Source organism: Apis mellifera, linkage group LG11 (assembly GCF_003254395.2).
Source record: "Apis mellifera strain DH4 linkage group LG11, Amel_HAv3.1, whole genome shotgun sequence".
Taxonomy (NCBI): Eukaryota; Metazoa; Arthropoda; class Insecta; order Hymenoptera; family Apidae; genus Apis; species Apis mellifera.
Window position 1 is genome coordinate 2,827,476 of NC_037648.1, and position 447,045 is coordinate 3,274,520.

The following is a 447,045-nucleotide window of genomic DNA, read 5'->3' on the forward strand; positions in this document are numbered from 1 at the left end:
TCTCATATTATATAATAATTATAAAAGAAAGAATAAATCCATTTTTTTTTTGCTATAACTTCTAAATAAAATTATAAATTATTTATATAACTTATTTCTTATTTTTGTTCATAAAACATATATGGAGGAAAAAATCTGGGACACTCTGTATACATGAATATCAATTGCAATTTGATTCGATACGATCATAGAAATACAATATTGAAAAATTTGCTTTTTACTTTTAGTGTTTAATGAAATGTTGAAAATATTTATAGCAAAACATCATTCATAAAATTAAAAACAAAATTTTTTTTGTGTACAATAGTATATATATATATATATATATATATACATATATTAAAATCAAATAAACAATATCAACTGATCTTCTTTTACAGGATATCATATAACTTATACAGATAATAGAAAACTTTAATTCAAGTAGATTGGAATTAATAATATATAAGCGTATCTAGGAATATATTATCAATACAATATAAAATATGTGAATAGATCATATCCAGGGTAAAAAAGTTTTCTTGAAAATTTTACTTAATTATTAATTCATTTACAATTATTAGGTTCCTTTTTAAATTTTATTCATAAGAATATCACAAATTTTCTGTATATTTTTTATATTATATTTGTAAATTTTAATTTTAATAGATTTTTGTAAATTCATAAAACAATTATGAAAGTAATTATAATTCAATATTGAGTTAATGTAAAAATTAAAATTTAAAACAAATCAAACAATAAATATCTATTTAATAATTAAATTCAATAAATTCTTCACAAAAATAATGAAAATATTTAAAATTAATTTATCTAAAATTATATAATTTGTTACAATTTTTTATTATTTTTTATTTCTAATTTCCTAAAATTTTTGCATTAACTATCAATATTATTGATTTTAATTAATTTGAATATATTATATTTCAAGTGCAAATATAATTAAGAATACAAAAAGTAAGATCTGAAAACATTTTATAAAATTGAATCCATTACTTTCAAATAAGAATAACAACAATAAAGATTAATTATTATTATTTTTTAGCATATTTTAATTTTTAATTGATTTTTGTAAAATATTACCTCTGCTCTTTTTTCAGGAATTCATACGGGAATTTATATAATTTATCAAATTTTTATCTATTTTACATATAAATATTCACAAAATATCACAAAGTGCATGAGAATTATTTTAAATAATTAAAATTGCTTTTTTTGGATTATATCATAATAATTAATAATTAGTTTTCTAATTATAACATGTTCCTTTGTCCTTAAATAATTTTTTAATACAACATATTATGAATTTATGAATAATATATATATTGTGAATTTTTTACTATCTGATTTTTTTTTATTTTTTTCTAAATTTTTATAGAAATATAAATTCAAAAAATAAAATGTTGAAATATCAAAAATTTAAAAAGAGTCTCTTAAATATAGATTTAATTGGTTAATTTTGAAAATTATAATTTGATTAGTTAAAATATTTGGTGGACTAATTTTAATTGATTGATTTTTAAATATTATAATTAAGAATGTGTATATATATATATATATATATATATATATATATATAATAATAATAATCAAAAAATCCAGATATAATTTCTATGCACTTCTAAATGCATTTTTTCAAAATTTTTTTGTGAAATTTATTATAAATTAAACTTTTTTCAAGAAAAGGAATCAAATATATAATTTTATAAAATTTTTCAAACAAGTAAGAAGAATTTAATTGTAACACTTTATTTTTATATCAATAATTTATAAAATATTTGAAAAAAATATTTTTAATAAATAGAATTTTGATGCAATATTTAATTTTACATTTTGGAATCAAAATTTTAAATAAATATTTTCATATACATTTCTCTTAAATAATGCTTTTTATATATATACCATATATATCATTGTTATTATAATTATATACATAATATAATTTTTCTAATTATCTGTAACTAATGAATGTTATTTGTAACTAATAAATATATAAAAATAGATTTTTATATTTTTATATTTTTTACTTTTTATATTGATTTTCAATTAAAACCTATTTGATTGCAATTGATTTGTTTTTATAATTCATTAGACTTTTTCCAATTTTCTATAATTTAATTTTTATATCGTATTAATCAAAAGTAAAAAATGTTTTGCTTATGATTCAGAAGAAAATCTTAAGTATTTATGATTAGATTGCAATATTTTTTATATTTTTGCAATTATCACATACATAAAATGACTCATGTTTCTCAATTATATATTATATTATATTATATATATAATTTATATTATATATAATTTTTATAATATAATTTTTATAAAAAAAGAATTTTGTGATTACCAATTTGTCTTTTTCCATTTTTCTATTAGTTATTTACTATTCTATTTTCTTCTAATAAAATATATATTGCATCAAATTTATTTTCTAATTATATATTTTGTATATTAATAACTAATAGAAAATAAAAATAAAATGTTACAGGTTAAATATATTTAATTCGTAATTATAATAACCTAATTTCTCTTAATTTATTTTAATTATCGTTATCGAAAATCGAAATTTTAATTATTTGAAATTTAGTTATTATGATTACATTATCTAAGAGATTTTAGAAAAATATAGCAATATCAGTCATCAAAGTTTTTATCTTTTAAATCAAATACATATACCATATGACGTTTTTCGTAGATTCTCCCACCTCAACTCTTCTCTCGTACACGAAGTATGAATTTAACGAATGTAAAAGCCGACATGAACCGAAGTTGTTAGTTAGATTTCACCAGTCTGACAGTAGATAACTTGCATATATAGTGCCATAATTGCAACAGGTATGCATATACATATATAATTAAAAGTAATTTGAATCAGTAAATATTTATCAATTAATGAATATCAAATATATTTTGCAAAAAATAAATTTTTTAAATGTTAAATGAATATAATTCTTTAAACATAAATGTTAAATTATTATAAATTAAATATAATTATTTGATTTACTTTTAATTTTATAGTATTAATAAATTTTAAATTAATAATTTATAGAGATTTGTTTTTAATATAAATACTAATTAAATAATAGATTTCTATTTTTAAATTTTGATCATTGAGTTGTTTTAAGATTGAGTTGGTATCTATTTTTGTTAAAACGCTTTGTCTTTTTTTTTTTGTTAATATTATTATTTTAGTTTAGTTCAAAAAACGAATATTGATACTAAATTGTACTAATATTAATTTTTATTTCAATAAATGCTTCATTCGCTTCATATCAATCGATCGATAATGGAATGATAACGTGGAAACTTTTAGTAATAATGATTCATTGCAAAATCAATATATATGTATAACAAGGAAAAGATATTTTTGCTTGACGAAATTGAAATATGTATTAAGTAGCCTTCAATTGTTTTCTCAATTGGATATCCATTACTAAATTTACGTGTAATGAATTTATAATTAAAATAAAAATAAGTAAAAAAAAAAAAAAAGAACAACGAAAAAGATTTTCATCATTATTGTGTAAAATTATAATAATTCATTCACATTGAACATGTTAACGAGCTATAAATTTTGCATGTTTTTTATATTAATTTGTTTCTATTTTTAATATATGAAACTCACTTAATAATAAATAATCAACCAATTTATCAGCTTGTTATCACATATTTCCTGTATAAGAACTATATATCTAAATAATTTTTTGAAAATCAGATATATTTTATTTTTAATTTTAATTTTATTATTTAGACATTTTTTTAACTCTAGCAATTCTTAATTACTTTATTTTCAATATAATATATATTATGTAATGAAATGAAATACATTATGAAACATTTATGTATTTGCATTCAACAGCAATTATTTACACAACGTTATAGTAGAATATGATTACGAAATTTTTTGCGTTTGTCATAGAAATCTCCAATTTCATATCATAAAACACAAAAAAACAAAATAATTTAAGAAAAAAATATATTTATCAGATTAAAAAATTTAAGAATTTTTAAAAATTTGAATAATTTTAACAATAATATGAATTCTTTTTATATTCGTCAGATATTATATTTTTTTTTTCTATCAGTATCAATATAATTATAAATAAGATAAATAAATGATATAATATAATAATTTAATATAATAAGTGATATCAGAAAATATCTGACTCATATCAACATTGCCATATTTAATCGAATAATTATTTTTTATTTCCATTTTATCTGACTAAGATTAAGAAAGAATTTTGTTACATCATTCTTCTAGAAAATCATTTCCATTCAATTCGAAATTAATTTTTTAAATAATAAAATTACGGAAAATTGATTTGTTTATGTGTTTCAGATAAAAAAATTTAAATATAATAATGGAAAAAGGGATACCATCACCACCACCACCACCTGGTTTCATTCCACCCATGCCACCACCACCATATGGTGAATCTTTTCCACAACCACAACCGCAACCACAACAACAACGTACGTAAAATAATATATATATAAATATTAAAATATAAGAACATGTAATAATTTTAAATATTAAATAGCAATAGTAGGAAAAGTAATTATCGGGAAAACAAGAACGTACAAGTATAAAAACATATAAAATAATTTAATGATAAAGATTTGAAAGTGTTTAACCGCACCTACTTATATAATCATGCGCATCGCTTATAATTGCTGCTGTAGACAAAATCCCTAAAATGAATCTATGATAATCAAAATCAAGCAAGATATATATATATATATATATATATATATTGATGCTTCTATTTCCACGTGGCATTCTAATGATGACGAAGTAAGATTATTTTGTAACTTAAAAAAGTAGTTAAAAGTTTTAAGATAATACTTTTTAAATGGATTTCAATAATTCACAATATTAAAGCAGAATTTTCAAAATTATGTGTAAATATCATCGTTGGAAGGAGAATTAGAATGAATAAAATTAATGAAAATACAAAGTCAATAAAAATTTTTTAATTACATATAATTTTAACCATATTATATAAATGTTAAAAGATTTGCTAAATATTTAATATTATTTTTAATAAAATATTTTTAAATATGTATATATATATATATATATATATACATATGTATTATAAATATTGAAGTTAAATGTATTCAATAAATTTTAAAATCCTTATTTTCAATAAATAAATTTAAATAATAACATTAATAATAACATGATTATATATAACAATAATATGATTAGAGTTAGATATTTATAATTTTTATTACAAAAAAAGTTTTTCTAACTATTAATATTTTAATTTATAAAAATTTATATTTTTATAAGATAAGTTTTGTCATTATTAATAATTACTATATTAAATATTTTTTTATGAATTAAAAATCTAACATTAAACAATAATTTTGCAGATGTCATTGTCATAGGAAATACACAGTTTGGTTCAGAATCACAACATTTAACATGTCCATATTGTCATGCGCTGATTAATACAAGAGTTGAAACTGAATCAAACATGAAAACTCATTTATTTGCACTTCTTCTTTGCGCTTTTGGGTAATTATATAAAACATAATTAAACTCTATTTAAATTTATTAATTATTTTATAAAAAAGAAAAATTGAATCATATTTATAATTGTTTTAGATTTTGGTGTTGTGTTCCTTGCCCTTATTGTATTGATAGTTGTTTATCTAAAAAACATTACTGTCCAGCTTGTAATGCATATTTAGGAGAAGCAAGCAACTGAAAATAAATTCAAGATATAAGTATGAAAATAGTATATAATATAAGTATAAAGTATATTATATACTGCTGAAAATAAAGTATTATTAATAATTTTTCTTTATGTAATATATATATTATTATGATATAATATATATATTAATATATATATATTATTATTGTGATATAATATATATATTAATATATGATGTAATATATATATATTATGATTTTTTATTATGTATATAAAAATATTATGCATTTATTTTACGTAATTAATAATAATAATAAAGAATAAATTAAAAAATATACACAAAAAATTGAATTCTATAATATAACATTGTGATTAATAAATATAATATAATTATTATATTATATATATAATTATAATTATTATATATATATATAAATATAATTATTATATATATATATAAATATAATTATTATAATTTTTTATATGTATAAATATCATATATTAAATTAATTTAATTTTAATAATTTAAAATTTGAAATTGATTAATTTGTTACTTTCTTATGTTTAATACATATATATATATAATATACTATATGTTTAATTGATAATTTCATATCAATTATAAATTATATATTATAAATTATAAATTCAAATATTATGTATCAAATGTGTATTAAATGAGAATAAATATATTTTTAATAATAAAATTTTAATAAAATATATGATTTTTAAAATGATTATACTATGAAATTATATTTAATAAGAATAATATCTATATATTAATATAATGAAAGTTTTTTTATTATTAAATTAAACACATTTATATAAGAACCTGTTTTATTACTATTTAAGTAAAGTTATATACAACAAATTCTGAATGTCATCCGATTGGCAGTATGCATGGTCAGATTGAATTATGTAAAAGAACATATATTAAAATGAATATTTGCACTGAGGACTATTTTTATTCATATATCCATTTTTCTGCCCAAGATGTCCAATCAATAACTTCTTTTTCTTCTCCAAACCATAGATTGATCTCTTTATTAGCAGATTCAACAGAATCAGATCCATGAATAATGTTACGTCCAACTTGAATACAAAAATCACCACGAATTGTTCCTGGTGCAGAATCCTTTGGATTTGTTTCTCCTAACATGAAACGACCAGTTTTTACTGCATTTAAACCTTCCCATACCTAAAAAATAATTATAAAATAAATAAAATAAATAAAATATATATTCTTTATAATATATATATATTTACTAATTACCATTGGTACAACTGGTCCTGAACTCATGTATTTAATTAATCCAGGGAAAAATGGTCTAGATGCCAAATCTGAATAATGTTTCTTTAATAATTCTTCAGTTGGCTGTAAAGAAAAAATAAAATCTTATTGTTATGTATTTAAATTAAGTTACGTATTTAATTCCATATTTAATTTTACGTATTCCATATTTAAGTTACGTATTTAATTTTTATACCATAAAAAAAAAATGCAATATATAATTTAGGTTATGTGCCAATATAACTTTATATAATTAAATTCAATTTTAATTAATTATACAGTTATTAAAAAATTAATTTTAATAATAATAAAAAAATCTTTTATATGTTTTAATGTAAAATTAAATTTAGATATTTCTTATATTCTATAACTTATATTCATAAAAAACATTTTAATGTCATAAAATATAGTAATGAAGGTCACAATAATTATTTATCTTTGTGATAAAATATGATAGATGAAAGTGTTTATCAATGAATATAAGCCAATATAGAATGTTTTTATATAGTTATAAAAAATCAAAATATATTTATTTTTTTTTAAATTCTGAATATTATTAGTATTAAACTTACCCATAACATTTTCATTGCCACAAGTTTAAAACCTTTTTCTTCAAAACGCTGAATTATTTTTCCAACAAGTCCACGTTGGACACCATCAGGCTTAATCATAATAAACGTACGTTCTTTGTTCTCTGCCATTATTAACTTAGAAAATAAATGAAGTAAAACTAATGTAGAGCACAAAACCATGCACACCGGCAGCGGCACCGACAGAGTGAGATTGAAAGAACGGATTAGATCTTTACTTATTCGAATTCTTCCAATGTGGTGGGGAAATCACCAGTCGTCACTACTGCAAAGCCATTCTCCATTCTTGCCGCATGGCGCTCGAGTATAATTTATTTAGGAGTAATCATATTTTGATCCAATAATTCTTTAATTTTTTTAATTTTTCACAATATATTATTTCTTATATATTTCTTATATGATAAATATATATTTTTTTTTATGAATTATAAAATAAAATATCTATGAAATATTGTAGTTTAAAAATAATATGATTATTATGGTATACATATAATTATATAAAAATATGTAAATATTCATTTAAATTAAATTATTTTTTTTTATTATTCTATTATTATATTTATTAAAAATTTTCATGCAATTACTAAGCAATATTTATTATTTAATATCAAATAAATTTGTCTTATTATAAATATATTATAATAATATTTTTACTGGAAATTGATCTTTACATTACTTTGCAAATGTCCAATATTCATGAAATATGATAGCTGATTATATATAATTTGATTATCAGTTACATCAGTATGACGTATTTCCCGCGCATAGAATGTCGTGAGTCTCTAATCCGGAATGTGTTCATCGATTGGTTTTTCACATCAGCCTGTCTTACGTATACGTAGTTCACGCTATGTTAAAAATTATTGTAGCATTGATAGACTATCGTTCATGAAGAGCATAGTTATCGTGATAATATTTTATATAAAAAATTTTCAATATCAAAATTTTTTTCGATTATGTAATTTATTTTTTATGTGATTTGCATATTGTTGTACTAATTCTCAGTTTAAGTAAAGTGCTTGAAAATCCATGATGGCGCATACTGAAAGATTGCGCTAGTGCATGCCAATATAAGTGCCGCGCGTATCTGTTTTTGTTTCGATTCTTCAGAAAATACAGAATTCTCGTTAAATTTGATATATTACGGCTTTCAATACTGGATTAATGCAAGATTTTTCGTGACAATAAAATTTCTGTGCCATTTTATATCATTTGCCGTTTGTTCTATATCATTTTTTATGGTGGCCATCATCATGCAAGCACAGCAGCAGCCACAGCAACAACAGCAGCAGAATCATCAACAAATTGCAGGCACCAGTGTCATTCTCAAGATGAACGAGATACAACAGCTTTCAACAGTTGGTACGTAGTAAAACAATTTTAACTACGTACCATTTCATTTTAAGTGTCAAATTTTCATTAACGAAATTCGGTCAGATGTATAATAAGTTTGCAAATATTGATTTTGCAATGTTTTAATTCGTGTTACTAAAAATACTAAAAATTCTATAAAAATTTATTAATCCTAATAAATAAAAATTATATAGATTTATTTTGTTTTATAAGTGATTATGAATTATACTATATTATATAAATTAATTAATTCTACTAAATTTTATCAAAATTAAATTTTGCTTTCGTTTATAAAAAATTATTGAATAAAACTGAATTTGCAAATAAAATTTTCTCTTTATTAGAAAATAATATTTTATCAATAATTTGTTTAATTAATTATTATATACTTATAAACTAATTATTTATATGTATATTATTTAATCACAATGCTATAATATAGGATAAAAATATATATGTATATGTATATATATATGTATATGTATATGTATATGTATATGAAATATGTGGTACTTATGGTACTAGTAATAAAAGTTTCGTTTTCAATGTGGAATAAAGAATAATAAATACATCGCATGTATACATACATATATGTATAATTGTTGTTTTCTTTCTTTACAAACCTACAAAAATTTTATTATAATATATTACTCTATTATTACTGTCCTTAAAATTCTTCAAAGCATTCAAATTTATTTTACTTTTTCTATGAATAGAAACATTCTACTATTGTATTATTATTTGTATATAATATTTTCAACTCTATTCTTTCTTAAGTTGCCTGAATAAAGTATATATTGAAATATGTTGCGAACAAATATCAAGGTTTTAAGTTTACACATATTAAAATCTATATTACCATTACCAATTCAATATACTAATTCCTATATCGATACATATTATGTCTGAAATCGATATTCTGATTCATTTTATATATATTGCACCGTGTATCATGAAAGAAGTTGATCATATATATCATACATGTTTCACGTGTGTAGGCCGCTTTAAACTACCTATTCTTCCCCTTCACTCTTCAGTCGTTGTTTCCGCTTCATCAAAGTGACGATGGAATATTCCACTTGGTACCTATGCCATCTGCTTTCTGTACAAAAGAGTGGGGATGACCGTCTCTATATTTCAGTGGTTCTTTTCATTGTTCATAATTTTATATATAAGAATTAAGAATTCGTTTCTATATTTTTACTTCAAATTTTCTAATATCTTTAATATATAGCAATAATTCAAAATAATTGATATTATTTTAAATTTTGAATGATATATATATTTTATTAATTTCAAAATATATTATTATTTTGTGAAAGAATTTTAGAATTTCAAAAATCAATATTATAATATTAAAAAAATATTAATTTGATTTAATATTGAAACTTCAATTTTGATATAAATAACTAATTGATTTTAAAAATTAGTTTTATTTATGAGGATTGAGAACCACTATTATGATTTCTTTATGCTCTCAGTCACGTACTAAAGATGCTAAATCTTATCGAATTTTAGGAAACACATTGAAATATATTTACAAACATGGATATAAAAATAATTTTTATTCTAAAATTAATTCTTAATAAAAATTACTAATGAATTGACAGATAATGTGAAACATGACTTTACAAATTAAAAATAAAATTAAAGTATATATATTTCTAGATATTGCTTTAATTCTTTATATATTTCTTTGTATATTTCTTTATATATTTCTTTTTATTAATATAAATAAAAAATTTAATTGTTTTAAATGTAAATAATTTGTTTTTATTAATGAAAAAGAATTTAAAATTAACTATATTTGAAATTAATAAAATTATCAAAAATAAAAAATGAAATATATGCAAAATGAAAAAGCGTTAAGCATTAAATGCAATTTTACGGACCTGAGCCGGGTGTCTTCTTTACCCCCTTCTTCGGCTTTTACCCAGCGACGCAGGAGTCTGCCATAGTATCGAATTGACCAATCAGCTTGCTTCTTGGTCTGGCGGGGATAACCTGGCTAAAGCGTACTTGCATAGAAACACGGAGGAGACAGTGTGTACAGAAACGAAGAGTAAATAAGTATTGTGGTACAATTTATAATAGCCGATAAACAATAACTTGAATAATACACATGAAAATAATTAAATCTGAAAAGTAAAAAATAATTTAGGATTGAATAGTGCGAATTGTTGGAAAAAAATTGACTTACTAATACTAGTGTGTGGAAAAGTCTCGAAATTGGTCGAAAGTGATTGCGTGGAAACAGCGTGTGTGTGTACCGGGAAGAATAGAACAACGCGTTTGGAAAAATTCATCGACAAAATGAGTATACGATTGGCAGAAAAGAAAGAAAACGTTATAAAAAATTCGAGCGGCATAATCGGAAATGTGGTCAATAGTTCGGATGACGTTTGTAATGGAACCGTCGAGTGGCAAAATGGACAGAATCTTCTAGTTGTTACACAGGATACTCAGGGCAAGGAATTAATTGCAATTGCTGATAATCAGACCATTAATGTTGCAGTTGACTCTTATTGTTCGTATTTTTATCTCATAATTTTTTTTATGCTATTTTAGAACCTAAAAAATCGATATATTTTAGTTAGAAGTATATTGTTTTTGTTTAAATTGCAGCATAATATGTAATATTTGGAAATAAATTAAAAAATATTTTAAAATTAAAATAATAATGAGAAGAAAAATGCTTAAATAAATAAAAATATATTTTCTTTTTCTTTATATTAACATCATATTATAATATTAGGATATTTGAATGAAATATTTTTAGTTATATAAAAATTTATATAAAATTTATTTTTTAGTATATGATATATGGTTTTATTGTATATTTTATCATATATAAATATTTTATAAAGAAATTTTATGTAAATCATATTTATTATAATATATATTTTTTATTAGTATATATCAATGAGAATATATGTATAAATATATATTGTTTTGAATTTCTTTTTGAACAATATATGTTTATATTTATATTTTATATTTTATATTTATCACAAATATAATTAAATTTACTTAAGTCTTTAAGTAATTTTTTTAAAATAAATGTTTACTTATATTAAAAATATAAAATTCATAAAAAAAAATTATATATTTTTTTTTTAAGAATTGAATATAAATATTTTTACAATGTATTTTTTTTATAGGGTTATTGGAACTTGCACATAGAGAATATCAAGCAGGCGATTACGAAAATGCTGAAAGACATTGTATGCAACTTTGGAGGCAAGAAACAAATAATACTGGAGTTCTTCTATTATTATCTTCTATACATTTTCAATGCAGAAGACTAGAAAAGTAAATATTTGTTTTTATAATTATTAAATATATTAAATAATTTTAAAATAAAATATAAATAGATTCGAATAAATTTTTGTTCTTCCATTTTAGATCTGCTCATTATAGCAGTCTAGCAATTAAACAAAATCCCTTATTGGCAGAGGCTTATAGCAATCTTGGAAATGTTTTCAAGGAACGTGGTCAGCTACAAGAAGCTTTGGAAAACTACAGACATGCTGTTAGATTGAAACCAGATTTCATTGATGGTTACATCAATTTAGCAGCAGCATTAGTAGCTGCAGGAGACATGGAGCAAGCAGTTCAAGCATATGTAACTGCTCTACAATACAACCCTGTGAGAAATTTATTCTGTTATTTAATAAAAATTTGTTGTATTCTTTTGCAAATTTTTAGATGTGCGTAAATTCAATAAATATATTATTTCAAATATATTTAAAAAAATTTTTTTAAATAATTTAAGCTATTTATTAAGAAATACAAAATATTTTTATATATTTTTGCATGTTGCAGGATCTTTACTGTGTGAGAAGTGATCTTGGTAATCTTTTGAAAGCATTAGCAAGACTTGATGAAGCTAAGGTAGGTTTTCTTTGTCTCTTGTTCATTGTTGTAATTTAATCTAACGTGTTATGCACATATTCAAATGCATCGGTATCACAATCAAACTTTAAGATTATATTTATAGTTTTAAAGTTTCATTAATTTTCTTTTGACAAGATTTACAGATGCATTTTGTAAAATGTGCACAAGTACTAGTTAGCAGCTCCATAGGAAATCAGGAACAACTAGTATCTATACTAGAAGCGAAAAGTTCTTTTTCTTTGCACTGAAATATGTGCGCGACGCACGATGATCTTAGAAATAACAATATATCATTAAAAAAAAAAGACATTGAAGTGAAAATTCAAATTTTAGTAATAAATTGTTCATCGTGCGTACTTTTTCGTTTAATTAATTAATTAATTACTGTGTTTGGTGTTTTTATTTTCAAGAATCAAAAAAAAAAAAAAAAATATTGGGAATAAAATGATATTTCTTATAAGACATCAAACATAGTACGAGGGTTTATATTTAAAATTAGCCAAACTATGAAATCCCTCTTTGCATTGCGCGTTTTGCAATAACACTTAAAAGCAATAAACAGAATTTCTTTGCTTGGTGTTATTGTAAGGTTTAATTTGTCGATCCTATTATAACATTATCTATATTGTTATCTATATTGTTGATCAAATAAAATATATATATATATGTATATTTCAAATTACAACAAGTTATAATAGGATCAACAGAGCGCGAATATAGTATTTAAGCTCATCTCATTTGATTCAACTCATTTTGAATGTGTATTTACTTTAGGTATACTGATCTGTTTTACATATACATGGACAACCTTTCTTTTCCAACTACTCTCTTTCCAATTTTGAAAATAAATAAATTGTGTGTACAATGATAATCGCGCGAGATCATTTGATCAATTTTATATATATTTATAAATTATAACATTTTATAAATTTGCGTGAATTATATCATGTTTATTTTGTGGAATAAAAAAAAAATATATATATATATTTTTTGAAATTTGGAAACTTGTGGGACTTGTTCGATTCCCAAGAGTTTCATTCATTTCATTAATGTATAATAAAACGAATGAATCAAATGGTCTACTTCATAAAGCAGCGCGGCGCGGCGATAATCGATAAGTAGAAATAAATTGCAGACAGTATAATCCCATTAATGATTTTGATTGTTTATTTTATATTGAAAACTTCGCAACGATATCTTATATTTTCTGCAAAGAAACTTATCGATAAAATTCAACATAGCAAAGAGAAAGATTTTTCGTTATACTTCTTGTTATTCTTGAGCGCTTTCTAGTTTACTTGGTCGTTTTTTTCGCTTAGTACGTTTTGCCACCGATAATATTACATTTATAGAAAAAAAACTGAGAGAGTCTGAAATACTTATTTATGTACGAGGTCAACTTTCATAAAATGAAAGTTATCCAAACACGTTTCTCAATTACATTTTTAATTATTATTGTTCAAAATATTACCAACTACAAGGAATCAATTAATATATTTTTTGCTCGTTATATAAATTTTATTGAAAGTTTTTTTTAAATTTATTATTGATGATTCAGAAATTTCGAACAAAATACCAGGATAATAAAATTTATTATAATAACAGTATATTATAATATATGGTGGCTGACGAGCTCGGCGAAGCGTGTCTTTCAGGGGCACGTATATAACTATATCAAACCTCTGTATCAAAAAAGAAAATGAAAAAATTTAAGAAAAAAAAAAAGAATAAATAAATAAATAAATAAATAAATAAAAAAAAGACAAAGTTGAGGCGAAGAGTTATCAGTGAAGAGACATTAACGCAGCTGTCTTATTGTTGTGGATGGGATGATCAACTCTAGGAGGGGAAGTCGGAGCAATGTGATTGGTCGGTTACCATGGGTTCCTTCGTCAAAGGGTGAATCTGAATCTGGTTATTCAGTAACACACTGTCTCTCGGTCTAAGTTTATTATGAGAGCTTGCAAGCCGTACCTACCGTCAACCTACCAAAGGGTACACTGCAGGTAAAGTAATTCCCAAGGCCGATCTCTGAATATCCCGTCGAGCCAAATTGGTCCTTTTGTTCCACAAGAGATTGAACGTTGGATTTTTAACTCAGGATCGGCCTCAATGTATCTATATTTGCGATCGGATGATTTATATTATGATCGCAAATATGATGGGACCAAGGGATTGAAAGATTGATAAATGAAAATGTTCTGTATTTTATTTTCGAGTCGAAAATTGGGAATTCTTTGTTAAAAAGCTCATCCAACTTCATTTCTTCGTCCATCTTTATGCTTATTCCAGTATTATTATTACTATTCAGCCTTTCCTCGTTCTATATCTCCTATAGAGATCGGCCGACTGTAAATGCCCTTTTACTTATTGTTTAGGTACGGATTTACTCTGTTTTTTAATATATATAAAACAATGCAGCCCGCCTCTCGGCACGCGCGATGCACATTCCTGCTTGACCCTTAGGAGCGTCGTCACGTAAAGAAGATTTTGGACAAATTTTTTTTTTTTTCTTCATCTATCGCACTATGGATAAAGCAATGATAATGAAATTAACTTTTATTAACGAACATTTTACAACTTTATCGATGGTAAAAGAATATATGTTGAAATACTGTTTGTTTAAGCTCGTCGACTGAGAATGGACAATGTTGGAAGGTGAATTGGCCAAGTGCAATTAAGCAGAAGTGAACTAACAATGGCGAGGGGGCGTTACTACGTGTCATCGAGTTCACTGGACGCATTCCGGAAACTCGATGAACACGAAACGGGACACCCATATCGCTTCTCTTCCACGATGACGTTTCTAGCGCGCACCTAAATCCCTTTTTTTCCTGATTTCACGTTAAATTCCAATCCAATGTTACATTGTATGATTTGCAAAATGGATTTCGTTCTCTCTGTTTCTAATTCGTTCTCGTTTTCCTTCAGGAGAAATTGTAATTTCAATGTAAAGTAAAACTTTTTTTTTCTTTTTTAAATTAATTATAGGATTTGGTTGTTTGTTATGTTAATCTGTATCTTTATTCTTTAATAATAAGATATTATTACAAAAATACTAATTATGATATTATTTATTGAATTTTTCTCAATATAAATTTGATTTTTCTTTTTTTCTTTTTTAAATAAAAATTATTATTAATGAATATTGAAATTAGTAATAGTTGTATAATTTTATATTTCACAATAAATGTAAATGATATATTTAAAAATTGTTAAAAATCCATATACAATGATACAGTTTTTATTTTCAATGTCGGAAATCGCATTGAATGTGAGACAAAGCAAGGCGTATTCAATAAGGAAAAAGAGAGAAATGAAGCTGAGATAGAGAGGACGAAAGGTATGAAGAGGTAATATTTTTCTGAGATTTATCGAAAGTGTATGAAAGCTGCGGCGCGGCGAGGAGAGGCCGGGCATTGCGCGCGGCGCGTTCCTAACAGTACGCGAGTATCTCTTCTGATCTTATGTTTATGTCTTTAGGCTTGCTATCTAAAGGCTATCGAAACGCGTCCAGACTTCGCAGTTGCATGGAGCAATCTTGGATGTGTTTTCAATGCACAAGGCGAGATATGGTTGGCGATTCATCATTTTGAGAAGGCCGTAGCATTGGATCCAAATTTTTTGGATGCTTACATCAATCTTGGTAATGTCCTCAAGGAAGCCAGGATTTTTGATAGGTAAGAAAAAATATAAAATAAAATATTTATTCGTTATAAACACGTTGTAATTTGAAATCTATATGTATGTATATATATTGCTAGATATGGAATTATACTATATTTTTATCTTCTTTTACAATATATGAAGATGAAAAGAAATTGAGAGCTATATAAAGAAATTTATACGAACAATTCAAGCATATAATAAATATTATAGCTTAATGTTTAATCTATGATATTAACCTATGATAATCTGTAAGAAAAAATAACTATTTATTCATTATAATCTATATGTATGTTGCTAGATATGGAATTATACTATATTTTTATCTTCTTTTACAATATATGAAGATGAAAAGAAATTGAGAGCAATATAAAGAAATTTATGCGAACAATTCAAGCATATAATAAATATTACATCTTAGTGTTTAATTTATGATATTAACCTATGATAATTTATCTGTAAGAAAAAATAACTATTTATTCATTATAATCTATATGTATGTTGCTAGATATGAAATTATACTATATTTTTATCTTCTTTTACAATATATGAAGATGAAAAGAAATTGAGAACAATATAAAGAAATTTATACGAACAATTCAAGCATATAATAAATATCTTAGTGTTTAGTTTATGATATTAACTTATGATAATCTCTATATATTACTTTTTATAATCTAATAATACCTTGATTGTTGAAATTGCGTTTACTAAGAGAAAAATTTAGCTGTTTTGAAAATTATCAATATTTTCACTTCATTCTTGATTCATTTATTTTTTAAACGAAAATGAGACAATAAATTTGAATGGAATAAGAATATCGATGATTGAGTATTCCCTAATGTATAAAAAAAATCAGAGGCTTATTCAATCAAAGAGATTCAAATAGTGAGAATAAATTTATTGCTAATATCTTAATGTTTTATTATATATTATATTTACATTATTTATAAAGAAATTTTATAAATATAATTTGGAAAAAAGATATCAAAATTTACATATATTTATATATGTAATTCAATGTTTATTGCTTTATAATTTAATATTTTTTTAATAGAGACTGCTTTGAAATATAAACATGTAATATAAACATAATTTCCTCATTGTTTTATTAAAAACAAAAACATTAAAAAATCACACAATTATTTTATTAACAATTATGTATGCATTAAATAATAGATGTGTTGATAAATTCTATTTTTAATAATATTTTTATCACAATATAAATGTGAAACAAATTTAATGCACTATCAATTAAAATTAGAAGCTGGCGATGAGGATAGAGATTAAACTTATCAACCTAGATATTGTGGGTTCGATTCCAGTTTTTGAGATCCCTCATTTTTCTTCAATTTAAAATGCACAGTTTGATCAACCGTTGTTTCATTATAGACATCGGTTTTAAAGTCTGTGCTAGAGAAATTTGATTTCAAAGTTATTCCATTAATGGATTTATATCATTACATTAGTGGGCAGTCATGAATCGTACAAGTTTTTATTAATCAATGCAAATAAATTTATAAATAATTCTCTGTTTTTTTTATACATCAAATTATTTTACATTCCAACAAATTGCATTCTATTTTTTTTGATATATTAAAAGAATATTACGACATTTGTTCTCTGCTTTCGAAATATGTTTATCGAGAAATGGCAAGCAAAGCGCATGAGCCGATATGTAAACACCGAATCGATATTCATAGCGTCCTTTCAAGTTCATCGTCCTTTGTCTCTCCAGAGCGATGTCCGCTAGCAACCTTCTTTCGTTTACCATGTGAATTTCTAACTTTTCAGAAGTGTTTATAATTTTATTCTTACGAATAACAAAATAATTTAATAAAAATATCACTTAGAATATTATAATCCAAAAATCTTCACTTGAATATAATACTTGCTTACTTTTTTATTTTAAATAAAATAGAATTAATATTTAACATATAATATCTAAAATATAATTTAAAAAAAATTTAGATTAATCATAATTTTCCATTTTATGATTGAATCAAACTCATATATATATAATTATACATATGTTATTATTTACTTGAAAAAAAATTTTAAGGAGGGGATCATTTGGCAACAGAAAGAAAATTGCCTCTTTATTTACGCGTGTTCGGAATCTTGAATATTACGCACAATAGCGGCATAGAAACTCGAGGACAACTATCGATTTCAAGGATCGCTCCGCCCCTACGAGGGAGCGAACCCCTTTTACTCTTCGTGGGAGGGTGAATCGAGGGGGGTCTTTAACGGATTTTGCCAAAAACGCGTAGCTCGTGGCGAGTTTCGTGACGGGAAGCTACTTTTGTGCGATATCGTGTCTACAATCTGTTGAGGGAGTAGCTAATTCTTTTCTTTTTTTTTTATTATTTACATTTAACACATACACGTAGCCAAATTAATTTATCGAGACATCGAAATGGAGAAGGAATGGACTGCCAGTGCGTTGTCGTGTACACGGTGATCTCGCCTTCGACTACGATCGCACCTTCGTTACGCGTGCAATTAGAACGTGCACTCTCACGATCTTCAACTCCTGGATGCATTTCCTGGATTAAATATAGCGTGAAAAGGTTAATTTCATATTATACGTAATATCACCGGTATATCTATCTCCCTTGTAAATTATGTCGCCATATATAATGATGCACGTGCATGTGATTTGTTTAGGACATCGGGCGTGGTATTACAAACTATATTGAATTTTGAGAATAAATAATTAATTAGAGAATAAATAAAGAATTATTATATAAATGATATGAAGATGCGTTTTAGGTTTGATTTATTTATATTAAATAAGCAATGACAATTTTAAGAAATGGATGGAACAGCAATGTATTTTTTAAAAAAAGCGATCAAGAATTTTTTATACGATGCTTCTATTGTTCGTTTGAAATTATTCAAAAAACAATCTAAATGTTTTTTTCTGATGTTATGAAGTGAATTTTAACGATATACAAATTTTTTGTTTTTTAACAGAGCTGTAGCTGCTTATCTGCGTGCTTTGAATCTTAGCCCTAACAATGCAGTCGTACATGGAAATCTGGCGTGTGTTTATTATGAGCAAGGGTAAGAAAGTTAAAGAAAATAATTAATTATATCTTTATTTTTATGTTAATCTATTTTTTTTTTTTTTATAGGCTTATTGATTTGGCAATTGATACGTACCGTCGTGCTATTGAACTACAACCAAATTTCCCAGATGCTTATTGCAATTTGGCAAATGCGCTCAAAGAAAAAGGACAAGTGGTCGAGGCTGAGGATTGCTATAATACAGCTCTTCGCCTCTGTCCCTCACATGCCGATTCCCTTAATAATCTGGTATTTATGTATTTGTATATATTTAATATTTTTTTCAATTTAAATAATAAAATTCGATATGAAATATAAATTAATGTATCTTGTATTTTTTATTATTCGATATGTTTCATATTTCAGGCCAACATAAAACGTGAACAAGGATATATCGAAGAAGCAACTCGATTATATTTGAAAGCGCTTGAAGTATTTCCTGAGTTTGCCGCTGCTCATAGCAATCTGGCTTCGGTATTGCAGCAACAAGGAAAATTAAACGAAGCATTAATGCATTACAAGGAAGCTATTCGTATTCAGCCAACTTTCGCGGATGCATATTCGAACATGGGCAATACGTTGAAAGAAATGCAAGATATACAAGGAGCTCTTCAATGCTATACAAGAGCTATACAAATTAATCCCGCTTTCGCCGATGCTCATTCCAATCTAGCTTCGATTCATAAGGATTCCGGAAACATTCCAGAGGCTATTCAATCATATAGAACTGCGCTGAAGCTTAAACCTGATTTTCCTGATGCATATTGTAATTTGGCGCATTGCCTTCAAATTGTTTGTGACTGGACTGATTATGAGGCTCGAATGAAAAAATTAGTGTCAATTGTTGCCGAACAACTTGACAAAAACAGATTGCCCAGTGTACACCCACACCATTCTATGCTTTATCCATTGTCTCATGAATTTAGGAAAGCCATTGCTGCTAGACATGCAAATCTTTGCATTGAGAAGGTAAACGATATTTTTTTTTTTAAATAAATGTTATGAAAGAAGAAAGATTCAAATTATTTTTATTTTACTATATGACTATTACAGATTCATGTTTTACACAAACAACCGTATAAATATCCACGTGAAATTGGTGGCCGTTTAAGAATTGGATATGTATCGTCAGATTTTGGAAATCATCCTACTAGTCATCTTATGCAATCAATTCCGGGACTTCACGAAAGACAAAATGTTGAAATTTTCTGTTATGCTCTTAGCGCTGATGATGGAACTACCTTCCGTGCGAAGATTGCTAGAGAAACCGAACATTTTGTGGATTTGTCGCAGATCCCATGCAATGGAAAAGCAGCTGATCGTATTAACGCAGATGGAATACATATTTTAGTAAACATGAATGGGTATACGAAAGGGGCGAGAAATGAAATATTTGCTTTGAGACCAGCACCGGTACAGGTGATGTGGCTTGGATATCCGGGAACATCGGGAGCTAGTTTTATGGATTATTTAATTACGGACGAAGTTACATCACCATTGGAACTTGCTAGTCAATACAGTGAGAAACTTGCTTATATGCCACACACATACTTTATTGGAGATCACAAGTAAGTTTGCAATATATATGTATATATATTAATTGTGGAATATGTTTGATTTTCTTTTTTTTTTTCTTATCTTTTTATATTTATATGCTAATGTATTTAATACTTTTCCAGACAAATGTTTCCACATTTAAAAGAACGTCTCATTTTAACGGATAAATTGAATATGAAAGGCAAAGTAGCAGATAATGTAGCTGTGATAAATGCCACTGATCTTTCTCCAATGATTGAAAATACATGTGTCAAAGAAATACGCGAAGTTGTCGTGCCGGATGCTAAGAACAAACCAGTAGAGATTTCATTGAAAGTTGCAGAATTGCCGACTACTACTCCTATTGAAACAATGATTGCTTCTGGACAATGCCAAATGTCTGTAAATGGCGTCGTAGTTCAAAATGGCATGGCCACTACACAAGTAAACAACAAAACAGCAACAGGTGAAGAAGTGCCTCAGAATATTATGATTACTACAAGACAACAATATGGTTTGCCAGAAGATGCAGTTGTTTATTGCAATTTTAATCAATTGTACAAAATTGATCCGCTCACACTTCACATGTGGGCACATGTAAGTTTATTTTATGTTTTATTATATTCCTTTCTGTAAGAAATTTATTTTATTGAAAATTATTATTATTATCGAAAATATTATTATTTTATTTATAATAAAATATACTTTAATACTAAATTTTAGATTCTAAAACATGTGCCAAACTCTGTGCTATGGTTATTGCGCTTTCCGGCCGTTGGTGAACCAAATTTACAAGCAACAGCTCAACAATTAGGTTTAGCTCCTGGTAGGATCTTGTTTAGCAATGTTGCTGCAAAAGAAGAACATGTTAGAAGAGGACAATTAGCCGATGTATGCTTAGATACGCCTCTTTGTAATGGTCATACTACTAGCATGGATGTTCTATGGACTGGAACTCCGGTAGTTACGCTACCAGGAGAAACTTTAGCATCTCGTGTTGCTGCTAGTCAATTAAATACTTTGGGATGTCCAGAATTGATCGCACGAACACGACAAGAATATCAAGATATTGCTATTCGTTTAGGAACCGATAGAGAATAGTAAGTAAATTATTTTTTTTTAATTTTGAAATTTTAAGCTTTGTATATTTTATATAAATTCAATTTTTTTCTTTTTTCAAGTTTAAAAGCAACACGAGCTAAAGTATGGAAAGCAAGATCCGAAAGTCCTTTATTCAATTGCAAATTGTATGCGATGGGTATGGAAATGCTATACAAAAAAATGTGGGAACGTTATGCCCGAGGTGAAAAACCAGATCATGTATCAGCAGTAGATAAAAATGAAAGAGAAAAATTATTAACAGCTGCATCTTAATGGTTTTCAAATATCTGATTTTATTTATACAGCTTTAATTTTACATCTGTTTTTTTTGGAAATCTAGTATTTAAAACAGATGATTGATAATGGATTTCATGAAAATATTGATTCTTATATAAATTCCGTATTCTAATATTTACTATTTTATATAATAAATCATCGAGCTTTAGAGTAACGTAAGATAACGTTACATGCGAACGTTCAATTAAACATTTGACGTTTTAATATTAAAATTATGGATTGTTACACTATGCAAATCATAAGAAATAATTACATTCATTTCTTATGTTATGCCACTGCATCTTTTATCTTATTATTTATACATATAAGATTATTGTAGAATGTTCTCGAAGTATCTTATAAAGTCAGATGTCTTATATGTTTCGTTTTTCTTTATTTTCTTTTGTTTTTGTTTTGTTTTTTTTTTTTTTTTTTTTTTTTTAAATATTGCCATAATTAAAATGGGAAAATGTAAGATTAATTTTTTTTTTTTTTTTTTTTTTTTTTTTTTTTTTTTTTTTTTTTTTAATATATATGAAGTACACAAATGTATATTGATGAAGATTTATAATATCAATGTGAAATGTGCAGCTGATGCTACTATTTTCACTGGAATGTTCGTGACGTGTGATTTCATTGACAATGTTGAATAGGTATGAAAATACTTTTCTGGTCATTTTTTTCCTTAAAAATATGTAATAACATTCATTGTTTATTTCGAATATGCTTTTGAATTCGAATATCGTAATTGACTCGTGAAAAAAGAATAAAAAAAAAAAAAGGAAAAAAGTTTGGCAGTAGATTATTCGCACCAAGATGTTATTATTAGAAGCTAACAGTAAAAGAGTGCAAGTTGTATTATATACAATTAATTAATGAGATAGATATGTAAATATTAAAAAAAAAAAAATAATCGTTAGTTATTGCTTTAATTTGATAGCGCGTATAAATTAAGATTGAAGAAATGTGTGAGGTAGCGAAAGACGTTGACTGTAGTAAACTTTAATGTACGTCTATAGAATAAAAAAAGAAGAGATTAACAATATAATTTAAAAGAATGTGAATGTTGTGTTGTAAGAATGTTCTGATGATGAATATGCGATATCCGTAAAATTGATTTCTCGTTGTGAAATTTTTATTCAGTCTTTTAATACTTATTAGTTTCACATTAAAAAATACAGGTATAATATTTCAACTTGCTTGAATTTCTTATTTTCATTCAATATATATTTTTATTCTAAGCAACTTATTATGAAAAAAGAAAAAAAATGCATTTTTAATTTACAATAAGTTTTTGTTTAAAAAGAGAAAAATTTAGACAAGTAAAAAAAAGAGCAGCATATATTGTGTTAAATTTATTATTGAATGTGTGATTTCATCCGCCCACTGTGTGTGTATTATTAACATTGCACATTCTCGATAATGACTAATTGTCCCTATTACGCACAATTTAAATCGAAGATACAGATATTAAAAGTAATCTTTCAAGATTCAAATTTTTTTAATTTTCATTTTGGAAAAGAAAAATAAGAATTATTATTATTAATAGTAAAAGGTAAAATGTAAAATTTAAATATTACTTTTTTGATTTTTATAAATAATATAATTATATAATTTGTAGATTTATTATATTAATTTAATAATTTAAAAAAATTTAAAATAAATTTACCAAAGCAAAATAGTAGTACTTAATTTATTTAATATTTCATTCTCAAATTTTTCAAATTGAAACAATTTAATTAATGAAAATATTGACATTTTACGATTATACTTACGCATATTTACATATTATTTTAGATAATGATTTATTCAAGTGAAAGTTATGATTATATATATTCATAAAAAACATTCATAAGAAACATTTGTTTCTTTTAATTATCTGAAGCTTTCATAAAAAAAAATATCTGATTTATTTCATGTATGTTGAAACTCATTACTTTAACATTTATACAATTCATGAAAGTATGATTATTTTTCGTTTAGATGAATGTTAATGATCACCGACTATAAATACTACATGACGAATGTAAGTTACCTTTCGAACGGTGGTGCATTTCGATCTTAAGCATAATGTAAAAAATGTAATTATTTTTATTTTAAAATATATTATATGGCAAAAAGCTAACAACAAATTTTTTACATTATTGCTTGATTATATATTTGTCAAATATCACGATGAATTTTATTTGAAATTCCTCCTATGAAACAATACATAAAATAATAAAAATGTCTTCTATATTAACAATAGTTCAATGATTGTAATGAATAAAAAAGTTTAATAAAAAGTATATCACTTAACAAATATTTTAGAGATAAATTGTTTCCAACTAATATTCATATGTTATTAAAAAAAATTAGATTATAGTGGTATAAATATAATTATAAAATGAATAGAATAAGAAGTGTTAAGAAAGATGTAAAAAAAAGTTAGAATAGAAAGATGACGTCATTTTATTCACATTTAATTTCTGCGCAAATTAGAGTGATAGCTTTCGTACTGATGTAGCATGATAGTAATTCTTAGACGCAATATCGATTGTTTATGACAACACTATTACTATAAGAAAGTGAAATTGGGTCGAAAGCATCTTTCTCAACAGGAATACTTCCCATTGCGTATTCTTCTCCTCTGTCTTGCTTACTCTGAAAAGAGCATCGAAGCTCCATCTTTAGTCGTCGTGTGTCACTAGCAATAGCCATTATTTAAATGCCAACTAATCCTCGTTTTAAATTCTAATATCGAAGATGATTCATTGGAAATTTTACTGTTACTACTCATATTTTCCTAATCGATCATATTATTTTCTTGATTGTAATAAGGATTTTATATTATTTTATTATTTTCTTTAATATTGATATTTTTATTATTGAATGAACATAACCTATCTTATGGAATAGTAATAATGCATTTACTTACATTAATTAGTCTATTATATTATTGATAAATTTATTTATTTCTATATTTAAAAAGATTAAGAATTAATTTAGAAATTGTTGAAAATAAGAGAAATATAAGAAAAAAAATACTGTTTGAATGAATACTGATCTTAGATACCTATCTTATAAAATATGTGTGTTTTACTTATATTTGAATTTTTTTTTACTATAAAAAGGAAAATTCCGTAAAAATGCTTAAGTCAAGTCATTAACTTTTATTGGTTTTTCATAATCCTTTATTTGCTCAAAAAAATCTCATTTTTTTTTATGAAGTAAATATCAAAAGATATTTTACTTACTTATTTATCTATAAATTTTTCATGCTTTTATTGCTTAATATGCTAAATAGCATAGAGATTCACATTTGATCTAATTGTCATAATTGACTTATTAAAGATTTAATCAATATTACATATATTCGATAAAGTTTAGAATTCGAAACTTGATAACTTTTCCTTGATCCGTTTATGAAAAATTTCTACGATACAAAATTAAGAATAAGATTAATTCACAAAGGTTCCTAGACTTACAATCTACAAACGCGTTTATAAAATGTAAACTTAATGAAAAAATTGTTCGAAATCTTCCGAAAGACAGTCTCGAACGACTATCGCCACTTACGTTAGGGTGGTTCGCGTTTGAGTTTGCGTTCCAAGCTTCGAGGCAGGGAGGGATCCTTGACATAAATAATCAGTAGTAGAGCACCGCGGTACTGCCCCTGTAGCCATGGTAACAGCATCGATCGAGGCCTACTACAAAGTCGAAACCAGCTACCCTCCTCGGTGTTACGCGTTTCTTTCCATTTCCCTTCGTTTCCTGTCTTTTTCTCTTCGCCCATAGTTTCTTTTCTTCGCCTTCTTTCCATGCACCGTTCCATCCTCCAACTTCCGCCATCCTTCTGCATGGTTTCACCCCACTTTATCGTTGTTCCATCCACTCTTCCCTAGATTTTTTTCTCTCTCTCTCTCTCCGATTGCATTTTCTCCAATTTCCCTGTGCTCCACTTTTTCTTCGACCTAACTTTCTTTACCGCCATCTTATGACTCCACGAATATATCCTTTTAGTTATTTTTCTCCTCTTTTTAAACAGAAACTATCTCTTCCATCACAAAAGAGGAAAGATCGTCGATTATTAAACATCTTTCAACAATGGATACTCGAAAAGTACAACACGTATTAAATAGCAAAGCATATATTTTGTCCGAGACTCGGTTCTCGCGATCTAGGATTAAGAAATAAGCAGTTGTCCAACGAGAAAAATTATCATCGCAAAAAATAAAACGCTCTGTTTTTGCTTTCGCGCAATAAAGAAATTGTACGATTTCGAAATATTGGAAATATTAAAACTACGTGAGATTTTTGCAATTTAATGAATTAAAGTAAAATAAAATTAAATACGAATACTAATTTTCTGAAAAAATTAAGGAAATAAAATTAATCTTAAAGAGTTTATTTTGAGTTATTTTTATAAATGTAATACAATATAATTTTTTCAAATAATTTTATTTTAATCATTTTTGTGATATAATATTGTTTAACGATATAAATATAATTTTGGGTGAGAAATAATTTTTAAAGTATACGAGGATAAATGATCCATGTTAGCTGTTCAAAGGTTAAGTTAAAGATCTACGGAAAACAACTATGTAGAAAAAAAAGAATCGTTAAATAGAATAAATAAATATAGAACAAAAAAATTTTAGGATTAATGTGATTTATGCAATCAAATCTGATGATTCATCACGTTTCTATTAAATGTCTTTAAAATTTTTAAGCGAAGCATGATAATGTCCGTTAAACTCGTTCAACGAGCTTCGTTTTCTCGAAGTTACATGAAACTGCTTTTAGACATAACGAGGCGCACCGGTGCACTCGTGACCCTGATTGACGAAACCGTTCCCAGAAAGCCAGCAAGCCAACGATGCCGTCGCTTTTATCTATTTTTATCTATCACGGTACTTCTTGGAATTTTGCATTCGATACTTTACAGAAGGAAAACATACTTAGAATCGCGATTGCAATCTATCTCTTGTCAGAATTTGCTTGTAGAGAAAGAATCAGGAAAGATACCATTTGTAGAAGATTTCGAAGCAATTACTATTATCGACGGTATATATCATCGAATCAATACGAATGGTTTCCACGATAAATTAACCGGCTGGTTATTAATCCTTAATAACTTCAATCAAATAAAATTCTCAAGAACAATAAATTATTTCAAATATGTTAATAGTTTATGATTATTATTTTCAGAAAATTCTTTTTGTTATATTTATTATATACATTAATCGACGATTATAAAATCAATGTATTTTTTAATGTCGTGTTTGTGACTTTCTATCTCTAATTTAAATGCTTTTCAAAATGAAAACCAATATAGAAATACTATCAGATCATAGCTATCAAAAACGATATATAAGTTAAAAATCAATTCACGTTCTCATGAAAGTGTTTAACGATCCCCAAAGGAAGATAAAGTGTGAGTAAAATCGAATGTAACTTCGACTCAGTCGGTAAAACACGAAAATTCTAATAGAACGAACAATAGTAACGGTATATTTGTAGCGCGAACAACAGTGCTGCCGATATGTGGGAAAAAATCGGAAAAAAACGATTCGACACGATCCGCGAGTCGACGTTCGTGCACGGAACTCGCGACGAAGCCGCTCGCAGCGTGTTTCAAGGCTGAACCGCCTCTTCTCTACACTCTCTTCGACCCCTCCAAAGACGAATCATCTCCTTTCCCCTAACTTCACGTTCGATTATCGTTCTCTTTCTCTCTCTTTCAATCTATCGGTAGGTTTGCGTATCGTTTGTCTCACTCCGTTCGTTTCCTCCGTTCGTTCTTTCTCGTTCATATTCGTCTGTATTCGTCGGTCGCGCCACGGCAGTGCTATCCTATCGCATGACTCTGCAGCGTTACGCAACTAACAGAAGGCTAGGTAGGCGACGCAGGTCGCGGGGGTAGAGTGTCGGAGAGCTGGAAGAGCGCGCATGATCGTTCTATAACAGTGGTACTCACCGAACCATACATTCTTTCGACCTTTCTTTCAACATGTCGATCAAAATTCTCGAAACTGCTTACATCTGTGTATCGAAAGAAAGCTTCAAATCTTTGCCTTGGAAATCGCGCGTGCTAATTTTGAATAACGGTGAAAATATAATTATCTGTAAGATAGCGCGCACAATGTGCGTTAATAATAGTTGGTAACAGTCGTTTTTTTATATTTAAGAATCGGTGTCATTGAAAAGCAAAAGAAATACATGTCACGTGTGGACATTTCTATGTGCTCGACGAGCCACTGTTCATAACGATGTCTATAGCCTACTCTCTATAGGTTACATACATATTGCGACGAGACCGATGGCTCTTCGACATCTATCGTTTACACATATTTATAACGCGAAATACAAACTTCGATTTTAAATAAACGTAATAAATAATTGAATGAGATTTGATTAAATCTCAATGATTAAATAAAATGATTAAATAATTTGATTAAATATATATAAGATATTAAATATTAAATATATACAAATGCTTGAATTTATAATTAAAAATAAATCTAAAGTATAAAAGATGATACATTTATTGAAATTATATATATTATAAACTATATATTTATTATTTCTTTGAATTTCTTATCGAATCTCTATTATATAGAAGAATATTATCCTGAGATATTTGAAGCATTCAATGAACTTAAACTATGAAACCAATATAATGAATTAATTACATATAAAAGAATAATAGACATAATTTCCACGATGAATACTTTGTCTTTATAAACAAATACATTATGTGTGAATTCAATACGTGGTCATACGTGATTGTATTACATCCATTTGAAATTGTTATATTAATTTATATTATATTATACATTATATTTTCTATTATATTGTTAATTTAAACACAAATCAGTAAACACAATCGTAAACGTACACTCAGAGTTCCAATATGCTTTCATACTAATAAATATAGCTGCATCATAGCTGTACCGTTAAGCAAGAGCTTTCATATTATTTTTCCTTCGACAGTCATCATCTTTTTAACTTTTAAATTTATCCGTGACTTCCTATGATTTTGCAACTTTGTTTCCTTTTTATTTTCATATTTTATGCGCATCATCGAAAAAAGTTACAATCACGAGAAATTAATCTTCTTCCTGATTGGTAAAAAATTTTAATAATAAAAATCGATGATTTTAACCTAAATTTTCCGCGTTTTCTATTCTTTTTATATTTCTAATAAATATTTATCTTTCTTGCTATCGAACTAATTTTAATTTAACGTGTAATTCGAAAATGAATTGGAAATATAATAAATTTAATGTTTGTATATAATTACAGATATATGAATGAATTTATTAATATAGAAAATAATTTATAATTATATTAATACGACATTTTTGAATTATTTCTCATAAAATATTTTGAAAATTCTATCAACACAAGGGAAAAACGAATATTCAGTGTCATTGAAAAGAGAAAATACCTATATAACGTATCTACATATGTCGTTAAGTTTATCTGACGATTACGTAAGAATAGGCCGGGAAGTACGTATAATACTTACACATATGCGAATGCATAAATACGAGTAGTCATATCCAGTTAAGAAATTAATTCAAAAAAATTTGTCACGAATCTTGTCTTTTCCTTCAATTTTACTCGTTTCTCTCTTTTCTATCTTTATTAAAATATCGCCTCTAAAAATATAAATTTTTGTCAGAAAAGTTTCTTTCCTATTGTTTTCTCTTAACTTCCATCCTCAAAAATTAAATTTATACATGATGCATTACTATATAAAAGTTAATATTTTTCAGCAATAAAAAACAAGTTTAAAGATGATAACAATTACTTTGGAAGCAATAAGTAAAAATTTTGATAATTGAAAACGTAGTATTCATTACAGATAAAAAATTTAAATTACATTTCAATTTCAAAAAATAGATAAATAACAACATTGAATACATTGCATAAATATTTTCGTAATTATCTTTAAAAATTCTAACATACAAATATCAAATTATAACGTATAAAAAGTGAATAAATGTAAGTGAATAATTAATATGTGTACAAAACCAGCATTGATGCCTATCTTGAGTTGAGAATAATTGCAGTTTGAAAAAAAATCTTGTTGCGAAAATTTCTATTACAAATAAAGCAAAAAAAAAAAAAATCTTATGGCGAACGATATTTAAAAATTGGCTTTTATCAGATATTTAAGAAATAAGTATTTTTAATGGAATTGCTGCAGTAATGGCAAGATTATCTGCCATTAATATCAGCTCGAAAGTTTGTCGAATGGAAGACGGAAAACCGAAAAGTAGAATAATTATGGGAAATAGACAGCGAGAGTAATTCATTCTCATCGGTACTTATTAAAAAGAGAGACTGAGAGCAATGCTGTTGTGTGATTCGAAGGCCGCTACTGCCCTCTAAAATTAACGATGATCCATCGTGTAAATCCACTAGGGCGAAAGTCCGCTTCCTCTAGAAGGGTCCGTATGGTATACTGCGCTTCCGTGTAGCAGTCAATTTGTTTCGAACGCACTTTATGCCTGAATCGATATATCGATATATTTTCTCGCACGATTTCTCACGATGATTCATGTCCTGTGAATAATATTTATTTTATCGTCGAACCAATTCGATATCGAGAAAGAATTTTATAACTTCTTTGATAATTTCTGTGAATTTTTCCGCGATCGATAATGTAGTACTGTATCTTTTTACTTTGTGAAATCATGTGTAAGTTAGGTTAGGTGACTCTGTACGTGAAACTTGAGTTGTGACATATTATAATACTTTTAACTGTAATTCCATGTATGTTGTGAAAAGATAATATAGAAATGGATGCATACACGTTTTTTTTATAATTCTTTAGCAAGTTTGAAGATTATTGTTCATAGTGATAAATTATGATAGTGATAAATGTGAAAAACAAAAGAGGAAAACAAACGTTTTTAGGTTATGAGGCATCGTTATATAAATTAAATCATAATAATGATAATAATAAGAAGAAAGATTTTTATTCTGATATATTTTCTCACAAGGCGTTTATTATCTACCGCATTTTTGACGTATCGGTATTATTTGTTATAATTTCTTATAGATATCGATATATTTCAACTTTACCATAGTGCAAATATTAATATTTGAACGATACTTAAACTAATCTCATTATGATATTTCTTTATATTGTATTATGTTATTCTAACATAACATTTTTTTATTTATCATCCATCTATATTTATTATTTTAAATATCCCATATAACAAAGCATCAATCACTGTAATGAAATTGAACTATAAAACTTTCTTAGTGATTAATCCTATTTACGATTAACAAAGCATGGCAATAAAAGCATAATAAAATAGTAAATGATGAAAATAAAAGAAATGAGTAATAGAAAATCGAATAAAATGGTGAGTAAAATGGTGGATAATATGGGATATCACTGTTTTTATAAGATAAGGTGCAATGTGCGACTAAATACGACTATAATGAATATATTAATACTTACTTATATATTCAGATATTTTACAGCAATTTATAATAGATCCAAAGACAGAATTTTCATTTGAGTAAGCTTAAAAAATTTACTTTATACGTGTGATTTTAAACTGATACAAATTTTATGTAAGAAATTAATTATAATATCACATTCTTTTTTTTTTAATTATATGAAATAATTAAGCATAAAATATCTGAATGTGAGACAAAATGGAATATTCCATAAAGATAAAAAATAAGAACATTTACAATTTCTTTTAAATCTGAATAAAATGGTAAGAAAGTAAAGTAAAGAAAGATGTTTGTTACATCTACTTTCTTTTTCTTCTTTTGAAGAAAAATTCAAATATAATAATATAAAAATACTAATTCTTACAAGATTACAAATGTAAAAGATTCTATATAATATGTTTAAGGAAAAATTATATGTGAAAGATTTTTATTAACAAACTATACATTTTTGACATCTAACTTTTTTTTTTATTTAACTCTTTCCTAGGTCAGCAGATTTGCGACGATTAAACTTATGCAGTGTGACGACCGAGCCGTTCGACCTACTTCGTAAAATAACGCGACGGTAGGCGTACTTACCGAAATGTAGGACAACGGTATTCACGCGCAGGAAGCAGCGCAATTATGGATACACGAGAGAACGCGAGCGACCGCGCACGCGTGATTCTAACCTCCGCAATTGTGCCTCCTGACACGACTCTACCGTTGTGGAAAAATACGGCCGCATCGTCGTCGCATGTTCCAAGCCAACTATCCGCATGCTTGAAAATCTTCCGTTTCTTTCGAATTTTCATTATCGAGAAAATGGATTCGCATGGATGCTTTTACTTGTGATATCTAATATTTATATCAATATTTATTGAATCGCGCTTGTTCTAATCGTTTTTTTCTCTTTTTATTCGAATTTCAGATGAACGTTTACTTATTATATTAATGTTATAAGAGTAATAATAATAATATCTCAAAAGTATGAAAATTTTCACGTTATAAAAGATAGATTGTACAAAGAGGAGAGAAAATATTGGCAGCTAGCGAGAGGCGAGAAACGCGACCCTAATATTCAGCTCTGCGGAGATGAACGCTAAAGTTGATCTAGTAAATTTGCGCGTCCGTTTCATAGATGCGTTGGCCCAGTTTGCAGTGGCTATGAAAGCAAGGAGCACCACGATGAGAGTTAGAGAGAGGGCGTGATATCTGTGTCATCGCACAAGCGCCGTGCTTCAGCCGAGTACGATTCACAGTGGTGTTCTTGGCCCGTTTGAGGGCCGTGTATCCAACAAACGTTCCATGTACATTTTATTTATAATATTCGAACATTCTGTTTTTCCCAATATTTTCTATCTTATCTTTACAAATCGAGATGAATCTAACGAAGAAATGAAATAAGAAAGTTCGCGACCTTGACAATAAATAATCGCGCTTTGTTTCATATCGCCATTAATCGATATATATAACCACGTTATATCAATATTACATTTTATTATTTACAGCAGTGCTAGTAAACCAGATATTGGATATTAATATTCGATAATTTGGGATTTTTCCAAAGAGACTCTGTTCAAAATTAAATTGAACGCTTTGAAAATTGGTAACGAGAATTGTATTTTCTTCCGTAACAACTTTTTAGAATTCGAATCTCTAGAAATCTCTTTCTGTGTGTCGATTCATCTGCTCGACCCTGCCACGATAATTCGTTCTCTAGTGGAGCGCTTACGTAAGAAAGCCGTACCTACCTACCAGCCCACCTCCTAGCTATTCAAGGGATCAAGGCAAACCGGTAGGCTGAACAGGCAGGCAGGCAGCCAGGCAGGCCAGAAGAAACGGGCAAGCAGAGAGCAACTAGAGAGGAGGTTGGCTGGCAGGCAGGCAAACTAGGATGCAGGTAGATAAGTAGGTAGGTGGGCACACGTGAACGCGCGTGCGCATACTCTCTGATAAACCTGCCAAACGGATAGAGTCTGCAACAACGGAAATATCTCTCCGCTCCTCCCCCGACGCCAGCGTGCCCTCTTCTTTGCTATCTTTTTCGTTTCCTGCTCCACCTCCTATTGCCGGATTGAAGGTTATGTATTGTCAATCACGCAGCTTAGGCATTCGCTTTCATTTTCTCCTGTTGATTTTTTTTTCACGAATTAAGTTAATACATTTTTTTTTTCTCTTTCTCAGCCCTTTATATGACAAATATTCATACATCGAATAATTTAATATGTTATAAAGAGATAAATAAATGAAATATGTAATATTCTTGTGTAAAAAAATTTTCTTTCCGATTCGAACGGAAAAATAATATCTTATTACAACAAAAGTGAGAATTAAAAGTACCGGCATGAATTAAATATTCTTAGAATCCTAATGAAACTTGTATATTTTTTTTAGACTTTTGCGATGCCAATACTACGAATACTATATTTAATTTTAAAACAACAATGACGTTTTCATCATAGCGGCTATTTTATTTTTAAATTATGTAACGTTGTTACGATTCTAAAATCATTCATTGATGAATGACAACATAATTTTTGTACGATAGAAATTGTACTTTCTTTTTTTTTTTCTTTAAATATATAAAATAAGAATTATGGTAAAAGAATACTAGAAACATAATTTTTTAAAGAATTAAAAAATTCTAAATAACGATCAAAGTCTATTTTTGATGAACAAAGATCATGGTATTTGTTAATTTAACACCATTCATGTTTTTTTTTTTCTTGAAAAATCTATCTAATTGCGCCATTACTCACAGCACATATTACATAACGTCTTGATTTTCAAGAATAACGTGCAATCCCAGCAAAGGAAATCAGGAACACGTCTAATTGAAAGACTAAGTAGAAAGAAACAATAGATTATTATAAAATTTAATCTTATAGATTTATAATATCATTATACGTACATATAAGCATACATAGATATATATTGTAAATATTTATTGTATATGAATAACGTATAAAAGCATTTTATAGATGTACTTTATAATGCACTTGCAATTAACTGGTCATAACCAGTTGCCTATTCAGACAGAAACGGTAACATAACCTATTTCGCCGTTTATTAGGAAAGTGCATCGGTTCGTTCCAGTCGAATGAATGAACCTGTAGATACGTGTTATTTATCGCTCTGCTCGAAGAGCAGTTGCACATACTATAGAACATTGCGAAGCGACTAATATATATCGCGATGGTAGATAAAGGACCGTTTGTCCTACAATGGGAAATTTTTAACGGAGATAGCGTAGCTATCATACGAAAGAGAATCTCTTCTACTGGAAATAATAATTGGATACATTTGATTAAAAAAATTTCATAAGAATAAATATCACTTGTATTTTTTATTTCGAATAACTTTACGTATTTATAATGCATCTACTTTGCGCATTGTGTATAGGAAATTTATACACGTACGAGCATCGGGCGGTGGGACGTTGGTCAGTAATTGGGCCAGTAAAACGGGTCAATCGATTTTGTCGCGAAAAAGCTTGCGGTCCAAAAACCTATTTAGTTCCTCGGCGGGAGGAGGAGAGGGATTCACAATACGCCGCGATGACTCAGCCTGCCTCTTTGTATTCTTTTTCGATCGTTTCAATTCCTTTGAATTCCATAATTGTTCATCGTGCACAACTCACGCGTTCATTGTACTTCCGTTTAAAGTGTCCCCATGTTTGTTGCAAGCGAAAACCGACAATGTAAATATGATATCTTTCATAGTTATCAAGCTATAACAATATATTATTAAATCACAATATAATACAGTTTCTAGAGACACGAAATTACATCCTTATTTATGCTTCATATGGAAATTCCAATTTTTTTATATACAACGAATAATCCCCTCACTGTTTCTTCATCTTATAGATATAAAAGTCACGATTCTAGATTTATCATACATTCTCGAATCCATACATATATATGATCGAATTTCTGCAACAAATCAGATATACAAATCGCACACACGAGCACGCACGTGGAAAGGAATAAGCTGATTAAGAAAAACGAAAATGAGACATGACAAGTGGCGTAGTGATTGCGTAATTTCCGGGAAGAAGCGAAGCGGTCGCGGCGGGCCGGGCCACCTCGAGCACTTCTTGAAGGAGTGGAGTGGCGTTCGTCCTTGAGGCGCCCTTGGTACTGGCTGGTGGAAGCTAAATCGGCCCGTGGAAAGCTGTCGGGTTTGGCGAGTGTAGGGCGTGGTCTAGCGAGGAGGCACCCGGTGACCTCCTAGCCAGCTAGGCGGCCATCTTTGAGCATCGAGTCGTCCGGGCGTGCTGCGAGGGTGAAAGTTGGGGTGGGTTTTCGGTGAAGGATGGAAGCGTAGCCCGGTTTGTGAAATCTCTCTCTCTCTCTCTCGCGCGCTCTGCCAAAGGAGACGCCCTCTCCCACGCCTTGCAACACTTCCTTTTCTTCGCTCTCTCTCTCTCTCGTTCCCTTTCTTCCCACCACCGGAAATCTTCGCTTTCGTTTTCCTTCTTCTCTCCTTCCTTCGTTTCACACCGTTTCGGCCATTCGTCTTTCACATCTCGAAACGCGTAATATACGTGTCTTTGGAGATTTTTGGAATTGTAAAGATTATTTATAAAAAAAGAATTTTAATAAATTTTGTAACTCGATAGGTTAATTTTTCTGATTGTCTTTTTTAGTCTGTAAAGATGTCTCGAGATATAATAATATTTTATATATATATTTTATAAATGTATAATATAAGTTCATTATTGCAAGAGGTTTTTTTCATCGATATAATTAAGTAGAAAGTGATGCTGGTTTTTAACTGTAAGACTATTTCGATGCATTAAGTTTATCATTAAATCCGTACTTTGCACTTTGTAAATAGTTTTTTATTCTCACACTTTTTGTGAATTCTAAAAGGTTTCCATGTCACGGATATTGAATAAGAAGCGTTTTTATATCTCGTTTTCTTTGCGAAAAAAACAACTAAATTTCGTTTTTGAGAATACTTTTTATATCATATTCCTTTTCGAAAAATTATATAATAAAAAAATAATTTGTTATAAAAATTAGTATAGTATCATAAGTGAACAAAGATCAAATCTCTTGAAACGATTTTATTTTTACGAAACTTTGAGAAACGAGTCATAAATCGTAAAAATTGTGATATATAAAATTTAATTGACTAGAGAGAACGTATACGCCGATACGAATAATCGTAAATTTATAATCAATAGTCACAAAGATAAAATGAAATCGTTTGCATAAAATATTACAGAGTTTAATAGATCTTTTATTCTAAGAAAAATTCACGATACGAAAGATATATTCTCTTTCTAAATTATTTTTCTCTCCAACGAATAAAAAAACCTACAATTTTAGTTATTTTTTTCTAGTAACTTTAATCGACTTGAAAATTCTAATTATAGATATCTTTAGTTATTTATATAATAATATATAACATTATTTTAAAATATCCTTCAAATGTTCATTTAAAAACAGGATACGAATATTTGATATTGTTTGCGGTGCATTATCGAATTTCCTATGTTGATAAGAATGTTCTGTTCTTTCACCTACGTTTATTGCTATCCGATATTCTATTAACGTACTTTCGAAAAGTTTTCGCAAAGCACGTTGCAAAAATTATTTATTTATTTTTCATAAACTCAAAATTTTGATTATGAACATATACGTAAAATGATAGTTAACGAAAAACAAAAAGAAATTGAAAACTCGAACATTTGGAAAAATTTATAGGTTATGTTGGCTTCCGCGCGATATCATTCACCGCTGAATACTTACAAGAAAGATTCTTCCTTCTGTCAGTGATAGAGATAACGCACGAGCACATATTTTCTATACATATGACGAATAAATATGTAAGTATATCGAAATATTTTATATAGAAACGTGAAAGTTCGTAGTAATGTTCGTTTCGACGAGGAAGACGAGTGATTTCTTCGATAAAAAACGTTATCGAAGTGCAAAAGTTAGAAATAGATGGTAGAGAAAAAAAAAATGATAAAAAAAAATGCTAATTATATTCGATTACCATTTTATCTTATAAATGCATTACATTTTTTTGTTTATTAATTACAGGTCTATATATATATGCTATAATGTATATGCAAAATATCATATAATTTTTTCATTATAACAATTATAACTTTTTTACAAGCAAAGTTTGGTTAAATCAAACGTAAGATATCATTAAAATTCAAGCTTCGAAGAATGATTGTTTCAAAATAAAAATTTGTATTCAGATTGTGTAATCAAAATAGTTCGAAATCGATTATAATTATAAATACGTTTTATAATTATGCAAATAATTAGAATAAAAACGAATTTGCGCATATATCTTTCGTTTAATGATATTTAATATCTAAATCATTCAAATTGTACAATTAAACATGGAATGAAATTTGAATTGATAAAAAATATCGATTATATATTTTAGAGATGAACTGGAAACGACGATTTGACAAAAGAGGAAGTAATAGTCGATTTTTGAACAACTTTATGAAATGTAAAATATAGCGCGTATAGCACGGTCGAGGATCCGAAGGTTTTTGTTCTCTTTCGCTTGTTCAAGGCCTGGTTGCCTGGTGTCTACCCCACCACTGGATTCTCATACTTATATCACATCATTTCATTCTCCTCTCCCCTCTCCCCAAGTTCTTTACGTAGAGAAACCTCACTTCTTCTTTCTTCGTCTCTATTCTTCCGCTCTTTGTCTCTCCAACTTATTCTTTAACCGCCTTGGACTTTTGTGTCTAGCGATAGCCATTCAATTCCTCACCTCTTAAATTCTTGAATTTACAAGCGTGAAGATCGAAGATCTAGATGTTGTAAATGTCAATCTCGCAAAACAGCCATTGACAATTTTTTCCGTAACATAACATGTAAAAAAAAAATGGAAAAGATATATTAACAAGATGAAATACGTTATATAATATTTTCTCTCCTATTAATTGCATTTCTACTGTTAATATCATTTGAATTATTAACATATAATCGTAATTAACTTATGTTTTACGTATTTAAGAAATTTGACGTATCTTAAGGCTATCGCTAACTTCCTTTTCATCGTCGATCCCACTGTCGCTCAACACGCTCCTTATCCCCACCCCACCTCTTCGTGATGATCCGCGATCTTTACGGATACTCCTTCCCCCGCCGTTCAACCGTTTCGCAATGATGTCATCCACAACATTGGCGTAGACATTGAGAATTTTTTAAACGATAGAAAATATATAATAAAGTTTGTTATTTTAAAGTAATAAGCTTCTTACGAATTTATTATCGTTAATAATATACAATGACAAAATAAATGCTTTTTAAAAATAATAATGAATAGTTAAAACACATGGTAAAAATGGTAAAAATTTTCGTTACACGTCATTATTGGAATGATGCAGATACAAGAAGAAAACTTGTATCTCGTGGATTAAATCGAAAGCTAAGGAAGACGTAGTTTTAGATTATTCGTCTTTTTCGAAGCGACTAATGAGATTATCGAGGCGAAGGTGTAAACGTTTTCGTTTTAACAAGAAATTTTTCATGCTTTTTAGATTATCTAAAAAATAAAAATAGTAGTTTTTGCAAATTGCGTGGCTTTAAATGAGCAAACAATTTTGGAACGTATATTTATTTTTAAATATTTTTGCAAAAAAATTTATAGACTTAAATCATATCATACTATAATTTATAAAAATTTCTTTATATACAATTATATATTCACACATACATTAATATTTCTATGGAATTGTTATATGTACACACACATGAATCCAATACTTTATAATGCTACGCAAAGTTAAATTCGTTATAAATAAATGAAATTGAAATTCCACGCAAAAATATGTGAAGATAGTAATGGATTCGAAAGATTTAAATTATTCGGAAAATATTAACTAGAAATGTCTTTTTTCGGATTCAGGTAGCATGCAACGAGCCATGTCGTGGTAGATTCGAGGCCAACGAGTAAAATTAGACAGCGCGTGAATGGAATCCGAGCCAATCGAGCAACCCCAAATGGAAATAGAAACGCTTCGGTTACTATACAAAAGATGGCCGCAATGCGGTGGCGTCCATAAAATGGCGGTTGTTGACCACCCGTCGCTCGCCTCTTTTCACGAATTTTAAAATATTTACGGCTTTACGTCTCCTTCCTTTCTAAGCCACTTCCCAATTCCTTTTACGACTCTTCGGAATTGACCAATGGAATCAACTCGTTCTACTGTCGTGTCCGAAATGAATCATAATTCTTAAAATACCAAAATGGTAGTGATAAGAGACAAAGGACAAAGTTTTGAATTTTATTTGAATTTTTTATAAAAAATAGAAAATTATTATATTGATCGAACGAAAGGATTCGTTTAAATTTTATATAGAAAAATAGAAAACGAAAAGATATAATAATTCGCTATAATTGTACAACACTGGTAACAAGTGAAGCCAATGTCGGTGACATAGAAAGAAAGAACAAATCTGGTAATATTACAAGACCGGTACAAAGTATCGAGTCTACATCTCGATAGCGGTACGTACGTATAAAGTGGCACAAGGCAAGCCAGTCCCACTTCCCTTTCCTCCTTGTATGTATGTGCACACACAGTATATCTCATTCCATCATCGTCTCCTACCTGCCCATTCTTCCTAAGGAGTGGTTACTTTCCAAACTTCTCAATTGCATGTATTAGTTCATTTACCCTACGATCCGCGATACACCAATATTATTAATATGCTTGGAACAAGATCTCACGTATGAATGTTTTTTTCTAATCTTATCTTGGTAGATATAATAGATTTTTTATGTTTTTCCATCGTTTACTATTTTTATCGGAACAAGCGTGGAAAATATTTTGATTCGTATATTCTTTAATGTGTGATAAAACAAACGTTCAATCTATTTTTAAAAACCGATTATATCTGTCGCATTAATAATTACGATAGGATAAAAAATATACATTTGACGAGTTTCCAAAATATCGATATTATATATAAAAAAAAAAATATGTTTGTATGCACTTGTGTTATTACATTGAAAATGACAACGGAACACTTTATTGGGAAAAGAAAAAAATGTAAACCTATAATCACTGACGACGACAATCCGGTACGCGGTACGAAGCCGATAGTATTTGCCGAGTTACGAAAGTAAGCGGTTTTAGAAAGTACAGAAGGCTCGAGGTGAACGGCGTTCTAACGGCGGAGATCTTGCACAGCAATTACGAAGTGGCTTTGCAACGACGATCGAGGACCGCGTTATTCAGCTGCTACGTAAGACTATTCGACGAAGCAGGTGCACTCATTCGATTTATGATTCATTCATTCGAATTTTACTTAAGAAAATTCAAATATTGCGCAAAATTTTAAATATTTTGACACGAGAATGAAAAGAATCAAAAAAAAAACGAATAAAGATATTACGATATTAAAAAAAAAAAAAAAAAAAAGAATTATAATAAACTCACTTTATTTCGAGAATTAAATTTCTTGGTCGAACTTTGCACTTTACGCTTTAAATACGGAATACACCTTAACAACGGAAAAAAAATTTATATATATGTGTTAAGCTGTTCACGATTAGGAAAGACGAAAAGATGATACGCTTGAAGAATAGTCAGTACTCGCGCAGTGTTTTCCCTGATCCCAGAGCCTTTTTAACAGAGAAGATTACAGCTGGGGGAACACGGTTTTCACTGCTGAGCCCACAAATACCAGTAAACAATTCTATGTATATATATATATGTATATAGATATACATATAGAATTATATATATATATAGAATTATCGTTCGTTTAAAATATACAAAAAAAAAAAAAAATGAAATGTATTATCTTCTTGTAAATATGAGACTGTCTTCGATTGACGTCGAGAGAGATATGTCGCAAAGCCGATAGGAGAGAGAAAAAGACTGACTATCGTAGCACAGAGAGCCAAGCCAGTTTCTCACCCCCACTGACCTAGCGACCGAGAAAAAGATCAAGGTGTTGCGTCGGGCAACGAGTGAGCCATCGAGAGCAACGTCGAAAAAAGTACTCCTTGTCTATCCTGCACTCTTCAAGACGTTATCTTCCACCAACTGCCGTAACAAACGTTAGATCACACACTGGCCCAGCGAGAGCAGAGCCACGGTTTGATCACGTGACGTTAGGTTGCGTCACAGTTGCCCCTCTCACTACTCAACCAACGAACCAACCGAACGACGAGACCGCCATCTTTACCCACTGATAGCCAGAGGAACACGGACACGAGCACCGCCAACGTATGAACAACGTTTCTGCTTAATCCTTTTTTATGTGCACAAAGAGTAAATCTTTAGTCGTCAGATCGTTATCCACCAAATTAATAGAATCTTCCTGCATTATTTCATATTTTTCTTTTTCTTCGCTTTCACGATTATAACTGATTTTAAAAAAGATCTGTTAGATTTCCATGTGCCGCGCTGGCACTTATCGGAGTTCACTGCACACGATATAAATCGGAAAAATTATATGCGAAATAGATTGACATGTGCTATTATATTGAATGAAACAATGTTCTTTTTTACAATGAATTATATATGATATGTTTATATATAAATTATGAAAATAAAAAATTATAATTTATTATTCGAAAAGAAACACAATACAAATTAAATGATAAAACCGATGACCGATTAGTTGAATTTTCAAATGATTCGATTTATTAAAATCGCTCGTTAGATGCAAATGCACAATTTCCGCAATAACTACTCTTTAGAGATCGCGATCACTTGTACAGGAAAATTATAAAAAGATAAAAAAAAAAATGGTGCACAGTGAATAGTCCAAGGCAGTATGTATGATTTCACAGCCAATTATTTGAAATTTGGTGCTCGCTTCCAATTAAGTCCGGTCTCGATACCACGCCACGCACGCAATTTACGGACCACGCCACGACACAATAAAAATCGAACGGATATGCGACACGAATTCTTTTTTATCACGATAAGGTCGTGTATTTTAAACGTCCCCAGGAGTGATAAGATAGCACAGACCGCAGTTTGATCCAAATTGAACGATGAGAAGTAAAAGTGTTGGAACAATCGTTCGATGGAGAACGTGGTAATCACCACGATGGCGTTCGAGCCTCTGGCAAACGGCGAGAGAGCTTTCTTCAGACTTCGGAAAATTGTCGGAGAGGAGGACTCAAGTACCGAACACGACCGACTCCGACGGCGAGCAGCGACGAACGAGGATGCGCTCGAGCGCGTAGCCTGTGCCGCACTCTCAGTTTATCCCCACTACCAAGTATGATCGGCATCCGGTGGTAAGTGTGGCGCGCATTCGCGAGCATTTCTGTTCTCTGATTGGTGCATAGCCGTTGCTACTTGGCCTGCCATTGGTCGATTGCACACCACGAATTCCCGCGGCGTTCACTATCCATGAGGCACACAATTACACATACGTAGGAAGCACACGAGGCCACTCTCAATCTTACACAAACGATATTCTGCGAGGACACCACATACACATGAATATACATATATATATATACATATGTGTATGTATACAATACACACACGTGTATGTATGGTTGCTACTTGCGAGAGGTGTGCGCACACATAGAAGCCATCGACATATCTTTGTGTGTGGTATATATTGGAAGATTCCACACGCCCGCGCTTCGCTACGATCGTATGATGGTCGAACAGGAACTGGCCACAAGCCGCGCGGAAACGCGCTACTTATGCTGTCGATGAGAAGAAAACCGACGAATCGAGACAGCCTTCATACCCACCGCTTTTGGATTCCATGTTACAGGTCCAAAAGATCATTGTAGTAGTGTGTATATATTTCTTGAATACGAACACGGGGATGGATTTCAACCAACCCTTCTTGCTGCTATGCGCAAAACCATGATAAATATGTTAGCATAGATACGAATTTGTCTTTTTTCCGTATCGTTTTTCATCTGATAATATTCTGACAAAAATAATCAAATTTTGCTATTTTAATTTATATTGAAAGCGTTATTGAAACCTTTGACCCATTTTTTTATCGATCTTTACATATAGGGCACCATAATGGTTTCTAACAATTAAGATTTTTTTCTCCAGATATTCCAACTATTGTAGAGCTAATCATTAGATTTAATCATTATTTTAATCGAATAGAATAACTTTAACTTTTCAAATTCGATGTAAAAACTATTGATTGCTAATTTTGAAGATTTTGAAAATCTACAGTAATTGTTGAACGTAAATTGACATTACGTAATCCGTGATATGCGTATCGATACTAATGTTTTTTTTCTTATTTTTTTCATTTGAAACGTAAAAGATCAGAGATAAATATTAACTTACCATTTAATGAATAGATAAAACGATGATCACACAATATCCATGAACACGTAAAATTGTAAAAAATTGAAGAAATGTACGATCGATGCGTTGGAATAAAAAAATGAAGAAAAATTAAAATGAAACTGAAACGATCTTTACGATTCAAAGATTAAACGCGAAAGAACGGTGCTATGCGAATAGCGGTTAGTCGATTAACGAAGCTTGCGCGCATAGGAAAGAGGAGGGGGTGGTAGCTCGACAGAACATTGGAACTTGGTCGTCCTATTTCTACGTTCGGGAAAGTTCGTGCTGCGAACCGATCGTGCACGAAGCAACGGCGATATAAGTAGGTCGTTTCAAGCGCACGTGTCGTCCTTGACTCACATAGCGTGGCGCGCAGGCGCTCACCGTTGCCGCATTGCTGGTCGCTAGGGCTTTTTCTTTGTTCGTGAGCGCGTGTATGTCGCGCAGAACACGACGGACACGCGCTCTTTTACGAATACTACACTGTATGCGTGACTATTGCTCACACGCACCTTTCTATGCACTCTGCAAAATGAGCTGCACATTATCTATTTAGTACATCCAAAGTTCTATATGATTTCACCATATATTAATTCGTTTGGATCAATCGCTTCCGAAACGTATTATTTTTCGATAATATTAAACTTTCGTTAAACTTGTTTGAAAAAATGTTAATCGTAAGTTATAATGATTAAAATAAAAATAATTCAATTTTCAATATTTTCCAGTCAATTTTTTTTATAAATGTAAAAAATTAATTTCTATTTATATAACGAAATAATACATATTTCGATATTAAAAATATTAAAACAAAAAGCATTATGAAAGAGATTCCATAGGAAATTATATACTTGCTGCAGACGATTCTCGAAAGAGTTAAGATTCCAATAATCTTATATTTTGATCAGGCACCGAGATGGATTCCATAGATTCAATGGATATGAACGATACCGTGTGAGGTCGAAACAATGGGAAGGCGGTGCGTTGTGCAACTCTCAAGGAGAATGAACAGTATATGCGTGTCGTGCGTTACTGCGTGATCGCGGACGCATATGCGCACGCTCGATGATAATCGACAGAAAGAGAAAGGTCATCGAGGGGAATGGAGTTTCATGCTTCCTCTTCCTTGTTGCGATTACGAGTAGGTAAACGGGTATCCGAAATTGCGGAGAGTGACGCAACGCGCAGCTGTACGTATAAATTCACATACGTACATTCACAAATGTTCCTGCAAACGTGCATGTATTATGTAGGTGTATTTAGATAAAGTATTGGATATACCAGTGGAAACGAAACGCTGTGCCGACGGTGGGCCATATTTTTTTCTGCAACTAAAAATTCGCGTAAATATTATTCTACAAAACATCTTTTAACATATCGTAGATTTAATTTTAGTATTTTAATATTATTTTAATACAATATATATTACACTATCAACAAATGAAAATATATATATATTCTTATAATTCAGAGATACCATATTTAGCTTCAACAAGAACTTCTCTTCATATGCATAAAGTAGTGTCGACATTAATTAATAGATACAAAATTGTTAAATAAATATATATATATTATCCTACAAGTAAATATTCAAATGGTATCTATTTCTTGATTCTCGCAAAATTTAAAACTGAATTTGATTAAAATAAATATATCTCTGAAAGAGAACAATTCGAAATAAAATTCTTCCATATGAATTTCTATTTTTAGAAATCAAATTTTAAAATTTATCCAATATTTCATTTAATACGATTATTATAAGTGCACACTTATCTAACGAATTTTCAAATTTGAATTATGAATGAAAAAATTCTATTTTACATTTTTAACTAATTTTTTCGATTTTACCATAATTTCCAAATTACGCAACATAATATAATTTTTATATAATTTAATTTAACGGATTTAATTTTTTTTTTAGCGAAAAGAATAATCTAATTTTGCTTTTTGAGAGGAAATTATGATTGATAGAAGAGAATAAACCATCTAATTACACTATCTTTGATATATATATATATAGCTAAAGGATAGTGATGCTTCGTGATGAGACCTGTATGAGAAGTTGGTAGTCCGCGTTGGCTTTGGCATCGTGGGTATTGATCGCAACGGGAACTCAAAGGGGAGGCCACTACGTTAGGCTATTCGAACCCCAATTGGATCGACCTACCTCGTGGTAGCAAACGGAAGAGGGGCTATCGCGGCCTATGTCAACGAAACTCTTATATTAATTCGTTTTTTATATCTATATATATATATATATATCTGTAAATTATCAATGTGGCTTGGTCATATTTTTATTTGATTTTTTTAAATTGATTATGTAAAATATAATTTTAACAAAATTATCAAAAATAATTCTTTAAATAATATTTAAAATATTTTTGCAAATTATTTTTTGGAAAAATGCAATTCATTTTAATATATGAAACTCTGACATTAGTATAAATTATATAAAATTTTATAAATGATAAAAAGTATCATTAAAATATGCAAATATGAAGATCTATTTTGTTATGGAACAAATACTGAGAAAATGAAAAGAAGAATTTTTGTGACAATCTAATTTCTTTATATTAACGCATTTCCGAGAAATTGAGGATTTCAATGTGACAAACTTACTCGTTACTTACAAAGACCTTGAACATTCATTCGAATGGGAGAAAACAAACGTTAGCTGTGACCCAAATTTTTCAACAAATGGCCGAGTTTGTGCAATTTTTGTCGGCACTTTTATAACCACGTTATGGAAATAATTGGCGCGAGAGATATGGAGAATTTGCGACCTTTATTTAATAGATGTTGAACAAATTGTCGTGCACAATGTCGTTACGTAACGCAATTCTTTAATAACAATACAGGTCTCTCATGAAATCATGACGAAGTAAATATGAAAGAAAAAAAAAAAAAGAAATTAAGGATAATCTATATTTAATAACTAACAAGATTTTTATAGATGTATCTTTTATATCGATAGAATTTCAATAAACAATTTTTCTTGCCTCTAAAATTATCATCGTCAAAAAAGATTCATAATTTTATATTTTCTTGCTACATCATTGATAATATAAATATTTACAAGTGCTACAAATCCACACGAAACTTCGTACACAAAATTCTAACCTTACTTTATCTTTGCCTACAAGAAGGATAGACAATCAATGAAAGACGAAGAGGGATCGAGAGTCGAAACGTTTAAAAAAATTTATGACGTATCGGTTTCGTGTGAAATTACTTGAGATTGCTCAAGTCCTGATGTAATTTATTGTGAAAATAAAGAGCTTGTGATGGATAAATAAAAAAAAATTAATATTTCAGCGAGTTAAAGAGTTTAAAAAAAGTTAGGTTAAATTAGATTTAAGGAGTTTATTTTTTTCCCTTACGAAATTATATATCGAATTGCTAATGGATGTCATAAATAGAAATTACTCGTGAGCGTGAAAAATGTATGAAATGATTGGCTGATTGTAAACAGCCAATAAAGTTCAAAGAAGTCGTGTCGTCGCAGTGTACCGTTCCGATTTAACGCGCATACTTTTCTGTCGTTCGAGGTAGCTCGCACGGCTAGCGTTCTTCAGATAAGCACATTCTTATCTGCGTACATTACTTACGTAAGCAACAACTCGTGTAAGTCTTTGCTCGGCTTCGCCCCTTTTTCCTCTTCCGTCCTCTCCCGATGTTTGCAATTTTTTTCTCCTACATTTCCTTTGTGTTTTGTTTCTTCCTGTCTTGTTCTCCGTATGTATTTCGACTCTTATGTATTTACGCACTTTAGAATATTATTTCATTTCATTTTATTTTATTTAATGCAGTTCCTTTTTCCAATAACAATTTATAAGTTTAATTGTAGATTTAAATTTATATGTTTGTTAATTAAATAAAGCAACGTTTCGAAAAAGGGATATTAAGGTTAATTATGGTAATTATGATTTGTTTATTATATATTCGGGATGGTCACGTGGACCCGACGCGTGCAAGAAACAATTGGAAGATATAAGTGAGATATTCTCATCGAAACGGTTAATTACAAGTATGAACTGTAATTGTAGATGGAATAATTAAGTAAATTGGATTCGAAAAAATTTTAAAAAGCTGAAAAATATAAATATATTCTTTTATTGTTAATAATAATAATTATCGTATTAATTAGCAAATTATAATGATCCATGTATATATATATATATATACGATATAAAAAAAACAAATTTATGGAGAAAAGTAATATTATTCGAGCGAAACGATATGATTTCATTGAATGGAACAACATGTTATCGAGAATGACATCAATTGACCCGTTCTAATTGCAATATTCTTCGCGTAAAATGGTTGCGAAAGCCGGATAGGATATACGCGAGCAGATGGTCGGAACTCGTCGCATGATCTCGGGTGTTATCGGTTAGATTAGAAACGAACCACACGCGCAAGTAGAAGTTGCAAGTTGAGGGACGACGAGCGTTCGCTGATTTATCAACGGAGCGCCGTTCGTACGAGGAAGCCGGAGTAAATCGACGAATGCACCTTGGGATTCTTGTTACTTGCTTCGTTCCTTTGTTACACAACCGGCTCTCTCGCCAACTCGGCCAACTATCGACCCCACCACCAACTTTGTTCTCGCTCTCTGCTCCCCTTTTCTTCCGTCATCTCGTGCTCTATCCCTTTCTATTTCTTTCTTTCTTTCTCCGTCTCTCTCTCTCTCTATCTTCGTCTTGCTCTTCGCCGAGCACTCCCTCTCTTCTCTCCCATGCTCCCTTCAGTCGCTTTTATTCCAACCCCATCTCTCTATTTCTTCTTTTCTTTTTTGACAACCTCCGCTCTTTCTGTTGCCTGTCCTTTCTCTTCCAGCTTATTCCCCTGTGTCACCTACTCGTCGCCAGAGTTGGGCGTTATTGGAAGAAACTCCCGTACCAGCAATTATCGAAATAAAATCTTCCATCCTCGCGCTGCATTTACGCACTCGATGTTTTATATTTTTTCGATTATTTTATACGATTCATCCTCTCGACTTCATATTTTTCTATTCGATTTTTATTTTTATTTTTTTCTATCAGAGATATGAAAATAAATTAAATTTTATTTCAAAATTCTTTTGAATATATATATATCTAAAATTAAGTAGCTATTGAATACTTTTAGTTTTCTGTCAATGTGTTATTATCTACTTATATATATTTACTTTCATTATAAATATATATTTATATATATTAAAATGTTTAAAAAAAAAATATGAAAATTTTTTTAATAAAAAAAATGTAAGAGAATATAAAAATTATTTAAAGAATTTTATTTGTTTAAATTAAAAGATTATCTACATTATTTAGGCAATTAATAGGTATTTAATCCTATCAGACTTGAAAAAATTAAATAACGTAAATATAAGGACAAATGTTAGTATTTTTAGCTTATAATTAATGGGTTATTTTTGATCCAATCGATTTAATAGTCGATGATAATATTAATCAGATAACAAAAAATATGCGAATATCAATGTTCCGATCGATGAGACATTGGTTCACTTTTAAAAAAAAAATATATTTTTGAATAATTTATTAACGAAATAATAATTATTAACGAAAAAATTTTTACCTTTTAACGAATGAAAAAAAGAAAAAAAATGTTTTTTTGAAATATCACAATTCACGATTCTTGCACGAGAATGATGCAAATCTTGTCGAGAAGAATATGTTACACAGAAATAAAACCGGAGAGGTACGAAAGATTCGATTATTTGATTATTTGAAATACTCGTTATCTTGGTTAGCGTGTATTTGTTATGTAGTTGGACAGTGACATGAAATACGACATTTTTGTGTCATGTTGCGCCATTATGATGATAAGTGGAAGATTCCAAAACTACGAATCGAGATCCATTTATCTTTGTACAATTCCTATAATCGAAATTCATAATAGAATACAAAAATACGTCTGAAAATTTCAAAATAATATAACAATTTTAATATAACAACTTATTCGATTATCACTTTATATATAAATTATATTTCGAATAATAATTCGAAATATAAAAATATATCTATAAATATACCTTTCAACGTGATTACTTATTACATATTACAGACAAATTAAAAATTCCTTTAGAGAAATTGTCATTAAAAAAAAAAAAAAAAAGAGAAAAAATTCATATATCTAAAAACTTTCTGTTCGTTCCTTAAGAAATTCCATCTTTTACACGAGCCGAGTTTCAGCTTCCTCTTTGCGAACCCTCTGCATCTTCCGCGTCTCTACCCTCGCTATCTATTTCCGTCCTTCTCTATCGGTTTTCTCCTTCGCGCTCTCGTCGAGTTACCACCCATTCTTTCCGAATTCTCCTCGCCACTCGCGCCTCCCTCCCCTTAATCCTTCTCCTTCCCACCCGTGTATTATGCTACATCCGTCTTCTTTCTTTTTCGTGAGCGTTCGACGGATCCAAGGGGAAAGTGGTGGGGGGCCACGTGCTCCCAGTACCTAGTCACGCGAGGATAGAACACGTGGTACAGTACTTATACTTACTTACGTATGTCCGTTGGGATGCATAGGCGTGGAAACGTGTTTTCCCCCTCGCATAGCCGCATAGCCGCGCATGTTGTTGGCTACGTTATGTAGGATCTTACGCGGAAATTAATGCGGTCGTGGCGTGGCAGAACATCTTAAAGTTCAAATGTCGCAATGCGAAAAAAAGGAAAATGGGGGAGAAGATACGGCGTCCAGATGCAAAATTTCGGTCAACGGTAATAATTTTTTTGAAAAATAAATTGATACAATTAATAAAATTAATATTTTGAATGAATACCTTAAACAAACGAATTTACCGAGTGTCGTTCACAAAAGCGAATTTTTATATAATTAATTTAATTTAAACTGGAAAAAATTTGTTATAAATCAAAAATGGTAGCTAGCTAATTCGTTTTGTAACACAAATGAGAGAAATTTTTAGCAAGTAGTTTTACATTATAATGATTAAAAAATTTTAATTTTTAATTAAAAACAGTTAATGTTTCGAAACATTTACATTGGCAAGCTCAATCCCAATATAGGTAGATATATTGACATAGATTTCTGTACAAATATATTTTATGTATGAAATTGATCATTTCATGCTTTTAAAAAATATATCGCCTTTTATCTTATCGTACGTGCGTAAATATAAAAGCAAATTTTGTATTTTTATTTGTGCGTACGTCAGAAGAAAAGTACATTTTGTTTTTTATCAAACTTTCATTTTCAATTTCCTGCTTCACCCACGTCATAAAATTTAAAACTTGAACACGTGTTTTGTTTGCTCAAAGTATCAAGTTTTATGAAATTCGAAATAATAATCGATACAATTAAGAGCTCGAAATAAAAAAAAAAAAAACGAGAGAATAAATACGTAGATGAAAGAGATCGAGAAAAGGTCATGAAAGAAAAGAGTAAAAAAAAAAAAAAAAAAAAAAAAGGATGATAAAACTATAATACTCGATTGTTAATCGAGTGATTCGTTGTCGGTCGTGCATAGCGGCTGGTTGGCCAGCTGCACTTGACTCTCCTATGCAAGATAAATAGGTGCGGCTGGTTCCTATTAATAGCGGATGGTTTACGTGGCAGTGTACGAGCTTAGTGTAACTTGCCAGCGGTTCACATAGCGTCGAGAATTGTTCGTGTCGTAAATTACATTTAGTTACGTAACGACATTGGTGCATAGAAACATAAAAAAGACATCGAAAATATTCCGTATTATAGTTAACGGTATATCGAAAGAGAATCACGAGGATATCGTTCAAATGTTGTGATGGAGATTTCGAAATTATATATTTATGATGATTATGACTGGAAAATCCACTAAAATCTCACTAAAATTTTAAAAACTAATATATCTAATAAATCTAATACACTCTCTGTTATCGAGAATCTTCTATTTTCGCGATTAAATAATACTAGAATGTTATTTGTGCGCTAAGATCGAGAAAAAAATAAAAAGATAATAAACTTGTAATTTGACTCTATATTCATAACCTCTTGCCAATCTCTCATCACATTCTCTGCATAACACTTACAATACGCATGAAATAAATATTCGATACATACCATCGTAAAATTCCACAAGATAGAATAGAAAATAAAATAAAAAGTGAACGAATTAAAAAAAAAAAAAAAGAAAGAGATCGAGTAATTCCTCGATAAATCTTCAATCGATATATATATATATATGTTCATACATGTGTTCTATAAGTAAGCTAGAACTAGACAAAGTATAAAGCGCCCTCTTTTCTATCCTTCACTTCACTATCCTATATCATTTGTACTGGACTATATATAGTATGCGCGAAAAACTCTCGCTATGTATTCACGTAAAATTCATACGCGAATAAAACCGAGTGGGCGCAAGGAAGGATTAAAAAGAAGGCACAAATACGTGATAAAATACGGTTCATCGATAAATCTTTAATCGATGTATGAAATATATGTGTTCCACTAGTTAAGCTAGAGTTAGGCAAAGTGTGGGAGGGGGCGAGAGGGACAGAGGGAAGAGGAGGGGAGGGGATCAAACAAAATCTGGTATAGGCCGGGCAACGACCTTTAGGCACGTGGCACGAGACACGTGCTGCATTCGACAAACTGTCGAACGGCCTTTTGCCTCTTTTATCTGTGCTCGCTTCTGTTTTCACCTCGTCCCGCTTAAAATTTTCGTTTCGGCCCGCGTTATCTCTCACCGCGTCGCAATTTTCTTTTACCGACTGTACCATATATATATATATATATACGAAACAGGGTCTAAGATACTGACGTTTCGCTATTTATATGCCCTGTCGGTATATCGGAAGAAAAAGCTTGACTTTCGTGGTTCAAGTCTGTAAATAACCAATTCTGACAATCTCTTTTTTTTTTTGTGAAGAAAAAATTTTTGCAAATTTCTTTTTTCCTTCATTTTTTCTGTTTTTTTTATATTAAGAATGCACGTTTGCTGAATCATATCGAGGACAAAAATAGGTAAAAGAAAATGAAAAATTTTTTTACGTTAAAATAAAGACAATCTGTTTGATCAGATGTATCGATAGTAGAGATTCTTTCGAGTTGAAAAGCATGAGTAAACATGGAGCTCGATCATGGCAGCGTGTCAGAAATGTTCATTCATATCTTAGGTAGGTATACTTAAGTATCTCGTGTGTTTAGAAAACTACTTATGTATTTAGAAAATTAAATATACACAAAGTGTTTAGTTATAGGTATTCAAAAATTTAAACATGTGATATGGTGATTCTTTTCAAAAGAACGAACATGAAGAATAATAAGAAAATTTTTATTATTGACAAATAAAAATGGAATAAAATATATCCTTAAATGCTCAAATGGTGATTTTTAAGTTTTTGCCCATATATTGTTTTGAATTTAGAAATTATTGTTATCTCCACTTTCACATTTAAACTTTAAATTATCAATAATTGAAAAATTACTATGAAAAAGTGTAGTTAATGATTGAATGTTATTTTTAATGAGATTATTTTTATTTTTAACGAATAATTTTCTGATTCATGTGATTTATTTATTTTCCCTTTTATATTTTGTTATATGTTGTATATTCGTTTTGTAAAAAGTTTATTGGTTATTTTTTTACTATTTTAATCGAAAGTCACTTTAAATAATACAAATATTATCGTTTAAAGAGCAATGAAATATGTATAATGTATAATAAATTGAAGACTATGAAACTAGAGTCGTCAGATTATCATATCGTTATCTTTATTTATCCATGGATTATATGAGCATGGAAGATAATAGTTCATTTTCCAATCTCGTGATACTATAAAAGATTTGATATAAGTCGATCATAAATGTTATATAATTATATCTATTGTGTGAAAAAAATTAATTCATTTCATATGTATTTTTATTTATTTTCAATCATTTCTCTGTAAGATTATAAAATAATTTTAAATAAATATAACCAAAATCTTAAAATTATGAAATTACTATTGAATTATGAATTCAATAGTAAAAGATAAAATAGATTGATCTTAATTTTATTATTCTTTCATGCAGAGCTAAAGATGGTTATCTAAAAATGATATTTTTTATAATTATAATGATATATATATAAAATATTTCTGACATAATTTGGATAAATAATTTTAAAGAAGAAATATTGTGAAAAAATAATTTTTATATCATCTATTTATTATCATAAATGTGTAAGACATATTTGTTTGAAAACTTTTCAAATAATGATGAATTCTTTTAATAATCTGAATAATATAGAATAATTTCTAAAAAAAATTTTTAATATTTATTTATTAAATCTTACCATGCACGAGTAAAGTAAAGTAAAGTAAAATATTAATCTATCATGGCAAAATTGTGATCACATTTTATATTTGTTATAAAACACAGATTTTTCTTCACTAAAATCCCTTTAATCTTCAAAAATAAATATTATATTATCTTTGCACTGTTAAAAATCCATTTCTAAGAGAAGAAAATGTTATCAGAAAAAAAGGGGATCAATATTAAAAAAAAGGAGTTATAAAATGTTAGTTTTTATGCTGCATAGTTTTCATAAAAAGAAAAAAAAAAGGAATGCCTTGTGTCTTGTAATGCCTTAAAAAACATTAAGAAGCTAATGTAAAAGAAGGAAAAGAATAAAACTCGTAATTGAATAACAATGATTTTGATGAAAAAACTACGTTTGTGAAATACAAGACGTTTTCAATAATTAATATTTATTGCATTGCAGTAATAGATGAGCAAGGATATTCATACATCTAGTAGTATCTAAGCAATAATGTTAAAAGATTTTTACATAGGAATGTAAAAATATTTATACTGCAATCGACTATTGCGTTCTTTTTTACGTCGTAAAGATTAATAATTTTTTATTATTACATGCGATATTAGTATAAATATAAAGTGATTCGTTAAGTGAATTCAACAATTTGCATTTATAAAATACAAAATCAATCAATTAAACATTAATTTTGTATATACAGATCAATCGTCGAAGTATTTAACAGAATTGTAACGATGCTCAATAATGCAATTATTTAATTAATTTCGTTTAAGTTCTCGATTATATCGTTTTATAAATCTTGAAAGTGGTTCATTAACACAAATATCCATTTTTAATAATTTTGAGAATAATTGATTTAAAGATTTAAAATAACACTTTATAATTTCATCGATCTACTTTAGTTAATATATTTACTATATTACGTAATTATAATAAAACAAAGTAGTTAAAAAGTTAAAAAAAGAAGACTCTTGGGAAAAATATTTCACGACCTCGACGAATTATGATTCATAAATCGGGAAATCACTGGCAGATGTCCTTGGATGAAAGGAGATGTACTTTTTTTACGAGAGACATGAGAAAAAAAAAATCTATCATTGAATTTTTTATTTAAAAAAACACTGTGTGTAATTGCAATAATATAATTAAAGACAATAAATCAAAATATTTATTTTGAAAAATTTTATATCTAATTTTTAAACGAATTTACAAAAAGTGAACGTACGTAATTTTTAATCTCATTGATATTAAAGATAATATTGACAGATATTCACAACACGTATCCCTCTCCATCCATTAAAACGTGTTGCCCATTTCGAAACATTCTCAAGAATTTTTCTACTTATATTATCTATACGTTACGACAAATATTACTACTAAATCACACTGTTTCTAAATCCCTAGAAAGCAAGACCCCCTTTCTACTTTTACCTAAAAGCTGATATATTTCAAATACTTTAAATATTTTAACATATTTCGAAACACGTAGAGAAAAAAGTAGAATAAAACGGAACTAGGAAAAGAGAGAATTAAAGAGAATGTCACATACGTCTCCTTATCTTGAAAATTCTCACGTTAATTCTTCGAAGGAAAACGCGGCTATCCCCCACTTTGGTTAATTTTCGTTCAATTATCATCCACGAGGCCTCGATAGGATAGGGATCGGTCGCGAAACAATAGAGGAACAGAAAGAGGAAGGAGAAGAGTGACACGAGATGAGCAGGCCGGCAAAATAGTTTTGGTCTACGTCGGTGTGGCCTCGCTCTAGAATCGTTCTAGATCGCCATCTAGAGTGGCGAGGAAGCGGGGCGGGGAAAGGGCAAGGAGGGCGCTGAGGTCAGCAGTACAAGCAGTGTGGCTGCTGTACCAGCTCGATACGAGCTCTGACCCATTTGGCAATGTTCCCGAGTTCGGGCCACGGGATTTCCCTCCGTGAGATCACCAATTTAATTTTCCTATTTTTTTATTCAATCTCAATCCTTATTATTTTCCCATAACAATTTACTCACCGCGTATCCTTGATGGGAAAACAAACGTGAATCGAAACATTCAAATGGATAATTTTTAGGTTAAGTGAATGGTGAATGGTGAAGAAAGATCTGAAATCTTTGAATGTTTGTTGATGAATGTTTCTAATATTTTTATAGAAAATGTGCATTTCAATTTCTATTACAACATTCATCATTGTATTATAATGTGTGATAATAGATTTTTTTTTGGTGAATTGTTCATTTTTAACAAATTCATTTTAATTAATTTCTATTATATTTGATATGAACAATTTTAAAAAATAAAAGGAGTTGTTTTTATATCTAATTTGCAATTGATTAACATATCTAATTATTTAACAATTTTTTCATAACATTGAATTAGAATAGTATAGAATATCTAATTAAAAATTCATGAAAAGTCAAAAAGATTCAATACCATAAAATTTCTAATGCATAATATCTATAATTAAAAGATATATTTAAAGCTAGATTCAAGCAATCGATTTTCTTTTATTTCTCTCAAGATGGGATGTTATATATTTTTTCTAGAATATTTTTAAATTTTGCGATAACACAGATATGCCATAGAGATTTTGGAAAATGTTAAATTATGACACGTCAATGATAAACGTGTTCGTAAATCTAAAAATTGCAAACTTTTAAAGTTGTTGCAGTCTGTTTAGTATCATCGCCGGTTTTATTATAAGCTGCATGGTCTTGCGAATATTCCGGGGGAGGAGGAGTCTTTTTGGCACGCTCCAGTTTCCAATTAGTCTGACACGAGGCAGAAATTATGCAAATATACCAGATATTTTATAATTGTACGACAGTTTAATAGGCGGCATTACGTAACCGATACATGCATTTACAACCCGCATTGTTATGGTAAATGTTTATTCCAGGTGTTAAGAGATAATTTATCCATATAAATTATCCTAATTAAGGATCTTGCAACAAGAGAGACCCATTTGTATTAATTTTAAGTTGAATAACAAAAAAAACATTTTTTTCTTTATTTCAATTTTTGATAGATCTTTATAAAGCTCGAAAAAATTAATTTATATCAACAATATAATAGAAACGCAAATTATTGATTTTTCGTTGTTTTATTAATAACAAAAATAAAAGAAGAGAGAGACACATCATTGCAGCGAAGAAGCGGATCTCTAAAATCCATACAGTTAAATCTGTACCTAAACTTAAAATAGAAATTTTTTTTTTTTTACATGCATAATTAAAAATGTATCCGTCTCGTTTCACCATAAGATTCTCAACAGCAGATAAAATAAAAAAAAACCTGTATAACATGGTAAATTTTATACTCCTAAAGAATAGAGAAAAGAAAGTAGCAAACTTAATCTAATATTTCCTCGAATATTCATTTCTCTATTCTCGTTCCATTTAAACAGGGAGATGGAACGAATCTGGAGCATCGAGGCGATATTTCGTTTGTGGAAATCAATTCCGTGGCTGTAATTAACCGAGAGATATAGGTCAGTCAGCGCTCATGGAAAATTCAGACGGCAAAAAGAAGAAGAGGAGGAGGAGGAAGGAAAAAAAAAAAGGAAAAAAAGAAAAGGAATGCGATTATTTTCTTTGCTGTTTCTTTCGTGACCTCAGAGACCGAAACTAGACCACGCGAAGTTTTTGGTAAATGTGTCAACCACCCGGTGTACGAGATCAATACTTGCGCCCTGGTTTCTCCTCTCCTTCTTCCCCCACTCCTGTCTCACCCTTACCCTCGACGTACGCCCTATCCCCCTTCCGCTCTCTTATGTACCCCCACCACCGCGCCCCAGCTCCTCGCAACAACCCCCCCCCCCCTATTGTAAAGCTTGTTATAGAACATTTCGTCTCACTTTTCCGCGGGATATATACCTTCCTCGACTTCGTGTCTTTAATTGCTGACACACTGTTGTCAAGGCGATATATTATCAACGGGTAAATTGCCATCGATTTTCTCCCGCGAACTTCTCCGAAACAGAAGTTTCTATCTTGTTCCGTTTGTTTTTAAAATCTGTCGCGTTTCCAATTTCCTCCGCGCAAAGCGTCGTCGAATAACTTAATTTACGATCGCTGAACTCGTAACTTTAAAATTGCCTCCTCCGAATGGCTAGAGATCGTGTCTCCGTGACGACGAGCGCGAAAAAACCGGATTTAACTGGTTTCGAGCATCGAGAGATAAGGTAGCAGCCGACGAGCGAAATGAAAAACCGCCGTAATTTTTTCTTCGCCTCTACGAACCTTTCTTTCGAATTTTATTTTTCCTCCCGAACGTCGATTTTCACGCGTTTATTCGCGCGAATAATACGAATCTACGAAAAAATTCTTAGATCGTTACGCGGACGCTTTTTACGATTATTATTTATTTTGGTTATTCGTCCACCGTGTCGTACTCGAGCCGTTTCTCGCCGATGTACGCGCTATAGTGGGAATCATCCCCACTACTTAAACTCGGCGAAGCAAGCAATTTTACACGGAACTAATGTATCATGAATTTCGTCGAATGCCTCTCGACTCTCGTTCCTTCCTCGTGTTAACTGTCATTTTCAAAGATTGCAAAGATAAATTGAAGCTAGAATTTTGTATCTCTAGTAATTATATTATCGTTCATATATATTTGAATTTTTCGATTTGTATTAATAACACGAGAGATAAATTAACGATGAAAAATTATTATTTAAAATTACTTGTCCACGTTAAAATTAAATATATTTTATTGATGTATAAAATATCAATGTATGAACTTTGGAACAATATTTATACAATAGTTGATGCGTAAACAATTAATAAAACGAACAATTTGTCATTTCAAGCGACAATAAAATTTTCTTCTTATCTCTCATCGTAACGATTCTACTCGCATAATTTCGAAATTGAAATAAATACACATCTAGATATAATAATGCTCGCAACTGTGACGAATAACTGCAACGTCGCGTATAATTCGAACCGCGTTGAATTTCGTCAACTAATTTCCTATCGAGCAGCTAGCTCAGAATCCACGTTTCCCCCCGCTCTTCTTATTTTCGCCCCCGTCGGCAAAACAAAATCGTTTTGTTTGCAAAAATAACAATTTTACTGTTATTCCTGTCCCCCGGTTCTTTGCGCCGTTTTCCACGGTGTATCCCTCGGTGTACGCTCCTATCCTCCTCTCCCTGCGACGCCACCTGCCTCCTGGAAGGGGACAAATAGCGCGCGCGGGGAGGGGGGGGGAGGGAGGGCGGGCGAGGGGCAGAGAGAGAGAGAGAGAGGCTCAATAGAGAGATGAGGAGGCAAAGGGAGCAACATTTCAATGGGGCAAAGGGAATCGAGCCCCGGATTCACCCGAACCGAGGCGCGCATGCTTCCGAGCGAAATTTCTGCTCGCATACGTCGCTCCCTCTCCTAACTGTGTGTGTTTCACTCTACTTTTTTAGATTCGAAAAATTGCGTGCCAATGCAATCGCTACGATGAATTAATTTTATTCGCTTATAGTATTTAAATATTTTTTACGTACAAGTAAAGATGTAATTGCTCTTTATATAAGGCTATTTCTTTTAACTGTTTTTAATTATTTCTGTTAAAAGAAATTCTTTTCTTTTAACATTCTAGAAAGTTTCGTCCTATTGTATTCTATTTTTAGATCATAAATTTAAGGCGTAAATATGTGTGATAAATATGTATAACACGTGGATAGAATTGATTTTATTTAAATTTTTTTAGAAGCTGGAGGCTTCTAATGTTGCATCGTTAAAAATAAATATTTTATGCATAAATGAATTTAATTACACAAATATTGCATTCTAATATTTGTTAATCTAATAATAAATATTTTTTACGTACAAGTAAGAATGTAATTGCTCTTTATATAAGGCTATTTCTTTTAACTGTTTTTAATTATTTCTGTTTTCGAAATTCTTTTCTTTTAACATTCTAGAAAGTTTCGTTCTATTGTATTCTATTTTCAGATCAAAAACATGGATAGAATTTATTTAAATTTTTTTATCAGCTGGAGGCTTCTAATGTTGCATCGTTAAAAATATATATTTTATGCATAAATGAATTTAATTACACAAATATTGCATTCTAATATTTGTTAATCTAATAATAAAAAAATCATATGTATTATTTAAATAAATATTAATTAATTGTCCATTTATATTTTCGTTAATAGTATTTTTGTACAATTTCAATACTATTAAAATGAAAATTTAACAAAATTACTAAGATTACAAGAATGTGTGTAAATATTTTTAGCAACAATTCTGAAATCAGTAAAAAAAAAAAATATGTAATTAATAATTTATCAAAAATGGTAGCCTTTTAACCTACATTATTTAAAAATCATTTAATAATTATGCATTGAAATATTTGATTGAAAAAAGAATAAATTTCAATAAATTTTCTGCACAATTTTCCTCAATTTCTTAACAATAATAACTTTGCAAAACGTTATGAAAAATGTTTATTAATTCGAAATCTAAATATTGATTTCGAGCTAAATAAAATATTTAATATTTCATATATCTAAAAGCCAGGGATTAAAATTCGATATTTATTATTAAAAACTGCAATACGAGAATTCCATATATAGCCAGGTTATGTAACCTCTAATTTGCCAGTCATCCACTTCATTTCCTTTCGAATTTTATACAATTATCTAATCCGAAACGTGTAATAGATATTCGAGGAATTCGTTCTCTCTCTCTCTCTCTCTCCTCAACAATTTGCAAATAAATTTTTACCTCCGTCCAAGAATAATTTCTTGGCTCGATAAAGCCTCGATCTTGACATTCCATCGGTCACAATCGATACCTTTATTTCCTTGTGCCACCTTCCTTTCAATGGGTTATCGTAACCCAGCCATTATCACGATTCAAGCCTCGAAATTTTTGTAAAAAAAAAATGCATAATCGAATTGCATAATCAACAAGTTTTTCCGTAATCTTCGATAATGAGGCTCGTTATTCGAGTATAATATATTTCTTTGAATTTTTGAAATTTTCAACGCGATAAAAAAAGGAAGGTATTTTGATTATGAATACGTTCTATCTATAGTCTATATCGAATTCACAATTACGTTAAATTATGTTGAATCGTTGGAATTTGTATTATTAATTATTATTGCTACACGTTATTAATTATTATTAATTGCTTGTTTATCATTTTGTTACAATACACGATGATTAGCTAATAATGTTATTAACTTTTTTATAAACTTGTAATGTTTATAATGGAAAGGATGTAGATTATAGATTTAGATACTCTGATAGTTTTAAATTCAAAGAATTTTATAATTTTATTTATTTACATATAATAACTGAATTCTACTCAGAGATTTAGAAAAGATTAATTCTATTTATAATTAACTGAATCAACTCCTTGAATTTTTATGTGAATTTTCTTAACAAATAAGTAACAGATAGATGCAGTAATGAATCAAATGTTTTATATTTTTTTGTAATTCTTTATTCTCATAATATTAAGTTTTTTTTAGGTGCATGAAAATGGATAATTAACATTAGTTAGAATATTAAGAATTATTGTATAAATATTGTAATAAATTCAATATGATGTATATAAATAGATTTGTACATTTATATACTTTTTCAATTTCAAACAAATGTATAATAATTTTCTTTATTCTATAACATTTCATGTTGTTAAACTATTCACAAAAACTAGAGCTATACTTTTATATCCAGATTTTTAGTATCATTCAAATTTTAATTTCAATCGTTTTCTGATAACAAAATTAAAAGTTTGGAGTTATATAAATAATTTAATTCACATTTGATTGAGTAAAAATTTTCATATCAAATGTTACAATTTTAATAATATTCATTTTATACAAATATGAAGAATAAATTCATATCCCAATTGTATGATAATATAAGTTGAATTTGAAAATATTTTTATATCATTGGAATTTTAATTTGAACAATTTTCTATAATTCTTCTAAAATGCGATGAATATATATCTTTACCTTTCCTTTTAATATATCATCAAAAATGATCTCTTAATAAAAAACAAACTATCTTGTGTATAAATACAATCAAAATCTTATGAATCTCATCTCTCTTTAATTATTACAACGAATTATACAAAGAATAAATTATTTATTTATTTATTTGAAAAAAGAAAAAACTATATTACAACATGTACGTATCTTAATTTTATTTATACATTCATAATTTATCGAGATAAGGCATTGCTTGGAAAATATCGTTTTAAACAATCACGCGACAGAAATGACGCACGTTCACAAGCATAGTAATTGGTGATTGTTCAACCCGTACATACGTAATACCCTGAGAAGACAAGAAGAATTATACATATGTATAACTCAATAGTTTTAAACAATCCTTTCAAATAATATTTAATATTTCAAACTTTTCATTATTAGTGTCTCAAACAATAAAAATTCGATTAAATATGAAAATATTTCATATCATTCAAATTCTTCATAATAAACGCAGCATTCAATTCAACTGGATTTAAATAAACATTTTAATTACCCAAGATTTTTACAGAATTTTTACAAATTTTCTTAAATTCAACCGTATGAGAAATCATTCTTGGAAATTTTTATAAAAAAGGAGGAGGAGAGTAGAGCAAGATTTCCATCTCCATACGATACCTCCCCCCCCTCCCAGGGTTACTTATCAACGCGTTGATTAACGAACAAACTCGAGTCATAGCAGAGCATAGGTGGTGGCATAGGTGGAGATGTAATTGCGATTGGATATCCAGCGCATCCAGATCGATCGAGGTTGCAGTTCGTAAACTAACCGGCGCACCAGGTTCCAGGTCACTGGGTCAACCCTTCCATCGATCCAACCCCACCATTGAAAATTCGCTCGCCGTGTACACCGCCTCCAACGCTGGACTCCTCATCCTATATTCGGATACTTTCGCGTCATCAAACCCACCACGCCTTCCCTTTCCCCTCGTTTTTCCTCTCCGCCAATTTATTTATCAGCGGTGGAAAATCTCGCCCCTCCGTATTTTCGTACCGAGTTCGAATATTCAAATTCGAGATCCCAATCTTATATATATATATATATATTGGATTGGCAACTAAGTAATTGCGGATTTTGAATTTTTAGGTTTGCTGGCATAGTCCAAATGTAAAACACATTTATTTGACAATTGGCAATTCAATCAGTAAAATATATATATTATATATATATATATATTGGATTGGCAACTAAGTAATTGCGGATTTTGAATTTTTAGGTTTGCTGGCGTAGTCGAAATGTAAAACACATTTTGTTATTTGACAGTTGGCAATTCAATCAGTAAAATATATATATATATTATATATATATATATATATATATATATATATATATATATTGGATTGGCAACTAAGTAATTGCGGATTTTGAATTTTTAGGTTTGCTGGCGTAGTCCAAATGTAAAACACATTTTGTTATTTGATAATTGGCAATTCAATCGGTAAAATATATATATTATATATATATATATATATATATATATATATATATTGGATTGGCAACTAAGTAATTGCGGATTTTGAATTTTTAGGTTTGCTGGCGTAGTCCAAATGTAAAACACATTTTGTTATTTGACAGTTGGCAATTCAATCGGTAAAAAAAGTTTTTTGATCGGTTTTTTTTTCGTTTGGCGTTCGTTGAAAAATGGAAAATCAAAAGGAACATTATCGTCATATTTTGCTTTTTTATTTTCGCAAAGGGAAAAACAAGCTCGCAAAAAGTTATGTGTTGTTTTAAGGCGACGAAGCCTTAAAAGAACGGCAATGTCAAAATTGGTTTGACAAATTTCGTTCTGGTGATTTTTCACTCAAAGACGAAAAACGTTGATGACGACCTAATCAAAGCAATAATCGATTGTCAAAGTACAACTTGTGAGATTGCACAGAAGCTTCGTGTATCGCATACGTGCATTGAAAACCGCTTAAAACAACTTGGCTATGTTCAAAAACTCGATATATGGGTTCCTCACAAACTGAAAGAAAAGCATTTAACGCGACGCATTAACAGCTGCGATTTGCTAAAGAAACGTAATGAAAATGATCCATTTTTAAAAGGACCGATAACTGGCGATGAAAAATGGGTTGTTTACAACAATATCAAGCGGAAAAGATGGTGGAGCAGGCCACGTGAACCAGCTCGAACAACATCAAAAGCTGGTATTCATGAAAAGAAGGTTTTGTTAACAGTTTGGTGGGATTACGAAGAAATTGTCTATTTTGAACTCTTACCACCCAACCGAACGATCAATTCTGTTGTCTACATCGAACAACTAACGAAATTAAACAATGCAGTTGAAGAAAAGCGGCCTGAATTGACAAATCGAAAAGGTGTTGTATTCCATCATGACGATGCAAGGCCACACGCATCTTTGGTCACTCGGCAAAAATTATTGAGGAGCTTGGTTGGGATGTTTTGCCACATCCACCATATAGTCCTGACCTTGCACCATCCGATTACTTTTTGTTTCGATCTTTACAAAACTCCTTGAATGGTAAAAATTTCAATAACGATGATGATATCAAATCGTACCTGATTCAGTTTTTTGCTAATAAAAACTACAAGTTTTACGAACGTGGGATTACGATGCTGCCTGAAAGATGGCAAAAGGTCATTGATCAAAATGGGCAACACGTTACAGAATAAAGTTATTTAGTTCCATGAAAAAATTGTCTTTGATTTTCTAAAAAAAATCCGCAATTACTTAGTTGCCAATCCAATATATTTATCAGGAAGGTTTATCAATAATCTTGTCGATAATCTTTGGAAAGATTGCAAAGATCAGAAGAGATACTTAATTCCAATTTTATGTTCTGGTATTGTTAATTGTGCCACGTTGTTGAAAATATTGTAAATTAATATTAACAGGAATTAGTTGGGAATAGGTGATGGAAACTTTCTTTTTTTTTTCTTAAGGATTAAAAGTATGTTTTTACAGAAGAAATTATGTTAATGTACGTTTTGAGAGGTGAAAATAAATAAAGCAATTTAAAATTTGAGTAAAGTAAAGATCCTTTAGAATTGATTCTAAATTGATTCTTTCTTGCAACAACAATTTTATTTTAATGAGATTATTTATATTAAATAATATAGATATAAAAAATATTATATAACCTTGTTATGGATAGAATCATTATCATTTTTCCTGACAAATTTGTCCTCTGTTTATCGTTTTCATCTTTTCAATTGTAAAGATAGAAAAATACGAGCACATATGATAAGATAATACAAAACATGTTTTTCCTTTAGATTACAACAATCGAAATGAATAAATTATATACATGTATATATGTATTTGATAATTTTGACGAATTGGCCTACACCATGTGCGCCATTTATAAAAGTGATTCATCGGTGAATTATTTTTAGCGGATTCATATATATATACACCTGTATACAATGCATACATCAGACTGGCCAGTCAATACGTATCATTCGAGCGATACGCCTTCTAATTTTCTTTAATCTCCCTTCATAATTTCCGGATAATTTCTTTCAATAAAAACGCGTAGGATTTCCAGCCTTTTCAAGCCTGATTAAAACCTGGATTTCTGGAAATTCCAAAAGTTTCTCGACTCTTTTTTTTTTTTTTTCCTGTAGTAATAACTTATTCCATTTCTATAAATGTGTGTGTTCGTGGAACACGTTTGGAGGGATTAAAACGTAAAAGTTGGTAAGTGTATGCAAAAATGTCGGTCGAGGCTTGTTTAATAAGTTATAAGTGGAGCGTAGGATGTTTATGCATTTATGGAAAGTTTATATAAAAATATACAAAGGACGTGCCTGGAACGTGCAAAATATTTATTTATGAAACGTATATATATTTAAATAGGAAGGTAATATAAAATTTCACAATTTCAATTTGCCCAAACAATGATCTGGTTATAAACAATTTGATGATTGGACGATGTCTCTTTTTAATATTTTCAATTTTTATAATTTTTCTCGTTTAAGAAAAAGTATAATTTTAAAATAAATTTTGTTCAACAATAATAATATTAAATTTTAGAAAATGAATATATAACAATTATAATTATAATAAAAGTGAAACTTCAATTGTTCAACAATTCTTAGAATATCTAAGATAAAGTTATTAAGATAAGGCACTCACTAGAAATGTGACAACAGTGTAAAAAAAAAAAAGAAAAAAGTTTCTCAATCCTTTTTCTCAATTATACGATCCACAAGTTGAGAACCGCTGGCGGTAAATAGGGTTCTACTCGAATTCGAGAGAAATATAAATACGTTGGTTACGAAGGTGGGAAGAGATTGATAAAGAAATGCATTGGAATCCAAGGAAAGAGACACGTAGAGTAAGATTGAAAGTAGCGTCGTAAATCGAGCATTGACCCTTTTTTGGGATTCTTCCGCTCACCGGGAAAAGTAGATGGACAAACGTTAAGCGTACAATCGCCCCGTGCTAGAGACTAAGAAGACTAAGAAGATCAAAGCGTGCTTACACGTGTCTACACGGTATTTGAATATTTACTATATACCATGTCTAATCTTTAAATTTGATCGAAATGTATTCAAATTAACGACGAAAAAAAGTTGGAAAATTTATTTATTCTTTCGTTTCTGTGATTGGATGAATCATAGAAAGTGAGAAAATATGGTGGAAGATATTTATAAGAAATTTAGGAAGAATTTAAGAAAAAATTATAAAATTATTTTTAAAATATATATATAAATTTTCATTCCCAATAATTAATAATTATCGAATTAATAAGTTTTGATTTGCCTCTTTCAAATATTCTTTTATTTATCAAAATTATCATTTTACATTAGATCTGCAAAAAAGAGAGGATCTGTATTCTTTACAGTGAAACGATTCAAAATTTGTAATAATTGTTCTTTGTCGAAATTTATTTAACAATTTTTTTTTTAAATATATATTATTTTATAATTCTAGTAATAACTTAGAAACCTTCTCAATTTATACATAATTTTCATTTAAAGTGATATCGAAAATAAATATCCGAATATTTTTGAGTGATAGTGTACGCACACATATATATATACATATATATATACTTACATAGTACTGCATGCATGCACGTAATTCCAAGGTACGGCACAGCGTTACGTTCAGAGTTTCCCAACTCCGTTGACACAAACCGTGTTTGTGGCACACTAACAGGATACATCCTCGTGAATCTCCAAGCGTTTCAATATTTTTTTCCCCCCCCTTTTTTTTTTTTTCCAACCATTAATCACTCCGATGAATTTATACGAAACTACGGCGACGTAGTTATTACTACCGTAATAACTTATTTGAATTTAATTTAAAAGGATACTATTTTAATTTTCGATTTATAAAAAAAAAAAAAAAGCAAAGATGGTTTAAAAATATGAATATTCGATTCGTAAGTTGTTGAAAAATTTCTAAATTTATAGCTAAAATTTTAATAATGGGGATCCCCGTTAACGATCTCCCCCCCCCCCATTTCAAGTTTGTTACGTAATCATTCCAATCAAAGAAGGTGGTTTGTCGAGAGAGCTGAAAAGACGAGAGCGAGATCATTTTCCAAGTTCAAAAGAGCGAGAAACTGCGAGATCCAACAACGAACAATGGACGGAATTGTTGGGCTGCTATATGCCATCTTGGTCGATGTTTTTGTCATGCAAGGAGTTCTAGTAGATGCGAGAAGACTGGCAGGTGCGTACATACGGACAATGGTCTCGCGACCCCTATCCACCCATATGTGCGAGAATTTTTACCGACCGAGCAAAGTTTTCTGTAAAACGAATTTATTTTCAATCGATTTTCTTCCCGATCCGTATATAAAATTTTGACGATTACTTGAGTGATTTTTCGAGACAAAATTAGACGAAAATCGAGAATAAAAAAATTGTTTGTTCCTTGACAATTAAAATTTTAAACGCGAGCAAAATTTCTCTGTACGTAATATAGAATATAGAATAGTTAATTCATTACAGTTAATGATTTTCAAACTTATATAATCTTTTTTATAATTTATACAAGATTTCATAAACGTAAAATATATTCCATCTATGCATAAATATTGTAGAAGAAAAAAAAATAGAAATATTCTTCTAAAAAGAAGATATATTCATTTTCACGTGTTCTAATTAAAACCGCGTGTGCACAATAACACGAATAACAGAATGAGGTAACGAGGGAACGGACCAACAATAATATCGCTCAATGAAAGCCGGAGCTTGTTCTCGATGAAACGATAAATAACGATCGAATAGACGCCACTGCCCTATATTTCCCAAGTTAAAATTCAATTTTAACGCTCAATCTTCCCATAAATTTTTTCCCATAAAGAGTAAACTCGTATTCCATCGTATTGACAACGTGTTACAATCGGGCGTAAAGAAAACGGACAGAACGAGGAAAGTCGCATAGGGGAAAGCTAGACTTTGTAAGTACTTACGTACGGAGGACGAAAGTCGGAACGAGGGCAGCGTAGGAAAAGGAAGAACGAGTGGTGGGGGTAGAGGAAGAGAGTGAGGGGAAGGGGAAAGGGAAGAGGAAGAGGAAGAGGAAGAGGAAAAGGAAAAGGTACGGTTGGTGGAGGCGAATAGAGGAGCCGGGTAGGTCGGAATCCTGGGCACTGGTTGGGTTGGCAAGGGAGGGCCTACCCATGCTAGAGCATTTCTAGGCAAAAGGGGGCTAGAGGAGAACAGGGTCGACGACCCTTGCACGTGGAGTGCTCGGAAGTAGGCCACGTCGTGACATCACGCAAAAGCAAGATGGCAGTCGGGAAACGGGCACATTCTCACAAGTATGCTCGGCGTACGACTCGACGGAGACGTGTCGACGCCTGTGCAATCGAATCTTTTTCCTGCGAGCGAGGGTGCGTTCCGATATTCAACGCCATCTCTCATCACGACCTCGTCCTTCTTTCGAACGATCACCGCTCTCTCTATCGGCCGTTTCGTCGTGTCGCGCAGCCCGCGATGCGTGCCAATGTTCACGGTGGATATCGAAACACGTAATTTTTCGTTGCAGCTGCCAACTGTGTTGCACCATCGTTTCCAAACATTCGCGTGTATCTACTAGCGTGTTGCGTTAACTGGAAATTTTCCGGTCGTTTTTCGACAGAATTACCGAGGTTTCTCTTTAATACGCCGAACAAAGTTATTGCACGGGTTTATAACGATGAGGGCTTATACCATACAGTATATAGGTATATTGTCGAAATACCAAGATAATATTACATAGAAAGTTCTCTAATTCGTGGATCAGGGACTCAGTATTATGGATCGAAACGAGGCAAAACTAAATAAATTAGATCGGAGTAATTACTTTAGAAAATTAAATTTAGAAATTTATTAAATATATATATATGATCTTGGCAAATTCTCAATTGGACACGATTCGATAATAAATATGGGAGTATTCGACATTAGGAAAATAAATAAAACATGTGCTCGACTGATTTTTAAACGAATTTTTTTCTTTCTAATTTTAATGTTATTCTTGATTTTTCTATCTTGATTTTAAGCCAAAAGACAGTGGTTCTCGATCCATCGAGTCATCAAGCATTTCTGTTAAATGATATTTAACGATTAATTATATTTTACGAAAACGTTACTTAACCTCAAAGTAATATCGTTAATCGATAAAAGTGTATTAATTTTTTAATATTTTCTTATCTGACACAGAATAAGTTATTTGAATGTTACAGAAGGACGATTCAAAAAAAGTTGGAAAATGCTAAAAATAAAATTTTTCTGTCTTATTTATTTCATAAATTATAGGATATACTCTGTGTATATATATGTGTGTGTATCTTTGATCAAGGTGATTGAATAGAGGAAAAATCATTGAAATTGTCGAAAGGAAAAAAGACGGACACAATTACAGAACACACGTATCATCACGAGTCAAATAATCAGCGTTGGCAGGATCGTGTGCGACGCACTCGACGCGTAATTGTCCCGCGATTACGCGTTATACAATCCGCGAGCAAACAAAAGCGTTATTACTCGCGAATAAATCGCGAACGTGATCGTCCAAAACAATTACATAGATCGTACAAAGTTAACACGAAACCGACCGCAAATCAAGCTCGGGTATTATTGAAGTAAGGTATTTGAAAGATTATTATTAAAACGATACGTTATTTAATGCGTTAATATATTTGACAAGCAATTTTTCTAAATAATTCTAAATAATTTCAAGTATTCAAATATTTTCCAACTTTATCGTGTTTTCTTTTTATTCATACGATATGAATGTTTTTCTGATCAACTATTTTGAAATGATTTTGAAAGAAAAAATTTTCAGTTTCCAAGTTTAAGAAATAATATGGTAAAGAAAATTATACTTGATTGAAATAAAATAATTAATCTCATCGAAATATTTTATATAAAATTATTCGAATAATATAATATATATTGTATCACGTAAAATAAAGTTACTTTTCTTATGTTATCTGTAAGAATAATAAAATAATGTTTATAAAATAATTGTTAATAAAATTAATTAAAAAAATAATATAATTATCGATAAATTATTTAAATATTTTATTATTTTTATTCCAGAAATGATATAAAAGAAATATTGTCAATCGATTCAATTTAATTAATTTATTATTTCAAATAAAATGTGCCCGATTCTGCCGTAAATCGTGTGTATTATTGTGGAAAATTCTTCGCTACTCGTGCGAAATCGCGCAATGTGCGAACGAGCGGAGGTCGTCGCGTATGCATGCGTGTGCACGAATGCAGAATCGTGTTTTTTATTCAGAACGCGCGAGCGCGCGCGAACGTGAGCAGGCATATGGCACCGTTGGATATTGGACGAAAGTCAAATTCATCTTACATTATTTTAGCGTCCGCAAGTGAGCCGATGTATTACAGAAATACGCTTGAGCGTGCGTGTTTACCGCCAGCGATTTCTGCCTGCATTTTAATTGCGATGATGTAAGCTTATTCGGATGCACGCGTGAAATTTTCCTTGTTCGAGCTGAGCAACAGCTTGCTTGTTTTTTTTTTTTTTTTTTTTTTTTTTTTTTTTTTTGCGATTTCGAAATTTGGAATTTTTAACCCACACAATTTCGCCCACACAACGCAAAAACGAATGAAATCGAACGTGTGTACGTGTACATGTGTAAGGTATACGTCGGTTATCGAGTGATAGTGATACGACAATATGATAGTGAATTATTAAATACGCGCGTTTGAGCCAAGTTGAGAAAAAAAAAAAAATTTGTTTATTCTTTATAGAATTTATTACATTCATGTAGCAATGTAATAGTTAATGATGACAAGGATTATTATAGAAATAAAACAGCAGAATATTCAGACGATAAAACCTGGTAATTGTTTCTCAGAAAGTGCAAAGTCTAACACGAGTTAGTAAACTACTAGCATAGGAATATAAGTACTTGCAATGCAATTACGATGATGTAACGTATATTATCTTATCGGGAAATTTTATTTGTCATAAAATAAACGTTTGTCGCAAAGCTTCGTTTCATGATTTCGTTTCGAATTTAAACAAAGAATTTAATTAATTAAATAAATATTAAGCCATATTTTCTATAGAATATTATATTATTATTCCATTTTTTTTTATCCATTGTTATTTAATGAATATAGTTAATATTAAATATTTATAATTTTGAAAATTATACGTTTTAAAACATTGCATTGAAAAATGTAAGTATATTTTTCAATGAATAACAGGCGATAATTATAACGTGTATGTGCACTAATCCTAAATAAACGGATATGACGTCATGGCAGCCATACGATCGAACTTATTTTGTACTCCTAATATGTCGTATAATACGTAGTGCAGGTCAAACAAATTTTAGATTTGAACTTAACTTGTTACACTGTCAACAAATATTTTTATATGTTGAGTGTATTGTATAATTTAAAATTTAGAAAAAAATTATATTTTAATTAAAACTTACGAAGCAATAAATAATTGATCCACAGATGTTGCGTTAAAAATTTATTTCATCGTTTTTTTCAGTACGGTATCAAAACTTGTTCAAGATACAAGTGGCACCATCTTGTGATCGATATGAATTTTATTTTCTCTACGAGGTATTTATCGTAGAACGTTAAAATTAATATTTATCATTCAATGTATAATTGCAATATTAATAATAGTTGCAATTGGAAAATATAAAATCATAAATAAAATATACAAACATTTTACAATTTAATAAATATATGATAAAATATTTTAGAATTTTATAATTCTATGTTATTAATATCAATATTCTAAAATTTATTTATTATATAAAATTTATTAATTAAAATTATATATTTTTATATATATCACTGATAATCTGTAAGATAACTGCATTGATTGTGATTTTGTGAATAATATATTTTGTGAAATGCTTATTTTGTTTATTATTATATATATATTTTTTTCGTTATTTTATTTATCAATTTTTTTTTCCTTTTCACTATTATGAAAAGGAAATAATATTTTTTAATTTATTCGCATCACATTTAAATTATTCATTTATATAAACTATTGTAACAATATGAATGAAATGAATATTATAGGATTTGAAAGTCTCGCAATGGTGTAACAAATTCAGCTTATCAAATGATTCAAATAGAATAATTTTTCAGATTTCTATAATTTTTTTATAATTTTTTTTTTATTATTTGTTTTGTATAATATTAATAATATTAATATTAATAAAATATTATCTTCACATCTAAGATATTGTGATAATACATGCGTCGGTTTACAGATAGCAATGTTATTAGATATCGGTAAAGAAGTAATTTAAAACTATATAAATAAAATATCATTGAAAATAATAATCTCTATCATTTTTAAATTTTATTTTTGAAATACCATCAAAATAGAGAAAATAAAAAATTTTGCATTGATATTATGCTATAATTTTAACATTCTTTTAATCAAGCATTTAATTATAAATGAATTTTATTTAATCAATACTTTTTTATAAATATCTATTTATTTATGTATATTATTATTTTAATTATATCTATATATAACTTATATTATTATTATATTAATTTCAAAATATCCTTAAATAATTTAAAATAAATAAATAATTGGGAAATGAAAGTGTGTTCAAGATATTCAATAGTTATGATTTGTAATCAATTGTTTGCTATCAAATTTCATTTCATAGTTTATAATTTAAAAAAGTTAGAAGAATTATTAAAATTATCCATTCAGTATAATTTCAAACAAACTATAAGTAAATTTTTTTTTTACAGTATTAATATAATAAATTGTCAAATGAAAAAACTTTTATTATATTTGCAATCAATGAAAAAGAAAAAAAAAAGAGAATGAAGCTTCTCGAAAATATTAATTTTCTAAGATGTTTTAATTTTAATGAATAATTTTACTTATTAAAGAATAATTTATTTATTAACTTAAATAATTTATATACTCGTATTCAATTATAAATATGATAAACTAATAGTATCAGATATCAGAAATTGTTAAAAGTACAAGTTTATCTTTAAAAATATATTAAATGTATTAGACGTATCAAGAATAAAAAATTATTTCCATAATCATAATGGAATAACTTTGGTCATGTATAATCGCAATACAATTTAAAAATGCGATAATTTATAGATATAACATTATTTTAAAAAATATAAATATAATCAATTTAAAAATAATTTATCAATGCAATACTAATTGAAAAAGCAATTAAAATTATTGAAAATGAACAATATCGTAACATTATCGTAATTTTTAAAAATATTTTAATAAAATTTATTATTATTATACAAATGAAAAGCTATAATTGCTTTATAAGCTATTATTATAAATCATAACTCTAGAAAATAAATTTAAAATTAAGGACTTAGTAATTTAAATAAAAAAAAATTCATAATCAATATATTTAGAAAATGATTATCATTATTTATAATTAAACACGATTATTTTAACACAAACTAATAAAAAAATGTTACTACTCACGTATAATAAATACGTGCAATTATTGTATTTATGCAAAATTCTATATATATATAACTAGTTTCTATTTCATTGATGAATGAGAAACAAAAATATATGTAACTCACCATCAGATGCAAAGAATCTGGATTGTTTCAAATAAGAAAGTAAAAACTGTAACAAAATATAAAACTTATCAATTAGAGTTTAAAATATACTTATTAATTATTTGATAAAATAAAATATGATAGTTCTATTGAATTTTCATTATAATCATAACAAGAAGAATTAAAATTCTAAAAAATTTTAATAACAATAAATATAATAAATATAATATTAAAACTCTAATATAAAAATTTGAAATTTAAAAATTGATATTTTATAATATATTATATAGTTTCCTTATTTTGATTCATTGAATCAAAATAATATTTATCAAAAACAAAGATTTAAAAAAAAGAAAAAATAAAAGAATATTAATAGATTCATTATAATTCATGAAAAATATTGATTTTAACTTTGCGAAAGATTATTATAATTAAAATTATTTTTCTAAATAGAAAAGATTTTTACGAAGCAAATATGATTCTATGGTATATTATTGCGTCCAATTTCAAAATATCAAACTTTACCGCTTCTCCATGACGCTATATTGGAAATTTTTTCACCTCTCTGAAATTAGATTAATAATCAGTTAATGACTATATATAAAAAAAAGGGAAAAAAATATAAAAATAAACATTTAAAATATATAACTAATTAATATTATATTGAAATAAAACATTGGTATAAATGCTAACCTAAAAAATCAAAATATAAACTATTTGTAATTTTTAAAGAGATAAAAAAAAAGAATAAATTAAAAAGAATTTTCAATGATATTAATAAATATGTATTAATAATAAGCTATATTAAGTAGTAATAGATGAATAATAAAGAAAATATATGGAAATAAATATTACGTAACAAGTAGATTATATTCCTCAAGAAAAAAATGATGCATCTAAACATTAAAATTATTGATTTGCGAATTTTAAATTAAAGAATGAATTTGATAGTTTGTCAACAAATTGAAATAGTTTATGTAGAATATAAATAAATACAAACTTCTTATATAATAAGAAATGTTTATAACTTTAATCACAACATAAACGAACATAAGAAGAAATAAATATACTACATAAATACTATGAATCTATACATTTAGAAAAAATATATGTATAATTAAAATAATTTAATTCGATGAAATAAATTTAATTATAATAAATTAATTATAGTTTCAATATAAATCGATTATATAGAAATCTATTTTAAATCTATTATTGAATAAAAAAAAATATAAATTTACCCGATATGTAACAAATTCAAGGACAATTTTCAAATAAATTATTATGAAATATGTAGGCTTCGAGTTATCTCGATAATAAATAGTCAATAATTTGGACAAATAAAAATCAATATAATATATAAAATTTATGAAATTAAAAATATAATTAAACTGAAATCTTAATTTATATTACAATACAACCTATAACTAACTTTAATAGTTAAATATATATTCGATCAAAGATAAAAGAACAAAGAAATTTAAAAAACTAATTAATTTTATTATTATAAAATTCAATAAATAAAACTTAATGCTAATCTATTCTGTAATAATAGAATTACTTACTGTGTAAATCAGATCAAGCACCTAATGTCGATATATTCTGTTTTCATGATTTTCGACAGAATGCTATATGCAATAGGTTTACTTGAGGACTTTCTGATTGGCCGAAGTGTGTTCTTTATTTCTTTAGATCCCGCGAAAATTGAAATATTGTATAATACATATATCAATTATGAATTTCTATGATATTGAAATACAAAGATTAATTAAAAAATTTCTTAAAAAATATAATAAGATTTAATTATTTAAATTAACTTAACATAAAAATTAACCAACATAGGGAAAAATGAAATACAATAATGAAATTTAAAGTAAAAATTTACAAAATCTGAAAAAATTATAATATAAAAAAAATCAATATAAAGTATAAAAAAATAATTAATTAAAAAAAAATTAAAACAAAAATTCTCGTAAACTAATATAAAATACTGTAACATGGTTATAAGTAAAAAATTAATATAAATAAAAATATAATTCTAATTTAATTTAAAATTATATTTATTATTTTAAAAAATTATTAAATATATAAATTAATAATAAAAATCTAAAAATTAAAATATTCATTTATATTATATTTGAAAAATATTTGAAATTATATTAAAAAATTCGATATCATTGATAAATATCATATTTTTATTAAATTTTAGTAAAATGATCTTTTATTAAAAATAGTTAAAAAAACTTTTGTGACAAATAAGTTAAAATTATAACACTTTAATTAAATTTTAATAATACACAGAATAATTTCTTAATTTATTTTTATATTTCGTTAAAAATTAATACAATATTTCAATTTTCGCGCGACTTAAGTAAATAACAGAATTACGTCAACCAATCGAAAAGCCTATAGACAAATTTACACATAGCATCAGTTTTCTGTCGAAAATCATCGCAGGTTTGAGCTATATAATTTTACTTAGGCAATAAATAATTTCGTTCCTATTTTTTGTTATAGAATTTATAGATTATTAATTTTATTTATTTATTAAATATTGCGATCAAGAAATTAATTAGTCCTTTATATTTCTTCATATTCTTTTTTTCAAACATCTATTTGATTGTGAGGTTATTGATATCTTGTATTATTATAAATCTTTCAATAAAAATTTTCAATTATTTTTTCTATTTCAACATGATTTTACTTATATTTATTTATTTTATTTTTTGATTATTATTTATGTAAATCGTGCATTCGATTTGATAGAATCAAAATTTGAAGGAATAATGATTAATGGTATATATGATTGACAGTTAATATCTTTCGTTTATTTCAGGTAATATTTTATTTCTTTTCATAAATAGACACATTTAGAATAAATTTCTTGTTATTTACATTAAAATAAATTTACAATAATTAATTATAATTTTATTAAATTAAATTATTTTCGTGATATAGTAATTTATAAAGTAATTAATATAATAGTTTTTTTCTAAATGTATTTATCTATTATTTATATATTGATCTCTTTCTTTCATCTATATTATATTGAGACTTTTTATATGAGACTTTTTTATATGAGAAAAAAAATTTGAGAGTTCCTATTTATATTATGTTCAATATAATATAATTTGTTAAACTTCCTTTCTTAATTTAATAATTCAATTCGAAATCATGGTGTAGAGTGTATATTATCTGTAATGATGCTTAATTTTTCTTGAATTGTGTAATTTAATTTCTATTAATTTCGGATGTCGGAGATGTTATTTCCGGGATATTTTCATTAATATGAATAATCATTAATATGAATTAATATGCTTTTTATTTTTTTATTTTTTAAATATAAATAGGATATATAGCATATTTGATAAATATGATTAATAATAAGATAAAATAAAAATGAATAGATTATTATAATCTTATTGGATAAGCATTTTTGTATAGTAATCTTGTATATCTTGTAATCTATTTCTAAAAATATAATTTGAAAAGTTGATGATGAAATTGGAATGAATGAAGAATACATTTCCTATCGATTTTTCGAATTTCACACATTATGATTGCGATTTGAACTCGAAACAAATGTTATATTTAAAAAATATATGATTTTAATTAACTAGTTATTGTTAAATATCTATAAATCTTCATTCATATTTTTTATAATCTAATAAATCTAAAAAATTTACATAAATAAAAATTATGAGAATTATTATTATTTATTATTTTGATAATTAGTTTAAATTAAATAAATCATTATTTATTTTTAATAGACAAATTAAATTAAATTTATAGAAACCTAAAAATCTGAGCAATCATTATTATTTCGTTTTTAATTGTATCACGTGTATAAATTATACATGATACAATTATAAATTATAATGGTAAATAGTATAAATTAATTAGTTTTGACTACAAGCTAATTTGCAGTAATTATATTTTTATATAAGAAGATTATTAAGGTGATAAAATCTTTTTTATTTTGGTTTTTAAAATTATGAAGTATAAGAAATATGATTTTGGTTATATTTGTTTTATTTATTTTTAAATAATTTAGGAATTATAGCTTGAAATCTTTGAATTAGCAAATAAAAAAAAAATATCTTTTCGGTAATAGATAATTATTTTTCTAGTTAATAAATCGAAAAAAACTAAGAAAAAAATATATATAATATTTAATATTTAATAATAATTTATATATATATATATAATTTTCGCATAATTACTACCATTTATTTAATTTGCAATTTGCATTGTAATGGAAATATAATTTATAGAAATTTAATTTTGCATGCTTATATCTTTTATTAATAGAATTAAATAATAGAATTAAATTTAAATAAAATTCAATCATTTTACAATTTCAATATTCAGTTAATAATATTTTTCAATTTTTATTATTTAATTTTTAATCATAATTATTGAATTATATTTGGTGTAAACACTTAAATTTTAATGTATTAAAAAGTGTAAGAAATAGTCTGATCTTTTCTGAAGTCGGTATGTCAGAACATGATTTTATGAGATATGTTTATTTTTTTTCTCTATTATAATTATCCAAGAATGATAACTCGGTTATAATTTGGGATATTGCAGACAATATAAATAATTATTCTTTTCTTATAATATTAACTAAATAAATACAATACTGTAATTATTATTTCTAATTAATTAATAAAATTAATTAATAAAAATTAACAATATTTATTAGTGTTTTTTATCGATAAATTCTATCATACATATTACGATATATAAAATGATGTGGAAAATTAATTCCACGTTTTCCTAGATGGTGTTAATTTGCGCATGCGTGTAAGAAGAATTTACAAGAGCGACATCTTTCTGTTCAGTAAAATTTTACCGACTCGGTTAGAGGCTTCTCACCGTCGCCATTTTATAATAGTGTTTGAACATAGAAGATGCTGTTTGTTTCAACATTTTGTGAGAACTGAGAATTAGTTTCATCCTTATTTTGTACCTGAAAAATGACACAGTTTCTGCCACCTAATCTATTAGCACTTTTTGCTCCGCGGGATCCTATACCTTATTTACCACCCGTTAGCAAGCTTCCGCACGAGAAGAAAAATGGAGGCTATATTGGCGTTGGAGGTTTTCTTAAATATTTTGAAGTAATCAAAATTTATATAAAATTTTATCGTATATATATATATATATATATTATCGAAATATTTTTTTTTCAAGTATTTTTATTATTAGAATTTTAAAGATAATTGTTTAATCATATATTATCGTTTAAATAATATACACACAAGAGAACGAAAAAATAATGTATATTTTTTATAGGATCCCAAAGATACACCACCACCAGTACGTGTGGAAACAAGAGAAGAACGTCTTGAACGAAGAAGAAGAGAACGCGCAGAACAAGTGGCCTATAAATTAGAACAAGAAATTGCAGTATGGGATCCTGCTGGTATTCTAAATGTAACAGCAGACCCTTTTAAAACTCTTTTTGTAGCTCGAATAGTAAGTTTTTTTTTTTTGATAAAGATATTAATATTTATATAACTATATTTTTTAGTAAACATTTAAATTTTTTCCAATATTTATGTAATATTTTCTTTAGAACTATGATACATCTGAATCCAAACTTAGAAGGGAATTTGAAGTATACGGTCCAGTAAAAAAGGTAGATAAATAAAACGTGATTTGTTTTGAGTTTTTAAAATGCGTTAAGGAACAGATGAAACATTCAATTAATATTAATCATTATTTTTTAGATAGTGGTAATTCACAATACAATAAATGGCAAACCTAGGGGATATGCTTTCATTGAGTATGAGCACGAAAGAGATATGCACTGTAAGTAAAGCCCAAGAAATGAGAACCCCTTCTTGAGAACCTCAGTGAGTCCATAGTCTGGAATTTCATCCTTACTTAGCGTCACTTCCAGCTAGTTATAGTGGGGCAGGGCTTTAGTTAGGCTATCCATTTTCATTGGTACTAAACCAGACGGTACGGGGGGTCCCGCCATACATCCATGCAGGATTACCATTCTGTAAATGCATATATGGTAAACGATCAACTGAAAAAAGAAATATTGGCTGTCTTGATTAATGCAGTTTTTATCTTGTTCTTGGTACAGCGTGGTGGCCGCTGCCGGCAACTAGTGCCGTTCACTATTCCATGCACTATTCCCTGAACCTGCCTGATATGATAGGTTTGTATGTGTGGTAAGATCCAACATACAACAACGTTTGTTAGCGTCTATGCTTACCCTATTTATCTTGTCTGATTTTGTTACACTTGCGGTTCGAGTACTACTCCTTTTGGGAGTATTCGATAGACATACTCTTAAAATGTTAGGAGTCAGAACTCTTTCCAGTGTATATTTTGGGCTGAAATTTCTTTTATTTTTAACTACATGGTTTGCAAAAGTTAGCATTCTACATTGAAATTGATTGGTGGGCTTTTAGGAAAAAGGTTCAGGGACACGCTCTGCAAGCAGTTAGATTTTGCGCCTGTACATAAAGGTAGACTATATACAAGTATCATAATCAAATTATCTGTATATATATATTATATCCTATTTAAATATATTAAATATATTTAAATATATATATATACATATATATATATATATTTATATATATTTAAATAAATATATATATTTATGTAAAAAAATATTTAAATTTATCTTCGAGCAAAATTTAACCGCATTTTTTCTCAATATACAACATTAATTATCATACATCATTAGATAGTACACAACATATTATCATATCTTGGTTGTAGCACCCACTTTTTTTTTTCTCATAAAATGGGTATATTATTATTATATGAAACATTTGTAGGTCACACTTACTCTTAAAAATTTGCATAAAAAAAACGTGTACCAAGCGAATATCGGGCACCTTATATGGACTTACGATAAAAGATATTTTCTCGTTAGGTCTAGTACCAAAATGCATGTTCCAAACTAATTGATGATTGTTCTTTCTCATCACATCTTGTTTCGTCGCTGTTTTTTCGTTTTTACTAAAGATTTAAATTAGCTAGTTATTATCATCTTACTTGGAAGGTCATTTAAATCATTCTTTTTTTTTTTTAATCAATTATTATTTACATTTAAGTCCTTGAACATATCAATTTCGATATAGAATACTAATTTATTCTACTAAGAATCTGATCTCTCTCGGACTTTCATCTTGAATCACAGTCAGTTCTTTGGAAAAAAAAAAAAAATGTTCAAAAATAGAAAGAAGAAAAAAAAAAATTACGGGTATATATTCGTAAATAAAAAGGTAAATATTTTTTTCCCGTGGTAATAAAGTATATCCCCTTTATTGAAATCGAAAAAGAAAAGAAAAAAAAAAAATAATAAATAAATAAATAAATAAATTCTCGTTTTAACGTTACGTTAAATTTATAATATGTAATTAGAACACAATATAATATATAAAGTATAAAGCATACGATACTTGCGCACGGTTTGGTCGTAAGTAAAAAAAAAAAAAAAGCGCACCAGGTAAATGCAAAGTAAACTTCTTCGGAGATTGAACGAACATATGAAGACTGGGCACCTTCCCAATGAATAGCATACGCGCTGGCCTACTCTATGCTCGCGAGTCTCTTACAAGTTCATTTCACGATTAAACGTACTTCTAAGATTTGTGTTAACTTCCGTACGTAAGTAGCCGCGGTAGGTATTTTTGTATCTGCTATACATTTTTTGAACTTTACAAACTGTAGATTTAAGGTACCGAAAAATCCGTACATTTTATTACTGATTTTTATGCTCCGCGAGTATAACGTAGAATCGTGATTTTATACGGTAAAATGATCATAACGGTACGGTATCCGGACCCTGTCTCTCTCTCTCTCTCTTTCTCTCTCTCTCTCTCTCTCTCTTAGTAAAACCTATTCTTAGTGAACGTAAAAATATCATATATACATTTCGGCGCTTTGTACGCTTTATACGCAAACTCATGGTATCTCTGGAACACAGAAAAGTCGACAAGTTTTTTAATTCAAGGACTTTGCCTCGTGATGGTACGTACTGTCACACATTTTACTTTATAAAAGAGCGCACGTTATAATCGGTACGTGTATATAATCAGGAATAATATGTGCCGATACCTTACGACCTCAATCACTTCTGAAAAAAAAAAAAAAAAAAAAAACGTGTAACGTATTATTAGTTTGGATAATAATAATTCCGTCAAGACAATAGCAACAGAGATGAAAATAATTTCGGAAGAGAAAAAAAAAAAAAAAAAAAAAAAAAAGAAAAGAAAAGAAAAGAATTTAATAATATAGGTAATGTAGAGCAAATGTATCGTTTATATACTATCGTTATATATTATCTCTTTTGTGTTTTCGGTATATCGTATTCTCAGATTTGTTCTTTGTATTCGTGTCTGTATATTTTTCATTTGTACGAGACCGAAAAATTGCCGAAAATTTCACGGTTCGCACTCAAGTCAAGTCTAAAGATTGAAGTCTTTTCAGAAAGAAAAAAAAAAAAAAAAAAAAAGAAAGAAAGAAAAAAAAATATATATACACATATATATATATATCTTTTCTGCCACCTCAAGATTTTATTTCCTCGAGGCATAGATGTCTCGTAGTTTTATTAAATAGCGAGCGTGGTGATCGCGAGCAAATGGTAATTTTCAATCGGTACTTCTAGCTGCTTATAAGCATGCGGATGGTAAGAAAATAGATGGTCGGAGAGTGTTGGTTGACGTGGAACGAGCTAGGACTGTGAAAGGATGGTTACCGCGAAGGCTTGGCGGTGGACTTGGTGGTACTCGAAGAGGTGGACCCGATGTTAACATTAAACATTCTGGTCGAGAAGATAACGAAAGAGAACGAGAACGATATCGTTTGGAACGAGAGAGGGAGAATTCTGGACGCCTTGATAGAGACAGGTATGCTATATTACATAAGTACGTAATTCGATAAACGAAGACAATTTTTATATATTTTTAAGGTATTAAATTTAATTTTTTTATTTTGCTTGCAGAGATCGTGATCGTTTGGACAGGGAGCGTAGAAGATCGCGAGATCGTAAAAGAAGAACAAGAAGTAGGTCGCGTGATCGAAAACGTAGACGAAGTCGCGATCGTTTACCTGATCCAGACATTGAAGAGATTCAGAGAGACGAAAGGCCCCGGGATAGGAGAGATCGTGATCGTGAACGTGATCGTGAACGGGATCGTAAGAGGAGACGTTCTAGAAGTACCGATCGTGATCGTGACAGAGACCGTAAGAGAGACAAGCGTGATCGTGATCGTGAACGTAGAGATCGGAAAGATCGGGGTGATCGTCAAGAGGAAGATACGAAAGAAATCCGAATTAAAGAGGAACCTTTGGATGGTATATTTTTTATAATTCATTCAATTATTTTCTTAACAATTCAATTATTAGATTCGATTATGATTGATCGAAAATGTTAATTTTTGTTCAAATGAAAATTTTTCAGATTACCCTGATTATAGCAATACTTTCTCAACGTCTGGATCTTACTTTACCGCTGTAAAATACGAAGACGATAATGATCAAGAAGTAGAAGAGAAGTATAGAATTCCAGAAGGTCGTCCAGATCCCCCTCCCTATAATAATTATGACTCCGTGCAAGATTATTGATCTCGATAAAATATCTCTTGTATTGTTCTTTTTCGTTACCACACACGTCACGATGAATTAATGCAATTGCCAATAATGTATTGTATTTCCTATTGTTATTAGTGTAATATCGAAACTCATCACATTTGAGTATTTAGTTTCTGTATACTTTACAGCGACCAGATACTCAAGTAAGGATATTGCAAGGTAAGCAGATTTGGACTTGATTTATATGCAGTTATTTCTTAATACTTTGTTAATTCGAAATTTTCTATATTTATGGTTGGTATGAAGGTAATTTTGTGTAAATGATAATTTAGGCGAATTAAATGTCAGAATTACAATTTAAAAATTTCAATTATTGTAGCAGTTTGTGTAACACCTCGCAATATGGACGTGACAGATCCATAAATATTCAAACTTTATTACGACTATTATGATTTCAATATTCTCTATTCTATTCTATTCTATTCTATATATGTGTACATAAATATATATGAAACGTAATAACGTAAAATTAGTTCTTTTATGACTGCTGCATGTATATTTATATATGCAAATAAAATAAATTACATACTTTAATTTTATTAATTATCCCAATATCTTTTTAGAAATTATATTATATTATATTATATGCGAAATTGAATAAGTAAGTGTTTAAATAAAAATAATTTGTATACTTTATTTTAACATTCATATTAATAATTAATCAAATTGTATTACATCATTATTTTTTAAAAAAATTCAAGAGATCAATGTTTATAAAAGTTTATGAAAGAAAAGAATGATGCTTGTATTAATGTAACCATATGTATATATATCGTACGTTGCGGTATTGAACGAGAGTTATTTTTTGTTATACGTAACGTAAATGGTCGGCTCATCGCGTTAACTGGACCAAATCATTCCGGTCTCTTACCTGTGATATCGATAGCGGGATTAAAAATAGTGGAATCTTCCAAGAAAATCAATTGCAACTTTAAATAAATTTATTTAGAATAATTGATGATAATTTTAAATATTTCATTATGTGAAATGTGAAATTATTTTTTTTTTTCAATTAATTGTAAAATTTTATAAATAACTAAACAAAATTATATCGTTTTTCAATTTAACATTCATTGGAAAAAATAAAGAATGATTGATGAATATTATTTTAATTCATATTCTATTAATTATTCTATTTCCTTTTTTATCATATTATATTATATTTGATATAATTGTTATTTTTTTAATTTTATTAAAAAAATAGTGTATAAATTATAAAACATTTAAAATTTAAAAATTAATATTTTATTAAAAAATACAAAATGAGAGATGTACGAGATATTTAATGTTTAGAATTGGCGCCAAAAGTATATTGATGCTTTTTGACGCAACAGCGCTGCAGTAGATACGTTGTGACATGTTCGAAGAAAGCGTTTTATATTATTTTTATATTATTTTTCGTATACTTAGAATAATACAGGTAAATAATTGTCATCATTATTAAAAAATTTTTTCTTTTCGTTTTAAAATTTTTCGAATTTAGTTTCCAAATTTAATAAAATTATTAAAAATACTTGCATCGTTCAGTTCGGAAGATTTATAGTTATTCGAATTTATTAAAAATAAAGCAAATTATACGTCTAGCTTATAAATTTAAATTCTAGTTCATTAAAAATTTATTTTATAAAAACTATAATGAATAAAATTTATCTAATATTTAAAGTTCAGAAAATTTATAATTATTCGATTTTTTTCATATTAAAAATAAATAAAATTATATATAAATAATAAATTAAAAATCTGAAATTTAAATGAAAAATCTATTTTACAGAAATTGAATCATCGTTATTATTATTAATTAACCGGTGTAAAATGTGAGAGATATTGTTTGGTGAGATGATCGATTAGAAGAGGTCATAGGTGTTTGGAAGCGGTAAGGTATAGCGAGTAAAAGTTCCTTATCTTATTTGTGCGATGTCGATGTCAACCATTCTCGCCATTAAGCGCTTGTTCCCCGGAAATTACAATTCTCCTGTAATAACTTCGAATTGTTCCCGATTCGAATCTCTCGTTCGACAAAAATCAACTTGACAAATCACACCAATACTATAATATTATTCTATTAAGTATAGAATTTGATTCGTTGCTTTTTATATTAAATCATTTATAATTCTTTATAATTCAAGTATGAGATATAAATGGAATAAATGGAATTATAAATGAAATATGTTACAATTTGTTTGATTTTTTAAATAGTAATTAAAAATTAAATAGTAGATATTAAAAAGTTCATCTGATTTTTAATTTCTGATAAATTTTTGGACATCATAAAATTTATATTTTTAATTAATATTTTTAATCAATTGGTCAAGTGATATTCTGATTTAACGATATTGAAATAATTTAACTTGGATTCAAATTTTGTATTTTTACTCATTATCAGATAAATTAAATTTAAGAATAATTTTTAATTTATACTCTTTATAAACATTGCAAAGAAAACATTACGAATTTATAATGATTATAAAAAATAAATGTCAAATAAAAATATCTTTTAAAAATTAATTAGTTTAATTTACATATAATATGCTTTAATATCAATAAAATAAGATATCAATAGATATCGTTGTTTCACTCTATTTTGGTCTTCTTTCGTAAAATAAATTTGAATTGCTCATAACTATATTGCAGTTTATGCAAAATAAAATTTTTATGAATACAATGAAAGAAATGGAGCTTACATAGAATGACATATTTTTCAAATATCATAATATATATCTATATCTTGAATATTTTATATATACTTATACTTTTGTACTATATTTTGAATATTTCTAATTTTTTATATATATCACATGCAACTCTGTAATTCTTTGTACATTTAAATTTAGTATTTTAAATGCATACAGTTTATTTATACATATAAATAAGTTACATTTTTATTTTGAATTTATAGAATCAATCTTTTAAAGATCTTTTAAAGTCTCACAAATATTAACATCCTGTACGCTGCTGAAATAATTTAACTAGACGTAGACGTTGATTAAATTAAATGAATATTTCTTCTCTGGTTCGGTAAATTGAAAAACCACAAGTGTAAGTACATACGTACCACACTTAACAAGCGGTTTGCCTCGTTTCCCAACTCAATGCCTCTTACCATCTACCTAGAGTGCTTAATTATTAGCGGTGCTAAGTTTGGATCGGTTTCTTGTTGTTGTTGATGATAACGACATTGGGAACGAACTCTACTTTTCCAACAGAGTCGGTATAATATTCACAATCTCGTGACTGTATTTTCACAGAAAAAGTTTGTCTTACTACGAAACAATAAAATTTTGAAATTGCTTTTAAATTAATTAGAAAATGAACGAATTACAAAGAATATTAAAAGAAGAATAATTTTAGAATTTGAAAAATTTAAATGTAAATATAATTTATAATTCATAACATAAAACATTATATTCTACTTTTTGAGAAATTAATTTTAAAATTGTAAAAATTTCAATCGAAATTTCAAATATTATTATTCTCAAATAATTATTTTTTGTATATTTTTTGACCTGTTTTAAAATTATTTTTTATCTAAGAAAAACTTTGTGTTGATCTTTTGGATCCATTAAATATCATTAATTGTTTTCATTTACTTATTAAAATGAAAGTAAAGGAAGATGAAATAGGATAAAAATAGAATTATTGTTATAAAATAATTGTGTGCAATCAATATATTGCATTAATAATTATTATTTTCATGATACTTTGGAATTTGTAGAAAATAATTTTAAAATTTTAAATAATCATAAATTTCGACCATCTTCTTACATAAAATGTGATAAAACGATAATATTTATAAATTATAGTAAATTTCTTTATTTTTTTATATGATTTATATATGATTTATATTTTTTTATATGATTTTATATAATATCAAACTCAAATTTAATATCCTCAATTAATTCTATATGTATTTTAAAAAAATAATATATTTCATATAATTTATAATAAATTAATAAATTCTTATTTATAAAGAAATAATAAAATAATAAAATAATTAATAAAATAACGCAAATCCTTGCTCGAGCTCTATTTCTTTAGTAAAGATTTAATTTTACATAAAAATTTGCAGTATAATTATTTATTATTAAAAAATTGTTCTCCTTGATATCCATGATTTCAACATTGGTAGTAAGATTTAAAGTATTTTTTTTGTCTTTTAATCTATTACACTGCAATAAAAATATCTTCTTCTACAATATTCCATTTCATCCTACTTTCTTCTTAAAAGCATCGCTCATGACGTATCGTATAACAGGATCGTAAAATACGTGGAATCGAAATTCCACAATGAAATAATTTTATTCCATTCAACTTTAAAGTCGATTCGATTCGCGAGTTTACTCTTCGTATCAAGCTTCTCGAATCAAAGTTACGATTAATACTCCTGAACGGGATTACTTAGCAAAGATAAAGAATCTTCTTCTGGCGAGAGACCACTTCCTTTGTGCGTTCGCTCACTCCATATTATTTCGAATTTTCTGCGCGACATTATGACGTCCATTTTACTATTTAATCAGGCATAAAAAAAATTTCTTCTCTCAATTGCCTTACGATTCAATCGAGAGAATGGGGAAATATTAATTTAATTTCGTTCGTGTTCAACTCGATATTAATTGGTAAAAAATTGTAAAATTATTAAATTTATATTTTCTAATTGATAGAGTGATATAATTAATACCTTTTTAAAAATTATATTTAACATTAAGTATATGATATCTCAGAGATGTTATTACAAGGGAAAAAATTAAGGAATGCAGCAGAATCTCCAATATTTGAATATTTTAATATTCAAACGTTTTATTAATCTCGTTTTCTTTTCTGAAAATGTAAAATAATTCGTCTAAAAAAAAAAAAAAAAAGGAAAAAAAAATCTGTTTCTTTATTCGAAAGCCTTTTACCTTTCTGTTGGTATAAGAGAGACTCCATTGTATCGTTTCAAAGAGCAATTGGAAGAAAGCGAGGAGAAGATTTTTTTTTTTCAAACATTGGTTTTATGAAACACATTGACGAATTTCATTATGAACAATGGAATTCGATAATTGAATTGAATATAACAATAAGACATCTCTTTTTCTTCATTGTTTATATGAAGATTAATTAATTTTGCATTTATAATTGTAAGAATGTGAATTGATAAAAGAATTATTATTTTGTTCTCAATATTGAATCTGAAAAAAATATGGTAATTTCAGAAAATTTTTTATTGTTCGTCCGATTAAAAATTTCTTGGCATAATATTATACGTGTTTGACATTATACATCATTTCTTATCAAATTGCTGGAAACCTAATTTTAATGACAAACATACAATACATTCACTATTTATTTCAGATTGATTTTAATGAAAGAGAGTTTTATTTATACAAGCTTTCTGTCTATTGTTTTCTCAATTTTTAGTCCCTAATTTTTAACATAAATGTGATCAAATGAACTCAATTGCAAAATTTTGCAATGTAATCATTAATTAATTTATATTTTTATTAATTTCTTATTGAAAATAGAGAAATTTTTATTTAATAATTGTTTCTAAATCATGGCTATATTATAAAATAACATACATACATACATCACATTTCTTATCTACAAACTGCTGGAAACTTAATTTTAATAACAAACATACAATACATTCACTATTTATTTCAGATTGATTTTAAGAGAACTTATTTATACAAGTTTTCTGTCTATTGTTTTCTCGATTTTTAGCCTCTAACTTTTAACATAAATGTGATCAAATGAACTCAATTGCAAAATTTTGCAATGCAATCATTAACTTAATTTATATTTTTATTAATTTCTTATTGAAAATAGAGAAATTTTTATCTAATATGTTGTTTCTAAATCATGGCTATATTATAAAATAACATACATATATACATCACATTTCTTATCTACAAACTGCTGGAAACTTAATTTTAATGACAAACATACAATATATTCACTATTTATTTCAGATTGATTTTAAGAGAACTTATTTATACAAGTTTTCTGTCTATTGTTTTCTCGATTTTTAGCCTCTAACTTTTAACATAAATGTGATCAAATGAACTCAATTGCAAAATTTTACAATGTAATCATTAATTAATTTATATTTTTATTAATTTCTTATTGAAAATAGAGAAATTTTTATTTAATAATTGTTTCTAAATCATGGCTATATTATAAAAAGTTATTCATGTAATAGAATGATAAATACTTAAGAAGAGTCATGCAATGAAATAATAGTATCTTGTTTTAATTTTGATTTCTGCCTTTTGCTTTTTGTGGAGACAAACAATTGATGAGAGGATCAGAGGTAGAAAGAATTTATGTAAAAAAAAAAGTACCCATAAATTCAATAAAAAAAAAAAGGATATTTCAATTTACACTACTCTCTTTAATTTTTACGGATACAAACGATAATGAGGATATTAAAATACAGAAAAAAATTGGTGCACGCAACTGAATATGGAAGAGCACGTACAAAAGGAACTATGCAGAAAGAAAGCATTAAGAGGGATCATTCAACAAAACAATGGTATACCATTTTACTCTATTCTCTTCTATTTTCATGGAAATAAACAACTGTTAACGAGGAGATTAAACGAAGGAAAAAATCGGTGCACGCAATGGAACATACATATACAAAAAAGTTAAAAAAAAAAAGTGAGAATTAATGAAGACATTACTTAACGAAACAATAATATCCCACTCTCTTTTACTTTTTATTTTTTATAGCTAGTATAAATGAGCGATAAAAAGAAAAAATAGAATTTGGTGCACGAAAAAATTAAATGGGAGAGCGCGTATAAAAAGAATTTTAAGAAAAAAAAAGCATCGTGAGAGAAAGAGAAACGTAAAAACAATGATACTCCATTTTTATTTTTATGAATACAATCGAGCGATAACGAGAATATTCAAACCATCAGAGAGAAGAAATCGATGCACGCAACGGGAATACGAAAGATCATATATAAAAACGTAACGAAAAAGAAGTAAAGACATAATTTTATCTCACTCTTTTCTACTTTATATAAATGAAGTTACGTACAAATAAATAAAGAAAAATTTGTTGCACGCAAAAAAGTATAGAAGACGACGTATAAACTGAACTACCAAGAAGGGAGCATGCAAAAATAATTCATTCCACCCTATTTTTATGAATACAAACGAACGATAACGATAATGCGAAAAGCATCGGGAAGAAATGCACGCAACACGGAGATGTACGGAGATGTGCCACGATAACTAAATAGGAAAGGAAGAGGCAACGGCGGCGCTCGAGAAATCGCGTATGGTGGTCAGAAGGTTTTCGGCGGTGGTGGGGAGAGAGCACGGTACGACACGGTACGGCGCAGGTGTGCGCCGGTAGCCCTGGTATGGTATTCCTTAGGTGCGCGTGTGCGCCGAAACTACTACGACACTCTAAACCCCGTCCCGCGCGCGTGTGTGCGTGCGCCTGTGCGACACACAGTCAAGCAGAAATCCTCCAGTTTGATCGCGAAAGAGCGACAAGAGAACGCCTCTAAACCGACCGCGCTAAACAGAGACGGCTAAACTGCTGGGTATTAGGAAACTGGTGGAGATGGAGAGAGAGAGGGGAAGAGAGAAGGAAAGAGAGAGGCAGACGGATAAGGAGGAAGGGAGTTGGCATTAGCAGGCATAAGTGTGTAAACAGTTTGGGGCAAAAGTGTCGAGACAAGCGAGGTCGGGAGTTAGAGAGATCAGAGTTAGGCGGGCAGGTAGGCAGGTAGGCATGCAGGCAGCGATGCAGGCAGCGAGCCAGATGGCAGAGAGGGGTAGGAGGCGGTCGAAGGGGTAGTGACGGATAGTAAGGGGAGTCGGGGGTGTTGGGGGAAGGGGGGGTGGCGGCGTACAGGGGGCGGCAGGCTGGTGCGTCAGAGCCTGCAGTGAGCCCGGCAGTGAGGCGAAACGTTGGGCTCCGCGCGGGAGTCTCGTGGCCGCCCGCCTTTTCTTTTAAGTCGGGGTGCCTTTTTCCTTACACCCACCCCCCGCCCCTCTTCTCGTCGCCCTCGCGGCTCTACGGACCCATCGTCGCTCTCTTTCTCAAGTCACACGCGAGTTTATCACTCGCCTTGCGACTCCGTTGATCGTTTACGTCCGCGTTACGATCACCACGGTTCGTTTTCTTCTCTTACGATCTCTTCTTTCCTTTTCTCCCCCCCCCCTCTCCCTCCCTCCCTCATTTTTTTTTCTTTTTCTTTAATTTCTATCTTCGCTTGTTCTCAACGCGACACTCGATAGATAAACTTCTTTTTCTTCTTCTTATTCTTTTTCTTGTTCTTCTTCTTCTTCTTCGTGAAGATGTACATGTTATACGGGTTACAATAAAACACAGATTTGCAGGCTGATATCGGATTATAATTAAGACTAAGAGGGAAGGAGGAGAAAGAAACGGAGAAGGGGTAGAGAAAGGGTTATCCTATAATCGTGGAACGAAAAGTTTGCTGCGGAGGATCATCGCCGGTGCGTGACCTCCGGCCCCTAGTCACATGATCGCCGTGCGTGCACGGTGATTTCGTTGCTTTCGACGAGAAGAGGATGCACAGTGATCGTTGGAGAGGATTCTAGTGTTCCGATCGGTGTCGTTCGACAGTGGTTTGAGTTTGGGAACGGTAAAAAAAAAAAAAGTCACTCGTTTGGTGATCGTTCGACGTATCCAAGTGGACGAAGAGAAAGAGGAGGACGTGCAACGTGATTTCGTAGCGCGCTGCCGCGTTGCCAATGTCAATGTTAAACAGTGCTTGGAAGACGGTCACGGTGATACACAGTTCGTATATATATATATATATATATATATATATTTACGTCCGTGTGTCCTCCTTTGTTTGGCGTATACGGGTCGCGCGAGTGGAGAGTGAGATAGGTAAAGAAGGAGAAAGAAGGAGCGTAGCAAGGAAGGGCGGGGAAACGGCGGAGAATTTCGGTTAGGCGAGAAGTGTTGGTGCTCGATCGAGGAGTTCGGGCGGATCGAGAGGTCCGAACTATCCCATTCCTTGAAAGGAGACACAACGAGGTGCCGCGTGTGTTTCTCTTCCCTGCGACCTCTCTCACGCACCGCCAATGCGGCTGAGATCGCGCGATCTCATTGGCTACAATCGTGCCGTGGTGTCGGCGATGGGTACGTCCAAGTTTGATGCTCGTGTTTGACCGAGGGATACGCGTGTGCATTTTCTCGTCACGCTTTTCTCCTTATCGCCAACATCCCCTTATATCCCGCAGTTCTCTTTCGTTTCGTTTCTTCTTCCTTTCACGTGTCATTCTCAAACCGTTGCGTTTCGACTGGACTTTGTCGGTTTTCAGTGCCAAAATGAACGCGGGATGCGCGAGTGTTTTCGTTCGAACGATTTCTCTGTGTACACGCAGTGTCTATTCCGTAATTGGCCACGAGATTATTTAGTTTACGAGATTATATCCTTGTTTTTGTTAAACGTAGGTTATGACAGTGTGAATCATGAGTGAAAAAAATTGAAATTCAAATCTCTGTATTCGGTTTTGTATTATTTGAATATTCGAATTATAAGATATCGTGTTGTTCCGCTGTTATCATCGAATTCAGTCATTATTAGCTATCACGTTACTTCTCAATCCAGTGTCATATTACTCGAATTCAGTCATTATTCAGTATCATATTACTCGGTTTCGCAATAATACCGAAATTCAGTCGTTATTCATTGTATCATTGTATTACTTGGGTGACACGTTACTCGGATTCAATCATTATTTTGTACCAAATTATTCGATTCTATTATCATTTCATTGGATTCAATGTCAATAATAGAGTGATTTCTGACTATGTACCAAAGACTAATACAGTTTCATATTAGATGAACATTTCAATCGTTATTTTTAAAAGCTAAATTCACGAATTGAGGAAACAAATTATAAATTTACATTCAATATACGAATTCAATGTGGATCAATCCTTTCATTTACACTAGTGTTAAATTAAAAAATGATGTCAATTTTGCACATGGATAAATACCAATACATTTCTTATACACATTTCATTGAAACATATATAATTCGAATTTCAAAATTACAATTTCATCATAGAGTAGTGTTACAATTCGAAACGAAGAAAAATTTCGACAATTTTGGATGTCTATATCGACGTTTCATCAATCGTATACAGAATTTCGCTCGAATCAAAGGTTCATTATTTCCGTTTGTTGTTTTGGTCGCGAAAACTTGAAACGCGAGCTCGTGATGCAAATATACATATCGCCGATCGCAATCAACCGCGGCTATCTCGAAAATGGCGAAGGGAAGGGAAGGGAAGGAAAGGCGTATAATCAAGGTCGTTGATTCGAGTTTTCGCTTCACGCGAGTGGTTCGTTTCGCGAGTGCAACCGGCCAGTTTTTTTCGTGCCACGCGAGCCGATGGTTTCTCGTTCGACGATATCCACGCGACCTGTGATTCCAGGCATACGTGCACACGTGTATATCCCTCTTCCTCAAATCGATAAGACCCTGATGGAGGCTATTTAACCAACCAATTGTTAGATCGCCTCGTGTGCCATTCCTTACCCCGAGCTATCCTTCGTTTTTTCTTCCTGATTTCTCGAACAGAGTTAGTTTTATGGGGAAAAAGTGAAACCGAGTCGAAAAGTGAACGAGATGGAATGTAAACGTGGCGCGAAAAACGAAATTCTCGTATAATCTTTAATATCTTACGGCCAATAACCTTGGCTCACGACTACGTATATATATATGTGTGTGTGTGTGTGTGTGTGTGTGTGTGTTTCGTTTTTCTTTATGGCTCTCTCCTCGTCTCGCTACGCTCATTTACTTGCCCTTCTCCTCTCACGTCTTCTACCTTTTCTTTTCTTTTCTTTTTTTTTTTTATATTATTTTAAAGGACTTTCCGTTTACGACGCCTATAGTCGGTTCGCCATTTTTTTACGCCGTTTTAAATCTGGCTTGAATCGCGTGCTCGTTTGTTTCGTGTAGGTGTATAGTTGAAGTTTGAATAATGTTTGGTAGAAGTTACGTACAGTGACTTGCGAAAGTATTTGAACACTTTCTACCGAGAATTTTATGAATGTGCAGATTCTCTCCTCGAATAAGAACGAATAGGACGAATATCATCATTTTTCGTTCCCCATGTATGACGAAATATTGGTACCTTGGATGTGTTGATCTTAATAATTATTTTGCATTTTTACAGCGCGTAAATTTTTTCTTAAAATGTAATTTAAAAGTATGTATATATGAATTATTGCAAACGTGTATTTTGTAAAATATAATAAAATTGGAAAAAATATTTTACAATTATATTTAAGATAAAGATTAATATTAATTATATATTTTTTCAAGTATTTTGTATTATTTATGTCGTGAAAAATTCATAAAAGTTTCGCGAGATGCTGTACATATATTTTCAAGAAGATTTCAATATGTTTGGGATAAGAAGATATCTGTTCGTTTATATCGAAATGTTATTTGAATTTAAGTATCTCGTAGTATCGATGGCTTATCGCGTCAAATATTGCACATTCATTTTTATATATTTTCGAGAAAAAAACGATTTAAAAAAATTTAACAGTATTTTATAATTAAATACGATAGATTTTACATGAATTTATTATTTCGTACGTGTAATATATAATGCAATATTGTGAATATTTTCTATGTGTGTTTATACTAGATATTCAAATATTAAAAAAATAAAATAAAAAAATCTTTTAAAATTAAAACTTTTATTTCGTTAAAAGAATGAAATAAAAAAAAAAAATATGTCACGTACAAATTTTAATTATAAATTTTATACAGTTCGACTAATTTTTAAAAATTAAAATTTTCATTTAAAAAAAATGGGATACAAAAAAATACATGTCATGCACAAATTTTAAATAAATTATACTTAATTTGTAAGAATACAAAATAAAATGGATTCGAAGATTTGAATTAAAATATTATTATTTCAAACGAATTTTTAATAATTGTAAATTTAATTTGTACAAAGAGAGAATAAAAGAAAATATAAAAGTTAGAAAATTTTAACACAGTTAAAGCTCTCGATGTAAAGTTTCGAAACATATGTATCCAAACGGAAGACACAAGTCGATATCATTTCTGTTTTTCGTGTAAAAAAATGTAACATGTTTCTAGTACATGTGTAAACCATTATCTAATAATAGTGTTTATTATCAGCTTTCAGAAAGCAAAGCCATAGCAATGCAATCTCTGTAATGGTTTTAACCGTTTCACACCGTCGATCGATCATAATTCATTAATTTGCTCATCGAGAATGAATGAGACAATTTTTCTTCTTTACGATTAAAAGGAAAAGCGTTTGAGAGATGGCACGCTCGAAATTTCGAAACTTTGAAACTTTCTCTTCCATTTTTGTCATTCTAAAATACTCGTGAAATCCAATTGATTTTAAATTTATTCTAATACGATTATTCGAATATAAAAATTTAATTCTTCTTTGCAAGTGAGAAGAATAATTGTGTTTCTAAAAAAATTTTAAATTGTTAAAAAAGAAAAATAATCATTTTGGAAATATTATTTATTTTATTAAATTAGAAAATCGATACGTATTAATTCCTTTCTCTATTATACATACATATATATACACTTTGCTCTATCATTCAAGTCCTCAATGGATTCATCTTCATTCTGGCACGTGGTAGGTAACTCGTGGTTTTTATATTTGGCAACCTCTCATCCCCCTACTTCTCTCGATCTCTTTACATTTCTCTCTCTGTCTCGCCCTCAGAGACGACATTAGAAGACGACCTGTAGCGTTTCTATCTACCGATGCCAACCACGCCACTTCTCCTCCCGTGAATGCGACAATTAGAGGCATTGGAAAAGTGGCTTTGAATGAAATTTCCTTAAGAAGCTGTTAATTTTACATAACGTTCCTTTCATTCTCCACTCGTCTTCGTCTCAAATATTTCTATATTTAGCTGTAGAAAGAACCGTTTTGCAAGTGTTTACGCAATTGCATGACAGTTATTAGATTATCCTATAAGCGTAGCGAAATCTCTATTATGATATAGATGACTAATAGAGAGACAAGGTTGTCAAGGGATAAAAGAATTTTCGAATAACTTTTTCTTAGATGAATTATAATTTCTTAAATTTTAATCTCGTTTCGATAGTTGATACAATTACAAATTGTAATCTTTTTTATCCTCAGAATTATTCAGAAATTTATCATTAAATATTCATTAATTGATTCCTTTACCTTATATACGGGAAAAATTTCACATCCACAAATGAATAAAAAAAAATTGTAAGAAATCCAGATAGAAAATGCGGACTTTACGCGTACAGTAAAATCTTCACGTTATGTGTATGAGGTTAGAAAGCAGCACGCGTTTACAAACACACGATACGAAGCGCGAGATAAAAACACGTAACGCGAACGACCGCTCGAGATATTTGTATTCTTGCTTCGCTCTTCGTTTTCTCTCTCCTTTTCTCCCCCAAGAAACTCGAGGACCTGGATTGATTTATCCGTGTATATACATATCATCCGCGTATCAGCTTATAAACTGGCCTGTACCGCGTTTTGGAAGGACGATCAGTTTTAATTCGTTTAATGGTCCCGCAGATGGCAGTCGAACCGGGAAGACGAGCAAGTGGCAACGTCGCAATTAGTTGGAATTAAATGTCCGCGCGGAAATGTCGATCGGGATCGGGAGGTGGATGAAGGTCGAGATCGAGCTTGTGCGTGACCACGTATCCTCATCGTGGAGAACAACGACCGTGTGGCTGGCTTGAGGCCAATACAAAGTCTAGTTTAAGGGGGTGAACGTGAAAATCAGGTGGATAGTGGGGGTGGAGGTGGACTCGAGGAGAGGGAGAGTAGAAGGCGAGCAGGAAGGAAGGAAGGAAGGAAGGAAGGAAGGAAGGAAGACTTGGTGGGCGACAAAGACGTTTTCCTAGTGAATTTATTCGCGGTTATTTTGATTGTATCCTCTGTGTGCAAGATGCGCTCGCGACGCCGTGACGGCGGCTGAAGGACGAAGAAAACGAGCGGCGCTCGTACAGCCCTCGATTCCACGTGTCGACCCGTCCGTTTATTTTCTTTTTCTTTTCCAACGAGAAAGCGCACTGCGGAGTCAACCCGTCCTCGCTTATCTCCTCGACGATTTTACCGATTCGCCGCGAGAACGCAGGTGAGGATAACTTAGAATTTGCTTTTATCGACATATATTTATAATGTCTTTGTGAAAAAAATTATTATATTATATCTGCTGCGGAATATATGTATTACAATATCTCAATGAAAATGTTGATAAAAAGGATATGAAGGATAATATTTCTAGTGTATATTATACGTTATTGTTTTGGAAAAATAAAATGAGATGAGAATCTACGCGAAAAGATAAGTGGAAAATGTAGAGTGACATTTTTTTCGTACGTAGTTTCAAATAAATCGATGTTGAAAAATTCGCAAAGAGAATCACTTGCCAAGATTTTCAATGACATTTTACTCGAAAACGAAGCGTCGTACGAGGAAACTTCATTTTACATTTTTGGCTTGTTTCTTGACGAGGAATCATCCTCTGCCGGTGTTGTACTGCATTGCAGAGACATCCTCTGTATAGGACCATCTATTATTCGCGGATTTTCGTTTCGTACCGTTTCTTTGAAGCCGGTGCCGTTTCCCTTAATGGGGCCGGGGGTTCATGGGAAAAAGACGTTTCTCGGGCATCTCGTGATCGTTCTTCGAGGAACTGGCGGTCTTTGAATAGTGTACAATTCCTGCAAAAGCACGAGCAACTTTGGTTTAGTATCTAAAGTAACGCGAGTTGCTTGTTTCGTGTTACTTTAGAAAATGCATCATTTTTTTTTTTTCTTTTTTTTAGTCGAGAAAAACTTCGTGTTTAGGTACAGTAACTGAAAAAAGTATATCCTTATTCTCCAACGAAATGGAATTTTTCGTAAAGTTCTCATTTTTATATTATTCAAATTTTTATGATACTTGGCTACTACTGTAATTTGTATACAAATGCTAAATATTTCTACAATAAAATGCAATGATTTTCGTATAAAATAATTTTATTTTATCAGGCTAATTAAGTAAGAGAAGATATATTTCAATGATAAAAGAGAGCTCTCTGCTGATTTCATTTGTTTTGGACTGTTCATTTGCTTAGGCTTGCTAAATAGGATATTTGTTCCATGGTTTTTAAAAATTTTATCTATTTTTTTTCAAAGATCGATCGTACTCGATTTCAATACTTGTATAGTAAATATTTTATAACTGCAGGAAATATGAAATTAAAGCTTTTGCAGTTATCCAACAGAGATATTGATTCTTCTATTGCTTGGCCGGAGGTTGGAGGTTTGTTTACGTTTTTTGCTAAACGTATTGAAAGAGAGAGAAAGAGAGAGAGAGAGAAAATAAAAATGCAATGGTAAAATTTTTAAATTTTTAAATATCTTTTTCTCTCAATTTCAATCAACGTATTTGTAGTTAAAGTTTTTTAAAATGAAACCAGACACACGATATAATTGGAATTATAATTATTTATTTAATAGACAAGGAAAAAAGTCATTATTGAAAATTAAATATGAAAATTTAAAGGAAATTATATATCGTGTTTGATTTCATTTTGCTCAAAGAAACCTCGCAAGTATGAAATTTCATTAAAAAAAATTAAAATATATAAATTCTTCTATCCTTGTATTAGTATTTTTTTACAGATATCATGATATTTGATGTCAGTTACCTTGTTCATATATTAAACTTTGTAATATTTCAAGATTCAAGGAAGATAATTGTGGAGCAAATGATGAATCTTTTGCAGTTGTATCATTGTTTATAATTATATTATAAAATATTTACTATACTTTATATTTATTTAAACTACCATAATAATCAAAAATTCATAATATGTTATTTTCTTTAATATTAAAAATGCAAAAAAAAAAAGAATGTTTTTCAACAGATAACGTGAATACCTTGTAAGATAAAAATATTTTTCATTTTACTTTGTTTTTTAAATGAAAAGTGAAAATCAGGTTTAAATGGAAAATTAAAAATATAGTATCATTTTCAGAGAATCCTTTTTTAAAAATGTTATTTACAATTTTAACTTTCTAAAGATGATATATATAGTAATAAAATATTCTATTTATAATGTTTCAAGCTTGAAAAAAATATTTATTGCAAAAATTTAAGCACAATTTGAATATAATTGCATTTAACATTTTTATGTACGGAAAAAATTTTCAGTACAAAATTTAATATTAGTGTACCACACTAAATATGAATAATTTTAACATTCATGCATAAAAAAAAATTTCTCATTGCAAATTTTAAGCACAGTGACAATTCTGATCTACATCTCGATATTTCCAACGTTTATTCCATGGAAAAATTTTTTATCCAGACAGTTTTACTCGTTATTTCATATACAAAAAAATTTTCATCGTTTTAAAATTTTAAAGTATAATTTTTATCAACAATTCTGATTAATTTTCTCAAAACCATTTTCATAAAAAAAAAAAAACTTATCCATAAAAAAATCTTTTATCCCCTCAAAATTTAAGCCCAGTGACAATTTCTTGCATTCATCCATTTGCGCCATCTATGTCATAATTATCCTACATCTATAATCACCAAAACGTTCTCGTTAACAGCGGGATAACATTTCCGCCTGAATTAGATCAGAATTTCTCGTTGATTGTCTTAAACTTCGCTTTGTCCTTTCCCTGTCCCTGATCAATAACCATGTCAATTGGAATTCGGATCCGTCGCGGTTCGGTAAATCGAAAATTCGTCCGTCTCGTTCGACGTACACTATTCTACTTTCTATTCGCCGACAAATTGATAGTTCTTCCCTTCCTCGATCGTCGTTCCTTTTCGTTCTTCCGTTCTGGCGAGAAATCTCCACGTAACACGAGAATAGTCTCGTGCGGTTTGATTTTTCTCATAAAAAAGGATATAATACATTGTTTCATATTAATAATTTTATTTAATTTTCGTTCGTGCAAATTTTATTAGGTTGGGTTAATTAATTTTTAAAATATAATTTATTAATAAAATAAATTATAATAAATTAAATTTAATAAATAAATTAAAATAATATTTTATAAAATATTATTTAAATTAATTTTTAAAATATAATTTATTAATAAAATAAATTATAATGAATTAAAATAATATTTTATAAAATATTATTTATTTTAAAAAATTTTGGTTCGGTTATATTAAAATTAAAAGGAGGCAAAGAAAAAATGGAGAAAATTCTTGAGCAAATGTTTAAACATTAAAAGTTAAATATATTTAAATATATTTGAAAATATTAAATTGCGTAAGATTTTCGTTTAAAATTGAAATAAAAATTAAAACCAAATAAAAATTATTGATATACTTTTGTAGATGTGTAAATATTATTTGAATATCAAAATATCAAATGGCGTGATTTTTGTGTTTGACTGCATGAAAATTGAAATCAAAGAAGTAAATAAAAATTATTGACTTTTTTTTTAATATTTAAATATTAAAAATATTTTATTTCATTTACAATCTATAAATTAATATTCGAGATTCGTATAATTTTTTATACGAAAAAAATTGTTATTATTTTATTTATAATTTTATTCCGTAATTTTTATTAATAATTTTTACATAAAATAAAAATATACACATCTCATCTAACTTGAAACATCCATCTTAAACATCTCGTTTATTTCGTTCGAAGAATATTAAGATAATATTCCAAACTCTAAACTTTATCATAAATGATAATCAATTATTAAGACGAATCAAATAATCTATAATCTTCACTTTGAATACGAAAAAAAAAAAAAAATTCTTCAAAAAAGAGGAGAAATTTTTTAGGAAATTTCCAAAAATGAAAGGGCGCTTCTTTCATGACACTCTTTGGATTTGCCACCCATAAATTCGATAATTGCAGCGTATCTACCGTGTTGTCCCAGTTGAATTACGACTACGAGAAATGACATTAATTTCGCGGAGAAACGAATTAATTTCGACGAAAACTCGTTTACAGTTTACACCGAGAGGAGAATTGCCTGTTTACGACCCGCTATGGTTTAATCCAGCCCAGAAATTCTTAAATCGAGATTCGAGAACACCTGGGTATCCACGAGTGATTTTTCTCATGGTTAAAACTCGATTTATTATTCCTTACGTCAATATCAGCATATCCTTATACTTGAAACTATAAAATTAATATTAATACAACAATTTTTTTTTTCTTTATCGATTTTAAAACATTTATAATTTGTCGCAAGGAATTGTTAAATTAATTTGTCGACAATATAATGATTGCATTTATGCCAATTACAATATTTGGTACAATATTTTTGGTATATTAATAATATTTAGATGTTTTTATATTTAAAATTAAATATAGCTAAAAAATTTTGAAATGTAAAAATTTTAAGGAATTATTAAATTAATTTGTCGACATTGTGTGAAATAACAATTCAAGTATAATGATTGCATTTATGCGAATTACAATATTTGGTATAATATTTTTGGTATATTAATAATATTTAGATATTTTTATATTTAAAATTAAATATAGCTAAAAAATTTTGAAATATAAAAATTTTAAGAAATTATTAAATTAATTTGTCGATATTGTGTAAAATAACGATTGAAGTATAATGATTGCATTTATGCGAATTACAATATTTGGTACAATATTTTTGGTATATTAATAATATTTAGATATTTTTATTTTTAAAATTAAATATAGCTAAAAAATTTTGAAATGTAAAAATTTTAAGGAATTATTAAATTAATTTGTCGACATTTTGTATCGTGAAATAATGATCCAAGTATAATGATTGCATTTATGCGAATTACAATATTTGGTATTTTTGGTATTTTAAATTTTTATTGTTAATATATATTTGTATATAATTTATATTGTTAATATATAATATATTAATATATATTTGTATATAATTTATATGGTTAATATATAATTTAATTTTTGGTATTTTTTTAAATTTTGGTATTTTATATTAATAATATTTAGATATTTTTATATTTAAAATTAAATATAGCTAAAAAATTTTGAAATGTAAAAATTTTAAGGAATTATTAAATTAATTTGTTGACATTGTGTGAAATAACGATTGAAGTATAATGATTGCATTTATGCGAATTACAATATTTGGTACAATATTTTTGGTATAGTAATAATATTTAGATATTTTTATATTTATAATTAAATATAGCTAAAAAATTTTGAAATGTAAAAATTTTAAGGAATTATTAAATTAATTTGTCGATATTGTGTAAAATAACGATTGAAGTATAATGATTGCATTTATGCGAATTACAATATTTGGTACAATATTTTTGGTATATTAATAATATTTAGATATTTTTATATTTATAATTAAATATAGCTAAAAAATTTTGAAATGTAAAAATTTTAAGGAATTATTAAATTAATTTGTCGACATTTTGTATCGTGAAATAATGATCCAAGTATAATGATTGCATTTATGCGAATTACAATATTTGGTATTTTTGGTATTTTAAATTTTTATTGTTAATATATATTTGTATATAATTTATATTGTTAATATATATTTAATTTTTGGTATTTTTTTAAATTTTGGTATTTTATATTAATAATATTTAGATATTTTTATATTTAAAATTAAATATATCTAAAAAATTTTGAAATGTAAAAATTTCTAGTGTCTAAGTGAATCGTTATTTTGATATATTGGTTTAGTTTGTTTTGATTCTAAATACAGATAATTCTTGTATAACGATACTTACGCAATGCCGTTTTGATGTAACGCCGTTCACAAGTTCTAGCAATCCTCTTATAACGCGGTCGATATAAATTCTAATAATACAGATTGTCCTTGTTTTCCAGTATTGTATAAAATTTTAAATTAGAATATAAAGATATGATTCGTCTTTCTTGTCAACACACTTTACTTAAAAAAAAAAAAGAAAAAAAAAATTGTTTTTGGAACGCAAGACTAATACTCTTCGTGATGAAATTTAAATCTCGTAATTTTCCATAACGCGATTTTTATAACGAGATATATTTTCCAAACTTAATTTCTCTAAAGATGTTACAAAAGAATCATCATTGAAATCAAAAATTGGATTCCGATAAAATCTTTTACAAATCGAAAATATTAATTTCTTAAAGAAATTTCGTATCGATTCGAGTGAAATAAAATTTTATTTACCGGAAAATTAACGGATCGAGAAATTTTGCTTATTATATTTTTTTTGTTTTATCGATGAAATTCCAATAAATTTTTCCAATAATTTCACTTGGTATAAAAAGATAAATATATATAAAAAATGAAAGCAGAACAACATTATAAGCAGTAAAGAATGGGAGGTTACGGTACTCGAGTTCGAGGCTGCACACAAAGAATATTGTCTTATAAAATAGAGCTGCCCGAACACAAAGAAGCTATTGAGTGACACTCATCTAAGGAGTGTCCATAAAATTTCTCGTTGAACGAGCCACTCTTTGTGAACAAGATTCTCTCTCTTTCTCACCATAACCAACGCTAATTACATTCGCACGATGTAAATCACGATACATATTTTCTCGAGTGTTCCAGGCAATAATTAGGATGAAACATTTATATTGTTATCAAAATTCGTTGAATCCAATCTTCCTTTCCACGATGATTACGATTAATAAATTTAACTTTCTGTTTAAAATCTGTTTACAATTAATTTTTTAACTTTAATTATTTAATTTTACAGTCAGAAGATAAGGAAAGTGTGTTTAATAATTCTAACGTTTCAAAATTATTATTAAAGTTTATTTACAATAATGAATTATTAATTTTAATTATTTTTACAATCGGATTTTTCCTCAAATTGCAGTTTTTTATTCTCTAACTCTGTCTAACGCATGTTTCCTAACCTCAATTTGATCTGAAATTCCTTTTGCGCATTATTCTTTATTACGCGTCTATTGAATAAATAAAATAAAACGACGAGTTATCGAGTTATCGGAATTCTGTTCGATTCTTTTACCTCGTCGAGTTATAGTCGATTCCTGGGAGAAAATTCTATCCTTCTATCGGTCGAGGATTGAACTTCGTTAAATTTAAGAGTATTGCATCTCGCGTTATCACGTTCGAAAAATTGTGAAACGACGTTAAATCGTGCATAGGGCAAAAGGAATTTTTCGAAAACTGGTTGTCGTGCAATCAAACGAGACGTTCGAGAGAAAATAAATAAAATGGATGCGTTAACAGCCAAAGTTCTGTAGGCTGAGGATAAGTGGTAACCCTTTTGGTTATTTTCGTTCCAAGTTGCAACAAACTTTGAGAAAATATCACGCCATTAAATTGTGAGAGAGGAGGGAGGGAGGAGGAGAAAATAACCTCTTACCTTGTTTTGAATTGAAATTGATATGCAGTTTTAAATTGGAGAGTTCATTAGCGCGATTATAACCTCGTCATTTGAATTCTGAAGTTGTTTTACGTCGATGCATTTCCGTTTTCATTGTGGAAAATAGAATAGAATTGAAGATCGTGAAATGTTTGAGCTTATAAATTTCTTGAAAATGTTGATAAAGAAATTGATATTGTGATATTAAATTTATCCCGATTTAATGCCAAAAATGAAACATTCTCTTTGCTACATTTTGCCAGGGATTTGTGGATCGAGATTGAAATGTAATGTGATTTTCGATATGGAGTTATCATCTAACCGCAATTATCATACTGAGATTGGTCACTATTAATCTTGATTGGTTTATGGAGAACTACTCTAGAATTTTTACAAAAAAAATTAAAACATTTGAAAAGGAATATTTTAAAGTTGAAGAGTTAAAATTTTTGAAGATTAAAAGGTTAAGGTTAAGTTTAGCTTGATTTTGAAATTTGAATATTTTGAGAATTTTTGGTTTTATTCTCCATTTCTATTAAATAGAATATCATTATAAATGACATGATATAATTATAATATATATATAAATTAAAGAGTTAAAATTTTTGAAGATTAAAAAGTTAAGGTTAGGTTTATGATTGAAATTTTGAACGTTTTTTAATTTTTGGTTTTATTCTCCATTTCTATTAAATAGAATATCATTATAAATGAAGGAAATAATAATTGACATGATATAGTTATAATATATATAAGTTAAAGAGTTAAAATTTTTGAAGATTAAAAGGTTAAGGTTAGATTTATGATTGAAATTTTGAACGTTTTTTAATTTTTGGTTTTATTCTTCATTGCTATTAAATAGAATATCATTATAAATGACGTGATATAATTATAATATATATATAAGTTAAAAAGTTAAAATTTTTGAAGATTAAAAGGTTAGGTTTGGCTTGATTTTGAAATTTGAACGTTTTTTAATTTTTGGTTTTATTCTCCATTTCTATTAAATAGAATATCATTATAAATGAAGGAAATAATAATTGACATGATATAGTTATAATATATATAAGTTAAAGAGTTAAAATTTTTGAAGATTAAAAGGTTAAGGTTAGGTTTATGATTGAAATTTTGAACGTTTTTTAATTTTTGGTTTTATTCTCCATTTCTATTAAATAAAATATCATTATAAATGAAGGGAATAATAATTGACGTGATATAGTTGTAATGGTCACGGCAAATTAGTTGGTTAGATTACATATCTAAGAAAATTTTATTAGAAATTCAAATAATAACTATTTAGAATAATTTCTTTTCTAAATTATCGAAAATAATCGTTTAAAACAGTAAGTAACATATTATTTTAAATAACATATTATTTCAAATGTGTCATGGTTAATTATCCAGAGCCAAGTCTGTTTATACATCACTTATTAGTTAATTAAATTTGAAGTATTAATGAAATATTTCAATAATTTATTAATTAATATTTTACATTAATTGGAAATATGATAAATTTTATGATTAATTACACATTTAATTAATAACAAAAGATTAGGAAAATAAGATTTATTTCATCATTTAAAAACTGAAAGATTGGAAACTTTTTGTTCGTCTTAGTCAACCTTAAGTGTCAACCTTAGAATCAATGGGATTTAATCATTAATCACTTAAAATTCGACCTCGAGGATTGATTTGAAGCGATTAAGCAAAGTTTAAAAGTCCTATATTTCATTAAAGCAATAATCGTACTTGATAAGTTTAACCCTTAAGGCTCAAACTCTTAAAGCTAAGTTATCCGAAAATTGTGAAATTGATGCATATGAGATATTAATATATTCGCGAAATATCTTTAAAGATCGAATGCATAAATATCCGCAGTCTAGTTAGCAAGCAATTCAAGTTTGCGTTAAATAAAGCGAGACACGGACGTGGTAAGATAGCTCTATCTTTCTCCAACTAATTTAAATTGCTTCCAACCTAAAATAATAAGACCGCCATTTATATATTTCCAGAATTGAATCGATAAAAATATATCCACGAATATATTTTATACATTCCATTACATTGAACCCAAATTTGATATTATCCGACCTAATAAATTATTTACCGTTTTAACGCACGTTGCCCAACGATGCAACTCGTTCGTTAATTCGCTTTTGATCGTTGGAGCAATTTGATCAACCTCAAATCGTTCGATATTACCCGATATTATTAAATTAAATTTTAATCGGGTAAAATAAACGCATAACTCGACTCGACTCGACTCGAGTCGTCGAGCAACTTGATCATAATTCGCGTTAAGACGAAGATGTCAAATTTATCAAATTTATCCAAAGAAAAAAAAAAATAAACCGAAAGATAAAATTGGACCCCCCCTTTTTTTGTTTTTTACAGTCAAGATCACGCAACGCGAAGAAGCCGTGAAAGAATAACCCAGTGGCGACAGACACGGAGCCACGAAGAAACGCGGGATTGCAAAAGGAGGGGGGGCGGAAGGAAGGAGGAGGGGGCGAGGCGAAGCGAAGAGCGAGCAAGTGGAAGAAGCGGAGAAAAGAGGGGAGAGGGCGCGATACGAACGTACGTGCGTAAAGTTTCAGAGTCCAGAGGAAAGAGAGAGTGAGAGAGAGAGAGAGAAAGAAAAAAGCCAGACACAGAGTAGCATCGAAAGTATAACATGCAATTGAAGGGGAAGGGGTGCGGGGCCGAAAAAGCCTTGTGAAGAAACTAAGGATTAGATGGTGGAGGTGCTCGAGGGGCGGGCTAGGGAGCCTACGGGGCCGATCAAGGCACCTCGCACCTACCCAGGGCCGGCCAGCCCTGGAAACAGCCTCCTCCAGGCCCTCGACGCCGAAACAAATCCGCGGCTGCGTCCCTCTTGCCTCGCTTCCGACCTCGCTCTCTTAAGGCCCCTCGCTCTTCGCCAGATCGTATCGTCGAGATCCCGATTCTTCACGGCGAGCGCGGTGGTCGAGGGCAGTGACAACAAGCTCGTGGACAAGCTCGGCCTCGATAGGCCGATCGCGGCGCGGGAAGCCGCGAATCGGTTCGGTGGGGAGGGGCAGGAGCGTGGAAGAGGGAGGAGGCGGGGAGTAGGGAGGAGAGACGGGTGTTGGGCAAGGAGCGGATTCGACGGCGAGGAGGGGGGCTCTGACATTGAACACGGTGGAAGTGGCGGGGAAGGGGGGGCGAGCGGCGAGGCTTGGAAGACTGGAAGATCGGATCGGTGGTGGTGGTGGGCCGAGTGCGGGCCGGGCAGAGGGGGGGATAAAGAGTGGTGGTGGTGGTGGTGGGTAAGAGTGGTGCAGCAGAGGAGGGGAGTGGCCGAGGAGCCGGAGGATCGTGCGGAGCCCGGGAAGGGCTCCTTAGGAGGGAGCGAGACTGGCGAGCGCAATGTGGCAAAGCGGCGGCATGGGCGCCCATGCGGCCAACAATCCATGGATGAAATTGATGGGCATTGTCCACAAGGAGAGACGGCATCACGATTCGGGCTCTGCCGCTGCCGCCGCTTCCGGTGTTCAGGGCTCTGCGACGACGGGCAGCAACGACCGGACCCTCAATCAGTGAGTTTTCAGCACCATTCTCCTTCCCCCTTTTCTTTTTTCTTAGTTAGAGTAGCCTGTAGTAGAGGAAACTATTATTTTTTTTTCTTTTTGGCTGGTTCCTTCGATAATTATTCTGCCCAATAATTGGCGTAATATTTTCGTCCTTCGATAAATTACAACGTAATTGTAGTGCCAGAATTTTAAGAGATTTATCTACTTATTAATTATCTACGGTCGGTAACCAATTCACACTGACTGACAATCTGTATGAATCTTGGGACAGTTTGAGGATAATTCTTGGCTTGTATTTTTAAATGTACATAAAAGTAATCCACATTCAGTCTAATAATTATCATTTTTTGAAACAATGTTTGTTTATATACCACGTTAACATCAATATATATAATGGCCACATTCCACTACCATGACTCGATCGAGTCTTTAACAATTATAGATTCTTATCAAGGAAAAAGCAAATTATTAGCGTATTCTAACGGACGATTGTCCACAGACAAGTCTATCTATTCGCAGATAATGGAAGATAAAATACCGATCCAGGATCAGTTTACAGGTAAACTACTGAATCGTATTTTAAGGCTCGTCTTCGCTGACAGACATTGTCCGCAAACAGTCCCTCCACAATGTCCGTCAACAATGTCGTCGGATTATGCAGGTGGACCGTGTACAAATGCATTCATCAGTTACGCATTCATTAGTATTCTATAGGCTCATTTACACTGGCAGACATCGTTCAGGAGTTAGAAGTGGAATACACACGAACGGCCACAAAAGGTCACTTAATTCTGTTCACGCTGTTTGATGACTATATCTGTATTAATTTCTTGATCACAGAGATTGAAAATATTATATCAAGCTGCTAAATGTGCAGATAGTGTCCCTTCATTCGATTGTACTTAATTATTTTTAACCCAATAAATAAATCTCCTATACCAAACTTTCACATTTATATTTTCCTTCGAATTAGATTCCTTCCTCAAAAGAATTCGTGAATATATTCAACACCCTGGCACAATCGATGCTAACGATTGAATTAAGAGAGGAGGCCGCTCGAGAGAGAGTGTGAACAACAGACTTGAAATTCAAAGGGAAAGTATTTATCAGGGAACAAGTAGGTCTCACGGAGGAGGATTGAATGGAATAGCGGAGAAAGCATTGTCGATGTTCTCCAACCGTCCACGTGTCCCTCGTTTCTTGTTTGCCCCGGTCTCGACTTAAATCCTTCGTAAAAACCAACGGAAGAGAGAGAGAGAGAGAGGAGGAAAGAAGAGCAGAAGCGTGGAGTTTTTAATCGTGGCAACACTCGACTGCGCACACCACAGCAATACGATACATCCATTCGCGCAACGGTGTGTGGAATGACGTAGCATATTGTCGGAGGTTGGTGTTGGTGGTGGAAAAAAACGCGCGGCAACTCGTCGACTCAGCGCCCGTTGGAAATGAGAAAGGGAAACAAAGAGAGCCGATTTTTGTTTGCCAACGTAGTTTTCAAGGATCAGAATGGATGATATGTGTGGAGAGGCTCCAATAGAATCGTCGAAAGAAGATCCTGAAGGTGTTTTCTTTTTTTTCTCTCTCTCTCTCTCTCTCCGCCAGGAAACAAAGAAAAAGGCAGCACAGGTTATCAGCTTTGTTCAGATATTTCTTCCGCCATCCACGGATTTGCCAACCCGATACTCGACCACGAGAAATAGTTTCATCGACGGGGACGAGTCCGATAAGGCATGTAGATTGGGACTCTCGTCGCCAACGCTTGGAAACTGGCGCTTTATCCTCGAGTGCGATCTTTCTTTCTCTTTTTTTTTTTTTTTTCACTCGATCGTTTTATGTGTATTGCATGACTGGCCCCCTTTGACCGGATTATGCTAACGGGCAAACGAGCAATCGATACCATGCGCGTGGAAAACAGAAAAGGGATATACCCGAAAAATGTAAGGAGCGAAAGCGCAAGAGGAAATGGAACGAGATGGAAAAGGAAACGTTAGACGAGGATGCAAGGCTCATTTTACGTTTTGATTGATACTGTTGTGCGAAAAGTACGTTCAATTTTGTTTGTACACATGATATAGAAAAAGAATAGGAAATAAAATATAATTTATATTATTTATAATTCACTATGACTTTTTATTTTACACATCTTTTCATTATATTGATACAAAATTTTATTTCTTTAGAATTTTTATTATTTATTTTTCTAAAATAATTTTCTTTGAATCGTTCTAGAATTTTTCATAGTGTTCATCTTGATCTAGAGTCATCTCTTCTCAAAGTTTCTCCAGTGTTAATATCCTATATATGTCGATCCATTTCTATTCAAAAATTTTAGTCACGTTCATGAAGGTAACCTATTATTGCGAGCAAGCTTCTTGTTGTTCGTCCAAGTGTTCCTTAAGTGGAGAAGAATAGTGACGGAGAATAACAGGTTGATCATATCAGGTTTACAAGAGTTTCGATTCTGTTTGGACTTTAGAAGAAAGTAAACTTTCCACGCGATAACTTTATTCTGATCTATCTATAGTGACTAACATTTGTCTATAAGATATTACTAATATTAACTGATATTGTATTTTAGTTTAGCATTGCCAATAGTTTTTGTAAATTCATCAGAAGGTATATTTGAATTTGTACAGAATATTTACATTTTCTGTTTAGATTCAACTTTAATAACTTAACTTAATTAATATATAAAAATTTAATAATATTTTTTTCTGATAATTAAAGTAATATTCGGTTTCAGGTAATCAAAAATAAAAAAATTGTGTTTTCACTTATTTTTTTTCTTAGCTATTTATAATTAAAAATTGGAAAAAGGAATAATGCGAGTTTATTTTCTTAAGTCTTTTTTTTTAAATAATAAATAATCATTTAATTAAAAATCAAATTTTCAAATACAATTGTATAAAATATTTATATACACATGTATCACACATATATCAGTTGAGAACTGCTGGTTCAAAAGAATATTTAACTTATTAATTACAGGCACAGATATCAGTTATATTTCAGTGATAGCAAGGAACATATTTTTCGAGTGTCGATCTTTAATTAGAATCTCGCGATTGCGGTATAATCTTGCCGGAGAAGCGAACCGAAAGGGGCAATATCGTAACAAAGAAGAAACGAGCGTCGAATTGCCGTCACTCGACTGTGGCGCTGCCTTCGCTATCCGTGACTCTTTCTCGTTTCCGTGCGTTTCTCGTTTCCTCTCTCTCGCTCTTTTACCACCGGTATCGTTAGCCAGTCCAGAATACCATGGTCAATTCTCTTCGTGAATTCGTAAGAACTCGAAAATTATCCGATCGATTCCTTCACGGAAAAGGTTCTCAACCCTTATATATCGATAATGATCTCAAATTATTATCATTTTATTTCCGATTTTAGAATTTTTTGATAAAGAAAATAAGATTGTAAGATTGAAATGTGAACCGTTGTCAAGTATTATTGTTATTTATCAGATAAAGTAAAGTTTTTGGGCTATTTGATAGGTCGCAAACAAAAGTTGGAAATTTAAAATTTATCTAGTGTACAACGAGTAAATAATTTGTTTTCGTAGCGAAACCAAGATCAATTTGGATTTTTTAAATGGGATCCTATAAATTTAAAATGGAAAATAAAAATAATATGAGTGAGAAAAAAAAGGGGAAGAAAAATGGTAATAATTATATATTCTTCTAATATACTTAAAAATAATTAAAACAATCATATAGTATTCTGTATGTTCCACTATGTATTTAATTTACTATCAGTAATTAAACACATAAAATTTTTCAATCATAAAAAACTACTTAATTTAAATCTTTATGTATCTGATATATTTTATAAATATAATAAAAAAATAAAAATTCTTACGTTTTATCTTAATTTTCGCACCAATATCGTACCATTAAAGAATAATTAATTATTTGTTTTAAATTTATCCTCGAAATACCGTTGTTTCACCGTCACTTCTGAAGAGTTACAAATAATCCTGGATTGGCCTGCCCTTCGAATATCATTACAAAAAAAATTACAATTACAAAAAAAAAAAAAAAATAATATTTTCACATTTTAAAATTAATTAATCATAAAGCAATTAAATACAATTTCGTTAATATAATGCAATGTTAATTCGTGCACTTATTTATTATTATTTCGATCGATGCAATTTAATTGCAGTACTTCTTATTGGAATTCGATATCGGACTCGCAAATTTTGTTTACAAAAGTGCACGCGGGAAAATGCGTAAGCAATTTCATTTTAATAACGATCGAATGCGACACGTAAATACTTGATACGCGATCAGATTTATAAATCTGCTCAATTAAGCGTGTGTGAATTGAATCGCAACTCGCCGAATAATATCGTTGCAGCAAATTATTCGTAACAATTTTAGAAAGATCGAAGAAACTGGTTATTAAAATTAATCTTACAAAAAAAAAAGAAATATTACTCAATAATAACAGATATTTCGAAAAATGCAAAACAATCATAAAATGGCTAATGTTTTCACGTTTCTTGTAAATCTTCATCGAATGTACTAAAAAAAAATATATATATATATATATATATATATATACATATATTTACGAAGAGATTTATTTACTTTGAACAGATTTTAAATTATAAAAAATCAAACACAAAAATTTCTTCATATACAAAATGTCGGTTTATTTAACCTATAAGCAATTCAAGTTTTCCGTAACGCGAAGTCGCTACTTGTAAAGACACGTTAATGCATCCTGACGCTCACAACTTTCGAACTTCGAATCGTCCATGCTCGAATACACGAAGCATCTAAGATTACACACACACATATATATACACATATACACCTCGAACGAAACGATCTTCCCCCTCCACTTGAACATTTCCCGCGGGGAGGCGCGATGTCATTAAAACGCCGCGTTCCGCGGATCGTGGCGCATCAATACCACGGTAATTAGTAACCACGGCGGCGCATAATTAACAGAAACGAAAAGTCTTCCGTTTGTGTGTCACGAGCTCGCTCACCGAGCGAGCCTAAATCGAAACTCTGCGCCTCTCGTTTGCGTGGAGAGAGAGAGACAAATGTTGCGAACACCTTTCCTTCCCACCGCGATGAGATCTCTCTGTCTCTCTCTCTCTCTCTCTTCTTTCCTCTCTTTTCTCGTTTTCGAAGACTGCTCCTCAACCCGATTTTTCCAGTTCGATTTCAATGAATCGACGACCTATTCTATGGAAAGAAAGGATACTACCAACTCTCGGGGCAATATATCCGGTGCTCGCGTCGATATCGCAAGATTTAAAGCGGCTTAATGCGTTTCCCCCCTCCTTCTCCAAACTCCAACTCGTTTTCGAACATACTTCGCGAAGGATACGAAGGATGCGATCGATTTGACTATCGAGACATCTATCGGGCAGCGACAGTTACTTCCGGATAATTGAGGTTAGGGAATTCACTTCGATTTATTATCGATGCGGTATTATGACGGATGATTTTCTTTTATCGAACGTTTTTTAGTAAACGAAATGTTAATTACGTTATTTGTGGTGTGTTTGTATTGCTTTTGGATTCAGACGTTGTGTTGTTAATATAGCTATCTTATTATTTTTAGTGACTTTAGTATTTAATTAAAAATGTTTGTTTATGATATATGTGTTTAAATATATTATGTATGTGCAAATGATTTTGAATTATGTTTTTAAAGATCCGCGTGATTGCCAAGTAAAAAGTTTTTTTTAAAAGTGTTTCACGATTATATATATTAATAATCTATTAATACGAATCGTATACTTTGAAATCGAATCGAATTCAACTGTCACTTTATAAAATAAACGTGTCACGATTATTTTCTTTTCATGAAACCATTTTTACAAATTTGGTAAAAATCTCACCTCAAAGACAGTTTTAACGGTGAATTATTTCTAAAACTAGGAACATTTATCTTAATTAAGGTTAAGCTAACCATCCTTATGTAACTCTAACCTAGCGAGAAATTGCAAATTTTCTCTGCCTCGTATTTAAGAAAGAATTAAATTTCCATAATCTATCCGGTAACGTAGATTTTACTTTCCTAAAAGATAATCAAAAAAAAAAAAAGAAAATTACAATACATACCTCAATATGAAGACATAATTAATAACAAAATCCAAAGTTACAAGTGTATGTATGTATATTTAACCTTTATTCTTGACACGTCACGATTTAATTATATCTTAACCTCTACACTTACTATTTTATTGCATCGTATTACCATTTAATGTATATTTAATTATATTTTCTTACAAAAGAAAAACATTTCTTTTTAGATATAGAGAAGATTATTTAAAAATCAAATTCAAAATGACAAAAAATCATCTATTCGAATAAGAAAATGACAAAGACACACGATTCGACGCGTAATTGGTTATCAATGGAATCACAATTATACAAAATAATCAATTTCAATAATGGGCAATCCATCTCAATCAACGGTACAACGGTCGGCCCTTTAATCGACACTGATCACTGGTAGTCGTGGTCTGCCTATCGGCAATCAGCCTCGTGCATCGCACCGTATAATATCTCAATGCCTTGGCCCACGGGTGTCGCCTCTGTAGAGCTTCGATGGCCGGCTCAGAGACGATGAACTGTTGATATTCGATCCTCTTGGTAACCCGCACTCGCTTTCAAGGCTATATATCCACTATACTAATCCTCGTGGCGGAAGTTGCATCGCCGTTTAAATATTTCACTAGAAATCGTGAAACAGGAGAATTGCCTCGAATTCATCGTGCCTGTGGTACATAATACCCCTCAGGAGTGCACTCGTCGATTCGATGGTACGCTGTCACGCTATAATTGTATATCTAATCACGACATATTTCGCTCGTGACATTGCTCGATTTCACGATCGATTTGCCTGAAGGACCTGATCTTTGCTCTTCTCGCAACATGGATAACGAGGGAATATTAATTGTTGTTGGAATTTAGGCATTTCTCGATTAAAAATCTTTTATTTTTAACTTAAAATTTAATGTTTAATTTTTTCCTTTTTGAGATACGTTGCGATATTTCGTATATATTTTTTATTACGTTTTAAACTTTATTACATTCTTTTTCATTTTGAGATATTAAATTGAGGTCTTGTATTTTTTTCTGACTATATATTTTTTTGAAATCTTTGATATATATTTTTAATTATAATCAAAACAGGAGACAAATATAAAATTATTATAAATATTATAGATGTTAATTTTAAAATTGTTTTTTTTTCTTATTTTTATTGAGATAAAAAAACTTTTTTATTGAGATTTTTAGAAAATGTAAGGATTAAATACAATTATAAATTTCACCAACCAACTTTTTTGCAGGTAACAAAAAGAATAATACATACAAATATATACATACATATATAATATAATATATACATAATATATACATACAAATATATACAATAATATATAATACATACATAATAATACAATATCAACGTTTCTATTGCATTTTATTTGTGATAATTCAAAAAAAGATAATTTTTGATTTCTGAAAACTGGAAAATAATAAAATACTTTTGCACTTAGAGTTCTATCTCTGTCACATTATTGTTCCAATCTATCTCCACTTCATTTCATCCAATACAAACTTAAATCGTTCATAACTTAATAAATAAAACCGACCAATTTTTCATAACTTTCTTATTCAATTTCTGTTTCTAGAATCAATTGTATTCCACGAATACACTAATACACTACCTGTAATAATTATAAAAGATTCGATATACATTTTGCAATCAACGGTGAATAATGATTATTCCACCAAGAATAATTGAAATTCAAAAGCAACTTTCCTCTTTCTTTTTCTCCCCAACTTTTCCTCCTCTCAACTTTTAATTCCACGAACGATGAAAAATTGTTCGCTTCTTACGTTACGAGATCCGAATACATTCAATCCGATATCTCAGAAGACAGAAACAACAACCGATGAAACCTGACGAGCGGCCAAACTTTGTTGGCCTTCCCCTCCCCTTCTGGCGCCCCCGATCCTCATCCGGCGTGCCAACCAAATCTGTTCCCGATTTTCGAATTTTCTGCGTATCCACGCCACGTGCCAAAAAAATCCCTTTTATTATCCCCCATCCTTGTACTCGATCGTTCCGTTATTAGCACAGCCTTAAATCCAGTCGTTCGCTCGTTGTCCAATCCATTCGTGTCTCCTCGATTGCTGGGTTATAATAAAACGTTCCCTTTTTTCTCCTTGCACGTTTACGTCGATTGGCCAACTTTCCGGGAATTTCAGATCCTTTTATGCGAAGGTCGGGGATTATTTGTCCCAGTTGAATTAATTTTTTGATATTTATATATATATATAAATTGATGGCCAACATGGTATGCCAATTTCGAGGGCCAAATGTATACGACACTTTTGACGATGTTTTCTTTTTTTTTTTTTTTTTTTTTTGGAACGGCAAAAATTGTGAAATTTTTATATATTGGGAGAGATTGGGAGAGAGACGATGAAATTTGAACATCGATGGACACGAAAACGATGGGCACACTTGTGATTTGTGTGTTTCTTTGGGAGAATTGGACGGGCCAGTTATTGTACCGACCGAGCACTTGGCTGTTTACTGTACACTCTTGTATCTTGTCTGTTAGCCGTTACTCGAACGTATTTACATGGCATTTCGAAGAGATGAGTGTATAAACCCAGGCAACGGAGTTTCGAATTATTAACCGTAATTTAATTTCATACATCGAAATAGTATATTCGTACTTAAGTTGTTATCTAAGTTGTTGTTTATTAAAATCTGTATAAACGGAATATGTATCACGATTAATAGATATTTTCATTTTTTTTTTTATTATTATTAATTAGCAAATGTTATGTGACAAATGATTTTTAGTTATTACAATTTGTCACCGATAGATGTCTCATTCGTTGTTGTCTTTCTCGCAATTCTTATTTACTTAAATAGTATATTTATTCTTGTACTTGTTACTCAAATTTTTGTTTTGTTTAAAGAATGTTAAATTTGTATATTTATTTACTTTAATTATGTTAATAAAAATTTCAAAAAAAATAATAAATAATGAAACTTATTCAAATTATATCAAAAATATTGATTTAACATATTTATATACAGAAATAAATTCAATTTTATTTATAATAATAATCTTCATATTAATCTTTACTTTAATTTTAATAACAAAAATTACTTATATTGAAAAAAAATATTACAAAAAAAAACAAATTTGTTAATGAAAAAATTTCTTAATTTCTTTAATTCTAATGATTTTTTAAAAATAATTATATCAACAATCTATCTACCAAATTTAATAAATTTGTTAATGAAAAAATTTATTAAATTAAAATTAATTTCTTTAATTCTAATGATTTTTTAAAAATAATTATATCAATAATCTACCTACTTACATAATAAATATCAATTATATATAAAATTTTGAATCAATTCTATGATCCATTCGAAATTTTGTTAATTATGGTAAATATTTTCATTTTTTTTATTATTATTAATTAACAAATGTTATGCCACAAATGATTTTTAGTTATTACAATTTGTCACCGATAGATGTCTCATTCGTTGTTGTCTTTCTCGCAATTCTTATTTATTTAAATAGTATATTTATTCTTGTACTTGTTACTCAAATTTTTGTTTTGTTTAAAGAGTATTAAATCTGTATAAACAGGATATGTATTACGATCGATTCGAATTAGCAAATGTTATGCGACAAATGATTTTTCATTATTACAATTTATCATAGATATCATTGTTTTTCTCGCAAGTGGTTATTCTCATTTACATTTTTTTAAATTTATAATGATTTGAAAATAATCTGTAAGTTTGTTCTTAATTCTTATTTATTTATTATTATTTTTTAAATTCTGTAATATCAATGTGACTTGGATATTCACATTTGTCTCTTTGATCTTTTATCACTATTTATTATTACATCTTATTAATTTGTCATTATATTGGTGATTTATTTATGATATAATTTCTAATGAAACTTATTAATAAATTTCATATGAAACTTAAGAGTAGCGATTAATAAGATGCAAGTTTTAAATCTAGGTTGTCATTGGAATTTGCAAGTCATTATTTTTAGCCAGCGAATATTATGAATAGTAAGAAAAGTTAGAAAAGAGTCTGTGAAACGGAAAATATATATCAAAGTATAAAATCCATCAGAAGAACTGATCTTAGACATAGATTTTTTTTTTTGGTTGCATCCTTCCGTTCTTAAAAAGTTCTTAAAAGTTGAACGCCTTTTTCACCAAGTACGATGTAATCTTCTTGATTATTATTTCAAAGAAATATTTTCAATAAATAGTCCGTATAATTAAAAATTTTAGTTTGCGAATTATTTTGCAAATAATTTATTTAATAACAATAAAATTTTCTTTCATTTTTTTTCATCGATAACAAAAGTTTAATGCGGATTAAAAATTATCTGACATTGTCTTCTCTTTTAATAAACACAATTTTTCTTTAGTAAATTTTTGAATAAAATTATTCTAAGATGTTAATTAAATATTAAATTGTAATTAAGAAAACTAACTATACTTCATTTTATAATATCTAAGTAACAATTTCCAATTCTTATTTATTTATTATGTCCAATTGTTGATTGAACATAATAAAATTTGTTTAATAAACTTCTGAATAGTGCTTACAATTTGCATTTAAATAATTATGAATTTTTAATGAATAAATGTAACCACTTGCGAGAAAGATTTTGAGATATGAGACATCTAGCGGTGAAAGATTGAAATATCGCATCATTTAATCATGTACACTCGTGTCACGTACTCTTAATTCAAGTATTTAAGACAGCCAATGTATTATGTGAATTTAACGGGAGAAAAAAAGATTCGATCAATTCTCTAGAAAGTTGTTGATCGAGATTTGTGACTCGGGCATTCGTTAGCAGGGGACGACGACCTTGTGCTTCCCGCGTGCAGTCTGGCTCCCATAAATCTTTCTTAAATTAACCGAATTAACTGGTGCCTTGTGATTACGAGCCGAATAGCTCGTTCATTTCTGGTATCGCGAATTGTTGCTTGGTTGTATTTGAATGCTTGTAATTCGTTGGTTTATGTAAATGATGCGGTTTACAAGGCAATTTCTTTTGATTTAATATAATTAGATAACAAAGTTAGTTATGTAATGCTCAATATTTCTTTTTTTTTTTTTTTTTTTTTGATCGAATAACGATAAAATAATAACTTTTTATCTTTTAATCAAAATATATTTCAGTTTACAGTTTTCAGGTTTTCATATGCATAGATAGAATTTTATCATATCACAGGATGTTTCTTGTGTTTCTGGGAATATTTTTAATAAGAGTATAATAATATAGGTGAAAATAAAAGAAAAATGTTACATGAAGTTATTTATAAATGCTTTGTTGCAAAGTTAAAGTAAACAAATATATTAAACTTAGTATGAATATGTGTAGCAACAAATTAATATATTGTTAAATAATATGAAAGGTCATGTTTATTTACAAGATTTCTTATGTTTATTGAAAAATGTATCATTTAATTTGTTCAATTAAAGTTCATTTGATCAGGTATTGATGAAAGTAATGCATTACAAATATCAATAATTTTATAGAAATTAACAATAAGATGTTTAGATTAGCAATATTATTTCTCTAAAAATTTCATATTTGGTTTTTATAGTATCAGATATTTTATTAATACAGGAGATATACTGTTGAGATGAATTATTTTATTTCCTGATAAAATAAATGTTTATTTGAAATATTATATTTAATTCTTCTCATCACAATGATTTCTTACTCTTATTAATTATATATTCATTATTTGTAACAAATAATTTATACTTTAGTTTTTACAATATTTATTTCTTTTAATAATTATGTGTTTGATACATTAAGAAATTTAAGATATTTATTCTTAATATTATTCTACTTTTATTTTACTACACTCAAATTTTTAATTTTTTTCCATTTTATTAAGAGAGTTAACAAATATTTCTACTTGCAGTAGAATTATTATTCCTTAAATGATTATTTTGAATCAATTATTTAATTCATTAAATAAATATCTCTCTCAAAAATTAATTATCCAAGCAATTAATTATTTTAATGAAAAATTTTTAAAATTGTAACAAAAAATTAACAAATTCCTTAATTTTCCCACTAAAATAATTAAACTTTTTTAAAATTCGAACAATTAATCTTTCTACAATCATCAACGATTCTCTCCAATGATTCTAACTGAAAAAAAAAAAAAGGAATTGATCGCTCAAAATTAAAAAGAAGGAATTATTCTTCGTCATAAACAATTCATGAATAATCTGAAATGGAAAATAGGAAATAAAATAACAGCAATCTAAGGATTACTCGTGCGGTTGGTTACTCTGGAAACGCAAACTTGATATCTCTGCGAGAAAATTTTTCCATCGACCTGGTGGAAAGGCCACCAGCTTCATTCCCTCGCAGGAATTTATACCTTGGCGAAAGAATCGGCGAAAGGACTCGTTTCCTCATCTCGTGAATCCTTGTTTATAGCGATTTAAATAATAGAACAAACACTTTTCGTGGATTTTCTTCCTATTTAAGGGATGACAAGTATATACATATACGTATACACGTGCTGGCTGGACACAAATGATAAATCTTTGTGCACTTTTCGAATTTCGTATTTTTTTTTATGCTTAAGATGACCAGTCGAATTTCTAAACGTTTCGATCGAAACTTAATAAATAACTCAATAAATAAGCTTCGATTGATATTTTTGATTTGGCCTCTAGAATTGAATTTTCAAAAGTATGAAATATGTTAATCAATACAATAAATAAAATAATTTTTATTAAAAATATAGAATATCTGTATCTTATTAGATGAATGAAAAGATGGAAAATGATAAAAATATTTATTATATAATTTATTATTATATAATATTATTATATTATTAATATTATTATATATTATATATTTAATATTTATTATAATATTTATTTGAGCGAATTTAAAAAATGTATCTAACCTAATTTATTAAATTTAACCTAACCTAACCTAACCTAACCTAACCTAACCTAACCTAGCCTAGCCTAGCCTAGCCTAGCCTAGCCTAGCCTAGCCTAGCCTAGCCTAATCTAACCAATCTAACTAAACTAGTCTAACCTAACCTAACCTAACCTAATAAAAAATCAGAAGACAAAAAAAAAATTTTAAATACCATTAAAAGTCTTGAATAAATTTCGGATTATCGAAAAATTTAATCTAAAAAAAAAAAAAATTAACTGCATATCAAAAATCTCAATAAATTCAAATCTAACGTTTCTTTTATAATCGTACATATTTTTTATCTTTCAAAATCAACCACATCCATTTTAGCCCTCTTTCCTCTAAGTAAAAATGGAAGAGGAATATAATCGCATTTAAAAGAAGTGATCGTGCTGTTTGTGAAATTGGGGAGCATTGTGTCTTAGTGGAAAGAAAAAAAAAAAAGAAAAGAAGAGATTTCGAGTAAAAAAAAGACGCGAAGACGTCCACTGGAAAGGAGACAAAAATCGTCGATTTCCATCTTTTGTTCGTCTGGAAAGCCTCTTCGAGTCTCGAAGATGATCTCGAGAACCGAGGTGGATTCTTTTTCAGCTTTGTTTCACCGTCGCGGATAAGCGGTTTTAAAAATGGCATCCAGTTTTGAAATGGATGCAATATCTCTTCTATCCACGATGACATTTGCATACTTTCATATCTCGTTCGATTCTTATCCGTTGGGTCACAGTTTTACTTTAGCCCTTGGTCACACTTTCAGGCGAAACTCTATCGTAGTTCCTCGCAGTAACTTTGATCGACCATATCTCATGGATATTATCAACCAGTGATGGGATGGGATCGAGTTGGATGAAAAGTTCCAAAAAGTGGAACTTTTTTAATTCCCTGTATCAACGACATTGCAACAATTCTTTTATTGGATCCTGGACTAATAATGTTTTCTACCAGTTCAAATTTTATAATTATATCATCAATGGCAGCTTGTTCTCTAATCGTCAAAAGTGAAACAAAATATCTTTTGAAGGAATAATGAATTAAAAAAATGTTTGAAGATTATGGAGATTTGAATTAGTAATTGATTAACTAAAAAAATTGATTTTAAATGAATGAAGAATTTCTACTTTGAAGTACAAGATTCGAATTTTGTTCGTATCAATGTTCAAACTTGTGATACGTTTACTCCCATCACTATTATCTCGTAGATTGCACGGATCACGATATCTGTGTAGATGGAGGGGGTAAGAATCAATGGATTGCGGTCGAATTTGATCGAATACGTCCGATATATTGGTGTTAAGGGAAATAAATGATAATGGAAGAAGAACCGAGTTGTAGCACTGGTCTCAATGTTTCCTTCTTTCCGCGTGCCAAATACTCAATATCTCGAATTATTTTCCCGCATTTTGGAAGAATAAAATGTGTGATAAAACGTTTGATAAATGAGCTAATCGGAGGGCAAAAATATTCTGAGAGGAGAATTTTTGTATAACAGAGCGAGTAATTTAGCACGCCGTAGTTTTATAGAGGAGATTTAAGTTAAATCTGAAATGAAATAAATTATACCTTAATACTCTGTATTCTTTTTGTTATATTTTTATTTTTGCGGCTTTAGATCAAAATTATTTTAGAAAAAGAGCTTTTATACGCGAGAGACACTTAATTCTCTTTGAATCTTAAATGTTAATTTATTATTAATTATTTTTGTTATTTATATATGAAAGATTCTTTTTTATAAATGATTTTACAAGGGATACGGAAATATATATAATTATTATGTATTGTATAATAATATATAATAAAGAAAGCATCAATATTATTCAATTCAATTTTTTTTTTTGTTTGATTAAGAGATCAAATTTAGATAGATTAAAAATTTTTCATTAAATCTTCTAACTTCTTCACACATAATTCAATATATATTGCCCTATATGTATAATATTTTAAGGAATATCATTCGAATAAACCATTTCAACAAGGTGTTCTAATAAAGATTCTTTTACATCGAAGGAATTGCAGGACAAAATAAGTGCTACGAATAGTTCAAAGAAATTCTTCGTTAGAGAAATTTTTCTTTTTTTCCTTTTTTTTTATTTTTATTATTAACCAGCATTGAATATTGCTGACTATGAATTTCAAATTATTAGAAACACATTATTGTATTTTAAAATTCTTTTAAAATTATTACTAAAAACATTAATTGAAAATGTTAATTTAACTTTTATCGCTGTTATTGTATTATTATTAATTATAAGCATCGATTAATTGTTACCATTAGTCGAAGATTTTTAAATTCAAAGTGAAATCTAAATTACCACCATAAATATATTTTACTGTGTTTCTAAATGATTAATCAGTCTATCCAAATATATTAGTAGAATCTAAACTTAATTTTGATTGTTATTATTATAATAATTGTATTAACTACTAGTTATAGTTGGAGGGATTTTCAGTGAATTTCGGATTATTATTATCAAATTGTTTGAAATAATATTATTTGAAAATATGTGATCAACACATAATTTATTTCGAGAAATCTGTTCCTATTATATTGCAAATGTTATTAGAACACATTGTTATTATTATTGTTTATTAATTAAAATCATTATCAGATAACTACTTACAAATTTATATTAATTTTGAATTATCAATAATTATTAAATAACTAAAACATCTTTCAGTAGATTAATATATTTGATATTTTATAATTAACTTTGTTATTATTGTTAACACTTATCATAGAATTATTAATAACATTATCAGTTTAAAAAAAACACATCTTAAATTGGATAGTATATTTTTTCTATAAAAACGGTCACCCATCCAAGTTCTAAACCGCGACGAATGCAGATGCACTTTCACGATCAAATATGAACTGTTGATTCTATTTGCCAAGATCATTGACACGATGTTTTTTAGCCCAATTGGGTTAAATATATCAAACCAAGGTTAGCAATATTTTTCAATGACCAAGGTATTCATTCAAGCGTTATTCAAAGTCACAAATAGTATCGGGAATGTATCCAACTATTATATATTCGAAAGCTGCAACGTAATATATTCCAAGAAACGACCTGTAATACTGACCTGTAATCTATAATTTTGTTTCTCTTCCATCGCGTTTGAATTTTTCGACGAAAAAGAGACCGTTACACGGACGAACGTGGTACGAGGAGATATCGACGTGAAAATACAACGTATTTTTTCGCCCATATGCAATGTGTTTATACATCACGCGAGCACAACAAAGATGTATAAGCAAAAGCATAACTGATGTATACAGAGACACACACACACACGCGTGTGTCAACTGTGAATAACCGTCTGGTACCGAAAGTCAGTGTGATTTATGGGGCCTGCCACGGTGTATTTTTCCGTGAACGGAAAGAAAGGGGGGGGGGCACTGTTGCTCGGTCGATATTAGAAAGTAGTGAAAATTTGCACAGTTATATTTTAATCGCGTGACTGTGCCGGGTAAACGACGCGAGGGTCTTTTAGCAGCGCACGTGCTTCGGTGCTTCTTGCGATTCGCCACGTCACTGAGGGCGCTTCAGAAGATGTGAGATATTCCATAAGGAAGGAAGAGGAAGAATTTTCGTACCTTTTTTTTTTTTTTTTTTTTGTAAATTTGTTCTTTCAATTATTTATGGCGAAGAAGTATATTTTCTTTTGAGATATTTTCGGAAAATTTGAGGACGATCTCTTTTATATATATATATATCCATTATTTAATTGTATAATAGAAAGGTGAAGAAGAGAAGAAATGAAAATTATGAAAATTTAAGAAACGCTATGAGTGCAATGAAATAATTTGTAGATGATGCTACAAAATTCTAGGAGGAAAATTCATTTTCTTCATTTCTATAATTTAAGATGGTATATCAAATATATCGAAAAATATCATAACTATGATTGAAAATTTTTGACTTATGAAACAATTTTATTATTTTGAAATTGAAATAAGAAATATTTAAATAATTTTTTTGTAAATTTGTTCTTTCAATTATTTATGGCGAAGAAGTATATTTTCTTTTGAGATATTTTTGGAAAATTTGAGGACGATCTCTTTTAAATATGTTCGTTATTTAATTGTGTATATAAAAAGGTGAAGAAGAGAAGAAATGAAAATTATGAAAATTTAAGAAGGAATTATGAGTGCAATGAAATAATTTGTAGATGATACTAGAAAATTCATTTTCTTCATTTTTATAATTTAAGATGGTATATCGAGTAATTCAAAAATATCATAACTATGATCGAAAATTTTTGATTTATGAAACAATTTTATTATTTTGAAATTGAAATAAGAAATATTTAAATAATTTTTTTTGTAAATTTGTTCTTTCAATTATTTATGGCGAAGAAGTATATTTTCTTTTGAGATATTTTCGGAAAATTTGAGGACGATCTCTTTTATATATATTCGTTATTTAATGTAAAAAGATGAAGAAATGAAAATTATGAAAATTTAAGAAGGAATTATGAATACAATGAAATAATTTGTAGATGATACTAGAAAATTCATTTTCTTCATTTCTATAATTTAAGATGGTATATCGAATAATTCAAAAATATCATAACTATGATCGAAAATTTTTGATTTATGAAACAATTTTATTATTTTGAAATTGAAATAAGAAATATTTAAATAATTTTTTTGTAAATTTGTTCTTTCAATTATTTATGGCGAAGAAGTATATTTTCTTTTGAGATATTTTTGAAAATTTGAGGACTGTTTCTTTTAAATATATTCGTTATTTAATTGTGTATGTAAAAAGATGAAGAAATGAAAATTATGAAAATTTAAGAAGGAATTATGAGTACAATGAAATAATTTGTAGATGATACTAGAAAATTCTAGGAGGAAAATTCATTTTCTTCATTTCTATAATTTAAGATGGTATATCGAGTAATTCAAAAATATCATAACTATAATCGTATGATTTATGAGACAATTTTATTATTTTGAATTCGAAGTAAGAAATAATTAAATAATTTTCGAATGTTGTATTTCATATTGCTATTTGATCATATTAATAATAATAAATCATTTATAATAATATTTCTAATAATTGAAAAAGAATGAGAAACACTGTTATAAGAAATTAAAAAAAAAATCCAAATGAACGTTTTACTTTTTTTTTTTTTTTTTAAATTGAATTTACATCGTTTTATTAAGTTTCGTAAGCTTTTTCCAATAATTCTCCATGTGTCCGATATTTTCAAGAGAAATAAAATATTGGATTTTTACAAAATATGATGGGTGGAAAAAATTTTTTTTCACGATTCGATTGATTATTTTTCACAATTATATAGATAAATGGGACAAAAATGAAAAGAATCAAATAATTATATTTTCAAATAATAAACAAATTTGCTTCTAATCTTCTAAAAATTCAGTGTGCAAAATTTATGTAAATATAATTAATTTTTTAGATATCGCAAGGATTTTTTCAATTCTTTGTCTTTTTAAACATATTTTCCAACTTTTATTTCTTATCGATTATAACATTTTCCCTCCTATTCTTATATTTTAAAATAAATTTGTAATAATTTTTATTACAAATTAAAAATAATAAATTACAAATCTAATTCAAAACTTTTTTCCCAAAATATTATTTACTGAAATCAAAATTTAGATGCTGTAAATCACCAGACAAAAATTTATTAAAATTAATGAAAATATTTTTTAAATTATTCGAAAATAATAAAATTCAAATTTTAATCAAATAATTAAATATTAAATATACTATGAAGGGTAATTTTTGCAATGGTAGAAAAACAATTTTGCTATTTTAAATGATATATTGCTTCATTCCAAAATTACTTTTTCCCTTTCGTCGATTTTTTTACAACAATAATATTGACAGTCGATTAATCTCGAAGAAAATACACGAAAGTGTGCTCGTGTTTCGTAAATCACCGATGAGTTAATTACGTTTCAGCCTCGTTGGGAAAATTGATATCGAGCGCGCCTATCTCATAATCGATTGATAATTTCAAGAGAATGTTAAAGATCTGAGAGCAACGCTTCATATATCGAACCATCTTTTTTTACGAGTTCCTTTCTGATATTAACTTAATTATTTTAATTTCATTCCATTTTTTTCTACGAAATATCATTTTAATTAAAATTATTAGCAAGATTTAAAATAAAAGTATTGATATATATTTCTAAAGATTATTGTATTATATTATTGTATTATATATATAAAGTATAATTTTCATAATTAACCGTATATTAATGCATTTATATGTCTATCGAAGTTACCGTATATATATATATCATTAATGGTTAAGTTATAGTTAATTAAAGTAGTTAGAAATAACGTTGATATGCAATTACACGGTTAATTACCGGAAATATGTTGCAGTGCGGCTATTGCTGTGCATAATAGAATGGGATTCTAGATAGAGAAATTCCACTAATGTATTAAATATTTCAGTGTCACTTCTGAACAATGAGACGAGATCCACATTATGTGATTATTATGTACCTATACTACTCGTTTGGTTATAATATGCTTGTTGTCGAACCAATGATTGACTGTATTACTTTTACTACATCATATGCCTGATCATTATAGATCTACACTACTTTTCCGTCCATAACGTTTTATTGCAATTACAAATAATCAATTTATATTGTTCGTACGATGAACGATTGACTCATACTACTTTGATTTGTATCTATATTATGACAACATATTATATTTATGTTATATACAAATGTATATTTTATGTTTGACAGATCAACTAGTTGTCTGATTACAATTACAAACTATTTTATTTATTCATATTTACATTACTTGAAAAATATTTTACATCATCATTTATGAATACAATTAAGAAAGCATATCTGTGCTATTTTATGTCTAACTTTAATTTTTCTGATCGATCTATACTACTTGTCCGGTAAATGGATAATTTATTTGTCCTTTTTGACAAATGATTGACCTTTACTACTCAGCCTAGCTATAATACATGTTTGTCTGACTACAATGCTTGACTTCTACTACTCGTCGTACCCATATACTTGAAAATTCTACTTATCACTTCTAAACGATAAGATATACTCACGGTAATTTTTTGCCCCTCTTAACACGCTTCTGCCCTTTAATACCCTTTCAAAACTCTCTTCTTCGACTCTCACTTTTAAACACCCTCTCATCGTGTACTGTTCATCCTTTAGAAGACTTCATCCTCTCGTACACGCTCACGTTGTCGCTCAGCTTCTTTTGATCTAAACTCAAGGTGTTCTCTTGGTGCGACACAGTAACCGTACTTGCACTTTTTAACAAAATATTTTCCTTTTTTTTTTTCCTTTAATTCTATATTTTTTTTATTCGAGATAAAAATACTTGTTCAAAATTTTACTCGACATTATTATTTCATTGTCCTAAAAAATGCTCACAAATTTGAAGAATTTCTTGTCTCGAGAAGTTTGTTTTGAAAATTAATTTTTTTAAACAATTGTTTTTAAAAGATAAAAATTTTATTTGGAAGATTTACTCCGAAATTGAAGAATTTATTTTTCATTTAAACCTGTCAATAATCGTAAATCTCTTCGATCACAACAGGATTACTTGATTAAATCGACATTTTGAGAGTAGATATAGACTCTTTTATCGAGACTCGATGGGAAAAATAGCGCGATATCGAACAGAACGAGCTCGTACATATTATTAATTGTGACGATGACGTCTCTTTTGAATAAATAAGGCAGAGGTAAAAGGGTTGAAATTGTTCCTTTAAAAGTGAATAATGCAGGAATAGTAACTTGGTAGATATTCTTGCATGCATTTGTGTTGGAATTTCAGGCAGAAAAATGAAAATTAAAAGATAACAGTATTGGGTTCAACCTGCTAAACCAGGATGTCTGACAAAAACTGGGTCAAACTACTTACGAAAGAATTGATTCCGCATTATGACATTTTTGTTCATGAATTTGGTCATTTTATACAATGTTGAAGTTATTTTTTATTCTGTGCTTAAAATTGTATCTGTGTTAAATTTTATTTTAGATAATTATTCTTTGATAAGTAATATATTTTATCGTAATTGATGTATTCTTATATTTATTTATTTGGTTAATTAAAAATATTCAAGATAAATATTAAAAGTAAAGAGAGTAAGAAATAGTAAAATTGGATGTAAAAATTTAATTTTTATAAGGATTTTTAATAATTTATTATTTTCGTGAAAATGAAATGAATAAAGAATAATATTAGCAAATAACGAACAATTTATTTTACAAAGTGTCAAATAAATTATTAATTTATGAAAATATTTCGTATTACGAAAACTGTGTTATTTCTCAAAATTAAAATAAAAATTAATATAAAGTAATTTTAAAATAATATGATTTGGAAGTTTTTCAAAAAGCTTCAATAAAAAGTAGAAATAATAAAGTGGAAATAATATTGAAATATATTTCTGTGGGTGTAATATTAATTATAACAATGAAAAATATTTAAAATATAATAAACGAATTTTATTTAAATTAATTGAAATAATAATTATTTAAAAATAAGATACATTTTTCATTCTCAATATAGATAACATTTTATTCATTTATTAAATAAATAATCTTTTTCAAAGAAAAAAAATTATCAATAATTCGTTCCTCTCTAACCAATAATTTTAATAATAAAATTTTTGAAGAAAAAAAAAAGTAATTTAAAAATTTCTAAAGGAAAAATTTTTATCGATAAATAATTCTTCTTAAAAATCTTAAATTAATTGAAATAATAATTATTTAAAAATAAGATACATTTTTTATATGCTCAATGCTGCATATACATAACATTTTAATCATTTATTAAACAATTAAAACAAATAATCTTTTTCAAAGAAAATAAAATTATCAATAATTCGTTCCTTTCATTAATAATTTTAATAATAAAATTTTTGAAGAAAAAAAAAATTTCTAAAGGAAAAATTTTTATCAATAAATAATTCTTCTTAAAAATCTTAAATTAATTGAAATAATAATTCTTTAAAAACAAGATACACTTTTCATATTCTCAATGCTGCATATACATAACATTTTATACATAATATTAAACAATTAAACAAATAATCTTTTTCAAAGAAAAAAAAATTATCAATAATTCGTTCCTCTCTAACCAATAATTTTAATAATAAAATTTTTGAAGAAAAAAAAAAGTTAATTTAAAAATTTCTAAAGGAAAAATTTTTATCGATAAATAATTCTTCTTAAAAATTTTAAATTAATTGAAATAATAATTATTTAAAAACAAGATATACTTTTCATATTCTCAATGCTGCATTAACATTTTATACATAACATTTTAATCATTTATTAAACAAATAATCTTTTTCAAAGAAAGAAAAATTATCAATAATTCGTTCCTTTCTAACTAATAATTTTAATAATAAAATTTTTGAAGAGAAAAAAAAGTTAATTTAAAAATTTTTAAAGGAAAAATTTTTATCGATAAATAATTCTTCTTAAAAATCTTAAATTAATTGAAATAATAATTATTTAAAAACAAAATATATTTTTTATATGCTCAATGCTGCATATACATAACATTTTAATCATTTATTAAACAAATAATCTTTTTCAAAGAAAGAAAAATTATCAATAATTCATTCCTCTCTAACTAATAATTTTAATAATAAAATTTTTGAAGAAAAAAAGAGTAATTTAAAAATTTCTAAAGGAAAAATTTTTATCAATAAATAATTCTTTTTAAAAATCGATCAACCAATAATTTTCCTTTAAAATTTAAATGTCTTTAAAAAAAGTTCAATTCCGAAAAAATTAAAAGACGTTAAAAATAGATTTCGAAAACATCTGCTCGTTCCTGTTTTGCTCTCGATTCGTCACTTTCGATTTTTCGTTCAAGCACTTCGCCGATGCATTTATCAACGCGCTGACACGCGCCATTCGTCCGTCGTAGAAACACGAGTTGCACGGCTGCGGATTCGCACGATAAAATAGCGGTTGATCAGAATCTGTTTGATGAAAAACTCGAATCCCATAAGTTTCGTTTTCTTATACTGGAATGAGAAAACTCAAATAGCACGATTCTTTCTTTTATATAATAATTGTACGTGTTGCCTTTAATTTTTGCAAATTCAAAAGAAAAGAAAAATAATTTATGGAATATTAATTTTTAACGATTTTTAAAGTTTCAAATTTTTTGGTTTTTTTTTAAGCATATCTTTTGAGTTTTGTAAATTATAACGATTATTGTAAATTAATTATATTGATAATTAATATATAAAATGTCTACAATATAAGTATTTTTATTCACAATTAGGTAAATTAGAATATATAATTTATCCAAAGAAAAATTAAATTTTAACAAAAATAAAAATATAAAGTAAAATGATATTATAATTAAAATTTATGTATAAAAATTAATAAACGATATATATATATATATATTTATAAGAGTAATAAAATATATATATAATAATATAGATATAAATTTGCATCTTAAAAAAATTTTTTTATGAAATTCAAATTTTAAATTCTAACAAAAATATAAATGATATTATAATTAAAATTTATGCATAAAAATTAATAAACGATATATATATATATTTATAAGAATAACAAAATATATAATAATATAGATATAAATTTGCATCTTAAAAAAATTTTTTTACGAAATTCAAATTTTAAGTTCTAACAAAAATATAAAATAAAATGATATTATAAATTTAAAATTTATGTATAAAAATTAATAAACGATATATATATTTATAAGAGTAACAAAATATGTATATAATAATATAGATATAAATTTGTATCTTAAAAAAATTTTTTTACGAAATTCAAATTTTAATAAATTCGCGCCAATTTGAAAGATTTCGATGAAATTAAATACGAAGAGAAAGATAAAAATTTATACATGCTTTGTTCTATCTTATAATATCTTGTGATAAATTTATATAATTTTCCCTTTCGAAAATATATATAAATTTTTTTCTTTTCTCCTTTTAATAATTCCGGTTAATCAAACAAATTACACTAAACTATTTTCCATAAACACGTTCCGCGCGAAACTCTGCATTCCTAATTACCCTTATAAATATCAGGCTCGCTAATGAAATTATTCGAGAGAGCTTTATTACATTTGTTAAAATATCGTATTATAATCACGTTTGAGAAGACGTTAGTAAAAAAAAGAGAAGAGAAGCAAAAGAAAAAAAAATAGAAACAAGCTTTTAGCTTTATTTTTAAATTCACGAATTCGATTAAAATTTTCAATTTCGCGCGAAGAGATCGTGAATTAATTCGTGTGATAAATTCACTCGTATATTTCATAGTGTTTAAATCCGAGAGAAATTTTCAATTTTTCTTATCGTTCGTTAGATTTTAGATCGGTATCAAACATCGTGTTATCATAATTTTCTGACTTTTCAATTAATCATTTCTTTATGTTGCACACATATTATGTTATGATTTTTATCTGTAAATGAGAAATATTATGTGCATATTTGTATCTATTTCTTATTGTTTTATTAAAATTATTTATAAAGGAAATTAAATTAAATAATAAATCAAATTGTATTTTTATTTATTGGTATATTTGATTAATCTCGTAATATTTACAAAAAATAATTAAATTACTTCCAAACTTTTTTGTACAATGTAACCATATATCCTTTATTTTATCGATAATCTATAAATAATATTGCAGATTTAAAACAGATTTAAAAGTTGTTTATTTATTTGGTTTCGAAAAATCTTTTATATTACGAAAAAGAAAATTTTGCAACTATATTTGATTTTCTACAAAATCACGATTCAATGATTCAATGTTTAAAATATTTACAAATTCACAAGATTAATTTTTTAAATTTCTTTGAAAATTAATGATATAGAAGAAAATTCTTTCATTTTATTCAAATTAATTTCCTTGAAATCTAGTTTTTTTTTAGAAAATTTTCAAAATCAAGTATAATATCTGACATCTTTTTTTCGATTTTGAAAATAAAAATTTTATATTTTTATCCTATTTTATATTTTTTTAGTTATTTTCAAATATATATTTTCTATAAATAATTTATTTGTATTTATTTGGAAATTAAATATATCTTTCACTTGATAAATTTTCAAATTTCTGGAATATTGCTCTTCCTTTTGATTTATATATTTTATTTATTTAAATATAACATCACTTGCTATTCCTTACATTATATATTTATAAGATATATTCTATTTTTCTTAATTAAAAAATTATTTTTAAATGTTGAGATTAAGTTAAAATTAAAATTAATGAATTATTGTTTCTAATATTTCAATATTTATTTTCACTTATTGAAATTAGCGTAAAATATACTTTAAAACAAAGCTTAAGACTTAAATTGATTAGAGATAAGAAGAAAAGTCTCGAGTCTCAGGCGTGAAATCACCATATATTGATCACGGTAATAGGTCGATTAATAGTTGCTCACACAGTCGCGATTCTCGTTTGTTTCGTGCTATTATTAATCGGACATCAATCGAGCGTCCCACTTAACGTTTAATTGTAGACACGCGTGTGCCCAGTTTGCACACGTGCGTACACCCAACGTAACTATACCGTGCGCCAGACCCTTTAACGAGTGCTTAACCTTTTACGGGTCAATCATTGATTCACGTTTTTCTTTCCCCTTTTTTTTTGTGTCATTGTTTTGGTCATTGTTTTGGACGAGGAGGAAAAAACTTGACGATGATAAATTGTACATTGAGTGATAAAAAAGAGATTCATAACTTTTGTGAGTGAATAGTAGAATAAAAAAACGTGATTTGCAAAAATGTTAATTAATCAGAATTATTGAGAAAAATCAATTGGGATTTCTTTTTCGAACAGCTGATCGAAATAATGCAATTTTTTTATTAATATACGATAGATCAAAAAGTTTATTATTCTTTTGATTTTATATGAAATATGTTGTACAGAGAAGCTACTATTATTGGAAATAATACTTTCACTTCATCGGTTGTCTTTGCCAAACAGGATCAGGTGGTTTATAATTGATCATCAAGTGCAATTACATTGGTCAGGATTAATAATTGGATGGGTGACCGCTTAAAAAATATATATATATATGTATTTATATCCATATGTTTTATTGATACTATTATAATTAATAAAGTAAGTTTCGATAACTAATAAAATTATAACAATAATTAAAAATTATAAAAATAATAATTAAAAATTAAATTTTATTACAGATATATGTTAATATTTGAACCATTTAGATAGTTTTAAAATTTGATCAATCTTAAAAGTAAACCTTTTTTCGGCTAAATATGATCATATAAATATAATCGATTGATTGTTTAAAATTAGTTAAATAAATAATGATACTTTTCCACGCGACGCAAATAAAAGAACTCCACGGAATGAAATCTATCAATGTTCAAGCTTCACGGAATTACATTTTTCTCTTTGTATTCGATCCCTCGTTACGTCCATCATCGAAGTGAAAGAAAAGAGAGCTTCTCGGAAGTTCATAGCGCACCGTTAGACACTATCCATTGTCTAAGCACCTGTTGCAAGCGCGAGCTGGTTTTATTACAATCTTGCGCTAGAAAAGAAGGCTTGCAATAGCGAGCCTTTCGAGGGAACGACACCTCGCTTGTTGTTTTGGCCACTTTGTCCATTTCCTGCGGCGTCGTTCATCCCACCGAAAGATATAAAAACGCGTCCTTCTTAATTTTTGTCCGTCCATTACGTGTCCTTTGTTTCTTGCCAGAAACACTTGTTTATCACTCCTCTTCGATCAGCCGTTTTTAAGTCGTAACCCTTTCTCTCCATCTTTTCATTTCCTCCTATTTTATCCGACGGATATGTAAATCATTCGCGATAAAATTGGTCTCGTTCTCTCTTTCCCTTTTAGATGTATCGTTAGATTATCTACAACCTTGTCAACATTATTACGGTATATTTAAATTGAATACAGAAACGTATCTTTCTATTTATGCATACGTATCTGCATTTCTTCTCTCTCGCCGAGAATGCAAAATTCTTTCATTTAAATACATCAGCATGTTAACTGCACGAGTTGCCATTGAGACAAAAATAAAGATATCAACCGTTTCACTGATGTTGGCCTCTTTGTCTCTTTTTATATATATGTATATTTGTGGAAGATCTTTGAAAGATTCCCGATTATAGAAATATATAAAAATATAAAAAAATATAAAAAAATATCGATTATTAATCGATTACAAACAATATAAAAGAATGTGTTTATTATTTTTAAAATTTTTTATCGTGGAATTTATGCGGTTCCATTAGTTAACAATTAATAGTTAAATTAGTATCATTAATAAATATTGTAGAAAAATTATTTTTTCTTTTTTATAACGATATAAATATTCAAATCTTGTTAGAATATAGAAGACAAAAATATACGAGTTTTTAAAACTTTGTCGAGGAATCCAGAATTAAATAACTGCAAAATCAAATTGCTTAAAATAACAAATAAGTCTCTAACAATTTTTGCATTTTATCTTTTATGTTTATTTTAGTGTCTTTCGCTCAAAAACATATTAACATTCCATGTATGCATATATCATAGATTATTCTATATGGTATATCGCACCAAGACATTTGAATCGACATTTTTTTTCAGTCGATATTAGATGATTGATAGATGTCCAATGCAAATTTTAATAATGTACATACATTGCTTTATGATTATTTGTTTTCAGCTTCAAGATTTTAAATTAAATTTACATTCATTATAACATTATTGATTTAAATTAAAAATAGAAAAACTTATATGAATATACATTTAATAAACAAATTATTAAATATTCAAATGTGAAACTTTTGAATTAACCTGATCTATAATGTATACGTTTCAGAGAATATCATATTGATACATTTATCGATAAAATTTTTCTTTATTGAACTGCGTGTTAAATATTTAAAAATTTACAACGAAAAAAAAAATTTCGTGCTCGCCATCTTGCGACGAAAAAAGTAAACTTTCACCTTACCTTTTCCCCTATGCAATCGTGCAACAATGTTAAAAGTTGCAAGCATTCTTACAAATACGTACGAAACGATGTGAGGGATGGAAAATGATGATATGAAACGTCCAGAAGATGTTAAATCGCGAGAGAAAGGAAAATGGCGAGAAAGAATGGGGAGACTGTGACATGCAGCTTGTGTAAAAGCGTGGAAAACGAGGGGTTGGGGAGGGGGAGGAAGAGGAGGGGGGGTGAGAGCACGCATAGATTCGACCACGGCCGCGGTGACGTTAAGAATAACGAACGAGGACGAGGGCAAGAGCGAGGTTGTAACCTGCCTTTTCCGCCTCGTTATTATCACTATTCTATCTCTGTCATCTAACTCAGACCTTCGTTTCAATTTTCGAGAGGCGTTTTCCCCCGCGATTTTTTTTCGAATCGAAAAATCAAATTTATAAATTTTCGCTATAACGCTTTCTCTTTTTTTTTCTTCGGGAAGAAACTTTCCGACGGGAGGATATCGACCTTTGGAATGGTTATTTTGGAATTCTTTTATTTTTCATTTTTCTCGCCATATTTCTCGCGGAAATAGCGGTATATCGAATTCCGGCGCCTCGAGGGCAGACCGTTTCCTGTTACTTCGATTACCAAGTTTCCGTTCTTTTTTTAAAGAAATTCTCGTGGAAAGACTTTATGATACGATCGTTTATTCGCTGTTATTGTTGTTGTTGTTTGTTGCTTCAAGGGAACAATTCTATTTCTGTGTGTCGATCGTGTAAACTGAGCGAAAGATTGGAAATCAAGAATAAAATTGTTTTAACCGAGATGAATTTTCATGAAAACTTTAATTTCTATTTTTTTCTAATGTCATTTGCTATTTTGTTTCAAATGTTCAAACTTGTCACGAGAGAGAAAATAATATGTAATATGTAAGAATATCAGAAACGTATTTTCGATTACTATAATATTTTGCAGCTTTCAAATATATTTTTTTTTTTGGATATTTTTGGGTTATATATTCGTGATATTGAATAATGAATAAATTGACATAAAAGACGTTACATTAACTCAGTGTCTTCAATCCAACTGCAAGAGAATTACGTCAGCTACTTTGCTATGTAGGATTACCTATTCAGATTTGATTACCAAGTGCAGTTACATTTGTCGCGATCGTTACTTGGATGGGTGACCATTGGGAAGAATATTTTTATGTGTTATTATTAGCAGGAATTCAACTACAGTTTTTAAGAGATCATTAACAAAAGAATAATAATCAGATAATTAATCAATTGTTAATAATAACAAGGAATAAATAATAATATCACGATAACAAGAATTGAAGTTATGTCAAATTACATGGTTTATAATTGGATGATTGATTAGAATACAATATATACTCGTGTATTGTATGATTCAGAGAGTTCGCTTTCAAACTTTGTGTAAGTCTCTGATTTAATCAATAATAATATAATGAAAATTAAATGCTTATTAGAACGTACTAGTGGCAATTTGAAATTGTTAATACTATTATGTTATTGTTAACGGTGATATTCCAAAATCCTTATTAAATTATAGATCCTTAATTAATGTCTACAATGAATTACCAAACAACAAATAAACAAAACGCTAACATTAACAATGATACAGGATTACAATTCAGCATGCTATTATTCGAATAAAATTAAATTGCAATTTTTAAATCATTAGGATAAAATTTCTATCATTGTTTGGAATTTTCTAAACAAAATAATAAAAGCATCGTTATATTAATTAATATAATTTGAATTTGTTTAATTAAATTTCACAAATGAAATTCGATAATTGTCAAAAGCGTATTATTATGACACGTAATTGAATATAGATGAAAGATATTGACGCGTATATTGCAAGTATTAACAAGATGTTATTAGTTTGATAAACGATATGAAAGATCGGGTTCCAGTGATTTGTAAGTTAAATGAAGGAATTTTCTCGTCTCGTGGATTTTTTTCTTCATCGGAAATGCGAGAGGAGAAAAGTTTGCCGACCATGGCCGCTGCTAGGATATAAAAATAGACAGGGTAATGAAACATTAATGTGGAAATATGGCACGGGCGTAAGCTACCAGATAAACAATTATAGCTCGACCCGCGGCGGTGGATTACTTCAACTTGCACTTCTTAACGCACTTCTTTCTTTTGAAATGAAATATACTTCTTACTTTGTTAAATTTAATTATTTTATCATTCTAAATAATTCTATTATTTCATACAAGATAAATTAATCGAAAATAATTATTCTTTTCGAATAAAATTTTAAGACATTTTATTATTATAAAAAATATATATTTACTTCAAATAAATTTATTCTATTCAAAGTGCTTATTTTCTCTTTCTCTCTTTTTTTTTTCGTTACTTTTATTTCAAATCTTGGATTTAAATTGAATTATTTTGCCACTTGATCTTTAATGGATTAACGAGGACAAGTAAAAAAACAAAAAAAAAGGGAGAAAGAGAGAAAAAAAAATCTTAGGAATGAATTAAAAAAAATGGCAGCTATAAAGAACTTGATGATACTTAAAAACCATGGATTACAGGTAAAAGATTTTTCTGTGCGGCTAAATGCGTACGTGTACCGATGCGGCACCGTTCATTTTCCGCATTCGGTACTTTGCATTTGCCTTTCAAATCTTTTTTTTTCCTCTCTCTCTCTCTTTCTCTCTCTCTCTTCCACGTTGCACGGATTGTTTTTTCGCCTCGTGATATTTTGCAAACGTGCCTGGTAATTCGTTGAACGTGCGCTCACCTTTAGTTATTTCAAAGGTTCCTTTGTCTGGGTTCGAGCTTAACACAAAGAGTCTCTGCATGGTTGAGAAAATATGCCTTTCAGCGTTTCCATCTCTCTCCCGTGTTGGATGGGTTGTTATAACGATCCTGCAATTGTCATAGAATCGATGGTAGAATACGAACATTTTACGAAACGAGTTCCCACTTTTTCCCCCGGTGATATCATAGTTTGTAAACAATGTCGTTGAACTTGTCGTAGAATTCGAAACTAAAGTTCGTAGAGTTAAAAAAAAAAGTGACGAATAATTTAATCTTGTGTAAAAGATAAAAAGGAAAAAAAAAAGGAGAAGAGGTTGAAGCTTAAAATTACTTCAAACGAAACAAAGAAATTTATTTATAATGAAGTAAATTGTTTCTTGATTGATTTATCAAATAATTGCTTCAAATAATAATGGACAAAATATGAAGAATAAAACTGTTATCCTGTTGCAAAAAAATATATTTTCAGGTGAAATTGTATACGAAACGTGTAAAAGAAATTTTTCATTTAACCCCTTGTTTAAAAGATATCATTTATATCACATATCACAGTTTTAAATTCTTTCCTTTTTTTTTTTATAAGAAATATTACATTTACCTCTTAATATATCTCTACGATCCTTGGATTCATTTGGATCCATTCAAGAGAATCTCTTTCATAACATTTGCTTCGAATGTTAAAGATATGTTGTGTAACTTATCTTCTATCTATTTGATGCACAAATGCAAATGTCCAATTGAATCACGTGTAAAAAAGATTAGATTTCCTTAACAATAGTTTACATTAGTAAAAATAATTTTAAGTTATAATTTATTCTCGTTAATTCTTCCAATTTCTAAAAAAAAAAAAAAAAAAGAAACATGTATACATAATTCCAACGAATCAATTTATTATCATCAAGATAATGATATTCGAAAAACGTGCTTCCGACGAAAAACACGTCTCTTAAAAGTGCAACGTATACATCGCTCATATACACTTTACTTTTAATTAATTACTCTTTCTCCGCATCGTTCTACATCCCCATTATTTCATATATCCACGCATATTCACACATTCCACGCGAGATAACCTCCAAAAACTAACCTACACAATAATCCTGCCACCATATATTGAGTTGGCAACTAAGTAATTGCGGATTTCATAGATGGCTTCAGTTGAATTTTTAGGTTTGCTGGTGTAGTCCAAATGTAAAACACATTTTGTTATTTGATAGTTGGCAATTCAGCTGTCAATCAGTAAAAAAAGTTTTTCGATCGGTTGCGTAGTTTTCGTTGAAAAATGGAAATATGTTGTATTCCATCATGATAATGCAAGGCCACACACATCTTTTAGTCACTCGGCAAAAATTATTGCAGCTTGGTTGGGATATTTTGCCACATCCACCATATGATCCTGACCTTGCACCATCCGATTACTTTTTGTTTCGATCTTTACAAAACTCCTTGAATGGTAAAAATTTCAATAACGATGATGATATCAAATCGTACCTGATTCAGTTTTTTGCTAATAAAAACCACAAGTTTTATGAACGTGGGATTACGATGCTGCCTGAAAGATGGCAAAAGGTCATTGATCAAAATGGGCAACACATTACAGAATAAAGTTATTTAGTTCCATGAAAAAATTGTCTTTGATTTTCTAAAAAAAATCCGCAATTACTTAGTTGCCAACCCAATATATATATATATATATATATATATATTAAATTAAGACATACATTTTCCCAAAAAAAGAAAGTTACATTAGAAAAGAAAAAATTACCCTAATCAATCATATCCTTTCCTTTCTTCCTTTTGAACGCATTCAAATGCTACTTCGTTCCCGCGCAAAGGTAATGTCGCAAAGGTAAGCGAACATATAATGGCAAATGTGGAGAGGAGGAGAGCAGTGCGCATCTGACCTGGGCTCCGCAGTTTGTTCATCCCAGGTACAGTCCGCGCGCTCGCTACAGGTTCTGTTAGCGCGCGTGGAGGGGAGGGGAGTGGAGCGGGCTGGCGAGGGGAGCGGGAGAAGGAAGAGGAAGCGAGAAGACAGAGGAAGAGGGAGAAGGTTGGGAAGAGGGAGAGGGAGAGGAAACGGCGCAGCAAACCCCTAACACTTCCCCGCGCCGATTCACGGCAATGCGGTACTCCTATCTATGTTTAATAGACTGCATAGGCGGCGGTAGCAGCGCTATGTGTCGGCCGTTTCAACGCGCCACGCTCACGCCGCCATCCCCCTCTTTCTTTTCTTTCTTTTCCACTCGGAATCACGTTATCTTGACGGGTCGCCGCTTTCCGAATTCCCGCCCGTCCTTCCTTCTCTTGTTTCTTTGTTTCACGATCGTGTTTCGAATCGATAGGATTAGGGAGAAGGATCGATTTTTTCGATAAAAGTCGATAAAAAAATTTTTGTACTTTAAAATTTAAAAAGTGTAGGTATAAATAATAGGATTAAGGAGTATAAAGTTTTAACAAATGGCTATAGTCGATATGGTAAAATGTAAGTTTATTCTCGTAAAAAGTTTATAAAAATTAATTTAGTAATATGGATATAATAGAGAGATGGTAAAGAGAGAAAAAGTTTATTAATTTCTTAATTCGAGTTAACATCTTTCTCAATTTTCTAGAGTTTTTTTATTATATTAATTCTATTCTGTAATTTTATGTATTTGTTCGTAATATTATGTTGCGTCAATATTTAATTTTAAAGGAAATAAGGAGACCCAGTTTGGCTCGAAGCCAAATTATTATTATCAACTTGTCAACCTCTTTCTGTGAAATATGTATGCGAATATATTCGGGGACCGAAATGTAATTTGAGATATTTGAGGAGAGATAAGGAGTTTCGTTCAAACTTTTGTGCCACATCGCAACTATAATTCTTCCTTCTAATTCTGAATAAATTATATATATACTCTATTCACTAGATGATGCATTGAATGCGGATTAATATCGTTGCTATATTACGTGCTATAATATTTGGATAACTATATCTAAATTGAACAAATCTATCTAATCCAGATATTCAAACATTTGAATTTATGAATATTTGAATACTCGGATACCAATAGTCGAGTGCTTAGAATTGGAATTGTCCATACATTTGAGTATCCATAGTTTGAGATCCGTTATAGCGGACGATTTAAATCGCATTAGGAATGGCAACAATGTGTTAAATGGAGATTATTCGTCGTACAGATTGTTACACATCTATGTTCTAGCTGCTAAATTCTTCGCAAACATTTTAAGAGTGATTTTTAACTTATTTACCACGGATCATCTATTTATAGGTGGTAACAAGATTTTGATGAAGATTAAACACTGTTTGAAATTTTTATGGGTGTATTCCTATCATTTAACGCGATTAAAAGTTAAAACTTTATCGTGGGAGCATCGTAACGTGAAAGATTCAATTATAAAAAGTCCATTTTCAACGTAGGACAAAAATGGCTTTCGCAAGTGGTATAAGTTAATATATATCAGACGCTTGGGTCCGTATCATTATTTCAGTAATTTTAATTTCATAAAAAGTTCTCTTTGCGTGGAATACGAGTGTAAATATAAATAGAATATTGGAAATTTGAAATTCAAAAGAATTTTTATAATTTTCATTTTTATTTTAACTAATAATAATTAGATTATTGATTAGATTTATTATTTACATTTTAAACTTATTTTAATTAATAGATTTTTAGATTTCATCCATTATAATAATTTATGTAATGTGAAAATTAAATATTTTACAAACCAAAAATATATTTACGTGTTAATTATCTATCAATTTTCAAAAAACGATATAACCTTATTTCCTTCCTTGTTCCAAACAGATCCAAATCTGATGATTTTGAGGGCGTCCTGATTTTTCATCTTTCCTCTTTCGTGAAAGAAAACTCGTTCACGCGCCGCATTAACAAGTTTTTCCAAACGGCACGGCGAATACATTTACGAATTTCTCCCACTCGTCGCGGCCAAAACTTACACGTTGGATGCCTCGTAGCACAGTTGCAAACCCCGCTTCGTAAATAATTCCACGTGGAATGGTGTACGTGTACGGTATCACGGATAGAGTTGTGTGAGATACGATCGGGCAAAGCGTATTAAAATTTAAAAAAATTCGAACTACGCCATAAGAGAATCGAGCCGAGGGATGAAATACGCGTGGAGTACGTGAAGGTTGGAAAAAAAAAAATATTTAACTTTCTTTTTCTTTCTTTTCCAGAAATTTCCAACGACATTATTTAAACAATTTCGTTTTTTAACCGGAAAATTTTAATCGGAACAGTTTTACGATAACGAGGTGGATTAAGATGATTAGAGAGGATGGAATTATTATGTACAGGGGTGAAATTCTTTTATAACCTTTATGATAATAAATATTTGGAAAAAAAAAAGAAGCTAAATTAGATCCATAAATTTTTGGAGATGTTCGTTAACTTTTTTTTTTCAGTTATTTGTTTTCGAGAAATAATATTTTTTATCGTATAAAAGCAATTTTAGATCTAAATCTTTTTTAGAAAAAGAAATTTAGATTAGAATTTAGATTAGCATTTTAAATGCTCATTTTAAAATATCAAGAAATATAATTAAGAAAGAAATATTACAATTAACAAACAAAAAACAGAAAAAATTATAATAATATATCATATAAATAATAAATAATATTTATTTACACAAACTAAGCATTAAATCTGGAAGAATAAAAGTAAACTGTCTTCATCATTATCAAAAAAAAAACTAAATTTTTAGAAATTTTCATTTTTAAAAAAAAATTTTTCCTTCCTATCCTATTTCGAATCGAAGAATATATATTTTTTTTTTCACCTTTAGAAAACAGAAATGGATTCGAAAATGCTCGCCCTGATCCGTGAATGTTGATTCACAATTTTTCCCGAGAATAAAAATCTGTATCGAGGCGTTGGTCTGTTAGACGTGTATTCGATTCGATCGGGCCACGATGCATTGACTGAGAATTTTTCGGGTTATAAGAGGGCGTGGTGAGAAGCGAACACTTTTTCATCCGTAAATGCTTCTGTGCAATCTTTTCTCGGAGAAATGTTCCTCCAGACCCGATAATGGCATAGCTGCATTCATGCCAGCATCCAAAAAAACCATCTTTCCACGAAGAGAGAAGGGAAAGAAGCTTTTAACGAATCGAATTCAAACCGAATTTCTTCTTCAATTTTTCATCCCCCTCTTTTGTCATATCTCTTTTGTTTGTTCAATGTTCACCATATATATATGTATTTTTTATATATACAGTGAACTGTAAACAATTCATCATCGATCGTAACAAATCTTTTTGTAGAGAGTTTAATACAGGCAGCCATATTATTAGAACAGTGAGATAAATTTTAATTAGAATTAGATAAGATGAATATTAGAATATATATACTTTTTATATTGCTCATCTAAAAAATTGAAGTCTGTATATAAATATTTTTTCATCTATCTTGTAGCTCGAGAAGTATGAGAAAATATTTTCATTGCTGGAAATATTCAAAAGCTATGCAGAATTCTATAAATTTGAAAAATGATGTAGATGTTTAAAGATGTTAGAATATTTAATTAATGTCTAAATGGTTACTATTCGATTACCAAATCAGGCTGCATCATGATCACGATTAATATTAGAATGAGTAATCGATTAGAAACGCCATTGATGGTGTGAAACTGATTTTAAATTCGTTCCAAAATTTATAATCGATTATAATTGATGATCATTGGTGTATCAATGTTGATTAATAACGATAATAATAGTAACATTGTTTACCAAGGATCTTTGCAACGAGGAATATATAGTTTCCATTTGATCATCAAGTGCAATAACGTTTATCGCGGTTATTAACTTGGATGGGTGACCGCTTGAAAAATTATACCTTAATTTATATGTAGGATCATTTTCAATTAATGACCACTATTAGTAAGCAACATTTAATGTTTTAATAACAAAGACAAACAGCAACAAGCAAAATTTAAATTGATTGTAATTAAATAATTGAATGAAAATCGTATCATATCGTTATTATGTTTCATCATATATATGAGGATATTCAGAATCCACTTTAAATTGTTGTAAACGTGTGTATCAGTCTATAAAATAACATCAGGGATATTGTTTTAATTAGGATTAAATTTCAGTATCGATGTACAATGAGAGATTATTTTAAAATTCGTCATGTTAGAACTATTAAAAATGCGATTTTTATTCGTTTTAAGATGACGAATCTCAATAATTTGGTATAATAAAATCCGAAAAGGGGGAAGTTCGAGCAAAACAGTATATCAATTTCCTTCGTATCTTCCAAATAGACTGTGAACGCGATGCAATAACGCGTGTGTAATAACGTTCATGGTCGAACAACTATTTTCACTCTGACACGTTCGATATTCCACGTCCCGATGCAGTTCGATTTACGCGCTGTTGCGGTGGCGGATTATCGCGAGAACGAGATTCTAACCCGTTCAAGTGTGAAAGAACGCTTAAATAGTTCGTATCGATAACTATTCTAAACGGTGTGAGCATCAAATGTATACCAATCTGTTGTGTTTGCTCAAGTTAGCATTTAAGTTTATATTTAGTTTTGGTGTTGATGTTTGTAATTTTATAGGAATCTAAAAGTTATTAAGCATCAATTGTCATGAGTTATTATAACCGAAACAAAATGATATACAAATTTATATAGATATAATATGGATTAAAATGTAACGAGTTTGTAAATTAAATTAATTAGAGACGATATGGATTTTGATGTTAATGAAGTGCAATAGAGGATGAACGATGATACTCTTCTCTTTTGTTTTTCTGAAATTTTAATAAATATTTGCTTAATCATAGATCCATCAAAATAACATTCTGAGCTCTTCTAGATTTATTGTGATTTTATATTTAATTAATTTTATGTAAATAATTTATTTTATTATGAGAGGTTTTATTAATGAGAGGTATATAAAGCTGTCAATACATCAATTTTGACATCTGATAGACATCTGTAACTTTATTGATTAATTATATTTGATTAATGTTGATGCTTGTTACAGCAATATCACCATAAATGGCAATAGTTTGACATCGATTAATACCAATTAGAAAATAAATTTAGAAAGAATAAGAGAACCGATGGAATATTTTCATTGGTAAAATTGCAAATATGATAAATATATTTTTATAAAAGAAAAAATAAAATAAAATTTTTTTCTAATTTTTATTGAATAGAGATAGCAAAATGTATCATAACCGAATAAAGAGTCTAATTAATTATTCGTATTATTAAAAATTCTCCTTGATAGGATTATGAAATTAATAAATATTTTATTTCTTCTTTTGTGTTTAACTTGTGTCAATTTAATTAAAATTCAATATCATCATTCCATAAGTTTCCATAAATTTCCATAAATGTACAGTTTAAGTCTCAATTTTTGAGTATATTTATTTTTAATCTTTTATTTTCTTTCATTCATTGTTTTCTTTTTTTTTTTTTGAGAAAGTACAAAAGCAGAAAATTCAAAAATTTAGCTGATAGATATCAGAATTAAATTTCCAGTATAAGTATAGTTATATAAGTATAGTTTGGATTTCAAATTTTGGCCATTGATGTGTATATTTTAATTTTTTGTTTCAATCTTTTGTCGTTTTTCTTTTCTATGTTCAGCAAATTACAAAAGAAACTCAGAACTTGATCAAGTCATATCGAGATTAACTACTAATGTTTTTTACAAATATGTCTGAGTTTTAATCCTTGATATGTTTATTTTAAGCTTTCATCTTCTTCATTGATCTTTTCCATGTTGCAAAGTCAACTCAAAACTTTGATTAAATTATATTGAACTTCATTCCAATATCATTACTCCATAATAACACAATTTAGATATCAAAGATTACTCATTTTTCAATTTTCTTCTTTTTCCTCAGCTCAATCTCCTGTTCTATATTTGATAAACTCGAATCAATGTTGGAATTGTAATACAATTTGTTTATTACATATACGTTGTAATTTCTTCTCAAGTATTTGAAATCTTTTGAAATTTGTTTATTTTTATTCTCTAGTTGATGCGTTTTCCGCATCATATTGATCCATGTTCAAGACATTCGCATTATAATTTAGAGAATTTTTATGTATCATCTATAACACGGAGGATGACGTGTCCCGCTTGGGAAATATTGTTCACGTTACTCTAGAAATATTTTATGGAAACGCCGTTTCACATTTTCGTTTGAAGCCATCTTGCAGCACGGCTATCAAGATTTTAATGAAAATTACGTCTCTGTGCATTGAGTTCCACATTAGCATTAAGACAAGTTATCGCGTATATTTAAAAAAACTTGTAAAGATTTACAAATAGCGTACGAAATTTCACCTAAAATAAAAATTACTATTCTGATTATTCGTAAAATAATGTAATTTAAAACAGTTGGAAAGTAGATTTTTTTTTAAATTACATTACATTAATATGTGAATAAATAAAAATTAATTATATTAATGTCGAAAGAATCGTGAGAAAATTTCTTAACAAATTCAATAATATCCTGCAATATCGAGAATGACATCAAAGATTCTAAAAATATTACGTTCATAAAAAGATTGGAGAAAAAGTTTATTGAAAAAAATATTATCGTATACTATAATACGAATAATAAATATATAATTACATTATATATTATTTTTTTTTTTTACATTATATATAATTACATTAACAAACAGTTGGAAAGTAAATTTTTTTCAAATTACATTGCACTAATACAAATTGAATAAATAACAATTGTTAATGTCGAAAGAATCGTATGAAAATTTCTTAATTTAATCTATATATTAGTTATAAACAAATTCAATAATATCCTGCAATATCGAGAATGACAGCAGAGATTCCAAAAATTATGTTCATGAAAGGATTGGAGAAAAAGATTATTGAAAAAAATATTATATACTTTAACACGAATAATAAATATATAATTACATTGACAAACAGTTGGAAAGTAAATTTTTTTCAAATTACATTGCATTAATACAAGTTGAATAAATAAAAATTATTAATGTCGAAAAAATCGTATGAAAATTTCTTAATTTAATCTATGTATTAGTTATAAATAAATTCAATAATATTCTGCAATATCAAGAATGACATCAAAGATTCCGAAAATATTACATTCATAAAAGGGTTGGAGAAAAAGATTATTGAAAAAAATATTATATACTATAACACGAATAATAAATATAATTACATTAACAAACAGTTGGAAAGTAAATTTTTTTCAAATTATATTGCAAATTGAATAAATAAAAATTATTAATGTCAAAAGAATCGGAAGAAAATTTCTTAATTTAATCTATGTATTAGTTATAAATGTTATAAACAAATTCAATAATATCTTGCACATCGAGAATGACAGCAAAGATTCCAAAAATATTACGTTCAATTGGAAAGTAAATTTTTTTTAAATTATATTGCACTAATACAAATTGAATAAATAAAAATTATTAATGTCGAAAGAATCGTAAGAAAATTTCTTAATTTAATCTATGTATTAGTTATAAACAAATTCAATAATATTCTGCAATATCGAGAATGGAGAAAAAGATTATTGAAAAAAATCGTATAACTATACACGAATAATAAATATATAATTACATTAACAAACAGTTGGAAAGTAAATTTTTTTCAAATTACATTGCACTAATACAAATTGAATAAATAAAAATTATTAATGTCGAAAGAATCGTATGAAAATTTCTTAATTTAATCTATGTATTAGTTATAAATGTTATAAACAAATTCAATAATATCCTGCACATACAATATCGAGAATGATATCAAAGATTCCAAAAATATTACATTCATAAAAAAGTTGGAGAAAAAGATTATTGAAAAAAATATTATATACTATAACACGAATAATAAATATAATTGACAAATATACATTGACAAACAGTTGGAAAGTAAATTTTTTTCAAATTACATTGCAAATTGAATAAATAAAAATTATTAATGTCGAAAGAATCGTATGAAAATTTCTTAATTTAATTTACGTATTAGTTATAAACAAATTCAATAATATTCTGCAATATCGAGAATGGAGAAAAAGATTATTGAAAAAAATATTATCGTATAACTATAACATGAATATATAATTACATTAACAAACAGTTGGAAAGTAAATTTTTTCAAATTACATTGCATTAATACAAATTGAATAAATAAAAATTATTAATATCGAAAGAATCGTATAAAAATTTTTTAATTTAATTTATATGTTAGTTATAAACAAATTCAATAATATTCTGAATTATCGAGAATGGAGGAAAAGATTATTGAAAAAAATATTATCGTATAACTATAACACGAATAATAAATATATAATTACATTGATATATAATTAAAATTAATAAACCTATTATTATAATATTATAATATAGATTATCATTAGCTAAATTTACATAATGAAATTATGAATATCAACACGCATACACGTGTTACATGCATCTCAATATCCTATCAAATTTAACACGTATCTTATCCAATCAAACACGTAATTAGAAAATTAAGAAAAATATTATTCAAAAGATTTACTTATATAACTTACCCGAATATTTCACCCGAAATAAACAAAAATTTATTCGATTAAATTGAAATCGCGAGAAAGGATGAGGGCAAGGTATCCTTGACAAATCAAAGAGGAATTGAAATCCCCTCCCTCCTCGATGAACTGTCAGTGGAAGAGGGGAGGGCGTGGAGACGGATTAAGACGTTTCCTAGGGGCGTTCGACGTGTTGGCTATCGAGAAAGCCCTCTTAAATGGATTTGAATGTAGACACCCATTGAGGCTGTCGGACGGCCTGGATGGGTTTGACAAACACCGGCGTCTTAAAGCAAATCGGGTTAGGTTTCAACCCTCTCCCCTCCTCCCTCCCTAAACGGCGACCACTTCTTTTTTTACAAGATAGATCAAGAGCACCCTCTTATTCTACTCGATTTAACGACCTTCGATCGACCGGTTTTAAGCGGCGATTCGATCACTTCTTGACTGGCACTCGACGTGGCCCTGATCGTACACAATGGATTTAAAGGTGGAATGTGCCCATTCACGAGGAAGTTCACGTAGGGGAAAGGTGAAATTTATGGCGAGGGGGGGAGGCTCTGATAAATTATTGAACGAAATTGAACTGCTTGTACCAACTTGTTCGTTGTTGACGTGTAACGAATCATTTGTTATACTTGTTGTAAGATGTAAGAAAAAATCTACATTTAATTGGAAATAATTAAATCGAATTAAAATGTATAATTTATGGGAATAAATTTAAATCTAAAGTAATCAATTTTTATTTTTATAGAAATAAGGAATGTACTTAAGCTAGATTTAAGTTAAATATATCTATGTGTATATATATATAAAAGTGTACTTAAGCCAAGTTTCAGTCAAACCGATATTTGTAGAAATTTAAGTTAAATTTATATCTATGAAAATAAGAATATACTTAAATTTAAGTAAATCTATATTTACTTACTGGAAATGAATTATAGTTGAAATCTAAAGTAAGTAAAGTAGAATCTAAAGTAACCAATTTTATTTTTATGGAAATAAGGAATGCACTTAAGCTAGATTTAAGTTAAATATATCTATGTGTATATATATATATATATATGAGAGTGTACTTAAGCTAAGTCAAACATTTGTGGAAATTTAAGTTAAATTTAGATCTGTGGAAATAAAAATATACTTAAATTTAAGTAAATCTATATTTATTTAGTGGAAATGACTTATAATTGAATCAATCTTATCCTTATAGAAATAATCTGAATTGAAGTTAAATTTATACATATATGAAAATAAGAATATATCTAAAACAAATTTAAATCAAGGTTGTATTTGTGAAAATAAGACTAAGCTAACAATTAAATCAATTCTTATAGATAAAATAAGAATACAATTAATTTGAACTTGGATAAAAGTTTCACTTATGTAAATAAGAATAAATGAAATTTACATTTATATAAATGAAATAATGATAATCTAATTTTAAAACAAAATTTAATCCAAATCTAAATTAATTTTATATTTTATAGAAATAGAATTAGAGTATAGATTTGATTTAATTTTATTTTAAAAAATGTACTCTTTAATAATAATTATTTCAAAAGTATTATATTAAAATACTGATTTTAAAAGATGGATATTCATAGAAAGAGTTGAAAATATAAGAAAATTGTGCAAAATGGCATCAAAGAAATAATTAATAATTCATCATCAAATGTAAAATTAATATCAATCTACTCTGGTTATTTTCACTATTATTGTAATGAAAATATTTGAATTTCCCGAACATAATAAAGATTGTTTGATAATTAACGAACTAATTAGTTGATTTTAATTAATTATCTCTTCTTTATGCATCATTGATAAAAATGACTTGTCTTACTTTATACTTTAATTATTTAAGAAGTCGTGTTTTCGAGTAGAAAAAAACCAAAAAAATTAATATATTCCAACAACATTTTGAAAAAAATTAATAAGTGAATTTATTTTAGAATTTTTTATTTTCTATAAATTTCAAGACACGCGTATAAATATTTATTTATGATAAAAGAAGAAATTATTATAGAAATGAAATTAATTAAATTATTATTATTATAAGATAATTATTTTTATGCACTTGAAAGAAGATAAAAAGAGACATCTCATTACAATTGTTACACACTGTGATTTCATCTTTGAGCGATATGTAATTGTATTCGATTATCATTATTGTGCATTTGTATCAAAAGACATCAGTTTCTCTTGCGACGCTAATAAGCTATTAACGAAGCAACGCTTCCCTTCAAAATTAGCTTGCAATTAATTAGATATTGTGTCTCTTTGAAGAGAACAAAAAATAGATATTTGACGACTCAATTTCATTATCTGAAATATCCATAATATCAAACTGTTGCAAGTGAAATAATTGAAGTTTTAATAAGATTACAGCCTTTATATTTCATAAATTTATTAAAAATAATATTAAAGAATGTTTAAATTCAACCCAATCCTGTTTTCGAAAAGCAAGATTAAAATTACTACAATTAATTCATTTGTTTAATTTAATTCTTATTAATAATTCCTTTTATTTTTTATTATCATATTTGTCAATTGTAACGTTTTAGACACCATTAAAGGAATGCTTCTTCAATTCAATTTTATTCCAAATTAAATTTAAAAAAATAATTTCGAATTTAATATTAAACTCCATTATTTATCATAATACAATTTTCTTTTTTATTATAAATTGATAAAAATTCAAATTTCTATAACAAATATACTTGCGATATTATTTTGATGGACAACAATATACTAATCGTCGTAACAAAATACTAATATTCAATACATTAAGCTAAATTTAAAAAAAAAAAACAATTTCGAATTTAATATTAAATTCCATTATTTATCATAATACAATTTTCTTCTTTATTATAAATTGATAAAAATTCAAATTTCAAAGTTCAAATTTCTATAACAGATATTACTTTGATAGACAACAATAATAAAATACTAATATTCAATACAACAGAGAGAAACACATGTAACAAATGTAGATCCACCATCGAGTTCAGGACGAGGAACCTTGGCATGTTAATCCAATTACTCCTTTTCATCCATTCTTCGGCCTTAACCTCTAACGGAGTTTACCTCGTTCGCCACGAGCGTCGCCAGTGAGCATTTCTGGATGTCGAACGAGCTTGCCAAATCACTCCTCAACCCAAACTCTCGAACCACTCTAGACATTATAATCTGCCACGTGTTGCTAGCCACAGTTGGCCATGCTCGCGTGTACACAGGGTTATCGTGTACACTTTCGCACGCATCTTGTTATTATCGGCCATTTGCCCTGTTACGTGAAACAAAATGCAGGACGTTGACACTAACCTAACTTTATTGCTAACATATTCTCATGAACACGAAAATACGTGAATCGTTTCTATTTTAGAGATTGGATATTAATTTAGATTTCTGTTATTTTATAAGATTTTAATAGTTAGTTAATATAATTATTATTGTATCGTTATACGTTTTAGAAAATCGTTGCACGACAGTGGCTCCATCATATTGAATATGAGTATGAATTAGATGATCTAAAGATGATTATTGAAGCTAATATGATTGGTAATCAATTGGATGGATCATTCAACTATTGTTGATAGATTATTTGTAAAAGAAATAAATCAAAGTTGGAAATGACAAGTAACTCGATATTATTTTGTTTAGATGGACGACGAATTATTTTCTTGCAAACGTAAATTTTTCTATGTATATTTTATTTTCATAATACAGTCGTATATATTCTCGCTTATGAAAAATATTCTTGAAAGAGATTTTTGAAAGAGATTCAGGAAAAGGAGACTATTCAAAATAGTCAAATTTATAGGGCCATTTATCCTCCACTGTCTACTTACGAAAAATACTTTCGAAAACAATTTGACAGTTTTAGATGGAGATATTAAATAATCAAATTGATAGGGCTATCGCTTTTATTATTCACGATACGAGAAATGGTCTTAAAAGCATCTTTCGAAACTTTTATAAAATATTCAAAATTTATCGAATCGTCTATTGAATAATGGAAGAAATATGGATAAAATGAAGTATCACATAATTTTCATCGAATTTAAAAAAGAAAGGTATAGATATGTTCGTATATTATTATAAAAAAAAAGTTAGAAGAATTTATAACTTTTAATTTCCATTTATTAATTATTAGTTGAAATATTTTCTTTTAAACAACAAAATTTCTTCAGATTCAGAAAGTTTAAGATTTCTAAAAGATTTTTAATATCTTTTTCTTATTTAATTTTTTGTTAAAGAAAAAGATTTAATGATTTTTGAAAATTCTCCCATAATATTGTATTGGCAAATTAAATTTGATGAGAAATTTAAAGTCAAAAAAATTTAATTTTCTGAAAATCCAAAGTTGATGTTCGTATATTATTATAAAAAAAAATTAGAAGAATTTATAACTTTTAATTTCCACTTACTAATTATTAGTTGAAATATTTTCTTTTAAACAAAAAAATTTCTTCAGAGAGTTTAAGATTTCTAAAAGTTTAATATCTTTTTCTTATTTAATTTTTTGTTAAAAAAAAAATTTAATATTTTTAAAAATTCTCCCATAATATTGTATTAGCAAATTTGATGAGAAATTTAAAATCAAAAAAAATTTAATTTTCTGAAAATCCAAAGTTGATTTTTAAAAATTTAATTCTCTCTTTGCTATCGAGAAAAATATTTATTTAATAACCTATTTTACATGTTTATTTTCTTTTGATAAAAATTTATGTTTGATAATTGAAAATGAAAAAGGAAATATTTTATATAATCGAACAATACAATATTCGCTTGATAGACGTGTCTTTGTATCTTTAAAAATGGCCGCGCGAAAATATTCATTCTCACTCTCAGCCTGTAAAGGAAGAGAATATAAAGTAGTAACCGCTCGTGTCGATTGCTCGTTGCTGGAAGGCTCGTAGCATTTCAATTTTCGTTTTGGATGTTATCCAAAATGGTAAAACTGGCCGGTTCTGGTCAAACGAAAACGAGAACATCGTATTAAATAACGCTCTCTTTCATTTTAAAAACTCTTTCAGAGACGAGCGTAATAAAACGAACGATCATTGTGGAAACTGGAACGTAAACTGTGCGCTTCAATCTTTCCTCGTATCATTCGAAAGTAAATTAACCGTTCGTAAAATCCTAGCATCATCAGGCCGTATTTTTCGTCGAATGGTATTCGTTGTATTTGTTCTCCTTGTAATTTAGAAAATTCGCATCTGGCATACGAGTCTCGTTGCTTACTTTACATCCACCCCATTCTTCACCGTTTAAGTCTAGGAAAAATTGCCCTGTATCGTGGAGCTAGTAATTTTCTAGCCGAAAGAGTAATTATATTTGGATTATCAGATAGGACGAAAGAGGAACAAAAATCAAAATTGCATGTTTTTTTTTCTAACAATGAAATCACTTCTCACCAATCTTCTAGATTTTTAAGAGGTTTGAAATTTTTATTTTTTAAATTTTACTATGTTGAATGTTGATATAAATTTATTACAAATTAAGAACACTTGATAGATTACGTATAATATAATATAGATGATTTTTCTTTATCTATTTGAAAATAAATTTCTTCGGTAAAAATTATTATTTACTAAGAAAAACCATACATTGAAAATAAATATCAAAAAAATTAATAATATTTAATGGAAAAAAGTTTTAAATGGTTTATATATATCATCTTAAAAAAATTTGTTGTTGATTAAATTCAAATTGAATAAAACCATAAAAGTTTGTTCACTATTAAAAATCATGCAATAGTAAAAAGAAATTTCGTTTTTACTACTAATGCATAGTTATAAAAGTCGATTTTTCATCAAAATCTCGGTAAATTCTTCAAACTATTCCACAGCTCAACAATCTTGCCGATAAGAAATCCGTTATAGGTTAATAAAAATCTACGAAACGATAAGAAAGTTATATATCTATAATATCCATGACATAAAAGCAAAAGACGTATTAAAGACATAGCGAGATTTCTATTACATAGGCACGTGCGGAATTCTTTTGATCGGCCGTCCGGTGTGGAATTTCAGGGAAAATGACGTTGAAACGATGCCAAATCGAATTCGTTCGCGGGACAACCGTGCGACACTGTTGCCAAATTCGACCGCAACAAGCCACATACAACGCCTCCTATCGCCTCCTATAAATCGGCCGATCGCGAGTTCAATCATTCTTTTTTCTCTCTTTTCTTTCTTTCCGTTTCGCTTTTTTTTTTTTTTAATACTTTCCTCGAATTCAACTTTGCAAAACTTTGCAAACTTTTCATCGTCGTGGGAGAACGCATTTCCTCGTGCACTCAACTCAGGATGGTCCATGAGTCGTTTTGTGTTATACTACTCTAACTCTGAATCCCTTGGGGATGAAGATGTGTTTTCCCCGGCTTCGCGAGAACCTTCTCTATGGCTCCCAAGGAAGCGACTCGTTTTGCTAGACTGAACCAATTTTCGTCCCTACTTGTTTCGCTCGTCCACGTGATGAGATTGTAATCTGATATTGCGTGTAACGTGTTTTCCTATTTCTTTTTTCTATCGACTAGTTTGTTATTTATTATTTAATAACAAGTAAAGTATTGAGAGAGTGCTAAAACCTGTGTCTACTTTCAAAGTGATTAATATTTTAATAATAACATTAGCTCAAATACTTTCTTGTTACTGTCATTAACAGATTAACGACTATCGTTATATAATTATTAATAGTAACTTAATTTTGGTTGATATTATTATTTAATATTTAAATTAAAATTATTTATAAACTACTAATAAGTTATTTAATTAAAAAAGATGGACTTTCGAGAAAATTTCTACATTAATATACTATTTTTCAAAGCGGTCACCCATCCAAGTAATAATCGTGAGCGATGTAATTGCACTTGACGATCGAGCGAAAAGCAATAATCTTATGACGCAAAGACTGCTAACATGTATTTTTTGTTGCAGAGAAGAATATTTATTATTGTGTCAATTATCATTGTTTTATAAACAAGATAAATAATATCACTTGTATCACTTAACATTGACTTGTTTTACTTAAAAGATAAATCTAACTAATAACAACTCTTAAATTTTAGTAAATTGATTTATTCTGCAATAATTTATTTTTAATCAATACTTTTACACTTATTATATAATATTTAAAATAATATAGCAATGAAATTGATTGAGTGATTCTATTTTTTTTTTATTTTAATATACTTGTACTTAGAAAGAAGACAAAATTTGTTTCAGAAAACTGATTGAATGTTAGAATGAAATGTGATAAAAATATATCATATGTCATCAAAGAATCATACAATCTAAAGAGATTAAATAATGAAAATTATAATCATTTTAAATTTATGAATTGTAATAATAATAAATAGTTAAACTTACGATTCATGAATATATTGTGAATGTGTCTTTTATGCTCACGAAAATTTGAAACAAGAATGAAAAAAACAGTAGCGAAGAAGATTAAAAGGTAATAATTTTGATACAAAACTTTGATCGATGATCAAAGAAAGTTACAAATTTTCCTTTTGTTTGTTTTCAAGTAACCCCTTATCGTTGCATCGTGTCAAAGACGCTTAACTCGAAATGATCGATCGAGCCCCACAAGTTATCGTCCCGCGACAACTTTTCTTCTTTAAATTTTCAGTTAGCAAATGATTTCACGAGTGAAAAAAACGATTGATTGATACGCGAGACAAGAGGAATGATATATGCTATAAATTTGTTGCGGAAAACTCACACTTTTCTGATTGCATCAAGGAGGAACATCGCGTGTCCGGAAGTTGCGAATTCGAAAACTGATCGGATCAAAATGATGGACACGAAACATGTTTCGCACATCTGTGAAAACGTATAACAGGATCGTTGCCTGTAAATTATAATAACTCTTCATTTATGCAATCTGGTTACGAGGATTTAATTGCTGGATCCTAATTTGCTTAATTTTAAACACATTATGTATGTACAAAATAATAATATTATGAGAAATTTTTGGAGAATCGAGATTGGATAAAATATGGAAAAAAATTTCCATTATTTATTAAATTATAAGCAATTTGATTTTGCTCTAAAAATTTTGCCTATAAGTAGGCAACCCTTGCAGAATCCTCAGTACCATATTACTGTGACATTTACCTCTTTTAAATTCTTGTTCTGTCATAAAGTGATACAATTGACTATTCCAGAATATTAATTTAATATGATAAGAAAATATATTATTGAGAAAGAAAAAAAAAGAAACTCTAATTTTTTAACGTGGAACATGAATTTCATTCGATTTATGGCAAAATTTAATTAAAAAATACTCAAAGTTTTCTTTTTTATAAGTTCCAGAAATTGAAATGACGAGACATATCGTGTTTGTATTGCTCTTTTGCAACACTGATCGGTCACTGCTTGCTCTGTGTAGGTTGCCTATCTACAGGCGTCTCTAAAAAGCGAAATAAAAATTCCTCGTTAATGATCAAATTTTTCGACCGATATTCCATGCTCGTTCTAATAATAGTGTAAAATCGAACCTTCGCTCTAATCAGTCGTGAGCATGGAACGTACAACACTGTACATATCGTAGATAGGCTCGAGCATAAGCGTCGCGAAGTTAAATCCCTCTTTCGACCTAGACTTCTCCTAATCTGTTTAATCTCTCGAGTGTGTTGATATTAACGAAGCAATAATGCGATGATTATGTAAATTGGTACCACCTTTCGTGCCTCGTTCACTTCCCTTCATATAATTATTTTGCGTTTATCCTACACGGTAATCTTCTAAATCTAACCACCAAAGAGAAATATCTTTTTCTTCTCCCTTTAATATCGTAACACTTTGTTTAACATTCCTCTTGAATTCCCCTTTCATATCTTCTCTTTATTTGTATATGAAAATTCAAGTTATATTGTGTTCGAGATTTATAAATTTTTTTTTTTTTTGGGAATTCGATAGAGATTTCATCTCAATGTAGCTAGAGTTTTTATTTTTTTTTCAAGAGGAAAAATGAAGGATTTAGTGATTATGGTATTATAATACTGTTAGTTATCACGTTTGTAAAATAGTAGTTTTCTGATTATCAAGTAGAAATCAATGGATCTCGTTGGGAAATGAGATTTTTGTTATTACTTTATTTTCAGTCATTGATTTATTATTATTGATCATTGGGAATCTGTAAGATGAGTTCTGAACTGTCAATATGATTGGTTATTATTAAACAATCATTTATTTGATTATTAAAATTGTTATTATTGTTAATTTAAGGAATCAACAATAATGTTTCTTAAACAATATTGATACTAATTGTGAACAATATAGTTTAAAACTAAAATCATTGTTATTATAAACTAATAATTTAAAACTAGTAATTAATTGGAATGAATCAATTACTTTACACTTTCATCTCATTATAACATATTGATAATCAATGTTTCCATCAATTCCAGTAGATCTATCAATTTGACGTGTTGCTTTTATACATCAAATATATTCATGTAACAAATAATTGGTGACTAATTATTTTCTATTATTATAGGCAATAATTAAAAAATTGAAAGCAATGTGTTCCAGAACATATTGAATGTTTAATTGAAAATCTTAATAATATATATATATATATATTTTTAATTATTTCTCAATCTCTTCCATATTTTCTGTCGAAATATTCTTTCTCTTTTCTCCTTTTTCGATTCGACGAAAAATATATATAAAATTGATCGAGAATTCGATCGTCGATGCATGGTGCAACGAGCCTGCATAATCGTTTCTTTGTCGCAAGTGTCGTCGCTTAAAAGTAAAGTTTATTTCTATTAACTCGATTTCGCCTTTGCGGGCTACATGCAGATGCGCGATGCATTGTGACGCAGCATTGGCTGAGGCTATTCGCAATCAACGCGAAAACTTTTCTTTTTATCATTTCGAACAATTTATAAAAGAAAGTATATCAATTTATGTAAGATTGAACGAATGAGATTAAAATATAGGAATATTGTTATTTTGATTGTTATCTCAAATATCGCAACGTGTATCTTTTCTTTTTCGCAATTATTATTATATATGCAATTAAATTTTAAATATATATAAATTTTGATAGACTAACTTGTAGTTGAATTATAGATTTGAATATAGATTTTTCATGTATGGAATTTATACTAACAAAGGTTTTAATTATTAATTAAACTTTGTAAAACTTTAATAGAATTTTAAATATTTAAATTATCTCCTATATCTTTGTGATATAATTTAGAGGTAAAAATTAAATATTGTTTCTTGCAGAATTGGATCCAAATATATAAAAGTGAATTTTATAATTTTAGAAATAATTTGTAAATTATTTCTTTCATAAAAAAAATTGCAAAAGTGTGATTTGCAAGTTATTATTAATTGTTTTGTGGACATATAAAATTTGTTTTTTAATAGACTAATTATTCCTTATAAAAGAATTATTTGTAAATTGCTTATAATGAGAAGTTATTATTTTAAAAGGTATTTCTATACGAATTCTATAAAATTTATCATTTGAAAGAAGAAAAACACTTGGAAATAGCTTGCTTCATACATTAATTATCATCGTTTCTTATAAATTTTAAATTGAAAATTCAAAATTAAAATATCTCTTAAAGCAATAATTCTTTATTACGAATAATTGTAAAAAGAAATTTTTAAAAATAAATTTGATTCTCATATTCAAAAAAAAAAAAAAGAAAGAAATCAATAATACTAAATTATGCTTATTTTTGCATAATAATTATATATAAATTATAACTATTATTACACAAAATATTTATTCACGCGACAAATATATTTGCAAAATCTTGGCAAATATCATTTCAAGGAAAATCCATTCCTAAATTCTTTTAAATTAATTGAACGAAGAAAAGAAAAAAAAAAAAAAAAAAATCATAGTTAACGAGAAAACTAGATAGATCCCTATTATACGAACGACCTACTTTAAAACACGTTTGTTCCCCGACACGAATTAACACAAACGAAATTCCGCTGTAACGTTATTAATCTCATTTAATAATTCTCGTCAATTGCTCTAAAAAAAAAAAAAAAAAGAGAGAGAAAAGGAAAAAATTAATCGAACTCATTAAAGATCACTGCTGTATTAATCACTTAATAGGAAGGGGGAACCTGGGTTTTCAATTTTCCTCTTTCTCCCTCTTCTTCTTTTTTCTCTCTCTTTGCGATGCGCGCGTGCTGCACCAGATATTCTCCGAGGAATTCAGCCGCGAGCGTCGCTGATGCTTTGATCTCTCTCTCTCTCTCTCTTTCCTTCCTCCTCTCTCTCTCTCTCCGACGAAGGCAAGGCATTTCCAAGATCGCGGTTGAACATCTAAAATAAGATATATCTCGTCGATATACCTCATGAACTGGCCGTTAAGGTAACGGCCTCCGTCACATCGAACCTTATAAATAGCTCGGTTCGTAATTTATAATAGCGCATTGCAGGAATGCGGGATCGTGTTTTTTTTTCTTTTTTTTTTATTTTTACCGATCCCTGCGCCACTCACGGGCACAGGTTCAATTAAAATATAATTGAACCTGGTCGGCTGAAAGGTTGCGATGTGGTGGATGGAGTTAACAGGCGAGAGTCAGCGGAAAGTAAGTTTTTCAACTAAGTTTGTCTCTCGTGTTTGTTTGAATTTTTCAGTCGATGGCTCGTCGAGTAGTAATTGTGGAGGAAACGATAGGATTCGCGTGGCGAGATTTGTGACGATATTATTTCGAATTTGATCTAATTTGAGCTAATTGTTCGTTGTAATTATAATTAAATATCGTTTACTTGTTTATTTAATAAAGTGATTAAAATATATAAAAAATATATTTCATATTCTATCTTCGAAATATAAAATTTCATCGTATACTGATACTTATAATAATCAAAATCTTAGTATAAAATGTGTTCTTCCTATAGATATTTCAAGATGAAACAAGTATTCGAATACTTGGATATTTGAATTTGAAGGATACTTAAATACTTAGACTAATATTTAAGTTAATAATTAATACTTGATTATAATTTGCTTTTTGTATAAGGAACAAGTATATTTTTTTATACTATGAGATCTTAGGGGTATATTTTGTGTATATGGATGATTGGAATTCAAATTGTTAAATCATCAAAATGTTTAGATTATCTTAATTTAAGCCGATATTCAATCGTATATAATGTGAAATTATTTTAAATTTTCTTTTTTGAAATGTAAAGAATGTATATTCGTGTATTCGAGTATTCGAATAAAAAACTATATAGATATTTGGATATGTTAATAAAACGATTATCTAAATATTTACATATCTGAATTCATAGATCTAAATTAAACAAGTATTTGAATATTTGAATATCTAGATTTAAATGAAACATTCAGATACTCAAGAAATACTCATATATAAATTCAAGTAATAAACAAAAATGTTAGTATAAAATATTTTAAAAATTAAAAATTAAAGTATTCAAAAAATTAGATATTTGAGTTTAAATGATACTTAGATATATATATATTCTTAAGATATTTTAGATTTGGATACTAAAAATTGGAATAAATAAATGAAATACTTTCTTCCTACTAAAGTGATACTTGTCTCGAATAGATTTCATCTTTATCTTCAAAATATATAAAGTTTCATCGTATACTGATACTTATAATAATTAAAATCTAGTATAAAATATGTTCTTTCTATAGATATTTCAAAGATGAAACAATTTATTTCAATATTTGGATATCTGAATTTAAAGGATACTTAAATAGACTAGTTAATTAGATTAATAATATTTAGACAGATACTGATAAATAAATAAAAATTCTAATATAAAATACTTTTTTTCTACTAAAATGATACTTGCTTCAAATAAATTTCGTCTTTATCTTCGAAATATAAAGTATACTTATCGTATACGATACTTATAATAAATCTTAGTATAAAATATGTTCTTCCTATAGATATTTCAAAGATGAAACAATTTATTGGAATACTTGGATATGTAATTTAAACGATTATATAATTTAAACGACTTAAATACTTAGACTAATAATATTTAGACAAACATTGATAAATCATCTTGGATATCTGAATTTAAACGATATTTAAATACTTAGACTAATAATATTTAGATAGATACTAATAAATAAATAAAATAATATAAAATACTTTTTTCCTAATAAAATGATATTTATTAGGAAATAATACAATCCTTATCTGGAATTAATCGCGTACTGATACTTATAATAACAAAAGCTTAATATAAAAATAAGTATCCAAATGATACTTAAGACTTAGATAAAAAATAAAAACTGGGATAAATAAATAAAATACTTTCTTCCTAAAGTGATACCTGCCTCAAATAGATTTCATTTCTATCTTCGAAATAAAAAAAAGTTTAAAGTTTCATCATATATATTTATAATAATGATATTTATAATAATCAAAATCTAGTATAAAATATATTCTTTCTATAGATATTTCAAAGATGAAACAATTTATTCGAATACTTGGATATCTAATTTAAATGATATTTAAATACTTAGACTAATAATATTTAGACAAACATTGATAAATCATCAACTTGGTTATCTGAATTTAAACGATACTTAAATACTAGACTAATAATATTTAGACAAACACTAATAAATAAATAAAAGCTTTACTATAAAATACTTTCATCGCGTACTGATATTTATAATAACAAAAGCCTTAATATAAAAAGTATTCAAATGATACTTAAGATTAGATACTAAAAACTGGGATAAATAAATAAAAACTCTAGTATAAAATACATTCTTCCTAAACTAAAGTGATACTTGCCTTAAATAGATTTCATTTCTATCTTCGAAATATAAAGTATCATTGTATACTGATATTTATAATAATCAAAAACTTAGTACAAAACGTGTTCTTCCTATAAATACTTCAAAGATGAAACAATTTATTCGAATATTTGGATATGAATTTATTCGAATATTTGGATTTTGAATTTAAAGGATACTTAAATAGACTAATTAATTAGACTAATAATATTTATAGAGACATTGATAAATAAATAAAATAGTATAAAATACTTTCTTCCTATTAAAGTGATATTTACCTCAAATAAATCCCATCCTTATCTAGAATTCATCATGTACTGATACTTATAATAACAAAAGCTTTAATATAAAAACAAGTATCCAAATGATACTTAAGATTTAGATAAAAGCTAAAAACTAGGATAAATAAATAAAAACTCTAGTATAAAATACATTCTCCCTATTAAAATGATATTTACCTCAATATAAATTCCATCCTTATCTGGAGCTTATCGTGTACTGATACTTATAATAATAAAAGCCTTAATATAAAAACAAGTATTCAAATGATACTTAAGACTTAGATATTAAAAACTGAGATAAATAAATAAAATACTTTCTTCCTAAAGTGATGCTTGCCTCGAATAGATTTCATCTCTATCTTCGAAATATGAAGTTTCATCGTATACTGATATTTATAATAATCAAAATCTAGTATAAAATATATTCTTTCTATAAATATTTCAAAGATGAAATAATTTATTCGAATACTTGGATATCTAATTTAAACGATACTTAAATAGACTAATTAATTAGACTAATAATATTTAGAGAGACATTGATAAATAAATAAAATTGTATAAAATACTTTCTTCCTATTAAAGTGATATTTATCTCAAATAAATCCCATCCTTATCTAGAATTCATCATGTACTGATACTTATAATAACAAAAGCCTTAATATAAAAACAAGTATCCAAATGATACTTAAGATTTAGATAAAAGCTAAAAACTGGGATAAATAAATAAAAAACTCTAATATAAAATACATTCTCCCTATTAAAGTAATATTTATCTCAAATAAATCCCATCTTTATCGCGTACTGATACTTATAATAACAAAAGCTTAATATAAAAACTTAATACAAAAGCAAGTATCCAAATGATACTTAAGACTTAGATAAAACCTAAAAACTGGGATAAATAAATAAAAACTCTCGTATAAAATACATTCTTCCTAAACCAAAGTGATACTTGTACTCAAATAAATCCCACCCCTATCTTCTATCCAGAGATGAAGTTTCATCGTGTATAGATACTTATTCACGATCCATAGATAGTTATCAAGCGACGACGTCATTGATCAGAGCGCGCTTAATCTTGAAAATATCGTTACGGAAATTGGTATCGAGCTTGTCGGATCCGATAATTGGATGAATACCTGCTTCCGTCGCCTAACTACAAGTATCGACGAGTATTCCGCCCGTCCGCCATTTCAGCAAAAATCGTCCATTTAACACCGTGTCTACTCTTCTCAGGAGGACAGATATCAGATATACGATACTTTCATTCATCATTCCACGTTGAATGGGGGGGGCGGCGTTGATTGATCCACTCGGTCTTTATTCTTGCGCGCACAATCGCTATGTAACGAGTTTTACATACGGAAGAACTTTGGCGGGACGAACGGTCTTGATTTACAAATGTAAATCAAGCGAATGTTTAAAGCGAATGTAAATAAGTTTGAATCTACTTGGCTTTGCCTCGACGATTCGCATAAAATCTTTCATCGTTCAACGATTAATTACCGCGTTATTAATCTCTCTTTTGAATTATTCGAATCAGTGTATGTGTGTGTGTGTCAAAACTACTTAACTTTCCTCATTTTAAGCGTGCACGTGAATGATCTAGCGAGGTATTGAAATTGTAATTAACAAGCGCGGCTGCTGCCACGAGAGTTTTAGGTGTTAACGAATTTATAATTTCCTTCGAATGTGCGAAAGGCACACCCGAGATGATTTCCATGGGATGAATGGCTGGAATTTATCATTAGAGCAAGCGGTTCAGCTGAGAATTGAAACATTAAACTTGCCAAAATGTTATTAATGTACTGACTCGACATATTGCGATGTTTTGCGTACAAAAATCGTGTCCAAAAATTTTTCCAAAATAAGATTGAGAATAAAAAAGTTGTAGACGAATATTGATTTTTAATCGTTAATGAGTGAATAATTTTTTTTATCCTTAACTTTTGTTTTATTTTTGCTCTTTGATTTTTAAAATATATATATATATATATAGATTAATAAATATGTGGGTCCTGTATATGAATGATATTCATTGAGACGAATATATTTTATTGATGTTAATACGATAAACTGTCAGAATTATTCGACAATAACAATAATGAAAATGATCATCGGTTAATATTGTTATCGATTAAAATTGTTGTTTGTTGAATTTGGCGTTGATGAATTTTATTGACAAAGTGAATAATTTCAACGAAGTCCATGTATTATATATACCAGGGGAAATGGAATTATACATAAATTAATTTAAATTGTTTCGTTACAAATCAATACACGTGGATATAATTGAAAATGTTATGTAAAAATAAAATTAAAACAAGTATACTTAATATAATTCTCCATTTATCGACTATATAATATATTTGGATATTTGAAATGTTAACACGATTAATTTATATTGTTTGCGTAATTTAAATTTATTATTTATCATTGCAAAATATTATAATTTTCATTCCATTATTTCTTTCTATAATAAATTAATAATATATTTGTTAATATATATTGCCAATATTTGAATATAATAACTTTTACATCTTTCAAAAATGATTTAAAATAATTTTATTTCGAAATTATTTGGACGAAACGAAAACTTTATATATCTTGCGTGAATGATTAATTTCTGGCAACATTTTTCAATTTACATACGATACAATATGAACCAGAAATATTTGAAATCGAAAATGATTAACAATTAAGTATTATTATTACCAAAAATAGATCAAAAATAGTATAATAAATTCTAATTTTAATTTTTTTTTAATTATTCGAAATTTATCAGTGGAGAAAATTGTAATCATCATTTATAAATATATGAAGCACGAAAAGAAAAGACATTCGATGTTTTTTAATTGAAAACCCGGCGAAGAGTGTTCGGGTTGAAAATTATCGGAATAATTAATAACTCCCTTCAGTATTAGAGGAGGAATTTATTGGGCAGTGAACTGTTTCGGTTTGGTAGCGATGCCGGCAAAGAAATGCAAAGAATAAAAAGCACCCGGCGGTAATAAAAGGTGGAAGAGTGTGAGCTAGAATCCCAAAGGGCTACCTAAATTTAACTCATTGCCGTCCACAATCGAAGGTCATTTAAATCAGAGCTGAATAGATTAAGCTCGTCGTGTCCCAGAAACACGTTCCTGACCTTCTCGACAAACTCACAGGCATGATGATTTTTTTTTTTTCCCTTATGACCGATTTATACAAGTGTAAAAATTCGTTCGACAAGGGTTAAATAAGAATCAATAGAAAGGTACATCGAATTTTTGGATAAGAGTAAAATGAAAAGAAGAACGGGGATAATACGTTTAATATAAATATTATTGGAAAGTTGTTCTTGATACTAGAATTGGTAATAAGTATCTGATATTTGTCAAATATTTATTTACACGTAAGTGAACTCTAATATTAGAAAATAATTGGAAAAATCATTCTTAACAATAGAATTAGTAATAAATCTGATATTTGAAAATACTTATATATATAATCTTATAAATATCTAATTATAATAATTAAAAATTGAAAATATCATTCTTAATATTAGATTTAATAATAATAAGTGTTTGTTATTTTTAAATATTTAATTGAATTCTACACGATTAATTCATTTTATAAATAAAATTGAAAAAATTATTATATTAAGTAAGTATCTAACATTTATAAGTAGCTAATACTTGTCGATATATATTTATTACTATAGTTTTAATAATTATTACTAGTGTTGGGATTGTAATAAATATTTAAATATTTCAAATAAGTGATTGTATTCGATCAATTAATATAATGTCGTGAAAATAAACGAATAGGAATAAAGATGGAAATAATTTTATCAAGAACGTTTTCACGTCTTCGCTGAAAACATGAAAATATAAAATCCGTTATTTTGACGTTGTATGATAATTCTGTCATTAATTTTCATTTCGTTTAATTGTGTCAAATTGTTGTATAAAATAAAATTGGAATAAATGAATTCTTAATAAGACTTTTAACGCGTATAACTTTATTGAAAATAACGTTAATGAAAGTTTGATTCAATAAATAAATTTATTTCCTCTTATTCATGTAAAATTAATGTTAAAATTATTATGATTATTATCTTTAAATGATTGTTATTAATAACTCTGATTTATTTTTATATTTTATATTTCGATCTATCTTTTTTTTTTTTCTTTTTTTTTTGTATTTATATATTAAATTATTCGCTTTCATGACAAGTTGTTTGATCTTTTAATGTAATTTTTTTTCAAAGATTTTATCAATTTCATCCACGTACTCGGCAACTCTTTTTATGCGTCATGTCAAAGTAATAATTTATTATAACAATTTCATAATAAAAATTTGCAATATCGTTATAATGAAAAAAAATTAACAAAACCCATTTGTATACCGTAGTTAGCCAGCTTCAAAGTTTAAATTAACGTGCAAAAAATATTATTTAACGGTAAATCTAATATTTTTTTCTTTTTTTCTTTTTTTTTGCTAAATTTTATACACTTTTATATATTTATTAAATCAATCATTTTTATTAAATTTTAAATGTTTTTATTTTATTAACATTCATATACATGTCGTTTATAAGCTGTTTGTTTTTTTTTATTGGCTTCGAGTGAAAAAAAAAAATATTAATATAACAAATTTTGACGAAAAAAACATTTGGCATTCGATATACAACAACCTAATAAATAATTCTTTTGTCAGTTTTTTTCATATTTTTATTGTGATTATTAAATAATCGAGTAAAAATTTCACGCTGCAACAAAATTTCAAAAGTGCTTTTCAAAAATTCAAAAATATTCAAATATTAAAAAATTCGGAATATTCAAATGTATTCCAACGTCGAAAAATTTCAAAAACTATTTCAAAATATTCGAAAGTAAATTAAAAAAGAAACTTTTCAAAATTCAAAAAGTAATCCTGAGAAACTTTCGACAAGTATCTCGTTACTAGGTGCGCGAAATCCTTGTACTGTTGCCGGGCGAGAAACCAAACTGAATGCTATGCATCGAAGGGATTACGTTCATTCATGATTTTCGCGATGAATCGATGGAACGTGCGCTTCAGACGCCTAGGGTTCAAGTGTAGGGAAACGAGAGTGCGCGCGCGCACGGCTCTATTGCGGACTTTGGCCAGATTGTCCCAGAATTTCTCTGTCAGCTTACTTTACAAAGCAAAGAGATCTCTTTTAAATCTCTCGTTTAAATCTCAAAGATTATATCGAAATCTCAAACATCAAATCGAGTATATTGTATATTATATATTTATAGATTCGACGATGCTTTGCTAATTAAATACATTTAAAAAATTTAATAAATTGAATGGATAAAAAATAATGTAATCTGATTATAACTTAAGAATTTTTAATTTTATTTTTACTTTTATGGGAAGGAAGAAATTTGAAAAAATAAATAAATACAAATAATTTTTCAAGAACACAAGCGAGTTTGAAAGATATAATGATTTATGAAGGAATAATACAAAATAACGATATCTTGAAAATTTTAATATTTTTATAAAAAAGATTGAAATAAAACAAAGATATTATTTGTAAATTAGATATAAAATATTCGAAAATTCAATTTTTAATATTAATATTCAGTTTCATTGAAAAATAATACGTATTTAATAAAATAATCAAAAAATACTAAATAAATAAAGAAATAATAAAAATAGATCTATAGATAGACTATTTTCTTCAATGAAAACGTGATCATAAAAAACATATATATTTCTTATCGGTGGCGATCGGTAAACGCTATCAGGTGTTTAGGTTAAGAGGTATAATGTATCTCAATAACAAGCATCGAGGGGAGACAAGCATCGTATTAAACAGCCGCAGTAGTATGAGTCCGTTTAAAGCACGACGCGTAGTGGTTAAGGATACACGTGTATCGGGTCGTCGTGGCTCACGCGGGTGGAGCCATCTACTGGTGTAAATAGGAAACGATCGAAATATTTAGCTCGCAATGCGTAAGGTAAACTAATTTCATTCTGTATTATCCGCGTATAAAGATGTCTTCATTTATTCTCTTTATTATTCTCTTTTTTCAATGTTTAACGATATTTTTTTTTACGTAACAAACGAAGGTATAGTTTTAAATATTTTTAAATTATTGTTTTCAATAAATTTAAAAACGTTGAATGACTTTTGCGTTTATTAATAATTATTACGATTTATTCAATTATAATTTTGACAGTATCGCTTTAAATTTTTATTCAAAATATTTTATTATTAAAATGAGATTTTTAAAAGGGATTTTATTCCTTTTTATTATTTTGAAAGCAAACATTTTTTCATCACTTCACAAGTGGAAATATAATAAATTTTTCCCTTCAATTCGCTTAATTTACTTGAAGAGGTTAGGTTAGGTTTAGACAGAAAGTTTATTTAATTTATAACATAAATAACAACATTTTCATTTTTCAGTTTATTTAATATACTAGACAAGTTAAATTAGGTTAAGTTAGACGCAAATTTTATTTAATTCATGATACAAAAATAACATTTAATAATGATTTTCTCTTTTCAATTTATTTAAATGCATAAAATTTAACAAAGAGTTTAGATCAGATAGATTTGAGTTAGGTTCACTTAACTCGCTTTATCACTTTATATCCTTATTCATAACACGTTTCAAACACCGAGAAACACCATATATCCATGTTACTGGATTGCTGATATTCGCGTGCAAACACCCATTGTTTTTGATTCACGGCACGTGCAGCACCATTAGAACCGGTCGATAAATGATTATTTATTTATGAGTTTTCGACGATTTTCCTATCCTATCTGGAACAATCGTCCTTTTTTTTTTTTTTTTTTATCTTTTTTAAATTTTGTCTTGCCGCCATTAGTTTTATTCGCGAACATTCGTGTGACAACGACAAGTTCGTTGCCGGGCGATTTGTTGGCACGAAAACGCTTTTTAAAAATCCCGTGTATGAAACTCGACTCGGTCATTGGTACACGTTTCAAAGCCTCCTTTTTTTCCCGCTGCCACCTTGAAAGCTTTTTGCTTGTCGATATCGACACACTGGCAAATCTACGTTCTCTTTTCAAACGTGAAAACTATCTTTAGTAAAAAAGACAGAAAGAGAGAGAGAGAGAGAGAGAGAGAGAGACAGAGAGAAAGAGAGAGAGAAAAATGGAAGATATCCTCGATAATTGAAACGAAATAAATTTTTCCGATAACGAGATAAATCTGTTTCGTGTTCGTATTGGACGACCCTCAAGTCAAGTTGCACGGTTACACACGTTTTTCAGATTAACGACGAAGAAAGAATTATTTTTAGATACATATATTTCCTCGGCCGTGGAAAAATACAGCCAACGTTGAAATGAAATTGAAATCGTGCCGTACGCGCGTTGAATTAACGATGAGAATAAATTGTATTTTTAAAGAAGAAAGAGAGAGAGAAAAAAAATCACTAATATCTCAAAGGCAAATATTTTCTGCCATTATTATTCGGACGTATAGTATGATTTTAATTTATGTAACGTTATAAAAAGTAACATGATTTTACGATGTATTAAATTATAATGTATAACGAATAAAATAATTCGTTTGTTTGAGTATTCGATAAAGATTAAAAAACGGTTGAATTTTTACTTTAGTTAAAAAAATATTTGGAGTATTTGAGAAATATTTATGAAAATATTTATCATCGTTTCTTTACCGATTTTACGATTCGTTTCATTCCACCTTAATGAAAATTTTATTATTTAATTAATCTAAATTGTATAAACAGTATCCATAATTTTTTAAAATAATTAATGATACATTCTATAAATATAATGGATACTTTTCTATCATTTTTCATTATACTTACAACATATCCCATCAATAATAATAATAATAATAATAAAAGCTATCCAAACTTTTCATCTTGTATATTTATATTTTTCCAGAAATTATTTACAAATCTAAATACATAAAAATTTTAACTCACCCATACATACATCCCTTTCTCTCGTAACTGCTTTCCTTTCATTTCTCATCCCCGAACTGTTTTTCAAACTTTTTAACGAACCGAAAAGGCGAACTCGGCCGATTTCATCACAAGAGCGATCACCCAAACGTGTGATTAACACTATCCCCCCCCCCCCCCCCCATCGTAACCATCGTTTCGTTGCCTTTAATTGGCAACGATGCGCACACGTGCTCCTCTTTCTTAAAATTAGAACTGGTAGATGGCGAGTGGCAATTGTCATGCCAGAGAGGGCCCAATTACCGGTTGACAAAGACGTAAAAGCCTTTAAAAAGTACATGGACAATTTGCGCCGGAAATGGGTTACTTTTTTTTTTCCCCAGTGTACACGCTCTTTGATTATATCTTTCCAGGGAATCGATCGGGCTGATCCTCCAATCCCAAGTCCAACGTTCCAAGGAAATTGTATTGATTCGACGATCGATCGGGGGCTCGGGTTAATAGAAAATCCATTTGTTCTTGGTTGAACGAATCTTTTTCTTTCTTTTTTTTTTTTTTTTTTTAATTCGTAGAGAAATCGTAGATCTTTTTTCTTTTTTCTTTTTTCCTGCGGTTCTGAACCGCAAGATAGGGAGAAGGTTGGAAATTGGATTGTTCAGTTGTTTTGTTGATCGATTTATTGGTTCATTGAACGATTGATATATTTTTGTAAGAAATTGAATGTCACGTGGAGATTATTCGTATTTTTATTCGTATTTCTTATATAAAAGACATTCAAAGAATATTCTATAGATTTTTTTTACATATGTGAGGAAAGTTGTGTTAAGTAAAAATATTTTTTAAATATTATAGAAATCAATTAAGAGTCAATTTGTATTATTTATATTATGCAAAAATACGAATTTTTAAATATCATTTATTATAATAAATATTTTATAATTAGTTAGGTTAGGTTAGGTTAGATTAGGTTAGGTTAGGTTAGGCAAGACTGACTTATTATTTAACTACAAAAAAATTTATCCTCAAATTGGAACATTTTTCTTTGAAATTTAGAAAATTAACACAATTTATTTTATATTAATTTGTAATTAAGTCTAAAATCAATTTTTTACAAATTATTCAACTGCAAAAGATTCATTAATCAGAAAATATATATATAAATAAAATATTTGCAAGACAATAATAATTTTCTTTTCATATAAAATCGAAATTAAATTATTCTTTCTCTCTCTCTCTCTTTATTTATTAATTTCATTACCAGATTATGAAAATTTATCATTTAATGCAACAACAAATTAAACAATCTTCTAAAAACTCTAAACTCAGAACGAATTATCAACATGTTATATGAGGCCTGGATTTCTCTCTCTCTCTCTCTCTCTCTCTTTTATCTTATTTTATTTTCCTTCTTTCGCTCATAAAAAGATCGATGATCTCTTTGGTTTCTCGTCGCTTAGAAACTTCCGGCCAAGAAAATTTAAGTCGGTGAGGTCGTTCATCGCGACCTTAAAAGACGAGGCTATTTCTGTCCTGTCCTTTCTAGCCAGCATAAACGGCCGAGATGAGAAGTTTGCGAACTTTCCCGCGACGACCTTCTTTTCCCTCCGCGAATCGGGGTTATTTCTCGGGCCGAGACGTGCAATCGGACGTCATCGAAAATCTTTGGACACAGATTGAGGAGGAACGATTTTTTTCAATTTCTTTTTTCTTGATTTCTTCACGAGAAATAAAATAAATAAACATTTTATAAAAAACACAATAAAGATAATACAAAAGAAATATTTTCCAAAAGATTTTTGCAGGAACTTTTGCAATTATCTGGCAAAGATGTTGATTCTTGCTTTTTTGGATGTGGATCCATTTTAAAGATTGTTTGTATTTGTTGATTTTTTTCAATTTTTTTTTTCGTTTCTCGACGAGAAATAAACGTTTTATGAAAAACACAATAAAGATAATACAAAAGAAATATTATATTCCAAAAGATTTTTGCAACAGCTTTTGCAATTATCCGGCAGAGGTGTTGATTCTTGCTTTTTTGGATGTGGATCCATTTTAAAGATTGTTTGTGTTTGTTGAAAGGGAAAAAGAAAGAATTTTTGTGAGATTTTTAAAATCATGCTGGTTTTAACGAGTTCTTAATACGTATATAATGATATAATGATATTTTGAAATTGATAAATTTCAAAGTTTTCAAGATTTGCGGTTATTCAAGAGGTGTTGATTCTTGCTAGATGTGAAACATTTAAAAGTTTTCGAATTTAATTTAAAATTTGTCGCGATCGAAAGTTTGTTTTTGACGAGCGAACGAAATAACAAAAATGGCGGCGAGTAAAAAGAGAAAAAGTTAGGAAGTGAAACTTTGCAATTATCCAATCGATTCCTGTTTCTCATATATAAATCGCACAGTTATAATAAATTGAAATTGATTTATGTTTTTTAGCAAATACTAGAAAGATGAAAGCAGAAGTAGAAAAAAAGTCAAGAGTCGAAGCTTGAAAAACCATGACATAATAAAATTTATAATAATAAAATTTTATATATCGATAATATAAATTTTATTCCATATATTTTTAATTTATTTTTAAATCAAGATTTAAGTTCCTCTTTTGATCGTGCAATAATTTCACTCTGAAAGTAAAGTTGATAACTTCCTTTGAAATGAGAAACTTACAATTACTTTTAAAATGAAAGGGAGAGGATTCGAAATATCCGGGTGAAAGATTCCAAACCCTGTAAATTAATACCGAACCACGCGAATCCGTGTCTCTTGTCTTGTCAAAGGCTAACTAAATATAGTCGAAAATTTGAAATCGTTGAAAGCGTTCAGGCGATGCTCAAGCTTCGATGTTCACGGCAGATCGATGTGAAATTTATATTTATCCATTATCGTTACAGGCTCTGCTCGTTTCTATCGCTTTTGCTTCGACTTGTAGATCGATCGAGAAATTACGAGAATGCTCTGCTATGCGGTAAACGCAAAGTGCATTTGACGGTAATTGATAATAAATTCACGAACTCATTCTCGTTGGGTATCTAGTTAACTCGTATCGCTGATCATTTTTGCCCATGATAGATGATTATCGTTCATCCATGATTCATTTCATTCACGTTTTCGTAAATGATGTGTCCTGTTACGACAATGTGTCGCGAAAATTTATTCGAAATTTATCGAATATATGTCTATAAATGTTTATTAATGCTTGTAAATAATTTTTAGAAATGTGACTTATGGATAAATCCATTAAACATTATCCAAAAATCGATTTGATTTTCAAAATTAATAAATATTTATACATTTATTAATTAGCGATAATAATATTTAAATAAATAACAATTTATTATCATATTTTCAGATATAAATAAAAATTATGTAGAAAAGAACTTATTAAAAATTATTTTAAAGAAATATCCCGAAATAATATCTTATTTTATAATTATTCTATAAAACAATTATTTTTAATTTTTATAACTTTGTCAAATGTATCTAGTTTGCATTTGCACGATATAATTTCTTTTTATTTCAAATTTAAAATAAACGAATTAACTCATTATTTCAAATTCCTATTATTTTAAATAACTCCATATTTCCAAATATTATTGAAAACAACAATACTTGATAAATTGTGTATATACATAATTATTTTCAATTTCAAATACGCGAAGCAATTCAAAATGGATCATTTCAATTTCAAACAAACCAATGTTACCAATATTATATATCAACATTTGAAAATAACCAATATCCAACATAAATTACTTCGCAATATCTAGTTATAATATCTTGCTTCAATTTCAGATAAATCGATATTATTTGTTTTTTCAAATAAAAAAAAAAAAAAGACGTAGTTATTTCTTTACTTTGATTTCAAATAAAATCTCATTAATGATCGTGGCGCGAAAGGAAGAGATAATCATGGCGGCGAATCGATGAGGGGAATCGGTCTTATCCGCGAACGAACTCGTAGTTCTCGAGAGTTCTCGACAGATGGCGCAGTCATAGCGGCGTAGATGCACGACGTGGGTACACGTGCATCCGTCCCTCCCTCTCTCGTCCTGTACCACCCCTCTGCTGGCCGATCAGACCAGCGAGAATCCCACCAACGACGTCCCACCGGTGACGTCAAGACGCATTGCGACATATCCCTTTGCCCCGCTTTCAAGCTTGGCCTGCACTCGCCTCGCATTCGCCTCGCTTCGCTTCTCGCGCGTATTCCCCCGATAAACAATCGGCACGCTCTCTTTTCTCTTCCATTTCGAGTGGTCGAGCACCCTTCGTCGAGCACCGACTTCGCGATTGCGATTCGAATCGATGAATTCGCCTCTTACGCCCCTTGCGCCTCGGAAGAGCGCTCTACAGAGGATCTAGAATCTGGCGTTCCGCTTTATTGGTTTATGCCAGTGTTTCCCAACCTCTTCTGAAACGCGACAACTTACGATAAGTTAAACTTTGTTTCCGTGATATTACTTTTTATTGGTATTGTACTGGTGAAATGAGAGAGATGTAGAGGTTAGGTTAGGTTATGTTCTCGTCAACATCTTTTGGATGAAATGTATAGTTAAAGCATAAGATTACAATTAGTTTACATATTGGTTAACTTCTTTCTAGTTGAAGAAAAAATCAAGGCTACAATTTTTGCTATAACTATTTTATATAGACTCTAGTTTTCTTATATCATCGTCAATTATTTTATATTGTGAGACAAACTGTAGTTATCGCAGTTATCCGAGTCCTAAAAGACAAAATATCGTGTGTAATCAGTTGTTTCGTTTTTAATGAACTAAAAAGAGAAAAATCTTTCAGTTTGCTTGTTAGAAATGTCCTCCTTGTTTTCTTTGTCAGGAAGTCAGATTGTTTTGGCTTCAGTCCAATCATTCAAAGATATGCACAAATTTAAAGTAGTCTGGAACAAGTGCTTTATTGTTCTTTGAAAATTATCTTTATCTTATTCGTTTAAGAGTTAAATTTTCATAAGAATAATATTTCCATTTTATTTAAGATAATGTATGTTATTTATGATTATGATTAGATGATATATATCTGTTACACTCAATCTTATAAATAAAGTGTGCAAAGCAGAAAATTGGAAACGGATCTGATAAATTTAAAATTATTATAAATGATTGTGCACAAATGAAAAGTTGACATTTGGAAGAAATACAGAGAAATGTAATTGGCTAGATTTGATACAATATAACTGTAAATGACTCTGCAGAAATGAAAAATTGATATCCGGCAAGAGTGTAGAAAACTATAATAAGTTAAATCTGATAAATGCAATATATATAATTGTACAGAAATGAAAAATTGGAAGAAATGCTTGGAAAAAAATAAAAATTTGATTAAGTTTGACGAATCCAATATAATTATATAAATGCAAAATGATGAGAAATGTCTTTGATATAAGCATAAAGTCCTAAATAAAATCCTAAAAACCTTAGATTATGTGATCTATCAATCTCCAGAAATTACATGCTTGAAATAATAATTTTTTTTCAATTTTTTATCATATAATTTTATAAATTTTAAATAACTTATATCTTTTACAGCAGAATCTCCATCTACATCATTTAGAATACTAAAAAGTATACATGATTCTATTTAAAATAAACTTTTGACCTTTACATTTCCTCTATCTATTCACTACCAAAAAAGCATGCAACTTTTGCACACAAAATTATTCTTACACATCAAATAACTTATTTCTTTTTCAAAGTGATCAAACTGTATACTTATCAAGAAAAGATTTGAACATTCGCATAAATAATTGAATATCTGTATAGTTTTATGTGATTTATTCTTGTCAATAATAAGCAAAAGATTCGAAAAAAGTGATGTCTGATCAGGATTTAACGTATGAACGGACGATAAGTTTTTTGCTCTGACGTTTTCAGGCATTAAACTTGCTTGCCGTGGTTCCCTTGAATGTATTCTCTCTCTTTAATATCCCTCCCCTCTACGAGAACAGGAAGTGTGCACCGAAGCAAGTGCACGTGCACCAGCGTACTCGTGTCCTCAGGACACTTTGCATGAGGATAAGGGCTTTAAACTGCGGATTTGAATCGATTTCACTCAATCTCGCCAATACTACCGTGAACAATGGAATTTTTATTTATATTTATTTATCGTTCTATCTATAAATTACTTATGAATCTTCTATATAAAAATTAAAAAGAAAAATCATCTGTATTTAATAAATAGTTTTTAAGATAAAAATTTGTAAGGATTTTAATTTATCATTTTATTCCATTTTCAATATAAAAAGTGTATAAATATTTGCGAACCTTCTTGTATAAAATTGTATAAAAATTTAAGAAAAAATGTAACTCGATTTGATAAATAATTTTTTGAGATAAATTTTAAGTATGGCTTGTTCTGGGGAAAATTAAAAATTTTATATTCCATCCACTCTGCAACATCTCTGGAATACATAATAATGTATTTTTATCAAATATTAATACAATATTTATCCAATAATATGTATGTATAATTTCGAAATAATTTTACAATTGCTTAATGTATAATGAAGTAATTCTTTATTAATTCTTGTAACAATGAATATATATCAGTTCGTTGATTAATATTATTACAAAAAAAATAAATTATAATTGTGTATTATTAGCACTTATATATCGTTAAAACTTGTTTATTAATATGTTTATTATATTTGAATTCGTAATTTATTTCTCTCATTTTATTTTAATTTAAAAATAAAATATTTCATATTCCTTTCTTTATTGTCTATATTAATTTTTGTTTTTAACGTTATAAATATTTTTATATTTAATAATTCATTATTTTTTTAGGTATTTTATTAAGTATTTTCATTAATTAAAAAAAAAGATAGGAAAAATTAAGACAAAGTTTTAAACATTCGAAATTTTAAAAAATTCATATTTTACCATAATTTTTAAATATTTATTATATACAATAGACATCGATATAAAGAATTTTCAAGCAAAAATTTCGCTGGATTCTTCAATCTGGATTACTGTATTCGCATGAAAGCTATTCGACGTTCGCGCTTCTTGTCGGGAAGGGTTAGTCAATGATGGATGACAGGAAAATCTTATACATCGAAGAGAACTCAAGACTCTTGTAAGAGCTGCAACATGAATCACAACCCACGACAGTTCACAGTTATAAAATATTCATTTAGCAATTTACCCGACAACGAGGAGGTTAAGGGTTGCGTGGAAAGGAGAAGACATTATTTCGAAAATGGAGAAACACTTTGAAGCGCGAATTCGTTATATAATCGGTTATAATTGCCACGTTACAACGGTATGTGGGACAAAACCAGCCGATCCAAGTTATAATGACTACTTTTATATTCGTTCTTTACGTTCTTGTCGACTCAATTAACGAGACGGCCTACTTGCCAAGAAAAATGACTCGTTACGAGGTCAGTTTTATCGAACAATTTTACAATTAGCCTTGCAAAATTACTCGATCAAAATTCTCCTTGATTTATACTTATCGACGCCTAAAGTAAAATTTTTCCAATAATTTTAACAAAATGACTGTTATTATTCTTTATTTTCGACGAGTAGATCCAATTTATTTGATTCGGTCACAAATAATTTATTCGTCCACTTGGATTTAAAACTTTAGCATTTTATTATTTTATACACATTTAGCAATCATTCCTTGTCTTGTCTCATTTGAATGAAATATATTTAAATGATTTTAATTATTTATTATTTTTTAACTTATGTCAATTTTTGTCGTTACAAACTCAAATATATATATGATTTATAATTTAATGAAGATTTTGATTCTCTAATTTAATTCTAAATCTTTTTTTTTTACATGGAAATTTTCATAGAAATCTCTTTAAGGAGAAAGAAAATGCTGAATTCTTTTCCGTATAAAAATCGTAGATCTTTAAATTATACTCTTTAGAGTATTAAAGGAGCCCTAAAAGAAGAACTTTCCTTTCATATTTCCCAGTCTTGAAAACGAAGGGCACTTACGGGATCACCCTTCGTGACGTCAATTCTCTCCACAACTCGGCAAGATTACAGTAAAACGCCATTTCTAATTGAATCTAATTTTTAAAATCTTACTAATCATCCTTTCTCTTAGAATGTCTTTTACTTTATCAAATTTAGAAGAAATACTTAATATGATATATGTATAAAATTGATTTATTGAAAAATCTTAATTTAAATCTAATTTTTTAATTTATATATAAAATTTCCATCTTGTCGTATATAAATACATTAATCAATCGCGAATCTTATTTGTAAAGTTTTGAAAAAACCACTATCGACGAATACATAAACATTGGATTAGTTTTTTTTTTCCCCCAAACAAAAACGGTCACCCATCCGAGTTCCAACCGTGACCAGTGAAGATGCACTTTGCGATCGAATAAGAATCAATAAATCGTGCGTCGCAAAGAATACTGGCATTGGTTTTGTGAATGGTATGATATTTTACTCGCATGAAGACGACTGAAAGTTCTCGGTTGGCTGTTGTAACGTTAATGATACTCGTTAGCATGTCGACGACCTTTATTTCTATTTTGAAACCAAAGCCAAAATTTCGTCAGGTGCGCGCAATGACGTTAACTGGATGCAGTCGTTGCACGATCGATCACACGGCCAGGCCGCACTGCGAAAACCGGTGCCGCTTGTTGGAAACTTTTCGTTTGTTTTAAAAATATCCGCAGCTTGGGAACAATGCAGGCCTCTGTCATTTGATGGTACCTAGCAGCGACAATTCACTCGGTCAATTCACTCGGCCACGTTCCACTGAATAATTCGATTCGCCATTGACGCGATTCGAATCTCGTGATTCCCTTGCCGCGGACACGTTAACTCGTTTCCATTGTCGTGACATTCTAAAATAAGTCGATTTCACGATACGTGCCGATAATTGGAATTACGAGTGTCTTTTTGTGCGGAGTGTGAATCGAAAGTGAAAAAAGATAAGTCGTAATACCGCGCGATTTAAATAAAATAAACGATTATCCTCCGTTTTATTTGAATTTTGCAAATATATATATATACAGATTAATGTAAATACAGGATTTAATTTTATCAAATATCTCTTTTATTTTTTTCAATGTTAAAAAATAAAATTTGTTTCGAATTAATATATATTTTATATTTCGAATTTCTTAAATTGATGCATATAAATTATATGAAAATAATTTTTTACATCTAAAAATTATTAATTCGAGGAATTAATTTGAATTTCATAAAATTTTATATATGACAGACAAAATATAAATATTCTCTTTTTTTTTATAAGAAAATAACAAGCTACATCGATAAACAACGAAAAAATGTATAATTCCATCAAAAAGAAAAAAAAATTAATAACATCAAAATATATATACTTTCCTCCTTTAACCATTCAACTCTTATCCGATACCGATTTTCGATAATATCGAAAGCAAATCAAATATTCCAGATAACGAAGTTAAATGAACCACTCTATGTATACATATCTACTGTCTTCATCTAACACAAATTTACATCACATACTTATAACTTAATAAATGAAGCTTAATAAAGCGTTCAAAGTGTTGCATGAATATATATCGACACCCTGTATATACGCATTCGGTTAAATGGGGCCATCCATATGTAATAACGTGAATCGCCGTTGTTGTGTCGAAAGATCCTATATGTTCATTGAATCATGAGCAACTTGTATCGGAATCGCGCGGCGCTGGATCGGGTAGCACGCATTCAGCAACGCACTCTGGTGTCGGAGAATGGGAAATTGCCTTGGAATTCGGCATGCGGGGAATGCGCAGAATGGAACGTGCACCAAACTCGGCCTCCGTTTGCGTGTCCCCAACGCGAACCTAATTAGAGTCCTGCCATTGACAATTATCATGTCGAGTGTTATCTCTCGTAAATGTTTGCCTATCGAAAAAGTACCAATTAATCGTTGCAATTAATCATTTTTAGTTTTATTTTTATTTTTATTAGGCTTAACACATAATAATTTCTTTTTTTTAATATCTGTTAAATATATTACGGTTTAAAGTTTTGAACTATTATCTGTGATACACAAACGCCATCTATCTTGTTTTAGTGACCAAATGAGAAAGTTTCCGTTGATTATTAATAGATGGAGGATAAATATATATATATTTTATTTATATTGTTATAGTTTGTGTGCTTTTTTATTTATATTACTTCGAACATTTAAATTCTCCATAAATCTAATCAGATTACTTGCAATACCATCGCAGTATACATGCAACGTTTCTAAATGGTTATCCTAATATATAACCGAGACTGACGTAGCTCCATTTTGGTTATTAAACAGAAACCAGTGGATCGACCTATGCGAAAGCTGTTACTAACTCAAGTTACTAACATAAATCAAACGTAACCTAACTTCTTGATAAATAACTTTATATTATATATATATATTTATAAATATTTAATAATAATTTAATATAAGTTCTTTCATAAATTTTAAAAGTACAAATAAATCTAATCTCTTTCATAAATTTTAGAGAGATAGACGAATTTTTACAAAAAAATTACAAGTCTAAGCTTTAATTTTTTGATCATTTACTATCGATGACAATATAAAATCTAATTATATCGATCTTTTCTTTTTTTAAACATTCTTTTTACCTATTTTTCCTGCTAAAAAAATCTCTCTTCCATTCAAATATCGCCAAAAACGATAATTTAGAGATGTGCATGTTACCACATGTGGAAACGTTTCTCAACGTACTATTTTCTTAACACTGGTCTCTCTGTACGTGAGAGGAGGACGGTTGTTTTTAAATTAACCCTAGGTAAAATCGTATGTTTGCGCACGCTTAATCACGGGCGGACCACCTTTATGATAACAACGGGTGGTTATTTTATGCCGCGGGTCGTTGCACGGAGCGCAAGTTTCATAAATTAAAATGGGAGCACGCGCCGCGGTACGTGATAAATTTGTAAATTTAATCTAGTAGCTTTCGTTCATAGGGAATTTCTCTTCTTGAAATTTTTTTTTCTTTTTTTTTTTTTACATTTTTCTTGTTTTCTCGTATAATAACCACGGTATATATTCCGGATGCAAATGCGAAGAGAGATTCGATCGCGAGCGAGTTTATCGTGAACGCTTACACGGATTGCAATTAAACGAGATTTTGTAATTGTTTTTTAAAGCTTTCTCGCGCCAGTTTGTAAAAAGTAATACTCTTAAAATTGCGGTTTGTCGTTGGAATAACGATCGAAGGGCTCGAGTTATCAACCCATGTGCATTTACAATCTTCGTTCAACAAGTAGAGAGTGGAGTGAAAAAAGAAAATTGTGTGATTATTTTCCAATTAATTTTATAATTATGGTTTTTTAAAATTGCTTTCGCCTTTCAAATTCAAAGGGAAATTGTGAAAAAGAATAATTTTTTATCGCTTAATCCGCTTTATTTAGAAATATACGAATATTTCAAAAACGTATGAATGATAAGAAAGATAAAAACAAATGTCACAGGATTTTAAAAAGAACTTTTATGATCTTTGTTCGATCTTGAAAAATCATAGAAAAATCACGTTACATTTTTCAATGTATAAAGATATATATATATATATCTTTTCATCACGTATTTCTGTCACGTCAAATTTGAAAATTTATATTTCAAAATTTTTATTTACCTAGTATCGAAAAGTATTTGAAATATGCAATCCAGATTTCCATTTAAAAATTGCATAAAATGTAAATTCAATCTGATTTTCTCATACACTTTTTTCAAGGCCAACACGAGTTCGAATAAAGATCGATATCATTTCTACTACAACTTTTATCTAAAACATCTTTTTCCATCATTCATATTTTTCTAAATATTTATATGTATTATTATTATTATTTATTATTATTATTATTATTTACATTTACAATCCTATATATCCTCATATCTTGTGTTGTACAAGTTGAATTATTTAATTCTATTATCTGAAATTCTATTATCTTGTATATTAATTGATATTAAAAATATTTCAGATAAATGAATGATTTTAAATAATTCTTTTAATACAATCACTTTTTTCATATACACATTTCAGATACATCAAAATTATGTGAAAATTAAATTATCTTTTATATGTTTTTAATTTATATACATTGCTAGATGTAACACATAAAAATCTGTACTAAATCATTCATCGACCAATTCATTAAAAACGCATCATTTAAAAAGAGAAAATGATCGATTTTCATATCCGTTTACTTAAAAAAAAAAAAAAAATTAATTATTTCTCTTTACATCCTTTATCTGAATTCATTATTTAATATTAATAACCAAAAACAAGTTAGATATTTCTAGTGATAAAGTTACATGATTCACCCTGTACATATTCCTAAAAATCCCCTAGAATTAAGGAAACTGTAAAAAAAAAAAAATTTTAATTTTAAATAAATGGCAACTATAAGAGATGCTTAAAGATATTTAGCTAATTGTAAGTTAGATAAATAGGCTGTTAAGTAATCAATTAGATATCTTATAGTGAATTAGAATGCCAGAATTTAGGTAGGTTAGATATGGTATGTTAAATAAAATACAAAAAAATATACGATGTGTATAAAATATATGCAAAATAAATGCAGAGTGTTAATATTCTCTGAAAGATTCGTAGGGCCAAAACAAATATAAATGTCGATTGTGATTTATTTATCAAATTATGAGCAATTTAAATCCACGTCTTAGAAAAGCCAATAAATCAACGAGACGAAGAAAGATAACTCTGACTGTTTCTTTCATCTTGCCTCATCTAATGAACTTATTTATAACTTAATAAGTAAGCCTCAATCGACATTTTCATATACCAACTTTTATACTTTGTATCTCTAGAATTCTCGATTCTCCAAAAATGTTCCACGAATATATCATACCTTAGATAATTAAATGTTAATAATTAAATTTTTAAATATTAAACACATCTTATACTACTTGCTTTTTTCTTTATAAATATTTTTATATTTTTTTTCAAGAAAAGAACATTTCACTTTTCAAAGAGCTCTTGATTTTATTTAGAAACATTGTATATAACCGTTTATAAAGCTGTTTGTTATTTTTTTTTTTTTTACCAAAAAATAAATAAAAAATATTACAGCAACGTACCACACAAAATTTACACAAAAATCCATTAGTTTTAGATTCTGATCAAATTTTTCCAACTGAAAAAAATTGGTAAAATTGGTTGGCAAATATTGGAGAAACTGTTTCAAACAACACTGTGTTTTCGAAAGGTAGCCAGAGTTAATTATCAATCGAGAGCGTGACTAAAAAGTCAACTGTCTGGGATCTAAACCATTCATGGCCGATTCTTGTGAATCGCCAAAACCTTGAAACAGGGGGCGAATCGCCGCTCGTTTATCAATGACCACCGCCGTGCCTACTCTATTTACCACGGGAAATGTAGTTTCTGGCGTTTCGCCCGTGGCCGTTTCGTCTTCCCAGGCAAAGCTTTACCTTCGTTTCCAAAATATACTGGCTCTTATTTCACCCACGCCATATTCAAATATTTCAGGAACGTATCTATGCTAGGATAAAGAGATGAGGAAAGTAGAAAGAGAATTCTTACTTTTTTTCTTCCTTTCTTGCGCTTGTGCAGCGAGAATTGCCTTTAAAATAAAAGTTATTTCAAATTTGATCAACAAATAATTTTTTTAAGATATGAATAAATATTGCAAAATTATTATTCACAATGACGACCATTTTTGTTTGATAATTTTGGTTAAGAGAATTCAAGTTTGGAATGGAAAGAAGAAAATTTGTAAAGAAAATTTAGAAATTACCAATATTTTTATTTTTATTTAAATAAATTGATGTAATGTAAAAACGGTAAAAGGAAAATATTATAAATATGGTAAAAATTAAAATTTCGAAAGATATGTGGAAAAGAACGATATTATTTGTTGTAATGTTAAGAAATAATAAAATGATAAAATAGTAAAAGAAACATGATGAAGAAGAAGAAAAATTAAAACTTCAAAATTAATCTTTGTGACGTTCCAAAAGATTCTTTGAAAGCTTATAAGAGTAATTTTGAGATTAATATTTTATGGATTTAAATTATTGATCAGTTAAATTTATTATTATTTATTTATTTCATATTTGTTTAATTGTTTGAATTCGAGGAATTTTACCTTGAATTCGATATAATAAATTAATATATATATATATGTTGAACTGAAATATTAATATTAGTAATAATTTATTTAATATATTTATATTTCATGAAAGAATTTTTATATATTTAGTGGTAGTATATTTATTTAAATAAATAAAGTTAATAGAAAGTTTTATTTCTATATTATATTTTCAAAATATATACTTATTCAAGTTCATTAACTCTTTTTTTATAATTAAGATTTTAAATTTTTAATTTGATAGTGATTTTCAGATTAATTTATCTCATAATTTTCTTAAATAAAAATTTAAGAAAAAATATAAGAAATAAGTTGTTGTAAATAATATATTAATATTAGTAAATAGATATTCAATTAATTATTTACCTAATCATGTTAATAAAATAAAATTGTTAATAAAAATTCAATAATAAATTTTATTTAAAAGATTAAATTTATTATTTATTAAGTTATTATTATATAGAATTGTAACATATAGAATTAAAATTGACATTACTAGTCCAATTACACTTTACCTAATTTATTAGGAATTGCACATAAAATTGAGTATAAACACAAATAAAAAATATCTTTTTTATGTCTGGAAAATTAAAAATCTTTTTTAACATATACGAATTAATCGTACAATTTTAATTTTTCTGTTTCTACACTTCAACCGACACTTGTTTTCTAATTCCAATTGAAAGTTTTAGAGCTTGAAACACAGTCATAAATCCTGTGTAATAAATAAATCTATACTATTATTAGAACCGACTGTCTCGAAACACATTATCTGTCATCCATTAATTAATTTGAAACAGTATATTTTAGGAAAATGAGAAATCTGTTTCCTTCGTTTAACGTTTGAAACATTGTACAGCGTTATAAATAAAAATGATCGAGTTCTTCTAAATATAAATGTTTATGTATTAAATTAATTGTATATTATTGTATCATCTTACATATAAAATTAAATAATTATTATTTTGTGATAAATTAATTTCATGAAAATTAAAATTATAAATATTAATTTTTGCACTTCATTATACTCGTATTGTCATGTTAATATAACTTATGAATATTAATTGAAACATAATTATCGTTATTTTATATTAATTATTTTATAAATTCAATACATCTTGTCCATCGAAATTACAAATTAAAATTTTTCACTTATTAAAACACTTCTTTTTTAAAATTTTTTTATTATTATCATTATTTGTTAATTTAATTAATTTATTAATTTAATTATTTTTTTTTAAAACTATCTAATCTTGTTCACGTGTTATGAGGAAAATGTCATTAAAACTTTTTCCCTATGATCTTGCAGAACAATTTCATTAAAAAAATAATAAAATTAAATTTAATTATCACTACATAAACAAAATAATTTTCAATAATAAAATTATTCCAAGCACACGTTTGAAATAAAATTAATTGAAATTACTTGAAAATAGCCTGTAATTTATTTAATAAATCAAATAATTATGCATAATTAATTTATTTTCAAATAAATGTTTTCACGCGTTATAAGTAATAATTGATAATTTCGTGAAATAAAAATTCTTTTGTCAAATTTGAAATAAAAACAAAACAATTAATTATTCCCTGCGAATAATATTATTAAATATTTTTTAAATAATTTGAATATTCCAAATAAAATAATATTCCAAACGTAATTTATTTCTTCTTATCCCGATTTCGAAATGAAATTAATTCGTCCATCTTTAAGAAAGTACTCCTCTTCCAATCGTTCGATACAAGTCGAACGAGTTGCAACCTCGTAAGAGGTTTAATTTATAGGCCGTCCTCGCGAGCTCTGCCAGATACTACTGGGGGGTGTTAAACTCCTATGCTCCCAGGGCGGAAGATTAGCAGAGTCCATTAAGATCGTTATCTACCCATTAAAATCTTAACCACCTTATAACTTGCATAGTTTATGACGCTACAATGTATGTAACTTTGCTGTCTTTAGGGATATCTAAAATAAATGTTCTAATGATATTTTGTGAATTATTATTATACACAAAATGTTAACATATACGTTGACTCTGAACATTAAATCAAACACATTAGAAGCATGCATATATATATTTAAATATATATTGTGTGACCAACAAATGTAATTGTAATGGTTTAAATTAATAATAAATTTTATGATTTTTAAACTAGAACAAATTTAAAATTTGATTTGTCGAGATATTTCTCTGTGGAGGAAATGTTAAGAAATGTAAACTGCAGTTGAGTGTTATTTTTCTGAAATAAAAGAAATAAATATTATGGTATAATATCGTTATCTATGATAAAAAAAATTGGAAATTTTCTCGTCAAAGATCGATAATTTCTAGTTAAAAAATTTTGATTTAAAAAGTTTTAAAAGTTTCAATTGACATTTTTATATTATTTAAATCTATCATGATAAAAGATGTGATTAAATTAATTTATATTTTTATAAGTAAAATAGTCTTATTTTTCTATGAATCAAACAATTTTTTTCAAACAAGAATTTCCATTTTCCGATTCCAATTAAAATCTCTGGTCGAGATCTCTAGCGAACTTATTACACTTAAATTTTTTTCCATTTAATCTCTTGCCAGAAAAATTTATTAGATACTCGGTTATGACCCACATCTCGTGATATATCCATAATATAAATCGTTATATCTTAGAATTTCTCAAGTTTTTTTCTCAAGTAATTTTCTTTCCCTTTATGATGATTAAGAGAAAAAAAATAAAAACTTGTCAATTTTTCCCTTTTTCGAATCCTTTTTCCATTTATCGACATAGATTTCGATGACAGCTGATTTATCTACGTTTATCCAAACGTTAATGGTCAAAAGTAAACGAATGAGATTTCAGATAAATATTTACTTATTTGACAAATATTCGTTCATATAAATATATTGCAGAGTTTGTCTGGGAATAACGCTCTGTTAAATCACGTTAATTAACATAAAGCGATGGTTATTCCTGATACAAATATTGCTAGTGCTCTCACATGCGAACGCATTGATCCTTTTTCAAGAAAATACGTACTTTCGCAAATAGCATCTCGAATGGATTCTCTTTTCAAGCTTTGTTGAAAATTTTAAGAGAATTCAATTCTACGAGCTATAAATTCAAAGTGACGCGAATATATCTTTGAGCATCTGCTCGACTGTATTTCTACCTTTCCTTTTTGTAAGTTTCCTCTATTTTTGCAAGCTTTGTATTACCTTTAATGTTATAATTAATTTCACTCGTCTCGCAGGATTTTAATTATTTAAATAATTATTTTTGTTACATTCTTCTTATTTGACATTTCTTATTTCATTTTAAATAATATCATTGGAAGAGAAAATGTATTTGAAGGATAAATTTTAATAAATTTTATTTGACAATTATAATATTTGACGTTTAATTATTTCGTGAAATGATTTAATAATTATGAAAATTTAAGTAAAGATTTTCATTCTTTTCTGTAACGAAATGATTCTTCTATATAATATTCTCGAAAGTTTCTTCTTTCCTTTTAAATAATTAATTCTTAATCCAACATTAAGATAATTGTATCATCTTAAAATATAATTTTATTATTATTATTTATAATACAATCGAATATTTGAAAAATAATTTTATAAACATCTCTATTTCAAATAAATGTATCTTTTGTTTTTTAAAAAAAAAATATCCATCTATAATTCCTAATAAATAAATAAATAAATAAACATTGTTTTTAAAGTAACAAGATTCCTAGCCAAGTATGGATTACAGTAGAAAACAATTGAAAATTTTATTCCACTATAATCTCTCTTATATCAGCAATTAAGGAATATATCTATTCTCGTGATCATTCACCAACGAATAAAATTACCATGTTTTAAACTCTTTTTTCATTTATAACACAATGTACGTTTTAATACAGGGGAATTTGACCAATTGCTTTTAAAAGAAAACAATAATTATCTTTTTTTTTATCGTTATACGAATAACAGATTGTTAAGATTCTTTAAAGGATGGATTATAGATACAGAAATAAACAGAAAGTTGGTTCTTTCGTTGGAATTTATTTATTGAGTTATAAATTCGTTAAATGAAATGAGACAAAATGACATGGCTCAATTAGTCGGATCATATTATAGTGTCACTTATGAAACCCTTAAAATTTTAAATATATTCGTATCATTTTGAGAGAATGATGAGAAATAATTGATCAGAGATTTGTATGTAATGTAACACATCTTTATAAGAAAGAAAATTTTTAAAATTATTTCTTGCGGAATCTGTATAATTTATTTACCTAACAAAACCAATTCAACTTTGACAAGTAAATAAATTGTATTCGAATTCTCGTGTTCCACGATGAAAAGTGTTGAAAGTTTTTCTTTTTTAACGTATTCTTTCGTAATAAAATCGTCCACATTAAAATTCCAGGAAAATTAATTAAAAATTCTTGTCAACTGTTTCGTTGTTATCAAAAAAATCTCGCTTGTTATATTTCGTTAAGATGGAGTAGTGGCTAGTGGTTGCAATTAGCGGTAAACAGGTTATATCACAAGGTGATTGATTACTTTGTTCGGTGCAAAAACCTCGATTCTTATCCTGTTTCCATGGTACAAGCAAGTAATCATTACAGGTACATCATCTTTAAAATTTTTGTTAGTCTGTAAAGCTTGGAAAGATTGGAAAACATCATTGCAATACAATACTGCAAAAGATTTAATAACTTGATAAAAATAAGTCTTGATTTTATATTTTTGACTATCAATTTTTATATATATTTAGATACTTAAAATCTATCCTTGTCTGTATCTTGTATTTTCTAACCTTACAAAGAAGGTTAGAAAATTGAAAGTTAGGTTAGGTTTTCAATTAATAATGAAACAAAAATGAGTTTAAATTCTTGACAACTATATTTTTTATTAGGACAAGATAGATATGAAGTTGTAATATTATTTCTGAATATGTATGCATATAATTAATTAGTTTCTACTTTGTTTTATTTTTCTATTATTAAAACTTTTATGAAATATTTAAAAATAATTAAATAATTCCAAATAAAAAAATATTTCATCTGTTAAATTTTCCTCAATTTTTATACTGTAATAAAAAATGAAAAGTAACTTTTAAAATTAAAATTATTTATTCCAAATAACGTGAATCATCATTTGATTGAATATATATTTCAGTTGACGTCACGTTCTTTGATTTGATCAAACAAATAAGTAACGTTTATTTTAATCAATAATTTGTTTATATTTTCCAATGGATATTTCAATAAACAATAATTAAATATAACGTAATAATAAAAACTTACTTTCCAAATCCAAAATAATATGGAGGAATAATTTTAAAAACAATTTCTCAAAAATTGCTCAATTCTGAAAGTTAAAAGTTCAATTCGAAGAATAATCTTTATTTACGAAAATGTTAATCTACCTTTCGATCGAAGAGAAGTACACCTTGAGCGATGGCGGGGCACGCGATATTTTCGAGACCTTGTTGACTCTTTCCCCTCCTTTTCACGCATATTTGCAGCCGAATGCCAGTTGAGGACTTTGGACCTCGGACGATGTATCGTTCGAACTGTCCAGTATCGAACGATTTCTTCGATTAACGCAACACTTTTTTAATTGGTACGCAACATAAAAAGTTCATTTCGAACAGTGCTCTGGAAACAGTGCTTGAAATTCTCTCCCAGAACTCTGTGAATTCTCTCTCTCTAAAAGTGTCTCACTGACGTGTTCAATAGTGTCACCGGCCGCGTATTAAGAGCATAGATATAGATAGAATTGAAAAATAGAAAGCGATGTGTATCGGTCAGGATCGTCCGCTCGAAATTTTCTGACCGCTTGAAATTTACCAGTTGAATATATATTTAATTTTTCACTCGAAAGAGGAGTGTACGTTTATGAGAGGGAGAAGAGTTTTGCGTGCGAATGAGAGTGATTTGTGTAATTGGTGACAATTATATCCACTCGGATCTGGGCGAAATTTATTTGAAATGATAATTTGAAAATATTAGTTATTTTATATAATAATTGGTTTCTACGTTTTTATCACTTTTTAATTCTAAATTCGATAAAAAGTAGAGATAATGATAGTGATATAAATAATAATTTGATGAGTTATAAAACGAATTTCTGAAATAAAGTATAAAATATCTGTATTATTTCAACAATATATTATCTTTCAAATATTTTTAAAAAAAGAAATAATTAAAATATTGTAAAAACAATTTTAAAAACTAAAAAAAAAGTAATCAAATTTCTCAATAATAAAATTTATGCTCACATATTCGATAAAAGCAGATCAAACGAAATTTATCTCAAATAATTTAAAAATAATTATTTAAAACAATGCTTTTGTTGATTATTTTTAATTTATTATTTTTTATAAACGGTGTATTTCAATTAAGAATATTCTCTATTTGATGAATTGAAAAAAATTTGAGATACGACGATATTTGGAAAAATGGTAAATTAAAGAATTATTCGATTATTATTCGAAACGAAAAATAATAAAAACTAATAATTTTATCAAAATTATAAATAATAATAGCAAATTAATTTATTTCTACTAGAAATAATAATGATTAAAATAAATCATTTAATTACAAAAAAAAATAATAATAATAAAAATTATTGTATGTAAAAATATTTAAAACAATATAATTCAAAAATTGCTTAAAAATTCGTCCAGATCTGAAAGCAATTAAATTATATTTCTCCCTTCGAGTTCAGTGATACGCCAAATATGGAAAAAGTTTGACCTTTGAAAGTTTCCTCGATTTTTTCCCTCGGTCGGTCATTAAGACATATCTTATGTCAGGCTGGCAACGAATACACGCACGCACGTATACACATACACTCGACTCATACACGTATCGTGGAAATGTGTTTCACGAGCGTTTCTATTCTCTCGGCAAATTGTCCGAGAATTCTTTATGGCGTTTCAGGCCTCTTTGTCCGTGAAGTGTCCTCACGACGACACAGATCCCCGAAAAGTTTATTTTCTCATTTTACTCAGACGCTCGTTGCTTGTGGCGCAAATTTCGTTGAATTTCCGAAAGCGTGGCGCTAAATGATTAATCACGATGCACGCTGGAATGCGGGGCGCTGTCATCGGAATGAGGATGACACCGCGACGTCCAAGGAAATCTTCGGAGTGTAAGAAGAGGTAACGACCGGTTTTTGCTTCCGCCAACAAGCTTCGCGCCTTTTTTGCACGTTTTGCGATAACGCTTAACGAGGGGTTTGAGAATAACCGTGTCTGAGTTTTCACGATAAAATTTTGCCAAATTGTTCATTTCTCGAAAGACAGGTAAAGATAGTTGACGAAAGATCTTTGAAAAATGGAGAAATTGTTTGAAAAATTAACAAGCACAGATGTTAATGAGATGAAGTTCAACAAGATTTTTTGATAAATTTATAGTCTTCTTTGGAAAAAGTATTTTAAAAAATTTCTGGAAATTAAAATTTTAGCGTTGATGAGATATTTTTAAAAAGTTTCTTTTAATAATTATTACAAATATTTATTTATCAAAGATACCAAAAGATAGATTATTCAAAAATTTGTTTGAAAAATATTCGTTCATTTAAAAATAATTAGAATGTTAGAATGCAGATATATTTTCAAAAATTTCTAAAATTATTTATTTGTCAAGTGATTTTTTTTGTAAAATATATTTATTTATTTATCAAAATAAGAGTTGTTACTGAGATCTCTTGAGAAATGGAGAAATTTTTTGAAAAATTATTCTTAAATTATGATTATTTGATGAAAATGGTGCCACTGAGTATCTTTAGCACTGTAGTCAAAGAATTCAAGGACACTTTTTTTCCTTCAACAGTTGACTTTTCAAACTGTCAGTGTACTTTAAAGCTGGAATAAATATAGATTATTAGGAAAGTTAGGATCCTATGACGACACTGAACTTACGGTAGCGCCATTTTTAGGAAGCTTCTGCCATCTAACGCAAGTTCTACGAAACCAATATACCGAAAGGGATGTGCTCGACATTGTCGACACGGTATTTGCTATACAATAATCGTAACCGTGTCCATTTAACAATTATTTAAAATTTTATTTAAATATTTGTTTTTCATTGCGTGTTATTTTCAAGAAAAATATAAAATTAATCACCAAAATTATTTACTATTAATTTTTTACAATCAAATATTATTTTGTATCTAAGAAAAGATTGTATGCATATTCTCAACAAATTTTTTCAAAATGAATAATTTGAAATGAAAACGATAAATCACTATAAAAAAATTAAATACTAATAAAATATGAAATTATAAATCTCTACAAATAAATTTCTTGATTACAAAAAAAATAATACAACGTATTACATTAAATTAAATTTAATAATATAATTAATTATCGCTATTGCTATTAATGTAAATAATACTGTATTAAATTTTAGAAAAGTGAAATAAAGCTTAAGATAACTTATAAATATATGTATATTACATATATATTATATAAATTATTTAATTAATCATTGTCATTAATTAATCAGTATAAATTTTAATACGTTGATTCTGCAATACAAATAAATATAATATAATATAACAAATATATATAACCAGCATGATATATGAGCAATCAACATCACTAATAAAAAAATGTGTACAAAAATTTGAACTGGATCACACTTAACCTACAATATTTATTCTCGCCGTTATATTCTTCTTATTTCCAATTTCTTAGCTCTAGAAAAGAGAAACTACAGTTTTACCTCCTCCATTAAAATCCTTCTATACTCTATAACGCAAAAGAAGCCAGGAAAACGATTTATAGATTGAGAAACGGTCGCGACGCGTTTCATCGTGCTGTATCATCTCACCAATCCAAGCAATACGATCGTTCAGGCAGTAGTGTGTAACGTACACCGTGGCGATTGGAATACAGGTTGTTCAGTCGGTATGCAGGTTGAAATTGATTGCATAGTTTGCGGTCAATTCAGGTCTGTGTACACAAGCGGCGAAGAGGTTAGCTCTTGAAGATGAACAAGGTATTCGGATCGCGCGCCAACCAGTTGAGAGTTTCAATCTGCTTTGTTGAGAATTTGGCAAACGACTTTTGCGTTCTGGCAGCTGTCCTAGACAAGCTCGAGAACATCCTCGCCTAGTTCGTACTCGATCGTTTCGTGAAATTACCTACATTTGTCAGACACCTAGACGTCTGTCCCCTAACACAGTCGTTATGCAATTCTGCCTTTCAACAATTCGATACACCGTTAATTAATTACCAGTGTTTCCCTTTGAATCGAGACCAAGAGGAGGTAAAAATTTTCTAAAGTATTTCCGTTATATACACCGTTAAGGATGAAACTTATTCTCGTAATACCAGTGCACTAATGACAAATAAATTAGTAAATTATTCAAATTTATTATAGATATATATTATAGATAGATCTGAAAATTCCTTATTCTTCGTTGATAGAAATAATTCTAGAAGCTTAATAAGAGTATATATTTGAAATATATTTGAAAGTAAAAAATTTTCATTAATTCTTGAAAATTGCTAATTAATAAACGAATATGAAAGTAATTATTTGACTAGTGAATTTATTTCTATATACAGAATATTAATGTATTTGTGAAATATTTTTAATAAGTAGAATTATATATCGTTCTATCTCCGTCATACTGCAGTGTCATGTATATCTCTGTCTCGTTTCAATTGCTTATAACCCAACACATAAGCATTATTTTTATATAAATTTCTGTGTTTGTTCTCTAGAATTAACTAACAGTACTATCAGAAGCAATTCTCGAGAATTCTCACCTTAAAACTATTCGCGCCCTTAACGATCTTTGATAAAAATCTTCCTCCCTTAGTATCTCAAGGGTTGAGTCTAGAGATTTCCGTACTAATCCCGTCAGTTCATACAAAGTCACGAGCGGAAACTTCATGAATGCCGTTTAGGGGGAAGGAGGGGGGGGGAGAGGAAGGGGCAACTGAACTGTGCATTATTGACCCAGGTCGAGAATTGCCTGCAGGTAATTACGATATTTCCCCTCTCGTGCATCGTTGGAACGAACATACTCGTGCATTTACTCACCCTACGCATGCCCTTTAGCTACTCATTATATTAATCACAGTTACTAAAATATCTTGAACAATTGTTAAACGTTCGTTGCTCTAACACATACAGCCTGGAGCTCAATGACTTTTTTTCCTCCTTTTATCTCTGGATGAACGTACAATTTATAATATGAGGTCATTTTACAAGTTTGGGTTAAAAATTCTGCTTTCAATAAAGAAATGATAATATAATTAGTTTTATAATGATTATATTAGTAAAATTGTATAATGTATTAAATAATAATTTATAATAATCTGCAAAATTTTATCACTTTTAATAAGAAGTTTTTAATAAATGAATAATAATTTGTTGGATAATAATGGAGAAATAATTTGATGATGAGTTTTAAATAAATTTTTATTATTCCTGCGTTCAATATATTAATGTTAATTGTTAATTCATGAATATTTTTTGAAAGAATTAATTCTAAAAATCATGTTGTACGTTTTTAATTTTTCATCATTAATTCTCTTGAAAATTTACTATTTTTCTTTTCACCGATTTTTAAAATGTATTAAATGATAATTTATAATAATCTTCAAAATTTTATCACTTCTAATAAGAAGTTTCTAATAAATGAATAATAATTTGTTGGATAATAATGAAGAAAGAATTTGATGATGAATTTTAAATAAATTTTTATTATTGCTGTATTCAATATATTGTTAATTCATGGAACACTTTTTGAAAGAATCTAAAAATCAAAATTGTATATTTAATTTTTCATCATTAATTCTATCTTGAAAATTTATTATTTTTTTTTAAGACTTCTCACCAATTTTTCTTAAACTTCTCAAAATATATTAAATATTTTATAATTTATAATAATTTATTGGATAATAATGGAGAAATAATTTGACGATGAGTTTTAAATAAATTTTTATTACTGCGTTCAATATGTTGTTAATTCATAGAATACTTTTTGAAAGAATCTAAAAATCAAAGTTGTATGTTTAATTTTTCATCATTAATTCTATCTTGAAAATTTAATATTTTTCTAAAACTTCTCGATTTTTAAAAATTGAATTTAAAAAAAAAAACTAACATAACATGACACTTGTAACATTTATAATCGATTATTTAAATCCATATCGAGGCTGGATTTCTTTGCTGCACGTATCTCGATAGGTGATCTCGAATGCCTAATGACGTGTATTTGTAGACGAGAAACGCGATTAACGCTATACAACTCGCTCGTGGCCGACTAGGAGCCCGTCCAATAGGTCGACGTACGCGACACTGTGTACAGCTTGTCAACAGTTCCGTGCCACCTTGTTAGCACGTGTTACACATGACACGAGGTCGAGGCAACATTTTACTTTTTGTCGCGCCTCCATTGACGATTATGAAACCGTAAACTCGGCCGCAACCAGTGAAATAGAAACGTATCGAGCCAGCCCATTTCCATCTATTTCGTCGAAAAAAATTGAATTCCACTCGAACGAACGAGAATCATCACTGCCATTCCATCTTTACCGAGTTGCTACTATTTTCAAGTAATGGAAAAACAAGTTTTCTCTTCTCTAGAAAGTAAGGAGAATTTTTTAAATTTTTAAAAATGATTCGAATTATTTTTATAAAGTAATTACATCGAATTATTGTGAATAAATTGTTAAAGTGTTAATACGACAGTCATAAAACAAGGAAATGAATATATATATATATATACTGCATTTTCGTAAGAGGAGAATTGAAAAAAATTTTATGTTCACAGAAAATGATATGTTATATATTTCATTTGATTAGTAACTTATATGAAAATTTATATATTTTATATGATGTTGTAATTAATTGTTTGTAATTAATTTTTATTAATTATATTACATTACATTATTAATTATATACATTTTATTAATTATATATATTTATTAATTATATTATTAATTATATTTATTAATTATATAATTTTATTAATTATATACATATAGAAGATGTCAATACATCTTATGAAATTTCATAATCGATTGTAGATAGCCAAAATAAAAATTATTATTATATCCTCCCCTATGAATTTCCATTATTCTTTAATAAAATGTAGAAATACATCTAATTCCAGGAATTCCACTTTTCAAGATATGCCTTTAAAAAAAACTCGATACAACCCATTTTTCAAAAAGGAAAACAATCCACGAAACGTCTACCTCTCGAAATAACCAAATCTTGTATTCCTATCTCGATCTTTCTCCCCAACCGCCACTACGCTAAACTGTTATTTTAAATAAAATTCAATTGTATACAATCGATCCCACAATTTTCTTCTTCTCCCTCGAAGAGAAAGCAGAAGCTGCTTGCTAATAATGTATACCATTGAATTTGAGGGAAAGCGTGGAGGGAAATAACACAGGCTACAGGCCATCGCCGGCACGTAACACAAAGTTTACCCTGGGGGCGGCGGTTTGTGGAACGCCTGCAGGGCGTCGTGACGCTCCATAACTGTGTGTACCGGCGTGTCGCCGACCCCGCGTTCACCTGTTTAACGCCCCGTGCCCCAGTATTCGAGTTTGCCGGACATGCACGACACGTTGTAGGCGTCGATGCTGATCCAGACCCGAAGATCCAGACCGATTAAAGAGAAAAAAAAAAAAAAAAAAAAAAGAGCGCACCCCTCAATTATTATATCTCTGTTGCACGAGATAATACATTTTATACTTGAATTTTTACACGATATCGAACGAAACTATCATTTCTAATTATTTTATATATCAATATAGGACATTTTGGAATAGTGTTGTAATACTTTTTATTGGGTTTTCTTTTTTTTTAAACGTCTTATCCAAGATTTTTCATTTCTTATTATCTTATTTCTAAGTTCATTCTTTCAATCTTGCAAAGAAATGTTGAACAAACATTTGAACGATATTGAATTTGATATTATTATGCGTTGTTTTCTTGAGTTTAATTTAGTTATTTGTTTTTGGATTAGCCTCACGTTTTCTGATTTTTTATCAGTTTTGGATTTGTAAGAAGACGTTAAAACATTGTGAAATATCTATTTTCATCGCACAAGTGAAATGTTAAATAAAAGAATTTAACATTTCAAAACTTTTTCCAATAAAAATGAAAAACTTGTTTCAAAGAAATTCAACAATGCAATGTTTTAACAACTTAGTGTACTTTGATAATTTGAATAGAAAAAATATTAAACTTAAATAGAGAATGTTATTTCTTTTCTATTACCAATATTAATATTTTCTGTTGTATCATTTTTTGCACATGTAGAATTTAACTTTTAAATTCAATATTATTAAATTAGAATCTCTTTGGTATAATAAAGAAACTATAGCCATCAACTATCAATTAAAAGAAAAACAATTATTTATTATTCATAGCATTTTTTATAGCACATCAATTAATTAATTAATTAAATATAATTTCATTCAACAGTTTTCACATTAAATTACTAAAATTTAATACCATAAAAATGAATATGACGAAGAAGAACATTACGTTAGAATATGTAAATAGTTTAAATACTTCGATCAAAAAGATTGGAATTCAAATGAACAAATCCAATTTTTTTTCCGCTCTCAGCTTACACCCATCACTACCGTTTTTATTTCTTCTTTCATTCGCGTGCGTTCCTGCTGTGAACCTTCGTAATAGGGTACACTGCTTCTCGTAGGGACCGGTGTCATTAAGAATTTGTTTTTGCCTCTTGTACTACCGATGTCGCGTGTTACCCTCGTATCCGAGAAATTAGGTCGGTTGTTCCTAACAGGGGCAACATCGATTCCCAAAGAAGGTCGCAAGGAATGCTCTCAAGGAGCTCGTTTGAATTGGTTTCGTTTTTTTCAACCATCAACTCTCTCTCTCTCTCTTTTTTCTACTTCTAAGTTCATTCTTCCAATCTTGCAAAGAAATGTAACATTTCAACGAGCATGCAAAGATTATTCTTGCAAAGAGATAACGGAAGGTATTTACTTTTCTTTCTCTTGGATATCTTTTTGGACACAAAGGATACAAGTTTTTTGTGGATAGGAAAGAAATGGTAGAAATTTTTTCGTATTCAAAGTGTACTTTCTAATAAAGCCATTCCCATTTAATATTCTATGGAATCTAAAGTTTTATTAACCTCTTTGCAATCTGCTTATCAAAATTTTATTGAATTTTCTGAAGTATAATTAATTAAACTATTAATGTTTAATATGTTTTGAAAAATGAAGAAATATTGGATGTTTCAATTAAGAAGAGCAAAAGAGTTCAAACAGGGACTCGAGTTGTTGAGAAATTAAAAATTAACAGGGTAAGCAGTGCATTTAATGAACATTTAGTGGCCATTTAAAAGTTTTTTTGAAATTACTTTTTAATTTCTTTTGCATCGAGATTCGTGGCGACAATTTTGTCCTGGACAAGTCGTTAAAAAAATTTAAAAAAATATCGATGAAAGCATATTTTCATCAGATATTATGAACTTTCAATGGTAAATTATAATTTATTTATTTTTAATTTGTAACGATATATTAAATTTATTAATTAATGTACAAAGTTTAATAATAAATTTTTATTTCGTTACTTCCTTGATTATTCATTTTTTAGTACTTTTTATAAAAAAAAAGAAAGGAAAAATTACACTGTTTCGCGGAATAATATTTTTAAATTTATATTTTCAAAGAAATTTTATCATATAATATATAACAACTTATATTTATTAAAAATATAGTAATTTAATTACGCTACAATTAATTAATTTGTGTCGTTTCATTTAAAAAATGGAAGAAAAAATTCTTTTTTATATTCTTTTTCATCGAAAAAAAAAACCGTATATAAAATCTGTCTACATTCTTTTCATTTTTAATAAGCATATGGAAAAAAAAATCACAAAAATTAGTGTACGAAAAATATCGATTGAGATTTATTTATTAAACTATAAGCAAGTTCAGAGATAAATTATTTCTATCTTACTTCTTCCAAACTTGAGTTATAACTTAATAAATAAGCTTCAATCGATATTTTAAATTTGTTTGACCTTTAAAATCACAATTTTTAACATTTTATATAACAATTCACGCATATTCGAGAATTATATACAACTTTTCTCTTAATTCTAAACTCACGAATAAAAGGAAATTAATATTAATCATTACGATCTTTTAATCTTTTCTCACCTCTCTGAGAATCTTCTTCGTCCCCAAAAATTATTATCCTTGATAAAATTCACCCGCCAAGAAAAGAAAAAAAAAAAACACACTGTCAAGATACATGCGTATATCACGTGAATATATCAGATGAAATATAATTCAACCGCGCTTCATTCCTCCACGGCGAAAGAGAGGTGTAAGCCCCGCGGTCGAATCGATCGTAACAAGGGAAAAGTCGGGAATCGGATCAAGTCCATCGCTGGCAAACCGGCTGACCAACCACGGATACGCCTGCTGGTTGCTTGCTTGCCACAACGCCAGGTCGTGTACGCTGGGTCAGGAGTGAGAGTCAGTCATACCGACGCCGTGCTACCATTCGCGTCACTCATTTGGCCGAATCACGGACGACAGCCTCCTCTCGAAGACGCGGCGGCAACACGGCTTGCAGACTTGCTCTGGAAACACGTCCAATTGAATATCACGTGTCGCCCCTCGTATCCTCCCGTGGACGAATCTCGGTCCAGCGGATGATTTTTCCGTCACGGGATCTTTGGGTGGGTAGACTCTCAGTGGCTCTCAACCACTAATTGTTCTGGAAACTGTTGTTACAAGTTTAGATTGTTATATTTTTGGATAGGATTTTTTTGGCAACGATGTTAATAGTGGTTCTCAATCTACACATTTGCAGGATTTAGGGAAAGTTGGTATTATGGGTATTGTTATTCTTCTGGGTCAAGGGGAAAGTTACGTCGATTTTTGATTTGAATAAGGATTGTGTTAATGATAGGCTCAGTGGTTCTCAATCTGCGTTCCTCAGAATATTGGAGAATTGAATCTTGTTACAAATGGTTTGTGTAATTGTTGGATCGACGATGGAAATCTCGTTTCTTATTTTGGATTAATCACGGGGGCCAGTGGTTCTCAATCAGTGCTTTCTTAAAATAGTAATATTTTTAGATTGGACAAATTAAAGAGATTATTTTTCTACTAATCTAATAATATAACTATTTTACGTGTACTACTTTTAATTTTTACATTCTTTTTATAGAAATTATACGCTCTTTATATACTCATGAACTTATTTTTAACGATGTATCGAAAAGATTGAGAATCGCTGAGATAAATGATAGTCCCCAATAAGAAGATTCGGGTCGTCGATTTAATGGTAAACGAAATGGTTTAGTTGCATGATTGTTAGCAACAGTAGAATCTATTTTTGTTCGATCGATGTATTTGAATGAATGAATGACAAAAATTATTGTATCTTAATTTAATATTTATATATAATAATTCGATTAGGAAATTGCTTATTCAAATATCGTTTTAATATCCTCTTTGTTGAAGATGTACGATTTCCAGTTTCTACTAGAATTTTAATAATTGTCATCCTCATTTTTACAATTCTTGTTATTTATATAGGTTGGATAAAAGAAAAGGGATATTTTTACAATTTAAGAAATAGTTATCATATTTCTATCAAATTTTTCTTCATATAAATTTTCCTGGTAACATTATTAGCCAGATTCTTTGCGACTCTCTCCTCTTAAATTAATCGCAATATCGAAAAAAATATCGATCGATTATCGACTATTTCGCTGTCAAAGATGGGCTAACTGAGTTTCAAAATTCGATTTAACTGGAAAATTATATAAACGGAGATTGCTTTAGTTCTGGCTTTCTAGGGAATCTGTTTCGAAGTGGGTTGCAGCATTCGTGGAAACCTAACCTATAAAACTATTTTTCTTGGCACGACCTCGGGGATCGAGTTATCGCGATTAGGCATCGATTCGTGTTTCTCCCTATTTTTTTCGTTCGTGCAATTAAACAACGTTAATGCCTCGTTTAATTTTTCCTATTTTTTTCCTTTCCTTTTCTTTCTTTCTTTCTTTCTTTTTTTTTTTTTTTTTTTTTTCACTCTCGTCAAAAACGCTTAAACGGAAGGCTCCCGTTTGAATGCACGCGCGAATAACGCGGTTGAAATTAATTGGTGATCGGATCATGCCTGTCATTAGCAACCATTGACCCGTACGATGCGAGATTTAAATGTGGAGGTACAAAAGAGACTTCCCCTTTTGTTCCATATTCGAAAATATAATCAGCATCGGCATAGTTCATTTTATAATTGCATTATTGGATTACCGGAATACAATTATAAACGGATCGTTATACGTATATTATTATTCGACCATCATCAATTTCGAAAGACTGACGCAATGTCAAAGATTAATTTCGGTTATCTGTAATTACGCTCGAGTAAGTGGCGAGACCTAACCTATCTTGCTCAAAGGAATCGAACGAAATTGGTAGAAATTTTAATTAAAATCGTAGAGTCAAAAAGTATTGTTTTATCGTTCGCAAAATATCATAAAAAATTCTAATTAATTTCTTTTGGTTTTTGCAAAATTTTGATTTTTGATAAAAAAGAATGGTTATTGTTAAACGTCTTAATTGACTCTCAAAGAACCACAAAATAGAAAACTTATTTCAATTACTTGTAAAATCTATCTCTCTTACATTTACTTGGCTTATTTTTATCAAAAAATATTTATCTTGCTTCAGCTTATTTGCTCAATATTTATGCTGCGACATATAAAAATAAACCGGGTTTGCCCATGAGACAATTTACTAAACATTAAATATTTATACTTCAATTGTACGATGAAAAAAAAAAATGGTTGAAACATTAAAATACTGTGTAAAGACTGTAGAATATAATTCAATATTTATCGCAATAGGTTTATTTAAATTCAAGTGGTACAAGAAATTCAATCACTACTAAGGAAAAAACACATTGAAACATTCTCATCTTGAAAAGACTACTACCGTTTTTCTCTTTATATTCAATCTCGTATCGTATCGAAGTTAATTCAAACGTTTCAATTCGACCGTACAACGATTGCACGTGCCGTTTCTCATCTTGCAAAAACAAAACGATATTTTTTTTGACTCACACACCTAATTATATTCCCCTACACTTTGTTAAACGAGTCGAAAAGTTGTGCTGCGTTCAAGGCCACAGGCGGTATCGATCACCGAGTTCTCTCGATCGAGAGCAAGAACGTGGTAATAAAGAGTTGCAGTAGAGTGGCGCGCGCTCCGAATCGAGGTTAGCGTGCCGCCGAAGCTGGACCCTTTCTTCGTTATTCTGGTATTGACCGGGTGGGCGCTCGTGGCGCGCTACGCCATCGCCATCTTTCGGCGAATTGGTTCACCCGTCAGAAAAATGAGTTTAGGCGGGAGGGAGGTGCATACGATTGACACGAGAGAGTGCGATCCACGATCGAGACGTGCGTTTCCTTCGCGACGAAACTCGGCTTCTCTTTCGCGTTAACTTCAAAAAAGGAAAAAAAAAAAAAAATATAAAAATAAAAAAGAGAAACAAAGTGGAGAAACGATGGAGTGCAACGAAATTTCGCGACACGATATAGAATATTCTCGTGATTTTGTGTATTTGTGTATAGAAAGAAATAGTCGAAATAACGATAGATTGTCATGAGATATTAATTCATCGAGAGAGGGTGAACGATCTTCGTGAAAGCAATGTAGTTGTACACGCGAAGGGTAACGTTTGTAATGGTCAACGGTGAATTAATACGAACAATGCTGGACGGTGGCCACCAATTCGATCAACACGGTAGGTCAAGCACGTGGTGTAATCATTGATTGATCTCGTTGGACGATGCCAAACTTGATCCTCCTCGTTGCCTCGCTTCATCTGATTCGAGCCCTCTTTCTCCTGTCTCTGGATAGAGGGTGTTCAGGCTCGAGAGGAATTCCTCGACACGCAGTCTGTTGCGCCTTGTTTTCCGGTGCAACTGTCTCGTGCCGTTGTTTCCCGTGCCGCCGCCACGCGGCCATTCCCGGAACTATGTCTATTTTGGTCTGATGGAGGAGGAGGGCGTGGAAGGTGGTTAATTGTTCGGCCGTATGACTGCGTGAGACTAGGTGTAAATGGATCGAGTAGTCTCACTTGTCTGCTTTCAAAAAGATTTTTGAAAATGAAAAGACTTTTTAGAATTTTAGTTGAATTTAGCGATTTTTCTTAACGTTACAACTTATAACGATATAACTTTAGATATTTAATGATTAAATATTTTAATTATTTTAATTTTTTTGATTTCTATTTTTTTTTTTTTGTTTCGATTGTTCCCGCCGTTCGTGTTCTCGATTTAAAAGGTTTCAAGGTTCGGCTTCGATTGTTCCACTTTTCGAACCTTCGATCCTCGAAATTAGGCAGGAAGGACGTTGAAAGCGGGACTAATCGAGAGAAAGTTGGCACGAATTCATACGCTTTGGGCGCGAACATAGCCTTATTAGAATTCCATTCGCGTTTCTCGAACCATGACACGTTGAAGCTCGGTAGAAATCAGCCGATACGCTCGATAAGCGCAATTGGAAACGCCTTTCTGGCTCAATTTATCGTAACTTAATTATATACTAGGTGTTCAGGCGTTGCACGAAAATTTAACAGACGATTCTAAAAAAATTAAAACAAAGATAAATTTGTTGTTATTTTTACGTAATATATTTAAAAAGTTTTATCTATTTATTATGTTATAATTTTGCAAGATACAATAGAATATCTCATTCACTTTGTTTAAAGTGAAATAAATGGTTAATAAATAATTTTTAACAGATAGAACGATATAGATGCATAAAAATTTTTCAATTTTAATCTCTTCTTAAATTTATTCTATTCGATCACCCTGTAGAGAGAGAACACACGGTGGCCTTGCTTCGTTGCGACCTTTCTTCCCCGTGATTCGCCCAATTTCTCGCGACTGGTCGTTCCGCGTCGCGTCTACCGGTGCTGCCGCCAGGTGGTATCCATCGAAATCAGGCACAGGGCGAGAGTGAGTTTCTTGGTTGTGTGGTGCGCGGAGTGAGTCGGCGTGATCGCGGAACGGAAGGAAGATCGTGTTTGGACGTTGGCGTGGACGCTCTTACACACGTTGTCATAGCTTCCTTCCCGCCTCTCTCTTTCTCTACCTTCGATCATCCTTCCGTCCCTTCTGCCGCGAGACAACGTTCTCATCCCCGTCCCATTCCCGTCCCGTGGTTCAAAAAAAAAAAGAAAAAACGGATAAACGGTGCGCTTGGATACGTCGCCCCTCGAAAATAGATTCGTCGCGAAAGTTGGGGGCGAATGGGGTTGCACGTGCGTGAGCCTGCCAGTGGCGGAGGTGTGTCGATAGGTTTAGCCGTGCGTCGCGTGCGTGTATGAATTCGAGAGGAGGCAAAAGTATCGGGTTACGGCCCGTCCGTCCTTATCGTCGTATGTGCCGTATCGTCCGCAGGACGACTGAAGGCGATTCGATCTGGAGCTCGTCGTCGTTCGACGAACGGGATCGTATTTCAAAACAATTCGCCGAGGAGAACGAGGAACGGATCGAAGAGGGGAGGAGGATTGTTCGAGCATTGTCGATTGCCGAGCGCGTTGTAACGTTTCGAGGCGGGGCGAGAAGAAGAGGGAAAGGGAGATCAAATTACAAAACATTCGACCGGGAACAAGAGACGGACCAAGGGCGAAACAATCGTCGAGGTTACGAATCGAAATAATTTCGAAAGGAGAGGAAGAGCGAGAAGAGAGAGAGAGACGAGGCAAAGCGCGAGAAGAGCTCGCGAGAGGAGCACAGCCACGGAGGCAGAGCGAGAGAGGTGGAGTGAACGGGCGATAATCGAGGATTTGAATGGGTGGGCCGGGAGCCGGTAGGGTTAACAGGCACGAGCTGAACGCGGTGCCAAAGAGCGACGTCGGTCACGGGGATAGGACCCTCGTAATCGACGAGCCAACAGCACCAGCACCGGCCTGTCGGTGTCACCCGGCTTCGGACGCTGTGATCTCAGCATCTGGCCAGCACCTGGTCCCCGCCCAACTGCCGCCTTCGCCGCCGCCACTCGCCTCGTTGCACATCGACAACGCGAACAATTGCAGCTCGATCGGCAACAACAACAACAACACTACTGCCAAATCGGACGCGATCTCGAACGGTACCAAAGCTGCTGCTACCATGTCCTCGCCGCCCAAGCATCGAAGGGGCTTCGACCCCAACGACGTAAACGCCACCGATTATCGCCGTTATCGTCGAGTTAAGACGAGACGGTGAGTTTCTTTTTTTTTTCGCCCATCTTGATTTTACTTCTCTATATGGACTCCGTTCGAGCGGAGATACGTGTTCACCTTGCCGTTTATATATACCGTTTCGTATAACCCTTGTCATTCATATGGAACGAGGATGTATACCGATTTGGACGGAGTCTTTTCCTAGTAGTTTCTTCGTTCGGCGCGAGGGTGCTCTGTACATTGTCGAACTTTCACTCTCGACGATACCTTTACTGAAAAGCGAAAAATAACCGTCGAGTATTCCCGTTGTGAAATAGAATTATCTGAGAATTATCTTGCTTTTGAGAGTAGTTTTTTGCGACTGGGATACTGGCTTTGACAGTAATTATCCAACAACAATTTTAATGCTTGACGGCTATTCTGTCACGATATAGTGTCTGTATTTTGCGAGAAATATCCTCGAGAGTTTTAATATAGGGTGCGAACTAACTGTCCCTAAGGGGGGGATACGCTTGAAACTGTTGTTCTTAAAATATTTCTTGCTTCACTGTTGAAAAATGAAATTTTTTTTCTCGTGTAATCTCTCTCGTGAAAAATAATATCGTGAATAACTCTAAAAAATTTTATTATAAAAACTGTGAACTGTCATGTTCAAAGTGCAAATTTGAGAGTGAAACACTTGGGAGTTATTTTTCACAAGTGGACATTGTGTTGGGAGTGAAAGTTTTGGTATTGTACACTTGCCAGAAATACTCTTAAAAGTTTTGTTCTCAAATGTACCCTAAATGCACCCTAATGGCATTTTTAGCGTCGCCATTGACCTATGCCTAAAGGTCTTCTCTAAAGTGAAATTAGATGTCGGATAGTCACTCTCGAGGTAGTATCCACTTGTACTCAAAAGAATTTTACTTTGAAATATATCGGCATTTTACGATAACAGATGATGAATAAAATGGAAAGTTTAACGATTTATAATCCAATACATTATTTGACTGATATATATCTATCTATTTGTATTAATTTTTTTTTGTATTATTATATTTCGCTCTCTTTCTGTCTTATCTTTTCTCTTTATTCTATTTTTGAGAATATTTCATCGATGTAAATTATTAAGTTATTGCTGATAAACGATCTTAACAAGACTTTTAATTTAAATTGATATTGAAAATAATATCGATTCAACAAATACATTAACATTATTACAATTAAAGTTCTTAATTGGCTATTAATTTTTATACATATTTTTTTATTTTCGTATCCGCCAATTAAAATTTTTCACTCGAATGACAGATTGCTTATTCTCTCATATAACCTTGTCCTGTAAAAGTGCTCTATTAATTATACAGTTCTGTTAACAAGAGTTAACGTTCTCTTAACGCGATATGTTGTATTTCAAATGTCTGTATATTAAAGACTCGCTTAATTTAATGATGATTTAATATATTTCATTAAAATATAATTCATTTTATTATAATCAAAATTAACAAGAAATTATTCAAGTTGTGTTCTTAAAAATTTATTGAAAATGGAGTTAAAAAAAAATTTAGATACAAAATTTATATCATTGTTATAATATTTAACTCGAAATTGTCATATTTTACATGGAATAATCTAATATAATGTAAATCCAATCTGACAACCTAATCTTACCGAAAGATTCTTTTTGAGGTTATGTTAGGTTCGAAGAATCTGCGTGAATTTCAAAGTTAAATCGTTTCGTTGTGCTCGTTAAACTTTCCGTAAATCTTTTCTCCGCGAATTTCTCTATCTTTCGACAAAAGAAATGCTCTCAAAATCCGTCCAATTTGCATAACTCGTTCCATATATCTTCAACCCGCCTATACCTTATTTTCATGTTCTCATGCCTCATTACCCTGTGCTGCAACCATCCTTGGATTCCTCGTGTTTCGTTCGGTCGTTGACCGAATCGTCTCCAAACGTGTTTGACATTCTATAATCGGTTCAACTTGAATAATTTAAACGGTTCTACTCGCGAAGACGGGGGGGGGGGGGGGGGCAGAGGTCATCGCCAATTCACTTTCGATCGGACGATTTTCGCCCTCGAGAATCGGAAATAATTAATTACGGTGGAAACGGTGCTCGATTAAATTTCACAAAAATTCGATTAGATTCGTACGATCAATTTTCTCCGCCACTCAGTGCTGATTTTAATAGGCAAGAGGAAGAGACAGAAGTCGAATGATTGGACGAGATAGACGAACTTTGAAAAAACTTTCCGTTCCAAAAAAAAATTATTGTTGCCTTTTCGAAAATAGTATCGATGAATTGTTAAGAATCTTACGATTGAAATGAGCCTAAACACGACATATATTCACTTAATTGATCATCATTTAATTTATTACTAGTGAAATTAGTTTGATTTGTGGACTCGAATTAACAAGAATTTGAATATTTTCAATCCATTATTTTATATGGAAATAAGAAGAGAATTATAAAATAAAAATTTACATGAAACAATTTTTTTCTCGAATTTGAAGTGAAGAAAAAAATTTTAAATTTCTTTTTTCAAATAATGATATTAGAAAATAAATTATTCCAAACTATTTTCTATTCCTCTTTATTTCAATTTCAAATGAAATTTGCTTAAATCTGATTACATCCAGTCTTTTATTTTGTCGAGTCGAGTGCTCGAGTCAATTCTTGGGGAAAAAAACGCTATCCTTTTAGTGAAAAATTTAATCCTTTATCAATTCCTGAATTTAATTAAATTTAATCGAGCTCTACCGGATATATGTATCGGATATAATTTTTTCGTTTCGAAGAAATACCTTAGGGAAACACGTTGACATACTCGCCGTTTCACTGACTCATGAATTTACCCGACATATTTCCGCTATACTTCCGCCTCACTCCCCGCTATAAATTCGTTATCGATTCGTACCGAACGGCTGACAACAACCAGACCCTTCGATATAATCTATTTTTTTTTTTTTTTTTTTTGGTCGATTAAAATTTATCGAGAGTCGCAACGCCTAGTTAAAAAATTTGCTTGGACAGAAGAACTTGGAGCACGTAGAATTTATTAATTTTCATTTTCATTAACAAAGTCTACAAAATTATGTTGGATTAATATTTGGATATGCATCGCTCAGGAATATCGTGTATTATTAATAGTGACGAGATTTGGAATGCTTTAAATCGCTTCAAATTTTTAAAATGATAGATGAAAATTCGAATTATTACGAATCCGATTTTGAAATCTAAAGATTCTTGAAAATTCTTGAGAATTTGGAAGGCTTTAACAAATTTAAGAATTGCTCTGTGATTTTTTTTCAAGAATTGGTCGATGTTCTTTGATTCAAAATTAAAGTTAAGAAAAATTTTTCGAAATTTTGAATCTATTTAAAACTTTCAAGATTTTCAAGAATTTTTGCAATATCTATTTGAAATGATTCAAAACATTCCAATTCTCATCACTTTTAGTGTCAGCAGTAATAAATAAACAATAATAAAAAACAGTATTTGTCAACTATCTTTGCGACGAGGATTCACCGTTTCCTATTCGATCGTTAAAGTGCAATTACATTGGCCAGGATCGGTACTGGGATGGGTGACCGTTTAAGAAAAAATCTGTATTTCGTTAATAAGTGATTCAAAATTTAAATTGTAATAATTAGGATCAAATTCGATTGATAATATTTATAACCTAGCAGTAATTATAAATACTACAAATTATAGAAATATAATAATTATAATAAATATAATAAATTTATCGATCTCGAGGGCGGGCCGAACGGTTTGAAACACGAGGAACTTGGACGAAGCATGATCCCAGCGTTTGACCAAAACCACCTCTCCCCTATTCCTCGATCCCTTATACGGAACACGGCGTTCCAGCCTTATATCACGCAGCTTCCACTGACAGCGAATGTGCACAATGTTCACAGAGGCTTTGTATGTTCCACACCGTGACCTTGGGCGCCGGACACAGACCTCCCCGACATCTCCCGACATATATCTGTCAGCACGAGGCATTAAAACACACACAAGCTTGCGATGTTCGATGTTGGATCGCTTACTGGTTGTATACCCCCGAATAATAAAAATTTACGAATGAAATGCGATGAAAAAAAAAATGAGCGAACAAAAAAAAATGTAACACTATATATATAAGATCGAAAGTCTGGCGTGGCTAGGCTGCTGCATGTGTCGTCCTAAGTCGGCGGCGTTTCCTGATTGCTCGGATCAACGAGTGGCGTCCTCGACGAGAATTGCCACGATAGATCATATATAGACACGAAAAAAAAGTAAACAAGCAAAAAATATATAAAAATATGTGAATAAAATAATAAAAAAAACGTAGGCGGCATTTGGCTCCCATCGTTTTCCCGACGCTTTCGATCGAAGCTTGGAATGCGATGCAATGAAATGGAATGAAATGGTATGAAGAGTCTTGCACCTTGGACAATAAAGCTTTCACGCACTACTCAATTATCTGTGTGGACCGGAGAAGAGACGACCCGGCTTACGTCCTCTTCTCCCTTCTCGCGGCGAATATATCTGGAATGCTTTGTTCGATGTGTCGACCCGAAAGAAATTGACTTCCGCTCGAGAAATGTGCGAGGAAATGCAGGAAATCGAAATCGAAACGGCCCCGGAAAGCCCCGGCCTCCTCCTCCCTTTCCCATCGTTCCAACCCTCTTCTTTTTTTTTACTGATGAAGGAACATTGACGACTGATACAAACTGATTTTAACGAAACTTTTCATAATTTTGTTTCTTGGATTTTAAATATCTGGTTGAGTTTCTGATATTTTTTTATTTGAAGAAAAAAAAATTGCTTTTTCGACCGAAGATGCATTTTTCATATTTAAATGTTTCAAAATCGTAAATGATGAAATATATATAAAAGATGTATAAAAAAAAAAATGTATCCAATAAATAAAAGTTTTACTATTTTCAAGGATCTATAAATCTGTATAAAATATTTTTGAAAATAAATTTATTCCGTGAAAATATTTTTTAAAAATATTTTTTATATAGATTTATAGGCGTGTAAAACTTTTATTCGAATTATTTTTTATATTATATTTTTTTGTTGCTTTCACAATTTATAAGCACTTAAATGGAAAGCGCATCTCGAATAAAAAGTCGATTCCTCGTTAATCTTCAAACTATATTTAAACTATATTTAGAAAATATAAAAACGATATTATTTCTTTCATCTGGAAAAAATTGCTCAAATTGTTTCTTACAATTTAAAAATTGCCATTAAAAAATTAATTTTGTTTTAATAACAAAATTTTTATTTATTAGTTCGATATGCATATCATGTGCATAAAATTGCGGTACACGAAATTATTATAAATAAATAATTAATTAATAATATAATTACACATAAACTATAAAAATATTACATAAAATAAATATCTTTTCGTCGATAGGTATTTAAATGTCTTATATTATTCTATTATATAAATAAACATGCTTCGAATAAAAAAAATTATATTTTTACTATTTTCTCTTGTATGGGTACAAAATGATCTTTCCTTAAACCGACCCTAATCTTCTAAACCTTTTAATGCCTCGAAAAGTTAAAAAAAAAACGAATAATTTATACAATTAAAATATATGCTCTATCTTAAATCATGATACAATATTTTATACTTTCTACTCTCCAAAAATATGTTGGAAACGTTTGGAAATTTCATGTCATCAAATTTCCTCATTTTCTTTTTGCATGCATTGTTTTCGTTTCTTCCTTTTAATACAAAATGTGTTTCAAGATGGATTATTTTTAAAATGAAAAAAAAAAGAAAAACAAATGGGAATTTATACGTGAAAACTGTCAGAGAAGATCGTCGACCGAGATGGGAATAGACGAAGTGGGATGGGATGATACGAGGTGGGTATTGTGAACAGTATGGCGACAGAGGAGTGTCGACATACGAGTGATAAATGTCGCGTACGAATTGCAGATTTTATACGAAGAACATTGTTAATCTTCCTCTGGACAATGAATACTTTACGTCTGTTCGCTCTGTTTGCGAATGCTTGTCAATACTTGGCGGACGAGCTTTTTAATTTAATTAACATAGCGTTTTCCCAATTTTTATGGTTTTAGCTATCATGTTTGAAATTTTTAGGTTAGGTTTTTTTCTGGCAACAACCAATAATTGTTTCTATGTATTTTAAATGATAAGAAAAATAGGATTAAATGTGTTTTGTTGTAAGATTTATTAAACAAAACATAAAAATATTTACGATACCGTAGAATTTTATTATAGATTTTAGGTTAGGTTTTACGACAACACACCATAATTATTAGAATAAAAATCTTGCGGCAAAAGAAAGGATGCAGATCCATTTCCAACACTTTCTTAAATTATTCTTCGTGTAATAATATATTTAAAAAAAAATTACTGCAGTATGAATAAACAATTAGTGAAGACAACGATAAAGAATAAGAGAGTCAAAGATCGAAATAGAGACTTATTATTACATGCGGATATAAATTATCCGTAATATCAAATAGATATATTTCAATTATGATTAAAGATTGCCTTGATTGCCCACTTGGCCGTGCAAAATTCCGTAATAAAATTATTTATAAATATTAATAAACGGATTGAATACATTTACGTCCGGTGAAATTTTAATGGGAAATTTATATCGGTTGAAAAGTATTGGATTAGTGAAATGCGTGGAGATCGGTGAAAATAGTTCGCCCAGAATTTTTTAGTTTGCGCGTTATGAGAAATTCTCGTGTATATATATATCGCTATCGAAAATATTTCAATAAAAATCTATCTCTTTTTCATCAGGCATAGATATGTGTAAAATTTCTCTCCCGAATTTCCATCTCGTTGAACGCGTGTTTGCGCGAGAACCGTTATGAAATCGCGAGCGAAATTTTTACTCGCGAAAATCGTTTTTGGATCGCCACGATTGAATAATATCGTCGCGCTTCGAGTGTTGTTACGCCGTGCTGTAAACTCCCTCTTACTTTCCATTTGCGCACACGTATGCGCGCACGAGTGACAGACACAGGAATAGGATGGCGCTGCTTGCAAACGAAGAGTCTCGAGAATCGGTCGTGATCGATCGAGCGTTCTCAGTCAGTCACGGTGTTTCGGTGTATAATTGGAAGGATGGATTAATCGATAAATATGAATGGGATGTTATTTTCGGTCGAGAAGTTTTTTAACTTTGACCCAATCACAGTTTTTTAACGGCGTTATATGAATATATTAACCGTGTTAATATTATTCGTGGACAACACCTTTAGAAAAATCGATTTTGAAATAAAAAGGGGAGAAATGAGTGCAAAAGCTGGTATATAAAAAAAAAAAGAAAGAAAGAAAGGAAAATTTGAGGTTTATTTATTAAGTTATAAGTAGAAGAGAAGGATGACAAGCTTCTGTCTATCTCGTTTTATTTTATTTATCTGCTTGTCTCATCTTCATGCAAATTTAATAAATAAGTTTTAATTGAAATTTGAATATACATAAACTTTTACGTACGTTCCCTTCTTTAGATTTTTTAATGAAAACATTTTGTTATTGTAACGAACAAAAATTTTATACTTTTATTAGAAGCATTTTAGAAGTAAATGATAATAATTATTAAATATGTATTGTAAATCAATGTTCATTATTTTTTTTATATATGAAATTAAATAAATAAACATTATTATTAATTGACTAAGAGCATACATCTCTTTGGATAAGAAAGAATTCTTGTAACAAGGGACAAGTATTTGCTCATTTGCTTTACGTTCGATATTTAAATTGGAAAGAAGTGGAGCAAAATAAATTATCGTTTAAATTTTAACATATTAAAATGCGAAATAAAGAAAGTATTATATCGTTACTTTTTTTTTTTAATAATTTTCAATAAATTCCCGACCTTTTTCACTGTATAATTGATCCAATATACGATATAATTGATATTTGATTGTTTCCACAATGGTATAAACCACTCGAACACAGGAACGTTTAAATTTTTATCCGGGAAATTAATCCCTTTTGACTTTTTGATGCATTTAACGATCACGTGCGAATAGTTTTCAATACCACGTTTTCGTCTTATCGCGTTGGATATCACTTTTCAACCCGGTATTTTTATGTATTTCGCCGGATCTCCTAATAAATCAACGTTTAAATTTTTATCAGGGATTAATCTCTTTCGACTTGTTGATACATTTAATCATTGGATCTGTTGTAAACAGTTTTGCTACACCGCATTTTTCGTTTGTATCAATTTATTTTTGCAACACGATATATTCGCATTAAATTTATTACCCATTCATCACGTCCCAGTTTCATAATTATTTCGTGTGTTTTTCTTCAATTTTATGCTGAATCGTTACGAATAAAAATTTCATAAATAAAAAATGAAATAATTGGGCAATGTGCACAATTTTTATAATAGGAAATAAAATAATAAAACTGTTTGAATTGAACGGATATTTTAACTTAAAATAAAAAGATTCTATTATTCTCTGTAATACATTGGTCTTTTAAATATCAACGCGTAATAGAGTAAGATAACAGTGTGACGAAGATAGAGATGTGTCTTTTTCCATTTTAGCTTAATGCAAATATTCAATTATAAAACTAAATTTTTACAATTTAATAGATAAGCCTTAACCAACATTTGAAAAAAAAAAAGAAGTAGAAATAATCTCGAAATCTCGTCCATATACGCCAAACTTGTGCTAAAAGATAATCTCTATGATGTGATATAATTTTTATTTAACAATTTTTTTTCAATGCAAATTTGGAAATATTTAAGATGTTAATAGTTGTCGATCCTCTATCAACATCAAACTGTACTTTTATTAATTACAATTAATTTTGTTTACTTATTTTCAAAAGTCGAAAATTGAAAAAGAAAATGCTATTTTCTGATCGTGCAACAATTAACTTTTCCAAATTTTATATAATAGTTGCCAATTTAATTACAAAGTTTTAAACTTGATGTTTAAAATCTCTAAAATGTTAAAAACTTTGGATAATACTTTCATTTAATTATACACTTTTAAACTTGACTTTTAAAATCTCTAAAACGTTGTTTCATTTGGATTAATTAACATTATATTGCTTTTTTTGAAATTTCTCCCATTTGCAAATCTTTGGATAATACTTTTACATTTAATTGTACACTTTTAAACTTGACTTTTAAAATCTCTAAAATATTGTTTCATTTGGATTAATTAACAGTATATTGGATTAATTAACATTAATTAACAGTATATTGCTTTTTTTGAAATTTCTCCAATTTCCAAATCTTTGGATAATAATTTTACATTTAATTGTACACTTTTAAACTTGACTTTTAAAATCTCTAAAATGTTGTTTCATTTGGATTAATTAACATTATATTGCTTTTTTTGAAATTTCTCCCATTTGCAAATCTTTGGATAATACTTTTACATTTAATTATACACCTTTAAACTTGACTTTTAAAATCTCTAAAATGTTAAAAATTTTTGATAATACTTTCATTTACATTTTACATTTTACATTATACATTTTTAAACTTGATGTTTAAAATGTTAAAAACTTTGGATAATACTTTCATTTAAATAAACACTTTTAAACTTGACTTTTAAAATCTCTAAAATGTTAAAAATTTTGGATTAATTAACAGTGTATTGCTTTTTCTGAAATTTCTTCCATTTCTAAACTTTTGGACGACAAAAATATACGCATTAAGCGTTTTATTATAAACTTCAGATAATATTACTGTATTTATAAAATTCTCATTTTTTTTTCAATACAAATTTGGAAATATTTAAGATGTTAATAGTTGTCGATTCTCTATCAACATTAAACTTTTATTAATTACAATTAACTTTGTTTATTTATTTTCAAAACTCGAAAATTGAAAAAGAAAATGCTATTTTCTGATCGTGCAACAACTAACTTTTCCAAATTTTTATATAATACTTGCAAATTTAATTATAAACTTGATGTTTAAAATTTCTAAAATGTTAAAAACTTTGGATAATACTTTCATTTAATTATACACTTTTAAACTTGACTTTTAAAATCTCTAAAACGTTGTTTCATTTGGATTAATTAACATTATATTACTTTTTCTGAAATTTCTTTCATTTCCAAACTTTTAGATAATATTTTTATATTTAATTGTACACTTTTAAACTTAACTTTTAAAATCTCTAAAATGTTGTTTCATTTGGATTAATTAACAGTATATTGCTTTTTCTGAAATTTCTTCCATTTTCAAATCTTTGAATAATATTTTTACATTTAATTATACACTTTTAAACTTGACTTTTAAAATTTCTAAAATGTTAAAAATTTTTAATAATACTTTCATTTACATTTTACATTTTACATTATACATTTTTAAATTTAACGTTTAAAATCTTTAAAATGTTAAAAACTTTGGATAATACTTTCATTTAATTATATTCTTTTAAACTTGAAAATCTCTAAAATGTTGTTTCATTTGGATTAATTAACAGTGTATTGCTTTTTCTAAAATTTCTCCCATTTTCAAAACTTTGGACGATAAAAGTACACGCATTAAACGTTTTATTATAAACTTCAGATAATATTACTATATTTACAAAATTCTCATTTTTTTTTCAATACAAATTTGGAAATATTTAAGATGTTAATAGTTGTCGATTCTCTGTCAACATCAAACTATACCTTTATTATATAACTACAATTAAACCATTACTTTATTTACTTTCAAAAGTCAAAAATTGAAAAAGAAAATGATTAATTAATGATAATATTACTTTTTCGAAATTTTTTACTATTTCCAAACTTTTGGAATAAATGCGCATATGATTAACCATTTTATTACACTTTTAAAATATATTTTAACAATTCTCAAACTTGCTTCTCCAAAATAATATAAAATAATAGATTGTACACTTTTGCATATACAGTTATTTTTATAACAAATTTTACTTCTTCAAAATAATATAAAATAATAGATTATATACTTTTGCATATACAGTTACTTTTATAACAGAAAATATATTATTCGTACAGAAACAAATAGAATTTCAACTGACAATAATATTCACAATTATCTCTCTAAAACCCCTTCCATCCCCTCTCGAAGCGGCGAGAGAATTGTTTGCAAGGGGGTCGCAACATTTGCAGCGAAACATCGGCGCGTTTAACCGCACGTGAGCGACAGATGACGACTTAAACGTTTCCCCGGATTAATAATACATATCGGGTGAAGTGGGGCACGCATCCATATACCCATCTTATAGTCGTCGTGTTGTCGCCCCTTGTTCCCGTTCGATGGGTGGCCGAGTTCTGCCTTCTTAATGATAAAGTGGATAGGATGTAGCTTTTGCCTCCCTGAGATTTAATTTGCCCCTTGTGCTCGAGATTCAATTTACGACGTCGCCGTCGTCGGGATCAAGTCGAAAGTGGAAGAAAAAAAAAAAAAAAAAGGAGGGAAATCCTAGACTCGTCGAGAATGGTTTCCAATAGGTATAGGAACGTCGTCGAGTCGATCGTTTATTTTCCACCCCTCTTTCCTTCGCTTTTCCTTTCGAATTTGAAGGAATCCATTTGTATCGGTTTAAATGGAATAATTGATATTTTGGTATGTGCCAAGGGAAATTATTATAAAAAAGAAAAAAAATGTATTTTGATTTTACTCCACAAATGTATATTATTTTTTAATCATAAAGGGATGATTAATCAGCTGTTGGATAAAAAAAAAACCAAATCTTCGATGGATTTGAAAAACTGGATACTGGATATATAAAATTCTTCTTTATGCTTAAGTTGTTTAAAGAAGCCTGAAATTAATAATACAGGAAGCCTGATAGTGGTGGCCTAATCGAATATTTTTTCGTGGTATAAATTAAAGAAGAGATCGGCTTAGGATAATAAGCTCATGATTAGTGACGTTAAATTGAACACAACTGTTATTAGTCATTTGTAAGTAGGTTATATGGTATTATTGAAACTAAAGTTCTTATTCGAATAAAAATTATCAAGATGTTGTTAATAATAATAATAATATTCGAACAGTTGGAAAAATTAATTGTTTTACTTATTATATCTAGATATTTGAAATTTTCCAAAATTTATTCGTATCTAAAATTGTTTTTAATTTTTCTAAAATCTGTACTTCTTATACGTATACAGAAGAAATTTTAATTATTTCACATAACTAAGTATGTAATGAATGAATCGTTAAAAATAATTTATTAATACTTTTACTTTAAATAAATTTATTTCTCTTATTCTATTTTATTTCTAATTATTATTGATATAATAATATTATCTAACTATTTAATCCAAAGTTGCAAAACTGATATTAATTACAAGTAATGCTTTCTTCATTTCTTGATTAAAAAAAAAAAAAAAAAAAAAACAACCAATTTTAATTTTTCTTCAGAAACCAATTTTGACCAGAACATTTGTATCGTCCATGCTTTACAAACGTTTAAACTGATCCATTGTCCGATTCCCTTATTCACTTCTGCCGTTTTCTTGCATTTGTACTTACTTATTCCCGGCTTCGTAATTGGTGAGAATGGTGGCGCTAATTTCGAGTCAAGGAGAGGTCTAATTCAACGTTACCTAACACGTTTCCACAAGCCCATTTTTTAATACGATCCTTCATTCAGTCGTGGTATTTCTTCTCAGTGGTTACAAGCTTTCTGAAGCCTTTTAACCGTTTGTGTTATAAACCATTGCCTTCGAGCCAGGCTCGTCTTTCCTTGTCCCAGTCCCCTCTCTCTTTTTTCTTTTTCTTTTTTTTTTTCCTTTTTAATCCAACACCTTGACAAACACCTTCGTACCCTTTCTCTTATCGATCATGTCGATAAATATTTCTTTCTATTAATTCATTTATTTTTTTTGTCTGTTAAATCAAGCATACACTTATCAAATTCTTAAAAAATTAACATTGTCGTAATTATCTTTTAAATTTTCAATTCCAATCGCAAAACGAAAATTTCCTTTATTTTCCAAACTGTTAAAAATGAAACAATTTTATTTGAAAATTCACAAGTATCTCGATAAACGACATCAACATCACTCCGTATTCGAATAAATTAAGAATCAAAAATCAAGAATCAAATTTGTCAATTGACCGACAATAATCTGTGTTATGATATCTTAGGTTAGAAATTATATTTGTATCGTTAAAATTCTTAATACGTCACTGAAGACAGCGCGTAGCATTGGAACAGGCTAACATCCACCTGCAGACACGATAATTGGCGGTTAGTCGTATGCACGGCTTCACCCCGGTTTGTTGGTGGACATTTGTCACGGGTCGACGAGTGTACGATGAGCCATTCGCGAATTTTACGATCGCGTTGACGCGCGTCTGTGCATAGACACGGGTCGGAGCTCGCCGTTAATTTCAGCGGTTCGTTTCGTCGAGATTCTTCTGCAAGATGATCGGGTAAAACGGGGTACGACACGTGGCGGACCATCCAAGTTTCAGAAAATACTAATTAAATATAATAATAAATAATTATTCAGAAAATAATAATTTTAATTTTTGCTCGAAGAAGATTGTTGTGCTTGAAGTACATTGTATTGAATTGTGAATTCGTTTATATTCGAGGCTGGAAGAAAATACGAGTAATATTGTGAAATATGGAATGATTCCAGAAGAATTTTTCTAAGAGTTTCAAGTTCGTCGTTTCCACAGATTCGAATGAAATTTTTAATTCCAGAGAAATTAATTTGATTATTCGAATCTTAAAAAAAAAAGGATATCTCGTGTACCCCATTTTACCCTACATTGAAATTTATGTGAATATATTTGGCACGTGATGTGCAAGGTTCTGTCGAACGTGATGAAATAGAGGTTGAGCAAGATGGATGAATAAATCGCGGGGGAAAAATCAAGTTTCCATATAAAGATTCATCATAAACGCGCGATCATTCAGGACGATATTCGCGCTTGACTTGGTGTTAACATTTTAATTCGAATAGATTCGTCGAGCCATTTGATCGAATTACAAACCGTATAAACTCGAATAATTTTTTTTTTTTCTTTCCACAAATTGACTCCTATCCTGAACACGATAAAATCTCCATTATCCGAATAACACGAGATCGTTCGACAAGTTTTAATAAAGAAAAAAGAAGAAGAAATAGTATTGATTTCGTTTCAATAGTAAAATTAATAAATTAAAACCAATATTAATAATTTTATACAAAAGTTACAAGTATGTCATCATCTTTTTTAAATATAATTCTGTGATTAATGAAAGAAGAAAGTAGAACGAAATTTTAATCCATCAAAAGAAAAAGAAAAAAGTTTTGATGATATTCCTCAATTTCGAATTAAAATTTTTGCCTCCATTGTTGTAATAAGAAGATAAATCGTTTAAATCGTATTTTCGAATTCTGTCGATAATGGAGATTTCTATTGTATCTTCGATCTCTGATTCGACAAAATAAAAGAGAGAGAGAGAGAGAGAGAGAAGAAAAAGAAGAAGAAGAGAATGTGTGCCAACAGATTGCGAGCTCCAAGGATAATAGTGGGATTCTTGTAATGGTGAATTTCTGTGAGGCTGACTAAGAAGATGTGATATGTTGACAGTGTGATATGGGTTTCGGTACCCTTGTTATACATTCAGTGATTCTACTCGTCGCAACCAACATCTTTCTGCGATCTATCGGCGTTTGTACCTTTTGCCTACCATACTCTCTGGTTTTTTCAATTTTTATTTCAAGCATATTACACTTGTAAGTATCGTTTAAATATTAAAAAAAATTTCAATTTTGAATCATGTTTAACGCTAGAGTTTCCAGACCGTCGTTATTTTTGTTTTTAGTTGAACATATTCACATCAAGCTCTCTACCTTTAACTTTATTCTCTTTATTTTTTTCCGAGATTTTCCTTAGACTACATTTTTTCGATCCGTTCGATCGTCAGATATTCTTTTTCTTTCTTTTTTTTTTTTTTCGACAAACCGATCGATCAAAATTGGCAAAAGTGTAACAATAACAAAGGATAAAGGTTTTGATGATATTCATGAATTTTAATGAAATTTACGTAAATAATAATTTAAATCGAATTCGAAAGATATCGTAAATAATTTAAAAAATTTAAAATGGAAAAATTCATGAAAATCACGCAAAGTGGTATTCCTCGATCGAGCTACGATTGAAATTGCTATTCGTCGAATCGAATTTCCCGCCATTAAAAATTGAGAACGCCAGTCCATCGGTTAAAACTAAACTGAACTTGTTTCTCGAAAACGAATCGCGCAGGATTGGCGCCTCGTTATTCTCGAGTAGATTAACCCTTTGCGGTCTGACTACTTTCGATTTCTCTCGAATCTCATTACACACCTGCCTCGCGCACAATGTTCGTTTCTTTGTTCGTCGACACGTTCAGAGTAAAACTATTTGCAAATGAGATAAATGAGTACAAAATATTCTCGAAATTGAAAAGAGAGAGAGAAAATTCAAAAATGAATACAGATAAAATGTTTATCTCCATTTCTGAAATTAAGAGAAAGGCTTTGATTAACTTTGATCAAGTTTATGTTTGAGGGATAATTAAAAAGAGATAATGAGAAAGAAATTGTACAGTTTCTGTCATTGATTCATTTAAAATATATATTTACCAAAAAAGGACAGTACATTTTATTTCAAAAACAACGATTTTCGTACCAGTCGAATTGATTAATAATTGGATACGACTTAAAATGGATAAAATTTAAAATAGATGATTTTGTTGAAAAGAAGCGAACAGAATCGTTTCTTTTCGCTATTATCCCTTCCCAGATATCGTTAAAAATGAGAGAAAAAGAACTGTTTTCGCTTAATCATCGTTCCATCAGAATTCGTGTCGTTGCGCGTGCGCGTGGGGGTCTGACCATAACCTACCGAAACTACTTACCTACGTCACTCGCCCGAATATCGCTATGCATAATCTCGGTCGCCTTGCGTCTGACAATGAACGACTGTAACTACTTACACTGCAATAACCAGCGTCACGGTTATTGGCTGGGTGAGGACAATAATGTATTGTTCGGACACCGGGCAATAATGCGAGACAATGGTGGTGTTAATATTAACGTGAAAACGGATAGTGGAACGAGTAAATTATTTGCCCGACGTCTCAGAATCAGAAGTAAGTCAAATCGTAAAGGGTTGACACGTTCCGTGCTTCGCGGTTCTTCGTCCTTTCCAAGCGTGCACGCGTCGTGGAATGGTCGAAAAAAAGTTTTCTGACCACGATGGAACGTGTTAAATTTTTTTGTTATACAGAATCCAAGGAGTCGAACTTATGCAGATTGATATGAAATTTTGACATGGACATATCAATGTATATTTTGACAATTGATAGCAGCAATTTTTTTTTATTGCGTTACGTTATTATTATTTATTATATATTCATAATCATTTATAAGATCGTTCGTTCGAAAAATATTAAATATTATATGGAATCATGAGAATAAAATTTCACTCTGTTAAAATAATTTTTATAACATGTATCAAAAATTGGATAATTGTAAATGGACAAAATTTTGATACTCTCTGCCAGTTAATAAATATATAACAGAATCATAGAAACATAATCAAAATTTCAATAAAATTTTTAATACTTTCGCGTTCGATCGATCAATCGTTTTGAAAAGTCTCAACGATAAGACAAAAAAAACTTGACAATTTTTTTTTAGCCACGCACGGAACGTGTGTAAAAAAAAAAAAAAAAAAAACAAAAATTTTCGCGGTGTTAGATTTATCGAGGAGGAACGTTTGGTAGTGTGTCTATAAGGATTCCTCTCTTAATTTAGGGCTCGAAACAAGATGCTGTTTTCACGAAAAACTTTTACGTGATGTCTTACCAAACAGCAGGGAAGGTTGAAATGAGCTGCAGAAGATGACGATGTGGATCGAGAGATTGTTGTTGTTGTTGGTGATACTTCCGGGCAAACAGGATCATCGTAGTCAGTTCCCTCGACGCAAGAAGCGGTGACAGTAAATTAATGCTGCACGCTGCTTTTTGTTTTTGTTTCTCTTTTTTTCTTTTTTTTTTTCAATCTTTTCTTTTTGTTGTTGTTGAGTATACAATAACTCGTGAAAGTGTTCGAACAGTTTATACATAGGAAACTTTTACAAATATAAATCATGTCAAAATAATCAAAATAAAATTTCATCTATCCAAGACCAAAATCTAAATTTCCTAATTTCAAAAATAATCTAACTTTTATACGACGAAGATGAAATTTATTTTGATTTATTCAAATTGGATTAGATTAGGGAGAAAAAAAAAATATCCTATTTTCTTCTTCTATTATAATTTCTTTTAAAAAATTTTATTTTATCGTATCTTATATATTTATGTTCATATAATTTTTACGTTCAAATACTTTTGCGAGTTACTGTACGTAGCTAATAGTTTTTCACGCTTTCTATTTCGGTTTACATAAAGGTGGAATTTCAATTGGTGAGGAAGCATTGAATCATTCGGGGCTTCTGCTTGTAAACCTCGACCATGAACGTTTGTATAACAACTTATACCGATCAGTCACTTTCTCCTTCGAAAGAAACCCGATCAAGTTGACACCACTGCTTCGAAAGTCTGTGTATATACAAACGGATCTTGGATCTACGGTTTACATCTAATTTTGAAGAAGAATTTATTTATTCTCTTCTTTTTCTTTTTTTTCTTTTTTTTAAATCAAAATTTTAAAATCGACATTTTATGAAAATTCCTTCTTTTAATCACTGTTAATCCGAAGCAGTTTCCTATTATTGTAATTGGTTCAGTTAGTTGTAGCTTGAAATTGGGTATCAGTAATTAAACATCGACTGCAGGTAGTTTTTTTCAATGCGACATTTGTATTGATTACAATTGTATCCCTCGAGTTGAGTAATCGTTTACCCTATCAGTGATTTCAATTGTAAATTTGATTTCCAGTCGCTTGCAGCTAGAGAGAAATATTTTACACGAATAATATCTGTACAGGGTGAAACGTGTAAATGGAACCACTTTGATTAGAGATTTATATCGATGAAATTTAAGTATTGCGATATATCACGATATAAAATTTTTATTAGTGCAATTTTTATTGATCTTGATATCAAATAATATCCTATATTGGTTAAGATGTAATTTTTAAGTTTGTGAGAAAAATATAATTAAACGTAAATACTTTTTCTTTTTTACGTAGACAAATTATCCAATTTTTATCTGAAATATTTTTTACGAATGAAAATTGAATGATTTCGTTCAGGAGGATATAAATTATTATTTATAAAATAATCGAAGTGAATTCAATTTCGTGTATCACATAATTATTCTTAAATGTTTTACAGTAGTGCTTATATATATATCATATCAATATTTAATAAAACTAGAAGTAAATATAATTTTCTATTTATTATCATATATTACTAATTCTATCTAATAAATACTTTTTAAAAATAATATTTCATCTATTGTCACTACTTTATTCTATAACTGATTTTTATGATCCAATTTTATCCAATAATTTAGCAACAAGAAAATGTTAAAGCACAAAAGAGAAAATTGATTTGCAACAAGAGCGCCTACGTCTTTAGAACTTTCTTAAAGTGACAAACCAAGTTGGTAAGGTAGATATCTACGAGCGTTGCGAAAGCTGTCTCGATTAAACCTTGCAAGATCGTGCAATTTCAAAATCTTCTCGCCAGGTGGCGTCTCGGTCGTGTTCCAAGTACACGCGATCCTTCCACAAAGTTATTCCTCCGATATAGTTAGAAAGAATGGTCGATCATTTCGCAATGTCTGTTCCTTTTCTCTATCCGATTCTAATTTTAATTAAAAAAGATTTCTTTCTTCGTTAAAAACTTCCACTGCAGAATCGATTCTCAGCATCTTTTTTTTTTTTTTTTTAATTACCGTCAAGCGTTTCAGGGACGTAATTCGAGTAAAATGAATTTCTTCTCTAACTGCTTCGCTTGACTTGCGTCAAGGAAAGGAAAAAAGATTCCTATTGGAAAGAGAGAGAGGAAAAGTCGTTAATCATTACAACACCAAGGCAAGCTTGATGCGCATCACTCGATTAGGTGATCACGATATCACGGCCAGTTGCGTTGGAAATTAACGACACGCGTTATTGTCATTACACCTCGTGGACAAGGTATCGAAAATTGCCCTAGGTTATCGATCGAAACGTAGCTGTCGATTAGTCGGTGATATCGATCACATTGCACGTGCGACCAGAGACAAGAGGGGGGGGGGGGGGGGGAGGCTGTTAGAGTTAAACCACGCTATCGAACCAACCAGTGTGTAGAGGGTCTGATTACCGAAGATCCTGAATTAGGTCTGGGTCAGTGCAGATAAAAGATTTTCACGTGCGTCCTAGATTCTCGTCGTGGTCACAGACCAGTTTCGGACACTGTAATCATCATGAATATCGGACATGTCCGATACGGGAAAATATCCGTGCAATCGTCTCAAAAGAAATTCGGTAAACATACACGTTTTCAACGCGGGAGTGTGTGTCGATCTCTTAAATTGGCTCGTTTCGCGCGCAAGATCAATTCATCGAACGATTGATCGGTGGCGCTATCTTTCACCTTTTTTTTTTAGTTCCCTGTTTACCAAAGCTGTTACACAATAGACTAAAAGGCAAAAACGAAGAGGAAAAAGTGTCTTTTTTTTTGTTTATAATTTTCCATAAAAAGTAAATAAAAATATTTTAAACGTTAGAATCTAAATTTTATTGATAAATTATATTATACTTTTAATAAAAACTAAATGTTGAATAAGCAGGGAATTTATTTAATAAATCTTACATTATTATTATATACATTGAAAATTTCAAATTCAAAAGTACAAAGTGTATGTGAATAGAACTTAATAATGGAAAATGTATTAATAATCATTGTCATATAAGCTTTAAATTATATCTACGTAGTAATATGAAATAATTTAGAATAGTTTCAAATAACGAGAAGTTATATATAGTTTCATTTTCCACTGGTTAAATTTATATTATTATGATTATAAATTCGCCACAAAATTGTACCTATATTAATATTAAATAAATATCATTTTTTAATATTTTCAATTTTCATTATATTTTCATATTACAGTTTTTCTCGTTTATTTTATTACGTGCACTCTTTTCTTTTTTATTTTTTAAAATACATACCTTTCGATTTTTTAATTTTTATTTTTATTATACTATTATTATTATAAATCTATCGATATTTTTAAACGAACGAATGTAAAAATATTACGTAATAACATTAACGAATATAAACAATATAAATGAACAAATATTTTCGAAATGATAATTTTCCATTTCAAATCTAATTCAAAAATTATTTTTAAACATTTTAGTAGACAAAAATTACAACACTACAAGTCACCTGAATAGAAACCTAAACTCTTTAAAAATTTTACCAATAAAATTCAAATTTTAACTCTTAATAATGAAATAACGAGGGAATTGAACAATAGAAAAAGAATTTTTTCTCTACTTATAATTATAATTCCTTCTATCTGGTGGACACATATTTATGAATCACTCTGTACACAAATGAGATGCCTAGAGGAAAATGATTCGAGTTTTCGGTCGCGCCATCACCGGTGTAATTTTTCAATGGCCGCGCTTTTTCATCGAATAACGTTCATTCGAGGGAAATTGCTACGCCCGTACGTATCGAACCATCGCATCCTTCAGCGCTCGCGCAAAGTATCCTCGTTTAAAGTTCAATCGAGAAAGTAATATCGAATAATGCTATTTTCACTCACGTTGTATTTATACGATATTACCCGTATTTTTCGCGAAAAGATGATTCGTTTGCTTTGATAATGATTGTGGCAAATTTACCGTCGGATCGAAAAGTAAAATGTTCGAAAAATTTTCAAACGACCATGCCGTCTCTCGATGGTATCGTTACTTGTTATCGAGCTTGCAATCCTATATAACAAATTCAGAAAAACGAGAGAGATCCTTGGAGAGCTTTGACCGGACTTGGAGAGTAAAATAAACAATGGAGGGTCACTGCATCGAAGAGAAGCCGTGTGTTGATTTATTCGTTATCGATCGAATTATTTTTGCCTTATCGACGCTTGAATTTTGAATTAAACTGCGTTAAATTTTGAAACTCGCCTGATATTATTATATTCATATCACGTTGCGAATGAGGATAAATTTTGTTTTCTTTCTGTGTAACGTGTTGTTAAAGGCAACAGCACACTTAGCGGATGCATTCTTTATTGTGATAAACAACAGTACGTATTTTCAACCCGATTTATCATGCAATAATTTTACAAATAAAGAGATAAATGATTAAATAATCCCGAAAATAAGAGAAAATAAGGAAGTTTTTTTCTGATATATGAACAAAACTTAACACTACTTAATATTAGATTGTGAATTGTTCTAGTTTCTCAGCTGGGCAAAAAGAACACGTTAATATATTTCCATGTAAAATCAAATAAGTTTTATATAGAAATTGATATGAATAATTTGTTTTATTTAATATAATAATAATAATAATATACTCTATACTTTATCAGTAATAGAGTTATCAGTAATAAAAATAAATTTTATATTAGTGTGATATAATGTATAAGAATATAAGAATAAAAATTCTACAACATTATTAAATTTAAAAACCGAAAAAGGAGTAAATAATTTTAATAAAGGTAGGGATGATTTAATATTTTCGAAAAAGATAAATACTTTATCAGTAATAGAGTTAATAAAAATAAATTTTATATTAGTGTGGAATAGTGTATAAGAATATAAGAATAAAAATATTATTAAATTTAAAACCAAATAATTTTAATAAAGAAAAGGATGATTTAATATTTTCGAAAAAGATGAATACTTTATCAGTAATAGAGTTAATAGAAATAAATTTTATATTAGTGTGACATAGTGTATAAGAATATAAGAATAAAAATTCTACGATATTATTAAATTTAAAACCGAAAAAGTAAATAATTTTAATAAAGAAAAGGATGATTTAATATTTTCGAAAAAGATGAATACTTTATCAGTAATAGAGTTAATAAAAATAAATTTTATATTAGTGTGATATAGTGTATAAGAATATAAGAATAAAAATTTTACGACATTATTAAATTTAAAACTAAATAATTTTAATAAAGGAAGGAATGATTTAATATTTTCGAAAAAGATGAATACTTTATCAGTAATAGAGTTAATAAAAATAAATTTTATATTAGTGTGGAATAGTGTATAAGAATATAAGAATAAAAATTCTACGACATTATTAAATTTAAAACCAAATAATTTTAATAAAGGAAGGGATGATTTGATATTTTCGAAAAAGATGAATAATTTTTTTGGGCGGTATCCAAATTTTCTTCGCAATATATTAGACACCCTATTTTACCCTCTTTCTCCCAACCATAAATTACACAACATATATTCGTGCAAAGAACTGTGTCGTATTAAAGCGAGTGAAAAAACAGTTCAAATCCCTTCCATCTATCCAAAACTTCCTCAACAACCTCCTTCGCACATAATTTTCCTTTTCGACGATCGATGATCGCACACACGACGCCCAGAAAGAGAGAGAGAGAGAAGATTCACTCGAATTCTTTCTCCCCGGGGAAAATATCATTCCCACTAACTTATCGACAGTATCGCCTCCAAGGATGGAACCATTTTGGACGGGAGCCACACAGCGGTCATGCCGCTCGTTCGCGCGATCCCATTCATCCTCGCGACCTTCCCAAATCCCTTCCCATCCCCTCCCCTCCCCTGACCCCGTCGTTCAGCGTCGAAAAGTCAAAGCGGACTAGGGGGCGAGTACATTGCGACGGGTATCGGGGGATAAATCGCGGCGAGACACTCGGAAATCCTGTAGGGAGGTTCGAAGGTGTTCGAAGGATAACGCTCAGAGTGAGGCGGTGCGGCTGGATATCGACTTCGAGACCCCACGCACGAGCAGCAGCAGCAGTGTGGCGGGGGTGGATGGGTGGCCGGTCGAAGGGGTGGGGGGAGGAAGGATTCATACATCCACGCGCCCCGCGGGTGCGCACAAACCCGTATTTTCGCCGTATACACAAACGCGGTGTACGAAACCCGGTCTCGAACATAGGCACGAATGAGCCGCCTATAAGCGCGACGAGGACGGAGCGTGTGCCGTGGACAGGCACACGTTGCCCGCCCAACCGAACCTCCCTCCGCCCCTCCTCGTCCGACCCTGCCGTCCCACCATCCCGTTCGGAGGTTGACCGAGAGCGAGACGAGACTAGGCCCGACAGAGAACGCCGCTCGAAAACTAGGAACGAATAGAGAACGAGGAGTAACCGAGACGGCACGAGCGAGAGCGAGTAAGGAGGAAAAGGGCGGGCGAAAGACAGAGACGGGCAGAGAGAGAGAGAGAGAGAGAGATATCTCGAAGCTACGGTGGCGCCCTCGCGCCTTCGGCGGCTCCGAACGGCAAGCCTGGCACCTACGCCATCCTTTGCCGCCCTGTCCCATCGGATCCAACCTATTCTACGTTGCCTCTACGTCCATCCCGTAAACGCACAAATGCCTCGCCGTGTTTTAACTATCGGATGGAGGCTAATTATCGCTCTCTCTCTCTCTCTGGCTGCCTTAAATAGCCGCTTATAGCTCTAGTCCTTTCTTTCTTTCTTTCATCTTCTCTATCTGGATAGATAGACGAGTTTCTTTCTCCGTTTCTCTCGGCCGCTCCTTTCCTCCTTGTCGCTCCCATTCCTCCGTACTCCGCGGCAGCTCCTTTCGCACTCGTCGCCTTCTACCCATCTTTCCTGCTGCTTCTCCCTCGTTCGCACGCCCCCCCCTCCCTTCTCCGCCCCACTCCCTCGCTCCGCGCGCCCCTCCACCCCTCCCCAGCTGGTCGTTTCGTCCTTTTCTGGTATCTACGAGGGTCTCGCAACACGCACGTCCGGCTCGACGATTCAGAAACCTACGAAACGCGGGGAAACGTGGTTGTTCGAGAGGTGAATTTGCCTACCGGCCGTGTTCGTATATGTTCGTACTCAACCGTCTCTGTGTGCGACAGTCTCAGTGTGGTGTCTCACGGTGCTCGAACAATGCTCCTCTGTTATTTTTTTTTTTCCACTTCTCCGCTTACTTACTATGCCGTTCCCCGTGTCCACGTTTCTCTTTCGAGCCTCGCTCCAAGAACCTTTTAACCGGTGCTCCCTGCGCGTAAACTGATCGTAATTTCCACACAGATTCTCGGGAGGATCACGCGCGAAAAGTGGACCCGTCTATCGTTGCGCGCGGAGAAATCAAGAGTACGCGCGTGACGGCGCGCTGTGACGCAAGTGCACCTCCGGCTCGCGCTTCCTCCCGTTCGAAACGACGTGAAAAAAGGAGAAAAGAAAAAAATACGAAGGGGTGAAAGACACAGTTTCAGACGGGGTGGTGGTTACCACCGTTAATCGAATCGACGGACCTCGTGGTTCTCTCTGGTCGAAAAAAATGTGACGACGTTTTTGCCAAATGTTTTTATCCGTATTCTTTCCTCCTCCTCCTCCTCTTTTCTTTTCTCTCTTCGTTTATTTCTTTTTCCATCTCCGCTCCTTTTTCTTTCGTCTCCTTCTCTTTATCTGTTCGATCGGTGAACGGTGTTCGTTAACCTGACCGAGGAAATCGAGGGCGAGGACGTTGGCGAGAACGCGGTTGCACGAGGTGCACTCGTGTCCTGGCCGCGATTAAATTAAATGATTGCGTGACGGTGCGCTTTATCGGTGTTTCCCAGCACCCTGTACTACCCTCCTTCATGCCATCCTTCCGTTCACTCCCCCTCCCCGCCACCTTCGTCTTCGAATCCTCTCCTTGAGTCCTTGAGAAATGGCTTGGACACGGCCGCGCTCGAAATTCGTGGAACGTTCGTCCTTGGTCGTTCGTCGAGGTGGACTCGTCTAGCCCGATGAGACGAGCGGACTGGCCGACGATGCCGCCGCGGTTCGATATCCACCGAAACCGTTTTTCGCCCCACTTTGTCGCCGCTGGTTGGCCAGTTCGCTCGGGGTAAAAAAAAAAAAAAAAAAAAAAGGATTCTTTCCTCCCGGAGGAACGCCGCGCCGTGGTGGAAATTCGCGTAGGCTACCCTCTTCTCCGGTGGAGAAAGTTTCGAGCGCGCGCGAGACACGCGGATCAGCTGACGCGGAGGGACAGTGATTGGCTCGATACACGGACGTATACGCACGCACAGAGACGCGTATGTATAGGAGAGGATAATTCGACTACGCGCCGCGAGGATTTTTGTCCGTCCGCGGCTGCGTGACAGTCGAAAAAGTGTGGCAAAGCGTCGACAGTCACATTGTGCCCTTTGGTTCTTCGCGTGGTCGGCCACGTAAAAAAAAAAAAGAAAAAAAGACGAGTGAGTCAATTAACTGGTGGACTCGCCTTGTGCAGAGCGGCGAAATGAACGGGCTCTGCCTCGTCGGATACGACGACTCGGATCATCAACGTGACGCTCGTTGTGTGACGACAGTGTAACGACAGTGTGACAGTGGGTGAAAGAAATATTATTCGTAAGTGGCACACACATAACACCATACACACCACCGGCTGTCCTAGGACGTGCGTGGGACACACGGGGGTTCGTGGTAGTAAACGCAACATGCGGGAAGGTACAATAGTGCGAGCCGCCACGGCGATCAGCTGGGCCATCGCCAGTTAGCCAAACTGTACTTTTCTCTTCTCTATCTATCTATTTTACCGCTGCCTACGAGTTTATACACATACACGCGCATTTATGCACACACACACACATACACGCACACGTACACGCGACACGGTATAGCAGGGGAAGGGGAAGGGAGACACGGCGAGGTCGTAAATTAGATCATTAAGCAGGAAACGTCGAGTCGTGTCGAGTGACACGCGCCACACTTGGACTCATTTATTATTGTCTCTTTTACGTTGCCGAAGTTTGGTATTTGCTCGGTGATGAAACAAAATTTCGAAGGAGAGAGTATTTAAATATTATTAGAGAAGTATTTTTGAAAAAAGGAAAGGAGGGAATGAAAGATGAGATTTTAAAATTGTTGATAATTTGTTTTTCTTTTTTATTATGTCGTGAAATTTTATTAAAAAGAAAAAAAAGGATTGATAGTCGAAGCATTTATGGAAATTTAAGGGTCGCGTTGTTTCGGTGTCATATTGCTTCGCTGGAATTTTCAAAGGAATTTCCGTTTAACGTTGTATACATTGTAAGTTCATAGCGCGAGATCGGTCATCACACAAGTTGCGGCAACGTGAAATTTGAGTTTTATTCCATCTCTCTGTAGACAAGGATAAACATAAATAATAACAGCCAGTGAGAGATGAAGAGGAATCGTGTCTGAAACGTGTAAAAAAATTTAAGAGTTTATCGGTGTTATATTACTCTTTCCAATTTGATTCTATGAAATACTGTGACAATAAACAACTAAAGTACAAATTGTACGAAATATATACGATACATTTTCGTTCGATTAATTTTTACGACAGACGAGGACAAGCGTACGTAATAAACGACTGGTGAAAAGACGAAGAAATTAAAATGTTTCGGCGTCACATTTTCCACATCCAAATAGATTCCTTTCAATTTAGGCTTTTATCTATCCATAAATCTCTTAAAACACCAGGTTGCGAAATACGATACATCGTTACTTTACGTTCGACTAATTTTACGACCTCGCTAATATAATGGCCCGTGCTATACGTGAAACGTGAGACACACGCACACACATATACATAAACACACACACACACTAAAGGATCGTTCCCATCAACTCGAGACTCTTTCGCCGTTGGTCGCCGCGCGAGTGCAACGAGGAATCGTTCGAGTGGCGCTTTTTACGTAAGATCTCGAGATCCTACTTTTTCGTCTTTCACCCTTTCCCTTCCTTCTCGAGCCTCCCCTTTTGATGTCGCCGCTCCAAGATCCTTCACTCGCGACAGTTTCCTTCCGTCCCTTGGCTTTTCCATTATTCGCACACTCTGCCCCCCTCCCGTTATCCCCAAGTTCTCGTCCAACTTATGGAGAGAACTTTATTTAACCTCGAAAATATCGCGCGCCTATCCGCCCGGTTAACCGAATTTCTGTACGCGTAAACAGTACGTGTATAAGATAAACATAGCCAGTTGATCGAACATGAAATGGAAAATTAATTGCTCTAAATAGGGGAAAAAATAAAAAGAGTTAGAGTTCGAATTTAAAACGAACGATCAATTTACGCTCGGTGAAAAAAAAAAAAAAATATAGAATAGTTTTAAACGGGCTTTTTACGAAAAAAGCCCTTGTCTCGATTTCTGAAAACGGTGGTGGCTCTGCTTTTCGCGAAAAATGGCAAAAGTTTCGCGTCGTATTTTATTATTTCGGTGCACGGTCGATCTCACAGTTGGGGGGGATGGAAAGTTTGCTGGCAAAAATTTCTCGAACGATTCCCTCGTTGACCCGCGGATGATAAGGCCGGAAAGGGGTGAACCAAGCCCCGGGTTTCAAGGTTGATCTGTCACGGAACGTCCGACACGAGTAACTCATCCATGCACACACACACACACACGTACACACGTAATTATTACTTCCACCGTAGAGAGTTTCTCTCTTTTTACTTCCACCTCTTTCCAATATTTTCAATTTCTCTCGATCTCTTTCTCTCGCCACTACGTTAGATACTGTATATAGGATGTATGTATATATACAGGGTGAGGCCGTGCAAAATCGAGAAAATGAAATATTACGACAACTTCTTTTTCTTTTTTCAGGGAGGGGAGAGGGGGATAAAATTTGGAAATTTGACGAACACGATAAAATTGCTTCGTTCGAAAAGTTAATTTTTGAGAAAGTAAAGAGAAATTCCATTTCGTCTAAAAAAATTTTAAAAATCGAAATCGAATTGAATAATTTTCAAATTTAATTTCAAAACTCGAATGATCTGAAATGAAATAATTTTTATTCCGCAAAAATTGGCCAACTTCTCCCACGTTTTCAAACTTTATTTTCTCAGAAATGAAAAAATTTCATTCTTTTTCTTCTTAACTTATTTTTGGAATATATAAAATCAGTCTCGCCCTGTGTATACTATATATTTTTATATTTAACGTATAAAAATATATCTCATATATATATATATATATATATTCTTAGCGAGTATTTCTCTATTTTTTTCTCCCTACTTATCTATCTCTCTCTCTCTTTCTCTCTCTTTCTCTCTTCCTCTCCCCGCTTAAAATATACGATGTATACGAAATTGGAGGACAAAAGTTGTAGAAATCTCGCGAGAGATGGCTAAATAGATTGACGGAATGCAATCCAAAGATGAAACTTTCCGTAAATGTTGTTTCGCGAACAAGATTGTTGTTGGAATCCTGGTTGAAACGCTCTCCTCCGAATCGAGGCGCAATACTGTGTCCAGGAGAAATCATAGCGCGAGATGAAAGTCGATCAAAGATCGATTTATGCTCCAATCGAATTTCTACCTATATATCGCATGTATAGAAATATCCAATATTTGAAAATATTTCTTAAAATGTATCGAATTTTATTCGAATTGTTATTATTTTTTCTCTCGAATTTTTCTCATTCGAATTTATTAATATCATTCGAACGATGTAAACACGACGAATGAATATGTATTTAAACCAGCATATTTAACGGAATACAAACATTGTTAGATACGCTAGTTTAAATACATATTCATCACGGATAATCGGTCGTTCGAATAAGCAAACTTTGGATAATCGGTCTATTAAAAATCGTCGCTTAAAAATAATGCGCTCAACATCGAGAAGAATTTTTTTCTAATTCTAGTAGAAAAATAAATCAGTGAAAAAATAAGGATCTCGAATCGTTCATATTTCTAGAAATTTGAATTTTAGGAAGGACATATCAATTATGCTTCGAGTGAGCCAAGTTTCTAAACAAATGAATTTGAATCTTTTCTTTTTTTGCAAACCAGCATTGCGAAAATCCTTGTTGGAAGCAATGAAGCGTGTAATTTAACGTCGAAACAATACGTCATAAATTTCTTGAAACGTTTCATCCTTTTTTCGGGGCACGAAATTCTAGGTTTATTTTATCTTGGTCAAGACAAGAGCGAACGAGTAGGCAACGGAGTAGCAAAAGAAGAATTACGAGCATTCGAAGAAATTTAAATGCCCGAGTTTCGGTATCATATTACTCTGGATATCGCGTTACGCTTCGCTGGGTCCGAGTAGGATTCTTCGTCTTTATTCTTTCGCTCGTCCCGGCGTTGGAATTGGAGGAAAAGAGACGGGACGTTCGGTTCGCGAGGTATCGATTGGAGATGAAGGATGACAAACGTGGCGAAAGACAAAGAGGAGTAGAGAACACTTTGAGAAATTTAAATATCCTCGGTGTCGCGTTACGTTGTTTCGTTGTTGGATCTAAAAGGGATTCGGGATCCTTGTTGCTATTCATATCTCACTTTGTTTGAATTACATCGTTAGAAAAGAAAAAGAATAAATAAACAACTGTGTTCGCTTGGATCACAGTATCGATTGTAAATGAGAAAACGTTGAGCGAGAGAACTAGATCAAAGAATCTTCCATCTTTTTATAGAAATTTTATTTAACGTAGGAATCGAAATTTTTTCGAATTTTTTTCAATTTAATTCCACATCGCTTTCTGAATAAATTATTTATTATTTTATTAATTATCGCGTGGAAAATAATCGTTGATCGTTATTCAAAGATTTATTTTCTTTCTTTTTAAATCTTTTTAAACGAAGAGAAATAAATAAATTCTTCCTCGTAAGAGCAACAATGGAATGATTCTTATATCGTGACAGAGAGAGTTCGGTTTATTAAAAAATTTGATTTTGGAGCATGGATCGTGTCGAAAATCGGATACTTTAAGCGGGGATCGCCTTCTCTTCTCTTCTCTTCTCTTCTCTTCTCTTTTTCCGTCCGTCTGTTTGTCTCTAGTTACCACTCTATAGCTATGTTCTGTCACCGCATGCGAAACTAGAGGACTCACCGCTCCGGACTGCCCCCTCTGCGAAAAAGCGACAAAGAGGCCGCCTCCATGCAACATGCAGATGATCCTGGTTGCTGGCGGGTGAGTCCACCATAGTCTCCCAAAAAAAAAAAAAAAAAAAAAAAAAAAAAAAAGAACGAGCGCACTGTCACGCACAAACATTCTTACTATGTGCCTCCTTTACTTTTTCGCCTGCCTCTGTCTTTTTTTCTTCCTCGTGTTGCCTCATTGCCAAACGCTGCAATACGCTCCCCCTCCACTGTCACCACTGATTTAAAAAAAAAAAAAAAAACTCGAAAATTCGCCGATTCTTCTAATTCGCCAGGCTTCTTTGTGTTCGTGTATCTGTATATCTGTCTGTCTGTCTGTCTGTCTGTTTGTCCGTCCTTTCGTGCGTTTGTCTTTACGTTTGTATACGTCTTGTTGTTTGTTTTTTGATTTTTCTTTCTTTTTTTTTTTTTTTTTTTCCCTTTGGAAATATGGCGGTAAAATTTTGTTTGTGAAAATTGTAGAGGGGTAATATGTGGAAGATTTGTTGGGGATTAGAGTTTTTTATTTTTTATAAAAATAGCGTGGTGTACGTTTTTATTCGATTTCAATGCGAATCTTCCATAGGAAGATCATTCGACATTGTAAAAGGGATATTAAATTTATTAATTTTTTTTTTTTTTTTTAGATCATTGGTTTTACGGTTCTGTTTATTGTCCAATAAAATTACTTCGCGTTACGTGAAATTAAACATCGTTTTACGCCGTTTTATATCGAGAATAAAGAGAAATATAGCTTACTGTTTGAAGAGATGAAGATGACATTGAAGTCATCGAAAGTTTTCTACGTGTTTTCTTCACGCCATTTTTAACTTCTGTATAAAAAGGATCTTTTTTAGGATTTTTCCAAGGATTATGAAAACTTGAAATAAAACCATACTATTACATATTCTGTATAAAATGTTTCATACATTTCTATTAAACAATAGAAAATTGAAGAAAATATCTGAAATCCTTCAATTAAAAATGCTGCCATCGATAGAAAGTGAAGAATTGAATCATTAATTTTATGAATTATAATATAATATTATTTTAATTAATCTATATATTATATTAATAATATTGAATTATTAATTTTATGAAGATATCAACAAAATTAAATTCAATCATATCTCATGAAATTTTTTTCTATCTGCCATTATTTAAAACTTTTCTTTGTCTAAATCGCAATAAATGATAAAATTATATATTTATATATAATATAACATAAATTACAATATATAATGTATAATATAATAATATAATAATAATATTAATAATATTGAATTATATAAAGTATATAAAATTTATATAAAATATATATTAATTATGAATGAATTATATAAAAATTTTCTTTGCCTAAATTGCACTAACTAAATTAAAAATTATATATCGTTATAATATAATATAATATATAAATTATAATATATAATATATATCATATAATATATAATAATATTAATAATATTGAATTATTAATTTTATGAAAATAGTTTATCCAATTGAATATCAAATTGAATTTAATCATATTTCATGAAATTTTTTCTGTCATTCACTATTTAAAACTTTTTTTCATCTAAATTGCAATAACTGATAAAGTTATATATTGTTATATATTGAATTAAAATTGTTTTGATAAAATTCATTTTTTTATGAAAAAAAAAATGTACGATATAAAATTTCACTCGAAAGCATAATTCCATCAGGAATATTGTAATATAATATAAATTATGATATATAAATTATAATATATAATATATAATGTATATATTATAATAATATTGAATTATTAATTTTATGAAGATACCAACAAAATTGAATTCAATCATATCTTATGAAATCATATCTTTTTCTATCTGCCATTATTTAAAAAATTTCTTCTAAATCGCAATAACTAAATTAAAAATTATATATCAATATATTATATAATATAATATATAAATTATAATACATAATATATATCATATAATAATATTAATAATGAATTATATTGAATTATTAATTTTATGAAAATACCTTATCCAACAAAATTCAATCATATCTAATGAAATTCTTTCTGTCTTCCATTATTTAAAACTTTTTTTCGTCTAAATTGCAATAACTGATAAAGCTATATATCGATATATAATATATAATACATAATATATAATAATAATATATAAATTATAATAGATAATATATAATACACAATATATAATATATATTATAATATTATTATAATTATAATATTAATAATATTGAATTATTAATTTTATGAAAATACCAACAAAATTAAATTCAATCATATTTCATAAAATTTTTTGTCTTCCATTATTTAAAAATTTTCTTCGTTTAAATCGCAATAACTAAATTAAAAATTATATATCGATATATAATATAATATATAAATTATAATATATAATATATATCATATAATGTATAATAATATTAATAATATTGAATTATTAATTTTATGAAAATACCAACAAAATTGAATTCAATCGTATCTTTTTCTATCTACTGCTATTTAAAAATTTTTTTCTTTTTTGTTGCAATAACTGATAAAATAATCTATACCAATATATAATATGATATAAATTATGATATATAAATTATAAAATATAATACATAATATATAATATAAAATTTAAAGGATAGATACTTCAAAGTCATTTTTGCGATTTTCTACAAGAGGAGTTAATTCGCAAATCGAGTTCTTCGCGGATCCGACAATTAAAATTCATCATCTCTTTCGGGGAGGAAAGCCGCGCGATCTTTACGCGCGATAACGGAGGGAAAAAATCCGTAGCGGTAAAAGCGAAAGACAAAAGGGTGGAAAAGGTTGAAAGGTTGGAAAAATCAGAATTCAGAACGAGAGAGAGCGTGATCTCTTTTTGTTTGAAATCGGTGCCTGGCGGCTGTGTGTCCGCCACAATGGACCGAGAAGAATTCACCGACACTTTTATATACGTAATTTTTAAATCGCAAGAGATTTTTCTCGATTATTAACGATCCTAGTTTACAGATTGGATGACAATTGCATCGATATCATTGTTACAAATTTTTCACCCAAATTAACACTTTGATATGATATTTACAATATTTATTTTTCTTAGGTCGAGAAAATTAATTTTTTGGCAAGATTGTTGTTCGACAATATATCAAAAAATATTTCCTTTTTCAATAGGATTAATATTTTCCAGCATTGATGAACAATTAACATTAAAAAATTTTAGATATTAATAAATACATTGATATGAAGAATTCAATTTTTTTGGTAAAATATCGTTGAATGAAGATAACTGTCGTTTAACGAATAATTGATTTTAATTACAGTTTTATATTTGTTTCAAGATATAACCTATTAATTTTTTAGAATTAATACTTTCGTTTTGGAAAATTGATGAAACGTATAAAAATATTTATTAGATACACTGTTAAAAATATAATGTTTTAATGAAACTCATCATTCGAGTTTGAATCCATTGAATCGGATGAGGATGACACGATTGTCGAAGGCTATGGCTATTTCCATGTCGCGGTAATAAATCGCGTCCCTTATTTAACGTTGCATAACGTTTCACGGAAAATTGTTTTCCCCAACGCTGTTCCTTAACTTTCTACACATTTAAATTTCAAATTTGGCCGAATAACAGCAGGATAGGGTGAACATTTATGAGATTGGTATTGTATTTGGTTAATGGCCAAATATCTTGATCTTCTTATTTTCCACGCCATTTGTTTCGACGCATCAAAACATTTTCCTGCATTCCAAGAATACTCTTACTTATATATATATATATTATAAGATTATATTTGCTTCTGTGAATATCGAGGATTGTAAAACATTTCATTCTTTTTTTATATACAATTTTTCGAGCAACTCTCGAATCGAATGAAATATAACTTATTGTTTGAAGAGATGAAGATGATCTTGAAATCATCGAAAGTTTTCTACGTGTTTTCTTCACGCCATTTTTAATTTCTGTATAGAAAGGATCTTTTTTAGAATTTTTTTCCAAAAACTTAAAATAAAACTACTACATATTCTGTATAAAATGTTTTATAGATTTCTATTAAACAATAGAAAATAAAAGAAAATATCAATTATCTGAAATTCTTCAATTAAAAATGCCATCACCGATAGAAAGTGAACAATTGAATTATTAATTTTATGAATTATCTACCAAAATTGAATTCAATCATATCTCATTATATCGATATATAATATAATATAATATAATATATATAAATTATAATATATAATATGTAATAATATTAATAATATTGAATTATATAAATTGTATATTATATAAAAGTTTTTCTTCGTCTAAATCTCAACAACTAAATTAAAAATTATTTATCGATATATAATATATAAATTATAATATATAATATATATCATATAATAATATTAATAATATTGAATTATTAATTTTATGAAGATACCAACAAAATTGAATTCAATCATATCTTATGAAATTTTTTCTGTCTTCCATTATTTAAAACTTTTTTTCATTTAAATTGCAATAATTGATAAAGTTATATATTAAATATATCCTTATATATTAAATTAAAATTGTTTTGATAAAATTTATCTTTGTATGAAAAAAAAAAATGTACGATATAAAATTTCACTCGAAAGCATAATCCCATCAGGAATATTGTATTATATAATATAAATTATAATATATAATATATAATATATATATATTATAATAATATTGAATTATTAATTTTATGAAGATACTAACAAAATTGAATTCAATCATATCTTATGAAATCATATTTTTTTCTATCTACCACTATTTAAAAATTTTCTTTTAAATTGCAATGATTAAATTAAAAATTATATATCGATATATAATATAATATAATATATAAATTATAATAGATAATAATAATATTAATAATGAATTATATTGAATTATTAATTTTATGAAAATACTTTATCCAACAAAATTGAATGCAATCATATCTCATTATATTGACATATAATATAATATAATATATAATAATATTAATAATATTGAATTATATAAATTATATATTAATTATGAATGAATTATATAATAATTTAAAATAATAAATAATATATAAAATATTAATAATATTAATAATAAATAAATATTAATAATATATAAAATATATAATAAATAATATATAAAAATTTTTCTTCGTCTAAATCTTAATAACTAAATTAAAACTTATATATCGATATATAATATAATATAATATATAAATTATAATACATAATAATATTATGTATAATAATATTAATAATGAATTATATTGAATTATTAATTTTATGAAAATACCTTATCCAATAAAATTGAATTCAATCATATCTCATGAAATTTTTTTTGTCTTCCATTATTTAAAAAAAATTTTCTTCGTCTAAATTGCTTCTGTGAATATCGAGGATTTTAAAACATTTCATTCTTTCTTTATATACAATTTTTCGAGCAACTCTCGAATCAAACGAAAGAGAAATTTACAATAAGTCTCTTTGAATATACAAAATCGTCACGAAGATTTACGAGTTTAAAAATGCTGGAGCAATTCGTAAGACTTTCTTTCTATTTAAACTTGAAAATCGCGTGACGAGATTGTTGAAAAATTTGGAAGCGCTTTTTTAAGGAGCTTACTTCCATTCTTCCCTCCTCTTTGATAGTAATTTTTGATAAAAAAAAAAATTGTAAGGAAACTTTTCGAATTGGATCTTGTTAATAAAATCTCGAATAACGAATTGAGATCGAATTAAAATTGTTTTGATAAAATTTATCCTGTTTAAGAAAGAAAGGAAAAAAAAAAATGTAAAATATAAAATTTCACTGGAAAGGATAATCCCATCAGAAGTTGGGGAAATAATATAACGCAATGGAGCACCATTTATAATACTTGTACTTAACCGTAATTGTTTCTGAATTTTTTCTTTTTCGGAATACTTTTCTTCCCTCAACTTTTAATAAATTTCGAACAACCTTGAAACTTTTCCATTACTTCCTTTTAATCGAAAACGTGTCGTATTCCATTCTTGCTCGATAAGGAAGCTAATACGTTTAATAAACAAGCGAGTAACTTTCGATTCAAAAGATCCAAATTCGTACAATTATCACGGATCACGCGTAAATCCAAGCAAAATTAATCAAGTTTCATGTGCTGCTCCAGATTTCCGGAATGGAGATTGATGTATGGAGAGACGTTTCAAGAAAATCGACACTCTGCTCCATTTGTCTATCGATTATTCGTCGAGTCGCTTGATAAATTTGAAAATTATTATAATATAATACAATTATTCTAAATTATATTTAAATTTTTCAAGGATGAATCCTTGAAAAAAGAAAAAATGAGAGGAGGCAACAAAGAAAGTTTTATTGAAAGAATTTTTCGAATATTTTTTCGTTTAATCTTTCAAAGATCGATCTGGAATCGATTAGAAAATCAAAGAAAAGAATAGAAGGATGATGGAAGATTCATCCTTAAAATAACGAGAGGAGGCAACAAAGAAAGTTTTATTGAAAGAATTTTTCGAATATTTTTTCGTTTAATCTTCGATAAGATCGATCTGGAATCGAAAATCAAAGAAAAGAAAATGAAGGATTTATAAATGTAAAAATATTTCTATTTATTTTAAAATTGTTTTTTATATTTAAAAATTATAAATAAATATATTTATAATTTATTAAATAATTTGACAAATAAATTTTTCAATCAAGATGTATTAATTTCTTAATATATTTTATCGCTCATTGATTATTTGAAAGTTACCTCAACAAACTGTATCTCCTCAAATCTCATCAATTCTCCAACCAAGCATTATTATTTTCCCATAAATAAAATTTGTCTCTCTTTCCAAAGAACACAATCATCCATCAAACAAATAAAAAAAACAATCTTTATCTAATTATTATTAATTATTATATTATAAAATTATTATTATATTATTAAATTACCAAAAAAAAAAAAAAAAAAAAGAAAATCGTCCAACGTGCGGTTCGAAGATCGAATGATTTCCCATCCGATGTCCACGGTGCCAAAAACGAAGATTTACGCTGTTTATCCACGGGTTCGTGGACCCGTCTCAAGCCTCACCGCCTCGCTCTCCTTCTTTGTTTCGCCGTCTCGGAGTGGCGGCCCCCGTGTGTTCTTGGCATGCGATCAGATCCCGCTGAAATATCGCCTCGCGCGTACAGGAATTTGTCTCGCGTACAGCGGCCGCACGTGCCGCGGACAAGTACGACAGGTTGCCGAGCTATCAATAATTGGCCCGCTCGTGTTTCCTGATTCTTGGCCGCATTTTGGCGAAGCTATTTATCATTAATCATTTTTTTTAATATGAATATGAATCATAATCGTTTGTGCGATTCGTTTTTAGAAATAAATTTAATTTAGATATATAATAAATATTTTAATGAATTAAACTTTATTTTAATTTATTAATTTTTATAATCAAAAACTTATAAGGGATAAGTTATAAGTTTAAGATAAAAATTTAAGTTTTGGATTTAAGCTTTATGGAGATAATATCTTTTTTTTAATTTTAAAAATTTAATGATTTAATTTATCGAATGATAATGATTTAAATTTAATATTTTATTTTTAATAATATATATTTATATTATTATATATTTATATTATTATTATTAAAAATAATATATATTTATATTTATATTATTATTATTAAAAATAATATATATTTATATTATTAAAAATAAAATATTAAATTTAAATCATTATCATTCGATAAACTAAATCATTAAATTTTTAAAATTTTATATATTTATATGAAAATATATATTTTATAATTAATTAAATGATTAGATTAGTAATAAAATTGTATTTTAAAATATAATATTATTATAAATGTGTATAATTTAAAAGAAAATAATTATTCATCTGTTTATAACAAAAACATGGCCTATTGATTATAATTTTAGGTTTTTAGATTTCTATAAAGTAAAATTTAAATAGCTGCAGTATGTTGACTGTACAAAGGTAGCATAATAAATTGCCTTTTAATTGAAGAATTGAATGAACGAATTAATGAAATGATAACTGTCTCTAAATTATAAAACGAATTTAAATTTTTAGTTAAAATTCTAAAATTCAGTTATGGGACGATAACAACATATAGAATTTTATTTAATTAATGATAAACGAGACGTGTTGATGTAGAAATTTCATCGATGTAAGAATTTTGTAATTTAAGACTGGATATTCGCTATACATCTTTTTTTGATAAATATATATAATTCTTTGTAAATTATTTATTCAAAATCTGTAGATTTTATTTACTATTGTCTTCATATACATTTTTTTATGGATATATATTTGTTTTAGATTTAATGCAAGTATAGTTAAATTTCAGATTTTGTGTGATAATCCAGGCATTAATGGCTGCCAAATCTAAAAACAATTATAAAATGAAGGAGCCATCCTGCTTTCATAATATTTTCTTCATTTTCAACATCTTTTGTTTTCCTTTCACTTTCACTTTATAGTTTTGTGATAATTTTCATTCTCATTGAAGTGAGATTCATTCTCAGTGAATCAGAATCTTGAATTTCGTTTATATTCGTCAAATTCTTCCTAGCTTTCACATAATTCGTTTATATCAAAATGGAATCCAGATTCTGATCTTCATTTATGCTTTCATTTATTCTTTTTATTATTATTCTTTATCAAAAAGACTTGCTGACATGATAATATAAATATAAAAAAATATATTTTTTAGATAGGTTTTGAAAATATCTTTACTATTGAAATTATCCTTCATGTAAATTTATTTCTTATTATAAAATAATAAGACAGATTCACTCACGCAAATCACTTCTTTCAATTATAAACAACTTGTTTGATTATGTATTCAGTACTAAATTAGTTGTCATTTGCTTGATGTTGTTTTTTCTTATTCATCGTTATTTCATTTTTATTATTTTGCAATAATTGATCTATACAAAAAGCAGATGTACAACATCTAGAAATAGCAAAATATAAATGTTCACAAAATATAAATGAGAAATATATTTACTGCATTACATCATTAAAAACCAATATGTAATATTTAAAAAATAATATACAGAATTTTTAAGCATAAAATCAAAAACTTGATTCAAATTGATGGGTTCCTGGTGTTAATATAGAAAAATGAATTAATTATGATCTATATATATAATGTATCTTATGATCATAATTGGAAAATGAAATTTTATAATGTGTTTATTGAATGAAATTATACAATGCACGTATATATTTTATGTGTTATATAAAAATGTAGATATAATTATATTTCAAGAATTGTATTTTTGTATTTAATTATTAATTTACGTTTCTATGATATTAGTTACACGATATAATTTACAAATAATTGCAATATTATGTTACATTTAATCAGTTTGTACTTTTTGAAGTTTATACAATTAATAATCCTTTTGGCCAGTATCCATCTTCTCGATGATCAAAGTATCGTTCCTTAAGATAAAACTGACTTTCTAAAAATTAAAAAGATTGGTTTATTAGAAAAGATGTTGGAAAAATTATAATTGAAATCGCAAAGAAAATAGTAGAGGTCACTTTTATATTTAACCTCATAGAAAAGTTAAACAATATATATATATATTATTTATATTGATTATAATGAAAATTTCATCGAAATTGGTCGTGGAAAGAAAAAAAACATCAATATCGAAAAATATAAAAATTTTCAGATTTTAAAAGATAATTAAATTTTGCCAGATCAATATTTGCATAAACTGTACGAAAACTTTCAATAAACTAACCTTATCTTATCGTCGCTCGATTAAATCAAAATTAAAATCCATCGAATACTAAAGAAAATTAAATAATTTTCTACCATCTTCTTGATTGCTTGATCTTCTATTCTATTCTAAATTTTTAAAACAATGTAAAAATAAATTCATTTCCACTGTATCAAATAACGTAGACAAGTACAATCGACAAAGAGACGAAAAACGATATACATTGCTTGCCTCTCCACGCGAAAATCGTGGGAAAAGCGTTTGAATCGCCGCGGAATCGAATCCACGGGCGCGCGAAAATTCCAGCGTGAATTAAGAAGGCGCGAGGAACAAAGCGTTGGAAAGTAACAGTGCGTTAATTATCGTTATTCGATACAAATTCCGCACAGTGCCGCGCGTAATTTCAATAGCCGATGCGACGATCCTCTTCTCCCTTTGTTGCCGTGGCTCGATGCGAGTTGGCGCGGCGTCGAACGCTCGTTTGATCCTTTTGTCGCTCAACCAGCCAACCATCGAGCAACCGACTCAACATTTTTTCCCGTAGCAGGCTGTTTATCGGCTCGAAACATTTTCTCCCCCCCTCCACTCCTCTCTCCATCTTTGTCTCGCCGTTCGAGTTCGTTCCCTTCGATGGAGATCTTCTATCGATGATAGTGAATTTTTCTACGATGCATATTGTGAATGCATTCTCAAAATCAAACAATTTGAGAGGAAAGGATAATAATTGTTTTTTTCGAAATGTGGATCGAGTTTAATTTAAATAAAAATTATTTGTTTTATATAAATAATAATAATAAACAAAAACAACATACGATTATTCAATTAATAAGAAAACTTCTTAATATAAATAATCGAAATATATCTTTCACACCTTTAAAAGGAAAAAGTAAAAATCATCATAAAATCACAGATATTGATTTAATATTAAAAAGTTTCCACTTATCAATATCCATGTTATTTATTACTCGATTCCTCTCTAAGAGAATCGTATCCATTTATTTGTGTGGCTCTTTGTCACCAAGAATCCGGCGCTGCTCGAAAACGTATCGACGATCTATATAGCTGGTCGACATTATCGACTGGGCGAAATGGTTCGTTTCCGCGATATAACCGTTTCAAGGTTATCATCGGGCACGATTTTGTGAATCGAGGAGGCTGGTGAAATTAAGACCGGTACAATGACCTACGATAACGCGATTCCCCGTGTTCCACGCGAGCGTAATTCTATTTTCGTGGCGGTTCCGACCCGGAACGTCGATTGCGTGCCCGCAATTAGCGCGAGTGAGGGGAAGATTTATTTATTTATTTCTTTTTTTTTTTCTGAAAAGAGAATCGGAATACGGACGAGAGATGAACTAAAGTTAATTTCGTGTTATTTTATTGATCATCGAAAATGTTAACGATGGAAATTATTATTTTCGTTGGTTTATATTAAACCAAATTAATATTTATAAATTTTAAACTTTTAGACAGATAATGTTTCCTGTGAAAATAATTTCCAGCAAAAAACTAGATTTGGAAGGGAATTAATAAATTTGCAAACTATAAATATTAAATATTATTAATGGAATCATTATATATATATAATGCATAAATAATTCTTTAATAATAATTTTCTTTAATAAACAATATAAAATAAACATTATGATTCGTTAATGAGCATATAATGGATATTATATGCATAGATAATATCCTTATAACGAAGAAATTGTAAAATGTATATGTATAATCCATGTTCTTACAATATTCATGTATTTATAAATTTAATAATTAATCAATATTACGTAATATAACATGTGTAATTATTTTCCAACGCAAAATCAAATATAGCAGTAACAACTTTCGACAAATTTTTTTTTTAAACAAAAAATTGTACAATCTTTCAACGCACCCTTCTTAAAGAATCCACGCGAATTAATAAAGAAAATACATTTTGTCTAATCGTTTTAACGTTTTATTTCTCCTTCGCATAGTCGAAAGGCAAAGGTATTACGAGCAATAATCCGATTCGTTCTTCATTTCGCTTTGTGCAATTTCACTTTTGAAATTCCATCCATGATTTGTTAAGAATTAAAATCCTGCCGATCGTTCACGATTCTTATAACACGAGTATAAACTACCGGTTATTTATCGCGTGATTGTCGATTAAACAAGTTATACGAGGTGATTCACGCAACTGTAAAAGTTAGTAAAAGGTCATCTTTTTTTTTTTTATTGCTAGCTAAAAATATGTTACGAGAAGATGAATGATTTTTCAACATGGATCGGTAACTTTTTTTTTTTTCACAAATTCAATCTTTTCTTCTTTTTATATGTATATACTGCAAGGTATTTCTTTATTAAAGAAATTATCATTATATTTGGGATAAAATTAAATTGACTTTTCATTTAGTCTCGTTGAATAAATAAATAAATTACAATAATGAAGTAAAAGATACATATTATACATTTGAATGTATAAGCAATTTAAAGCTAAGCTAATTGAAATTTGAAAGAATATTTCTAACGTCGAATGAACAGCAAGTTCATGCTGATCATGTAGCCTCGAGTTACACCTGGTTTCGAGTTACAAGTGTGATTGAAAACAAGCTGGTTGAATTAGAGAAGAATTTCAAACTTGAAAAAAAGAAATATTTCCATTCAAATGAATAGTTCATACCAGTCATATTGTCTCAGATTACACTTAGTATCATGTTACAATGGTTTCAAACGATTGAAATCAAGCTAATTTATGATTTCACTTGGAAAGGATAAGATATTTGATAGAATATTTTGAAAAAGTAATTTTACATCAAATCTTTTATATTCAAGTAACTTGATTTATTCGAACAAAAATAACTGTAAACAACTATTTTAGCATTTTTCTTTATGATCGTTAAAAAGCAAAAGCACATAAAAAAAAAAAAAAGATTAACATTAGATTAATCCATCTTCCAAAAATATAACTTTTCTCAAAATAATAAAGACTGATATTTCTCGCGAGAAATATTTATTTATTCACCTATGAATACACAATCTAACCTAACAAACTCGAAAACTACAATTTTTTTATCAACTTTTATCATCGGATCAAATTATTTGCTCGACAGATAAAATACAATAATTCGCCGTCGTACTCTCAATTTGTTATCGTCGATGAAAAATTTCGTACGATAGATGGCGCTCATGGAAGCACATAACGCACGAGAACGTGGTCCGTTATTTAATCCAAGCTCGATATATTTTTCGAAATGAAGATCATTCGTAGAAAAAAAAAAAAATACGAGTAAAAGAGGAGGGGAGGAAAGGACAGGAACTGATAAACGAGCTGTCTCGTTTTCTTGGACGCGATACACACTATCAACCACTCTAATTGCACTCTCGTTCGAGCTATACCGGATGACTGTGCCGTTCACTATACGCGAATAATTCTATGAATTCCCTTTAGACATGTTTGTCACGCGATCCAACCACGTTAACGCGCGTTCCGCCTCGCTACCACCGCCACGAATTATACGCCTTCCAGCCTATTTTCCGCTCTTTAGAACCGGGTAAAACAGATCACGATTACGGGAAGGTGGGCTATGAAAGTGAGGTTAGGTTCGTTCAGCGTTCGAGCTGAAATATACGCGGTTACTCCACATTTCGGAAAGTTTCACGTTTCTCGTTTAATTCCGTTTAATGAAATTTTCGAAATTTATTACTCGAGTTGTATGTTCTGCGAATTTCAAATTTGCTTATTAAGTTAGCATCTTTAAATCGTTCGAATATGAATATAATTAAAACCAATTTGCGATTGAAAATACTCGAAAGGAATGAAGCGTGGATATTGAGTAGTGGCTTTTAAGGTTATCCAAGCAGATTGATTGAACTTGGCTTAAAATTTGAAAAGATATTTCGAGCCACGTGATAAATTTACATCGATAAAGTAATTTCGAACGTTGTTAAATTTAACTCGAAAGGATATTTCGAGTAAATGACAAATTAGGTTAAGTTAAGAATTATTTTCGAATTCAAATCGATTTAATTAATCGAAGCAAATTCAAATAAACTAAGTTCAAATAAAACTAAGTTCAAATGAACTAAATTCAAATGAACTAAGTTCAAATAAACTAAGTTCAAATAAACTAAGTTCAAATAAAACTAAGTTCAAATGAACTAAGTTCAAATAAACTAAGTTCAAATAAACTAAGTTCAAATAAAACTAAGTTCAAATGAACTAAATTCAAATGAACTAAGTTCAAATGAACTAAATAAAAAATTTAATATTTATAAAAGTTTTTAAAAACAATATATTTTTAATATAAATACAATTAAAACTTAATTTATAAATAATATTTAAATAAAATTATAATAAAAAGAAATATTAAGAAATAAAGCTTCTAACTTTAACTTTAGATTTAAAAATCTATATTTCTTTTTCTTATTTATATAGTTTAAAAAAAACATTATATTTTCAATATAAAAACAATTAAATTTAATTTATAAATAAAACAAAACAACTTTCTAAAATAAATAATTTATATAATAAGCTAAATAAAGCTAATAGGTTCATACCCTGTCGATAAATTAATAATTTTTATATAATTTTTCTATAAAATTCTTATCTATATTTTTAAATTTATTTTAGTGTTTAAGCACATAAAATTTTGAATTTTATAGTATTAATTAAATTAATAAATTGGATATTAGTTAATAAATAATAACGTTTAAATTGCATTTAAAAATTAATATAAACAATATTATATCTCTATAAAAAGTAGTAATATGTCTGATAAAAGAAATATTTTGATAAAATATTCATGTATATTTAATTATATACTATTACTTATTTTCTTTATAAATTTTAAATATCACTGATTTATCTATCTACTAATTACCATTTTTGTCTTAATAATGAATTCTAATAACATCTTTATTCAATGAATACTAATAAAATTTGGAACTATCATCAGATAGTTGAGACGCCACATTTTATTGGAACAACAAATATATCGTCTGGAAATAAAATTATTCAAGAAATGAAATAAATTCAAATATACACAGTCAGAGATTGATTGTTTGAAATATGTTACTTTAGACAGTTGGCTCGGCGAATTTGTTAATCCAAGAAAACTTTGACAATTCCAAATTGGACGATTCGAAGCTTTAACATCTCATTTTTGCACGATTTTATTGTGTCGCTCGTTGCTATTCCGCGAGAAGAAAAGCATTCCCTTCTGATTTTAGGCCACTCGGCGGAAAAATCGCATCGATCGCGGCGTATGCGACTGCGTCCGTCTTGCGGGCGAGATTTTCCTTCGTGCGACCGTATCGATAACAATTATGGATCGACGTGATACGTTCGACAGCTTTTGAGGGCGTATTGCTGATTTGCTTGAACGGTGACGAGAGCTTGAAAGGATACGATTTTTTTGGTCGTTAACAGAGAAAAATGGGGCAAAAGTATTGTGGGGAAGGCAGGAAGTGGATCGAAACGTGGTATGGTAGAAATTTTATCAGGAAGAAGAATTCAATTTAATTAGAGTGTCGCTCTATATTTTTTCGGATTATTCTGTCTGGAAATAGATTGTGAATGTGATCCGTATCTTAATTGCAGAACTTATTCGAATTAATAGGAAGGCAAGTTTAAGGATAAAGAAAATAAATTGAGATAATGGTATAAAAGATAATTTTCATTATATGAAATTAGAGATCTCATATTTTTGTTAAGTTGTTTGCACAAACTTTTGCATCTTGCAATTTGTAATTTTCCATTTCATTCTTCTGTTTTCTTCTTTTGTTTAATGCATTAATCAATGATTTAATGATATCAAATTTTGTCAATTGTATAGCAGTATCTTTCTAATTTCTTGAATTTTTTCTTTTGTTTAAGAACATTAATTTAATTTTATCATTTTTACAGTTAAAAATTTAATTGTTGAAAGTACAGATAATTTGGATAACAGAATATTTGGATAATGGAGATTTTACTCTATTAAAGATTCAGGTCGACCTCACAATGGTATGTGATTAATTGCAGACCCATCAGTTTTCATTTTAGATTTCAAACCTTTATTGCTTGACTTTATATAGCATCTCTTATATTAAACTACAATGAATTTATAATATTCTTACAAACGCTATATCAACACTCAGAAGCGTCATATTTAATTCACAGTAACAGATGTTTCCTATATAATAAAAATTATAATAAAAAAATAACAATAATATAAGTCTTAAAGAATTAGAATATATAATATTTGTGTGTAATTTTTCTATTTAGGGATAAATGATTATAATAAGTGTATTTTAACTAATATTTTAATAAAATAAACGTTTTATAATTATATTAAAATTTACATTGGCTTGCAAAATGAGGAAAAAAAAATAATAGAGGGAAAGTAGTGTGAAATCTATACTTTCTCGTTGAAATGTTAAAGGGGCAATATTGATCATCCTACATTGTTGAGTATAATTAATATTTATGTATCTTTTTAAGAATATGACAAGAAATAATATATTAACAACGTTAACAATGTTAGTATGAAATATTTATAGTATAATTTAGAGCTTGATTTACCTCTACTTGTTAATTTTAACTAATAGTTTGATTGACAATCTGGATGTTTTCAATGGAAATATCTTTGCTAAAATGCTTTGTGTTAAATTCTGATTGTTAAATTGGTTATATAGCACATTAATAACATTCAGGACACGAGATATGTTTGATTATAGAGGCTGAAACAAACACAAAAAGTTGATATGCAAAAATATTGGTCGAGACTTACCTGTAAGCATTAAGTTTGAAGTTTGCATTAGACGAGAATGAGATATCTCTATCTTCGTCGCACTGCCATTTCATTCTATCTCCGCCTCGCTTCATCTAATGCAAACTTCAGTTCACGACTGTATTATCATCCTGTCTGTAGACAACGTCAAAACTTTTGGTATTGACCCACTTTGTCTGCAACCATTGCAAATAATTTATTTTAAAAAAATAAAAATTGTTTGAACAAGCGACAATCGATGCTTCTACAATTCTATCAAAGCTGATTTTTCTGAATATCCACTAAAGTTACATATAAATTGAATTAAAAGAGATAAACAAACAAATCTTTTTTACTTTTTTAAAAATTATATCAAACGTTTATTGCTCACGAAAACAAAAACAGAAATAGCAACAAATTTCTAAATTTGACGTATGAAATAAATTTCTTCAAAAACGAATAATTATATGGAAAAATGTTGTATTTCTGATTCATTTTTATTAAAAAATAACCCTCATTGTTATTATTATCGTTATAGAATTTCTCACTTCACTTCAAAATTTCACTACGATTGATCCACAACGATCCTAACCTCTAAAATCACATTTTAATATCAATTTACGAGAGAGGCCAATTTTCTGTTTAATTACACTGTGGTATATGTTATGACCGTAGTTATGTTTGGTATTCCAAATCATTCCTTAATCAAGATCCTCCTTGCTATGTTATACGGCGTTTTTCCCTTACGAGGAGCCTCGGATATCCCGCATCGATCGTGTGCAAGCCCGCCTTCTTCGCCTCGTTTTCGCATGCTTGGATGGGATACGCATACCGGTGCAATTGTATTTCCGCACGCGCTTCGATTTCCAATTTGCTTACACGATATTGTTTACACGCGATACAACTGTGCTTCTCGAGGTATTTTATACTCTCTTTCTCCTAATTCCTGGCCAACTCTTGGCCAACAATTTTCCCTTGCTAATTGGCCATCGTTATTTTCGATTATCACGGTTTTCTTCATCGCGAACGTAACAAGCACGAACGTCATTTCACGTTTCTTTGCTTCATATCTGTTACATGTTGTATGTACTTGTACTACTAAATCTATTTTTCGCGATAAGAAAGAATTTTCGCTGGTAAATGCTCTGCCTTGCAAATTGTCCAATTTTGATTTTGAGGTTACTAACAAAATTCTTTGTAATTGTGAGGAAGAAATGATGTCGTATAGTAATGCGATTTGAGTATATTACATTTAATAACCTGGATTATATAAAAATAAGAGAAACGTAATTGTGCAAGGAATATTATAAGAAAAGAAAATTTCATCAAGAATTGTGCTGTGTTAATGATAAAATTTAGAAAATAAAAAAAATATTAACTTGAAAAAGAATAAAAACAAGTTAGAATTCTTGAAAATTCGATTGGACGCGTGTTTATGAAAATAGTTTTATATGACGTCGCTTTTTCCTAGTTACTAGGGAATTTTTCTAGTAACTCTATTACCAACGATTACTCCAGCCTCGTTATCTCTATTACTATTACTTTCTATGTCATTTCTGTTTACATCCCTGTCACGTATTCTTTACTTCTGGCAATTCTGACTCTAATCACTGCACTCAGAATGCAAAACTTATTTGCTCTTGTTCTAGCCAATGACGCGTGTTATGCTACATGAATAACATGAACTCGTGGCCATCGTGTAGACACGTGTTTACACGTGGCCTGACGTTGAACAGGCTGTACGCGAGAGTTAAATAACCATTTCGAACGAACTTTTCAACTTGGACGTGTTATATATTTCGTACAGCTGGGTACATTCATTAATTATATTCGTGTATATAAGTCTAGATACTTGCTCTTTATTAAAGTTATTTTAGTTTATTTTAAAAGTTTAAAATTCTTTTAAGCTACCAGTCCATCTCGTAATACTGCGATTATAGGTTAAGTGAAATCATCTGTCTCACGGTAGGTTATTTTAATAATCATGGATCATATTTGATAACGATACTCGATAACAATATGATAGATTCATTAAGATTTGAGTGATATTTATTGAAATTTTTTTATAGATAACTATTTTAAGAGGATTCATCTTTTTACTAAATTATTTTATCGTTACAAAGTAAGTAAATTATATTAAAATGATTATTTTTTGTTATCTTATTTTATATCTTCGTACGAAAATTTGACTTTCCACGAATACACTTAATGAATTCACCCAACCTCGCATTAACCCGTCACAGATTCTACATATTTGGCATCGTTGAAACACTATCACGCCATGGACCATTTTACCGACTTACACACTTCCCTCTAGCTAAAGAGCCACTGTTAATTTTTCGCAAGCTCTTCGTCAAGCTCTGCCATGTTTTTTCAAGATCGCAAACCGCGAGTTTACCAGCAACACTTTATTTTGGTATCGAGCGGATGGATGTACATACGCGTAAGCGTCTCTAGTCAGGTGAGAGGTTTATTGATTCTATCTGTACGTTCTTGTTGCACTAAATCGAAGCATGCCACTTTAGAGAGCGCGGGATCAGTGTTTACATCGAAACTGCGATGGGTTTGTGTCTAAAAGCGGAGGGCGCGTTACGCTCTCCGTACTTAGATCGAGCGTTGCTTAAAATATCGAATCTTGCCTTTGACTCGAACGAAAACCTCATGGCCACGAAGTGCATCGTTTCTGCGCCATAAGTGTAAAGAAACTTGTAACCGTCTCGTTCTCGGCTAGGAAACGTGATGTGACTGCAAATCGTAATGGCAACCGAACCGTGAGTACAGAACAGTTGCCGGTTAACCATTCGGGACCAATCATTTTCTTCTAAATTTCCATTTTTGCTCGAACCACGAGAGCCTATCTAACCTAACTTAATGGAACTTGATCGGTATAATATCTCCTTACTTTATCGATCATAGGAGGGTGTAACTTTTAAAAAATTCGAATTGTTTCCATCGTCGATGACGTCGTCGACATAGTGTAATATTCGCACAATCCATCTCCAAATTCATTATCGTGAAAAACGATATCTCATCTTCGTCCAACCTTCACAGGGACGCTAATGTTAATAACCTAACCTAATTTCATTTTAACTCTGAGTTCTTAATCTAAGTAACAGGAGTAATAAATTTTAAATAATTAATAACTTTTGAACCAGATGATTACTCAAAACTTAACCTTACTTTGAAATTAATTTAAACCAAGAACCAATATAAAATTCGAAATCAATTTCTCAAATTCAAAAAATGCAGAAATTCGGTCCAATTATGAATATCATTAAGTTAGGATTTGTCTCGAGGAAGATATTGTTCTTAAAATTCAAATCAAAGAAAGACTTCGGTAGAGCAACATCGAAAGCGATTACGTCGCAATTACGAAATTCAGAGAGGAACTGGAGAAACTGGATATCGGAGAACTCGATTCTCAGAGTCTTCGAGACACTCTCGAAACTCGACGAGAGGATGGAATCGATCGTTTCCAACGATCGACCAAACCACGGTGAGCTGCTTCCTCGTTCGAGCAGCCTGAACGCGGCAACCCGCGTGTCGCCTCTGTTCTCTTCTTTACCGATTGGTTCGGAGCTCGACCAATCGGATGACCGGATAACGATTGTTGACTCGGGCGGGCCATTTAAATTCGATCGAGTTGAAAGTTTGCACGATGAGTCTGAAAATTGGTTGGAAACGGAGTCTTACTTTTAGTATCTCTCAAAGTTAATAAGGTTTGGTCGATCGAGGTCGATGCTGTAGGATCCACTGTTTATTTGCCTTCGGGCACTTATTACTACAAACTTCGAACAAGCTATTCAGAACGTCTAAAAGTAATTTTACGCGTGCATCCTTGAAGAAAAAAGTCTTGGGAGAAAATTACGTGGATTTAGAAATTGTTGCACGTGAAGATTACGAAGAATTGTATCGTATGAAATTTGCTTGAAGAATCGTCAATATAGAAATTCTGTAACATTGTGCGATTTAGGAGTTACATTTATATTTTTGTCAAATTTTATTAATCGATTATAACTATTATACTTTAGTTTCTATTGTAACACATATAATAACATAATCTGTTTATTTTTATATTTATTAAGAAATATTATTAAGAAATTGCATTTCGATTCCTTTTTCCTTATTCTTAATATAATAAAATTCTGATTATGTACAAAAAGTTTTATCGTACGAAAAATTATAGCGATTCTCTATTTCTCGATATCACGAGTAGCAAAAAAAAAAAACTGTTGTTGTGTTTGTAAAAACATTTAATTACCAACCTAAAAAAAAACCTGAGAGGTATTCAAAAAAAAAAAAAAAACATTGAAAAATAAGAGGTAACGTGACGAAAATGGAACTGCAACCGTTAGCTCGAACTCGATAAAATAACTGGGAGACGCGATCGAACAATCGAACAATCGAACAATCGAACATTGACGCGGCCATTTTTTTCCTTTTTTTCGTTCGGGGATAACCTCGCGCGGAACAGAGAGAGAGAGGAAGGGAAAAAAGAAAAATATCGGGCTGATTCTGAATGGTCACTTGTTAAAAGTTTTGCGGCGCGCAACTCGTTTCCCCCGAGTAATTCCAATTATCGTAATAATGCACGGCCTGTTCAAAAGTTTTAAGGATAATTATTAACTTTCCACGGTCAGATGTAATGAAACTGCTCGAAATTAAAGCGGCCGCCATATGTTTCCGCGCGCCTCCCTGAATTTATCGGTCGTGAGCCGACGTTTTCCCCCGTGTGCGTAAACCGGGGAGTCGATTGGATACGTTGCACGATCAGCGAAACCCGGGGAAACATGCCGCGTCGCCAGAGAAACTCATCCACCATGAAAGCAAACTCGAGTGAATCGAACTCCCTGGATACCCGAGATTTTCGAAAGACGAATAGCGGTTCGTTTCGTCATTGGAATTTTCCGTTCGATATTTCGGGCACGCTGGGTTACACGCAATTATTCGTGGACAATCTTTGGAACGTCGAGCCTAGACGTAAAAGTTTCTATGCAAAAATGTCGATCGAGGCTTGTTTGTCGAGTTACGAACGCCTGTGGATAGGCAACTCGCACAGAGTCACCAGTACCGTACTTTGCTCGGTCGGTAATTGCGAATTGATAAAAATTTTAAAGACGGTATATTAATATTGTGATTGTTCTAGAATTTTATTTTATTTTTTTTTTTGAAACGAATTTTTTGTGAAATTTTGGCAAGTAATAAATTACACGAATTTTATATTCTGTAATAAAAAATTTTAAAAGTTTTATTTTTCACAATGATACATCTGTTATATTGTATTGAAAATTTTTATTTTTATCAATTGTGCATCTAAAAATAAATATTAACGTGTCATTTTCGATATTTTCGTGGACTTGGCATTGTTCTTGAAATGTTGATCAGATTCTTGCTAGGTAAATTATTTTAAATTCAAAATTAAATCGTTTATAGTTTAATAAATAAGTAATCTTGATTAATAATTTTTGTATATGAATTTTCATGTATCCATATCTTCCAATGTTTAGAATCAGCCTTATGAAATCATCTATAATATAAGGTTTTAATATATTCGTGGAATATGAAATTCATGTAACACGTTATGTAGATACTAGATCAATTTTGTTTATTATTATTAAATAATTTTATGTATGGAAAAATTTTAATAAATAAAGAACCACTGTTATAATCGATTAACTATCTAAAATAATATTTCTAAAAATTTTAATGCATATTATGACATGTCAAAATTGTAAAATTGATATTGAATTTTATTTATACAATGAGAATATTTATAGCTAATTTTAATAGCGTATAGATTAACGTAAAAATAAAAAATCTGATTCTTTTGAAATTATTTATTTATTTATTTTTCAAATAAGTGTAAAATTATAACAAATTTTTTTTTTGATAAATTAATTAATCGCTAATCCAAAAACGATTAGGAGACAAGATTGAATAATATATAAAATTTTTTTCAAAAAAGATTCGTGTAAATTGTTGGTGAATAAAATATTGGATGTCAAAGAATTGGGTCATAGACATTGTCCTCTCGAAAAAATGATCAGACACATTCCTTATGTTATGTCGCATTTTTCCTTTTATTTTCGAGATACACGTGTGGGAGTGACACGCGAAAATTGAATTCTTTTCACTGGAACAACGATTCCGGTAATCAATTTGAGCGGCGTTGAAAGACCACGGAGACGATATGTTATGCAACCATGTTACGTAATCCCGAGTCTTCTCCTTCGCGACCAAAGTTGATCTCTTCTTACGTAACCTTGCCCGTTTTCGACATTTCCGGTTTAAAATTACGCTTATTTCCGCGCACGACGTTCCAAAATTCAACTTTCTCTTAACAACGTCAATGATATTATTACGTGGATATATAGATTTTGAAGTTGTTCCAAGGATTCCTAACCTAAAACATTAGGAATAATGTCTCTGATTGAAAGTTGTCCGTTGTTATTTTATCACCATCTTTTTAGCCATACCATTATCGTCGTTAAATCGAAGAATAATGGTTATGAAAGATAATTATTAATCATGAAAATCCAATTCTTAACGAATATTATTTGGTGAAAAATTTAGAATGACTAAAAGTGAGGTTAGAATTACGTTATAATTCGAATGAATTTTTTTAATAAGAATTTGTTATTATTTTTAAATTAATTTTTAATTAAAAAAATATATATATATAAAATTGGTATTCGTTAATATTAAAATTGACATCATTTGTGATGTTAATTTAATAGCAGAATTATAAAGAGATTTAATAAAAAAAAAAGAGGGAAAGAATGTTTTTAAATCTTCAGCCACTCTATTTGTTTTTTTCAACACCGGTTCTCGTTTATTCGTCCATTTGAACATAGGATTATCCTGGCTTTCTGCCGGGCGGTTTACTATACTATGACCAGCTTATTTTATACCTTGATTCATTTCCACAGATGATGATACGGATATAAGATTTTCATACTTTTTGTTTTGTATATATTACCATACTATTCTCTTTCGTGTATACTTTTTCATGATATTTATGAAAAAAATTGTTTTCTTTTTTTTAAAATGATAAATTTTCAATAAACAAATTCGATATAATTATTTAATAAGAATCAATGTAAATAATAATTACATTATATATTTTTGTTTAATAAAATTATTCTCATTAAAAAAAGATAATTTATTATCATTGTTTCTTTTAAATTTATTTTAATCTTATTTTAAATTTATTTTATTATTTTTATTCTACGAGTAACATAAAAAAAGAAACTTTATTTTGTCTATAAATAATAAATAAAAATAAAATTTTTTCATCTCTGCTCCTTTCATCAGGCGTTACGAAATTCTCACAGTAAGCTCAGAAGATGTTAAATTACGGATATATATATATATATATATATATATATATATATATATATATATATATATATATATATATATATATATATCTTGATTCACAGTCGAAATCTTTCTTTTCTCTAATACAGTTCGCTTTCTATGACTCTTGTTCCGTCGTAAAGATTCGCGATAGTATTCGCCCTGCCTCGTGTTTCAAAGACCAGGATACGATGGTGAAGAAGATGGGTAGGTTTTAGATAAAGGAAGTTTAAGTTTCAGCTTTGAAAGAGTTTTCAATGGGAGAGTATCGAAAAAGGATCGGAAACGAAATTAACAAAGTCTTAGGTGAAGCATCGTTAAAATCTCGTTCTTTATTTTACCGATATAAAATATTCTCGTAATTATCTCTTTTACTTTATTATATACAGATATAATATTCAACCAATAATTTAAATACATGTCTATTTTTGTAATCATATAAAAATATTATCATTAATCATTAATATGTGAATAATTGTGTCATTATTCTTTATAATTTAAATATAACATTAAAAATTATTATTAACAATTAATTCATAATATATCGTATAACTTGTATATCACAATTAATTTTATCAATTCTTCAAAAGTTTTACTTTATTATATACAGATATAATATTCAACCAATAATTTAAATACATATCTATTTTTGTAATCATATAAAAATATTATCATTAATCGTTAATATGTGAATAATTGTGTCATTATTCTTTATAATTTAAATATAACATTAAAAATTATTATTAACAATTAATTCATAATATATCGTATAACTTGTATATCACAATTAATTTTTATCAATTCTTCAAAAGTTTTACTTTATTATATACAGATATAATATTCAACCAATAATTTAAATACATATCTATTTTTGTAATCATATAAAAATATTATTATTAATCGTTAATATGTGAATAATTGTATCATTAATTTAAATATATTTTTGTTATTCATAATATATTGTATATCACAAATAATTTTTATCAACAATTCTTCAAAAGTTTTAGTTTATTATATACAGATATAATATTTCCATCAATAGTTTAAAATACATGTCTATTTTTGTAATCATATAAAAATATTATTATTAATCGTTAATAATAATATGTGAATAATTGTGTTATCATTCTGTTCATAATTTAAACATAACATTAAAAATTATTATTAACAATTAATTCAAATAATATATCGTATAACTTGTATATCACAATTAATTTTTATCAACAATTCTTCAAAAGTTTTACTTTATTATATACTATAGTTTAAATACATGTCTATTTTTGTAATCATATAAAAATATTATTATTAATCGTTAATATGTGAATAATTGTTATTAATTTAAATATATTTTTGTTATTCATAATATATTGTAATATATCACAATTAATTTTTATCAATAATTCTTCAAAAGTTTTACTTTATTATATACAGATATAATATTCAACCAATAGTTTAAATACATGTCTATTTTTGTAATTATATAAAAATATTATTATTAATCGTTAATATGTGAATAATTATGTCATTATTCTTTATAATTTAAATATAACATTAAAAATTATTATTAACAGTTAATTCATAATATATCGTATATCACAATTAATTTTTATCAACAATTTTTCAAAAGTTTTACTTTATTATATACAGATATAATATTTCCACCAATAGTTTTAATAGTTTTAATATTTCCATCAAAACACCTGTCTATTTTTGTAACCATATAAAAATATTATTATTAATCGTTAATATGTATTATAATTATTATCGTGAATAATTGTATTATCAATTTAAATATATTTTTGTTATTCATAATATATTGCATATCACAATTAATTTTTATCAACAATTCTTCAAAAGTTTTACTTTATTATATACAGATATAATATTTCTATCAATAGTTTAAAACATCTGTCTATTTTTGTAATCATATAAAAATATTATTATTAATCGTTAATATGTGAATAATTGTGTTATTAATTTAAATATATTTTTATTATTCATAATATATTGTATATTACAATTAATTTTTATCAACAATTCTTCAAAAGTTTTACTTTATTATATACAGATATAATATTCAACCAATAATTTAAATACATGTCTATTTTTGTAATCATATAAAAATATTATTATTAATCGTTAATATGTGAATTATCGTGTTATTATTCTGTTCATAATTTAAATAATAACATTAAAAATTATTATTAATTCATAACAATTAATTCATAATATATCATATATCAATTAATTTTTATCAACAATAAACAATTCTTCAAAACTCGCGACAATTCTCTTCCCTTTACATTCCCAATAGGCACGCTTTAGCAACTGTTACATCGAATTTAACAAGTATCACTTGGATCGTTCAAGGAAACACCGTTTGGTGGTCGTTAAAAATCGAATCACTTTGACTGAGAGAGAGAGAGAGAGAGAGAGAGAGAGAGAGAGAGAGAGAGAGAGAGAAATTTATCTCTCTATTTTTCCTCTTCCAACTCCTGCCTTTGATCTTGCTCGAAACTTGCGAACCTCAGACCGATCGATCAAGCAAAATAAACGTTTCGTTTCGACGCGAAAATTCTGTCCGTATAGAGTTACTTTCGCGAGTGAAAAATAAGGTCAAACGTCTCTCTCCCCCTCTCTGTCTATCTCTCGAAGGAACGGGATGGGGATAGTGTTTCGGCAAACAGCTCGGTCGATGTTCTCGTTCATGTCCTACCGCGAGCGTGCCATTGTTTTGAAAGCTCACGGGCGAAAGTACTTTCCTCCTTCTCGATTGTCCTCGCGGACCGTCACTCGGAGACAATGGTCCTTTCCGGTCGGTCTAAACGACAGTATAAACGAGGAACGCGGTGCTCTGAAGATATGTACTCGTGAAACGAGCGTCACATCGTTTTCAAACGAGTAAACCATTTGGAAGTGGCCATAAGTAATCAATTGTTTCGAGCTTAATACTGGGAAACCGAATCGAGTAGTTTTGCATTTTCCTTTCTTTTTTTTTTTTTTGGTTTATTTCTGGAAAAAGAATTGAATTCGTTGTTTAGTTTCTTTGTTTGTATATTAAAGCGAGATTCTTAAGTGTTTATGTAAACAGTCGATAGATGGCGATTGTCGCAGATGTATACATGTAAATGGGATTTAACAATTCTTTACAAATAATTAAGAAATTGAAGCTGATCACTGATGTAAAAAATATATTTATTAGTATATTTTCATAATAATTTAATTTCATAATATAAATTTGTAATTTTAATGATAAATATAAGGATAAATATAATAATAAACTTGTTTTTTGTTATTTGTGACTTTTGAATGGCGAATAAAAATAGTTTTCTATAATATTTGTGGTATTATTTTAATTCATGGAGTGAAACAAGTTTCAATAATTAAATAATTAAAAAATATTTAAATTTAAATATTGAAGTTAAACAAAGAGATTTAAATCTATAATAATTTTCAAACATCTTAAAAATGGACAATTTTGATGTTTTTTTTCTAGAATTGATCCTTCAAAATATATTAATATAGCATATAGAATAATAATTTTAATAAGTGGTATATTAATTGTTACCAAGTTTTTTTAATTTGCATATGTATACTGTAAACATTGCATATTAATATCAAGAAAAATCAATAAATATAGTAATTCAGTAAATCTAAAAGAAAACTAAATTGTAATTAATAAAATAAAAATAAAAAAGAAAATACCTCAAAAATCAATTTTAAACTTAAATTTGAAAGATTAGAAATAACTTTTTCCCATTATAAAAATAACAAAATTATAATATTAATTTTTTATTCCATCCCCTAATAGATGTTCTTAATATGTATATAGCTAGTAAATACGAATTAAAATTTTTATGAGTATATCTATAGAGATTAAATCAAAGATCTGTTAAAGGTAACACAATTTATAAATTTTTGCGTACCATTTCGGATCTTTATACATTTAAATTTCCCGTAAAAATGGGCAATGGGAGCTCGCATAATAGACCTATCGAGACATATGATCTGAAATTCGCGAATTGTTCACGTGCGTCGCGTAATAACGTAAAATCGAAGAGCTCTCGTTCGTTGAAGTAGTCGTTCGAGAAAACGAGGGTAATTCGGTAAATGTATAGGAGATGAGGTTGTTTCGTTTATTCCACTCTTTCGCGAAACAGCTTACGTTGCTCGTGTCGACTCTTTGTAGAGAAAACATTTGTGCGGATCGTTCAATGGCGGTAACAAGTTTTTAGAAGTCGAGCATCGTCCATCCGTACTCGAATAAGTTGAGAAACCCAATCTTCTTTTTTGAGTCTTCTCGTGGATTATGGATACGAAATGATCGATTCGTGTGTGTGTGTATTTCTCGTTTCTATCAATTTTAATTATTCGATATATTATTTCTCTGTATAGAATATTCATTTGTTGATCGATATATCTTTGTTAATTTTTATCGATTGATTTATAAGTTTGATAGGATAAATATAGAGAAAGATAGATGTGAATGAGATGGTAATCATATTAATTAATTAATTAATAAAATTTGTGTGGAAAATTCTAGATAAAAGATTTTTTTTTTCGAAAAGTGGAGAATTTTTTCAGATAAATAAGATTGAATTAATTTATTAATAATCTATGAAAAGTTTTTCTTTTTTAATTATCAAAAATTTAAGGGATGATCGTTAAGCTCAAAGTGAAAGGAAAATTAGAAATAATCATATTGCCTTCTTGTTATTTAATTATTAACGATTAAAAATCGATGAAACATCGGGAAAAGTTTCTCAAGTATTCTCTTCAACAAATGAAACGCGAAGAGACAGATCTAACAGCGGATTCTTTTTTTAAAAGAATTTATAAAACCCTTTCGCTTAATTAATATAATTAAACTTGAATTAGATCCATTAAATAAAGATCCAATTTACTTTATCCAAAGGGCTTAAAATTAGTTTAAATCAATTTAGTCTTCACCATTAGCAAGACTGTTATAAGCAATATTATAACACATTTATCATCTAATTTACTTTAAAACTCGATTAAACTTTATTAAAATTAAACAAACTTTAAATCGCTCTAACTTTCATAATGACGACTTTCGATCAACGAATGAAAGATGGTTAGAAGCGGGGAACCTTCCCCTTTAAAACTCATTTTTATTTATTCCGATATGATTTCCCGTTCCCGAGATATCCTCGTGTAAAGAAAAGGATAATTTTCGATCGTTTACTATCTTCGTCCTTGTCGCTTGCTCCGCATGCTCTCGCTCGCTCGCACCTCCGACCAATCCTAAGCTTCAGCGCAAGTGACAGCGATCCGGGAAGATTAGTACGTATTTTTAGGGGAAAAAGAATATAGATGTCACTAGAGATCATAGACCCATTCATAATCTTCTATATTCGGCATCAACTTTCAGTCCTCGTATCTCGGCAACCAATTGAGATATCGGAATAAAACGAAAAGTGGCTTCAACAGCACGATTCCCTCTATTTCTAACACGAAAATCTCCATTTTCTTTCTAAGTCTGGTATCGTGATTATAAATTATATCGAGATTCAAATCCAATACGATTTTAATACAAATACACGAAACGATCGATCGATAATTAATAATAAACGAAATTCAAAATTCGCCCGCACAATTCTTCCATTCTTTGACTTTTGCCTTCTGGAAGAATCACTTTGTAAATTTTTAAACACCTGTAGCCGAACACATCGTAACCCACATCTCCACAGTTCGAGTTCCAATTTCGATTCGGGGAAAATATTCAGGTCAAAAGAATCTTTGGCCCGTGCTCGTTCCCGTGGATGGATTGATATAAACTCGAGTCGTCTCGAAACCCAAGTTGTACGTATGTCGTATTAATAATAAGTCGGCTTAAGCGAACGAATCAATTATTCGCCGCGCCACTGAAAATATTTTTGTTGTCGTATCTCGCGATTCCGACCGCGTTCTATTTTTCATCGAGAGGGGGGGGGGGGTACGAACAGACAGAATGAACAACGAGCGTCGATTACACGCCACTCTTGTCAACTCTCTGAATATCGACGACTCCGGAAATTGCTTGCGCCGGAAAATTGAAATTTATTTAGCATCAAATTAAACGAAAATATTCCCACGGATTGTGCTCGCCCCCCCCCCTCATAGGCGAAAATTTGTAAACTTTACGTTACGCGAAAGAAAACGATCGAAGCTAGACTCTCAATTTGTTTTCCTTTCTTAATTTTAAAAATTCATTTTTTCAACGATAGAAAAGAATTTATTTTATATTTTATATTATAAATTTACAAAGAAACGTCAGAAATGGTTAGAAAAAAATGCTAGATAAAATTAGATTTCTTCTTTTCTGTACATTGAGATTGTTAATATAAATAATCAGAATAAATTTATTATTTTTGTTCTCGAAAAATAAGTTTCTCGAAATTATCCGAATTTTGATATTGTTATTTATAAATCTTACAAAGCATCTACTCGAGAGACTCATCGAGAATTGTATTAGTATTAGTCACAGGAAAAGGAACAAGTTCCTCTTGTTAGAGAAACAATTCTCTTTCGTTTCAGTATTCTTTTTTCTCTTCACGAAATAAAAATTTCTCGAAGAAGACAATTCTATCTTTATCATAATTTAAAATTTATTAAACCAAACTTTAATCGACACTAATGTAAATAATCTTTTCCCCTTTTTCAATCTTTCGTTCAATCCGTTTTTAAACGAACGAGAGACAAAATCGTTCATTTTCGAAAGCTGTGTCGAGTCTCTCCTTGGCGAAACTAATGGTCCCGCGACGTCTCGCGATGGTAGTAGAATAATGGCGGGAAACGATATTCCAAGAGGTCGTCGTCGAATTTGCAAGAGTGGTGGTAGACGATGGGGAAGGGGGAGGGGGGGAGGGGATCAAGAGTAATTTTTCATGCGGAATTAATGGATGCCGCATCATTTTCATCTCCCCGTTACTTTTGACCCGCGTTTCACGACCGCGACGCGAACCTTTTCCAATTCTGCTGCCGCGGCACCAGAACTCATAACGATCATCCAAACCCTGAATTTTTTACAAACGCAACGCGGCAACTTTGCTCGTCTCGCGCAATTCTTTCGAATATCTTTATATCGTTCCTCGAAAAATTATATTACACGGACTTGTTATTATTTTTTGTACTAATTTTAAAGTCCAGTCGAAGTGACGTATCGTGTGAGAATTTTTGCTGTTGAATACGATGTAAGAGCTCTGACAGTTTCTTTATTTGTCAAGTTGGAATTACGTGTGCACAAATTGTTCGAGTTTCGATTTAATTGTATTAAATTGCCAATTAATGTAACTTAACTTTTTAATTCATTTTCACTTTTGTTAAACGCATTCAAAATAGAAATTGTAATCTCCAATATTCAATACTCTTTTTACTTTCATTTCATTTCTTTTTTGTAATAATAAATATCACAAAACATCGAAATAAAAATTGTAAACTTTACAAAACAATTATCAAAAATTCGGATAAGAAGCTCGTTATAAACGAGTGAATAAAAATGAAGAAGAAAAAAAAAGATCTTTCGATTTATTGTATTAAATTGCCAATTAATTTAACTTAACTTTTTAATTCATTTTTACTTTCGTTAAACGCATTCAAAATAGAAATTGTAATCTCCAATATTCAATACTCTTTTTACTTTCATTTCATTTCTTTTTTGTAATAATAAATATCACAAAACATCGAAATAAAAATTGTAAACTTTACAAAACAATTATCAAAAATTCGGATAAGAAGCTCGTTATAAACGAGTGAATAAAAATGAAAAAAAAAAAAGAAAAAAAAAAAGATCTTTCGAAGCAAAACAATCGGATCGGGGAAGTAGTGGAGAGGTATGAATTGCGATAGATTCGGCTCGATTCTCCGTTTTTGTTTTCAATGCAAAGATCGATTAGAAAAACGGGTTTCCACGGAACGTGATGGAGCCGTGGTTTCACCTCGATCCTTTCCAACGGGGAGAGGGGGGAGGGGGGAAACGTGTATCGACGCTATTATACTTTCAGCAGCTCGTATTTTTAGACGACTGCGTGACTTTCCGCTCCTCGCGGATCTCGATTTATTTTCAGCCCGAAACTTCCGTTCCGCCGTTCGTGTTAATCCACCTTCTCTGGATGCAACGAGCGCTCCGCTCGTCCACCTGTTTCCCCGCAATTTCGTCGAACGGGCTACCCCCTCCCTCCCCCCTTCTCCCCGCTCTCCCCCCCGCTGCACTATTTATTTATCGACGGATTTGCCGCGCCTCGTGCGGCGAACGGGATCAAGAAAACCTGTGATGCACGCAGGTTAGGCGATCGTTGCCTACGAGGAGGGCGGAAGAAAAGTTGAGGTTAGGTCGCTCGAAACTTTTCGAAAAGTTTTCGAAGCTTTTTTTTTTTCTTCTTCTTTTTTCCTCCTCTATTCACTTTCTATAGATTTGACACGAAGTTTAAATGATGGAAACTTGGATAAATAAATGCGTTGGGAAACTTTTCGAAATTTTTTTTGATTTCGAAATTTAATAATATGAATACACGTGGAATAATTGAAAGATTGAATTTCGATTGAAATTCTTGGAGATTTAGAAAGTTTTTGGCAGTTTCTGTGTCGTGTGATTTGTACAAAGATGATTAAGTTGGAAATCTTTCGAGTTTTTGAAACTTTTTGTTATATTGAAATTGAAATAAATACTTGTTTGGGTAAAGAGTTTTCATTAATAAGGATCAAATTAAAATTCTGCATTATGGATTTCGAAAATTTTGAATTTTGAATTTGAATTTTACTAAATCAGATTTCTAACATTTCTAGAAAAGTAATAAAATTTTTATTTTATCAGAGAGAAAGTAAAGAATAAATACTTACTCAAATAAATACTTGTTTAGATAGAAATATTTTCATTAATAAGGATCAAATTAAAATTCTGCATTATGGATTTCGAAAATTTTGAATTTTGAAATTATAGAAAGTTTCTCGTAAAATTTTTGAATTTAAATTTTACGAAATCAGATTTCTAACATTTCTAGAAAAGTAATAAAATTTTTATTTTATCAGAGAAAGTAACGAATAAATACTTGTTTAGATAAAAATATTTTCATTAAAGGATCAAATTAAAATTCTGCATTATGGATTTCGAAAATTTTGAATTTTGAAATTATTTTATCAGAGAAAGTAAAGAATAAATACTTACTCAAAGAATAAATATTTGTTTAGATAAAAATATTTTCATTAATAAGGATCAAATTAAAATTCTGCATTATGGATTTCGAAAATTTTAAATTTTAAAATTATTGAAAGTTTTTCGCAAAATTTTTGAATTTGAATTTTATGAAATTAGATTTCTAATATTTCTAGAAAAATAATAAAATTTTTATTTTATCAGAGAGAAAGTAAAGAATAAATACTTACTTAAATAAATACTTGTTTAGAAATATTTTCATTAATAAAGATCAAATTAAAATTCTGCATTATGGATTTCGAAAATTTAGAATTTTGAAATTATTGAAAGTTTCTCGCAAAATTTTTGAAGTTGAATTTTACGAAATCAGATTTCTAACATTTCTAGAAAAGTAATAAAATTTTTATTTTATCAGAGAGAAAGTAAAGAATGATTTAATAATTTTCAAACGAGTTTCTTTCTTTTTTTTTTAGAAAATTGAAATAGAAGAAGACTAAACACAATTTTATTACCGTACATTTCATTATCGATTTTCTTCGTCCGAGATAGTGTATTTATAAATAATGACAATGATATATGGTTCAAGTTAATGGAAAGTGTTTTTGCAGATTGTTCGTTTCTCTATTCTCTATTGTTGTGTTATAAGTATTGAAAATGTCAACTGTGTTGCATAAATAATTCTACTCGATGAATTAAAAGTGATTGAATGAACTATAATGTATTATTAAACTGTCAAACTCATTCAAAATTTCTTGCTTTGAATGTGAAATGCTTTCGATATCAAAAAATTCTTGAAAAGTTTGACAAATTGAAACGCGACACGTTACGATCAAATTCGATTATTTGCAAATTTGTCAATTTTATTATATTATTATAACACAATAGAAAAAAAGAAATTTCCATTTTTTATTGAAGAAATACATTTTTCATCTCTTTATTGAGATAGAAATTCAAAGTTTGTTTATTAATACTAAAATTACCAAGTTGTATCTAAAATGTTATCTAAATTTGTTTTTTTAACAAAATTAACGTTGGTTTTTATTTTATATTTACGAATATATAGATAATTATTTCAATAATATTATTTTAATTTTAATTAATTGTGTATAATAAATTTAAATGTCATAAAGTAATATTAATGTTACATAATCAATTTAAGTTTCTGATGCAAGGATAGAGATAGAAAACATCTCATTCTACATCTGTCACACCATAGAATTGTCATAGAATGCTTAAATTACAAATCAAAGCGTATATTCCAAAAATCAGAATGAAGAAAAATAAATGGAAAAATCAAATATAATTTAATTAAATTATATATTTATTATTATTAATTATAATATATTATAATATATATTAATTATATATATTTTAAATTAAATTATAGTCATTGACGAATTTTTACTTCATTTCTCAGAAATTGATTGTCACATCAACTGAAAAATTCATTTCAACAAAATTTTATTTGTATTAAATATTCAATAAAAGTCTTTTGATCGATATCCACATTAGATTTGCAGTTAAATTTACGAAAAATATAAATACGCAAAAATCCACAGAATATGAACTATACAAAAAGAGACACACAGTGTCTGAAAACATACGCATGTTCTATCTACGTATCATAAACTATCATCTCATGGAAAATCGTGGGACCGAAGAAACGAGGGAAAAATGATCTTTGTACTATCCTATTTCCGTCTCACTCTTTTCCATCCTGTTCATTGTATGGAACCACGGAATAGAGTAGAGAGGTCGAATTCCTTCGAAATTCGTCTCGAGTGCCTTTTTCCATACACTCCTTCCATCACCCCTCCCCCTCCTTTCTCCTCCCTCCCCACCTTCCTTCCTCAAAATCGATGCCAGAGGCGCGTCGCGGACCGCGAAATCACCGCGTCCGTGTCCCGATTTTCCAGTATCGCCTTGGTGCACATACACCAGGAAATTCGGTCGATCGATTTCAGGGAACGAACAGGATTTCGCCTAGAAACACGAAACAGCTTCCGCAGATGCGATGAAAAATAACTCGAATCCTAACCTCCCAATCCTTCGTTAACCTGGCACGACATCTGCCACGTTTTTGTAGCGACGATCGAACGATTTTCGTACGATCGGCAAAATCGAACGAATTATTCGTGAGAACAGCGCATCAGGGATAGATGTTGGAGATCCTCGAGCCAAGCACGGTCACGTGACACGATCTCGACGACAAAGAGGAGGAGGAGAAGGAGGAGGTTATGTTCAATGGTGGGATCGTGTTCGATATGTATTTATGGATCCAAATCAGATTTAATACTCGTTTCATTGAATTCGAATGTTGCTAGTATAATGGTGCTTGAATTTATGTTGCTAGTATAATGGAATTATTTAATTTTGAAGATCGGAATACATCGTAAGTTTCGGGAATCTACTTAAATCTACTTGAGTATTTTGACATTGAAAATCAAATTTTCTGTATATATTTTATTCATTTGTCATTGTATGAAAATAATTTGACTTATAATTTTATGATTTTATTAAAAAATGTATACAATATTTTTAAATAAATTAAAGAAAAATAATTATTTTATGAGATACATGTAAATATTTACATGAAATTAAATCATGTATTAAAATTGATTTTAAATGATTAAAAAATTATTAAATAATATTGATATTAAATCTGATCTGCTATTATTGTATTATTATTATTTTATATAAGCTAAGTTTAATATATATTAAATTACAAATATAGAGATTATTATTAAAAATATATATTTTTTTAATATTCTTTAAATCTTTTTTCGAACGAAAAGTTCACACACGATGCATTTCAACAAACATATATTTCCTAGCTGGGAAATCAAATCTATCCGCAAAGCCATTAACACAGTTTAGAATGCAGTATATCGACTCTAAATATCCATACCTCGAACTTATGTTATTAAGTTAAGCTGTTATTTTTCCTCATTTTTTTAGAACGTACATAAATATCGATCTTACTTAGCAAGGAAGAATAATTAGGTGATACTATTTATAATTTTTACCAAGATAAAAAAAAATAAGCTAAAAATTATGCGATAAATATATATATATACATATATACAAGTTTGAACGTCGTAAATATAGAAGAAATTTGTGTCGAAGACTATTTCCAAGATATATTTTAATGAAATTTATTACAAATATAACCTTAATTTGATAAATTGAAATAGATAGGAAATCTACCGAGAATCATTTCACAAGTTCTAAAGCTCTTCGATTCTATTATCGATGTAATACTAATATTCAAGAATAATTGAAATTTAACATGAAGAAGATATTCAAGTTTATTAATATCAAAGTTAATTGCATCAAATTCTTATGAAATATTATTATTATTGAAACTTTATGAATAAATTCGAATTATTAAAAATTATTAAAATACAAAGATCTCATAAATAAAATATTTTGCATAGTTTAAAATCGTTCTAAAATCACATAATAATCTATCGTTAATTTTGTAAAATAGATATGTATGTGAAGAAAATAAGGTTATGTCTCGCTAGTTGATACGTTAAAAATAACGTCGCAAATAACCTATTGTATTTCCATTTTATATAAATTTTTATCCTGTTAAGCAAAAGGTAAGAACTAGTTGATAAAATTTTTTAAATCTGCATCACGATAAAAAAGAATACAGAAGAATCTACTTGCGAAATACTTGGTACCAACGCTTAGTTATGTTCGCGGAACCTTCTTGAGCCGGATTCGAAATATAGGTCACAGTTGAGGTACGATCGATACGCGATCTAGTGGCTGCTCGGTGCACGGTAACTGCATTATCGACGATTACCGAAAGAAGATCCCGACTGGAAAGCTCGAGATTCTCGTACGTATTCGCATTCTGCTTGGGCCGGCCTGTCTCAGGATAATGCTTATTGGAAGTGGATAACGGTAATAACGGTAACAGAGCCGACAGCGACAATGCAATCGATGAATTTGCCGGATAGTGACTATCTATAGGTGGTGAGGATATTGAATATAGTCGATTGCCCTAATGTACGAGCTGCGTAAATCTATCGAGACACAATCTCACATACTTTTCATGCATCTATTTCATGCAAAAAATAAAAATAAAAACTGCGAAACAATAATCTTCGCTCAATAGTTTAATTCATATTTTATTCGATACTGATATATTGATATCGATATTGAGACATAACCTCACTTTTTCGTACGTCTATTTTGAAAGAATAAAAATATATCGAAATATGAAATAATAATCTTGATAGCAGTATTTTAAGTTTCATGTAGTGAATCATTCCGTGAATCTAGTGAAACTCTAGTAACTTTATTTTTTTTTTTCCTTATCTTTCTCATATATTTTACAAAATTATATTGCATAATACTATAATAATATTATTCGATAACTAATACGATAAATTGAAAGTTAACGAATAATTTTGTATAATTTTTTGAAAAAAAAAAATATCGAAATATTCAAATCTTTATATTTAAGAATATTTTAATTATATCGGAGATTGAAAGTTCTTTCATTTTGAATGAAAGAAGCACGTAAGGATCAGACGTCGTTTAAGAATGTATATTTTCATTAAACTCGACAAAAAGTCAAACATCGTTTGACTTGGTAGGAAGTTTGGTTTGATGGTACGGGAAAATTAGTGTACTTTGTACCGATCGAAGTCGAATATGGCCGAGTCTCGGTCCTTTTCGAAACCCATTCGTTTGACCGCGAGTCGCAATAATTTCCCTACTGCGGCAATTCCTCGTATCCGCAACCGTTCGTGTTCTATTTTGCTGAAAATATACGGAATAACACGAGAAAGGGAATTCATAACTCGCAGGATAAACGATACTGATCAAATGAAGGATGGAAAAGTGTCGTCCTCGCGCACCAAGCAAATTAAAAATTATTTATGACATTGAAAATATTAATTTTTTTTTAAACACACGTTTACTAGAATTTTTTTCTTAACGAATCTTTTATTTACTATATATATCAAGTTATAAATTCTTTTTATCTATCACCCTACATATTTTCATTCAGATTTTATGGGAAGAGCAATATTTTACTTATTTCATGCAAACTTGCACGCGTTTTTAATCAGACAACGCATCTGGGCGTTGCGCGCAATTTTAATCGACAATAAAATAAAATCATTCGTGGAAAAGTTTGGGAATTTAATATTTATTGTTTATCGCTGGAATGCTAGTCGTTTTTTAAACAATCGCCTCGGTTTAAATTTCAACGAAATTTCCAAAGTTTTCGCGCTAATCGATATCGACGTAGGTATGCATATATGTAACAGATAGCTGTAGACACGAAAGGATTTGATTTACGCGTGGAATCTCGGCTATCTTTCATCCCCGAGATTCGGTCTCCGGAGTTCTGGACCTCTACCAGAATCAAACGTGGCAAATTTTTTATCAGCTAGTGATTTCGTAGGGGATAAAAACGAGAGGAATCATTTTATTAAACGTTAAATCGTTTATCGGGCTGGAAAGCCATATATTTCCTTTCCTGTTGCTCTTAGACCCTGTAATGTTATCAAATACTTATAAACTCGTACTCTAAACTTGAGAAAGAAAATTTGATTTATGATCTGTGCTTTTTATTCGATCATAGATTAAATACAGCGCACAATGACTCGATTCGATCATTTCTTCAAAAATTATCGAATATATTTTATCTCGTTTACTTTCAAGAGTTAAGGATAAAAAAGAATTTTTGAGAATTTCTAAACAAATATAAAAATTTTAATCGATTTACAAAGTTATTTAAATTAAAATAATTTAATTTTGAAACGCCTGTAGATAGGCAACTCGCACGGTGCAAGCAATATCATATGGCGCTTGCTTAACCAATTGGGCACCAATTAATGTTGTAAAAATTTTAAAAATGATATATTTATTTCATTTTCGAATGTAATATTATACGAAAGAATATTATTAAATTAGAATTTAAAAATTAAATAAAAGTTATACATTTTAATAATAATATTTTTTTATCATGGAATATAAAATTCATTATGTAATTCATTAATTTTGCGTTTGAACGCCTGTAGATAGGCAACTCGCACGGCGCAAGCAGTATCATATGGCGCTTAACCAATTGGGCACCAATTAATGTTGTAAATTTTAAAAATGATATATTTATTTCATTTTCGAATGTAATGTTATACGAAAGAATATTATTAAATTAGAATTAAAAAATTAAATAAGAGTTATACACTTTAATAATAATATTTTTTTATCGTGGAATATAAAATTCATTATGTAATTCAAATTATATAATAAATTACAGGAATATAATATTCCACAATAAAAAAATTTTATATTTCCTTATTTTATATATTCTTACTATATATTTTAAAATTATAAATTAATTAATTATTTGAAATAACACGAACATATTCCCATAAAAATTTTTCTTAAAGGGCTCAACTAAGCAAATTGCAATACTAAAGATATTGCTTCCTTACTGGTTGCCTATCTACAGGCGTAACTGTCGCAAAATTAAATTAAATTAATAACATAAATTAATCTAATCTTCAATTTCTGCACATCCATATTTTATCTCCCTTTCATTCTCAACAATCGATCGTCCAAAGATTGTCTACCAATATATCCACCAATATATCCTACTAATATTTTGCCTGCAATAACTTTTCCCCCTCACACCCTATATATTCCAACCATTTCATTCATTAACACATATATCTCCAATTGCAATAAACCTTCATCAAACGAGATAAGGAAAAAAAAAAAAAAAAAGAAAAAAAGAAAATAAACGATAATGGCACTATCAACGTTTCCATTAATTACGAATTAATTACGCTCGATTAATATCAATTAACAAAATGTTCAATCGTCCACTCGTTTCGAAATTCGTCCCCCTTTCGAAATTCCAATCCTTTATTACTTCTCGAAACCTGGTGGCCCACACCATTTACCTCGCCTCTATAAAGCGATTACAAACCTCGCCAAACCGTAATCATTATTATTATCCACACAACTGGTGGATGGCTGCTGCGAAATGGACGACACGCGAAACGTTAATTAATTCACGAGCCGAGTTTCGATCCTCGCTTATTTATCGCGGTGCGGATCTCGCACTTTTTTATACACCGCTCGTCACGGTGCGGCAACACCGTGACGGGCCGAAAAAGAAAAACGTCACCCGATAAGCCTGTAGACTTCTTGGCTTCGCTTCGTGGCTAGGCTTCCGGTCGTTCGAATTCAATTCATTAAACGATCGCGATATTTTCCTTTGCACGAGTCAACGGGATCGTATTTTATCGAGCCTAGTTATAGCCCAGTTAAAATGTTCTATTTAAGTAATTTAATTGATGTATTTAATCTAACAACGTTTTCTTTTATTTTCTAAATATGTTTAAATCAATACGTCCGTAATTTTGCACGTTTCTTTTAAATGAAAAGGAATGTTTATGGATGGAAAAAATTGAATTCATTTTTTTCAATCTTATTATTTGATATAGTTTCGTTTGGAAAGATAAAAGTAAATGAAATTTTTGAATTTTTTTGAAACATTTCTATTTTCAGATCAAGTACATAAATTCATTATGTATCATTTGAAGTTTTAATTTTTTCTATAAAATAAAAATTATATCTTTTATCTTACAAGATAAATGTGAAGATATAAAATATAGATATATTTACTTTTCCTTTTGCTTTTCTATTTATCCTATAATAATTTTTTGTTGCATGGAAATCAATCATCATGCAGCGAGAACAAATTTCATTTCTTCAAAATAACAGTCATTTGTTTGTAAAAACTGCATAAAATTATAATCATAATTATATGATACGATGGTTTAATTTTAGATATTAAAACAATTTTTTCTTATCTTCCAAGAGTTATGGCTAAATACAATGAAACAGGCTGTACAACTTTTTGTGCATGTCATCACGTAACACACAATGTGAAATCTTATCGACACGTTTAAGCTTACCTGGAAACGCGAATTTCGATCATTTTTAGTTTCGCGCGTCATATTTTGAACTTTGGAACGCGCATGCGCGTGAAATTTAACGTTATTGGACACCTTGATCCGTGAAAATGATCGTCCTGATAAACGTAATTTTTCGATATTTACCTAGAATAAAGTGAAAAAAGGTCAGGTTTTTCCTAAGTTTGATCGTCTAGAAACAAAATTTCGTGCCTGATCAACCATATAGCGTGGAATCTGTTCAAATATGGCGCACTTTTATGCGAAAGATTTTAATTTTGAAGAATGAATTTTTTTTTCTTCGTATGTTTTCTTAAGTTATCAATAACAAGATTATTTATTCTTCTTCTAAAAATTCTCTTTGTTAGTTTTTCATGAAGTATACACATATTGGGAATAATTTAAAAGGGATTTGAGTACAAGAAGTAAAAAATGCATCAGGATAATTCGATTTTTAGAAATCAAAAAGTATCTCAAAATCAATTTTTTAACCATCCAATATACAATTAAAAAACAATTTTAAATTGATTTAACATTATTGACATAAATGATGACGATTATAAAGTCCATTGGTTTTTAATTGAATATCAAAGTTAAATAAATGATATTTAGAAATAATCATTGTATGTATTATTGATGGAAAACACCAATTTTGAATTTTTTTAAATATATTGTATATATTCTGTACATTTAAATTTTGCATAAGTGCATAAACATTCGCAGTCTATTAATGACAACGAGTTTAATGTTTATTAACAATAAAAACAAGATAAAAGTTTCAACGATCATCACGGTTGGCATCTCGATGATACTCATTTGTCAAAGTCAAGCCATTATTAATCACTGTCGATATCAAGATAGATGGCCACATGTGTTTTAGGAATAATGATTTAAATGATATAAATGATATAAAAATTGGGTAATAAAACATAATAATCTTATCAGAAAAACCATCTTTCAACTTCAAACAATAATATCGTACTAACTATATCTAAATCCATCTTAAAATATAAAGTCTCTAACTTTACGTAACGTAAGAATTTAAATTTCCCGCTTTTCCAACGGTATAAAAATCGAAAAATAATTTTTATCTCACGAAAAATTCTACAAATTTTATACAATTAATATGCAACGAAAAACATCTGAAAAAATAAAAAAATCGAGAAACATACATATGCTGTATTCAATAATTAAATTTCCCAATAGCTTTTAACACTTGACATCGTTGGAAAACGAATTAGACCGAAGCGTAAGTGGGTATGCCGTGGGTGTTATTAATGCAGTTAGAATTATCGATAACACGTAGCCACGTAGTCGACGATTGCTCGCAAACAGGTAGACAAAGCAAGTCACGATGCAATTAATAGAACGGTGGAATGGGTTGGCAAGCGAGACAAAATACGTGCACGTGTTCACTTATCTGACCACCCACGGGCCGGGCCTCGCGTGTCACGATACACCCGTAGTACATTCTCAATTAAAAGCGAGCGTAAATCTTGCTCTCGTCCGTTGAAAGAGACACCCCGCTTCCTTTCCGCTTAAGCATCGTGTAGATTGGGATACCACGAGGACAGAAGAAGTCGCAATTGTTCACCAGAACCGCATAATTGAATCGTGTTTAACACACACGCGAAGAAATTGCGGGGGGGCATTGCAAGTTTGATCGATGCAGCGCAAACTTCCGGTTTCTACATCGCGTTGTTCCGAATATAAGTGTTCCGAATCGGTTGGATTGCTTATATTTTTGTAGATTAGTGAAAAAAGGTTAAAGTTGCAATACAATATTGATTATTTATGAGACTTTAATCAGAGGAATTATTATAAAACATTGACTATATTTTTTTTTTATAGAGAAAGTTAAAAATTATATTTTAGAATTGTATTTTCATTTTATTCTTATGAGGATGATCAATTTTTTTTTTTCAACAACAAATTCTTCGTTTTTTGATTTTTTGTTGGCAGAAATATTTTTGGTATTCCATTTTAATCTATTTTATCTTATTTGTATAATTTTTGTTTATAATTATTTTTTCAAATATTTGAATATTTTGAATATTTAAAATTGATAACTTTATTAAATGTTTGTCAATTTGTCGTTTAATAAAACGAGTGAATTAGTGAATTCGTTATCCCAATAGAAATTAATAAGATCAAAATAATTATAATTTATGTAAAAAAATTGTAGAAAATGAATATCGAATTTCATTTCGAAGTATTCTAGTCGATTCTTGGGGAAAAGATGAGAATTTAATTTTTCTAATCAAAACTTGAATATTATTCTATAATAAAAAATTAGAAATGAACTAAAAATAGCATGTGCTACAAATGTGCTACAATTATATAATAATAATTAATAATTGTCACTTATTAATAGTAACAAAATAATAAACGTATAACGATCAACGTTAATCTTGACGATTGTAAATTTATTACAGTTTGAACAAATCAATGTATCTGGAATCGACCTCATTTTATAAAAAATAAATACTATAACGATTACAGAAATCGATAAAATAAAAAGGGATGTATTCTTACATTCCGATTATTTCCACATTAAATCTAACGAAAACTTAATTCGCACTGCAAATTTATCCAAAAATTAATCAGAGAGGTTAGAATTAATTTTAGATTGGGTATTCACGAATGGGTTAACCACACTTGGGAATACCGTTATAACCATACTAATAGCCGTGTTAATAGTAGTTGGGAATCTCGATATTTCAAATCGTATCTTCGATTAATAATTGCAACAACAAACAATGCCCGTTAATCAACAAATGAACAACACAAATAGCTCGAAACGACCATTACGTACAACGTCACACCGGTACAAGCCTCTTATTATAACCTAACCTCTCTCTCTTACCACGCGCGTTAACGCTCAAACTCTTCGAAGCGCACGACATAGGGACAAGTAGAACAACGAGTAGAATAATTGCGCCGAGTACACGATGAGCTCGTGGACGTGTCGTGGTTGAAGAGAAATAGATTCTCTCCCTCGTGGCGGAGTCTACGAGCGTGGGTGGCGCGCACCGGTGCGGTTGATCGTGTTCCGTGCAGGAGCGCGGAAAGAATATCGAGCCGGTGTTGCGATGTAAGGCTCGAGGGGATCTCGAGCGAGCGCGAGGGCGAGGAGGAGAAGGAGGAGGAGGGGGAGGAGAACGATGCATGGAAGAGCGGTAAGTCGGGGGAGGGGGGAGGTGGCGGGCTGGCGTGGTCGCGCGCGCTGCTCGTGAAAGTAAGAGAGAGGAGGCTCGAAGGATGCCACGGCACGCGCTTCGCAAACTAACCGAGCCACGTTGTCGGTCGCTCGTCTCCGCTCTACCGAGCATCCTCTTCGCTTTCCGCTCCTGCGGAACCGCCGCGTTCCCGCGCTCGGTTTCGCCTGCCAAAGTAACGTGTTCGCGAGTGTATTTTTTTCGTTTAATCTCGTTTTCGTTTCTTTTTTTCTTTTTTTTTTTTTTTTTTTTTAGTACGGAAAATGTGTAAATTGAACCAATGGTTTTTACTTTTCTCTTTTGTTTTTTCGATCGATTTGTTCGATTAAGACATCATGTTAAGACTGTTTGATGGAAAATATGGTCCAGTTTGCAAGTGTTTTCGAGTTATCTTAATTAAATAAGATTGTCTGCCCGTTGTTTTCGTTGTCTCGAATATTAATAATCGAAAAGAGAGTGAAGCTAGTGAATGCAACGCGAAACGAGTGTCTCGATTATTGTGAATTTGAATGGTGGATATTTAGTTTAGAGGTGGTTCATAATTGTGATAGTTTTCTTGATTATATTTCTTGGATTATATCGTTAAAACGAATCGTAAGGCATTAATTTTCATAGATATATATTATTATATGATAAGATTATAAGAATTTTTAGTATTAAGAAATTTAGAAGATAATTTTTAGGAAACAAAAAATGCATTCGGAGAAATAAGATAAAATGGGATGTCAATGATAATATTTTCTCAAAATAGAGATTAGAAAAATAAGAAAATAAAAATTTAAATGTCATTAATAATTTTTAAGGAATCAATGTAAAATAAGATTTTCCAAGAATGTGTATTGCACTCGTTCTTAAAATTTGAAATTAATAGATCCATATTAAATTCGATTAATATTACTACATTATAAAAGAACAAATATTAAAATATCAATCAATTATGAATTTATCGAATAATATTTTAAAATTTACAAATATCTTTTTGATATTTCAATCAATGTATTTAAATTAGATTTCCAAATCAGAAAAAAAAATGAATGAAATGACGGAATGGGAACAAAGTAATAATTTATAATATAAAAACGAAATTATATTTGATTCACGATAATATTTTAAATACAATTTATCCTCGATAATTAGTCAAATCTCTCTCTCTCTCTCTCTCTCTCTTTCTCACACAGGACATACTGTCAAAGAATTAAGGTTCATTATTCGTACCAACGGTATCAGGTACAGTGAGTAGCATGGTACACAGGGATCATACTGACAGATCGAAATCACGACGTGGTAGCGTGTCAACGTCGAGTTCAATGTTGGCTCGAATTCGTTATATTTGAGATACCAGCCACTGTCACCTGGCAATCACCGATATCGAAGCGATACATCGCGCTGATAATCGTGTCAGTATCGGCGATGCCTCGAGGCTCTGACCTTCGTCGGATCGATCGTAATCGCGGCCGCGAGCAACGCTCTTTTAATAATTAATCATTTTATTTCGTCCCATCGACGCGTTTCCCTCTATTCCTTGCTCAAGGAAAATTTAGACGGTGTAACGTGATTCTTTAGTTTTTATATTTTTCTCGTGTAATTTAATTAACAAGATAAATTGTTTCGAATTTTTGTTTAACACGTTCAGGACAAATTTATAATTATAATTTTAGGTTCACTAATGAAATTTGTTTGTATTTTTTTTTAAATTCACTATGTTTGAATTAATATATATCGTGTAACATGAAATTTGTCTAAATTTTTGCTTAACACGTTTAATGTGATTAAATTATTACAATTTCACGTTCAATTTTTGTATTTTCTTTTTTTAAATAATTCTAAATTCAATATTTTATATTTCAATTAATTTATAATTTAAATTTTTCTAAATTTCTGCTTAATATTTTTAATGTGCAGATATAAATTTCTTTTGCTTGTTTAACGTGTTCAAAATTAATTAATACAAATAATGACAACTTTGTTTTATTCTTTTTAATTTTTACTTTTAAAATTGTCACAAATTCTACTTTGTGTTTAAATTAAATGATCAATAAGTTAAACAGATATCAGATTACTCAGAAATATCATATTTCTTCGATAGATAAAATATGCATTCAAAGTATTCGAACATTTATTACGAAAATTTTGTAAGTTTACGAATATGTAGAGCATAATAGGTCATATATGAAACAATTTTGATGGGAGATCTCTTTTAGAGGGTGAAATCATCCCCTAAAGTTTCAGCATTTTGTATCAAGTTTTGAATACAATTTCGCCTGGAAATTTTTTTTTTTTACGATAGGGGGAGAGAATACTAAAGTTAAACATTTTATATATAAAAAGTTTTATCTCGCATCATTATAAAGAAACTTTGAGAGTTAATTTCACTTCCCTAAAATGATATTTCGAGAAAAAAAATTGCTCCATATACAATCTATTTTACATAAAATAAAATTTCATTAGAAATAAATCTTTCTTTTTAAATTTAAAAATTAAAAAGTAAAAAAGGTTATTTCTATATTTGCGTTAAATGAGTTAAAATATAGCTAAATTAATAAAATTATAAAAGATGGAAAGAAAAAAATATTTTTATAAATTTTGTAGAAATATCTAAATATTATAATTTCGATATAAAAACGAATAAAACGTTTTAGTTTTATTTCAAATGTTGTGAAATTAGGTTTGAGTTAGTTTAGATTTATAGCATCTAAGGATTGCTAACCATTTGTTATTAAAATCAACATTAAATAACTTCACATTTACGTTAAATTTAATTTCAATCTTTCCTCATTTCACAGAAATGAATAGAAAAATTATTATTCATCTATATATGATTAATTATAAAAATTATATCTCAAAATTTTATCTCGGCAACGAAATAAAGTTTAAAAAAAGAACCAGAGAAATATTATTGAAGTGAAAGAAAGAAATCTAGATGTATATTTATAACCTCCTTTGTTTCACCGAAAAAAAAAGAAAAAGTATGAAATGCAAGAGGATAGACGAAATATCTTCTTGACTTGTTTTTGTCGAATTGAAATATAAATGCGAGAAATAATTGATCAGACGTGATCTTCTAACCTATTTCTACGCCACGTCACGTGATAAATATTTTAAAGTGTTTCCAGTCATTGAAATTCACCCTTACGACACTTTTCTCGAGGAATCGGTGAAACCGCCAGATTAAATAATTAATCATCGTCCTTCTTTCTTTCTCATGTAATGCCGTTGATCTTCATCTCTCTCTCTCTCTCTCTCGTTTACAAAATTAAACAAATTTAAATTTAAGAATTTAAACGAGAAAACTCACTTTATGAGAGAAGAATACTAGGGTAAAAGTTAAAACGTTGTATTCTGACCTCCATTATTTCATTATTTTATTCCTCGTGCGTTTTATACCATCTGTTTTTTTAACGTTTCTAGTAAAAATTTAATCCTTCTCTTTTTAACTTTTTCAAGTCTAATTTTGTTAACAATAAATAATACATAATAGGATGGAGACATAGAAATAAAATACTTTTTTTTTATTATTATATTTATTTTATTTAATGATAAATAAAAATTGTGTTTTATAATGATATTTAAAAATAATAATTCAGTAAGTTTAAATAAGTTTTAATAATTTTATTTTTAAATAATATTTCTTATGTACGATTAATTTTTGAAGTTTAAAGTAAATCTGATAAAGCTAAAGGAAATTTTCATTTTGTAAGAATTTACTTTAAAATACTAATATAAAAATATAAAATTGAGGGACAAAATATTACAATTGATACAATACCGTAAGATTAAAAATAAAAAAATATATTTAAAAATACGTTTATACAATCAAAAAATAAAAATTTCCAAGGAATACTTTATTTTATAAAAGTTATTTCTTTATACAATATTTAAAAAATCAAAATATATCCAATTTGAAAATAGAATATATAATTTCCTTTCTAATTTCATATCTCAATATCTCGTAATAATAAGATGATAAAACATCGATTATCCGAACACAAAATGATTCAATATAATACAATAAATACTTAAACAATGTTGTACAAATTTTGAAATAAACATCCTAGAATTACACATAAAAAGGAATAAATTAATTTGTTTTTTAATTCATTCTTAATTCATTAAATATCATCAAATATATAATCTTTTATATAATAAAAAAGCATTCATATTGAAAATTTTTTCTTTAATTTTATGATATAAAATCTTAATTCTACCTGACAAATTATTCCAAAAATTATTCATATATATATAGAATTTACACTTTTGTATATTATTACAATTATATAAATTATCTTTTACTGTCTCCCAATTACCCTTTGAATAATCGAGTAATAATAGAAAAATTACTATAATCGCCGTAAAAATTGCCCTGACAATATATTGTCTCATCACCCTTTAAGAGATTAAAGTGTCTCTAATGAGAGAATTAAAATGATAAGGGAAATTACGTGAACAACCCGGTTATACGAAGCTCTACTATCTATATTTCCATGCCACGACGAATCATAAATATTTCAAACAATGTCCCTCCTCGTTGCCGCTACTCTTGTACAACGTCCTCGAACAACCCTCAGTCGAACTGGGTCTCCATTTGACAAGTTTCACCGTTTCACGGTCAACCGAATCTTTTCCCGCTCGTGGCGTTTCGCGCCTGTTTAACTGCAACCAGCCGAAATTTATTATATAGAATTAAAAAAAAAGAATCCTAATTGGCCAATTACAGTATATCTTGATAATTTTTAAATAATATTATTAATTAATTAATTGTATATTTATTTAAATAATAATAATATTGGACAAATGAAATGAATATGTGAATAGATTATTGTTTTCTTAATTTTTATTTATTTATTTATCTTTCTTCTTTATCTACCAGTCTAATTAATTAATTTCGAATTCTTTGCTTTTATATATTTTGATACATGCTTCTAGCTTGTGTTGTACGAAAAATATTTTTTATGTTCAAAAATTGTCCAATTTCAAATTTTTAGTTTTTGCAATTGTTAAAAGTGTGCAGAATAATCATTATTCGCGTATAAAATATATATTTTGGTATATGTTATAGATTAATAGATAAGATATTTCTTTTTGATATATAAAGAAACATATGTTGTATGTTTGTGCAATAGATTGTGCATATGACTTATTTATCAGCTAGCATAAAACAAACCGTTGCTGTGAAAAAAATAAAAACAATGAAAATACAAATTGGAAAAAATAAACATCGAATCGAGTACTCTTCGCCAATATTTTTTTGCATACTTACATCGCAACCAGAAAATAAACAATTTTAATTATTCGTACCTTAAACATTAATAATACCTTAATCATATCTATAATAATATTTTACACATATTATTTTTTAATCTAAATCAAAATAAAAATTAAATAAATTATATCGATTTTTATACAAAATCAAATTTTTGTGAACATGAATAACACATATTGTATATGTGTTATATCTCTTTGCATGTCACGTGCATTCCTTCCATAGCTTTTTATACATTCAAATTTTGCATTTACATTTCAAATACGAAACCCATTATATTACTTACTATAATCAAAGGACCAATTATCCAAATATTCTTTCTTTATCAGATCCTCCGGACAAAATTTTCGCTTAAAAATAAATAATTCTCGATGATAGTTGGACAATCGATGTTTCGTCCGTCACTAATTTTTATCGACCGAGTAATTTTATCTCCGTGACGTTTTTTTCGAATTCATCTATTCGACGAGTTTCATTCGTTTCTAGGTGGCACGATGACGTGGTGAATATTTGTCGAGGTGAATCGATGAAAAGAAAGCGAGAGAGAGAGAGAGAGAAAGAAAGAATACGTTTTTTTTTACTCTTTATTCGTCAAAAATAAAATTTCTAAAGCGAATGGATAAATATCGACGTTGTTGGATAATGAATGATCCAATTTCAATTCTTGTGTTCTCGTCGATGAGCGAAGCTTTCGAAGTTGGATTAATTAATCTTCTAGATTTTTTTCTTAAATTTATCGTAAAAACGATTATTTTTTTTTATCTATATAAGATAAACGAGAGACTAATTAGAATTAAGAAAAAAAAATGGCGACCAAATTTTTTCGCGTCCTATATTTTTTAACATATTTTTAAAACAGTTTAATTATTTTTAATTGTTTCGCAATTTAATTCATTTCGCTTTAGTTTAATTTATTTTAATGTAATTTAATCACATAAGAAATACAACTTTACCGATAATATATATATGTATATTTATATTTATTTAAATTTTGTTTTTGTTAATCTTTATCTTTATATTATTTTAAAAAATTTTATTTTAAAATAACGTCTCTACAATATATATATATATATATATATATATATATTTGAGAGACATCTTTTCAGGCTTGATTCTAGGAGTCAAAGCAAATTAAAAAATGTCTGTTGAGGTTTATTTATCAGGTTATATAAGCAATTGAAGCGAAATATCTTTATCTTTATCACATTGTATAACTCTGTCTTCGTCTCACTTCGTTTAATGCAAGCTTAAATTGTGCTTGTGTAGAGTCTGAATCTCAGTAATATTTGCGTTTCTTTCAGGTTGAGAAATTATTTCAAATAATTATTCTTTTAATTGAATTTGAAATGAAATTAATTAGGGCAGAACGAATGAATTATTATCAAATTAATATCGATATAAAATTGAAGCAAAAAAATATCTCGGATATAATTTATCGTTAAGAATTTATTTCTGATCGAGTGCCAAGTTAAATTGCCAATTTTTCTTTTTTTTTACAATTAATGAATCGCGAATTGGAAAAGCGTAGGCGAAGAATGAAATGTGTGTAAGAGATTGAAATAGGATTTGATTCGAGATATTATTAAAAAATAAAAAAGATTTATATTTTTAATTATAATAAAATTTTATATCGCTTTATAAATAAAAATCTTATTGCATATTTATATATTCAAGGAATCTTACTTTCATTGATACTACTAAAATTCTTAATATAACTTTTTACATAAAAAAAATCCCATTTCCTAACAATCGAGTTAAGATCCATCTAAATCTGATTCTTTCTTAGCAGACGAAATTTCTCCAAAATATTCCATTTTACTCTACTTTTCTCTATGTGACATTTTCTAAGATTTTCCAGAATTTTCTCATTTCACTTTTATTAACATTTCAAATCTTGCTCGTCGTTTAATTAATTTTCTTTCAATAAAAAAAAATATTCTTTCAATACCTTCCAAAACGAATATTTAATTGAAACTATTAATTTCGATTAGCAAAAAGTTGAAGCCTTTTGAAAGGATCCAAGTATCTTCCTTACTTTCGACAGTTTCGAAAAAAGTCATGAGTCTTTTCGCGAATGAATCTCTCGAGTTATGATGTGGGTATACAAAGTGTGTCGCGTGCTCTTTAGTCGAGGAGAACAATTGATCCCGTGGAACAATCGCGACCATGCGAGGTCGTTTTCTCCGGTGCCGGACGAAATTCCGCGGAGTAGACGTTGGTCTGCTTGTCCCTCGATTAATTCAACCTTTGCAGAGCGAGAGGCGGAATGGTGGAAAGGAAACTGGGATCGTTATTGACCATTCGTATCGTAGGAAGGAAACAGGATAAAGCAATTCTCCCGCGATATTGTTTCTCCGTCTGTAAGCCATTCTTGGTAAAAGATAACGTTAGTACCGAGCTTTTTTATTGCTTCGTTTCCCTCCCCTTTTCTCGCATTATGCCAACGGTGTTCAATACTGGAAGAAAATTGACTTTCCATTTGAAATTTAAATAACGATTTTTTGGTGTACATGTGAATGTAGAACGTACAGAGTGCGTTGATAGTCTTGGTGATTTCTTTTCAAAAGTATAAAAGTATGTTGAAAATGTGGAAATATGATATGAATTTTTGATATGAATTCATTAAATGATAGATATAACATTTATTCCTACTAGTATCATAATTATCTATTGACAAAGAAACATGAATAAATATAGAGTTAGGTTAGATATAATAGTTAAATTATAATGGCATGGATTCATGAATACTTTAAATATAATATCAATATAATATTTGACAAAAGATATAAAAGATACTAAAAGAAGAAGATATAATTACAAGAATTCAGATCATTATGTAAGTAACCTACTAGTATCATAATAATCTATTATTAATAAAGAAACATGGATAGATATATAGTTAGAGTTAGGTTAGATATAATTACAATATAATGACTTATAACTTAGCATAGACTTATAACTTACTTTGAATTCAGTATAATATTTGACAAAAGATATAAAAGATACTAAAAAAAGAAAATATAATTACAAGAATTCAAATCATTATGTATGTAAGCTCAGTGTAACCTACTAGTATTATAATTATCTATTAACAAAGAAACATAAATAGATATAGAGTTAGATATAATAGTTAAATTATAATGACATGGATTCATGAATACTTTGAATTCAATATAATATTTGACAAAAGATATAAAAGATACTAAAAGATATAAAAAAGTTAGAGTTAGGTTAGATATAATAGTTAAATTATAATAACATAGATTTATAACTTATTTTGAATTATATTTGACAAGAGATATAAAAGATACTAAAAGAAGAAGATATAATTACAAGGATTCAGATCATTATATAAGTTCAGTATAACCTACTAATATCATAATAATTTATTATTAATAAAGAAACATGGATAGATATATAGTTAGAGTTAGGTTAGATATAATTAAATTTTAATGACTTATAATTTAGCATAGACTTATAACTTACTTTGAATTCAGTATAATATTTGACAAGAGATATGAAAGATATTAAAAGAAGAAAATATAATTACAAGGATTCAGATCATTATATGTAAACTCAATATTAGTATTATAATTATTTATTATTAACAAAGAAACATGAATAGATATAGAGTTAAAATTAGATTAAATATAATAATTAAATTATAATAGCATAGACTTATAACTTACTTTGAATTCAGTATAATATTTAGGAGTTAATATTAATTATATAATAATATTTATTATTTATAAAAGTTAGATATAATAGTTAAATTATAATTACTACTACTTACTTTGAATTCAGTATAATATTTGACAAAAGATATAAAAGATATAAAAGATTAAAAGAAAAAGATATAATTACAAGGATTCAGATTATTATGTATGTAAGTTTAGTGTAACCTACTAATATCATAATTATTTATTAACAAAGAAACGTGAATAGATATAGAATTAGAGTTAGGTTAGATATAGTAATTAAATTATAATGACATAGATTTATAACTTACTTTGAATTCAATATAATATTTGATAAAAGATATTAAAAGAAGAAGATATAATTAAAAGGATTCAGATCATTATGTATGTAAGCTCAGTGTAACCTGAATCTTCTGAAAGAGATAGATATAGCAACAAGAAAAAATATAGTGTTTAACTTACAATGATCCAGATTTAATATTGTTTCACACTTACACTCGAGCTCAACGTAATCCGAGATCCTATTGACAAAAACAAATAGTGAGACTAAGAGAAAGATAAATTATTGGTATATTATTTTTCTGCTTCGAGATAAAGTTAAAAGTTTAAATTTTCAACAATTCTCATTTTATAAGATTTTCTCGATAAAAATGAGTTCAAACGCGATATAAATCGGAAAAGTTTCTTCAATTTAAATATTCCATACACATAAAATTTCAAAATCAATTTTCTCGAAAACTCAAAGTCTTGTGTCAAAACATTGTTATTCCACATTTTCGACGAGGAATCATTCTTGTTCGACTTGTACTACGATTTTAAATACACTCTATGTATTTGGGACGCGCGACAAACAAGGATCTGTATTATTGAAAGAAAAGAGAAGATTCTTAGTTTTCGAGCGATTGCTTCGCTTCATTAATCTTGACATTTTTCTTTTTCCTATTTTTCCACTTTTAAAATCTTTCAACTTTTTTAAAACTTCTATACAATGATACAAAGAACTATATCCTATATGTAAATAATTGGCGCCCTTTGTCCGCTTGTCCCGACTAATTAATTCGCGACGCGCGGAACAATAAATAAATAGCCGTTGTGACAAAGACCAGCGTGTGATGCGGAATTATAAATTCACGGGGTAAATTTATGCGTCGAATCCCGGTGACAAAGTGGCGGGAAGATCGAGGCATGCTGAAAACAAAACTACTCGTGACCATGAATCCTTGAAGGACACTGGGAAAACCGATGTCTAATAGCTCAACTATAAATAAACTCGCTATTCGTTCCCAGTCGTAATCCAGTCAGGAACAAAATATCCTTCTACGCTATTCAAATGTACATGGACAACTATTTTTGAAAGGATATATATTTTGATCATAAAGTTGTACGTGTGAAAGGATACGATTTTATTTTAATAAGACTATGATGATAACTTAAATTTGTGTGTGTATATATATATATATATATATATATACATGAAGTAATATATTTAATTATTCTTAGAGAATTATAAGATAATAATATATATTAATATATTAATTTCTTTTGAGGGCAAAATAAAAGTTGCTGCTACAAAAATGTCGGATGAGGCTTATTTATTAAGAGAGGGAAATAGCCATACAGTGATCCGACGAAGATAGAACTCTTTCATTTAAATAACTTGATAAATAAAATAAATAAAACTGATGATGACTTAAATTTGTGTATATATATGAAGTAATATATTTAATTATTCTTGGAGAATTATAACGTAATAATATATATTAATATATTAATTTCTTTTGAGGGCAAACAAAAGTTGCTGTTATAAAAATGTCGGATGAGGCTTATTTATTAAGACAGATAAAGCGAGAGAGAAATAGCCATACAGTGATGCGACGAAGACAGAACTCTTTCATTTAAATAACTTGATAAATAAAATAAATAAAACTGATGATGACTTAAATTTGTGTATATATATGAAGTAATATATTTAATTATTCTTGGAGAATTATAACGTCATAATATATATTAATATATTAGTTTCTTTTGAAGGCAAAACAAAAGGTGCTGCTACAAAAATGTCGGATGAGGCTTATTTATTAAGAGAGGGAAATAGCCATACAGTGATGCGACGAAGACAGAACTCTTTCATTAATAACTTGATAAATAAAATAAATAAAACTCAATCGAAATTTTTATATTTGTATATTAACACTCTATATAGTATTTAATTTTTTATATTCATACTTTTTTACTCATTTTCTCTTTGTTATTTAAAATAAATTTATTTTATATTCCAACTTAAAAATTTTATTGTTAAAAATTTTTGAGGCCTGTTTTAAAATGCATCGTCACTGTTAACACGAATATCTTGTTTTAAGTAATTCCTTATAATTGAAGCACGTTTTTAATTGGTATGTAATCGCTTTCCAGTTAAGACATTCAATAAATAAGAGAGTTTTATCTTGATATTTCTCAAGATCAAGGATTTTGTTAATAAATTTACGATCTTCTTTCTTCGCTTTGGAAGCAAGTAACAGGATTTCGTAGATTAGAACTTATTCCACGGATAATGTTCTTGCATCGATCCGAATCGTGGCATTTTGTATTCAAGCAGAGGCGAGGAAAATTTGCAGTGAATTAAAATAAGTAATACTGAAATATTTTCATAAATATGCTACTCTATTTAATATTTAAGTAATGAACATCAATTAACAGTATTATAATTTCCATTGTGAATAAAATATTTATTTTTTATTGTTTATTTAATATGACTTTAACATAGTTTTGTAATAATTCACCGTAATAATTCAAGTAAAGTTAAAAAATTTATTAATTTGAAATATCATTTTATTATATATTAATTTCGAAACGAATATTTATTAATTAATATTATATATTTGACGTTCTATTTCTTTACGTAATTATTATTTTTTATATTTCGATTAAAGAAATGAAAACGCAGAAACAAACAATATGGATTTATTCAGAAAGAAATAACGTACAACAAGGATGCAGCTGCGATCATTAATGATAGCAGAGTGAATCGGGCCTCGGTTTCTTGTTACGTAGAGAAACTTTAATAGTTTTGTTCTTTACGACACACTCGAAACTTTGTGCTCGTAAATAAAAGTTCAAAAGTCTGGGGATAGCAAATTAAATTGGATCGCTTAATTTCAATTTCCGAATTTCATTGCACGAAATCCCCAAAATTATAATATTCATTTTCACACAATGATATAAATAAATGAAAAAAAATTAAAATATGATAAATCGTAATAATTTATAAGACGAATCTATACTTTATAATAACAAATAAATTATTTATAGAATATTTTTGTTTTAAAGAACGAAATATTTTTAATAAAAACATGTTCTTAATTATTAATTATTAATTATCTTAATTATTAAAAATATGTGTTATTATAATTATTGGTACGTTTCAACGAATGCATATAATAAATTTTACAAAATGTTTATTCGTCTTTTGTGTGATCGATTATCTCGTACGTGATATTTAATCTTTCTAAATTAAAAATAGTCGAGCTGTGTAGATGAACTTGTATTGGTCAATTAAGATATTAAACTTTATTTTATCTTTTATGTATATTTAGAAGCGTATGTATATATATGTGACATTTTTGTTTTTTTTTCAGGATCACATATGTATAATATATATAAAAATTGCTCTTTAATTTTTACATTTTATATATAACTTTTTTTGAGTTTTATTCACTATTCATTTTATTTAAAAATCCTTTATCTATTATTTGTTTAAAACTTTAACAAAAATTTCTAATTAATTTTCTAAATTCGATAAAAAGAGAATTTTTTTCTTTAAAAAGTAATTTCATCTTGAGAAAAATATTTTCTCAATATCAAATATATTAAAAATTCCCTCTCGAATTTTAACAAAAAGAAAAGGAAAAAGAAAAATTGTCAGGAATCTTCAAAATCTATCACGAATGAAACTTGATTCCAAATATATCCTTCGTATAAGTAATATATATAAATTCGTACTATATTCTTAATAAAATTGACTTCCATCCTATCTCGTTCATTCGTTTCACCGATTAAAATTCGAAAAAAAAAAGCCTTCACTTATCCATTCTCCAAACCTCCACCTTCAAAAAACGAATTCATCGTATCATAACACTTGAATCCTCGAAAACGAGGCTCGAATTCTTCTACTGCGTTCCTTTCTCGCGAAACATTTCAAAAAAAAAAGAAAAAAATAGAGAGAGAGAGAGAAGGAAAAAGAGAAAATCCCGACGAGTGTCGATTATCGGCGTTCGATTGGCGCATCGCTGCAACATTTACGCCCCCATTTTCGGCAGAAATCGTTCCTTGTTCCTCGAAGGAACAATCGTTAGTGGTGTGGCCGTGTAGCGCGACGTGCAACGAGAGACGAGGATGGTGCGCCTCAGTTTGGGGGCGGACCTCGGTGCAGGATGATATATCCGCAGCAGCGGACCAACAAACCAACCCCCAACATACTACAACTACGACCCCGTGTACGCGCTCCTTCGCCTCGATCGCCCTCCCCCCCCTCCCCTCCCCCTTTTTATCTCCGCCGCGCCATCCTCGGTGGTGGGCCCCCGCGCGAGAAATCAGTGTCTGCTGCGTGGTGACAGTGTGACAGATGTGAAACGTGGTGACGGGTGGCGAGTGGTTCCATTCGCGTCCTCTTCGATTCTCTTCGAGATCTGTCTGATCAGTGTGGGAGGAGGGGGGAGGAGGGGAAAGGAGAAAGGAGTGGATCGTTCCTTCGCCGATCTCTGGATCAAGTGGTTGGTTGAATATCGGTGTGGGTAATTATTTATAGTTGTGTCAGGATTGGATTTGGGATCCAAGGAAGTTGATTGATGATTAAGGGGACGGAGTGAAGAGGAGGATATTTATTATTAATAGCGTGAAATTATTTTGAAATTAACGTTTTAATATTTTGGATAAATAAAGTTTTAATTTTGACACTGTTCTTAGTGGAAATTATATATGGTTAAAATTATTAAGAAATTGAATTCTTGATGGTATATAATTTATGAAAATGTAGCAGTTTTTTTTAATTTGTTTTTGTTAAAGAGATAAAATTTTAGTAAAACAGAGTGTTGATAATTGAATGTACATTAGAATGGAAATATACTATTTTTCTCTTTAATCTCATATTACACATTTTGAAACGAATAATGTAAAACGTTATATAAATATTTAGTAAAATTAAAAATTATTTGGAACACGAATAACTTTCATTTAAACAATTTCTCGATCAAATTTAATAATTTTAACATTAGATCCTCTTGCAAAATTGATATTTTTATCCAAATATACACAATCGATTAATCTTATCGATATTACAATTTCAATTTTAAATACTCACTCCCTCCCCATCACTAAAATTCACAGAAGGAAAAAAGAAATTCCGTACGAAAAAATTATTCGAAACTTTTATATGGCGTACCAGTTGATAAAATCGCGCCAACTGTAATCCTCGAGGATATTTTCTCGATCTCTCGATTGAATTAAACGGCTGAGCCGCATCGATCCGGGGCAACTGCCAACTGCTCCTCCGTATCCCTTCAAATATTCCCGTCCAGCTTCTTAAATATTCGGGCCGCGTGCGAGGGTAACTATTATTAAATGAAAAACGAGGATTCGATCGTCGTCGTTCCACAGCTTTTTTCATACTGCAGGCTTGACCTTTCGAGCCGTTAAGCACGCCTCTTCCGGTTCGCCGAGAGGAAGAGAAAGAAAGAGAGAGAGAGAGAAAGAGGAAGAAAGGAAGGTTCTTTTCGTATTTTCTCTTCTTTTTTTGTTTTTATTTTAACGGGGACACGAAAAAATAAAGATTTCTGTAACTTATTAATTCGAGATCGAGCAGAGAATAATTCTATTGAGAATTAGATTGGGAATTAAAGAGGGAAGGGAGCTTGGGATGTTGGTAAATTTTAAATCGTTTCAACTTTTACTTTCCATATTTATGGTATTATTTACGAAACGTGGTAAAAGCATCCATGCGTGAAACAACGTGAAAGAATTGTAAAAATAATGTTAATTTAGATTAAATTAACATAAGAATAATACGCTTTACATATTCCATGAATTTGTCCGATAAATATTTATTAAAATGCTTGAGATAGCATATAAATGCAATTTTGTACAAGATTCTAGAAACAAATTTGGACAAAAAAATTACTTAATTTGTATTAAATTACAAATACAACGTGGATAGAGTTGTCATTTAAAATCTCTTTTGAATAAAAATTATGAACAAAAAAAATGATATTGTATCCAATTATTATTATTGTTAGTAAATACGATTATCACTTATGTATCTCACTTATATATATATAAAATGCCTAATATATATATAAAATTATGAACAAAAAAATCGAGAGCAACATTGCATCTAATTATTATAGTAAACACAATTATCACTTATATATCTCATCTATATATATATATAAAATGCCTAATATATATATATATATATATATATATATATATATATAAAATTATGAACAAAAAAACCGAGAGCCACATTGTATCTAATTATTATAGTAAACACAATTATTATTTATGTATCTCACCTATATATATATAAAATGCCTAATATATATATAAAATTATGAACAAAAAAATCGAGAGCAACATTGCATCTAATTATTATAGTAAACACGATTATCACTTATATATCTCACTTATATATATATATATATATATATATATATATATATAAAATGCCTAATATATATATAAAATTATGAACAAAGAAATCATAAATATATATATATATATATATATATATATGTGTGAGATACATAAGTGATAAATTATGTATCTAAATATGTATCTCACTTATATATATATATATATATATATATATAGAAAACTTGTGGCGAAGCATATTATATTTATATATATATATATATATATTATATATATATATATATATATATATAATATGCCTCGCCACAAGTTTTCTTCATCATTTTTCATCCGCATAAATCGAAACATAAGTGTGGATTCGCCAATGCACACGTGTACGCCCGTTGGCAATGACATTCACCGGGCGCTTCGAGGCCTCGCGCGGAATCTCGTCGATTCGCATCGTTAGAATCCGTCTCCGTCCGGAAGACGGAAGAGAGAGAAAGAGAAAGAGAGAGAGAGACGATTTCTGAGCAGCCGAAATTTAATTGCATCCTCGAGAGATGATACGTGGCATCGCATTAATCCGACCATCTTTCCACGGCGAATCAGGGGACGTGCGACCACATACAGATTACCCGTGAGAGTGGACTTTTAACTCCGTCGCTTCTCTCCTTCCTCGATGGAAATAACCGAATGTGTTCTCCTCGACTTTGTGTACATACGTGTCTCTCTCTCTCTCTCTCTTTCTCTCTCTCTCTGTTTCGTGTCCCCGAGTGTCCTTGTCCCGGCTGTTGTCAAGCTGGCCGGACCGTTGTACCGGATGATGGATTTACTCTCGATTCGGCTATCTCGGGCGGACAAGTTTCAGGGAAACTTGGTTGCCCGCCACGGTTAAACGCGGGCTCGCCTGTTACCAGTAATTGAATTCGAGGTCAGCTTGTCGTTCGAGAAAACGGGAAAACTGATGGTTAATTGCGACAGACTTTTCGGTTTAGTTTATATAACCTCTCGTAATGTTTTCTTTTTAGGTTAGGTTAGTTTTTGTTTTATTTCGATGAAGATTCGTGAAGATTCGGCGAAGAGGGAGGGATTTTTGAAATCTTTAGACAAGTTTTTGCGAGTATCGAGACAATTATTTTATTTTTACACGACGGAATTGTTATTAATCAATTATCAACAAGCGAATGCTTGCCAATGCAGCCATCCATTCGAATGAATGTGACTAACGTAATTTCGTGATTTCACACGAGAATCAATGCATCTCGTTACTAATAAAATTTTATTTCTTTTAAACAATTACAAATATTTTTTTTCATAAAAATCTTCACTTTTTTCATTTCGTAGATTAGAGAAAAATATATAATATCTTTGAAATTAATGTCACTTTTTTTATCTAAATCCAAGTTTAAAAATTTTCTCTTACTTTTTATTTTTAATCGATTAAATAATTTTCGATTTTTACACGACGGAATTGTTATTAAATAATCAACTATCAACAAGCGAATGCTTGCCAATTCGAGTGAATGTGACTAACGTAATTTCCTGATTTCACACGAGAATCGATGCATCTCGTTACTAATAAAATTTTATTTCTTTTAAATTACAAATGTTTTTTTTCATAAAAATCTTCACTTTTTTTCATTTCGTAGATTAGAGAAAGATTCATAATATCTTTGAAATTATCTTTGAAATGTCATTTTTTTTATCCAGGTTTAAAAATATTTTCTCTTACTCTTTATTTTTAATCAATTAAATAATTTTCGATAAATATTACTTCTCACAGAGCTTGGATCTTGAATTGTACAAAATTGCAGATATAAAAGTTATGAAAATTAATAATTGCAAACGCGATAATCTGCGAATTCAAAATATTTTTCAAACCGTTATCGGTATCGGCGTGAGAGGAGAAGGTTGGCGAAGGTTATGGATAAAATCGTGGTTTCAACGAGGCGGAAGATAATTACATATCTTACGATCGAGCGCAGCCGAAATGCGCGTCCGTGCATTAATTCGCGCAACAATGGACGCGGCGACGCGTTCTCCCTCCGCTTTCTGTTCCATACGTAACCGTTAATCCGCGAAATTTATTGGTTGCCACTCGTTTCCATCTCCGACGGGACATGCGGGACAAGGATACGCCTCTCTCTCTTTCTCTCTCTCTCTCTCTCTCTCTCTCTCTCTCTGTCCTCCTCCTCCCTGCGTGTTTCTATTTGTTTACACAACTCGACTTTGGCACAGTTGTGAGTCGTAATTTTTTGAGAATTTTGAGAATTTCCAAAGTGAAACTTTCCTCAAAGTATGTGGATGATAAAATTTAAAAAAGGACGCGAAAGTTTTCCGGATAAATGTTTGCCGTCACACGGAACACACGGAAAGGTCGTTTGATAATAAAAAAAAGGAGCAAGGAGCTCGTTGAAAGCTCGATATTTCCTCGAGAAATTGAAAAGTTTCGGTGTTATTAAAAATACTTTACATCGTGTCTTAGAAAGGGATTCATAATTTAGAATCATTTCATAATAATTCTTTAATAATTTATTTGAAAAGTAAAAGTAGGATGAAAGATAAGGAAGGAATGTTGTTATTCTTTGTTAAAAATGCATTTTAATTCTGAAAAATTATTGTTAATGATCGAGATATCAAATTGCAATATCCATTAACTCTAAATGTATTCTCATAAAATCATATTTTTAAAGATTCAAAGTCTCTTCAAAGATTTACTTTCCTTGTATATTTTGAAATCTAAATAAAATTGAATCTTGCTCTAAAAATTATATATCTCGTTGAGACTGAAAGTTATAGTCTCTGACTATCAACTGCCACTTGTGAAAAGTATTCTTAGGAGGCAAACTTTGCGAGTACTTTTTGAAGTGAAGTTCTCGAGAATTTCCTTCGAAAGTTATTTTTCTACTAGACATTGCATCCGTTCAAAAAAGAATCTCGAATAGTTTATATAGAATGCGAAAAAAAAACAAATTAATTATTCTTAAATCACAAAGAATCAAATATTGCAACGAAAATGCTTACATAGCCTACTCTATATATATATATATATATATATATATATTATCCGATTAAATTGCAAATGATATTACTCGAGAACCAGCGTTCTACGCAATAACGCCACTTATTTGGAGCCTTGGAAATAGATTCGAATTCTGAAATCAAACCGCAAACTGTCTGATAAAAATTTTAAAACTAGAAGGACGAACCGATCGTAAATTTCTGTATCGTATACGATGTTGACCGAATTGTAGATCTCCTTGTATTTCATGCTTACCCCAATTTCTCGTGGATCCATATTACTACCCGTTAACACGATAGAAAATGTACTCTCGACAATGTCTCTTTATTTTTATATAATATATATATATATATTGCTTGAACGATAATGACACGTATCTTTGCGATCGTTTTAACGTTATTTACGCAGTTAAATCCTGCCAAAAGTGGGGATTGCCAACTTACGATCGATTATATATTATTTTTACCGTGTATATAATGCGTATAATGCGGGAATAAATGATCGAGGTCGTCTCCTGTTGGACTTTGGTTTGTCTACTGGAATATATTTAATATTACTTTGAAATTGAGATAAAAAGAGAAGACGTTTGATTTATGGACTGTGATAAAAATCCTTCAAAAATCATTAATTACGTTTTCTCTTCGTGATACTTTATTTTATTTTCGAATATTATCGGGAGAGAGGACAGAGATTCTCGAGACGGATATAAATGGCAAAATGAATCATTTTTGGAAAATTTTATACCACATGCATAAACATGAATATTGTAAAAGACTTGTAAATTTGTTTTAATATAACATCTTATATCATAAAACTGTCACAGTTTAAATGACTTTATATTTTTTAAATTTTATTTCTACTACTTGTATATTATTTATTATTGTATTTTTATACGTTTATATATTATTTGTCACTTGTTAAAAGAAATTTTTGAAACTAAGCAATTTTTAACAAAATTACCAATAACTTTAAACACATTTATCACTTTTGATTTGAATTCTTTATATTTCAAATCTAAATTGGCATTATTCTCAAAAAAAAAAAAAAAAAAAGAAAAAAAAAGAAAAAAGAAAATGAATATGACGTCCCTGAGGAAATCGTCCGTTTCGACCGAGTTATAGTCGACCTGGCATGAAATTTCATAGTAGAGCCATAATTGTCTCTAACTCCGCGAACTCCTCATCATTTATCGACGACGTTATCGCTAGCAGTCGCAGCAGTGCTGAAATCTCGTTCGCCGAATTTTGGTAACGCAATGGCCAGTGTACCGTGCATTTATCCTCAAGGGATTGCCTTAAGCGATTTCACGTGCGCGCGCACTCGAGATTCATGCTAAATTAAAATGGAATCGATCCATCCAATCTCGATCTCTTTCAACAATTTGAATTTACAATTGGGGTCAACTTTTCTTACCTTTTCTCCGATTTTCGTGAGGTAATTTAATTCGAATCTACATTTCAAACCAACACGTATAATTTTCCAAATGATCATCCAATTATGACCACTGCAATTTTTGATGATCGAATGAAAATTGTTGCAAAAGTCATTAGCAAAGAAATTTATTTTAATATTGGTTATTAATAATAGTTTAAGATATCTGATGCTGGTCAATTTCATTATATTTCGTGATAATTATTGCATCATCAAACTTGATTTTATAAGTTAAATGTTATTTTCGATTAATTAATGTTATCTGGCTACTTTAAAATCAATATAATACATGATCTTTCCAAAATTATCTATAATAGCCAATAGAACCTTGACTTTGCATTATGAAAATCGTTAAATCTCATGTTGCAATTGTCGTTATCATTTTCTTAAAATCTAATGCTGATTGATTGAAAGTGGTTAACATATTTTGGATATTTTTTAAAAATGTTTTAGATAAGCTTTTGAATCGAAATTTTCAATTGAAAAAAAAATTAAATGAAATTAAATAACCAAAAAAAAAATTCAGAATAAAAATTATTTATTTTTTTATCTTGACGTTTCAGATTAATTCTTGTTCAATTATACATTCTTTCATTTCTTTCAGAATTCTAAATTGAAGCAGAGGTTCCATCTATGTCATTAGCAATATAATACGTGTAATAGTAAATGAAATCAACTCGGGAAAGTTTCACGTCGATACCATACTTAAATCCTTAACCAACCGATTGTCGCTGCGGACAGCGATAAAGGAACGTTGCACGGTATAGGCAAGGTTCGTTTTTTTCCTCGACACGCTAAAAACCTCGTCGATAAGCTTGGCGTGTGAAACTGCAACCATTACCTTCGTTTCTCGCGTGGAAGCAGTGACTCGTTGGAAAGAATATGTTCGATTTTTCAGTGATTCATTTTTACTTCCATTATATCAAAATATATACCTCTTAAAACTGATACAAACGAAAAATTCAAAATAAAATAAATATCGAGAACAACAAAATTGGTAGCTTTGTTTTCAAGAAAAATGCATTTGCAAATTGGTCGAGTGTATTCGACTAATTTTCAGCTCGATAACGATGAATATAATAACAGGTAACAAGCTATTATGATATGAAAAAAAAAAAAAGTGAAAATTGGAAAATAAAATTTTTTTGGAAAAATTGATCGACGTTTTAAAACGTAATATTCATTCTCCGTTTAGAAATTAATCACGCGTATATTTATATATTTCGAATTTAATTTGAATCGAAAACATAACCTAACCTAAAACACAATTTTGTTACTCTTAATTTTCACCTTACTTTGAATTATCTCCTTTACCTTATTCGTATTTACAAGGGATTTCGATACACGATAAAGCGCAATTAATCGTGGCAAAGGATAAATTCCTTTTCAGTCTCGTGGCAAATCCGTTCGCAAGTTATCGGTCGGATCGAAAGCGCGTTCTGCACTGTCGACGCGATCACCATTCGTTTGAAGCGTGAAATCATGGCGGCAATTGCCGGCCACCATTCGTTACGCGTCACGTCTACATTTTTAAACGTGGCGTGCGCGATTGCGAGACTAATTGAGGCCTTGATATCGCTACGAATTACCTGCACTTTACCTCGAGGAACCCCCTTTCCTTCCACAGAAACATGGTTAATATGGATTTACTGTACAGTTTCTAGGCGACCTAAAAAAAGGGGAAGGGAAACGAAAAAAAGAAAAGGACACATATTTTGATAATTTTTTTTTACTTTATCCATTCAAAATGATAGACGAGTGTATCCTCTTTACATTTTTCATTATGAGGCTTGGCTAGCCAAGTAATATAATACGTAAATATTGGATAAGTTCCCGAAACGATTTATAACCTAAGTGCCCAGTACAACCGGTCTCAGATTATCGATCATAGTTGGATTTATTTTGAAACAAATCGTGAAATTCATAGATATATATTTATTTTATTTCGATTCTTTTTCATTCATCATTTTTTTTACGATTGAACATGGATATTAAAATTCAATATCTTCATAACAGTTTGAGTTGTTTTATTATACGAAATATTATATGTGATTATTAAATCGTGAAATTGATTCATAAATTTTAATACGATTTTATTAGAATTCAAAGTTCTTTTTTGTATTTTATTGAATATAGAAAAGGATGTAAAAGAATATAAGAAAAAGAGAATTCAGTCATTATGTCAAGAATTCTTTTTAGGTTACAATATTGTTTTCATATTAATTTTGAAGCATTTGTATATTTGGAGTTGGCATTAATTTAGTAAGAGCTATTTATTTAATCATTTTCATATTGACAAAAATTTCATTCAAAAAATGAATCTACCGATTAATCATTTTCCTTTAAATAATATATAATCTTAATTATTCACACATGTAAACAAAACTCAATATACTATCAAAATTTGTTCAGCAAATTGGTCAAATATAATATTTTTTCTTTTAATTCACGTAATATTCAAAACTTAAAGAGGTTAGATTTAAATTTATTAGCATATTTTGCAATATCTTGTCAAAAAATAATATTTGTTTTTTCACGTATTAAGTATCCAAAGTATCAAAGAGGTTAAGTTAAATTTCGTAAAAATACAATAATTCAGTTAGTCCAAATAAATTAGATTAGATTTATATTAGAAAGATCGACGTTACCAGCAATTCCTTCGTTACGAATTCACCGTAGTTTCTTTCGCCACGAAGCGACCGGTAGGCGGAGCCAATCGAGTAGAGCACGTGGCGCGCGTGGAACGCTGCGAACTCGTCGTGCCGCAGTTACCTCTTTCGACCTGTCAACAATAGACGTATCGCGTCGCACAGACCACTTTCTTCCACGAGTCGAAAACAACTCCACTGTGAAAGTGAAATGTTTCTCTCACCTTATATGCGTCTATATATATCGTGATTAAATGTAACGTAATTAATAATTGAATCGGTAAGAAAGTGATCATCGTCACTTCGTTGCACGAGTGGATCTGTCAAGGGAAATTTTATGTGTTTCACGAGTGATCTTGGAAAAGTGGTGAGGCAGTGTTCAGTTTCGTGGTGAAGTGACGAGTTTTCGAAAAGTTGCAGACACAAAGGGGATGTATAATGGATCGTCGGTCTGTGTGAAACGATTGAAAGTCAGGGCTCGAAGCGAGTCAGGGATTCGTTTCTACTTTGTCACAGTTTCGAGTTTCATCGAGTGGGGAGTGGGGAAAAAGTTGCGTCGAACGGGATATACGAATTGTTAGGGAATTGTCGCAAGTTGGGATCAGTTCGGTTCGCTTGGTTTCGATTCAGTGGCCTTGAAAACGTCGATACCACTGGCTGATTCGCCTTCATTTTAAATCATTCGGTTAGATTAACGTATCCTGTACCGGTTTCCCGCGTTTACTATCTGTCATAGGAGAGGGAAGGAAAGGAGAATTTGTTCGTATTGATGCTACGATAAATTTTTTTGCGAATTAATATAATCGGTTGTTTCAAGTATAGTCGAATTTTTTTATCGGTTAATAAAATGTTATGAGTAATACGTATAATTTACATTGATAGGACGAATATTTATTTTAGCTATTGTTTGACATTGTGTGCAAAATTTTATAAAGAAATAGAATGCTGTAATAGTGTGTTTTATCTTTAAAAGATTCAAGACAAAATTTAATTTGAATTAATTAAAAATTAATGATAATTTATTACAAATTAAATTACAATCTAGTTTAACTACGAATTTAATTTAATAAATAAATTTAAATTTAAAGAAAGATTTAAAATTATGTGTTGCTAAATTTTATTTAAATTTTCGAGAGAAATGTTAAATATGAGTTAATATTTTTCCAATTAAATATCATAGGGGAAAAAAACCTTTGATAAATTTAATTTGTATAAATATTTTAATTACCTAATATTTAAAACGAAGTGTTTTAATATGTGAAAAGTTTAAACAAATTTCGAAATATAACTATTTTATTTATACAAGAAAATAACTCGAATTTTAAAAATTCTCTTCTATAAAAATTAAATTAATAATTACTTTTTCTCAAAGTGTCAAAGAAAGACAAATTTGTAAGTATTCTTCTTCGTTTCTAGATATTCGTTTTAGCAATTCTAATAATTCTTCAATTAAGAGATTATTTAAAGAATTATTTTACATGTGATTGATTAAGTCAAAAAAATTGTATCCAAAATTATAAAAACAGTGAACTTTTATAAACTGAGTAGAAAAATGATGAAAATATTAATAATCAGAAATTCAAGGTTAGAAAGATCATATAAAAGAAAATTGATTGGTGAGATATTAAATGCATTATTGGAAAAATGTTTTCCGACATAATATAAAATAAATAGGATATTATGATTTCATAAATTTTTATGAACAATTAATTTTTATTTTACTTATTTCAAAAGTAAATTCATACCCTTGTTACAAAAAGATGACAAGTATACTTTTTTAAAAAAAATCAATAATTTCATTGCCTGTAAATAGACTATTTAGGTTCTTTTATGCATTTATGCAAAATTCGAATGTACACATAGAATACGTGTGATATGCAAAAAAGCACAAGATATCCAATCTATATCTATAAACTCCATTTCTTTAATCATGTTTATAAAAATTTGATTTTGTATAACAAGTATAGATTAAATGAATATCCATGTTCTTCATCTTCTTCATACCATAAAAAAGAATTTTGTTTAATAAATTTCATGAAAAACAAAAATTCTTATTTTGTATCATCGAATGTTCCAATTAAATAAGTTTAAATTTAGAGATATTCATAATAGAGAAAACAAAAAAAAAAAAAAAGAATAAAATTCTTTCTCTCACGATTTCTATTGTAAAGAGACTTTAACTACTAGAAATTTTTGCAGTGAAAAAAAAAAAAAAGAAAAGCAAAATTTGTAATCTTAGTAGAGATTTTTTTCTAATCATAGAGGATTGAATTACAGAGTTCGACTGTATTATTTGTCAGAGGCACAGCGAAACTGTGGTGTAGTGTCGCACAGAGTATCGATTACCATATCTGGACTAGTAGCTGGAACGATAATAGGGGCATAAATATTACTTGAACATTGCGGTCTACTGCTTTTACTTTCCCGCGTTACGCTCGTCGGTCCAGCAAGTTTCTTTTTACCCTGTCATCTTGCCTACAAAAAAAAAAAAAAATGAAAAAAAAATTTCCAACATTTTTCCATTTTTTTTTAATTTTTTCAATGAACACTGGTTGTCCAATTAAATCAAATGCATGCTGTAAAAAATGATATAACATGTATTTACTAGTGATGGGATTAAAAGTATCAAATTGATTCAAACGTTGATAAATAAACTTCGATTTTTTTATGAGTATCTAAAAGAAAAGAAACGATACTTTCAAGATTCTAATTTGAAATTTAAATGAATAGATCGAGATTTAAAAAGTATTTTAACAAAAATTCTTCATTCACTTAAAATTAATTTTCTTAGTTTTCATATAAAAAATGTCTGATAAAAAAATCTATTTTTATAAATATTATGATATTTTGAAAAATATAGACTATAGACAGAATTTCTGTAATTTTTACGTATAATTATTCGAAAATATTTGGTTTATAATATAATTTTGTTAAAATGTGGATATATTGATAAATGTGGATAATAATTTTGATAAAATTTGGAATTATTTTTCTTTATAGTTTCTTTAGAAATATTATTTCAACAAAATTATATTATAGACCAAATATTTTCAAATAATTACACGTAAAAATTATAGAAATTCTGTCTATACTTTTCAAAATATTGTAGTATTTATAAAAATAGATTTTCGAAAACCAAATATTTGTTCCAAAGTTCGAAATCAATTTACGAAATAGATCAAATATTTCTCAAATATCAGAACAAACATTCATTACTTCTCATTAATAATATTCGATAATTTACCATTCTTCTACGAAACGAATATTTGCATTGAATTTGATTCGGATTCGTAAGTAAATATTGAATTTGATTCCATCGCTGATATTTACCGAATTACAGCTCGATTATAATGATTCCTCTCGATTGCAGTCTATTCTCCCTTCACTCTTTATTATTTCGTGAAAGAGTCGACTTTAAATTACATCCGCGTTTGTTAGGTTAGGGCTGACTTTCGTGTGAACGAAATCGTCGGCCCATTAATTACGTTCTTGGCCACGGCGTAATGAGGTCGCGGCTGTTGAGTGCTCTCTTTGACGGAAAGTTGCCTTCCAATAGATATTTTCTAAAAGATTCTCGCGATCAGGCACGTTCGAACTATGGATGGATTTCGGCTAATGGCGCTCCTTAACGTTGAGTGGGATCGACTATTGAGTGTCGGTGTATAAACAACGGGACGAGGGTTTGTCGCGATGTTGTTGGGGATCGTGATTTGGTCGAGAAGGGTCGTTTTGAATGGGACAATCGTTAGGGATGGATACAAAAAAGGGAGATTTAATTTCGAACCTTGTACTATATAATGATCGTGGTTGTTAACAAGAGTTTCATATCGGATCGTTGATTGAGTTCTGTGAGTTTATCGTAATTGGTGATAGGTTAACACGTTCAATGCGACAATATCGAAGATAGTTCCTGATGCTGGATGTCGATCTTTTGATGATAAGTATGGAAAACAAATTATAGAATATAACAAAAAAATTAATAAAATTTAAAATGGATAATCATATTAATGGCGAAATTTGTATCGAACGTGTATACAAAACGGGAATTTATGAAAAATTTTACAATTTTTTTTTTTTTTTTTTTTAAAGAAAATATACACAGTTACCAACTGTAGGAAATCTTCGTGTATATACGTTCACGTATTGAATATATTAAATCGAATTAGGTTAAATTAAGTTAGATTATATTTTATGCCAATCTTTCTTTATTTTTCGAAAATTATTTATTTATTTTTGTTGCAAAATATATCAACAAAAAATTAAAAGATTGACTTTTATCTCGAGCAAATACTATATTATAGTGTTGTTTATTTAATTATAATGAAAATTTTAAAGGCGATGTATCATTTTAGATAGGTAATTAGTAATTTCAAAATTTTTATTCAAATTTTATATAAAATACGTATCTTTTTACAAAAAGGAAAATTTTTAACATATTCATTGTGCAATATGAAATTCATGTATTTTTCAAATGACAAATTTTGATATATTTTTTCACGAAAATTAAAATGTATGTTTTTCCATGTTTATCTAGATGAAGTTTATTAGTTTGGAAATAGTGATCCTATTTATCATGGAGTTGAACAATAAAAAGAAAAACTGATTGTGTTGTTCACGAATATTAGAATTTTTCACAAATGACAAATTTTGGAATTATATTAATAATATTATCCAATCATAAATTTAATATTTAACAAAATCAAATTTTTTCTTTCTTTCTTGTAACAATATATGTATTTTTTTTTTTTTTTGTATTAGAGCTTAACAAGCGCCATTAAAATGTACTACAGCCATTTTTGTCATTCAATCAAAATTAAATTACTTAAAAAATAAAATACATAAACTCAACTGATGATATTTTTATATATCAATTTTTATGTTTATTTCTATTATTTAGAATCAACTTTTTCAAAAATCTACGCTTTTTATTATCATTTTATGCAATATACATCATCAAAATGTTGAACGTTAGAATTATCGAATCATGTCTTTTTTTTTTACAATTTATTAAAAATATGCAACTATCTTTGCTAATTAATAGAATAAATTATACGTTTTATTGATACTTTTTTTCTGTGTGATATTTAAATTGCAATTAAAATCACTTTGATAAATTTTTAAAACAAACCCGTAGAACTTAATTAACGACCTAATTCGCTCCATCATTCATAATATCAGGGTATACGAAACATTTTACCGACACAAATAGAGAGATATATATCTCGAACGTTGGAGGGAAACAATACCGTCATTTTCCGATACGCTTCCTTGTTTCTCGCACGATCAAACAAGAAAAAAGAAATATCATATTGGAAACGGAACGAAGAGGCGAATTCAACGAATAGGCAATCGTGGAAAGTTGACTCGAATACATCCTTTCACGGAACAAGAGTCGCGTGACTGAAATCGATGGGCAAAAAAAGTCGCGTTTTATCGTGAATTCATTCGATAATCGTAACTGCGGCGCCCGCAATGCCGCATCGTGTGCGACTTGTTCTACACAGGATTTCGATTTATACGGGAGCCAAACGAATTCCGCAAGTTTACATCCGATTGTTTCGACGCAATGATTGATTCCGCAATTCCGCCCTGGGAAAATTTTCCGTGAAGGCGAATTTTTCGTTCGTTTCGAAAAAATTCGAGTTTAAATCTGAAGATATTGTTATTCGCCATTTTGAATTCACCGCGAAAAATATTTCGTAAATCGAAATTATATTAGTGATTGATCGAAAGTTTGGAATTATTAATGTTATTAATGTTGCAAATATTTAATAATTTGGACAAAAATTAGGTTAGATTTTTTCCTAAAAAAGGAAAAAAAAATTTAAATTTAAATCCGAACGAATATTATTTTTTTGTAAAATTATGATTAAATCGTGATTTTTATAATAATTTCGAGAAATATTTGACACGAGAGAATCGAAGTTATATTTTACGATCTCGAGGCAAAAGTTAGGTTAGAATTTTACAATTTATCAAAAATTTTATTAAAATGAATTATCATTGATATTTGTAATACTAATTTTTAATGAACTACAAGATTATTTGAAATTTTTGACTGGTATAAATATTCGTCAGATATTTAAAATAAAAGTTAGAAGAGGGATATAATTTAATTTATAGACTAACCTATGTAATTTCTCTCAAGTTGCTCGACATTCTCATTTATCATATCTTCTTTGTAGTTGTAGTTGTATACTCTGGTCGCTATCTCTGGCAATATTTTATAATTCTTCATGTGGCATGAAGTCAAATTGGAATAGTGACGAGTATAAAGTATAACTCGTAAAAAGAGGATGACGATCCATCAGAGAATAAACTAAAAATATTTATTAAAATAAAATAATATTTAGAACATATACAAGCAAAGTAACAATCCATTATTAGAAATTTTATTTTCTCTACTTCACCTTAATATTTCTTTCATAATTCAACAATATTAAAATAAATAAATACACGAGCATAAAAGAGTTTAACTCAAAAAAACAATCCTCAAGCTATCAATAGATTAGATTAAACGTTTGTAAAAACGCAAGAGAAAGAAAGCGTATGATTCCACGAGACACTCGTTTCGGCGGTGCAGTTCCGGAACATGGAAGCTCGTTTTCTTCAATTTTCACAGCGTAGCACAGAGAGGAACGCGGGGCCGGTACCCTCTTCAGGAAGAACCCTTTAAAAAACTTGCTTTCAAACCAACAAAAAATCATCATCCTTACTTAAAGTTTCTTCGATCCCTTTCTTCACGAAAAAAAAACCACCTGCAAAAATAACCCATCCATCTTCTTCGAGCAATTGGCGGTTTCTCGCGGACCGATCGATCCGATTATTTCTTGAAAAAAAAAAAAAACAAATCGAGCGAAGATCGTCCACTTCTCTCATCTCTCTCCAATCACGCTCCCCTTTCTTTTTCTAAATCGCACGAGGCGCGTGGCACGGCCTCCTTACAGGCGCGACCCAAGAATTCCAAGAGAGTGTGAGCAGCGGAGTTGGAGGATCGAGGATATCAGTGTCACGTTCGATCAAAAAAGGGGAGGAGAGAAGACGAGAAAGGGAGAAGGAAGTTGAATCTTGGGAAGGAAGAGAGTCGAGTGGAGGAGGGGATGCTCGACGACGACGACCTTGGTGGTCGTTGTCGGTGGTCTCGAGGGTTATTTTAAAAGAGGGGCAAGGCCACTTATGGAGCGGTTCCTGGGGCTGGAGAGAGAACGAAACGGGCAGACGGTCGATCGGGAAACGGGGCTGAAAATAGAGCGGACGAGATGCGAGATGACAGCAACGGCGGACAGGGATCTTCCGTGCTCGTAGGCTTGGACGAGGTATTATGAACCTGGAATGGCCATCGAGTTCCCTGTTGCCCGTGGAGATTGAGGTATGGCCGCGGTAGCCGGCATCTATGGCTTCTCAGAGGAACGACACGCCAGATATTCAGATCATCGCCAGCATCCGTGAGTTTCACCGTGAAAGACGGAAAGCGAATCGATAATACTAGTAGCCGCGATAATACTAGATACTAATTTCTCCAATTTTTTTTCCTCCCCCCTTTTTTCCCTCCTCTTTTTCTGCTTGAACGTTTTTCTTGCTTATTATGAGGGGGGGTAGTCCAATCCGAGTTGTTTATGGAATCTTTTTTTTTTTAGAAGGAAGGGACGATGGAAATGGATGGCACGTTTGTAGTGTACGTTTGAATTCCATTTTATAGTTTCAGTACTACAGTTGAATTGAATTTGTCGAATAAATTCGAAAGGTTTGACTCGAAAGGGAGTTGCTTGTGAGGGGAATGACATGTCAAGCTTGATTTAAAAATGAGAAAGATGTGAAGAATCGATCTTCTTACTCGATGTTTGGAACTTGTCTAAATCTATTAATAGAGAGAAAGATGTATTTATATTGCAATAGTCTAGAAAAGTGTATTTCGTTATTCGAAATACCTTGAGATCAATGAAACCTGAACCTCTTCGCAAATATTTCCACTTTGAAGTGAAATTAAATAATTATTGGCAAGAATAATGAATGATATTGCAATCAAAAATTTCAAAAATTTCTCTTGTTTTTATATTATTTTTCTAAATTAATCTCAATATAATGATAATGAAAATTGTAGAAATTTTTGCTCTTTCTCGTTATACGTCTGCTGTAAAAAAATCTCATAAAATCATTGCTTCGAAAGAATTACAAAGAATTTGACGAATATTGGAATTTAAACGAACACTACTTTCTCTAAAAGCGAATAATTTTATAGTAAATCTTGCAGCAAATTTTTAAAAAAATATAAAGTTACACAGTCCATTCTCTTTTGCATAGAAATTTTTTTCCCAAAATTATTATTATTATTATGCAAATTGTACGTAGATTGCTTTTCTAAAAAAAAAAAAAAAAGGAAGGGCAGCTATAAAAAGCAGGCAGGAGGAAAAACTCGGATGTCCTGCGCGGAACTTTTCTTCCCGCTTTTTTTTTTTTTTATACACATTCCACAGCTGTAAATCGTGGCCAAATGCGGGCTACATTGCATGCATTTCCGTTAAACGGAATTCCAAAATATCTTCTCATTCCCGAGAAATAACGCTTTCGTTAAGACCCTGGAATATTTATTCCCTCGATTCGAATGCTCTATATTTAAGCGTATCGTCGAGTATTTTAAATATACCTATTTTTAATTAAATTACAAATTCACGAAGGATCGTTTTTGAAACGACAAACAAAAGTTGAATTCAAGTCAAGGAATATATTTTGTTAGATGGCGCGCGAATAAAGATGCACGAATGTCCAACTTGTTGGGAAAAACTTATTATTAGACTGTAAACGTTTATGCAAATTGAAATATTTATACGTAAATTGGAGAAATGAAATTTGAATAGAAATCTGTTTCGTTCTTTAAAAGGGTACGCAGTTTACTTTGGCCTTTTATCTTTTAACGTTTAAATTTTTCATAAATCGCGATCTATTTGTTGTTAGCAGATCGTTTATGTAAATTTATGTTCTCACGAATACGAGTATAGAGATGAAACTCGGAAAATAAAAATCTGTTTTTATCCTTCAGATAATCGTAAACTTTGCTTCGCGATAGTTTATATCTTTTTTTTATAGATGTTAGATATATATTCCGTAGATTTTTCAACATTTAAATATTCAACAAATGCATAAACTTTCACAGTCTATTCATCAGTATATGATGATGATTTAGATTATAATTTCATAACCTCGAGAAAATCTGTCTGGTAAAAAATGAAATTATTATTGGCACAATTGTATTTTTATTTCACAATTTTTTGTTTACTTATGTTTGATATTCTACAAAAAGTTCAAATTAATTTCTTTTTTTTTTTTAATTTAATTCTTATTTTACTCGAAAATATTAGAAGAAGATACACTTTTACAAAATTGATGATTTAGATTATAATCTCATAACCTCGAGAAAATCTGTCTGGTAAAAAATGAAATTATTATTATTGGCACAATTGTATTTTTATTTCACAATTTTTTGACACTTGTTTACTTATTTTGATTACATTTTTTGATATTCTACAAAGAGTTCAAATTAATTTCTTTTCTTTTTAATTTAATCCATAAAAACAGATTTTACTCGAAAATATTAAAAGAAGATACACTTTTACAAAATTGATGGTTTAGATTATAATCTCATAACCTCGAAAAAATTTGTCTGATAAAAAATGAAATTATTATTGGCACAATTGTATTTTTATTTCACAATTTTTTGACACTTGTTTACTTATTTTGATTACATTTTTTGATATTCTACAAAGAGTTCAAATTAGTTTCTTTTTTTTTTTTTAATTTAATCCTTATTTTATTGAAAAATATTAAAAGAAGATACACTTTTACAAAATTGATGATTTAGATTATAATCTCATAACCTCGAGAAAAAATAAAATTATTATTGGCACAATTGTATTTTTATTTCACAATTTTTTGATACTTTTTTACTTATTTTGATTACATTTTTTGATATTCTATAAAGAGTTCAAATTAGTTTCTTTTTTTTTTTTAATTTAATCTTTATTTTACTCGAAAATATTAAAAGAGAATACACTTTTACAAAATTCTACGTACAATCTTGTAATTGAAAAAAAAAAATTTAAATAACGTTTCGTTATTATCTCTCAAAGCTGAGTGGCTATTATTCCCCTGACCCCAATAATCGAAACTAAAATTTGCTTTCACTTTGACGTATTATCTTACCCGAATTTAATGGAATCGAGTTGTAGCCTCTGTATAGGTGATTTATCCCTCTTTTATAGCTGTTTCGAGCGAAACTATCGTTTCTAAGGATTTCTTGTCGCCGAGGGGAGGCCGCAGTTTGAAAGTATAAATGATATCGGTCAATTTGGCCCCGAGTTGACTTCAACGTCCTTCGAAGAAAGAAACTGTCGGAATAGCTATGGTTAAGGGGCTAATATAAATCCTTGCCCGAATTTCTCGAAACGAGCAAAACCTTCTTTGTCGATCCTTGAGTTTTTTTCGATCCAAGCTTTTCCTTTTAATTTCGATTACTTTTTCCTCTTCCGTTCTTATTTGTAAAGATTAATAATACAGGAAGAGCATATTTAAATTACAGTTTTTGAAGGTTAATATATTTGAAAAGAATTCTAGGGAATTCTAGGGAGGATTGAAAAAGTTATAGTAACAATGATGTGACGAAGATGGTAAAATCTTAACTATGATATATTGTATAGACACTCTGTATATTTCTATATCATTCAAAATTTTTAAAATCTTTTGAAAATTTCTCTTTGAATAAACACAAATCGCTATAAATTTCAATGGATTAATAAAATTCCTTTTTTCTTGTTCTCGTTATATGCTGTAAAAAATCTCGAATTTCTCGAATTCGTGTACTCTTTGAATAAAATCATTGCTTCTCGAAAAATTACAAAGTTTCTCCAAAAGTATAAATAGTGCTTGTCTATTTTTCTTTAGCGTAAAATTATATTCCAAATACTCTTAACAATATTAACATATTTGAGAAAAATTCTAAAAATTCGTAATGGTGATCTAACGTAAAATCTTAATTTATTTAACAACTTTTCCCTTCGTCTCCAAAATTGACAAGATAGATATTCCAAACGCTCTGTATATTTCAATATCATTCAAATTTTTTAAAATCTTTTGAAAATTTCTCTTTAAATAAATACAAATCGCTATAAATTTCAATGGATTAATAAAATTCTTTTTTTCTTGTTCTCGTTATATGCTGTAAAAAATTTCGAATTTCTCGAATTCGTGTACTCTTTGAGTAAAATCATTGCTTCTTGAAAAATTACAATTTGGAATTTAAACGAACACTAGTTTCTCCAAAAGTATAAATAGTTTTATAGTAAATCTTGTTACACGTGCTTGCCCATTTTTCTTTTGCATAAAATTATATTTCAAATATTCTTAACAATATTATTAACATATTTGAGAAAAATTCTAGAGATTCGTAACGGTGATTGTAAAATCTTAATTTGTTTAACACCTTCGTCTCCAAAATTGACAAGATAGATATTCCAAACGCTCTGTATATTTCAATATCATTCAAATTTTTTAAAATCTTTCGAAAATAAATTCCTCCTTGAATAAACACAAATCTTTATAAATTTCAATGGATTAATAAAATTCTTTTTTTCTTGTTCTCGTTATATGCTGTAAAAAATCTCGAATTTTTCGAATTCGTGTACTCTTTGAAAATCATTGCTTCTTGAAAAATTACAATTTGGAATTTCAACGAACACTTCTTTAAAAGTATAAATAGTTTTATAGTAAATCTTGTTATACGTGGTTGCCCATTTTTCTTTTGCGTAAAATTATATTCCAAATACTCTTAACAATATTAATTTATACATATAATATTTATTATACTATTATATTATACATAATTACATATTTGAGAAAAATTCTCGAATTCTAGAGATTCGTAATGGTAAGATCGTAAAATCTTAATTTGTTTAACACTTTTTCCCTTCGTCTCCAAAATTGACAAGATAGATATTCCAAACGCTCTGTATATTTCATTCAAATTTCTTCGAAATCTTTCGAAAATAAATTTCTCCTTGAATAAACACAAACCTCTATGAATTATAATCTTCAAATATCACCGACAAAATCAAAATCGTTTCTTCCAATTTTCCCTCCCCCTGCGATATGACTTCTCAATTCGAACCTTCAAATTAACGAATATTTAACGAAACGACCGAAAATAAAATCGTTTTTCAATTACTCCCTCTCCCTATTCACAATCGAAGAATTAACAACTGCATTAACAACTCCCCTCCCCTCCCTAGAACTTATATTCCACACCAACTCTCTCGAGCAATTAAGGGCGAACCTCTTAGCAATTAAGAGGCTGCCACCGATTGCGGGGACCAAGTTAGGAATGGGGGAGGAGAGAAAGAAGATTCCGGATGAATCTAAAAAAAAAAAAAAAAAAAAAAAAAAAAAAAAAAAAAAAAAAAAAAAAAAAAGAAATCAGAGCCTGACGATCAATCGAAAAGAGATTGATCCTCGATCAATCGTGTGTTTCTGTTGCCCGTGTGCCATCTATCAATAATCTCGGCGGTGCACACTCGAAAGGGTGCGGAAGGGTGGCCACGAGGAGGAGGAGGTGGTGGAGGAGGAGGTCGAGACTCGCCACGGTCGCGGGTTAATTGATTTCCAATAGGCCGACCGGCCTTCGTGGAAGCGCAACCGTGTATCCGGTTGCCGTGTGTGTGGCCCGCACACAATGAACCGCCGATACGTTAACTGCGGGCCACGTTGTACACGTTGAACACGTTGATCGGGAATTCATAGGCGCCGTATCAAGTTGATCGGAATCTTGGCGCGCTTACGATATTTCGCCTCGAGACGGTTTCATAGGAGATTCCTTTGAAGAGAAACTTTTGGGAAATTCGAGTTTCTTGGGGCGTCAATGTTTTGAAATGATTGAATTGACAGGGAAGGTAAATAATTGTGTTGGATTTTTATTTTGAAAATTATTATATTGATTTCTCGATGAATGAATTATTAAAGTATTAAAAATATTGATTTTACGTATAACGAATAAGAGAAGTTAATCAAGGCTGGTGTAATTAAAGATGATGATAAATTTAATAATTTAATTAATCAGTGAAATGGAAACGAGGATGATGAATGGAACGAGCGAGAATAGATTATTACTATTATTATAAATTGTAGTTTTTTATCATAATTTAATTTTGCAACGATAATATACTGTAAATATTTTTTGAAAAATTTTTTTATAAAATTATAACTCTATATTGTAAATTACATTATATAAAAGGAAAGCTTTTTTTTCTCTTTCATCATATATTTCTTTATATTTTAATATTATTATATATAATAAATATGCGTGATAATCGTGTATCATATTTATTATTATTATGAATTTCGTGCAAGTATTATTAAATTCCTCCCTTTGATAATTATTATTGCTAAAATTACTTTTAGAAATTAATTACAGTACCATCAAAGCATGGTTAATTACTATCCAACTCTGACTATGACTATCAAACGTGATAAGACATTTAATTTCAATTGGAAACTCCACGAACGACCAATGAATCTGACACCTGAAACTAGCTAATCATAAATCATTTTGAAAATAGAGTTAATGACGATAATAATTTAAATAATCGAAAAATGTAAATAGGAATGCATTTCGTGCCAGTGGGCTGACTTTATCGATTGAAATTACCGATAATTGGCTCGATTCTATTTCCACTCTCCCTTACATTTACTTGTAAATGTTTTAATAATGGTACCAATCTTTTTTTTTTTTTTTTTTTAACTAGTTTTCCAAGTTAAATGCATCACGTGTCAAGGAGAGACGATACGTCTTAACATTTTAACCGATATATGTATGCTGGGACCTTGCACACTTTGACAGACACGTTCAAGAATGAAAGATAATTTTAAACAAACTTCTGGCTACAATCGTCTGTTCCCATAGCTATTCTTGAAACCTTGATACGATTGTTCGAATAGAGCAATTCCTATTTTTCTCTCTCTTTTTTTTTCTCTCTCTTTCTCTCTAGAGTTCGAGTTACTACGAATAACGCGGTCTATGAATAATAGATGGAAAAATTAAAGGCCTTTTATAGCACAATATTTCTTAAGTTAGACGCTATTTCTTTTCGAATCGAGTTCTTTCCTGGCACGTCATAATAATTAATTTTCGATCAAAGGAATTATTATTTTTCCATAAATTATTCGTATAATTCGTATAATGGAAAAGGAAAGAATTCGAATCGAAAAATAATGTTTTTGAATCTTGGAGTGCAGAAAAATGGGCAAAAGAAATTTTAAGGTTTAAAAGTAAGTAAATCTTGCATTATCGTAGAAAATTCCAAGTTTGTGAGAGTTAAATGAGACGTTTATCTCTTCGTTGAAATATTATTACTCAACAACATCTTAATCGATATTGTTCTTCTTCTAAAAGTGATCAAAATCTATAATGATCGATCGAGTCTAAGATCAGGTATTGGTCCATATGGTATTTCTCAACTTATAAAAACACTACTCTATTTCATTCTATTTTCGTGTTATATAAATGTGTCTTTATAAATAAAGATTCTTCATTTATTCATACCAGTGCACTGAAGTTAATAATTGTATAAAATCAAACAGTTTCAAGAAGATAGATTGATAGAAGAATTTAAAATTTCCATTGGAATCTTGAATAAACTTGAACAAACATAGACTTCTTCATCCTTTCTTCATCAAACGCAAATTTATTATAATTCAATCTTTAATTGTATTAATTTCTACATTTATTTTCATCTCCAAACTCGATTCTGGCAAATTATAATCAATAACAAAAAGTGTATCATATCTTATAAAATCTAGAATTTTAACGAACAATTCTAAAGTTGAAGCTTTCAAGTTTTTGCCCTCTGAAAAAAGTTGCATTTAAGCTCGGAATATTTGTCAAGAAGCGACAAAAGTTAAAGTAAAGCCACTTGGCCGGAAAGGATCCTCCCTGGATGGATCCCTGAGGCTTTGCCGGAAATGATTGGATCCGGTTTTTCACTCGCGAAAAGCAGCAAAACTCCGTCCGATAAAAGCTGGGCCGAGGTCTGGCGTCGGATCGATTAAAAAACGTCGAGATGGGTGAGCCTGCCAGTCGCACGTGTATTTCTCCTCGTTGAAATTTGTCAGGTTGCAAGTGTAATGGCAATGTGCACTTTCTGCCGCGCGCCAATCGATATTAGTTAGGGGGCGCGTTTGTACGCCCGGTGATTTTGACGTATTAATTATCAGACCGTTTTCGAAGCTCGTTTGTTATTGTCCTCCTCCTCGGATCTGCCCGAAAAATCGAGGTCCGGGATACGCCGTTGATCCCCGAATCGAGAAGATTGATAAACGTTAACGAGGCGACCGATGAGAGGTCGGTCGTGAATGGTGGCAACTGTGTGGATCGCGGTTCGAACGAGTAATTAATCGCTCGCAGTGGTTTTGCACGACGCCGTTTTCCATGATTGCGTGCCGTGATGAATTCTGTACCGTTTCTAGAATCAGGATAAATAGATCGAATTGTTAATTCGATTCTAACTTTTAGCCCTGAAAGTATATCCCAGAGATTGAATTAATCTTAAATCTAAGTTTTAACTTAATAAATTTTAGATCCAAAATTTTGGATCCAAATTATAAGGTTGAAAATCCAACATCGAAATTCAAAATTCTAAGGAAATGTAAAAATTTAAAAAATTTAAAAACAAACTTTTTTATCGACCGAAGATTTTAGTATGAAAAGGTGGCACTTGATCATTCTCACGAGTGTTTGGATTGCAAACAATATTGCTCAGGATTTGAATGTATATGTATAATTTCAATGTTGGATTTTCACAAAAGTCTTCGAAGACTATTTATTTGTCTAAGGAGAACGATAAACAAGCACAAGTTGAGGCATAAATTTCATCAGATCAAGAAATGTCCTTCTCGAGAACTTGCTGATCTTCTTCTGAAAAGATCAGAGTACATAAAGCAAAAGTTTTCTTTCTCCTTCTTAAGCTCTTATGCACAGGATAAACAGGGTTTAATTGGGGGTTTAAAATAACCTCACAAATCCGGTGAAAATCAACTATAAACCGTCTTGAAACTCTTTGATCACTCGTGATCACTTGTACAGCAAGTGGCGACGCTATCGACGATTTCGAAGCGGGAAAAATCAAAATTCTTCGACCGGTGGTTAATCCAATATATACGGAACCAGTTTTTCGCATAAAGTGGTAGGATGATGCGCTATGTATCGTTAGAGCGGCATCTCTGAATACGGTGCAGCAATATAGCTAAAGATTTCGACTTTACCGACCGTTCAAATATCCGCATTTGATACACCAATTCCAAAATGAATACTCGCGACTAAGCTCAACTACTCTTTAGAGATATCCAACGAAATAGACTCTATAATACGTCGATCCTTTCCCCTTCGTTTTCCATGAAACTGTAATCCAATTTAATCTGTGCGTATTTGATATTCGTAAAACATTTTCATCGACAGAAAAGTGCACGAAAATGTAATTATATATTCTTATTCGAAAATTCTTTAATTCAATGCCACTTGCGTACTTGTAATTAGTTGATAGCATAGATTTACCGAGATTTCTCTCCCATTTCTTAACCGAATGAAAAACGATTGGAATCGTTCGACGTCAAATTGGCAATTAGCGTTTCCGAGACAGGTGGAGACGCCAATTAAAGCGCGACCTTGTTATTATCAGTTGGCACCCCTTGACTGATCTCTCGAAGGGAAGAGGCTCCTTTCCTCCTTTGGCAGCCACCTTCGATGAGCCCTCTCATCTGGTAACGTAACTATCTACTCGAGAGGCAGAGGGGGCTGGAGTAGTCTCCATAACTTTAGTGATTTCGTGTGTTGACTGCATTACACCGGAAATGGTTTCAATAGAACGTGTGAACAAATGTATCGATTTTCAATTTTGCTTCAGACGAATCTGCTCTGCTCTGTTCGACGATTGCTTCTCCGTTGAGATATTGATTCGAATTAGTAACTTGATTATGATTGATCATCGTTTAAACAATAAAATTAATTCGAATTGCGTTGATTATCTTTTATAGAAAGAAGAGCAAGTCTTTTTTTTTTTTTAGACGATATATGTAAAGTTATTGTATTTAATATTTTTTAAAATTAAAATTAGCTTTTGATAATAAGTTAAAGTTTTCTAGGGATCACTAGAATTCTCTAGGGATTTTTTTATAAAAATGTATAAAAGTCAACATTGAACGACTTTATTAAATATTTTTCAACGTTAAAATAATTTTTTTTCTAACATCATCGTGTTTCTCATTATTTATTGTCTTTCCAAAATACAATAAATTTATTTTATTCGAAAAATAATAATTATTTTTTTCTATTTTAGTTATCATATATTTCGTTAAATAATAAAGCACACGTGAAAAAGATCCAAATTCAGGAATATCATGAAGTAAAGATTAATCAACTGCGAATCGACGTAATAATTTCAAAAGTTTGACATACAAAATTAAATTGCGGTCCAGCTTAATGTTTGAAGCTTAATGTTTGAAAAGTGGATAAGTTAAATGAATCCCACGAAGAGACAAAATGTTTCTGGCTGTATTAATAATGCGATTCGCGAAATCGTCGTTCCCCATTGAAAGAGTGAAATGATAAAATACGATGAACAGCGGTTGCGGACAACGTGGACCCACGATTCATGGTGATTCCCATGTGACTAGGCGTTCATCGATCCGATTCGAAAATAGGCGAATGACCTATAGCGCGAGGATTTTCAGCTGGCTTAAAATATTGCGCGCCTATCATTCTTTTCTTGTCATTCTTCCTGTTTTCATCTCTTTTTCTTTCTTTCTTTTTTTTTTTTTGATGGTTCTTTATTTGAAAGATTAATCAATATTTCGGAGAGCTGTCAACATCTTTCATGGAATTTGATGCACATCACGAAAACAAAAGAAACGAAGTAGAATACCAGCACTTTTGCAATTATTTATAGTGTTTTATTTCGATTATTATTTTTATTGAGAATTATTTGAAGAATAATAATTAATAATAATAAGAATAATTGGTTCGAGTAAAATAGAAATTGTATTCTTTTTTTTTTTTTTTTTTTGAAACAAAGATGCTTGATTATAATAGATAATAATAGAAGATGAAAAAATTTCTCGTGTATAAAAAGTTTTATGCAAGAACTTCTTTATCAGATACCAATAACAAACGAGAAATATTAAAATAATTTTTCTTTCGAAAGTATTTTAATTGTAACGATGGAAATAAAAAGCAAAACAAAATTTCACTTGAATAATTATTCCAAGAAGAATTTCTTCAAAATAAAATTACGAGAGAAATTAGGATTTAATGATGCACAAATATTTGAATTCTGATTACAAACATGTAAAGAAGAAACAGACTGTTTGACAAACGATGAATAATAATAATATTTCAACAATATCTGTAACATTTGCAAAGAATTTTGAATTCGAATTAAAATTCTGAGAGAATTTTATAAAATGCCAATCTTTCTCTTTTACCACCGCCTTTGCGTGATCGATAATTCGAAACGATAAATATTCATCCACGCGAATTCTTTGCAAAGGCCACGGAAAATATGTTTGTCGCAGAAGAAGGAGAAGGAGGAAGGAAACCACGGAAAAGATGGAAAAATTGTAGCTCGTCTTTGATTTGAATTTCAATCGAACGGTCTTTGAATGTTCTTGAATGGGTGGTTAGGAAGACTTTTAATTAAATTGAGTATCAATGGAGTATTCACCAAGTTACTACTTACGAATATTGTAAATGTTGTATAAGTACTAATGGAATAGATGTTCATCTTCAGTTATTTGAATTTAAGGAATTCGTTACAAGTCGATTTGAAGTCATTTTACCGATATAAATTTATTACTTATCTAATTTAATATCAAGTTTTATCAAGTATCTTTCAAATTGATAAATATCTTCAAAGCGACTCAAAGTTATTATTTTATTAATCTGTTATTTACCTGGCTCGAAATATTCCATCAAGCAAAAAATTTTCAATTATCAATTGATTTCAAATTAATTAAAATTGAAATTGAATTCTCGATTGTATTTAAATTGCTTGAAATTATTTTTCAAATATCTTTTTAATTTTCAAAAGAATTTTCCTTTAATTTCTTTTTAATTTAAAATCACGTGTCTTAAATGATGAATTTTTATAGTGTGAATTACGACTATACTTGTGAATATTACAACGTAAAAGTAATAATAATCCTTTGTGTGTATCGAAATGAGATTTAAATGTAAATTTAAAAAGTATTCAAAATTTTTCCGTTTATTATATTTCAATAATTTAACAATACCATCAAACACCATCCACCATTTTTTCGATACGTAAAATATCATTAAAAAAAAAAAAAAAACAAAAATTTCTTCCTATTGAAAATAGTTAGTACAAAAAGCGTTTACTTAATAAACAAAAATTTATCGCGACGAATATTTCCACCAATAATAAAAATCCACCACCTTCCATCATCATTTCCGACATTGATTAAAAACGCCCATACTTTTCGTTAACGAAAAATCGATTTTCATTCCATTTCAAATTCGATACCGGGAGGGGGGGGAGAGATCGACTGTGAAAACGAAATTAATTTTCCAACTCGATATAAACACGTAAATAAATAATAATAAACGGCTTCCATGACCACGATTCGCAACATACGAGTGACGGCGCGAGCGAGCGAGGGAGCGCGGATCGATCGCGGGTGACAATTCACGACACACATTTTCCGCGTGCGTGTGCACCTTCCGCGCCTTTTCCCACGAGCCTTCCTGCCTTCTCTCGATACACGCCACGTATGAATGCGTGGCGCATCGTTAACCCCTTCTCCTCCTCCTCCTCCTCTTCCCGCGTGCGTACACCGTGTTCGAAGCAAAAATAGGGACAAAGAAAGGAAGAGAACTGCTCTCGGCTAATAAACTCATCGATCGTTCCCTCCATCCCTTGTTGTATCCCTAAGAGAACAATGTTCGGGCGGTAACTAATCCTCGTGGCGGATCTCTCTTTCTTTCTTTCTTTCTTTCTTTCGTTTTTTTTGTCGTTGTGCAAACTTCAAACCCGCCCAGTCGTGGGTGGATTTTCGAATGAGCGTGCAACCTCGAGGAAAGATTGTTTCCCCTTTGTCTTTGTGAGAGTGGTTTTGTCGAGGATGGAAAAAATATGATTATCGTGAAGGGTGACAAAATAAAGTTTGAGGATAGAATTCAAAATTGTTAGTTGTGGTTCAGTTTGGTTTGGAAATCTTCAATCTTTGTGCGACTATGTAGATAGATAGATCAAGGGTTTTAATTATGGAATAAGTGAAACTAGGAGGAAGTACTAATCTGAAGAAAATTATTTGAGTTAGGGAGAGGTGTTGTTAGGCAGAGTCAACACTTGTTTATTATAAATGTTTATTATAAATTATCTAAAAATTTAATGAAGTGCTCAATATATTCTTCTTTCAATTGTCTTCTTGCACCATTATTGTTCATATTATTCAATTTTGTGATTTGACAAAAATCTCTTGTATCTTCAAACATAATGTATATTATGGAAAATAGAAATAGATTTGAAGAATTGATTTTATATAATATTGCTGTTAATTGCTAGCCAGAAATACTACTTGAATCAAATCTTAATCAATGTAAGTTGATTTCATGATCAGTGATTAAAGTGAAATTGGTAGTCCTATAGATTATGCAAATTAGTCAAAGTAGTTGAATTGAACAGTCATGTCTTCGAATGTATTCTGGATCAATAACTGAAATGACAATATAAATATTGCTTTGCTTTCTTCTGATAGACAATTTTGATGATCAAGGGAAAACAAGTGAATGCTAATCATATCTCTAAACTCTAAGCTTTGTCAAACTCTCTTCTTTGTCAAATGCTATTACAAGAGTTACATAAGTCTTGTAATTATTTAATATTTCATTACTAAAACTGTATACTGTAACTGTATATTTCAAACTAAAACTTTTCGTTAAAAATGTCCTTATTGATAATTTCTGATGACACGAACTTTGTAGAAACTAGTTATGATTAGGAAGAAGTAAATTCTAAGCGATAATAACAAATATACAAATCATAAAATCCTTAAATCTTTTCATTTTATTGCCATTTTTTTATTGGTTAGAACAAGAAGGCGAGAAAGTTATTTACCATTTTCCTGGCTCGCAGAAAAAATTTCACGAGGGGTTTTAGTTAGGAAAAGTGTAAAGGATGGTTATTATTCGAGGACCAATTTATTTCAAGTGTGGTCGTAATAGGGGGCGCTACACGTTACTGGCATAAAAACCGAAGCTTGTGGGGCGATATTAATTTAACCTTGCCTCGTAAAAGAGCACAATCATCGGACAACAGCATCCCTCGATGCAAATTTCATCATCGCTTCCAACACGGGGAGAAAGAAAGAATAATAACAAGGAGAATTGAAATTTTTCAATTCTCTTGCGAATTTTTATCTTATCGAAACTGGAACTTTTTGATAAGTTTCCTGTCCGTTGTCGAAGCTATCGTGTCTAGGATGTAAAATATGACGCGGTTACACAACTTTAACCTTCCATGATGCAAGATTTATCAGATCGAGCAATATATTCTATTTTCATCTGTCGATAAAAATTACTGAATATGATATTTCTTTTCAATATTACACATTTTATTATGATAATAATCATATTTTTCATCGTGAAATGATTACTTTAAATTTCTATTCAAAATTTCTCTGTATATCATTCCAAAGTAAATGTTCAAACATTTCCATTGTTACATTCTTTTCTCTCTCTAAATCCATCCTTTTAATATAGAATTTTATTTTAGACTGATTCGCACATGCAGTTTCGAAATTAAATAAATGCATCTGTTGATTAAATTACAAGGGAAGATGTTAAAGGGAGAAAAATTCCATTTCACAAATTTATTATCAGTATCATAAAATTGGGTTGGGTCTGGTTGAGGTTAGATCTGGTTAAGATGGAACAAAGGATAAGTTAGGAATTTATTTTAACGGGTTTCTTGTAAAAATATTTCACGATGATTAGTCGCCTTTATCGATCGATCCGAAAATGCATTCAGCGCCTCTATTCCCGTTTATCGAATTTGCTTGAGATTCAGATCTCATCTCCAGCGATCCACTTTCGCCAAATTTTATTCCATCGTGAGTATCTTTGAAAGTCTTATTTAAACGCTTTTTTCCCCCCATTTAAATAAGAATCGTGAATTTCGCAATTTCGCTTCGAGAAATACGTCTCTGCAAATACATTTATCGATCGAGCAAAGTGATCGTGTGTGCTCGATGAATCGGGTTACTTTGAATGGGATAATTGAAGAATGGAATTGGAATGAGGCTGGAAATGCAGAAATTAAAGTTTTTAGATGAGAGAATTATTTGTTCGATAAAAGTTTATTATATTATTTATTTAATATAAAAAAAAATAAGAAACATGAAAGATTGATATTTGATTTTTATTTTCTTTCTGTCACATCAGCTGTTTTGTAATATTAATGTTTCTTCTATTTTTTCTGATCATTGTTTTATTTTCATCTGTAACATATACATTCTGATGATCTAATTTCTTTGCTCGTTATTCTTTTCATCCCTTTATTGCTATCATAATTCCTCATATCTACGTTCTTAATGGATAATGGATATCGACGAACGATATTAATTAGTAATGACAGTTGCTTAATGAAAGAAAGCCATTTTCCAATCAACGTGATATGCAAAAATATGTAAAATATGTATTTGCATAAAAATTCTAACTTCGTCCGATAAGTAAGGATCTTTCGATCTGTAATTATAATTTGACATTCATTTAAAAAAACTTTCATATTTTCGAAAATTGGCATTATTAGCGATGTCGATAAGACAGCTGATATTATTTAATCGAACATGACGTAATTTTATATATCTTTGTATCAGAAGAGGATTTGATTAAACTGATGAATTACGTAGAAAAACTCGGGGTGGAAATATTCGAGTGCTTTCGAGAGGAAATGGGAAAAGATGACCTCTTCCTCTCTGGAGACTCTAGAGTCGAGTAGTCGTGTGGCATGCCAACCCTTCGTTGCTTCCTCTTCTTTGTCTCCCATCATTTTTACGTTTTTTTCTTTTCTCTCTATTCGTTCTATTTCGGTTGGTCATTCAGAATTTTTCCACAATCCCTTATTTGATGCATCTCTATTATTATTGACATTAACAATTTTTTAAATTAATCATGTTGTTTAATTGATATTTATTATATATACAATTTAAGATAAACCCTAGCATCATACATTAGTATTCTCTTCAAATTATCGTCTTGCATCTCTGTTATTGTTGACATTAACCATTAACAATTTTTTAAATTATTCATATTGTTTAATTGATATTTATTGTATATACAATTTAAGATAAACCTTAGCATCATACATTAGTATTCTCTTCAAATTATCGTCTTTAACAAGAATCGTACATCAATCTTTAACTTTACGTTGTTATTATTATTATCAATCAAAGGACATACGTGTGTTCTGAACCGTGTCCAATTTGTAATTTTAACTTATTCAAACTGGAATCAATAATGCTACAAACGTTATATAGTTCTTCTCATTAGTATTACCATGTATATACCGTTAATTTTCATTATTTGGGCATCTGTCGTCCAAGGTAAATTTCGAACGATCATCAAGAACACACAATATACTCTCAAGCAGTCGTGAATTCTGATATAACGACCATGATCAACATAGTTTAACTTTGACGATTAAACGAGCGAATGGACCATTATGGTTGCCACTACCTACATAACAAGATCGATGGCAAGTTCTAGAATTTTTTTTTGCGTCATGAAAACAAGCATGTACATGATATAATTATTAAAATTAAATTCTCTGTAGATAATTCAAAATAATGTAGATTATGCTTAGTTGATATTGATGTAAAATACGATATATTATAGATCAAGGGTATTAACTCATTGAATGGAAACTAAGTTTAGACATTTTTTTCCCCGGGTTTACAGGTTTTAGCCATGGCTAACTTTCGGTTTAATTTACCTCGCCTCTGGGGGAGTCAGTCCTGTTATCAGTTCGTTAACTAGGTTCGATGCAATTTTTTTCCCCGTGACAGAAGTTTGGAGACAATTTTCGATTGGCATAATTTCAGAATTGGATAGACTGCGCCGTTATGCCGCGCCAACATGCTAGATCAGCTTGCACGGTCAAAAACGTCCCGGTTCTACTTTCGTTAGCCCGTTAATTGGATTTACATGCGGGGCGAGTCACGAAACAGGGACTGGTTTTAAATTACTCGTAAATTGTGAAAATCCTGAATTTTTACTTCCTCTATAAAAAACCTGATTGTAATTTTGTAATTAGCGAATAATTAAAATTTATACAATTAACTTTTTTATAAATCACTTTTCTTCGATTAAAACGTTCTTTTTCTCATCTTTGTCGAAATATATATATATAAAAGTTATGAAATATCAAAATTTTATATTATCTTTCGACATTGATAATGAATAAAATTGAAAAGTCTCCTCCGTATTCTTTTAAATCCGCTAAAAAACATTTATTCATTTGTGTCCGCATGATAAATGGAAGGTTCATTTCGGTTCGAATCGCAATCGATCCATTAGGCGCAATACACCACTCTATTTTCTTGTGTTTTAACTTGACCCTGGAACGGTTTCCGGCTTCGCAAAAATCGACCTCGATGACTCGCCGACCCGTTTGGCAGGGGAGCACGTCGAAATATTTTTCGGGTCTCCGCACATGCCTGCTCGCGTGTGCCATCCACCATCTATAAGAACAGCGGTTCTCAATCTTCCTTTAAGCGCATACATATATACACACACACACACACACGACCTATCTATAGCCAAAACTATCCTTCGCTTCGAGGACGAGTTGACCAAATGCTCTCTCGAGAGCCTCTATATAATCGTGAAATTTTATAGCGATTTCCGTGTTGAGAAACGCTGACGCTCGACGTTTGTGTGCCATTACACGGGGCACAGGTCGACACAGTCGGCCTCCACCGCTTGACGCAATGAAGTCGATAAAAGTAGCGAGGATCCCGGTTGCTGGCGCCATCTGATAATCCTCCGTGGCATTACCATTGGCCGGGTTGGGAGGGAAAGTTTCTCCTCGAAGCCCAGCTCCGAGGGCTATGCAGGTTGCGCTGGTTTGTTTACGCCAAATGAATTGAAATCGTGTGGCACCCCGACACTCGGATGGTTAGCCTCTTTTGGCCCACGATTGGCACGATTGGCATTCACGTCTGTGAATCGGCTTGGCTCGGCTCGGCTCGACTCGGCTTGGCTCGGCTCGGCTCGTCGGCAAATATACACGAGCCCACGACGTGGTCCACTCGATTACTCGGCCGACCGATTTAAAATGCTGTCAGAAAGGACCATGTGGATTTGCTGACGGATGTGGTGTTGCCTGGTCGGAGTAAGATGGGGTGAGAAAGGAAGTAGATAGAACCGGCGAAACTGGTGCTCGTGTGATATCGTGCGTTATAATATACGAAGCAGCCTCGTGCCGGATACGACAACGCTTTCAGTGAGCTAAAACGCGGATAAACGTGGCTTTTGATAAACACGAGGGGACACGAGAGGAATAGGGAGAACGGTGTTACGCGACAAGAAAAAGATCTTGTGTGGGACGACTTGGTCTATCTCTGCACCGTGATCGGCTCTTGTGCCGATGCTTCGACAAAGGATTCGAGGAATACTTTTGGAAGGTGTTGCCGTTTTCCGTAAGCACGTTGATTGTTGACTCTGTGTTGCGTAACACCGTGCTACTTGGTAAATTTTTAATTTAACTTTTCACGCGTGACAGATAGAAACATCTGCATTAGGGCGGAACGAAAGATGTAGGGAGAGATTTGCCTTTTGCATTCTTCTCCGACAATTTTAATAATTTGTAATTGTAATTTTGCAAATAATTTTGGACGAGTAAGCTTGCAGATAAGATAGAGTACCGGTTCGAAAAATAAAAATTACAAAAGCTCGAAAGAGATCTTTTCTGCAGCGCTTCGAAAAGTAAATTTTCTAGAATTAAAGGCAAGTTTTTTTCACTATGATCTAGAGAAATCTAGAAAATAGTCATACAATTTTGATTTTTTTCGTTCCACCGTAGTTCTGCATGCCCACGAGTTTTTCATTCTCTGAGCTTGTAATGGCACACCTGAGTACTCCATTGTCTCGATAGGATAATGTCGTAAATTTAAAACTTCGAACGTTTTCTATTGCATCTTAGAGATAAATATTTAAAGATATATCGATGAAATTTTTTTCAAGGTGTAAATGTGGAAAAAGGGCAAAAACCAATAAGAAATGTGTAATTCGTAACATTAATTTTAAAAAATTAAATAGAAAAGTTCCAGTCATGTCGGTTCGGTAAAAACCTCGGTGTGCCATTATAGACGTAATTATGACTCGTATTCAATTAAAGTGACGAAATTTATTCATTTATTCAAATATAGAGTATTATTAGTAAAAATTTCTCTCCTTTCATCTTCGACTCGAATAATTATCCAGAAAATTTTCCTTTGCTTATTAGTTTTAAAGTGCTACCTACTTTATTTCCGAATCTCCCTATAATCCAAGTTCTGTATCTACACTAGAGTTTTGTATGTCCGCTCTTCAAAATAATTTTGGAAATTTGTTTTATGAAACAACCTTCACAATTATCGTGTTATTCTTAATACCATTTAAAGAGATTTTAATAAAAAGAAATAAATATGTTTCAAAATCATATCGAAATGAAGAAAAAAAAAAAAAAAAAGAAAACACAATCCTGGCGCATAATTTCCCAAGAAGAAAGTACCTTATCCACTGTGATGTTCAATAACGACACGCTTATATAACAATACCTCACCGCGAACAATTCGCAAATTTTATCAACTTTATTATTACCAAACCTCGTAACAAATGTGATTCAGCTATAATTAACGACCCAAGATAAAGTAACTTTCGACAAAACTTCAACGTGGAATAACTAGAGGAGGCTAGTTGCTTCGAGTTAGCCTCTGGCCTCCCTTATTGGCTCAACGTCCAATAATTAATACATCATTCGACTTTCTTCCAAGCGAAACTTTCTTCTAAATTTTTTTTTTTTTTATTATTCAAAAATTGACTATCCGATTTATTCGTCAATCCCACACGTCAATGATAGTCACCTGATCTGATCTTAATCTCGGGAAATTGTTGGGTCACTAGGTTAACACCTAAGTAACCCGATAATTGGATAATGCAGTTTCTTGTACACACAACGCCACCTGCACTCAATGTAATCGGCTAAGAGATTCTCGAATCGAGGATCGACTCACGCCTCTGAACTATCGTCCCGTTCGAGCCGCGTGTTCAACCGCTCGAGTGCACGCCACTTCTGCGCGGCGCGATATCATTATTTCCTCGTGTTTTTCGTATTCTCTTCTCCTTCTTCGTCGTTTCATTTCCCTAAACGTGGGAACGGAGGATTGGCCGTTTCACCGGAATTTCCGTTCATGGATCCGTGAGAAATGGCACTGTTACTTTATAAGCTCGTTAAAGCTGATAGAGGACGCGGATAGAGTTCCCGTGGGAAGGGTCAGTAATTCGATGCACGTCGCGAAATGAACGTGCCGCTTGTGATATCTCCGTTATCTCTCTCTCTCTTTCTCTCTTCTGATTCTTCGCTGGAAAGAACTTTTCCAATTCCGCTTTTTAGTCTCGATCTTTCAAGAAAGAACTTCGAAACTCTGGTTGGCTGCGTCTGACAAATCGAATCTACGATTTGTTGGATGTTTTAGGAACACGAAATTTAAGAGATGCAAACCGGTGTTCCATTGGCATTCACTGTTGACGGTGCATACGTACGTCTGTGATTTGTTTGCACAAGATTAATACGTTGAGTGAATGACTATATATATACATAGTTCAGAGAATTGATTCTAGATGCTGAAGCAAATACAAAAGTATTTAAAAAATATCGATTTAGAAATAATAAGTAATTTAAGTTTGATAATAAAGTTACTTATAACTTTATTTTCAATCCTTGTATCTATTAATCATTCGCCAATTATTTGCCACATTTTTATGATTAATAATGCTTAACAAAGGCTATTCGAAAATCAGTTTTGTCGATGTCAAGATTCGATAAAGTCATTCTTTGTTCAAGTAAGGTATCATTCGTGTCAGCAGACAGTTTGGAGACAATAGGAGATAAAACGCACGCCTCGAGCAGGTATTAGCTTGAATTTTGTCTATATGAAGTTAGATGTGCCCACGGAATGATATTGGACGTCACGTTTCGTATGACATTGTCCGTCTGCTGATGGACAGTGCCTGCGGACAATCCACAGACCGTAGTATCCCGTCAGAATAGAAACTTTATGGCGACTCGGAAATGTTGAAATTGTATTTGGGCGGATATAAATTTAAATCTTTTCTATTAAAAAATATTTCTATTTATATCAATGTTGATTGACGTTTAATTATTAAGTTATTATTATAAGCAATTGAACGAAACTAGACAGCTAGATGGAGACAGTTTTTATTTCCGTCCTGTTTCTTTTAAATTGATTGGTTCTGCGCCTCAATTTATATTCGTTTTAAAATCTGTTGTACGAATTGTGTAACTTAAATTCAAAGAACTTTGCGAATCTTATGAATTGCTTGATTGCTTAAAGATATAAACGTTTGTAAGAAATTTATATAATACAAAAAGCTTGCTCCCAATTTCACGCGAAACAACATTTATTCACCAAACTCGTATGAATCACTCGAAATTCATCCATCGTGACTCGCGCCAACAATTCCTAGACAACCAACCAAGATACATCGAGAACACCCCCGAAATTCTTATCCGCCCAATCTTTCTTTCTCGTTCCCAGAAAGAAAACAACTAGAAATAGACAAATGCCAAGAGAAAAAAAGAAATGTATCCTCAGTTGGGATATACATATATATATATACATATACATGCATCGTGGATGGGCCGACTACGCTTGCCAGGTGGCACCGTGGGAGATCGCAAAGGCGTATCGACTCGTTGCTGCGGTGCTTGTTACTGGCAATTCGTCGGATCAGGGTCATTCTGGACGTTTCATTGATGCCTGCCGCGCTACATTCACGGTGGTAACCAGAGTTAACCACTCCCATCGAGGCCATGGAGGCAGGGAAGCTGACCTAGATAACCATGCCCACGACCCGATTCGCCCCATCTTCACTCGAAGCCGGTGAATGGATCCGACATGACGCACACACCATACCCCCTCCCTCCCTCTCTCCTCCCCTCTTTCTCTCTCTCTCTTCGCCTCTGAATCCATAACCTTATTTCCTTTACGTAACGGTCAGGATTCACGTAAGAGCATCATCGAGAGCACCTCTCCCCCTCTCCCCCTCCCTGCAATGGGTCTCTATGTTTCCCCTCGATTGCCGCGTGTCCTTTACGATCCCGCATTTCCACCAATCATGTGTGCATTATGCGCTTGGTCGCTGTATCTGATGCGATCCCTGTATCGAGGTAATTATGCGTGGATTGCTTTGGCAGGTTTACGTATGAGGGTCGGTTAGTGGTAGGGGGCGCTTGGATTGATGGAAAAGGGTGGCTGAGAGGGGAGGGAGTTGCAATGGTACGTACTTTTTCGAATGTAAGAGAGTTGTTTTTCTTTTTTTTCGTTAAGATTTGGTGGGGCAGCGGTTCTCAATCTGGGTGGATTACGAAGTTTCTTTTGTAGAATGGTATCGTCCGGGTTTGAGAAAGAGAGAGAGAGAGAGAGGTGGTTTTTTGTTTTTTTTAAATAAATGAAAGGGTTTTGGTTTTTGTATTTCTTCGAATCAATGTTTACAAAATGTTTTTTTAAAGGATGTGGAATTGGGGAGAAGAAAGAAAGAGAAGTTAAAAATTCATTGTTGGAGATAGAAATGCAGTGATTCTTAAATTTTTTAAAATAAAAATGGAACATCAGAATCACCGAGGCAGTGGTTCTCGATTTGTGGGTCATGAAGTGTCTTTTAAAGGGATGAAACTCGTGAAATTTAGCCTCGGGAATTTCGGTTAGATTTTTTAATAATTCATCGTTGAAGAGAATATTGAAGAGAATGCAATAGTTTTTAAACTTTTTGAAAAAATAAGATATCAAACGTGTTAAAAATCCATCGAGATACACAGTGGTTTTCAGTTCAAATGTTTTTTTTTCTTGGAATCGTTGAACGTAAAATGTAGAGATCCTTAAATTTCTTGAAATAAAGGAACAATTTTATGAAACATCAAAAATTACTAGTTCTCGATCCACGGGTCACAAAGTATTTTTTAGAGGAAGAAACGAGGGAAGAGTTTTAAAAGGGAAGTTGGATCCACTACACAGATACACACATACACTGTATTCCTAAACTTTTTGAATTAAGAACAAGTTTTTAGTTGTAAGAAAAATTTACGAAACTTTTACACTAAATGTAATAAAAAAAAAAAAAAAAAAAGAAAATGTGAAGATAGATGTATTTTTCCTTAAAAAATGATGAAGAATCTTCTTAATTTCGACATATCGATATTCTTCCATTCGATATTTAATCCTATATTCAAAAATCAAAATTTGTCTTCAATTTTAAAAATTGTTCCAATTGTAAACCAGCGAAGTATTTATTTCTATCTTCTGTAAAATTACTTATATCTATTTATCTGAAGATTATTTTACGTCGATCAATAATAAATCGATAAAGAAAAAATTTATAAAAGGCGATGAAAATAACGATCATGAAGAGAAGATTGAAAGAACGAAAATAAAGTTTCGACAACGGTCTCCGATTCGCCTTGCTTTCTGATAATCACGATTCGACGACGAATGTTCCGTCCTTGATGGAACGTTGTTTGACGAGATACAATGTGAGTTTATTCTTAGACTCGGATCTTGCAACATTCGTTCGAGAGAATATCTCGTAACAGATGAAACATTCCGCCGATTAGATTCACAGCTATCTACGCTCCTGGAAAGAGTCCTGGATAGAAAATTCGCGTATAAAATTATCATGAAAATTTCTCCCTGAGATAAGAGATTCATGACAGCAAGAAGATATATACATTTTTATTTATTTCCATTAATACCATTTTAAATATTTCGTTTCACTTTCACTTTTGTTTTTTAAAAAAAAAAATAACTTGAATTAATTTCAAGTTACAAATACTTCACTGAACTACTAATTGAACTCGTGCATGATTTCGATTAAAAATTAACAAAATTCCAATTCCTTTGAGCGAGTGGAAAAATTATTCTCAGAAACGAAGCAAGAATTATTCAAAGGAATCGGAGAGATTTCATTTTTTTTTTTTTTTTCTTTTCGAGAAAGGTTTCTTAAATGAGATATCGTAGGCTAGGGCGTATTTTGAAAGCAATATATCCCAATCAGGCGTGTTCGGGATAGCCAATAATAGAGATGCTCTCCGCAGATATTACGAATGTATGAGCGGAGGCCAATTGCCCGAGAGGCAATAGGAAACGCCGAATGCAAAAGTCAATTCGCGGGCTAACGCATGATTATCGACAAATGTAATTTGCGAGACGCGGCCAATAATAGATTTCCAATTCTCTCTCTCTCTCTCTCTCTCTCTGGAAGATTTCCATATACGTGGTGGTTATTCCAAACGTTAATTCAAGGAACAAATGATGGAAGAGATCTAGGTCTAAAGAGTAGAAAGTTCATGTCGTGACGCAATGATGGATTATATTCTCCTAGGTCTCTCCTTTGAAAAGTTTGAGAAGTTGGAGAATATCGAGGAATTTTTTTTTCTATTCCATTATTCTTTGAATATTATCCTTATCCATTAGTGGATAAGTGCTTTCTTGGATTCGACTTGATTGATGACAATAATCATTCGAGTGATGTTAAACACTGGATACAAACTGATACACATTGGATGCGAGTAATGTTACATTGGATCGTTGTATACACGTAAGATTGGATCCAATTAATGATTATTAGGGGATCGAGTAGTTGTAACGATAATCATATGATCATTCGAATCCAAATAAAATTTAATACTGTTTATGTAACGTAACAATCATATGGATTTCAATAATATGGCTTTGAAGATAACTAATGTAACAATGATATAATTGAATCTTATTCTGTTCCAATACTTCCACTTTTAACTAGTTGTTATTGTTACATTCAACATACAATGTACATTGTTGTAATGAGGATCTATGAATAAGTGAATTTATATAAGGGTTTATTTAATTCTCTCTAATGATTTTTTGTTAAATCAATTCACAATCAGAAATCCATTACAACTTTCATGAGACATTTTTATATACAATAATACATCAAATGTACAAATTTGGAAACAGCATTACAAATATAAATTGGCCAATGCTTAACTTATATTGAAATCTCATATTATTGCTAGAATATATACAAAATTATTTCTGTAGGTAATATTTTCTTTTCTTCAAAGATTTTGTCATAAAGTTTCTCTACGAGAAAGTATTAGAAACCAATTCTAACAACGAGGGACGGGTCGAGAAACGGTGGGCCAATAAAGAATCGAGGGGGGAGGATTTTTTTAACAGGTTGCATCTCGATATCTCGACTCGTTTAATCTCTTGTTGCTCCGAATGTGGATCTTCTCGTGGCGAAAGGAGGAAAGCACTTGGTAAGATCAATCAGTAAGAGTACCCACCGGTACGCCTCCCATTGTCTTCTTTGACACGACGAGGTCCCCTTGATAGTGACGCTTTGTCAAGATGAGTTTAATACCTCGTTTCCAACGCTCTCCACCTTCTCTCGTGTATAGAAACATAGCATAGCATAAACTTTTTCCTTCCCTCGAGAACTGGATCCTGGATCCTTGCACCATTCATCCCTCAATGATCATTGAGTTTGAAAAAGGAACCAATTAAAAATATCGAATCAAAGGAATTGCTTGTTATTTTATAATTATAAAATAATTATAAAATAAGCTTGAATATTCTAAAGAGAAGTAACATTACTTCATTGGTCCAATTGTTAAATTTTCCCTAAATTTATATCTTTTCCAGTTTCGATTTTCGACGTTCGTCCATGACGTTTGTATTTTTCTCGAATGAATTGTATTTTTTTATAAATTTTTGCAAAGGAAAATACTTATAAAATAATTATTATTATAAAATAAACTTGAATATTTTAAAGGGAAGTAACTTTATTCAAGTTGGTTCAATTGTCAAATTTTTCCTAAATCTATATATCTTCCATTTTGTTTCCATTTTCGAATTGTATTTTTTTATAAATTTTTGCAAAGGAAGATACATCTTTTGAATACTGTTATGATTTAAACGGATTTTTCTTTTCTTGTAATTGCAAATATTATTAAATAATTGATGTTGTAAATACATTACATCACAAGTTGAGAAATTAAAAAATTTTGAAATATGGATTATTTTTCCTTTATCATTGTATCTCGTATATAGGATAATTTGTTTTAAAAAAAGTCTATGTTTCCATCTTTCTATTAATTCGTACAATGAAAGTTTCTTTCATTTCACCCTCCAAGAAATTAGATTCGAAAAAGATTACATGTTCAGATGTTAAATCCTGATTAATATTCGTCTTCTTTATAATAAAAAAGAGAATTTTCCATTCTCTCTCTAAAAATTTAATCCTGTCATTTCCATATTTCTCTTACCTCGTTTATCTCGTTAGCTTGTCTCTTTCAATCGTAATTTGATTTGTATTAATGTAAATTTCGAGTTTTTCTGTAAATTTCTATAAATATAAGATGAGTATTGATTAAAATCGATACTTGATTTGTTCAAAAATAATTCACATTTGATTTTCCAAATAAAACGGAAAGAAAACGAGATAATTTTCTGGCTTACACTTTTTGTTATTATATTTTAAACTCCAAGGGTTCAAATTTTCTTCTTGAATGAACATCACTGATGAGATGAGTGAATTATTAAATAATATATATACATATTTGTATTACATTTAGTGTAACAGTACAATATTATTTGTAATATCTATAAAATCCATTCTTCAAATTTCCATTCAATCGATTTCAAATATCAAGACTAAGTTTTCGAATAATCCCGACAGTTTGCACAATTGAAGCCATTAATAAAATCGTTGAATGCAGGGAGGAAAATAGAACGTCTAAATCAGAACGAATTGTTTTGGAAGGGATATGTTTCATAAGCCAAGGTATTACATATCTGGGATAAAATTTTAGTAAATTGTGCAATTGATAAAATTTTCATCATTATTCCATTTTAAACAATATCGGTTTATTCATTTCTATTTTTATTTGGATAATAATTATTCAAGATTATTTTAACATTTAACATTTTTAAATACTTTTTATCTTCCATTTCATCTTTTAATCTGCAACGAAATTATTTTTTTTTCCATGTACAGAAAAACGTTATTATTATTTAACAAAACGGATCATCAGGAAATGAATAACGTTTTATAATTTATATTTACAAATACCAATCCATACGTTACGAGTAAATAATATATCTCTTATTTTATTCCATGAATTTGTTACTCTTTTTTTTTTTTTTTAATTATCTTCGTTTCAAATAACAAGTAATAATCCCAAGGGAACGAGAATTTTTCGACATACGCATACACATGAACGATAATCGTGCATTTAACGATTATTATAGCACGGCGAGGATAAAATTGGAAAGTCGTCGAATTATTCGGCAAAGAATCGAATTTTCGTCGAATCGAAACTTGCGAATAATTTGAAATAGGGCGGCCAGGCTGCGGATGCGTCGTTGGCTTAGCTCCACGTCGCGTTGCGGATTATATGTATTTCGGTGGCCCACATACACCGATATTTATTGGCTTGTCTTAACTTTCTTGTCTTGCAATTTCGCGGAACCGCGAATGGTAAGAAAACGATCGATCGATCCGGCTTCGAACTTTCACCGAGAGGGGGGGGGGAGGAAGGACTTTATTGGAAAACTCGCCCTCTTTGTCGCCGATCCCCAAGTTTCCCCAACTTCCTCCTCGATTCTCTCCTCTGTCCAACAATTAATCCATTTCTCTCTTCCTTTTTTTTTTTTTTTTTTGTTTTTTCACAAGTTGAACACGATTTCTCTTTTTCGAAATTCGAAAAGGATGAACGAGATGGTCGATTGAAATTGGTCTTTCGACGGTTTTATATTTTTCTCTTTTCGCTTCAATATCTGAAATTAAAAATGGTTCGGAAAATGGATGTATTACGAGCGAGAAGAAATATCGTAAATTTGTAGATGTTAAATTTGTATTATTTTTCAAATATGCAGTGATCTGATCACAAGTAATTGACTTTTTATCATTTAATGGAATATCGTTACGATAGAGATGTAAAGATGTAAATATTAAGTTTATTAGAATAATTATAAAGACTTTATTTGTCAATAAAGGATTTTCTTATCTATATTTCATTTTTGAAATATAGAATTTTTACAATTGTATGAAATAAACAGAATTTGATTTAATTAATCAGTAGATAATGACATGAGTTATTTATTTATTGTGTAGACACCGTAAAAAATAAATCACAATTTTATATATTTTTGTATATAAATTGTTGTTGTAATTACAAATTTATTATAGATTTTGAATTGTTTTGTGTAATACATCTTTTACATGAGAGAAAAGAAAATTTTGGCATTTATAATTGTATGTTTAATTATTTACTATTTTTTTTTTTTTTTTTACTTTTCTGTTTAAATTAAAGAGAGTTTCAAATTTGAAAAATTTATCAACAATGATTTTGATTTAATTAATCAGTAGATAATGACATGAATTATTTATTTATTGTGTAGATATTGTAAAAAATAAATGGATATTTTTATATATAAATTATTTTCATTGCTGTAATTAATAAATAATTTATTATAGATTTTGGATTGTTTTTTTACAATAATATACATCCGGATCTTATCTTTCTTTTATATAAGAGAAATGGTATTTTTAATTGTACGTTTAATTATTTTTCTTTTCTTGAAGACTCGTCGAAACAATAATTATTAATCACCGAGCGAAAATATATCTTTTTCAATTTGTATCTTTTTTAATATTTTTTTCTTGATTTCTTTTACTTTTTTCCCAAATCCTCAAATCATTTGAAGTCTTCGATTCTTTAAATTTCGATTTTCGAATCCAAATATTTTCGACATTTTCACTTTTCATCGCTAAACAGATATTATTAAAATTATTTTTCCACCCTCGAACCTGTTAAAAGTCTCGTTCGACTCTTCATTTTTGCACGAGGGAGCAATAAAGTTAAGATAATTAATAAACTCCCGGATAATTAGCGTTAAAACATATTTAAGCAAGAAGTAATTAAAATAGGAAGTTTACGTAGTCTCTTCCTCTCCCTTGCCTTCCTTGTAGCGATATTTCGAGAGATCTAAAATAAATGAAAAATAGAAGATACGAAGTTGAAATCCATTTCTTTCTTCTTGATATAATTGATGTAATTGTAAACAAGTTGTTAATTAATCATAATTCGAAATCGTAGAAACATCGAAGAGAATTATCACAAATTATTATCAATATAATAATATTAAAATAATTATATAATAATTAATTATAATAAAATATCAACGTCTCGTAACAATTTTCATATAATTGTTAAAATTCGAACATATACATTCATCGATATATTATTATACGAAGCACTTACGAAAAATTAAGTTTTAAAACAGACACATTTAAAACATCCATTTATCAATTTATTAATTATTCCGTGTCGTTTCAAAAATCATCCTCCATGAATGTATCAACATTCCATAAATTCTCTAAACATCAAACTTCATCAAACTTAAATAATATATCGAAAGTGGAGGATTAAAACGTGATTAAAACAGAAAGTTCGTGTCACACTTCTCTTGGAAAAGATTTGTCGAAAGCGAGAGACGAGAGGCGAGGAGATGTTGAATCCTATCGTGATAATTGTATGTGGAACAATGCCTCCTTTTCCTTTCTTCCTTCCTTCATCGGATACAACCAGTCAGAAATTCCGAATTCATGCGTTGATTTCTGTAAACGTTAATTAATTTATCCCCGTAATTTATCCCAAAATAGAACATCCGTTTCAGAAACAGAACTGTGAATTAGTTTGCTTCGGTTTACCAGAGATTCGATTGATCGCTGCGGTGCACGCGATGCGAGTTTGACGTTTTGAAATTGGACGGTTGAAACAAGCGCTCAACGCGTTTTCTTTTAATTTTATTTTTTATCGAATTTATTAAACGAATGAATAAATTATTTAATAAATAAGTATGTTGATATGTTCGTTCTATTTGATAAAAATGTTGATTTATTAGTCATGAGTGATTGAAGTTTATAGAATGAGAGAATCTGTTTTTGTCATTCTATCGTGCTGCCATCTAGCTCCGTCTTCGTTTTGCTTCGTGTAAACCGAGTCGATTGATTGAAATAGATAAGACTTGTTCAATTTTTATGTAGTTTTGTAGAATTTTGTGTGCTTTTTAAGTGAAAGGAATTTTAATAATAAAAATAGATATAAAGAAATTGATAAAAAAATTGATCCAATTAATACATGTAAACCATGAAATCCTATCACTATAAAGAAGATTGATCCATAGATTCTATCATTAAAACAAAAGAATGAATTTAAATATTCAATTGTTTGAAGAATAGTAAAGTAAACTTTCTAAATTTTAAATTAATAATAATTAAATAATAATATCTTAATGTAATTGTAAAACCTGAAGAAACTAGAATGAATTTGAATGAATGAATTTAGTGGGGGAATTTTTATTGGATTAAAAAATTTAATATCTTTTGGTGGTCATGTTATATCGTATTATATAGATATAAATACGATATTGATACTAGTTTAATTAGTTTTAAAATTCGTATTCTGTCATCAAAAATGATAAAATTGATCTATGTTACATTTTGAAATTTGTTTCAGAAAAATTATTTTAATTTGTTATTCGATAAGTGTCCTATGTTTATCGATTGATAAAATTTGCAAGCAAGATAAATACTTGGAAATTTATTTGAGAAAATTTCGGAATAATTATTAAACGATAATAATCATAAATCAATTATTTTAATCGAAATGAAATAAATACGAATAATTTATCCCGCGAAATGACGAATCATTTAATTGCAAATAAATTAATTTACCTCCTGTATCAAATATTTCTCTATTATCAACACTCTTATTACTCAAGCATAGATTATCTCTCAAACAACATCAAAAATTTTAACTTTAAAAAAAATTACTTGAAAACTTCGTATGAAACGTTATTAACGCCATCTACTGACAAAAGCGAGGAAATATATCAGTCAATTTAATAAAACTTTTCAAAAAAAAAAAAAAAAGTTACCTCTCTTTGTCACAAATACGTAATAAAACGTGAAACGTTTGTCAGGAATAATTGAGAAGGTCGTATTGTTTAAACTAAACCGCACTTTCTACGTTTAAGCCTTTCCTGTTTCGTTCAGTGTGTTCGGTGCGTTCGAAGCAATTTCTTACAGCTAATTTGCTACTTCATACACAAATTAAAACTTTTGTATTTTAATATTTTATATATCTTTCTTATATAAAGAAAAAAAAATTATTGAATAACTTAAAGTCCATATATTGTTGTTTTGTGCGATATTTTATGAAGCAATTACCAAGATGTATCCCAGATTGTCAGGGCAAGTAGAGTAATAGTACTTTTCTTTCTAATTATTTTATTTCGTAATTATTTGTTTTGCGCATTATTTCATTAGTAAGAAATAGTTTTAAAAAAATCTAATGCTCATTCATATTCGAAGATCCTGCAGAAAAATTGTATTCTTCGCGGTATATTTTTCTGTGCATATTATCCATTTGGAATTTTCTATATCTTCTGCAATATCTTCACTTATTCTTATTTTTCGCTTTCTTGTACCTTATTTCATTTCCATATTCATCATGGTTATCTCTATTAATTAATTTCTTTATGGATGGAAGTAATTTCGTCATTCAGTAACGAAAAATCAAACTCATCTTCACTTGAACCAATTTCATTAACTCATTTCGTGCTTACAAAATTCAAAAACTTTGAAAATAATATTTTTATTGTCACTGAGTGTTAAACTCAGACTAAGATATCACGATTTAATTTAAGATAAAAGAATCTAACAAGACATTTAACAATATATTAAACTACATCTCATAAGATTATTTATGAAGAATGAAGATTATTTATTCTAAAAAAATCGAACAGAAATAAATATTGTCGCCACATCAATCCAAGTGATGGTGAAGAAGCAAAGAATTAAATTCTGAGTATTTTGTGAGAATAATAGTTCGAGATACTAAAGGAAAAAAAAAAAGAGTCGAAGAACTCTCGAGTCAGAGACCATATTATCTTAATAATACGAAGACGATGAGACGATGTCGCTTTTAATCCTGATTTTTTATTCAACGCTTCTTTTCACGTGAAAGGGAATTCTTACTTCTTACGCTCTCAGATCATATCGACTATAGCTTTTCCACGTTTTTTTTAATTATTATATAGTATAGTTGCTTGTCTAATTCGTCAAATTGACGTTTAGTATATTTGCCACATGTATTGCCAAAGATATAATAAATATATAATGAATTAAAGTGAGTCGAATTAAGATGTTTCATTTTATATTTTTAAATTAAAAAATTTTTTTTTTACTTTTACACCACATTTGATTCCACATAAACTATTATTGGCAATGGAAAAAACATTTAGAGATTGAATTAACGCTTTCATGCTCGATATATTTCTTTCTGCGTAAAATAGGAGTCAAATTTTAGTACATCACGCCATTGCAAAAAAGAAAAAAAAAGAATTTTTTCTATACTCTCTAAAAAATTTCAAGTGTTAAATTTTTACCAGATCATCGCAAAAGAGACTTTCTCCAATTAATAATTAACAAAAGAAAATTTGTTCTACAGCAATTCCTCAAAAACTCGATTTTGGAGGAATTTAAGTGATCGAACCTTAAAATTTTTTCGCCATTTCTAATAATTAATAAAAAAAAAAAAGAAAAGAAAAGAAAAAGATCTTCTTTTCAAGATCTTTGAAAAATTTCTCCGTTACCAATAAAAATTCTTCCCACGATTAAAAATTTAATCCTAACGTCAAGAAAAATTATGCGCGTTTGTGACAAGTCGAGTTGAAGTAGTACAAGCTTACGGAAGGCGCGTCAGCCGCGGCGCAAGTAGTAAGATCCGCGTCTACGTCTCCGACCTCGACAGAGAAAGAAGGCGGGATGTGGCCGACCCGAATTTCGAACGAAACTTTGCCAATTTGTAACAGGGGCGTGGAAGGTAACGATAAACTCTTTGATTCGGCTGTTTCTCCGCCACCTCCCCCTCCCCTTCTCCCGCGAAACATTTCGATTATCGAGAAGTTTTCGCGATACTTCAGAATCTACGCAAAATTGGTAGGATCACGGATAGATCGAAGAGTCGAAGAATTACGGTTTATCAAAGTTGAGAAAGAAGCCTGGAAGCGATCGGATCTTGTTAAAGATTTTTAGTCTCGTGAAAGTTTCGAAGTAAACTATTGAAGTTTATCCGTATCCGTCCATTAGTTCTTTCGGAAGATATTCATTCGTGAAAAGAGTTCTTCTTTCTCGCGCACTTTTTATCACGTGTTTATATCTGTATCGCGAGATTTTCACGTCGAGTTACTTTATCTTGGCTCCTGACTTATTTCGTTACATCTCGATAGGATAATTCAGTAATAATTCAGTTTATAGGAAAGATTTTTATACGAAAATTATTATTTGATATTATTATTGAAAAATTATAAAAAAGTTATTAATTGAATTAATATTATATAATATTTTTTTGTTTAAATGAATAGTTGGAATAATAAGTGAGAAGAAGATAAGATATTTGTATGAATTATTAAATTTAAGAAATATTGTTGTAAGAAATATTAATTATAAATTAGTTTTTTAAATAGATTCTTCGACTCTTGGTCAATATTAATTCGTTTCTATATTTTTATGTTTAATAAAAAGAACAATAATATTCTTTATCGAATAATTTTCATTGTTACTTTTATGAGTTTTATTTGCTTTTCAACAAAAGTGATAAATTTTAACGAGACACAAGATTTTGAAAATAGGAAAAAAAAATATTTATCTACTATAATTTTTTTTTTCTGTACTATAATTCTTTTTTGAAAGATAGTTTTTTTAAAATTATTCAAATATCTCTAAAGTTTCAACTTTTCATTCTTCTTAAACATTCTTAAACATATTTTTCAATTTTCATCTTAACACTATCGTTTTACTTATTGAAAACAAAAATATTTAAGTTATTTTAAAAAAATTAAATAATTAACGATTTTCCATCGTATCAAAAATCCACAACCAAAGATACGATGCTTTTATTTAACGAATTAAATTTCTGAATATGAATTAAACATTTAACACGTGACGATAAAATTCCCCTCTAAAAATAAAAAAAAAAAAAATAAAAAGAGAGGAAAAGAAAATGTGAAATGCTTGCAACAACACGATCCCATATTAACGCACAATGATACACTCGGCGCGAGTAGTACAACCCCATCCATAGTCGGCCTCCTCTCCAAGATATACTGACCTTGTATGTTTTATGGTGCTTGGGCGCGGCATTTTCCCACTAGAGAATGCTGGATCAGCTGAGCGTGGAATGGTGGAAAACGAAACGGCCCAAACGAGAAAGGGAGAATAATAAGAGAGAAAAAAAAAAAAATCACAAAAAAAAACGAGATCGAAAACAAACGCCTCGAGAAAAAAGAACGAAAGAGAAAGAGAAGAAAGAAAAAAAATTGGAGGGAGAAATTCTCGATGGAGGGCCAGGATCAAGAGTAGCTCTCGGCGGGGAATGGCTCGGTGGTCTCTTATGGAAGGAACGGCGGAGAGAGGGATGTATTGATTGCGTGCGGTTAGTGCGACGAAGAGCGGATCCAACCTCGTGTTGGATGGCCCGGGAGTGGGGAGAGACAAGGAAAGGTTACAAGGCGGCGGAGCGAGCGAGCGAGAGAGCGAGAGAGAGAGAGAGAGAAAGCGCGAACAGCGTAGAGGGGGCGTCTCGTACAGGTGCGAGAGAGAGGGGGAAGAGTAGACTTGAATTATAGCGGAAGAAACACGCATGGGACAAGGGGCGGGAGAGGAGGGGGATGGGATAAAGAGGAGGAGAGGGGAGGTGAGGTAATGTGGAGGGGGATTGCCAGGAGGGATTTGCATAAAGCGAAAGAAAGGAAATAAAGAAAGAGGAGCAGAGCGGAAGAAGAGCGTTAGCCAGGTCACGTAGAAAGAGAAAATGGAAAGGAGGGGGAGGGAGAAGGGAAGAGGGTTTGCGCGCGACTGATAAAACATTGGAAACGTAGCTGGGAAGACGGTACAAGTTGCGGTTTGTGTGAATAGGGGGTTGAGAGAATAAGGGTAAACGCCTCGAAGGGGAACGAGGATAATTGTACCTACAGGGAAGAAAAACAGAGAGAGAGAGAGAGAGAGAAAGGGATGGTAATCGAATTTCACGGGATACGGTAAATTTTTTTAAACTCGTAATTCGTTTATTTATTTATTTGTATAAAGATGTGCAATTATGTTTCTATAATAAAAGTTAACACACCTACCAATTTGTTTCAGTAATTTTAATGCCAATTCTATTTTTACTAATGACTAAGAAAGAATATTCTTTATTACTCCTTCTCTAATGTCACTAATTTAATTTCACAAATATTTGCACAATCCTAATAGATCTTAATTCAATTATCAAATAAATCTAAAACCGGTTACACTCTCCCCACTACTACTTCGCTTTATCTTTCTATTCACCTCGCACTGGGACGAAATTCCAACGCGAACACGACTCCTCCCTTGCAAATTGGCCGGGTTTTAATCTCTCGAAATCCTCTGCAAACCAAAATGCAAACCACCATATTACAATAATACACGTAACGTGTTATAACTTGAACCACACGAAATTGGATGGAGAAGGAATCGCAATTATAAAAAAAAAAAAAAATAGTTTAGAATTTAAATCGAAGCAAAGGATTAAAAAAAGAAAAAGAAAAAAAGAATGAACGAGAGAAGTGGGCGAAGATTACGCAGGTGGCGTAATAATCTCGCCATTCACCTCCTTCCGAACGAGGGAGAGAGAGAGGGAGAAAGAGAAAGTGAGATCAATGCCGTTACACCGCAATGCCGCCACATGCTATTCCACTTCCTTCCTTCCGCCCGGCGAGAAGTTTCGCGGAGAGGGTATAGGGTTCGTCTACGCGAAACGTGGCACGCCGTGCCGCGATCTAGGTCGGCGCACGATGGGTGTCATGGAAGTCACGAAGGAGGAACGGGCGAATTCCAATGACCGAGCAACGATCGAACCACCCCCGCGATCAATAGGGCGCCGACATTGATTTCCACCCGTTTACCAGCTGCACCGCTCTTTTCTTCTTTTCTTCTTCTTCCTCCTCCTCCTCCTGCTTTTTTTCCTCTTATTCGATGAATGAACCTCGAACGCGGTGGGGAAACTCGTTATACAGGGGGGAGGTTGGGGGAGGGGGTGGGAAACGTTTGCCGGAGATTAATTAAGCGTCACCGATCGTTAGGCCGAGTTCGAAGTTGTTTTTGTTACGCTATCGATTGGAAAATGCCTTGCTCGTCGGATAGAGGCTTTCCGGAAATGCTTCAGGGACACACCGTTTCTATTTTCGCCCAGAGAAGTGTTTCTGGTTGATTCATATTTCTCGGATGGTCGAGTGTGATTTTGATTCAAATGATATCGAATACAAATATCGGGATTTTAAATTTAAGTCGAGAAAGTGTAGATTGAATTTTTATCCGAATATAAATTTAAAATCGCAAGCCGGTTTCTAAAAAGCGTGTTTACAGCGCGTTTTAAGAGAAATTGTGAAAAATAAGCAACTCGATGATTATTTTTTAACGTGTAGTATATTTATCATTATTTTTTTTTCTTGCAATTAAATACGATTTTATATAATTATATATATTTTTATATAATTATATATAATTAAATATATAAATATTCAATATCAAAGATTTTTCTTATCATTTAATATTTATTTTTTAATATTTATTATTTCTAAAATAAATTCAAATCGACAAAGTTGTCGATTAATTCTATGAAGAATTTTTACAGTATATACAGTTTATACAGTAATCTAAACGAAAAATAAAAGCAAGATTAATGAAATTTTTTGAAACTTCAAGAAATTTTTCAAAAAATTGCTTAAAGAGATTTAGATTAGAGATATGAAAATTTTACAATACATTTTAAATGTATCGCTCGATTCTTACTCGCTTCTTTTCCAAATAAAATGGCTCACAAAGTGAAAAGATGGATCTACATTTGATTGAATACGTGTTAATGATATGGAATAAATATCTTAGTCGAATATAAAAAAAAAATAGCCTCTTTCAAAATATTCTCATTTTAAAAATGAGATTTTTTTAAAAGTATTTCAAAAAATAAAATCCTTTCAAGTATCTGTCTAAATATTTTAAGTAAAAAGTAAGTACTTATAAATACTTTAATAGTTTACTACTATTTTAGTAAAGACATCTTGAAGAATGGGCCCTATCTAAAAGTACCTTAAAAAGTGAATCTTCTTAAAGTATCTGTCTAAAGACACGTTAATAAAGATAAGTATCTTTCTAGGGTGCTTTACTAAAAATAAGATACCTTAAAAAGTGACTATTTTTTAACATATTCACTTTAAATGTTAACTATGATATCTCCTTTAAGATTCTTAAAATCTTAAAAGATTATTTTAAATTATTCAAAAAAATAACTTGAACTAACATCTAAAGTAATACTTATCTTATCTCAATATCTATATTTGCGACCTGTCGTCGTCGTGTATCAGAATGTACATATATTCTGTGTGGACAGAAATGTTGCATCGTAATGCATCATTGTCTATCAAAATATGATTCAAAGGTACACAACTGTCAAATTTTTGTCGATACATCACAAAGAGATGACACGATACCCTATCAACTAAACTAATTTAAGCGTGAATACACTACCCGCTTCTATTCAACGTACAATAAATTAACATCCATATCATTAAAACGTATTCTGATATAAATGAACAATAATAATAAAATCATTCGATAAACGTGATCATTCCTAAACATAATACACGTATCGACTCGTATGGAATACTAATTCCAGTATCAACGCAAATTGTTGCCTGATGCATCCGTGTACCAATCAACGCACACTTCCACCGTGACACCGAGAGGTCAATAAGTGTACACGCAACAGCGTCTCAACAGTGTGTAGGCCGCTTAACGCTTGCTCGCTTGCCTCTCTCTTCTCGTCTATTTGCATCTTTGTCGCACGCTTTGCATCGTCCGATTCGTATCGCTCACTCCGCGTCTCTGAAAACGTAAATACGAAAATACACGTAGGAATGCAAAAATAGGATCAGGATCAATGAATTGTTCGATCCGAATTCCCAAGCGAAGCTTGCTTACGAGAAAATCGTCAGGTATTAATACCTGCTCGGCCACTTTTAACCTATCGTCGCGTTCGTGGTGGGGAAATATGTACGTAGATGGCGTGGCAGGTAGTACGAGGCAGAGTTTAGAGTGGTGCACACGTGTGGGCCTCTCATTCATAATCCGACATGAATATTTAGCGCCGATACCTCTTACTCGTTACTCAGTAACACGAACTGCGAAGTATCGTGCCGGTGCAAACATCACTTGGCCTACGTGGCCTAACATTACCCGGTCGTCACTACACCGTACTCCATCTTGTAAATCGATGCAAGCGTGGAGACCGTGCAGGCGGGAAAAAAAACCTGAGGACCGTTGAGACGAACCGGTGAAATATAAAGTAATGAAATATAAATATAAAGAAGAGAAATTCGTATATTTGATATTATTACATGTTTGATCTTGTGTTGCATGAAACCTCTGAATGATCAAATATAATAGGCGTAATAAATATTGGATATAATTATAATAGAGTGTATGTATTCGTCATCATTGAATACAACTAATTTTATTTATTAATGAAAAATGAAGAGGATTCGAGAATATTTGAAAAAATTTAAGTGGTATTGTATTATTCGTTAGTTCAATCGATATTATTTAGATTTAATTTCATTTTATTTGAATTTAATGGGATGATTCTTGAGTATACATTTAGAACAAATAACCAAATACATTGAATAAGTTTTATATGGGGATCAATTAGTGCAATTAGAAGAGATTCCCTTAAGATATTATATTTGTTACAATTTATAGATATTTAAAGGTACAAAATCTGAAATAAAGAACAAGAAAGATGATCAATTTTAGCCGAGTCATAAGTTAAACTTCAACTTTATTATTCTACAAGATCTGGAAGTAATCATTCAACTTTTATTAAAATAATTTGATAATAGATTCATGTTGAGATTGCGTCATTTCTAGAGAAGAACAGATGTTTGGAGGATCACATTTTTGGTATATTTTTGCTTAGTGAGAGTAAAAAACAATAAACGTCAACGAGATAGAAAAGAGATGTTTGCAAATAATTCTTCAAATTAAAATTTATTATTTAATTTCAATTATAAAAAATACTTCACCAAAGCTCTATTTGATTCTTTATTACAGTCGATCGTTAGTATTTCTTGTTCTCAAACTATTATCAAATTATTGAATCCGTTTCAGATATTTTATCATAATTTCCCACAATTATTATAAAAATTGATAGAACCATCGAACCATCAAACTTTTCCAACAACAAACTTTCAAATCGTCTTGTCTCTCGTTTCTTTCATTTCTTCGCTTTCTCCCCTCCCACTTCCTTTTATTTGCGAGAAATAACAGTCTCGCGGCAAGTCGCAGATGAACTCTTTGATTGCCGACCCGCTTCGTGACTCTTTGAGGCGCGTGTTGTTCGCGCGACTGCTTGGAAGTCAAAGGACAAAAGACCGATTGCGGGCTACGTAATTTCAACGCAATCGATGGTCCGGATTGACGAGCGGAAAGGGATCGAAACGACTGCAAACTGAGGCATCTTATGAACCACTTTTTTATTAATCAGCGTTATACGTTTTATGAAAAATTATATAAATCTGTATTTATTTATATACATTTCTTCGTAGGATTTATTCTTTTCACAAAAATTCGTAAGAATTTTTAAATTGATATTTTGGTAGATAGTTTCATATAAATTATGATAATTTTTTTTTATTGTTATCGTCGATTATACTGATTTTTTGCAAAAGTACATGAAGTATCATTCGAGTTGTTTTTTTTTAAAACTACTGTTATGTGTATATTGATAATATGAAGTTATTTTTTAAAATCAATTTAATTTATTTTTTGGAAAAATACTTACAAATGTTTACCATGATTTTTAATAATAAGCAACAGAATAATTTTATTTTTTAAAATTTGTAATAATTAAATATACAAAAATGAATAAGATTGCATTACATATCACAATATTACGAATAAATATGCTATATAATTATATTTCTCTTTGAATATCAATGCTTATGTTTCTCTATTATATTATATTATAAGAAAAACTGTTATTCGATTTCGATTTACGATTAAAATTATAAATATTAACTTCGAGACAAGAAACTCTGTTAATCCAACTAGTACTCATTATTAATACTATTAATGAACGAAAATATCGAAGAGTGTGTTATACATTCTCAATTTGTCTTTTCGAGTGGATCTCTTAATACCTTTCAAAATCTGTGACTCATGCATGTGATTCAAATTAGCATTAATGTTACAGAACACAATATTTCCTCTCTCTCTCTATATATATTCATTTCTTTTTTACAATTTCTTTCGTCATTGTTAAACGAAAACGAAAAGTTTTAGTCAACGATTCGAATCTAGGTTAAGAGATCGGAATTTTAATCCTCTTTTCAAGCAGGACATCTGGAACAACTTCTTACAACACACCAGTGTTTCTCAATCCAAAGGTTGCGACCTCCTAGGAGGTCGAAAAATAGTTTTTAGTAGTTTGCTGTAGTTTGATTATTCGTAAAGAAAAACGTTTTTATCTTAAATCAATCCAAATATCTTCGTGAAGATTCAGGAAATTATAGTTGGATAACAAAAGTTTATAGAATGCACATGATATGCAAAATACAAAGTACAATATTCATCGTGATATTTAAAATAAATATTTATATTTTATTCTCTATTTACATTTCTTGTTTTTAGTTATAGTCGATAAAAATTTGAATTTATACATAAATATTCGCAGAAAGGCGGAAAAATATCAAAGATTTATCGTGATCATAGGTAAATATTAAATATTCCATATCTGCTTTGACAAGTTTTTAATATCTCAGTAATATTTTCATTGGACGAAATATTATATTTAACTTATTAACTATTATAATATATAATTCTACTTTATGTATAATTAAAATCCAAGAAATGATGAAAATATTTGATGAACACCATGTATCTGTTAAAATTAGAATTAAATTATAACGAAACGACAAATGGATTCTTAAAAAGTTAATAATCTATTAGTAATTTCATCGATCATACCGTGTGCAATTTTTATCAAACAAATTTCCTTTCGATAGATATTAAAAATTCTAACATATTACACGTAACAAATATTTATTACTTTTCACTATTTCAATTCAAATAATTCTTCGTAAAAAAGAAAAGAAAAAACAAAAATCGCAATTAACGATTCAAAAAACGAATTAAAATCGAAAGAAGGAAAAATCGTTGTTTATTCTCGAGAGATCTCGAGAGAAAGGAAAACAATTCTCGATTCTCTCCAAACAACCAATTCTTCAATCCTCGAAATTTCCAAAAATATTTCGAAAAGAGAAAAACATATACACACACACACACAAACATCCTCTTAACCGAGACGCGACTATTATCGATCAAAACGACTGGCAAAGTCCTCCCTCCAGAGGAAGAAGAGCGATCGGGAAAAGGATCGGGGCGTAAGATTAAGTGGTGCAATGGGAAAAAAGTCAGACAGCGGGAAAGGAGAGAAAGGGAACACGGTGGCGGACTAAGCCGACGGTATGTGCGCGCGCGCGCGGCGCGGGGAGAGGAGGGGGGTGGGTGGACAAATGGCGCATGGTCGGCCAGAGATGATACGAGGACGTTGTTGCTGCGTTCGGTCGGTTTCGGTCGAAACTCTCGTGCTCTGGGTGCTCACGTATGGCCCGCGGCCGATTTATCGCCGTCGTGCAGGCGATTCGAGTTTTTGCCCGAGCGTAAACCTCGTCTCTCGTGCACGACCAACGGTCTGCCTTATCCGCAGAGGGGGGAGAGGAGGAGGAGGACCGTGAACTGGGGCTGTGGGCCGAGGTGGGGTCGCGAGGATGCTCGAGGGTGGTGGTGGGTACACCTCGTTGCCCGGCATGATTACGCAACAGCCATTGATCTCCTCGTGCCGATAGTCGAAACCTCGTGCTCCCCACGATGCCGGATTAAGTCGTGGATGCCTCTCCCTACGGGGACAATCTGATCGAGAGGCATGGCCGATTTCACGATTTCGTGCCTCGTTTAAGGGCCGATATTACGGGATTATCGTATCTGTGGTTATATGTTGCTATTCCTTTTGTACGGCTTCTATTATTCTTGTTGATCTTTGATTTTTGAATGTTACGTTTAATGAAAAATATGCGAATTTTTGGTGTAATTTTTGGATAAGTATACATTCAATGAGATGAGGATACATCGAAAGAGGAAATGTAGATAAAGTTTATTCATTAAAATCATTGAGAGAATTTTTGAATGGTATTCCTTCTATGTAATTTTCAGATAGAATTAATTTCGACATAATGATCAGCCTCATGACTGTATTATGATAATATAGTTGAATTAAAGATAAAAATCTTCCATAAAAAGAAGCATAGTGATAGCAGAAATTATTGCATTTGCATATTTAGTTTCTTCGTTGAAAGATTAAATTGGAAAATTTTCAAAAATTATTCTCACGTAGATAATGTCATTATTATTGGAAAATATTTTCTTATTAAATCTTATTATATATTGATATTTTGAAGCTTCATGTATATAAGCACTTCTCGTCTTAAATTAAATCTGATACATCAAAGATTTTGTCAGAAAATAGGGTATTGTTACAATGCATAATTATAACTATAGCTTTTGAAGATTAATAAATTTTATCTTTAATCGTTCGTTCGAGAATCGAGTAGGATAATTTTTTAATATTTCTCTTACGTAATTCTTAAACAGATACGTAATGAATTGCGGAAACTATTGCAATACTCGTTTAAAAGGAAATAGGAAAATTATAGAATATTTCTCTTATGTAATTCTAAGGACAGAGCATAGTGAACAATCTTATCATCAGAAATGATTGACAAAACCTATCGAAGGAATTATTGCACTTGTATTTTTAGTATTTCTTTGAAGGGTTAAATAGGAAAATTGCCAAGTATTTCTGTTATACAATTTTTAGACAAATACTTGAAGATTTGAATAAGCATTTCTCGTTCTATCTTAAATCCGTTGAAGATGTTAGTTGAATCTTCACAAATATGTAAAACTATTCAAATTTTCAGAGTTTAGTGTAATACTTTTAGCATGTTAATTTAAAACTAAATACAACAAATACGAATAATTGGTTTCAATTGTATTATTATAATGAATTCTATGAATTATACTTGAATATCGAATCCTTTTCAGAATTTGAAATTCAAAACAATAATTGTAAGATTGCTGGTAATATTGATAAAGTTCTTGAAAAAAGAATAAACATTTATGTCATATTGATATATGAAAAATTAATAACAATTAATTATTTTAATTGTAATTAATTTCAATTTTGATTCGATCAATGAGAAAAACGTATCAAATTGTTTGAATTAAAATGATCTTTGATCGATATCATTTTAAAGTTACACGAATCGTTCATATAATAAGAAGACAGGAAATAACAGGACAAATCGCATGGAAAATAACTATTTCTCCAATTTTTCTTTCCCCTAAGTTAATCCAGGTATATCAAAGATATATTCAACAGAACAAAACACAGTGATCAATCGCACCCTAGTTGTTCCTCGACCGTGGCGGCTTATCGTGTAATCCGATCGCAATAGCTTGGCAGTGATAGGTACCTCGTCGCAGGTGCATATCGTGTATCGATGTGTATTTATTCTCCGTTTTATGAAATAAGGCGCAAAAGATAAAAAGACGAAGACACGCGCAGAAGGAATGAGAAACGCAATGAGAAAAATAGAAAAAAACGCGTAATTGGGATTGGAACAAAGTCTCGCCTCGAAAAAACGCAAAGCTCGATTACATGGCGCGAGTGGTATGTCACGCCGCAACTACGCGTATGGGAACAAGAGAGCGACGAGACGAAGGGAAATAGAGGGTGGCACGAAAGAGAGACGCGTGCGATGAACGGTCGTGAAGCGATATAGGCGAACGGAGAAAATCTCGCGGAGCGAGACGGCGCGGCAGCTGGAGACGAAGGGAAGAAGGAGAGGGACACGCGAGCAGCTTGTCAGGGACGGGCGAAAGAGAGAGAGAGAGAAACGCTGGGTGGCGATCGTGGTGGGGAGCGTGACGATTGGGACGAACAAGTGAGGTGGGAGAGGAAGAGAGAGAGAGAGTGAGAGAGAGAGAGGGGCGCAGGTGAAAAAGTGAGAGTCGTTGAGCGAGAGTGGGAAAGGGATATTTGTGGAAGAGCGCAGGTTTGTAAGCAGTTGGTGGGGAGAAGGAAGAGAAGGGGAAACCGCGCATAACGGAGAGAGAGAGAGAGAGAGAGAGAGAGAGAGAGAGAGAGAGAGAGAGAGAGAGAGAGAGAGAGAGAGAAGGAGAAGAAAAAAGAAACGGCGGTCGACGTAAAAGTAGGCATAACGGATGCGGCTGTGGCGCCTAGAGCGAGCTTTTGTTACGACACCGCCTTCCATTCGCGATATATTTCTTCCCAGCTCTGCCAACACCACTAGTGGCACCACCGTTGCCACCACCGTGTCACGGTAGCGAGGTCCACCTCCAATTTCCACCATGTATCCTCCACCGGCATTCTCTCCACAACGGAGTAACAGAGAGGATCGGATTGGAGAAGAGGGAGAAGGAGCGAGAGATGGTTAGTGGGGAGGGGTGAAGGGGGAGGGGCAAGAGAGGGAGGAAAAGAGCGAGCAAGCGTGCGGAAGGTGAAGCTTTCTCAGACGAGTTCTCGTCGGCGTAGCGCAAAGGTGGAACGGAAAACTACTCTGTTCGGTCGGCCTGTGGTCCTCGTGGTCGGGTGTGAGGCGCGCGTGCGAGCGAGGTCGAGAGCGAAAGGGAGCAGGCGCGAACGGAGGACACGGGCGCACACGTACACGCATACACGGAGCTGTACGTGTGTCGTGGCGATCCAAAACGGCGAGCGAGAAGGAAAACAGGAAGGAAGGAGGCACGAAGGAAGGAAGGAAGGAAGGAAGGAAGGAAGGAAAGGAGCGTGAGGAAAGATCGCAGTGTGTCAGTGTACTGAACAGTGCGTTCAGATGATAGGTGCCTCCCGGTGGAGGCGCTCCAGTCGGCCGGCCACGATCAACCGTTTGATCGAGATTTTCCGCGCTGGTGCGTCGACGGGACGCGGCGTGTCGCGGCCTACGTTCCCATCTTTCCGTAACTCGTCGTCGTCGTTGTCGTCGTCGTGACCGTCGTGGTCGTCCCCGTGACCGAAGGCGTTGTCGTCCTTGACGACTCTCGCTTCTCGTCCGGCTGGCCGTGTAGTTACGCGTCGAAACGGATCCTCGATGGCTCGTGCGCCGTGGCTGCCACCGTGCTCGGCCCGCCTCTCAACTCTCGTACCTTCGTCCGTCGTCGTTGATTTCGTTCCGCTCGTCGACCGACACCGTCAGTGATCGCGAGTGTGAACGATGCGCCAAAGTGACGGAACGTACCGCGTCAGTTAACAGTTCCTGTACGTCGTCTTTGCTGCGCCACATTTCTTTCTCTTTCTTTTCGTAACCCTCCTCCCCGCCGACAATGAGAATCCGCTGCTCTTCTTTCCCTCGGATCGAGATGCGAACTGGTGCGCACTGATAAAGTGAACGCGTGTAGGGGAAAGGGAGGATCGAGCGAAAAGGGTGCGTAAGGTGCGAGAGCGTGCGAGTGCGCTGGAAAGAAGGGTGACAGATATTATTATAGCGAGTGGAGACGAACGTTAGAGGCAGAGGAACGAACGGAGTGCGAATGAAGATGTAAACGGAAAGGAGATTGGAGAAGCGAGGAGAGAAAGAGAGAGAGAGAGAGTGAGCGAGAGAGAGAAAAGGAAGCGTGGTATAGAGAAGAGAAGAAGAAAGAGAGAGAACGCATTGCGATCGGGTGGAAGGGAGAAGAGCAGAAGGAGACGAAAGACAGTTAACACAGATTTCGCAAAGGGGTTGAGAATAAGAGGAAATAGAAGGAGGAAGGAAGGAAGAAGAAGAGAAAAAGAGAAAGGAAAGAGAAAGCGAGCAGCCATTTTGATAGGTGGCTGTGTGTTGTGCGCTGCTGCCGCTACTGACTGCGCTGCTGGTGCTGCCTCTTAGCGTCGCTGATCATCGGTGTTCGCGTCCACAGTGATCGTTTTTGGTAGTGCTCGTGCTTGGTTCCTCGTGGTGGTCTCGGTCTCGTGTCGGTGTCCGTTCGTCCGTTGGTGCGAAAGAGAGGAGACAAAGTTGGGATAGAACGAGAGCGAGTGAGCGAGCGAGAGAGAGAGAAAGAGCGAAACAGAGAGAAAATCGAGCGAGCGAGAGAGAGAGAGAGAGAAATAAAGAGAACAGGGAGTGTGCGAGGGACACAAGAGGGTTGGTGGGGGTGGCGAATAAAGGAAGAAAGGGTGAGAAGTAGGGAGGAAAAGGCAAGAGGGAGAGAACTCGAGAGGAGCGAAGATCTGCCTCGGTTCTACTCGACGACGTATACTACTACGGGGTTGGGTTTTGGAGAGAGTCGGTGTGGTAGTGGTGCGCGGAGAAGGAGAACGAAGAGGAGGAGGAGGAGGAGAAGCAGGAGCAAGAGGAGAAGGTGAAGGAGAAGGAGGAGGAAGAACGAAGGAGAGTAGGAGAACGCAGTGGAGAGGAGTGGAGAGGAAGCATCGTCGGGTGCGTGTTGTGCGGGGGTGCACCGCTCTCCGGGGGCATGGGGCTCGGGAGGGGGATCCGCCCCCTCTCGTAACCGCCGCGAAGCGCCAAGATTTCCCGCACCGAGTTCATCGAGAAATGGGGGCTGACCCCTGTCCTCAAACCGAGGCAGGACCTACGCCCCCACCGGAATGGTGCGGAGGAACACGGCGACACGAGGTACGACTTACTAAGCCATCCACGTCTCTCGTTCTCTCTATCTTTTCGATCGGTCAATCCGAATTTAAGAGGTTATCTTTTTTTTTGCATGCGGACCTGAGTTCGTTTCCAAAGAAACTCTACCTTTACATATATATATATATATATATGATTCTTACTACTACTACTTGTTACTATTATATTATTGTTGTTATTATCGTTACCAGGCAAATATTGTGGATACATGTGTTACTTTTTTCACCCTGACAATAGCGTAGTGGACGTTAGACTGACACGGTTTTTTAAATGTTGTACGTGATTCCTTTCAGTTATTACGCTCGCGTAGCCACTTAGCGATAGCTCGTTAGTCCGCAGTTGCTATTTTAGACACTACCGATCGCTCCAACGTAGTTTGCGAATGCTTAGACTAGGTTTCTTTAGACCTTGTTCCACGTTTCTCTTTCAAATACGATATCCGCACATCTGCTGCGTACAATCGCGATTCCGCGGATCCAAGAATAGGAACGCGTGGTCGCGAAAGAGAATCGAAGAGAGGCGAATGTTTTGTCCAAAGATATCTTTTGTACGATATTTAATCGGTGTAAGCTCGTAGCTTGGGATGCGAGCTTATCTATACAAGATACGAAATTTCTTTCTCATTTTATCATTGTTGATAACGTGAGCAATGATGGAGAAAAAAAAAAGGGATCGAGTGCTTGAAAAATATTTATATATTATATTCTGTATTTATGCATTATTAAAATTTTAGTTGAACTCTAGAATAATCTTATCAAGGAATTTGAATTTCCTTGGAAAAAAGATTAATGAAATAGAAATTGAAAAATTTTAGTATTTGAAGAAATTTAAATATCATACATGTTTCGATGTCACGTTAGAATAAATAACTCGATTACTGGATAATCAAATTATTTTTTAAAAATTAGAAAAATGTTTTTCAGATAAAATTCAAGTTTTTTTACCTGCATAAATTATCGCAATAATTCTTTTTTCAAAATATGAAAATTGAAAATATCATTCCGCGGTATAATTTGTATATTTTTATTATAAAAGTTACATTCAATATGATATGAAAAATTACGAATCTTAGAATTATTAAATTTTTCTTTATGAAGCAATATGAACGAATAAATAAATTAATTCTTTATTTTTTTAAGAAATTTATTAATAATATTCGCAATATTACAAATTTATTTTATATTTTGCTAAATATTTTTTTCATTTCAATTTCTTTCGAAAAAATTATGAATAAGAAAAATAATTAATAAAAACTTCAATAAAACGTCAATAAATGTTAGTTATTTTTTCGTAATCAACTCGAGACCGGATGCAAGATCTTGTCTGCAAAGAATAACGATAGTTGGAGAGAAATAAAGAAGAATCGAGAATCTAAACGTTTAAAAAATTTATAGTGTACTATTTCACTGCGAAATTAATCGCTTCACTTTAAGGGTATTCGGAATCCTTATTGCTATTCTTCCATCGGTTCGTTCACCTCTGTACAAATCGGACGTTAGAAATCGAAGTTTAAATTAAAGTATCGATTACAAGCGAAGAATGATTACGACGTTAAATTTTACCGTTACGTTACGCACTTTACAGAATGAAAAAACATATAACGGCTACTGCATTTGCCAGAGACATGAAATTCTATTTTTATCTTATCTTTAGCAGATAATAGTAAAATTTGTCGATAATCGATTATATAGAAAATGACAATTTATTAGAAAGATGAAGAGGGTTTAAGAATCCATTTATAAATATTTGTATTCTGATGTAATCAGAATCCAATAATTATTTATATTACTTGTTGTTAACTATTATATTATTTTTCTCTCAATATCTAATTTTTTTTTAAAATTTCTTGTCAAAAGAATCTTGTTATTTCGTATATCTATTCACTTATATCTTGTTATTTCATACATCTATTCACTTATATCTGTTATTGACTTGAAGCTTATAATTAGACTGCGGATTTTTATACAGCTAAATCTAATTCGGATATCTAATTGATATTTAAAAAAATGTCATATTTTTCAAAATATACGCTAAACTATAAATATTTGCAAAATATTAATAATATTATCTATGAAGTTTATCTATAAAAATATTCTCTTTGAAAAAATTGAACTGAAAAAAAGCATTCTATAAGTTTCTTGTTTTTTTCATGGATAAACTATTTAAAACTTGTTCAGTTTTTAATATTGCGTAATAAGAATTTTTATTCAAAATACGTTTAAATTTATGTTTATAATATTAATCATAGAAATAAAATTAATATCAAAATATTCAAACACTATTTTGCAGGGAAATTTGTCTAAAATTTTGATTTTAATGAAAATTTGTACGTTAAATTTTTTTTACAACACAATGATAAAGCACTAAATCCTGAACATTTTTAAATTTAAAAATTTGCGGCTATATTTCAAAAAATAAAAAATTCATTAAAAAGCATTGATTTTACAATTTTTCACAGATTTATACAATTAATTGTGTTTTGCGAAGTGTCATTAAAAAATAAAAAATTGTTCAAAAATATTACATCAAAAAAACAAAAAAAAGTTCGAATACTCATTATTTATGCAAAGGATCAAAATCCGCAGTCTTTTTTTAAAATCTTAAAACGATATTCTTATTATTTGGCACATCTATTATTCGCTTGCAACAGACTCCAAGGTTGCACAAATCTATTGCTATAGAACTGTATTGTAATAAAAATAGTGCACCAATGTCAAAAATTTTGAATATGAATATAGCTGCCTCCAATGGTTATGATATTTCCCAAGCATATAACCAACCAATACCGTAGCATGAGTTTATCTCGTAAACGGGACGCTATGGAGGTGCCGGCACTAAAATACGTTTACGACTTTGAGCTCGAGTGCAGGAGGTAGAAACTCGGTGGCGGAGATAAAAGGAAGGGAAGAAAGGGAGGGGGGGGGGACAATAGGGACCCGTACCTCGTTTCGCTCGCAATGTTTTTCTCTAGAAACGTCGTCGTCCCGTCTATGTGTTCCTCTGTTTACGGTTCGTGGCACGATTCGCGTGATCGGCCCGTGTCTTACGCCTCGTTTACGCCACCGTTCCTTCTCTCTCTCTCCCTCTCGCGTACGTGTACACACGACGAAAGAAGGCGAACAAATGACCAGCGATCCGGAAGCGTAATACGTGTAACAATTTTATACCCGGCAATTCGTATTGACGTTCGATATTTGCTTTCCGTCCTCTTTCGTCTTCTCTTTTCGATCTTCGCGGTGGGTCGGAATTTTTTCCCCGATTTTATATAAAAATAGTGTTTCGAGCGACCGATTTTTACACGCGCCCGTTTTCGGGTTGAAACAATTACAATCTGGATGTAATTGCGTGAGAATATCTCGAAACTTTGAAAGTTGAATTTTGAACTCGAATAATTTCGCGCCTCAATAGTCGAATCGTAGAAGATATTCCATAAAACTAGTGGCGCGGAGGATGATTTTAGGTAAGAAAATAAATCGAAAATATTGAATGAAATTTTTTGCTTCGTTTTTAGAATAAATCGAGTTGGAAAAATGGTCAATTATTGAAATTGGATATTTCTAGATTAGATATAAATGAATTATCGAACGAATTTCGTCACGCGATTCTAAGAAGAGATATAAAATAAATTTTCTTCGTTTAAAAATTAATTTTCATTTCGAAAGAATTCCTTGTTTTGACTGTACGTTCAATCTTGATATTCATAAAAACGAAGATTTAAACGATGAAATTTTATTTTACGTTTTTTGCTTATTTTCTTATAAAATAATCACCCATCTATCGATCGAGTTCATTTGTATCCAATTGGGAATTTGCCAATTTTCCTCGCATTTCAAAAATTTTCAAACTTGATTTATTCGAGAAGCCTTAAACGAAAAAATTTTATTCTTTGATTTATTCTATTTTTGATTTATTTTTTTAAATCACTCTCTGTCTCTAATTGTATTACGAAATATATAGTAATATCTGACAGGAATTTTAAGATTATTTATTCTGAAATAATAATAACAAATACACGAGAATAATTACAAGTAACCGGATATTTAATAGAACATTTGTAATTTATTGAGAGTAAAGTTTATTTTGTAAGAAAAGACTATGAGTAATAAATAACAGTAAATTAGGAGAAGAAAAGTATTATTGGTTACCAATATTTATTTCTCTTCAATTTATCCTTATCGTTGCGATCAAATAAAGGAAGAACAAATATATATTTCTCAATATATATTTTTGCTATCATGTCCTTTTATATATTATCTATATATTAAATGAAGAAATGGAAAAAAATGTACACGTTTACTTATAATATGATTATCGAAAATATTATAGATTGGTTCGATTTTATTTCTTCTATTACATTAATTCTATTTTTGAATCAACTTTGACCATTTTTTATTGTCAAAGATTATTGAATTTTCTAATTAGATTTAAGCATCAAAACAGATATCCAAAACATTTTCGTATAAATATTCTTTCCTTTTCCACATTCGAAATAGATAGATCAAACATATTGATCATGCATAAATAATTTATAGCGAAAGATTTGCATTCTGACAGGAACTTTTCCTTGCAAGTTGGCCATCGGTATTTCCACCACTTTATCACAAGCGGAACTATCAAACATAGCTTTTAACACCGGCTATAAAATCAAAATAAACGCGAGTAACAGTATTTCACTCTATCTCTTGCGTTTTCTGTGTATTGCATTTACCACTAAAAATTCCATGGATTTCTCAAGTTAGAATTGCTATTTTGACAATATTCGAAAATAAGTCAAAAATATTATATATTTCACAAAGAATAAAGTTTAAACTTATTTCCTATTTCCTAATCGAGTTAACCAAATTTATTTTTTTTAATTTTTTTCCAATACGTATGCTTCAAGTTGTACGATTGCCAAGAAAATAAATCGAAATTGAACGACATCTTCCCGCTTTAGTTCCCTTTCATTTCGTTCTGAATCACTGTATTTGATTATAAACTCATAACTCGGAAATTGTCAACATACAGTAACCATAGGGAAAACACGAGATTGCATCCTCGTTTTATCTGTGCCAACAACAACGATCGTAAAAAAATGACAACGAGAGACAAAAACCCAACCTCAGAAGCCAAGCGTTTAAAGAAATTTATGTTGTATTTTTTCGACGTCACATTATTCTCTTCATAAAAGCTCGAGAATATAACGGAAAATATTGCAGCTGCTAGGCACATGAAATTTTATCCTCACTTTATATTTGTTATGTTGTTTGAGTCGAGTGTTCTAGTTTTTTTTTTTTGAAAAAAAAATTTAAGTATCCATGTATTATATATTATTCAACAATTCTAGTGTTTCTATTCCGCGAAAATAATGTTAAAGTATACCGTTTTTGTCAATTATAGAAACGATATTGCGATTCCTAATCAACTTTGATACAGCATTTTGAATTAATTTTCTATTGAATTAATTAAATTTAATCAATATTTTTGTTATCAATTTAAGATTGTATTAATTACATCATGTTTAATCTCATTTTCATTAACAAAATCATACAAAAACAAACGTATTTCTATAAAATTAGAATAACCGAATATATACAGATAATTGTCGTCAGATGTCTCCTCTGTTCTTCTTACTTTTCTCACAAGTGGTTTCTTTAAGTCTTGTATATTTAAGTCTGTAATAGAATAATACAAGAACATAATTATTTACTTGGCATCCATCCACTAATAAAATAAAAGGAACATGATGATACAACAGATTAGGAACAAAAAGATTTAAATTCTGAATCTATAGTTTTCAATTAATCGATTAAAAAAATAAATTGAAATTATCAATCACCAGTAATTTTATTAATAAATCTCGAACGAATTCTGAAACGTATATATTTTTATACGTTCCTATTATCCTGGTATCGTATTACTTGAATTGTCACTTCGTTCCTAAGCGCATATCGGCGAGAAATGGCCGAGCATATCTCGAATAAATACCGCGGCAATTACGCTAATACTCGTGCCATAATTTAATCAAGTCGCGCTAAGCTCGAGCAGGTCTAAAAATACGTTGGACATTCCTTGTGTGTCGTGGGCTATTCTGCGGAAAGCATTTGTTCCGTGTGGAACGCGCGTTCGTCTTGGCGTGTCGCGTGATAACGCGATCTCGCTCTCCATCTTCGAAGGCAACGTGGTAATATCCTGGAGGCTCGAGCGGAATTTATACGTGTAACAGCGGGCAAAAGTATATAAGTCTATTCTCTTTTCGAAACGGTGTAAAACCGAGTCAAGTTTATTACGTGACCGTGCAATTTTTGAAGTTACAAAATAGGAATAATTACTTTTTACAATTTTTTTCTTTATCCTTCAATGAAAATTAAAAACATACATTTCGTATATAAATTATTTATACAATTGAAAATTTTATCGAGATCGGTCAATTTTCAAAGCGTACAAAACAATTCCTATTATTTTCCTCCTTTTGATCCCGAGCAAAAAATTCGAAAAATCTTTCGAATTAATCCTTCTAACTTCTCCAAAAAAAAAAAAAGATTCGTTTGTTTCGATTTTAAAAAAAAGTCATACTGTTTTAATTGGTAGACTTTTGTACTCTACTTGTGGATCGCGACACGGGTCGATCCTTTGCCGGATATCCGAAAGAGAAAGAGGATTTTCAGACTTCTGTTTTCTCCTTTTTAGCTTCGAAACGGGCCTGTTTGTTTTCGTCGTAATTGATTACGACGAACGCGCGATGTTAACCGGGAACTGGCTCGTCTATTTGGTGTTCCGCTGATGGGTCCATTACGACGGCTACTTGCATAAATATTTATGAATGTAGCACGTGGGATGGGGAGGTGGCGAACAGTGACCGCGTATGTAACAGTACGTGTAATGGCGATTCGATGGACACCGGTGGATGCGTGTCTCGCTAAATTATCTCCATTCCACGACGAATCCGGGTCAATTGAATCGAACAAAGGTATTCGGGGATCTTTCGTACCATTTTATGATTTCGATAAAATAAATCAAAATGCGAGAAATGCCAAGTGATTTTGACACATAGATTGGGGAAGAATAATAAATGGTTATTCGTTATTATTTTGTAAATAATATTCGATATCCACCATACATTTTTCGTTAACGGTGTATCGAAATAATAAATCAACTTTTAAAGAGGTTCTTTTCAAAAAATTCCAACGAAATTCTTTTGATTCAACGTTATTTAACAGGTGATATTAGACAGGAAAAGTAATAATTTTTGTAATTAATTGATCTCATACTTCACTCGTGATGAATCTTTTATATTAGTTAAAGATCGAAATTAATTTTCATTACTTACTATTCAACAAATACAGCAATGATTAGCTATCTTACTTTCTGCTATTTAATTATCAAATCAGTTTTTGACACATGTATGTTTTCATAAACTTAAGATACAATTCTTGAATTCTTCTCTTTCTTAATTAAATTGTAATCTCGACGTTTATCTATTATTATAATACAAATTATAAGACTCATTACTTTTCGTAATTTTCGTTATTTAAAAATATAGCGAATGTTTTTGCTGATCGACTAAAAAAAAAAAAAAAAAAAAGAGAAAAGAAATAAAAAGATGATAAAAAGATGACGAAAATTGTTGTATCGACGAAGATTTATTAAAAGAATCGATTAAATCCGCGTTGTCGTGGTTTTCACAAGTTCCGAGACTATTAAGTTCCGGTACTAGTTATATTGATTCACGAGGCAATTCCAGTCAACACTTTGACTTTTTTTTTTTCCTTCGTCTCAACGGGAAATTACTTTATCTTCGAACCTCCGGGAAGTCGGATGATCAAGTTAGCGGGACTCTCATCTCCGTACCGTAACTTTTCACCAGTGACACGTTCACGGATTTCTTTGCTTTCTAATTATTCTTTGAGAAGAGAATGTTCCAGAACTTTGAGCGATGAAGTGCACCGAGATTAAGATATGCTCGTATTCGAGCGATGATAATAGATTCGATTGAATCGAACGAAAGTTTATTTCAATCTGAAATGAAATTTAATTTTTTTAAGCTCGATGTTGCATACGTGTGATGTCATAACGTTATTTAATTTTCTTTTCAGTGAAACGAGTTTTAAATTTCAGCACATTATAATTCTTTACGAAAACATCAAAAATATGCTTTTTTCATAAATAATTGGCAAAGAAAGAATTTTTCTCCTAAATGATTGGAAGATGATAAAAAAATTGGAAAGATTTTAAGGAAAGGAATATGGATGTTTCAATTAATTTTAGTTGCACCTTCTTGTGATATAAAAAGAAGAATACGATTTTATACGATATTTTTTTCAAAATAAATATTCAACATATGATTATATAAAATCGTATTAATAATTTTTTGTTATTTTATGTCTTTAACAAATTTATTTATTGTATCAATAAAATTTGCATAAATAACTTTTCAAAATATTACCATAAATCTTTTATTAGTTATAAACTCAAACTTTCACACTAATTTTGACCATTTAAGATATATACTCGAAACTCGAAATAATCCTCATTTTATCTTTGTCGAACACAACGATCAAGAAAAGAATCGACAATTGATAAAAAATAATTTAAATACACGTGTTTCAGCGTCACATTACTTGGACTCACATTAGTTGGATTCACAATGTCATTACTCAAATCCAATGATTGATATATTCGATACCATATTATTTGGATCCAATGATCACGTTACTTGATAATTCAGTCATTCTATGGTATCATATTACTTGGACTTAATATGACTTAATTACACGGATCCAATAATTGTATGGCATCATATTACTTGGATTCAGCCATATTAGTCGGATTCAGTAATTATATGGCATCATATTACTTGGATCCAATGTCGCGTTACTTCAATAGTTACGAGGTATCATATTACTTGGACTCGGGAGCCACGTTATTGGATCCGATGATTACATGTCATCATATTGTTATATACTCGACTTAAACTAATTACAAAATGGACACGGTGTCGAAAATCCAATAATTACGCAGTATCTCATTACCATTAAGATGCATATTACGAATCCAACGATTATTCGACGTTTTATTCGTATCCAACGTCGGTTCACCGAATCTACTCATCCCAGCGATAACGAATCCCCCTGAACGTTCCTCTGAACAAGAAACATTTGGCGCATGCGCTCGGCGAACAACAATTACTACGTCATCCATCCTTCGAACTCTGAAATTAGCCTTAGAATTGCGCGTCGCCGCCAATCCTTCGTTATTATTCGATACGCGAACCGCTTGTCGCGGAAACGAAGCGAGAGCCGGGTACGTACAGAGGCCTACTTACTCGAACGAGATTCGTGCGGCGAACCGGGAACGGAAAGGGGGAAATTCAGTTTTTCCAAAGGCAGCCATCACTTACGGGGGCATCACCGTGAAATGCGCACCGCTGCGTCGCGAAAAGTGGCCGCTCTGCGGCTGTTCTCGCCTTCGGTCGAGTGACGGTTTTTTTCTTTCTTTCTTTTTTTTTCTTGCCCTCGCGATCCCGCTCGTTTCTCGCGTAGTCGGCTGCGTTACACGCCCCTCCTTCTCCCCTCCCCGATCGCGAATACTCGGCCCGCGACAATCCTCTTCCTGCGCCCCTCGAGAGGAGCACCGCCGAGTGTGTGCGTGAGTACGGCTGCACTCGCGTAACCAACCGTCTTGAAGCTCTCGAAAAAAACGGCCATGCCAACCATGCCGCGCGAATCGAATAAATTTTTGAGTCTTGCATATTCACGATTCATAAATAAAGCATGGAAATATTGTAAATCGTGATTTCCACAGGTGGAAGAAATGTGAGAAGATGAGAGAATCTAACGTAGTTTTCTGTTTTGACAAGGATGACCAGAGTCGTGGTTGATATTTGGATTGTGTATCTTGGAGAGATTAAGTATTTTGAAAGTATCTTGAAAAATAGGTTTGCTATAATAAGATGTTTTGATGGTGATATTAGATACATTAAAAAGTAAAGTTCTCCTTGAGAAAACTTTGACAATGTTAGGCACCTCAAAAGATGGATCTTCTCAAGGAAACTCGAGGAATTTAATGTTAGATGGTTTAAAAGATAGATTAGGTAGGATCTTTAAGATACTTTAATAACTTTTAATTAAATATCTTAAAAAAAGATGGATTTTCTCCAGATACATATATCGATGTTATAGCAATCAGCAACCGTATCTTCTTCTTATCGGCTTTTTTCATCTAAAAATATCGTAATAGAGTTACAAAGAATATTCTTAGTAAAGATAGATACTTTAAAAATATAAGAGAATGTGTAAGAAGTTGCAAAAATACTCATCAAGAGGTATTTAGAACAATAATTCTGAACTTGTTGCTAGTACTACTTTATATTTCTCAAGAAATAGTTATTTTTATCTTAGAAGAATCAGGATAGAGAAAGATTCGAAAAATTTTGTGACAGAGAAAGAGTTCTTTACTGTAACTTTTAAATGGTACGAAATGAAGGAAGAATTTTCTATAAATATGAATTGAGAAATAATATTTTCAAAATTACAAACATTCATCAAGAAGGATTATTTTAATTCCAAGGATGAGAATGATTAGTATTAACTTAAATATAGAATTCTTTGTAACTTTTTATTGTGTTTATTATAAATTTTTTTCTTTATTTATTCATCAAAATCAATCAACTTTAAATTTTTTGAATAACGAGATTATCGAATGCATTACAAATAGAACCAACAAACGAGTTCTGCAATCGCGAGTGGATGTTTATTAAAGCGTAGAAACAGATGATGGATGAGTATCACGATATGCTGATGTTTAAATTCATTCCAATTAATGATTCGAAATGGAACGATTTCGATGATTTGCAAAATTCTTGTTTGCATTCGCGGATCAATCATTCGAATTTGCTTCGTTACGATTAGCAAACTAAATTTTCGTATACACTTTCTCGACAAAAATGAACACTCGTATTCCAAGATCTTTGATTTTTCGCAATACTTTTTTCCTTTTTTTAAATTAATATAAAAATATTCGGCATTTTTTCTGTCGATTAAGCGAAAACGAGATACTTTGTTTGAATTCAATCAATGAAATATTAATAACTTATTGTTGAAATATTGTATCCTCATTTTTGAAGAAAAAGATTTAGAGATTCGACGTGCAAATTAATAAAAATATTTTTAATAAATTTATAACGTAGATTTAAATATGATTTGTATATATAAAGAAATAGAGAAATATTTGAAGCACATAAAGAAACAAACTTTATAGAAAAAGTTTTTCTTCCAATGTTTTTACTTTCAAGTATTTTGATACAATTCAAATTTCTTGTAAACTATATTTTTGCGCCATTATAATTGAAGAAAATATTAAAACCAGGAACATTTAAGTGCACTCTATCTCCTATAATAAACGAAAGAAAAAAATTGGACTAATTTTAATAATGAATATCTCAACTAATAAAATAGAAAATGGCACAGATTCAAGACGTATAACGAATTCGCAAAGATTAAAAAAATTATTATTAAAAATATCTTTATACGAACGAAATTGTAGATTAACAATCATCTGAATTCATCTTCCTAATTAATTTTCACCCTAATTATTGCGTTTCCAAAATTCTTCTTGCTTCAAATCGTTCCAATCTCAACATTTCAAACGAATCTTGATCACCATCCCAAAACATTCAAAGTCGTTTACCCTGATTGTACAAGTTACAAGATTGTACAATGAAAAATGATCGATACTTGTTTCTTCCTCGACGAGTCCTTTTCAAATCCACGTTCCATTCGCGAAATGCCCATTATATTCCCGTGCCATTGGCGTGCAAAAAATGTGCAATCTCGAATTTTCCACCGAGGGCACTCGATGCTCGAAGCAAGTGCCGTGCTCGAGGAGATCAGCACGATGGGACGACTTTCTCATCTCTCTCTCTCTCTCTCTTCCCTCCTCCATCTCTGAATTAATAACCCGAACCCTAGTCAACAGAGTTCGCTCTCGATGGCCGCAAAAATGCTCGAGAACGCACGATCTTCGGCGTTCCGAGTTAGGATCTCGATTCTTCGTCCACTGTGGAGGGGAGAGGGAGGGAGAGATAGCGGCCCAGAGGGTCAATGCAGCGTCAGCTATCTCTCTCTCTCTCTCTCTCTTCCTCTCTCTCTCCCTTTGTCTTTGTCGTTACCGCCGTCCGGCGAATCTCAATGTGGGTCAACTCTGTACTGGATTATGCTCGAGCACGAATGCACGCGCACGATTTCCAAAACGAGGTCTCGGGAGGTGCTCACCGAGCGAGAAGGGACACCGTGCCCGTCCTCCTCGCAAACGAAGTCGAAGTCGTTAAGGGAGGGAGGGGGCAATTGTCCACGGACAATCTCGTGGATGATGAAAGTTTTGGGATTTGGGATGAGAATCGGATTAGGAAGAAATACGGATAGGATAGGAATTGATAGAGATTGGTGTAAAAAAAAAAAAAGAGATTTGTAATACGGAGGGTGAGTAAAATTGTTTGGAATTATTTCATTTGGTATTTTATCGATAGGATGAAAAATGTTTGAAATGGAAATTGAATGGTGCAGGGGGATAGGTGTTTCTTGCGTGATAAATGTGTAAACGGGTTTCCATGGAATATTCTCTGTAAAAAAAATATTAATGTTCAATTTGTAATTTGTTTTCTTTTTTTTCTTTTGAAAAGTTGATCTTCATTCATAGTTTCTGTATATCCGTATGCAGAAAATTATTAATTATATAATTTCTGTGCAATATTATGAAAAAATAAACGAGATAAATTAGACAAAATTAGATTAGATAGACAGAATTATTATCTTGGTACAGTATCAAAAATTTTAGAATATTTCTCTTTGTTAACAAAATTTCAATAAATACAAGATATATCAAATTGTATGGATTATAGATTCACGGATAAATATGGCAATTGAATATTTGTATTTTATTTACATCGTTATTTATAATCAAATTTACACCAAAAATCGAAGGGGACTCTTGACAAGTCGATTTTCGATTTTCATTAATTTGCTCACTCAAAAAAAAAAAAAAGAAGAAAAGATATAAAGATCTTTCAGGATTATTCAATCTCATTTTCAAAATAATATTTACTTTTAATCAACTTTTGTTATATTTCGTGTTATTTCAATGTTGCACTCATTGTCGAGAATTCGTTTTGAACAAATAAATAAATGTCTGTGTACAACGTCTAAGTTAATGTGGATGGGCCCTTACAAGTCGTCAACAAATTGAGAAGATCGTGATAGAAAATAAATAAATAAATGTCCTCCAACAATGAAGAAGAAACGATGCACGAAATGTTTACAGACGAATGTTTTATCTGTCGGTACAGATGGACCCTTCTATTACTAACGAGCTAAAAAAATCGATAGAAAATCTTTTGTAACAGAAGGATAACTCCTTCTAATTTTTCTTCCATTTTTCGTACAAACAGCGATTAGATTATCTGGAAATCCATACGTGAGGAACTTTAAGGTGATTCTACAAGTTGTGAAAAATATATACCCGTTTTCCTAACAAGGATTCCTCGGGTCGATTAGGATTTTTTTCTTCTTTGGATATATGCGAATGCAAGCGAATACACGCTTTAATATCGAGGACGCCTCTGTACTATTTTTGTCCGGTATAAGGATAGGGTAGCTGTTTACCAGCCGATGAATAAACGGAGGAGACTGCTTCCGCACTTGATATATACGCACATTACACGTGCGTGTTCTCAAAGAAATTATCATTTGAAAACGCGTTAAATTCCACAATAGGAATATTTTGAAACACAAATTGGGAATTATTACCCGTTTGCGAAGCGACAATATAGTTGTGAAATGAAAATAATATAAATTTAAGTCGCCATAAAGGCGAGTCTCCAATCGACAGATATCGTCTACGCAAACGCTCGCTCGCATTGTTCGTTCGAATAACGCCGCTGGAAGCGTAACGTAAGTATTGTGCGTCCATAACTAATAATATTCCAGCCAATATCTCCATTCAAACGTGTACTTTATCTTCGAATTGTTCGAATATAAAAATCCCAAGATATTCCACTCGCGATATGGTCGATATAACGTTTTAAATACTCGTACAAATATTCTCATCCACTTCTTCCCAAAATTATTCTCGTTATTGGAAAAGAGTCAACTTTGGGCTTAGCCCAGGTGGTGTTCAACACGAGTTATACCATTGATAAATATTTTTCCAAATATTTGAAATTCTTCATCGTCGCCTTTGTTGCACAAAGTGAAAATAACATTTAGATCCATGTCAATTTACGATCTCACGACAAATAAATATCATAGAAATAGAAAAAGTTATCGTGATTTTGGCTCAAAATAACGTGTATCGCAACTCAAAATGGCCGATGATGTCGTATATTAATTAATAAAATTTTAATTATAATCTCGTTTCTTCTTTAAGAATCGTAATTCTTGAGCGGCTCGTTAATGATGGGGTGTTCCAGGGTGGAAAGACGTAAAATCCAGCTTAAGAAAATAAACGAGCATTTACATAAAAGGGGGGAAAGAAGGGATCGATGGTTACGAGAATTATTATTATTATTATCGCGGGTGAGAAATTCGGATTTGGGTCCACCAATCTCTGTCGACCATCTTTAAGGGAAACACTAGTCGGCTAACTTCTTTAATCCTTAAAGTCTTCAAAGTTTCATCACGGAGTTCACCACGGCACGAGCTGTCAAATACGTTTAGCACGAAATCTTCCTGTTCCTAATTTCCCTCGTCGTTTCGTGTCTGCATAGCTTCTCATCTTCCTCGTATCTTGGAATCAGAGCTTTCGCCTGGGAAAATTCGTTTACGCTACGTGGTCGACCAATTTGACTTATCAATTGTCCAATTTGCCCGTAACTCGAGAATATTAGACATGCTCGTCTTCTGTTTGAAAAAATTAAAATCAGTTTGATTAATGTGCAAAATAACGATATTATTATTGTTAATTATCATAAGAGGAAATTTACTTTGGAAAAATTTAGATATTACTCAATATTATATTAATGTCACTGTGAAAGAAAAGAGTCTTTTGTAAAATATTATAGGAAAGTTTACTTGCGTTGACAATTATTTTAAAGAAAGATTGAATGGAATAATAATATTTTATCAAATAATATTAACGATGTATAAATAATTAAATATTTATAATTTTAAATATTAAATATCATTCAATACTTTCTTTCAAACTTACGAATAATATCAGATATCTTAACGAAAGGATCGAAAGAGTCAAAGCATACTGCACTTGCCAATGAAAGAGAGCCATTAGAGTCACCGTGTAATTGATAATACAAACGTTGGCCGAGGTTAATTCCATTTGGCCGTTTGAGAACACACGAATGGTGGAAGTTTTGGCGGGATGAGTTTTTGGAATCGATCCCTGCGGTCTGCAATGCCGTACACACGTAGCCTCACCACTAGTTAGGCCGATCGTTATCGTTGCTTTTTACAATTTTTCGCCACAACATTTCGAATCACTTGCCCTCGCAAATGCGCCACTGTGGCCTCCTCCACCCTCCCCACACCGAGAGAACTCTCGTCCGATTTCCTGGGAAAATGGGAGTGTGCCTTGAATGGAGGGATTCTGGGTGACGTTCTGCCTTCCTTGGAGAATACCCTCTTAGATTCCCCGACTTTACGTCGAAGAAACGTTTCTTTAAAGCATTCGTTGGCTACACGATTGTGCTCGTTTCTATTGCGGAGAGGAGAAAGAGGGAAAAAAACGATCGTTTCGATGTTATTATAAATCGCACTGAAGAATCTTAAGGTAAAATAAGGATAACATTTTTCTCCATTTATCATACCCAAGTTTGCATTCTGATATTTAGGTCGTTGAAGATCTGAATTTGATCTCAACTTTTTTTTTTCTCAAAAGATCATTATTATTTAATTTTCTAAATTTTTGTCCGATAATAAATAATACCTCTTATCGTTTCAAAATAATTCTGAAAGTAATTTAAAATTGAAATCTTGATTATCTGTATCCTAAATTATTCTTTGAAATATCGAATAACATAAGAAGCAAAAAAAATTAAAACTTGACGTATCTCAAAATTTTGCATAAATTATCTTTCACACGTTAAGCTTCGTTCCATCCTGATACCCAATCCTCTCTTCATCACAATGCTCAACAAACAAAAAAAAAAAAATAGTGAGTCTAATAAGACCTTGTCATTTCACGTTTCTCGCAAGGTGTCAAAAAAAAGGAGGGGAAAAAAAAAAAAGTTTCCAGGGCCGTTGCACGTTTAATTGAACACGTGGTGGGCGAGAGAGAGAGAGAGAGAGAGACCTTGTTCGCCAATTTTTGAACTCGGGGAATGGTTGGTCGTATTCCCGGAGTCTGCGGCAAAAATATAAAATATCAGTTGGCACGGATCCCCTTCTAACCCTCTAACCTTTCGAAACCGCAAAAGGGGAGGGAGGGGAGGCGGGGAGGGGGCCAATACCGAGCCTAAATGATATGCGGCGATCCACGTAAACGTATTGCAGTTGGCTAGATCGTAAACGAAGACCACCCGCGGGCTTCGCAATCCCTCCACCACTTTAGCGACTTTAACCCTCCTCGACTAACGAACCGGATCGTTATTCAACCCGCCTTGTATCCTCGAGGATACTACGGTCGCTCGTAATTTTGAAATACTGGCGTGGTATCTTTGGAGGATCAAGGGCGAGTCGGAAATTCGAAGGTATACACCGTGAACGGTCGTCTCCACCACCGCAGAGTCGGAGGTTTGTGTGGTGAAACGTGTGTTTGCTGCAATAATGATATGTTGATGGAATGGACAAATATGTGAAATTTTTGTATCGTAATATAAAAATATAAATAAAATTATATGTAAAAATTTATCGAAGTCTTATGGAGAGATTAGGAGAACAATTGATGATAATAATAACGATTGATTTTAATTTTTAATAATCTCGCTAATCGATGGGTAAAATTTAATTATAGAATCAGGTTAGTTTAATACAATTCTTAATAAAGTTATAAATTATTGAAAGTCTTAAAAAATTTTGGTTATTTCATTTGCAATAATTTAATGAAAATGATTTTATGATTTTAGAGAAAATAACTTTAACGTTTAGTTTTGTAAAACTGTTTTACAACGTAAAAATATATGTTATAGGAAATGTCAAATTGAAAGTGCAAAAATTAAAACGTATTTCATGTTCCATCGACAAAAGAATATACAAGTAAAATACAAATAACAGTATAAAAAATTGCAAATTTTGAGTTATGCCATTGCAGCAAATATGTTTGCATGATAGCGACAAGATTCATTCTCTCTGAAATATGGATGTGCATTTATCTATCACTCTGTATACTTGACTGATTACGATATAAACTTGATTCATTGTGACTTTCTAATTAAGTATTGTTTCTGAAAGAAATAAGAAACTAATAACTAATGACTTATGCTCCTTTATTCGATTACAATCCGTCATCTCGTTTCTTTCATTCTTTGAAATGTGTTGAAACATAATTTACAAAGTTTCGCACATCTTTTATTTTTCAAATAATAAATTTAATATATTTATTCCAGGCACTAAGAAAATGATAAAACTTCACTTTTTTCAAATATTAAAACAATATTAATATCGATTTCGAAAAATATTCAAACAATGAAAATTCGATTAAAATTAAATCTAACATAACCTAACTTTTTTAACCACGACCTTTCAATATATTTCTTTTTCACGCTTTGAATTATTGATAAAAAAGAAAATTAGCTTTCAAGATATAATAGATGATTGTTTAAATATCTCCTATCAAATCTTTTCGAAAAGTAACTCTTTGCAAACTTTACAAAAATCGTAACGATGTTTTCCTTTTTAACTTTGATACATTTATCGCACTGGCGATTATACCTAGCATCCTGTTCCAAACACTAAAGACGCGTCAACAAACCACGCGAAGCTCCGCTCGAAGATCGTGTATACGCTATTTTTACCGATCGTTCCTCACGAGTTTCCACGAGTTCGAGTCTAAAAACGAGGAGGCTTATCGAGCAAAGCAAAAATACGTATGAAATTCAAGAATTGACGTTTCGATGGGAAGGAGCTTTAATCACTTTTTCGAAAAGGATGAAGACGTGAGAAAACATATCGCATTTCGAAAACACAACAATGCTTGACCAAATAAAACAAACGGTATTGATATTCCGTGTTCTTCCGGATTTCCACGAAAGACCGTGTTTCTATTAGTGCCAGGCGGAGGCTTGTCCACTTGAAATATAGGTATCTGCAACGTATACATGTTTTACAGCGTGTTTCGCCACTGACGTTGTGCTCTCAACTTCTGATGTATATATATTAACGTAGTTTTTGGCCTCATCGTGGATAAATAAGACAAATCGAAGACAATTATTCTTCTGAATTATTTTATGATAGTGCTTAAAAATTACACACCATTCAAACTATTTATAGGTTTTAAAAATTATTAGTTTTTTTAAGAAAATTTTTAAGAAAAAAAAATAGATAAATTCTAACAAATTTTAATTATTAGAGTAATTTAATTTCTTTCCTAATATTTTAAATTGTAATAATTTCATAACAATTTTTAAGAAAATTTTTACCTCTTAATTCATCCTTAAAAATTCTAATAAATATTAGCATTCTGACGCTTTTACTATCTTTGGAAAAATTTTTAAATTCTAACACAATCAAACTTTTTAGTAATTGTAATAATTTTTAAAATATTCTTAAAAATTCTAATTTTATTGATTTTTAATATAATCTAGTTTTTCCATAATTTTCATAAATCGCAATGACATTTTTTAATACAATTCTTTACTTCTTGCACAATTTAATTTCTCTATAATCTTTCAATATTATCAATATTCTTTAATTATTAATTTAATTTAACCTCTGTAATTTTTTCTTAACTCATGATATGCTCTAACTCTTCCATAATTTCTAAAAATTATCGTGTGAACTCAAAAATTGTAACAGCTTTTTAAAAAAATTAAAAAAAAAAATCTCTAACATAATCTAATTTCTCTACAATTTTTTAAAAATTTTATAATAATCGTTAATGAATAATCAAATTTTTCTCCGATTTTTAAAAATTCCAACTTAATCTCACCGCAATCCTAAAACTTATTCCGATATTACATATTATCCTATTCTCGAAAGTGTTATCAATCAATTAACCTAAAACCTTTCCTCCATTATCCAAACAATAAATTACACGCACAAGAAGGGCAACGCGAGAAAAGTATCCGTCAAACTTTTCTACGTCGATATTGGCCGCTCTCGAATCGAATTCCAATTTCCAGGGTAAAAGAACAAGCTACGCCGTGCCACACGTTGATGAAACGAGGACGCACACGTTGGTTAATCGACACAATGTTGCCTCCCCTCTGTTCACGTCCCGTCCCCCTAAGGGACGTCGTGTCGTTGGACGATCCCGCTCGTGATTCTCCGCTCGTTGGCCAACGACAGAGCACGTGTTTTCTGGGTCACGGTACAAGATGCCGGACTCGTTATTTCCGCGAAGCGACGCGCTATTTTCAGTCAGCTGCCTCTTCGGATACGTGGGCTCCGGAACGGGTCCTTTCCCTCCCTCCCCGTCCACCATTGACGACTGGAAATAAACCGTTTCTCCGCGGCCAGGCTAACAATGGAAACGGGTTTTCATTCAAAACTATTGCACTCGAGCTCCCCTTCTCGTTGCCCTCTCGTCTTAAACCACTGTGAGGATAGTATCGCGGGGAATCGTGGATGGGGGCGCCACCAATTAGGCGACATGAAAGTTCAAAGGATCGTTAATCGCGGTATCTTCTCTTCTCGAGAGTTCTCGATTATCTTTCTGTCTATCGACGATAGATGTCACCTATAGGAGGACGGAAACAATGGAATTTATAATAATAACACGAAGGAGGAGGAGGAGGAGGAGGAGGAGGAGGAGGCTTTGAATCTTCGTTTTTTTCTTTATCGTCGGTCCACGACTCGACACAGAATGCTTCCATTGCTGTTTTGAAATAATACTCGGTCGGTAATAACGAGTAGATCCAAGGATTCGTCTTTTCAATGTGGTTATACGAAGTGCGAATATTCCTTTGTATCTCGATAATGTTGGTTTGTATTTATTTCATTTTTTTGTATAGAAAGTGTGTGGTCGTATCGAGGATTAAAATGAGATTAATATTTCTTGTTGGAAGAGGGATAGCGATGTCGAGCGGAAATAAGGTTAGTTTTCTTTATTTCTTATTCGAGAATCGTATTTTAATATTTTAATATTTAATTATGCGTGTGATATTGTTAGTTGCAATATCTCGTTTGTTTTATTGTGTCAAAGTCATTAATGTTATCTTATAATTTGAAATTATCAAATTTTTGCGTTAAAATTAGTCCATAATTAATGCAAAAGGACACGAGAAACATTATTTTAATTGGTTTGGCTGGATTTTAATATAATTTGTTTCAATTCAATTTGTTTTCTTTACAAGATTCATTTGATACGAGCAATTAAAAGAAAATTACACGAAAACAAAAATTTATCTTGTACAATTTACGTTGATTTTTTTCTACTCTGATGATCATTATTTTACGAATGCTTAATTCTATCGAGATAAATTAATTTTCTTCTATGAAAAATGCCATTTAAATTTAATAAACTTTTCGAAAATATTTTCTTCTCACGTGTCAAAAATTGTTTTTGAAAGATCATAACAAGATTGATTTTAGAAAATTTCGATTATTCCAATAAAATCTATAAATTGTTTCTTGGATTCTACAGTCGTTATCGTGTTGATAATCAGTCAATCACAATTGTTATAAATTGTTATAGATTGTAAACGACGGTTGATTTTCAATTTTCAAAAGATCTGCCAGCGGTGAAACCATCGAAAGAAAAGAAGAATGAAAGGAAACACGTGCTCGCAGATGCATCGCTCGGCGGCTATCTATTTTTGCGATACGTCAAGCTATTCTCAGTTACGCTCCGGGTGCACAGAGTGCATCGACTGTCATCGTTGCTCTAGGAATAAACCATCCATCACGTTGAACTGATTTCGACGCGCGCGTTAGATCTCTAGATATTTTCCTATGTCGCCCTCGAACGTTTTCCGTTTTACATCATCGACAGATTTTGATAAATTATTATCGGCTGCGCAATTAAACGACAAACGTAGATTCCGCGTTTCTCTAGATTTCCTGTTTACTTTCATACATCGAATTTCGAGAGCGTATCTCCAATTTCATTCCACTCTGTTTCCACTCCTCTGAGGAAAAGTAGGAAATTCTAATGCGATTTTTAGTTGCTTGTTTATTGGCTCTGATATTGGCTAGATTGAACCGCAATAAGGAAATAGAGAGGATTTATTACGACGAAATATCGCGAAAAAAATTATATAATCTTACAAACAGGTTAATGTTGATATATTCGTGGAACACACCTTTCGAGGATCGATTCTAAAGGCCAAAACAAATACAGAAATTGGTATGTAAAAATGTCGGTTGAGGCTTATTTATTAAGCTATAACCAGTTCAAGTTCGGGTTTGATGAAACGGGACGGAAATAGAGCGAATCAATTCTATCTCCCTCGCTCTGCCTATCTCTCTCGCTCCACCTAAACGCAAACCTAAATAATATTGCGTCTTAATATGCATAAACATAAACCTCGACCAATATTTTTGTATAACGATTGTTTTGTTTATCTTGGCCTGTAGAATCGATCTTCTAAAGATGTCCAAGAATATATTAACACCCTGTATAAAATATTTTATACCCTCTATACGATGGAAATTTTAACATTACTGTTTAATTTCCACCGCTAAAAATAAAATATCACGTATTTTATCGTCATGAAAATGTATTTTCATATAATTGTATAAAGAGAGAGAGAGAGAGAGAGAGAGAGAGAGAGATAGAGAGAGATAGAGAGAGGTTATTTGGCCCAAGTATCTGACATTTCGATATAATATTTATCCACACTAGGTAATTTTTGTGAATTAGATTTGAACAAGAAAAAAGAAATGAATGTCGTACTTGAGTCATATTAGTCATATTAATTGTATGACGTATGATATGAATATAATGGTATTCAGAATATAAAAATAATTAATAATCTTCGTATTGTAATAACACGTTGAAAGTATTCTAAAAGAACAAAATCACAGAAATGAATATTTTAACAAAAATATCGTTGGTTGATTCTTAATAGATCCAAAATTTTCTGGATTAATAACAACAAGAAGGTGAAAAATCTTTCACAATTTTTCATTCAACTACAAACAAGAAAATCTGTTATCTGAATTTTAACATCTTCGAAACTTAAAAATCGAATCTTTTTATCATTTTTATATCAATTCTCAATATATCGAGATAAAAAAAATAATTTGTATAATAACTTTTCTATGTAAATACAAAATCAATGATTTCCAACCCAATTAAATTCGTGTTTAAATTTTTACGTCATTTTGATTGATAGCATCCGATATTACGATAATGCATAAACGAAACGAAAAAGTATAACTTTTTCCAGGAACACGATAATTTTGCTTTAAACTCAACAAAAAGAAAACCCCTCAAAATTTATCAAGCTTTATTATTAATCTTGATAAACCGAAGATAGATCCCTCCAATTCAATATTCAAATTATTCCTCCAACGAGGAAACTCTTCGAAAGACGCATAAACTTGCCCGTTTAATATTCAAGCGAAATAGATTCCGAATCTTCTCGAAGCAATATCCTCCGTGGTTCTCGAGAAAGAGATCACAAGGGGAACGACATCGATCACTTGGCTCGACGAAAGCCGCTTTGAGGGAAGATAGAAAGAGAGAGAGAGAGAGAGAGAGAGAGAGAGAGAGAGAGAGAGAGAGAATTTGCGACAGGCGTGAAAGGTGGTTCGAGAACAGCATCCGGCATCGAGGAGTCGGCCGCCGCCGCCGCCGCTAACTAACACAAAGCGCTTTCATCCCGGAAAATTCGTCTGGTCGGGGGATTCTCGCTTTTGTTCGTCGTGGCGCGACGTCCGTTGGATGATTCACTACCCCGTTGAATCGTTGCGTTTCCGGAGCTAATCTGTCCTTTATCTCGCTCCCGGAATCGGACCCGACCTCAAAGGGGGAGCGAGAAACATTTGTCTCTTGGCACAATGCTCGACTGTGGCGAGCGATAAGAGCGCCACCTCCTTCGAAAACACTTCAGACAGTGTGCCCCTACCACCATCCACCACTGCCAGCGCTACCTCGATGACGACGGCGATTAAACAAGGTCGTTTAACACCGATATTCCAACGGCGTTTGCCAAGAAAATGGAAGTATTTATTTGTTACAAGCCCCGAGATGTGAATTTTCATCCTTTATTTCCTTGTTCCTCCGTTTGCAATCAAGATCGTAGGGAATAACTGTTCGAGAGACAAAGGGGCAAGTAATTTTGAAGAAATTAACGGCGTTGAGGACGCGAATTTCTACATAATATTTGGAAGAATTTAAACGTATTCGTTATCACATTACTGCTCGATTTTAGTGATTCAGGTATCATATTATCGTTTCATGTGTCAAATAAGGATTTCTTTTATCGATTTTTGAATCAGATATCACGAATATGTCCAAGTATTAAACATAAAAAATTTTCATTTTCAATATTTTTTTCTTTATTTAAATAATTAAATTGTGATAAAAAAGCAATATTGTGGTTAAATTTAAATTAAAGCATTTCTTAAATCGATGTATATTTTTTCATGCAACATTATAATTTTCATTATATCCAAACATTTGAAATAGTTACATTATCTGTATATGCATTTCAAATTTGGATACATATTAAGCAACGTTTCACGGTTTAACGTACCATAATATTCAATTAACCGACACGAGTTAATATTCATCAATGATATTATATCGTACGTATCTACGTACATTGGCAATACTGTATACAATTGTATACATATATTCTTCAGAATTATAAATCAACTTATTTAAATCGACCGATTTAAAAAAAAAAAAAAAAAAAAAAAAACAAGTGAAAGTGTCGCGCATACGATGCATAATAATCGTTGAAATCCTTAACCCTCTTCCATCTTCTTACCGCTTATGCAAATTTTGTAACGCGAAGATGGTGTCCAACGGGGAGAAGAGAAACGTGGTGGGAATCGACCCAGGACCATCGCGACACCGCAAAGTGGAGCATGGAGATGCTCTTTGATCTTGCTTACACTTTTCGTTTTTTTTTTTTTTCTCACTCTTTTTTCCCCCCTTCTTGGTACTTTGCTCGCGGAACACACCCCCGCACCGTCCTCTCGACGATTCTCTCGTGGTTCTTACCAGGCCAGAGATCCAGCGAAAGCTCCACTGATTCTTTTCTCAAAACCGTGTTCGGTTTTCTCGACGACTTTGCGATACATCTCTTTTATTTTAATCTTAATAATGAATAAAAAAAAAAGGGAAAATACATTTTTATATTGTTTCTAGAATCAGATTTATCCATTATTCGAATAAGTCAAAGTTAAAAAATAATCAAAACAACATTATCTGGCTGTATTATTATTTATTTGAAACAATGGTTGGTTTGTATAAATAATTGTTCATTTTTATTTTTTATCTGATCAAATAAAAGCTCGAATTCTATTATGTAAAAATGATTAACTTTATTTGAAATACATATTGAAAATAATACATGTAATGCATATAAATTGGGGGACACGTATTATTGGAAGATAAAAACTGTTAAAGAGATTGATTGAAATTGCGTCGAATTATTTTGAAAGATAATTGCGGTTAAACTGTAAAATATTCTCGTATTCTCGTAGTTGATTAATTAATTCAATTCGATGTTATTTATGTCAAATTATTTTATTGGAAATAATTCATTATTTCAGAATTTCTATTCTAGAAACTAAATCTGTCTGTAAAGGATAATTATTAAATGTGTATCTTTGTTTGAAGTAATGAATTTGCATATTAAAATAAATAAAAATGAACAAAAATGTAATAAAGTGTTAAAAAAGTAAGGACAATATTTCTTTTTGTTATTTATAATTTTTGACAAATGCAAATTAAATAATAAAAGAATATCAGTCACATTTGAGATTACGTATCATATGGTAAATAAAATCTAATTTTACAGAGAATATTACAATATTTTTTTCTCAACTTTATTTTATAAATTTATCGATTATTAAATTATTAATAAATAACAATTTCCTTTAATCTCGTCCAAATTCATTTTATTCATCCAAAATTATTTTTACACGGTAAAATATTATGTATATTAATTTTTCCTAATAAATTTTAAAAATTTTTTAAATGAAAATAATTTCAAATAGTCATTCAAATTTGACAATTATTATATTTAATAATAAATCGAAATTTCAAGAAAAAAAAAATAAATTAACGAATTTTCCGCAATTTATTTAATCCGATAATAAGAAAATATCGTTTTTTTTAAAGAAAATTCGAAATTTCGATCGCGTCCTTCGAGGAGGATCAAACCTTCCTTTTGATCTTTGAATGTCGTAAGAAAATGCAATTCGTTTGAGAACGTTCGAGCGAGGGAGAACGCTCGAAACTTTGGCCCTTAACTTTCTCGCTATATAGCGGGCGACACGGGGAAAACTTTCCCTCGAAACTATTCGAGGAATTCGGAGCGCCGTGTGGACGAATGAAAAACAACGATGCCCGAGACACGCTTGTTATTGGCCACGAGCCTGACAAACTTTGTTATTTCAATTGCTCATGGGCGGATATTAATTAAGATTCGCTTAAGCTGGCTGGCTCGTTGCCTGCTGTCACACGGCAATCGGCCCTCGAACTTTCGATCAAAATGGATCCGCACCTTTCTTCAAACGCGTGAGTCACGCGAGCCTTCACCGTCCCAAGGAAAGATGGCGTACGTATCACTACGTTAACATACCATGGATTTCCACCATTCATTTCGTTATTCTTGAGATTGTTAAGAGATATATTAAAAGTCCGTGTAACCGATTCTGATAAGGCCAGAATAAAATTGCAGAAAGTATTGGTATGCAAAAAAAAAAAAAAAAAATATCGATCGAAACTTGTTTATCGTCACGTAGTCACGGGGAATTCGATTTGCATTGGATGAGGGGAGATGAAGAGTAGAGTGTAGGACAGAGATAGAGACGTCTCGCTTCATCCAACGCGACGTAAAAATAAATAAGTCTCGATAGATGTTTTATGTTAGTTTTGGCTTTTAAGAATTGATCTTTTAAAAGTGTCTCATAATTGTATTAACAATCCTGCATACGAAACACTTGCTACGACAAGTTTCTAATCTATCTCTTCCTACTTAAAAATAGTATTTATTACACGTATATTATTATCTTAGATTACATAATTATGAGAAGGGAAGGTATGATAGCTGATCATATTCTGACTATATTATCAACATTTCGAAAGAGTATAATTTAAAATCTATCCAAATCCATAGTACATCTATTATTTTCATCCCTTCGTTTACAATTATTCACGTATAAAATATTCATAAAATATAATTTACTTCATTTTAATACTATCTTTCTTTTTTTTTTTACCCATCTTCTTTTTCCAGGAAGGGAAAAAGAAAATTCCCCACGTGTCTCACTCCCCGAAACCGTGTCTCTTAATCCCCAATCGAATGCGACTATTCCAATCGCACGTGCATCCTCTCTCTTTCTCTCTCTCTCTCTCTCTTTCTCTCCGCGATCGATTAATTTCTCTCGGCGATCTCGAATCACGTAGCAGACCGATTTTCCACTACAGTGTATCGCTAATTAACGAACGGTCCGCCCGAAGTTAGCGGCCTCCCTGTCTCTCTATGTATGTATGTATGTATATATGTGGATATGCATATATGTACACTCCAAGTTGATTCATACTAGCGATCGAGTAGCTTGGCTCGGCGTTAATTCTTGATCGATCTGTCACTTGGCCGATCTATCAAGCTATCGCGGCCTATTAGGCTGTCGACCTAGTGGCTTACCAGTCTAGTAGCTCATTAAGAGAATAGCTCGGTATAGGGGCTGTTAGTCCAGAGGTAGCGCAACCTAGTTTTCGTTTTTTTGTACATCTTATATATATGTATATGTATATATATAAGTGTGTACCGAGCAGCGTGTTTCGTGTATGTATATATATGCGTGTGTGTATGTGTGTATTGTTATCACCGATCCAAGGGAGAGTTTAACAAACCGAGAATCGTTTCTTTTCCAGATCGCTGCCGAAACTCAGCAGCCAGGACGAGGATGGGCCGAACCCACATACCCAATACACAGGCGTCACGCAGTTCGAGCCCATACCGCACGATCATGATTTTTGCGAAAGGGTCGTCATTAACGTGAGTATATATATCTTTTCTTTTCTTTCTTTTTTTTTTTTTTTTAAATAATAAAGCAGTGGAGTATTGAAAATCTCTTTCGAGGTTATTATCTGTCTCAACTTGTAATGTCTAATCTAATCTAATGAGAGAGCATCTAAATTTTAACTTAATCTTAAACAATGAGAATAAAATTTAAGAATAAACTCATTAAGAATTATTCAATGTATCCACTTGTAAGAAATGCTTTCGAGGATTTTATCGTTAAACATATTTTAGGTTAGACATCTAGTTAAGAATAACTGTCTAATGGTACTTTTTTATATTCTCTGGAGAGTAGCTCTAATGATTTTTAAAATCGTCATTTCAGAGTAAAACTCTTACGAATTATTTTTCTATAAGAATAAAAGTTACTGTTTAAAAGTTATTCTCAATGTATCCACTTATGAGAAATATCTTCGAGACATTTATTTACTTTTCATTCATGTCATATTTTAGGTTAGGTTATTTTAAAAGTGCAAATATATATATTTCAATAATAAACTTATTCCTCATTCAGTAGAAAACGATTATGAAAAATATTTATAAGATCTTATAAGATCATCGATCACTATTCTAATATGATTTCTTAATGAATAAAAAATTTTATCTAATGTAATCTCGAGAATAAAGACAGCTAGTCGAATTACGCGATATTTCAGTCTCGCAACGATTCGATCTCGATAATTAAATATATATTGAAAACACGTTCGAAACGACGTCGAAGGAACGTACCGGTTGCCGTGCACAAGGCGTGGTACAGTAGCGCTGCCGCAGTGGGGCGATCGAATTAATAGAAATTTCGTGGCGCTTTTACCGCGAGTGTGTTTGAATCGTGGAATCATAGAGGGCGTGGCGGACGCGTTTTACGTCTCTTTCATTCACCGCTCCATCAGGCGGCGAGATAATTGGGGTCGAAATTCAACGCGGGTCGAGCACGAGGCTGGAAACTCGGAAAAATGTTCCCACCCGTATTTGATTGCAATTGTCCGGAATAACGAAGCATACTTGTCGTGCTCGCCCCACGTTCGACGTGTCGAAGAAAAGGAATAAAACCGGTGAATTGAAGAGAGAGGGGGGAGGAGAGAATCGATGGATAATAAACGAGTCGAAACGATGGTAAATCGTTTCTCGATTCGGTCGTAGCGTAAACAACACAGTCAAAAATTTTGAAATTATTTTTTTAATCGTGGCTAATATGTTCTTTCTTGAAATTTTGTCGTCGAGGAAAGATAGAGTTATCGGTGTCGATAATAATTTTTATTCGCAAATTTTTGTTCGATAAGTTCTTTTTGTAAAAGAATTCTTTTAGGATTGTGAAATTTTATTTCAAATTTTTTTTGTAATAAATTAAATTAATGAATTTTTGAAAGATTTAGTTCTTAAACTTTTGGACAGTAATCTAAACATATTTAGTTCTGGTATAATTTTGATAAATTTTATATTTAAAATAAAAATACGTAAAATAAGAAAAATGTTTTTGAAATATATTAAAATATATTATAGACGTCAAAAAATAGAATGTTTTTGATTTGTAATCAGTATAAATTTTTAGAAAAAAAGTGAATGTTTCTTACAGAAATATTCCGACTCTATTTATTTTCTTTTTATTTAAGATGAAGGATTATTTGTGATAATAATTTTTTATAAAAATTTACGTTAAAAATTATTTTTGCATTATTATTAAGTGAAATAGTTTCATATTTCTCTCTATATATAATTTTATTATTTTTCTTTAATGTTTATTATTATTTCTTGCTAATTTTATATTTTCAAAACTCACTTTTTTATTCTCAAAACTCAAATTCAAAAAGAAAGTTTCACAAATTTTATAATCTTATAATTTTACAAAATCAAAGTGTAATCATACTTCTCTAATTACTCCAAAATTCTTGCAAATTTTCCAATTTTCCAATTTCATACGGATTAAAAATTTATCACGAAACTTGCAATTTTGAAAATAAAATTCTCAAAATTTATAAATTCAAAGTAAATTTCTTACAAATTTTGCATTTCTTGCAAACTCGAAACATTTATCCCGTCTCTCTATATTCCACAAATATTTGAATATTTTCGGGAGTACATACATATACATACACAATATATATATATGTATATTAGTTTTCGCGCGATCGTTATCCAGAACGGGCCGCATTCAGATCGATCTCCACGCGTTTTTCAGTTTCGAATGCAAACGACTGGCGCCGCCGTCGTTCGCGCATCACACCGGTTATACTTATTTTCTTTTCGACGAGGCAAGATTATCTCAAGACACGAAGTGACCTACAGACCGTATTTTGGCGCCCGTCCAAGTTCGTCTTGGAATCAGGGGCAATATAGTACCAAGGTCGTATTGTGTGAACGGAATTATCTGTCCTCGTGGATGACACGACTGCATTGCGCCAATTACAGTAACCGTTCGATCGCCCCTTGAAAAATTTCCGATCCGTTTCTTGTCGGATCGATCGTTTCGTCCTCCTCCTCCTCCTCCTCCTCCTCTTGTCCCAAGTATCGCGGTGTATCGTGAAAATTTTTAGGATCGAATAGTTGATTGCAATTGGGAATCTTGCAGTATGTGCTATATTTTGATAGAATTTTTTGATAGTTTATGGCATCGTATTTAATGTAATAAAGAAGAGAAAAATTGTAATAGGGATGTTTATAGGAAAGTAGAGATTTATTATAGATTTTAGTGGTTTTGTAGATATGAAGAAGAAATGAGAGATTCTAATCTTTAATAAAATCGATTGTTTTTGATTGGAAAATAGTGGAAAATCTATAATAAATTGTGTTTTATTTTTTCATTGTTTCTCCTTGAGGCAAAAAAAAAAAATAGTTTAAAATTTAAAATAAGTATATTGTTAACATGTTGAAATGAAGCAATAATTATATGGAAAAAAATTTGTTTTAATCTCCATGAAACTGATAAAAATGAATTTTGCAATGTTTTTGTTGCAAGAAGATTGGATTCGTGATTGAAAGTTGATTATAACTGATCCTTTTTCTTTCATCGCGTGTTACACAAATATAGCGAATCAGAAAAAGCTTCGGATCTTACAAGAAAATTCACTTAACTCTGAAATTCGAATCTCGAGGAAAATTTGTATATGTGGATCATAATGGATTCTGAGATAATTTTTCCCAATGGAAATTCTCCTTATGAATAGTTTTCTATTCATTTTTATTTTCTGAATCATTCGTTATATGTTGATTGAATCATTTCTGAAAATATATTATGAAATGCTTTTATAAATATAATACGTGGAATTGTACAAAATTAGTTGATATATGATCATTATTATAAATAGATACAATTATAAATTATGTAAGTAAAATTTAAAAATTGTATAATATTTATTTTCGTCACGAAATACAATAATTCAAATCAATATATACTTTTATATAATTTTCTTAACATTTATAATTTTAATTATATTCTAAAAAAGTATAACACACATATTATATTGAAACAATCTCTCTCTGTGAAAAGTATTGAAATATTTGTAGGAATTACTGTATATAATTTTGGATAAAGTTCAAAATCAGGATTGTTATTGAAATACATTTACGTTATTATATTTTTAATAATATTAAATAATAGAAATTTGAGAAATTAATTATTCTAATATTTTTTTCATTTATTACAAAGAATTATTAAATAAAAATATTTTTTTCGCAGTGGAATTTTTACATAAAAATTATTTTTCCATGTATATTCATTTTTAGACTCTTCAATTTTAAACAAAATCTACATTTCTCAAATATGGAAAATTATATTCTATTCCTTTTATCATCGTCACTCGAAATAATAAAAATCGTTTTGAAAATATTTCGTTCCTCGAATAAAATGTTTTAGAACATTTATCTCACTTTATTTGAAATAACAATTATTTATTCTTTTCATTTCAATAAATAAAGTCTACTCGAATCCACTCGAAGAAACGAATTTCGTAAAGGGTAAAAGCGAAAGGCGGGGAGAGGCGATCGAAAGACGATTTCCGTGAGAAATCATGGCCACTCGCGGACGTTCGATAACGAGACTAAATATCGATCGGCGACATACAGTGCATACGCGTGTATCCGCGCCGTCGCGAGTACAATCCAATTTCTGTTCTCGACGGGTCGCTCGTCATCGCGATGCACCGTCCTCTCAATCGAAACGCGCGCTATAATGTTCGAAAAGGCTAATTGCCTGTTCCAAATAATAGATTTTTATAGTCGGCATCCGGTATCCAACGATCAATGTTTTTGCTCTTCAATCCATTATCTTGGAATCCGTGCAAATGAAATTCGTAGAACAATTCTTCTATCGATAATGAAAAACCGTTTAAATGTTGAAATCCGATCGATACGAAATATTTTTAACTGAATGAGGAAAAAAAAAAAATAAAGAATTCAATGTAAATTTTCGTATATAACTCATATTTTCAATATGAGTTAGAATTAGAAAAAAATTTGAAATAAATTAAAAATAAATAATATTATATGTTGTCTTGGAAAAGTATTTTTTTTTAATAATCCTCGCAATTTTATTTCTCCAAAAGTGATCATTTCGAAACAAGTCGATATTTAATATTTCAACAATACTTTATCATTTATAAAGTTTTATATACATTATATAGTAGAGAGAAATATCCTGGTATCAAAGTTCCCATCTTTGCTATTCTAGCGCGGTTATAACACGCTGTTTGCATTTGACCTATGTGTAGGAAATATTTGCCAATTTCAGTTGCCTATCCACATCGAGTTATGGGCAACAGAATATAGATTGTGATTAAATCCATGATAACCTCGCGCAAAATGTATCTTTATTTTTCTTAAAACTAATTCTATTCTAGCTAGCTTATTGTTATCTATTATTTAAATTAAATATATTCTGCAACATTATTGTACATTACTTATTTGTTAAAAGTTACAACTAAATCTATATTATTATGTAATAATAATTCAATTTCTATACAAAGTATTTTTTAATCGTTATTTCAGATAAAAATAGAAGACGATTGACAAGAATTAGTACGAATTGATAAAAGATCAATCAAACTTGCCTCTTTATAGGAAAAATCAGATAGTTATACTTCATAGTATAAATAATGTTAATGAGAGAGAAAGTTGGCACTTAAGGCCGTCTAGCGACAATGGTCGGTACTACACAGATAGGCGTGCAGACTGATCGCAATGGCTTTTATGAGGTACTTTCGTCATAATTTCGACCGTTTAGTGATAGTAGTGAATACTAATGGACCATTACGTTACAATATTTAACATTATTTCCTACATCGTTTCCAAAATACAAAGTATTAATTCTGGTCATTTAATTCTTTGAAGGATAATGGATTAAAAAATATTTCAATATTTTTTAATATTTTGATATATGTTTTGAAAAATTGAAATAATTAGAAATTTACAAATTGCATAATGAAATTATTAATTAATTTATATATTTAATTAATTTATTTTTTTATTTTGATTATTTTTTTATTTTTTGATTTTGTATTTTACAATTATGTTCAACAACTGAAATAATTTTATTTTTATGATGTATTTTCTTAAAATAAAATTTTTGTAATACTAGAAACTCTAAAAGAATAGTTTATAGTTAAATAAATTCAATTATTGGGAAAAGATATAATATATTTAACAATAGGGAAAATAATACATAAATGGTGAAAATAAAAATTAAAAGAAAAGTAAATATTCTAATAAATATATTAATCAGATCATTATATTTTTCAAATAAGGCAAAAGAGATATCTTGATAGAAATATTTTCATAAACATATATTAAATTATTTTTTCATATATATTTTTTCATATATATATATTTATCATATATATTTCATATCACTTTTATTTAACATATAAAATATGAAATTAATTAAATAAATATTTTATATTTTACATTTATACTTTTATGATATATGCTTTATTAATTATAATTCGATATAAATAAATTTTAATACAAGATAAATTTGTTAACAAAAATTTTTGTTATTTCTTATTTTTTAAACATGAAAATAAATTAATTGAAGTTTTTGTATATATGCAATAGTACGATTCAATTAAAAACTGGTTACATTAGATTCTATTCCAGTGTTAGTACTATTATTTGAAATATTTTTTTGTATTTCAGTAAAATATTCGTTTCAAAAAGTTTCTATATTATTTTTATATTTTAAACTACTACTTCTATATTTTTGAAATACTGTTTAACTTATTAAATTATATATTATTTAAAAAAAATATTTAGTTATAAAATCCTGTAGTATTTGAAAAAATAAAAATATTGATTTCTATTTATTTATTTGAAAAAAATCTATTTCCTCAGTTCTGCAATAGAGTGACGTTAAAAATAATATTTTTTTGGCGGTACGAAATATTTTTTATCAATGTAAACTGAAACATTGACAACTTTCAGTGATATTTTCTTTTATAATATATAATTAATTCTGTAACAATTTATTTTATTGCATACAGTAATAACAATATATTATGATCTATTATCATAGCAAGATAATCTTCTTTTTTTATTTACATACAATACTCAAAACTTTTTTCTTTTTTTTTTGCTATTTTAAAATATTTAAATGTTAAATTTTTTTAATTTCTTTTTTTTAGGATAAACATATATGATGCAATTTTCTAATAAATTATGTATTTTGATGAAGATATCATGATTATCGAATTCAAAGCAATTAATGAGAAAAATAAATAAATAATTAAATAACTTGAATGAAATGAAACATAGAAATAAAATTCTTTTCTGTCCATTCGTGAATTTTAATAATGAAAAAAATAATAAGCTGAAAAAATAAAGTAAACCAATTAAAAATTATCATTCTCATCGATTTTGTAAATTTATCTTCAATGATTTGTAACAATTTAATTTTTGTTTCCAAGAAACAATTTTGTCTCTGTTTACATAAATAATTTTACACAAAGAAAAGATTAAAGAAAATTTTTAATTAGAAAAAAAATTTAAATTAGAAAGTTGAAAAATATCTTTATATTTAAAAAAACCGAAAAATTCCAAAGTTTAAAATTTTTTTAAAAGCAATTGATTTCATTTCATCTTTTTCGCGCGAGAAACGTACTCGAAACAACTTTTTATTAAAAAAATAATCATACAATTTTTTTCACTTCAACCCAGTGAACGCTGTCAGCGTTCTCTTCTTCTTTATATCAGTTTGTTAACCCATAGTGCGCCGCATTCCAGCATCAAAACTCGATTTATTTAAACGGAACGTTACGCACACTTTTGATATCACGACACACATTTATCCTCTATAACATTAACATTATAACATTATCTTCTATGACATTAATTCTTGAGCGGGCAAAGGTGTCCCCCTGCAATGCTTCCATTCTTTTGACCATCATTATCGATGAAACAGCTTCAGTTATAACCGATACTCCTTCTTTTTCTTCTTAATCGTTCTAATGGCGGGGCGCAATTACCCCAGTTTCGTTTATTAGTTTTCCGCTTCGTCGACTAGGATCGAAAAAAGAAAATCGTTCTTTCTCAGCCAAAATAGATCATTCGCGCCCGCGTTTCTTCATAATTGGCGTTAAATTTCGACACGTTGGCTAATTATGATCGCAAAACTTTCGTACCTACGAATCTCTTTCGAGAAGATTTTTTTAATAGTATTAAGATCTCACTGTCCCAGTAATATTTCTTTATAATTCATCATTATTCTATAATTGCCAGTTCGTTGTTAAAGATTAACAGGAACACGAGTCTTTTACATTAATACGCCATAGGTCAATTTATAGAATGTGTACAGTATTCATTGTAACTTGAATTCTGGCTATGAATATCCAGACTCAAGTAGAACTCTTATCTATTGAATTTTGAAATCACGTGAAAAAAAAAGAAAGAAATTCGATATTGTATTGCATTTTATATAATTATGATTCTATATGAGTCGCAGTTGAATTTGAAACTTTTTTCTTGTCATTTATAATTAATGAATATTTATGCATTTGTGCATAAAATTTGAACGTACAAAAATGTAAAATTATAACATTTAGAGAATAAAGAAAATTTAAATTAATTAACTCTTTCTTATTTCTTTGCTTACCTTATATGTAAAAATTTGATTTTGCACAAAAATTCGCAATCTAATTGAATTCAAAATATTTTAATTCATACATAATGTCGTTTCATTCATCTCATTTTCCTTTCTCGTCATCGATCAAAAAAAGTTAAACGAAACATGAAAATAAAAATTTCGTATTAATTTCATCAGTAAATGAAGAACACTATCACGCGTGAATATTTAAATCGTAAAAATTCCACAAGTATTCAGATACTTAGATTCGAATAGAATAAGTATCCAACCACTCAAAATTCGACTACTTAGTAGATCCAAGTGTAGCGGATGATCCCTGTAACGGGACACCGCAAGCAATCTCCATCTATTCATAATTTCTATTCATTCAATTTCCCAATTTTGATATATTTATATACTCGCTGATTGAATGGAATAAATTCTAGAGCAGAGTTGTGCGAACCAATTTCTTTATCCGAGATCGATTTCCAATTGATATTTCGTTAAACTTTAATAAAGAAGTCTCGGTGCAAAGGTATATTTATAGCGACTGAAAGAGCGTGCGGCTCGCGTGGGAGTCTATCTTCGAAGAATGTTACGAGAGCGAATAGATACGTTCGGTCAGTGAACCTCCTCCTGGAATAGTTTGCCTTGAGATGAGTGGTTGTTTAAAATCGTACAATCTGGAATCTGCCTTCGATACGAAAGTGAAATACAATCCTCTACTAGGGTGTTAATATATTCGATTCTGAGAGATCAAAACAGATATAAAAAGTTGGCAATGCAAAAATGATTGGTTGAAAAAGTTAGATTAAATTGGAAAATTATTTATTTCGACTTTTTTTTTTTTTTTGACTTTTAGAATTTATATTTTAAAGATCTCACGTAAGTGGGATTAACATTTTGTATGTTGTTGCATTTTGTATGAGTCCAATAAATGGCAATTATAGAGGAAATATGAGATTCTCAGTTATATGAATTTCCTAAGTTTCCTTGATTTTGGCAACGTAAATGTTCGTTTTAATTCGTTTTGTCGACATTTTCAATCCGATGATGACAGAAATACGACAACTGAATGGGAATGGACGAGATGAATGAAAAAAATAAGAGACAATTTGAGAAAATAGGAGCGAGATATTTATTATTATTATTATTTACAACTTAAGATTACATTATGTTTCGTTACATTATGTTTGGTGTCATGTCATAATATAATATCTTTTCAAATTTAAAGAGTAAATGGATAGAAAAATATCGATTTTTATGAAGATATTTCAAGGATAATTATTTTTTTATAATATTTTTATCAATTGCATCTAATACATTATAATTAAACATTTGTTTTAATCATATAATTTTCTTGTCGACATGTACAGTTTTTGAAGTTATTTTTTCAAAAATACTGAGAATCATAGGATTATTTAATTTAGAAAAAGAATTATTTAATTTTTATTTCTTTTATTTAATAATACATTTGTTTTTGACATGAATATTCATTTTCAGCCATATCACAATTTCACAGTTAATTGAATAATTTGTGTTTTAGTGTTAGTTTTTATTTTTGTCCTATGAAGATTGCCATTATAACGTATCATATTTTACTCGTCATTTATTCTTTTAGGAATAAAAATAACGCAGTAATCAGTTAACCATCATATCTGCCTGCTATGATATTTTGGGACTATATTCTGTTTTTAAAAGTGAAGAAAAATCATGCAGAAACAAAAGATGAGTAATACAATAATATAAAAATGCAAATTATTCAATTGAGTATGAAATTTTATCTATAAAACCGATATAACTGAAAATTGATACCAGATATCAGGAATAAATGTATCAGTATCATAAAAAACAATCTTTGTAATTAAATATCGACTTTCTTGATTATGCTATTTTTTTTTATAAAAGTGTAATTTTAATTAAAAGAAATTTAATAATGTTGTATTTTTAAAAAAGAAAAATCAAAATTATAAATAATAAGAGAAAAATTACTGAATATATTAAATTCTCGTTTCTCTGTTGAGAATAGAATAATTATAAAGTACTTACATTCAAAATGATTTTAACACGAATTCGATTTCTTCTCTCTTTACATAAATCTGTACAATCAGATTAATAAGAATTCCATTTAAGTATTCGAATATTTATACTTGATTCTTGAAACGAAGTTCAAATTATGAATAAATGAATGCAAAGTTGATTTACGTAATTATAAAATATTCAACTGGAAAATATATTTCTTGATACATCACGAAGTTCAACATGCGAATAATATCAATAATAATAGACAATATAAAATATCGTAAATAATATTAATATAATAATAAATTACAATTAGTGTATATAGGAAATTTTCTTAATTGAAGAATGAGAACTATAATTTTAAAACATTAAATGCGTAAATATAAAATTTACCATGTTTGATTTTATTTTTAATTAAAAAAATCTTATGAATCTCACGTGAAAAATAGTAAAAGTTGTGTGAAGAAAAATGAAAATAAAAAAAAACTGTGTATTTTACTTGTTACGTTCAATAAAAAATATAAATAAATTTAAAAGTCTGATTAAATCTAAAGTAAGAATTAATGCCTTCTAGATAACTCTTTGGTATTCTAAATTTTTGCAATAAGAATCAGTATCTGTTAAATAACTGCAAAACTTTTGTATCTACTTTCATAACATAATCAATAACCTCTTCAATAACTTTTCAGTGCCGAATCTTTTACAGCAAGAATCAATACATTTTAGATAAATGTTCTCGATACTTAATCTTTTTTAACACTTATGAAATATAAATACTCATAACTTGCAGAGAAGACAGTAATCATATAGTAAGAGTTTTTATTCGAATTATTTACTCTTTCAAATACAAATTCGAATTACTCGTATTACTCGATATTCGAATACTCGAGTATTCGAGTATCTCGAATTCTCGAATATTTCTGTTACCATCAAAAAGTAATGATAATCTTCGATTCACGTGATCTCGACAGGTGAGCGGGCTACGGTTTGAGACGCAGCTGCGTACGCTGAATCAATTTCCGGACACGCTCCTTGGCGATCCGCATAGGCGTATCCGATACTTCGATCCGCTTCGCAACGAGTACTTCTTCGATCGGAATCGGCCCTCCTTCGACGCGATACTTTACTATTACCAGAGTGGTGGCAGGCTCCGTCGCCCGGTCAACGTTCCTCTCGATGTCTTCTCCGAGGAGATCAAGTTCTACGAGCTGGGCGAGCTGGCCACCAACAAATTCAGGTACGAATCGAATCGATTTATTTATTCATATTATACGGGGCGGGTGTAGAAAATATTTTAACTCTCGAGTCGATCCGACCGAATTTATCCGGATAATATTTTGGACGAGAATCATTTATTTATTATCTGTTTACTTATTGACGGGAATATTTTAAGATGAAAAATAAAGAAGATATAAACGATGTACAGGGTGACTTGTTTATATCGATCTACTCGAATTTCTGGAAAATATTTTCCAGAGAAAGATTATTATTTATTTATATTGGCGGATGGTAGGGAATGTTTTGAGGTAAAGAATAAAGAAAAAAGCGAAATATAAGAAATGTACTGGGTGACTTATTTATATCGAATATCTCTGAAGAATGTTCTAAATAAAATTCGAACGATTTAAAAAGGAAAAATTTCAATTTTAAAATATGTAGTTTAAAATATGTAGTTTACTTTGAATATTTCTTTTTGCATTCGTGCATCTTTGTACGTTTAAATTTTCTATAAATATCTCTAAATATGTTTAAATATCCGCAAAAAATGAAAACCAAGAAACATAAAGCGATTAAAACTTTCCTGTTTACATTCTTTTTTCTTTTTCTTGTAAAATTATATAAAAAAATTTTGTTTCTACGTATAAAAACGTATTGCACGAGAAAGTTTAAAAATCGTCGGAAAATCCGAGTGATTTCTAAACGGAATTCAGCTGGCTCGTTTGTTCAGAGACATTATATCTCTCCCTTCTGGAAACATACAATGATCTCGTTTCATTCGACTTTCGTTACCACGGAAATAAAAGGAAGGGAAGGAGGTTGGAAATTTGTTCTCTCTTCCAGTCCATTTCTTCTTCTTTGGAAAAGACAAACAGAGCAGAAAATAGTAATGTACAATATATAGGGTGTATGATATACCAAAATTTAAGAAACGATTCAAAACAAATAAAAAAAATCAAAAGTAAAAAAAAAAGAAAACCAAAAATTAAAATTAAAATTTTTTTATTCTCGATTCGAAGAATTATTCCTTCTAAATTAATCTCTCTCTTTGAACCTAACCTAATCTAACCTAACCTAATCTTTTTGAACTTTTCCAAAAAAAAAAAAAAATAAAAAAGAATATTGATATCCTTTCCCTTCCAAGAGGATTGAAACGAAATCTCTCTCTTCGAACCTAACCTAACCTAATCTAATCTAATCTAACCTAAACCTCTTTGAACTTTTCCAAAAAAAAAAAAAAATAAAAAGAGTATTGACATTCTCTCCCTTCCAAGAGGATTGAAACGAAATCTCTCTCTTCGAACCTAACCTAACCTAAACTTCTTTGAACTTCTCCAAAAAAAAAATAAATAAAAAAGAATATTGATATCCTTTCCCTTCCAAGAGGATTGAAACGAAATCTCTCTCTTCGAACCTAACCTAACCTAATCTAATCTAATCTAACCTAAACCTCTTTGAACTTTTCCAAAAAAAAAAAAAATAAAAAGAGTATTGACATTCTCTCCCTTCCAAGAGGATTGAAACGAAATCTCTCTCTTCGAACCTAACCTAACCTAAACTTCTTTGAACTTCTCCAAAAAAAAAATAAATAAAAAAGAGTATTGACATCCTCTCCCTTCCAAGAGGATTGAAACGAAATCACTCTCTTCGAACCTAACCTAACCTAAACTTCTTTGAACTTCTCCAAAAAAAAAATAAATAAAAAAGAATATTGATATCCTTTCCCTTCCAAGAGGATTGAAACGAAATCTCTCTCTTCGAACCTAACCTAACCTAATCTAATCTAATCTAACCTAAACCTCTTTGAACTTTTCCAAAAAAAAAAAAATAAAAAGAGTATTGACATTCTCTCCCTTCCAAGAGGATTGAAACGAAATCTCTCTCTTCGAATCTAACCTAACCTAAACTTCTTTGAACTTCTCCAAAAAAAAAATAAATAAAAAAGAGTATTGACATCCTCTCCCTTCCAAGAGGATTGAAACGAAATCACTCTCTTCGAACCTAACCTAACCTAAACCTTTTTGAACTTTTTAAACCTATTGACATTCTCTCCCTTCCAAGAGAATTGAAACGAAATATTTACGAGGAAGAAGCATTTATTCCTTTTAAACTCCAAAAAAAAAATAATTAAAAAGAATATTGACATCTTCTCCCTTCCAAAAAGATTGAAACGAAATCTCATTCTTCGAACCTAATCTAACCTAACCTAACCTAAACTCCTTTGAACTTTTCCAAAAAAAAAAAAAAATAATAAAAAAGAATATTGACATTCTCTCCCTTCCAAGAAGATTAAAACGAAATCTCTCTCTTCGAATCTAACCTAACCTAATCTAACTAACCTAACCTAATCTAATCTAACCTAAACCCCTTTGAATTTTTATAAAAAAAAAAAATAAATAAAAAAGAGTATTGACATCCTCTCTCTTCCAAGAGGATTGAAACGAAATCTTTCTCATCGAACTTAACCTAACCTAAATTTCTTTGAACTTTTCCAAAAAAAAAAAAAATAAATAAAAAAGAGTATTGACATCCTGTCCCTTCCAAGAAGATTGAAACGAAATCTTTCTCTTCGAACCAAACCTAGCCTAACCTAATTTAACCTAAATCCCTTTGAACTTTTCAAAAAAAAAAAAAAAATAAAAAAGAATATTGACATCCTCTCCCTTTCAAGAAGATTGAAACGAAATCTCTCTCTTCGAATCTAACCTAACCTAATCTAACTAACCTAACCTAATCTAATCTAACCTAAACCCCTTTGAACTTTTATAAAAAAAAAAATAAATAAAAAAGAGTATTGACATCCTCTTCCTTCCAAGAGGATTGAAACGAAATCTTTCTCATTGAACTTAACCTAACCTAAACTTCTTTGAACTTTTCCAAAAAAAAAAAATAAATAAAAAAGAGTATTGACATCCTGTCCCTTCCAAGAAGAATGAAACGAAATCTTTCTCTTCGAACTTAACCTAACCTAACCTAACCTAAACCCTTTTGAACTTCTCCAAAAAAAAAATAAATAAAAAAGAATATTGACATCCTCTCTCTTCCAAGAGGATTGAAACGAAATCTTTTTCTTCGAACCTAATCTAACCTAACCTAACCTAATCTAACCTAACCTAACCTAAACCCCTTTGAACTTTTCCAAAAAAAAAAAAATAAAAAAGAATATTGACATCCTCTTCCTTCCAAGAGAATTGAAACGAAATATTTACGAGGAAGAAATATTTATTCCTTTTAAACGAAACACCCTGTATCACTCACGGCAACAGAACAAGGTTCTCCAGGTGCAGGTAACGCGCCATTTACCAATTATGGTTAGAACGGTGAAAGCAATGGCGTTAGAGGGTTGGAAAAATGAGGGGGCGATAACGCTGATTAAATCGGCAGGGAGGACGAGGGGTTCATCAAGGAGGAGGAGAAGCCGCTGCCGTCGCACGAGTTGCAGAGGAAGGTCTGGCTGCTGTTCGAGTACCCGGAGAGCTCGCAAGGCGCCCGGGTAGTGGCCATAATATCCGTGATCGTGATCCTCCTCTCGATCGTGATATTCTGCCTGGAGACCCTGCCCGAGTTCAAACACTACAAGGTCTTCAACACGACCACGAACGGCACGAAGATCGAGGAGGACGAAGTGCCGGATATCACGGACCCGTTCTTCCTAATAGAGACTATTTGTATCATCTGGTTCACGTTCGAGTTATCGGTGCGCTTCCTCGCCTGTCCAAATAAACTGAACTTCTTCCGTGACGTAATGAACTTCATCGACATCATCGCGATCATTCCTTACTTCATCACCCTCGGCACAGTGATGGCCGAGGAGGAGGAGACGCTTGACCTACCAAAGGCGCCGGTAAGCCCGCAGGACAAGAGCACGAACCAGGCGATGTCCCTGGCGATACTCAGGGTCATCAGGCTCGTAAGGGTGTTCCGGATATTCAAGCTGTCCAGGCATAGTAAAGGCCTTCAGATCCTCGGCCGTACCCTCAAGGCCTCCATGAGGGAGCTCGGCTTACTCATCTTTTTCCTATTCATCGGTGAGTTCAAATCTCGTTCTAATTCTTTCCTTTTCTTTCTTTCTCTTTTATGTAAATGTATATTTTTAATAAATTTTTACAATATCGTACTGCAGACTTTGTGTTTTATTTGTTGACAGACGAGATTTTAATCGTTTTGGCACAAAGTTTAATCTTCGATTCAAAATTTCGCTATTAATTTAAATTCTGTTGGTATCTGAAATTTATCGAAGAGGTTACTTTAAATTTTTGTTACTTTTATTCATTTGTTATCTAAAATTAAGTTTGAATTAGATTTTGTTTTGTATTACTTCATAAAAATAAAGAAAAATAATGTATTTTCTACATTCAGTTCATTCGCTATTCAAGATTCCATTAATTCGAAGTTTTTATTTTTATTTTTACATTTTGTTTACAGAATGTTTTGATGTATTTTTATTTATATCAAATTATTTGTACTATTTTTAATTATATTAAATTAATACCCTTCTTTAAAATAATTATACATATGCAAAGGATTCATATTCATTCCACATTACATAATGGCTATTATATCTACAAAGCATTCTGATTATTTTTTTTACTTATTAAGCATTTTCTTTGAGCTTCTTTGTTAACGAATTCATTAAAAAAATATATATATATATTTACAATCAAATATTTTGCTTTGTATTAAAGAAAATTTGTTGAGAATAATAATAATCTTATTTTTATTTCAATAATAAAATAATTTTTTTGAAAAATTGGAAATCAATTAAACTAACGCAAATCTTGATTTGTTCGACGGTAATATTTTTGATAAATTTTAACTGAATTTAGGATAAAAAATATTACATTTTTATGAAAAAATACAAAGTAATAGTTTGTCGAGTATTCAAAATCTCGTTTAAAAAAAAAGTTTGCAGCGATATTGTCGAAATTCCACCAAACTAAACGCTAAATCTCTCTTTCCACTTATTTCTTCATCCCTTTTATTTTTTCTTAGTTTATTAAAATTCTACACAGGAGATGATTTTTAAATGGATGGCGAGAAAGAACCTATCTATTAAACGATTCTTTCTCTTTCCGCAGTTTCTAAAGATTTATACCTATTGTACATCGTTCTATCAACTTATCGATACAGAACAATATTGTTATTCTATACATCGAATAACGATCAATCGTTCCACCCTTCATCCATTCACAAACAATGGACCGTGTTCCAAATGTAGCGAAAACTTTTGTATATGCAGTTATATTCCTCCTCTCGTGTCGAGCGTGTTTACCTCATCCAGCGGAACTTTGGCCGATTTTCTAGTTTATTTACTACTGCGGCGAGTTTTAACACAAGGGAAAGAAATTCGAAGGACGAATTTGGATTGGAAATTTGCAATTTAATCGGCTCGCCGTCGTGAAAATAAAGTGGCAGCGCTTCTCGAAGTCGGGAAAATTATTATTGGCTGGCATTGTTCGAAAACCGGAAACATCACCCTCGACATTTTCCAGCTTCCGCTGACCAAGTTTTCCATCGGGAAAATTTCGGATGGCCGGGCTTCCCGTAAAGAGATTTACGATCTCGCTTCGATCCAATGATTTTTAATTCGGCCCTGGGATGAGTTCCAATTCCGCCGATTTTTCTTCTTTCTTTTCAAACGTGAAATTATCTCAAAATTTTGTTTCTCTTCATTCTTCCCACGAAATAATGTAATTATGACTCGAGAAATTTCCCAAAAATGTTAAATATTTTTAAACCAAGGGATTTAGTTAAAAAATCATTTTTGATTCTGAAAACAGTTTAAATGTTGAATTTGTTTTCTGGTGATTACTTAATTGCGTAAGTTTTGCAAATTTAAATTTTTATTTATATCTGTATGATAACTTGGTTGGAATTTTTTTAATTTTCATTTCAACGTAATACGTATTTATTAAAAATATTAATTAATCTCTGTCCTTTTGCAAAATAAACTAACTGTTTGAAAATTAACAAATTAAAAATTAATTTTTAGATTTTTTTATATATAAAATGTGTAAAATTAAATGATAAAATATATAGAAAGATAGATTTATACAATAAGAGACGAAAAAAACTTGAGACAATCTAAATATTTCTTGAAGATCAACAAGATTTTTTCGATATTACGATAATTGAGACAAATATTAAAAACTTCATATTTATAAATTCAACTATATAGATCGAGATCGAAAATAAAATTTTTTCTTTACTGAAATTATAAATATTTCTAATATCATTTTTAAATTAGAAATTTGATAATAATACAGACAACTTACTTATCGACTGATTTATACATTACTATAATTCATTAAAATAAATGTTTTTCATTTTCAATTGCAACACATTACTAATTCTTTACCGATAATATAATTATTATTTGCCACGATATAAGATTTTTATAAGATAATATAATAATTTCTAAAATTATTCCAATATCAAAATACCATTCTCGATCCCGATCCAATCAAAAAAGATCCACACGAATCAAAAACCAAGAAAAAAATCCACCCGCCAAAAATTATTCATACACTCTCGATCGAACTGGAAAGAGGAGGAAAAAAAAAAAGAAAAGAAAAAAAAACGATCTATCGATTCACAAATCGATCCACCCAGAGAGAGGAGATCGGTTATACACAGAAAGTGGACGGCGAACCAATCGATGCGGATCCAGAGGACTGCTAAGCGGACTCTAAGGGATAGTGGACGGGAAAGTAGCGTGTCTTGAAGCGTCTGTTCCTCTTGTGTGCGTTTCAGGTGTGGTGCTGTTCTCGTCGGCGGTATACTTCGCGGAGGCGGGCACGCAAGACAGCTTCTTCAAATCGATACCGGACGCGTTCTGGTGGGCGGTGGTCACGATGACGACCGTGGGCTACGGGGACATGAGGTACAGAGCCACCGGGGGCGTTAAACCCACTGAACCGGTGTTTTCTTCCTTGCATTGCAGGTGTGGTGCTATTCTCATCGGCGGTATACTTCGCGGAGGCCGGCTCCGAGAATTCGTTCTTCAAGTCCATTCCGGACGCGTTCTGGTGGGCCGTTGTCACGATGACGACCGTGGGCTATGGTGACATGACGTATGATGTACTCACTTTCACTTAAGACTCTAGTTAATGCCCGCAAAAGAAAGAAAAAAAAAAAAAAAAAAAAAAAAGAAAAGAAAGAAAGAAAACAAACGAAAACACATTACTTACTTTACTTACTTACTTACTTACTTACTTACTTACTTACTTACTTTTTTAACTCTTCTCCGAATACTTTTTTAATACTCGAATACTTTTTTCTTTTTTTCTTCGACCATCCCGATTTATTATTACGGATATTATTTTTCCTACCTTCGTCGTTCTTACGAGCACGTCCTTTCTCTTTCCATTATAATTTTTTTTTTGTTCTTTTTCCTCCTTTAATCTTTTTCCTCGTAATCTGTTTGATCGCTTTTATTTTTTTGATACAGTTGGTTTGGAGTTACTTGATAATAATGCTTGATAGAATTGAACACGCTAGTTTTTTTCAGAATTTTCTCTGATTTTCACGAATCTTTTTTACTTCTTCTCCATCACGACTGCTCTATTTCCTTATCTTGTATATTTTTTCAACGTTTTGATCTTGGATTGAGATTCTCTCTCTCTTTTTTTTTTTTTATTATTAGAGCTCTTATTGTGCGGATAGCCGAATAATCGAATTTGGATTGGAAATGTGTATCTGTGGTATTTAGATATTTGGATCTAATGTAATTTTATATAGTCGTTATTTATTATTAGTATTGATAATTTTTTTATCATTTTTATAATCGTATAACAAGTTTTTTTTGTTTTGTTTTTTTTTTTTTTTTTTTTAATATGGAAAAAAAGATGAAACGTATAAATAATTACGCATAAATTTCAATGTGTTATTTCTTTATCTCTTGCATCATTCATATACATTTGTAATATTTAAGTCTCTAATCACTGTAATTTATATATATATATATATTTAATATATGGAAAAATACAAACATTTGCAAACTGCCTTTTATACTTTTTTTTTTTTGTTTCAATTTAAGAAACTCGAAATCAGGTAATTTGAAGTTAATTCAAATATCTAATTTAAATATCTATGGTATTTATTCAATTTGGTATTTTGTCAAATTTTAAGTGAAGTTCAAGTCATCGATTAGTTTATATTTAAATAATTTTCAAGTGTGACTTGAACTTCATGCAACTTGATGTCATATTTTAATATTTAATATTTATTTTTGACTCGAAATATTTAATTAATCATCAATCATCACTTATATAACACGGCTTAAAATATTCTCGCAAATTTTAAATAAACTTGAGAATTTTTCAATTTGACTTAAAACTTGAATTTGCATGGTATAAAAGTTCAAGTAATCCGATAAATTTCATTGGAAAATAATTTCGCGTTAAAATGAAAATTTAGAAAACTTAAGAGAAATATATTTTGTAGAATATCGAAGGAACTTCTAATTTAAGAATAAAATTTCTTTTATTATTACAGAAATTCCAATAAATCTAAATCAATTTTCAATCTTATTTTAACCATCCAAGCTTCAAATTAAATAATTTCAAATTAAAATTTAGATAACTTGACGTACCAATCTATAAATGAGACTTCTGTCAGTGTCAATGAAAGATTCAATGAAAGATTCTTTCAATATCCGAATTCAAAGATCAAACACACACAGCCAAATACTCAATTACTCGAATCCAAATTTGCAGATATTCAAAACTCAAGTTATCCAATCAATAATAAGAGCCCTACTTTTTTACTCTATTTCTTCTTCACTATCATCATCATCATCGTCATCGTTGTCCTCGTCAAATTCTTTTCCTCCGTCTCATTTCTTCTTCCCTCCTCCCACGTTCTTCCACAGCCACGCGCACATCCTTCATTCCATCCTCGCAGGATTTCTCTTCTTGGCAATTTCACTCCCGAGCACGCTTTCTCTCGCCAACACGATCAGAAACATCGCCTCTTCTCTCGTTATTTCATTTTTCTAGATATCGTCCAGGGACATCCCTTCCTTCATATCACTCTCCTCTCGAGCGCTGATTCAGCTTTCCTTTTCTCCTCGTGCCAACCATCCCCCTCACCCTTTTTCTTCATCCCTTCTTTTATCATCCTGAATAAATCGTATCCTGGAATTTCTGTTTTCTATTCGTGAACTTGAATGATCTCGAGAGAGAGAGAGAGAGAGAGATTGAAACGTCTCTCGATCGAAGCGAGTGGCGTGTTTAACACGGTTAATTGGCCTTTGGAAGAATAATTGAGGGCTGGAGGACGTTGATATGCGAGAGGCAAAGTGACGGTGGAAACTCGATTATAGAATCCAAGCGGGAAGGAAGAGAATTCTCCGATACAGAGTCTCTATCTGTCTCTTGTAATCTTGTTCTTTTCTTCGCTCCAATCTCGATCAAATAATTTTTTTACTTTATATCTCGCGCATGCATTGTACAATCATGGCGACGATTGATGAAAATTATAACGTTTCTTTCGATTTAAATATTTTTCCTCGCCTTGTTGCTTGAGAGAGAGGGATATTTTTATAATTGGAAAGATAGAAAGAGTGTTATTCAAAAGTAATGATTTGAAGAATCGATATCTTATATTTGTCAAAACACTTTCATACGTTATCAATTTCGTATAGATATTCTCTAGTGTGTCAACTTTTACTTTGACATTACTCTTCATATATCTGATATTAAACGTATAAATTGTATAATTGGTTCTGATAGAATCATCCATCCATATTTGTCCATCCCTTTTCAGAAAAGAGATGGCGTTTCACTTTTCTCCGCTTCTCTCGACGCGTATTCAACGCCAAAGGAGAAGGTAGGATATTATGGCCGATTGTTGGTTAATCTCGCCTATCCAAAGGTGGTAGGCGAATTAACGCGTTGCGTTCAGGGTGCGATTACGATATCGTGGCGTGGTATAGTTTCGGCTTGGTTCGAGCCCTCGAGATTCAAGAGCATCCGTGAAGAGAGGCTCGAGATCTCTCTGGCGTTACGGCCGAAGGGGCTTCTTGAGCAATTGCCATCCGTTAAATCAATAAGTGTCCTCGGGCGACCGGTACGGTTCGTTTCTTGGAGACCGTTTCTCGCGATGATTCACGGATCGCCGAGTGATAAACGCGTTAGGAGGAAGCGAGTGATTCACAGATTCGTGATCTGAGCTGACACATTGGCCACGAAGCAAGGAAGTGGAGAGTTTTGATATTTATTTAATAATTGGAAAAAGTGACGTGTTGTCAATGAAACTGATCTCGTTGTTTATTATTTTACAGACAAAAATTTCGAAATTGAGAATTAAAAAATTTTCGGCTTTGTTTCTCAAAAATGTTTCTTCAGACTGTAAGATTAAATAATGAGAAGCATTATGAGTATTATTATTGCAATCTTTTCTTCTATGTTGATATAATTCTATTTATATTCTATTTTTATTATTTTTGAGATTAAATGAATTTGTATGACATGATGATAGACAATTTTAATTTCATGTGTAAAGTAATAAATGAAACTTTTGTCAATTAAAATTATGATATAAAGATTCAAAATGTTCATAGTGTTCAAGATAGAGATTATAATTATCCAAGATCTAGTGATTTTTATATTTTCCTTAGAAATTTCTTCTTTCTAGACCATTTCTTACTTTCGTCTGTGATTGGTCAAAACAAAGTGTGAGGGAATCGATAACACGAGGATGGAGATGATTAAAAATTATTCTTCTCTTTATATAATAAGTTTGGGACAAATGAAAGAAAGCGTTTTGAGATTCCATTCGTTAACTCGAAAAATCATTATATTCAAAGCTATTTAAAGTTTTTCCAATTTTTAATATGGTTTGATTAAATTTCAAAGTAAATTACGTAATAGATGATATATTCATATTTCTGAGGGGAATATTATTTATAACCTAAATCTTAGTAATATCAAAGATTCCAGACTCATTTAAAACTTATCTCAACTTCTTTGCTTCGAGATAAATTGGATCTTTATTTAATCGATCTAGGTCGTGTTTACTTATATTAATTAATTAAAGAGATTTTATGGATTCGTCTATCTAACATCTTTTCTAAAGTTTGTCCGAAATAAATAAATCATTTGCTATTAGTTTCGAAGATTATTTCATTTGTTATTTAAATTTCTAAAGGAGATTTATATAAAATACATTTATAACATGAACAAAATCTATTTACATGTCTAAGACATGTTACATTTTTTCTTTTCTTTTTGGATCTTAGATACCAATTACTCGAATAAAAAATTTCAATCGAACCGTTTCATCGATAAATCGTTGGCTACATAGAAACTATCACCATTTGAAACGAAGATCGTTATTAATAGAGACATCTATTGTTAAACTATTATAGAATCTCAGTATAGCCGATCCTTTGGAAATTAGAGCCTAAGGTTGAGATAGTTGTGGCTCGACGTCGATGGTACAAAGTAGCCGGAACGTTTGTCCCATTGAAATTCCTCTCGCCAAATGGGAACGAAGCGACTGTTGATTATTCTCATATGCATATAAATACCGTCTCCGCGATACAGGGTGTTCCATTTACCGTTTGTCGTTTCACTATCATCTTGTGCTTCAATTGTGGGAGCAGCATTTACATAGAAATGAATTGTCTTGGATACAAGACAAAATATATATTTTATAACGTTACTTTCATTTCTTCTGGGTTAGTCTCTTCGACAAAAGGTTGGTTTTCTAAGTAAATTAACTTTGCATATTTTCCTAAAAATTGATCATTTCCTCAAGATTTTTACGTAAGACCGTTGTGTAAAATCTTACGTCATCTAGAATAGATATGCATCGTGTGGTTTCTTCACCAAAAACGTATACAGATGTTGGAAACAATTCATCACAAATTGATTGTTTAAATTTAATCACGGTTAATTATTATTTGAAACGTTGAAAATGATCTGATAGATCCATATCCGATTTTATAACTATATACTTTTCCATAAAATGACATTTTTTTTACAGATGAATTAAAATTTGAAACTCTCGAAACTTCACTATCACAATATTCTCCTAAATTTAAATTATTTAAATTCTTTATTCGATTTCGAGAATTTTAAATCAGCCTTTATAAATAAATTATACTATATTTAAGTTTTTAGAGTCTGTCTCTTATTAACAATTCATCTGATCTTGTCAAAAATCAAGATGACATGATTCTTGAAACCAAAGTAAAACGAAAACAGACAAAGAATAAAAAAATTTCCAGTTATTGATAATTAAAATTCAATGCGAATTCGTCCGAAATACATCAACATTTAATCGTTGCGTGATAACGCATTTCTTTTTATTCTTGATTTTCGTTTTTATTTCTAGTTCAATCAAAATCACCTATATATAAATATAAATTGCAGTATTCAAGAAAAAGAAGAAAGAGTCTCGTCTATAATTTCTTCACGTCACGAAATGTGAAATAAAATGTCGAGGATCGCAATGTTCGAACACCCGATATAAAAGCAGCGTTCCTTTGCCTCGCACGCAAGAAGCCCGCTCCAGTTTTCCATTACGATACACGCGTCGAGCTTGACTCCTTTGTTGAAAGACCGGCGTCACTCGCTTCCTCTATCGAAGCCCGTTTCTAACCGACTTCGAAATGTATCCTCACGATGTTCCACCTTCGGTTACGTCGTGTCTCGTTACGTTCGCCTCCCATTACCACTGATTCATCGTAACTTCGTTCGATCATCGATGTAATTCGAAGAAATCGAACGCGACACCTTCGAAACTTTTCGCGTAATTAACGTTGACGCGTATCGTGCCTTTCGATATCGTCACTTTTGCCCGTGATATTGGCGCTTTTATTCGAACGTGTGAATGGAGTGTGGAGGGGTGTTTCGGATAAAAACGAAGGTTATTCTAAATGAAATTCTCGAGATGAGGAGAAAATTGAAATGATACGAAATCTAAATATAAACGGATGAATGAATTTTTGGTGTATTTTTGGTATTTGTTTATTCGAAATTAAATTTTACATTGGTCTGCAGTGACTAATATTGGAAATATTTATCATTTTTCATTGAGATTTTTTTTTTAATCGATGAATAAGAAAATAATGAAAATCTAATGATATCTTGTTCTTTGTGAATTTTTTTTAGAGTAGAGATTGTAAATCAACGTGAAATGTGAGTTTGAAATAAATGATTATAGTTAAAAATTGGATAGCTTGAATATATTGGATTATTTATATCATTTCTTCTAATATTTCAGGTTGGTATATATAATTAATTCTCTCAGAATGAACTTCTAAATATTGTTGGCAGAGTTTCTGGTTTTTATCTAGAGCAGTCTGAATAAATTGTTTTCTCAATATTTTTTTCAAAATATTTTATTACATTGAAAATAATTTTTACACGATTCTGTGCACTTTTCTCAATGATTTGTTTTAATAGATTGATTTATATAAAATTGTTATCGAATAAAATGATGAAAAAACGAATAAAATGAATGAATTATTTTTGAAAGAAATCGTAAAAATTATATTTAGAAATTTTTCAAACTCTAGTATCGTATAGTATTAGTATCATTAGTATTCATTTAATTCTAATTATTATTTAAATTAGATATGTAACAAATGGTTAAAAAACTTTATTCAAAAAAATCAAATATTTCGTATACACCAATCTATTGATATCTTCACGTTTATAAAAATTTTCTAAACGCAAATTCCGCAAATGAAAAATCCTTCTATCTTTCCTTCCATTTCTATTCTTCCATTTCCTACTCTCTCCAGCATCCAATATCTCACATATCTCGTATATCTCATCTCAATCATTTTTGCATGCTTCTTTGCGATCAAACATACTCCATTTCATATTCCATTTATACTGATCCCAAAAATCACCTCGATCTTGTTTGGAAAATACTCTGTTTTTATTTTGGCTCACAGCGCTCTATCATTACTGCTACTACCATCAGTCATGGATCACAAAGGCCCATAGTACAGTGACACCTGCATAGGAATGATTTGTTATTTTGCAACTAATTCGATACGTTATGACTCACCAAAAATACTAGTAATTACACTTGGATCGCACATTGAGAGATTTGCGTTCAGATAGCTCGCGTTTCGCTTAAAAAAAAACGATTCGAATTAATTGATATTTTATCCTCTTTATTTAAACTGTCTTTTGCTCTTGTTTAAAATTTGTTTGTTCTTTGAGACAATTATGTAATTTTTTAAATAATTAGAATAATTAGAAAATCTTTTGGAATTTTAAATTTAGATTTAATTTGTTTTTTTTGTTATTTTCTTTTTTTTTTTTTGTTCTTTTAATAAGAAATTTATATACGTTTCGAATTATAGGATAAGACATTTTAAATAAAGAGGATTGTTGATTAACCCATTAAGGACCAAGTAGTGTAAGAATGCAATTTTTATACGTATGTTTACTTAACATTCACTAGATATGTAGAAATAAATATAAATGCTTACATTTTTTGATCAGTAGTTTTATTGTAGTAAAATGTTGCACTTTGAAATATTTCTAATCGAATTTTTTTAAATAAATATAATAATGATAAATATTATATGAAAATTCTCTATATGAAATAGAGAAACAAAAAATATTTGATTTAAATTTTATTGGAAATATAATTTTATCATCCATAATTCAAATCCATAAATAATTCAATTTTTTAAAACTTTATAACATTATTAATTTTTGCAAAAAGAAGAAAAGATGATTTAAAAAAAGTAAATATTTTAAATTTCTCTTCCTAATTATGATTTTAAAATATTAACAATTTTTGGCCTTAATGGGTTAGCCCTATTATAGGCAACCGGGTAAATAATCTAAATATCTATTTTTATTATTTTTTTTTAAATAACATTCCATGTTCTTGATCAAATATTACAAAATTATAAAACATAAATTGATGTAAAAGTGTTCAAAGAATGAATATCCAGTTTTGCTATATTTTTTTAAAAAGGAAAAATTAAAATGAAATATTGTAAAAATGGATACTTGACAATATATTGAATACTTTTTGAAATAAAATTAACAAGTAAATAAAATTAATTAATAAATAAATAATTATTTCGAATAAAGAAATAAATTGATTCGAAATAAAAATGTTGCAAAGCTTTACAAATAGATTTTAAAAATTTTATTCAATGAAATAAGTAATTTACAAATGATCTATTTATTAATAAATATTTAATTATCTCAAATAATAATAGAAGATAAGAAAAAAGAAATACAATTTTCATTTAAAATTACCATAAAAATCTTTATTATTTCTATATTTTCTTTTTTAGTGAACAAAATTAAATGATCAATATCTAATAAATACCAAATAAATATTAATTTATTAATTCATCTTTCGATCACACTGTTATTTAAATAATTATTCGAATAATAATTTATTTCTATAAATAAATTCAATCGTGCTACTGTCCGGTTGCCTACTCAAGGGGCAAAGATGGCGCCGCACGCTTCGACTCGCGTCGAATTCGCGTGTTCAGAAACAAAATTGACGCGTGTACCACGCTTCCTTTGAACGAGAACGAAGAAGAAAAGAAACTTGACGAGGGGAAAGGATGATTCGCGCTGAAATCCATTCGCATGCATGCATCGAGTGAACGTGAATGAGCGTGACGAGCGTTGAATTCTTCTTTTGCCGCCTTTGATCTCGAACCGGGTATTGTTCGTGATATATAGTGACAGTTATTCAATTAGACTCCCAGCCGCAAAGAATGCGTCATTTCGCAGTCACGGATTAGTCCGGAATAACCGTCATTGCGTCCTATAATCTGGCATACTGGTAATTGAGAGAGGAAATCTTTTTAATCGTTCCACCATTCAAACGGTTAATTGGTATCTCGTTGGAATTTTTTTTTCTTTTTTTCTTTTTTTTTTTATTGACCAAGGTGGAGAGCAGAGAAACATAAAAAGCAAGAAATATCGTTCTGAACGTCATCGTGATCAAAGATCAGAAAAATTTCGAATTCTCGAATTGAAAAAATTATCGTTATTTTTGTAATTTGAAACATTATGTGTTAAATTATTGTCTTATTATTGTCTTATCTGTTTATTTTATTTTATTTTCGAGGAAATTTTTCTTTCGAAAAATTTTCTTGAAATTCGAGTATTTTTGTTATTTTTGCAAAAAAAATTGTTATTGAAATCTACAAAATTATTTATTTATTTAAATATTTTGATATAAAGCATATTTTCATAATTACAATATATTCTGATTTATTTAAAATTTAAACAATTTGTGCAAATAGAATCGAATTTCAATAAAATTTATAAAATAATAATTATTTCTGAAGGATATTTAGAAAATATTTAATTTAAAAATTTAGTATATTTTCTTCGAAATGGCTAAATATAACCATATTATAATTAAATTTCTCAAAATTCATGTAGAAAAGAAAAATTACTTCTAAAAAAGTTAGTTTCTTTTAAGGTGATCAAAATCAAAAGATTTTAAAGACCAAAGATTAATAATTGTTATTTGAAAAAAAAATTTCTATAAATATTTTATATAAGAGTATTGTGACATATAAAAATAATAATCAAAATGAGCATTGAGTAATTTTATTAATTTATTACAATAATTAATGATTAAATTTCATATAAAAATTTAACTTTTTACAAAATGATAGCTATTGTTATTATCCTTGAAGAATTCAAAAAATCAAAATTATTTATGATTTTAATTGTTGACAAAATAGATAGATACTTTTTAGAAAAAGAGAGAGAGAAAAATAATTTCATATTTTCATAAATTTTGATTTCAAAATTTAAAAATCAGATTTCGATCCATCTCTATTTTTTTAAACGTTTCCACGTTTCATTTTTTTCTTTTTCTCTTTCTACGATTATCGAACAGTTAAGCTATAATCGTAGCTCGTTTGTATCGACACAAAAATTTCTTCTCGTTACCGATTTCCAGAAAGATGCAACGTTAAAATGATCGATGCGTGAGCGAGTTTTTTCACAGTTTTTGATTCGAAACACGGTTCTAATCATCTCTCTGCTCTCTACACTGATTAAACTCGAAAAACTCGCGGTAATCTCCATCGCTCGTCCCTTAATTGCTCGATTTTTGAGATGATGTTTCACCCTCGTGAGAAATTGCAACGGTTAAATCGAATGCAAAATTGTATCTATATCTTTAAATCGAATTTCGTAATATTATTATCGAGACTACGAGATCAAAGAACGTGGTTCAGGCAAAAAATATATTTCACTTTTAAAGTTTTTATTATCCTGTATCCGAGTATTTGAAGTACGTATAATCGATAAAAGTGATTTAGTGAAAGACATCAATTGATCCAGCTTTATTTAGAGATTTAACTCATTCTTTAATTCATTGGAACACAGGATTAATATATGACATTTTTAGAGGATCGATTTTAAAAGTCAAAATAAATACAAAAAATGTTATTTATTACGTTACAAATTGAAATTTGCATTAGATGAAGTGAGACGAACGAAGGATGGATATCTTTTTTCTCACTTCATCTAATGCGAACTTTAATTGCTTATAACTTATTAAATAAGCCTCGATATTTTTATCGTTTAATTAATTGTTTTATTTATTTTGGAATCTAGAATCGAATTTTCAAAAGTGTCCTACGAATATATATGTCGTCTTTATATAAAGAAGGAAAAGAAATAAGTCACGTATTGACATTGCATTGATCTAATCGAGTTAAATTTTCTTAAAAAGTTTGGAATTATATATATTGATCCTCGAATGTGTAAATTATTGATTGACTTTACTCGCAATATTTCACAGACACATTATAACTCAAAGAATATGAATATAAATTTTCCAATTATGAAATTTAGATCATCCATTTTCTGTTATATGGATGTCATACTCGGATATTAAGATAATAAAATCTTTATTATCGAGTATTCATATTTAAATTGTATCGATATTCAAGTATTCGGATCCAAATAAATACTAGAACTACCGAATCAAGTCAAATTCATTCATTTCACACGTATTATTTTTACAGATATTAAATGTGCAATTTTTAACAATATTAATATTAATTTTATATCTGTATATTTAATTATCTTCACAATATTACCTTAATTTGAATCAAATATATATTTATATATAAAGTATTCTACTTAAGTCGATAGTTTTAGTATCTAGTATTCGAGTATTTGAATCGATTCGAATACTCGGATACCCGTAGATCCGACCTATTCGATAAAAATCCTAATTTTGACACAATTATGTTGATGCTCCTTGAAAAAGAGCGTGAAAGTGTAGAGAATTGCATGTCGTACCGTTTAGAAGATTCGATCGGATCTAAGTAACGGAATGGCACGCGCTTGTTTGGAACGGTGCATTGGCACACGAGACGAGGAGCCTTTATTAGAGAGTCACGTTAGTCCCCTAGTCTAGCCTAGAGAGCCCGCTTCTTATTAGACACGCGAAACACTATAAGTAGATATACACGGTGATGCGTTGTGTGTGGAAGAAATGATAAATTTGTAATTATAATTTGATGGAAGTGAAAAAAAAAAGAAGATTGGTCTCACATTATTTGTATAGAAAAAGATAAATATGCAATTTGAAACAGGATTGGACACTTTTTATTTGAAATGAATATAACGAATGAAAAGAACAAATAATTACTTCACATAAATAAGTAAACTTGTTTTTCAAAATATATACATAAAGAAGACAAGCTTTATCTTATTGTTAGATCAAGGATTATAAATTTAAAATTATCTGAAATATCGATAAAAAATATCTACAAGATTAGTATAAATATTCAAAATGTTAAGAAGTGATTTTTCAAGTGAAAATAAGATGAAAATGAAAAAAAAAAAAAGAGTTAAGATCTTATTTACAATTATTAATAGAATCATTCTATTAGAGGAAAACATTTAATGAAATCAAGTAACGAATAAAATTACATCAAATACATTATTATACAAATAGTATCATTTAAGAGAAATAATATGTAAATAGTTTTTGTGGAATCACGATTCCTATTTGATTATCAAAGTCAAAGTACATTGATCACGGTAGTCAATATTTGAATGTTTACAATGGAGACCGTTTGTGTTTCCTGTGTTTTTTTTAACTATTGATGGCTGATGAAACCTTCTTTAAATTGGTAGATCTTTTATTAATAATTGTAACCGATTGAATAAGCAAAAAGAGTTAAACTTGCAAATCAAATTTCATTGAAAAAATTCTATGATATATCCTGATTATAAAAAACGAGAATAATAAATTTCAACAAGATTCCTTCAACAATGTCCAATTCTGATTTGGAATAGGCAAAGAAAATTTAACGATTCGAATTGAACTGTTGTGAACTGTATCTTTCGGATTATGTCTATTTACACGAGGATAGAACATGCAGAAAATCGTCCGTGTATATCTACATAGGAGCCTCCAGTACCGCATAAGTAGCGCCACACTCGACTCGACACGGCAAACTCACACAAGATAGAAACACCACACCTAGCACCGAGTTTTCTAGACGAGGAACGAAGCTATCGACGTACGAGCCAGTTGCTGACCGCGAATGAAACCGTTCGTTTCCCTCTGCTTCAGGCCCGTGGGAGTCTGGGGGAAGATCGTGGGCTCTTTGTGCGCGATCGCTGGTGTGTTGACGATCGCCCTGCCTGTGCCCGTCATTGTCTCCAACTTCAACTACTTCTATCATCGTGAGACTGACCAGGAAGAGATGCAGTCGCAGAACTTCAATCACGTGACCAGCTGCCCGTATCTTCCTGGTACGAGTTCGTATTTCGTATTTCATTTCCTTTGAACCTAACCTAAAAAAGAATTTCACTGTACAGTACAGTACAGTAGTAGTAATGCATCCTGGCCACAGCACGATGTGTAATGAACAAAATTGATAAATTTGAAATATGTTATGAAAAAATTATGAAATATTAGTAATAAAAAAATGTAGTTTGTAATTATTGTTTGTTGCTTCACATTTATTTTCATTTTAATTATAGTATTATCCTATTATATTAAAAATTATATAACTTACAAATTTAGTTTTAGTTAGAACAAATCTTATGATTTAGACTTAAATTAACCAACTTGCAAAGCGGATTAGGTTAGATTAGATTAGATTAGATTAAGTATATTCAGGTATATTAAGAATTCTGTCTCGGTATGAGGTGAATAGAAAAATAAATTGAAGTCATGTTTTTCCTTACTTTATATTCTGATCAAAATGTTACTTCACAAGTTGCCCATTCTAATCTCTCATTAAAAGTGTCTTTTACGAAGAGAAACTGTCAAACTGTGTCAAACTGTATTACCTTCTCTCTCTCTCACCTCATGTCGAAACAAAATTCTTGACATAGATCATGCTTCACAAGTTGGTCAGTTTCAGTTCGACCTGTGGTTAGGATATAAGACACTACTTAGACAAGTTTCTTACCAACTATGTTCGATAGTTTATTCGCGAAGAATATTGTTAACAGGTAATGAAGCTAATAACTTTATTAACTTGCAAAAGAAAATTTCGGTCAAGACGAAAGATATTTCTGTATATGTCTACAGTTTCCAAACTTCGTGACTTTAGGATTGGAAACACGTGTTGTGTGTTGCTCGATTGTTATCTATGCCGATAAACTGTTTAATGTTATCCCGTGAAAGAATTTGAATTTTAAAAAAGGGAGGTTTTTTTAACGGGACAAAGTGTTGTTTGCTAGAGGCATCAGTCATGGGTCACGAAGGCTTCCAACGTCCTGTATCGCGTGCAAAAATCTTTTTCCCCGTGTAATTTAATAATTCGTCGCCTAACAACATACTTGGTAAATGTAGCCCTAATAATTCACGCGAAAAGTTATTTACAGAAGGGATTTAATCTGTTTGCAAAGTCTGAAGTGAAAAGACTCCTTAGATGGAATGATTTGAAATCGATTCGTTCGATGAAAAGATATAAGTACATTGAAAAAGGGATTAAAATGATTGCATTAACATTCCTCGAGATTTATCGATAGATTGAGATAACTATTATTGTTTTTGTTAAATAAAAAATATAATGTGTCAATACATAATATTAGATTCAAATCGATTTAAAAATAATTTGTGATCAATCGTAAAATGGAAAAAGTTATTATATAATTAATAATAATTTAACTTTTATGAATAGAGAAGTAAGTGATAGATGTTTATATAAAACGAGGTAAATGTTTTTATAAAATAAGAAATGCAATATATATATAGAAGCAATATACATCAAGTTCAGATTGATTTAAAGACTTTTTTTTTGTAAATAAAAAAAGTTACACGTGATTAAAAATTTTCAAAATTTGTATTTTTTTTAAATGAGAAATGCGATATGAAATCAGCTCACAGTACTAAATTCAAATTAATTTTGAGATAGTAATCAATTATAGAATTCATGACATCAATTTGCTTTTGGATTTTTATTTACAAAAAATTTATTACTAAAGAATGATCAAAGATAGTAAATAAAGAATAGACGAAATTAATTATATAAAATATTTCCTTCTACTTCTTTCTTTTTTTGTTTCTCAAATATCTACAGAAAAATTCATCTGATAAAATAAACGTATAATTAGGACAAAAACAATGGACAATAAAAAAAATGTAAAACAAAAGAATATTTCTTAAAAAATGCACAAACTACATTCATAAAAATAAAAGTGTAAAAAAAAAAGTACATGCGATTTTTTTGTTCATAAAAAAAATTTTTAATTTCATAATTATGCTAAAATTTACCTTGCTTAAAAATAGAACAAAACGAAATTTTGATAGAAAATAAAAGATCTTGTTCTCATTAATAATTAAATATTCTTTCAAAATCAAAAATTTATTGACAATTCAAAGTTCTCTTTTATTCTTACAACCTTTTCCTTTTTTTTTTCCAAATAAAAAAAATTTCTTCAGTACTCCATTTAACCCTCTACTTTCCTCTACACGATTGTAATTACATTTTCAAGTTGTCCACTGTTCAATATCGCGTGTCTATATCCCCGATAAAAGGTAGTTTACCGTAACTTTAATCGGCTTAGACTCAAGCTCGCTGCTCGGTCAATTTTTCACATCTTCCTTGATGAGTCACGATTTGCGGACATCCGAGGGGGATGTTGAACGATTAAAGGGAAATTGATAGTTCGGGAAAAAAAAAAGCTCGATCGGCTAAAACTCTCCAAGTATTCACTCTTGGGGGAGGATTATCTAGAAAGCATGCATTGGTGTGACTGGTGTTCGAGTTTCACGGTTAAATGGTTTTCGAAATGAGAGATGACGGATGAAGGAAGTCGTCGAACTCTGTCTCGTCTGGTTTACAGGTCAACACTTGAAGAAGAGCTCGATGTCAGAATCGTCGTCGGAGATAATGGAGCTGGAAGAGGGCATATTGCTCACTCATCCCGAGATTACGAAGAAGCCCAACTGCAACCCTCGCCATAATAACAATATTAATCCAGCCTGTATGAGCATCGAGACTGACGTCTGACTACTAGGTTGGTACATTAATTGATCTCTGGTCATGAGAAATTTTTCTCACGATAGTATTAGAGGATAAACTTCGTCGAAGCGATTATACCTTCTTCGATACTTTTTAAACAAATAAGGGAATATTTTAATATTTTAACGATATAAAATACATAACAATAAAATTTTATAAATATATTTGAAATAACGAATATAATTTGAACAAGCAAAATTCGAAATATTGAAATTGCTGTATTCTCGAAGAAAGTAATCGTATATTAATTATTTTATACTTTTATTAAGTATAAACATGCGAAGGAGTGATGCTTGGACAAGTTCATAGTATTAGAAACTCTACTGTAGTATAGCAATTATGAAAAATCTAAAGAATTTGATTTAGGAAAAGCACGAAGAGGAGAATGCCATCTTGAAAAAGGTTAAGTTTTTAGGTTAGAAATACAAATTATGCTTTGCATCCTGTTACTTTTATAAAAATATTACACGATAAAAGTTGAATAATTGCTCGACACGATATATAAAATGTTTTTTATTACTTTTTTTTTTTTTTTACCTTTGATAATTCTCTTTCAGAGAGCATTTATTCAATTTTTATTATGAACAAAGATCATGCATCTCGATCAAATTCAAAGGAAAAAAAAATGGCGACATTGAAGGTAATTCGTGTGATTGCAGTGAAGGAGACTGTGGCAACGTGGTGGCCAATGCTGGGACGTTTATCGAAGAACAGCTACAGCTTCCTACGGTGCCTGACGTAGGCCTCCTTCACACGTCGTCGTAGTCGCGCTAGCTGCGATCGCTAACGATAGCGCGTGTACGCATGCGCGCTGGCTGTTAGCTCGCACGCGGCTGCGCATGCGCGCGCGCGCGCCAACTCGCCGTCTGTCCATAAATTTGTCAATACGAGGGGTGCTTCCAATCCATTTTACCACGTGTCAACACGAGACAAGAAGAAAAAAAAAAGAAGAAGAAGAAGAGTGAAGAACAAAAAAAAAAAGGACGTGATGAAAAAACGAGGGAATTCAACGACCAAGAATCGGCTGGCTGATAATCGGGTGCCACGGTAATTTTTTTTCCATCAGAATTCGAGAGTGAGTTCGAAAAAAATATATAACGAAAGAAGAATACGAAGCAGGGATGTGGAAAACGTCAAGGGACGACGTTAAACGACGTAACTATATATATATATACTATATATATAGGGAGGCGAAATGAAGGGCGAAAAAAAAAGTGAAAAGTAAACGAGGAAAGAGGTGGCAACGAGAGTTTCGACCGAGAGGAACCGTGTGTCGAAAAATATCGGGACAGCCGTTTCGAAGGTGTTTACGGTATAAACGCACCCCACGTAGGGACCTACATGCTAATAAGGGGATGGATCGGCATGTTTCAGTCGCTTGTCCACTTCCCACACCACCGACTCCAGTGTTCAATACAAATGATAACAAATAAATAAAAAAATTTAAAAAGTAACAAATAAACGGTATAAAAAAAACGAAACGAAAGAGGGGGGGGAAGGGGAAGAAGAGTGAAGACGGTTTCGCGGACTCTAAAAAAATAAAAATAAATAAATTTAAAAAAAAAAATAAATAAATAAAAAATAAAACGTAAAAAAAGTATATAAGAGAACGTCGTCGAGCCTTACCCCCCACCGGTGTTCGCGCAAATGGCCGGCTAACAATGGCGGATCGAAGGGGGTATCCAGCCGGCAACGAAACCAGGGGAATCGTACCAGATAATACTAATTAATTATTATCGATGTAAATTATATCGAGGTAGGCGAAGGTACGCTAAACAAACAAACAAACAAACAAAAAAAAAAATAATTAAATAAAATATTCGTTTTAATGAATTATAACACTGCGCGAAAACGGACGAAGCCACGATCGAGCGGAAGAGGAGAACAAAATGATGGAGGAGAGAAAGAGAAAGAGAAAGAGAGAGAAAGAAAGAAAGAAAGAAAGAAACGGAAGGAAAAATGGCGATGGTGCTCGCGATGAGAGGACGGACTTACAGAAGATAATATCGTACGTGTTGCACGGCGAGTAGCTAACTTAAAGTGTGTCTTGCAGCGTGGAGACAAGTTTCTTTTTTTTTTTTTTTTTTTCTCACTATGAACAAAATACTCAAAGTAAGTCGGAATTATATACTGTATATTCGATATATTTCGAACACCGAGAGACCATTTGGAATGCAATTCGTTTTTCGGGGCGTAACACATGTACTCCAATATATCCACACGTAAACATTTATACAAAATTCGCTCAACACACACACACATATACACGAAATCCATGACCAACGCAAACAAAAAAGTATTATACACGATATTTCAAATGGATAGACGTGCGTTGCTCTCGTCGAACGGTTAAGTAGCGGTAGCCGTCGATCGTGCACGAACGGAGTTACATATACGATGTAGATCGAGTTTTAGACAACATCGGTGCTTTCCAAGTGTAAATTTTATGGAGAATATTATTGTCGAGTTATTTCGAGGAAAAAAAAAAAAAAGAACGGAATGGAAAGTTTGCACCGTTGTTCCCTAAGACTTATGGCGTATTGTATGTACCTATTTCCATAAGTGCACGCTCGAGCGCGAATCGGAGAACGAGTCGATCCAGGCTCCGAGCTCGAGCCCAAAACCGAGAATAATATAAAATAAAAAAAAAATTCTTCGAAACGAGCCGAACGAATTCCGTTTTTTCTTTTTGTCGCGAGATGACGCGATAAGAATTGGAGAAAAAGAAAAAAAAAAAAAAGAAAAAAATTGCACGATAAGTTTGCGGGGAGGGGGAAAGAAAAAAAGAGGAAAGCCGAAGCTGATGGCAAGATTTGCGAGAGTTGCGTTCAATGGCCGGAAAGGTGTCTGCCGATGGCGCGTACAACCGTGTTCATGCTCCCGATCTCGCGACGAATGCCACGAATTACGCGATATTTTCGGTCCTTTTGTTCGCGTGATTAATTCAAACTCGATACACAGAGAGAGAGAGAGAGAGAGAGAGAGAGAGAGAGAAAGGGAGCGAGAGAGAGTTCGAGTAGTAGCGAAAGCAGTATCACGCAGAAATTCGGTTTTAGTGAGGTTGATTTCGCAAGTGTTTCAAGAACTAGATGTCAGAGACGATCCATGAAGAATTCGATTTTGCAATAAAAGTGGAGAAAGAGAGGGAGAGATGTCAAGAGATTTTAAGTAACGAGTATTAATCCTTTGCACTCGATTGTCGTTGGTTTCGTACGAAAGGATTCGAACGAAGAGGTAAAATTAATAGATAAGTATGTAGCGTGTCTTGGCAAATGATTCTAGATGAAAAAAAAAATAGTAATAGTTTTAATAAAATATTATTAATGGAGTAAAATTTATTCATTTGAGAAAATAAAGTTTGAGTGTAACTCCATTATTAGAGAATTCATCTTGATACATTTTATATTAATACGTTTATTTTGATTATGAATCATTTTTTATGGTAGGTCTGGTAAGAAATTCCAAACTTTAAAGTTAAATTAGAATTTTAATTTTTTAATTAGAAATTTTATAGAAGATTCCATTCTTCGATAAGTACAAATTGTTTTGAAATCATATTTTGTGTAGATTTTGATAAATCATATGTTTATATAATAATATTAATATTACCATTATCCATTATTAATTTATGTTTCTTTATAATAGATTTTTAAATAAAAATTAGAAATTTCATTTTTAAAATTTATCTTATCAATGTTGATTATTATATTTAGACATGAACATGTTTGAAGTGAAATTTAAAATATTATTATATAAAACAATATGTTATTTATTTCATAATTATTTGGAATAATTATATAAAATAATTATTTTGAATAATGTAAAATATTGTTTCAAACAATTTCATTTCAAACATGCTTATATTTAAATATAATATAAATATAATAATCGGTATTAATAAACTAATTTTAAATTAAAAACTAAATTTTAAATAAATTCATAATTTTAGTAGAAACGATGCTTTTCGAAAATCTAATGATTTAGGATTATTTTAACAATTATTTTTTAATTTGGATTAGGAAATAAATTCCTACTATTTTGAATGAATATTATATTTTTTTAATGAAATGAATGTAAATAAATTTCAATATTGATTATACGTTATATATCATTAATAGATTGATAATTGAAATTGGTAATTGAAACCAAATGATATAATATAGTGAGATAAATTATTTTATTATATCAAATACAAAACCATGCTATTGATTTGTAGATAAAATAAAAAAAATAGTAATAAATGATATATCTGTATCAAGATTAATCATGATGTATATGTTACATATATATATACACACACATATTTTTAAAAAGGAAATGAATTTCTCAAATGGAAAAATTTCATTCTATATTTTTAATATATTTATTCATAAAATAAATAATTCATTTATTAATTCTCAGACAATTTGTATTGTAATATTTTTTTATGAGTTAAAATCTTAAGCAAAAGTTTTTAGAGTTTATGTTTTCAAAGAATTACAAAACTAATTTTCTCATTTTTTTTTTTAATTTTCGTTCAGAAATTTCAACTGATTCTGTTAGCACCTTTTACTATTTAATTATTTTCAAAATTTCTTCACTTTTGGTAAATATATTTCTAATATACTAATTTCTTAAAATAAACTATACTAATTTCTTAAAATAAAATATTTTTTTATGTGTATATATATATATTGTCTTTTTTCTATTTTATATAAATGAATTATTTTATATAATTGAATTTTGTAAATAAGAAATAATGATAATAATAAAAATAATCTGAGTGCAAATGGTTAAAATTTAAATAAGATTTTTCGATTGTGTGTTCAATTATAAAATTAAATATAGAATGGTAATTGCAAATAAATGCCAAATCGCGAAATAATATACTGATAATATTCGTATCATTACAAATATGCTTCTTTTGAATAATCAATTAAAATAAAATTAAAATATTTGGTAAATAGATAGTTGAAAGAATTCAATATGAAGAATTTAATTTTATTTCATTTATTTATTCTACATAAAGATCAATATTATCTTTTTCTTTGTGTACTTTCCTTTTTCTTTGTATTATTATTTTAAGATAATATGAAATATGAAGAATATAATTAATAGAAATTGAAAAAAAGTTAAAGTTAAAGAAAAAAAAATTATGATTATTTTTTAGTAGTGGATAAAATTTATCTTCATTTCACATTTATTGCAAAGAAAATAATTTTTATGAAATTAATTTTTGAGGTATCACAAGAATTTTCAAGTTTCAATTTTTTGTTTGTTTTTTTAAATTTGTTTATTCTTAATTCCTATTTTTTGATATTTTTTTCTTTATTTTATATTTTGAAATGGATATGTAAAATAATTTTTTAACTGTAAAAAAGTATATAAATTAATGATACTTAATTATACTTTTCTTTAATCTAGTTCACATTTCTTCGTTCAATTATAAAATCAATAAAAAATAATGATTTTTAAGTTTGCAATATCTATATTATTATCATTAAAAGAAATTTTTTATTCATTATTAAAAATCATAAATAACAAAAAAAATAATTGTCTTTCTTTTGTTTCACTCTAAATAATTAGCAGCAAAAAAATTATCTTTATTTTTATTTCGTTATTAATTTTATGGAATAAATCCAGATAAAAGAGAAATTAAAAAAGATAGAAGAGAAATTGAGAAAGGAGTTACACATAAGAATATGAAAAGGAATGCAGAAAGAAAAAGATATAACAAAATCGCGTGTTGAATTAATGAAAAACGAATTGGCAAGCCGAATCGGTGCTCGATGCGAAGCGACAGAACACCGCTTTCTCTTATCTCTTCGCTGTCGTCTCGATGTTTCGCCTCTTTCCCACAGTGGAGGAAAAAAAAAAGCGCATCACAAAATCGCAAAGACTGCCATTTTACCATTCTCAGTAAAAAATAATAATAATAATAAAAAAAATAAAATAAAATAAAATAAACGAAAGAAAAAAGAAATGAACATCGCGTAACCGATATCCACAATTATTTCGAGAAATATCGTCCATGCTCGAACATTTTTCCGCTTAAGTCGACCCTTCGAACTGCCGCATGTCGTACAACGGGCCTTAATTTTCTCGCGATCGAACGTTTTGAGAAGATTCGCGACGCCATTACACAGAATTCATCGATTCGCCACTGAAAACTTAAAAATTCGACAAATTTTTTGCGCGAACGTGAAATCAGAAACGTCGATCCGACGTTGACAAATAAACATGGCGTTTCGATTCCATTCAAAAGTTATTAATAAACGTGAAAAGGAATCGCGAAATTTATTTTTCTTTTTCTCGGCGAGTCGATTGCGAATCAAGAAATTTCTCTCTCCAATATTGAAAAAGTTTCGGCTGCCGTTGTACGTACTAGCTGTTGGGCGATTAATTCTAAAAAAAACTGATAAATAAAGACGTCTCTTCGAGAAATCGGAACGCGACCCGCACGTATCCCCATACGGATAATCGACTACGATGAAGGAGGAAGTCTAACGTTGCAAAACATAAAAAGTGAATTACACACATTAGAGATTAAAATTAAGTATTAAAAAAAAAAAAGAAAAAAAGAAAATATACGTATATATATATACATATATGTATGTCGTGTATGTATATATGTATATTACAAACGCGTGATCTAGCAAAAGAAAAATGAACAAAGTAATAAGACGCAAGTATGCAAACAAAAAGAAAAAAAAAATGCGATTTCATTATTCGATTTATTATTAGGTCTTAGATGCGAGTTTTATCGAGAAATAATTCATCTATCTTTTATTAGAAGAAACGAGCAAAAAAAAAAAGTTAGTCGAAGCGAGATTTTGAGGTTATGTGAGGAAGAGAGAACAAGAAGGAGAAAATGAAAGTATAATTGTATATCGTGTGTTTTTAAAGGAAAAATCGATGAGCGTGTGTCGATAATGCGAGAGTGGAAGTGAGCGAGGGAACGCGTGAAAATGTTCGAGTGAAAGGTTCGAACGAATGGGAGGAACGATGGACGAGACAGATTAAAAAAGAAAACAAAAAAAAAAAAACAACAATTATACTGAGATTTACGTTACGCGCCTTTATTACCGAAATACTTGAACTTTTCGCCTCGCTAATTTAGTTAGAGAAAGGAAAAATTTTAAGACGCGCATTAAAATTAATAACAGCCTAGTTAAATCCAACAAGGAGGAAAATCTAACAAATTGAAAAAAAAAAAAGAAATATATGCAAAATAATAACGCGCGAAAGGTAATAAATTTATTACTATTTAAATTAGTAATTACCGTTATGGATCTATTAACTAAATCTACTTACTTATTATTACCACTACTGATACTACTTACCATTAAATACCGCTACTGCTACTGCTACTGTTACTACTGTTACTGTTACCACCGCTACTACCGCTATCTGCAAATACTATCACCACCGCAAACTACTATTACTACTATTATTATTGTCACGAGTAATTTATCACACGAACGGCGACTATCCTCATCCACTACAACCATCACTACTAGTATTTACTACAGCTACTGTAACTACTACTATTACTACTACTACCGCTATTACTATCACTACTGCTACAACCGCTATTACTACTATTACTACTATTATTACTGTTACAACTATCTACTATTACTACTATTACTACTCTATTTTACTATTACTATTACTACTGTCGTCAGTACTACTATTACTACTATTACAACTATTACTACTGTTGTATATTATTACTATTACCGACACACAGTAGTGGATCATTATTTTCATTGTTATTATTATCTACGTCTATTACTACTACTATTACTACTACTACTACTGTTGCTGCAACTGCTGATACTACTACTACTACTACTATCGCTACGACTATTACTATTACTATCGCTACGACTATTACTACTACTACTATTACTACTACTACTACTACTATTACTACTACTATTACTATTACTACTACTGTTACTACCGCTAGTACTATTACTATTATTATTAAATACTAGTATTAAATACAATTATTATTAATTATTTATCGAAGTGGAGAGAAGAATTAAATAACCAAAAAAAAAAAAAAATGAATATGGCGAAAAGATATTTAGATAACGACGAGATTCTATCTCTGTTAGACAGTCGTAGCTGTTAGAGAAATATAAATAGAGAAATAGATAGGTAGCCGGTAGTTGGTACGGTATCGCTACAATGTGGAAGTATCGAGTAATCGTTATGGAAAAAAAAAAAAAAAATTCCGATTCCTTTTTAGATATCGATATGGAGAGTGCTTTTATATAATATGTTCAACTTGGATAGTGATTCAGCAAACATATACACACGCACACACATACTCACATACATATACGAATGAGACACACGTTCGAGAAGCCAATGCGTTGTTATTCCGTTCGGTTCCCATCGGCAGACTTTCGTCGCCCGTGAAACGATTTAAAAAGAAAAAAAAAAAAAAAAAAGATCGAAAACAAAAGGGAAGAGCTTTCACCTCGATCGGGCTTTCGTCGTCGGAGATCGCGGGCCAAAGAAAAAAAAAAAAATATAATACCTTTCTACGATCGTTTGTACGTTTTCTTAAGAATTTTCAGCGCTTTTTAAAACCAAACACACTCTTTCTCCGTTTTTCGCTTAAAAATATATACTCGAGAGCGCGTCTCGAGGCGAGATAACCTATAAAATGTGCGGCCAAGAAACGTGTCGATGCTCTCTGTGGACGATACATGGAAAATGTGTTGTATTGGATCGATCTCCGACATCAAGCGTCCCACCGGCCATGAATCCACGAGACAAAACAATCTTTCGAACTTCCATTGCGTTCCGTCGCGTCTAGTAATATATACTTTTTCGAGAGACCGATCGAACCAAAACAAAAAAAAAAAAAAAAAAAAAAAAAAACGGCGCGTTTAATACAAGAACGAACTAAGAAACGAAGAAAAAAAAAAATTAATAATGGAGAAGCAAATCAAATCCGTGTTAATTAAGATCCCACGATATTCACACTGCGTTCCATTTAAGTAGTGCACAAGAGTGGCGAATTACGTTAATAGGCGTGAACAGTGTGTGCCGAGTGGAGGTGGTAGTCGACACCACGTTTTATCAAAACGTAATTGAATATGAGCATAATCGCGAGGATGCTGTTTCATTTTGTATTAATATCTATGCGTGTTTACCTCGCTATCCGGTAAACGCGAAAGAGACGAACAAAAATGAGAAGGCGAAAATAAGAAAATTAAAAGAAAATATAACGTTCCTTTGCACTAGAAATTTTGTGTGCTCGCAAAATGAAAGATGTCGGGTGTCGCTCTGCCAAAAATTACGTAGCGCTGGCTCCATCTTTATTAATGGAATCGATCGGGGATTAATGCTCGTCCAACTAGCTCCCTCTGGATTTAGAACCGGCTAAATATGTATGAAAAGATCAAACGTATCGATAGCCAACGATGTTTGCGACGTAGGATCTGTCGGTTCCCATTGATCACCAAGTGCAATTGCATTTGTCACGATCAGTACTAGGATGGGTGACCATTTGGGAACCGTGCATATTGTTGGGTAGTGATTGTTGATTAGCTATAAATGACAAGTAAATAAAAATTATAAATAGATTCGTGTTGATAATAATAACAACAAAACAACATTTGTCAACGACTTTTTCCAACTGTAGAACTATTGATTTAATTATCAAAGTTTTTAAACGTTGGTTTATGGCTAAAATAGGATACCGTTCGAGAGGAAAATATATACTTATATATACATGGTCTTTTGATGGCTTTATCTAGTTAGGTCCACGATTAAATGGCAGATGATGCATTGTATATAATAATTAATGCACGCTTATAACACGAAGCGTGGCAGAATTAAATCGTATAGAGATATTGTTGAAAAGTATGAAGTATAATGTTTTTGTGGACATCGAGAAAGGAAAAAATTAATAGGACATGGAAGGAGAAAAACTTTGTTTGTAAATTCGAAATTTGAACTTGTTGGAGGGGTGGTTATACATTGGAATGTTAAGAAGAAAAAAAAAAAGAATAGCTGTGAATACAAAATGCACGCACAATTGACGTAATCTATGATGTGTGAGATATTTGTCATAAAAAATATAAATTTTTCGAAGCTTGCTAATTTCAATTGCAAATGACAAATATTTTTAAAAATGAAACAAAAAGAAAAAATGAAAGAAAGAAATAATTCAATCCGTGAAAATAGTATTGGCAAAATTAGTGAAGAAAATCTTAAAATGTGTCTCGGAACTGCGACAATTAAGCGTTGCATTATTGTAAGTGAGGTAATCGATATAACGTATCGATAAGCAGAAGTGAGAGAGTGAAAATGAGGAAAGAGAAAAAGAAAGGGAAGATGAAAGAAAGATTTATATAGAGAGGGAGGGGAATTGAGTAGTCAAGATGAAGAGATGAATGATTCGAGAGTGTTCGAGCATGCATTCCAAAGTAATTAGATAAAAATAAATCTAGAAAATGGGAGGAGAGAAAAATTGTAAAACAAAAGGTAGTCCGCTACAAAGCTAGTATTTTATAATCAGCTGTCGGCGTAGAAAAAACAAATCCGTTGTTACACACTTTTAAAATGCTACTTAACGCGAAACGAGAGTGAGAGCTAGAAGTGCAAAACGATACGCGCGCACCGCCGAGTTCATTTTTTCCCCGGAACAAGAATGCCGAGTAATCACGTAACTTCGTAATCAGCCTGTTGGCAATTGTATGAAATAATTAGTGCTGACACCTTCGTCGACCGTCCCCTGCTTCACTTCGAAATTATATTTATTCTATTTCATCTATTTTTTAATAATTGGATATTAATCGAATTGACTGTGATTAAGGCTGCTGACCTTGGATAATTTATAACATGCTATTATATAGCAATGATGGAGACAATTTTTTTTATCAAAATTATAAATCATTATACTATTAACAATCAAAGTGGCACTAAAAAAAGAAAATACATTTTAAAAAATAATTAATTATTTTTTAATGACTCATGGTCAGCTGCTTGAAGATTTACATTGTAGTTTTGAAACATTTCAAAATTTAACACGTTCGCTACCAAGTGTCACGTATTTGTGGCATCCCAGTTCCTTTTCAGGGACCAGCGTCACATATATAGAATGTGTGAAGGAAAATTGCTTTTTTAATTTTTAATTTTATACATACATGAAATATTTTTATATATTTATATTCAACATTTTAAATTTAATAATTTAATAAATTTAAATTCTTTTATATATTTTTATAATAAGATTGATGATAAGAAATATTTCTGTATAATACGAAGAATGAATTGCATTTACCCATTCATTATATTTTTATTTTTTATTTTTTGCAAATTATACGTAATTATTATAATCAAAATGTGGACTGTGATGATCAAATTTTTTCTTCAAACGATGGTGGTGAACGTGTTAAAGATTTTAAAAAAGGAACGCGAATTATTGAAAGAAAATGTTTGAAATGAATGAAATGAAGGAAATTCTCAGAGCAGCAGGGGATGAACGAGTTATTATTGCTCGACAATGCATATGGCGCATAGTATAATTAACCCTTTCGCAGTAAATTCTGAGAAAAACTCAGACAAGGATAATTAAACAGTGCATATCTTAAATATTATCATTTAATATTTAATAAATTTATTAAAACTTATTAGCTATAAAAAGCAATAAAGATAGTTACACTTTTTACATATGATATCAGAATTTTAAAAAATTTTGAGGATAAAAAAAAATAATTATCTTCTAAGTTGCTTGTTTTAAATTCCTTGAAATTTCATTATACTGTGAAAGGATTAAGAAAGAATGAAATGATAGGAGCGAGCACAATCGCTCGTAGATCGAGCAGATCACGCTTTCAAGTGATAATATTTAGATATTACGATCGGCGCTAAATCAGAGTAAATCATTGAATAATTATCATAATAATTAAAAAAAAAAAGAAGAAAATAAGATTAATGTTTGTTATTATTGAGGTTTTCATTAATTTCAGTCCGATCGAATGCTAAAAATATTTCTGTGTTAAAACGCAACGAGGTCTCATGCAGCACGTGTAACATACATATGTGTGTGTTACATATCTGCTATAGAATAAAAGAAAGAAAAAACAAAAAATATACATATATATATTTGAAACATTAATAGAGAACAGAAAGAAAATCGTATTAACCCTTCTACAGTGAAAAGTTTATTCTCGAAAGAACAACAATAAGAATATGATGTTAAAAATAATTGAGTAAAGTATAATTGAATAAAAATTTTTATTTTAAATCTTATTATGAATAACAAAATTATTAAAATTTATTAGATAGTAATATAAGTATATATAATTTGACATTAGAACTTTCGAAAAATTTTCTTGATAAGAAAATAATTATTTTCTTAAATTATCTATTTTAAATTTCTTATAATTTTATTGCACTGTCAAAGGGTTAAATGGGGCAAAAAAATCTCACTTGAAATTATATGAAGATCGTTTATGATGATAGTAAAAAAATACTAGAGCTTTTACTATTCGAATATCCGAGTATTCGAAATACTTAATAGTAATTTAGATTTGAATTCGTGATTTGAGTAAAAAAAACAAGTTTAGATTAAATGAGAGAGAGAGAAAAAAAAGGATGAAAAATGTATAAATATAATCACAATTATATATTGCTAATAAATTCAATTTTGTTATGTAATATTTCTGTTTTGAATATATTGAATATATTATTTTTTATCTTTTGCATCACTTATACGTATATATTTATTTATAGATAGTGTTCAATCGCAAATCAAAAAAATATTTCAATATTCGAATACAAGTTAAGCACGAACATAAATATGCTCAAATATTCGAATCTAAATTACGTAACTAGATACTTGGATGCCAGAATCTAAGTTAAATATGTATTCAAATGTTGGAATCAAAATTAGTATCCAAATACTCGGATATCCTAAATTAAATAAAACAAGTATCTAGATAGTCAGTCAAATTTAAATTAAAAAAGTAACAGAATAATTAGAGTATCATATCTAGTTAAATAAATATCCAAATATTCGAATTTAAATTGAGCTTAATTTGATATTCGAGTATCAGAATACTTGAATATTTAATTCAAATAAGTATCTAGATACTCGAATATCCGAATTAAAATTAGACAAATATTAGAATATTCAGATATTCAAATCTAATTTAAACAAATATTTGCATTCAAATAAGTATTCGGATGCTCGAATTTAAATTAAATCAATTAGATATTCGAGTATCAGAATACAAATATCCAGATACTCGGATATTCGAATTTAAATTATTCGGATATTCAAATATCCAAATCTAAATTAATGTATCTAATTTCTAGATAGATATTTCTAGATATTTAAATAAATTTGAATATTCAAAATTTGAATATAAATTCGAATATCCATGAATCCGAGTAATAGTAAGAGCACTAGTCGAAAGTATTCTAATGTTACTGTATATGTGGTATACTATATATGTATATCATGGTACATGTATTCATATGTGCGCACATACAAATAAACACGCGGAGAAACAAAACGGACGAAGGAACGAAGGCATGAGAGAGACAAGAAATACGAATTCACATGTATTACATAACAAATACAGTGAGCACGTATGCTTTTTTGATTAGGCTATTTGGTAGGCTATAGAAGAATTAAAACGAGACTAAAAAAAAAGAAAGAAAAAAATAAAAAGGGAATAAGAGGAATTTGTAAAACGAAGGCTGCACGCGGTGGCGGCTGCCTCTACCACTCTAGAAGATCGGAATCCGTTTTATTAATTAATTAATTACTGAATTAATTAATTAATGGAGAACTCATTTATATAGTGTGGAGCACTGTTTTAAGTGCTTTTCATTTTTTGGCTGTGTGAAGCTTCAACTGAAGTAATTTAAAAAAAAAAAAATGGTGGAAAAAAAAATGATGTAATTATCGTATTGGCTTTGCATAATCTCTCTCGACAATTTTTCTGACGCAAAGAAAAAAACTTAATAATAAATAATAATATTAATAATAATAATGAATAGAAATAATGAATTAATAATGACTTTGTAATAAGTAAAACCATAAAAAAATACTAGTCGAAAGCCGAACAAAAATATATCTATGCGCGCAGAGAGGATTATTCAGCAAAGATAAAATCATGATTAATAATAAATAATAATAATAATAATAATAATAATAAGAACAACAACAACAAAAACAACAATAAATAATAAGTAATGGAAAATAATAATAAGAATAAGAATAATAAATAAATAATAATAAAAACAATATTAGTACTAATAATAACGCTAATACTAATAATTGTAATAATTAATGTGTAATTGATTAAATAATTAATTGAATAACGAGTAATAATAATAATACTAAATAATAATAAATAATAATAATAATAAACATTAGTACTAATATGTAATAATAATGCTAATACTAATAATTGTAATAATTAATGTGTAATTGATTAACGAGTAATAATAACAATACTAAATAATAATAATAATAATAATAATAACAAATAATAAATAATAAATAATAAAAATATTAGTACTAATACGTAATAATAACGCTAATACTAATTAATAATGTAATAATTAATTGTGTAATTAACTAACGAGTAATAATAACAATACTAAATAATAATAATAATAATCGATAAGTAATGAACGCCACATCTCCCTCGGTACGTTATATATATTATTATTCCGCATCTCCGTTTGTACGCATTTTAACAAGTGAAAACAAGAATTACTACAGGATATATTTAAAGAGAAAGAAGAAAAAAAATAAAGATGTATAAATAACAAAATACTATACTCTTAACGGTACTAGTTCAGACAAACATCCTGCCGAGTTGCCCCGGGTTACGCTAAGAGCCACCTGGCCCGCATTAAAAAAAAAAAAAAAAAAAAAAATATTACGTTTATAAGCATTAAGAGAAGCTAAACTGATCGCCTTACAGAGTGGGACATGATAATAAGAGAACAAAAATATAAGAAATTATAAAAATGTTGGTTAAAAAAACGCGTAAATAAATACTAACTTAAAGTCAGTGTACACAGTCGGCATACGCGCGCGCGAACAAATATCAATGTATTCACACACACATATATACACATACACGATCACATGGAGGATCCGCGGCATAATACACGTACAAAGTACGCAAAATACACGTACACGCAATATAAAACTCGTATACATACACGTGGAAAAGTGGATGAGGGAAGAGGGATAAAAAGAAAAAAGCTATATAAAAAAAAAAAAAAGAATATACAAAAAAGTGGAACAAAACAAAGAAACACATAATAATAATCTATTTTTTCGCCCGAGCAAAAGTGATTCTATAAACGTAAAGATAAAAACAAAAAAAAAAAAATAAATAAAAATAAATAAATAAACGTAATCGTTAACGAACGAGAGAGAAGAAAAAAAAGAATGGCTAATTTTTCTAATGAATATACCGAAAGCTGCGAGAGCATAATACCGTGTATCTTTTTTTTCTTTTTTCCTTTCACGAAGAATTTTGTAAATCTAACCTATTTCTATAATAAATATCCCAAGCGTTTTGTAAATGTGTCGCGAGTGGCGACTGTGAAAGGATCAAAATACGAATAGCAAAAAGTGAAAGGATACACCAAGAGACATGCGCGGTCGCCGACCGATCTCAGCGCGACATCTCGCGTCGAGACAATTAAATACAGTGCGAATCAAAAGCGAGCTAAGCGGTTCTCGAAGCTTCATGAAAAATTCCGTCGGCCGCGAGCGCGATTCTAGTCCCATCTATTCGCTTCTCCCTGCATCTTGGCCAACGTTTTTGTCCAACGCGCAGCCACGCGTCTAACGTTCGTTATATTCTTGCACCGGAATTCGCTTGAACAAGCTGTCCGATTCGACTGCCACTTTTTATCCGCGAGTTGACAGTTTCCACGCGAACGCGCGCATTTTCTTTTTTGTACAATTTGCGAATCTTGGTAACTCGAATTTTAGGGAAAGAGATTAAAAATCTTTAAATTCTCGAGTAAGAAAAATTTTTTAATTTGGAAAATAATTTTTAGCGTCTCCACAAAAGATGAGAAATCGAAAATTTTAATAACGATTCTTTTATATTTTCTTCGTATCAAGAGATGCAATTAGATGCAATAGAACGCAATTGGGTTAAAAATGACTTAATTGATGAGATAAACAAATATAATTATTCATAATTTGTTAATGTTTATTACAATTGGAGATTATAAGAGGTACTTGATAAGTTTATTTTCATTAATTTTTTATTACATTTGCATGACTTAATAACTAGAAAGAAACAGCTTGATAAATTTAAATCTTGTAAAATATGACTTGTCGAGTTTCTTTTTTGTAATTTTTCTTCAACCAAAAAAAGAAAAATTCGTAAGTATCATCTTTTGCATCAGACAATTTTAACTAATTTTGGAAAAAAACGAGATTACAGTATTTATTTGTTATAAGCTCATTATTTCGAATTTCGAATTCAAGTCTTATTTTATTTTTATCAAGAATAGCTATAGTGCCAATAACGTTTCATTTTACGTAAAATAGTTCTCACTAGTTCTCATTCGATTACTAAAGTCAACTTACATCGATCATGATGAACATTTGATTGAGTGACGATTAAAAAGTGTATATTGTTGGAAAAGTTGATGTTATTTAGAATTGATGATCGCCAATAATTGATGCCAGATAAATAATAATAATAGTATAATATATATATATATATAATAAAAAGAAAGGAAAAAAAAAAACAAGTAAAGTTAAGTAGCATAGAGTGATCGCTTGAGAACTCGTGTATCGTTGGTAGCACTATGCAATTCAGTTTTTAAATTAGAGATTTCCAGCTAATGATTAAGCGCATTGAATAATAAATAATTTATAAAATACGATTACCATACAAATGACAACGAAAAGCGAAGAAGGATTGAGAGCTTAAGCATTTGAAAAAATTTCAGTTGTATCAATCAAGCGATAGAGTGATAGAGTGGATAATATACTATATTCACGAAAAGTGTCTGAGTATATAACGAATAAGTACTTGTACCTTAAATGTGAATTGTTAGTTAAGTGTGATAAATAATTCAAGTTAAAATTATTTCAACTTGTAAAAGATTTTCAATAGACGGATTAATTAACAAAATTCTAAACTTACAAAGTGATTCGAGTTACAGAGGCCTGACTGTAATACCATTTCGCGTTTCTTCGCCATGTTGGTTCGCTGTCGAGCCAAAAAAAAAAAAAAAAATTCATAAACAAAAAGAAGGAACGAGAAATGGGCGCGCGTTTCGGTTCGAGGGATGTATTATATATAATTGTATAACCGAATTAAGGGATAAATTAGTCTTCGATTAATCGTTGTAAATTAAATGCTACGCTTATACTCGATGTAGCGTGAGATCGCGCGAGATCGGCGGCTTATCGACGCGTCGCTACGCTTCAAATTTTCCTTTAGCTGCTTCTAAAAGTGGACGACAGATGGCGTTAATAATTAAATACGGATGATGGGAGCACACGAGTGTGGCGCGTTTACGCGAGTGAACGAACGATCGAGAGGCAAGGATCAATAATGAAATGGGATCGAGGATCGAGAAACGTGTTTGTGTCGAGGCACGGAAATCGAGTTCCGTTCGCAAGCCGGGTACCAAGGCACTCAGGGCAACGATTAATATCGATCAACTTATTTGTACGATGATCTAGGCTATTTACGTTGTATGTCCAAGATGCCGAAAAAAAAAAAAAAGAATATTTAAACGATGCATTTGTAGGCATTAAAAAATGAGAGAGAGAAAAAAATAAAGTAAATGAAATAAGGCGGCGAGCGTCGCCTTCTCTAAACGAGATATAACATTTTGAATAAAAAAAAAATATATATATATATAAATATAAATATATATTATATATATACAAATATAGCGATTACGAAGTACATAGGTGAAAATGGAAACTTATTTCCCTGTGGTTGGCTACTGTGCGCGATTAAAATAATTTATGATTTTTATTTAATAAATAATTGATTGATTCGAACAATTTAACGATATTTATATTTCATTAAATGATTAAATTTCGTAAATTTTTTTCTATTATTCGAATAATTTCTTGTAATAGTTTTTTCTTTTTCTTTTTTTTTTTTTTTCATTGATTTGAAATTTAAAATTTTAAAATTCATCTTCAATATGATATATTATAACGCCATATAGTCGCGTTCATTAGCCAGCCTGTCGTCGTTGCATATACAAGTTTCTAACGTAGTAAATGGGAGCCCGTTTGTCACTGAAAGTAAAAATCACAATAATTGGTTTTTCTCGGTAAAGACAGAAGGAATAAGGAAAATATATGGAAACGAATTATGCGCGAACCGTCGAGAAAAGATGCCAAGAAAAGATTATAATGAAAGAATCGAAAATATTGATTCATAAGCATAGCGAAAATTGCTTAGTAGGTGCTCGAAATGAAAAAATATATATATATATATGATGGAAAAGAAAATATGAAGATCACCGGTATTCACATCCTTAAGATTAGAAATGGAAACGACGAGTTGTATAAATTATTGAAGATATAGGAGGGAAAAAGGAAAGAATTCATAGAAAATTCAACAATAAACAAGAATTTACTATCCATTTGTCGAATTAAAAAAATTCCATCAGTTGAAAAGAGAAGGGAAAAAGGGAAGAAACGGAAGAGGAAAACATAAATGAAAATGATTAACTACTTATCGATTAGCTATAAACATTATTAAGGGCAGTCATGTAGTACTCATATAGTCTATTTGTTAATGTTTCAGATATTTTATTAAATGTTGATATAATGTACTATGACATTCCTTGTTTGTGCCGGAATCCCCGCAATCTAGTGTTTAAACGAAAAATATAAAAAAAGAACAAAAAAGAAGAAGAAGAAACGAGAAAAGTGACGTGGGAATTTAAAATAAATAACAGTGAAGAAAATGTAATAACGAGTGCTCCACCTGTGTCAGCTGATGTACTTAAATGTTACTCAAACGAAAAAAAAAAAAAAAGAAAAAAAATCGATCGATCGGTCAATCGTTCATTAAGATGAAAGCAGAGAATGATAGAATGCAAGAAGGAAAAAAAATAAATGATCATTAAAACTACATATATAGATGTACGCATAATTAATATTATATATTTCAATAGTTCCCTACACGATGCCTTCGTACAATCGAGTCGGCAATTCGCGTATAATACACACGAGAAGCAAAAAGTCGTGCCGATTTACGATAATTAACACGATAAATGGAGAGTGAATAGGGCGGGAGGGAGGGCAGCGAACGAATGAACACTAATTTCCAAGATGAAAAGGAGAGGGCGAGAAATATTTTGTTACGTATAATAATGTGTATACTAGCCATAACGCGCCCGTCAAGCAAATCCCCTTAAATAACATTTTTTATTGGCATGTGTTTATCTTCGAAGTCATCGAAAAAAATGTATTCAACACGCGAGGACGCCATTTTATTCGTTTAGTTTTTCACGCGATCGCAGCGCCAAGAGTTTTAGCAAATCTATTATAGAAGGATTATTCGATGCTTTTAAACGCTAAATTTAGCGGAAAATTTGATTTAATTCTATATTTAAAGTATAGATACACTTAAAAATATACGTAATTTTGTATTTATATTATATAATATCAAATAATTAATATTAATCTTGCATCAATTTGTGCAATATCATGCTATTAATATATTTTAAAAATATATTCCTGTATTAAAATTGTTGACGCAGAATATCTGCGAAAGAAAAAAAAAATAAATTTAAAAAAAATAATAATTCTATGATCTACATTGGTCATTCGATCGCAGGATTAATATTAATAATTTAATAATGTTAATATATATTGTAATAACATATTGATTTATTATTACGTCTGGAATGTATAAAATCAACTCATTTAATCTCTTCAGGTACAAGTGTTGACATTGATCACGATAGCCATCAAGTGCATATGTACAGATTTATATATATATATATTAATTAAGAATTATTAATTTCTTAATTATAATCATAAATAAAAATCATTTCTATTGTTTATTACAAGAAAATTATGTATAAAACTTTATTATAATATTAACACTATATTATTGAAACACTATCGAAGAGGTTAAATAGAAGTAAATGATGAGAAATCAACAGCATAGTCCAGATCGTACAGTCCCAATTTTCTAAGTCTTCGAATCTCTATTGATTTATCCTCTCATTTTCGGTTTTTATAATGCATTTAATCTTAATAATACCGATAATTGATAATATTTAACAATTCTCACACAAAATATTAAACATGAAAACAGATTTGTTTGCCGTTTTCCAAACGAGAAAATGATGTTCGCTAAAACTCTGATCGAACTTTCTCACGCCTTACTCGATACGCGTTAGTATCGTTAATTAAGTTCGTCGTGTGTTCATCGATCGTGTAAATGCAATTTTAAACAAAAAAAGAAAAAAAAAGAAAAAAAAAAGAAAAAGAAAATTGCGTTTTTCTCCGAATCGCCGTGAAAAGGAGAAGAAAATTGAACGGATACATGTGAACGAAGCGTGTTGTTATTTTCTCTTCGCAATATATATAGGGGTTGACTGGCGTTTTGTAATGTTAAAAAAAATTTGCGAACAAAGGCAGAGGGATGAAAGAAGAGAGAGAAAGGTGGAGAAAATGTACGAGAGCGGATGGAGTTCGAGAGAGAACGTTGGTAAATTCGTAGGAGGAACGAGAAACAGACAAAAACAAGTGTTTCGCGAGGAATCTCGGTCTGCTACGTAGCAAGAAAGGCAAAAAGTGTGAAAACGATGAGTATAAATAGGAACGCGATACTTTCGTATAGGTTTAGAATCGAAACGCCACGCGACAGCGCTCATGAATAATTTTGTAACGTTTTATAAATAAATAATTGGCATATCGATTTTATCAATCGGGGAAAAAAAAGACGAAGGAAGAGAGGAAACCTTCCCTCCGGAATAATAAAATAAAATGAGATTAGAAAATAAAAAAAGAGGAAATATAACGAGAGAAGAGACGAAAAATGGGAATGTTAGCGAGGGAAAATGAAGTATTAAAAAAAAAAAAAAAAGAAAAAAAGAAAGAAAGAAAGAATAACGAAAGACGCGTAAATAATTATTCTCACTTCTTCATCGATGAATGCTCTGCTGGTTTGGAGCTGTAGTCATATCGTTAGTGTATAAGTCTGTATGTGACGATGTTAATTATTGTAATATAAATGAAAAGGGCAAGATGAAAAATGATAAGAAACCAAACCATTATTACTACGTAGGAGCATCTCAAATGAAAAATTAACGGACGGTATTTAAAGAATGAGCAGAATAACGGATAACGACGCTGTTTGTCTGGTATTACTGGGCATGCCTCAAAAAATAGATTTTTTATAAATCGAAAAAATCTGTTTCCGACCTTTTTCAGTAAATAATTCTCATACTCGAGACTTGACTCTCTCCGTTTGTGTTTTTTCGCAAATGTGGAACGCTTTTATTTGAGAAAACGAACGAACGAACGAAAGGGGAAGAGGGAATGTAATAGAAAGAAAGAGAGAGAGAGAGAGAGAGAGAAAATGAGCGAGAGAGTGAGATAAACGTGGAGAATGAGAGATTAGACGAATGAAAGAGAGCATGATGTATGAAAAAGGAGAAAATGAGAAAAATAAAATTTCGAATAAATGGAATAAAATAATGAGTATGAAAAGAGATAAAAGAATGAGAGAGGAAAAAAGAGAGAGAGAGAGAGTGAGAAAGTATATAAGAGAACGAGAATGAGCAAAAAAAGAAAAGAGAGAAAGAGAAAGAGAGAACACAAGAGAGAGACGAAGAAGCAATCGCACCTCGACCGAATTTAAACCTATAATTTCCTCTCACACCTCTGCGCAGTGTTTTGGGCCTTTCCGTCCAATACGCGATGTACCACTGTCATTATTTATTTAATTTTTGCAATCTACGTACAATAAAATTGTTGTTGCTGAAACGATAAGTGTAAATGTGTATACTGTACATTCAAACCTTCGTTTTAAAATCATTATTAAGGTCTCACTGGACCAGGATTCCTGCCGTCCTGGCGTGTGTTGTAATTGTACATGTACATATACATGCGTATTTTTTAATATCAGACGGTAATTTACTCGATAATTAGGATCGCTTATTAGAGTATATATGTATGTATATATGCATACATACGTTCGTACATAAAATATGATATATATACACATATGCATCCATACATGTGTGTATGTATATTTATACATATATGTACACATATATGAAAAAAAAAAGAAAAATGAGAGCGGCATTCCCGACGCCGATGTCTGCGATGAACGATCTCCGAAAGGAATAAAGCACTTTCACGTAGCATCGTGTTTCTCTTGCCGTTTCTCTACCTTTTGTTTTCCTAATTACAAAAAGAATTCCATTACTGACCAATCCATAAAAAATCCATCTAATCCTATTTATATTTCTATTTCTGTATTATTAGCTAGTCAAAGATTTTTTTTTGTTACTTTTGTAATATATATATATATGTATCAATTTTACATATGAATTTTTTTTTATAGTAATTACAATGTAATTTTCTTATTGTTTTATTGAATATAAACGAGTTCTATTTGATATGAAATGAAATTAATAAAATTAAAAAATAGTAGATTTTATATAATTTTCAATACTATTAATTAATGATGCAATTAAGAATAAAATGTATTAGTAAAATATAATTAAAATTCGAAATATAATATTGTAAGTATAATATAATATTCAAATGTAAAAATCATAAATATATTTAAAATTAAAATCATAGAAGAGAGATATAGAATGTTTTATCGATTATCGATATATTATAGACAAAATATAAAAAAAGATTTATTATTCTATAAAATGTTATATTCCTTATTCTGAATTACCAACCGTGCAAAAAATTATACTACAAATTTATTATTCTCTATTTTATCGATGATATCACTACTTACATTACCGACGAATAAAAAGAGATAATAAGTTGAAAAAAGAAAAAAAAATAAAGAAGATAATGAAAAAAAAAAAAAATAAAAAGTACTAAATATATTATAAAATAAATTTACCATCTCATGATATTTTATTTTCTATTCTGAATTATCGATTGTGTAAGAATTATCATTATCCATTTTACCAATGATTTTATCATGATCTAATATCAATGAATAAAAGTGATAATAATTGACAACAATCCAATGCATTGTCATGATAAATAAGATGCAAACACAGTATATATATATATATATATATATATATATATATATATATATATATATATATATACATATGCATTTAATTTATTTTTTATTTTTGTTTTCTTTACTAATTTTGATCATTGGATTGAATATAATTCTTATGTATATAGGAAATCATAGAGGGCGTACTGAACCAAATTTTTTACACAATCGGTATTTCAGAATGTAAAACGCAAAATCTTGCTAACTTATTTGAAATTAATGATATTCATAATCTATTATGCATCATATTAAATTTAAACTAGATATATGCGGGTCAAGAAATATTTTATTAAATTAAATATTATTAAATTAAATATTTATTAATATATTATTAATTTTTTTTTTAATAATTAAATTTCTAAATATAATTAGATATCTTTACTTGGTAGGAGCAGTATTTGGTCTATTCCATATCCTTTATTTGTGATATTATTTAATTAAATATAATACCTATCTTGTTTATAAAAAAATATTTAAAATTTAAGAAAACGAACAAATTATTAAATATAAATTTTTTACGAAAATAAAATTATTAATATCAAGTGCTTTGCTTATATCTATTTATATTAATGTAATATTAATATATTAATATAGAAAGATTATTATTGCATTATGATGTGAGAGAATTTTAATAATAAAAATTATATTCCATTAATATTTTTACATCATGATGTCATATCATTATATGTTGTATATATTATCGTAATAAAATAAAAACGTTCGATAATAATCTGTGATACATTTTATGAAATTTATAACAAATTTATAATATAGTTATAATATAGTTCAATGCATTTCATTTTTAATTTCTTGTTATTAAATGTATTATTATATATAATATGCATATAAATATATCATGTACATAAATAATTTATTTAAAAAACATATTTCAGTTATTTTATTTTATATATTTTGCAAAATATACAAGACTTTTTAATTAACATTTATATGTAATTGTCTTATGCGTATTACATTCTTAACAATTAATTAAGATTTAAATAGTCATTTAATAAATTAATATTATGCTTTGAGAGACAAGATAATAATTTATAATAAAAAATACCTCAAGGATTAAATCAAATTTGAAAGTAATTTCTAGAGATAGAATCGTAAATTTATATACACAATATTAGTTCAAATAAATGATATTATAAACAGATTTTCTTAAAAATTGTTAAATTTAATTTCAAATTTTTCTTATGTTTTACATAAAAATTATAATAAAATTTAAAACATATTTTAAACAATCAACTGTGAATTTTGCAACTTCAATTTGCAATTCAATTTGTAAATTCAATAATTCAACTCAATAAATAAGTCTTAACCGACATTTTTGTATATCAATTTTTGTATTTGCTTGATCTATGATATCTGTTTTATAATGTTTCTCTTTCTAACAATAAGTACAAGGAAATATTTTTTAGAAGAATTATATTAAAAAAATTTCAGATATGATGTTTGTATAAAGAGATGATACATTAGTATTAATTTTTTTTATAAAGTGAGAAATTGGTTAATTATTTAAAATTTTTTATTATAAATTATTATTATAATTTTTATTTCATTATTTGATGCAAATCATTATTTTCTACAAAAAAATATTAAATTATTTATTTTGAAAAATCTTTAATTTCGACATAAATAGAAGATATTACAACTTGAAGTTTGTAAAATTCATATGGATTATAAAGAACATGCGAAGCCATATTCTACTATTTATGTTCTCCTTGTCTTTCATATATAAATTTTCCAAGTTTTAAATTTATATCTTTTAAAGTAAAGATTTTTCGACATAAATAGTTCAATATTTTTTTGAAGAAAGTTGATCTTCATATAAATCAATATTTCATCATTATTTCATATATCATTCATCAATCTATAAAAAATTATTAATAATTTTTAATTTATTATAAATTTTATAATAATTTTATAAATAATTTTTATTTATTATAATTTTTAATTAATTATTTCTCTATAATTATAATTATATAAATAATCAAATGAAATTATAATATCAAATAATTTTCTCACTTAGCTAACATCATATTTAAAATAGACATCTTATAATATATCATATCATATAAAATTATATTTTTTCCAAGATAGCAAAAAAAGAATAGATGTATTTAACAATTTTAATGAAAAAAAAGCTTTTTAAAAATTATTATTAATATATATTAACATATATACCTTAATTTTAAGTCAAATTAATAATTTGAATCAATTTTTCTTAATATTCTTAAAATTTTTTTGAATAGATCTGATTTATTCTTACTGGCAGATCAATTTATGGAAAAAATAGAATTTATAATATCGAGTAATTTTGTAACAAATAAGTATTATAATATAATTAATAAAGAATATTCCAATGATATAATTAAAAATTATCAGAAATCATAATTGCGACACAATTGTGACAATTTTTTCCTTAGGGAACGATTTAAAACTGATTTCTCGCTGCGATATCAGAAAGTTAGGCAAAATCGTGTTAAGTGGTTTTAATTACTTAGAAAACTTGGACAGCTCCCGGAAGTTTCCACGTCGCTCAACAGCAGAGTGGATGCGCCTGAAAATCCAGCCGCTTATTCCACCTCTTATCTTCTTTCTTCTGATAGAAGGATTCACCATATCTACATTCCTATCGTCGAACTAATTAATTATCTTTTCGTTTAATCGATCTAAATGGTTTTTGCAATTAAAGAAACTTTATCAAGATCTTAAATCTTCAACGTATTTTTTCTTTTAGCGTAATTTAATTCACATTGCTTTTTTTCAATAGGATTTTCTTTAACAAAGATGGATTACATTTTTTAATACATAAACAATTTTAACAGGAAAGAAAAAATGGGGAAAAATAATGGATTTGTGGATTATGACTTTCAGAAGAATTAGAAAATAAAATTTTAAACTATATTTATTTTTCAGTATTCATTACATTTTTTTCATTATTTTTATTTATAATATTATTTTTATTATTATATTTATTATTTATATAGAAAATTTTATAAAGAACTTTTTTAGGATTTGTTTATTTTAATATAGTTATTTAAATGTTGCAACAAACACTGCAAAAACTATGGAAAATTAATTGTATGATTATATATATTAAATATTTTATATTTGTTATAAATGCTATAGTTTTTAATATATATATTTTTAACTTTTATTAAAATATCTTATTTTAATTCTATTTTATTTTATATGTTTCTAATATATTATATAATACAATTATAATATATTATATTATATAATAATATAATATATAATGTATTTTTATAATTATAATTATGAAAGTGAGTTATTATACTATAAAAGATAATATTAGATTTTATAGATAATGAAATAGGAAATTAACTTTATCAAAATATCAAAACAAGAAATATTGAAATGAATTTTTCGAAATTTCTGGCATATCTTCATTTTACTTGAAATAAGCCACCATAAATATTTTAATTGACATTAACAAAATTTGATATTAGCCTGCAATCTTTTTCTAAAGAATATGATATAAAATAAAAAATATATAATATATATATAATATATAATATATAATATATAATATATAATATATAATATATAATATATATATATATATATATTATATATATAGTATATATAATAGTATATATAATGTATTATAATAATAATATATAATATATATATAAATATATATATAAATATGATATAAAATAAAAAATATATAAAAAAAATAAAAATACATAAAAAAAGAATTTTATCAAAATGAATTTATCAAATGATGTTTTTAATTAAAAAGTTTTCCTATATTAACTACCAAAGATGACGACATAATTCTCGCAAATACTTATTTATTTAAGTCAAAAATTTATTTGACCAATTAAAAGAAAGTAGATAAACTTAAAATTGTAAAAGATGAATTCTAAGTTATATAATTGCAGATTATTGTTATAAGATATCTCAATAAATTAATATTATATAAAATAATATTTTTCATTTCATTCTAATTATGTTCAGAATTATTGTAAAAAAAGTTGTAAAAAATTTAATATTATAATTCAAAATTTCAACAATAAAGTAATCAAGATAGTAAGAATTCATGGTTGATCAGCAACAAACATAAAAATTAACATACGACATTAAAACACAAAATTAACATTCATCAAAAAAACATCTTATGATTGATTGAGAATATA

General features: G+C 30.0%; 6 protein-coding genes, 3 long non-coding RNA genes and 1 other non-coding gene across 28 annotated transcripts; 7 read left to right on the forward strand and 3 right to left on the reverse strand.

The window, feature by feature from the left end:
• Positions 1-2,700: 2,700 nt before the first annotated feature.
• LOC725688 (lipopolysaccharide-induced tumor necrosis factor-alpha factor homolog) lies at positions 2,701-5,804 on the forward strand. Of its 2 annotated transcripts, none has more exons than XM_001121505.5 (4): positions 2,701-2,829; positions 4,337-4,470; positions 5,377-5,521; positions 5,612-5,804. In XM_001121505.5, exons 2-4 carry the CDS (start codon positions 4,359-4,361, stop codon positions 5,712-5,714), a joined length of 360 nt encoding a protein of 119 aa, XP_001121505.2. In that variant the 5' UTR covers positions 2,701-2,829; positions 4,337-4,358; the 3' UTR covers positions 5,715-5,804. The 2 variants fall into 2 exon arrangements, with proteins under 2 accessions (XP_001121505.2, XP_006559074.2); XM_006559011.3 differs by having other exon boundaries at positions 2,702-2,829; positions 4,337-4,467; positions 5,612-5,802.
• Positions 5,805-6,482: 678 nt separating this feature from the next.
• On the reverse strand, positions 6,483-7,858 carry LOC409861 (nucleoside diphosphate kinase). Its single transcript, XM_393351.7, has 3 exons — positions 7,527-7,858; positions 6,937-7,038; positions 6,483-6,861 (listed from the first exon to the last, which is right to left on the reverse strand). The coding sequence occupies exons 1-3, from the start codon at positions 7,704-7,706 to the stop codon at positions 6,628-6,630; spliced, it is 516 nt and encodes a 171-aa protein (XP_393351.4). The 5' UTR covers positions 7,707-7,858; the 3' UTR covers positions 6,483-6,627.
• Positions 7,859-8,326: 468 nt separating this feature from the next.
• On the forward strand, positions 8,327-22,824 carry LOC551425 (UDP-N-acetylglucosamine--peptide N-acetylglucosaminyltransferase 110 kDa subunit). 2 transcript variants are annotated; one of them, XM_003249371.4, is made up of 12 exons: positions 8,327-8,906; positions 12,059-12,209; positions 12,303-12,546; positions 12,723-12,791; positions 16,278-16,474; positions 19,440-19,529; positions 19,601-19,781; positions 19,899-20,501; positions 20,586-21,100; positions 21,212-21,665; positions 21,792-22,168; positions 22,250-22,824. In XM_003249371.4, exons 1-12 carry the CDS (start codon positions 8,783-8,785, stop codon positions 22,440-22,442), a joined length of 3,198 nt encoding a protein of 1,065 aa, XP_003249419.1. In that variant the 5' UTR covers positions 8,327-8,782; the 3' UTR covers positions 22,443-22,824. The 2 variants fall into 2 exon arrangements, with proteins under 2 accessions (XP_003249419.1, XP_623820.2); XM_623817.6 differs by lacking the exon at positions 8,327-8,906 and adding an exon at positions 10,952-11,424.
• A 4,081-nt stretch (positions 22,825-26,905) lies between these two features.
• On the forward strand, positions 26,906-33,340 carry LOC107965276. The gene is made up of 2 exons (XR_001705064.2): positions 26,906-28,324; positions 32,401-33,340. It is a non-coding gene; the product is annotated as an uncharacterized LOC107965276 (long non-coding RNA).
• Positions 33,341-41,742: 8,402 nt separating this feature from the next.
• Mir14 (microRNA 14) lies at positions 41,743-41,842 on the reverse strand. The gene has a single exon (NR_034286.1). It is a non-coding gene; the product is annotated as a microRNA 14 (primary transcript).
• Positions 41,843-79,291: 37,449 nt separating this feature from the next.
• LOC551391 (U1 small nuclear ribonucleoprotein 70 kDa) lies at positions 79,292-84,453 on the forward strand. 2 transcript variants are annotated; one of them, XM_006559012.3, is made up of 8 exons: positions 79,292-79,566; positions 79,742-79,924; positions 80,025-80,087; positions 80,179-80,260; positions 80,544-80,618; positions 83,091-83,331; positions 83,427-83,779; positions 83,886-84,453. In XM_006559012.3, exons 1-8 carry the CDS (start codon positions 79,423-79,425, stop codon positions 84,047-84,049), a joined length of 1,305 nt encoding a protein of 434 aa, XP_006559075.1. In that variant the 5' UTR covers positions 79,292-79,422; the 3' UTR covers positions 84,050-84,453. The 2 variants fall into 2 exon arrangements, with proteins under 2 accessions (XP_006559075.1, XP_623789.3); XM_623786.6 differs by lacking the exon at positions 80,544-80,618.
• A 24,237-nt stretch (positions 84,454-108,690) lies between these two features.
• LOC408343 (potassium voltage-gated channel protein Shaker) lies at positions 108,691-422,328 on the forward strand. 15 transcript variants are annotated; one of them, XM_016914899.2, is made up of 9 exons: positions 231,440-233,176; positions 237,466-237,555; positions 385,701-385,824; positions 396,889-397,154; positions 400,520-401,163; positions 404,079-404,208; positions 416,702-416,883; positions 419,431-419,604; positions 420,269-422,328. In XM_016914899.2, the coding sequence occupies exons 2-8, from the start codon at positions 237,530-237,532 to the stop codon at positions 419,595-419,597; spliced, it is 1,539 nt and encodes a 512-aa protein (XP_016770388.1). In that variant the 5' UTR covers positions 231,440-233,176; positions 237,466-237,529; the 3' UTR covers positions 419,598-419,604; positions 420,269-422,328. The 15 variants fall into 15 exon arrangements, 12 of the variants coding, with proteins under 12 accessions (XP_016770383.1, XP_016770384.1, XP_016770388.1 ...); XM_006560629.3 differs by having other exon boundaries at positions 231,440-233,119; XM_016914898.2 differs by having other exon boundaries at positions 231,440-233,020.
• LOC107965179 lies at positions 201,371-211,691 on the forward strand. Of its 2 annotated transcripts, XM_016914903.2 has the most exons (3): positions 201,371-202,064; positions 206,808-207,613; positions 211,483-211,691. In XM_016914903.2, exons 2-3 carry the CDS (start codon positions 207,201-207,203, stop codon positions 211,505-211,507), a joined length of 438 nt encoding a protein of 145 aa, XP_016770392.1. In that variant the 5' UTR covers positions 201,371-202,064; positions 206,808-207,200; the 3' UTR covers positions 211,508-211,691. The 2 variants fall into 2 exon arrangements, with proteins under 2 accessions (XP_016770392.1, XP_026299595.1); XM_026443810.1 differs by lacking the exon at positions 201,371-202,064 and having other exon boundaries at positions 206,203-207,613.
• On the forward strand, positions 219,921-224,690 carry LOC113219106. Its single transcript, XR_003305649.1, has 3 exons — positions 219,921-220,926; positions 222,031-222,260; positions 224,325-224,690. It is a non-coding gene; the product is annotated as an uncharacterized LOC113219106 (long non-coding RNA).
• On the reverse strand, positions 410,732-416,695 carry LOC102653990. Its single transcript, XR_001704778.1, has 2 exons — positions 416,589-416,695; positions 410,732-411,110 (listed from the first exon to the last, which is right to left on the reverse strand). It is a non-coding gene; the product is annotated as an uncharacterized LOC102653990 (long non-coding RNA).
• Positions 422,329-447,045: the final 24,717 nt, after the last annotated feature.

Bases quoted from the DNA above. Each gene is read 5' to 3' on its own strand.
- LOC408343 (XM_016914894.2), top strand. From the start codon at position 108,798: ATGTGGCAAAGCGGCGGCATGGGCGCCCATGCGGCCAACAATCCATGG. The intron at 385,825-396,888 runs GTGAGTATATAT...TGATCTCGACAG, and splicing joins GCGAAAGGGTCGTCATTAAC to GTGAGCGGGCTACGGTTTGA. The intron at 397,155-400,519 runs GTACGAATCGAA...TTAAATCGGCAG, and splicing joins CTGGCCACCAACAAATTCAG to GGAGGACGAGGGGTTCATCA.
- LOC551425 (XM_623817.6), top strand. From the start codon at position 11,211: ATGAGTATACGATTGGCAGAAAAGAAAGAAAACGTTATAAAAAATTCG. The intron at 16,475-19,439 runs GTAAGAAAAAAT...GTTTTTTAACAG, and splicing joins GAAGCCAGGATTTTTGATAG to AGCTGTAGCTGCTTATCTGC. The intron at 19,782-19,898 runs GTATTTATGTAT...TTCATATTTCAG, and splicing joins CCGATTCCCTTAATAATCTG to GCCAACATAAAACGTGAACA.
- LOC409861 (XM_393351.7), bottom strand. From the start codon at position 7,706: ATGGTTTTGTGCTCTACATTAGTTTTACTTCATTTATTTTCTAAGTTA. The intron at 7,039-7,526 runs GTAAGTTTAATA...TTTTCTTTACAG, and splicing joins TGGCAATGAAAATGTTATGG to CCAACTGAAGAATTATTAAA. The intron at 6,862-6,936 runs GTAATTAGTAAA...ATTATTTTTTAG, and splicing joins CAGGACCAGTTGTACCAATG to GTATGGGAAGGTTTAAATGC.
- LOC551391 (XM_006559012.3), top strand. From the start codon at position 79,423: ATGACACAGTTTCTGCCACCTAATCTATTAGCACTTTTTGCTCCGCGG. The intron at 79,925-80,024 runs GTAAGTTTTTTT...TATTTTCTTTAG, and splicing joins CTCTTTTTGTAGCTCGAATA to AACTATGATACATCTGAATC. The intron at 80,619-83,090 runs GTTTGTATGTGT...CGGTACTTCTAG, and splicing joins GAACCTGCCTGATATGATAG to CTGCTTATAAGCATGCGGAT.
- LOC107965179 (XM_016914903.2), top strand. From the start codon at position 207,201: ATGGGTGGGCCGGGAGCCGGTAGGGTTAACAGGCACGAGCTGAACGCG. The intron at 207,614-211,482 runs GTGAGTTTCTTT...CAATGTTCACAG, and splicing joins CGTCGAGTTAAGACGAGACG to AGGCTTTGTATGTTCCACAC.
- LOC725688 (XM_001121505.5), top strand. From the start codon at position 4,359: ATGGAAAAAGGGATACCATCACCACCACCACCACCTGGTTTCATTCCA. The intron at 4,471-5,376 runs GTACGTAAAATA...ATAATTTTGCAG, and splicing joins ACCGCAACCACAACAACAAC to ATGTCATTGTCATAGGAAAT. The intron at 5,522-5,611 runs GTAATTATATAA...TAATTGTTTTAG, and splicing joins CTTCTTCTTTGCGCTTTTGG to ATTTTGGTGTTGTGTTCCTT.